At 43.8% G+C, this 434119-nt stretch overlaps 3 protein-coding genes across 8 annotated transcripts; 1 reads left to right on the top strand and 2 right to left on the bottom strand.

Annotated features, from left to right (window-relative positions):
• Positions 1–45850: 45850 nt before the first annotated feature.
• On the top strand, positions 45851–335883 carry LOC132827708 (ras-related protein Rab-37-like). Of its 5 annotated transcripts, XM_060844389.1 has the most exons (10): positions 45851–46222; positions 93496–93606; positions 240672–240782; positions 291169–291210; positions 294926–294992; positions 318133–318185; positions 327225–327290; positions 329571–329627; positions 330572–330648; positions 332471–335883. In XM_060844389.1, exons 1-10 carry the CDS (start codon positions 46067–46069, stop codon positions 332574–332576), a joined length of 846 nt encoding a protein of 281 aa, XP_060700372.1. In that variant the 5' UTR covers positions 45851–46066; the 3' UTR covers positions 332577–335883. The 5 variants fall into 5 exon arrangements, with proteins under 5 accessions (XP_060700372.1, XP_060700375.1, XP_060700373.1 ...); XM_060844392.1 differs by lacking the exon at positions 240672–240782; XM_060844390.1 differs by lacking the exon at positions 291169–291210.
• Positions 335884–341724: 5841 nt separating this feature from the next.
• Positions 341725–381362, bottom strand: mif4gdb (MIF4G domain containing b). 2 transcript variants are annotated; one of them, XM_060844388.1, is made up of 7 exons: positions 381182–381362; positions 358267–358362; positions 352163–352287; positions 351520–351629; positions 349003–349158; positions 345685–345777; positions 341725–342271 (listed from the first exon to the last, which is right to left on the bottom strand). In XM_060844388.1, exons 3-7 carry the CDS (start codon positions 352242–352244, stop codon positions 342044–342046), a joined length of 669 nt encoding a protein of 222 aa, XP_060700371.1. In that variant the 5' UTR covers positions 352245–352287; positions 358267–358362; positions 381182–381362; the 3' UTR covers positions 341725–342043. The 2 variants fall into 2 exon arrangements, with proteins under 2 accessions (XP_060700371.1, XP_060700370.1); XM_060844387.1 differs by lacking the exon at positions 358267–358362.
• A 22008-nt stretch (positions 381363–403370) lies between these two features.
• slc25a19 (solute carrier family 25 member 19) lies at positions 403371–432672 on the bottom strand. Its single transcript, XM_060844385.1, has 6 exons — positions 432468–432672; positions 424884–425039; positions 423563–423733; positions 419634–419817; positions 409123–409253; positions 403371–404720 (listed from the first exon to the last, which is right to left on the bottom strand). Exons 1-6 carry the CDS (start codon positions 432603–432605, stop codon positions 404502–404504), a joined length of 999 nt encoding a protein of 332 aa, XP_060700368.1. The 5' UTR covers positions 432606–432672; the 3' UTR covers positions 403371–404501.
• Between the last annotated feature and the right edge of the window lie 1447 nt (positions 432673–434119).

The raw sequence follows: 434119 nt of genomic DNA, 5'->3' as shown, positions 1-434119 counted from the left end.
AACCACAGCTCCCGCGCTCTACAGCTTCCTCCCTGCCTGACAGGTACATACTTATCTAGGACATACAGGAGCTTTTCCTTGAATAAGCTCCACGTTTCTAATGTGCCCATCCCCTGCAGTTTCCTTCCCCATCCCATGTTTCCTAAATTTTGCCTAATTGCATCATAATTGCCTTTCCCCCAGCTATAACTCTTGCCCAGTGGTATACACCTATCCCCTTCTATCAGTAAATTAAACATAACAGAATTGTGATCGCTATCACCAAAGTGCTCACCTATTTCCAAGTCTAACACCTGGCCAGGCTCATTACCCAATACTAAATCTAATGTGGCTTTGCCCCTTGTAGGCCTGTCTACATACTGTGTCAGGAAGCCCTCCTGCACACACTGGACAAAAACTGACCCATCTATAGGACTCGTACTGTAGTGTTCCCAGTCAATATTTGGAAAGTTGAAGTCCCCCATGACAACTAGTCTGTCTCTCTCACTCCTATCAAAAATCATCTTTGCTATCCTTTCCTCTACATCTCTGGAACTATTTGGAGGCCTATAGAAAACTCCCAACAGGGTGATCTCTCCTTTCCTGTTTCACTCTTGGGAAAGGAGGAAAGCTGTTTGGAAGAGATAGGCTTTGCCTGAGCAGAAATGGAACTGATCTCCTGGCTGAGAGAGTAAATAATGTAGTGGAGTTGATTTAGAAGTTTTAGAAGTACCAGCGATGAGAAAAGAAACAAAATATGAATGGGGAAGAGGAACTGAGGGAAGGCTTGAGTGTTGACAGTGATCAAAGAAGTGGTTGCCTCCCAATAAGCCAGAAAGAGATAAAGACATGGTTAAATTGTATGTTGGTAAATTCACAAAGTATAGTGAGCAGAAATTGGTCGAGGAGGGTACATCAGGGTAGCACTGATAGAAATGGGACCCAAGACGGATACGAAATATCCCAGGTTATAAGGCTTTTAGTAGAAACAGGAAGGGTGAAAAGGGAGGAGCTGTAGCTGACTTAGCCAGGGATAATATCACTATTCTTGAATGAGATGCAGTTCCTGAATTAGAATCTGTGTGGTCTGAGGTGATAAACAGGAAAGGAGCATTAACCTTGTTGGGTTTTTATTATAGACATCAAAATACTAGGGAGGATATAGAAGAGAGAATTTGTTGGCAAACTCTGGAATATGATGCATACTGGAATAATAACAGCAATAGAAATCACAAAGAGTATTTCAAATGCAGGAGAGAAATTAAGGCTAGAAAAAGGAAATCTAAGAGGAAGCAGGAAGAAAAGGTGACAAAACAAGTAGTAAAATGGGCTAACAGTAAAAGATTAATGAAGGAGTGTATACAGTTACTTTTCTTCAGCTTGGTCCCTATACTTGTCATTTTAATCACTCCCCTATGGTTCATAGTTAATACAGGGCAACTGCTGTATCTGCGGAATCATCTTCTGCAGTTTCAATTACTCATGGTTTGCCACGGCCCGAACATATTATAGGGAACCTTCCGGAACCAGGGACTAGAGGACTGCCAGGAAGGTAAATTTCCCTTTGAAATGAATGGGTTCACTCCGATCCGTGGTTTTGGGCTTCTGTAGTAAGTCTTGGAATGTACCCCGGTGGGTACGGGGATACTACTATATACTGCATACAACAGAACATAGAACATTACAGTGCAGTACAGGCCCTTTGACACTCAATGTTGCGCCAACCTGTGAAACAAATCTGAAGCCCATCTAACCTACACTATTCCATTATCATCCATATGTTTATCCAATGACCATTTAAATACCTTTAAGTTTGGTGAGTCTACTACTCATTCCAAGCCCCTACTACTCTCTGAGTAAAGAAACTACCTCAGACATCTGCCCTATGTCTATCACCCCTCAATTTAAAGCCCTGTCCCCTTGTGCTAGCCATCACCATCTGTGGAAAAAGATTCTCACTATCCACACTATCTAACCTTCTGATCATCTTATATGTCTCTGTTAAATCACCTCTTAACCTTCTTCTCTCTAATAAAAACAGCCTCAAGTCCCTCAGCCTTTTCTCATAAGACCTTCCCTTCATACCAGGCAACATCCTAATAAATCTCCTCTGAACCCTTTCCAAAGCTTCCACATCTTTCCTATAATGCGGTGATCAGAACTGTACACAAAACTCCAAGTGCGGCCACACCAGAGTTTTGTACAGCTGCAGCATGATCTCATGGTTCCGAAACTCAATCCCTCTACCAAAAAAAAGCTAACACATCCTCTGCCTTCTTACCAACCCGACCAACCTGGATGGCAACGTTCCGGGATTTATGTACATACTTATCAAGACAATGCAGTAGCGGCAGAGACAAACCACTATAAATGCCGGAGGAAACATCACAGAAGCTCCCAAGCACTGAGGATGACACCTAGACAGGGGATGAAACGTCTGCAACACAAATTCCCAGCTCAGCGAACAGAACCATAACAACGAGCACCCGAGCTACAAATCTTCTCACAAACTTTGAATTTCTATTGCACCCATCCTCTGCATTTTCTGTCCCAATCCTAAGCATCCTAAATCTTGCAAAATCGCATCGTAATTGCCTTTCCCACATCTATAACTTCTGCCCTGTGGTATAAACCTGTCCCTTTCCATCACTAAAGTAAACATAACTGAATTGTGGTAACTAGCACCAAAGTGCTCACCTACCTCCAAATCCAACACCTGGCCCAGTTCATTACCCAGTACCAAATCCAATGTGACCTCGCCTCTTGTTGGCCTGTCTACATACTGAGTCAGAATCCAACATGCACATGTTGGACAAAAACTGACCCATCTAAGGTACTTGAACTATAGTGTTTCCAGTCAATATTTGGAAAGTTAAAGTCCCCTATAACAACTACCCTGTTGCTTTCACTCCTCTCCACAATCATCTTCGCAATCCTTTTTTCTACATCTCTGGAACTTTTCCGAGGCCTATAGAAAACTCTCAACAGGTTGATCTCTCTTTTCCCATTTTTAACCTCAGCCCATACTACCTCAGTAGACAAGTCCTTATCAAGTATCCTTTCTGCCACCATAATACTGTCCTTAACTAACAATGCCACACCTCCCCTCTTTTACCACCTTCACTATTCTTACTGAAACATCTAAATCCCAGTACCTGCAATTCCTGTCCCTGTTCTATCCATATCTTCAAAAATGGCCACAACATCGAAGTCCCAGGTACTAATCCATGCCACAAGTTCACCCACCTTATTCCTGGCATTGAAGTAGACACACTTCAAACTACCTTCCTGCATGTCAGTACACTCATGCGACCTTGAAACCATATTTCTGACCTCACTACTCTCAACCTCCTGGACACTGGAACTACAATTCAGTTTCCCATCCCCCTGCTGAATTAGTTTATACCCTCCCAATGAGCTTAGCAACCTCCTCCCCTCCAGGATATTGCTTCCCCTCTGGTTCAGGTATAGACCATCCCATTTGGAGAGGTCCCGCCTACCCCAGAATGAGCCCCAAAATAGGAGAAAGTGAGGACTGCAGATGCTGGAGATCAGTACTGAAAATGTGTTGCTGGAAAAGCGCAGCAGGTCAGGCAGCATCCAAGGAGCAGGAGAGTCGATGTTTCGATTATGAGCCCTTCTTCAGGAATCAAGGCTCATGTCCGAAACGTCGACTCTCCTTCTCCTTGGATACTGCCTGACCTGCTGCGCTTTTCCAGCAACACATTTTCAGCTCTGAGCCCCAAAATATCCAGGTATCTGAATCCTTCCCACCTACACCATTCCTGTAGTCATATGTTCAACTGCTCTATCTCCCTATTCCTCACCTCACTAGCATGTGGCATGGGTAACAAACCAGAGATAACAATTCTGTTTGTTCTAGCTTGAAGCTTCCACCCTAGCTCCCTGAATTTCTGCCTTCCAACCCCACACCTTTTTCTTACCTATGTTGTTGATGCCTATGCGGACCATGACTTGAGGTTGCTCCCCCTCCACCTTAAGGATCCCGAAAACACGATCCGAGACAATATCACTAAGCTGAAGAGACTGAAAATTTATTTCAAGAACAACCTTCCCAACATGAAAGTACAAACTCAAAATCTACAATTGTTTCTAGAAAATATGATGCATTCTCCTAACTTGCAAACCACCTTGCGTCTGACTTTATGATCATTCAAGATTGTATGCTTCTCTGGTGGAGGCAAATGCTCATTCTAAGACCTGACAACAGTTCACACACACACTCAAAGGATGATTGATTTGGGATGCTCAACCTCCTCATTGCACATTGTTCAAATATGGTGAAAAAGATGCTGTAAGTATAGACTCACAGTATAAATGCTGCATTAAAGTATACTGAAGCATCAAATATTATGTTTCAGAGTATGTGAAACTGCAGATGCTGAAGACTGAATGATGATGGGAAGGTGAAAAGGACCTGCCCCTCAAACTGATACTAATCTGCCCCTCAGATGCAGACGCATGAAGCCTCAGAAGTTAATATTCCTTTGTACCATTTGAAGTCATGTTACTCATTCGATTACTTACAGTGTGGAAGCAGGTCCTTCAGCCCAACAAATCCACACCAACCCACCGAAGCACAACCCACCTAGACCCATTCCCCTCTTCACCTAACACTACGGGCAATTTAGCATGGCCAATTCACCTAACCTGCACATTTTTGGACTGTGGGAGGAAACCGGAACACCCGGAGGAAACCCACGCAAACACAGGGAGAATGTGTAAACTCCACACAGTCAGTTGCCTGAGTGGGAATTGAACCCAGGTCTCTGGCACTGTGAGGCAGCAGTGCTAACCACTTTGCCACCGTGCTGCCCATGACCCTGTCTGACTGCTCCACCTTCTCTAACAGTCATTAGATGATATAATGTCTTAAGAGTTGTAGAGTCATAGAGGTCTACAGCCCAGGAAAAGGTGCTTCAGAACATCAAAAACAAGTACCTACCTGTTCAAATAAATGGCCATAGCCTTCTATCCCTTGATATCACTCATGTACATCTAAATACTTCTTAATGTTAGAGGGATTTCGGCCTCCAGCACCTTACAGTTCCAGATCCCAACCACACTTGAGGTGAAAACAAATTCCTCATATCTCCTCTCAACCTCCTGTCCCTTTCCTTAAATCTGTGCCACTGGGCATTGATCCCTTCACCAAGATGGCAATGTCCTTCCTGTCTACCCCATCTGCATCTCTCACAGCTTTAGATAATATTCATTCTTGAATGTGGGAACAGATGACCGGAAGTATTAAAGCAGTTTGGAAAGAGAAAATTCTATTGCATAATAGGAAGGGTGTAGGAAGGCCAAATAAAAAAGCTATACTTGCTATTGGTTATCATAGTCATAGAGTTATTCAGCACAGAAACAGACCCTTTGGTCAAACTCATCCATGCCAACCAGATATCCTAAACTTATCTAGCCCCATTTGCCAGTATTCAGCCCCTATTCATGTATCCATCCAGATGCCTTTTAAATGTTGTAATTGTACCAGCCTCCTCCACTTCCTCTGGCAGCTCATTCATACAAACACTACCCTCTCTATGGGAAAGTTGTCGCTTATGGCTCGTTTACATCTCTGCCCTCTCACTGTAAACCTGTGCCCTCTAGTTTTGGACTCCCTGAACCTGGGGAAAGACCTTGGCCTCTCATGATTTTATAAATCTCTATAATTTCACCCCTCAGCCTCAGATGGTCCAGAGAAAATAGCCCCAGCTATTTAGCCTCTTCCCATAACTCAAACCTTCTAATCCCAGCAAAATCCCTGTGAATTCTTTCTGAACTCTATCAAGTTCTTTACTATAGCCAGAAGAGTTGAATACAATATCCTAAAAATGTCCTGTACAGCTGCAATATGATGTCCCAGGACTGGTGTACTAAGATATCCTCAGTCATCAGAAGGAAATGACAGCAAGGACTGTAGGTTCTGTCTCTCCTCCACATTCATTGGGGGTGGGGGGCAAGGTGTGGCTTTTAGCTTCTGCTGGTCGTCCCCCTGGACAACGTGTGGGAGCCATTAGAGGTCACTGTTCTTGCTGGACTTGCTGATATTGTCGTAGTTATTGTTTTCTGTTGCAGGGCTGCAACAGTGATGATAACATCTTTGATGGATCCATTTAGGATGAAAGTGCTGATAGTATATCAGAGACAGAACAGCTTCTCAATAATGTGGTCCCTGAGCAGTTACAACAAACAGAAACAAGTCTTCATTGTCTGGCTCACAGAAGGAGTGCAATGTATGAACAGAGATCATAAAGATCACATATTTTATTTCTTATATTTAGGAGTGTGAACTAAAATTCTGGCTTTAAAACCAAGGACACTGTACAAAGAGATGGCTCACGTTTGCTCGAACACACTATGAGTTGTATATAAGATTGCTTTCCCTTGGGACAGTGGGAGCAAAAGTAGAAACCATGGAGCTGATGTGTTTGATTTGATTTGATTTGATTTCGTATTGTCATATGAACCGAGGTACAATGAAAAGTATTGTTTTGTATGCTAACCAGGCAAATTATATTTGACATAAGTACATCAGGATGCAGAATATAGCATTACAACTACAGAGAAGATGAGAAAAGGATCAACTTTGAGAGGTTCAAAAGTCTGATAACAGCTGGGATGAAACTGTTCTTGAAATTGTTGGTGCTTGTTTTCAAACTTTTGTATCTTCTGCCCAATGGAAGAAGGTGGAAGAGAGTATCATCAGGGTGGGAGGGCTCTATGATTGTACTGGCTGCTTTCTCAAGGCAGTAAGAAGTATAGACAGAGTCAATGGATGGAAGGTTGGTTGGCGTGATGGACTGGGCTGTGTTCACAACTTTCTAATTTCTTGCGGTTTTGGACAGATCAGTTGCCATATCAAGCTGTGATCTATCCAGATTTACTGGTGCATCAGTAAAAATTATAAAGAGCCATTGTGGCCAGTACCATTGTCCCGAATTTCCTTAGCCTTTAGAGAAAGTAGAGGCATTGGTGCACTTTTTTGACTGTGGTTTCAATGTGGATGGAACAGGACAGGTTATTGGTGTGCCTGCTACTCAGTGTGTTTCAACACTTATATTGAGCAAAATAACTGTGAGTCAGTTGTTAATAATAGTAAAACAATATTTATTTATTTAACACAATTAATACTATCACCACAAAATACACTATAAACTAACGATTTACACTACAAGTCTTTCAATACTTTAACGTAACTCTGGATGATCATATACCATTATACCAGAGCTTGGCCTTGATCCATGTGGTGATGTCATCTAGTCTTCTTCTCCTGATGATCTCAGGGGTACCTTCTCTTCTCAGTTACAGCACTCGAGTTACTGCTCTGAGCATGGTGTTGCAGCAATTCTTACACTCCAATGTCTTCCTGCCTTTTTGGGAGGGTCGTCACTATTCACCAAAGGATAATCAGGCTTGATCACCTTGATCGTTTGGACCCAAACAGGCATTGGCATGTGATGGCAGGGCGATCCTTAGGCACCCATTCCTGGAGGTGTTGGCTGCATTACCCTCCTCCAAATAAGGTGGTGAGGTACCTTCATGTCTGGTATATACCTTGATGTTTCTAATCACCCTGAAGGTGACATTTCGTTGACTGCATTCAAACCCAAATTCAGGTGTGTCTTCTAAAGTCTGCAGCTGCCAGGTTTATTTGCAAACTCTCTGTGGGCAGCTGCAGCCTGTCTGGATTCAGTCGCATGTTGATTAGCACAATCACTTTGTTCAAAGCTGGGTACCATTTCCCAGCATGCTTTAATCATTGTCCATCTTTTGTGACTCCATGATAATTTCATCATTTTCCATCATACATTCATTATTCTGAGAGGCCCGTCAGGCTACAGTCCCACTTCTTGATCCTGAATGTGAAAAGTGACGGATCACATGATCAAGGACCAAGCTCGATGTGGTGACTACGCAACTATCCGGGGCAAGCAAAGCATAATATATACTTAAACAACCAAACTGTTACTGATGGCATAAGAGAAAATCGCAAACATGGCAAACTAAAATAAATAAGACATCGGCAAAATGGAGAAATACAAAAACAAATTCATAACAAAAAATAAAATGGAACATTTTATGCACAATAGCAACTAAGGTTCACTAGGCCTAATCAAATATTTGAAAGGTTTCAATAAGTTCTGGGAGACCGTAAGTTGGGTGAGGACTCCAGATCCAGTTTGTTTGACAGCTTGCTCTTCCACAGGGTAATTTGACAGTGAGGATTGTGGGGTACACTGGGATAATTTGACAGTGAGGATTGTGAGGTACACTGGGGTAATTTGACAGTGAGGATTGTGAGGTACACTGGGGTAATTTGACAGTGAGGATTGTGGGGTACACTGGGATAATTTGACAGTGAGGATTGTGAGGTACACTGGGGTAATTTGACAGTGAGGATTGTGAGGTACACTGGGGTAATTTGACAGTGAGGATTGTGAGGTACACTGGGGTAATTTGATAGTGAAGGTTGTGAGGTACACTAGGGTAACCGGAATCAGCAACCCACACAGATGTGACAAAGACAGACCTAAGAATGGTTTTGTCTGTTGGAGCCTCAGTCCCAGAAATCCTCCCACCATGTAGTTACTTTGATTGCCCTTATTCACTATTTAACATCGAGGGCCTGGCGTATTACTTTGATGAAGGGTCTATGGGCTGTGGCCAACTGGGTTCGAATTTGGTGTAACTGTGCCAGCAGGGGTTTGAGACCAGTGTCATACTTCTCCAGATATTCCCCCAGAGTTTGCCGGAGTTCCTCACTCGCGCTAAATTCCACCCTCTCCCTCTTGTGTATATTTAATGAACTAAGTTGGGTCTACCTGGCAGGCATGTGTGGCCTCATAGAGATTGTGGTGTTGGTGACATTACATTGAGCTCTCCCATACTGATAAGTGAGGTTGAGAGGCAATATTCCCCTTCTCTCCTGTAGGCTACCTGGGTTATATCAGTCAATGGATTGTGAGCCTCAATGGGGCAATTCAGGTTGGTGTTTGTCTTGAAGCTACCTCGTGCATATTCATTCAAATAAATTGGGTTCGGGCATGTATCAATGTATGAGTTTGTTGACATTCATCCAAAATAGTACCTATAAGCTTCCCTTCCTTCTCCACTGTGTATGGTAAGGTGCTGCCATATCCTATCCATAGACACTCCTGGATAGCACCTATGTTTTCTACTTTGAACACCCTTCATCCAATTCTGTCTTCCATGATTATTGGGAGTCCCTAATACCATCCCAAATGGCTTCCCAGAAATCCCTTCAGTTGTCATTGAACCCGACTTTGGTCAGTTGCGTCAGTTGGCAGTCTGATAATTTGGGGTGTTCCTTTCCCCTAAATAAATGCTCTATCTGTTCATTGCTGATCCAGGATGGAACTCTCTAACCTCACTGGAGATTTTCTACCAGCTGTTCTATCATCTACTGTCCATATATGCTGCACAGGGTCTGATTCCATTGTCTGTTGTCATCTTCTAATTTCCCTTTCATTATTGTTTTAGCGTGTCCTTCATCACTGAGTAGTGACTCATCACTGTGGCTCCTGCAGTATCTCACTAGACCTAGGAAAGATCAAAGGGCATTAACATCTTGAGGGAGTGGGAGTCATTCAATAGTCTCTGTTTGCTTTTGGTCTTATCTCCCTTTTCTCATGGGTGACTATCATTCCCAAGTACATAACTCTAGGCTGTAGAATTTGTGCTTTTTCAGATTTATTTTGCATCCTAACCTGTGTAACAAATAGAGTAATTCAGTTAGGAGCTGAACGTGCTCCTCCTTTGTTTGTGTCTGTAGAGGTAGGTCGTGTATATATTGTGTAAGGTAGACAGGCAGGAGGCTGGAAGACAGGCAGTATCAGGAAGTGGAGAAGCCAATGTTTTGGGTGTAACCATTCTTCAGGATAGGGGGGTGGGTGGGGGACGAGCTAGATAAAAAGGGGTTGGGGCAGGGTGGTGAGCTGAGGATAGGTGAACACAGGTAGACGGCACAAACTGGTTGGTTAATGGGAGAAATTAATCCGACTGGTGGCTGGAAGGAAGGGTCAATGAGAAGAATGGAAGGGAGGGGGGAGGGTCTGGGAAAGGAGTCAAAGGATGGGAAGGGAGGTTATTTGAAATTGGAGAACTTAATGTAGGCTGCCCAGGTGGAAGATGAGGTGTGGTTCCTCCAATTTGAGGTTTGATTTGTTATGACAATGGAGGAGGCCAAGGATGGTCATGTTGGAAAGAGAGTGGGAAGGGGAATTAAAATGGGCAGTGACTGAGAGGCTGGGTCCATGTGGGCCCAGCTGAGATGCTTGATGAAACATTCTCTTAGTTTTTCTAATTCGCTGAGCATCTCAGCCAGGCCCACAGGGGCCAACCAGAGGAAACAGGCCATCAGGCCAGGAGACTTGTCTGTCCTCAATCCTAATAGTTTGCTGAGTACCTTTTCCTTCTCAATGCTGATTGTTCTAATCAATGTAATTGATGAAGAGGGTACAAGCAAATCATTAAGGAAATGCGAGGTGAAAGAATACACAGCTGTTTTAGATTCCCTAAATGAAGAATACAATAGAAAGCTTGAAGATTTTGAGGAACACGATCTCACACTGAAATGAGCTTTTCAACCACACCTGGTTGATGCCTCCAAAGCACCTGATGACTTACAGATGGAATTGACTGAGTTCTCAGAAGATAATACTCTGAGGTCTCTGATGCTAAGAAGGATCCCATTGAAATATGGAAAAATGCCATTGAATTCCCACATTTACATCAACATGTCTTGTTTTGGCACAACTTATTATTGTGAATCAACATTTTCATATGTGACACAAATTAAAATGTGCTTGAGTTCTCAGATGATGGATATTCACCTGGAGGACCAATTAGAGCTAGGGTCAACGATGTTGGAACCAAACGTCCGATTCCTATCTCGCAAAAATGTTGTTAAATGGTTTGTTGTCTAAGTTTTTCACTTATTATTAGTTCTATTGTCAACTTTGCCAATCAAATGAATGTGTCTTTGCTGAATTTTCGTTTTGTTTAAAATCATCATATAAAAGCAGGCTTTCATTAAAATTAGTAAATACGTTGACAAAATTTTGACATTTTGTTGCATATGCTAATTCCTCAGCATATGGCCAATTAAGATCTTGGTTAAATAAAATGTGGCCTTTCAATGTAAAAAGATTCCCTCCCCGTGGTCTATACTGTAATTCATTTTGCTCTGTAACCCAAACCAGGTCTAATCTGTAACCGAAACCTAGTCTATTATGTCATCTCAACTTGGTCTACCCTGCAACTATTCTCCATTATTCTTGAAGATCAGGCTTGTGCTCTGTGCCATTTGCAAAGACTTGCTGACCTGCCTTTTCAGTGTGCTAGGCTGCATTGCTCCCTTTGTTCTATCACTGATTGAGCTCTCCAAATTGATATACAGATTCATCAGACTGACACATGTTGGATACATGAGAATGCTGAACCCACTAAAAAACTGTAACTGTGCCATAGCATTGATGTGAGTCTTTCATTACTTGGAAACATCCCAGTGTCCTTCCAGCTGGTTAAATGCATTGTTGGAGTGCATTTATTGTTATCAGAAAAGATGGCAGCAAAATTGGCATACCATTTGTGCCTCATAATTGCAGTGTCTACCAATTCAAACTATTGTGAATATTGGATAGATTAGCAGATGTTTAACAAGCAGCAAATGCTATTTGTTGACAGCCAATGCTGCCACAATCTGTTTTAATGATTGTCACCAGAAGAACTTGCCTGTATTTCTTTGAGGACTGTTGTGGGATTTTTAATACCCGCTTGACAGAGCAGATGGAAAATCAGTCCAACATTTTATTGGAAACGTGCACCTTCAACAGTGTCAGTCTCCCTCAATACTGCACTGAACGTTCAGCTGGATTATACAGTCTCTGCTGTGGGGCTCTCTGGTTCTGAATTTGAGAACTGAGCTTTGACTGATAACTATTGCTCTTGACAGGGCCAGATTTACGAGGTTATTTTGGATGCCCTGTATTTTGTGTATATTATCATTATGCATAATAGTGATCTATTAAACAAATGTTTTGTGAGGATGGATGATCAGATAATAGAATGGCCTGGAGTTGCCTTTTTTTTAAATCTGGAAGATTTATTCTGCCTTTCAGTCATGGTACTGTCGAAATTCTTGATTTTGCCTCTTGGAATCTTTAAGAGGAATGTGTCCCAATCTCTTCCACAGATCATCTTGCTTGGCCGAGGAGAACATGTACAGACAGTGAGTCAGAGTGTTCTTCTGTGCTCACCATCTGGAAAACTGACTGGGACAGGTTGCAGTGTGTCTTAGAGGCCTTTGGCCAACAGCCAGTATTACCCACACATGTTTCTCAATTCTACTCTTTATTACATCTTGTGGCTTGTCACTTTGGCTGGTCAGCAAACCTTTGCTGTTTCAATAGGAAAGAGAATAAATCAGAGTCAAAACGTGTGGTGCTGGAAAAGCGCAGCAGGTCTGGCAGTTTCCGAGGAGCAGGAGCGTCGATGTTTCAGGCATAAGCCCTTCCTCAGGAATGTGGGCGAGGTGGGGACCGAGAGATAAATAGGAGGGTGGGGGTGGGGATGTGGGGAAGATAGGGGTGGCTCAGTGGCTCAGTGGTTAGCACTGCTACCTCGCAGCACCAGGGGCCCGGGTTCAATTCCAGCCTCTGGTGACTGCATCCAGTTTGCACACTCTCTGTGTGTCTGCGTGGGTTTCCTCCCACAACCCAAAGATGTGCAGATTAGGTGAATTGGCCATGCTAAATTGCCCATAAATGATAGGTGTATTAGTCGGGAGTAAGAGAATGGGTCTGGGTGGGTTACTCTCGGAGAGTCAGTGTGGACTTGTTGGGCCAAAGGGCCTGTTTCCACATTGTAGGGGATCTGACCTAATCTAATGGCTGGGAAGGCGATAGGTAGATGCAGCCTGTCATTCTCTCTTTCCTCTCCTGTGGCCTCTACTTGGAGTCATCTGCAACTATCTGGATGAATTGGTCCATCAATTTGCCAGACCATCCTCCTTCTACAGCTCCTATGTACATATGAACAAACAGCAGGTGGAGGCCATTCAGCCCCATATCCTCCATTGTTCATCTTGGTGGGATAGTCTTGTCTATTTCCATTCCTTACATTTGGGCTGTGGCCAACGAATCTCTGGCCACACCTTTCCCCACCTTGGGTGGCTCGCAATATTCGGTCGTTTAATCTTCCTTTTTGTCTTTCATATGCTCGCCTTCTAAGACACCATGCCAAAAACGCAACATTAGGTTCCTGCTTACTGACAACATCCAGATTAGGCTCAACACATTCTCTCTCATTCTCTGATTTACCAGGAAGCTTCTCAAGTGCTGGATGAGCAGAAATTTCCTAAACTAGATACTGGGCAGGGTTCTGACATAAACATTGTTCCTTGTTGGTTGACTCTGTTCCTCTAGAAGAAAGTGAGGACTGCAGATGCTGGAGATCAGAGCTTAAAAACGTGTTGCTGGAAAAGCGCAGCAGGTCAGGCAGCATCAAAGCAACAGGAGAATCGACGTTTCGGGCAGGACAGCTGGGTTACTGTCAGGGGGAGGAAAGGGAACCGATGGTCAGAGCAGCGATCCCCTGTGGCCATTCCCCTCAGCAATAAGTATACCATTTTGGATACTACTGGTGAGGACAGCCTACCAGGGGAAAGCCATAGTTGTCAGGTCTCTGGCACTGAGCCTGGCACTGTGGCCCAGAAGGGAAGGGGGGAAAATAGAAAAGCGCTACTGGTAGAGGACTCAATAGTTAGACGGATTGACAGGAGATTTTGTGGTCAGGTATGGGACTCCCGGAAGGTACGTTGTCTCCCTGGTGCCAGGGTCCGGGATGTTCCTCTTTGGGTTTACAAGGTTCTGAAGCGGGAGGGTGAGCAGCCAGAAATCGTGGTACATATTAGCACCAATGATATAGCCAGGAAAGGGATTGAGGATCTGAAAAGTGATTGCAGAGAATTAGGTCGGAAGCTGAAGAGCAGACCAAGTAGAGTAGTGATCTCAGGTTTGCTACCGGTGCCATGAGATAGTAAAATGAAGAACAGTCAGCGAATGCAGCTTAACACGTGGCTGTGAGGCTGGTGCAGGAGGGAGGGCTTCAGATACCTAGACCATTGGGATACCTGCTGGTGAAGGTCGGACATGTACATGAAGGACAGATTGCACCTGAACTGGAGGGGCACAAATGTCCTGGGTGGGAGATTTGCTTGTGTGATTTGAAAGGGTTTAAACTATTTTGGCAGGAGGGGTGGGAATCAGAGCCACATGTCCAAGAGGGGGTCAGTTGCAGATGGAGCAGTGACAGGATGTATTGAATCTATCAGGAAGGTTTCTCATGCGATGAAACAAAGGGATCAGTTAAAGTGTGTCTGCTTTAATGCAAGAAATAAGAGTGACGAACTTAGAACATAGATCAGCACTCGGGGCTACGATGTTGTGGCCATAACGGAGATGTGGGTTTCACAGGGGCAGGAATGGTTGCTTGATGTTCCAGGGTTTAAAATGTTTAAAAAGAACAGGGAGGGTGGAACAAGAGGAGGGGGTGTAGCATTGCTAATCAGAGAGTGCATCACAGTTACAAAAACAAAGGTTGTTGAGGAAGGTTTGTCTACTGAGTCAGTATGGGTGGAAGTTAGGGACAGCAAGGGAACAGCCACCTCATTAGGGGTTTTCTACAGACCACCTAATAGCAGTGGAGTGATTGAAGAACTCATAGGCAGGCAGATTCTGGAAAAATGCAGATGTAGCAGGATTGTTGTTATGGGTGATTTCAACTTTCCCAATATCAACTGGAACCTCCTAAGTGCAGATAGTTTGGATGGAGCAGTATTTGTCAGGTGTTCAGGAGTGTGTTATTCAGTATGCAGACAGACCAACGAGGGGAGAGGCTATTTTGGATTTGGTGCTCAGCAATGAGCCAGGACATGTATCAGATCTCGCGGTGGGAGAACACTTTGGTGACAGTGATCACAACTGCCTCACATTTAACATAGCCTTGGAGAATGAAAGGAGCAGTTATCGAGGGAAGATATTTAATTAGGGTAAAGGAAATTATGATGCTATCAGACAGGAGGTGGGAAGTACAGACTGGGAGCAATTGTTCCACAGAAAGGGCACAGCAGACATGTGGAGACTATTTAAGAAACAGTTGTTGCGAGTGATGCACGAATTTGTTCCTCTGAGACAGGTAAGAAGAGGTAAGATTAAGGAACTTTGGATGACGAGAACAGAGGAACTTCTTGTCAAAAGAAAGAAGGCAGCTTACGTAAGGTGGAGGAAGCAAGGATCTAGCACAGTTTTAGTGGATTATAGGCTTGCTAGAAAGGCGCTCAGAAATGGACTGAAGAGAGCCAGGAGGGGGCTTGAAAAAGGCTTGGTAAGAAGGAATATGGAGCACTCAAAGTGTTTTACTCATACGTGAGGAATAAGGTAGAACAAGTCATGGGGACAGTGCTGAGCTGGAAGTTTGGAACTGGGTGAGGTGGGGGAAGGGGAAATGAGGAAGCTGGTGAAGTCCACATTGATGCCCTGGGGTTGAAGTGTTCTGAGGCGTTCTTCCTCCAGGCGTCGGGTGGTGAGGGAGCAGTGGTGAAGGAGGACCAGGACCTCCATGTCCTCGGCTGAGTGGGTGGGGGACTTGAAATGTTGGGCCACAGGGCGGTGTGGTTGATTGGTGCGGGTGTCCCAGAGATGTTTCTTAAAGCACTCTGTTAGGAGACGTCCAGTCTCCCCAATGTAGAGGAGACTGCATCAGGAGCAACGGATACAATTAATGATATTGGTGGAAGTGCAGGTAAAACTTTGATGGATGTGGAAGGCTCCTTTGGGGCCTTGGATGGAGGTGAGGGAGGAGGTGTGGGCGCAGGTTTTGCAATTCCTGCGATGGCAGGGGAAGATGCCAGGATGGGAGGGTGGATTATTGGAGGACGTGGACCTGACCAGGTAGTCACGGAGGGAACAGTCTTTGCAGAAGGCGGAAAGGGCTGTGGAGGGAAATATATCCCCGGTGGTGGGGTCCATTTGGAATCAAGAGAGAAGGTAGGGCCAATCAGGGATATCGGAGGGAACTTGTGCATGAAGTCTGAGCAGATAGGGGAAGCCCTAAATGAGTTTTTTGCTTCAGTTTTCACCAAGGAAAGGGAACTTGTAAATGAAAACTTTGAGGAGCTGGAAAACAGGCTTCAACAGATCAAGATTGGTGAAGTTGATGTGCTGGAAAGTTTGGAAAATATTAAGTTTGTTAAGTCCCCAGGGCCAGACCAGATTTATCCTAGTCTGCATCGGGAAGCGAGAAAGGAAATTGCTAAGCTGCTGGCGATGACATTTGCCTCCTCACTCTCCACGGGAGTCGTACCTGAGGAGTGGAAGGAGGCGAATGTTGTTCCTCTTTTCAAGAAGGGTAATAGGGAAATCCCTGGCAATTACAGACCCCGTCAGTCTTACATCTGTGGTCAGCAAAGTTTTGGAAAGAACTGTGAGAGATAGGATTTATAACTATTTGGCAAAGCATATTGTGATTAAAGGCAGTCAGCATGGCTTTGTGAGGGGCAGGTCATGCCTCACAAATCTTATTGAGTTCTTTGAGGAGGTGACAAGGCAGGTCGATGAAGGTCAAGCAGTGGATATGGTGTATATGGACTTCAGCAAGGCATTTGATAAGGTTCCCCATGGTAGGTTCATTGATAAAGTCAGGAGGTATGGGATACAGGGAGATTTGGCTATCTGGATTCAGAATTGGTTGGCTGACAGAAGGCAGAGAGTGGTTGCAGATGGAAAGTATTCCACCTGGAGGTCAGTGTTGAGTGGGGTCCCACAGGGGTCTGTACTTGGGCCTCTGCTCTTTGTAGTCTTTATAAATGACTTGGATGAGGAGGTTGAGGGGTGGGTTAGTAAATTTGCAGGTGACACAAAGATTGGAGGTGTCGTCGATAGTATACAGGGCTACTGTAGGCTGCAGCGTGACATAGACAGGATGCAGAGCTGGGCTGAGAAATGGCAGATGGAGTTCAACCTGGATAAACGCGGAGTGATGCATTTTGGAAAATCGAATATGAATGCTGAATATAGGATTAAAGACCAGATTCTTGGTAGTGTGGAGGAACAGAGGGAGCTGGGTGTACAAGTACATAGATCCCTCAAAGTTGCCACCCAAGTGGATAGGGTTGTTAAAAAAGCATATGGTGTTTTGCCTTTCATTAACAGGGGGATCGAGTTTAAGAGCTGCGAGGTTTTGTTACAGCTCTACAAGTCCCTGGTGAGACCACATTTGGAATATTGTGTCCAGTTCTGGTCGCCCTACTATAGGAAAGATACAGAAGCTTTGGAGAGGATGCAAAGAAGGTTTACCAGGATGCTGCCTGGCCTGGAGAGCTTGTCTTATGAAGAAAGGTTGAATAAGCTTGGACTTTTCTCTCTGGAGAGAAGGAGGAAGAGAGGAGACCTGATCGAGGTGTACAAAATAATGAGAGGAATAGACAGAGTCAATAGCCAGAGACTTTTCCTCAGGGCAGGATTGACTGGTACGAGGGGTCATAGTTTGAAGATATTATGAGGAAGGTATAAAGGTGATGTCAGAGGTGGGTTCTTTATGCAGAGAGTTGTGAATGCATGGAATACATTGCCAGCGGTAGTGGCGGAAGCAGAATCATTGGGGACATTTAAGTGACTGCTGGACATGCACATGGATAGCAGTGAGTTGAGGGGTGTGTACGTTAAGTTACTATATTTCACATTGGGATTAAACCTTGGCACAACATCATGAGCCAAAGGGCCTGTTCTGTGCTTTTTTTAAAAATTCTATGAAATAAAAGAATGACTAGAGTATAATTGGGGCCAATACTGACAAAAAACATTCATTTAGTGCTTCCCCTATCTCCCCTGATTCCATCCACAACTTCTCCCTTCCTTCACCATTCCATTCACCAGTCCCTCCAGATCCCAGCCCAAATCCTGCAGGGGGACCCCAGCTTGCCTTTCCTCAACACTATTTGACGAGTTGTGAAATGCAGTATGAGGACCAGTTCCTGACTTGTAGATTCATAAGGGTCATGCAGGTGGGTTTTAAATATGACACCAGAGGAATGGAAGTTGTATGTTACAAGCCGTGATGAGCACTTTCACTACATTACCTATTGATATCCTGAGAAATGAGGCAAAATTCCAGGTTACAGTGTCAGCTATAAGTGTCAGAAAATTCACTCTGGGTTTTGACCCACCCAATACATGAAACTCACTCAACTGCAGTCCTTTAGCTGCAAATGGGAAAACTCAGCCCATGGACTCTCTCTTGCTCCCTTTCTCTCACTTCGACACACTCTTCGAGCCTCTGGGCTAGGACACCTTGTACACTATCCAGTCTGCAGTGTTTTTGTGTCTGGTGCCTGGTCAGGACAGCAAAGACATTGTCTTCCTGCTTGTGGTGCCCCACAAGGCTGAGTACTCAGCTCCTTACAATACTCCCCACATACTCATGACTGTGTGGCTAAATTCTGCTGGAACTCCATTTGTTAATGACACCACCGTAGTGGGTGAGATGTTAAACAACGATGAAACAGAGTACAGAAAAGAGATATTGTCATGGAGTAAAGACAATAATCTCTCTGTCAATGTCTGCAAAACAAAGGAGCTGGACATCCACTTTGGAAAGTGGAATGGAGGACACACCCCTCCCTGTATCAGTGGTGCTGAGGTCACGATGGTCAAGAGCTTCAGATTTCTCGAACTAAATGTTACCAAAGTGGCAAACCCATGGAACCTAACATTCCTTTGCGATTTTGCCTAAGATGGTTGTTGAGAGGACAGTTGTCTTACACAAAAACCAGGAATTCAAGTAAATTGAAGGGAATAGGTCAATGCTGAACTTTCTTTAAAAGATAAAGCCAACAACTGTTCCAACAAACAGATGTTTCCTTTGTATGTGTGTGTGGGATAGATAGTATGAAACACCAAAAGTCGGGAGAGACCCGCTGGGATGAGGATCAGAACACACAGAAAGTTGTACCCTCACTGTGATCCACCCCATACTCCATGGTTTAACTGACAATGGCAGAGAAAGATGAGGGAGTAGAAAATTGTCCTGTATGGGGAAAAAAAACAGAGCAAGTATATCAGCAAGAAAAAAAGGCCCATATGGGCAGAATTTTGTTGCAATGATGAATTAAGACCAGGATCACTCAGACAGATGTATTGGGAGAACTTTAGAACTCAAGGGATGTGGACTTCCAGACTTGAGAATGACACAGTGATAATGTGATGTTTATTAGTGACAGAACAGGAATTAAAAACTGTCTGTAAGGAACTAGAGGATGTATAAAGGGAATTACAGAGTTGAAATTGAAAAATGCAGCCCAGGACCAGAAACATCAAGCAAACATATTGCACATGGGGCAACTCCAAACACAGTGTTGAAAGGGCATACCAAACACCAGTGTCAGAGAAAGGTCGGTGAGTGGGAGGTGAGCCATTTGAGAAGCAAATGTGCAGATCTGCAAGCAGCAGTCAACATACTTCATCTCCTGATGAAGGGCTTATGAACAAAACATCGACTCTCCTGCTCCACTGATGCTGCCTGGCCTGCTGTGCTTTTCCAGCACCACACTCTCGACTCTGATCTCCAATATCTGCAGTCCTCACTTTTTCCTAAAATACTGCACCAGGCAGACAGAGAAAAGAAACAGGTAACTGCAGACCAAACCAAGTGTCGGCAGGAGATGGGGAAATTAAGAGCGCAGCTCTCAATCTGCAATGGGATAATATGTGCATATGGAGAAGTTAGGAAGGAAGGAGAAGAACAGGGATAGACTGGGATGAACTCAGAGAAGACGCATAGCAAGACACCATTTGCACAGAGGGGATGGGGGGCAGGGTTAGGAGGTGGGGGACAGGGTTAGGGGCTGGGGGGACAGGGTGGTGAGGTGGGAATAGGTGAACACAGCTTGAGGGTATGAGCTGGTTGGTCGATAGGAGGAGTGAATCTGGTGAGTGGATGGAAGGAATGGTCGATGGGAGGAATGGAATGGAGGGGGAAGGGCTGGGAAGGGAGTTGGAGGATAGTAAGGGAATCGTGGGATGGGAAGAGATGCAAATTTGACTAATTTGCTAGACTTCTTTGAAGATGTGACAAGCAAAGTAGATAATGGGGTTTCTATAAATGTAATATATCAGGACTTGTGAAAGGTGTCTGATCAAGGGCAACACGAAAGGTTCATTCACAAGGTTAGACCATGTGGGTTTAGGGGTAATTTATTTGCTTGGATAGGTGACTGGCTGATGGACAAAAGACAGAGTTGAGATAAATGGTCTTTTTTTTTCTGAATGGCAAGAAGTAACAGGTAGGCTGCCACAGGGTGTGTCTTTGGACCACAGCTATTTACAATTTATATTAACGACTTGGATTCAGGGATAGAAAGCTCTATAGCCAAACTTGTGGATGACATAAAAATAGGTGGGGTGGTAAATTGTAATCATGAAATAAGAACCTTACAAATGGATATAGACAGGTTAGGAGAGTAGGTCAAAGTGTGGTAGTTGGACCTTTGCATGGATAAATGTGAGGTCATGTATTTTGGTTGGAAAAATGGGAAGGCGACCTATTATCTAAATGAGGAGAGACTTCAGGGTTCTACAGTACAAAGGGATCTGGGTGTCCTTGATCATGAGTCACAGAAAACTAGCATGCAGGTAGAGAGGATAATAAAGATGGGATGTTGGCTTTGATAGCTAAAGGAATAGAACATAAAAGTAAGGAAGCATCGTTGCAACTATACAAGGCACTGGTGTGACCACACATGGAATATTACGCACAGTTTTGACCCCCTTATTTGATTAAAGATGTAGTGGGATTGGAGGCAGTTCAGAGGTGGTTCACTAAATTGATCCCAGAGATGAGGGGTTTAAGTCTGAAGAGAGATTCAACAGTTTAGGCCTATACTCACTGAAATTTAGAAAAATGAGGGGAAATCAAATTGAGATATTCATCATGATAAATGGCATGGATAGAATAGACATGGAGCAGATGCTTCCTCTTGTGAGGCATTCTAGGATGATAGAATGACCATTCTATGGTCTTAGAATAAGGGGGAGCAAATTTAAAACAGAGTTAAGGAGAAACTTCTTCTCCCAAAGGGTTGTGAAACTGTGGAATTCGCTACCCCAAAGTACTGTGGATGCTGGGATAGTGAGTAAATTCAAGGAGGAGTTAGACAGATTTTTAATTGGTAATGGGTTGATGGATTATGGGGACAAGGCAGGAAAATGGGGATGAGGAGCATATCAGCCATGATCGAATGGCGGAGCAGACTCGACGGGCCAAATGATCTAATTCTGTTCCAAAATATTATGAACTTATGATCTACAGGATCCATATTATCCACTTTGCTTGTTATATCTTAAAGTTAGTCAAACATGATTTGACCTTTACAAAACCATGCTGACTCTGATGGGTAATGTTTTGACTTTCCAAATTTCTGATATTGCTTCCTTGAAAAATGATTCCATCACTTTCTCAACAACAGATGTTAAACTAACTGGTCTGTAATTTCCCACATATTGTCTCCCTTCCTTTTTGAATAAGGCATTACATTGCCATTTTCCAATCCACTGGAACATTTCTCGTGTCTAGAGAATTTTGGAATATTGTAACCAATGGATCTACTATCTCTGCCACCACTTCCTTTAATACACGCTGATGTAGGCCATCAGCCCGGGGTACCTGCCTGCCCTCAATCCTAATAGTTTGCTGAGTACCTTTTCTCTACCGATGTTGATTGTTCTACATTCTATCCTTTCCATTACCTCTGACTTGCCCATTATGATAGGAATGGTACAATTGTCCACTATTGTGAAAACTGAGGCATATATTGATTTAGCATCTCTGCCATTCCAGTGTTCTCCATTATTAACTCTCCAGTTTCATCTTCCAAGGGACCAACATTACCTTAATGTCTCTTTTCCTTTTTATATACCTGTGTAAGCTTTTGCTATCCTTTCTGATACTTTCTGCTAGTTTTCATTCATAATTTACCATTTATTATTAATTTTTTAATATCCCTTTGTTTATATTTGAAAGTTTCCCTATCTTCCAACCTGCCACTGGCCTTTGCAATATGATATACCTTAGTTTTTGACTTTATATTGTCCTTGGCTTCCTTATTTACCCGTGGATGTTTTTACCACCTCCCCCCCCACCCCACCACCCTTACCATCTTTCTTCCTCATTTTGGTTGTAAGGATATTGAATAGCTCCTTAAACAACAGCCACTGCTCATCCACTGAATTACCTTTCAGCGTTCCTGCCTAATCTACTCGAGCCAAATCTGCTCTCATGTAATTTCCTTTATTTAATTCCAGAGCACTCGTGTGGGACTTCACTTTCCCACCCCCAAACTGAATTTTGAATTCTATCATGCTATGGTCACTACTACCTATGGGATCCTTAACCAGGATGTCATCAATTAATCTCTCCTCATCACACAATATCAAATCCAGAGTAGCCTGCTCTTCTGGTTGGTTCCACAATATACTGCTCCAAAAAACAATCTCTAATACATTCAATGAACTCTGCCTCCAGACTACCGTTGCCAATCTGATTCTTCCAATCTATGTGCATGTTAAAATCACTGATCATTGCCATATCTTTCTTGCAAGCCTCTAGTATTTCCTGGTTTATACTATGCCCCACTGTGAAATTACTCTTTGGGGATCTATAGATTACTCCTACTAACTGCTTCTTCCCTTTGCTATTTCTTATTTCTACCCAGACTGCTTCCACATCTTGATCTCTCATGCTTGTGTTATTTCTCATTACAACACTGATCGCTTCCTTTACTAGCAAAGCTCCACCACCTCTTTTTTGTTTCAGTCTATCTTTCTGAAAGGCTGAGTACTCTTGGATATGCAAATCCCAGACCAGGTCTCCATGTAACCATGACTCAGTAATTGTTACAAAATTGTACCCTTTTATTTCTATTTGTGCTTTATAAAACCGTACTGACTCTGATGGGTAATGTTTTGACTTGCCAAATGTTCTGATAGTGCTTCCTTGAAAATTGATTCTAACACTTCCCCAACAACAGATGTTAAACTAACTGGTCTGTAATCTGCCACATATTGCCTCTCTCCCTTTTTGAACAAGGGTGTTACATTAACCATTTTCCAATCCACTGGGACTTGTCCCATGTCCAGAGAATCTTGGAATATTGTACCCAATGGATCCACTATCTCTGCCGCCACTTCCTTTGGGCGGCACGGTGGCACAGTGGTTAGCACTGCTGCCTCACAGCGCCTGTAGACCTGGGTTCAATTCCCGACTCAGGCGACTGACTGTGTGGAGTTTGCACGTTCTCCCCGTGTCTGCGTGGGTTTCCTCCGGGTGCTCCGGTTTCCTCCCACAGTCCAAAGACGTGCGGGTCAGGTGAATTGGCCAAGCTAAAAAAAAATTGCCCGTAGTGTTAGGTAAGGGGTAAATGTAGGGGTATGGGTGGGTTGCGCTTCGGCGGGTCGGTGTGGACTTGTTGGGCCGAAGGGCCTGTTTCCACACTGTAAGTCTAATCTAATACCCTAGGGTGTAGGGTTTCAGGCCCAGGGACTTGTCTGCTCTCAATCTTAATAGTTTGCTGAATATTTTTCCTTATCAATGTTGATAGGGAAATTAACTCATCAATTTTGTTTTGAACGCTTCTTGCATATAGATACAAAGCTTTTAAATTTGATCTAAATTTTGCTACTCTTTTATAATTCCTTGGTGCATAAAGACACTCACAGGTTCTGTCTCTGAGCTTCATTGTCTGGTAACCATCTGCTACATCGCTAACATGCACTCTTACCTCCTCCTTTCATTTGGGTATTCTCATTTCCCCTACAATTGAACACCCCCAACTCACCCACCAACCCTCCAGCCCCCACTATCGGCGAGTCCAATGTAGTTTAAAACCTGGTCTACTGCCATGGTTATGCAATTCGCTAGGACTCTAGACCCAGCATCATTCAGATGAAGATCATCCCATCAGAACATGTCCCTTTTTCCCCAGTGCTGGTGCCAATGCCCCATGAATTCAAACCGATTTCTTCCTGCACCAAACTTTCAGCCATGCATTTACCTGCTCAATCTTATTGACCCTGTACCAATTAGCTCATGGCTCAGGTAGTAATCCAGAAATTATTACCTTGTTGGTTCTACTTAATAATTTTGTTCCTCCCTTGTCCATACTCCCTTCTCAGAAGCTCTGCCCTAGTTTTATCGATGTTGTTAGTACCTGCGTGGACCATGACCACTGGATCTTTATCCTCCCACTCCAACTTCCTCTGCAGCCCAGATGTAATATCCCGAACCCAGCACCTGGCAGGCAACAGAGCCTTCGGGACTTTCAATCCTGGTCACAGAGAACAGTGTCTATACCTCTAGCTATGCTCTCCCCAATTACAACTACTTTTCCTTTCTCTCCCCCCACTTGAATGGCTCTCTGCACCACGGTGCTGCGGTCAGTCAGCTCATCCACCCTGCAGTCCCCATTTCTGAACACACAGGGAACAAGAATCTCGAACCTGTTGGACAAAGACAAGGGCTGAGGTTCCTCTAACTTCCACCTCCTGCCTCTCACACATCCACAGTCAAAAAGTGTGGCTCTAGAAAAGCGCAGCAGGTCAGTCAGCATCCACGGTGCAGGAGAGTCAACATTTCAGGTAGAAGGCCTTCATCAGGAGTGTGGGGAGAAAGGGGGCTGAGAAATAAATAGGAAGGTAGGGGTGGGGCTGGGGTAATGTAGCTGGGAAGGCGATAGATAAATGCAGGTGGGGATTTATTGTGATAGGTCAGTGGGGAGGGTGGAGCAGTTCGGAAGGAAGGTGGACACAGATAGGGCAATTCAGTGAGGCGGTGCCAAGTTAAAGGGTTGAATCTGGGATTAGGTAGGGGAGGGAAAATGTGGAAACAAGTGAAGTCAATGTTGATGCTGTGTGGTTGAAGGGTCCCAAGGTGGAAAATGAGGAGTTCATCTTCCAGTTTCCGGGTGGCTTGAATTTGGTGGCAGAGGAGGCCCAGGATTTGCATGTACTTGGAGGAGTGGGAGAGGTAGTTGAAGTGGTCGGCCACAGGGCAGTGGGGTTGTTTGGTGCATGTGTCCCAGAGATGCTCCCTGAAATGTTCCATGAGTTGGCATCGTATCTCCCCAATGTAGGAGACCACATTGAGAGCAAAGAACGCAGTAGGTGAGGTGGGTGAATGTGCAGGAAAATCTCTGCTGGATGTGAAAATCTCCTTTGTGGCCTTGGATGGAGGTGAGGGGGGAGGTGTAGATGCAGGTTTTACACCTCTTGTGGCAGCAAGGGAAAGTGCTGGGAGTGGAAGGTGTGTTGGTAGGGGCTGTGGACCTAACAAGGGAGTTATGGAGGGAATGGTCTCTGCAGGAATGGAGATAAGGGTGAGGAAGGAAATATATCTTGGGTGGTGGAGTCTGATTGTAGGTAGCGGAAATAGCGAAGGATAATGCGTTCTGTCCTGATGTTAGTGGGGTGGGGTGGGGTGGAGGGCCAAGGGGGTTCTATCCTTGTTGCAGTTGGAGGGGTGGAGTTGGACGGCGGAGGTGCGGGAAGTGGAGAGAATGTGCTGTTGGTCATGTGGGAGGGGTAATTGCGGTCCATGAAATAGGGGACCATCTGAGATGTCCTGGATGTACTGCTGAACATCAAAGGACAACTCTTGTTTTGGTGTCTCTGGCACTTGTATGGTGCATATGTTACTTGCCATGTGTCAGCTCAAGACAGGATATTGTCCCGATCTTGCTGGATTTGAATATGGATTGTTTCAGTACCTAAGGAGCCATGAATCATCCATGAACATCCCCACTTCCAACTTTATGATAGAAGGAAGGTCGATGATGAAGCAGCTGTGCGTGGTTGGGCCAATGACGGTAGAATCAGAGAATCACTACAGTACAGAAAGAGCCATTCAGCCCATTGAGTCTGCATTGAACCTCCAAAGAGCATCTCACTCAAAACAAATCCCTGCCCCACAATCCTCCCCATTTATTCTTACAGTAGTGGAACTACCCAGTTGGACATTATGGGGCATTTTAACAAAGCCAATTCAGCTAACCTGCACATGTTTGGACTGTGGGAGGGATACAAAAAGAATGTACAAACTCCACACAGAGAATCACCCGAGACTGGGATCAAAGCTGAATCCCTCGTGCTCTGAGGTAGCAGTGCTAACTACTGTGCCTCTGGGGATTCTTGCACCAACGTCCAGGAGCTGATAGACTAGCAATAACCACAATCATCTCCCTTTGTATTAAATGCAATCTGAAAATTGAGGAAACCATGCTTGCCTCATTCTGGAAACCTTTTGTCCATATTTGGAACAAGGCTATAATGAGGTCAGGAGCTGAGTCGCTCTGGAAATCCCAAACTGTGCGTCAGTGAGCAGGGTATTGCTGAGTAAATGCTGCTTGATCACAGTATTGATGACACTCTGTCGATATTGAAAATGTACTGATTAGACAGTAATTAAACAGATTGGATTCATCTATTTTTAGGACAGGATGAAATTTTCCACATTGTCAAGTAGATGCTAGTATTGTATCAGTATCAGAACAGGGAGTAAGTGAGGGCTGAAGATGCTGGAGATCAGAGTCGAGAGTGTGGTGCTGGAAAAGGACAGCAGATCAGGCAGCATCCAAGGAGCAGGAGAATCGATGTTTCGGGCAAAAGCCCTTCATCAGAACAGCTCAGCTGGGGGCGAGACAATTTCTGGAACACAGCTTATGAACAATACAACTGATGTTATCAGGGCCTTTGCAGCATTCAGTGTCTTCAGGTGCTTCTTGATGTTACATGGAATGAATCAAATTAGCTGGTGGCTGTAATGCTGGATTCCTCAGGAGGAGGAGGAGGAGGAGGAGAAGGTAGATCATTAATTCAGCACGACTGTCTGAAGGTGGTTGCAGTACCTCGACCAAATGAGGTAAATCTCCTCATTATCAACAGGAGATTCATCAAAAGGGACTTTGCCAAGGGGTTATTTGTCTTTTTGTCCAGTTGTTCGAGCAGAGATCTTCTATAATGATCCATTCAAGAGACATAATGAGAAAGAGGAATAACGCTTGCAAAAACAACCTATTCAGCAGGTGTAGAATCTCTGACATCGATGACATAGATGTTTTGCCTCAACTGCCCCATGTTTATTTTAGTCATTCATGAAATGTGGGAGTCATTTGCTGGGCCAGCATTTATTGCCATGCCTAATTGCCCTCAAGAAGGTGGTGATGAGTTGCCTCCATGAACCATTGCAGTCCACATGCTGTGGTTGCACCCAAAATGGTGGGAGGCCTTTGGCAGGGTTAAGATGGAGGAATGGCATCATATTTCCAAGTCAGGATGGTGAATGGTTTAGAGGGGAACTTCATGGTGGTGTTCCCATGTATCTGCTGCCCTTGACATCCAAGATGGAAGTGGTCATGGATTTGGCAGGTGTCGTCTAAGGATCTTTGGTGAATTTTTGTAGCGTGCCTTGTATGGTACACACTGCTACTGAATCAGTGGTAGCAGGATGCATGTTAATGGTACAATCAAATGAGTTACTTTGTCCTGGATGGTGTTGAGTTTTTCGAGTGTTGTTGGAGCTCCACTCATCCAGGCAAGGTGGGAGTATTCTATCACACACTTTGTCTGTGCCTTATAGGTGGTGGTCAGTCTTTTGGGAGACAAGAGGTGATTTCTTGCCACAGAAATTCCTAGCCTTTGACCTGCTCTTGTTGCCATTGTATTTATATAGCTGAATTAAAACTAAAGAACTGCAGATGCTGGAAAACTGAGACAAATTCAGAAATTGCTGGAGAAACTCAGCAGGCCGGGCAGCGTTTATAAGGAGAAACCAAGTAAACTTTTCAAATCTAGTAACCGTTCATCAGACTGGATCTAGATAATACAAGGATAAGTGTAGGGCCAAGTAGTATTGAGGAGGCAAGGAGGCTGCAGACAGATTTAGACAGCTTAGGAGAGTGGACAAAGGAGTGGCAGATGGAGTACAATGTGGGAATGTGTAAGGTTGGAAGAATAGAGGCACAGGATATTTCCTAATTAGGGAGAAAATTCAGAAATCTGACATGCAAAGGGACTGAGGAGTCCTCATCCAGGATGCTCTTAAGATTACGTTACAGGTTGTCAATAGTTAGGAAGGCAAATGTAATGATGGCATTTATTTTGAGGTGACTTGAATACAAAAGCAGGAATATACTTCTGGGGCTCCATAAAGGCTCTAGTCAGACATATTTGGAGGATTGTGCAAGGTTTTGGGCCCTAAATCTCAGGAATGATATACTGGCCCTGGAGTGTGTTCAGAGGAGGTTTATGAGAATGGTTCCAGGAATTAAAAGTTTAACATTTGACGAACCTTTAAGGCCTCCATGTTTATACTTGATAGAGTTTAGAAGGATGAGGAGAGATCTTATGAAACATACAGAATACTGAATGGTCTGGACAGAATAGATGTTGGGAAGATGTTTCCATTTGTAGAAGAGACTAGGACACGAGGGCATAGCCTTAGGGTAAGGGGAAGATCTTTTAAAACAGAGATAAGGAGAAACCTCTTCAGGCAGAGAGTGGGGAATCTATGGAATTCATTGCCACAGAAGGCTGTGGAGGCCAGGTCGTTGAGTATGTCTAAGACTGAGATAGATAGGTTTTAGAGTACCAAGAGGGTCAAGGGTTATGTGGAGAAAGAGGGAAAATGGACTTGAGGAACTTATCAGCCATGATTGAATGGCAAAGCAGACTTAATAGTCTGAATGGAGTAATTTCTGCTCCAATGGTCGTATTGGCTGAAAGGCCTGAATCAAAGGGTAGACTATTAATTCAAATGAGAGAATTTCCAAAATGTTTCCAAATTGTGTGCAGTTTTGGTCGCCATACTATAGGAAGGATGTGGAAGCTTTAGAACGAGTGCAGAGGAGGTTTACCAGGATGTTGCCTGGAATGGTAGGAAGATCGTATGAGGAAAGGCTGAGGCACTTGGGGCTGTTCTCATTGGAGAAGAGAAGGTTTAGGGGAGATCTGATAGAAGTGTATAAGATGATTAGGGGTTTAGATAGGGTAGATACTAAGAACCTTTTACCGCTAATGGAGTCAGGTGTTACTAGGGGACATAGCTTTAAATTAAGGGGTGGTAGGTATAGGACAGATGTTAGGGGTAGATTCTTCACACAGCGGGTTGTGAGTTCATGGAATGCCCTGCCCGTATCAGTGGTGAACTCTCCTTCTTTATGTTCATTTAAGCAGGCATTGGATAGGCATTTGGAAGTTATTGGGCTAGTATAGGTTAGGTAGGACTCGGTCGGCGCAACATCGAGGGCCGAAGGGCCTGTACTGCGCTGTATCCTTCTATGTTCTATGTTCTATGTTCTATGTTCAGCACAGTGAGATTTGGCTGTTCTTGTGCATGAAACTCAAGACGTTAGCATGCAGGTGCAGCAAGTAATTTTGAAGGCATACGGAATTTTAGCCTTTGTTGAAGGCAGGGAAGACCTGTTTCAACTGTGCAGGATGTTAGTCAGGCCAGACCTGGAGTACTGTGTACAGTTTGGTTGTCATAATTAGGAAAGGATACATTTATAAACTGTTCAAAAGAGATTCAATATACTGATTCCTAGGATGAAGAGTTTGAGTTATCAAAAATGGCTAAACAAGTTGGTCTTTATTCATTAGAGTTTAGAAGAATGAGAGTTATTGAAACTGATAGGATTCTGTGGGGATTTGACAGGTAGCTATTGCAAAGATGTGTTTCAGCATGGTGGGTCAGTGGTTAGCACTGCTGCCTCACAGCATCAGAGACTCAGGTTTGATCCCAGCCTTAGGAAACTGCCTGTGTGGAGTTTGCACATTCTCCCTGTGTCTGCGTGGGATTCCTCTGGGTGCTCTGGTATTCCCACAATTCAAAGATGTGCAGGTTAAATTGCCCATAGTGTTCAGGGATGTGTTAGTTAGGGGTAAATGTAGAGTAATAGGGTAGGGGGATTAGGTTTGGGTGGGATACTGTTCGGACGGTCAGTGTGGACTTGTTGGGCTGAAGGGCCTGTTTCTACACCGTAGGGATTCTATGATCATTAATGGGGAAATCTCAAACTAAGAGACATATTTACAGAATAAGGGGACACTCATTTAGTGATGAGATTAGAAGGAATCTATTTTGTCAGAAGGTAATGAATAGCTGGAATTCTCTACCTTAGATTGTTGTGGAAGCGAGATCATTGAAAGTATTTAAAGAGGATGTGAAGGGCTGAATGATTTTATTGTCACATATGTTTCGGTAAATGGAAAGTGTTTTATTGCCAAAATCCAGCATTATTTTGGATTACAAAATTAATAAAAAGCAATTGTTTAGATAGATTTTTGAAATATCAGGAAGTTAACGGCTATCTTGAACTAGCACAAGAGAGGAGTTGAGGCCTGGGGCAGGTCAGGGATGATATTGTTGAATGCCAGGGCAAGCCTGAGGGGCCGAATGGCCAGCTGTTGCTCCCATTTCTTAGGTTCTTATAATTGTGATTGCAGTAACCACAGTGGGATCTGTGTGATGCCTGTACCAGGGAAGATCATTGTGAGGATCCTCCTCTCAGTGACATTTTTCCAGAATTGCAGTGCACCTTTTGCCCATTGAGAGGCCCCACTAAGCAAGAAATTCAAGATATACATAATGAATACTATCAACCACATGGCTTTATTGACCTTACAAAAGCCTTTGACTGTCAACCATAGAAGTTTATTGGTAACCTTCTCAAATGTTGATGCCCTCACAAATATACCGCCATTTTCTGCCTAATCAATAATGTGGAAGTGCCGGTGTTGGACTAGGGTGGACAAAGTCAGAAATCACATGACACCAGGTTATAGTCCAGCAAGTTTATTTGAAATCACAAGCTTTTGGAGCACTGGTCTTTCATCAGGTGAAGTCTCAATAATGACATGCAAACTTTTCAATGGATCCAGCACAGACTCTCTCTCAGAGAAGACTGGGTTCAATCTTCTGAAAAAGTTCCATCAGTAGTGTCTTCCCAAGATCCTCCACATCCTCAGGAAGGCCAATGGTGTCATTTTGCACCAACTCTCTTTTTCCATGTCCCTTGCTGAAATGCTGCACCTCTGCTCCAACAAGGTACATCCAGACATGATGATAATCTACAGGATGAACAGGAAACAATTCTGTTTGTACCCCTTTCAACCCAAAATAAGAAGCCTTCCAATTAACTCACTGAGTTTCACTGTGTGGATGATCTTTGTGTGTGGGCATTCACTCAAAAACTGAATTCCAGCTCTGTCAATACCTTCAAAATGAATGAGAAAATGGGTTTTTCAGTGAACACCATGATAGCTAAAATCTTTTAATAATCAGCTGTCACAATGCCACACCTTTCCCTGTTGATTGAATTCTTATCTTGGAAGCCTCATCTCGATAAAGGCAGAAAAACACAACAAAATTCAACAGATCCCCTAGTGTGCCTGATTAGACTTTGGCTGAATGAGGAAAGGAGTACAGTATTTGAGGATGAGGATCTCAACCTCTGACTAAGGTTATGATTTCCTGGACAGCATAGTTCCCCACATTCTTATATGGCATTAGAGAACCCACTGGAAGTACCACAAAGCTCTGGAGAAGCTCCATCTGCAGTGCCTTCCCAAGATCCTCCACATCTTCAGGAAGGCCAGTGAAAACCTGCTGCACTGAGCAGGACATGTCATTTGGAAACAATTGTTCTGCTTAGAACACAGCCATGGCAAAAGACTCCCAGGACAGCGAAACCACTTTCAGAGCATTTTTGAAACCTTGCCAAAAAGACCAATTATATGGAGGGAGTCCCTGATCTGTGACCAAAGTGTGACCAACGTGCAGTGGAAGCAGTTCATCCTTAATCCTGAGGCACTGCCTGGAACGAGGTTCATATTTCCTTGTCTCCCAGGCCAAACTGATATATTACCTGGATCTCCCTATATTTGATCATAAAAATGTGCGAGTTTTCAAGCTGAGAACTCATGCTGCAAATGGTGTCAGTACCATCACTGTCTGAAAGGCCCCTCTTACTCAAACAATACAGTTACATGTCTTACTGTCAACAAAATTTTGTCAACAAAATTAAACACATGAAGAAGATATGGGGAAAGATCAAAATTCAGATTTATTTAATGCCTTTTAACCCAATTCTCTGGGAGTTACTTATAGGAAAGATTACAGATTTTTTAAAAATCTGGATCTGGTGTACCCAAACAAGGAGACTCAGGATGATCCAGCTACACTTGTAAACCCAGGAGTTAATTAGGGTTCTTCCAATCAGGATGCTTGTCTTTTGTAGAATTCATCGAAAAGTGTGGTGCTGGAAAAGCACAGTAGGTCAGGCAGCATCTACGGAGCAGGAGAGTCAATGTTTTGGGCATAAGCCCTTCATCAGGAAGCCCTTTGTTCTGCCTGACCTGCTGTGCTTTTCCAGCACCACACTTTTTTGACACTGACCCTCAAGCATCTGCAGTCCACACTTTCTCTCTTTTGTAGAATTCAGTTTTATAAATAATTCAACAGTAATTAGGTCCGACACTGGGTGAACTCTTAGCAGTTAATGTGAGATTGACATGTCAGGTTGAAGGATTAACTACTGAGAATTTGCAGGTCTCTTCAATGAGTGGGTTATTAAAGACACTGTAATTAAACGACACAGTTCCCAGCTCCTGCTCCCTGCTGACTGAGCTGTTGCTCTGGGCATCAAAATTGGGTTCAATCTGTTCTGATGAAGAGTCACTAGACACACAAAACGCTCACTCTGTTTTCTCCCCGGACCTGCTGAGTTTCTCCAGCAATTTCTAGCTTTTTGTTTCAATCTGATAGCTGTACAAGTGGAAATCGGCCAGGGTTTCTTGCCTCAATAACTCAGTGTCCAGGTGGGGAGTGATTCAGTCTCAGCTGCTCAGACACTAACAGTTGAACTTAGTTCCGTTCGCACCAACCAAAAGGGGCAGACCATAGCTGGTGGCACTCCAACAAACAGCAGATCACCGCAAGGCACTTTATTTGAACATCTTCTTGAAATCCAAGTATATGATATCTAGTAGCTCCTTATTATCAACCTTTCGAGTTACACTCTCAAAACATTCTAATAAAGGCATGGTGGCTCACAGCACCAGGGACCTGGGTTTGATTCCAGCATTGGGCAACTGTCTGTGTGGAGTTTGCACACTCTCCCCCGAATGTGCGTGGGTTTTCTCCGGGTGCTCCGGTTTCTTCCCATAATCCAAAGATGTGCAGGTCAGGTGAATTGGCCGTGCTGAATTCCCATAGTGTTAGCTGTATTAGTCAGGGGTAAATACAGAGTAGCGGAATGAGTTGCTCTTCAGAGGGTCAGTGTGGATTGGTTGAGCCGAAGAGCCTGTTTCCATGCTGCAGGGAATCAAATCTAAATTTGTCAAATGTGATTTCCCTTTCATAATGTCAAGTTGATTTTGTTTGATCATATTACATATTAGTGGGTGGCACGGTGGCACAGTGGTTAGCACTGCTGCCTCACAGCGCCTGAAGACCCGGGTTCAATTCCCGACTCAGGCGACTGACCGTGTGGAGTTTGCACGTTCTCCCCGTGTCAGCGTGGGTTTCCTCCGGGTGCTCCGGTTTCCTCCCACAGTCCAAAGATGTGCGGGTCAGGTGAATTGGCCATGCTAAATTGCCCGTAGTGTTAGGTAAGGGGTAAATGTTGGGGTATGGGTGGGTTTCGCTTCGGCGGGTCGGTGTGGACTTGTTGGGCCGAAGGGCCTGTTTCCACACTGTAAATCTAAATCTAATCTAATCTACAGTGTGAAAGCAGACCATTTGGCCTATCAAGTCCAAGACAACCCTCTGAAGAACATCCACACCACCCTACATTTCCCAAGACTAATCCTCTTAATTTACACATCCCTGAACACTATATGGTCAATTTAGCACAGTCAATCTACCTAAACTGCATGTCTTTGGACAGTGGAAGGAAACCAGGGCACTCAGAAGAAACCCACACAGACATGAGGAGAATGTGCAAACTCCACACAGACAATCGTCTGAGGGTAGAATTGAAAATGGGTCCCTGGTGCTGTGAGGCAGCAGCGCTAACCACTGAGCCACTGGGCCACCTTAGCCAGTTCTCCTCTTATGCAAATATAATTGTATCATGTAAGTTTAAGATTAATTAAGATTAAGTTTGTGATTGACTGTATTGCTTACAAAATTAAAATTGAATTAATTTATATTACAATCATTGCTTCTTTTATTACATATTACTAATTTACCCTGTGTGCATTATACAATATTAAATCTAAATACTGTTCCATAATGTACTAATCCAGGAATCTGTCACAAAATTCCAACAAGCTAACTTTCTAGACCTCCATCATCAATTTGATTGATCCAGAAGCCCCATAACTGTTACACTGCCTTTGTTACACTCTCTTATGCTGAATGCTCTGTCTATTTGGTGCAATTACTGCTCATGAACCTACAAAGTGGCAGTGGTGGTGGGAGGGGTGACAGCAGGGGCCTGCCGGGAGGGAAAGTTTGAAATTGTATAAACTTGCCTCGTGTGTTCAGCGGTCTCCACTTTTTGCCAGTAGCAGTAGCAGCAGTGGGAGAGTGACAGTGAGGACCTGCCGGGAAGGTAAATTTACAATTATATAAACTTACCTCATGAATAGGCGGAGCACACGCTGGGCAGGAGCAGACACAGGTCTGCTGAATAAGTGAAGTAATATATTTGCATTACTTAGATAGTGTCTCCCACCCATCCTTCTCCTCCAACCAAAAAACAATTTCAATGTGTTGGATTGGTAAGGTAACTTTATATTATACTTTGTTTTTCTACATTCTCTTTGGGAATTTAGAATAGTGGGAATGGAGGTTAAGGCGGTTGAATTTTCCTCTGCAGAATGTGGGAGGTAAGGCTCACCACTAGTGTCCCTGCTGACTGCATCTGCGGGAAGTGTACCCAATTCCAGCTCCTCGAATACCGCGTTAGGGAGCTGGAGCTGAATGAACTTCAGATTATTCGGGAAGTGGAGTTACAGGGAGGTAGTCACACCTCAGGTGCAAGAAAAAGGCAGATAATTTACTGTCAGAGAACCAGCAGGCAGTGGAAGGATCTCCTATGGCTGTTCCCCTCAATAACAAGTATAGCATTTTGGATACTGTTTGGGGGAGGAGAGATACTTACCAGGGGTAAGCCATGGGGTACACGTCTCTAGCGCAAAGTCTGTCCCTGTTGCTCGGAAGGGAAGGGGAGAGTTAGAGGGACAGACAGGAGGTTCTGTGGGAATGAGAGTGACTCACAGTTGGTGTGTTGCCTCCAGATGTCAGTGTTTGTGATGTCTTAGATCTTGCTTTCGGGATTCTTGTGAGGGAGGGAGAGTAGCCCCAACTCGTGATCCACATAGGCGGTAACGATATAGGTAGGAAAGGGTGAAGAACTCGAGGCTGTTTTTGTTAGAGAGAAGAAAGTTGAGAGGTGACTTAATTGAGACATATAAGATAATCAGAGGGTTAGATGCAGTCAACAGTGAGAGCCTTTTTCCTTGGATGGTAATGGCTAGCATGAAGGGACAGAGCTTTAAATTGAGGAGGTGATAGATATAGGACAGATGTCAGAGGTAGTTTCTTTACTCAGAGTGTAGCAGGGATGTGGAACGCATTGCCTGCAACAATTCTAAACTCATCAACTTTAAGGAAACGTAAATGGTCATTGGACAGGCATATGGACAAGAATAGAATAGAATAGTGTCAGTCAAATGGACTTCAGATTAGTTTCACAGGGTGACACTACTTTTGAGGGCAGATGTGCCTGTGCTGCGCTGCAATGTTCTAAGTTCTGTGGGAGCTTTCTCCTCCCCAGTGTCTTCATCCTTCTCCTTGGATGACTGCACTTGTTCTCCCAGTTCCTCAGCATCTATCACATTCCCTTGCTCCCTGCTCCAATTGTGTGGAGCACAACTTAGCTGAATGATGTGGCACATTCTGTCAAGACTATACAGCAGCACCTCAAACTTGTCCAACACTGGAAACCAGACCTTTAACATCTATACCACCTGTTCCACCACATCCCAGGTTGCAGCATGAGCAATAACTTTGTGAAGGTGCCATCCAGCTGAGCTTCCAACACATAACACCAAAAAGGGAGTGACTGCTCTCTCCAACACCCTTCCCACCTCAGACCTTCCTCAACCATTCCATCTTTCACTGCATTCATTAGACTCCATCGTCATCCTTACATGTCACATGATGCCTTAATGTTCCCCTTGCCCCACAGCTCCCTTGGATACTCCACAAGTGATGGGATGCTTTTGCCCTACATTCACCTCCCGTTGAGTCATTTCCACAAACTCTTGAATCCCTGAGATGACAATGTGGTTTTAGCCGGTGCAATATACCTTTTATCAGCACCTGACACATCAGCACATTTCACTCTATATTGTTATTGGGCAAAGGAGTGATTGTAAATGAAATCTGGCTGGGGTTTATTATTCTAACATCCAGCAAAGGTGGATCCCCTCTCAAAGTGACATTGATCCTGTCCATCTGGGCATAGTCCAGCCATTTTCTGGTCACGTTTTCCATCTAGAGAAAGGCAAGTGATGGCAGGGAACGCAGCTCACAAGGGCATTGCCAGCACTGGACCCTGCCTTGTCGCCAGTTACCCTCCCCCCACCAAAGCCCCAGTAAGGTTAGAGGATACATCTTCTAACCTGAGAGCTGACTGCCACCCATTGACCACCCCCCCCACCCCCACCCCACCCCATGTACAGATCAACTCTCACATTGAACTTTGCCTTCAACTGTCCTTTCTTTTGCCTGAGCCCTGACATGACACCTTAATGATGCCTACCCTGCTCCTCTCCACTCTCTATGTGCAGGCCACACTCATGGTCATTGCCAATAACCCCCTTGCTGCAGCCTCCCATGCTCTCTGGTGCCGCGTATCCTGCACTGTGTCCTTCCCACTTCCATGCACCTCGAGAATCCCACCGCCCCCCCCCCACACCCGCCAAAACTACCTGAGTTCCCAGCTCTATTAATGTCTCTGCTTCCCCATATCCTCCACCATTCTTTTAGCAATCTACACAAGCACCTTGCACCCTCCTACATGATCAACAGACAGACCCTTGGGGCTGTATTAGACTGATTGACTTCAATGAGCAGCCCCTGGACATGACTGACCACACACCTGAGAGCTATTTTTCAAGCTCCCCAACTGACAATACATGATGTCCATGTTGGTCGCACAAGACTGACCAGGTCCCTGATCAGGAGTGCCCCAAGCTGGTCACTGCCTGTGGACAACCCCTGTACTGTGAGCTGACTACGCTGTGACTGGTAGTACTGAGACCCATTCCCCCTACCCCCCAACCAACAGACCCATCATCCTCCATTGGCTGAACTCTATCCTCCATTCAGTTCCTGACAGGTCTATTTGGTTGAATGAATGTGCAGAGCGTTTGCCATAAAGGCAGTTGGCACTTGCTTTAGGCGTTAGACTGATGTCTCAGTGTGTGGCGTACAATAAGAAATTCCCCACTAAACTTCCATATCCTCCCACTCTCATCCCGACCCAACAGACAGATCTCTAATGACAAATGCCTGTGTGTCTGCACAAAAGGCACATCAGTATGGCTGTACTGATAGCCTTTGTCCCAGGCTGAAGTACTAATAGGAATAGCATGGCATAGCAAGGCATGGATGCTGAAAATATGAATGAGGCAGCACTGACAGAGCAGCGATCAGTATTGCGATGCAACTTGGTTCAATCCGTGAACTGGGTTCCTGTCCCTGCACATTGTAGCCCTGCTGCAGCCTTTCAATGTGAGTTGATAGTCAAACCCTGCAATGCAAGTTTGTGCTTCCTGAGTGTAATGACAGTGGATTGGAGAGGTGGCATGATGGCCCTGAGGGATTGGCGAATATTGAATGCCAATGGCCTTGGATGAGGAATATGTGTGGCTGGTGCCCATGGATCAGGACCTGAGATGCTGTTTGGTGCTGGGCAACATGGCGATTCCGGACAGCCAGTAATTTTCAACATCTAGCTTGTTTGGTGCATTTGATAAGGTAGGAAACTGAATATTGAAGAAGCACCTTTGCAACAATTTCTAAAAAAGGGTTAGGCGGTGCTGAGTCTGAGGGTTGGGACTGAGATAAGGTGGGGGGAGGGGAAATGAGGGAGCTGGAGAAATCTGCATTCATCCCTTGTGGTTGGAGGGTTCCTATGCAGAAGATGAGGTGCTCTTCCTCCAGACGTCGTGTTGCCATGGCACCCCCTCTCCGGACTATCTCCCTCACGTTAACCTCCTTCCACCTATCACATTTCCAACACCCCTCCCCAATTCCCTCCTTCCTACCTTTTATCTTAGCCTGCTTGGCACACCCTCCTCATTCCTGAAGAAGGACTTATGCCCGAAACATCAATTCTCCAGCTCCTTTGATGCTGCCTGACCTGCTGCGCTTTTCCAGCAACACATTTTCAGCTCTGATCTCCAGCATCTGCAGTCCTCACTTTCTCCTAAAAAAGGGTCAGCCTTGCAAATGGTTGCATAGACAAGCCCTAGCTTTCAATGAAATAAAGAAATAGCTCTAAGGTGTTGGCATACTATGACCCTGAGAAAGACCTGATATTAACATGCGATGCCTCCCCATACTGCATCAATGTTGTATTGACTCATAGGCAGCCCAACGGAGAGGAACACCTAATCGTTTAGTCATTCAGGATAGGGGCTAATGCAGTGTGTAACTACACCCAGGTAGAAAAAGAAGGATTGGCATCATATTTGGAGTCAGGAAGTTGCACCAGTACATTTATGGAGAAAAATTTGTGATAATCATGGACCACAAACCCCATTTGGTCAGCTTAAAGAGGTTAGGACAGTGCTGCCCATAGCTTCAGGTCACATTCAGCAGTGGACTCTCATATTAATTTATAATTATAAGTTAGAACACTGTCCATGAGGCTGAGACACGAATGCAGATGCATTGAACCGCCATCCAATAGCAGTGGTACACCCATTGGAAGATCTTATAATGATATTACACTTTCTGGACATGCTCCCAATCACTGCTAATAATATCAGACTTTGGACACAGAAAGGTCCAGTCCTTTCCAAACTGAAATGATTGGTTTTGATGGAGGAAGCCAAAGAGTCTTCACAACTCAAATTGAAACCTTTATGAAGCCAGAGACACCAGCTCATGGTCAAGGACGACTCATTGTCATGGGGAGCAAGAGTGATTGTCCCGAACAAAGGTTGGCAACAAATACTCACTGAACTCCACCAGAGGTCTCGAAAATGAAGATGTTGGTGAGATGTTGTATCTGGTTGCCAGGCTTGGATGCAAACAAAGCTGGGTTGGTGGGGCAATGTTGTGAATGTCAGCAAGGTCAAATATGACCACCTGCAACTCCCCACATCGCTGGGAATGGTTGGGTAAATTTTGGACTTGGTTTCACGCTGGTCCTTTCGTGGATTCAATGTTCTAAGTTATTGTAGACCTGCACTCAGAGTGGTTTGACTTGCATTTGTCAAACATTGGAGTGATGATAAAGAAATTGCACACACCTTTTGCAACACATGCAGTCCTCAAAGGTCACAGATAAAGGACCATCATTTACCAGCAGGAAATCTGGTTATTTCTTGAAGTCACATGAGATTTGACCATATTAGGTATCTTAATCCACATGGTTGTGTGGATTAATGTCACCAGGACAACAATCCAGAGGCTAGGCTAAAGTTCTGGAGAACATAGTAGTTGTAGACTTTGAATTCACTTCATAGATTCCATTCTGTTCTCTCAGTTTCTCTACCTCTGTCACATCTGTTTGGATAATGATGCTTCCACCAGGCTGCCTCTGAATGACCACTTTTTTCCTTAATCGATGGTTCCCAACCATTGTGGTTGACAGGACCTATCTTCCGCACTTCTGCCCTCACCCCTTCCCCCATTTCCCAGAACCACAATAGAGTTTCCCTTATCCTTACTTTCCATCTTTCTTGTCTCTGCATTCAAAGGATCATCCCTTAGCATTTCTGCCACCTCCAGCAATATACCACCACCAAACACATCTTCCCATTCCCACTACTGTCAATATTTCACATGGATCCAATCCTCCATCACTCCTAACAGATCCTCATTTTTCCTATCACACCTTCCCACACCATCGCAATAGGTGTAAAGCTTGCCTATTAAACTCCTCCCTCCTCATTTTCTAAGGTTCCAGACCCACCCTTCAGGTGATGCAGTGTTTTACTTATACTTCTTTAAATTTAGTCAACTATATTCACTGCTCACAATGAAGTCTCCTTTACACTGGAAAGATTAAGTGCTTCTCAGAACACCTCCAGTCCATCCAGAGGAACGATCCCTACCTCCCCATCACTTTCTATTTCTGTATTTCTGCCCTGAGCCCACTGCAATGTTTCAATGAAGCACAATGTAAACTCAAGGCAGACACCTCATTGCTTCTTCGGCACTTTACATCCTTAAGGTTTCAATATTGAATTTAAGTTCAGAAACTGGTTGCATTATATCTTCATCTTCTTATATTCCTTTTCCCCAACTTCCTCTGTTTCATTTGGATCTTATTTACTTCTCATTTAGTAGCAAGGATGAGGAAGTGCTGGTGTTTGACTGGGATGGACAAAGTTAATAATCACACAACACCAGATAATAATCCAACAGGTTTATGTGGAAGTACTAGCTTTCGGAGCGCTGCTCCTAGTTCATGCAACTGATTAGTCTAAAAGATGAAAGATGAAAGACTTAACAGCAATCTAGGTTTGTTCGATATGTTATTTCAGTTGCATGACACTATGATCTTGTGCTATTAATTCTGTATCTTATGATCCTGCCCCACTAGCTACACCTGATAAAGGAACAGTGTTCCAAAAGCTAATACTTTCAAATAAACCTGTTGGACTGTAACCTGGTGTTGCGTGATTGCTAACTTTAACAACAGGGACCAGTTATCTCCCTTTGTACTTAATTTCCACCTTTTTACATCTTGTTTTTCTTCCTTCACTATTAACAGCCGCTTGGTCTTTTGCATTGGGCCTCTATCACCAACTGCCCTCTCTCTCCTCCTCTGCCTCGGTCAGAAGTTTAAAAAAGAATCTATTCCCCAAAACCTTTCAGTTCTGAAAAAGAATCATGCCAGATTCAAAACATTAACTCATGATCAGGCAGCATCAATGGGGAGAGAAACAGAATCTCTCCAACGTTCTGTGTGTTGCTTCAGAATTCCTGCATCCACAGTACTTTATCTTTATTACAGTAGTCCAGACCGGTCTCACCAATGCTCTGTATAAATGGACCTTAACATCCTGACTCTTGCATTCAATTCCCCTTGCAATAAAACATAATATTCTATTAGGTTTCCTGCTTTCTTGCTGTACCTGAACACTAACCATCTGTGACTCGTGCATTAGGTCATCCAGATTTCACTGCATCTCAGAGCTCTGCGACCTCTCACCGTTTAGTTAATGTGTCTCTCTTTTCTTATCCTTCCTGCCTCAATGAAAAGTTTCACATTTTCCCATTTGTTAGATCTCTGTCTACTTATTTAACCTAACTATATATCTTTGCAAGCATCCTATTCACAATGCCCTTTCATACCTCCCTTTGTGTCGTCAGTAAATTTAGCTCCCATACCTTCGATCCCAGTATCAAAGTTATTTCTATGAACTGTAAACTGAGGTCCCAGCAGCAGCCTTTGGGACACATAAGCCATGGCATCCTGCCACCCTGAAAAAGGCCCATTCATTCCGACTTTCTGCTTCCTGTTAAATGGGATAGATTTCAAACACATCAGGAAACCCAACACAAGGCACCTATGAGATGGTATGGGCCATCAGCAGCATCAGAATTGTACAATCACAATCTGTAACCTCAGGGTTTGGGCCATTCCCCCACTCTAGCATTATCATCAAGCCAGGAAATCAATTGGGGTTCAATAGAGAGTGCATGAGGACATGCCAGGGGCATCACAGAGCATACTTAATAATGAGATATCAATGTACTGAAGCTACAATAACTGACATTAGAATGTTGAAAAGCAGAAACAGCAAGCAATAGGCTAAGCTAAGTGAATCCACAACCAACAGATCAGATTTGAGCTGTGCAACCCAGCCATAGTGAACCATTGTGAAGGTTGGACAATCAAGCAAGTGACTGAAGGTGAAGTTCCAAAAGTGTCCCCTATCCTTAATTATGGTGGAGCACAAACCATCAGCGTGAAAAAACAAGGGTGAAGCATTTGCAACCATCTTCAGCCAGAAGTGTCAAATAAATGATCCATCTCAGCCTCTTCCAGTATCCTCAGTATCACAGATGCCAGTCTTCAACCAAATTAATTCACTCCATGTGATATCAAGGCACAAGATACTGCAGAGGCTCTGAGCCTTGGCACCATTCTAACAACAGTACAAAGACGTGTGCTCCACCCCTAGAAATATAGTATAGTTCAAACAATGGTATATACACAGAAATATAGAACCTCACCCAGGTCCACAATTGGCCTCAAAATACAAGTAGTCCAATTCAGTAAATGACTGTCCTAAATGCTATTAAACACTTAATTCCACATTTTTAAAAAAGATTGAATTCAAATTCCATCATCTGCCATAATAATGCAAACCCAGGTCCCCTGATCAATACTGGCATCTGGATTGTTAGTGCAGTGATAATACCAACTGGCCATTGCCTTCCCACAATCATCGCAGCTCCAGGACATCACAGCTGGAGTTCCTCAGGCAGTGTCCTAGGCCCAACTATCTACAGCTGTTCCATTAATGACCATAAGGTCAGAAATGAGGGTGTTCACTGATGATTGTACAATGTTCAGCAGCAGCTGCTACTTCTCAGATACTGAAGTAATTTACACCCAGATGCAAGTGTGTGAAAGCATGTGAGCGTGTGTGAAATAAACCTTGTTTCTAGTTTAACTTTACCACGGTGCTGTGGTCCTTACAAACTCAGAGCTGACAAACAGATGGAGTGAGGAAATATGCCCCACTGTTTAAAAAGGGGAAAAATTAAACTGCAATCTGTCCATGGCAAGGTGGTGAGAATTGCTTTGTTTTAAAATTCACAGTCTGTCTATCATTGTTCCTTTACAGTTTCTGGTTCAGAATTCTGAGACTCTTTTCCTTAGCATTGTGGGTGTCCTCACACCACATGGACCAGAGTGGTTTAAGAAGGTAGCTCACCACCCCCACCTTCTCAAGGGCAATTAGGGTTAGGAAATAAATGCTGACCCAGCCAGCATTATTTTCACGTGCGAAAAACAAAAGAAAAAAAAATCCCACTATGCTGCAATCCAAGATACATGCACAACTGTGAAGATTTTAGACTTGGATTTGAACTCACTTTGAACCAATATCCAACTTGTCACAGCTCGCCAGCAGCTTGTTTCTAATTTGATCTCAAGCATTAATTGTATTCAGGATAAGTATTCAAGGGATGGCAGATTGTGGAAATGTGTTGTCAGCCAATGTCTGCAATGAAGGGACTGAGAAGCTCAGTAGATGGTACTAATCTATAGACTGTTACTTCCTAAAATTCATTATTCTAGTGTTGTACATCTCTTTAAATCTCATGTGAAACAAGAATTAGGTCTAGGACAGTTCTACAAGTTGTTCCTTTTACTCTCTGGGCCCAATTATTTGTTGTCCACTCACTTTATGCACTGATACCAGTGATCTAACTGACATAAGTTAACAGAATAAAGGTGACAGTTGTTTGTGAATGTGCATCAATCCATGTACTTGATCAAACCCCAGAACTGTGACCCCAAAACACCATTCCCTTTACATTTATGTTTATAAGTTTATGTGGAAATATTATCTCTCTGTCATCCAACCAAGTTTGTGCCAAATGTTCTGTTCATATTAAGTCAGCTAGGGGCTGAAACTAGATCTGGGATATTTCACCATCATGTCGAAAGCAGACAAAACAAATGACTCAAAAACAAAAAGTGTTGGAGAAATTTAGCAGCTCTGGCAACATCTGTGGAGAGAAAGCAGAGGTAACAGAGTTAACCTACATTCTGTCCCAAAAAATAATCCAGTGCTTCCAGTTGACTACTACTTCAATGCACCATCATCTTCCAAGGTCAGCATTTCCTTCTCAAGACTGCAACAGTTCTCCAGTGAGGCTTAATGCAAGCTGGCAGATTAGCACATCATCTTCAACTAGGGGGGACCTTACAGCCTTCACGGCTCAACAGTGAGTTTAACAATTTCAGAATGTGAATACCTTGTTCATTTCCTTTCCCCATGCACTTAGGTCCCAGTACATTTTTGACACTTCTGGTTATAACCTCACCTATCAATTGATTTCTCTCAGCTTATCATGAGCATTCACTGTTCGTCTATCCTTTCTCTCTCTCTCTGCACCATCTCCATTAACTCTAATATCTCCTCACACCCCCACCCTTGTAACCAACATAAATATCATGCTTTTCCAGCTATCTTCCGTTCTGATGAAGGGCCACTGGACTCGAAACATTAACTGTGCTTCAATGAAACAAAGAAACTTGAAGCTATGCCTAATTGATTGGTGGCACAGTGGCCAGCGACCCAGGTTCAATTCCAGCCTCAGGCGACTGACTATGTGGAGTTTGCATATTCTCCCCGTGTCTGGGTTTGCTCCGGTTTCCTCCCACAGTCCAAAAATGTGCAGGCTAGGTGGATTGGCCATGCTAGTCCACATTGTCAGTGTGGACTGGTTGGGCCAAAGGGCCTGTTTCCACACTGTTACTAGTCTAACTTTTTATCAGTTTTATCATCTCATCCAGTCATATTTATTTGCACATTGAGTTATCTCTTTTCCTGCATCATTTAGTGTATATTGTACCTCCACCAACTCACAACTTTTCAATCCTTTCTGAACATGGAAGGTTTATTGGGGGACTGGATGGTCACAAAGTTTACAAACTTTTCAAAAAGGGAGACAGGGATGACCCCAATAATTATAGGCCAGTAGTGAACATCATCAACAAGAGAAATATCAAAGAGCCAATCTGGAACATGAAGAACTGTAATAAGTAACAGTCAATGAATGGATTTGGGTAAATTATGTTTTCAAATCTTAGAATTATTTGATGACGTAGCCGACGCTGGAGATCTGAAACACAGAAAAACAGAAATTGTTGGAGAAACTCAACATCAGCATCTGTGGACGGAAAACAGGGTCAACGTTTCCAGTTTAGTTCTACTGAAGAACGGTTCTCTCTTCAGATGCCGCGAGAGTTGCTGAGTTTCTCCGGAACGTTTTATTTTAGATTTCCAGCACCAGCGGTTCTTTTGTTTTGTTTTTAATTTTAAAGCAAACGACTCATTCTGCAATGAAAATGTACTTGCATTCTCCGAAATCGAGACATCATGCAATGAATGAGATTGTATGTCTTTCTATTCTGTCTTGTTTCTTCGGGTCAATGCGCCTGGAACTCCATTCATAAAAACGGGAGAGCTCTCCCTAATCGCTCTGCACAGTGACACCCTTACTTTTAGGGAAATGAAAGTGCGTGTTCTAATATCCGCATTGCTACAGTCATGATCCGCATATCCAAACTTCAGGATTGGCTTTGCACTGAGGCTGGCTGGAACATGAAGCTCTTGAAGACTGTGGATGGTGTCAATGAGCATTGCGTTCCACGTCACTGCGTGCTGTTTCCGTGTGTTGCCTTTTGGGGAAGTTCGGAGGGAGGAGACAGCGGGGGCTGGAGCTGTGAACAAGCTGCTGAGAGATTCCCGTGGAGTGGAGTCTCAGCTGCCACTCCCTCCACTTTCCTCAGCGCAACAGAAAGCAGCAGCTGGGGGGAACTGGCCGTGGTGCTGAAGCGCTCCCCGCAGAGGCTGCCCATTGTGCTTGAACGACAGAGGGGCGGAACGCGGAGAGCGTTGGCACAGAGCTGTCCCTGAGCCTGAAGGTGTCTTGTCAACGGCAGCCGGGAGCTGTTTTCACTTCCTACTCCGTCAGCTCAGCTGCTTCGGAAGAAGAAGAGCCGATGGAACCTGGGTTCGATTTGCAGTCTGGCCGTGACGGAGAGCTCTATTGCCAAGATAGTGCTTATGGATCATCTGTTTTAGACACAGACACGGAAGAGGGTCACACGCCTTCCTCCAACAATATCATCTACTACAATGAAGAACTGCTGCATAAGGTGAGTGCCCTTCACATTAGTGGCAAGAGGAATAGTTTACATTAATATAGCGCCTTTAACAAAGTAAAACATGCTCCCACCATATTAGCAAGTTTTGTAGTTGTGGAATGGGCAAACGTGGAAAGGCAGAGATTGTATAGCATATCCTTTTGGGACACAGCACAATAACTTTCAAACACCAACTTTCACCGACTGATAGTTGATTTTAAAAAAGCGAATTTTAAACAGGAAAAAATTAGGAGAGGTAGGTTGAGAATGATTACTGACCAAGAATACATCAGAAGGGATGGCTGAGGTATTAAAAGAATATTTCATGTCAGTCTGAACTGAAGAAGGAAATTCTGCCATTACAGTAAAGATTGAGCTGGTAGAGAAATAGATAGGATACAAAATATATTGAGGTCTTAATTAAATTTAAAATGCCAGCTGGTCTAGAGCAGGATGTTTCTTTTTAGATTGTTCATGGTCAGTAGACAGAATTAACGAGGGGCTCAAGCCGCAATTTTCAATCCTTCCTGAACATGGGAGTTTTGTCAGAAGACTGGATGGTCACAAAGTTGACACCACTCTGCAAAAAAAAAGGGGGACAGGGATAAGCCCAACAACTAAAAGCCAGCTATGACCATCAATGGTAGGAGAAATATCAGAAAACAATCTGGTACCTAATGAAAAGCCACTTTTAAAAAAAACACTAATAAGTAACCACCTATGAATGAATTTGGAAAAATTAACTTTCACATCCTGGAATTATTTTATGAAGTAACTGAGAAGATTGATAAGGGTATGTTAGCTGATACTTTCAAACCATGTTTGATAAAGTGATACATAATTCACATGTTAGTAAAATTTAAACCCATCAGATTAAAATGGATGAAATTGATTAAGAAACAGGAAAACAAAAATTGTGATTAAAGGAACTGGAGCAAATAATACAAATAGCTTCCCCTAGGAGTTCATACGGAATCACAGTGCTTTTCGGTAAATATCAATAACATGGACCTGTATAAACAAATGACAAGAAATGCAAAAACTGAGAAATGTGACATTGCTCATTTGGAAGAAGAAATGTGGGGATACAATTCTGATTGGGATGCAAGAAAAGAAACAACTCCAAGTGTGTAAATAAATGTAACAGGACAAGGTGAAAAGACAGAAAAAATGTTAAACAATACTAACAGTAAAGGAGCTTCTAGGTGATAGCAATCATAACATAAAACTTTTGATAAGATACCACACTAAAAGTTACCACAGAAAATAAAAGTTCATGGTGTTGGGGTCACACATTAGCATGGATATAGGATTAGGTAGGAAGCAGAGTATGGTTAGATGGGTCTTTTTTATGAGTTGGCAAGCTGTAAGTAGTAGAGTGCCTCAGGGCTCAGCATCGGGCCTGAGCTGTTTCCAAGCTATGTCAATCACTTGGAGGAAGGGCAGTTAAATTTGACAGTGACAAGTTGTCCAGTGAAGATGGACCATAGGCAGGTTCAATGAATGAGCAAAAAAAAAGCTAATGGAGAATATTGTGGGAAATTGTGGACCTGTCTATTTTAACAGAAATAGAAAAGCAGTGTACAATTTAAATGGAGAGTGATTATAGAACTCAATGGTACAGTGTGATTTTGGTGTCCTGGTAAGTTAGGGATAAAGTTAGTAAGCAGGTGCAGCAAGCAATTAGAAAGGTAAATGATATGTTGGTGATTCTTCCAAAAAGAGTGGAGTATAAAAGTAGGCAGATTTTACTGCAGTTGAGTAGGGCCTTGGTTAGATCATAGCTCTTCAGGGAAGGTTTTCTCATTCATTCTTAATCTTATGACAAAAGGTTAGATCATTCATCTGGTACACATTGGAGTTAGATGAATGAGAAGTGATCTTATTGGGACATAAATGATGAGAGGGGATACATGGAGAATATTTCCCTTTGTGGCAAAATTAGAACTTGGGGTCACAGTTTAAAAACAATATGTTATTCTTTTAAGGCATTACTCTCTCTCTCTCTCTCTCTCTCTCTCTCTACCCCCTCCTCCTCTCTCTCGCTCTCTCTCTCTCTTTCTCTTTCTCCCTCGTGTGCTCTCTCTCTTGCTCTCTCTTTCTCTCTCTCCCTCTTTCTCGGTCTCTCTTTCTCTGTCTCTCTCTCTTTTGTTCTCTCTCAGAGTGCCTTAGGCATGACAGCAGACAGGAAAGTAGAGTTGAGACCATAATTAGTTAGGTCAAAATCTTATTGAATAGTATAGCAGATTTGAAGAGCTGAATGGCCTACACCTGACCCAAAATCCTGTGTTCCTCTGTTCCTTTTGTATACATACCACCACATAAATGCTATCATATACACATCATCATGTTACACCCTCACCCATATATTTCTCAGTACAACAATAATAGCAGTGGTGTGATAAATATTTTGTATACACTTAGTTTGTCATCATCATTGTTGAAACTGATAATATGCCAATGAGTGGAAGTGACTGTGTTTTTGAGAACTGGGGGAACATAGATAGGGTGAATAGTCAAGGTCTTTTTCTTATGCAGGGGGAGTCCAAAACCAGAGGGCATAGGTTTAAGGGGAAATTAAGGTCCCAATAAGATCACCTCTCATTCATCTAAACTCCAATGTGAATTGGGATGAATGATCTAACCTTTTGGCATAAGATAAACCCTTCTTAAGAATGAGAGGGACAAGATTTAAAAAGGATCTGAGGAGAACCTTTTCACTCAAAGGGTGGTAAATATAAGGAATTAGCTGCCAGAGGAAGTGATGAAGATGAGTACAATTACAACAATTAAAAGACATCTGTATAGGTATATGAATAAGAAATGTTTAGAGCGATGTCTGGTCAGCGCTGACAAGTTGGACTAATGAATCTGTTTTCATGCAGTATGACTCCATGATTCTACTTATATGAAACATTGATGAGATCACTGGACTAAAGGTTGAGGCTGAGAAGCTGAGAGCAGCACTGGGGTCAGATAGATAAAATGTAGTTGGTGCTGAAGGATCTGGGAGACACTGGGTCTACAATGAAATGGACAGTTGCAGCTTGGCAATGTGCCCAATTATCTTTAGAAATATATCAAAGGCCCTTTATTGTTGCATGGTAAACCTCCTGGAGCCCTTTTCCCAATAGCACTATGTGTGCATCCATGTCACATGACTACAGCAATTCAAAAAGACAGCACACCACCACCTTTCAAGGGCAATAGGAATGTGAAATAAATGCTGCTCCAGCTTGCAACACCCAACTCCCACAAATGAGTTTTCAAATGATGCATGAAAGGGCATAGCTCGCTCTCTCTCTGTCTCAAACTATTTGGCAGCATTCTGGGATTGTCAGCACTTAATAAATTATTTGCTGCTTTAGTATTAAAACTATTTGAGGTTATAGGCCTTCTGCTGCAAATGCTGGTAAATGGGACTAGATCAGGTTAGGAAACCTGGTTGGCCTGGAGGAGTTGGACTGAAGGGTTTGTTTCTGTCATGCAATAACTCTATATATACTCCAGGCAGAAAGTCTTGAAGCTACCAGTGATTAAGGAATTGGAAGAACACGAAGAATGAAAACGGTGAATTTGGCTGCATTGGAGCTTGAGATCAAGGAGTGTTGATATTACAGGATTTGAGAGCAAAGTGATGCAGACACAGATATAGATGTAGTGATTTATTAAATAATACTGCTGCTCTTGTAGTAGTACGTACAGAATGATATTTCTAGATTCATGGTCTGAATTTGTGGTACAGTTGTTCTCATCTATCCCACTCTTTATAATTTATATTCTGAAGCTCCTATCTCTTTCAATGCACAGCAAACAAGCTAAAAAATGTTTTACCAGTTCAGTCTATCAATTATGTTACAAATTAACAGTGCAGGATTACAAATACAATGGTTTGGAAAGAATGGTATGGATGTCGTGCTATGGAGAGAGTGATTTGACCCAGAAAAATGTTGTGCTGCAGAGAGAATGATGTATTCCCAGAGAAATGCATGTTGTGGAACAGTGTTATAGACCCAGATAAACGCAGTGCTGAGGAGAGAGTGATACAGACCCAAATAAATGCAGTGCTGAGGAGAGAATGATATAGACCCAGGTAAATGCAGTGCTGAGGAGAGAGTGAAATAAACTCAGGTATAGACAGGATAGTAAAAAATGAGGTCTGCAGATGCTAGAGATCAGAGCTGAAAATGTGTTGCTGGTTAAAGCACAGCAGGTCAGGCAGCATCAAAGGAACAGGAAATTCGACGTTTCGGGCCAGAGCACTTCATCAGGAATGAGGAGAGTGTGCCAGGCAGGCTAAGATAAATGGTAGGGAGGAGGGACTTGGGGGAGGGGCGATGGAGATGTGATAGGTGGAAGGAGGTCAAGGTGAGGGTGATAGGCCTGGAGCCCTCACCTTGACCTCCTTCCACCTATCACATCTCCATCGCCCCTCCCCCAAGTCCCTCCTCCCTACCTTTTATCTTAGCCTGCCTGGCACACTCTCCTCATTCCTGATGAAGGGCTCTGGCCCGAAACGTCGAATTTCCTGTTCCTTAGATGCTGCCTGACCTGCTGTGCTTTAACCAGCAACACATTTTCAGCTATAGACAGGATAGACCAAGTGAATCCTTAGAAGAGTATAAAGGAAGTGGGAATATACTTAAGAGGAAATCAGGAGGGCAAAAATGGGACATGAGATAACTTTGGCAAATAGAATTAAGGAGAATCCAAAGGGTTTTTACAAATATATTAAGGACAAGTGGGTAACTAGGAAGAGAATAGGGCCCCTCAAAGATCAGCAAGGCAGCCTTTGTGTGGAGCCACAGAAAATGGGAGAGATACAAAATGAATATTTTGCATCAGTATTTACTGTGGAAAAGGTTATGGAAGGTATAGACTGTAGGGAAATAGATGGTGACATCTTGCAAAATGTCCAGATTACAGAGGAGGAAGTGCTGGATGTCTTGAAACAGTTAAAAGTGGATAAATCCCCAGGACCTGGTCAGGTGTACCCGAGAACTCTGTGGGAAGCTAGAGAAGAGATTGCTGGGCCTCTTGCTGAGATATTTGTATCATCGATAGTCACAGGTGAGGTGCTGGAAGACTGGAGGTTGGCAAACGTGGTGTCACTGTTTAAGAAGGGTGGTAAAGACAAGCCAGGGAATTATAGACCGGTGAGCCTGACCTCAGTGGTGGGCAAGTTGTTGGAGGGAATCCTGAGGGACAGGATGTACATGTATTTGGAAAGGCAAGGACTGATTCGGGATGGTCAACATGGCTTTGTGCGTGGGAAATCATGTCTCACAAACTTGTTTGAGTTTTTTGAAGAAGTAACAAAGAAGATTGATGAGGGCAGAGCAGTAGATGTGAACTATGTGGACTGAAGTAAGGTGTACGACAAGGTTCCCCATGGGAGACTGATTAGCAAGGTTAGATCTCATGGAATACAGGGAGAACTAGCCATTTGGATACAGAACTGGCTCAAACATAGAAGACAAAGGGTGGTGGTGGAGGGTTGTTTTTCAGACTGGAGGCCTGTGACCAGTGGAGTGCCACAAGGATCGGTGCTGGGCCCTCTACTTTTTGTCATTTTCATAAATGATTTGGATGTGAGCGTAAGAGGTACAGTTAGTAAGTTTGCAGATGACTCCAAAATTAGAGGCATAGTAGACAGCGAAGAGGATTACCTCAGATTACAACAGGATCTTGACCAGAAGGGACAATGGACAATTCAGATAAATGCAAGATGCTGTATCTTGGAAAAGCAAATCTTAGCAGGACTTATACACTTAATGGTAACGTCTTACGGCGTGTTGCTGAACAAAGAGACCTTGGAGTGCAGATTCATAGCTCCTTGAAAGTGGAGTCGCAGGTAGATAGGATAGTGAAGAAGGCATTTGGTATGCTTTCCTTTATTGGTCGCAGTATTGAGTACAGCAATTGGGAGGTCATGTTGTGGCTGTGCAGGACCTTGGTGAGGCCACTGTTGGAATATTGCGTGCAATTCTGGTCTCCTTCCTATCGGAAAGACGTTGTGAAACTTGAAAGGGTTCAGAAAAGATTTACAAGGATGTTGCCAGGGTTGGAGGGTTTGAGAGGCTGAACAGGCTGGGGCTGTTTTCCCTGGAGCGTCAGAGGCTGAAGGGTGACCTTATAGAGATTTGCAAAATTATGAGGGGCATGGATAGGATAAGTAAACAAAGTCTTTTCCCTATGGTTGAGGAGTCCAGAACTAAAGGGCATAGGTTTAGGGTGAGAGGGGAAAGATATAAAAGAGACCTAAGGGGCACCTTTTCCATGCAGAGGTTGGTACGTGTATGGAATGAGCTGCCAGAGGAAGTGGTGGAGGCTGGTACAATTGCAACATTTAAAAGACATTTGGATGGGTATATGAATAGGAAGGGTTTGGAGGGATATGGGTTGGGTGCTGGCAGGTGGGACTAGATTGGATTGGGATATCTGGTCGGCATGGACTCTTGGACCAAAGGGTCTGTTTCCATGCTGTACACCTCTATGACTCTATAAATGCAGTGCTGAGGAGAGAGTGATATAGATCGAGGTAAATGCAGTGCTGAGGAGAGAGTGAAATAGACCCAGATAAATGCAGTGCTGAGGAGAGAGTGAAATAGATTCAGGTATAGATAGGATAGATCAAGTGAATCCTTAGAAGAGTATAAAGGAAGTAGGAATATACTTAAGAGGGAAGTCCGGAGGGCAAAAATGGGACATGAGATAACTTTGGCAAATAGAATTAAGGAGAATCCAAAGGGTTTTTACAAATATATTAAGGACAAATGGGTAACTAGGAGGAGAATAGGGCTCCTCAAAGGTCAGCAAGGCAGCCTTTGTGTGGAGCCACAGAAAATGGGGGAGGTACTAAATGAATATTTTGCATCAGTATTTACTGTGGAAAAGGTTATGGAAGGTATAGACTGTAGGGAAATAGATGGTGACATCTTGCAAAATGTCCAGATTACAGAGGAGGAAGTGCTGGATGTCTTGAAACAGCTAATGGTGGATAAATCCCCAGAACCTGATCAGGTGTACCCGAGAACTCTGTGGGAAGCTAGAGAAGAGATTGCTGGGCCTCTTGCTGAGATATTTGTATCATCGATAGTCACAGGTGAGGTGCTGGAAGACTGGAGGTTGGCAAACGTGGTGTCACTGTTTAAGAAGGGTGGTAAAGACAAGCCAGGGAATTATAGACCGGTGAGCCTGACCTCAGTGGTGGGCAAGTTGTTGGAGGGAATCCTGAGGGACAGGATGTACATGTATTTGGAAAGACAAGGACTGATTCGGGATGGTCAACATGGCTTTGTGCGTGGGAAATCATGTCTCACAAACTTGTTTGAGTTTTTTGAAGAAGTAACAAAGAAGATTGATGAGGGCAGAGCAGTAGATATGATCTATGTGGACTGAAGTAAGGTGTACGACAAGGTTCCCCATGGGAGACTGATTAGCAAGGTTAGATCTCATGGAATACAGGGAGAACTAGCCATTTGGATACAGAACTGGCTCAAACATAGAAGACAAAGGGTGGTGGTGGAGGGTTGTTTTTCAGACTGGAGGCCTGTGACCAGTGGAGTGCCACAAGGATCAGTACTGGGCCCTCTACTTTTTGTCGTTTACATAAATGATTTGGATGCGAGCATAAGAGGTACGGTTAGAAAGTTTGTAGATGACACCAAAATTGGAGGTATAGTAGACAGCGAAGAGGGTTACCTCAGATTGCAACAGGATCTTGACCAGAAGGGACAATGGACACTCAGATAAATGTGAGGTGCTGTATCTTGGAAAAGCAAAACTTAGCAGGACTTATACACTGAATAGTAACGTCTTAGGGCGTGTTGCTGAACAAAGAGACCTTGGAGTGCAGATTCATAGCTCCTTGAAAGTGGAGTCGCAGGTAGATAGGATAGTGAAGAAGGCATTTGGTATGCTTTCCTTTATTGGTCGCAGTATTGAGTACAGGAGTTGGGAGGTCATGTTGCGGCTGTACAGGACATTGGTTAGGCCACTGTTGGAATATTGTGTGCAATTCTGGTCTCCTTCTTATCGGAAAGATGTTGTGAAACTTGAAAGGGTTCAGAAAAGATTTACAAGGATGTTGCCAGGGTTGGAGGGTTTGAGTTATAGGGAGAGGCTGAACAGGCTGGGGCTGTTTTTCCTGGAGCGTCAGAGGCTGAAGGGTGACCTTATAGAGATTTACAAAATTATGAGGGGCATGGATAGGATAAATAGGCAAAGTCTTTTCCCTATGGTTGAGGAGTCCAAAACTAGAGGGCATAGGTTTAGGGTGAGAGGGGAAAGATATAAAAGAGACCTAAGAGGAACTTTTCACACAGAGGTTGGTACGTGTATGGAATGAGCTGCCAGAGGAAGTGGTGGAAGCTGGTACAATTGCAACATTTAAAAGACATTTGGATGGGTATATGAATAGCAAGGGTTTGGAGGGATATGGGTTGGGTGCTGGCAGGTGGGACTAGATTGGGTTGAGATATCTGGTCAGCATGGACTCTTGGACCGAAGGATCTGTTTCCATGCTGTACATCTCTATGACTCTATAAATGCAGTGCTGAGGAGAGAGTGATATAGACCCAGGTAAATGCAGTGAAATGAACATGATGATGACCCGGTGATTTGAGCAGAGTGATGTAGACACAGTTATAGATGTGGTGATTTGTTAAGTAATGCAGCTGCTCTTTGTAGTAGTATGAACAGAACGATATTTCTGGTTTCATGGTCTGAATTTTGTGGTACAGTTGTTCTCATCTATCCCACTCTTTATAATTTGGGTTGGAGGAAAATTCTATTTTCTGGGCTGTATTGCATAATTTTGGAAATCTAGAGTAACAGCTTGGTAGCATACAGGGACTGGTAAACTGGTTTCAGTGTAATTAATTCAAGAGGATTCACAGCAAAGCAAAACAAGATACCCAGTCACATTCTATTAGGAAGTGAATAGATCACACTGTGATTGACAATGCAACTTCTAAGTGTAAGCTGATGAAATGACCTCTCTGGGAACAGTTTTCTTCCCCTCAATCTGGAGTGGAAACTGAGAATCTGAGCAAATTCTTTGAAGAATATGGAAGCCTCTTTGTTCCAAACCTAAACAAGGCCTGTGTCTCATTGAAGTGAGCCTCATTTGCTGTTACTTTGCATTCTTGAGTTCATTTTCTGGTGGGTTGTGTTTTGAGAAAGAAACAGATTAATGTGATGCATACTAACAGGCAGCATCGTGGCTCAGTGGTTAGCATTGCTGCCTCACAGTGCCAGGGACCCACGTTCAAGAGCAACCCACCCAGACCCATTCCCCTATGTTTACCCCTACACCTAACACTAGGGGCAATTTAGCATGGCCAATTCATCTAACCTGCACATTTTTGGACTGTGGGAGGAAACCGGAGCACCCGGAGAAAACCCACGCAGACACGAGGAGAATGTGCATACTCCACACAGACAGTTGGATTGGCCATGCTAAATTGCCCTGTAGTGTCCAGGGATGTGCAGGCTATGTGGATTACAGAGATGAGCTAAGGTCTGGGTGGAATGCTGTTCAGATGTTGGTGCAGACTTGATGGACCAAATTGCCTCTTTCTGCACTGCAGTTATTCTCTGATTCTGTAAGCCGCACTGACTCCAGTTTAACTGATTGCATCATTGGGCAGACTGGGTGGTGTGCTTTGCTGTGTATGGTACTTAGTGATGAGATGCTGCATATATAAGTGTGGGGCACAAGGAAAGATGAGTAACTTTATTCTTCAGGAATTATTAATCAACTAAACATGTGACAGGTCCTGCTAGGCATGGTGATTGCAATGACTACCTCACCATAATAATGAAACAGTGTGTTTTATCTTTTAACATCCAAAACCCAAAGAAAATAAATCACATGAGAACTTGTGGGTGTTCAGCTGTTGGTTTTAAACTAGTGAAAAGCTTGTATGAACCCACGAATATTGGGAGCGATTCCTGTTGAAGTGAATGTGAAAGAAAATTGGTGGGGCATATAATGGATGATCACTCCTCTGCTGCACCATTGTGAAAGGTGAAAGTTCCTGCTATTCTGTACATGGCAGAAAATGTCAAGGCAAATGTGATATGGAGCTAAGGTAGATATCAGCTATGATCTAATTGACTGATAGAACAGGTTGGAATGGCTAAATGACCTCCTCCTGTCCCTGAAATAAGAAGCACTGAAACTTTTCACCGTGTGTGAATGGTGAAGCGAGTTAAATATATGCAACTAGGATGATGCCTAGCCTCAATATCCTTTCCTTTAGAACAGACTATTTCAACTTAGAAATTTTTAAGATAATGGAGAATCTGGACTCAACCTGGATATGTCATGTAAAGTGGACAGAGTTGGTGCTGCAAGCAGACAGGCTTGCAAAATACAAAGGCAAAGATCATAAATTAGATGCTAGAAATGTTATGTTCCACAGAGAATCGTTACTCTATGAATGTGTCATGATCACAGAAAGCTGAGCTTGGATTCCTGTATTCAAAGTGTGTTGCCAGTAAAAGAAAGACTCACATTGTACAGTGCTTTTTGTATATTTCAAAGTGCTTTTCAACCAATGAAATACTTTTTGAAGTGTCATTACTGTTGCAAATGTAGCTGCCTGTTTGTATGCAGCAATCTTCCACAAAAAGCAATTTGATCACTACCAAATAATCTGATTTATTTGTGTGATATTGATAAAGTGACACAGGGTTATCTTCACTGACCTTCTTCAGAATAGTACTGTAGGATTTTTTACATCCATCTGAATAGGCATGGTTTAACATCTCATCAAAGTGGTTGTTGTCAATGATGTTCAGAAAACAAAAATTAAAAGTTATTGCAGATCTTTGCATCATCCCTCAAGAGAATGAAAGGGATTTTTCCAGAACAGTCCTCAGACTGGCTTCTGTTTCATTTTCTCTCTGGCATTTTGTCTCTCCTCAGAGATGGTGCTTTTGGGTGTGGATCATCCCTGTGCCATGTCTGGGTGGTGCAGCTATATCAGACCAAAAGGTTCTCTCCTGTTTCTCAATTCATCTGCTTGCCTCTGTCAATATGAACATTTCTCTCTCTGAAGTAGTGAGTCATTGCGTACTGCTAAGACAGACTTGTTCTACATTTTTTCAGCTGAACAATTGTTATCATGTAAGTAACACCACAAGGTACTTTACAGGATGATCAAGTTTTGAGCAGGAGAGAGGAAGGAAAGAATTGATTAGATTAGATTCCTTACAGTGTGGAAACAGGCCCTTCGGCCCAACAAGTCCACACCGACCCTCCGAACAGCAACCCATCCAGACCCATTCCCCTACATTTACCCCTTCACCTAACACTCCAGGCAATTTAGCATGGCCAATTCACCTAACCTGCACTTCTTTGGACTGTGGGAGGAAACCGGAGTACCCAGAGGAAACCCACGCAGACATGGGGAGAATGTGCAAACTCCACACAGGCAGGAATTGAACCTGGGTCTCTGGTGCTGTGAGGCAGCAGTGCTAGCAACCGTGCTGCCCTCGATTGTAGCAGAAGAAACAGGCAAAGATAGGTAGTTTAATCCAGAATTTTTAATTCGATGATATTTTAGAATCGTGGAATCCCTACGGGGCAGAAAGTGGTCATTCAGCCATTGAGTCCACACAGGCCCTCTGTAGAGCATCTCATCCAAACCCTCACTTTATTCCTGTAACCCCACATTTACCATGGCTATCCCACCTTGCCTGCATATCCCTGGACACAATGGACAGTTTAGCATGGCCAATCGACCTAACCAGCCCATCTTTGGACAGTGGGAGGAAACCAGAGCACCTGAAGGAAATCCACTCAGAAATGGGAAGGACATACAAACTCCACACAGATAGTCAACCAAGACCTGAATCAAACCCAAGCCCCTGGCACTGGGAGTCAGCATTGCTAACCATTGAGCCCCATGCCACCTTTTCAGTAGAATCAATATAGAAAAGCTATGCTTTGGTTTGGATTTGAAATGAAAAATCATTGAGTTGAAGCAGCTGCTGAGAAAGTGAATAATTTCTTGACATGGCCAATTGTTGCACAGAGAATAGTTGAAGCTGAACCATTGCACTTTTACCCAAGGAGACACTGCATGGATATCTGAAAGAAAGGAAGTCCCAAATCACCAGGACAGTGGGGTCACAGAGTGAGAGTTTTATGTTGGTCTAGCAAAGAATTTCATTGACTCCTTGCTCAGCAGCTTAACCCTAACTCGGCACGGTGGCACAGTGGTTAGCACTGCTGCCTCACACTGCCAGAGACCTGGGTTCAAGACCCCCCTCAGGTAACTGTCTGCGTGGAGTTTGCACATTCTCCCCACGTTTCTTCATGGATTTCCTCTGGGTGGTCCAGTTTCCTCCCACAGTTCAAAGATGTGCAGGTCAGGTGAATTGGCCATGCTAAATTGCCCGTAGTGTTGGGTGCATTAGTCTGGGGGTGAATGTAGGGGAATGGGTCTGGGTGGGTTACTCTTCGGAGGGTCGGTGTGGACTTGTTGGGCCGAAGGGCCTGCTTCCACACTGTAGGGAATCTAATCCAAAGAAAGTCTTCCTAGGAATGTTACAATTCTATACAATGTAAAGAATTGTGAATTCTGTATAATGCCAGTAAAGAGAAAGGTCTTCAACCGGAATTCTGTCAGCTGATTGAGAAGAAGTTTGGCCTGATTGGAAGATGATGCAATTTTTACTTGCAATTTATGACAAGCTGGTTGATGTTTTGAAGTGATTGGATGGGGTTATTCCGTTGGAATTCTATGAGGATGGTTGAGGCTGATCCAAGACAACTCTGGGAAAGCAGGTTGATCTAATAAAATGAATGAGAAATCAGAGCAGAGCAATGCAAGATACCCAGTCATAGTTCCATTAGGAAGTGAGTGCATCACAGGGTGGCAGACAAGGCAGTTTTTGAGCATAAACTGATGGAAATAATTCCTCAGGGAACAATTTACCTTCATTCCCCTCAATATGGAGTGGTAACCGAGGCTCTGAGCAAACTCTTTGAAGGATAATTCTTTGTTCCAAAGCTAAGCAAGCATCTGATTAAATGAATAAAACAACTACTTGCAGTTACAGAAGATACTTAACATAGGAAAACATGCTTAGAGACTTATGGGTGTCACCAAGACATAAGTTAACATGGAGATGAAGGAATTATTATGGTACATGACTGTAAACTTGGCCAAAGATATTTTAGACACAGCCTTGAAGGGAGAGAAAGAGGCAGAGAAACAGACAGCTTTGAAGGGAATTCAGAACTGAAGGCAAAGTCTCAGTGGTACAATGAAGGGAATTGGAGGATATACAAGTTGGAAGGTTGTTAGACTGAAGAATATATATTAGTGAAGTAAAATTGCACAGACTTTCCAATGAGGAACACATGTTCCATGTTTCAACTAGTCTGTGCAAGTTTATGGTGGTCTTGATGATTGCGAGATTTGGAATTGAAGCTCAACTCACAGTAAAAAAGGATGTCAAAATTACCAATCTTCTGTTTCAACCTGTGATAATGCTGGGGAGGGAGAAATCATCAAGATGAATGAATTGTTGTCTAGATAAAAATATTGGTGATGAGGGCCAAAGACAACAGCATCACTCTTCCCAATTTATAACTGGAGAAAATTTGGAAACTGAGGAATGGATATCAGACAAGCAGTCCAAGTGTCAAGTGGGAATGATACTGATACAGAACCCAGGGTAGCATCTGAAAACATGTGGAATGTAACATTGAGCTTTCTGGATAATGCTATTGAAGTCAGCAGATAGATGAAAAATAGAAAGCCAAGGATAAATCCTCAAGGGACACCAAAAACGTAGCGTGGGAGATGGAAAAATATCTCAATTTAATTTACAGACAGAAAAATGCAAATGAAAGTACTTAAATTGTTATCCAGAAGCCCATTTTTACAAAATCAGCAACAAGTATTGACAGGGAATCGAAATGGATATACAAATATTATCATTTTAAAGTCTGGGTTTAAGACGGGAGGGATCTTCATTTAATTAAAGGAAGAAACTACCAGAATTTCCCAGTGTAGCCTGAAAATTGTTCCTAGCTATGAAGTTCTGACATTTAAGACCGGAATTCATGACATCCATGCCACTTTAAAAATATACTCTGTGTTGCTGTAAGAAGCACTTGCAATATTCAGTGTCAAAACATGAATTTCACCACAGCTGTGAGGTACAGGATGGGCATTGAGAACAGAAAGTGCTCACAGGAACAGTAAACATTTAATAAGTCAGCCAGGTCCCATCAAAAAAACTTCAGACAGCCAACACATCAAGTGATACATAAACCTTTCTTCTTAGAACTGAAGATAATACAAGGGAACTCCTTCAAAGTAGAAAGAACAAGGATGAATGGAGCATACAACTACAACCCTACATGTAGATAATGAGTGAACTACAGCGTGTTAAATCCTAAAGGACTGAGTTTACCTGTGCATAAGTCAATAGGAGATAAACTATAGACTTCTAGGGAAGCTCAAAATGTTAGAATTGTAGGGTGTGGCAGGGGTCAGGGGCTGCCAGGGGTCAGTAAGTTGCATTATAAACAATCATTGAGGGAAATAATTGGGCCCCTGAGGTCTCTGCTTGTGGGAAAGCCAACATGTGGGAGGGGCTGAGCGGGCACTTCCATTGTGAAAATAACCAATATTTAACACTCATTCCAACTTACTAAATGAAAAGCACTGATTTATTCATAAAATAATGAAGGGGCTAGTTTTCTCAGGATGGGCAGAGGTTATGTCTGCATAGGAAAGGAACATCAGAAATATTTCTATCCTCTGTTTTTAATGAACAGAAAGACAGAAGCAAATTGTGTACAAAATGTACTGTCATGAGCTACATAATCAATAAATGATTCCTTAGTGCCATCAATAACATACAAAAATCGTTACTGCTTTTTATTAATCTCACCTACTTCATTATGTCCACAAAGTAAATATTTAGACTGTAATTTCATTCTTACATGAAATTCCGACGCTATTTGGCAGGAATGACAATGTTTACATCCGCAGTTTCCATTGTATTAAACATACAAAGGAATTTACAATATGTCTTAAATTAAGAACATGTAGACTGAATTATGTCTATAAATTATCTCCAGCTGCTTGTAGGGGCCTTTCGTGGCACAGTGGTAATGTCCCAACTCCACTGACCAAGAAACGCAGGTTCAAGTCCCATTTGCTCTGGTGATATGTAATCATGTCTCTAAACAACTTGATTAGAAAAATAGGCTAGATAAAAACAATCTCCCTCTCTTTTAGTCATAATGCTCCATAATGCTATACATGTTCAGCTCAATACATCATAACTGATTAACATTTCATTAACCTCAATTCAATGGAGTTTCTTTTGCGTTTGGAGTAGTTTCTCGGATGCATTACCACAGCTCCCCAATTGTGGACATGAAATACTTGTTGCACTTCATCTACAGCTCAGCTGTGTGCAATATCATACACTTATTGACCCTTATGTCTGGCTGAAGCAGCCATCAATTGGTCCAGGCAGCATGCTGTTGGAGAGACTGTCATATTTCCTGACTGCCTACATTTGGGTGCATGCAGTGTTCACCAATACTCCCCTTGCCTTTAGAAGGAAAGGTGGTACTGCAGATGGTGGAAATACCTTATTTCCCAAGCCAACTTTGATTTAGTCCCTCAATCTGACCCACTACCTTGCCCTCACTTTTGGGGGATTTACACTTTCCCTGACGTGCTTATCTTGCAAATTGTAATTGATTCAGAAACATATGTGATTTAGTGATGGAGTATAAAGGAGAAAAGTAACACAAATAATTCGGTGGTGGGGGAAAAAAAATTTAATGGTGCATAAACTGGATGTAATTTTTAAAAACCTAATATTCCAGCGAAGGTATTAAGGAAACATTTGATTCTGACCTTGATGAAGTCCCCACTGACTGCCAAAAAAAACAAAAGGTGTGAACTTTTAGATTGGCTGCAGCTGCTATGTCTGAGGAGAACCATTAGGGATGGAGTGGGTAAAGTCAATGCAAATGGTGTCCCGCTGCCCATTGTGGCCTCAGAGTAACAAACACTGTCTTCTGCTGGAAAGACAAAAACAAAACTACATAGAGGTATCCTAAATCAAAACACTGGCACTTTCTGAATTCTGTCATTCTTCAAGTGAGAGATCCATTTGATGACGGTGTCACTCAATCCATGCAGGGCACAGCAATCTAATGGATAGATCACTGAGTTTTTCAATCAGTAACAATCATTTATTTCAGACTTTAAGACATCTTAAGAAACAAATGTCTCAAAGAAAGAAAATCAATTCCTCAACCCCAAATCAGCCTGATTTGTAATTTGTAAAGTTTACACATAACCTAACTCAATTCTAGAATAGTGACACCAAATAAAGGCAGCTACAGTAGACTCCTGTGTCAAAGCCATTGGGTTTTAGCTTTGTCATCACCCAGACCGGTTCAACTCCAACTTGCAACTTGCTTGAACAAACACAGCAGCACTCACTGTCAAAAGAACACTCAAGGTCACGGTCAAGAAGGCAGCATTCCAACAACTCAAGGCTGATCTTCAAAAACAAACCAGAAGATAAAGGACATGGGAGCAAAATAAATCCTGAGAGATCTAACGGTTTGCTGACATCCTGTTCCATGTGCCCAAAGATTTGTGGGTCAAGAATTAAACTGTTAATTCATATGAAAATCCAAAGCAGAAAATCAAACTAACAAGCAGTGGATGTAATATATCTGTATTTAGATTTTCAGAAGACATTTGAAAAGGTACCATGCATTTGTCTGCTATGTAAGATGAGACCCTATAATGTTGTGGTTAGTCTCTTGGCATGGATAGAGGATTAACTAACGATAGATGACAAGGAATTGGGATAATGGAGGCATTCTCAGGACGGCAACCTATAAATAGATGAAAATCACACAACACCAGGTTACATCCAACAGGTTTATTTGGAAGCACTAGCTTTCAGAGCGCTGCTCCTTCATCAGGTGGTTGTATCAGGTGGTCCAACAGGAGAAGGAGCAGTGTTCCAAAAGCTAGTGCTTCCAATTAAACCAGCTGGACTATAACCTGGTGTTGTGTGATTTTCAACTTTGTATACCCGAGTCCAACATTGGCACCTCCAAATCATAACTATAAATTGTTAAGTGCCACAGGGATCTGTGCTGAGACCACAATTATTTGCAATATATATTAATAACATGAATAAGAAAAGTGAATGTAAAATAGTCGAGTTGGTGGTTGCAACACAAAAATAGGTGAGAAAACGATTCATGAATATGACACAAAGAGTGTGTAGGGATATCTGGACAGGTTAAGCAAGTGTACACTAACTAGTAAGATGGAATATAATGTGGGGAAATATTAGCTTATGCACTTGGGGTGGCACAGTGGCATAGCAGTTAGCACTGCTACCTCACGGCACCAGAGACCTGGGTTCAATTCCTGCCTCAGGTGACTGTGTGGAGTTTGCACATTGTCTGCGTGGGCTTCCTCTGGGTGTTCCAGTTTCCTCCCACAGTCCAAAGATGTGCAGCTTAGGTGAATTGGCCATGTTAAATTGCTTGTAGTGTTGGTGTAGGGGAATGGGTCTGGTTGGGCTGAAGGGCCTGTTTCCACACTGTACATAATCTAAGCAAAATAGAGGAGCTGAATACAACTTAAATGCAGAAAGATTTTATTTATTCATTTGTGGGGCATGGGTGTCACTGGCTGGCCAGCATTTATTGCCTATCCCAAATTACCCTTGAGAAGGTGGTGGTGAGCTGCCTCTTGAATCACTGCTGTCTATGTGCTGTAGGTAGACCCACAATGCCATTAGGGAGGGAATTTCAAGATTTTACTCTAGCAATAATGATGGAACTGTAACATATTTCCAAGTCTGGATGGTGAGTTGCATTTGATGGTGTTCCCATGTATCTGCTCCCCCTGTCCTTCTAGATGGTAGCAGTAATGAGTTTGGAAGGTGCTGTCTGCGGAGCCTTGGTAAATTACTACAGTGCAACTTGTAGATGGTACACACTGCTGCTTCTGAGCAAATGTTTGTGAATGTGGTGCCAACCTAGTGGTTGCTTTAACCTGGTTGGTGTTGAGCTTCTTTAGTGTTGTTGGAATTCCATGCATCCAGACAAGTGGCAAATATTCCATCACACTCCTCACTTGTGCCTGGAAGAAGGTGGACAAGCTGTGGGGAGTCAGTAAGTGAATTATTTGCTGCAGTATTCCCACCCACTGAACTGCTATTGTCACTACTGTATTTACACAGCTAGTCCAGTTGGATTTTTTTGATCAATGGTAAACCCAAGGATGTTGATAATGGGGGAATTCAGTGATTATAATGCCATTGAATTTCCAAGGGATGAAAGATGGTCATTGCCTGGCATTTGTGCGGCATGAATGTTACTTGCCACTCAGCATTCCAAGTCTGGACGTTGTCTTGACCTTGCTGCTTTTGGACATGGACTGCTTCAGTATTTGAGGAGTTGAAAATGGTGCTGAACATTGTGCGATCATGGGCAAACATCCCCATTTCTGATCATTTGAAAGGGGGAAGATCATTGATGAAGCAGATGAAGATGATTGGGCCTTGGACACTACCCTGAGGAACTCCTGCAGAGATGTCATGGAGCTGAGATGACTGACCTCTAACAACCCATGATCATCTTCCTCTTTGCTATATGTAGCACCAATCAGCAGAGAACCTTTCTCTTGATTCCCACAAATTTCAGTTTTGCTCGGGCTCCGTGATGTCACATTTAGTCAAATGTCGCCTTGATGTCAAGGGCTGACACTCTCACATCACCTCTTGAATTTACTCTTTTTTTCGATGCTGAACTGAGACTGTATTGAGGTCAGGAGCTGAGTGACCCTGGCAGAAACCAAACTGAATGTTCTTGAGCAGGTTATTGCTGAGCAGGAATATGCTGATGTCACCTTCCATCAATTTACTGATGATTGAGAGTAGACTAATGGGATGGTAAATGGTCGAGTTAATTGTCCTGCTTTTTATGCAGACAACCTGGACAATTTTATGCTTTGTTGGATAGATGTCAGTGTTGTAGCTGTACTGGAAGTGGCTAGGGGAACAGCAAGTTCTGAAGTACAAGTCTTCAGTCCATAGCCTTTGCAGTGTCCAGTGCCTCCAACTGTCTCGATATCACATGGAGTGAATTGTATTGGCTGAAGATTGGCACCAGTGATGCTGGGGACCATTGCCATTTCTGGCTGTAGATTATTGCAAATGCTTCAGCCTTATCTTTTTGACTGATGTTTTGGACTCACAAGCATTGAAAATAGGAATATTTCTGCCTTCTCCTCCAGTGAATTCTTTAATTGTCTGACACCATTCACAACTGGATGTAACAGGATTGTTGAGCTTAGATCTGATCCACTGGTTGTAGGATCGCTTAGTTCTGTCTATCACTTGCTGCTTATGCTGTTTAACATGCAGGTAGTCCTGATTGGTAGCTTCACCAGGTTGAGACTTCACTTTTAGGTTATGCCTAGTGCTGCGCCTAGCATTCCATCCTGGACTTTCTGTTGAACCAGTCGATCCCTTAGCTTGATGGCCATTGTCATCATCGCAATCACTCGCTAATGAGTATGGTTTCCAGCTAAACTCAAGCACAGATCATTTACAGCTGGCAATCAGTAAGGATGAAATCAAGTATGTTTTTCTCTCCTATTGGTTCCCTCATAACCTGTTGCCGACTTAGGCACATAGCTATGTCCTTCAGGAGCCAATCAGCTCGATTAATAGAACTGCTGTCAAGCCACTCTGGGTAGTGGAGATTGAAATCCCCCACCCAGAGTACTTTTGTGCTCTTGCCTCCCTCAGTGCTACCTCCAAGTGTTCAAAATAGAGGAGTATTGATTTATCAGCAGAGGTAATCAGTACGAGATTTCCTTGCTCACGTTTAACCTGAAGCCATGCAACTTCATGGGTCTAGTGTCAATTTTGAAGACTCCCAGGGTAACTCCCTTCTGACTGTTTATTGCAACTATGCCACCACCTCCACTGGGTCGGTCCTGCTGGTGGGACAGGCCATAACCAACGATGGTAATTGGGTCCTAAAGGACATAGCTGCTAGACTTGGTCTGTGACTGGTGTCTGTTGGGTTTGATTCTATGAATGTGACTAGGTCCAGGCTGTTGCTTGACTAGTCTGTGAGACAGCTCTCAATTTTTGCGCTAGCCCCCAGAGGTAGACATTATTGGTTTGACTGGGCTTTTTTTGCCATTGTCACTTCTGATGCCTTAGTCAATGCCGGGTGATGTATCAATCCCTTTTTTTAGATTAGCTTCCCTACAGTGTAGAAACAGTCCCTTTGGCCCAACCAGTTCACACCGACTCTTCAAAGAGTAACCAACCAGACCCATTTTCCCTGTAATGCACCTAATACTGTGGGCAATTTAGCATGGCCAATTCACCTGACGTGCACATCTTTGGATTGTGGGAGGAAACCGGAGCACCCAGAGGAAACCCATGCAGACACCAGGAGAACGTGCAAACTCCACACAGCCCGAGGCTAGAATCAAACCTGGGACCCTGGTGCTGTGAGGCAGCAGTGCTAACCACTGAGCCACTGTGCTGGTTGTTAGAACTGAGTGGCTTGCTAGTCCATTTTAGGGAGAACTTAAGAGTCAACCATATTACTGACCTATACCATCACAAGTAGGTCAGATCAGAAAAGGATAGCAGATTTCCTTTTCTGAGGGACATTAGTGAACCAGATGGGTTTTTACAATATTGGTTGCATGGTCACCATTAAACTTCTAATTCCAGATTTTTATTGAATTCAATTCAAATACCACCACTTGCCATGACAGAATATCCATAGAACCTTACCTGAGTCTCCGGATTAACATTCTAACGATAATATCACTCAGCCAACACCTTCCCCCATTTGGGAGTCGTCAAAATGCTAGCATCCAATTTCAGCACATAATTGGGGCAAAAGTTGAACATTGGGCTTTATTTTAAAGGGAGTGAAATATAAAGGTAGATAAGTCTTGCTGAAACTGTATAAGGCTCTCCAACTGGAGGCAGGCCGAAGAATTTTCACTAGGCTGAGCCTGGCTATTGAGAGATGGTTTTATGAGGAAAGGTTGAGTAGGTTGGACATATGTTCATTGGAGTTCTGAAGAATGATAGGTGACCTTATCAAAATATACAAGAATCTTATGGAGTTGACCAGGTCGATGTGGAGAGCTTGTTTCTCTCTGGGAGAATCTCAGACCAGAGGGCATAATCTCATATCAAACTGTCACCCATTTACAACGGAGATGTGAGGAATTTCTACCCTTGGACGGTAGTGAATTTGCAGAAATCCTCACCACAGAGTGCTATCAAGGCTGGGTTATTAAGTATCTTCGAACTTGAGATAGATTTTCAATCAGTAAGGAAAACGAGCGATATGGTGACAAGGTAGGAAAGTAGAGTTGAAGATGGTCTTATTGAATTGCAGAGCAGAGTTGATGGGCTGAACACACTGCTTCTGCTGTTACATCTTACAGTCACCTTCACTGCGCAGGGATGTACAGGTTAGGTGGATCAGCCATACTAAATTGCCTATAGTGTCCAGGGATGTGTAGGTTAAGAGGACTAGCCAAGGAAAATGCAGGGTTACAGGGATAGGGGCTGGTCTGGGTGGGATGTTCTGCCTCCTCTCATTTATCTCTCCACCCTTCAGGCACTCTGCCTGTATTCCTGATGAAGGGCTTTTACCCGAAACGTCGGATTTTCCTGCTCCTCAGATGCCTGAACTGCTGTGCTTTTCCAGCACCACTCTACTCCAGAATCTGGTTTTCAGCATCTGCCGTCATTGTTTTTACCCTATGTTCTGCAGAGGGTTCATGCAGATTTGATGGGCCAAATGATCTGCTTCCACACTGATGTTAGTAGTAATTTTGTGCAACCATTACCCTGTTAGTGAATATCTTAGCTATTTATGCAAAATTAAATGTGGCAATGTGCTACAGAGAATCTTCAGAGAATTGAATCAGCAATGAATAGAACAAGCCTCAACAGAGTCCAATAAAGTGCACAGTTGTAACTCCCATGTGATTCTAACTGTCCAGAGCATACAGCATTTCATTTGGGCAAGTTATGAATTGTACCAACTAATAGCAAGCCAACGCAATAGAACATGCCTCATAAGACTCTTCTTTCATTGTGAGGGATTTTATCTGATTCTCCAGGAGCTGAGCTTCATAAGTGGCCAGTTTTAGACACAAGGGCCGCAGTGTACTTGTTACATGATGAGAATCTAGGAGGCATAGTTAGTGAATTTGCAGATGACGCCAAAATTGGTACAGTGGACAGTGAAGGTTACCTCAGAGAACAAGGGGATCTTGATCAGATGGTCATAAGTGGGCCAAGGAGTGGCAGAACAAGTTTAATCTAGATAAATGTGAGGCATTTTGGTAAGGCAAACCAAGGTAGGGCTTACACAGTTAATGGTAGGGTCCTGGGGAATGTTGCCAAACAGAGTGAGCTAGGGGTGCAGGTACGTAATTCCTTGAAAGTGGCATCACAGCTAGACAGGGTGGTGAAGAAGGTGTTGAGTGCATTTGCCTTCATTGGTCATAGCATTGGGTATAGGAGTTGGGACATCATATTATGGTTATACAAGACATTGGTGAGGCCACTTTTGCAGTATTGCATACAATGCTGGTCACTTTGCTATAGGAAGGATGTTATTAAACTGTAAAAGGGTGCAGAAAAGATTTACAAGCATGTTACCTAGACTGGAGGGTTTGAGTGATATGGAGATACTGGATAGGCTGGGGCGTTTTTTTCCCTGGAACATACGAGGCTGAGGGGTGACATAATAGAGGTTTATAATATTGTGAAAGGCATAGATAAGGTGAATAGCTAAAGTCTTTTCCCCAGGATAGAGGAGTCCAAAACCAGATTACATTTAAGGTGAAAGGGGAAAGATTTAAGAGGGAACTGCAGGGCAACTTTTTCATACAGAGGGTGGTGTGTATATGGAACGAACTGCCAGAGGAAGTGGTAGAAGCAAATACAATTACAACATTTAAAAAATATTTGAACAGGTACACGAAAAGGAAAGGTTTATATGGGCCAAATGCAGGCAAAAGGGATTAGTTCAGTTTAGGAACGTGGTCATCATGGTTGAGTTGGACTGAAGGGTTTGTTTCTGTACTGTATGATTCTATGTGTTAAACTGGGATGGAATCCTGAAGACCCCTCAATCTCGGCTTCATCCCAATACTGGAGGCAAGTTTCTGATCCCAGTCATGCCCTTTCTTTGCAGCTCCTTCTTCGTTATGAAATGTTTTTGGGTTGGGAAGGCTGGCTCAGTGTGAAGAGCCTGGTCAGATTGCTTGGATCAAACAGGGTGAAGGTCAGGCAGCAAGAGTTCCATGGAGCAAGAATACTATTTCCTCTCCTCTGTGATTCACGCAACGTTAAAAATACGTTTGATAAAGCTCACTATTTTGATCAGGATAATTCCTCAGTGAATACTCAATAACGCTGAGTAATGCAAACCCAGCCCCATTGTCAGAAAATCAAATTACTGAGGAGGTTCTCAAATTGTCCTAATTCACAGTTATTTTAAACAAATTGTTCAAACACAACATACACCTGGGACTTAAACACACCTTCTGGCTCACAGGGATAGAAACTAACACTGCAGCACAACAGCTGATTCCCTGTTTTACATTCTAACCTGTTTCAACCAAAATTATCAACTCAATTCCCTGTCTTCCATTCCTGAGGCCATAAAACAGTCGGCCCAAAATGTACAGCTGATTGCAATTTGAGAAAATTTTAACATTCTTGAATTCACTCAGGTCAATCACGAGCTCAAATCAGTTATAGACTCAACAAGGCCAGCGCTGCACTCAGACAAGCATTGAGTCACATGGACCCATAGCAGATTAAATCACATGAAATTACTTCAAGGAATCAGATATTAATCAGATCAATCATACATTTCAGAGTCAGTGTTTATTCAGCAGGGTAAGGGTCACTCACTGTGTAACTGTACAGAGTCAGGGTTTACTGAGCAGGGTAAGGGTCACACACTGTGTAACTGTACAGAGTCAGTGTTTATTCAGCAGGGTAAGGGTCACTCACTGTGTAACTGTACAGAGTCAGTGTTTACTGAGCAGGGTAAGGGTCACACACTGTGTAACTGTACAGAGTCAGGGTTTACTGAGCAGGGTAAGGGTCACCCATTGTGCAATTGTACAAAATTAATGTTCAGCAAGGTAACCATCCCTCTGTAAAGAGTTAGTGTTTATTCAATGGAGTACGGGTCATTCACTGAGTAACTGTAAAGAGTCAGTGTTTACTCAGCAGAATGAGGGTTATTCATTGAGTAACTGAACAGTGTCAGTGTTCATTCAGCATTGTAAGGATCAATCACTGTGTACCTGTAGAGAGTGTTTATTCAGTAGTATAAGGATCATTCACCTGTAACTCTGCAGAGACAGTGTTTATTCAGTCATGATTTGGAGATGCCGGTGTTGGACTGGGGTGTACAAAGTTAAAAATCACACAACATAACCTGGTGTTGTGTGACTTTTAACTTTAATCAGTTAAGAGGTCATTTAACATACAGAGTTGCTGTTTATTAAGCCAGCTGGTAAATACAGACAACATTATCAATACTGCTGACAAATGATGTGCTTTCTGCAGTTTGGGGTGACAGGTTGTCAATAAGGAATAGTTTGAAATTTTACTCAATGGGTAAATCACTATTATAGATTAGATTAGATTCCCTTCAGTGTGGAAGCAGGCCCTTCTACCCAACAAGTCCACACCGACCCTCCGAAGAGTAACCCACCCAGACCCATTTCCCTCTGACTGATGCACCTAACACTATGGGCAATTTAGCATGGTCAATTCACCTGACCTGCACATCTTTGGACTGTGGGAGGAAACAGGAGCACCTGGAGAAAACCCACGCAGACACGGGGAGAATGTGCAAACTCCACAGAGTCAGTCACCCGAGGCTAGAATCAAACTTGGGACCCTAGTGCTGTTAGGCAGCACTGCTAACCCCCGAGCCACCGTGCCAGCCCTAAGCAGCTCAGGCTCCTTTGAGCCGGAATTAAACTGGCGACCTAAGGATTCAGGGCATTTCCTTTTGTGGCCATGAATCTCTAAATGCATCTGGTACTGGCCACTGGGTCAAAACTCTGTGATATTTCTTCATGTGAATACTGGTGTGTATGGTGTGTTGGCTAAAGATGTATCTGCAGCCTCAATATATTTGTGATATGTTATTACCAGATTAATATATCTTGATTTGTTGCTGGAACAATATAGCCAAACTGGCACATGTCTGAGAAAGTATGATTTAAGACTATTTGTTACTCACAGCAATTTTTTAACCAACACCTGAATAATGGACAGGCACTGGTGAAGTGATAATGTTCTCCCCTCTAAAGCAATATTGTATACTTGGGGAATGCTATACTGTCAGAGATGTGGTTTTTAACTGAGATCCTATCTGTCCTCCCACGTGGATGAGACTATTTTGTCAGGGGGTTGGATAATATCTCTCTAGCATTGAAACCAATATTTATCCCTCAACCAACATCATGACAATAGATAATTTAGTGAATACAGCTTGCTGGGAGCTTGCTGTATTCAAATCGACTGTTGTGTTTTTCACTATAATAACAATTGCACTGCAAAATTGTTTCATTACCCGTTGAATACTTTGAGATATCCTAAAATCATGACAGATGTCATATAAATGCAGAACATTTCATTCAAAACTGAAAAAAAAGCATAATGACACGAAAGTATTGAAAAGTTCTAGAAACAGTTGAGTCACAAAAGATAAAGAGTCAATCTCTTCAATTCAAATGTGGCAATGGAGAAAATTCCTTCATTAATTCACAAGGATGTTGCCAGCATTGATGGGCTAGATTAGGGAGAGCGTTCTGAGGAATTAGGAGCCTCTTCTGAGGACCAAAAATGGTGTGACAACACAGGCAATGTGTAAATGAACCATTTCAGTCAGGAAGTGTTCACCAGTCATTGACACGATTTCAAGAAGACACCATTTTCAAATAATCTGATGAATTAAACAGGCAGTGACAGAGTGATGGTTGGAAATGCTTTCACAAACCATTGTTGAAACCTGGCCTGTCAATTCTTTCTAGCAGGAAAAGAGGGAGCATTCTGTCAGACCAATCTACTCTTCATTTGGGATATGACCTCCCTTGTGGCAGAACTTTGTAGCAAGGGTTCCAATCAGGATCATGGAGGTGATCCAGTTTCTTCCTACATTGCAGACACTTGTGATTACTGCAGTGTCTGGCGTGACATTGCAGAATATTCACACAAGCAAAGCTATGTGCAAACTTTGCTTGTGTCCACTGTTGTGGACACCCAGTCTCAATGTCAAGTACTCCTGAATCAGATACAGTAGACTACAATCCTTTATATTTCCCTCAAAATTACATTTCAATTCTATTGGAATAACAAATTATTCCCCTTTTTCCATCAATCTTCTTTCTCGTGAAACTACAAGCAGTTGTGCACCACAGCAAAACAAAGAGTGGTCAGGACAAAGAGAGGGGGCAGGGCTAAGAGAGGGTAGGCCAACGGGTGGGGTAACAGGATAGATAGGCAGCAGGGCTCAGAAGTGAGGCAAGGCAAAGAAGGGACAAGATAGAGAGGAAGGTTCAGGGCAGAGAGGATCAGAATAGACAGAGGAGACAAGGCAAAGATCGAACGCAATGCAGGAGGGGCAAGGCAAAGAAGGAGCAGAACAGTGAGGGGGCAGGCAAGAAACAGGGCAAAGAGGGGCTGAACTGACGGCCAGGCTGGTGTGCAACCAAAAAACACTAAACTTAAGCTAAGGAGAGAATGAACAAATGGGGCAGCATAGGTTGTTGTCCCAAGTGTTGAGGGAAGTTTCTCAAAATGTTCCAGAGGCCTGCCTCACCGAAGCTATAATTACAACTTTGTGTCTTGGTAGACTCAAACTGCTTGGAGAGAAGTCAGTACATGTTACCGTCCCCACACAAGTCCAGTACAAAGCAGGAGACAAACAGTCTCCATCCCAATCCAGCAATTCAGCAGCACCTGGCTGGGGCACTCTGACATTGCACAGATCATTTCATTCATTGAAACGGAATAATAAGGTGGCTGTATGCTTCTGTTTAAGTGGAAGATCTCGGGTGCTGTTGGTATGCATGTTCCGCAGGAGCTGTCTTTTATTAACACAGTGCTCAGATATCCTTCCTGTGGGAAGCCAGGTTATTGTCCTTATAATAAATGTTAATTACAATGCAACTATAAAATCCCTTTAAATTTACAAATGTGTATCTTCCTTGTTTCCTTAAATAGACAATAATGCAGAGACGGGCTAAGGAATCTCCAGGAGGGAGTGAATTATTCCTAGATGCTTGGTTTTCTTCTTATCTTTCTTGGCAATAGTTTTGCGTGATATTGCCTCTGCCCTACTAATAATATCAGAATGTAATAATTTCCAAGCTGCAGGATATGTTCAGTAGACTGCAATGCCTTAATGTCAATGGCAATGTATATTTATGATGAAATCTGCATTTGCCACTATTTCTGGCCCCTATTCATTGACCAACACAAACTCCTGGTCTTGTTGCTTTGTCAGAATCCTGGCACATTGATGCTGGGTGAAAGGACAATGATTTGGGATTTGAGGCCAGCTGACCAATCTGCTCACTTCTTTGAGGACATGAACCTCTCTTGTGGTAGTGTTTTGTAGCAAGACTTCCAATCAGGACCATGGATGTGATCCAGTATCTTCCTACATAGCAGACACTGGTTAACGCTGCAGTTTCTGCCATGACATTGCACATCAGAGCTGGCTGCTCACTGCAGTGGGAGGGGAGTCTATAATATGATTTTAACAGAAACGGTACAGGCAGTTTCCTGAATAGATGTTAAACTGGAATTTGGCAAAAGGGAAAGTTGGTAAATGGTGACTCCCTGCCATTTCAGTGCAAATCTCAGAGAAATGACAGAAAGTCTCAACTTTTTATTCTTTCAGGGGATATGGGTATTGATGGCCAGGTCAGCAGTTATTGTCCATCTTTAATTGCCATTGAACAGAGTGACTTGCTCAGCCATTTCAGAGGGCAGTTAAGCACCAACCATATTGCTAGATGGAGTCTGGAATCACATGTAGGTCAGGCTAGGTTAGCTTGATTCTTTCCCTGAAGAACTTTAGTGGCCCAGGTGGATTTTACATTAAACAGACAGTTGAGTTATAGGGAGAGGCTGAATAGACTGGGGCTATTTTCCCTGGAGGATCAGAAGCTGAGGTGTGACCTTATAAAGGTTTATAAAATCATTTAGGGCATGGATAGAGTAAATAGACAAGGACTTTTGCCTGGGGTGGGGGAGTCCAAAAACAAGGGACATAGGCTTAAGGTGAGAGGGAAAAGATGTAAAAGGGACCTAAGGAGCAATCTTTTCACGCAGAGGGTGGTGCATGTATGGAATGAGCTGCCAGAGAAAATGGTGGAGTCTGGTACAATTACAACATTTAAAAGGAATTGAATGGGTATATGAATAGGAAGGGTTTAGAGGAAAATGGGTCAAATGCTGGTAAATGGGACAAGATTTATTTAGGATATTTAGTTGTCATGGACGAGTTGGACTGAAGGGTTTATTTCCATGCTGTATATCTTTATGACCCTATGGTCACTATCACTTAGATTGGCTTCAATTCCATACTCATTCTTTGACGTTAAATTCTGTCAGTTGTGTGGTGAGATTTTACCCACCTCTGTCTCACACTCCCAGTCTTTCCCAACACCCTGTTCTCCTATCTATCCATTCCACTACAACCTCACCCATTGAACACTCTTATTAACTGAATGGTTTAAAATGTTGGAGAGAAGGCCCTTCTTTTTCACTTCTTTCAGCCGCTCTCCATTTCTGGGGACTATCCCTCCCTCACTCACTCTCTAACAGCATAATGAGCATGCTCTCTGACTACTAACTAACCAGTCTGGTTAGATCTGGAGCCAAACAGATTGGTCATCTCACCTGCCCCCTTCCTTCCCCATACTCCCACCCTCACTTCCCCAAGTTGTTTTCCCTCTACGTGAGGTCAGAGATTCCCTCTCAGCTTTGTGAATATTGTACTTTCTCAAGGAGGGTTTCTTCTTCCGCTGAGTGTTTTTAGTTTCTCCCCTGGGGGCGGGGATCACTTTGTTGAAGTTTGCTTGTTTTTGAAAGTCTGTGAATAGCCTATTCAGCGGAGGTGAGGTAATGCTCAATATTCAGATGGTTCAACCTTCACAGAAATCCTGTCTGATCCGGACATCGGTGGGTGCAGAGTTGGGACACTCACTGAACATTGTTCGAGGTAAGTATGTTCCCCATATCCTTGATTTCTGGAACACATTTGCAGGTTGGCCACTAACAACTGAAGATAGCAGTGAAGGAGAGAGCACTTTACTCCTCCCCAAGAACCAACACATTGTGGCATTCATTGAAAACATTCTGGTTTGAACTAAACTGCACAGTGGTGTGACTCTGTGATTAAACTAATCCTTAAATGAGTTAGTGCGACCATACAGAGGTGATTAATAGTCTTCAAAGGCCTTAATTTCTGTTACAGCCCTGTTGTCATAGCAACCTGGGAATGTAATTATGTCAAAAGCTCTAATTCCCAAATCAAGGAGGCAATCTTGTTATTTTCTTGTCTGGTAAATGGAAGAGTGGATATTAAATTAAATCACTCGAGTCAGAGACAGGAAATGATGAAGCCTGCGATCAAACAGTACTCCTGCCAGTATTTGGCAACACCACTGACAGCTCGAGGCAGACCAGGCAAAGATTCATTTTAAAATCCTTTCTATTAAGTAGGGAAGCTTAACATTGCTAACTTTTAAAAATAAAACAGAGTTGCTATGAATCAGCATAACCTTTCCGTTGCCTTCTGTCACTTTAAATCTCCTTTATTCTCTTAAAGGTAGTGACTTATGGCTGGTGCTATACATTTTTGTTAAGAACAAAATAAATCTTTCCCTCCAGTAACCAATACAACTTGCCACCATTTCAGTCAGAAGATTTTGCAAAAACCTATTGATCCCACAGTGAAATATTCCCACATCTACATCCATTCAGTCAGGACAGCCTGCTCACTTCTGTCCCACAATTCTTTTGGACCTTTCCTAGTAAAGAGGGCGGTGGGGGAGAGAAAAGAGGGAAATGAGGGGGAGAAAAGAAGATGGGGGAGAGAAGGAGAGGGACAGTGAGGGGAGAGGAAAGAGACAGAGGGTAAGTGAAGGAGAGAGAGAGAAGGAGAGAGAGACAGAGGGGAGGAGAGAGAGAGAGAGAGGATACTCCATTCAGAGCAATCAGATCAGGTCAGATGTTAAAGTACTTCACCCCACTGCTCAGATGGAGAGGAGGTAGCATAATGCTAATGTCACTTTTTGAAAGTCTGCTAATGCTAATACAGAACCACGGATTAACGTTCTCTGGGGCACAGCTTCAAATCCTACCACAACAAATGATGAAGTTTGCATTCAATGAAAATCTTGAATAAAAATGCTCGACTAATAGTGACCACTAAGAGAAAGTGAGGACTGCAGATACTGGAGATCAGAGCTGAAAATGTGTTGCTGGAAAAGTGCAGCATGTCAGGCAGCATCCAAGGAGCAGGAGAATCGATGTTTCGGGCATGAGCCCATTCCTGAAGAAGGGCTCATGCCCAAAATGTCGATTCTCCTGCTCCTTGGATGCTGCCTGACCTGCTGCGCTTTTCCAGCAACACATTTTCAGCTCTAATAGTGACCACTGTCAATTGTTGTAAAATTAAGTTCGCTCATGTCTTTACAGGAAGGAAGTCTGCTGTCCTTACATGGGTCTGGCCTACATGTGACTCCAAACCCACAACAATGTGGTTCACTCTTAACTGCCTTCTGGAATAGGCAGGAAATGCTGGTCTCTCCAGTGACGCCCACATGAATGATTAAAATCACAGGGTTAGCATAGTGACCAGTGAGAATTTTGACAGAAGGTCTTTGATGGACTCTCCCACTGATAAGAGACATAAAACTGGACTGCCGTACCTTCAGGAAGGAAGAGAGATCAGGACAGCAGAAACCTAAACATTTCTTCTGAGGCCTGTGGTTGCTCTTCCTGGATTAAACTTGGTACCATCATTTTGGCAGTAAGCTTCTGTAACCTTAATCAGGAACTGACACACACACAAAGACACACACACGCATGCAGACACACACACACGCAGACATACACACACACAAAGACACACACACGCATGCAAACACACATACACACAGACACATGCACACACAGACACACAGACACACACACAGAAACAGACACACACACGCACACGCAGACACACACGCAGACACGCACACAAACACACACATAGAACAGACACACAGACGCACACAAACACACACACATACAAACACACACACAGACACAGACACACAGATGCACACACACACACACACACACACACACACACACACAGACACACAGTGGGAATCTGGTACCTCTAAGGCAGCTAAAAGTCTCCTGGGGTCCACCCTCAATGAAATGACAGGAACCAAACCATCAACATCCCACCATGTTCTCACTGACTTATCTAACAGGGCAAATGGGCAATAGTGAAAGGTCAAACAGCCTCCTCTCACTCACATCTTAAGCAGTTGAGAATGTGGGATCCTCACCAGCTGCTCACGTGGAAGCTGGCAACACTGTTTCTTGTTCAGAGCTTCCCTCCGGCCCTCTCCTCTACTTTCTGCTCACCCTCCAGTTCTGTTCCTGCCCCTGAGTCACACTGCTCTCGTTCCGACAAGGCTGACAAACCATTGCCCACTAAGTATTTATGTTTCCTAACATAATCAATGTCCCCTACCAGATCCAACAAACTGGGATTAAACACTTCAACATGTATTGCTTCAATATCACAGCACCGCTATTCTTCCTGTCACTCTCTCTCCCTCTAGCTCTCTCCCTGTCTCTATGGCTCCTATTCTATTTCCCTTTTTCCCTCCCTCTGTCTGTCTATCACTCTGTCCAGTTTTCTCTCTGCCTGCCTTTCCTTTCTCCATTTCTCAAATGTCAGCTTCTACTTCTCGAGGGCTGTGTGTTTTGTTGTCAGATAAGCCTGTCCAGTCTCTTTTATCTGAACACTGTGAAAGTCCATTAGCAGGAGCGAGAGCTGAGTGCACTTTCAAAGGACAATAAGTGCTTGTCACTCTTTCTTTGGTTCTGTGTCTGTTATCAGACAGAACAGCAGTTGGCTCACAGTTGCCTGGCCTCTGCATAGCCTAATCTGTTAGAGAGCCTGTCAATGAGATGGCTGACCTCCCACAGGCAGGGGGACAGCTGCTTCTGTTGTTTTACAAAGCTTTTGCTGTTGGTATCATCTCTATCTGGCTACCTATTCAGTCAGCTTCAGCCCTCAGGTAATGAAGGTAGTAAATGAAGAGAATTTGTATCTCCAACATGATAGTATAAAAAAAGCAGAGAGCAGTTGTTTTTGAAGTTGATGGGATGCGTGGTTATTTTAATCATTTGAAACATGTTAGGACCCACCTCTGAACCAAGTAACACAGTCATAGCAACACTGGCACTGTTTCACAAGACTCTCATTTAATGGTATGTACAAACCATCATTCTGGGCTGAATTTCATAGGGAAGTGAACTGCTTGTCCCCTTCTCAAAACTAAAATGCTTTTCAGAAATTAACCACAGTGATATGTACAAGGGCTAGAAGAACTTCAGATACTCAATGGGGAGAATCCTCCAAGGTTTAATTTTGGAATTTGTTTGGCATGATTCCTGATCATCCTTTTTACTGTCCTTGCTCCGAACCTGGTGTCCAGCTCGGGAGAGACAAGAAGATTGGCCCTTCCAAGGTCACTCGCCCTCACTCTCTATCAGCCACACAGTTCTGTCCAAGGCACTGTTTGGAATGATTTACATTCTCTGAAAGAGCTCCTCTCCTCTCGTGCTAGTTTTATAACATCTGTACAGAGTTTAAGATACTCGATTCATTTGGAAAGGCCAATAACAAAAGTTGTGACTGCTTGTAGTCAGCTGCATTTGTAAATGTATGGTCTGTGAGCCACTTCCATTCCCCAGCTTGATGACAAGGTTTCCTGCTGGACATAGAGGCCTGCTGTCCAGATATCGGGCTTTGCCACCATTTTCTATGACACAAATCCAGGCCTGGGTCTGAATCATGTGATGCATTTGATCATTAGCAATTTTACAGCTCTCGGAATAACGGGGACAGCAACAACATGGATAAAATAATTTGCCGAGCAGTGGACCTTTTTTTGGGCTGGGATGAGGTTTGTTATGGAGTTCCCCAGAGGTTTGGTTTGGGACCCTTGCTTTTTGGATTAGCTTTAGCTTTATTGCCACATTTATTCAAATAAGCACAATGAATAGTTTACAAGTCACCACTTATGGCACCACCATAGGTATAAGGTACCTAGGAACAGATGCTTCAGTACAGGTTCTTCGGAAAAAAATTAGAAAAATAAAGAAATAATAAGTCTACCATTACAAATCATAGGAATAAATTAGAAAATAGGAAGATTAAAAAGCTCAAAACAATAGTCCTTCCAATCCCAGTCCACATTGGCACCAAGCCTCCATTCCACACCAGGCCTTAACTCCAAATCGCACCAGACTTCACCTTGAGACTGTCAAGGCTAGGAGACCACTCCAGAATTTTGAGGCCAGAAGTCCACACTGAGGCCACACCCGGCCAAAAGATGGCCAGAGGCCACCAAAAGGCCACCATGCCGAGCCAAGAGACTGCCACATGCCACCAAGAGACTGCCAATCCATGCCAGGCTGCAAGATAGCCAGGCTGAGCCAAACCTAGGGACCACTATGTGTCGCCAGGAGGTTGGCACCCTGGGCCAGGAGTCCGAGTCTATGCTGGGGTCAGACATTCAGGACATCACTGAGAAGAAAGAAGAAAACGAAAAATACGAGAAAAAGGAGGAAGTGGACGGGGTGAACGAACAGTGCCGAAGTGTCCTACTGTACTGCTGTCTATCTTGGGTTTCCTGACAGACGTAAATAACCTCAATCTCTTGGGGTATCAGGAACAATTTCAAAATTTGGACATGATGCAAAACTTGGAAGATCTGTAAACGATGGAAAAAAGCTTATATACAAGTTGATAGAGTGGATAGATTGGTGGCAGACAAAGTTTAATGTGGAGAAAGGACAAGTGATTCATTTTGATAGGAAGAACAGATAGAGACAATATAAAATAAAGAGCATAACTCTAAAGAGAGTGCAGGAGCATAGAGATGTGTGGTTTATAAAACATAGTGTTTCCTAAGCCTTAAAAATGAATAATAGAGTACAAGAACAGGGGTGCTATGCTCAACCTAAACAGGACACTGGTTAGACCTCAACTGGAGTATTGTGTACGCTTGGAGTATTTTACATCCATTCGGAAGGATACAAAGGCATTGGAGAGAGTGGAGAAGATGTTCATAAGAATGATGCCAGGCATGAGGAATTTCAGTTATGACAATAGATTGGATGAATTGGGAATGTTTCTTGGGAAAAGCTATGGCTGAGAGGAGACCAGAATGAAGTATTCAAGGTGGCTGGACAGAGTAAATGTCGAGAAACTGATTTCACTTATGAAAGGATCAGGAATGAGAGGGCAAAGATTTAAAATAATTAGTAAAAAAAGCAAACGTGATATGGAGAAAATCTTCATGCGGCGAGCAGTTATGGTCTGGAATGCAGTCTAAGAATGTAGCAGAGATAGATTCAATTCACACCTTGAAGAATGAATTAGGTTGTTATCTGAAAGGATTTGCAGGTTTACAGGGAGAAGGTGAGAGTTTAGACATAGTGAGCTGAATGGCTTCCTTCTGCTCTGTAATAATTCTGTGATTTCCCCTCCAGTATTGTTCACAGAAAACATAACCTTAATGGAATGTTATAACATCATCCTTTCTTTTCAAATCAATAACTCCCCCTCACCAACATCCTCAACTGCTCTCAATGCAGGGAAATATTTATTTATACATTACAGAGTTATGAGCTAGTGAACTTATAGGGTTGTGTCTCCCTGAAGGGTAGAGGTTGTCTGCTTGTACCATACAACAACTGTAATGTTAGTCTGAGGTTGTTGAGATTCCTCAGTCTGGGAATGTCACATTTGGATGTTGTTTGGAGTTTGCCTTAGCTCCTGCCCTGGATTCTCACACAATGGGTGAAAATGTGTTACTTCCCTGATTCACTCTCTGTTCATTCTCACAGTTGCACTACTAGCTGTGATAACCTTGTGTTTCCATAGCTCTGGACAGATCCTTCTCCCTTTGGCTGGTTATGACATACACTCCGTGGAATGTTAAGTTTGTCAACCTATCTTCAAACTTGGCAACTATTCCCAGTACTGTTGCACCTTTTATCCACTCTCCTCTCTTTCTATCTGGACTTTTCATCAGGGTGGATGCAATGATTTCATTAGAGATTTTACTGTAAGGATTCATGGGTCCAGATTTGTTTGATTTATCTGTATTTTGAAACTAAAGGTTTTACTGTATAAATCATTCTTTTAGTCTTGTCGTTAGATCTGGGTTTGTGGAGAAAAGGCATGACATGATTTATTCCCCATTCCTCAAACATCTCCCTGAATGACTTACCAGTAAATCAAGGACCATTATGTGAGATCATCTCTTTGTGTGCTCCATATAAACTACAAATAACGTTGAGAGTGTGTGTTTCATTTATGCATATGTATCCTGCAATTGATTCACAACAGGACAATGTCAAAGATAATCAGTGAGAATAAAGAAATTGTCCCCAGGGATGGAGACAAAATCAGAAACAATTTTGCCTCAAAGAGGAATAGAAACTTCATGTGGTGAAATTGATATACATAAATGATTTGGAGGAAGACGTAGGTTGCCTCATTAGCAAGCTTGCAGATGATACTAAGATTGGTGGAGTAGCAGATAGTGAAGGGGACTACCAGAGGATACAGCAGAATGTAGATAGATTGGAGAGTTGGCCAGAGAAATGGCAGATGGAGTTCAATCCAGACAAATGCAAGGTTACACATTTTTGAAGATGCAATTCAAAAGTGAACCATACAGTAAATGGAAAAGTCCTGAGAAAAATTGATGTACAGAGATATCCGGGTGTTCAGGTCTATTGTTCCCCAAAGGTGGCAATGCAGGTCTGCAGCAAGGTCAAGAAGGCATACGGCATGCTTTCCTTCATCAGATGGGGTATTGGGTACAAGAGTTGGCACATCATGTTACAGTTATATAAGCCTTTGTTGCGGCCACATTTGGAATACTGCGTACAGTTCTGTTCACCACATTAACAAGAGGGTGTGGATGCTATGGAGAGGGTGCAGAGGAGGTTGACCAGGATGTTGCCTGGTATGGAAGTTGTTAGCTATGAGGAGAGGTTGAGTGGATTAGGATTATTTTCATTGGAAAGAAGGCAGTTGAGGGTGAACCTGATTGAGGCCTATAAAATCGTGAGAGGTGTAGACAGGGTGGACAGCAAGAAACTTTTTCCCAGAGTAGAGAACTCAATTACTCGGGGTCACGAGTTCAAAGTAAGAGGGGAAAGGTTTAGGGGAGATATACAGGAACAGTTCTTCACGCAGATGGTGGTGGGTGCCTGCAATGCGTTGCCAGTGGAGATGGAAGGAGCAGGAACAATAGTGTTATTTAAGATGTACCTGGGCAGATACGTGAATGGGCAGGGAGCAGAGGGATACAGATCCTTAGAAAATAGGCGACAGGTTTAGATAGAGGACCTGGATCGGCTCAGGCTTGGAGGGCCGAAGGGCCTGTTCCTGTGCGGTAATGTTCTTTGCTCTTTTCTTTGTTTCCTTGCTCTGGTTTGGCATATTGTTCGAACATAATTCACGCTCTATAACCGTTACTGCAATTCTATAAAGTTTTAGAGCCTATAAGTGTGCCCATTATATTACTGAAGACTTAAGCTCCAGAGCTAGCCATGCCCCGAGTTAAGTTTTTCCAATACAACCACAAAACTAGCACCTACTCTGGAAATGTGGACAATTGTGACTCATGCCTTGCAGAAATTCTGTATTCATAGAAGTTTACACCTTCCACAGTTTTTTTTCAAGTTTGTCTGTTCCTGTTATTGATTCAATGGTTTGGTTTGCACAAAAGACCTGTAAGCATATTGGTCAATAATCAACTCATTCCTTTGTCCATCTTTGATTAACTCACCAGCTCTGAAGCATCTACGATGTCCAGCAGATGTTTTTGAAATGCATCACTGACAGGAAATTCAGTCAGTAATTTGGTGAATCCTTTGGACAGCTTTTCAGAAAATTGCAGTGTGCAGCTTCCTCTTTACATGCACTGGTAAAATGGCCAGCGGATCCCATTGGCTCTGAACGGTATGATATAGGCTCCAGACAAACACTGGTTCACAAAAGTGAATTGGATTATGAATTAGTCTCTCAAAGTCATCAAATATTTTTTGTTTTATTCCATGAGCTGAATGTGTTGAGCTGATATAATGCCTTTGTTTAAGTATAATTCCTTTGTTTTCCTTTGTTTAAGTATAATTCAGATATGAGTGTGTCACTGTCTGGGTTAATTGTAATGCCCATCTCTAGTTGTTGCTGAGGCGGTGGTGAACTCCCTTCTTGAACCACTGCTGTCCTATTGGTGCAGGTTGACACACAATGCTGCCTGGGAGTGAATTCCAAGATTTTGACCCAGCTGAAGAAACAGTGATGTGCTTTCAAGTCAGGATGGTGAATGGTTCAGAGGGGAATTTGCAGGTGGTGGTGTTCCCATCCATCTGATGCCCTTGTGACTTTGGAAGATGTTGTCTAAGGAGCCTTGATGAATTTCTTCAGTGCATCTTTAGATGGTAGACACTGGGGCTACTAAGTGTGGGAGAGTGAGAGTTTGGGGATGTGGTGCTAATCCAAATCAGTTGGTTTGCTCTGGATAGTGTCAAGCTTCTTGAGTATTGTTGGAATTCCATTGATCAGGGAGGTGAGGAGCATTCCATCACATTCCTGACTTGTGCCTTGTATATGAGGTTCTGAACAGTCTGGGAGCAAGTTACTTTTGCAGACATTGTATTTATATAGCAAGTCCACTCAGGTTTTTGTCAATGATAACCCTCAAGATATTGATAATGGGATTCAGTGATGGTTATGGCATTGATTGCAAAAGAGTAATGTTTGGATTCTCTTATTGGAGCTGTTCATTGCTTGGCATTTATATGGCAAAATTGTTAATTGCCACTTGTCAGCCCAAGCCTGGAAATTGTCCAAATATTTCAGTACTTGGATGTGGACTACTTTGGTATCTTGTGTTGTGCAAGCAGCAGTGATCATCCTCACTTTTAACCTTATGATAGAGGGAATGTTATTGTTGACCGGAATTGCTAGAGTTGGGCCGAGGACATAACTCTGGGGAACTTATGCAGAGATGTACTGGAGCTGAGCTCACTCTCTTCCGCCAATCATAAATCTTTCTATGTCTCCAATCAGTGGAGAATTTCCCCCCAATTCCCATTCACTAGTTTTAGTAAGGTGCCTTAATGGCTGGGTCAGATTTGTCCTTTTTTTGAGTGTACCTGAGTAATTTTCTACATTTTTGAGTTAATACCAGTGTCGTAACTGTACTGGAACAGTTTGGCTAGAGGTGCAGCATGTTCTGGAGTACAAATCTTCAGTCTTATTACTGGAATGTTGTCAGGACCCATAGCCTTTGCAATATCCAATGCCTCCTACTGTTTAATGTTAGCACAGGGACTGAATCAAAATTGACCATACAAATTTTTATGGCCTATTTGTTCCATTCAGATATGTCAGAGATGACAATACACAATTCTGTATTTTGTTTAAATATTGTTTCAATTTTAGTCACCTTAATATTTGGAGTTTTTACTCTTGAGTAGCTTCCATGATCAGTAGTAGAACCATATCGTATGCTGTATGCTTGAAAATCAAAATTTGGCATCATGTGTTTGTTTTCCTTCTCCTATTCTTACTTAGTAAATAAATCTCAAAGCCCCAACCACACACAAGGGATTAGTTTACACTTGCATAGATCTATTTGCTAAGAGTTTGAGAATTTGCTAGCATTATGACACAGAAATAAGAAAACTTGTACACTTAGAATTGTCAGCTTTCTCAGGACAAACTGAGAGTGAATATAGCTGAATCTCATGACACTTTGCATCATTTCTCCTCTGGTGATGCATACAGAAAACAGCACCTTCCCCAAGTCCCACCCTCACCCCCTATTTACCTCCCAGTCCCCTTCCCCCTCCACATTCCTGATGAAGGGCTTGTGCCCAAAACATTGATTCTCCTGCTCCTCAGATGCTGCCTGACCTGCTGTGCTTTTCCAGCACCATACCTTTTCACTTTGACTCTCTAGCATCTGCAATCCTCACTTTTTCCCATTTTTTTCACTGGTCATAATACATTCTAATTTTAAGGAAGTTAATGATATTGTCAACTAAATGGTTCACATTTCTGATGAAGGGCTCCTGCCTGAAACGTCAATTTTCCTGCTCCTCGGAAGCTGCCTGACCTGCTGTTCTTTTCCAACACCACTCTAATCTAGACTCTGACATCTGCAGTCCTCATTTTTGCCACAGACTGTATCGGGCCCAATGTTAAAACTAAGTCAAGCAAGGTTCTTTAGATAATAATGAATAACTGGTGTAGTACCAAACTGGCACAGCAAATATGCAAAGGTTGTTGAAAAACAGTTTAGATTATGCATATATATATATATATATTTATATATTGGTAACAGTTTTTAAAAACTAACCTACATGTATGCACCATACATTCAAATCTGAGGAGAAACAAAGGAAACTCTGTAAAGTGTTAACTTTGAAGTACTTTGGCCTAGTAATTGGCGGCACGGTGGTACAGTGGTTAGCACTGCTGCCTCATAGTGCCAGAGGCCCGGGTTCAATTCCCGCCTCAGGCAACTCTCTAGATTAGACTTAGACTTACAGTGTGGAAACAGGCCCTTCGGCCCAACAAGTCCACACCGACCCGCCGAAGCGAAACCCACCCATACCCCTACATTACCCCTTACCTAACACTACGGGCAATTTTAGCATGGCCAATTCACCTGACCCGCACATCTTTGGACTGTGGGAGGAAACCGGAGCACCCGGAGGAAACCCACGCAGACACGGGGAGAACGTGCAAACTCCACACAGTCAGTCGCCTGAGTCGGGAATTGAACCCGGGTCTTCAGGCGCTGTGAGGCAGCAGTGCTAACCACTGTACCCCTAACCTCTGTGTGGTGTTTGCACATTGTCTGCGTGGGTTTCCTCCCACAGTCCAAAGAAGTGCAGGTTAGGTGAATTGGCTATGCTAAATTGCCCTTAGTGTCAGGTGAAGGAGTAAATGTAGGGGAATGGGTCTGGGTGGGTTGCTCTTCAGAGGGTTGGTGTGGACTTGTTGGGCCGAACTCCTAAAATGCTTATATGGCTACAATGCGATTGTGATCGTGGAGGCATGGCTTCAAGGTTGGAAATTGAACATTAAAGATATTCAATCTTTAGGAAAGACCAGCAAAATGAAAGTGGAGATGGCATGATGTTCAAGGGTGAGAAACAATCTAATGCAGGAAATCTAGATGTAGAACCAGTCTGAGTGGAGCTAAGAGGTGACAAGGACCCAAACCATGAGTGAGAGCTCTCTATGAACCTCTAAACAGTTGTGTGAGGAAGGTAAGGTATTAAACAGGAAGTTAGAGGTGCATGCAACATGAGAGTTGTCATAATCGTGTGTGATTTTAATCTGCATATTGACTGAGCAAATCACACCAGTGATAATACCATAACAGATTAATTCCTGGACTGTGTACAAAATGTTTTCTTTAAATCAACATGTTGAGGAGCCAACCTGGAGACAGATTTTGGACAATGGGAAGAAATTAATTAATAATCTTGTTGTGAAAGAATCTTTAGGAAATGTGACCATAACATAATTGAATTCTTAACTAAAGAAAACAAAGAACTGTAGATGCCGGAAATCACAAACAGAAATTACTGGAAAAATTCATCAGGTCTGACAGCATCTGTGGTGAGAAAGCAAAGTCAATGTTTTGGGTCCAGCGATCCTTTCTCAGAACTGATTGTAGCTGGGGAAAGGTTGGTAGATATGGTATCAAAAGGTCAAGTTCAGAGTAATTCTGTGGGATCTCACTACAAAGAAGGAACAGGTCTCAGGTTAACATCTCAGCGAAAGATGCAGATTGGGTTGGAATTACATTTGCAACTTGATGTACAAATCCCCGATATTTAGCTCGACCACAGTCAATGGGATTTACTGTCATGAATGAGCCCTACTGCCTTTTGCTCTATTCCTCTGAGATATTGACAGTGCAATGCTGGGACTGATAACTGAGTGATAAACATAAATGCTAGAATGAGGTCTGCACCTTCTTTGGAGGCAGTATTGCTTTGTATTGAGTTAAATTATGAAGAGATTTCATATTTATATTAATTTTAAGATCCAAAATGTGAATGTTCACTCATACGTATGAGTGCTATTTTTTATTGCAATGTGTTATGTTCCACTGTGAGCACAAATTGGCTTATGAACTCAAAAATGAAACATGATGTAATCCGGGGACTGCCTGTAAAACTATTCCTGTCATTGAAAGAGTCTCAGAGCTGCTGTTCTCAGGGCAACATTCAATGTTTCCTCAATGAACAACAGGTGCAACAAAGAGGAACAGGAAAGCTAAACCTGGAGTTGTTGTGCACACTATTATAATAATAGATCAGCTTTCTACAGAGAGCCTCTAGTGACTAAATGTGAACGAGAACATAAATAGCCTCAAGGTTAAAGTTGTGACTCACTGGAGCTGGTGACAGCAAAGAACCTAACTCAACAGTCTGGGCTGATAGTCTCAGGGATCAGAATAAGTTGAAACTTTATTTTTTCAGAAAACAGTTTTATTTTAGGAGTGGCTTAATGCTATCCCAAAGCATATCTAGTCAGTGATACATTGTGAAGCAGTCCCTGATGTAGCAGCCTTACATATAGTAATGTAGTCAGCAGCTCACTGGGAATACAGTCAAGAGAGACAGTTGATGTCACCCACTCCTCCTCATGCTCAGGCAGTTGGGTTTGCTTTGTGTGTCTTCTTTCCCTTCCAAATCTCCCCCTCCCTGATTTGGTGACCACTCCCAGTAACTGAGAATCTCAACTCTTCTGTAGAATCCCTATAGTGTGGAAACAGGCCATTTGGCCCAACAAGTCCTCGCCAATTCTCCAAAGAGCATCCCACCCAACTCATCCCCCTACCCTATAACCCTGCATGGCTAATCCACCTAACCTAAAATCCCTGGACACTACGGGCAATTGAGCATGGCCAATCCACCTGACCTGCACATCTTTGGACTGTGGGAGGAAAGCAGAGCACCTGGAGGAACCCATACGAACACAAGGAGAATGTGTAAACTCTACACAGACTGTTAAGTGAGGCTGGAATTGAACCCGGATCCCTGGCACTGTGAGGCAGTAGTGTTAACCACTAAGCCACTGTGCACCCTTCAATCCAGGAGTGTAAGGCCTGCAACAGATTCTGGAATATAATCATGCTAACGTGGCTGGTGAAATGCTGAGTGAAGGTTGCCTTGTCAGAGGCACTGTCTTTCTGATGAGACTTCCAGCTAGGTCTGCTGTTCAGGTGGTCACACAAAGTCTATGACACCATTTGAGGGAAAGCAGGTGAACTTTTCACATTGAGCTGAGACATTTCAGTTGGTCAATAATCTCCCTGACCTTGTCTTTTCCTGAATTAAATTCATAGAATCCCGACAGGGCAGATAGAGATTATTCATCCCATTGCACTGAACCTCCAAAGAGCATTTCACCCAGACCCATCCTCCCACTCTATCCCCATAACCCCACATTTACCATCACTAATCCACCTAGCCTGCATACTCCTGGATACTATGGGAAATTTAGCATGGCTAATCCATCTAACCTAGACATCTTTGGACAGTGGGAGGAATTGGAGCAACTGGAGGAAACCCACACAGACACAGGGAGAAAGTGCAAATTCCACACGGACAATCACCTGGAGTCCTGTTTAACATTTGGAGAAGAGGATCATGCTTTTAAACACCTAAAATATTTCAAAAACATCCTGTAAAAAATTATGTCAAAATATTTGCACAGCATTAAGTACAAAGACAATTTTGACAGCAAACATCAACCACATTCCCGACTTCAATTCCCGACTCAGGTGACTGACTGTGTGGAGTTTGCACGTTCTCCCCGTGTCTGCGTGGGTTTCCTCTGGGTGCTCCGGTTTCCTCCCACAGTCCAAAGATGTGCGGGTCAGGTGAATTGGCCATGCTAAATTGCCCGTAGTGTTAGGTAGGGATAAATGTAGGGGTATGGGTGGGTTTCGCTTCGGCGGGTTGGTGTGGACTTGTTGGGCCGAAGGGCCTGTTTCCACACTGTAAGTCTAATCTAATAAACATCATAGGGCATCACTGACTGCACAACAGCTTTGATCTGGTTAGCTTGTAAAATGCGCTTCTTAATTGGGATTTTTCTGAAGCATTGTTAGAGTAAATATTATCCAGAAAAATGAAATTGCTGTAAATAGCAAATTACTTTTATTTTTCTTGTATTTAATGGAAGAATATTGATACTTGGACAAAAACATATTGGCACCCAGTTTTGCCATCAAGTATTCCTCGGGAGAACATGACAATGCTACCTGTTAATCTGTTGCAATAGTTTCCTTCAACATCAATAAGCACATTGCTATAACACTGACTCAATGCTCTTGCCCAGCAGCAAGAACTTTATGATGATTTAATGACAATCCTGCTTTAAGAACATAGAAACAAGAGTAGACCATTCAGCCCCTTAAACCCATTCTGCTATTCAATGGGATCATGGCTGATCAGTGGCCAAACTCCATCTAACTTCCCTTGGTCCATATCCCTTAATACCTTTACTTAACAAAATTGATTATCGTTCTCAGATTTAAAATTAACAATTGATCCAACATCCATAGCCATTTGTGGAAGAGAGCTCAAAGCATCTAGCAACCAAATTGTGTAGAAGGGTTTCCTAACGTCTCTCCGGAATACCTGGCCCTAATTCTCACACTATACTCAATTGTTCCAGAATCCTCAACAAGTGAAAATGGTTTATCTTTATCCACTCTGCCTTTTCCTGTTAAGATGAGGAGGTGCTGGTGTTGGACTGAGGTGGACAAAGTTGAAAATCACGCAACACCAGGTTGTAGTCCAACAGATTTATTTAGAAGTATTAACTTTCAGAGCGCTGCTCTTTCATCAGGTAACTAGTTATCATTCCTCTAACAATGTCCTCCTATTTACCCATACCATCCCTCTTCAGGATCCACAATACCCTCCCTCGTCAACTCCCTCACACTCTTCTCTCGACACCCTCCCCCAAATGCTCTCCCCCGACATACCCCAACACTACCCACCCCCATCATTACCAAAGCTGTCCCCCCTGACACCACAACACCATCCCCAGTCTCACTGTCCTTCACCAGCTCCCCAACACTTCCCTCACACACATCCACAGTATACTCCCCCAACACTTGCCCCACTTAAACCCCCAACATCCTCACCAATCACTCCCAAACAGCTGTCCCCCCTCACCTCCAAAACTATTCACCCCCACACCCTGAATGCCTTCCTCACTATACTTACCCACATCATTTCCCATACCCTCCAAACCAATGCCTTCCTTCCATCATCGTCTCTACCTTACACACCACACGCTCTCCCCCCATTCAAACCTAATACCCTGCCCCCTCACCATTGCAACACCCTACCTCCTCATTCTCCTCCATCATCCCCATAACATTTCCGTTACACAACTTCCCAATCATAACCCTCAAAATTTTCCCCCAAAACATTCTCTTACCGCCAATGCCCTCCCACCATGCTACCCACCCCAAACACCCTGCTCCTCAATGCCACCCCGACACATGCCCCACACTTTCCCCTTCAATTTCGTCTCAGTCCCCTACACATCCCCACATTCCACCCAAAACCCTCAACACCCTCCTCCAATCAGATGGAGAACGTGAGGACTGCAAATGCTGGAGGTCAGAGTCGAGAGCACAGCACTGAAAAAGCACAGCAGGTCAGGCAGCATCCAAGGAGCAGGAAAAATCGACATTTCGGGCATAAGCCCTGCATCAGAAATGGCACTCCTGATGAAGGACTTATGCCTGAAATGTAAGTTTTCCTGCTCCTCAGATGCGCCTGACCTGCTGTGCTTTTCCAGCATCACATGCTCGACCCTCCCACCCTCCTCTTATCACCCTACCAACACCCTCCCCTTTCACATCCTAAAATCTCCCCATCAAAACTCCAACTCCCTCTCCTGTCAGATTCTTCCATTATCACCCCCACACAGCCTTCCCCCGACAAAGTCCCACAATAACCTTCCCCCTCACAACTCCACGCACATAGCTTCACATTCTCCCCCATCACCTCCCTAACCTTCCTCATGCTCAACCTCTAACCTCCTCCTCACTCCCCCAATACCCTGACCACCCTCCACACCAATACCCCACAGCAAACTCCTCTCCCACATCCTCCACCCCAACATCTGCTCCTTCACTCCGAGCACACTACACTTCACACCTCCCCAATACCCTCATCCCTCACAGTCCAAAAACTCTCCCTCCTCACAACCCCAACCCGCTTCAGTCACAGTCACACCTCCCCCATCCTAACACTTTTCTCACACTCTCCCAAATCTTCTCTGTCCCACACCCCCAACATCCTCCCCAGCATATGCACCCCACACACTGACTCTCAACATTTCCCTCAAGATCTCACTCTCATCAACCCCCCATACTCCCACAACACCTTCCACACCAACACCCTCCACCTCAACACACCCCCACCATTCTCTCTTCCCACATCACCCGCTGTCCCCAACCAATCACCCATTCTCTCCTATCCCCATCACCCTTTCTCTCCCATCGCCCTCTTGCCCCACTCCATTACCTTATCTCCCCCAACCCTATCATCCTCTCTCCTCTACCCCATCACCCTCTCTCCCCCACCACATCATCCTCTCTCCCCTACCCCATCACCCTCTCTTCCCCCACCTCCATCACCGTCTTGCCCCACCCCATCACCCTCTCTTCCCCACCTCCATCACCCCCCATGTTACTCCCCATCACCCTCTTTCGCTCCAACTCCCATCATCCTCTCATTCACCATCACCCACTCCCCCCAACGTCCTATCCCCATCATCCTCTCTCCCCCCAGCACCCGCTCTCCCCCTCCATCATCCTCTCCCCATCACCCTCTCTACTCTTGATCACCCTCTTCCCCCCAATGCCCTCTTTCTCCCCAGCCCCCATAATCCTCTCTCCTCCATTCTTCTCTTCCCTCTCCATCACCCTCTCTCTCCCTATCGCCCTCTCACTGCCCATCAACCGCTCTCCCCTCCACATCACCCGCTCTCCCCTCCCCCAATCACCCTCACCCCACCCCGACCATCCTTTATCTCCCACCACAGAACAGCAGAAAATTCACTTCATGCAAAGGATTGAGTCTGTTAACACTTCCCGGAGAATGATGGATTGTAAGACAATTAGAGAATCACAAATTGTTACAATACTGTCGGAAGCGTTCAGCCCATCGTGCTTGTACCAATCTTCAAACAGGCATCATTACTTAGTGCCAACATGCTGTTTCTCTGCATACCTCTGCACACTAGATTTTTGGGCACTATGAGATCTAGACTGGGACTGGAAGGTAGTTTTGAATTTGAAGATTCAGCAGGACTATATAGAATGGTATTGCAGCTCAGTGAGCTGATGGCCATTCTTTCCTGTTTCTTACTGGCTGATGTTTTTCTGTATTACCATAAAACATGTACATACTTACTCTTGGATCGCACACCCTAATACTGATGGCAGGGTATACTATCATTGCCAGAACCAACAAAACATCCAACTGCATTCAGACCCAACACCTCCAAGCACCCAAACTCTAAGGGCTGTCTGCTCATATTGGTACATCCAGTTGATCATTGCTTCACTTTGCACCCCAACACCCCAATTTAACACCTCCCCAAACCAACCTTCTGTACCATCAAGCCACATAACCTCTGTCTTTTCCTGAGTCTGCTGTCTTTTGATGGATGACTAAGAGACTGCTGTGTTGGGTGCATCGTCCATTGCTAAATGAATACACTGATCGTGGCACTCACTGACAATGATCTTCTTCTCCCACAGACTATCCTGGTCGGTGACAGTGGAGTTGGAAAGACATCATTATTGGTACAGTTTGATCAAGGGAAGTTCATTCCAGGATCATTCTCTGCTACAGTGGGAATTGGATTCACAGTAAGTTTGATGCTCACTGCTCCTAACACAGGCTGCAGCTGCAGTTTCTTTGTGTCCAATAGCTCCAAGGACAAGGAACGGTATCAGTAAAACAGTTGGTAATCTGCAGACCCTGCTGTCCTCTGTTGTATGGCTGAAAGTCGATCGTTTGGTAATGTTGTTAACATGGCAGGACTTGGTTACCCTGTTACTGAATGCTGCAAAGATATTCATTATAGATTAGATTTCGTTGTTCAGATGAGCAGTGCAGTGAGGATTATTTCATCTTGATATAACTATACAGCAGGCTGAACATATTCAAAGTAGGCATTTAATACTCATTGCCAGCAGCTCTTTAGTCAATGGTGGAGGCAGGGGCTCTCTCCTTCAGCTTGCTGTAATTCATTGTTCCAGGATTATGATTCTGGGGCACTGAACCATAAGATGTCAGAGCAGAAGGAGGCCATTCAACCCACTGAGCCTGCTATGCTGTTCAGTGAGATCATGGCTGATCTGATAATCCTCAGCTCCATTTTCTTGGCTTTTCCCCATAGCTTTGATCCTCTTGATGATTATAACCCTGTCTATCCCAGCAGTGAGTATATACTTAAATGTCCCAGCTTCAACAGCTCTCTGCAGTAAAGAATTCCACAGATTCTCTCTCTCTGACGGAAGAAGTTCCTCCTCATCTCTGTCTTACACAATCACTGATATGTTTCTAATTCAGGAAGTTGTGTGCCTGGGAGAGACATTTGCCAGTGATGATGCACTTGCTGCCCTTGTCTGAGTGGTGAAGCTCCTGTGCTATCTTGTGACCAGAGGCCTGCCAGGAAGGTACATTTTAAAAGATATAAAAGCTTACCACAAAAGTTCAGCGTTCTTCATTTACTTAGTAGCGGTAGGTGTGGGAGGAGTGACAGCAAGGACCAGAGGCCCAACAAGAAGCTAAATTTTAAAAGATATAAAATCTTACCTTTTGTATAGGCGGAGCACATGCCTAGCAGCAGCGGACATGGGGCTGCTGGGTAAGTGAGGCTTTATATTTGGGTGATTGTTTTACCAAAACACTACTCGGGTCGTAACTCCTACCCGTCCTCCTCCTCTAACCAAAGAAAACGTTCTGTGCGCCAATTAGTAAGGTGACTGGTTTCTTTAGTTTTTTCAGTAGTATGGGAATTTAGAACAGTGGGAATGGTAAGATTCTTGATAATGTAGATGAGCAGAGAGATCTCGGTGTCCAGATACATAGATCCTTGAAAGTTGCCACCCAGATTGATAGGTTTGTTAAGAAGGCATATGGTGTGTTAGCCTTTATTGGTAGAGGGGTTGAGTTTCGGAACCATGAGATTATGCTGCAGCTGTACAAAACTCTGGTCCCCTCTACATCAGGGAGACAGGACGCTTTCTTGAAGATCAGTTCAGAGAACATCTTTGGGACACCCAAACCCACCAGTTCCACCGCCCCTGACTGAACACTTCAACTTCTTTTCCCACTCCATCAAGGATATGCAGGTCCTGGTCTCCTCCACCACCAAGCCAGTACCATCCGATGCCTGGAGGAAGAATGCCTCATATTCTGCCGTGGCACCCTGCAATCACTTGGGATAAGTGTGGATTTCAATACCTTCCTCATTTCCCCTCCCCCCACATTATCCCAATCCCAAGCATCCAACTCATCACTGCCCTCCGGATCTGTCCATCAGTCCCCCCTTGACCTATCACCTTCTCCCTCACTTTCATCCACCATCGCTTTCCCAGCTACCTTCCACCAAATCCACCCCCTCCCATTTATCTCTCAGCCCCCCGGCCCACAAGCCTCATTCCTGATGAAGGGCTTATGCCTAAAACATTGATTCTTCTACTCCTCAGTTGCTGCCTGACCTACTGTGTTTTCCCAGCAACACACACTCAATGTGGCCACATTTGAAGTATTGTGTACAGTTCTGGTCACTGCATTATAAGGAGGATGTGGAATCTTTGGAAAGCGTTCAGAGGAGATTTACTACGATGTTGCCTTATTGGCGGGAAGGTCTTACGAGGAAAGGCTGAGGGACTTGAAGCTGTTTTTTGTCAGAGAGTAGAAGGTTGAGAGGTGACTTAATTAAGGCATATTAGCTAATCAGAGAGTTAGATAGGGTGGACAGTGAGAGATTTTTTTTTCCTCAGATGGTGATGGCTAGCACATGGGGACATAGCTTTAAATTGAGGGGTGATAGATGTAGGACAGATGTTAGAGGTAGTTTCTTTACTCAGAGAGTAGTAGGGGGCATGGAATGGCCTGTCTGCAACAGTAGAAGACTCACCAACTTTAAGGGGATTTAAATAGTCATTGGATGAGAATGGAATAGAATAGGTTAGATGGGCTTCACATTGGCTCCACAGGTCAGTGCAACATCGAGGGCCAAAGGGCCTGTACTGCACTGTAATGTTCTATGATTGGGAAGGATGCTGGAGCATAGTGTACCTGGGCTCATGAGTCTTCAAAATGAGGGATTGAGAAAGACTTAGCGGTTACTGTTGCTAGGGGGCGGGGATGATGGATGAACAGGGACCAACGAACATTATTTGGAAGTGAGGAAATCAGTGATTGTGGGAGGGTGAGAAGGTGAATAGATTTCAGGGTGTTGATACTCCTAAAGTCACAATACTCTGAGGGATAAGTACCCCAGTGTGTCTTCGTACTCCATTAGGGTCTCCATATTCCTAGTAATTTCAACACAGCGAAGGATCTCAGCACACCAGGAAAGTCTTCCTTCTCCATTATCTTAATATTCCTGGTAATTTTAATATTACAAATGATTTCAGTATTTCAAGGGGTCTCAATTGTAACAGTGACTCAGTACGTATAAATTATCGCCCTCCTGGTGAATGAGAACAGATGATACCCAGAATATGGCTTCCCATAGAGCAGCTGTGCGTAGGTTTCCTCTGGGTGTTCCAATTTCCTCCCAAAGTCCAAAGATGCGCAAGCTTGGCCTGGGATAATGCAGGATTACAGGGTTAGGATAGGGTGGTGGGTCTGGGTGGGATGCTCTTCAGAAGGTTGGTGTGAACTCGATGGGGTGGATGACCTACTTCCACACTGTAGGGATTCTATTGTTCTATGAAGTCCTGATGAGGAGGAAGATTGCTAACTCTCCGGAATTTATCTGTTCCAGTGTCCCAGAAATAATTAATTAATCACCTGGACACTGCATGTGGAGCCCTGGAGAAATATCCTAGCATCAAAAACTCTTTAATTTAATTTTTTTCAAATGCTCTTTCCAGAAATATAGAAGCCAGACGAAAAGATATTTGACCAATAATGGCAAGTTTAATACGCATCCCTAGCTGCTACTTAGTAATTGGTGGGCAGGGAGAAATGGCAGATGGAGTTTAATCCAGTTAAGCGTGATGTGCTGCACTTTGGGAGATCAAATGTTAGGGAGGAGTATACAATTAATGGCAGGACTCTGAACAGCATTGATATACAGAGGGATCTTGGGGTTCAAGTCTATAGTTCCCTGAAAGTGGCCACATAAGTAGATAGGATGGTGAAGGAGGTCTGGGAATTGAGTACAAGAGTCAGTATGTCATATTGCAGCTTTATAAGACTTTGGTTAGGCCACACTTAAGAGTATTGCATTCAATTATGGTTCCCACATTACTGAAAGGATGTGGAGGCTTTGGAAAGGCTGCACAGGAGATTCACACGGATACTGCCTGGATTAGAGGGCAGTATACTCTATAAGTAGAGTCTGGAAAAACTCAGGCTGTTTTCTCTTGAGTGGTGAAGACAAAGGGGAGACTTGACAGAAATTTATAAAATTATGAGATGCATAGATAGGATTGACAGTCTAAAACCTTTTTCCCAGAGTTAAAATATCTAATTCTAAGAGACATTTAAGGTTAAGGGGGAAAGTTCAAAGGAGGGGTAGTTTTTTTTAACCATACAGTGGTAAGAGTCTGGAACACACTGCCAGAGGTGGTGGTGGAGCAGATACGATAGGGGAATTTGAGGAACTTTTAAATAAGTGCAGGAATATGTAAGAAATGAAGGAATATGGATCAATGGCAGGCAGAAGGGATTAGTTTCAGTGGTGTCATGTTTAGCACAATATTGTCTGCCAAAGGGCCTGTTCCTGTGCTGTAATGGTCTATGTTCAAACACCTCCACCAACACAAAAAAGAGAGTGATAGACAAAGTAAGAGAAATAGAGAAACAGCAGGCAAGTGAGGACAAAGGAGAGAAAATGCTAACAAGAGAAAGAGACAGGGAGAGATCTCGAGAAGATGTGGTGAGACAAAAGATGAGAGATAAAAGAGAAATAAAGTTCAAGGATAGCAAAAGGGAAAAAGACCCTGATGGGAATTGTGAACAGGCTGTCTAGCAGTTGTCAGGATATAGGGCAGAAAATAAATCAGGAGACAGAAAAGGCATGTAAGGAAGGCACTATTATAATAATCAGGGGGGACTTCAGTGCAGTTGAACAGGGAATATCAGGTTGGTTGCAGATCCCAAGAAAAGGAATTCGCAGAATATCTACAGGATGTTTTCTTGGAGCAGCTTGCGGTAGAGTCCACCAGGAAACAGGGAATTCTGGATATGGTGATTTGATTAAGGATCTTAAGGTGAAGGTCACCTCAGGGGCAGTGACCACATATCTACAGTTTGAATCAGATGTAACAGTATTATAATTGAGTTAAGGGAACTATAAAAACGTGAGAGAGGAGCTGGCCAGTGTTTATTGGAAGGGTTGCCTGTTAGGGAAAACAGTGAAGCAGCAGTGGCAGAAATTCATTCCAAGGAAGAAGAAGCATACTAAGGGGAAACTGAGGCAACCCTGGCTGACAAGGTAACTCAGGGACAGCACAAAAGCAAAAGAAAAAGCAGACAATGTGGTGAAGATTAGTTGGAAGCCAGAGGATTGGGAAGTCTTTAAAAATCAGCAGAGGACAACTAGAAAAACAATAAGGGTGAAGAAAATGAAAATGTGCGTAAATGTAGCTGGTAGTACAAAAGAACATTGCAAGAGATTTTTAGACAAGACTGGACAGTGGACCACTAGAAAATGAAGCTGGAGAAGTAGTAATGGAGAAAAAAGAAATAGTAAAAAATCTGAGGGCTTATGCTCGAAACGTCGAATTCTCTATTCCTGAGATGCTGCCTAACCTGCTGTGCTTTGACCAGCAACACATTTGCAACAAAGAAATAGTAGACAAGCTGAATAAGTACTTTGCCAGAGGAAGACATCAGCAGCATACCAAAACTTCAAGAATGTCAGGGGCAGAGGTGAGTGTATCACTAAGAAGAGGATTCTGGGAAGCTGAAAGGTCTGAAGATGGACAAATAATCTGGACCAGATGGACTACACCCAGAGCTCTGAAGGAGGGAGCTGAGAAGATTGCAGAGGTATTGGTGGTGATCTTTCAGGACTCTTTCAGGGAGGGTCCCAGAGGACTGAAAAATGGTTAATGTAACACTTCTGTTTCAGTAGGGAAGGATGCAGAAAATTGGAAATGATAGGCAGGTTAGCCTGACCTTAGTCATTGGTAAGATTTTCATGTCCATTATTAAGGGTGAGATTACCGAGGACTTGGAAATGCACGGTAAAATAGGGCTGACTCAGCATGGCATCATTGAGGGGAGGTCATACCTGGCAAATCTGTTAGAATTCTTTGAGGAGGTAACAAGCAAATTAGACAAAGGAGAGCCAGTGAACATGATCTGCTCAGATTTCCAGAAAGCCTTTTAACAAGGTGCTGTACAGGAAGCTGCTAAATAAGATGAGTCCATGGTGTTAGGGGCAAGATAAACAGAGCATTGGCTGATTGGCAGAAAGCAGAGTGGGGATAAAGGGGTCTTTTTCAGGATGGTAGCTGATCATTAATAGAGTTCCACAAGGGCCGGTGATAGGATCACAACTATTCACGTTATATATTAATGATTTGGCTGAAGGAACTGAAGGCATTGTTGCTAAGTTTGCAAATGGCATAAAAACAAGTGGAGGGACAGGTAGTGTTGAGAAAGCAGGAAGATGGCAGAAGGACGTGAACAGGCTGTGAGAGTGGGCAAAGAAGTGGCTGATAGAATACAATGTTGGAAAGTGTGAGGTTTTGGTAGGGAGACTTTGAAGGTTCAGTTGACAGACAGGAAGGTAAATGCAATGTTGGCATTCATTTCAAGAGGGTTAGAATACAAGAACAGAAATGTTCTGCTGAGGCTCTGATGTAAAGCTCTGATCAGATGGTATTTAGAATATTGTGAGAAGTTTTGCACCTTATATCTAAGGAAAGATGTGCTGGCCTTGGAGGGGGTCCGAACAAGATTCACAAGAATGATCCCAGAAATGAACGCTTTGTTATATTATGAGCAGTTTAAGACTCTGCATCTGTATTCAATAGTGTTTAGAAGGTTGGGGGGGGGGGGTGGTTTGGGGTGGGAGGAGTGGTTGGTGGAGGCAGGGAGGCAGTTGATCTAATTGAAACGTACAGAATACTGACAGGCCTGGATAGAATGGATATGGAAAATATGTTCCCATTAGTCGGAGAGAGGAGGACCCAAGGGCACAGACTTTGAGTGAAGGCTCAAGCCTTTAGAAAGGAAATGAGGATGAATTTTATCAGCCACAAGGGTGGTGAATCTGTGGAACTCATTGCTGCAGAAGGTTGTGGAGGCCAAATCATTAAGTGTCTTAAGGTTAGAGATAGATATATTCCTGATTAGTAAAGGGATCAAAGGTCATGGGCAGAAAGCAGGAGAATGGGGTTGAGAAAAATAACAGCCATGATTGGATGGCACAGCAGATCCAGAGAGCTGAAGGGTCTAATTCTGTTTCTGTATCTTATGATCTTATGTTTAATGACTATGAGAACATAAGCACTATGAACAGAATTAGACAATTCAGACCCTCAAGCCTGCTTCATCATTTAATATAATCATGGCTGACCTCATCTCAGCCTTGACTCCTATTTCTGTTCACTTGCCATAACCATTTAATCCATTATTACTTAAAAATCTATCTCCTCCTTTCAAGTGTTCTGTGTCCCACCACTGACCAAACTCTGAGGTAGCAAATTCCACTGATTCATGACTCTTTGACAGAAGTAATTACTCATCTTTGTTTAAATCTGCCACCCCTTATCCCAAAACGGTGAGCCCTTGTTCCAGATTGACCCATTGGGTGAAATATTCTTTCTATGTTGCTAGATTTCTTGGTTCCACTTTGGAACTATTCTATCATCTTCTGGGGACTTTGGCTTGTTCTTAGGTTGTAATGATACATAACATTCATACAGATCGTGTAAAGACTTAAAAGATTCTCCAGTTCCCCCTTTCACCTGTATTCATTGTGTGGATATTTCTTCATAAACACTTTTCCTGTCTTAGCCTTCATTTGTCCCAACTGAAAATTATTTTTATTTTAACGATTTCCAATCTTTCACCAATATCAGTTGGATTATTTTAAATTCAGTTTCCCTATAGATTATGTGTCAGGACCCTGATCATTTAAAATAAGTTTACTTGTTCTTTAGGCCGCAATAGCCATTTTGACAAGTGCATGTACATGCCTGACACCAGTTCTTCAGTGCATTTTCACCATGCTTTCTCTCATGGGAGTTAATTCAGATGTAACAAATACTTCAGCACAATTACATCAGTATCCAAGATCATGCCTCAATTTCTTGACTTTCAGGTGATCTTTTCAAGAAATGGAAACTGGTTGGATGGCATCATGTATATGTTCCTTGCTTGGTCCCAATGTTTCAAGTGTTGGTCAAATCATCCAGTTCAGATCATATCTAAAAACAGATCATGGTAACGACACACATATCTCCAAGGGAAAGAGAAATGTAAACAGTTTACAGAGAGTTTTTGTTATGTTAAGTAAATGGGCAAAAGTTTGCAAATGAATATAATCTGGAAGAATTGGAAGTTATTCATTTTGGAAGGAAATATAAAAGAACAGGGCGTAATTTAAATGGAGAGAAACCTCAGAAAAATGCAACACAAAGTGACTCACGGTACTTATCCATCAATCATAGAAAGCTAACACACAGATACTGCAGGCAATCAGGGAGGCTAATGAAATGTTGGCCCTTATTTCAAGGGGGTTGGAGTATAAACGTAGGGAAGTCTTAGTGCAACACTACAAAGTGCTGGTGTGACCATATCTGGGGTACTATGAGCAGTTTTGGTCCCCTGATTTAAGGAAAAATATCATTTCACTGGAGGCAGTTCAGAGAAAGTTCATTAGGATGATCCCTGGTATGAAGCAATTGTCTTCCAAGCAATGGCTAAACAGTTTGGGAGTCTACTCATTAGAAATTAGAAGAATGTGAGGTGATCTCATTGAAACATAAAGGATTCTTAAGGGACTTGTGAATAAGTGCTAAGAAGATGTTCCCCCACCACCAAGGGAGAGTCCAGAACCAGAGGGCATAGTTTCTGAATAAAGAGGAACCAATTTATGATTGAAATAAGGAGATATTTCTTCTATCAGAGGATTATAGTCTTTGGAATTCCTTTCCGCAGACAGCTGTAAGAACTGAGTCCTTCTGTGTACATAAAGGCTGAAATAGTTACATTCTTGATCAGTAGGGAGATCAAGATTTATGGGGAAAATGCAGCAAAGTGAATGTTGAATCAGTCATGATCTTATGGATTCGGCTCAAGGAATTGAATGGCCTGCTCTGTTCTATTTCTTATGGTCGAAAGCTATTAATAATTAATCTCACCTGAACTTTCTTTTCACTTGATATATTCCATTTAACTACACCTACGGGGTGAGTTATTCCCATTTAATGCTGTGTCATTTTCCAATCACTGTCTTTTATTCTAAGTAAGCCATCCAATAATAACCATTCTATTTGATTCAGCAATTCTGGAGGAACCTAACTGTCCAGTTTCTTTAAAAAAATGTTTTCATAATGTTTTAACGTAAAAATTAAACATTACAGCATAGTTCACAAGAATGATCCCAGAAATGAACGCTTTGTTATATTATGAGCAGTTTAAGACTCTGCATCTGTATTCAATAGTGTTTAGAAGGTTGGGGGGGGGGTGGTTTGGGGTGGGAGGAGTGGTTGGTGGAGGCAGGGAGGCAGTTGATCTAATTGAAACGTACAGAATACTGACAGGCCTGGATAGAATGGATATGGAAAATATGTTCCCATTAGTCGGAGAGAGGAGGACCCAAGGGCACAGACTTTGAGTGAAGGCTCAAGCCTTTAGAAAGGAAATGAGGATGAATTTTATCAGCCACAAGGGTGGTGAATCTGTGGAACTCATTGCTGCAGAAGGTTGTGGAGGCCAAATCATTAAGTGTCTTAAGGTTAGAGATAGATATATTCCTGATTAGTAAAGGGATCAAAGGTCATGGGCAGAAAGCAGGAGAATGGGGTTGAGAAAAATAACAGCCATGATTGGATGGCACAGCAGATCCAGAGAGCTGAAGGGTCTAATTCTGTTTCTGTATCTTATGATCTTATGTTTAATGACTATGAGAACATAAGCACTATGAACAGAATTAGACAATTCAGACCCTCAAGCCTGCTTCATCATTTAATATAATCATGGCTGACCTCATCTCAGCCTTGACTCCTATTTCTGTTCACTTGCCATAACCATTTAATCCATTATTACTTAAAAATCTATCTCCTCCTTTCAAGTGTTCTGTGTCCCACCACTGACCAAACTCTGAGGTAGCAAATTCCACTGATTCATGACTCTTTGACAGAAGTAATTACTCATCTTTGTTTAAATCTGCCACCCCTTATCCCAAAACGGTGAGCCCTTGTTCCAGATTGACCCATTGGGTGAAATATTCTTTCTATGTTGCTAGATTTCTTGGTTCCACTTTGGAACTATTCTATCATCTTCTGGGGACTTTGGCTTGTTCTTAGGTTGTAATGATACATAACATTCATACAGATCGTGTAAAGACTTAAAAGATTCTCCAGTTCCCCCTTTCACCTGTATTCATTGTGTGGATATTTCTTCATAAACACTTTTCCTGTCTTAGCCTTCATTTGTCCCAACTGAAAATTATTTTTATTTTAACGCTTTCCAATCTTTCACCAATATCAGTTGGACTATTTTAAATTCAGTTTCCCTATAGATTATGTGTCAGGACCCTGATCATTTAAAATAAGTTTACTTGTTCTTTAGGCCGCAATAGCCATTTTGACAAGTGCATGTACATGCCTGACACCAGTTCTTCAGTGCATTTTCACCATGTTTTCTCTCATGGAAGTTAATTCAGATGTAACAAATGCTTCAGCACAATTACATCAGTATCCAAGATCATGCCTCAATTTCTTGACTTTCAGGTGATTAGATTAGATTAGACTTACAGTGTGGAAACAGGCCCTTCGGCCCAACAAGTCCACACCGACCCGCCGAAGCGAAACCCACCCATACCCCTACATTTACCCCTTACCTAACACTACGGGCAATTTAGCATGGCCAATTCACCTGACCCGCACATCTTTGGACTGTGGGAGGAAACCGGAGCACCCGGAGGAAACCCACGCAGACACGGGGAGAACGTGCAAACTCCACACAGTCAGTCACCTGAGTCGGGAATTGAACCCGGGTCTCAGGTGCTGTGAGGCAGCAGTGCTAACCACTGTGCCACCGTGCCGCCCACCAAGATCTTTTCAAGAAATGGAAACTGGTTGGATGGCATCATGTATATGTTCCTTGCTTGGTCCCAATGTTTCAAGTGTTGGTCAAATCATCCAGTTCAGATCATATCTAAAAACAGATCATGGTAACGACACACATATCTCCAAGGGAAAGAGAAATGTAAACAGTTTACAGAGAGTTTTTGTTATGTTAAGTAAATGGGCAAAAGTTTGCAAATGAATATAATCTGGAAGAATTGGAAGTTATTCATTTTGGAAGGAAATATAAAAGAACAGGGCGTAATTTAAATAGAGAGAAACCTCAGAAAAATGCAACACAAAGTGACTCACGGTACTTATCCATCAATCATAGAAAGCTAACACACAGATACTGCAGGCAATCAGGGAGGCTAATGAAATGTTGGCCCTTATTTCAAGGGGGTTGGAGTATAAATGTAGGGAAGTCTTAGTGCAACACTACAAAGTGCTGGTGTGACCATATCTGGGGTACTATGAGCAGTTTTGGTCCCCTGATTTAAGGAAAAATATCATTTCACTGGAGGCAGTTCAGAGAAAGTTCATTAGGATGATCCCTGGTATGAAGCAATTGTCTTCCAAGCAATGGCTAAACAGTTTGGGAGTCTACTCATTAGAAATTAGAAGAATGTGAGGTGATCTCATTGAAACATAAAGGATTCTTAAGGGACTTGTGAATAAGTGCTAAGAAGATGTTCCCCCACCACCAAGGGAGAGTCCAGAACCAGAGGGCATAGTTTCCGAATAAAGAGGAACCAATTTATGATTGAAATAAGGAGATATTTCTTCTATCAGAGGATTATAGTCTTTGGAATTCCTTTCTGCAGACAGCTGTAAGAACTGAGTCCTTCTGTGTACATAAAGGCTGAAATAGTTACATTCTTGATCAGTAGGGAGATCAAGATTTATGGGGAAAATGCAGCAAAGTGAATGTTGAATCAGTCATGATCTTATGGATTAGGCTCAAGGAATTGAATGGCCTACTCTGTTCTATTTCTTATGGTCGAAAGCTATTAGTAATTAATCTCACCTGAACTTTCTTTTCACTTGATATATTCCATTTAACTACACCTACGGGGTGAGTTATTCCCATTTAATGCTGTGTCATTTTCCAATCACTGTCTTTTATTCTAAGTAAGCCATCCAATAATAACCATTCTATTTGATTCAGCAATTCTGGAGGAACCTAACTGTCCAGTTTCTTTAAAAAAATGTTTTCATAATGTTTTAACGTAAAAATTAAACATTACAGCATAGTTCCAATCATTACCAAATTCTGCTTGTTTGTTCCTTCTTCAAAAAAAATTCTCAAAAGAAACTTGTTGGATTATGCTCAACTTTTCCTTCTTTTAAAATTATCCCAAATTTAAACATGTGAACCATGCACCTGAGATTCTTTTTCATTTATAGCCTCAGCACTGTTGTTGGGCAGATAGAGTTTGTTAGTGCTCCGTTTCTTCCAAAAAAAATTTATCATTTTTTGAGACAGTTTAAAACCACTTCAGCTGTCTCCATTGGCACTTGTTTCAATTTTAAGTTTGTTTGTCTCCTTATTCATTCTATAAATTTCCCACTGATGTTGGAAATAGCTGCTTATTTTACGATATCTTATTAATTCTTCTTTCAAAACCAAGTATGTCCAGGCTTGTGGCTTTAAGTGGTGTTTATGTCAGAGATTGAAGTGATCCCCATAATCCAACATTTGTTTCAGAAGATAATAAATGGCCTAACTGGTTAAGATCAAGACTCTGAAAGGCAAATCTTTTTGTCCAAATTTGATGTCTGTAGGTATGCTCTTGAACCTACAAAACTTCAGGATTCTTGGTGGTGGTATCAATACTCAGGTGATTCTTGAAATCTGTTTAAAAACACAAAATCAATATTCACTGTACTCTGGTTAGGAGCCCAGTCATGGCTCAGTACAGCTGTAAATTTAGAAATGTAAAATTTAGTAATGTTCAAAATGACTCATTTAGCAATATATATGGAAGGAGCATGGTAAAATTTAAAAGCTGTCAGTGAAAGGAGTTAACTCTCTGGTGATGTGAGCAACATCATGGCATAATTCTGAGTACTTTGTTATAAGAAACAATGAACTTTCCTGATCATTTCAAACATTGTTTTTAAATTGTCTTTTCTTTGAGTTTGTCCAAACATTCCAATTGTCCTAAAATCTTTTAGTATTTTTTTGCAAGACCAACTTCAGACTGCAATGAGTCTCATTTTTATTTGTTTATTATTTTTCTCCTTAAAGCAATTTGCAAATTCTGAGTTCAGGTTGAAGATCTGCCAAACGTGAGGCTCACGTAGTTAGTGGTACATTTTTGGCAGTACAGACTTGATGGACCAAAAGGCCTTTCCTGCACTGAATTCCATGATTCTATGATTAGATATCATATTCTCATACCTAGAGGATGGGCAATGAGAGGACCTAAAATCTGAAGTTCCTTACAGAATTTAAGGACATCTGTAGAGATAACGTGGAGAGTATAACTTTAGCCAGACATGACGTAGATACAGGGAAATCTGCACAAACAAAATTAAATCCTTACTGTTTAAGTCCAGAGAAATAGGCTTAGGAGAAAGCAGAGGTTCATGCTATTTTCAAGAGTCACTAGAGGAAACCGAGCCAAAGCAGTTGGTGTTATCCAGTAATATTAGTTACTAAACATGATAAATCAACAAGATTTTGCATAGAAGAGCAAAAGGTACATGGAATGACAAAAATAAATTTATATCCAATTCCTCATTTCGAAGATTGTTTTCATGGTATTGGTAACGCCTCATTCTTTACTTAGATTGTTTTTTTAAAAGGATACTGGAAAGTACCATTACACTGAGAGCCGAGGAGGTATAGACTTTGCTCCACCAAGCAAATTATAACAATGTTGAATAATGCCAGTCAGGTTCAAAAATGCTCCAACTACTTTCCAACTATTTAGGAACCAAGTTGTTATTTGTCCTAAATATGTGGCTGATTTGGATGATGTGTTAATAGATAATAACTCCTGGGAAGAACATGTAAAACAGTTGGACAATTTATTCAAACAGTTAATTAACCTATTAAAGCTTGCCAAGAGAGAGTTCACAAAAACTTAAGGGGACACATTGTATGCTAATGACAAGTGTTGCCAAGGATGAAAGTGAAGGCTTTGATATAATTCCCAATTCTTAAAACTAAACAGAATTCATGAAGTTTTTGGGAATGTGCATTTCAATTTAAAGTCTGTTTCAAATTCCAGTACAACATTTGGGTCCTTAATAGACTTGTTGAGAAAGCAAGCAAAGATAAAATGATCAAAAGAGTGTCAGACAGCTTTTGAGAAACTAAAAGCTATCTTAATAACTCAATTGGTGTTGGCACCCTCTGACTTCATTAAACCCTTTAAAGTAGCAACCGTTATTGGTCACTTATGAATGGGAACATAGAGCCCAGGAGCAGGGAGATGATGTTGAACTTGTACAAGATACTCGTTAAACCTCAGCTGGAGTATTATGCATAACTGTAGATGCCACATTATAGGTAAGATGTAAATGCACAAGAGAGCGCAGAGTGATTTACAAGAATAGTTCCAGGGTGAGAACTGCCAGATTTGAGATTGAAGAAGTTAAGGACTGTCCTCCTTGGAGAGAGGAAGGATAAGAGGAGATTTGATAGAGGTTTTCAAATTCATCAGCAGGCTGGACAGAAGTTTTCACACAGTGAGTAGTTAGATTTTGGAAAACATTACCTGGAAATATGGTAGAAACAGTGAGATGCTAAAAGGGTCCTTCTCAGGATGGAAGCCAGTGTCTAATGGTGTTTCACATGGGCCAGTGTTGGGACCACAACTTTTCACTTTATATATTAATGATCTGGATGAAGGAACTGAGGGCATTCTGGCTAAGTTTGCAGAAGATACAAAGATAGGTGGAAGGGCAGGTAATACTGAGGAGGTGGGGAAGCTACAGAAAGATTCATACAGGTTAGAAGAGTGATGAAGGAATTTTCCTGCTCCTTGGATGCTGCCTGACCCGTTGTGCTTTTCCAGCACCACTAATCTCCAGCATCTGTAGGATTCACTTTCGCCTAGGTTAGAAGAGTGGGCAAAGGAGTGGCAGATGAAGCACAATGCGGGAAAGTGTGAGGTTATGCACTTCGGTAGGAAGAATAGAGGCATGGACTACTTTCTAAATGTGAAGAAAATTCAGAAATCTGAAGTGCAAAGGGACTTGGGAGTCCTAGTCCAAATCTTTCTTAAGGTAAACTTGCAGGTTAAGTCGGTGGTTAAGAAGACAAAATAATGTTGTCATTCATCTAGAAAGGACGAAAAGATGAAAGCAGGGATGTACTTCTGAGGCTTTATAAAGCTCTAGTCAGACTACATGGAAAGTATTGTGAGCAATTTTAGGGTCCATACCTCAGGACAGATGTATTGGCCCTGGAGCAGGTCCAGTGGAGGTTCATGAGAATGATCCCAGGCATGAAAGGCTAAACATATGAGGAACGATTGAGGACTCTGGGACTATACTTGATGGAGTTTAAAAGGATGGGGGGATCTGATTGAAATTTACAAAATACTTAATGGCTTAGGCAGAATGGACGTTGGGAAGATCTTTCCACTGGCAGCAGAGACGAGGACCCAAGGGCACAGCCTTAGATTAAAGGAAAGTCCCTTTAGAACAGGGGTAAGGAAAAGTCTCTTTAGCCATTGCCACAGAAGGCTGTAGAGGCCAACTTATTTGGACAGTGTGAGGTCATGCACTTTGGTAGAAAGCATAGAGATCAATAAGTTCTTGATTATCAAGGAGATCAAAGGTTACAGGAAGCAAGTGGGAAAATGGTGTTTGAAAAACCTATCAACATGACTGAATGGCAAAGCAGACTTGATGGGCCAAATGGCCTGACTTCTCCCCCTGTGTCCTATAGTCTTATGGTCTTAAGCAGGTTCAACTAAGGCATTCAATAGGACATTGGATGATTATTTGGATAAAATGGTGCGCAGAAATATTTGGAAAAGGCAGGAGATTGGTACGAGAGTGATACTGTTGAGGAGTGATGGGCTGAATGGTCTCCTTTAGGAGAAAGTGAGGACTGCAGATGCTGGAAATCAGAGCTGAAAAATGTGTTGTTGGAAAAGCACAGCAAGTCAGGCAGCATCCAAGGAGCAGGTGAATCGACATTTCGGGCATAAGCCCTTCTTCAGGAATGGTGTCCTTTTCCAACCATAAAAATTCTGTGACTTGGGGGTGAGTGTATCTCATTATAAGAAAATGAATTGAATATGGAGAAGCCAGTAGAATATTTTTCTAAGAATTTAAGTCAAAGTTCTATGATAAAGAAGGAAGCTCTGGGCAACTTGCTTTTAAACATTTCAAAGCTTATGTTCACAAGATTTGGAGGTGCCGGTGTTGGACTGGAGTGTACAATGTTAAAAATCACACAATGCCAGGTTATAGTCCAACAGATTTATTTGGAAGCATTAGCTTTCAAAGCACTGCTTCTTTGTCAAGTAATTGTGGAGTATAAGATCGTAAAACAGAATTTAGAGCAAAGGTTTACAGTGTGATGCAACTGAAATGCATATTGAAAAAGACTGGATTGCTTGTTAAGTCTCTCATCTTCTAGAATGACCATGTTGGTTTCAGTTCTTTCATATGTAAAAGCCAGAACTTTTTTTAAAGTTACATTCGCAAGTGAACTTTAACAATAGATGCCACGACGGCCCAGATAATGCATTGAAAGTGTGAGGTGCCCTGTGTGAGGCTGTCTGTGCCCCAACAGGCTGAATCTACTTCTAAAAGAGGGATTTACAGTATCTTTCATGGATTCATATAGTTTTTGAACTAAAAAAAATATAATTGTGTGTGTGTACATGTAGTGTAGCGGGGTCACCAGTTGAGCCATCCCCATGGATACCAAACTTGGCTATCAGCTTCTGCTCGGCCACTTTGCGTTGTTGCCTGTCCCGAAGTCCGCCCTGGTGGAAAGTCATCTGAAGGTCCAAGTTTGAATGTCTCGGACCATTGAAGTGTTCTCCAACTGGGCAGGAACTCTCCTGTCTGTTGATTGTTGTGTGGTGCCTATTCATCCATTGCCGTAGGCTCTGCTCAGCCTCGCCAATTTACCATGCCTCAGAGCGTCCTTGCCTGCAGTATATGAGATAGACAATGTTGGCCAAGTCACATGAGTACATGCTGCGTACATGGTGGGAGGTGTCCCTACATATAATGGAGGAAAGTTCACACCAACATGCACAAGTGCACATATAAGTTTGTGGGATGAAATACTTGCAGAATTACATTTTATTTTGCTCAAAAACTGCACGAATCCATGTAAGATCCTGTTAATCCTTTTTTTACATTAAATCAGTCTGAAAATTGGGGCACAGACAGCCTCACATAGAGCATCTTACACCTTCAATGCATTATCTGGGCGGACATGGCACCTATTATTCAAGGTCACTTAAGAATGGAACTTTAAAGAAAAATTCTGGGATTTATATATGGAAGAACTGAAACCAAGATGGTCATTCTAAAAGATAAGAGATTTAGCAAACAATCCAGATCTTGTTCAATATATTGTTTCAGCTGCATCACGCTGTAAACTTTTGCTCTAAGTTCTGTGCCTTATGATCTTATACTCCACAACCACCTGATGAAGGAGCGGCGCTCTGAAAGCCAGTGCTTCCAAATAAACCTGTTAGACTATAACCTGGTGTTGTGTGATTTTGAACTATGTTCACAAGTGGGACCACAAAGAAACATTGATGCAAACAGATTATAAATGCTTGACCTTTGTCGAAAAGTTTAAGAATCAAAATGCTCAGGTGTTTCAGTAGAGTTTGCTAATTCAACTAGATACCATAAAAATGATTCATTTTACTGCAAATGCAAAAACAGAGAGAATGCTGGAGAAACTCAGCAGCAGTGCCATAATTTGTAGAAACTTAAATAGAATTAAAGCTTTGGGTCTGATATAACTCTTCAAAATGCGAAAGTGCAGGTAAATTACTTAACATAGGACAAGGGCATGTTTACATAGGACAGCACAAGCCTCATTCTTAAAACTAAACAGTTCACAGATTCATACAGCACAGAAACAGGCTCTTCACTGACTACAACATCAAACTACCCTGTCTCCACTTACGTCTATTTGGTTCATAGCCTGCTATGCCATGCCATTTTATGTATTCATCAGATGCTTCTTTAACGTTGTGAGAATACCTGCCTACATTACCCTCTCAGGCAGTATATTCCATATTTCCACCACCCTCTGGGTAGTTGGGTGACAAAAAAAGCTTCCTCAGATTTCCTCTAAACCATTTATTCCCCACCTATGGATTGCATTCTTAGATTCTGTGACCTCTACAGTGGTTAGCACTGCTATCTCACAGCTTCAAGGACCTGGGTTTGATTCCAGCCTCAGGTGACTGTCTATGTAGATTTTGCATGTTCTCTCTGTGTCTGTGTAGGTTTCCTCTGGGTGGTCTGGTTTCCTTCCACAGTCCAAAGATATGCAGGCTAGGTGTAGTAGTCATGCTAACTCACCCCATAGTGTCCAGGGTGTACAGGTTAGGTCCTTTACACATGGTAAATGCAGGGTTATAGGGATGGAGTGGTGTGTTGGGTCTGGGTGGGATATTCTTTGAAAGATTGGTGCAGACCTGATGGGCTGAATAGCCTCTATCTGCACTATAGAGATTTTATGATTCTATTCAAAGGCCTAGAAAATCCAACAAGATTTCCATTTAACCATAATCTTGGCCTGGAAGATTTTCTATTGTCTACAGTTGTCAGAGATGCAGCTTGTTCTGCAAGAATCCCAGTTTCTGAGAGGATTCCATCAAACTTTATCCTTTGCTTCATAAACTATTGGGCAATATTGATGTTTTTCTTGTTTTGTTTATTTAAAATCCTGCCTCAGCAGAGTTTATTGTCCCTTTTTGTTTGTGTGAATGCCTAACAGGAGCTAAAGGGATATAGCTGATTCAAGCTCAGTGTTTAAGCAGCTTTGTCAATGGTTTCAGGCGATATTGTCCCTTTTTGATAATAAAATCATTATTTTTAAGTTCATTAAAGAAGGCTGCTGAAAATATCTTCTGCTCTAGTAGTAATACTCAGGGAATCAGTTAGCCATGTGGATGATTGCATTAACTGGTGGGGAAATGGGACTTGATTATCATTGTCCTTGTTCCATCATGGTGATAACAAGATCAATCTCCTGACTATGATGCAGTGATAACATTATCAATCTCTCGATTGTGATTATAGTGATAACAAGATCAATCTCTTGATTATGATGCAGTGATTACAAGATCAATCTCCTGACTGTGTTGCCTCCTCCAGTGAGGAGGAATGGGACACAAGACTCAAAAGCTATTGGCCATGAACAGATGTGTGGATGACAGTGACCATTGCTCTGTGTACAGAAAACCATGTGTCTTCCTTATTCTCACTGAATGCAGCTAAGGTTCCTCCTGCTGCCATTGCACCTGAGCTAGCCAACCAGCTTTATGTGTGTGCCCTGCTGATCCTATCAATGCTACTGGTCACCTGAGGGGCTTGTCTTGGGGCCTGACTCCATTGATGTGCATCCATTCCTCCCTTCAGTCGGCAGTCCCCCTTTCATGTGCTGCAGCTGCAGAACTCTTCTTCTGATTCTGGGGCTCTGTTGGTACACAAACACACTGAAGTAAGTCATCAAACTGATGTTGAGGTGAACAAACTAGGCACATAGTTACATTAAATAAAGTCGATGCATGAAACTCCTTACATTACATGATCTATTTATGTATTCAGTGCTGAGGGCTACCTTGTGCTTTTTAAAGAGCTGGAGTTCTGCAGAGGCAGGTTAGCCATTGAAGTGCATCCGGCCCTTTGCAGTTTGACGTCTAGATTGTACAGCCTGTATCACCAGGTCCTATGTTACCATGTAAGGGGCCTGCAAGACATTCTCACCTTCAAACATCTGTTCCTTAATCCTTCATGGCCACCCACATTTCCTGCAGGGATGAAACATCTGCTCTGGAATCCTGGTCCATCTTGCCTCGTGCACACTCGGCATTAGGGAGGTTGTTAACACACTGGAGGCTGGTGCTACATGTGGCTCCACCTCTGGGTCCCCAGTCTTTCAGTGCAAGAGGCAACAAACTATACACCATGGACCTGGAGTCACACAGGGAATGAGCAGACTGGCCCATTGTGCATGAAGGTGAGCAAACAGCTTCTGGGCTTTCTGACAGATTTTACAGAGCCTAGGCCTCACTCTCTCAGCGGAGCAGGTAAGGGCTGTTTGGCAGTGGCTGCTTGAAGGCTCGGTGACGTTTGTTTAACGGCTTAAATTTGAAAGTTTTTTTTTAAAAAAAGCATGGAACGGACCCGGAAGCTGGTGTAGCGCAAGCTTACCTGGGTAAGTTGTTTTTTCCTATAAAGCTGCGCAGGAGAGGAACCCGAGGCACTACAGGGGTAGTGTCTCCCACCCTCCCTCCTCCTCTAACCTAATAATAAGACCCGTTGTGATAAGCAGGTAAGTGCTGCATTTTGCTTGTTCTATTGTTTAGACCTAGTTTTTTTTTAAAGGTTACTTTTAGAGGGATGGCAGTGAAGGCAGTGCAATGTTCCTCTTGCAACATGTTTGTGGTGAGGGATGCCATGGTCGTCCCTGCTGATTACACTTGCAGGAAGTGCACCCATCTCCAGCTCCTCCAAGGCTGTGTTAGGGAACTGGAGCTGAAGTTGGATGAACTTAGGATCATTCGGGAGGCAGAGGGGGTCATAGATCGGAGCTTTAGGGAAGTAGTAACTCCAAAGATTGCCGACAGATGGATGACAGTGAGGGGGACTGGGAGGAAGCAGCCAGTGCAGGGACCCCCTGCGGCCGTTCCCTTCAAGAACAAGTATACCGTTTTGGATACTTGTTTTGGGGGGGGGGGGGACTTATCATGGGTAAGCAATGGGGTTCAGGCCTCTGGCACGGAGCCTATCCCCGTTGCTCAGAAGGGAAGGGTGGAGAAGAGCAGAGCAATAGTTATTGGGGACTCGATAGTTCAGGGCACAGATAGGCGGTTTTGTGGGGGCGAGAGAGACTCACGTTTGGTATGTTGCCTCTCAGGTGCAAGGGTACGTGACGTCTCTGATCGTGTTTTCCGGGTCCTTAAGGGGGAGGGGAAGCAGCCCGAAGTTGTGGTCCACATTGGCACCAACGACACAGGTAGGAAGAGGGATGAGGATGTTAGGCAGGCTTTCAGGGAGCTAGTTTGGAAGCTCAGAGTTAGAACAAACAGAGTTGTTGTCTCTGGTTTGTTACCTGTGCCACGTGATAGAGAGTCGAGGAATAGGAAGAGAGAGCAGTTAAATGCGTGGCTACAGGGATGGTGCAGGAGGGAGGGATTCCAGTTTCTGGATAACTGGGGTTCTTTCTGGGGAAGGTGGGACCTCTATAAACAGGATGGTCTACACCTGAGGGGCACCAGTGTCCTTGGGGGGAAGTTTGCTAGTGCTCTTTGGAGGGGTTTAAACTAACTCTGCAGGGGCATGGGAACCTAGACTGTAGCTTTAGGGTGCAGGACCTGGAGTGTAGGGAGGTTAGGAACATGGCATCAGTCTCGAAGGAGGATGCCTGTAAACAGGAAGGTGGCTTGAAGTGTGTATACTTCAATGCGAGAAGTATACGAAATAAGGTAGGGGAACTTGCAGCGTGGGTTGGTACCTGGGATTTCGATGTTATGGCTGTTACGGAGACATGGGTAGAACAGGGACAAGATTGACTGTTGCAGGTTCCAGGGTTTAAATGTTTTAGTGGGGTCAGAGGTGGGGGTAAAAGAGGGGGAGGTGTGGCATTGCTTGTCAAAGATAGTATTACAGCGGTGGAAAGGACGATGGATAAAGGCTCGCCATCTGAGGTAGTTTGGGCTGAGCTTAGAAATAGGAAAGGTGAGGTCACCCTGTTAGGAGTTTTCTACAGGCCTCCTAATAGTCCTAGAGACATAGAAGAAAGGATTGCGAGGATGATTCAGGAGAAGAGTGAAAGTAATAGGGTGGTTGTTATGGGGGCTTTAACTTTCCAGATATTGACTGGGAAAGCTATAGCTCGAGTACGTTAGATGGGTCGGTGTTTGTCCAATGTGTGCAGGAGGGTTTCCTGCACAATATGTAGACAGGCCAACAAGAGGTGAGGCTATACTGGATTTGGTTCTGGGGAATGAACCAGGCCAGGTGTTAGAATTGGAGGTAGGTGAGCACTTTGGGGACAGTGACCACAATTCGGTGACTTTTACTCTAGTGATGGAGAGGGATAAGTGTGCACTGCAGGGCAAGAGTTATAGCTGGGGACAGGGAAATTATGATGCGGTGAGGCATGACTTAGGATGCGTGGCTTGGAAAAGTAGGCTTCAAGGGAAAGGTGCAATCGATATGTGGAGCTTGTTCAAGTAGCAACTATTGAGTGTCCTTGATAAGTATGTACCTGTCAGGCAGGGAGGAAAGGGTCGTGTGAGGGAGCCGTGGTTTAATAGGAATTGGCATCCCTGTTAAAGGGAAGAGGGCGGCCTAAGTAAAGATGAGGCGTGAAGGTTCAATTGGGGTGATTGAGAGTTATAAGGTAGCCAGGAAGGATCTAAAGAGAGAGCTAAGAGCAGCAAGGAGGGGACATGAAAAGTCCTTGGTTGATAGGATTAGGGAAAACCCAAAGGCTTTCTATAGGTATGTCAGGAATAAAAGGATGACTAGGGTAGGAATAGGTCCCGTCAAGGATAGTAGTGGGAAGTTGCGTGTGGAGGCTGAAGAAATTGGGGAGACACTGAATGAATACTTTTCGTCAGTATTCACTCAGGAACAGGACATTGTTGCCGATGTGAATATTGAGTCACAATTAATTAGAATGGATGGCTTTGAGGTTTGCAGGGAAGAGGTGTTGGAAATTCTGGAAAGGGTGAAAATAGATAAGTCCCCTGGGCCTGATGGCATTTATCCTAGGATTCTCTGGGATGCAAGGGAGGAGATTGCAGAGCCATTGGCCTTGATTTTTATGTCCCCGTTGTCTACAGGAATAGTGCCAGAAGACTGGACAATAGCAAATGTGGTTCCCTTGTTCAAGAAGGGGAGTAGGGATAACCCTAGTAACTATAGGCCGGTGAGTCTCACTTCTGTTGTGGGCAAAGTCTTAGAGAGAATTGTAAGGGATAGGATTTATGAACATCTGGATAGGAATAACGTGATCAAGGATAGTCAGCGTGGTTTTGTTAAGATCAGGTCATGCCTCACAAACCTTATTGAATTCTTTGAGAAGGTGACTAAGGAGGTGGACGAGGGTAAAGCGGTAGATGTGGTGTATATGGATTTTAGTAAGGCGTTTGATAAGGTTCCTCATGGTAGGCTACTGCAAAAAATACGGAGGTATGGCATTGAGGGTGAGTTGGAGGTTTGGATTAGGAATTGGCTGGCTGGAAGAAGACAGAGGGTAGTAGTTGATGGTAAAGGTTCATCTTGGAGTTCAGTTACTAGCAGTGTTCTGCAAGGATCTGTTTTGGGACCTGGAGGAGGGGCTAGAAGGTTCAGTGAGCAAGTTTGCGGATGATACGAAAGTCGGTGGAGTTGTTGACAGTGAGGAAGGATGTGGTGGGTTACAGCGGGATATAGATAAGCTGCAGAGCTGGACAGAAAGGTGGCCAATGGAGTTCAATGTCGCTAAGTGTGAAGTGATTCACTTTGATCAGAGTAACAAGAAGATGGGGTACTGGGCTAATGGTTGGATACTTGGTAGTGTGGATGAGCAGAGGGATCTTGGTGTCCATGTACACAGATCTCTGAAAGTTGCCGCCCAGGTAAATAGTGCTGTGAAGAAGGCATATGGCGTACTGGCTTTTATTGGTAGGGGAACTGAGTTCCGGAGTCCTGAGGTCATGTTGCAGTTGTATAAGACTCTGGTGCGGCTGCATCTGGAGTATTGTGTGCAGTTTTGGTCACCATACTATAGGAAGGATGTGGAGGCACTGGAACGGGTGCAGAGGAGGTATATCAGGATGTTGCCTGGTATGGTAGGAAGATCGTATGAGGAAAGGCTGAGGCACTTAGGGCTGTTTTCATTGGAGAAAAGAAGGTTTAGGGGTGACTTGATAGAGGTGTACAAGATGATTAGGGGTTTAGATAGGGTTGACCATGACAACCTTTTTCCACATATGGAGTCAGCTATTGCGAGGGGGCATAGCTTTAAATTAAGGGGTGGTAAGTATAGGACAGATGTTAGGGGTAGATTCTTTATTCAGCGAGTCGTGAGTTCATGGAATGCCCTACCAGTAACAGTGGTGGACTCTCCCTCTTTATGGGTATTTAAACGGGCATTGGATGGACATATAGTAGATAGTGGGCTAGTGTAGGTTAGGTGTGCTTGGATCGGCGCAACATCGAGGGCTGAAGGGCCTGTACTGTGCTGTATTTTTCTATGTTCTATGTTCTATTTGCTTTTCTGATGAACCCCAATATTCAGCATCCACGTGAAATTGAGTTTTGCTGGGCCTGTGCTCATGCCTTTGAAGAAAAGATTGTCATCACTGTCTCCATTACCTGTTCCCACATGCATTTTTGCTGTGATCATCTGCTGCTGCCCGTGTTCTACCCGTGTTCATGCCCATCAGACATAACAGTATGTCCACTACTCGAAGAACAAAGAACATTACAGCACAGGAACAGGCCCTCTGGCTCTCCAAACCGGCACTGATCCAGATCCTCTATCTAAATCTGCTGGCTATTTTCTTAGGAAAATAGACATTGCTCCCTGCCCAGTCATGTGTCTGTCTAGATACATCTTAAATGAAGCTATCGTTCCTGTCCCTACCACCTCTGCTGGCAATGCATTCCAGGCACCCACCACCCTCAGCGTAACAAAGTTTCCATATATATCTCCTCTAAACTTTTGCCCTCTCATTTTGCACTCATAGCCTCTAGTAATTGAGTTCTCCACTCTGGGAAAAAGTTTCTTGCTATCTATCCTGACTACACTTCTCATAACTTTGTAAGCCTCAAATAGGACCCCCTCAACCACCTTCTTTCCAATGAAAATAATCCTAATCCACTCAATCTCTCTTCATAGCTAGCACCCTCCATACCAGCCAACAATCCTGGTGAACCTCCTCTGCAGCCTCTCCAAAGCATCCTCATCCTTTTGGTATTGTGACGATCAGAACTGTATGCAGTATTCCATATGGGGCCGAACCAAAGTCTTATACAATTGTAACATGACCTGCCAACTCCCGTACTCAGTACCCTGTCAGATGAAGGAAAGCATGTTGTGTGCCTTCTTGACCACTCCACTGACCTACATTGCCACCTTCAGGGAACAATGGACCTGAACATCCAGATCTCTTTGTCCATCAATTTTCCCCAGGACTTTTCCATTTACAGTATAGTTTGCTCTGGAATTGCATCTTCAAAAATGCATTACCTCGATTGAACTCCATCTGCCATTTCTCTGCCCAGCTCTCCAATCTATCTATACTTTGCTGTATTCTCTGACAATCCACTTCAGTATCTGCTGCTCCACCAATCTTAGTGTCATCTGCAAATTTGCTAATGAAACAACCTATTCCTTCCTCCAAATTATTTATATATATCACAAATAATAGTGGGCCCAGCAATGATCCCTGTGGGACATCACAGGTCACAGGTCCATTTTGAGAAGCTCCCTTCCACTACTACTCTCTGTCTCCTGTTGCCAAACCAATTTTCTATCCATCTCGCGAGATCACCCTAGACCCCATGCCACTTCACCTTGATCATCAGCCTACCTTGGGGAACTTTATCAAATGTCTTATCAAAGTCCATGTATATGACATGTACATCCCTTCCTTCATCAATCAACTTTGTCACCCCCTCAAAGAATTCTGTAAGGTTTGTAAGACATGACATTTCCAGCACAAAACCATGTTGCTGATCACTGACAAGCCCATTTCCTTCCAAATGGGTATATCTCCTATCCCTTAGTGTCTTCTCCAATAGCTTCCCTACCACTGACATCAGGTTCACAGTTCTGTAATTACCTGGATTATCCCTGCTACCCTTCTTAAACAAGGGGACAACATTAGCAATTCTCCAGTCCTCTGGGACCTCCCCTGTTTACAAGGATGCTGTAAAGATATCTGTTAAAGCCCCAGTTATTTCCTCTCTCACTTCCCTTAGTAACCTGTGATAGATCCCATCCAGTCCTGGGGACTTGTCCATCTTAATGCCTTTTAGAATACACAACACTTCCTCCCTCCTTATACCAACTTGACCGAGAGTAATCAAACATCTATCCCTAACCTCAAAATCTGCCATGCCCCTCTGCCAATCTATGCACGATTGAGTTACTGGACTCAGGTCAGTGGGGATGTTTTCTCAGGGTCACCTTTCTGCTCTCTCTCTTCTGAGTTCTCAGCTCCCACCCCCTAACCATCCCCTTCCATGACCCTAACCCCAGAATCAACCCCCAACTAACAGTGAAGTGCCTCGCTTCTGTTCCTTCAGTCTCGGAATCCGGGGTTAGAGTTCCAGCAGCAGCCCTCAGCACCAGGTGGAGGTAGTCATGTCATGGTAATGTCACTGCCCTTCTAACTCAGAACCCCTGGCTAATGTTCTCGGGATTTGAGATCAAATTCCACCAGGGCAGATGGTGAAATTTGAAAGCTATATAAAGCTAGCCTAGTGGCAACCAAATAAGCATTGTCAATTGTCTAGGGAAGGAAATCGGGTGTCTTTACCCTGTCTGACCTACATGTGACTGCATATCTACACCAATATGGTTCACTTTAAACTACTCTCTGGACAATCAGACATAGGGAATAAAATGCTGGCATAGCCAGCAATGCCCAGTATAGTGAATTAGTTTATAAAACTGTCAAACTTCAAAGCTACCGATCTTTGGTCCGTACCTGCAGGTGGGCAAAACCTCCTTGTCCAGGCTTGTAATTCGGATGGAAGCCCCGCCAGCTGCCTATTTGACAGCTGATCCAATGGGCGGCATGGTGGCACAGTGATTGGCACTGCTGTCTCACAGCGCCAGAGACCTGGGTTCAATTCCCAGATGTGCAACTGACTGTGTGGAGTTTGCACATCCTCCCCATGTCTGCGTGGGTTTCCTCCGGGTGCTCCGGTTTCCTCCCACAGTCCAAAATGTGCAGGTTAGGTGAATTGGCCATGCTAAATTGCCCATAGTGTTAGGTGAAGGGGTAAATGTAGGGGAATGGGTCTGGGTGGGTTGCTCTTCGGATGGTCCTTATGGACTTGTTGGGCCAAAGGGCCTGTTTCCACACTGTAAGTAATCTAATCTAATTAAAGTTAAAAATCACACAACACCAGGTTATAGTCCAACAGGTTTAATTGGAAGCACACTCGCTTTCAGAGCGACGCTCCTTCATCAGGTGATTGTGGAGGGCTCGATCGTAACACAGAATTTATAGCAAAGATTTGCAGTGTGGTGTAACTGAAATTATACATTGAAAAATTGATTGTCTGTTAAGCCTTTAATCTGTTAGAATACAGTGATAGTTTCACTTCTTTCATGTGTAAATCACAAAACCTTTTTTAAAAAGTTGCATTCTCGGGTTTTTAGGTTAGAATCAATCTAAACATCAGGTCATAGACAGAGAACACAGGGGGCTAACACCTTCAACATGTTGTCTAGCTATCACCATTGTTAACAACTAACCCGAGAATGCAACTTTTTTAAAAAAAGGTTTTGTGATTTACACATGAAAGAAGTGAAACTATCACTGTATTCTAACAGATGAAAGGCTTAACAGACAATCAATTTTTCAATGTATAATTTCAGTTACATCAAAAAACAGGACGATGCTGAAAGATACAAGGCGCAAAATGAAGAGCATGAGAGATGGAAAATTAGAGACAGTATTACACAAAGCACTACTAGCTTTCAGAGAAAGAATCAGAGGCAAGACAACAGAAACCAGGAGAGTGAACATGAAGACGCGTGTAGTGACCATATTCTGATGGACTCCAGTGCCACCATGTGGGAGTAAGCGAGAATACAGCCCTTGAGATCGATGCTCTAATAATTTTTCATTGTAACTGCAGGCAGTTCTGAACTAGAGGGAAGCAAGCTCACGCTAGCTCTCGCTGTCACTAGTTCGAGTCAAGTTATTGGACATGCTTGATTTACCACAGCTGGGTCTGCACTGTATATTTATTTATAAATGTACTCCACTACTATAACCCTCCATAATTAACCATAACAAGTATTTCATCTCACTTTATTTGACAGACGTACACCTTTCAATTCTCATTCAGACCCCTAATATATCATTCTGTCAGTCCCTCTATCTCAATCAAATTCAGAGCCTTCACTTCTCTGAATCTCACACCCTCACTGTTCGTTCCTCTCTTATTCTCAGACATTTTACTCATCAATCAGCCTTCAATTTCCTTTACTGAAACTCTGAAGATTAATTTCTCAGACTCACACTCTTTGTAATTCTCTCAGCCCTTACTCAGCCTCAAATCCTATTCTTCCAACACTGCACTCAGACCCTTGCTTCTCATTCAATCTTTGGTTCTCTCTCTTCACTCAGTTTCAGATTCTGATTTAGTTCAATATTTTAAGTTATAAGTTAGAAATTTTGAAAACAGTAGAAGAAACCAGAAACTCATTAATAAGTAGCAACAACTATTTGTCAGTTAAGAATTCACTAGCTGTGAGTGGTAGTCATTACCAGCTATTCAGAGAAGGAGCAAGTAGCTGAGCATCTTTAACTGAGGTGTGACTCAATAACACACATAAAAGTAAATGGTAAATAATCAGCATGTCAAGTGGTTTTATGATCCTAGCTGATGATACCACTGGAAGTGTCAGATTCCAGAATGAAATCCGGCTTGATAAATCATCTTTTAGATTTAATAAGGTGGTCTTTCACTGAAAGATAAGCATGCAATGCTGCAGATTTGGTGTTAACAGTAAAACAGAAGTTTATTTCACAGGAGGAAAGATGAAATTGAATAATCTAAACAGTTTACATGTAATATAATTTGAAAGACTTCATAACACAACGTAAAATTCAATCCTATCAATCCAACAGCACCACTTTACAGTACTAAAGCAATTCTCTCAGAAAGAATTCTCTCTTCTATCACTTAACTACTTCTTTTGATTCGCAGACTTATGAGTTTAACAGCCTGCTACTTGATTAGTCATTTAACTGAGCTTAGATTTCCTCAGTTTTAAATAATCCCATCAGAAATATAACCAAACACTTCTGATCTGGAATTTACAATCTAAAATCCAAACACCGAGGTAATCTATTTCTGAACAAATCTAAATTAGCTCCTTTCAAACATTTATATTCAGTCAGAACATCTGCAACTAAAAAAATGAAGACTTTCCAAGCTTTGGGTTTCTCCCTAAAGCAAAATAAACTCATTTGAACTGAAAGCAAGCTAACATTCCTCAATGATTACTCTGTCCACTTGTAAAACTCTCCTAATGCAAATAAATTCCAATATCACCCCATGAACACCATCTCTCATACCGATTTAGAAATAAATCATGGCTCGAGAAATACTGACATATTAATCATTAAACTCCCTCTTACACACAGACCAAAACCTACATACCACTGTCCAAAATCCAAACTCTAAAATAAATGATTAGATTACACATTTTATGTTGTAGTTTTGCACACAGAGAGATTTATAGTTGAGCACTTGGTGATTATGCAAATACAGTGCAGGGGACAGACAGTATGTTCTCCAGTACTTGTAGTCGTTCATGAAAGTTTGCTATAATCAAGTATTTAGTTTAGCTAAGCTATTGCTCTGTGCTTTAATTAATTTAATGGCAGGAGAATTATTTACAAAGAGAGCGAGATTCTTTTGCATGTGCAAAGAGAGAAAAATCCTCCATAAGCAGAATTAGGTCTTGTATGTGCATGTTTTATACAGACAGGAATGAAGATATGCAGGGGAGTCTTTAAATCACTCCACGCAGAAGGGAAAGGAAACTTTTAAAGGAAGGATCCCACTATCTACTCAACTTCCTGACTACCTCCATAACTTGCCCATTGGATTCGTTCAAAGTTAAAAATCACACAACATCACGTTATAGTCCAAAAGGTTTATTTGGAAGCACTAACTTTCAGAGTGCTGCTCCTTCATACAACCACCTGATAAAAGGGCAGCGCTTTATTTAGTGCTTCTAAATAAACATTCCCTATAATGTGGTGTTGTGTAATTTTTTAACTTTTTACACCCCAGTCCAACACTAGCACCTCCAAATCATTGGATTATTGGTTCCAATCTACCAAAATTGGTTAGATTCTGTAAAGGTTCAAGTAGATTGAAAAATGTGAAACAAAAAGGCCATTGCTTTTGCTCTACTATCTGAAATGGTTATGGCTGACCCTTTATCTCACTGCCATAGTTACATTCACTCCTCATATCTTTTGAAAACCTTTATTCCTCTGGAAACCTACCTATTTTTGTGTTAAATATATTCAGTGACTTGGCCTCCATAGAATTCTGTGGTAAAGAATTCCACAGATTCACTACCCTCTGAGTGAAGAAATATCTCCTTATCTTAGCCTGGAATGGCCTACTCTGTAACTTGCGCTGCTTCCTGCCCTCATCAAGAATTCAAAAAGTTAAATAATTTTTGTTTCCAATTTCCATCCTTCAGATCCATATTTAACTGTTCCTTTCCTTTCCTTGACTTCACTGTTTCTATCCCAGGGGATAGCACGTCCACCAATATCCATTACAAAGCTTCCCATTTCCACAGTTACCTCAAATACACATCCTCACAGCCTGCTTCCCAGAAGGACTCCATTTCATTTTCACAGTTTCTCTATTGCAAAGTTCTCTGTTCCAATGACCTTCCACCAGGCTGTTTCTGACAGGCCTTTGTTCCTCAACCAAAAAAACTCCCTCCACCATATCCACCCCCACCCCACCATGGCCCTGGACTATTTCTGATACATGCACTTCTGTCCTTCTTCCCCTGTTCCTCTCCTTCCCAGAATAACAAGAAGTTTCCACTTATCCTCACTTTCCATCTCATCATTCTACTCATTCAATGATCATCGTCTATCAATTCCACAGCCTCCAGCAGGTTAGTATAATCAAACACATTATAGGATTACATCATAGAGTTGTACAGCATAGGAACAGACCCTTCAGTCCATCCAGGTTTCAGTCCAACCAGTCCATGCCAAACATAATCCCAAACCAAACGAGTCCCACCTGCCTGCTCTTGGCCAATATCCCTTCAAAGCTTTCCTATTCATGGATCTATCCAAATGTTTTTTTTATTATTGGGCCCAGACTCTTTCCCCTGGAAGTTCGTTCCACATGTGAACCACCTTCTGTGTAAAAAAATTATGCCTTTTATGTCTTCTTTAAATCTCTCTCCTCTCACCTGAAAAATGTGCCCCCTCGTCTTGAAACCTTCCCCTTCCCTTTGCTGTAAGCTTTCTACACTGACTGGATCCTCAGTGATACCTTGGGCCACTCTTTAATCACTCATAACACATCCACACTCCTTCATGGCAACTGCTCATGCAATTGCTGTAGGAGCAACATTTGTCCATTCACCTCCTTCCCACTGTCCAAGGTCCCAAAATAGCCAACAGGCAAAACAACATTTAACTTGTACTTTTTTCTGTCTAGTCTACTCCATTGACAGTTTGCAGTATTACATTAGTGAGACAACACGGAGTTTGGGTGACTGCTTAGCGAAACACTTTCACTCTGTCTGTAGGAATGAGCCCAACCTTTTAGTTGCTTGTCATTTCAATTAATCATATTGCTCTTTTGCTCACAATTCCATCTGGGCCTGTTGCAGTGTTCCAATGCAGCTCAATGCAAGCTGAAGGAACGGTGCCTCATTTTTCACTTCAGCACTTTACAGCCTCTAGGACACAACATTCAATTCCACAACATAAGTATGGCCTCTGTCCTGTATGCCTCTCTCTCCCCTGCCCTGTCTTGTTTCTGACTTTTTGATTTTGTTCTCAGCAGAGCAGATCCACCTTCTCCTTTTCACAGCTAACATAGAGATCTATTCTCCATCGTTATCTCTTCTTTACCATTCTCTTTGTCTTTTGGTCTGGACAGACTCCTATCTACTCTACTTGCTTTTCCTTTCCCCCCTGAAAAATTAATTTTCCAGCTCCTTTCAGCTCTGAAAAAGTCATATTGGACTCAAAATGTTTTCTGTTTCTCTCTCCACACATTCTGCCAGATCTGCTGAGTTTGTCCAGCACAGTGTTTTATTTCAGTAGGAGTCGGAGCTTTAAACTGAAAGCAGCATCTTGATATAACTCTCTCCGTGAAATAGTTTGAAAAACACCATAACATTTCAAATATCAGTAGTCCTAACTGATTCCAACTGCATCTCAAATCTGGTCTGAGGTTTTCCCATCCTGCTGTGGCTACGAGCAATTGGGTCTCATTGACAGGAATCCATAGGAACTACGAGAATCCAACCCAATTTTGTCACATGAATTCACCCCGTGACTCATAGGGGCATTGCATTGTTTCCTCACTCTTAATAGCTGTCCTTGTCCTATCTGTGCATCAATATGTGTGTGTGCTGGGATTAAATAGACATAATTTACTTCTTTATAGTAAGTTACTGGATAACCAGCTTGCCATTAGCTTGAAAAATACATTTGCCTGCAATAAACATGTTGTTTTTAATTTTTTTTTAAAAGCCTGATGGAAGTCTCTTCTGTTTTAGTTAACAGTAATAAAGATAAATAAATTTACCATTGTTGGTGATTTAATAAGGTATTTACACTTTTGACATGACTCAGAGTAATGAGGCTTGATTCCTAGTGCACTTGCTCTGCCAGAGTCATAGAAATACCAATCCTCTTCAATTCATCTATCTCAATAGACTCTTATGAAGACCAAACTAAAGCAGTTGCTGAAATGCTCTGCTATTTTCATTTTCCATTATCAAATTTCCCAAGTCAGACATCAAAGGACCTATTTATTTTCACTAATCTTTTTCTTATTTTGTGCCTATAAAATCTTTTACAGTTGGATATTCTTTTAGTGCAAAATTACATTCATCCTCTATTTCATTTGAATCAATCTCTTGGTTCTCATTTTATGACATCTAAACTGCTCCCAATCCTTAAGATTGCTCCTTTTTTCCAGCAACTTTATAAGTTTCCTCTGTTGGGTCTAAATTTAACCTCAATTTCTCTTGTGAGCCATTTTCCCTGTTACAATTTTGCACCAAAAATTAGTATCTAACTGTCGTAATGCATGCATTGATTTCTTAAATATTAGCCATTGCCTATTCACTGTCATATATTTTAATGAAATTGCAGGCAACTCGCCCTCATATTTTCATACTTCCTTAGTATAGATTTAGAGCCTTAGCTTTAAACTGGACTACTGCACTTTCTACATAATGAAGAATACCATCATGTTATGATCACATTTTCCTCAAGTACCTCAGACAACAAGAGTATTAATTAACTTCTCATTGCACAATACTAAATGTAGGATAGCTGTTCTCTCGTTGAACAATGAAGAACAAAGAGCAATATAGCACAAGAACATGAGCTTGAGCCAACATATTTTGCCTTTCCGTATATTCCCTTCCTTTTCACGTATTCATCCAGGTGTTTCTTGAAGGCTGTTACTGTGCCTGCTTCCACCACCACCTCTGGTAGCATGTTCCAGGCACTTTATGTGAAAAACCTGCCTCGCACATCTGTTTTAAACTTCCCCACTCCCTGACCCTGCTCTGCATCTTGAATCTGTGTCCCCTAGTAACTGACCCTTCCACCCTGAGAAAAAAAACCTCATACTTTCCACTCTATCCATGCCATTCACAATCTTATAACCTTCTATCAGGTCACCCCTCAACCTCCAGCATTCCAGTGAAAACAAATCCAGTTTATCCAACCTCTTCGTTGCTAAAATCTCCCATACCAAGGAACATCCTGGGAAACCTTTCCTATACCCTCTCCAAAGCATCCACAGGTTTCTGGTAGTGTAGTGACCAGAACTGCATGCAATATTCCAAGTGTGGTCTCACTAAAGTTCTATAAAGCTGCAGCATAATATGTCTATCCTTATACTCAATGCCTTTTCCAATGAAGGCAGGCCAGCTTTTGCCCTTTTTTACTACCTTATCTACCTGCACTGCCATCTTGTGGACCTGCACACCAATACTCCTAAGATCCCCCTGCACATCAGTACTCCTAAGGGTTCTACCATACACTGTATAATTTCTACCTGGACTTGACCTTCCAAATGTATCACCTCACATTTGTCCGGATTACACTCCATCTGCCATTTTTTGATCATGACTCCAACTGATCTATATCCTGCTGACAATTGTCTTCATTAGCCACAACTCCATCAATATTTATGTCATCTGCAAACTTACTAATTAGACCAGCTACATTTTTCTCCAAATCATCCGAGGCATGGTGGCTCAGCGGTGAGCATTGCTGCCTCACAGCACCAGGGACCTGGGTTCAATCGCAGCCTCGGGCAACTGTCTGTGTGGACTTTGCACATTGTCTTTGTATCTGCATGGGTTTCCTCCGGGTGCTCCAGTTTCCTCCCACAGTCCAAAGATGTGCAGGTTAGGTGAATTGGCCATGCTAAATTGCCCGTAGTATTCAAGGATGCATAGCTTCAGTGCATTAGTTAGGAGTGAATGTAAAGTAATTGGGTAGGGGTATGAGTCTGGGTGAGTTACTCTTCATAGGGTCAATATGGACTTGTTGGGCTGACTGGCCTGTTTCCACACTGCAGGGATTCTATGATTTATATAGACCATGAACAGTAGAGATCCCAGCACATGTCCCTGTGAAACGCCACCAGTCACAACCCTCCATTCTGAAAAGCATCCTTCCAGTGCTATCCTCTGTTTTCTATGACTAAGCCAATCCTGTATCCATCTTGCCAGCTTAACCCCATTACATGTGACTTCACCTTTTGTACCAGTCTGCCATGAGCGACCTTGTCAAAGCTTTACTGAATTCTATGCAGACAACATCAACCGCTTTTCCCTCATCAATCATCTTCGTCACCTTCTCAAAAAACTCGATCAAGTTAGTGAGGTCCGACCTCCTGCACAGAAAACCATGCTGTCTATCACTAATAAGTCCATTTGCTTCTAAATGCGAATATATCTTGTTTCTGAGGATCTTTTCCAATAATTTCCCTGCCACTGACATGATGCTCACAGGCCTGTAATTTCCTAAATTATCCCTGCTATCCTTCTTAAGCAATGGGACAACATTGGCTATTCTCCAGTCCTCTGCAACCACACCTGGGGCCAAAGAGGATACAAAGATGTCTTTCAATGCTCCAGCAATTTGTTCTCTTGCCTCCCTCATTATTCTGGGATAGATCCCATCAGGATTCAGGGATTTATCTATTTTAATACATACTAAGAGACACAACACACACCTCTTCCATTTTAATAACAACTTGGCTTAGAAATTCGACATTCCAATCCTTAAGAGCATTCTCCATCAATTCCTCTTTAGTGAATACTGACACAAACTATTCCTTTAGGACCTCACCTACCTTTTCTGATTCCACATGTAGCTTCCCTCCTTTGTCCTGAGTGAGCCAACCTTTTCCCTGGTTACTTTCTTGCTTTTTATATATGCATAAAAAGCCTTGGGATTCTCCTTAATCCTGTTTGCTAATGCTTTTCATGATCCCTCTTAGCCCTTCTAATTCTTTGTTTAAGTTTTTTCTTACTTTCCTAATATACTTAAAGGGCTTTGTCAGTTCCCATCTTTCTAAACCTTAAGGATGTTTCTTTTGTCTTTTTGACTAAGACCATAAATTCCCTGGCCATCCAAGGTTCATATAACTTGCCATGCTTATCCTGCATTCCCCAAGGCATGAGCCACTCCAGAACTCTTACCAACTACTGTTTGAAAGACTCCGGCATGTTTAATATGGATTTATCCTCAAACAGTCAACTCCAATCAAAACTCTCCAGTTCCTGCCTAATATTATTGTAGTTCACCTTTCCCCAGTTTAACATCTTCACGCAAGGACTACTTTATTCCTATCCATGAGTATCTTAAAATTCACGGTATTATGGTCACTACTCCTGAAATGTTCCCCCACCAAAATTTCATTCACCTGGCCGGGCTCATTACCCAAAACCAGGTCCCTTCCCTAGTTGGACTGTTTACAGACTGTCACCATCTGCAGTCCTCACTTTCTCCTGTTGACATACTGTGTCAAGAAACCGTTCTGAATGGTCCTTACAAATTCTGCCCCATCCAAGCCTCTATCACAAAGTGAGTCCTAGTCAATAAAGGGGAAGTTAAAATCATCCACCACAACAACCCTGCTGTTTTTACACCTTTTCAAAATCTGTCAACATATTCTGTCCTCTCTCTCTCCTGCTGGCTGTTGGGAGACCTGTAGTTTACCCCTGCATTGTGATTCCACCTTTCCTATTCCTGAGTTCTACCCATATTGCTTTCTGCATGAATGTTTTAATGTATCCTCCCTCAGTACAGCTTTGAGATACACCTTTACCAGGATGCAACTCTCCCAGTCCTTTTATATGCCCTTCTATCAAACCTGAAACATTTAAATCCTGGGACATTCAGCTGTCAGTCCTTTCCCTCTTCTCCTCGCAATAATATCATATTTCCAAATATTAACCAAAGCTCTAAGTTCATCTATCTTGTCTACAATTCTTCTCACATTGAAACACATGCATTTCACACTATTTCCCCTGCCCTTTTCAGAAGCGTTTCCCTGCCTGCTTTTGTTCCTCAATGTACTAGTCTTAAAACTGATGAAGGGCTTATGCTCGAAACGTCGAATTCTCTATTCCTGAGATGCTGCCTGGCCTGCTGTGCTTTGACCAGCAACACATTTTCAGCTGTGATCTCCAGCATCTGCAGACCTCATTTTTTACTTAAAACAAACCATCTCATGCACACACCCCAGGAATTTATCCACGGCAGTATTATTGTCAATGTGGTTTGCCCTGTTTATATGAGAATCAAAGTCATCTGTGATTACAATTTATTTCTGAAAAAGACGTATATCAGACTTTCATCTTACTCTCATCAGTATATTTTTCAAGAATACAAATTCAAGGGGATGCCCAACATCTCTAATGAGTGAAAAGAGGGTGCTTGCTGGTTGACAAGTAGACTCTGATTGATCAAGGTTTCCCATTAATGCTGAATGACAGTGAACAACCAGACTTTGTTTTTATGATTCAGAGGTGCAGGTGTTGGACTGGGTTGGACAAAGTTAATATACCAGGTTATAGTCCAACAGGTTCATCAGGTGGTTGTGGAGCAGAAGCATAAGATACAGGATGTATAGCAACAAGATTGCAGTGTTGTGGAATGTCATATTCAACAAATTTAGATTTTAAAGAAGGCAAGTGCTTTACTCAGAGAGTGGTAAGGGTGTGGAATGCCCTATCTGCCAATGTATTTAACTCAGCCACATTAGGGAGATTTAAACAATCCCTAGATCAGCACATGGATGATGATGGGATGGTGTAGGGGAACGAACTGAGAATAGTTCACAGGTTGGCACAACATCAAGGGCCGAAGGGCCTGTTCTGCACTCTATTGTTCTATATTCTATTGTTCTTAGGCAGGTGAACTCTGAAGGACAGGGCCTTGCCCTGAGAAATGACAGTCGCCTATTTTGTTGAGTTGAAACAGGTGAAGCATGTACATAAAGTGAAACAAAGAACTGCAGAAAGCCAGCAATCTGAAACAAAAACAGAAGTTGCTGTAGACGTTCAGCAGGTTTGGAAAGAAAGCAGAGTTAACGTTTCAAGTCCAGTGAAACATTTTGTTGCTGTGTATACATGTTCTTTCTGCGTGTTAGTACATGTGGCCTCCAAATTACACAAGTACATTACACTGCATACCCGACTGACAATCCCAAATTGGATAGCAGCCTAATTCCTCGCACATTCAGGATTGTCCAACACATGTTGACCAACTGCAGAATCAAATCTAATGTTAGACACTGAGTTGGGAGTTTTCTAAGTGCAGTCTGTTTGGGTAGAGTCAGTCCCCTGCATGTCACAAATAGTATAAATCAAACACTATGTCCCTTCAGCTTTTGACATTAATTTCATCCTTTACTAACAACTACACTCCATCTCCTGTTCCTTTTTTGTTTGGCCTACCTAAATATTGAATCCCTTTGGATATTCCATCACCTGTTCAGAATGCAGCTGACTCTCCTTAATCGCAATCATATCATAACCATGTCCAACATTTTGTGCTGAAAAGTTGTCAATCGCATTCATGTACAGTACTTTCAGAATGATATTTTGACATTTATTCGTCTCATGGTCTCCAGCCTAATTGGTGTTTGGAAAAAGTGAGGACTGCAGATTTTGGAGATCAGAGTCGAAAGGTGTGGTGCTGGAAAAGTATAGCAGGTCAGGCAGCATCCAAAGAGCAGGAGAGTTGATGTATTGGGCATAAGCCCTTCATCAGGATTTCTGATGAAGGGCTTATGCCTGAAACTTTGATTCTTCTGCTCCTCGGATGTTAATTGTTGTTAAGCCCTAGTTTCCTCTGTCTTCCACTTTTCTCCTCTTCTAATTTTCATTTCCATCTTTAGTGATCTAGTATGAGTTGGTGTCACAAGCAATGACCAGCATGTTTAATACTAGCTCCTCTTCCAACTGAGAGTCTGAGTTTTGCTCATTCTCTTTTTGTGCTGTGTTCTCCGTACTGTTTAATTTCTGTACTTTTGCTTCATGCTGTTCAGGCTGCTTCCTCAAACACCCCTTCAATGTGTCTTTTTTATTCCCATGGTTTCTGTGTACAGCTTTTTTATATCATCAATTTGCTGCTGCATGACCTGTCTTTCTAAACTGAAGAACAGTGATGCTCCTCTCTCATCCGCCATTTTGTGAGCCGTCGTGCTCAACCTTAGCTGTTAGGCTTCCTTGGCTCCAAGTTCCATCACGACTGCTATTTCCCGTTCTGGCTTTAAGGGTCATTTCAGTTAGGAATCTCTATGGATTGCTTCATGTCTTAAACTACACAGCAGTCTGTCACTGACAGCCTTGTGTCTCCAAATTTGCAGACTTCGATGAACTATTTTAAAAATGCTATAAGCTGGCGGATAGCTTCACCATCATGTTGGTTATGTTTGTGAGTCCGGACCTTGCAGCAATTGCCAATGATTTTGGTGAAAACAGTTCCGGAGGATTCCTGCTTTTTATTGATAAACATTGGCTCAGGCTCCCTGGCTGTACCAGACTCCTCAAGGAGGCTGAAGGTTTCTTACCTTCATAATACTCAAAAATGCAGAACAACTATACCTACTTAATTTTGTTAGCATGAACAAAATAATCAGATATTTCTGTGTTGGAATTCCAGATCTCTGTATTTTCACACTATGGCCCTATAAACCAAACTTTAATACCTTTTTATAGGCTACAAAGCAAGATGTCCCACCTTAACACTTCCTTTCTTCATCCCATTTAAAACAAGGTATTCCTAAGGCTACCTGTCTCCTCTCCTCCAACCTCATCCCAGATCCAACCCTCCAACTCAGCATCTCCCTCTTGACCTGTTCTACTTGTCCATCTTCCTTTCCACCTATCCATTCCACCCTCTCCACTGACCTATCACTATCACCCCAAACCTGCATCTACCTATCGCCTTCCCAGCTACCTTCCCCTCAGTCCCACCCCCAGCCTCCTATTTATCTCTTATCCCCCTTCTCCCCCTTCCTGATGAAGGATTTATGCCTGAAACATTGATACACCTGCTCCTCAGATGCTGGCTGACCTGCCGTGCTTTTCCAGCGCCACACTTTTTGTCTCTGACTCTTCAGCATCTGCAGTCCGCACTTTCTCCGAGAATGAATGACAAGATCTGAACACACCTGGAATTGTAGAAAATAACAGAGGCTGCCCAGGAAACTTTTGATTTGAGATTTTCTCATTAGATCTGGGTTTCCCAGCCCTGAATATTCGACTGATGGATGATGAGACATATCTCACTTTATGCTTTCGGACTATTAGCAAGCACCTCAATGTGAACTCCTGTTGCTGCAGGTCTGTGTGAATACCAGCAGGGGCTGCTCATTCTCATGTTTCTTTAACTAGCAGATCTCTCAGGGTATAAATGTGCAAGTTACTGTGAGACACAAATGATTTTTCTTTCCAGGATCTGATGCACTATTGGTTAACTGTCTGTTCATTCCTCACATTTCCCTGCCTCACATTCCAGGGGGTTGAAATAATTCTCTCTAATATTTCTGAACAGTGCAGTACCGTATGCATGAATTCCTTCATGTAATCTGAACATCTTTAACAACAGCCTCCCCAAACCATCCCAAACTCCCACAAAACAAGGAACTTGTATTTACATAGTGCTTTTCATGACCTCATTGCAGCCAATGAAATGTTTTTGAAGTTTAAACACTGTTGTGATGTAAGATAATCTACACATTGCAAGATCCCACAAACAACAATGTGATGAATGATCAGTTAATCCAGTATTGATGAATGGATAAATGATGGCCAAGACCTGAGGGCAGCAGTGATGCCATAAGTAGTAGGTCAGCCAGACAGCATGAAGGCATCACAGAGGAAGCTCTGACCATATGAGAGAGAAAGGAATAGAGAAAACGCTGATAGATTTAGTGACATTGCCTCTTGCCGAGAGGCTGGTGTAGCATATGAGAACACATATAGTTTTGCTCTATGCTTTTGATCAAAATAGCAGCATTGATTCTGATATAGCTACCAGAAAGAGCAGACCAGGATAGCTAGGGTGGCATGGTGGCTCAGTGGTTAGCAATGCTCCTCGCAGCACTAGGGACTCAGGTTCAATTCCTGCCTCAAGTAACTGCCTGTGTGGGGTTTATATATTCTTCCTGAGTCTGCATGTGTTTTCTCCGGTTTCCTCCCACAATCCAACGATGTGCAGGTCAGGTCAATTGGCCATGCTAAATTACCCACAGTCTCAGTTGCATTAGTCAGGGGTAAATATAGGGGTCTGGGTGGTTTACTCTACAGAGGGTCGAGGGCTTATACCCGAAACGTCGAATCTCCTGTTCCTTGGATGCTGCCCGACCTGCTGCGCTTTTCCAGCAACACATTTTCAGCTCTGATCTCCAGCATCTGCAGTCCTCACTTTCTCCCCGAGCAGAGGGTGGATGTGGACTTGTTGGGCCAAAGGGCCTATTTCCACACTGTAGGGAATCTAATCTGAATAAAATGTCTGCATTACACAATTCTTCATTCATGGGATGTGGACATCACTGGCTGGACCAGCATTTATTGGAGAAGGTGATGGTGAACTGTCTTTATGATCTACTACAGTCTATGTGCTATAAGTAGATCCACAATGCCATTAAGGAGGGAATTTCAGGATTTTGACCCAATATTAGTGAAGGGACAATGATATTTTTCCAAGTCAGGGTGGTGAGTGGTTTGGAGGGGAAGTTGCATCTGGTGGTGTTCCCATGTAAAAGCTGTCCCTGTCCTTCTAGATGGAAATATTCGTACATTTAGAAGATGCAGTCAAAGGGGCCTTAATAAATTTCTACATGGAGTCTTGTAGATGATACACACTACTGGTACAGAGCCTCAGTAACCCACAAAGTGAATATTACAGAATTACAACCTTCTGGGATCAATATTGAGTTCAAAACCCTTAGATTGTGAAACCACTCCCATTCTTCCATTTCTTTGAGCTTTACTTACATTCTCTGTCACCATGTCCTTTCTCCCCTTCACTGGCACAAGTGGGATTGTCTGTTGTTCCCAGTCTGGCAGTTAGACACACCATTGTTCTGGCTGTCTCCCATTCCAGTCACTTATTCTGAACTATCAACATCCTTTCTCCCTCAGCACTCCACCCCTGCCCCATTTTTGCTTAAATGCACCCCTTCCACATTTCATGTTAGCTCTGAAGAGTCACCTAGACTCAAAACGTTAGCTTGCTCTCTCTCTCTCCATAGATGTTGCCTGTGATCTCCAGCCATTTTTGTTTTCATTACAGAATTGTTATGACACAGAAGGAAGCCATTTAGCCCATCATGCCTGCATCCGTTCTTGACATGAGCATCATTACCCAGTTCCAATCTCCTGTTTTTCCCCATATTCTTGCAATCTATTTCTCACCAAATTATCAACCAATACGGTTTTGAATGCCTCAACTGAACCTGCTCCTCTGCATTTCCAGGCAGTGAATTCTGTGTCCTAACACTGTGCTTTGTTTTCACATAACTTTAAATTTTTGTCCCTCTCATTCTTGTTCATTTTATGAACGGGAAGAGCTTCTCCCTATCTACTCTACCAGGCCTGCTGAGGGTTTTGAACACTCAATCTGATCTCCCCTCAGTCACTGTGTCACCAAGGAAAATTGGTTCAATTTTTTTCAACCTATCTCGTAACTGAAGTTTCTCATTCCTGGCAGTAGTTTAGTAAATCGCTTCTGCGTTCTCGTTAATGCACTCTTTTCTATAATATGGTGCCTCCAACCAATACTCCACCTGAGATCTACCAATCTCTGAGACAAATTCAACATTGAATGCCATGGATGGAGTGCCAATCATGCAAGCTGCTTTGTTCTAGATGATGTCAAAAGTAAGAGTCATTGGAGCTGCTCTCATCCAGATAAGTGGACATGACAATCCTGAATTGGGCCTTGTGGACGGTCACCAGTGAATAACTTATTGTTTCTCAAGTGCTGCTTGGTAGCACTGTCAATGGTCCCTCCCATCACTTTGCTTATGTTTGAGAGCAGATTGATGGGATGATAATTGGCCAGGTTGGATTTGTCCTGCTTTTTGTAGATAGGGCATATCTGAGCAATTTTCCATGCTGTTGGGTGGATGCCTGAGTTTTTACTCCCCTAGAACATTGTAACAATTTATCTCAAGGGCAAACCGTAAAAATGCTGCAACCTGAGTAATGCACTGGACAGCAAGCCTGGCTTATGTGTTCAGATCTATGATTAGGTTAGATTCCCTACAGTGTGGAAACAGACCCTTCGGCCAAACCAACACCCACCCAGACCCATTTCCCTCTGACTAATGCACCTAACATTTAGCATGGCCAATTCACCTAACCTGCACATCTTTGGACTGTGGGAGGAAACCGGAGCACCCGGAGCAAACCCACACAGACACGGGGAGAATGTGCAAACTCTACACAGAACACTGAACACTCTCTCGCAGATCCTATTGAGGTGTACTTCCCAGTCACGCATTGACACAAGGAGCCTAAGTGGGATGTCATTTGCCTGGCTTTCAGTGAGTTCCATGGAGACACTGGAAAAGTTATAGTGAACCTTTTGCAGGGGGAGTGACACCAAAATGGCCCATGGGGTGCAGCAGTGCATGTGTCAATGATGTCACCATATTCCATGTGCTGTGATGTCATCATTAGTGCATGTACTGCTGATGAGGGAGCCATGAAGGTGAGGAGGCAACAAGGCCTTGGAAGGAGGAGCCATGCACTTAGAGCAGGGATGAGGAGGGGAGGCCTGCATAGTGGGTGGATCTGATGAGGGGAGCTGTGTGAGGAGGGGAGGCCTATACAGGGAGTGAGTGAGGAGGGGGAGGTCCACACCATAATTGGGTGAGGAAGAGGTGGCCTGCATTGGGGGTCAGGGTGAGGAGGGTAAGGCGCGCACAGGGAATGGGACTGGGAGCAGACAGGAATCCTGGACCAGGAATGAATGAAGTGGCTGCTGAAGCCTCCTTTTGCCTCCGACTGATGCAAGGACTGGATGGAAAGGCCACAGAGGAAAGGCAACAAGAGACAGAGACAGAGAGGGTGTGTGACAGCAGGGATGGAGCACCGTTCTGCAAAGAGGAGAGATTACCTTCAAAATAATATTAACCTTTTTGATTTTGTCAAAGAGATTATTTTATTTTTACATCCTGCAGCACCATCTTCTGACAGGCAGCAGCTCCCATCATTTACTTTCTGCTGTTTGTCCCCCCTAGATGTGATGTCCATGGCAACTGGAGCAGAATCTTCCCAGCCCATGGGCCAAGGTGGGATTGTCAGGAGAATCAAATAAAACATGGAATGGCATCCTTCTTGACACCTCTGACAGTCCCACTTTGCAAACAGGTTTTGAGAGGAGATTCTCATTAATGGACAACGAGAGGACGATTTGCACTACTTATCGTTCAGTATTACTTAATCTCACCTCCATGAACTTGTGTCTTGCCAGATAGAAACTAGACAGCAGCAATTCCTGACATGAAGTCAGAGCCGTATACTTGGTGACTCCTGATGAAGGGCTCCAGCCCAAAATGTTGATTTTCCTGCTCCTTGGATGCTGCCTGACCTGCTATGCTTTTCCAGCACCACACTCTAACTCTAGCTCAATGCTTACTCTTCCAGACCTGTATTGTGGACACCCAGCCGCAATTCTCCAAGCATGCTGCATGGATAATGGCCATATATACCCCATGTCCAGCAGAAGTGGCATCCAACAGCCTGTTCACACCATCATGGCTTATCTCTAATCCTCTTACACTATGATTCTGGACGTTAATGCACCAGCACCTCTCATTGCAATGCTGTTGCCGGCACACTTTGTTCCAGGGACAGGCAATCAGCTCATGGATTCAACATCACAAGGTGCACCTGAGGGCTGCTCTCTCACTCTGTACACACTCATTCAATTTGAGGTACTTGGATGTTCACAGCATCTTTGCTTTTTGCCCTCAGCCAGAGCAAACAGGCTCACAGCTTGTTGTGGTTGGAAGCTATTATCTATCATGTTATTGTCTGGCACTGTGCTATGCCACAGCTGCAGTGTGTGGCAAATGTGTACGAAGCAAACAACAGCATCAGCCAAATGGCCATTTCTCAAAGTCTGTAAGGGATGTGTTCTCAGTCAGTTCCAGGGAGTCACCTTTCAGGCATGGGGTCCTGGCTCAGTAAATAAAGAAAAGCATCCAATAACAGTCTAAGGGGAATGAGCACGATTGGTTGGCTGCTCAGAGCAGTCCACTTGGCATGTTCTCCTCAAAGAGGGCAAAGAGCTGGATGTCCATTGCCCCATCACCTGCCTTCTCTCATTCTGCCCTATTTTCTCCGGGAATGAGACAAAGGGAGGGATTGATTGGGATGAAGGTGACTGGTTCAGCTGTTAGTGTTGGAGGGAAGATGCTGAGCTGTCCCAAATGAGCTGTTAGTTTGTAGGGGTTTGGATGACAGAGAGTGAGTAACAGAAGATGCTGAAGGCAACAGTGAGAATGGTACATCATCAGCCTTGGTGGGAGGTGAGTACAGTAGCAGAGTGCGGTAGCCGAGAGACAATGGTAGCATTTAGCCTGTACCAGAGTGAGAATGGAAATCACAGAGACACTCACCATAATCTGGCACATGCCCCTGTGCTCTGGGAAAATGCCAGAGGATTAGAGAATCACAAACTTTCCACCCTTGTTAAAAAAAGGTGTAATGATACAGGCCAGTAATCACAGACCAGTCAATTTACCTTCAGTGGTGGGTCTAAAAACACTTGTTCAGGGTAAAACATGGAAATGGGTGATTGATTAAGAAAAGCACAACATCTAACTTCAGACATGAATGTACCATATAGTGTACCAAACTGTATTGCATTCTGTGAGTAATGTCAGTTGCAGGTCCATTGGTTGCCTCAAATGGAGTGTGTATTTATAGGCAATCTCATTACTTCCCTTTCCTCACAATCTTGCTGTCTCCTACAGCCTATGCACTCCACAGTGTTGATAGCAATTGAAACAATTATGTCAATCCATTATAGTCACAGATTTCCATCTCAAAGACTGTTTCATACTGAGTTGTCAGATTGTCAACATAACTAAGATTCTGCTTTTTTGTTTAGGTTCAACCGTGAGTGTAGGGAGCTTAATAAAGTCATTCACCCTACTGTCTAACATGAAAATCATGAGATGACCATTTATATAAATATCTGCTTGTCAAAATATAAAGTTTGGAAAACCCATCTCCCTTAGGAACATGTTAAGTTTTTCTTCTGTTATAAACTACTTTAATCTCTCCTTGGGGAAATCTATTTGATTTCTTGTTTTTCTGAAACATTCTCAGCTCTGCACATTTTCTGAAGATGACCTATTGTGTAACAGATAAAGTATGAATGTTTATTATCTGGGCACTGTCTGTGTCTGAGAGGTTTCTTTGCTCCACAGCACTGAGAATGACTTTTAGGACCTCGTGTCTGATTTACTTTTGGTACTTGAGAATTGAATAGATTCTGCTGATGTCCTGTACAAGGTTCATCTTATCCTCTTAGACTTCTGTTTCACTCATCATCGAATGGCTTTCATTCAACTCCAAGATTTTGAGTCTCCTTGGACTGTAATAAAGCAACCGAAGAATCAATTTCATTTCTTATGAATTCAAATTTGAAATTACCATTATGACATTTCTAAACTAATATTGTAGTGTCATTAATGAAATCATCGCTGGATACTGAAGTTTTCAGTGAAATCTCGTTTTTTTAGACATGCGTAATTACTTAGGTGTAAGTAATTGTCAAATCTTTTATTACCTTTTCAAAAGTATCTGTTGCTTTTTTTAATCCATTGGCAAGCTGTAACATCATTAGCTATACTCCTAATTTTGTGCAGAAGTTAATTTCCTTGTTCAGTTTCTCATTTTGCATCAGACACTTTTATTTTCTATTAGATATCAATTCTTAGTTCGATTTGGCCACATTTGAAATTAATTCTTTATCCAAATATTATTTTGATGGCACAGCTTTCAGATGTGACAATATGTGCCAAAAAGATCTACTGTATTTTGCAGTAATAATAGTTCTGATGCAATTGTTGTACAGGAGGGTTATTCTTCATCTCATGACTAAAATAGAGGATTCTCACCCTCTTACAGTTAAAAAGGGGATTCTTGTCCTTTGCGGGCAAAACATATGAATCCTTTCTTTGTTGCAGCTTCACTGTATGAATCCTGGTGTTTATGACTTTAATAAATAATTCCTATTTTAATCACGGTTTTACAGAATGATTCCCACTCATTACAGTTTACATAAATGATTTATGCCTTTAGTACAGCTCTTACAAAGGATCTTCTGGCTTGTCAACAGTCTGAATAAAGTTTCCCAAATTTTTTTTGTTCTCGTTAGACAAACCTAATGTTATCGCTTTAGTTACCAGTTTTGCAATGTCCCCAGGTTTGTGACATTGGATTAAAATTCATGTTGTGGTCCTTTAATTTTGTTTCAGTAGCTGTGCCTCATGGTACACACTCAATATGGCAGTAATGCTCTATCTGAGTTGTAGATAGCCCAGGTGACAGGAGTTTTAAACTATCGCCTAGCACACCAGGGATTTTACACTTTACTCATAAACTCACCATTTTCTGTTACTCCCTGCTGACTCAGTACCAGTTGCACAGATGACCACCTCATGATGCAACTTGTTTCTGTTTTGGAGTTTCCTAATACACCGTTCCCAAGCAGTTGCTAACTCTCCTGTTGCAGTGTAGGTTTGAAGTGTTCTTCCTTGTTGAAGATTGCTACAGGGTTTCCTCTGTGGGTTCTGAAATCTTGAGTTTTTTTTCCTGGTTGCTGACTGTGCCATATGAACAGGTGACAGCTGAGTCTGAAGATTACACAACTCTGTTCACTGTGCGAGAGGTCAAATCAAATCTGGCCCCATTGCCCACTACAGGCCAACGCATTTTGTCATATAAGCTTTTGCTTCTGGTGAAGGTTGCTGCCACCATCCTCAGTAAATGTAGGAAACTATTAGCGTGGGAGAGGAAGGAGTCTTGTTGTAAACAAGATATCGTTTATTGCATATCCGTGACTAGTTAGAGATTACATTGTTATGGTGTCATAGAGGTTTATGGGACAAAAAAAGGCTCTTCAGCCCATCGAGTCTGCATTGGTGAAAAACAACTGCCTAATGATTCTAATCCCATTTTCCAGAACTTGGCCCCAAACCTTGAATACCTTGGCATCACAAGCGCACATCTGAAGACTACTTTTTTGAGAAGCCGATGAAACAGCAGAGTAGGTATCACCAGTTGAAAAACTGATCTGTATAAACACGATGGGACAAATGTGCACCTCTCTGTCTTGAACACCCTTACAGGCAGTGAGTTCCAGATTCCCACCACCCTCTCAGTGATGAAGTTTCTCTTCACATTTCCTTTAAATCTCTGTCCTTTACCTTAAATCCATGCCTCCTGGTTATTGATCTAATAGACGTTGTTACAGGGACTTTAAGGAGGACCATATATTCAGTCTCACTCCTTCAAGATGCTTACAAATCTATGTGCTGTCCTTGTTGTGGGTGGTGTTTCTGTTCAGTACTCCCATCCAGATCCATTGACAAAAGGATGCACTGCCAGAACAGATGATGAAAGAAGGCTCAATCATAACTTTCAAATTGAACAAATGCTTGAAAAGAGTTAAAAGTCCAATGCTACTGGGAGAGAATGGTTGACTGAGACAAATTGGAGAGTTCTTGCACAGGGCTAGCACAAGCACAATCAACTGAATGGGCTCCTGTGCTTTAACATACAAGGATTCTAAGGAGAATGAGTTTGTATAGGGAGCTCTCTGGATCTTTAAGAGAAGCAAGGTCAGCGTTTGTTCATGACATCTTTCTGGGGTCAGGGTTGCGAAGGGATTGTGAGAAAATTCCAGGCAGAAAAGTGTGCTTGTTAAAATTTATGTTAATTTAGAATTAACAGATAGAAGTGCATATTTGACCCATCGTGTCAATACAGATTGGCTTTTCAACTGGTGATACCTAGTCTGCTGTTTCATGGCTTCTCAAATAAGTTTCAATCGAGAATTTTCTTTCCAATGATCCTATAGAGAGAGAAATTGGAGTCTGCTAATTGAACAGAACAAGCAACAGCTAATCAGAAGCCTCTTTTATTCCTAACTTAATATTTTTGTTGGTCAGAGTGTGGGAACAATGACTCACCTCCCTTTCACCCAAACTGCACAATTCCTTACGATAAATTAGCCCTCTCCACCTACCTCACAGTCTGCTCTTCTTGGCTTATGGGAAAACATTCCACATTGAATTATTTCCACAACAGAATGGGGAAATTCAGCCCATCAGATCCATGCTGGCTCTTGGCAGAGCAATCCAGTCATGGCACTCATCCCGCAGAGTGACATATACAGCCTCAGGACATTCTTCAAAGCCAATTCGATACTATTGAACTGTTGTAAATGATGCAGCAACCAATTTGAGCACAGAAAGCACCCACAAACAGCAACATGATGACAACCAGAAAATGGAAGGTTTTCAGTTAATCTTTTTTCTAATAGCAACCAAAAGTAATTAAGTGGGCTTCGAGCCTGAATTCATGGATCCCCATTCTACCCTCTTACTTTCCAACTAAGGGTTTGACAAAGCTTCAAACTGAATTGTCACTCAGTTTGAAATAAGTTGGGTGAAGTACTGCTAACTGGAATGTCTTATAACCTTTTGTCACAGTCTCATGTAGTTCAAATGGGCACCCAGCACCATTAACGCCCACTTGCTACATCTCTGTCACTTAACATTCAATTAATTTGCACTAAGAGAAATTCTATTTCCGTTCTGCGCCCGCAGTCTGTGATGACCATTAAGGAATGCTTATTCTTTACATTAGTTCAATTAGACACTGGGAATTACTGACTCATTGCAGTTCACAATACATTTCTGTCACTTGATATCATAATAGCTCCAACATTTCTTCTTTCATATTAACCTGCAATAATCCTTGTGCAAACAAGGAAAGTTCCAGAAGAGAGAGGCAATGCATCCTCATCGCTCCCCTTTTTGCACCTTCACCCCTAGCTGGAATTTTGAATGACCGTTACCAAGGCTGGAGGAATAGAGAGAGCCTGTGTTTGACTAAGATCTGGGTGTTAGGTGTCAGCTATGATTCAGTGACCGTAAACTTTGAGTTGGAAGATTCTTTCAACTATGGCCCTGTCTGTTCTATCAGATAGTTCTTTTTCAAACAAGAGCAGAGGTGCTTGTTGGAATTGTTGAAAAATACAGAACCAATTGAAAAATAGGAGCAGCAATAGGCCATTCAGCCCTTTGAGCCTGCTCTGCCATTCTAGATCATGGCTAATCTTCTCCCTCAATGCCATATTCCTGCACTATTTCTATATCCCTTAATGCCTCTAGTAATGAGAAATCTATCAATCTCTATCTTGAATATAATAACTGAGCTTCTCCAACCTTCTGGGCAGAGAATCCCAAAAAGAATTCCTCCTCCTGTCAGTCCTAAATAGCTTGGCTCTTATTCTGAGACTGTCTCTTCTCATCTGAGATCACTAGCTTTCCATGAGATCACCCCTCATTCTTTGAAACTTCAGAGAATAGAGTCCTAGTCTCCTCAAAGTCTCCTCACAGCACAGTCCCACCATCCCAGAAATCAGTCTGCTGAATCTCCACTGCACTGCCTCCAATGCAACTAAGTCCTTTCAGAGTCCTGGAAAACAGAATGGCTGCACGCATTATTCTAGGTGTGCTCTTACCAAGGTTCCATGCAATATAAGCAAGACTTTGTCTTGTATTAAATGTATACTTTATTAAGACATTTTTTAAAATATACATTAGGAATAAAAATATACCGAATACATGATGTGCTAGCAAAGTGCATTTCAAGAATAATTGAGTACTTCAAGCAAATTAAATGTACAGCAACAACAATATTTAAATAGGTCCAATTTTAACTCTCTCAAAACCCATTCACTTAAACATTTAAAATGTTAATGGTGTCTAAGCTGTCAGGAATTACAGATATTTGATACCTTGCCTTACTTTGCTGTTTGTAGCCTTGTTTGTCTACCATGAGAGATTGATAGCAAGGAGCAAGGACTTCTCATCAGCTTGTTGTCACTGTTCAGACTCTCAGTTACAAAAGATTGATAACTGTTCTATCCTGGCTCACTGGAAAAGCATACTGGGATGTGCAGCCTTTCCCATGGTCAAATATCTAAATCATTAGGCAGAGGACCATTCAGCCCTCCAGGCCTGCTTGCCCACTGTCTTAGATCCTGGATGATCTGTTCCTCAACTCCATTTATTGATGTTGCTCCACATCCTTTGATACAATAAACATCTGCTAATCTCTGCCTTGAGAACACAAACTAACCCTCACCACAGCCTTTTGAGAGAATGACTTGAGGATTTCAACTTCCCTCTGTGCTGAAAATGACTTCATTTCTCAATGGCCTTGCACCAAAATAAATAGCATCTCTCTCTTTACCCTATCGACACATTTTAAACACCTCGATCAGCACAACCTTTTAAACTTAGGGTGATACAAATCAAGTCTATATAACCAAAAATAGAAATTGTTGGAGAATCTCAATAGATCTGGCAGCATCTGTGGATAGAAAACAGAGTCAACCCTTCTTCAGAACAAATTGTAGTTCGGAAAAGGTGGTCTGCATGCTGAAATCAGGGGCTGGGGAGTAAGTGAATGATGGGGGGAGCTGGAGCTCAGGGAAGGAAGAACAGCAGTTGGGGAGACAAAGGCATGGATCTTGGTTACCTAGGGAGAAAGGGAAGCTGCTCATGTGGCCCATTAGTGGCTGAAATGGATTGACTGTAGTGAAAGCAGCCCATGTGATAACAAGGGCTGGGGTGTAGAAGTGGGTAAAGGACATGGAAGAAGGTACTCAGGTCCTAAAATTATTGAATCCTAAAGGCTGCAGGAAAATCAAATGCAGTTCTTCAGCTTTCACTGAACCCTCTTGGAACATTCCAAGGCCAAGATATTGGCCAGCATAGACGATGTGTTGAAGTGGCAGCCAACCTGAAGTTCAAGGTCACTTTTGTAAATAGAATGTAAGTATTCTGCAAAGTGGTTGTCCAGTCTGCATTTCATCTCTCCAGTGTAGAGGAAACCACATTGTGAGCAGCAAATACAGATTGAGGGAAGCACACGTAATGCATTTGTATACCTTGCACAGTAAGGAAGGAGTAGGTAAATGGGCAGGTATTACATCTTCTGCAATTGCATGGGAAAGTGCTGTGAGGGTGTAGGGAGCTGCTGAAAATGGAGATGGAGTGGACCAGGGTGTCCCAGAAGGAAAGGTCCTGGTAGAAAGCTGACAAGGGAGGGGAGGAGAACACATATTTGGTGGCGATGCCCTGCTGAAGGTAATGAAAATGATTGCTTATGATCCTTTGGATGTGGATGCTGATGGGTGAAAGGTGAGGACCGGGGGACCCTATCAGTGTTGTGGGAGGGAAAGAAGGGACCAAGGCAGAAGTTCAGCAAGTTAATACGACCTCTGCTCTGACAACCTCCACCCACTGTGGGCACTTGTCTTTATTTGTTCATCAGGCCTGAGCCTAAACTAGAATGGTTACCTGCTGGGATGAATGCTTTTGCACTGGTGGATGGTACAGCTCAATGTTGGGATGGTATGTCCTCTGAAGGTTCTGATATATCATCCTCAAAGGAGCTGGAGATGGAGGAAGGCCGTTCCTCTTGTGTTTGCTTCCAGAACCTGCTGTGGAGAAACAAAAGGCTTCACCTATGGTTTTGCCCAATCCCTTTTCTCAGCAATATTTCAGAAGTTGGTCAACTGGAGGCCTTCTCCCTGAATTACTGAGAGAATCCAATTGCTGTGTCAGTGTAGGCTCTGTGTTTGCCTGGCACCCTTCTTAAGTGAGGGTAAAGTCTCTTATATTGAAAACATGTCACTCACCATGTTCCATACCTTCCTGTTGTGAGATTCCACATTTACAGACAAACGGATTGTTTTAACAGTCATCCCAAATGGTCACAACCATTTTAATGAGTGTGTTTATTTACAATATTTCAGAACTTGCTGTATTCTTAGCCAATTTCATTCAGTACAGTTACAACCCTGGCATCCAGTTGACAATGTAGAAAATTGCCAGGCATATCCTGTATGTAAAAAGGACAAATTCAACTGTACCAATCTGCCCCCATCAGTCTACTCCCCATCATCAGTGAAGTGACAGAAAGTGTATCAACAGTGTTATCAAACAGCACCTGCTCAGGAATAATCTGCTCAGTGATGCCAAGTTTGGGTTCTGCCAGGGCCTGACCTCATTACAGCTGAAAATGTGTTGCTGGAAAAGCGCAGCAGGTCAGGCAGCATCCAAGGAACAGGAAATTCGACGTTTCGGGCATAAGCCCTTCATCAGGAACCGAAACGTCAAATTTCCTGTTCCTTGGATGCTGCCTGACCTGCTGCGCTTTTCCAGCAACACATTTTCGGCTCTGATCTCCAGCATCTGCAGACCTCACTTTTTCCTCCTGACCTCATTACAGCCTTGGTTCTAACATGGAATGTTAAAAATGGAAAAAATAAGAGGAAGAGCGTAGTCCATTCAGTCCTTCAAGCTTGCTCTGTCATTCAATATCATTATGGCTGACCATCCAATTCAGTATCCTGTTCCTGCTTTCTCCCCATACCTATTGATCCCTTTATCCCTAAGAACAATATCTAAGTCCTTATTGAAAGCATGAAATGTTTTTGCCCTCAACTGCTTTCTGTGGCAGAGAATTCCCAAATTTAACACATGGGACCCTCAAAATAGGTTGATAACTTTAGGTTTTCTGTGCTATATCGAATATCTCGTAACATGGACTGAAATATGTAGACACAATAACCAGTTATCTTGATTATGAAAGTTCATTTTATTTGCTGTGATAAGCTTTTAAACTGTAGACTGAACGGACCTCTTAGTAACTTTGAGATCTTTGATCATTTTGTTATTGTGTGTGTAAGTCCATATCAGATAACAGTTGTGCTGTTTAATTCAGAGTAAAGTTTCAATTCCCTCTTTCAGTTTGGGAAGAGATGGAATTGATGGCTCTCTGGCAAATGTCATTGACACCAACACTAGAGAAAGGAGGTTACTGAAACCAAGTACAGAAAAATTAAATGAGAAAAAGTAGTCTTTAATATTTTTCTCTAAAAACAGGAGTTTTAAACTACAGTTTATCAGGAGCTGCTGAATTTTGAACTACTTCTCTGGAACATGTACTGGTTACAGTATCAGTGACCAACATGCAACAGAATGGAGAGATTTATTTTTTCCTGATGACGCAGAACACCACTGTCAAGTAATAATAGAATGGTGATCAATTAATTTTTGGATCAATCATGTGGATGTGGCTGAGATATGATCAATGGATTTCAGTGGGACTAGAAGCAGACTAAAGGAGGTATGACGACCTGAATGCTGAATCTTTAAATATTTTGAAGGCAGACGTAGACTCTTGATTACTAAAGGAATAAGAAATGATCAGAGATACTCAGGAATGTAGAGTTGAGGTTAAAATCAGTATCTTATGGAATGCCAGAGCAGGTTCAAAAGGCCAAGAGGCCTCCTCTTGTTCCTTGTTCATATCTTTGTAACCAAAGGTTCTTGTTCTGAAAGCTGGCAGTTGTTCTACTTTGGTGCTATGTCTGGTCCTGTGTTCAGTGCTGTGTTGGTCCAGTCACTGCAGGAAGTCCTTGGTTTTTTTTCCCAATAGTGCATTGTGTTCTTTGATATCTTTTGGGGAGATAGGGCCTTAGTTTAACATTAGTATGTAGAACATAGAACAGTACAGCACAGTACAGGCCCTTCGGCCATCAATGATGTGCCAACCTTCTATCCTACTCGAAGGTCAGATTAACCAACATACCCTTAACCAACTTCCAAGTACCTATTCAAGAGTCACTTAAATGTCCCTAATTGAGTTTGAGTATAGAGGAGGTTGAGAGTAGGAGGTCCAAAATAAAGTTTCAGGGTCTTAAGAGGGCACCAGCAAGCAAGAGGTTGGTTTGAAGTGTGTCTATTTCAATGCCAGGAAAATCCAGAATAAGGTGGGTGAACTTGCAACATGGGTCAATACCTGGGATTTTGACATTGTGGCCATTTCAGAGACATGGGTAAAGCAGGGACAGGAATGGTTGTTGCAGGTTCCAAGATTTAGATGTTTTAAAAACAGCGAAGGTGGTAAAAGAGCTGGGGTGTGGCATTGTTAGTCAAGGACAGTATTACAGCTGCAGCAAGGACGTTTGAAGACTCATCTACTGAGGTAGTATGGGCTGAGATTAGAAACAGGAAAGGGAGAGGTCACCCTGTTGGAAGTTTTCTATAGGTCTCCAAATAGTTCCAGAGATGTAGAGGAAAGATGATTCCCATTAGGAGCAAAAGGTACAGGGTAGTTGTTATGGGGGACTTCAACTTCCCAAATATTGACTAGGAATACTATAGTTCAAGTACTTTAGATGGATCAGTTTTTGTCCACTCTGTGCAGGAAGGTTTCCTGATACAATATGTAGACAGGCCAACAAGGGTGAGGCCCCATTGGATTTAATACTGGGTAATGAACCCAGCCAGTGTTAGATTAGATTAGATTACTTACAGTGTGGAAACAGGCCCTTCTGCCCAACAAGTCCACACCAACCCACCGAAGTGCAACCCACCCAGACCTATTCCCCTACATTTACCCCTGCCCCTAACACTATGGGCAATTTAACATGACCAATTCACCTAACCTGCACATCTTTTGGATTGTGGGAGGAAACCGGAGCACCCGGAGGAAACCCACGCAGATACAGGGAGAATGTGCAAACTCTTTGTGGGTGGCGCGGTGGCACAGTGGTTAGCACTGCTGCCTCACAGCGCCTGAGACCCGGGTTCATTTCCCGACTCAGGCGACTGACTGTGTGGAGTTTGCACATTCTCCCCGTGTCTGCGTGGGTTTCCTCCGGGTGCTCCGGTTTCCTCCCACAGTCCAAAGATGTGCGGGTCAGGTGAATTGGCCATGCTAAATTGCCCGTAGTGTTAGGTAGGGGTAAATGTGGGGTATGGGTGGGTTGCGCTTCGGCGGGTCGGTGTGGACTTGTTGGGCCGAAGGGCCTGTTTCCACACTGTAAGTCTAATCTAATCTAATCTAATCTCTACACAGTCAGTCGCCTGAGGCGGGAATTGAACCCAGGTCTCTGGCGCTGTAAGGCAGCATGGCTAACCACTGTGCCACCGTGCTGCCCACGAATGTTAGATTTGCTGATAGGTGAGCACTTTGGTGATGGTGACCACAATTCAGTTATGTTTATTTTAGTGATGGAAAGGGATAGGTATACATCAGAGGGGAAGAGCCACAAGTGGGGGAAAGGTAATTACGATGTGATTAGACAAGATTTAGGATGCATAGAATGGGGAAGGAAACTGCAGGGCATGGACACAATAGAAACGGGGCGTTTATTCAAGGAACAGTTACTGTGTCCTTGATAAGCATGTACCGTCCTACCAGGGAGGAAGTTGTCGAGCGCAGGAGCTGTGGTTTACTAAGGAAGTTGAAACTCTTGTCAAGAGGAAGAAGAAGGCTTATGATAGAAAGAGATGTGAAGGCTCAGTTAGGGCAATTGAGAGTTACAAGGTAGCCAGGAAAGACCTGAACAGAGAGCTAAGACGAGTAAGGAAGGGACATGAGAAGTTGTTGGCGAATAGCATCAGGGAAAGCCCTAAAGCTTTCTATCAGTATATAAGGGATAAAAGAATAACTAAAGTAAGGTTAGGTCCAATCAAGGACAGTAGTGGGAAGTTGTGCGGGGAGTCAGAGGAGATGGGGGAATGCTAAATGAATATTTTTCATCAGTATTCACATTGGAAAAAGGCAACGTTGTCAAGGAGTATACTGAGAAACAGGTTACTAGACAAGATGGGATTGATGTTCACCAGGAGGAGGTGTTAGCAATTCTGCAAAGTGTGAAAATGGATAAATGGCCTGGGCCAGATGGGATTTATCCTTCAATTTGCTGGGAAGCCAGGAAGGAGATTGCTTAGCGTTTGGTTTTAATTTTTATGTCATCATTGTCCACAGGAATTGTATCAGAAGACTGGAATATAGCAAATGTTGTCTCCTTGTTTGAGAACAGGAGTAGAAACAACCCTGGAAATTATACACCAGTGAGTCTTACTTTGGTTGTAAGAAAATTGTTGCAAAGAGTTATAAGAGATAGGATTTATAATCATCTCAATAGGAATAAGTTGATTAGGGATAGTCAACATAGTTTTGTGAAGGGTAGAACGTGCCTCACAAACTTTAATGAGTTCTTTGAGAAGGTGACCAAACAGGTGGATGAGAGTAAAGCAGTTGCTGTGGTGTATATGGATTTCAGTAAGGCGTTTGATAAGGTTCCCCATAGTAGGCTATTGGAGAAAATACAGAGGCATGGGATTGAGGGCGATTTAGCAGTGTGGATCAAAAATTGGCTAGCTGGAAGAAGACAGTGAGTAGTGGTTGATGGGAAATGTTCATCCTGGATTTCAGTTACTAGTGGTGTACCAAAAGGATCTGTTTTGGGACCACTGCTGTTTGTTATTTATATAAATGATCTGGATGAGGGTGTAGAAGGATGGGTTAGTTAAATTGTGAACGACACTAAGGATGGTACTGTTTGTGGATAGTGCCAAATGATGTTGTAGGTTGCAGAGGGACATAGGCAAGCTGCAGAACTGGGCTGAGAGGTGGAAAATGGATTTAATGCAGAAAAGTGCAAGGTGATTCACTTTGGAAGGAGTAACAGGAATGCAGGGCTAATGGTAAGATTTTTGGTAGTGTAGATGAGCAGACAGATCTCAGTGTACAGGTACATAGATCCCTCAAAGTTATCACCCAGGTTGATAGGACTGTTAAGAAGGCATACAATGTGTTAGCTTTTATTAGTAGAGGCATTGAGTTTCGGAATCATGAGGTCATGCTGCAGCTGTAGAAAACTCTTTAGTCAGAGAGTAGCAGCAGTGTGGAACGCACTGCCTGCAACAGTTGTAGACTCTCCAACTTTACAGGCAATTATATTGTCATTGGATAGGCAAATGGATGAGAATGGAATAGTGTAGGTTAGGTGGGCTTCAGATTAGTCTCATAGGTCGGCACAACATCATGGGCAGAAGGGCCTGTTCTGTGCTATAATGTTCTATAATCTATGTATCTGACTGGACTACCATTGCTGGCAGTGCATTCCACACACCCACCACTCTCTGAGTAAAGAACCTACATCTGACATCCCCCCTTCTCCAATTCCCTTAAAATTATGTCCCCTCATGATAGCCATTTCCGCCTTGGGAAAATGTCTCTAACTATCCACTCTATCTATGCCTCTCAACATCTTGTACATCTCTACCAAGTCACCTTTCATCCTTCTTCGCTCCAATGAGAAAAGCCTTAGCTCCCTCAACCTTCCTTCATAAGACATGTTCTCCAGTCCAGGCAGCATTGTGGTAAATTTTCTCTGCACCCTCTCTAAAGCTTCCACATGCTCCTATATTGAAGTGACCAGAGCTGAACACAATATTCCAGTCTGGTCTCTATAGAACTGCAGCATAACCTTGCAGCTCTTAAACTCAATCCCCCTGCTAATGAAAGCCAAAACATCACACGCCTCCTTAACAACACTATCATCCTGGGTGGCAGCTTTCAGGGATTTATGGACATGGACTCCAAGATCCCTCTGTTCCTCCATGCTGCCAAGAATCCTGCCTTTAACCCTGTATTCAGCATTCAAATTCAACTTTCCAAAGTGAATGACTTCATACTTTTCCAGGTTGAACTCCATCTGCCTCTTCGCACCCCAGTTCTGCATCGTGTCAATTGTCTTGCTGCAATCTACAACAGCCTACAACTATCCGTTGCTCCACCACCTTCGTGTCATTGACAAACTTACAAACTCACCCTTTCAATTCCTCATCCAAGTCATTAATAAAACTCACAAGGAGTAAAGGACTAGAACCAATCCCTGCGGTACTCCACTCGTCACCGAACTGCAGGCTGAATATTTTCCATCTAATACCACCCTCTATCTTCAATGGGCCAGCCAATTCTATATCCAGACAGCCAAATTTCCCTATATCCAATGCCTCCTTACTTTCTGAATGAGCCTATGATGGGTAACCTTATCAAACACTTAATCCATATACACCACAAATACAGCTCTACCTTCAACATAATGTTTTTTTCACATCCTCACAGAATTCAATGAGGTTTATGAGTCATAACCTGCCCCTCATAAAGCCATGCTGACTTTCTCTTGTCAAACTATAGTTTTCCAAGTAATCATAAATCCTGTCTTTCAGAATCCTCTCCAATACTTTGCACACCACAGACTTAAGAATGACTGGTCTGTAATTCCCAAGATTATCATTCACTTTCTTGATCAAGAGAATAACATTTGCCACACTGTAATCATTTGGCATTACTCCAGTGGACAGTGAGGACATAAAGAGTGTCACCAAAGGTGCAGCAATCTCTTCCCTCGCTTCCTCTATTTTTTTTTACTGTGGCTCAAAGGTATGGTGATCCTTTAGAAAAAAAACTGAAGGAAGAAGAACAATTAAAGAACAATAACAAGAAATCTAAATCATGAAACAGGCTGCAGTGAATAAGTTCATTTTTGTTGGAAAAACAAAGATAGCAAAATCACACCAACAGTAATGTGATCGTGACTAGAAGTCTTGTTTTAATATTGGCATGGATGAGATAATGCAGATGCTGGAATCTGTACTGAAAACAACCAAAGCTAGAAATCACAGCAGGTCAGGCAGCATCCAAAGAAAGAGAGCAAGCTAGCCTCTTGAGTCTTGATGAGTCAAAAGCACAGATCATGAGATACCTCTGCTTTTTGTTGAACTAATGCCCTGGGATCTTATTTGTTCACTTAATCTATTTTAATGTCTTATCTATAAGACAGCACCACTGACAGTGCAAACCTTCCTTAGCATTGCTTTGGCAATGACACCCTGCATTGTGTCCAAATTAAGATTGAAGGAAACACGCTAATTAAACAGCTTAATGATCACAAGATCAATGAACAGAGCTTCAAAATCCACAAAAGATTCAAATAAGTGGCATGAATATTCAGAAAGTAAAGATCCTATAGTTTTGTAGCACCTTTCATGACCTCAGGGTACCCAAAACTGCATCATGAGCATCAATAGCCCATGTGGCACTTCTGAAAGGTTTACAAAAATGTATTGTGGAGTCAGCTCACACCTATTAAAAATGAATTGAAGCAATTTCTGTCAAGAGGGAGGATGAAAGTGATTAATAACACTTCACCACAACTAACACCTCTTTCAACAAATTTAGCAGAGGAGAAAAACAATTTAGAATAATATTTTGAACAAGACAATCAAATAGCTGACAGAACTGTTTCCAAATATGTTTGATAAATGACATTGATTGACATTTAAGTGCTGAAGAGATTGTTATGTTCTGAGTCCTGCAGGGAAACACAGAGTAAAAGAACCAAATTTACTAAGTGACACCAAATGAAATAATCATCAATAAAACTTCACTTTCTGTAAGTTTTACTTTAGCACAAATCAGAATTAACATAAATTAACATAAATTACACATGAATTCACAGGAAATGATACTTCAAATAAGGAGAGAAATTTAAATAGTTGAGGATATATCTCGCACAACCTCAAGCGTCCACTTCACTCCCCTTGGGACGCAGCACTACCTACTGCTCCAAGGTTCTCCAACCCAGCCTCTGGTCCATGGATTTCCCATTTCTCACTTCCTGACATAATGTAGAGCCAGGATCCAAAGGCTTTGATGGCAAGCAACATTTCTGCCCAATGTGTAGCCTCACCCACAACCCCACTCGTCAATATTTCAATACATTTGTACTACAGTAAAATTATTTCATAAGCCTTAATCAGACCTCTGCAAGTTCATTGCCTCATCCCATCATATCTCCATCCCCTGAAATATTTCCTCCCCCTTTCTCTCTTCCACCAATGGTGTTCACTCCATTAGCTTCTACACCACTATCTTTTACCATTGTCCCCCTCAACACTACCATCCTGTTGCAACTCTCATTGTTCTCTGGAGACTCTTAAACACACCTGAGTTTCACCACCTTTATGCTTCAACTTTTCTTTCTGCCATTATTCTGTTCACCAAGGTGGATGTTTTCTCTCTGTACCTGTAGGAGACAGGAAGTGAAGAATTTGGAGAAGCCATGCCCTTATCATGTGCGTTATCAGAAGATGTGAAAATAGCACCATAAATGTGGTTTATGGGAGAGAATAACTCAGCTTGAATGGTGCCAGAGACTTCAAGATGATAAATGGCAGATAACATCAAGGAGTTTGTATTCTATGGGCTGAAGGGACAGCCAGAGTCCATTAAGATCATCATCAAAACAACAAAGGGAGGCTTTGGGTGAAGGTACTCTACAAGAAGGGTGTTAGGACATGGTGGGTAAGAGATTGTTCTTTGGCAGTGATGTGGGCAGCAGTTGTGAACTGTTAAGTGTGGTATATTTTACCAGTGATTTCAACAGGAACTGTGTCTCACTGTGATTGGCCCACCCAACCCAATTAAATTTCTGCCATAGTGATTGGAATATGCTGCTTCCCACCAATCTCTTCTGTTTTTCTCCATTTCTCCCATTTCCCATTTCACATTATTTTCCTCTTTCATGCTCATTCTCTCTTAACTCTCTTGTTTTCACTCATTCTCTCTCTTTCATGATCTTGTCCCTTTCATTCCTTCTCACTCTTTCTTCTCTCTGTCATTGTCTCTCACTTTTGTTCTCTTTTACTCATTTTTTCTCTTACTCTCTTGTCTCACGAACATTTGTTTCTCACTCTCTCATTTTCTCTCACTCTATCGTTTTCTCTCACTCTCTCATTCCCTCTCTCTTTCTATTGCATGCTGTTTCACTCTCACACTCGTTCTCTCTCGCTTTTCTCTCATTCTCGCTCTCTCTATCTCGCTGTGCGAGTTGCACCGTTTGCTCTTGCTATTTGCAGAGAGTGAGTAATAGGACTATCGGTTGCTATAGCAATGTGTCCATGCTGATATTAATGGTGATGGCACTAAGCCAACTTTAGCTGCATCCAGCTCTATGCAGGCCATTTTTAAAGAGCCTGTGTACATAGATGGGAAATATCTTCATCACTCCTGTTTCCGGAGATGAGATCTTTGGCCATATGCTGTGCTCAGTAGGTGTCAGGCACAGCTCTGTCAGCTGTTTGTAGTCTTAGGTCCTATTTCAGACCTTGATTGAACACCATTCAGGCTGACAGACAAGCTTGTGCCATACTCTCATTAGGCTGAGACATTAAACTAAAAGCCTTATTCACCTTCTTAATGGATTTTAAAATTTTTAATGAAGGATAGGGACGTTCTCCCCAGTGTCCAAGTCAATATTTATCTGACAGTTAGCACTACAGAAGCAGATTATACTGTCATTATCACATTGCATTTTCTGTGGGAGCTTGCTATGCCAAATTGGTTCCTTAATTTCCCACATTACAACCAGTAGTGCGTTTCATAATGCATTTAATTGGCTGCAAAGCACTTGGAATGTCCTCACGTTATGAAAGGTGCTAAAGAAATGCAAGTTATTATTTTTAAGCCATGAACGCAGTCTTCTTCTCCATGCTGAAGAAAGGAATTTATCACGTTACCATTTCCAGACAAGGCTGAAGCTGTAGAGTGTGCATCAGAGGTTAGAGTAGATTACTTACAGTGTGGAAACAGGCCCTTCGGTCCAACAAGTCCACACCGATGTGCAACCCACCCCTACATTTACCCCTTCACCTAACACTACGGGCAATTTACCATGGCCAATTCACCTAACCTGCACATCTTTGTGACTGTGGGAGGAAACCGGAGCACCCGGAGGAAACCCACGCAGACATGGGGAGAATGTGCAAACTCCATACGGTCAGTCACCTGAGGTGGGAATTGAACCCAGGTCTCTGGCACTGTGAGGCAGCAGTGCTAACCACTGTGCAACCGTGCGGTTAATGGTGCAATATTGGAAATGTTCCTTATGGAAGTTAGGGGTTTTGATGGAAAGCTTCCACCATCAGGATTCATTTGGGATGGTCTGTCACCATTGCAGTTCACAGTGAGAGGAATGTTAGGAATGAATAGCACAGTCCAGAAACACAGTGTAACAAGACACTGGGCTGAATTTTACTCCCTGTGCCCTTTAGGACCCTAATAATGAGGCAAAAGTAGATCTTGAGCCCATACTTGCCACCAGTAAGACAGACCCCAGTGATTTCCAAGCAGCATCCTCCTAACAACATAGAAAATAGAACATAGAAATAACAGCGCAGTATAGACCCTTTGGCCCTCGATGTTGCGCCAACCTATGGAACCAATCTGAAGCCCATCTAATCTACAATATTCCATTTTCATCCATATGTCTATCCAATGACCATTTAAATGCCCTTACCGTTGGCGAGTTGCAGGCCATGCATTCCATGTCCCTACTAGTCTCTGAGTAAAGAAACTACCTCTGACATCTGTGCTATATCTATTACTCCTCAGTTTAAAGCTATGTCCCCTCATGCTAGCCATCACCATCCTAGGAAAAAGGCTCTCACTGTCCAACCCATCTAACCTTCTGATTATCTAATATGTCTCAATTAAGTCACCTCTCAAACTCTTCGTGCTAATGAAAACAGCCTCAAGTCCCTCAGCCTTTCCTTGTAAGACCTTTCCTCCATACCAGGCAACATCCCAGTAAATCTCCTCTGCACCCTTTCCAAAGCTTTCTCAACCTTCCAGAACTGTACACAAGTGTGGCCACACCAGAGTTTTGTACAGCTGCAGCATGATCTCATGGTTCTGAAACTCAATCTCTCTGCCAATAATATGCCTTCTTAACAACCCTATCAAGGATCTATACTGACACTGAGATGTCTCTGCTCATCTCCACTACCAAGAATATTACCATTTGCCTATATAATCTACATTCCTGTTACTCCTTCCAAAGTGAATCACCTCACACTTTTCCGCATTAAACTCCATTTACCACTTCTCAGCCCAGCTCTGCAGCTTATCTATGTCCCTCTGTAACCTGCAACATCCTTCAGCACTATCCACAACTTTGCCGACCTTAGTGTCATCTGCAAATTACTAACCAATCCTTCTTTGCCCTCATCCAGGTCATTTATATAAATGACAAACAACAGTGGACCCAAAACAGTACCCCACTAGTAACTGAACTCCAGGATGAATATTTCCCATCAACTACCATCCTCTGTCTTCTTCCATAGCCAATTTCTGATTCACACCATCAAAACATCCTCAATCTCATGCCTTCTTGTTTTGTGCAATAGTCGACCGTCGGGAATCTTAGCAAACACTTTACTGAAATCCATATACTGGATCAGTGGTGCTGGAAACCAGATTCTGGATCAGTGGTGCTGGAAGAGCACAGCAGTTCAGGCAGCATCCAACAAGCAGCGAAATCAACGTTTCAGGCAAAAGCCCTTCGCCAGGAATAAAGGCAGTGAGCCTGAAGCGTGGAGAGATAAGCTAGAGGGAGGTGGGGGTGGGGAGAGAGTAGCATAGAGTACAATGGGTGAGTGGGGGAGGAGATGAAAATGATAGGTCAGGGATGAGAGGGTGGAAAAGGAGATAGGCAGGTCGGACAAGTCCGGACAACTCATGGGGACAGTGCTGAGCTGGAAGTTTGAAACTAGGATGAGGTGGGGGAAGGGGAAATGAGGAAGCTGTTGAAGTCCACATTGATGCCCTGAGGCGTTCTTCCTCCAGGCGTCTGGTGGTGAGGGAGCGACGGTGAAGGAGGCCCAGGACCTCCATGTCCTCGGCAGAGTGGGAAGGGGAGTTGAAATTTTGGGCCATGGGCGATGTGGTTGATTGGTGCAGGTGTCTCAGAGATGTTCCCTAAAGTGCTCTGTTAGGAGGCGCCCTGTCTCCCCAATGTAGAGGAGACCGCATCGGGAGCAACGGATACAATAAATGATATTAGTGGATGTGCAGATAAAACTTTGATGGATGTGGAAGGCTCCTTTGGGGCCTTGGATAGAGGTGAGGGAGGAGGTGTGGACACAGGTTTTACAGTTCCTGCGGCACGGGGGAAGGTGCCAGGATGGGAGGGTGGGTTGTAGGGGGGCGTGGACCTGACCAGGTAGTCACGGAGGGAACGGTCTTTGCGGAAGGCGGGAAAGGGTGAGGAGGGAAATATATCCCCGGTGGTGGGGTCTTTTTGGAGGTGGCAGAAATGTCGGTGGTAGATTTGGTTTATGTGAAGGTTTGTAGGGTGGAAGGTGAGCACCAGGGACGTTCCGTCCTTGTTACGGTTGGAGGGGTGGGGTCTGAGGGCGGAGGTGCAGGATGTGGACAAGATGCTTTGGAAGGCACTTTTAACCACGTGGGAAGGGAAATTGCGATCTCTAAAGAAGGTGGCCATCTGGTATGTTCTATGGTGGAACTGGTCCTCCTGGGAGCAGATACGGTGGAGGTGGAGGAATTGGGAATATGGGATGGCATTTTTGCAAGAAATAGGATGGGAAAAGGTGTAATCCAGGTAGCTGTGGGAGTTGGTGGGTTTGGAGATGGAGAGGTCCAGGAAGGGGAGGGAGGTGTCAGAGATGGTCCAGGTAAATTTAAGGTCAGGGTGGAATGTGTTGGTGAAGTTGATGAATTGCTCAACCTCCTTGCGGGAGCACGAGGTGGCGCCAATGCAGTCATCAATGTAGCGGAGGAAGAGGTGGGGAGTGGTGCAGGTGTAATTACGGAAGATCGACTGTTCTACATAGCCACCAAAGAGACAGGCATAGCTGGGGCCCATACGGGTGCCCATGGCTACCCCTTTGGTCCAGAGGAAGTGGGAGGATTCAAAGGAGAAATTGTTAAGGGTGAGGACCAGTTCGGCCAAACGAATGAGAGTGTCGGTGAAAGGGTACTGCTGGGGACGTCTGGAGAGGAAAAAACAGAGGGCTTAGAGGCCCTGGTCATGGCGGATGGAGGTGTAGAGGGATTGGATATTTATGGTGAAGATGAGGCGTTGGGAGCCGGGAAAACGGAAGTCTTGGAGGAGGTGGAGGGCGTGGGTGGTGTCTCGAACGCTGTGGGGAGTTCCTGGACTAAGGGGGATAGGACAGTGTCGAGGTAGGTAGAGATGAGTTCAGTGGGGCAGGAGCATGCTGAGACAATGGGTCGGCCAGGGTGGTCAGGCTTGTGGATCTTGGGAAGGAGGTAGAACCGGGCAGTGCGGGGTTCCCGGACTATGAGGTTGGAAGCTGTGGGTGAGAGATTTCCTGAGGTGATGAGGTTCTGTATGGTCTGGGAGATGATGGTTTGGTGATGGGGGGGTCATGGTAAAGGGGGCAGTAGGAAGAGGTGTCCTCAAGTTGGCGTTTGGCTTCAGCGGTGTAGAGGTCAGTGCGCCAGACTACCACTGTGCCCCCTTTATCCGGTGAGGTTGGGATTGGAGCAGACAGATTGGAGGGCTGCGCGTTGTGAGGGTGAGAGGTTGGAGTGGGGGAGGGAGGTAGACAGGTTGAGGCAGTTAATGTGCCGGCGGCAATTGGAAATGAAGAGGTCGAGGGCAGGTAATAGGTCAGCGCGGGGTGTCCAGGTGGATGCAGTGTGTTGGAGGTGGGTGAAGGGGTCCTCGGAAGATGGGCAGGAGTCCTGCTTGTGAAAGTAAGCTCGGAGGCGGAGGCGGCGGAAGAAGTGTTACTGCATCCACCTGTTTGGTCATCTTCTCAAAGAACTCAAAGGTTTGTGAGGCACAGTCTACCCTTCACAAAAGCACGTTGGCTATCCCTAATCAACATATTCTTTACTCGATGATTTTAAATCCTATCTGTTATAATCCTTCCCAACACTTTACCCACAACCGAAGTCAGGCTCACAGGGCTATAATTTCCAGGGTTGTCTCTCCTCTCCTTCTTGAACAAGGGAACAATATTTGCTATCCTCCAGTCTTCTGACACTATTCCTGTAGACAATGATGACATAAAGATCACAGCTAAAGCTTTGGCAATCTCCTTCCTGGCTTCCCAGACAGACAATGAATAAATCCCATCCAGCCCAGGGGACTTTTCTAAATTTTACCCTTTCCAGAATTGCTAACACCTCCTCATTATGCATCTCAATTCCATCTAGTCTAGTAACCTGTATCTCAGTATTCTCTTCAACCACATTGTCTTTCTCTCGTGTAAATACTGACAAAAAGTATTCATTTAGCACTTCCCTATCTCGTCAGACTCCATGCACAACTTCCCACTACTGTGCCTGATGGCCCCTAATCTTACTGCAGTCATTCTTTTATTCCTGATATACCTCTAGAAAACTCTAGGATTTTCCTTGATCTTCTATGCCAATGATTTCTCATGTCCTCTCCTGGCTCTTCTTAGCTCTCTCTTTAGGTTTTTACTGGCTAACTTGTAACCCTCAAGCACGCTAACTGAGTCATCACATCTCATCCTAACATAAGCCTGCTTCTTCCTCTTGAAGAGAAGGAGCTGAGGACTGGTAGGTGGGTTCCTGATTAGATTAGATTACTTACAGTGTGGAAACAGGCCTTTCGGCCCAACAAGTCCACACCGACCCGCCGAAGCGCAACCCACTCATACCCCTACATTAACCCCTTACCTAACACTACGGGCAATTTAGCATGGCCAATTCACCTGACCCGCACATCTTTGGACTGTGGGAGGAAACCGGAGCACCAGGAGGAAACCCACGCAGACACGGGGAGAACGTGCAAACTCCACACAGTCAGTCGCCTGAGTCGGGAATTGAACTCGGGTCTCAGGCGCTGTGAGGCAGCAGTGCTAACCACTGTGCCACCGTGCCACCCACAATCAGATTTTGGAGGCTGGACAGGCTTCTGGAGGGAGGAAGAGGCAGAGACCTCTCACCACCTCCAAATGAAGGCACCCAAGGAAGTACAAAGGTACATATTCTGGATGGCTGAGGGAGGCAGGCTCCAGCAATCAGAATGGAACACTGTCTCCCGAGGAACATTAGGAGTACATGGATTGCTCATGCTAGTCCACCCCCACTTTATAGCAGAGACTCTAAAGCTGCAGCCTCCTCATGAAGGGTATGGGGATACCAGCAAGGTTCCCCCTTAATGGTTATTAACTGTGGCCTTTAATAAGTAAACTGACTGTCCACCATATGGAGAAATCTCTGATCTAGATTGAATATCAGTGGGAAACTTAGCCAAAGGAAGTTGACTTGATCTGTGTGTCCCAAGCTAGATATCAATATTCTTTATGTTCTCGTAAACATTCATTTTCAGGATGTGAATGTCTCTTGCCTGGGCCAATATTTCTTGCCCATCCCTAATTGCCCTTGAGAAGGTTGGGGTGAGCTGCCTTCTTGAGCCACCATAGCTCATGGGAAATAAGAAATACCATTCGAGAGGGAGTTCCAAGATTTTGACCCAGTGACTCTGATTATAGTGATTGTTTTTCCATGTCAGGATGGGGAGTAGTTGAAGGAGATTGTACTTGAAATAATGAGTAAACATGATGACCTGGTGAGTCAAAGTCTCAAAGGGTTTCGTCTACTTGTTCCTCTGTGAAGTTGGGTGGCTGGGAGCAGTGGGGAACGAGCAGGAATCCCCACACATGAGACAGTTAAAGAAAACTTACGTTTATGTCTGAATGACAGGATGTATTCTTTTGCAAATTAAACATCTCAAATCGCAACCGAAGCTGCTGCTTCTGGGTTTAATTGATGGTGGGACCTTTGACAGGAAACCAAATGTCTCCCAGGATGCCAGCTGGACAATCAGGGAAAATGTATGTGCCGTGCTGCCTGCTTTTTTAACAGCCTCAGTTATCAATTTCACTCTGACTTTGCAACATCCCCAGACCTGTCACTTCTGTTAAATTGCTTTTACATGCAATTTAATTTCCTTCTCAGTAGCTACGCCTGATGGTAAATATGTATGTTTGGGGGGTTAGTTTCAAGCTGAGCAGTAAATACTTTACTTCTCACATTCCAAGCCTATCATCTTGCTCCACTTATTATTACTATTTTCCTGCCCCAGCAGTGATTTGAACTTTTCTCATACAGCCTCAGTTCGCTTTCCAGCTGCGCTCAGCTCAGGACTATTCCTACGGACTATTCAATTTGCAACTGCCTTCAAGTGAATGATACTCTGATTCCCAGGCGGTCGAACCTCTCACCTGTTGCCACACATCTCTTATCAGGATGACATGCTTTTTCCATTGAAGTCAATTTTGTTCCCTTAAATGGAGTCATGAATGTTCAGGCCCACCCGATGCTGTCAGCATGGGCAGCAAATAAAAAGCTGGGCGTAAAAAAATGTCTCATACCTTCACCACTGCCAGCTATAGGCAGCTGATTGAAATTTTCAAACCTGAAGGACATTTTGTATGAGCAATCCCCACCACTCCTCAATTTACTGTACAAAAAATCTGCATCATATGCTCACCATAATGTATAAATAATCGTCATCACCATGCTGATTAAGCAATCCTCACCACTGCTCACCATGTTGTATAAACAATCCTCACCACTGCATACCATGCTGGAAAAACAATCCTCACAAATGCTCACCAAGCGCTATAAACAATCCTCACAACTGCTCAACTTGCTGTATAAACAAACCTCACCACTGCTCAGCATTCTGTATAAACGATCCTCACTACTGCGCACCATGCTGTATAAACAATCCTCACAACTGCTCACCATGCTGTATAAACAATCCACACCACTGCTCACCATGCTGTATAAACAACCCCCACCACAGGTCAGCATTCTGTATAAACGATCTTCACTACTGCTCACCATGCCGTATAAACAATCCTCACCATTGCTCACCATGCTGTATAAACAATCCTCACCACTGCTCACCATGCTGTATAAACAATCCTCACCACAGCTCACTATGCTGTATAAACAATCCTCACCATTGCTCACGTTGCTGTATAAACAATCCTCACCATTGCTCACCATTCTGTATAAATGATCCTCACCACTGCTCACCATGTTGTATAAACAATCCTCACCACTGCATACCATGCTGGAAAAACAATCCTCACAAATGCTCACCATGCGCTATAAACAATCCTCACAACTGCTCACCTTGCTGTATAAACAAACCTCACCACTGCTCACCATGCTGTATAAACAATCCTCACAACTGCTCACCATGCTGTATAAATAATCCTCACCACTCCTCACTGTGCTGTATAAACAATCCTCACCACTGCTCACCATGCAGTATAAACAATCCACACCACTGCTCACCATGCATTATAAACAATCCTCACCACTGCTCACTATGCTGTATAAACAACCCTCACCACTGCTCACCATTCTGTATAAACGATCCTCACTACTGCTCACCATGCTGTATAAACAATCCTCACCACTGCTCACCATGCTGTATAAACAATCCTCACCACTGATCACTGTGCTGTATAAACAATCCTCACCACTGCTCACCTTGCTGTATAAACAATCCTCACCACAGCTCTCCATGCTGTATAAGCGATCCTCACCACTGCTCACCATGCAGTATAAACAATCCTCACCACTGCTCACTATGCTGTATAAACAATCCTCACCGCAGCTCACCATGCTGTATAAACAATCCTCACCAATACTCACCATGCACTATAAACAATCCTCACCACTGCTCACCGTGCTGTATAAACAATCTTCACCACTGCTCACCAAGCTGTAGAAACAGCCCTCACCACTGCTCACCATGCTGTATAAACAACCCTCACCACAGCTCTCCATGCTGTATAAACAGTTCTCACTGCTGCTCACAATGCTGCAAAACAGTTCTCACCACTGCTCACCATGCTGTATAAAATATCCTCACCATTGCTCACCGTGCTGTACAAATAATCCTCTCCACTGCTCACCATGCTGGATAAACAATCCTCGCCACTGCTCACTATGCTGTCTAAACAATCCTCACCACTGCTCACCTTACTGTATAAACAATCCTCACCACTGCTCACCATGCTGCATAAACAATCCTCACCACTGCTGACTATGCTGTATGAACAATCCTCGCCATTGTTCACCATGCTGTATAAACAATCCTCACCACTGCTCACCTTGCTGTATAAACAATCCTCACCACTGCTCACCTTGCTGTATAAACAATCCTCACCACTGCTCACCATGCTGCATAAACAATCCTCACCACTGCTGACTATGCTGTATGAACAATCCTCGCCATTGTTCACCATGCTGTATAAACAATCCTCACCACTGCTCACCATGCTGTATAAACAATCCTCACCACTGCTCACCTTACTGTATAAACAATCCTCACCACTGCTCACCATGCTGCATAAACAATCCTCACCACTGCTCACTAAGCTGTGTAATCAACCCTCACCACTGCTCACCGTGCTGTATAAACAATCCACACCACTGTTCACCATGCTATCTAAACAATCCTCACCACTGATCACTGTGCTGTATAAACAATCCTCACCATGCTGTATAAACACTGCTCACCACTGATCACCGTGCTACATAAACAATCCTCACCACTGCTCACCATGCTGCATAAACAATCCTCACCACTGATCACCATTCTGTATAAACAATCCTGACCATTGCTCACCATGCTGTATCAACAATCCTCACCATTGCTCACCATGCTGTTTAAACAAACCTCACCACTGCTCATCATGCTGCATAAACAAATCACACCATTGCTAGCCGTGCTGTATACACAATCCTCACCACTGCTCACCATGCTGTGTAAACAATCAACTCCACTGCTCACCATGCTCAGTAAACAATCTTCACCAGTGCTCACTATTCTGAGGAAACAATCCTCACCACTGCTCACTGTGCGCTATAAACAATCTTCACCACTGCTCACCATGCTGTATAAACAATCCTCACCATTGCTTGCCGTGCTGTATAAACAATCCTCACCAGTGCTCACCATGCTGTATGAACAATCCTCGCCATTGTTCACCATGCTGTATAAACAATCCTCACCACTGCCCACCATGCGGTATAAACAATCCTCACCACTGCTCACCATACTGTATAAACAATCCTCACCACTTCTCACCATGCTGCATCAACAATCCTCACCACTGCTCACCAGGCTGTATAAACAATTCCCACCCATGCTCACAATGCTGTATAAACAATTCTCACTGCTGCTCACCATGCTGTATAAACAATCCTCACCCCTGCTCACCATGCTGCAGAAATAATTCTCACCACTGCTCACCATGTTGTATAAAATATCCTCACCATTGCTCACCGTGCTGTACAAATAATCCTCTCCACTGCTCACCATGCTGGATAAACAATCCTCACCACTGCTCACCGTGCTGTATAAACAATCCTCACCATTGCTCACCATTCTGTATGAACAATCCTCACCACTGCTCACCGTGCTGTATAAACAATCCTCACCACTGCTCACCAAGATGTATAAACAATCCTCACCACTGCTCACCAAGATGTATAAACAATCCTCACCACTGCTCACCATGCAGTATAAACAACCCTCACCACAGCTCTCCATGCTGTATAAACAATCCACACCACTGCTCACCATGCTGTACAAGAAATCCTCACCACTGCTCACCATGCTGTATAAACAATCTTCACCACTGCTCACCATGCTGTATAAACAATCCTCACCACTGCTCACCGTGTTGTATAAACAATCCTCATCATTGCTCACCATGCTGCATAAACAATTCTCACCACTGCTCACCATGCTGTATAAGAAATCCTCACCCATGCAAACCGTGCTGTATAAACAATCCTCACCACTGCTCAACATGCTGTACAAACTACCCTCACCATTGCTTACCATCCCGCATAAACAATCCTCACCACTGCTCACCATGCTGTATGAACAGTCCTGACCAGTGCTCACCATGCACCATGCACTATAAACAATCCTCACCACTGCTCACCATACTGCATAAACAAATCTCACCATTGCTCACCGTGCTGTATAAACAATCCTCCACACTGCTCAACATGCTGTATAAACAATCCTCACCACTACTCACCATGCTGTATAAACAATCCTCACCACTGCTCACCATGCTGTATAAACAGACCTCACCACTGCTCACCATGCTGTATAAACAGCGCTCACCACTGCTCACCTTGCTGTATAAACAACCCTCACCACAGCTCTCCATGCTGTACAAACAGTTCTCACTGCTGCTCACCATGCTGCATAAACAATCCTCACCACTGCTGACTATGCTATATGAACAATCCTCGCCATTGTTCACCATGCTGTATAAACAATCCTCACCACTGCTCACCTTGCTGTATAAACAATCCTCACCACAGCTCTCCATGCTGTATAAACAGTTCTCACTGCTGCTCACCATGCTGCAGAAACAGTTCTCACCACTGCTCACTATGCTGTCTAAACAATCCTCACCACTGCTCACCTTACTGTATAAACAATCCTCACCACTGCTCACCATGCTGCATAAACAATCCTCACCACTGCTGACTATGCTGTATGAACAATCCTCGCCATTGTTCACCATGCTGTATAAACAATCCTCACCACTGCTCACCTTGCTGTATAAACAATCCTCACCACTGCTCACCTTGCTGTATAAACAATCCTCACCACTGCTCACCATGCTGCATAAACAATCCTCACCACTGCTGACTATGCTGTATGAACAATCCTCGCCATTGTTCACCATGCTGTATAAACAATCCTCACCACTGCTCACCATGCTGTATAAACAATCCTCACCACTGCTCACCTTACTGTATAAACAATCCTCACCACTGCTCACCATGCTGCATAAACAATCCTCACCACTGCTCACTAAGCTGTGTAATCAACCCTCACCACTGCTCACCGTGCTGTATAAACAATCCACACCACTGTTCACCATGCTATCTAAACAATCCTCACCACTGATCACTGTGCTGTATAAACAATCCTCACCATGCTGTATAAACACTGCTCACCACTGATCACCGTGCTACATAAACAATCCTCACCACTGCTCACCATGCTGCATAAACAATCCTCACCACTGATCACCATTCTGTATAAACAATCCTGACCATTGCTCACCATGCTGTATCAACAATCCTCACCATTGCTCACCATGCTGTTTAAACAAACCTCACCACTGCTCATCATGCTGCATAAACAAATCACACCATTGCTAGCCGTGCTGTATACACAATCCTCACCACTGCTCACCATGCTGTGTAAACAATCAACTCCACTGCTCACCATGCTCAGTAAACAATCTTCACCAGTGCTCACTATTCTGAGGAAACAATCCTCACCACTGCTCACTGTGCGCTATAAACAATCCTCACCACTGCTCACCATGCTGTATAAACAATCCTCACCATTGCTTGCCGTGCTGTATAAACAATCCTCACCAGTGCTCACCATGCTGTATGAACAATCCTCGCCATTGTTCACCATGCTGTATAAACAATCCTCACCACTGCCCACCATGCGGTATAAACAATCCTCACCACTGCTCACCATACTGTATAAACAATCCTCACCACTTCTCACCATGCTGCATCAACAATCCTCACCACTGCTCACCAGGCTGTATAAACAATTCCCACCCATGCTCACAATGCTGTATAAACAATTCTCACTGCTGCTCACCATGCTGTATAAACAATCCTCACCCCTGCTCACCATGCTGCAGAAATAATTCTCACCACTGCTCACCATGTTGTATAAAATATCCTCACCATTGCTCACCGTGCTGTACAAATAATCCTCTCCACTGCTCACCATGCTGGATAAACAATCCTCACCACTGCTCACCGTGCTGTATAAACAATCCTCACCATTGCTCACCATTCTGTATGAACAATCCTCACCACTGCTCACCGTGCTGTATAAACAATCCTCACCACTGCTCACCAAGATGTATAAACAATCCTCACCACTGCTCACCAAGATGTATAAACAATCCTCACCACTGCTCACCATGCAGTATAAACAACCCTCACCACAGCTCTCCATGCTGTATAAACAATCCACACCACTGCTCACCATGCTGTACAAGAAATCCTCACCACTGCTCACCATGCTGTATAAACAATCTTCACCACTGCTCACCATGCTGTATAAACAATCCTCACCACTGCTCACCGTGTTGTATAAACAATCCTCATCATTGCTCACCATGCTGCATAAACAATTCTCACCACTGCTCACCATGCTGTATAAGAAATCCTCACCCATGCAAACCGTGCTGTATAAACAATCCTCACCACTGCTCAACATGCTGTACAAACTACCCTCACCATTGCTTACCATCCCGCATAAACAATCCTCACCACTGCTCACCATGCTGTATGAACAGTCCTGACCAGTGCTCACCATGCACCATGCACTATAAACAATCCTCACCACTGCTCACCATACTGCATAAACAAATCTCACCATTGCTCACCGTGCTGTATAAACAATCCTCCACACTGCTCAACATGCTGTATAAACAATCCTCACCACTACTCACCATGCTGTATAAACAATCCTCACCACTGCTCACCATGCTGTATAAACAGACCTCACCACTGCTCACCATGCTGTATAAACAGCGCTCACCACTGCTCACCTTGCTGTATAAACAACCCTCACCACAGCTCTCCATGCTGTACAAACAGTTCTCACTGCTGCTCACCATGCTGCATAAACAATCCTCACCACTGCTGACTATGCTATATGAACAATCCTCGCCATTGTTCACCATGCTGTATAAACAATCCTCACCACTGCTCACCTTGCTGTATAAACAATCCTCACCACAGCTCTCCATGCTGTATAAACAGTTCTCACTGCTGCTCACCATGCTGCAGAAACAGTTCTCACCACTGCTCACTATGCTGTCTAAACAATCCTCACCACTGCTCACCTTACTGTATAAACAATCCTCACCACTGCTCACCTTTCTGTATAAACAATCCTCACCACTGCTGACTATGCTGTATGAACAGTTCTCACCACTGCTCACCATGCTGTATAAAATATCCTCTCCATTGCTCACCGTGCTGTACAAATAATCCTCTCCACTGCTCACCATGCTGGATAAACAATCCTCGCCACTGCTCAGCGTGCTGTCTAAACAATCCTCACCACTGCTCACCTTACTGTATAAACAATCCTCACCACTGCTCACCATGCTGCATAAACAATCCTCACCACTGCTCACTAAGCTGTGTAAACAATCCTCACCATTGCTCACCATGCTGTATAAACAATCCTCACCACTGCTCACCATGTTGTATAAACAATCCTCACAACTGCTCACCATGCGCTATAACCAATCCTCACCACTGCTCACCATGCTGTGTAATCAACCCTCACCACTGCTCACCGTGCTGTATAAACAATCCACACCACTGTTCACCATGCTATCTAAACAATCCTCACCACTGCTCACCGTGCTGTATGAACAGTCCTCATCACTGATCACCTTGCTGTATAAAAAATCCTCACCACTCCTCACCATGCTGTATAAACAATCATCACCACTGCTCCCCGTGCTGTATAAACAATCCTCACCACTGCTCACCATGCTGTATGAACAATCCTGACCATTGCTCACCATGCTGTATGAACAATCCTCGCCATTGTTCACCATGCTGTATAAAATATCCTCACCATTGCTCACCGTGCTGTACAAATAATCCTCTCCACTGCTCACCATGCTGGATAAACAATCCTTGCCACTGCTCACTATGCTGTCTAAACAATCCTCACCACTGCTCACCTTACTGTATAAACAATCCTCACCACTGCTCACCATGCTGCATAAACAATCCTCACCACTGCTCACTAAGCTGCGTAAACCAATCCTCACCATTGCTCACCATGCTGTATAAACAATCCTCACCACTGCTCACCATGTTGTATAAACAATCCTCACAACTGGTCACCATGCGCTATAAACAATCCTCACCACTGTTCACCATGCTGTGTAATCAACCCTCACCACTGCTCACCGTGCTGTATAAACAATCCACACCACTGTTCACCATGCTATCTAAACAATCCTCACCACTGCTCACCGTGCTGTATGAACAGTCCTCATCACTGATCACCGTGCTGTATAAACAATCCTCACCACTCCTCACCATGCTGTATAAACAATCATCACCACTGCTCCCCGTGCTGTATAAACAATCCTGACCATTGCTCACCATGCTGTATCAACAATCCTCACCATTGCTCACCATGCTGTTTAAACAAACCTCACCACTGCTCATCATGCTGCAGAAACAAATCACACCATTGCTCGCCGTGCTGTATACACAATCCTCACCACTGCTCACCATGCTGTGTAAACAATCAACTCCACTGCTCACCATGCTCAGTAAACAATCTTCACCAGTGCTCACTATTCTGTGGAAACAATCCTCACCACTGCTCACTGTGCGCTATAAACAATCTTCACCACTGCTCACCATGCTGTATAAACAATCCTCACCACTGCTTGCCGTGCTGTATAAACAATCCTCACCAGTGCTCACCATGCTGTATGAACAATCCTCGCCATTGTTCACCATGCTGTATAAACAATCCTCACCACTGCCCACCATGCGGTATAAACAATCCTCACCACTGCTCACCATACTGTATAAACAATCCTCACCACTTCTCACCATGCTGCACCAACAATCCTCACCACTGCTCACCAGGCTGTGTAAACAATCCCCACCCATGCTCACAATGCTGTATAAACAATTCTCACTGCTGCTCACCATGCTGTATAAACAATCCTCACCCCTGCTCACCATGCTGCAGAAATAATTCTCACCACTGCTCACCATGCTGTATAAAATATCCTCACCATTGCTCACCGTGCTGTACAAATAATCCTCTCCACTGCTCGCCATGCTGGATAAACAATCCTCACCACTGCTCACCGTGCTGTATAAACAATCCTCACCATTGCTCACCATTCTGTATGAACAATCCTCACCAATGCTCACCGTGCTGTATAAACAATCCTCACCACTGCTCACCAAGATGTATAAACAATCCTCACCACTGCTCGCCATGCAGTATAAACAACCCTCACCATAGCTCTCCATGCTGTATAAACAATCCACACCACTGCTGACCATGCTGTATAAGAAATCCTCACCACTGCTCACCATGCTGTATAAACCATCTTCACCACTGCTCACCATGCTGTATAAACAATCCTCACCACTGCTCACCGTGTTGTATAAACAATCCTCATCATTGCTCACCATGCTGCATAAACAATCCTCACCATTGTTCACCTTGCTGTATAAAGAGTCCTCACCCCTGCTCACCATGCTGCATAAACAATTCTCACCACTGCTCACCATGCTGTATAAGAAATCCTCACCCATGCAAACCGTGCTGTATAAACAATCCTCACCACTGCTCAACATGCTGTACAAACTACCCTCACCATTGCTTACCATCCCGCATAAACAATCCTCACCACTGCTCACCATGCTGTATGAACAGTCCTGACCAGTGCTCACCATGCACCATGCACTATAAACAATCCTCACCACTGCTCACCATACTGCATAAACAAATCTCACCATTGCTCACCGTGCTGTATAAACAATCCTCCACACTGCTCAACATACTGTATAAACAATCCTCACAACTGCTCATCATGCGCTGTGAACAATCCTCACCACTGCACACCATGCTGGATAAACAATTCTCACCACTGCACACCATGCTGAATAAACAATCCTCACCACTGCACACCATGCTGTATAAACAATCCTCACCATTGCTCACCATGCTGTATAAACAATCCTCACCTCTGCTCACTATGCTGGATAAACATTCCTCACCACTGCTCACCAAGCACTATAAACAATCCTCACCATTGCTCAACATGCTGTATAAACAATCCTCACCACTGCTCACCATGCACGATAAACAATCCTCACCATTGCTCAACATGCTGTATAAACAATCCTCACCTCTGCTCACTATGCTGTATATACAATCCTCACCGCTGCTCACCATGCTGTACAAACAATCCTCAAAACTGCTCACCATGCTGTATAAACAATCCTCACCCCGCTCACTATGCTGTATAAACAATCCACACCACTGCTCACCAAGCACTATAAACAATCCTCACCTCTGCTCACCATGCTGTATAAACAATCCTCACCACTGCTCACCATGCACAATAAACAATCCTCTCAATTGCTCACCATGATGTATAAACAATCCTCACCATTGCTCACCATGCTGTATACACAATCCTCACCACTGCTCACCATGCTGTACAAACAATCCTCACCACTGCTCACCATGCTGTAAAAACAATCCTCACCATTGCTCACCATTCTGAAGAAACAATCCTCACCACGACTCACCATGCACTATAAACAATCCTCACCATTGCTCACCATGCTGTATAAACAATCCTCACCACTGCTCACCTTACTGTATATACATTCCTCACGACTGCTCACCATGCTGTACAAACAATCCTCACCACTGCTCACCATGCTGAATAAACAATCCTCACCACTGCTCAGCATGCACTATAAACAACCCTCACCACTGCTCACCATGCTGTATAAACAAACCTCACCATTGCTCACCATGCTGTATAAACAATCCTCACCACTGCTCACCATGCTGTAAAAACAATTCTCACCACTGCTCACCATGCTGTATATATAATCCTCTCCACTGCTCACTATGCTGTCTAAACAATCCTCGCCACTGCTCACCTTACTGTATAAACAATCCTCACCACTGCTCACCATACTGCATAAACAATCCTCCCCACTGCTCACTATGCTGTAAGCAATCCTCACCACTGCTCACCATTCTGTATGAACAATCCTCACCACTGCTCACCATGCTGTATAAACAATCCTCAACACTGCTCACCAAGCTGTATAAACAATCCTCACCACTGCTCACCGTGCTGCATAAACAATCCTCACCACTGCTCACCATGCAGTGCAAACAATCCTCACCACTGCTCGCCATGCAGTATAAACAATCCTCACCACTGCTCACCATACTGTATAAACAATCTTCACCATTGCTCACCAAGCTGTATAAACAATCCTCACCACTGCTCACCTTGCTCTATAAACAATTCTCACCACTGCTCACCGTGCTGTATAAACAATCCTCACCACTGCTCACCGTGCAGTATAAACAATCCTCACCACAGCTCACCATGCTGTATAAACAATCCTCACCACTGCTCACCATGCAGTATACACAATCCGCACCATTGCTCACTATGCTGTATAAACAACCCTCACAATTGCTCACCTTGCTGTATAAACAATCCTCACCATTGCTCACCATGCTGTATAAACAATCCTCACCACTGCTCACCGTGCAGTATAAACAATCCTCACCACAGCTCACCATGCTGTATAAACAATCCTCACCACTGCTCACCATGCAGTATAAACAATCCTCAGCATTGCTCACTATGCTGTATAAACAACCCTCACCACAGCTCTCCATGCTGTATAAGCGATCCTCACCACTGCTCACTGTGCTGTATAAACAATCCTCACCACTGCTCACCATGCACAATAAACAATCCTCACCATTGCTCACCATGCTGTATAAACAATCCTCACCATTGTTCCCCGTGTTGTATAAACAATCCACACCACAGCTCTCCATGCTGTACAAACTACCCTCACCATTGCTTACCATCCTGCATAAACAATCCTCACCACTGCTCACCATGCTGCATAAACAAATCTCACCATTGCTCACCATGCTGTATTAACTATCCTCGCCACTGATCACCGTGCTGTGTAATCAATCAACACCACTCCTCACCATGCTGTATAAACAATCCTCACAACTGCTCATCATGCGCTATAAACAATCCTCATCACTGCACACCATGCTGGATAAACAATCCTCACCACTGCACACCGTGCTGAATAAACAATCCTCACTACTGCTCACCATGCTGTATACACAATCCGCACCACTGCTCACTGTGCTATATAAATAGTCCTCACCACTGATCACTATGCTGTATATACAATCGTCACCACTGCTCACCATGCAGTACAAACAATCCTCACCACAGCTCACCATGCTGTAAAAACAATCCTCACCATTGCTCACCATGCTGCATAAACAATCCTCACCTCTGCTCACTATGCTGTATAAACATTCATCACCACTGCTCACCATGCACTATAAACAATCCTCACCACTGCTCACCATGCTGTATAAACAATCCTCACCACTGCTCACCATGTTCTATAAACAATCCTCACCATTGCTCACCATGCTGTATAAACAGTCCTCACCATTGCTCACCATGCTGTATAAACAATCCTCACCACTGCTCACTATGCTGTATATATAATCCTCACCACTGCTCACCATACTGTTCAAACAATCCTCACCACTGCTCACCATGCTGTAAAAACAATCCTCACCATTGCTCACCATTCTGAATAAACAATCCTCACCACTGCTCACCATGCACTAGAAACAATCCTCACCATTGCTCACCATGCTGTATAAACAATCCTCACCACTGCTCACCATGCTGTATAAACAATCCTCACCACTGCTCACCATGCAGTATAAACAATCCTCACCATTGCTCACTATGCTGTATAAACAACCCTCACCACAGCTCTCCATGCTGTACAAGCGATCCTCACCACTGCTCACCGTGCTGTATAAACAATCCTCACCACTGCTCACAATGCTGTATATACAATCCTCAACACTGCTCACCATGCTGTACAATCCTCACCACTGCTCACCATGCTGAATAAACAATCCTCACCACTGCTCACCATGCACTATAAACAACCCTCACCATTGCTCACCATGCTGTATAAACAAACCTCAACATTGCTCACCATGCTGTATAAACAATCCTCACCACTGCTCACCATGCTGTAAAAACAATCCTCACGATTGCTCACCATGCTGTATAAACAAACCTCACCTCTGCTCACTATGTCTGTACAAACATTCCTCACCAATGCTCACCATGCTGTATAAACAATCCGCACAACTGCTCACCATGTTGTGTAAACAATCCTCACCACTGCTCACCATGCACTATAAACAAACCTCACAAATACTCACCATGCTGTATAAACAATCCTCACCACAGCTCACCAAGCTGTATAAACAATCCTCACCACTCCTCACCATGCTGTATAAACAATCCTCACAAATACTCACCATGCTGTATAAACAATCCTCACCACAGCTCTCCATGCTGTATAAGCGATCCTCACCACTGCTCACCATGCAGTATAAACAATCCTCACCACTGCTCACCATGCTGTATAAACAATCCTCACCACTGCTCACTATGCTGTATAAACAATCCCCACCCATGCTCACCATGCTGCATAAACAATCCTCACCACTGCTCACCTTGCTGTATAAACAATCCCCACCACTGCTCACCATGCTGTATAAACAATCCTCACCCCTGCTCACCATGCTGCATAAACAATCCGCACCACTGCTTACCATGCTGTATACAAAATCCTCACCACTGCTCACCGTGCTGTATAAAAAATCCTCACCCATGCTCACCATGCTGTATAAACAAGCTGCACCACTGCTCACCATACTGCATAAACAAATCTCACCATTGCTCACCGTGCTGTATTAACTATCCTCGCCACTGATCACTGTGCTGTATAAACAATCCTCACAACTGCTCATCATGTGCTATAAACAATCCGCATCACTGCACACCATGCTGAATAAACAATCCTCACTACTGCTCACCATGCTGTATAAACAATCCGCACCACTGCTCACTGTGCTATATAAATAGTCCTCACCACTGATCACTATGCTGTACAAACAATCCTCACCATTGCTCACCATGCTGTATAAACAATCCTCACCACAGCTCTCCATACTGTATAAGCGATCCTCACCACTGCTCACCATGCAGTATAAACAATCCTCACCACTGCTCACCTTACTGTATAAACAATCCTCACCATTGCTCACCATGCTGTATAAATAATCCTCACCACTGCTCACCATGCTGAATAAACAATCCTCACCACTGCTCACCATGCACTATAAACAACCCTCACCATTGCTCACCATGCTGTATAAACAAACCTCACCATTGCTCACCATGCTGTATAAACAATCCTCACCTCTGCTCACTATGTCTGTACAAACATTCATTACCACTGCTCACCATGCACTATAAACAATCCTCACCATTGCTCACCATGCTGTATGAACAATCCTCTCAACTGCTCACCATGCTGTATAAACAATCCTTACCACTGCTCACCATACACTAAAAACAATCCTCACAAATACTCACCATGCTGTATAAACAATCCTCACCACTGCTCACCATGCTGTATAAACAATCCTCACCACAGCTCTCCATACTGTATAAGCGATCCTCACCACTGCTCACCATGCAGTATAAACAATCCTCACCACTGCTCACCTTACTGTATAAACAATCCTCACCATTGCTCACCATGCTGTATAAATAATCCTCACCACTGCTCACCATGCTGAATAAACAATCCTCACCACTGCTCACCATGCACTATAAACAACCCTCACCATTGCTCACCATGCTGTATAAACAAACCTCACCATTGCTCACCATGCTGTATAAACAATCCTCACCTCTGCTCACTATGTCTGTACAAACATTCATTACCACTGCTCACCATGCACTATAAACAATCCTCACCATTGCTCACCATGCTGTATGAACAATCCTCTCAACTGCTCACCATGCTGTATAAACAATCCTTACCACTGCTCACCATGCACTAAAAACAATCCTCACAAATACTCACCATGCTGTATAAACAATCCTCACCACTGCTCACCAAGCTGTATAAACAATCCTCACCACTGCTCACCATGCTGTATAAACGATCCTCACAAATACTCACCATGCTGTATAAACAATCCTCACCACAGCTCTCCATACTGTATAAGCGATCCTCACCACTGCTCACCATGCAGTATAAACAATCCTCACCACTGCTCACCTTACTGTATAAACAATCCTCACCACTGCTCACCATGCTGTATAAACAATCCTCACCACTGCTCACTATGCTGTATAAACAATCCCCACCCATGCTCCACCATGCTGCATAAACAATCCTCACCGCTGCTCACCATGCTGTATACACAATCCCCACCCATGCTCACCATGCTGTAGAAACAATCCTCACACCTGCTCCCCATGCTGCATAAACAATTCTCACCACTGCTTACCATGCTGTATACAAAATCCTCACCATTGCTCACCGTGCTGTATAAACAATCCTCACCACTGCTCACTGTGCTGTATAAACAATCCTCACCACTGTTCACCATGCTGTGTAAAAATCCCCACTACTGCTCCCCATGCTGTGTAAACAATCCCCACCACTGTTCACCGTGCTGTATAAACAATCCTCACCCATGCTCACCATGCTGTATAAACAATCCGCACCACTGCTCACCATGCTGTATAAACAATCCCCACCACTGCTCACCATGCTGTATAAACAATCCTCACCCATGCTCACCATGCTGCATAAACAATCCTCACTACTGCTCACGATGCTGTATAAAAAATCCTCACCATTGCTGACCGTGCTGTATAAACAATCCTCACCACTGCTCACTGTGCTGTATAAACAATCCTCACCACTGTTCACCATGCTGTATAAAAATCCCCACCACTGCTCCCCATGCTGTGTAAACAATCCCCACCACTGTTCACCGTGCTGTATAAACAATCCTCACCCATGCTCACCATGCTGTATAAACAATCCGCACCACTGCTCACCATGCTGTATAAACAATCCCCACCACTGCTCACCATGCTGTATAAACAATCCTCACCCATGCTCACCATGCTGCATAAACAATCCTCACTACTGCTCACGATGCTGTATAAAAAATCCTCACCATTGCTGACCGTGCTGTATAAACAATTCTCACCACTATTCACCTTGCTGTATAAACAATTCTCACCACTGCTCACCATGCTGTATAAACATTCCGCACCAGTGCTCACCATGCTGTACAAACATTCCTCACTATTGCTCACCATGCTGTATAAACAATCCTCACCACTGCTCACTATGCTGTATGAACAGTCCTGACCAGTACTCACCATGCACTATAATCAATCCACACCATTTCGCACCATGCACTATATACAATCATCACCACTGCTCACCATGCTGCATAAACAAATCTCACCATTGCTCGCCGTGCTGTATAAACAATCCTCGCCACTGCTCACCATGTTGTGCAAACAATCATCACCAGTGCTCACTATTCTGTGGAAACAATCCTCACCTCTGCTCACTATGCTGTCTAACCAATCCTCGCCACTGCTCACCATACTGCATAAACTATCCTCCCCGCTGCTCACTATGCTGTAAGCAAGCCTCACCACTGCTCACCATGCTGTATAAACAATCCTCACCACTGCTCACCATGCTGTATAAACAATCCTCACCACTGCTCACCATGCTGTATAAGCAATCCCCACCCATGCTCACCATGCTGTATAAACAATCCTCACCACTGCTCACCATGCTGTATAAGCAATCCCCACCCATGCTCACCATGCTGTATAAACAATCCTCACCACTGCTCACCATGCTGTATAAACAATCCCCATCCATGCTCACCATGTTGCATAAACAATCCTCACCACTGCTCACCATGCTGTATAAACAATCCCCACCCATGCTCACCATGCTGTATAAACAATCCTCACCACTGCTCACCATGCTGTATAAGCAATCCCCACCCATGGTCACTATGCTGTATAAACAATCCCCACCCATGCTCACCATGCTGTATAAACAATCCTCACCACTGCTCACCATGCTGTATAAACAATCCTCACCCATGCTCACCATGCTGCATAAACAATTCTCACCACTGCTTACCAAGCTGTATACAAAATCCTCACCATTGCTCACCGTGCTGTATAAACAATCCTCACCACTGTTCACCATGCTGTATAAAAATCCCCACCACTGCTCCCCATGCTGTATAAACAATCCCCACCACTGTTCACCGTGCTGTATAAACAATCCTCACCCATGCTCACCGTGCTGTATAAACAATCCGCACCACTGCTCACCATACTGCATAAAGAAATCTCACCATTGCTCACCGTGCGGTATTAACTATCCTCGCCACTGATCACTGTGCTGTATAAACAAGCAACACCACTGCTCACCATGCTGTATAAACAATCCTCACAACTGCTCATCATGCACTATAAACAATCCTCACCATTGCTCACCATGCTGTATAAACAGTCCTCACCATTGCTCACCATGCTGTATAAACAATCCTCACCACTGCTCACTATGCTGTATATACAATCCGCACCACTGCTCACCATGCTGTATAAACAATCCTCACCACAGCTCACCATGCTGTGTAAACAATCATCACCAGTGTTCACTATTCTGTGGAAACAATCCTCACCTCCGCTCACTATGCTGTCTAAACAATCCTCGCCACTGCTCACCATACTGCATAAACAATCCTCCCCACTGCTCACTATGCTGTAAGCAATCCTCACCACTGCTCACCATGCTGTATAAACAATCCTCACCACTGCTCACCATGCTGTATAAACAATCCCCATCCATGCTCACCATGCTGCATAAACAATCCTCACCACTGCTCACCATGCTGTATAAACAATCCCCACCCATGCTCACCATGCTGTATAAACAATCCTCACCACTGCTCACCATGCTGTGTAAACAATCAACACCACTGCTCACCATGCTGTGTAAACAATCATCACCAGTGCTCACTAGTCTGTGGAAACAATCCTCACCTCCGCTCACTATGCTGTCTAAACAATCCTCGCCACTGCTCACCATACTGCATAAACAATCCTCCCCACTGCTCACTATGCTGTAAGCAATCCTCACCACTGCTCACCATGCTGTATAAACAATCCTCACCACTGCTCACCATGCTGTATAAACAATCCCCATCCATGCTCACCATGCTGCATAAACAATCCTCACCACTGCTCACCATGCTGTATAAACAATCCCCACCCATGCTCACCATGCTGTATAAACAATCCTCACCACTGCTCACCATGCTGTATAAGCAATCCCCACCCATGCTCACCATGCTGTATAAACAATCCCCACCCATGCTCACCATGCTGCATAAACAATCCTCACCACTGCTCACCATGCTGTATAAACAATCCTCACCCATGCTCACCATGCTGCATAAACAATTCTCACCACTGCTTACCATGCTGTATACACAATCCTCACCATTGCTCACCGTGCTGTATAAACAATCCTCACCACTGTTCACCATGCTGTATAAAAATCCCCACCACTGCTCCCCATGCTGTATAAACAATCCACACCACTGTTCACCGTGCTGTATAAACAATCCTCACCCATGCTCACCATGCTGTATAAACAATCTGCACCACTGCTCACCATACTGCATAAACAAATCTCACCATTGCTCACTGTGCGGTATTAACTATCCTCGACACTGATCACTGTGCAGCATAAACAAGCAACACCACTGCTCACCATGCTGTATAAACAATCCTCACAACTGCTAATCATGCGCTATAAACAATCCTCATCACTGCACACCATGCTGGATAACCAATCCTCACCACTGCACACCGTGCTGACTAAACAATCCTCACTACTGCTCACCACGTTGTATAAATAATCCGCACCACTGCTCACTGTGCTATATAAATAGTCCTCACCACTGATCACTATGCTGTATATACCATCCTCACCACTGCTCACCATGCTGTAAAAACAATCCTCACCATTGCTCACCATGCTGCATAAACAATCCTCACCACTGCTCATTATGCTGTATAAACATTCCTCACCACTACTCACCATGCACGATAAACAATCCTCACCACTGCTCACCATGCTGTATAAACAATCCTCACCACTGCTCACCATGCTGTATAAACAATCCTCACCATTGCTCACCATGCTGGATAAACAATCCTCACCACTGCTCACTATGCTGTATATACAATCCGCACCACTGCTCACCATGCTGTATAAACAATCCTCACCACTGCTCACCATGCTGTATAAACAATCCTCGCCATTGCTCACCATGCTGTATAAATAATCCTCACCACTGCTCACCATGCTGAATAAACAATCCTCACCACTGCTCACCATGCACTATAAACAACCCTCACCATTGCTCACCATGCTGTATAAACAAACCTCACCATTGCTCACCATGCTGTATAAACAATCCTCACCTCTGCTCACTATGTCTGTACAAACATTCATCACCACTGCTCACCATGCACTATAAACAATCCTCACCATTGCTCACCATGCTGTATGAACAATCCTCTCAACTGCTCACCATGCTGTATAAACAATCCTCACCACTGCTCACCATGCACTATAAACAATCCTCACAAATACTCACCATGCTGTATAAACAATCCTCACCACTGCTCACCAAGCTGTATAAACAATCCTCACCACTGCTCACCATGCTGTATAAACAATCCTCACAAATACTCACCATGCTGTATAAACAATCCTCACCACAGCTCTCCATACTGTATAAGCGATCCTCACCATTGCTCACCATGCAGTATAAACAATCCTCACCACTGCTCACCTTACTGTATAAAGAATCCTCACCACTGCTCACCATGCTGTATAAACAATCCTCACCACTGCTCACTATGCTGTATAAACAATCCCCATCCATGCTCACCATGCTGCATAAACAATCCTCACCACTGCTCACCATGCTGTATAAACAATCCTCACCCATGCTCACCATGCTGTAGAAACAATCCTCACACCTGCTCCCCATGCTGCATAAACAATTCTCACCACTGCTTACCATGCTGTATACAAAATCCTCACCATTGCTCACCATGCTGTATAAACAATCCTCACCACTGCTCACCGTGCTGTATAAACAATCCTCACCACTGTTCTCCATGCCGTATAAAAATCCCCACCACTGATCACCGTGCTGTATAAACAATCCTCACCCATGCTCACCATGCTGTATAAACAATCCGCACCACTGCTCACCATGCTGTATAAACAATCCTCACCCATGCTCACCATGCTGCATAAACAATCCTTACTACTGCTCACCATGCTGTATAAAAAATCCTCACCATTGCTGACTGTGCTCTATAAAAAATTCTCACCACTATTCACCTTGCTGTATAAACAATTCTCACCACTGCTCACCATGCTGTATAAACATTCCGCACCAGTGCTCACCATGCTGTACAAACATTCCTCACTATTGCTCACCATGCTGTATAAAAAATCCTCACCACTGCTCACTATGCTGTATGAACAGTCCTGACCAGTACTCACCATGCACTATAATCAATCCACACCATTTCGCACCATGCACTATATACAATCATCACCACTGCTCACCATGCTGCATAAACAAATCTCACCATTGCTCGCCGTGCTGTATAAACAATCCTCGCCACTGCTCACCATGCTGTGTAAACAATCAACACCACTGCTCACCATGCTGTGTAAACAATCATCACCAGTGCTCACTATTCTGTGGAAACAATCCTCACCTCTGCTCACCGTGCAGTATAAACAATCCACACCACTGCTCACTATGCTGTCTAAACAATCCTCGCCACTGCTCACCATACTGCATAAACAATCCTCCCCACTGCTCACTATGCTGTAAGCAATCCTCACCACTGCTCACCATTCTGCATGAACAATCCTCACCACTGCTCACCATGCTGTATAAACAATCCTCACCACTGCTCACCAAGCTGTATAAACAATCCTCACCACTGCCTACCTTGCTGTATAAACAATCCTCACCACTGCTCAACGTGCTGTATAAACAATCCTCACCACTGCTCACCATGCAGTATAAACAATCCTCACCACTGCTCACTGTGCTGTATAAACAATCCTCACCACTGCTCACCAAGCTGTATAAACAATCCTCACCACTGCTCGCCATGCAGTATAAACAATCCTCACCACTGCTCACCATGCTGTATAAACAATCCTCACCACTGCTCACCAAGCTGTATAAACAATCCACACCACTGCTCACCTTGCTGTATAAACAATCCTCACCACTGCTCACCGTGCTGTATAAACAATCCTCACCACTGCTCACCGTGCAGCATAAACAATCCTCACCACAGCTCACCATGCTGTATAAACAATCCTCACCACTGCTCACCATGCAGTATAAACAACCCTCACCACAGCACTCCATGCTGTACAAGCGATCCTCACCACTGCTCATCGTGCTGTATAAACAATCCTCACCACTGCTCACCATACTGCATAAACAATCCTCCCCACTGCACACTATGCTGTAAGTAATCCTCACCACTGCTCACCATTCTGCATGAACAATCCTCACCACTGCTCACCGTGCTGTATAAACAATCCTCACCACTGCTCACCAAGCTGTATAAACAATCCTCACCACTGCCTACCTTGCTGTATAAACAATCCTCACCACTGCTCAACGTGCTGTATAAACAATCCTCACCACTGCTCACCATGCAGTATAAACAATCCTCACCACTGCTCACCGTGCTGTATAAACAATCCTCACCACTGCTCACCATGCTGTATAAATAATCCTCACCACTGCTCACCATGCAGTATAAACAATCCTCGCCACTGCTCACCGTGCTGTATAAACAATCCTCACCACTACTCACCATGCAGTATAAACAATCCTCACCCCTGCTCACCATGCTGCATAAACAATTCTCACCACTGCTTACCATGCTGTATACAAAATCCTCACCATTGCTCACCGTGCTGTATAAACAATCCTCACCACTGCTCACCGTGCTGTATAAACAATCCTCACCACTGTTCACCATGCTGTATAAAAATCCCCACCACTGCTCCCCATGCTGTATAAACAATCCCCACCACTGTTCACTGTGCTGTATAAACAATCCTCACCCATGCTCACCATGCTGTATAAACAATCCGCACCACTGCTCACCATGCTGTATAAACAATCCGCACCACTGCTCGCCATGCTGTATAAACAATCCCCACCACTGCTCACCGTGCTGTATAAACAATCCTCACCACTGCTCCCCATGCTGTATAAACAATCCTCACTACTGCTCACCATGCTGTATAAAAAATCCTCACCATTGCAGACTGTGCTGTATAAACAATCCCCACCACTGCTCACCATGCTGTATAAACAATCCTCACCCATGCTCACCATGCTGCATAAACAATCCTCACTACTGCTCACGATGCTGTATAAAAAATCCTCACCATTGCTGACCGTGCTGTATAAACAATTCTCACCACTATTCACCTTGCTGTATAAACAATTCTCACCACTGCTCACCACGCTGTATAAACATTCCGCACCAGTGCTCACCATGCTGTACAAACATTCCTCACTATTGCTCACCATGCTGTATAAACAATCCTCACCACTGCTCACTATGCTGTATGAACAGTCCTGACCAGTACTCACCATGCACTATAATCAATCCACACCATTTCGCACCATGCACTATATACAATCATCACCACTGCTCACCATGCTGCATAAACAAATCTCACCATTGCTCGCCGTGCTGTACAAACAATCCTCGCCACTGCTCATCATGCTGTGTAAACAATCAACACCACTGCTCACCATGCTGTGTAAACAATCATCACCAGTGCTCACTATTCTGTGGAAACAATCCTCACCACTGCTCACCATGCTGGAGAAACAATACTCACCACTCCTCACTATGCTGTATAAACAATCCTCACCTCCGCTCACCGTGCAGTATAAACAATCCTCACCACTGCTCACTATGCTGTCTAAACAATCCTCGCCACTGCTCACCTTACTGTATAAACAATCCTCACCACTGCTCACCATACTGCATAAACAATCCTCCCCACTGCTCACTATGCTGTAAGCAATCCTCACCACTGCTCACCATTCTGCATGAACAATACTCACCACTGCTCACCGTGCTGTATAAACAATCCTCACCACTGCTCACCAAGCTGTATAAACAATCCTCACCACTGCTCACCTTGCTGTATAAACAATCCTCACCACTGCTCACCATGCAGTATAAACAATCCTCACCACTGCTCACCATGCTGCATAAACAATCCTCACCACTGCTCACCAAGCTGTATAAACAATCCTCACCACTGCTCACCATGCAGTATAAACAATCCTCACCACTGCTCACCGTGCTGTATAAACAATCCTCACCCCTGCTCACCGTGCTGTATAAACAATCCTCACCCCTGCTCACTGTGCTGTATAAACAATCCTCACCACTGCTCACCTTGCTGTATAAACAATCCTCACCACTGCTCACCATGCTGTATAAACAATCCTCAACACTGCTCACCAAGATGTATAAACAATCCTCACCCCTGCTCACCTTGCTGCATAAACAATCCTCACCACTGCTCACCGTGCTGTATAAACAAACCTCACCACTGCTCACCATGCTGTTTAAATAAACCTCACCACTGCTCACCATGCTGTATAAACAATCCCCACCACTGCTCACTGTGCTGTATAAACAATCCTCACCACTGCTCCCCATGCTGTATAAACAATCCTCACCCATGCTCACCATGCTGCATAAACAAACCTCACTACTGCTCACCATGCTGTATAAAAAATCCTCACCATTGCAGACTGTGCTGTATAAACAATCCCCACCACTGCTCACCATGCTGTATAAACAATCCTCACCCATGCTCACCATGCTGCATAAACAATCCTCACTGCTGCTCACCATGCTGTATAAAAAATCCTCACCATTGCTGACTGTGCTGTATAAACAATTCTCACCACTGCTCACCGTGCTGTATAAACAATCCTCACCCCTGCTCACCGTGCTGTATAAACAATCCTCACCACTGCTCACTGTGCTGTATAAACAATCCTCACCACTGCTCACCATGCTGTATAAACAATCCTCAACACTGCTCACCAAGATGTATAAACAATCCTCACCCCTGCTCACCTTGCTGCATAAACAATCCTCACCACTGCTCACCGTGCTGTATAAACAAACCTCACCACTGCTCACCATGCTGTTTAAATAAACCTCACCACTGCTCACCATTCTGTATAAGCAATCCTCACCACTGCTCAACCTGCTGTACAAATAATCCTCTCCACTGCTCACCATGCTGGATAAACAATCCTCACCACTGCTCACTATGCTGAATAAACAATCCTCGCCACTGCTCACCATACTGCATAAACAATCCTCATCACTGCTCACTGTGCTGTAAACAATCCTCACCACTGCTCACCATTCTGTATAAACAATCCTCACCACTGCTCACCGTGCTGTATAAGCAATCCTCACCACTGCTCACCATTCTGTATAAACAATCCTCACCACTGCTCACCATGCTGTATAAACAATCCTCACCACTGTTCACCATGCTGTATAAACAATCCTCACCACTGCTCACCATGCTGCATAAACAATCCTCACCACTGTTCACCATGCTGCATAAACAATCCTCACCACTGCTCACCTTGCTGTATAAAGAGTCCTCACCCCTGCTCACCATGCTGCATAAACAATTGTCACCACTGTTCACCATGCTGTATAAACAATCCTCACCACAGCTCATCATGCGCTATAAGCAATCCTCACCACTGCTCACCATGCTGCATAAACAAATCTCACCATTGCTCACCTTGCTATATTAACTATCCTCGCCACTGACCACCGTGCTGTATAAACAATCAACACCACTGCTCACCATGCTGTATAAACAATCCTCACCCCTGCTCGCCATCCTGTATAAACAATCCTCACCACTGCTCGCCATGCTGTACAAACAATCCTCACCACTGCTCACCATGCTGTAAAAACAATCCTCACCATGCTGTATAAACAATCCTCACCACTGCTCACCATTCTGTATAAACAATCCTCACCACTGCTCACCGTGCTGTATAAACAATCAACACCACTGCTCACCATGCTGTATAAACACTCCTCACCATTGCTCACCATGCCGTATAATCAATCCTCACCACTGCTCACCATGCTGTACAAACAATCCTCACCACTGCTCACCATGCTGTAAAAACAATCCTCACCATGCTGTATAAACAATCCTCACCACTGCTCACCATTCTGTATAAACAATCCTCACCACTGCTCACTGTGCTGTATAAACAATCCTCACCACTGCTCACCAAGCTGTATAAACAATCCTCACCACTGCTCACCATGCAGTATAACCAATCCTCACCCTGCTCACCATACTGTATAAACAATCCTCACCACTGCTCACCATGCTGTCTAAACAATCCTCACCACTGCTCACGATGCAGTATAAACAGTCCTCACCCCTGCTCACCATGCTGTATAAACAATCCGCACCACTGCTCACCATGCTGTATAAACACTCCTCACCACTGCTGACCATGCCGTATAAACAACCCTCACCACTGCTCACAATGCTGTATAAACAATCCTCACCATTGCTCACCGTGCTGTATAAACAATCCTCACCATTGCTCACCATGCACTATAAACAATAATGAAGTAATGAAGAGGATTGATGAGGGCAGAGCGGTGGATTGATCTATGTGGACTTCAGTAAGGTGTTCAAAAAGGTCTCTCATGGTAGTCTGACATGGAATAAAGGGAGAACCCACCATTTGGATGCAGAACTGGCTTGAAGATAGGAGACAGAGAGTGGTGGTGGAGGGTTGCTTTTCAGACTGGAGGCCTGTGACCAGTGGAGTGCCACAAGGATCGGTGCGAGCTCCACTGCTTTTCATCAATCATTTAAATTATTTGAATGTGAACATAGGAAGAATAGAACATAGAACATAGAAAAATACAGCGCAGTACAGGCCCTTCGGCCCTCGATGTTGCGCCGATCCAAGCCCACCTAACCTACACTGGCCCACTATCCTCCATATGCCTAATCAATGCCCATTTAAATGCCCATAAAGAGGGAGAGTCCGCCACTGCTACTGGCAGGGCATTCCATGAACTCACGACTCGCTGAGTAAAAAATCTACCCCTAACATCTGTCCTATACCTATCACCCCTTAATTTAAAGCTATGCCCCCTCATAATATCTGACTCCATACGTGGAAAAAGGTTCTCATGGTCAACCCTATCTAAACCCCTAATCATCTTGTACACCTTTATCAAGTCACCCCTAAACCTTCATTTCTCCAATGAAAACAGCCCCAAGTGCCTCAGCCTTTCCTCATACGATCTTCCTACCATACCAGGCAACATCCTGGTAAACCTCCTTTGCACCCGTTCCAGTGCCTCCACATCCTTCCTATCATATGGCGACCAAAACTGCACACAATACTCCAGATGCGGCCGCATCAGACTCTTATAAAACTGCAACATGACCTCAGGACTCCGGAACTCAATTCCTCTGCCAATAAAAGCCAGTACGCCATTTGCCTTCTTCACAGCACTATTTACCTGGGTGGCAACTTTCAGAGATCTGTGTACATGGGCACCAAGATCCCTCTGCTCATCCATGCTACCAAGTATCCGACCATTAGCCCAGTACCCCATCTTCCATGGTTAATAGGTTTACAGTTGACACCAAAATTAGGGGTATAGTGACCAGTGAAGAAGGTTACCTCAGAGTACAAGAGGGCCTTGATCAGATGGGCCAGTGGACCTTGAGTGGCAGATGGAGTTCAATTTAGGTAAATGTGAGTGCTGCATTTTGGAAAGGCAAATCAGGGCAGGACTTGTACACTTAATGATATGGTCCTGGGAGTGTTGCTGAACAAAGAGATCTTGGGGTGCAGGTTCGTAGTTGCTTGAAAGTGGAGTTCCAGATAGATTAGATTAGATTACTTACAGTGTGGAAACTGGCCCTTCGGCCCAACAAGTCCATACTGACCCGCCGAAGCACAACCCACCCATACCCCTACATTTTTCCCTTACCTAACACTACGGGCAATTTAGCATGGCCAATTCACCTGACCTGCACATCTTTGGACTGTGGGAGGAAATCGGAGCACCCGGAGGAAACCCACGCAGACACGGGGAGAAGGTGCAAACTCCACACACTCAGTCGCCTGAGTCGGGAATTGAACCTGGGTCTCAGGTGCTGTGAGGCAGCAGTGCTAACCACTGTGCCACCGTGCCACCCAGATAGACAGGATAGTGAAAGAGATGTTTGGTATACTTGCTTTTATTGGTCAGTGCATTGAGTGGAGGAGTTGGGAGGTCATGTTGCAGTTATACAGGACATTGGTTAGGCCATGTTTGGAATATTGCATGCAATTCTGGTCTCCCTGTTATAGGAAGGATGTTGTGAATCTTGAAACAGTTCAGAAAAGATTTACAAGGGTGTTGGCAGGGTTGAAGTGTTCGCTATACAGGGAGACTTTATAGAGGTTTATAAAATCATGAGGGACATGGATAGAATGAATGACCAAGGTATTTTCACCAGGATGGCGAACTCCAAATCTAGAGGGTTCTGCTTCATTGAAAACAAAAAATTTGGACATCACAAGGGGTCAGATGGCATCCTTGGGTAGAAAGCAAGCTAATGTTTCAAGTCTAGATGAATCTTCATCAGATCTGAAGTGAAGTGTGGAAGATGTAATATTTACGCAATAGTGGTGAGAGGATGGGGTTGGAGTGCTGGGGGCGAAAAGAGATTGATAGTTCAGATTAAGTGATTGGAATATGAGAATGGCAGAACAATGATGTGTCTAACTGCCAGACTGGAAAAAACAGACAGTCCCACTGGGGTGGGGGGAACGGGAGAGTGGGTGTCAGACAACGTAACAAGCAAAGCTAAAAGAAAGGCAAGGCATGGGTTCACAATTCGAAAGTGTTGAACTCAATATTGAGCCCCGAAGGTTGTAAACTGCCTAGTTTGAAGATGACATGTTGCTCCTCTAATTTGTGCTGTGATTCATTGGAGCATACCGAGGGCAGACAAGTGGGCATGTGAGAATGATGCTGTGTTAAAATGCCTAGCTACAGCAAGGTTGGGGTCATGCTCGTCCACAGACAAAAGGTGTTCTGTAAAAGGAGCACCCAGCCTGCATTTGGTTTCTCCAATGTTGGTTTCCCATGTTGACTGCAGCGAATACAATACCCAAGATTGGAGGAGGTACAGGTGAAATGCTGCTTCACCTGGAAAGCCTGTTTTGGCCCTTGGATCATGAACAGGGAGGAGGTGAACGGGGAGATGTTGCACCTTGTGAGGTTACATGTTGTCTTTTTGTCTGAAGCAAGAGTTATTAGACTTGAAATATTAATTTGGTTTCTTTCTCCACAGATATTGCCGGACCTTATAAAACCTTGTATTATCTTCATTTCTTTGCACGATAAACTTCTGTTTTGTTTTTAAAGCTGAATGTGCAGCATTGCATGATTATGTTTCAGTGAGAGACCACCCCGATAAAATCAAAAACATCAGCTGGGATCTTGACAAATATGGACCTTAATTATACTAATTAATTCTCAGGCTAGTGAAGGAACTGAGGTGATGAAGAATTGAAAAAAAGGCTTTCAGTAATTCCATTGCCTTTTCTTGTTTAATTTTGAAGACAGTGTTGGTTGTATGATTTAGATTGGTTGTATTCACATTCTGATACAGTTTTCATTGGAAGCTTTATGCAATGTCATGCATTTTTGCCCCATTGTGTTTGGTTTGTTGCATCTGTCACGGTAATATATGGATTTCATTTATTATTGTCACATGTACCTAATGAAAAATATTGTTTTGTATGCAGTACAGGCAGATCTTAACACACAACGATCTTAATGTGATTGAACAGAGCGAGGAATACAAAGTTATGGCTGCAGAGAAGGTACACAGAAAGCATGATTTGAAATTTAGATTTGAAATTTGAGAGGTCCATTCAGAAATCTAATAACAGCAGGGAAGAAGCTGTTCTTGAACCGGTTAATGTATGTTTAAGCTCTTGTACCTTCTGCCTGATAGAATAGGTTGGCAGAGATTATAACCAGGTGGGAGGGGTCTTTGATGACGTTGGCTGCCTTTTCCGCAGCATTGGGAAGTGTAGATGGAAGGCTGGTAGTGTGACAGACCGGACTATGTTCACAACTCTTTGTAGTTTCTTACGGTCCTGGACAGAGCAGCTATCAATCCAAGCTGTGATATATGCAGATAGAAAGCTTTCTGTAGTGTATCAGTAAAAGTTGGTGACAGTCCTTTTGTGTATGTCAAATTTCCTTAGCCTCCTGAGGAAGAACAACCATTACTGTGCCTTCTTGACTATCGCATCAATGTGGGTGGTCTAGGACAGATTGTTGGTGATTGTCATTCCTAGGAACTTGACGCTCTCAACCATCTCCACCTCAGCTCCATTGGTGGAGAGAGGGGTGTGCCCTCATCCTTGCTTTCTGAAGTCAATGATCAGCTCTTTCGTTTTGCTGACATTGAAGGAGAGATTGTTATAATTACACCACACCATCAAACACTTTATCTCCTTTCTGTATTCTGTCTCATCATTGTTTGATTTCTTACAACAGTCGTGTCATTTGTGAATTAGTAGTTGGAGTTCAGCATCAGCAAACTTGTAGATGGATACAAACTTGTATGTACAAGGTCAAAGATATAGCTAAACTCACTACAAATAAAATTGACATTAAAACTGTGATGGATATAATATTGGTTAGGTTTTGATCTGTCAAGAGGCAGCCTGCGCTCAACAGCTACTGATCAATAGCCCCAAACTGGTACTTGTCAATACCTTCATTGTGGAGAAGCTTGAAACTTTGGAGTCTTCAGTAAAGTCCATGCCCATGTATGTAAGACTGCTACATGAATTGATTGTGAACAGACTGAACTTAGCAGGGTGTACTCAGTATGCCTCAGTTGGAAAATGTTCAATTCTCCAACATTAACATCCCTCGCCTTAATAAACACACAGCTCAATTACTAAAAAAAAATATCAAAAATTCAGGACACTCCGATACAACAGTGGTTCATTTTTCAGATATTTTGTTGTTCTGGTGATGTTGAGCCTCACTCCCACAGAGCACACTGGGAGCAGTTTATTCACTGGAAGTGTTCCAAGTAAACTGGATTCTGCAACAATGTGCCACATAAAGAGCTGGACACCACTCCCTCATCTTTTTTTTATTCCTAAATTGTCCATAAGTGCCAACAGTGATACATTCACATCCATATATGTGGAATTTGCAACATGAGGGGCAGATAGGAGTGAGTGACACTGCAGAGGATGAACCATCTTCAGAGAGATGTATAAAGCACAGAGGAGGCTAGTCAACCTATCACCACTGCAACAAATATCTGACGGCACCCACCCCATTTTCAACCTTTTGGCTCATAGCCCTGACAATGTAAGTAAATATCTAAGCGCTACTTAAATGTTACAAGAGTTTCTGAGTCAATCACCCTTTCAGGCTGCGTTCCAGACCCCTCACCACCCTCTGAGAGAAAATGTTTCTCCTCAACTCTCACCTTCGCCTTCTACCTCTTATCTTAAATTGATGTCCCCTGGTTATTGACCCGTTTACTATAGATCCATTTGATCTATAACTCTTCTATCTGGTTTCCTATCCACTTTTGCTGTTCCCAAGAAAACAACTCAAAGTCAACCAACCTTTCTATAAGACGATAAAAAATGGGGACAGGATTAGGCCATTCAGCCCCTCTAGCCTGCTCCTCCATTCTATGGCTGATCCAACATTTTTGCATTTTCTCCATAACCCTCAATTCCACCACTGATCAAGAATCTATCTATCTCAGCTTTAAATGTTCACAAGGAGTCTCCATCCAGCAGATCTCTGTGGCAAGGAGTTCCAAAGATTCACAACCCTCTTGTAGAAGAAATGCTTCATCATCTCAGTCATTATGGGCGGCACGGTGGCACAGTGGTTAGCACTTCTGCCTCACAGCGCCTGAGACCCGGGTTCAATTCCCGACTCAGGCGACTGACTGTGTGGAGTTTGCACGTTTTCCCCGTGTCTGCGTGGGTTTCCTCCGGGTGCTCCGGTTTCCTCCCACAGTCCAAAGATGTGCAGGTCAGGTGAATTGGCCATGCTAAATTGCCCGTAGTGTTAGGTAATGGGTAAATGTAGGGGTATGGGTGAGTTGTGCTTCGGCGGGTCGGTGTGGACTTGTTGGGCCGAAGGGCCAGTTTCCACACTGTAAGTAATCTAATCTAATCAGTCTTAAATTGGTGCCCCTTCATTCTGAGACTATGCCCTCTGGTCCTGGACTCTTCCATGAGGGGAAACATCCTCTCAGCTTTAACCCTAAGAATTCCGTATGTTTCAATGAGAGCGCCTCGCATCCTTTAAATCTCCAGAAAGTATTGTCCCAACCTGTTTAATCTTCGCTCATAAGACAATCCCTCCATCCCTTGAATCATCTAAAGCATCTTCTCTTAACAGCCTCCAGTGAAATTATACCTTTCCTTAAATAAGCAGATGAAAACTGCTCGCAGTACTGCAGATGTGGTCTCACCAGCACCTTGTATGGTTGCAGTAAGACTCCCTACTTTTATTCTCCAACACCTTGAAATAGGGGCCAACATTCCAATAGCATTTCTGACTACCTACTGTCCCTGTTTGCTAGCTTTCTGTGTTTCATGCACAGATACCCCCAAGTTTGTTTTGCAGGTTTCTGCAGTTTTCCTCTAGTTAGATCATCCTCTGTTCTTTAGTTATTCCTTCCTCATAGCTCAGATCCTCCAGCCTAGGCATCTTGGTAAATATCCTCTCCACCCTCGCTAATGCTACCACAGTTTCGTATAATGTGGTGACTAGATGACATGCAGGACTCCAAGTGTGGACTAAGAGTGTTTTCTGTAGTTCCAGCAAAACCTACCTGCTCTTTTACTCTATGCTGCAGCTAATAAACGAAAATAATCCATATGCCTTCTTAATGACCTTATCTATTTACCCTGCTACCTTCGTGGTCCTGTGGACATACACACCAAGTTCCCTCTGATCATCAGTTCTTTCCAGGGCCCTACCATATATAGTGTAATCCCTTCCTCTGTTTACCTCACCAGCTGCTTTACTTCACAGATTTCCAGGTTGACCTCTAATTGCCAGTGCTGTTCCCCACCTCATCGGTCTATTGCTATCCTTCTGCCGTTTTCTGCAATGCCAGACTACTCAGACCCCTTGGCATCATGGTAGCCCACAAACCCATCAACACACTAAAACAGCAGCTAATGAACTTGAAAGACCCTATACAGACAATGAGCAAAACTAACACCATTTACAAAATACCATGCAAGAACTGTAACAAACACTACATTGGACAAACAAGCTAAAAACTAGCCACCAGGATACATGAGCACCAACTAGCCACAAAAAGACATGAACCTCTCTCACTAGTATCCTCACATACAGAGAAGAAAGGACAACACTTTGACTGGGACAACACATCATCCTCGGACAAGCCACACAAAGACACTCATGAGAATTCCTAGAAGCATGGCGTTCCAACCGAAACTCTATCAACAAACACATCGAGTTAGACCCCCTGAGAAAAGGAACAGGAAATGACTTCACCACAGGAAATAACATCACCACAGGAAATGGCATCACCAACCCAAAGAAACTCAAACATATAAATAGAAAGCAGGAATTTCCAGCATCGTTTTGCATGAGGTGCACTGAAGATGTTACCTAGTAAGGTAACAAACATCTGAAAATGAACCTTCCAGCTCAGCGAGCAAACCTATATCCAGAACCTCAACCTGAGCTACAAATCTTCTCAAAACTCGCTAAGGTTTTCTGCAATCATCCTCACTATACCAATTTTTGTACCATTTGCAAGCGTTTTGATTATACCTCCTTCATTTAAGTTCAAATATTAATGTATACCACAGAGAGCTAGGGTCTCAGCACTGAGCCTCGCAGAACCCCACTGGAAACAAATCTCCAGTCATAGAATCATTGTACTATCATCAACCTCTGCTTCCTGCTTCTCTGCCAATTTTGGATCCAATATTCTGCTTTGCCTTGGATCCAATGGTCCTTACCTTCTTGATCAATCAACCAATCCAATCAAAAGCCTTGCTGGACCACAGCAATTGCATTGCCATCATTACCTCCTCAAAACATTTAATAAAATTTATCGAACACAACCTTTCATTAACAAATCCACGTGGACTCTCGAATTGCAGTTATAATCTGTCCCTCAGAATTCTTTCTAATAACTTCCTCACACATTTGGCTAACCTGACTAGCCTGTAGTTCCCTTCTCCATGTTTTAATCATGGAACAACAGTAGGAATCTTCCAGGTCCTTCAGTAGGTCAGACCTGTGGTCAGACAAAATTACTACCAAGACCCTTGCATCCCTCAACATCTTGGGACACATCTCATCTGCACTACAAATTCATCCACTTTTCAGGCTGCTAACCCTGCTAGTACCTCTTTTCTCTCAATGTTAATTTTTCTAATATTTCAGAGTACTCCCCCCTAATGTTAATATATATTTGCATAATTCTTTTGGGGTTTCATTTATTCTACCCACCAGTGCTTCCTCATTCATTCTGTTTGTTTTCCCAATTTCCTTTCAGGTTTTGGTCTCATATATTTGGATAACATATATGCCCTGTGCTCACATTAGCTCCTTAAATGTCTTCTACCATTCTAACAGTCTTATCTGCAAGTAACTGCTACCAGTCCACGTGGGTCAAATCCTAAACAAAATGAGCCTGTCCCGTGTTTAGAACTTTGACTCCTGGCCCAATATTAGCATTCTCCATGACTATCTTAAATCTAACTGAGTTATGATCATTACTTCCAAAATATTCCCTCACACTTTCCACCTGCCCGGGGTCATTTCCAAATATTCTATCCTCTTCCCTTGTTGGGCTTTCAACCTAGTGGCTAAAACCTTCTCCTGGGTGCAAATAAAGAATTTTTTCCATCCCTATCTTGTACCATAAACCTATCCCTATTAATATTTGGATATTTAAAATCCAAGACAGGGCTATCTTATTATTCTTATAATTTTCTGATATTTGATTATGCATTTTATTTTCTATCCCTGCTTGTACGTGTCGGTGCCTATAGTAAATATCCAACAGCATTTTGCCCCATTTATGTTTTTCACTTCTCCCCATATGGGCCTCATTTGGTGATCCTTCCAAGATACCATCCTGCCTCACTGATATAATTGATGCCTTGATCAGTGTTCCAACTCCCCTTCTACCCTCCTCTCTATCTCATCTGAATGTGCTATAAGCAGGAAGCTGCTAATCTTGCCGACATTTGAGCCTAGGTCTTGGTCGTAGCCATGATATCAAACTCCCACATCCCTATCTATGCCTTCAGACCCTTTTGATTTGATTTGATTTGATTTATTATTGTCAAATGTACTGAGATTCAGTGAAAAAATGTTTGTGTGCTATCCAGGCAAATCATATATTGCATAAGCACTTCAGAATAACAGGATATAATGCAGAATATAGTCTTATAGCTACAGAAAAAGATCACCCTAATATATGAGAGGTCTATTCATTAGTCTGATAACAGTGGGGAGGAAGTTGTTCTTAAATCTGTTGGTATGTGTTTACAAACTTTTGTATCTTCTGTCAGATGAAAGAGGGTGGAAGAGATTACAACTGGGATGGGAGGGGTCCTTAATAATATCGGCCACTTTCCCAAAGCAGCAGGAAGTATAGATGGAGTCAATGGTGGAAGGTTCATTTGCGTGATGGACTGGGCTACGATCACAACTCATTGTAATTTCTTGAGGTCTTAGCCAGAGCAGTTGCCATACCAAACTGTGATGCATCGGATAGGATGCTTTCTCAGATATTCCACTTTGCCTTGCTAAATTTACTCCTTTTTTTATCTCACCTATACTTCCTCTACTTTCCAGACTCAGTCATTTGTATTTTAACTTTTAATTCCATCCCAGCTTCTCCCCCTTCTGAACTTCTTGTCAGGATTCCATCCTTATTCATAGACTAGTCAATTCTGCCAATCTACTCTAAATCTTCCCTGCCAGCATTAGAAAACCACCCCACAAGGATGTTAGTCATGTTCCTGTTCAGAAGTAACCTGCTCAACTCATACAAGTCCCACCCCTTCCATAAATGCCTCAGGAATCTAAATCCCTTTCGGCCAAGCCTCTCCAGCATGAGTGCATCTGCTCTAATCTTCAATTCCAGTACACTTTACTGCATAACGCTACAGGTAATCCAGAGGTAAATACCTTTAAAGACTTGCTTTTCAATTTTCTACCTAACTCCCTAAAGTCTGTGTACAGAACCTGTTTACTTTCTCCAATGTCATTGGTCCCAACATGACCGTGCACTCTGGCTGTTGATCCTGCCCCTTCAGAATGTCCTGCAGTCATTCTGTGACATCATTCACCACAGGAGACAGCATACCATCCTGGAATCATGTCTATGGCCACAAAAGCATCTGTCTACTCTCTCATTAATAAATCTCCTACTGTTATCATCTAATCTGCTCTAAAGGAATGCTTGAGACCTAATGGAGTGAGGGAACATATGATGGATATATTAATGAAGAGTTAATTGGGCTTGAATTGTTTGTATAAATATAAGCTGTGGAGGTGAACTTTATGGAGTGTGACTCATAATGTATAATGTTGGCAACAGAGGCTGCTTAAGACAAAATATGAAGTTTCAAGAGATGATTACCCATAGCGGTTTGCTGAAAATGAAATGAACCTGTGGAAGAATGGAGTTACAATGTGGACCTGGGTTACTTCTTTACCAAATAGGAAGGAAGGTATGGCCTTGACACATCTGTTACCGTGCAGGACTACCATAAGAATTGAAGTTTTTCTCAGAATTGGAGCCTGAAGTTTTGAACACAGGTGATAGTTTGCACGGATTGTTAACTTTTACGCTTAAAATTTATCAAAAATATCATCTTGTGACTGTTTATGAGATGGTCAGATTTTGACAAATTTAGAAAGACAAAGAACAGTGCTATGGAAACATATATAATGAATTCAGTAGACTATAACAACACAGCCATTTCATTTAGAAATTCCCCAGTCTCTGCCAGTATTTAATTTATTGAGTTGTGACAAAATGTAGTACAGACAGACATCTAATTTTGATGAGAATATGATAGGATATGGTCTGGCAGTGTAGGATGTTCTAGCGTACTGTATTGTAACGTAGTGTCAACTAGTTACCACCTTGTGTCAACTAGTTACCACCTCACTGGTCTCCAAATTCAGAAATCAGGAGTTAAAATACTACCATAGAAAAATCTAGAAATGTGTATGTTGTATCAGTGAAGATGACCATGAAGCAGTTGGGTTAATGTGGAAGTCCATTTGGTTGATGAAACTACATTTTTGAAGCAAATCTGAGGCCGCTACCCAGTCTGGCTAATGAACAACTTCTGTCCCACACAAATGATCATTATAATATCTTCTGGAGTGACGTAGCTGCTGTCCTATTGTATCAGATTAGATTAGATTAGATTAGACTTACAGTGTGGAAACAGGCCCTTCGGCCCAACAAGTCCACACCGACCCGCCGAAGCGCAACCCACCCATACCCCTACATTTACCCCTTACCTAACACTACGGGCAATTTAGCTTGGCCAATTCACCTGACCCGCACATCTTTGGACTGTGGGAGGAAACCGGAGCACCCGGAGGAAACCCACGCAGACACGGGGAGAACGTGCAAACTCCACACAGTCAGTCGCCTGAGTCGGGAATTGAACCCGGGTCTACAGGCGCTGTGAGGCAGCAGTGCTAACCACTGTGCCACCGTGCCGCCCATTAGGGCAAATAAGAATGGCCAATAAATGCCTGATTCCTCAGCAATACCCATATTCCTATAGAAACGAATATTGAAGAACCTTGGGAGCCTCCTTTCAGTAGAGGGGGATGTAGCAATGAAATTAAGTATGGCCTCCAGTGGCCAGCACAGCATTTGTGGCATCTGAGCAACAGACGTGCTTAACGACAAAGACCAGGCAGCTATGTATCAGGCCCCACTGTATGTGTCAGAGACATGGGTAACATATAGTAGACACCTCAAATTCCGAGAAAACTATCCCAATCATCCACCAATATAGGGAATGCCACAGGGCCAAGTCAGAAGATTGTGGACTTTGTATGATCAGATCCTAAGCAAGATTCCTCAATTCCTTGTGGTTCCAGATGGGGTATCCCAAATGGTTAAGTTCCTGGTTAAGGAGGGTTGAACTGTCTCCTCTTTATTCACCTGCCTCCTCAAGTGGTTACAACAAAATTGATTTGGAAAAGATCTCTTCCCTCTGGTACTTGTCTCCCAGACCCAAATTAATTTACATTTTAAAAGGTGCTAATTCATCCATGATTTGGAGATTCTGGTATTGGACTAAGGTGTACAAAGTTAAAAATCAGAGTGGTGCTGGAAAAGCACAGCAGGTCAGACAGCATCTGAGGAGCAGGAAAGTCAATGCTTCAGGTAAAAGCTCTTCATCAGGAATGCTGAAAAAGGGCTTTTGTCCAAAATGTCAATTTTCTTGTTCCTTGGATCTTGCCTGACCTGTTGTGTTTTTCCAGCACCACTTTGATCTTCACTCTGATCTCCACCAAGTGCAGTACCCACTTCCATCAAAGTTAAAAATCACACAACACCAGGTTATAGTCCAACATGTTTATTTGGAAGCATTAGATTTCAGAGTGCTGCTCCTTCATCAGGTGGTTGTCATACTTATATGTTAAGCCCAGGAGAGTGGCCCTCCAGTGGGGCCCAAGTTGACTCCTTCTTTTGTCGCTCCTCTACAGATCCCTTCAGATTCGTCGGCTCACTTCTGGCATCTTGAAAGAATTCCCAGAGTCTCATTTGTCATTCGTCAACAACCTGATGAAGGAGTAGCACTCCGAAAGCTAGTGCTTCCAAATAAACTGTTGGACTATAACCTGGTGTTGCGTGATTTTTAACCTAATTTATCCAGGCTTTCTTCAGTTAACAAAAAGTGAGTTTATCAATTACTAGATGCAAAAATAATTGTAATGTAACACACAGTCCCACAGATTAGAAATGGAAAATAAGTCCTCAAAGATACAACTTTAAAAAATACATATACTGATCAGTCTCTGAATTGTTCTGAGTTGAATGTTGTGGCAGTTGCAATGCTAAAAATGTGTTGCTGGAAAAGCGCAGGAGGTCAGGCAGCATCCAAGGAGCAGGAGAATCGATGTTTCGGGCATGAGCCCTTCTTCAGGCTTATGCCTGAAACGTCGATTCTCCTGTTCCTTAGATACTGCCTGACCTGCTGCACTTTTCCAGCAACACATTTTCAGCTCTGATCTCCAGCATCTGCAGTCCTCACTTTCTCCTAGCAGTTGCAATGCTGTTTACCGGTACCATCACCATTGGTACTTGAATAGTTACTTTAATTTGCAAGTTGGTAGAGTTCTGATTCTTTTTGACCTTGTTTCCTTTTTAAGTAGCTATTAGCTGACTGGTTACTAGCACTTAAAACAGGGAAGTCTTTATGTGCAACCCAGGCATTGAATAAGGCATACTTCCATTACTCTGACCATCACAGCACACAAACAACTCCAATCCAGACTGACTAGTACATACAAGAATGTTTAGTCTCACTAGCACACTCCAGTGAAGTTGAAACTGGCTGCTTAGAACATAGAACAGTACAGCACAGGACAGGCCCTTCAGCCCACAATGTTGTGCCGACCACTGATCCTCATGTATGCACCCTCAAATTTCTGTGACCATATGCATGTCCAGTAGTCTCTTAAATGTCCCCAATGACCTTGCTCCACAACTGCTGCTGGCAACGCATTCCATGCTCTCATAACTCTCTGTGTAAAGAACCCACCTCTGACATCCCCTCTATACTTTCCTCCAACCAGCTTAAAACTATGACCCCCTCCTGTAAGTCATTTCTGCCCTGGGAAATAGTCTCTGGTTATCAACTCTATCTATGCCTCTCATTATCTTGTATACCTCAATTAGGTCCCCTCTCCCCCTCCTTTTCTCCAATGAAAAAAGTCCGAGGGAAACCTCCTCTGAACCCTCTCCAAAGCATCCACATCTTTCCTACAATAGGGCGACCAGGACTGGACACAGTATTCCAAGTGCGGTCTAATCAAAGTTTTATAGAGCTGTAACAAGATCTCACGACTCTTAGACTCAATCCCCCTATTAATGAAAGCCAAAACACCACATGCTTTCTTAACAACCCTGTCCACTTGGGTGGCCATTTTAAGGGATCTATGTACTTGCACACTAAGATCCCTCTGTTCCTCCACACTGCCAAGAATCCTATCCTTAATCCTGTACTCAGCTTTCAAATTTGACCTTCCAAAATGCATCACCTCGCATTTATCCAGGTTGAACTCCATCTGCCACCTCTCAGCCCATCTCTGCATCCTGTCAACTACCCCTGTACTTTATATTCTTCAAGGGAAAACCGCAAAATGTGCCTGCCAGTTTGGACATAATCTGTAGGTGGGTGGATTGCTATTGAGCAGGCATTCATTAGCCCCTTGTTATCGTTGTAGTCACAAGAGATCAAAATCCAATCTATTTGACTTGTCTGTTTTGAAGGGTTGCTATTTGATGTTCCCTTCACATCCACACATGTGACAACTGATGGGTCCATCTTTCTCGAGACAACTACTTAATTTATGTCCACAGCCATTTTTGGCTATATAAGCTGTCTTTCTTTCTTTCTAAAAAAAACACTTTATCTGTGCTATGACTATATCATTGTAGAGCTGGATGCACACACTTCCCCAGTATAGATCACTGACCAGAAACGTAAAGGCCCACATTAGCCTCTCTCCAGGCCAGGATCACTGAAGGCAGCTGAAGTAGGGGGTCATCAGGCAATTCAGGTTATGCCAGAAATTAAAGACAAGCCCCCTGGGAGTGGATACTTCAAAGCACCCTGAAACAGCATGATGCACTGTGCAGTGTTATAGATTCAAACCCTCTCTCATGTTTCTCTCAATTTACCAGAGAATGCTGTCAGATTTGTTTTAATTAGTTGTTTTAATTTTAATTTCTAAATTAGTTTTTAAACACAACATTTTCTCCTCTTTCCCTCCCACAGGCACAAATATTAAATAATCTCTCACTTGTCAGCAGGTTATAAATATCATTTCCATTTTAACTTGTAAAATCTGAATGAGAGTCCTGGAAGTTGCCAAGCAACAGACTGTCTCAAATGCTAAGACTGGACAGGTCCTGTTTAGACCACGACATGAGTTTCAATTTTGGGTTTTCAGATATTTCTGTTTTTGGTTGGCAGTGATCTGACCTGCTCCAATTCTCTGATTTATTATCGAACCTTAAATTGAGATTGTCCTTTCATTTGATTCCACCCTCCCTGTCTGCTGTCAGCCCTCTCCTGAAGGCTGTGATGGCTTACAATTCCACAGGATGATGATTCTTTTCTCTTCTTCCTCAACCACCACCTCAGTCCTATTCCCAGATGAGCAGTCCTCTGATGTGAGACCATTACAGACCAGGAAGCAGAGATCAAATCCAGAACTGATTTGTCCATACAGTGATACATTTCCAACAGGGTTTACTAGATCATGGTTAAAAATAGGAACCCAAAATAAACACCATAAGGTATTGGAGCAGAATTAGGTTATGTGGTCCATCAATTCTACTCCATCATTCAATCATGACTGATATGTTTCTTAACCCCATTCTCCTGCTTCCTCCCTGTAACCCTTGATTCCCTTACCAAACAAGGAATATCTATCTCTGTCTTAAATACACTCAATGACTAGGCCTCCACAGCCCTCTGCAGCAATGAGTTCCACAGAGTCACCACCTTCTGACTGAAGAAATTCTTCTGCATCTCAGTTCAAAACAATTGTCCCTTCATGTTGAGGTTGTGGCCTCGGGTCCTAGTCTCTCCTACCAGTGGAAATATCTTTTCCACATCCACTCTATACACACCTCTTGGTATTCTGGAATTTTCTATCAGATCCCCCCTCATCTTTTTAACCATAGATTACAGATCCAGAGTCCTCCACCTGATCCTCATGTGACAAGCCCTTCAACCCTGGGACCATTCAGGTAAACCCCCATTGGACCCCTTCAAAACGGGCATATCCTTCTTTATTTACATAGGCCCAAAACTGCTCACAATATTCCAAATGTGGTCTGATCAGAGCCTTAGACAACATCAACAGTACATCCTTATTCTTGTATTCTAACCCTTTTGAAAGGAATGCCAACAGTGCATTTGCCTTCCTAACTGGCAACTGAATGTGTATGTTAACCTGAAGAGAATCCTGAACTAGGACTCCCAAGTCCCTTTGTGCCTCAGATTTCCAAAGCCTTTCCCCATTAAGAAAATAGTGAAGGACTCTATTCTTTCCACCAAAGTACATAATCACATACTTTGCCACATTATATTCCATTGGCCACTTCCTTGCCCACTCTCCTAGCCAGTCCAAGTCTTTTCTGTAGCCTCCCTGCCTCCTCAACACCACCTGTCCTTTTACCTGTCCTTTATGTCATCTGCAAACTTAGCCTTTGTTCCTTCTACTTCTTTATTTATGCCGGGACCTTGCCCTGAACACTATGGGCTATTATTTTATTTAGCAGCCTCTTCTGTGATGCCTGGTCAAAGACTTCTGGAAATTCAAATAGATTACATACACTCATTCTGCTTTGTCTGACTTGCTCGATGCCTCCTCAAAAAATTCTAACAGATTTGTCAGGCATGACCTCCCCTTAACAGACATCCAAATGGTCTGCAATCTCATCATTAATAATGGACTCTGAAATCTTACCAGCGACTAGAGGTCAGGCCAACTGACATATAGTTTTCCTTCTTCTGCCTCCCTCCCTTCTTAAACAGAGATGTTACATTAGTCATTTTCCAGTCCTCTGGACCCTCCCTGGCTTCAGTGATTACTCTACCAATGCTTCCACAATCTCCTCTGCTATCTCCTTCAGAACTCTGGGGTATTGTTCATCTGGTTTAGATAAGTTATCCACCTTCAGACCCTTCAGCTTCCCCAGCACCTTCTGCTTAGTGAAGGCTTCTATGCCCCGACTGTCTTGAAGCTCCGCCATGCTGCTGATGTCATCCAACAAGATGGTGCAAACTATCTCTTCATTTCCTCTACCATTTCTTTATTCACCATTACAGCTTCTCCAGACTCATTCTCCAGTGCTCCAATGTCGAATCATATAGCTAAACAAACTCTTGCAATTTTCTTTTATATTACCAGCTAGCTTAATGTTATATTTCATTTTTTTACTTAGTCACTTAAATAAACTTCAAGTATGATACAGATAGAGGGTAGGAATGGAATTGACTAGATTGTTCTATAGGGACCTGGAATAAACTCAGTGAGCTATGAAGAGTCTGCAGCACTAAGAACAAGGGAAGTATTTGGTCCCGCTGTCTATCTTCAGAATCCATAGCCTGGTCACTTTATCTCTCCAAGTTACCTGGGTTAGAAATTGGCCTCAGGAAGCAGACACCCCAATTTCACTCTCAATCCAGAAACATTTCATTGACACAAAATCTAGAGCATTTGACAAATGCAAAACTGGCTTGTTCACAGGCAATTCAAGGAGAAAAGTTCAGAAGGATGAATGCTGCATTTAGATACTAGGTCAAACACATGGATAGGAGAGGGTTTAGAAGAATATGGGCCAAGTGCAGGGAAATGGGGTTAGTGGGGATGACGTTTTGGTCAGTGTGGACCAGTTTGGGTTGAAGGGCCTGTCTCCATGCTGTAGGGCTCTATGATTGCACCTTCTCAATATAATCCAAAATATTTCAAATATAAGCAGAGGCAGCAAAACAAGACTGACAAAAGAGACGAAATCAATGACTAAGTCATCTATTTATAGCTCTGTTAGGCTGAAGGGGTAACCTCCCTATTCTCAAACAGAGACCACACCCAATCCAAATAGGAAAACAAAACATAAAAGTAGCCCTTTCTCTGCACCACACTGTCAAGCTAAATTAGCAACTCAAAATTTTGGATTGGGACTTGAACCCAAAATGCACTTCGTGGACAGACCTGCTAACGGTGAGGGGGAAAGGGGGGTGATTGAAGCTAGGAACAATGAAGCAGGTTGACAGCAGGACAAAGATCACCCACTTCCTCTATATCTCTCCAACCCCCACCCCATTCTCGCTTGCAATTGAAATAACGTACCCCCCACCCACCAAGGTGCATTGGGTTAAATGTTAACCATTGCAAGTTATGTAGGGTTACAGGGGAGGAAGCAGAGGAACCAGCAAGGAGAAACTAAGAGGGAATGAAGGGGAAATAGGAGGGAGGAGGGAAAGAAGGAGATAAGGTAGAGGGGAGGGGCTGCGAAGAGGAAGGCGATAGGTATGGGGAGAAAGAGAGTGGGGAGGAGCCAGGAAAGGAGACAGTTCCAGTGAAAGTGGGCGGGGAGGCTGTCAGATTGAGAGCGAGGACAGCAACTTGCAGAGTTGGTTCGTGCTGTGTTTTGGAGCTCCCTGTCCCTGAGAGAGTTAAACTGAAAGTGAATCTATGCTTGTCTGCTGCTGACAGCCTCCTGGTCCCTCCCTCTCGGTGATCACCTGTAGCTGAGAGCGAGAGAGAGGGGGGCTCAGGCACTGAAGGTGCAGCCTGTCTATACTGGCCTCTGGGCAGTGGACAATGGCACTGCCTCTGGCCGGAGCCCACTGTCCCAGCTCCCACTGAGCTGCTCACTGCCCGGGAGCTCTCCCCCCTTCCGCCGCTCCGACACAGTTTTTGCCTCCAGTGTTACTCATTCTTCCCTCTCTCTGTCTCTGGACCTGCCATGCCTCGCAAAAAGAGTTCGCATGTGAGACAGGCGAGCAGCGAGCTGCCCAACGGAGCCCCGAAATCCCCCCTTCGCCGATCCAGATCCTACAGTGATGTCCACGACCTGACCTACAAGGTTGGTAGCTCTTTATTCACTGCTAGAACTCACTTAGAGATAGAAATATAGAACAGCAAAAGATCCAGCAAACTGGGTGCCTAGGAGCTGCAAATGTTCAGCAAACAATGATTCAGCTCTTCAGTCTGTGACAGGGAAGGAATCGCCGGGGAGAAGGGGGGCTGGGAGCTTGGCGATGAGTATTTACCTCCTTCTGCTGAGCGAGCAGCCAGGTGTCTGCACATCTGTTGTCTTGGGATCTTTTAATCCAACAGGGAGTTGCAAAAAAGATAATTTCTGGAACAGTTTTTTTTCATTCCTGCTAAGTTTTCTTTTCAAACTTGTAACCTTACAAGCTGGCAGGAGGCCACTCAGCCCGTCTTTTGGTTCTGCCTCCTTGAAAAATATAACTAATCCAATTAGTCCTACTGCTGTCTTTACTGGTCGCTCAGTAACTTTGGCTTGTGTTTGTGAGATGTCTTTGATAGGGATTGGCTTTCATTTATATACAAATGCTTGATCAGTTCTTCCATTCTGACTGTAACTCGGTTTTGATTCCTAATCATTATTGAGTTGAGCACTGTCAACTGGCCTCAGGGTGAGAGAGGGAGCAGGGTGGGTGAAATGTGCTTTGTTGGTTAGGGAGAAGATATCGGTGAAACCAGGATGTTTTTATTTCAAAAATGTACTTTATTCACAAAAAATTCATATGTAGTCACTAAAGTAGTTCGGTTTTGTACATGGAGGACAAACAGACATTGGAGTTTGACTTTCCCAACTGTTCCAACAAACCCAAAGGAATTTCTTACTTCTGCAAGTTGGGAAGTGGTAGTCCCCTGTTTGAATGAGATGAGATCTGGCTACTTCAGGGGAAATGGCACTGACACAGCCATACCACAGTTAGGCCTAGCTCCTTCAGCAGAGGAATCCTAAAATCATAAAATTCTTATGGACTTCAGTAAAACATTCAACAAGATTCCCCATGGGAGACTGGTTAGCAAGGTTAGATCTCAGGGAATACAGGGAGAACTAGCCATTTGGATACAGAACTGGCTCAAAGGTAGAAGACAGAAGATGGTGGTGGAGGGTTGTTTTTCAGACTGGAGGCTTGTGATCAGTGGAGTGCCACAAAGATCGGTGCTGGATCCTCTACTTTTTTCCATTTACATAAATGATTTGGATGTGAGCATAAGAGATACAGTTAGTAAGTTTGCAGATGACACCAAAATTGGAGGTGTAGTGGACAACGAAGAAAGTTACCTCCAATTACAACAGGATCTTGATCAGATGGGCCAATGGGCTGAGAAGTGGCAAGTGGAGTTTAATTCATATGAAAGCAAGGTGCTGCATTTTGGGAAAACAAATCTTAATGGTAATGCTGAGCAAAGAGACCTTGGAGTGCAGGTTCATAGCTCCTTGAAAGTGGAGTCTCAGGTGGATAGGAAAGTGAAGAAGATGTTTGGTATGCTTTCTTTTATTGGTCAGAGTATTGAGTATAGGAGTTGGGAGGTCATGTTGCGGCTGTACAGGACATTGTTTAGGCCACTGTTGGAATATTGCATGCAATTCTGGTCTCCTTCCTATCGGAAAGATGTTGTGAAACTTGAAAGGGTTCAGAAAAGACTTACAAGGACGTTGCCAGGGTTGGAGGATTTGAGCTATAGGGAGAGGCTGAACAGGCTGGGGCTGTTTTCCCTGGAATGTCGGAGATTGAGGGGTGACCTTATAGAGGTTTACAAAATCATGAGGGGCATGGATAGGATAAATAGACAAAGTCTTTACCCTGAGGTCAGGGAGTCCAGAACTAGAGGGCATAAGTTTAGTGTGAGAGGGGAAAGATATAAAAGAGACCTAAGGGACAACTTTTTCACACAGTGGGTGGTACGTGTATGGAATGAGCTGCCAGAGGAAGTGGTGGAGACTAGTGCAAATGCAACATTTAAGAGGCATTTGGATGGGTATATGAATAGGAAGGGTTTGGAGGGATATGGGCTGGGTGCTGGCAGGTGGGACTAGATTATAGAACATAGAAGGATACAGCGCAGTACAGGCCCTTCGGCCCTCGATGTTGCGCCGACCGAATCCTACCTAACCTATACTAGATTGTGTTGGAATATCTGGTCGGCATGGACGGGTTGGACTGAAAGGTCTGTTTCCATATTGTACATCTCCATGACTCTATGACTCATCCCATCATGCCTGAGTTAACTCTTTGAAAGCACCATCTAATTAATCCAAATTACCTTTCACCATCTATTTCAATTTCTTTTCCAAATCCCATTTTAAAATCCCGATATGAACTTGCTGTTTCCATCTTTTCAAACAGTGTGCCCCAGATCACAACAACTCACTGAACAAACCTATTCCCATCTCACCCTTATAGAACATAGAACATAGAAGGATACAGCGCAGTACAGGCCCTTCGGCCCTCGATGTTGCGCCGACCGAATCCTACCTAACCTATACTAGCCCAATAACTTCCAAATGCCTATCCAATGCCCGCTTAAATGACCATAAAGAAGGAGAGTTCACCACTGATACGGGCAGGGCATTCCATGAACTCACAACCCGCTGTGTGAAGAATCTACCCCTAACATCTGTCCTATACCTACCACCCCTTAATTTAAAGCTATGTCCCCTAGTAACACCTGACTCCATTAGCGGTAAAAGGTTCTTAGCATCTACCCTATCTAAACCCCTAATCATCTTATACACTTCTATCAGATCTCCCCTAAACCTTCTCTTCTCCAATGAGAACAGCCCCAAGTGCCTCAGCCTTTCCTCATAAGATTTTCCTACCATTCCAGGCAACATCCTGGTAAACCTCCTCTGCACTCGTTCTAAAGCTTCCACATCCTTCCTATAGTATGGCGACCAAAACTGCACACAATACTCCAGATGAGGCCTCACCAGAGTCTTATACAACTGCAACATGACCTCAGGACTCCGGAACTCAATTCCTCTGCCAATAAAGCCCAGTACACCATATGCCTTCCTCACAGCACTATTTACCTGGGTGGCAACTTTCAGAGATCTGTGTACATAGACACCAAGATCCCTCTGCTCATCCACACTACCAAGTAGCCTACCATTAGCCCAGTAATCCATCATCTTGTTATTCCTACCAAAGTGAACGACTTCGCACTTAGCTACATTGAATTCCATTTGCCACATTTCCGCCCATTTCCTTTTCTTTGCCAAATATCTTACTTTGGTATTCTCCAGTTGCATCCACTCTGAGGGTCGACAAAGCTATCAGGGCAACATAAAAGATATCAGACAAACAGTTGGTTACTGTTGTGTTGTTTCTGAGCGAGGGAATTGTCTCCTCTTTGATTGTATTTATTATGGTGAAGAATGTGTGGTTTCATATGCTGTCGGTTTGAAAAGAATCAATGGCACAGGTTAGATACTGTGTAAAGCTCCCCCTACTCTTTTTTTAAAACCAAAATTAAAGCTCTCTCTACACCGACCCCATCAAACACTTCTAATTAAAAATCACACAACACCAGGTTATAGTCCAACAGGTTTAATTGGAAGCACTAGCTTTCAGAGCGCCGCTCCTTCATCAGATGGTTGTCACCTGATGAACCACTTGATACAACCACCTGTGAAGGAGCATCACTCCGAAAGCTAGTGCTTCCAATGAAACTTGTTGGACTATAACCTGGTGTTGTGTGATTTTTAACTTGTACACCCTAGTCCAACACCAGCATCTCCAAATCTAAACACTTCCAGGACAGGGAAAGCGCAGGGTTCGATAAAGAGTAAAGATCTCTCTACACTGTTCTATTAAACTAGATCTCAGCCATTCAGGAAGCAAAATGGGAAACCCTCCAAACAAATAATCATGGGAATCTCACACCCCATTGCCTGTAGTTGCTGAAGGGTCAATTGAAAGTATCAAGACAGAGATGGATTTACTGGGTTCAGGTACAGCTTGGACATGATCTGATGGTATGATAGAATGGGATTGTTCATCTGACTAACCTCAACCTGTGTATTGCCACAGCTGGATAAAATCCAAGTGTTTGATATTATGGTATTGGAATGGGAATGTGCCAGCCCAAAGTCAGAGCTCGATACTTTGCAGCATGGGTACCAGAGAAACCAGAGAGCTAACCTGGGGTCTAAAGATGGTGGCTGGAGCTAGACAAGAGGCTAACCAGTCAGGAGTACCCATGGTTGGCAATGAGGAGTAGTGGGGCTGCTCCAGGGAATGGAGTCAAATAGTTATTGAAAAATGAAGAATGTGTGTCAAGGACTTTGGATACACCCATTGGTATCACTTATTCATGGAGGCCCTATTCTTCATTAGATCTAGAACAAACAACTCTGGATGAACCAAAGCATCTTGCCTGATGTTGGGAGGCATGTTGGCTCAGTGGCTAGCACTGTTGCCTCACATTACCAGGGACTCTGGTTTGATTCCATCCTTGGGCTACTGTCTGTGTGGAGTTTTCTCCCTGCGTCTGTGTGAGTTTTCACCAAATGCTTTGGTTTCCTCCCACGGTCCAAAGATGTGCAGGTTAGGCAGATTGGCCATGCCAAATCCCCCATAGAGTTCAGGGATGTGCAGGTTAGATGGGTTAGCCATGGGAAATGTAGGGGTATGGGGCACAGGTCTAGGTGGGATGCTGTTGGGTGTGGACCTGTTGGGCCAAATAGCCTGTTTCCACACTGTTGGGATTCCAAGATCCTAAAACCTGATATTCATGAGGCACTCTGAGGCCACTCTAACATTGTCATTAGCCCAGTCGTTCCTGAAAGTGAGGTGTCCACCTGGTGAAGCTACAAAGCAGAACAACAGAAGCACCATGCTCTAGACCAAACTAAATGATTGCACAATCAACAGGTTAGATCTAAGCTCTGCAGCCTTGCCACATCCAGCCATGAATTGTGATATGCCAAGTAAAAAACTAACAAGATGAGGAGGCTCCACAAATATCCTTATTTTCAATGATGGGGGCGCCCAGCCAGCCAGTGCAACAGATAAAGCTGAAGCATTTGCACTCATCTTCGACCAGAATTACCTCATGGATTAGTCATTTCTGCCTTTCCCTATGAACCTCAACATCACAGGTGCCAGTCTGCAGCCAGTCCAAGGCATTGGGCACTGCAAAGGCTATGAGCCCTTACAGCATTCTGGCAATAGGACTGAAGACTTGTGTTCCAGAACTAGATACCTCTGTAGCCAAACTGTTCCAATATAATTACAACTGGTATCCATCCAACACTGTGGAAGGTTCCTGGAGCTTGTCTTGTATGATATTAGATTAGATTCTCTACAGTGTGGAAACAGGCCCTTCGGCCCAACCAGTCCACACCGACCCTCCGAACAGCAATCCACCCAAACCCATTTCCCTCTGATTAATGCACCTAACACTACGGGCAATTTTAGCATGGCCAATTCACCTAACCTGCACATCTTTGGATTGTGGGAGGAAACCGGAGCACCCGAAGAAAACCCACGCAGACACGGGGAGAATGTGCAAACTTCGAAGTCTACAAAGAAACGGAAGATAAAGATTCTGCCATCAAACAATGGGACAAATCCAATCTTATCATTACCACCCTATCACTCTAAACGTAACCCAGTAAATTGTTGTCAGCAATGCTAGAAAGCAGCACTTACTCAGCAATAACCAGTTCACAGATTATAGGTGCTCAGTTTGGGCTTCACTATTCTAACTAATTCCAGATTATTATAACCTTGGTCTGAACGTGAGCAAAAGAACTGAACTCTAGAGGTGAGATGAGAGTGACTGCCAAGAACAACAAGGCCACATTTGATCAATCATCTCAGCTCCAGGACATCAGTGCAGGAGCTCCTCAGAGGAGTAGCCTAGACCCAACCATCTTCAGCTGCTTCATCAATAACCTTCCCTCCATAAAATGGTCAGAAATGAGGATGTTCATCTATGATTGCACAATGTTTAGCTCCATTCCATTCTTGATTACTCAGATACTGAAATAGTCTATCTCCAAATGCAGCAATATTCAGGTTTGGACTGACAATTGGCAAGTAATATCTACTCCATGCAAGTGCAATGTCCATTTTCAACAAGGGCGAATTTAACCATCACTCTTTGATATTCAATGGCATACAATTTCTCAATACCCCATGATCAACATCCTGGGATGTTTCTAGATCATTGCCAAGAAACTGAACTTGGCCAGCCATATAAATACTTTGGTGACAAGAGCAGTTCAGAGTTTGGGAATCCTGTAGTGAGTAATTCACTTCCTGACCAACTCAAGCCTGTCCACATCTATGGGGTAGTACTCAGGGGTTGATGGAAAACTCCTCATTGGTTTGAATGAGTGCAGCTCCAACGGCACCAAGAAAGACGGCACCATCTAAACAATCAGCCCATTTGATTAGCACCTTGTTAACCACCTTCGCTATCAGTGGGAACAGTGAGTACGTTCTACGAGATGCACTGCAATAACTCACCAGATGGACAGCACTTTCCAAATCCTTCCACTTCCATCTTGAAGGACAAGGGCAAGGGTTACATGGGAACACCATCAGCTGCAAGCTCTCCTCCAAGCCACTTAACATCCTAACTTCAAAATATATCACCATTTCTTGTTTTCCTCCCGAACAATGGTCTGGTTCTGTCCACGTTACCCAGTCCACAATGGCTGAAGAAATAGACCAATCAGAAAGGAGGAGGAGGCATTGCTGAGTGATGTGGTGGAACATGTACCTGTCAGAGATCACTTGGGTAAAAGAGATCATCCCATCACAACGAACAGGTTAGTAATGGAAAAGAACAAGGAACAATTTAAATTGAAAGAGGGCTCATTTCAGTGGTATGAGAATGGATCAAGCCAGTGTAAGACGGATTGATGGGGAAAAACTGAATGGAACAGTAAGTGATCCAGGTTTAGACTAGTTACATTCTAACAAGTGGAAAAGGCAAGGCAACTCAAGCTAAGCCTTCTGGATGACAAGGAAGATAAAGAATGAATGAAAGCAGACTAGAGAGAGTATGATGTACATCAGATGAATTATTCAAATATGAATGAGACCAAATACAATAAGTTGAAGGAGAATTGAAGAGAACAACAAAGATTGGCAAAGCAACAGCATAAGAATAGAATGACAGTCAATAGAGAGTGACCCTAAAAACCTTCTGGCTTATTAAATATTTTAATTTGGTCCTGCACCTCTGAGCACTTTCTGTGTCTCTTTAGCTTCATGCCAGCTCTTACTTTCTTATTTCCTGCTTACTATTTACAAGTGTTTTGTGTCAATATTTCCTAAGGGAGTGGATGCTGTTAATCAAAAATAGAAATTTCTGGAGAAACAGCACATCTAGCAGCATCTGTGGGAGAAAACGGAATTAACATTCCAAATCCAGCTTCCATTTCCATACAACCCTGTCATAGCGGACACTGCAAGACATGTCAGAGTGTCGACACGAGTACCACCATTACACAAGGGGACAGCACCCACCATGTACGTGGCAGGTACTCATGTGACTCGACCAACGTTGTCTATCTGATACACTGCAGGCAAAGATGTCCTGAGACATGGTACATTGACGAGACCAAGCAGAGGCTATGGCAACAGATGAATGGGCACTGCACAACAATCAACAGATAGAAGTGTTCCCTCCCAGTCGGAGAACACTTCAGTGGTCTGGGACCTTTGACCTCGGACCTTCAGGTGACCTTCCTCCAAGACGGACTTCGGGACAGGCAACAATGTAAAGTGGCCGAGCAGAGGTTGATAGCCAAGTCTGGTATCTATGGGGATGGTCTCAACCGGGATCTTGGGTTCATCTCACACTATAGGTGACCCCACTGTACTACACACACACACACTCTCTCTCTTTCTCTTTCTCTCTCTCTCTCTTTCTCTCTCTCTCTGACACGCACACACACACCCCTACAGACCCATACACTCACGCAGACCCTCTCTCATACACTCACTCATACTCACCCTCCCACAGACTTATACCCCTTTACACTCACACACATACACACACTCTCTCACAGACACTCATACGACCCCCTACACACACACACACACACACACACACGTTTGTGGGGTGAATCTGTTCTTGCAGAATTATATTTTACTTTGCTCAAAAACTGCATGAATCCATGTAAGATTCTGTCAATCCCTTTTTTAGATTAGAATCAGTCCAAACATTGGGACACAGCCTCACACAGGGCACCTCACACCTTCAATGCTGATATAGAACCTATTAGAATCATAGCATCATAGAGATGTACAGCACGGAAACAGACCTTTCAGTCCAATTGTCCATGTTGACCAGATAACCCAAAATACTCTAGTCCCACCTGCCAGCACCTGGACCATATCCCTCCAAACCCTTCCTATTCATATACCCATCCAGATACCTTTTAAATGTTGCAATTGTACCAACCTCCACCACTTCCTCTGGCAGCTCATTTCATATACCTACCACCCTCTGCGTGAAAATGTTGCCCCTTAGGTCTCTTTTATATCTTTCCCCTCTCACGCTAAGCCTATGCCCTCTTGTTCTGGATTCCCCCACCTCAGGGAAAAGACTTTGTCTATTTATCCTATCCATGCTCCTCATAGAACATAGAACAGTATAGCACAGAACAGACCCTTCAGCCCACGATGTTGTGCTGACCATTGATCCTCATGTAAGGTAAACCTAATGTACGAACTCTCAAATTTCTGTGACCATATGCATGTCCAACAGTGTCTTAAATATCCCCAATGGCCTCGCTTCCACAACTGCTGCTGGCAACGCATTCCATGCTCTCACAACTCTCTGCGTAAAGAACCCGCTCTGACATCCCCTCTATACTTTCCGCCAAACAGCTTGACCCCTCGTGTTAGTCTTTTCTGCCCTGGGACAAAGTCTCTAGCTATCAACTCTAACTATGTCTCTCATTATCTTGTACATCTCAATTAGGTCCCCTCTCTTCCTTCTTTTTTCCAATGAAAAAAGTCCGAGCTCAGTCAACCTCTCTTCATAAGATAAGCCCTCCATTCCAGGCAGCATCCTGGTAAACCTCCTCTGAAACCTCTCCAATGCATCCACATTTTTCCTATAATAGGGCAACCAGAACTGGATGCAGTATTCCAAGTGCGGTCTAACCAAAGTTTTATAGAGCTGTAACAAGATCTCACGGCTCTTAAACTCAATTCCCCTGTTAATGAAAGCCAAAACACCATATACTTTCTTAACAACCCTGTCCACTTGGGTGGCAATTTTAAGGGATCTATGTACCTGCACACCAAGATCCCTCTGATCCTCCACACTGCCAAGAATCCTGTCTTTAATCCTGCATTCAACTTTCAAGTTCGACCTTCCAAAATGCATCCCTTCATATTTATCCAGGTTGAACTCCATCTGCCACCTCTCAGCCCATCTCTGCATCCTGTCAAAGTCACGCTGCAGCCTACAACAGTCCTCTATAATGTCAATGACACCTCCAACCTTTGTGTCATCTGCAAATTTGCTGACCCATCCTTCAATCTCCTCATCCAAGTCACTAATAAAAATTACAAAGAGTAGAGGCCCAAGAACACGGTGGCACGGTGGTTAGCACTGCTGCCTCATAGCGCCTGAAGACCCGGGTTCAATTCCCGACTCAGGCGACTGACTGTGTGGAGTTTGCACGTTCTCCCCGTGTCTGCGTGGGTTTCCTCCGGGTGCTCCGGTTTCCTCCCACAGTCACAAAGATGTGCGGGTCAGGTGAATTGGCCATGCTAAATTGCCCGTAGTGTTAGGTAAGGGGTAATGTAGGGGTATGGGTGGGTTTCGCTTCGGCGGGTCGGTGTGGACTTGTTGGGCCGAAGGGCCTGTTTCCACACTGTAAGTCTAATCTAATCAAAAAAAAAACAGAGCCCAGTGGAACACCACTCACCACTGACTTCCAGGCAGCATGCTTTCCTTCCACTAACACTCACTGTCTTCTGTCGACCAGCCAATTCTGTATCCAGACAGCTAAATTACCCTGTATCCCATTCCTTCTGACCATCTGAACAAGCCTACCATAGGGAACCTTATCAAATGCCACCTCATGATTTTATACACCTCTATAAAGTCACCCCTCAGCCTCCGATGTTCCAGGAGACCCTAGCCTATTCAACCTTTCCCTATAGCTAAAATCCTCCAACCTTGGCAACAGCCTTGTAAATCTTTTCTGAACCCTTTCAAGTTTCACAACACCTTTCCCATAGAAAGGAAACCAGATTTGCACATGATATTCCAAAAGTGGCCTAACCAATGTCCTGTACAACTGCAACATGACCTCCCAACTCCTGTACTCAATACTCTGACCAATAAAGGAAAGCATACCAAACGCCGCCTTCACGATTCTATCCAACTGCGACTCCACTTTCTAGGAGCTATGAACCTGCACTCCAAGGTCTCTTTGTTCAGCAACACTCCCTAGGACCTTAGCATTAAGTGTATAAGTCCTGCTAAGATTTGATTTCCCAAGATGCATAACCTTTCATTTATTGAAATTAAACTTCATCTGCCACTTCTCAGCCCATTGGCCCATCTGATCAAAATCCCATTGTGATCTGAGGTAACCTTCTTCACTGTCCACTACACCTCCAATTTTTGTGTCATCTGCAAACTTACTAACTGTACCTCTTATGATCTCATCCAAATCATTTATATAAGTGATGAAAAATAGTGGACCCAGCACCAATCCTTGTCACACTCCACTAGTCACAGGCCTCCAGTCTGAAAAACAACCCTCCACCACCACCCTCTGTCTTCTACTTTTCAGCCAGTTCTGTATCCAAATGGCTAGTTCTCCCTGTATTGCATGAGATCTATCCTTGCTCATCAGTCTCCTCTGGGGAACCTTGTCGTATGCCTTATTAACGTCCATATAGATGATATCCACTGCTCTGCCCTCATCAATCCTCTTTGTTACTTCTTCAAAAAACTCAAATCAAGTTTGTGTGATATGATTTCCCACGCACAAAGCCATGTTGACTATCCCTAATTGCTGATGAAATGCTCCTGCTGAAAATGTTGATTTTCTTGCTCCTCGGATGCTGCCTGACCAGCTGTGCATTTCCAACACCACTTTAATCTTGAATCTATCCCTAATAAATCCTTGTCTTTCCAAATACAAGTACATCCTGTCCCTTACGATTCCCTCCAACAACTTGCCCACCATCGATGTCAGGCTCACTGGTCTATAGTTCCCTGGCTTGTCCTCACCACCCTTCTTAAACAGTGGCACCATGTTAGCTAACCTCCTGTCTTCCGGTACCTCACCTCTGACTATTGATGATGCAACCTATTGTTACAGTTCACTTGAGAATGTAACTTTAAAAAAACGTTCTGGGATTTACATAGGAAAGAACTGAAATCATAATGGTCATTCTCAAAGATGAGTGACTTAACAAACAATCCAGGTCTTTTTCAATCTATCATTTCAGTAACATCACACTGTAAACTTTTGCAATAAATTTTGTGTCTTACAATCTTATTCTACACTACTACCTAATGAAGGAACAGTGCTCCAAAAGCTAGTGCTTCCAAATAAACCTGTTGGACTATAACCTGGTGTTGTGTGAATTTTAACTTTGTCCACCAAAACCGGCACCTCCAAATCATGACCCATTTCCAGAGCACCTTTTTTCCAGCTTCTACAGTTGTTTTATTTGCTGACAAAATACTCATCAAAGTAGATTTGGTGGATGTAATCAACAGGGTGAGAATTGATTGGCAGAATGTACTGGAAAGGCTGCCCATGCTTATTGAGATGTATTTCCTGGTTTCAGTGGCTTGTGTTGTAGTTTGGTGAGGGAGTTGAGGATGATGATAGTTGAAGGGCTTGCCATAATCTTCACGCAGTGCAAGGACATTCCTGGCAACTATTAACCAGACAGAAAATTAACAAACACTTCGAGAAATTTGAGCTAATTAAGGAGAAGCAGCACTGAGTTGTAAAAGGCAGATTGTGCTTGAATCTAATTGAAGTTACAGAGAAGGCTGGAGAAGGGAGAGCAGTGGATATACCATACGGATTAAGAATGTGAAGTGATAAAATACCATGCAGTCTGAGAAAATCAGGCAGCTAACGCGGGGTGCCCTGTATCGATCATGCTTGCCTATTGGTATTCCATTTTGCAAATAACTTACGTTCCTCTGGATCCTTAATACCAGACATCTCAGCTGCATAGGTGTGGGGAGAAAGAAGAGTGGAAGGGCAGTAGTAATAATGATTCCATAATCAGGAGATCAAACAGGCTTTTTTACGTAATGGGACATGTCTCCAAGATGGTGTGTTGCCTCCCTGGTGCCAGTGTCACAGAAAGTGGCTGCAGGATAACCTTCTAGCAGAGGGGAATTGAATGACTGAGAACCTAACTAGAGGACAGGATATTTTGGATTTGTTATTATGGAATGAAAAGGGTTTAATTCATAATCTAGCTGTAAAAGAACTGTTCAGGATGATTGACCACAATATGATAGAGTTTTACATTGTGCTTGAAAGTGAGGCAGTTCAACCTGAAGCAAGGGTGTTAAATTTGCATAAGGGAAATTATGAAAACACATATTGGCTGATCTGATTTGGCAAAATGCATCAAAAGGTATGACTCTACGATAGGCTATGAACAGTCATTAAAGAACTATTGCATGGCTTTCAGCAACTATATATTCCTTCAAGATGCAAAAACTCGAAAGAAAGCATGAGTCAACCATGGCTAACAAGGAGATTAAGGGTTGTATATGATTAAATGAAAAGGTTTATAAACTGGGAAGAAATTGTAATAAATCTGAGGATTTGGAAGTTAGTTCAGAAAAAAACAAAGGAAGAACATGAAACCGAACAAGAAACCAAGGAAAGGGGGAATAGAATACAAATACAATCTAGGAAAAACATTTAAAAATGACTAAAAGCTTCCAGAAAATATTTGTCTAATACAAATGTGGGTCCACGAAAAACTGAGTTCGCAGAATTTAAAATAGGTAATTGAGAAATGGCAGGAAAACTAATAATTACTTTATGTCTGTTATCACTGATGAGAAATAAGATACAAGATATCTCCCAGAACTCGAGATTCAAGGGAGAATGAGATTTAAAGGAAGTTAGTAAGAAGATTGTAGTGGAGAAATTAATGGGACTGAAGGTTGATCAGTTCCTGGGACCTGATGGTCTATATCTCAGAGTGTCGAAGGAGGTGGGAGTAGGGAAAGTCGGTGCACTGAGAATCATCTGACAAAATTCAGAGATTTTTGAATAATTCCTGCAGATTGGAAGGTAGGAAATGTCACCCCAATATTTAAGAAAGAAGTGAGAAAGCAAACAGGGAGCTGCAGACCTGTCAGTCTGGGCAAAAATGCTTAAATACTATTATAAAAGTCATGATAAATGGACGTGAATAAAAATTATCAATTGGGTATGACCAGCATGGATTTTTGAATATAAAATCATGTTTTACAATCTTGTCGATGTTTTATTGAAGCTGTTACTATTAAAATTGATTAAGGGAGTCAATGGACATGGTGTATTTGGATTTTCAGAAGGCTTTTGATCAGTTTCATATAGGAGGTTGGTTAGCAAAATTAAAGGAGATAATGTACTGGCATGTATTAAAGTAAAGTAGCTGTTGTCCTACCAGACCACAAAGCAGCTCTCTCATTAGAGAGGGAGAGACAAATAGTGATTTAATCGGAGGGTCACCATGCCTCAGGAAAGGGAGAGATTGAGAAGGAGTGTCCTTAGACAGTGTGGGAATTGAACCCAAATTGTACACATTACTCTACATTAAGCCAACTGAGCTAACCAACCATTGTGGCATAGATTAAGGATCAACTAACACTCAGGAAACAGGGTTTGGCAGGCTGTGACTGCTGAAGTACCTCAGGGATTGGGATGTGAGGCCCCAGGTGTTCACAATATCTATCAATGATTTGGAGGAGAGTCAAAATATTGTATTTACAGATGATCAAAAGCTCAGTGAGAATGTATATTTCAGGGAAGATGTAAAACATTTTAGAAGGATTTGGGCAGGCTTAGTGATTGAGAAAGAATATGGCAGATGGTATACAAGTGGAAAAATGAGAAGTTAAATGTTTTGATAGGAAGAACAGATGTGCACAATATGTCTTAAATAGTAAGAGATTGGAAAGCGTAGATGTTCTTACTGATAAGTCACTGAAAGCACATGCAGGTGCAGCAAGCTATTAGGATGACTAATGGAATGCTGGTCTTTGTTGCACGAGGATTTGAGTACAGGAATAGTGAAGCCTTGTAGCAGTTTAGGAGCTTGTTAGACCATCCTGCTGGTTGGGAAGTCTAGATCATGAGGCACAATTTAAAAATAATGGGGATACAATTCAAATTGTAATTTGAAATCAGGATGAGCAGAAATGATTTCACTCAAAGTGTGGTGAATTCTCTACCCCAGAGGGCAAAGGAAGCTCAGTCTTCTTCTGTGTTTAGGGACAGATACATTTTTGATTACCAGCAGACTTTTTCCAGATTAGAGTTGGTTGACAGGGTCTGTTTGCTTGGACTCAGGGCTGGAACCGCGGCTTGGACATTGGAAATCAGAGCAAAATGTTAATATTTGCCATTGATTCAGAATTTGGAGGTTAGCAACTAATGTGATGATACAAGTGAACTGCAACAACAATGGGCAAGTGACAGATGGAATTTAATATAGAAAAACACAAGGTGATGTATTTTGACAGAAGGTATAGAGGAGTAACATGCACAGTTTGTAAAAGTTTGCAAAAACAGAGGGACTGGAGGATCTTGGACTTCTTAATTAGAGGCATTGACTGTAAGAATAGAGAAGATATTCCAGGGCTAGTGTGGTGCAGAATTAGTCTCTGTCTTCAAGTTTCATCAGCACAAGAGGTATGCAGTAACATCACCTGGATATGTCGATTAGGAAAAAATATGTGAGCTGGTAAATGTCTCATCAGGAAAAAAGGCCAGTTTGCAAGAATGTGGAAAGTTATTCTGAACCTTGAGAAAGCTGTGGTTAGGACACAACTAGAAGATGAGATTTAATTCTGGCCACCACATTTTAGGAAAGATCTGAAGCTTAAAGAACAAAGAGAAGTACAGCACAGGAACAGGCCCTTTGGCCCTCCAAGCCTGTGCTGAACATCATGCCTTAACTGGGTGGCACGGTGGCTCAGTGGTTAGCACTATTGCCTCACAGCACCAGGGTCCCAGGTTCGACTCTGTGTAGAGTTTGCACATTCTCCCCGTGTTTGCGTGGGTTTCCTCCGGGTGTTTTGGTTTCCTCCCACAGTCCAAGGATGTGCAGATCAGGTGAATTGGCCATGCTAAATTGCCCATAGTGATAGGTGCATTAGACAGAGGTAAAAATATGTTGCTGGAAAAGCGCAGCAGGTCAGGCAGCATCCAAGGAGCAGGAGAGTCACCGTTTCGGGCATGAGCCCTTCTTCAGGAATGAGGAAAGTGAGGAAAGCACTTTCCTCATTCCTGAAGAAGGGCTTATGCCCGGAAAGGCGACTCTCCTGCTCCTTGGATGCTGCCTGACCTGCTGCACTTTTCCAACAACATATTTTCAGCTCTGATCTCCAGCATCTGCAGTCCTCACTTTCTCCCGCATTAGACCGAGGGAAATGGATCTGGGTGGGTTACACTTCGGAGGATCGGTGTGGACTGGTTGGGCAAAGGGCCTGTTTCCCCACAGTAGGGAATCTAATCTCAACTAAAAAACAAATCTTCTGCCCTTATTCGGTCCGTATCCCTTTATTCCCTCCCTATTCATGTAACCATCCAGGTGCCTCTTAAATGTCACCAATGTGCCTGCTTCCACCAACTCTTCTAGTAGTGCATTTCAGCCTACTACCACTCTCTGCATAAAAAAATCTCTCTGAATCCTTCCCACTCTCATCCTGAACCTGTGCCTCCTTGGAATTGAAAAAGCCTTTGACTATCCATCCTACCAATGCCTCTCAAAATTTTGTAGACCTCTATCCAGTCTCCTCTCAGCCGCTGTCTTTCCAGTAGAAAAAGCAGTAATCTTTTTCACCTTTCCTCACAACCAATGCCCTCGAGACCAGCAACATCCTGGTGAACCTTCTCTGCACTCTCTCCAAAACTTCCATATCCTTCTGGTCATGTGGTGACCAAAACTGCACACAAAACTCCAAGTGGAAGGGCTTTTGTCCAAAACATCGATTTTTCTGCTCCTCAGAAGCTGCCTGACCTGCTGTGCTTTTCCAGCACCACACTCTTCACTCTAATCTCCAGCATCTGCAGTTCTCACTTTCACTGAAGGGTTTTATGTAGCTTTAACATGATTTGCCAACTCTTGTACTCTATGTCCTAGCCGATGCAAGCAAGTATTCTATTTACCGCCTTAATCTCCTCAGCCACCTGTGTTTTGTCACTTTTAGGGAACTGTGAACCTGCACGCCCAGATCCGTCTGTATAGAACATAGAACATAGAACAGTACAGCACAGAACAGGCCCTTCAGCCTACGATGTTGTGCCGACCATTGATCCTCATGTATGCACCCTCAAATTTATGTGGACTTCAGTAAGGCATTCGACAAGGTTCCCCATGGGAGACTGATTAGCAAGGTTAGATCTCATGGAATACAGGGAGAACTAGTCATTTGGATACAGGACTGGCTCAAAGGTGGTGGTGGAGGGTTGTTTTTCAGACTGGAGGCCTGTGACCAGTGGAGTGCCACAAGGATCGGTGCTGTGTCCTCTACTTTTTGTCATTTACATAAATGATTTGGATGTGAGCATAAGAGGTACAGTTAGTAAGTTTGCAGATGACACCAAAATTGGAGGTGTAGTGGATAGTGAAGAGGGTTATCTCAGATTACAATAGGATCTGGACCAGATGGGCCAATGGGCTGAGAAATGGCAGGTGGAGTTTAATTCAGATAAATGCGAAGTGCTGCATTTTGGGAAAGCAAATCTTAGCAGGATTTATACACTTTAAGGTCCTAGGGAGCGTTGCTGAACAAAGAGACCTTGGAGTGCAGGTTCATAGCTCCTTGAAAGTGGAGTCGCAGGTAGATAGGATAGTGAAGAAGGTGTGTGGTATGCTTTCCTTTATTGGTCAGGGTATTGAGTACAGGAGTTGGCAGGTCATGTTGCGGCTGTTGGTTAGGCCACTGCTGGAATATTGCGTGCAATTCTGGTCTCCTTCTTATCGGAAAGATGTTGTGAAACTTGAAAGGGTTCAGAAAAGATTTACAAGGATGTTGAAAGGGTTGGAGGATCTGCGCTACTGGGAGAGGCTGAACAGGCTGTTTTCCCTGGAGCGTCTGAGGCTGAGGGGTGACCTTATAGAGGTTTACAAAATTATGAGGGGCATGGATAGGATAAATAGACAAAGTCTTTTCCCTGGGGTCGGGGAGCCCAGAACTAGAGGGCGTAGGTTTAGGGTGAGAGGGGAAAGATATAAAAGACACCTAAGGGGCAACTTTTTCACGCAGAGGGTGGTACATGTATGGAATGAGCTGCCAGAGGATGTGGTGGAGGCTGGTACAATTGCAACATTTAAGAGGCATTTGGATGGGTATATGAATAGAAAGGGATAGAGACAGGGTGCTGGCAGGTGGGATTAGATGGGGTTGGGATATCTAGTCGACATGGACGGGTTGGACCGGAGGGTCTGTTTCCATGCTGTACACCTCTATGACTCTAAGTGACAGGTGGAGGTCAATCTGGAAAAGTGTGAAGTCATTCACTTTGGAAGGTCGAATTTGAGTGCAGAATACAGGGTTAAAGGCAGGATTCTTGGCAGTGTGGAGGAACAGAGGGATCTTGGGGTCCATGTCCACGGATCCCTCAAAATTGCCACCCATGTGGATAGGGTTATTAAGAAAGCATATAGTGTGTTGGCTTTCATTAACAGGGCAATTGAGTTTAAGAGCTGTGAGGTTATGTTGCAACTCTATAGAGCTCTGGTTAGACCACACTTGGAATATTGTGTTCAGTTCTGGTCGCCTCATTATAAGAAAGATGTGGAAGCTTTAGAGAGAGTGAAGAAGAGATTTACCAGGATGCTGCCTGGACTGGAGGGCATGTCTTATGAAGAAAGGTTGAGGGAGCTAGGGCTTTTCTCATTGGAGTAAAGAGGGATGAGAGGTGACTTGTTAGAGGTGAATAAGATGTTGAGAGGCAAAGGTAGGGTTGATTTGTCAAAGACCTTTTCCCATGGCAGAAATGTCTATCACGAGGGGGCATAATTTTAAGGTAATTGGAGTAAAGTTTAGGGGAGGTGTCAGAGTCGGTATTTTAAACAGAGTGGTGAGTGCATGGACTGAACTACGGGTAGTCATAGTACAGTCAGAGACATTAGGGACAATTAAGCGACTCTTGGATAGGCACATGGAAGTTAGTAAAATGAAGGGTATGTAGGTTAGTTTGATCAGAGTAGGATAAAAGGCTGGCAATGAAGGAATATGTTTTGGTGTTATGACTTTGACCTCATGATGTAAATCACTGCCAATTTCTCAATTTCAGTTTGAGCAGGACGTTCTTCCTGAATGAAGACTGTGAAAATGGACAGTGTAGAGTTTGATGAATACTGCTTACTGCTGTCACATTTTGAGGAGTCAGCCTTTTCAGAAAGCAAACGCCTTGGCTTGCCCATTTGGCCAAACTGGGGCAGAACTAACTTCAGCTTTCTGGTTTGTGGCAAGGACATGCCCCTGACCCTAGTGTGGCACAATGGCTCAGTGGTTAGTGCTGCTGCTTCACAGCACTAGGGATCTGGGTTCGATTCCAGCCTCGGGCAACAGTCTGTGTGGAGTTTGCACATTCTACCCATGTCTGTGTGGGCTTTGTCCCACAGTCCAAACATATTCAGATTAGGTGGATTAGTCATGGGAAATGCAGGGTTATGAGAATAGGCTGGGTGTGAGGGTTGCACAATCGCTTAGTAGTTAGCTCTGCTGCCTCACTGCGCCAGGGAGCCAGGTTCAATTCTACCCTCACGCAACCATCTATGTGGAGTTTCCACATTCTCCCTGTGTCTGCGTGGGTTTCCTCCAGGTGTTTTGGTTTTCTCCCACAGTACAAAGATGTGCATGTGCTAAATTGCCCATGGTGTACAGGGATGTGCAGGTTAGTTGGATTAGCCATGGGAAATCAGGTTAACAGAGATAGGCTGGGGTCTGGGTGAGATGCTCTGCTGGGGATCGGTGTGGAGTGAATGGCCTGCTTCTGTGCTGTAGGGATTCTATGATTCTGGTCTCCAATGTACCACCTGATCCGTTAATAGCCATACTTTCACCAGCTACAGCCTTGGAGTCAAAGTTTTGTCCTGTTGTGAACTACCTCATTTCCTTATTTCATTGCCCACCCTTTCTAAGTTGGCACCCCAAAAACTCTACCATGATATGCACCATCTCAAACACCATCTTTCATTCCCACTTTACAGCTCCCATTTCCCATCCTCAGACTTATTCCCTGTCTCAGAGTGTACCTGTACGACCATCAGATGTAGGAGTAGAAGTACGCCATTCGGCCCATCAACTTTGCTCTGTCATTCAATGAGATCATGGTTGATCTGATCATCTTTGACTCTACTTTCCTACCTTTAACTGGGAACCCTTTATTCCCTTTAGTGTTTAAATATCTGTCTGTCTCAGCCTTGAATGTACTTAATGAGCCAGCCTCAACAGTAATAACGTATTACACAGATTCATTACATTCTGAGAGAAATGATTCCTCCTCATCTCTGTCTTGAATATGTAACCCCTTATCTTGATATGATACCCTCTGATCCTAGAATCTCACAAGGGAAAACAACCTCTACATATCTAGCCTGCCAGGTCCCCTGAGAATCCTGTATGTTTCAATGAGGTCCCCTCTCATCTATATTCCAATGAGTGCAGACCCAACCTATTCAACCACCCGTATCAGTGGTGAACTCTCCTTCTTTATGGTCATTTAAGCGGGCACTGGATAGGCATTTGGAAGTTATTGGGCTAGTATAGGTTAGGTAGGATTCGGTCGGCGCAACATCGAGGGCCGAAGGGCCTGTACTGCGCTGTATCCTTCTATGTTCTATGTTCTATAAAAGAGAGGCCGTCCATACCTGGTATCAACTCGGGAACCTTCTCTGGAAGCCTCTGATGCCCATATGTCTGCCTTTAGATAAGGGGCCCAAAAATGTTCACTAGATATGGTGTATCGTTTTAGCGAAACTGCCGTACTTCTATATTCTGTTCTGTTTGAATTGGAGACCAACATTCTATTTGCCTTCTCTATTACCCACTGAACTTGGATGCTGGCATTTTGTAATTTATGCAGGGGGACTCCCAAACATCTCTCTGCTCCAGCTTTCAGCAAGCTTTCTACATTAAAATAATATTCATCTTCTTTATTTTTCTTGGCAAAGTGCTTCCCCTCAGGTTTTCCCATATTGTATGCCATCTGCCAACTTTTTCCCTTCACCTGTCCACATCCCTCTGTAAACTTCGAGTCATCATCAGCACTTGCCTTTGCATCAATTTTTGTGTCATCTGCAAACCTGGCGATAGCACATATCAAACAATTCCTGAAAATCCAAATACATGACACCCACTACTTCCCCTTTAGCTATCCTGCTTGTTACCTCTTAAAAGAACTCAGGCTGTACCCAGTGCCCAGTCATGACACTGCCATGGTTACTCCCAAATATGAATATGATACATGCAGTTGGCTCACTCTCCTCTTTCTTGTATCGTTTTCAGCACCACATCTGTGACATGTTTGCTTCAATTAACTGTGAGTAACTTTGCTCATTACTGACCTTTGCATCTATTTTAATTATTTTGCTTTGATTAATTTTTCCAGCAAAGTTTTAAATTAAATATGAAATATATCAACAATCACCATGTGCTGGTGAAAGCTAATTATTCAAGAAGATTTCCACGCTACACATTACAGACTTCCCAAAGTGAAGCCGGTAATGAACGGGATGCAGAATAAACCTGCTGTTTTCACAAATGATTGTATGCCACAGTAAGCGGGTCAAACTCAAATGTCCAGCTGGACATAAAACGTCAGCTGACTGCTGTATTCGGCTCATGTGGTGTGGCAATAGATATTTGGGGTGGTGCAGAATAGGGTCAGGATGGTGCAGAGTGGGATGGGGTGTCATGGATGGGGTGACAAAGGTAGTTCAGAATGGGGTCGATGCGTTTGGGATGGTGCAGAGTGGGATGGGGTTTCTGAGGTGGTTCTGGATGGAGTCAGGGTGTTTGGGATGGTGCAGAGTGGGATGGGGTGTCTGAGGTGGTTCAGGATGGGGTCGGGGTGTTTGGGCTGGTGCAGAGTGGGATGGGGTGTCTGAGGTGGTTCAGGATGGGGTCGGGGTGTTTGGGGTGGTGCAGAGTGGGATGGGGTGTCTGAGGTGGTTCTGGATGGAGTCAGGGTGTTTGGGGTGGTGCAGAGTGGGATGGGGTTTCTGAGGTGGTTCAGGATGGGGTCGGGGTGTTTGGGGTGGTGCAGAGTGGGATGGGGTGTCTGAGGTGGTTCAGGATGAGGTCAGGGTGTTTGGGGTGATGCAGAGTGGGATAGGGTGTCTGAGGTGGTTCAGGATGGGGTCGGGGTGTTTGTGGTAGTGCACAGTGGGATGGGGTGTCTGAGGTGGTTCAGGATGGGGTTGGGGTGTTTGGGGTGGTGCAGAGTGGGATGGGGTGTCTGAGGTGGTTTAGGATGGGGTTGGGGTGTTTGGGGTGGTGCAGAGTGGGATGGGGTGTCTGAGGTGGTTTAGGATGGGGTTGGGGTGTTTGGGGTGGTGCAGAGTGGAGTATCGGCTGTGATAGTTTTTGGAGCCTGCTTCATCACCTTGTCCCACACTTGCAGTGTCTCTAGCTATCTATGCAACTGATCTCTGTGTCCCTGTATTTCTCTCTTTTTCTCTCTTTTTAAATTTGGTCAAAATAAAATTTCTAATTGAGGTGCTGTGGTTTGTGAAGAGGTATACATTTGTCAGAGCTCATCCAAGTTGCCCGTGAGAAGGTGATCATGAGCCACCTTCTTGAACCGCTGCAGTCCATCTGCTTTACGTAGACCCTCAATGCCCTTACGGAGGGAATTCTGGGATTTTGACCCAGCGACACTGAAGCAACAGCGATATATTTCCAAGTCAGGATAAAAGGGAAACTGTAGGTGGTGGTGGTGTTCCCAATTACCCAGGATAAAGCAGCCTATTGACTGGCTCCCTTCCTCATTCACTCTCTTCCTCACTGACTCATAGTGGCAGCAGTGCATATCATCCACACCACCTTCTCAAGGGGCAATCCGGGATAGATAATAAATGCACAGCAAGCACCCTCGTCCATGAATAAATAAATTTAAACAGTAGACTTGCAGGTCCTTTCTGTATCTTGGTCGACCACCCCATCTCTCCTCTCATGCCTGCACCCACACTTCCTCACCTGACAGACCGTCCGTAGGATCTGCCTTGCCCCAAGGAAAAGCCTTCCTCTGCAGCTCCCAGACACAGTCACCTTTTTAAATTTCTTCTTTCTCCTCCAATCACAAGTGGCTCCTCTGCTGTATGACTGCTCATTGTGAACCTGTCAGCAGTTGGCATGGGAAAGAACCAGCCCCTGATTGAACAAGCTGTTCCTCCAAGATTCAAACAACAGTTCTCCCATTGATGAGTCCCATGTTTGAATTTCCCTGGAGCTTGTTCACCCACAGGTCCATGAATGGTCAGTCCCAGTGCACCCAGCAATGTGTGCTACTATCTGTTAGTGATTTTTTTTATTTCAAACATATACCTTATTCATAAAAAAATCTTTAAGTACACACATAGTCACAAATGCAATTGGGTTCTGTACAGTAGCATATCAAGGAAACAAACTTTGAAGTTTGACTCTAACCAAACAAACCCAAGACATCTTTTATGCATACAAAACTATATTTATGTGTATTTGAGGCATGAGGTGATTCTGATAACTGAACAGACTCCATATCTGTCAGTGGTGTTGGGAATGAATGTTGAAGCTGTCATATTGGCCTTGGATGATGTCAAGCTTTTTGAAGATGCACATTTCCAGGTGGACATGCTTCAGTGTATGAGAGACGGTTATTTGGTGGGGTGCAGTAATTGATTGTTGCATTATCAAGTGTTATTACAAGGGCACGCCTTCTGATTTCTCAAAAGGGAACACAATTGAGAGTAGTGAACCCACAACTGTATCCCATTCTCCTGGTGGGCAGGACTGGTTCCCTGCTGCACCAAATATAAGGCCAGGTCCTGCAGTGTTGTTAGGAACTGTCAGTTGTTGCGACTGACAGACTCTTTCTGTTCAGAGGAGATTAATTCCCTTTTCCTCTCTTGTTCCCGTGGCTTCGGACTAGCTGATTGCACATTCAGCCCAAATCCACGGTAGAATTAAAAGGTCAGATAATATTCAGCTCAGATCTGAACAGGACATCTCGAAAATTTTAATTTGATTAGGGTTTTGCACAAATCTGGAAACATAAGGCTGTTATCAGTAACAGATGACAATTGGATTGCACCAAAAATCCGGCTAGTTCACCGGAGTTCTTTAAAGAAGGAGACCTGACATTATGGAGGAGAAAGTGAGGACTGCAGATGCTGGAGATCAGAGCTGAAAATGTGTTGCTGGAAAAGGGCAGCAGGTCAGGCAGCATCCAAGGAGCAGGAGAATCGACGTTTCGGGCATGAGCCTTTCTTCAGGAATCTGAAGAAGGGCTCATGCTCGAAACATCGATTCTCCTGCTCCTTGGATACTGCCTGACCTGCTGCGCTTTTCCAGCAACATATTTTCAGACTTGTCATTATGCCCTGGTCTGGCCTATGTGAGTCCTATCCCAGTGCTGACACTTTACTGACCCGGAAATATAGAATTTAAAATAATTCCTCAACTCCCTGTTAAATATGACTGACTTGTCCTGGTAGGACAAACAGGTTTTACTGGATCTGTAGCCTTACAGGGAAAAGGCCTAATCAAAGTTTGGGAGAAGATTTGTAGCTCGGGTGCTCGTTGTTGTGGTTCTGTTTGCTGAGCTGGGAATTTGTGTTGCAAACGTTTCGTCCCCTGTCTGGGTGACATCCTCAGTGCTGGGGAGCCTCCTGTGAAGCGCTTCTGTGATGTTTCCTCCGGCATTTATAGTGGTTTGTCTCTGCGGCTTCCAGTTGTCAGTTGCTGTCCGCTGCAGTGGCCGGTATATTGGGTCCAGGTCGATGTGTTTGTTGATTGAATCTGTGGATGAGTGCCATGCCCCTAGGAATTCCCTGGCTGTTCTCTGTTTGGCTTGTCCTATAATAGTAGTGTTGTCCCAGTCGAATTCATGTTGCTTGTCATCTGCATGTGTTGCTACTAAGGGTACTTAGTCGTGTCGTTTCGTGGCTACGAACACTAACTAGCCACGAAACGACACGACCAGTTATCCTTAGTAGCCACCCACGCAGGAGACAAGCAACATGAATGCGACTTGGACAACACTACTATTATAGGGCAAGCCAAACAGAGAACAGCCAGGGAATTCCTAGAAGCATGGCACTCATCCACAGATTCTATCAACAAACACATCGACCTGGACCCAATATATCAGCCACTGCAGCGGACAGCAACTGACAACCGGAAGTGGCAGAGACAAGCCACTACAAATGCCGGAGGAAAGATCACAGAAGCGCTTCACAGGAGGCTCCCAACTACTGAGGATGTCACCTAGACAGGGGACGAAATGTTTGCAACACAAGCTCCCAGCTCAGCAAACAGAACCACAACAAAAGGCCTAATGTCAGGAATCCAGGCACACTAGTAGTCTCATTGTTAAAACAGCGCATCTGCTTGTGAGACTCTAGCAGGATGGGAGCATTAAGAGGGGTGAAAGTTCTAAACAAGTCAAATATCTGTTTGTCAGACAACAACCAGAATTTGCATTCATATAGCACCTGGAATGTAATAAATTGTCCAAAGACATTCTCAGAAGTATTATTAAACAAAATTTGAGAACTGAACTACACAAGAACATCAAACTGAAAGCTAGGTCAAAGTTTGTTTTAAACCTCATCTCAAAAAATAAGAGGATTGGAAAGAGAGAGAGAGGTTTCATAAGGGAAATTCAGAGTTTCACAACAGCAACAATGGTGTTGCAGCAATCCTAGATAAGGCCTTAAACTGATACTGTATTTCTTCCTTGGATAAATATTTAAAAATTGATTTGGTTTATTATTGTCGCATGTACCAAGATACAGTGAGAAGTATTTTTTCTCATGCTAACCAAATCATAACTTAGATGAGTACATTAGGGTATTAGAACAGAATTCAGAATATAGTGTTGCAGCTACAGAGAAGGAGCAGAGAAAGATCAATTCTATGAGGGGTCCATTCGTAAGTCTGATAACACTTGGAAAGAAGCTGCTCTTAAATCCGTGAGATGTGTTTTCAAACCTTTGTATATTCTGCCCGTGGGGAAAGGATGGAAGAGAGTATAACTGGGGTGGGAGGGTCATTGATTATGTTGGCTGCTTTCCCAAGGCACCAGGAAATGTAGATGGAGTCAATGGAAGGACAGCTGGTTTCATGATGTGTCCCTGAGGTTTTGTCTCAATATTTATCCCTTAACATCACAAAACTAATTATCTGATCATTATCACACTGATAGCTGTGGGAGATTACTATGCACAAGATGGCTGTCCAATTTCCCACATTACAACAGTGAGTACAACTCAAAGTCATGGAGACAGGCCCTTTGGCCCAAACTGGTCCATGCTGACCAAAATGTCTATCCCCATTTCCCTGCACTTGGTCCATATCCTTCTAAATCTTTCCTATTCATATATTTGTCAAAATGCATTTTAAATGTTACTAATGTACCCATCTCAATCACTGCCGCTGGCAGCTCATTCCATATGCATGCCACCCTCTTTATAAAAAGGTTGCCCCTCAGGTTCCCTTTTATTCTTTTCCCTCTAACTGTAAACTGATGCCCTCTAGTCCTTGATTCCCCAATCCTGGATAAAAGACAGTGTGTATTCACCCTATACATGCCTCACATGATCTTATACACTTCTATGAGACCCCCCTCAGTTCCTACACTCTAAAGAAAACAGTCCTAGCTTGTCCAACCTCTCCCTATAATTCAGGCCATTAACAGATTAGATTAGACTTACAGTGTGGAAACAGGCCCTTCGGCCCAACAAGTCCACACCGACCCGCCGAAGCGCAACCCACCCATACCCCTACATTTACCCCTTACCTAACACTATGGGCAATTTAGCATGGCCAATTCACCTGACCCGCACATCTTTGTGACTGTGGGAGGAAACCGGAGCACCCGGAGAAAACCCACGCAGACACGGGGAGAACGTGCAAACTCCACACAGTCAGTCGCCTGAGTCGGGAATTGAACCCGGGTCTACAGGCGCTGTGAGGCAGCAGTGCTAACCACTGTGCCACCGTGCCGCCCACAAAAACACTATGGGCAATTTAGCATGGCCAATTCACCTGACCCGCACATCTTTGGACTGTGGGAAGAAACCAGAGCACCCGGAGGAAACCCACGCAGACACGGGGAGAACGTGCAAACTCCACACAGTCAGTCGCCTGAGGCGGGAATTGAACCCAGGTCTCTGGCGCTGTGAGGCAGCAGTGCTAACCACTGTGCCACCGTGCCACCCATTAAGTCCTGGCAACATACTTAAAAATTTCTTTGTAGTCTTTCTAGTCTAATAACACCTTTTCTATAGCAAGGTGACCAAATCTGAACACAATACTCCAAGTGCAGCCTCTTCAACATCCTGTATAGCTGCAGCATAACTTCCCAGCTTCTATACTCAGTGCCCTGATTGATGAAGGCCAGTGTGCCAAAAGCCGCCTTCACTGCCCTGTCTACCTGGGACTCCACTTTCAGAAAAGTGTACATCTGAACTCCAAGGTCCCTCTGTTCTGCACACTCCTTAAGGTCCTACCATTCACCAAGAAACTCCTACCTTGATTTGACTTTCCAAAAAATCTCCACTTATCATTTCTTGGTCCACTTCCCTCACTGATCAAGATCCTGCTGAAAGTTTTGATAACCTTCCTCACATGATACCACCTATTTTAGTGTCATCTGTAGACTTACTAATCATGCCTTGTACATTCTCATTGATATAGATAGCAAACAGCAATGGGCCCAGTACTGACACCTAAGGTACTCCACTAGTCACAGGCCTCCAGTCCGACAAGCATCCTTCCACTATTACCCTCTGCTTCCAACTTCAAGCCAATTGTGTATCCAGTTTGCCAGCTCTCCTGGTTTCTATGCAATCTACTCTTTCAGGGCAGCTTACCATGTAGAACCTTATCAAAGGCCTTACTGAAATCCATATAGACTAAGTCCGTTGCCTTGCCTTTGTCAACCTTCCTGGTCACTTCATCAAAGAGCCTGTAACAAATTTGTGAGGCATGTTCCTCCAAACACAAAGCATGCTGACTATTGCTAATCAAACCCTGTCTTTACAAATGCATGTATATCTTATCTCTCAGAATTTTCTCAAGTAACTTACCCAGCACGGATGTTAGGCTGACTGGTCTATAATTCCCAGGTTTGTCTTTGCAGCCCTTCTTGAAAAAGAGCACAGCATTCGCTACTATCCAGTCTTCTGGGACCTCTTTCATGGCTAGTGGTTATGCAAAAATGTCAGCCAGGGCCACTGAAAATTCTTCTCTAGTCCCTTGCACTGTTCTTGGATATATCTGGTCAGGACCAGAAGACTTATCTACCTTTATACATTCTAATACGTCCAACACCTCCTCTGTTGTGATATGAGCTTTTCCCAAGATGTGACCACTAACTTTCCCAAATTCCCAAGTCTTCAAGTCTTTCTCCACGGTAAGCACAGAAGAGAAATATTCACTGAGGATGGTGCCCATCTCCTGTGGTTCTACATATACAATTTGGTGTAAGGTGCTGTGAGATGTGTGATGGTGATGAAAGGTGCTGTAATAGTGCAAATCCTTTCTTTTTTATAATATGTTCCAGTGGGGGATGAGCTCAAATACATTCCTTGCAGAGAAAATTCAAGTTTCAGATTGTCACCCCATCCCACCATAACCACATGATCAAACTGACAGAGTGGTCAGTACCTACAGCTCCCTTTATGGTCAGCCCATATCCCAGATTAATAGAACATAGAACATAGAACAATACAGCACAGAACAGGCCCTTCAGCCCACGATTATGTGCTGAGCATTTGTTCTAGCTTAAACACCTATCCATGTACCTATCCAATTGCCACTTAAAGGTCACCAATGATTTTGCCTTGCCACTCCCACAGGCAGCGCATTCCATACCCCCACCACTCTCTGGGTAAAGAATCTACCCCTGACATCCTCCCTATACCTTTCAACCTTCACCTTAAATTTATGTCCCCTTGTAACCCTCTGTTGTACCTGGGGAAAAAGTCTCTGACTGTCTACTCTATCTATTCCCCTGATCATCTTATAAACCTCGATCAAGTCACCCCTCATCCTTTGCCATTCCAATGAGAAAAGGCCTAGCACTCTCAACCTATCCTTGTACAACCTATTCTCCATTCCAGGCAACAGCCTGGTAAATCTCCTCTGCACCCTCTCCAAAGCTTCCACATCTTTCCTAAAGTGAGGCGACCAGAACTGCACACAATACTCCAAATGTGGCCTTACCAAGGTCCTGTACAGCTGCAACATCACCTCACGACTCTTGAATTCAGTCCCTCTGCTAATGAACGCTAATACACCATAGGCCTTCTTCCAAGCTCTATCCACCTGAGTGGCAACTTTCAAAGAGCTATGAACATAGACCCCAAGATCCCACTGCTCCTCCACCTTACTAAGAACCCTACCGTTAACTCTGTATTCCACATTCTTATTTGTCCTTCCAAAATGGACAACCTCACACTTGACAGGGTTAAATTCCATCTGCCACTCCTCAGCCCAGCTCTGCATCATATCTAAGTCCCTTTGCAGCTGACAACAGCCCTCCTCACTATCCACAACTCCACCTATCTTCGTATCGTCTGCAAATTTACTGACCCACCCTTCGACTCCCTCTTCCAAGACATTAATAAAAATTACAAACAGCAGAGGACCCAGAACTGATCCCTGCGGAACTCAACTTGTAACTGGTCTCCAGGCAGAATATTTACCATCTAAAATTCTTAATCTGACTTCTGGAGTTGCATTCCTGGCTCATGCCAAGTGCTCTCAGTGTCCTGGCCAATATTTACCCCTTGGCCATCATCCAGAAACAGGTAATTCCAGTATTGTCACATTGCTATTGATTGGACCTCAACGTGTACAAAATGTTGTAATATGAAAAATGCAGGAACCAGTGACTATATGTCTGAAATATATACTTAGTTGTAAAGTGCTTTGGGATATCCTGAGGCTATAGAAATGCAATGCTATTCTTTTCCTTTCCTTTCTTGTATCCTTTATTTCAAGGTGTTCATTTATTTTTGCTGTTTTTTCCATATTTTCTTGGGTTAACCTTAATGGACAAGATAGCAATTGTAATGTAATAAGCACTCCTCCCCTTCTTAAAGGAGCTGTACTAAATAACTTTGACAAAAAGACTCTGGATTAGTGGTGCTGGTTCAGGCAGCATCCAAGGAGCAGCGAAATCGACGTTTCGGGCAAAAGCCCTTCATCAGGAATCAGGAATATTGTCTTTTTGTGACAAAAAGACCTCAGGGTTAAATCTTAAAGGGAACGGGATCAAAATGAAGCTCGGTTCTGGTTGTTAAAGGGCTGCAGTGCCTCATCATCCCCATGGAGGTGGGGCGTCTCGAGTGTAACAGTGAACAGTATGCTCCATCCCCAGGCAGTCCCATGCACGGACATAACGAAGAGAGGGAGCGAGATCGGCAAAAGCCCCTGCTGACCACTTGCTGCCTGGACCTGGTAAAATCCATCCTGTCTAGGCCCAGAGCTGTCATACCCACAGAGCCTGCCTGTTCTCTTTCCCACTGGGTGGGAATGTCAGCTGAGTAGGACTGAAGTGAAGCCAAGGATCCCCTCCAAGTGAAAGAGAGGCCAATACCTCCCACACTGCTGGTGGTCTTGAAACACCAACCTGCCCATTCCCTGAATATGGGTCACTAACCTTACTGGGTTCCCTTCACACAGAGAATTCCTGCTTTTCAGCTAATACCTGGTATGCACTAAATGTCGTAAATCAACAGCAACAAGTTGGGAATTTGCTTTAAAAATGCCAAATATGTCGGTTTACCTTTGTGTCAGCGAGTGGCCATGGGTATTGTGGCCTACCAGTCATTCCTTGATGACTGGAATGGATTGATTCCGGATGGGATTGATAATGAAGGTGTAAGAGTGAAGTGGTTTCTGATGGTTCTGTTCTGTTCCAGCACTGAGTCAGGTAGAATTTTCAATGTGATAGTGAGCTTGTTTCACTGTCCAGTCACTCACCTTAAGACGCAGTCATTCATTAAAGGTCTAGCGACATCTATTTTTAACAGATTCATTTCCATTCTCTATTCTCCTGTTTTACTGGGTTAGCCATTTCTATGCAACAGGAATCCCCATGGAAACAGTTCAGATGATGTGTACTGTCAATCAGGGACCCAGTTTCCAATGTTCGTGTCATCTGCAAACTTGCTGATCATATCAACAGTGCCCTCTTCCAGATCATTTATGTATATCGCAAACAACAGTGGCCCCAACACTGACCCCTGTGGAACACCACTAATCACCTTTCTCCATTTCGAGAAACTCCCTTCAAATACTACTCTCTGTCTCCTGTTGCTCAACCAGTTCTTTATCCACCGAGCTAGAACACCCTGCACACCATGTGACTTCAATTTCTCCATTAGTTTACCCGTGGGGACCCTTATCAAACTTACTAACGTCCATGTATATAGCATCAACAGCCTTTCCTTCATCTATCAACTAGATCACTTCCTCAAAGAGCTCTATTAAGTTGGTAAGGCACAATCTCCCCCATACAAAACAATGTTGCCTATAAGCCCATTCTTTTACAAATATCAGTAGATTTTATCTCTCAGAACTTTCTCCAGTAACTTTCCCACCACTGACATCAGACTCACTGGTCTGTAGTTAACTGAAATATCCCTACTACTTTTCATGTACAGGGGGACAACATTAGTAACCCTCCAGTCCTTCACCTGTGTTTAAGGATGCCACAAAGATATCTGTCAGGGCCCAGCTATTTCCTCTCTTGCCTCCCTCAGCAATTTGGGATAGATCCCATCCGGTCCTGAGGATTTGTCCACCTTAATATCCTTTAGCCTACCCAACACATTTTCCCTCCTTATGTCAATGTGATCCAGAGTAAACAAACTTCTATCTCTCCTCTCAACATTCATTACCTCCCATTTCTCAGTGAACACTGATGCAAAGTAATCATTGAGAATCTCACCCATTTTCTCAGGTTCAACACACAACCTTCCTTACTTATCCTTTAGTGGACCGACCCTTTCTCTAGTTACCCTTTTGCTTCTTATATATGAATAAAAGGTCTTGAGATTTTCCTTAATTCTGCTCGCTAAAGTTATTTCATGACCCCTTTTAGCCTGTTTGATTCCTCGTTTAAGATTGGTCCTACTCTCCCGATATTCCTCCAGGGCCCCGTTCTGTCCTTAGTTGCTTGTCCAGCCACGAGTCTGGAGAAATTCTTACAGCTGTTCCTTTGTTCTTTCATCTGGCTGTGGCTAGTTGACATGTTTTGTGTCAGTTCCTTCCCTAATCCTTGTTGTGTCTCAGTGCTGGCAGCTTCCAGATGTACTTCTGTATATCTCCCCAGGACCAACCCCACAAGGACCATTCACCAGCTACCTCCAGCTGGCAAGAAGCCTGCCGTATGGGAAGTGCCTGTCAAATACTCAGGACTCCCAGGCAGAATGAGATGCAGTCTCCCAAGCAGCTGGAGGAGGTCAGGAAATTATTCCCTTTTAGGATTAGTTTTGCAAATGAGGGTGAGCTGGCAGTTCAACTGTGTGAGTCCTCATTACTGAGCACAATCCTATTGCAACCTCCCCTCTTCAACTTGCTTGAGACAGTTGGAGAAAAGAGATTGAGCTGGTGTTTATGCAGGCAATTAGGACAACAGAGGGGCTCTTTTGTTTCTTGTGTGATAGTGGAAGAAGGCCCCAGTCTGGTGTTACAAGATTCTTAAACAAGACTGTCTCATTCAGTCCCACCTCCTGGTTTACTCCTCGTTGTTCATTGTTATAGCATCTGTAGGTTGTGCTCAATCCTCATTGAGGCTGTGGGGAGCTATCCCTACAACCAGGTCATTTGTTCACTTCCTGTACTCAGTTAACCATGTGGTGTGCAGTTGGAGCCCCAGGTCAGGTTGGGGTATACCCACCCCTGAAAGTTATTAGTCCATCGATCAGGTTTTTGCAACAAACCAACAGATTTATGGTCACTTTAGTGGTCCCCAAATACTATGATTTATTCAGTTTGGGCACCAGGACATGTAGCAGGAACACAGAAAATGAACAGGAAAAGTTCACCAACAAGGGGCCAAAGAAAAGCTTGAAAAATAAATAAACTTTTCCATTGCAACTTAAAAGATTGAGAGAGAAAGGAAGGACTACAGGAGGTTACAGAAAAGGTGGAGATAAAATCTGAGACATGTGGTGCACAGAAAAAGACCCTTCAGCCCATCAAGTCTGCGCCAGTCAAAAACAAGCACTTAACATGGCCCAAAGCATGGTATGCCTTAGCATCGCTAATGTACATCTAAATGCTTCTTAAATGTTTATGAGGGCTTTTGCCTGTATCACCCTTACAGGCAATGACTTCCAGATTCCCAGCACCATCTGAGTGAAACAATTTCTCCTCCCATCTCCTCAAAACCTCCTGCACCTTCCTTAGTCATAATCCCTCACCAAGGGGAAAAGTCACTTCCTGTCTATGGTCCTCATAATTGGAGACATCTCAATCATTTACCCCTCAATCTCCTCTGCCTGATGGAAAACAACCCAAGTCTGTCCAATTTCTTTTCATGACCAAAACTGCCCACCTAGGCAACATCCTGTCAAATCTCCTCTGCACCCTCTCCAGTGCTATCACATCTTTCCTATAACCTTCATAACCTCACTCTGACCTTAACCCAGATTCCAGAACTCTATCTGTGGCCTAACCAATGCTTTATACAATTCCAGGAGGAAGTGAGGAGGACTGCAGATGCTGGAGATCAGAGTCGAGAGTGTGGTGCTAGAAAAGTACAGGAGGTCAGGCAGCATCAGAGGAGCAGGAGAATCGATGTTTTGGGCATAAGCCCATCATCAGAATTCCTTATACCCAAAACATCGATTCTCCTGCTCCTCAGATGCTGCCTGACCTGCTGTACTTTTCCAGTACCATGCTCTTGACTTTATACAATGTCAACATGGCCTCATTGTTCTTAAACTCTATGCATCGGCTAATAAAAGCAAGTATACCATATGTCTTCTTTACCACATTATTCGCTTGCCCTAATACCTTCAACAACTGATGTATGTGCAGGGTCCTACCATTCATCAAATATTTCCTTGCTGTATTTGTCCTGCCCAAGTGTATTATCTCATATTTATCCAGACTGAATTCCATTTGCCAATGATCAGCTTATCAAAGATGAGATATAGGGAGGGGCATAGGGACTGGTGAAGGTTACCCAAATAGAAGGTTTGTCAAGGTTGAAGGAGATTACAGAGGTAGGGGCAGCTGGGGGAGGTTATAGAGATAGGGAGGGGTGTATGGGATGGCAGAGGTGACAGAGATAGGGAGGAGTGCAAGGGCTTGAGGAAGTTACCGAGATAGGGAGGGGTATAGGGTACTGGAGGAGGTTACAGAGATTGGGTGAGGTATAAGGTCTGGCAGAGATTACAGAAATTGGGAGGGGTTAAGGGGGGTAGAGGAGATGACAGAGATAGAGAAGTGTGTAAGGGCTGGAGGAGGTTAAGAGATATAGAGGGGGGTGTAGCTTGGAGTTTTCTGTCACTCAGTTAGTTTTGAAAGTTATGTAGAGATACCTCTCTCTAGAGTGTTGTTGGCTGGTTGAAGCTGACCTATAGGTCATCAAACAATATATTGAAATGTGAATGTCGTTCACCTCAGTCCTGGGTGTATATGTTTCTTCTTTTTCTGTATAGTGCAAGCTTGCATTTATTAAGCATTTTTCACACCCCAGAACACAAAACATTTTACAGTGAACAAAATGTCAGTGAGCTGCAGTCTGTGTTGTGATGCTGCAACCCATTTATGCACAAGTTCCCATAAACATGTGGGAGAATGAACAAAGTCATCTGTTTCAACAAATGTTGTTTCATTTGGCAGGAGTGAAGGATAACTGCACTGTTTTTCCTCCAATCATACTGTGGGCTATTTAAACCTCAACGTAGCATATAATTGAGAAGACAACCCTTTGAATACTCCAATACTCCCTCAATACCAAGTACAAGAGCCAGCCTGGTTCATTTGCTCCAATCTCTGGTGTTGGCCTTCAATGTGCTACATTTCTGCCATGGTGCTGCAAGGTGGGGTATTGCCCCAAAACCAAAATGACAGTGGAGAAAGCCAAGGAAGTAAGGCAAGGAACTTATTTCAAGCTGTTCCCTTAACTTAGTCGCAGTGAGAAAGCTTTACTCTCAGCTCTAAGGCAATTCACAATACTTCCCCTTTGTGTTTGATTATACAATATAAAGCAATGCCGCAGCGGGATCTCCTTGAATACAGCCAGTCTTACTGGAAGTTGTAATGGAATGTTTAGGCCAAAGGGTCAGCTCCCAAACTTTGCTGGATCTCTTGTGTTAAAATGGCCTGATGATTAACCATTTCATGTTCTACTGCCAACCTCTTTTTTTTAAGGAAAATTCTAATTAGACTTTACACACACACTGTAGGTCATGTTAATTGGAGACTCTGGCGTGGGCAAGACTTGCTTCCTGGTCCAGTTCAAAGATCATGCTTTTTTAGCGGGAAACTTCATCGCCACAGTTGGAATAGACTTCAGGGTGAGATTCTGTTTATTTGATTCTCTGATTTACACATTTCCACAAGGGAATTTTCAGATACCTCCTGAACTACTGAGAGGATGCTGGATTACAGTAGGTTTGGTATCTTGATGGATTGGGAGAGAGGCCTTGGGTGAAAGTAAGTTCAGTGGAGACCAATTAAAATTTCCCTGAAAAAGCAGGACTGTCTTGCCAGTAAGAGGGCTCTGAATGGTGAATGCTCATATTCAAAATGAGCTCTTTCTACCCAAAATGTGGACACACTGGCTGTAATATATGAAAGAGACCTAAAGAGGAACCCACAGTGTTGAAGGGTTCTGCAGTCTGGATCACATTAATCTCTAGAGATTTTCGGTCCAATACAGTTGGTTATCATGGGATTTTACTTGAGATTTGTTTTTAATGAGATATACTCTGCTGAGTACAAGTGCCATTCCAGTCCAATAAAGCCTGGGAACATGCATTACTGTAGCTTACCCCAGTTATCTCAGTTATACACTTTTGCGCTTTCTTCCTTTATTTGCACCAATCAGCCTGAATCTGCACCAACAAAGCTTCATAAAATCTGCCACAAAAATAAAACCTGAGCCACAAATATTATTGAGCCCCTGCAAATGGAAAGTCTGAGATGTCAAACAGTTGCTAAGACTCCCATGATCAGGAATCCCATCTGTACTGCACTACCAAGCTAGGTATGTTATGATCATTTACAAGCTCCTCATTGCTGTACCTCAGTCTTACTGGGAGAAAGGTGCCGTTGTCACACAGCCAGTTTGGTAATAGTATAGGATCACTGAGAGTAGCCTATTAGTGGGAGTATCAAGGAGGGACTTGAAATTCCCTCAAAACCTATCATTTACCCTGTTATATTTAGCTTTATCCCATGGGGTATGAACAGTGGTCGTATCACTCCTAAACCACTAGTCTTCCCAAACTCTGTAAATTTTCTCCAATAATGAACTCCCGCTTCATTTCCATAAGATATAGATGCAGAATTAGGTCTTTCAGCCCCGCTGAATCTCCTCCACCATTCAATCATGGCTGTTATATTTCTCAACTCCATTCTCCTGTCTTCTCCCCAGAGCCCTTGATCCCCTTACTAATCAAGAATCTATCTATCTCTGTCTTAAGTACACTCAATGACTCGGCATCATCAACCCTCTGTGGCAATGAGTTCCGCAGTGTCACCACCCTCTGGCTGAAGAAACCCCTCCAGGTCTCTGTTCTAAATGGTCGTGCCTTTACTCTGAGGCTGTGCCCTTGAATCTGAGTGTCTCCTACTAATGGAAGCAACTTCTCCATTCCCACTCTCTAGACCTCTCAATATTCTGTAAGTTTCAATGAGATCCTCCCTCAATCTTCTAAAGTTCACCAAATACAGACCTAGGCTCCTCAACTACTCCTCATTGGACAAGCCCGTCTTTCTTGAGATCATTCTTGTAAATCTCCCCTGCAGCCCCTCCAAGGCCAGCACAACCTTCATTAAATACAGGCCCAAAGCTGCTCACAGTATCCCAAATGCGTCTGTCAAGCGCCTCATACAGCTTCAGTAGTACATCCCTGCTCATGTTTTCAAGTCCTTTAGAAATGAATGCTCACATTGCATTTACCAGCCTAACTGCCAACTGAAACTGCATGTTAGCTCAATCAGAATCCTGAACTAGGACTCCTAAGTCCCTATGTACTTCAGATTTCCAAAGCCTTTCCCCATTTAGTCTGCTTTTCTTTTCTTCCTACCAAAATGCGTAGTCTCACACCTGTATTCCACTACTTTGCCCACTCTCTTCGCCTGTTCAAGTCCTTCTGCAGCCTTCCCACTTCCTCAAGACTACCCATATCTCTGTGATGAATCCACCCCCTTGTCACTGAACCACTTGCTGCTGTATCCTCAACTTGCTTTGGAGTTCCCTCCCAAAATCCTTCTGCATATTTCTGATGCACTCTCCCCTTCTCATAAAACTATCCCTTTTGATTATTCCCTCCAAATCTACCATCTCTAGGCTCAATGCTGGTTTTGTTGAGGTGGAACTCACTTTGATGTGGTGCAAGCAGAAAGCCTCATAACAAGAATTATTTCAATCTGCACTTGTGATGCCAAGGCACACAAAGCTACAGGCTAAGTGCTGGAAAATGGGATTTTTTGACTGGTGTGTCAAAGGGTCTTTTTCTGTGTTGTATGGCTGAAAGGCCCCTTGGACATTTGAACCAGGGATTATTGTTGAGACAGTGGGTGCCACTAGCATTGAATCTTGTAGTTTTGCCATTCTTGAGAGAGCTGGAATTCTAGTTTTAGAAGTCTGAATTTCTCAGTATCTGGGCTGCAACAGAAGGAGAGAGACCTCTCCAGCAACGCCCTGCATCTCCTCTCCTAACCCCTGATGGGTAAAGTGACAGGAAACCACAAAGGAACTAAGATATCATCAGTTTGAAACTGTTGAATCATGCAATGCAGAGGCCACAGCCTGCTGTTCACAGGGCTTCCACACTAACGCAGGAAGAACAAAACTCAAACTGTATGTGGTAATTCACCCAGCAAAACAGATAGTGTCCATCAAAAGCTGCCCACAGTGCTGTCAGCCAGTGTATTAGCAATGGTACAGGTGGGAGTGAATTGGAAATTGACTGTGATGTGTCCTTTAAGGCTGCCACATCAACACCAATTCACAATTAAGTAACAGCTTCAATATGGAATAAAACGTCCCAAAGTATTTGATTAATAAATACTGATAAGAATACTCACCAGGCAAAGAAGAAGCTATTGTGAGAGATGGTCGCAGGCTTAGTCAGAGGTAAGTTTGAAGGAGCAGCTTAAAAAAGGTGGAATTATTTTGAGAAATAAATAATTCAGGGCCTGGACCAACATAGTGCCTGTATTGCAGTAAAATGATCCATGTCACTTCACAGGAACTTTATTGATCAATTACTGAGACCAAGCCACTTCAGGATTGGTGGATGAGGTAGCTGTGAGGAATGTCTTGAAGGAAGAGAGAGGTGGAAAAGTGTAAGCAGGAAGCTCCAGATTTTAATGTCTTGGCAACTGCAGGGATGGTGACCTGTGATATGGTAAATAAAGACAGGGATTTGACTGAATGGATCTTATTTCCATGCTTCATGTGTGAGGTAGCATCTCATTGACCACAAATTCTGATAGGAAATACTGAGTGGCTTTAAAATGCTGGCTTTAATCCCAGAATAATTTGCAAGATAGTAACCCAAGGAATGTTGCTATATATACAAGAAACGTTAATGCTTGACAGTGTATTGTTTAATCACTCTCACTTTGAATTTAAAAGGAGAACGAAGGGAATGGAAGTAATGGAAAGGCAGAGTGGGAGAAAAACGCTGCCAAGCTGTGAGCGTTGTACTGGTGATCTCCGAATTTCTGCATTTCCCAAATTGAAACTGATACCATTGCTCATGAAGATGATTAACTTTGCGCCTGACATTGTATAAACAGGGAGATAATGCGCCAGATACAACTGAACCAGCTCTATGAACAGAAGTGGCAATTTCTCTTTCTGTGATGTGAGCCTTTTACTCCAGAAGTACCCAGCTACACAGCATCATCAATGCATCCAGTTGTCAGTGAACTAACTCACTCAGTTTGCTGCTTGTCTCAGCTTTAACAAGATGTTTATCAGCTTGAGGTTTATGTACAAGATGTAAGATGTCATTGGCTGCACAGCCACCACATCCTCTCCTCTTTGCTGCATATGTGTATTTCTACTGAGAACACTTGGTCGGGGGTAACATTTAATGGGGGTGAGTGTCCATTCAACCTGCCTTTCCATTGAGACCCACATCCACTTTACAGGTTTGTACAGCCTCATGAATACTTTATCCCCTTTCTCTATCTGGAACTCATCCCTAACCTGTCTGCAGGATCCTGAATTAGTCACCTCTCCCTATACCTCCTTGTACTCTCTCTACATCATCCTTTGTTTTCTTATCTGTTCTTTTTTCACTGCATACAAAAAGATGACAGGTTAAAAGAACAGTGAGGAAGAGAGCAAAATAAACTGGCAAAACCTTCGAGTAATATCCTGCCAAATACTTAAGCACTTTCACAGTGCTAGAGCTCGATCTGGTCTGATCTGGTCTGGGGCAATAATACTTTCCCATCATCAACCCTGAACTTTCCATTCCCAACATTCTGCTAATGTACGTCGAACCTGCAAGACTATTGCACTAGATGTCGGGGTGGCACTGTGGCTCAGTGGTTAGCACTGTTGCCTCACACCACCAGAGACCCAGGTTCAATTCTATTCTTGGGTGTAGAGTTTGCATTTTCGCCCTGTGTCTGTGTGGGTTTCCTCCCACAATCCAAAGATGTGCAAGTTAGGTGAATTGGCCATGCTAAATTGCTCATAGTGTTCAGGGATGTGTAAGTTAGATGCATTAGTCAATGGTAAATATAGGGTAGGGGACTGGGTTACTCTTCGGAGGGTTAGTGCAGACTCAATGGGCTGAAAGGCCTGCTTCCACACTGTGGGGATTCTATAATTCCTGGTTTTCTCCACAACTCCCAGACCTTCATTTTTTTCTTCGACTCAAGTTGCAATTATGTCCAAAGATGTGCAGGTCAGGTGAATTGGCCATGCTAAATTGCCCATAATGTTAGGTGAAGGAGTAAATGCAGAGGAATGGGTCCAGATGGGTTGCTCTTCGGAGAGTCGGTGTGGACTTGTTGGGCTGAAGGGCCTGTTTCCACACTGTAAGTAATCTAATCTAAAAAAAAACCTTTAAAAGGCATAGCCCTTAAAGGGCCATACCTTTCTCTATTCGTAAGATTCAATTTTGTGATATAAGCGTTGCTGATTGAGCCAGAATATATTGCCAATCCATAGATGCCCTTGAGAAGGTGGTAGTGAGCTGTCCTCTTGAGCGGCTGTGTTCCACGTGCTGTTGGTTGACCGACAATGCCATCAGGGAGGGAATTCCAGGATTTTCTCCCAGTGACAGTGAAGAAACAGTGATACATGTTCCAAATCAAGATGGTGAGTGGCTTAGAGAGGAACGTACACGAGGTTGTGCTCCATTGTGTCTGTAGCCCTTGTCCTTCCAGGTGGTAAAGGTGGTAGATTTGGAATGTGCTGATGTAAAAATCATGGCTTCCCACAAGATGAAGTTTCTGAAAGAGTCATTTTCTTACTTGAGCATAAGGAGTACTCAAAGTGTTGTTGGCAACAGCAGGCAGTTACCACCTTGGTATTCATTTGACCCAACAGCGTGACATCTCTGGCCCCAGTGTCCTAATGCAGCAAGAAGAGGACATCAGTATTCCAGAAACCAATCCCATCACTAGTGCTTCCCCTCTCCCTTCACAAAACAATCAGGAAAGAGTGACAAAAAATCCAATCAGTAATAGCCATTAATCTCTCATCCAGTTTAAAGGCACATGATTGATGGTTTGAGAGGATACGCTCCCAAATCTTCCTCTAAAATTACTGGTTTTTGGTCAAAATCTTTGACAATGAGGAAAATTACTTGAAAAATTTCTGCAAGTTAATATAAAGATGCATTGGGAAATACAGGGTTTTATTTGGAATAGTCAGCATGGCTTTAAGCGTGGGAGATCATGCCTCACAAATTTGTTAGAGTTCTTTAATGAGGATGAGGATTCTGGGTAATCCAAGATGGAGGACGGGAAAAATTTCTGGCTCGAACAGCTCCTCCTTTTTTAAGGTATTTTAAGTGTTAGAGGTGATTTCCTCAAATTCCAGGAGCAGCAATTACTTTTTTATATGTTGCATTGTTTTGGAACTTTGGAGAAAAAAAAAATCAAAACTACAGCACTTTTAAAAGAGAGTGGAACATGCAAAGGAAGCCCATGGTGAGGTCAGGGCAGGAGAGAGAAAGAAACCCACACTGCTAACTGACACAGCAGTGAACCTGCACAGTTACTGCTTTTGCTGCTTGAATTCATGTATCGCTGGACATCGGATTGCATCTGGGGAAATTGTCAAGCAATGAAATTCACAACTGATCTTGGGGGAACCTGATTGGGAGAGGTCACAGCACAGAAACAGATCAGTGAATAAGTGAATGTTTTAAGCGTAGTCTTCCAGTAAGTCTGCAGTAGTGAGTAGAGTGGTTTCTTTCTTGATTATATGTTTTATTGAGATATGTCACTTGATTAAACTTAAAATATAAGTCATAAGTATTAATTTAACCTGAAGCAGTGTTTTGTAGAGGAATAAGACTGTGCTATTTTCAGGGTCTGTAGATTGAAGAGAGCAAAAATAGCCTTGAGTAGAGTGATATGCTCTTTTTGTCAGATGTGGGAGTTGAAGAAGAGTTTATGGATTACTGAGGATAGCACAAACAGTCAAGTTTCTGGTATTGAGACTGGCTCTAATGCAATGAGGGGTGCATTGGGTTCCAAGAGATCAATTGTGTTCGGAGACTCTCTAGTCTGAGGTACAGACAGACGTTTCTGTGGCCAGCAGCAAAAAATCAAATGTTCTTTCTGCCACTGTAATAATGTCCTTGACCAACAATGACACATTCCACACCCCCCCCACTCCTTTTACCATCTTTTCTGTTCTTACTGAAACTTCTATATCCCAGAACCTGTCTCTGCTCTATCCATGTCTCTGAAATGTCCACAGCATTGAAATTCCAGGGACCAATGTATGCTGCAAGTTCACCCACCTTATTCTAGATGCTACTGATGTTGAAGTAGACATACTTCAAAACACCTTCCTGCTTGCCGGTGAACTCTTGCGACCTTGAAACCTCATTTCTGACCTCACCTTCTGGACACTGGAACTACAATTTTGATTCCCATCATCCTGCTGAATTAGTTTAAACCCTCCCGAATAGCATTAGCAAATTTCCTCCCAAGAATATTGGTACCCCTCTAGGTCAGTAGTAGACCATCCTACTTGTAGAGGGCCCACGTACCCTAGAATGAGTCCCAATTATCCAGGTATCCGAAAACCCCCCTCCTGCACCATCCCTGAAGCCACGTGTTCAAATCCTCTCTCTTCCTATTCCTCACCTCGCTAGCACGTGGCATGGCCAACAAACCAGAGACAACAACTCAGTTTGTCCTAGCTCTCAGCTTCCACCCTAGCCCCTGAATATGTGCCTAAAATCTCCATCCCTTTTCTTACCTATGTCATTAGTGTGTATGTGAACCACAACCTGAGGCTGCTTCCCCTCCCCCTCAAGGACCCCGAAAACATGATCAAAGACATTACGAACCCTGGCACCTGGGAGGCAACACACCAACCATGAGTCTTTTTCGTTCCCACAGGACCTCCTATCTGTCCCCCTAACTATGATGTCCCCAATGATTAATGCTCTGCTCCTCTCCCTCCTTCCCTTCTGAGCAACAGGGACAGACTCTGTGCCAGAGACCTGTACCCCATGGCTTACCCCTGGTAATTCATCCCTCCCAACAATATCCAAAACGGAACACTTGTTATTGAGAGAAACGGCCACAGAGTTAATTTTTCATATCCGATGATCCTTCCTCAGATCCAGACCTGAAACATTAACTCTGATTTCTCTTCCTAGATGCTACCAGACTTGCTGAGCTTTTCCAGCAATTTCTGTATTTGTTTCTGATTTACAACATTTGCAGTTCTTTTGGTTTTTATACACCCTACCTGGTTTGGTGACAGGTTTAATAGAAGGGATAATTCCAGAAGAATTTGTCAGTGACCTGGAAATGCTAATTTCCTCTTTAATTGCCTAACAGGGTTTGATTTTTCCCAGGGTCCATTTCTTTTCTGAAGCTTCACCACCTCTTATGCTGCAATCTGCTCGAGGCATTTGGTTTCTGACAATCCAGCGAGCCCCTTCTTTGGGCTTGCCATGAATCCTTCAACTGTTTTCACACAGCCTCTACTTGACATCAATGTGAGCCCCAGTCTCTACCACAGATGACAATGTTCTCAAATATGTTATGATATATGTTGTAGACTCTTCCCCAGGGGATGATTGGATCTATCCAAGAATGCTGAGGGAGGCGAAGAAGGAAATTAATGGGACCTCATACAATTTCTTTGTATCCTGTTTAGTCACGGGAGAGGTCCCAGAGCACTGAAGAATAGCCAGCATTGTTCCTTTGTTGAAGAAGGGGGAACAGGGATAATCTGGGAAATTACAGGATGGTAAATTTAAAATCAGTGGTAGGGAAATTATTGGATAAGGTTCTTAAGTATAGGAGTTACTCTCTTTTGGGAAAATACAGACTTATTGACGATAGGAGCATGGCTTTGTTGAGGGATACAAAGTTAAAAATCACACAACACCAGGTTATAGTCCAACAGGTTTTATTGGAAGCACGCTAGCTTTCGGAGCGACGCTCCTTCATCAGGTGATTGTGGAGGGCTCGATCATAACACAGAATTTATAGCAAACATTTGCAGTGTGATGTAACTGAAATTATACATTGAAAAATTGATTGTCTGTTAAGCCTTTCAGCTGTTAGAGTACAGCGATAGTTTCACTTCTTTCATGTGTAAATCACAAAACCATTTTTTTTAAAGTTGCATTCTCGGGTTAGCTGTTAACAATGGTGATAGCTAGACAATATGTTGAAGGCGTTGGCCCCCTGTGTTCTCTGTCTATGACCTGATGTTTAGATTGATTCTAATCTAAAAAGTGAGACAACAGAGTTTTACGTAAATTCATGCAGTTTTTGAGCTCAGAGTTCTACATGAATGGGTGCAGTTTTTGAGCAAAGTGCAATGTAACTCTGCACTCTCTAATTCACCACACAAAATATATGTGTGCATGTGGGTCTTTGTCTGTGTGTGTGTGTCTATCTGTCTGGGGTGGGGGTTGTGAGTGTGTGTGTGTGTATGTTGTGAGTGCAGAGTGTCTTAGGTCTGTGAGGGGGTGCATGTGTGAGTGTGTGTGTAGGAGTATCTGTGTGTGGGTGTGAGTGTATAGTGCAATGGTGGTCACCTGTAATGTGACATGAACCCCAGGTCCCATTTGAGGCCCTCCCTATGGGTACCGAACTTAGCTATCAGCCTCTGCTCGGCCACTTTCCTCTGCTGCCTGTCCCAAAGTCCACCTTGGAGGATGGTCACCCGAAGGTCCAAGGCTGGATGTCCTGGACCACTAAAGTGTTCCCCAACTGGGAGGGAACCTCCTGTCTGTTGATTGTTGTGCGGTGCCCATTCATCCGTTGTCGTAGCCTTTGCTGGTTTCCCCAGTGTACCATGCCTCCGGGCCTCCTTGCCTGCAAAGTATAAGATAGACAACGTTGGCTGAGTCACATGAGTACCTGCCATGTACAAGGTGGGAGATGTTCCCACGCAAATAGTGGTATCTATGTCCACAATCTGACAGGGTTGTATGGAGTTGTCCTGAGAACCGGGCAGTTTGCTACGAACAATGATCTGTTTGAGGTTTGGTGGTTGTTTAAAGGCAAGTAGTGGAGGTGTGGGGAAGGTCTTGGTGAGGTGCTCATCCTCACTGATAATGTGTTGCAGGTCACGAAGAACATGGCGTAATTTTTCAGCCCCTGGGAAGTACTGAACAACGAAGGGTACCCTGTCAGTTGCAGCACGTGTCTGTCTCCTGAGGAGGTCATTACGGTTCCTTGCTGTGGCAGGTCGGAACTGGCGGCCGATGAGTTGAGCATCGTACCCCGTTCTTGTGAGGGCATTCTTGAGTACTTCCAGGTGTCCATCACGTTTCTCCTCATTTGAGCAGATCCGGTGTATGCGTAGGGCTTGTCCATAGGGAATGGCTGTTTTAATATGTTTTGGGTGGAAGCTGGAGAAGTGTAGCATTGTGAGGTTGTCTGTGGTTTTGCGGTAGAGTGTGGTGCTGAGGTGTCCGTCCTGGATGGAGACGCACGTGTCCAAGAATGAGACAGACAATCGAGAGTAGTCCATGGTGAGGTTGACGGTGGGATGAAACTTGTTGATGTCACTGTGTAGTTTTATCAGTGACTCCTCTCCATGGGTCTAGTGGAAGAAAATGTCATCAAAGTACCTGGTGTACAATGTTGGTTGGAGCTCCTGCATAGAGAAGAAATCTTGTTCGAACCTGTGAATAAAAATGTTGGCATATTGGGGTGCAAATTTGGTCCCCATGGCTGTTCCGTGTGTCTGGATGAGGAATTGGTTGTCAAAGGTAAAGATGTTATGATCGAGGATAAAAGCAGATGAGTTGTAGGATGGTGTTTGGAGACTGGCAGTTGTTGGTGTTGAGTACTGAGGCTTTTGCCATGATGCCATCCTTGTGGGGGATGCTGGTGTAGGGTGCCGAAACATCCATTGTGACGGGGAATGTTCCCGATTCGACTGGTCCGTGGGTGTTGAGTTTCTGTAAGAAATCCATAGTGTCGCAACAGAAGCTGGAGATCCTCTGTACAATAGGTTTCAAGATGCCTTCCACATAGCCGGAGAGATTCTCACATAGGGTCCCATTGTCTGACACGATGGGACGTCCCAGTGTATTGGCTTTGTGTACCTTTGGAAGGCAGTAGAAGTCGCCTACATGAGAAGTACGTGGGATGAGGGCACGTAGGGAACTCTGAAGGACTGGATCCAAAGTTCTGATCTGGGTGTTTAATTTTTGGGTGCGTTCTTTGGTCGGATCAGCGGGTAGTTGCCTGTAGTGTTCCTGGTAGTTCAGTTGTTGGTACACTTCCTTGCAGTAATCTGTTCTATTCTGAATGACAATGGCTCCTCCTTTATCTGCTGGTTTGAGAGCCTGGATGGCATTGCGTTGGGAATGGGTGATGATTTTGCTCTACCTTGTGGGTACAGCTGATGAATCTGACATTTATATATTTCCTGACGGTTTGAGCATACATGTCAAGCCCAGGGCAGCGGCTCTCCGGTGGGGTCCATGTTGACATCTTCTTTGGTCACTCCTCTACAGATCCCTGTGATGACTGTTCTAGTTCAGCAGTGGGCTCAGTGGGTTCACTGCTGGCACCTTGAAAGCATTCCCGGAGTCTCATTCATCTGATGAACTCCTCTGTGTCTGCTGCCAGAACCAATGGGTCCATTTTGGTGGTGGGGCAGAAGTTGAGACCCCTACTCAGGACTTCAACATTTGTTGGGGGAGGTTGTGTCTCATAAACTTGATCTCTTTGAGGGAGTGACAAAGATTATTGATGAGGGGAGGGTTGTGGTTGTTGCCTGTAGTTTGTAATACATATGTATAGATGATTTAGAGAAGAGTATAGGTGGTCTGATTAGTAAATTTATGGACAGCTCATAGACTTAGTGAGGAGAATTGCCAGAGAATAGAGAATGTGTCTTCAGTTGTCTGGTTCCCAAGCTCTGGAATCCCTTCCTCCAGTATCCTTCTGCCTAATCCACAACCTCATCCAACTATCCCCTTTCCCCTACACAGATTTCAGATTTTATTCATTGATTGTAAATTCCACTTTCGGACCCAGAGCATTAGTCTGGGCTTCTAGCTTGATGGACCAGTACATGACTTCCACACCATTGTCTCTTTGGGACATTTCATGACCTGAAAGGCACCATATAAGCAGGAGTGGTGCTGTTGCCTGTGGCCTCATACTCTAACTGGGTGATGGTGGACTGGGAGAGAGCTCACAAGCCATAAAGATTGCTTGCCCTTTCACAGACACTGTTTAGGAGATCTGTCAGCATTATTTTGTCAGATTGAGGATGGTGAAATAACTGGCTTTTCTCAGGCTTTCATTCTATTCTTGTTAGGCTTCTGGATCTCATTACAGACTGCCATTTCTTGTCAAACCCAACATAATTGGGCAACTTCATGGACTGTGACTCTTTAATTGCGATATACATACTGCCATAAACAAAGGTTGAGGAAGCTCTAGATGTGCTGTACCCCATCACTAACACCCTGGAGACGGAACACCCCAAGGCCCTGTTTATTGTAACTGGTGACTTCAATCAAGCCAATCTAAGGAAGATGTTGCCCAAGTACCTCCAGAACATTAACTGTCCCACCAGGGGCCCGAACATTTTAGACCACTCTACATCACTGTGAAGGATGCCTACTGCTCCATCCCCCGCCCTCATTTCAGGAACTCTGGCCACAATGACGTACTTCTTCTACAGCCAAAAGCTCAAGCAGGAGACCCCCCCTCCTCACGGATACAGGTCCAGTGCTGGTCAGAGGAGGCAGAGGATCAACTCCAGTGCTGTCTGGAATCGGCTGATTGGGTCATGTTCAAACAGGCCGCAGGTACCTTGGACGAATACGCCAACGCTGCCACAGACATTCTCAGCAACTGTGTGGAGGACGGCATACCGAGGAAGTCAATCCGGGTGTTCCCCAACAGGAAACCCTGGATGAATCAGGACATACAGAACCTGTTAAAAACCAGGTGTGAGGCCTTCAGATTGGGAGACCCACTCAAATATAAAGAATCCAATATGACCTTCGCAGAGACATTAAGGCAGCCAAGGACCAATACCGATCCAAACTACAGACCCAGACAGACACCCGGCGACTGTGGCAAGGACTGAATGATATCACAGGTTCCAAAAAGAGACAGTGCAAGAAAACAGACGATGACATATCCCTCCCAGATCGTCTCTACGCCTTCTACGCTCGCTTTGAGTACTATTTCGGTGGAGAGGTAGCACCTATTCTGACAAGTCCTGATCAAGCCTGCCCCAACAGTCACTGCATCAGAGGTCAGATCAGTTTTTCTTTGTGTGAATCTAAGGAAAGTGATGGGACCAGACGGAGTACCAGGCCGTGCACTCAGAGCATGCGCAGATCAACTGGCAGAGGTCTTCTCAGACATCTTCAACCTCTCCCTGCAGCAGGCCCTGCCCCTGCCTGTTTCAAGAGGGCTAACATTATCCCTGTGCCTAAGGCAGCTCATGCAGCATGTCTCAATGACTACCGCCCAGTGGCCCTAACTTCGGTGGGCATGAAGTTTGAAAGGCTGAGCGTGGCATTAATCAACTCCAGCTTCCCCACTACTCTTGACCCACTCCAATTTGCCTGTCAGACCAACAGATCCATGTCAGATGTCATATCACTTGCCCTTCACTCCTCCCTAGAACATCTTGACACCCAAGAACATAAGAATCCTACTCATTAACTACAGTTCGGCCTTCAACACTACTATCTTCTTGAGACTGATTACTAAACTTAGTGATCTCAGACTATGTCCCACTCTCTGCAACTGGATCCTCAGTTTCCTGACCCACAGGCCACAATCAGTGAAGATTGGGGGCAATATTTCATCCTCACTAACACTCAACACTGGAGCCCCCTAGGGGTGCGTATTTAGCCCCCTACTGTACTCACTGTATACCCATGACTGTGTCGCCAAATACCAGACTAATGCCATTTACAAGTTCGCTGATGACGCCACCATAGTCGGTCGAATCTCAGATGGCGACGAAACAGACGGGAGGTGGTAGACCTAGAAAAATGGTGCACCGGGAACAACCCAGCAAACCAAGGAACTCATTATTGACTTTCAGCGGGATGTTACTCATGCCCCCCACACACATTTAACAGCACAGAGATGGAGCGAGTGGAGAGTGTCAAGCTCCTGGGAGTGGTCATCCAACATGAGCATTAGGCCCAACAATGTCTCTTCTTCCTCAGGCAGCTGAGGAAATTGGGCATGACGGTGAATACCCTTGCCAATTTTTATAGATGCGCCATCGAGAGCATTCTGTCTGGATGTATCAAGACCAGGTATGGCAACTGTACCATTCAAGATCGGAGACGGTTACAGAAAGTGGTGAACTCGGCCTGGACAATCACAAAGGCCAACCTCCCATCTATAGAATCCATCTACCAGGCTTGCTGTCAAGAAAAGGCCATCAGCATTCTCAAAGATCCATCCCACCCTGGCAATGTTTTTCTACCATTGGGGAGAAGGTACAGAAGCCTGAACACATGCACCAGCTGGTTTTGTAACAGTTTCTACCTGACTGTTGTTAGAATACTGAAGGGACTCACAAACTCTTAACATTCGCCTGGACCTGTGTTTTTGTTTTTGCGGCTGTTTACCTTTTAGTTACCATCTATGCAACTTAACTCTGAGATCTGCTTGTATTGCTCACATGACAAAGTGCCTCGGTACACGTAACAATAAATTCAATTCAATTCGATTCCATCTCACACAGTTTCAAAAGTCTCTTCACGTCCTGACTAATCTCCCTTCATTTAGCTTCTGTGATTCAGTAAAGTTTTGCCTTTATTGTCAACCTGTTGTACAAAATAACAGTTCTGAAAGAGTTAATGCTGAAGAGTTCTTTCAGTTCCACCCAGTCTGATAATGTCATAAAGACCTGCATGGACAATGGCAGATCATCTGTGAATCTCAAAGGCGACAGACCTGTCTCTCTCGTGCTCCCAACAGTTTTACTAGCAATGATTATTTTACTAACTTGTAGCTTATACCAGATTGCTAATATGCAATAAACCACATCATTAAGGGAACAGATTCTTCTTAGCAGGATATCGAATTGTTTTGCTTGACCACTTTAGACCAAGTCAAACCTGTAGACCCAGTCAGAGAACAATACAGCGCAGAACGGGTTCTTTGGCCCTCAATGTTGCGACAACCTGTGAGCTATTCTCAGGTCATTCCCCAAACTATCGCATCATCATCTAAAGAAGAATGACAGCAGCTAACCAAATGCATGTCATCAGTGGTTGATACCAACCCTTTCTTTGTGCCCTCAGCGGGGTACCCCAGGAAACTTGATTGGAGAATTATTTTAAGGAAGAAAATCACACTGTGAGACAGAGACACTAGTGAGGATATTTCAGAGAGTAGGGTCCACGCAGCTGAATGCAAGGTGAGTGGCAGTTACACAAGAGGTTGGAGTCAGAGGAACAGAAATCTTTTGGAGCTGTTTGTATCCTGGAGATGGTTACAGAGTCAGGATGAGTTAAAGCCTTAGAGGGACTTGACCATATGTTTGGCTATGTTTATTTGAAACATTGAGCGACTAGGAGTCATATCAGAAATGGCTGATGAGCAAATGAGAGACGATACAAACAGTGTTGGGGCAGACTAAGTTATGCTGAACTGGATTTGATAAGTACCAAGTTGAATTAAGGTTTCAGTGGCAGATGGGCTGAGCTAAGGTTAAACGCAGATGCAATGCTGAATCTGCCAGAATATTATGTTTATTTGTAAATTTGTAACATTCACTTTGCTGTTCCTTTTCTCCCCCCAGTTCATCTATTTATTGGGAAGTGTGAAAGTCTTTAAAATGAACTGTCAGTTTTATATCGAAAAACAAATCATGCTGTCACAAATATACTGCCAAAATTAAACCTTCAATAGTTGTGCTTCACCTTGAGATTCCTGAGTATATCGGACAAGTTAGGGTATTCCAACACGCGTTTGAGAATCTGAGGGATAATTATAGGATAAATTGTAAAGTCTGTTAAACTTGTTTTCAACTATATAATCAATCAAAGAGTTGGCAATTTTCCAGGACTTCATTAGATTTTTCTGAAGCTATACTTTCTTTTGCAAAGAACTACATCCAATGGGGAAACATATTCCATGGAGCCCACTTCTTGTTGTCCATTTTCAAGAATAGTTTCCCATAAGTATTGACATTTTTATAAACTGTCTATTTGGCTGTCTCAACATTTGACCCTGGCAAATAGCCCATACCCCCACTCATGGGCAGCAAGTGTCAAAAAACTATTCATGCAAGGTGGTCCCAATCTGCCTAACCGCCAATAAACCGCAAATGGTTTGTAAGATGAGTTGTGTTACCTCAGCCTTGCATGGCTCAGAATTCTTGTTGTCAAGTTCAAGCTCTGCCAGAGACTTGAGTCTGGCGCCAAGGCTGAGTGAGTGCTATCATTGTGGATGGGCATTAAAATGACATTCAGTCTGCATCCTCCCATGAGCCTGAAAGATCCCATGATACCATTTGACTAGGAGCAGGGAATTTCTGCCTGAACTAAACATCTCTTACAAGTAACAGTTTTAACTGGTCACCTCATCACAATTTGGATAGTTTAATATGACACATAACTTTCTGAGAGCTCCATTCCAACAGTGAGTAAAGTTTTTCTGAAATGTAGTCTACAGATGCTTAGTGTTTAAAGTAATCCTACTTAAAGGTGAAAGCATTATTTATCTCAATGCAGGCACCATGTTGCTGACTGGACAATGCTCCTATGATATTGAACTTACATTGCACTTCAAGTTTGTGCACTGCAATTGGAAATACTCTTCATCTCAGTCGTCAAAGGACCAAAAGAAGCAGGACAGAAATAGGCTATTCAGCCCATCAAATTTGCCTGGGTAAAAACAAGGACTGCAGATGCTGGAAACCAGATTCTAGATTAGAGTGGTGCTGGAAAAGCACAGCAGTTCAGGCAGCATCCGAGGAGCAGGAAAATCGACGTTTCGGGCAAAAGCCCTTCATCAGGAATATGGGCCTGGTGCATCAGGCATCAGGCCTCTATTCCTGATGAAGGGCTTTTGCCCGAAACATCAATTTTCCTGCTCCTCGGATGCTGCCTGACCTGCTGTGCTTTTCCAGCACTATTCTAATCATCAAATTTGCCTGCCATTCAGTGAGATCACGGCTGATCTAATAATCCTCAATTCTATTTTCCTGAATTTTCTCCAAAACCTTCAATACTCTAACTGATTAAAAATCTGTTTATCTCAGTCTTGAATATACATAATGGCACAGCCCTGTGCAGTTAAAGATCTACAGATTCCCAACCCTCTGAGAAAAGAATTTCCGCTTCATCTATGTTTTAAATGGATGACCCCCGCAGTATGAGATTATGCTGTCTGATCCTACATTCTCCCACAAGGACAATGATCTCTCTGCATCGACCACATAAAGCCCATTAAGAATGTTGTAATTTTCAATAAAGTCGCCTCTAATTCTTCTAAAGTTCAACAGATACAAAGCCAACCTATTCAACCTCTCCTCATAAAGCAGTTCCTCCTTACCTGGGATCAGCCTAGTGAACCTTCTGAGAACTGCCACCAAAGCTATGGTATTTTTCCTTTGATGATGGGCCCAAAATTGTTCACGGTATTCTAGCTCTGTTCTGACTAGTGTTTATACATTTAACAAAATCTCTCCATTTTTAGACTCTGTTCCCATTGAAATAAAGTGTAGTGATTGCAATGAGGTCAGCCAGGTGGACCTCGCAGAATATGAGTTCCTTGATTGGGGCTGTTAATCTGGTCCAATCGGGGAGCCCTGGCTGACAGATAAGAACAGGAGTGTCAGACATCCTGTTCAGTCTGAGAGTTAACTCTGAGGAAGCTGGATAAGTGTCATGGACTCTCCATGTATAAATAAAAGGTGACATGGTGATTGGATACTGACCTCGGAGCAGTTATTTCATAAAAGGTAACATGCCGTTTGCCTTCCCTATTTCCAGCTCAAATTGGACACCATCTTTTTATTATTTGTGGACAGGGACTCCCAAATCTGATTGGCCTTCAGTTTTCTATAGTCTTGCTCCATTTAAATAATATTCAGCTCCTCTATTCTTCATGCCAAAGTGCATAAGCTCACATTTTCCCAAATTATATTCCAAGTTTTTGCCACTCACTTAACTTGTCTATATTCCTCTACAGCCTCTAAGTAATCCTTATTACTCCTCTCCTATATTTGTGTTATCTGTAAACTTTGTGACAGTACATTCATTTTCCACATCCAAGTCATTTGTATATGTTTTAAGTAATTGTAACCTCAGCACTGATCCCTGTGGCACTCCATTAGTTACAAGTTGCTACACTGAAAATGCCCCCTTATCCCAACTCTCTGTTGACAATTATTTTATCAATTCTCTAACCAGCCTATTGGACTACCTCAAACACATGGACTCTTAGCTTATCAAATAGCCTAATGCGTGGTACCTTATCAAAGTCCTTCTGAAAAATAAATGGATCCACTGCTATCTCTTTATCGATCCTATTTGTTAACCCGTCCAACAATTCTAGCAAATTTGTCAGGCATGATTTCCTTTCTATAAGACTCTGGTGCGGCCGCATCTGGAATATTGTGTGCAGTTTTGGTCGCCATATGATAGGAAGGATGTGGAGGCACTGGAACGGGTGCAGAGGAGGTTTACCAGGATGTTGCCTGGTATGGTAGGAAGATCATATGAGGAAAGGCTGAGGCACTTGGGGCTGTTTTCATTGGAGAAAAGAAGGTTTAGGGGTGACTTGATAAAGGTGTACAAGATGATTAGGGGTTTAGATAGGGTTGACCATGAGAACCTTTTTCCACATATGGAGTCAGCTATTACAAGGGGGCATAGCTTTAAATTAAGGGGTGGTAGGTATAGGACAGATGTTAGGGGTAGATTCTTTACTCAGCGAGTCGTGAGTTCATGGAATGCCCTACCAGTAACAGTGGTGGACTCTCCCTCTTTATGGGCATTTAAACGGGCATTGGATAGGCATATGGAGGATAGTGGGCTAGGGTAGGTTAGGTGGGCTTGGATCGGCGCAACATCGAGGGCCGAAGGACCTGTACTGCGCTGTATGTCTCTATGTTCTATGTTCATGAAGCCACACTGGCTCTGACCAATCATATTACATGTTTCTAAATGCTCTGCTATTCCATTCTTTAAAATAGACTCTAACAGTTTCTGAATAACAGGCATCAAATTAACTGGTCTACAGCTACCTTATTTTTGTTTCCTTCCCTTTTTAAATAAAGGTGTAATATAGGCAGCTTTCCAATCCTCTCAGACTGTTCCAGAATCTAAGGATTCCTGGATGATTACTACCAGAACTCTTTAGCTACTTCTTTTACTACCCTATGATTCAATTCGTAAGGTTCAGGGACATATCAGCCTCCAGCCCCATTTGTTTCCCCAGTCCCATTTGCTGTCAGCTTTAATATTTTCAAACCTGGAACAGCAATGGCAGCCTTTCCATAGAGAACATAACTGGGGAAATAATAATGGGGAAGCAGGAATTGAGCAACTGTTGAGTGTCCTTGATAAGTATGAACCTGTCAGGCAGGGAGGAAGGGGTCGTGTGAGGGAGCCGTGGTTTAATAAGGAATTGGAATCCCTTGCTAAAGGGAAGAGGGCTGCCTATGTTTCTCTTGCAACATGTTTGAGGTGAGGGATGCTATGGTCGTCCCTGCTGATTACACTTGCAGGAAGTGCACCCATCTCCAGCTCCTCCAAGACCGTGTTAGGGAACTGGAGCTGGAGTTGGATGAACTTAGGATCATTCGGGAGGCAGAGGGGGTCATAGATCGGAGCTTTAGGGAAGTAGTAACTCCAAAGATTGCCGACAGATGGGTGACAGTGAGGGGGACTGGGAGGAAGTAGCCAGTGCAGGGACCCCCTGCGGCCGTTCCCCTCAAGAACAAGTGTACCATTTTGGATACTTGTGGGAGGGGGACTTACCAGGGGTAAGCAATGGGGTTCAGGCCTCTGGCACAGAGGCTGTCCCCGTTGCTCAGAAGGGAAGGGTGGAGAAGAGCAGAGCAATAGTTATTGGGGACTCGATAGTTCGGGGCACAGATAGGCGGTTTTGTGGGGGCGAGAGAGACTTATGTTTGGTATGTTGCCTCCCAGGTGCAAGGATACGTGATGTCTCTGATCGTGTTTTCCGGGTCCTTAAGGGGGAGGGGAGCAGCCCCAGATCGTGGTCCACATTGGCACCAACGACGTAGGTAGGAAGAGGGATGATGATGTTAGGCAGGCTTTCAGGGAGCTAGGTTGGAAGCTCAGAGTTAGAACAAACAGAGTTGTTGTCTCTGGTTTGTTACCCGTGCCACGTAATAGAGAGTCGAGGAATAGGGAGAGAGAGCAGTTAAATGCGTGGCTACAGGGATGGTGCAGGAGGGAGGGATTCCAGTTTCTGGATAACTGGGGTTCTTTCTGGGGAAGATGGGACCTCTATAGACAGGATGGTCTACACCTGAACCTGAGGGGCACCAGTATCCTTGGGGGGAGGTTTGCTAGTGCTCTTTGGGAGGGTTTAAACTAACTCTGCAGGGGCATGGGAACCTAGACTGTAGCTTTAGGGTGCAGGACCTGGAGTGTAGGGAGTTAGGAACATGGCATCAATCTCGAAGGAGGGTGCCTGTAAACAGGAAGGTGACTTGAAGTGTGTATACTTCAATGCGAGAAGTATACAAAATAAGGTAGATGAACATGCAGCGTGGGTTGGTACCTGGGATTTCGATGTTGTGACTATTATGGAGACATGGGTAGAACAGGGACAGGATTGGCTGTTGCAGGTTCCAGGGTTTAAATGTTTTAGTAGGGTCAGAGGTGGGGGTAAAAGAGGGGGAGGTGTGGCATTGCTTGTCAAAGATAGTATTACAGTGGTGGAAAGGACGATGGATGAAGACTGAGGTAGTTTGGGCTGAGCTTAGAAAAAGGAAAGGTGAGGTCACCCTGTTAGGAGTTTTCTACAGGCCTCCTAATAGTCCTAGAGATGTAGAAGAAAGGATTGTGAGGATGATTCAGGAGAAGGGTGAAAGTAATAGGGTGGTTGTTATGGGGGCTTTAACTTTCCAGATATTGACTGGGAAAGCTATAACTTGAGTACGTTAGATGGGTCGGTGTTTGTCCAGTGTGTGCAGGAGGATGTCCTGACACAATATGTAGACAGGCCAACAAGAGGTGAGGCCATACTGGATTTGGTTCTGGGTAACGAACCAGGCCAGGTGTTAGAATTGGAGGTAAGTGAGCACTTTGGAGACAGTGACCACAATTCGGTGACTTTTAATCTAGTGATGGAGAGGGATAAGTGTGCACTGCAGGGCAAGAGTTATAGCTGGGGGTAGGGAAATTACGATGCGATGAGGCATGACTTAGGATGTGTGGCTTGGAAAAGTAGGCTTCAAGGGAAGGGTGCAATCGATATGTGGAGCTTGTTCAAGGAGCAACTATTGAGTGTCCTTGATAAGTATGTACCTGTCAGGCAGGGAGGAAAGGGTCGTGGGAGGGAGCCGTGGTTTAATAAGGAATTGGAATCCCTTGTTAAAGGGAAGAGGGTGGCCTATGTAAAGCTGAGGTGTGAAGATTCAATTGGTGCGATTGAGAGTTATAAGGTAGCCAGGAAGGATCTAAAGAGAGAGCTAAGAGCAGCAAGGAGGGGACATGTAAAGTCCTTGGTTGGTAGGATTAGGGAAAACCCAAAGGCTTTCTATAGGTATGTCAGGAATAAAAGAATGACTAGGGTAGGAATAGGTCCAGTCAAGGATAGTAGTGGGAAGTTGCGTGTGGAGGCTGAAGAGATTGGGGAGACACTGAATGAACACTTTTCGTCAGTATTCACTCAGGAACAGGACATTGTTACCGATGTGAATATTGAGTCACAATTAGAATGGACGGTTTTGAAGTATGTAGGGAAGAGGTGTTGGAAATTGTGGAAAGGGTGAAAATAGATAAGTCCCCTGGACCTGATGGCATTTATCCTAGGATTCTCTGGGAAGGAAGGGAGGAGATTGCAGAGTCATTGGCCATGATTTTTATGTTGTCGTTGTCTACAGGAATAGTGCCAGAAGACTGGAGGATAGCAAATGTGGTTCCCTTGTTCAAGAAGGGGAGTATGGATAACCCTAGTAACTATAGGCCGGTGAGTCTCACTTCTGTTGTGGGCAAAGTCTTGGAGAGAATTGTAAGGGATAGGATTTATGAACATCTGAATAGGAATAATGTGATCAAGGATAGTCAGCATGGTTTTGTGAAGGGCAGGTCGTGCCTCACAAACCTTATTGAATTCTTTGAGAAGGTGACTAAGGAGGTGGACGAGGGTAAAGCGGTAGATGTGGTGTATATGGATTTTAGTCAGGCGTTTGATAAGGTTCCCCATGGTAGGCTACTGCAAAAAATACGGAGGTATGGCATTGAGGGTGAGTTGGAGGTTTGGATTAGGAATTGGCTGGCTGGAAGGAGACCGGTAGTAGTTGATGGTGAAGGTTCATCCTGGAGTGCAGTTACGAGCGGTGTTCCGCAAGGATCTGTTTTGGGACCACTGCTGTTTGTCATTTTTATAAATGACCTGGAGGAGGGGCTTAAAGGTTGGGTGAGCAATTTTGCGGATGATACGAAAGTTGGTGGAGTTGTTGACAGTGAGGAAGGATGTGGCAGGTTACAGTGGGATATAGATAAGCTGCAGAGCTCTTGGTGTCCATGTACACATATCTCTGAAAGTTGCCACCCAGGTAAATAGTGCTGTGAAGAAGGCATATGGCGTACTGGCCTTTATTGGTAGAGGAATTGAGTTCCGGAGTCCTGAGGTCATGTTGCAGTTGTAGAAGACTCTGGTGCGGCCGCATCTGGAGTATTGTGTGCAGTTTTGGTTGCCATACTATAGGAAGGATGTGGAGGTACTGGAACTGGTGCAGAGGAGGTTTACCAGGATGTTGCCTGGCATGGTAGGAAGATCGTATGAGGAAAGGCTGAGGCACTTGGGGCTGTTTTCATTGGAGAAAAGAAGGTTTGGGGTGACTTGATAAAGGTGTACAAGATGATTGGGGTTTAGATAGGGTTGACCATGAGAACCTTTTTCCACGTATGGAGTCAGCTATTACGAGGAGGCATAGCTTTAAATTAAGGGGTGGTAGGTACAGGACAGGTGTTAGGGGTAGATTCTTTTCTCAGCGAGTCGTGAATTCATGGAATGCCCTGCCAGTAGCAGTGGTGGACTCTCCCTCTTTATGGGCATTTAAACGGGCATTGGATAGGCATATGGAGGATAGTGGGCTAGTGTAGGTTAGGTGGGCTTGGATCGGCGCTGTACTGAGCTGTATTTTTCTATGTTCTATGTTCTATGAATTGATAAGAGGAATTTCACAGTAGAAGACAATGATTAAATATTCAAAGGGTAAAAGGAGGAGAGGAAGCAAATATGATAACTAACAAGAGAGGAAATGTGTTAGTTAGGCTAATAAATAAATGAACCCCATAGCATATAAATGTGAGGTGCAGCATTTTGGGAAGGCAAATCTTAGCAGGACTTATATGCTTAATGGTAAGGTCCTAGTATTGCTGAACAAAGAGACCTTGGAGTGCAGGTTCATAACTCCTTGAAAGTAGAATCGCACGTAGATAGGATAGTGAAGAAAGCGTTTTATGCTTTCCTTTATTGGTCAGAGCATTGAGTACAGGAGTTAGGAGGTCATGTTGTGGCTGTACAGGACGTTGGTCAGGTCACTTTTGGAATATTGTGTAAATTCTGGTCTCCTTCAGATTGGAAGGATGTTGTGAAACTTGAAAGGGTTCAGGAAAGATTTACAAGGATGTTGCCAGTGTTGGAGGATTTGAGCTATAGGGAGAGGCTGAATGGGCAGGGGTTGTTTTCCCTGGAGCATCGCAGGCTGAAAGGTGACCAAATAAAGGTTTATAAAATCATGAGGGGCATGGATATGGTAAATAGGCAAGGTTTTTTCCCTGGGGTGCGGAAGTCCAGATCTAGAGGGCATAGGTTTAGGGTGAGAGGGGAAAGATATAAAAGAGCAACATTTTTACGCAGAGGGTGGTGCATGTATGGAATGAGCTACCAGGAGAAGTGGTGGAGGTTGGTACAATTGCATTACTTAAAAGGCATCTGGAAGGGTATATAGGAAGGATTTAGAGGGACATGGGCCAAGTGCTGGCAGGTGGGATTAGATTAGGCTGGGACAACTGGTCGGCATGGATGAGTTGGACCGACGGGTTTGTTTCCATGCCGTACATCTCTATGACTCTGTGACTCTAAATACTTATCAATAATTCTCATTCTTGGTTATCTCATATCTGTTAATCTCATGAAGCTTCTTTACTTAAACAACGGTAGTGCCCCTACCTCTGGATCAGAAGACCTAGGTTCAGTCACACCTGCTCCAGAACTGTGTAATAACACAGCTGAATAGTTTGATTAAACAAAATCTAAATATATTACATTAAATCTATTTGCCTCCATTGAAACGCAATTGTCACTCTACTAGGAGAGGGTCAGTTCAACAGGGATGAAGTTAGATGAGTACATTCCTCCTTGACCCTTTTTCATTGTTTATTGAGTGAGATGAGATACCAAGGGTGGCTATCAATGTAATAATTGAGCAGTTGGTCCATGAAATTGACCAGTCCAGCAAGTGATTTAACAAAGACCCACATGGAAGCATTTTAGAGAATCTTTGGTCTATTTTAAAAGATATTAAGGCTTTACATTGGATTAACTGGAATGGTATCAGGGATAAGTTGGTCTTCAGTTACACGGAGAAAGGGAGAAGTTTGGATCTTTCACCTGAGAGCAGAGATGGTGAAGCAGAGGTTTAATGGTGTATTTCAAAATTATGAATGGTTTCAGATCAAAAAAGGATAAACTGTTTTCAGTGTCAGTCCGGTCAGTGATCGGAGGTTCTAGATTTAAAGTAATTTGCAAAATAACCAGAGGCAACAGTAAGGTAACACATTTTGCACAGTTCTTGTGATCTGGATTGTGCTACATGAAAGGTGATGGAACCTGATTCAATAATCTTCAAACAATAGAATTGGATCAATACGTAAAGGAATAAAGTTTGGGAGAAGATTTGTAGCTCGGGTGCTCGTTGTTGTGGTTCTGTTCGCCGAGCTGGGAATTTGTGTTGCAAACATTTCGTCCCCTGTCTAGGTGACATCCTCAGTGCTGGGGAGCCTCCTGTGAAGCGCTTCTGTGATGTTTCCTCCGGCATTTATAGTGGTTTGTCTCTGCCAGTTGTCAGTTCCAGCTGTCCGCTGCAGTGGTCGGTATATTGGGTCCAGGTCGATGTGTTTATTGATAGAATCTGTAGATGAGTGCCATGCCTCTAGGAATTTCCTGACTGTTCTCTGTTTGGCTTGTCCTATAATAGTAATAGTGTTGTCCCAGTCAAATTCATGTTGCTTGTCATCTGCATGTGTGGCTACTAAGGATAGCTGGTCATGTCGTTTCGTGGCTAGTTGGTGTTCATGAATGCGGATCGTTAGCTGTCTTCCTGTTAGTCCTATTTGGTGTTTTGTGCAGTCCTTGCATGGGATTTTGTGCACTACATTGGTTTTGCTCATGCTGGGTATCGAGTCCTTCGTTCTGGTGAGTTGTCGTCTGAGAGTGGCCACAGTACTCTGGCTGTCAGTTCGGATGTATGGGAGTGTGGCTAGTCCTTTGGGTTGCGGCATGTCATCGTTACGTTGTATTTTTCTTAGGCATTTGTTGATTAAATTGCGCGGGTATCCGTTTTTGGCGACTACATTGTATAGGTGTTCTTCCTCTTTTTGCAGTTCTGGTGTGCTGCAGTGTGTTGTGGCCCTTTTGAATAGTGTCTTGATGCAACTTCTTTTGTGTGTGTTGGGGTGGTTGCTTTCGTAGTTCAGGACTTGGTCTGTGTGTGTGGCTTTCCTGTATACCTTTGTGCTGAATTCTCCGTTCGGTGTTCTCTGTACCATCACGTCTAGGAATGGGAGTTGGTTGTCCTTTTCTTCCTCTCTCGTGAATCGGATTCCTGTGAGTGTGGCGTTGATGATCCGGTGTGTGTTCTCTATTTCTGTGTTTTTAATGATTACAAAGGTGTCGTCCACATATCTGACCCAGAGTTGGGGTTGAATTTACGGTAAGACTGTTTGTTCTAACCTTTGCATTACCACTTCTGCTATGAGTCCAGAGATGGGTAAGCCCATGGGTGTTCCGTTGATTTGTTCGTATATCTGGTTGTTCATATACAGACAGGAAATTGCGTGCCAAAAATCGTTAATTTCAAAAACCACCAATCAGGAATGGACCTGGGCCATAAAACAGGCCATCACCATTGGACAGAACAGGACCACACACCACAAAAAAAACAGCACTAAAAGAAAAAATGGCCAAACTAACACACAACGAAGAGGACACCACAACACACACCTGGGTTAAAAACCTCTCCCACAGACAGCTCACGGACACGGAAAGAACAATACTGGCCAAGGGACTCAACTACAACCACAGGGACGCCAAGAAAGCAGACTTCCTAGCAGCACTAGAATGCACACTCAGGAACAATGGACTGACAGAAGAGACACAACAAACAGTGAGACAAAGTATTGTACCTTTGATAACAAGGAAAAGACAAACACATAACCTCAACACCAAGGAGAGGGAAGCACTAAAATCACTAAGAAACGATAAGGACATAATCATACTACCAGCAGACAAAGGGAGAATGACGGTCATCCTGGACAAAGCAGAGTACATCCAAAAAGCACAACAACTACTTGCAGATACCAACACCTATCAAAAGAGGGAGTTTGACCCCACCCCACAGTTCACCCATATGATTAACAACACACTGAAGAATCTACAAAAAAAACGGACAGATAACCAGGTCTGACCTACAAAGAATGAAACCTGAAAGCAACAACACCCCCAGATTCTATGGACTACCTAAAGTGCACAAACCAGACATCCCACTCAGACCCATAGTATCACTACCAGGGACACCATCACACAAACTGGCTAAAGAACTACAGCAGAAACTGAAACACCTGATCAGCGGATCCAGACACTCTATACAATCAACGCAGGAATCCTTGGACATCATCAGAAATATACACATAGACAAGGAAGAAACCATGGTCTTATTCGATGTAATGGCACTGTTCACCTCTATCGACAAAACCCTAGCCAGAGAAACAATAGCCAACCTGCTGGACATACAGAACAGACAACAGGACATTGAACCTATTAACAAAGACGGCATACTTAAACTACTGGACCTGTGCCTCACAACACACTTCACATTCAACAACCAGATATACGAACAAATCAACGGAACACCCATGGGCTCACCGATCTCCGGACTCATAGCAGAAGCAGTAATGTATAGGTTGGAAAAAACAGTTTTAACGCAATTACAACCCAAACTGTGGGTCAGATACGTGGACGACACCTTTGTAATCATTAAAAACACAGAAATAGAGAACACACACTGGATCATCAACGCCACACTCACAGGAATCCGATTCACGAGAGAGGAAGAAAAGGACAACCAACTCCCATTCCTGAACGTGATGGTACAGAGAACACTGAACGGAGAATTCAGCACAAAGGTATACAGGAAAGCCACACACACAGACCAAGTCCTGAACTATGAAAGCAACCACCCCAACACACACAAAAGAAGTTGCATCAAGACCCTATTCAAAAGGGCCACAATACACTGCAGTGCACCAGAACTGCAAAAAGAGGAAGAAAAACCCCTATACAATGTATTCGCCAAAAACGGATACCCGCGCAATTTCATCAACAGATGCCTAAGGGAAAGACAACAGAAGGAGGACATGTTGCAACCCAAAGGACTAGCCACACTACCACACATCAGGAGCATTTCCGAACTGACAGCCAGACTACTGCGCCCACTAGGACTGATAACAGCACACAAACCAACAGCCACTCTCAGACAACAACTCACCAGGACAAAGGACCCGATACCCAGCATGAGCAAAACCAACGTAGTGTACAAAATCCCATGCAAGGACTGCACAAAACACTACATAGGACAAACAGGAAGACAGCTAACGATCCGCACCCATGAACACCAACTAGCCACGAAACGACACAACCAGCTATCCTTAGCAGCCACACATGCAGATGACAAGCAACATGAATTTGACTGGGACAACACTACTATTATAAGACAAGCCAAACAGAGAACAGCCAGGGAATTCCTAGAGGCATGGCACTCATCCACAGATTCTATCAACAAACACATCGACCTCGACCCAATATACCGGCCACTGCAGCGGACAGCTGGAACCAATATCTGGAAGCAGCAGAGACAAACCACTACAAATGCCGGAGGAAACATCACAGAAGTGCTTCACAGGAGGCTCCCAAGCACTGAGGATGTCACCTAGACAGGGGACGAAGCAACACAAATTCCCAGCTCGGCGAACAGAACCACAACAATGTAAAGGAATAAATTTCTGAGGAAGGGTCACCTGACCCAAAATGTTAACACTGATTTCTCTTCACAGATGCTGCTAGACCTGCTGAGCTTGTCCAGCAATGTCTGCTTTTGTTCCTAAAGGAATTAAATATGTATGATCTTGGGGAATGAGCAGTGAGTCTACCAAAGTGCAAGACACCATGAGCCCAGTGGCCTCCTTTTATGATTAAAAATAGGACAACAACTTGGAGGAAGATTTTGCCTTAACTGTTCAAACAAAGCCTCTCCATGTTTAGGATAAGCGACCATTTTACTCTGAGGACTTAAGTAGCTCCAAGATTGTAATTGGGAAGACACATTTTGCAGATCAAGTAGTGTCATACAGGGGGCAATATACTATCAATGAGAATGAAGAACAGTTTAAATAATTAACCTCTGGGGCTCTAGCACTTGAAGAGCAGGAAGACCTGGAGAAATGTCAGTATTGGTAATGTGTAATTTGGTAAAGTGAGTGTAAGTTGAATCTGGAAGGTGTCATTCTGGGGTGAGGATGTCTTTTGAGGTACAGTAACAGAGGAAGGTTGTGTGTAGCCCCAGTACAGGCTAGGAGTGAAAGCTCTCCAGCATGACTGGCTTCATTGTGGAACACTCTGGTTCAATGTATAGCACTGGCAGAGTGTCAACTGTCCCTTGATTCGAGGATGGTGTCTACTTAGGGTTGTGAGTTTTCTCATGGGTCTCAAGTGGTGTTCTCAACCCCTAGATGTTTGGACACATGGGGCAGGTCATCTCGAAAGGCAATGGATCAAAGTTCAGATGGTTGACTTAAAGTGGAAGGCAACTTAATGGGCAAGTTCTTGCCATTTTGAATGATGGGTAGCAAATTCTCCACCATCATTTAATTCAATTTTTCGGTACTTCAAGTGGAGTTTCAGAGTGTCTTTGTAGGATTTCTTTGTCCATTATTCTTTGTTCATTGCTGGCCATTTGAGAGTTGAGAAAACAAGACCTGGTGACGAACACAGTTTTCAGCCATCTGGTCTCAGCATCCAGTCTATCTCGGTTAGTCTTGAGGGAGTTTTGCCTATTCGCATACAGAGCTGGCTTCAAGAAGGATACTAACATTTGTTCAACAGTTTTCCCATTGAATCCAGAGGATGCGGTTAGGTGTTAGTGGAATTTGCATAGTTTCTTACATTTCACTGACACAGGGTACAGGACTCAGTGTAGTAAAGATCGCAATGATAACACCTGCTCGGTACACTGCTGTAATTTGTAGGAGGCTGAGCCGGAGCAGCTGATCTGCTGTCAGATACCTTTTGTTGATCATAGTCTTTTGGGAGAGGAGGCCGACAAGGTTTGTGAACGTTCCAGAGTCTATCCTTCAACTTATATTAGAGGTGGTGTGTTTGACTGACCAGGTCTTTACTTTGACAAGATTCAAGGAGTGGCTGAGTCTCTGTTTATGCAAATATCAAGAATGACTTGTAAATGTGGTGTGAAGATACTATTGTCAGTGAATCTTTTTGTCAGGTCCCTAAAAATTATGTGATTGGTCTTTTGCATTTGTTAACAAATAATATATACAATACTGAGTCATATCACCATGTGCTGCCAGAGTTAGTTGTCCTTTGAGAAGAGTATTCTAGCACATTAGACAAGCCAGCCTTCTTTTATACCCAGCTCAAACTGCTTCCTGCCAACTGATTGAGATCTTAAGCATCAATTAGAATCTGCTTCACACTGACATTCCCCACAGAGGCTTCTTCTGTTTTTTTCTCATTTCATCATTCCTAATATTTCTTCTACTTCTAACCTATGCTCTTTCAGATTGATACTCACTCTCATATGCAACCACTTACTTTACATCCTGCCCTGAACGTGACCTGCGGTTAGACTTTATACATGGCTCATTAGTCGAGCTCCCTGGATAGCAGGAACTAGCTGAACAAGGAAACTCAGTGCGAAATGGGAGACACAAAATGACTACACTGGAATTGATGTGAAATCTCAGCCTTGAATTATTACTAGTGTCACTTTCAAAGCATGCTGCACACAGCTGGAAATAAATGACCAACAAATGACATTCAGCTTTGAACTGCCATGGTAATCTATACATTATATACAATATATATAGTATATGCCAGTGGGTTGGTTATCTCAATTGGTTGAGCATTGGTTCAATTCCTGCACCAGCTGAGGTTACCATGAAGATACTCCCCTTCTCAATCTCTCCTCTTGCCTGAAGCATGGTGACCCTCCAATTAAACTAGTAAAAAATGAGGTCTGCAGATGCTGGAGATCACAGCTGCAAATGTGTTGCTGGTCAAAGCACAGCAGGTTAGGCAGCATCTCAGGAATAGAGAATTAGACGTTTCGAGCATAAGCCCTTCATCAGGAAGGGCTTATGCTCGAAACGTCGAATTCTCTATTCCTGAGATGCTGCCTAACCTGCTGTGCTTTGACCAGCAACACATTTGCAGCTCCAATTAAACTAGTCATCTCTATCTAATGGTCCCTATGGTCTGCTAGGTCTATGGTGACTTTATGTTTTTTATATATACCAGTGTTTGTATCAATGATTAGTTTCTCCTAATGGGTAAAGGTTGTTAGTGTACCCCTTAAATTCCACAGATCAGACAGCCCATGATTTGGCCAGTATTTCTTAACCAAGATCCCTGCTCCTGATCACTGTTGGCTATATTGATATCGGTGCTGGATCATGACTGCATGGGTTTGATAATGATCTTTCCAACTTCCCTGAGGCAGTACATTCTTTATTCACCAGTGAACGGTGTTAAAAATCACACAACACCAGGTTATGGTCCAACAGATTTATTCGGAAACACTAGCTTTCAGAGCGCTGCTCCTTCATCAGGTGATTGTCAGTGAATGGTTGCCACTTACAGGAATGGTGTTAATGTCGAGCTCCTCACTACATCAGACAGAATAGTTTCAGCACAAAACTGTCCTAATCTATTAACACACACTCATCATAAACCAACCAAACTATAACATGTGAGCAATGTAGGGACTGGCAAATTGTTGATCTTCAGGCTCAGCAGAACGAGTCCAAATGCGGGGGAGGTCTCACCACCACCACCACCCCCACCACACAATTCAAGTTAACACTCTGACAACAATTCCACCTGTCTGAATGACATGGTATTTCAATAATATACGGGAAAAACCTGTCCTTTTCCTAAAATAAACAGCTATAATACATGGAAAATGTGTTTATATGTTCCCTAGGCAACGGCAGCTTCATCAAACATTTAACTTGATATACGTTATTAACATAAGGTTTAACCTGTCACTGAACAAGTTGAGCAACTCTAAAGTGCAATTAAATTTGGAAACCAGCCTGACATGTAGTGTGTTTTTGAGATCATTTTCTTTATAGAACCAAAACCTGGCAATGGAGGAATGACTATTTTACAATGTTGACAAATTATATTGTACAAATGTACAGACTAACTATAATGTATGATTAATAATATGTTGTAACCAATCAGGATCCTATACTGTTTTCATCGTCTCTCAACTCAGTTATATGGTGATTTTCTGCCGACGCTCATCCTTATGTCTGGGGTTCATTGGGCTGGCTACTCTCCCTGTACATTGGATTGAGTTGTTTTATTCATTCACAAGCTGTAAGAATCACTAGTCTGGCCAGCATGTATTCCCTATCCTTAACTGCACTGGAGAAGTTATTGGTGAGCTGCCTTCTTAATTCCTGCATTCCTCTGGGTGCAGGGGCATCCAGAGTGCTGTTAGGGAGGGAGTTCCAGGATTTTGAGGATGTTCACTGATGACTGCACACATTCAGCACCATTCATAACTCTTCAGATGGTGTAGCTATCTGTGACCAAATGCCACAGATATCAACCATACCCAGACTATAACCATAACCATACTTGCAAGCAGCAAGTAACAAACACCCATAAACAGTCCCATATCCAGAAAGAGAGAAGCTAACCATACCATTTGATATTTAGTGGTATTAGCATAAGAGTAGGAAGAGGAAGAGGCCATTTGGTCCCTCAAGCCAGCTCTGCCTTTCAATAGGATTGTGACTGATCAACATTCCACATGTCCACTTTCCTGTGTTTTCCCATGTTCCTTGATTCCCCAACTGTTCAAAAATCTATCAATCTCAGCCTTAAATACACAAAAAGACTCTGTCCCCACAGCTTTCTGTAGCAAGGAATGCCAAAGATTCACAATCTTCTGAGAGAAGAAATTCCTCCTCATCTCAGTCTTAAACTGGCATCCCTCTACTCTGAGGCCATGCCCTCTGATCCTGGACTTTCTAATGAGTGGTAACAATCTCTTAGCATTTACCCTACCAGGCCTTTTAAGAATGCTATATGCGTTAATGAACAATTGCCATTATTGAATCTCCCACTTTCAATATCCTGAGGTTAGTATTGACTAGAAACTAAACTGGACTTTCCTGTAGATATTCTGGCTCCAAGAACAACCAAGAGGCTGGGATTTCTGCAGTAATTCACCTTGTAACTAATCAAAGCCTGTCCACCATCTACAAGGTACAATTAAACATTTGCCTGAATGCGTGCAGCTTCAACAACACTCAAGAAATTTGACACCATCCATTTGACACCACATCCACCATCTTCAACACCACACCCTCCATCACCAATGCTCAGTCGAAGCAGTCTGTACAATCTACAAGATGCACTGCAAAAAGTACACAAAACGTCTTCTAACAGCACGCCCCAAACTTGTGACCTTACCATCTAAAAGGAGAAAGGCAGCAGATACACCACAACCTGCAGGTCCCCTTCCAAATCACTCGCAATCCTGACTTGGAAATATGTCACCATTCCTTCACTGTCACAGAGTCAAAATCCTAGAACTCCGTTTCTAATGGCATCATGGGTGCACCCACAGCACATGAACTACAGCGGTTTAAGAAGACACCTCGCCACAACCTTCCCCAGGGTAACTGGGAATGGGCAATAAAGGCTGGCCTAGACAACAACACCGACATCCCATGAACAAATTGAAAAATCCAATCTCTGTGATAGCGAGTTCAACTTTCTCATTATTCTTGAGATAAAGATGTTTACTCTGAATTCCCTTTTTTAATTGCTTAGTGATGATTGATGAACTTGCTTCATTCCTAATGAAGGGCTTTTGCCCGAAAGGTCGATTTCACTGCACTTTGGATGCTGCCTGAACTGCTGTGCTCTTCCAGCACCACTGATCCAGACCTTGTAATGAGTCCACTGTGACCCTTGCCTGAGGCTTAGAATGGTTAGCTCTTGCTCTATTCCTGCATTGTGGTGTTGGACCTTCCTTCACCTCATGCTGTCTTGGGTGACCTATTGTTATGATGAGGTCTTGGAGTGTGACCTCTCCACCTGCTTCTTGTCTCTTGCCTTCCAGGGGAATTAGCTCACTCCCCTCCCTTTCATCTGGTGACCGTTCTACTGACATCTTTCTCATAGCCTCATCGCTCTCACCTTCTCTCTCGTCTATTGCCTGTTGTCACAGACCAAATGGAGCATGCTTTGGTTCATTGATCACATTCCAGGATTTTGTTGGAACATGTAGTTTACCTGCTTCTCTCCTGGTGATGTACTCATGCATAGAACCATGTTTCTTCATGCCATTGCCTGTGTGTTTCTCACTAATTGTTTTCAGTGACTCCTGCTTTTCATGTATTTCTGCTTCATTTTTTTGTCTTTTGTTCTGCTGTACTTGGCAAATGGCAGCCTTCCTGCTGACACTTCATGTTCTGCACAATTGTTTGGAACAATGTCTTTTGTGTGCCATCTGATTTTGCCTGTTTGCATTGTCTGTAAATCCAATAATCATTTCCTGTCTTAGTCTTCTTCCACATTCCTTTGGTGCCAGTCATAGCTCATTGAGGGGACACTCTTGCCTCACAGTCCAAAGGTCATATCCCATCCTGTGACCATGAGCCCAGAGTCCAGTCTGTGCAGTGCTGCAATGTCAGCAATTGTGGCGTTATAGACAAGATCAAATTAAAGACATGCCCTGCCTTCTTAAGTGGCTGTGAAACATCCAATTAAATTGAAATCAACTGGAGAGTTCTCCTTGTCCTGGTAAGGATTTATCCTTTAACCATCAGCACTTAAAAATATTATCCAGGCATGAATAATTCTTGCAACATTTAAGAAACATCAGAGCAAGTCTTCATCAGGAATTCCTGAACAAGGACTTATACCCGAAACGTCGACTCTCGTGCTGCCTGAGCTTCTCTGCTTTTCCAGTGCCACACTTTTCGACACAGTAGACTATGGACCAAGTGCAGGTAAATGGGATTAGTGTAGTTTAGAATTTGTTGGTCAGCATAGACATGGTGGGCTGAAGGACCTGTTACTGTGACTGGATGTAGTTGGTTGGTCTGGCAGCATCATAGAGAGAGAAAACCAGGGTTAATGTTTTGAGTCTGGTATGACACATCTTCAGGACTGAAGAATTTTCAGTTTGAAGAAGTGTATACAGCGCCAGGGACCTGGGTTCACTTCCCACCTCAGGCGACTGACTGTGTGGAGTTTGCACGTTCTCCCCGTGTCTGCGTGGGTTTCCTCCGGGTGCTCCGGTTTCCTCCCACAGTCCAAAGATGTGCGGGTCAGGTGAATTGGCTATGCTAAATTGCCCGTAGTGTTAGGTAAGGGGTATATGTAGGGGTATGGGTGGGTTACGCTTCGGCGGGTCGGTGTGGACTTGTTGGGCTGAAGGGCCTGTTTCCACACTGTAAGTAATCTAATCTAATCCACATATGCTGCTCAACCTGCTGAGTTTCTCTGGCATTCCCTGTTTTTTTTCAAACCACAAGCATCTGCAGTATTTTGCTGTTTGTTTGATCTCATTCTTTTTAAATTGGCTGTGCGTTTCCTACAACATTGAAAAAATTTCAATTAGCTTAAAAATACTTTGGGTCATCCTAGGGTTTTGAAAGGTGCTATGTAAATGTAAGTTTTTCTCTTTCATGTTCTCCTCAGAAAATAACCTATTTCTCTGTACATTTACCCTCCACCATGTCACATCCTGCAGCATTTCAATGATGAAGCAGTGCAGCTGGGAGCAAGCAGTTGAATAGTGAGTTTGATAATCTGAGTGTACAAGACTGTTGAAGCAGTGTATATAAGCGTGGTGGCACCCATTCAGGAACTGAGAAAGACACATTATTGTGTTTACTAAATAGTGACTAGCTTGGAGATAGGTACATGAATCACTCCAATCAAAAAGAGGTGAATGGAGTGTTTGCCTTTTCCCTGAACAGGAACTGGAACTCAAAATGAAGAAAGTTCTGTTCCAGCAGATGCAGCCCCTTGTGGAAAGTCCTCAACATTCAAGGAAGTACTGTTTGTCGTGGCTATGGGTGCAGCAGAATGAATCAGGAGCTGAAGGGTTAAATTATTCGCTGGCCCAGACCAAGCATTTACAGTACCAACTTAAGAGGTGATCTCACTGAGTGAAAGGTCTGAGCAGGTGGAGAGAGAGAGAGAGAAACTATTCTTTTAGGTGGGAGTTCAAAGTTAAAAATCACACAACACCAGGTTATAGCCCAACAGGTTTATTTGGAAGCACTAGCTTTCGGAGCGCCGCTCTTTCATCAGGTGGTTGTGGAGAATAAGATTGTTAGACACAGAATTTATAGCAAAAGTTTCCAGTGTGATGTAACTGAAATTATATATTGAAAAAGACCCAATTGTTTGTTAAGTCTTTCATCTTTAAGAATGACCATGTTAAATCAGTTCTTTCATATGTAAACCGCAAACCTTTTTTAAAAAAGCTATATTCTCAAGTGCACTTTAACAATTGGTGTCATGTCGGCCCAGATAAGGTATTGAAGGTGTTAGCTCCCTGTGAGGCTGTCTGTGCCTCAATGGTCAGTATGATTCTAATCTAAAAAACAGATTTTCAGAATCTTACATGGACTCAGGCCATTTTTGAGCAAAGTAAAATGTAATTCTGCAAGTACAAATTCACACCACCATGGTTCATGGTCCTGTGCAGAAAAGAAATCTTGTTCGAACCTGTGCATGAAGATATTGACATATTGGGGTGCCATTTTGGTCCCCATGGCTGTTCCATGTGTCTGGATGAAGAACTGGTTGTCAAAGGTGTATATGTGCATGTGGGTATGTGCGTGCGGGGTAGGGGGGGAGGTGTGGGGGGGGGGGGTTATAAGTGTCTGTGAGAGGGTCTGTGTATGTGTGTGACTGTAAAGGGGTGTAAGAGTGTGAGAGTGTGTGTGTGGGTGTGTATGTGTGAGTGTATGAGGGAGGGTTTGAGGGTGTGTGTGTGTGAGTGACAGTGTGTCTGTCTGTCCGTGTGTGTACAGTGCAATAGGGTCACCTGTAGTGTAACATGAACCCAAGGTCCCAGTTGAGGCCATCCCCATGGGTACTGAATTTGGCCGTCCCGAAGTCTGCCTTGGAGGATGGTCACCCGAAGGTCCGAGGTCGAATGTCCCGGACTACTGAAGTGTTCCCCAACTAGGAAGGAACACTTCTGTCTATCGATTGTTCTGCAGTTCATCCGTTTCCATAGCTTCTGCTTGGAGTTGCCAATGTACTATGCCTCAGGGCATTCTTGCCTGCCGTGTATGAGACAGGCAACGTTGGCTGAGTCACATGAGTACCTGCTGCGTACATGGTGGGAGGTGTCCCTATGGTGGTATCCATATCGACACTCTGACACGTCTTGCAGCATCCGCCATGATAGTGTTGTATGGTGTTGTCCAGAATGCCGGGCAGTTTGCTGAGAACAATGATCTGTTTGAGATTTGCTGGCTGTTTAAAGGCGAGCAGTGGAGGTATGGGGAAGGTGGTGAGGTGCTTATCCTCATAGATAATGTGTTGCAGGCTGCAAAGAACATGGCGTGGCTTTTCGGCTCTAGGGAAGTGCTGGACAATGAAGGGTACCCTGTTAGTTGCAGCTCATGTCTGTCTCCAGAGGATGTTATTACGGTTTCTCGCTACGGCACGTCGGAACTAGCGCATCATACCCTGCTCTTATGAGAGCATCCTTGAGTACTTCCAAGTGCCCGTCATGTTCCTCCTCATCTGAGCAGATCCTGTGTATGCGTAAAGTTTGTCCATTAGGGATGGCTGTTTTAATATGTTTTGGGTGGAAGCTGGAGAAGTGTAGCATTGTGAGGTTGTCTATGATTTTGCGGTAGAGTGTGGTGCTGAGGTGTCCATCCTTGATGGAGACGCATGTGTCTAAGAATGAGACAGATAGTCGAGAGTAGTCCATGGTGAGTTTGATGCTGGGATGAAATTTGTTGATATCACTGTGTAGTTTTTTCATTGACTCCTCTCCATGGGTCCAGTGGAAGAAAATGTCATCAATGTACCTGGTGTATAGTTTTGGTTTATGGTCCTGTGCAGAGAAGAAATCTTATTCGAACCTGTGCATGAAGATATTGACATATTGGGGTGCCAGTTTGGTCCCCATGGCTGTTCCATGTGTCTGGATGAAGAACTGGTTGTCAAAAGTGAAGATGTGATCAAGGATAAAGCAGACGAGCTGTAGGATGGTGCTCAGAGATTGGCAGCTATTGGTGTTAAGTACTGAGGCTGTTGCCGCGATGCTGTCATTGTGGGGGATGCTGGTGTAGAGTGCGGAAACGTCCATTGTGACGAGGAATGTTCCCGGTTTGATTGGTCCGTGGGTGCTGAGTTTCTGTAAGAAATAGAACAAACAAAGAACAAAGAGAATTTGCAGCCCAGGAACAGGCTCTTCGGCCCTCCAAGCCTGAGCCGAACCAAATGTGTTGTCTAAACCTGTCGGTCAATTCCTAAGCATCTGTATCCCTCTGCTCCCCACCTACTCATGCATTTATCCAGATGCATCTTAAATGATTCTACCGTGCCTGCCTCTACCACCTCTGCTGGCAACGCATTCCAAATGCCCACCACCTTCTGTGTGAAGAACTTGCCGCGTATATCCCCCTTAAACTTTCCACCTTTCACCTTGGAAGCATGACCTTTTCTTATTGAATTCTTCACCCTGGGAAAAAGCTTGTCTCTATCCACACTGTCTATACCCTTCATGATTTTATGAATCTCAATCAGGTCCCCCGTTAATCTCCTTTTTTCTAATGAAAATAAACCTAATCTATCCAACCTTTCTTCATATCTAGCACCTTCCACACCAGGCAACATCCTTGTAAACCTTCTCTGCACCCTCTCCAAAGCGTCCACATCCTTTGTGAATGTGACAACCAGAACTGTGCACAGCATTCTAAATGCGGCCGAACCAATGTCTTGTACAATTTTAACATGACTTGCCAGCTCTGATACTCAATACCCCATCCAATGTAGGTAAGCATACCATATGCCTTCTTGATCACTCTATCCACCTTCAGGGTACAATGGACTTGCACTCCCAATTCTCTCTGCCCATTAACTTTTCCCAAGGTTCTTCCGTTCATTGTATAATTCGCTCTAGAATTAGACTTGCCTAAATGCATCACCTCACATTTGCCTGGATTGAACTCCATCTGCCACTTCTCCACCCAACTCCCCAGTCTATCTATCTCCTCCTGTATTTTCTGACAGTCCCTTATGCTTTCTGCTACTCCACCAATCTTCGTGTCATCTGCAAACTTGCTGATCATACCAACAGTGCCCTCTTCTAGATCATTTATGTATATTACAAGCAACAGTGGCCCCAGCACTGACCCCTGTGGAACACCACCTTTCTCCATTTTGAGAAGCTCCCTTCAACTACTACTCTCTGTCTCCTGTTGCTCAACCAGATCTTTATCCACCGAGCTAGAAATTCCTGCACACCATGTGACTTCACTTTCTCCATTAGTCTACCATGGGGAACCTTGTCAAACGCCTTACTAAAGTCCACGTATATGACATCAACAGCCCTTTCTTCATCTAACAACTTGGTCACTTCCTCGAAGAACTCTATTAACTTGGAAAGGCACGATCTCCCCTGCACAAAACCATGTTGACTATCACTGATAAGCCCATTCTTTTCTAAATATAAATAGATCGTATCCCTCAGTACCTTCTCCAGCAACTTTTCCACCACCGACGCCAGGCTCACTGGTCTGTAGTTACCCAGAATATCCCTACTACCCCTTCTTAGACAGGGGGACAACTTGAGCAACCTTCCAGTCCTCCGGTACCTCACCTGTATTTAAGGATGCCACAAAGATATTTGTCAGGGCCCCAGCTATTTCCTCTCTTGCCTCCCTCAGCAACCTGGGATAGACAAAGAGGCATGCATAGCTGGGGCCCATCCGGGTACAATTTGGATAAAATGGGAGGAGTTAATGGAAAAGTTGTTGAGGTTGAGGATTTGTACGATGAGGTGGAGGAGGGTATTGGTGGAGGGGGACTGGGTGGGTCTATTGGAGACAAAGAAGCGGAGGGCCTGGAGGCCAACCTTGTGGGGTATGGACGTAAATAAAGACTGCATGTCCATAGTGAACAGGGCCTGGGAACTGGAAGTTGTTGAAGATATGGAGCCGTGGTTAGTGTCGCGGATGTAGGTTGGAAATGCCCGAACTAAGGGAAAGAGGATGGAGTCAAGGTAGGACAAAGTAAGTTCAGTGGTGCAGGAGAATGCCAGGATGATGGGTCCTTGAAAAACGTGTTAATTTTGCCTCCAATTTCCACCCCTCTATAACTTTCACATTGTCCATTTTCAACACTTTCCTTCCTTTTCTCGACCTCTCTTTCTCCATTTTGGGAATAACATGTCCACTACCTTCCATTACAAAGCCACAGACTCCCATAACTACCTTCACTACAGTTCGTCACACCCCACATCCTGTGAGGACTCTCCCATTCTCCCAGTTCTTTTGCCTACGTTGCATTTGTTCGGATGATGCCACATTCCAAAACAGCGCTGCTGCATGGCTTGTTTCTCCCATGACCGTGGTTTCCCACCTACCGTGGTTGACAGGGCCCTCAACTGCATCCAGCCTATCACCCATGATTCCATCCTTGCTCCTTGCACAACAGCACGATTGAGTTCCCCACATCTTCCCCTCACTCCCACTGTCTGCATTTTGCTGGGATTGTTCCCTCTGGAACACCCTAGTTCATTGTATAACCACCAACACCAGACCCTTCCACACAGCATCTTCCCATGTAACCGCAGAAGGTGCAACAGCTGACCCTTCACCTCCTCCCTGCTAATGATCCAAGGGCCTAAACAGCCTTTCAAAGTGAAGCAGTATTTCACCTGTACCTCCTCCAATCTTGTGGACTGTATTCACTACATTCAATGTAGCCTACTCTACATTGGAGACACCAAACACAGACAGGGTAACTGCTTTGCAGAACACCTCCAGCCTGTGCGCAAGTATAACCCTGACCTTCCTGTAGCTGGTCATTTTAATATAGCGTCCTGCTGACATGCCCATGTGTCTGTCCTCAGCATGCTGCAGTGTTCCAGTAAAACACAGCTTAAACTGGAGGAACATCTCATCTTCAGGCTAGGCTTTTTGCAGCCTTCTGTAAACTCCCATGTGTTCTCTATCTTTTAGCTTGTTACATTCTGTCATTATGTCCTCTCCCCCCATCCCATTGGAACTGTCTGTCCTTTAAAATCTAAGAAGAGGCACAACATTGTTCTGCCGTTCACACATTTCTGATCACTTCATCTGAACTATCAACATCTCCTCTCCACCAGTTCCCCATACCACTTCCACACCCTCTAAACTACAGCATAAATGCTGCCTCCTTCACACTTCCCTTCAGCTCTGATGGAGAGACATCGAGACTCGAAATGTTAGCATGCTCTCTCATCGTGGATGCTGCCTGACCTGCTGGGATCTCCAACATTTGTTGTTTCCAGTTCGGATTCTAACATCTGCAGTATTTTGTTCCTACTGTTCTAAATACCTGCGTAAACATTTAAGATCAGGACATTGGAAGTACAGTAATAGTAAATTGGAATGGAGATAAACTGTAATATGTGATAGCATATAGATAACAAAGGGCATTATGGCCAAATAAAACAAAGATGCTGGATATCTCAAACAAAAACAGAAATAGCTGCAGAAGCTCAGTAGGCCGGCCATCACCTATGCACAGAAAGCAGAGTTAATGCTTTGGGATCAGTGGCCCTTCTTCTAATGCCCTCAGCATTATGGTCATGTACCTTCATCAGTGATTTGAATGATCATGTACAGTTCTGGTCACCACATTACCCGAAGGATGTGGATGCTTTGGAGAGAGTACAGATGTGGCCTGTTACAGGAGATGTTAGCCATGAAGAAAGGTTGGGTTTGTTTTCACTGAAATGCAGAAGGCAGAGGGGTCAGCTATGAGGGAACGCAAGTTCAGGGTTTTGGTGGGGGAGAGGTTTAAAAGAGATGTGCGAGGCAGGCTTTCCCCACAAAGGATGGTGAGTGCCCGGAACATGCTGACAGAGGAGGTGGTGGAAGCAGATACAATAGCAGCATTCAAGAAACACCTGGATAAATACATGAATGGGAAGGGAATAGAGGGATACAGATTCTATAAGTAATTGTGAATTCAGATCCCAAATCAAACTCCCTCTTTCCCCCAAACAATAAGACTCAGATTCATGGGCAGATAGAGGTACAGTTCAAACCTCTCTTGATCGTTTCACTGGTGTTCTAGCACAGCAGCGAAAATAAGGAAGGCTTCCTACTCACAGGCACTCCCTGGTGCCAGTTGCTTGTAAGTGCAATTGTGACAGATGGTAGGTGTATTATGCAAATAACATATGCATGCAAGCATGTATGTACACACGCAGTCACTCACTAATATACAAAATGAGTTACTGGGTGATTAGTTTAGAATTAAATTTGTGTGTGCTGAGAGAGGTCGTGACCAGAGTTAACAACCCACCCTCTGTCACGAAAGGGTCAGTTAAAAGCCATTCACTGATTTGGGTGGTATTTCAAACTTCAAAACTGGTCCACATCCCAAGACCTTCAGAAGACAGTGGATTGTTGGGAGTGTTGGGGTGGATAATACCACTTGAGGGGATTAAGCTAACGGTACTTAAATCATGGGAAAGACAATATTGAGGAGTTTTTCACCAGACCACCATGACAACAGAGGGTCAGGCCTCGGCAGCAATTTACACTTTTTCACAGAACATCCCTTTGTCATCGAATGTTGTCAATCATGTGGCAGTGTAAGGTTAAAAGACGAGACCCAACATCAATGAAGAATGTGTTTGCTCTGATCTGAAGCCAATCCCAGTGAGGATTTTCATATTTCTTACATAAGAGTCCCAGGCCACCAATGATCACAGCTTAACTGAGGTAGAAACACCAAACAAATAAAGAAAGAGTCATTTAGGAGGACAGAGCCTGATTATTACTGAAACAGAAACATTTTGCCAAAGGTTTTTCATGTTGCATTCATCAGGACAATTGACAAGAATTTTACAGTAAATCTAAAATAGCTGAAAGTCAGTATATTTCCAGAATGGCATTCAATGATTCTGTTGTGGGTACCACTCTTTACTTCTCAGTTACTATTTCGAGTCATAGAGATGTACAGCACAGAAACATTGGTCCAACAAGTCTATACCAGCCCTCTGAAGAGTAGCCCACCCAGACCCATTCCACTACCTTCTATTTACCCCAGACTAATGCATCTAACTTACACATGCCTGAACACTCTGGGCAATTTAGCACAGCCAGAAACCAGAGTACTTGGAAGAAACCCATGCAGACACAGGGAGAATGTGCAACCTCAACGCAGACAGTCACCTTAGCTGGATTTGAACCTGGGTCCCTAGTGCTGTGAGGCAGCAGTGCTAACCACTGACCACCATGCCAGGTATCCTAACCTAATCTAGTCCCATTTGCCAGCACCTGGCCCATATCCCTCTAAACCCTTCTTGCTCATATACTCATCCAGATGCTTTTTAAATGCTGAAATTATACTAGCTTCCATGGTGCCTCCACCACAGGGAAAAGACTTATAAACCATGATTTTATAAACCTCTAAAAGGTCATCCCTTAGCCTGCAATGCTCCAGGGAAAATAGTCCCAGCTTATTCAGCCTCTCCCTTTCGCTCAAACCCTCTACCCTGGCAACACTTGAAAATCTTTTCTTGGTTCAACTCCCAATAAAGTGACTTGAAAACAAAACTAAGTCTGACACTCCAGTGCAGTACTGAGGGAATGCTATACTGCAGAATCAGACACTTGAATTTAGCATGGCCAATTCACCTGGCCCACACATCTTTGGACTGTGGGAGGAAACCGGAGCACCCAGAGGAAACCCACACAGACATGGGGAGAACATGCAAACTCCACACAGACAGTCACCCGAGGCTGGAATTGAACTTGGGACATTGGTGCTGTGAGGCAGCAGTGCTAACCACTGAGCCACTGTGCCACCAATGATGTTATAGAAATTTATAAAATCATGAGAGGCATGCATAGGATAAATAGTCAAGGCCTTTTCCCCATGAGGGGTAGTCCAAAACTAGAGGGCATAGGTTTAGGGTGAGAGGGGAAAGACTTAAAAGGAACCTAAGGGGAAACTTTTTCACACAAAAGGTGCTGCTTGTATAGAATGAACTGCAAGCTGAAGGGGTGGAGGCTGGTACAATAACAACATTTAAAAGTCAACTGGGTGGGTACATGAATAGGAAGGATTTAGAGGAATATGGGCCAAATACTGGCAAATTTATTTTGGCTATCTGGTCAGTATGGACAAGTTGGACTGAAGGGTCTGTTTCTGTTCTTTACATCTCTATGACTCTATTTCGTATGTGTAGACGTGTGGAGTTTGAAATCTAAACAAAGCCAGAAGTTGAATGGTCAGTCCTCAGTGATTGCTGCATTCTCTGTGACAATGCCTCTAGCAATCAGTGTCCACATGTCAACCAATCAGCACTATCCTCTCGTGCACTATAAATGTTGGCTTCCACCCCACCCCCTATTGGTACTCTGGCACTTAATAGTGAGTCAGAGAGTCTTAGAGGTTTACAGTATGGAAATGGCCCTTTGGCCCAACTTTTCCATGCCATCCAGTTTTCACAATTAATCTAGTCGTATTTGTCTGCATTGGGTTCCTATATCTCCATACCTATCCCATACCTGTCCAAATGTTTCTTAAATAAAAAATTATATTCACCACCTCCATTACCTCTGGCAGCCCATTTATCACCCTCTGTGTGAAAGAATTTCCCCTTTGGACCCTTTGTATCTGTCCCCTCTCACCTTAAACTATGGCCTTTAGTCTAAGACTCCCCTACCTTGGGGTAAAGCTGTGGCTATCTCCCTTATTTAGGTTCCTCATGGTTTTACAGACGTCTATAAGGACGCCCTCAGTCTTCGATGCTCCAGAGAAAAAGTCCCAGCCTACTCAGCCTCTCCATATTTCTCAAACCTTTCAGTTCAGGTAGTATCCCCACAAATCTTTCCTACACTCGTTCTAATGGAATAATACCTTTTCTATAGTAGTGTGACTAGAACCGCATGCAGTACTCCAAATGTGGCCTTAACAACATCTGGTATAGAGTCATGGAGTCATAGAGATATACAGCATGGAAACAGACCCTTCAGTCCAACCCATCCATCTCAACCCTATCTAGTCCCACCTGCCAGCACCCTGCCCATATCCCTCCAAACCCTTCCTATTCATGTACCCATCCAAATGCCTTTTAAATGTTTCAATTGTACCAGCCTCCACCACTTCTTCTGGCAGCTCATTCCATACCCGTACCATCCTGTGTGTGAAAAAGTTGCTCTGTAGGGCTCTTTTATATCTTTCCTCTCTCACCCTAAACCCATGCCCTCTAGTTATGGACTCCCCAACCCCAGGGAAAAGACTTTGTCCATTTACCTTATTCATGCCCCTCATAATTTTGTAAACCTCTATAAGGATAGTGGCAATGTGATGTCCCAACTCCTATACTGAATGCTCTGACCAATGAAAGCAAGCATGCCGAAAGCCTTCTTTACCACCCTGTCTATCTGTGACTCTACTGTCAAGGAGCTATGAACCTAGATCTGTTTGTTCTATAACATTCCCCAGGAGCGCACCATTGACAGTTTAAATCCTGCCCTGGTTTGACCGACTAAATTGCAACTCCTTGCATTTATCTGAATTAAACTCCACTGCCATTCCTCAGCCTATTGGCCCAAATGATCAAGAGCTCACTGAATTCCTAGCTAAGCTTCTTCACTGTCCACTGTGCCACCAATGTCATCTGCAAACTTACTAACCATATCTCCTAAATTCTCATCCAAATCATTTATTTAAATGACAAATAACAGTGGACCCAACACTGATCCATCACTGTGGCACACCACTGGTACAGGCCTCCAGTTTGAAAACAACTCTTTACCACACCACTGTTTTCTACCTTCAACCTAATTTTGTACCCAATTGGCTAGTTCTCCCTGGATTCTGTGATAACCTTACTCAAAAAACTACCATATGATGCCTTGTCAAAGGCCTTGCTAAAGTCCATGTAGACAATGTCTACTGTACTGCCCTCATCTATTTTCTTAGTCACCCCTTCAAAAACTCAATGAAATTTGTGAGACACGATTTCCCATCCACAAAGACATGCTGACTATCCTAATGAGTCCTTGCCTCTGCAGATCCTGCTCCTCAGAATCTCTTTGAATAACTTACCCACCAGAGGCTCACAGGTCTATAGTTACCAGGCATTTCCCTGCAGCTTTTCTTAAATAATGGTACACCATTAGCCATCCTCCAATCTTCAAGGCTATTCATCCATGGCTAATACAGATACCTCCACTAGTCTGCCACAAAGTCCTGGGATAAACTTCATCAGATCCTGAGGATTCATTTACCTTCATCCATTTTAAGATTCCTAAGACCTTTAAGTTGTCCTGATGAGTGCAAAATAAAAAGCTTCAGCAAATTGTGTCTTTTTCTTAACAGCATTCAAGTTCTGTACCACAAAATGACTCTTTCGCTCAATGTTCTGATCTTTTATCTAGCAAACTCACTGGAGAGAAATTCACATCTTTTCCTCACATCAAGCTCTGAACTGACCCCTTATCCTACATGAAAAATCTGAAGTTACTTCATGCTCAAAAATAAAACTCTCACAATCTTATGTCAATCAATTAACAGCCACTAAAAAGACTTTAGAATTAGAATTCCTACACCCTTCGGCCCAACATATCCACACCAACCCTCCGAAGAGTAAACCACCCAGACCCATTCCCCTATCTTATATTTACCGCTGGCTAATAACCTACACTATGGACAATTTAGCATGGCCAATTCACCTGATCTGCATGTTTTTGGATCGTGGGAGGAAACCCGTGCAGACATGGGGTGAATGTGCAAACTCCACTTAGATAGTTGCCCGAGGCTGGAATCAAACCTGGACTTAACGGCCTGAGTTATAGGAAGAGATTGGACAAGCTTGGACTTTTTTCTTTAGAGCATAGGGACTATGGGGGGATCTTATAGAAGTGTATAAGATCATGAAAGGCATGGATAAGGTGAATGCACTCGGTCTTTTTCTCAGGATTGGAGAATCAAGGACTAGAGAACATCAGGTTAAGGTTAGAGGGGTAAGAATAAAAGAGAACCTGAGGGGTAACCTTTTTACACAGAGGGTGGTATGCATTTGGAATGAGCTGCCAGTGAAAGTGGTTGAGGCGGGTACATTAACAACATTTAAAAATAATTGGACAAATACAAGGATAGAAAAGGTTTAGAAGGATACGGACCAAATGTGCACAAATAGCAGTAGCAGTGCAGTAGCAGTGGTGAACTCTCCCTCTTTATGGTCATTTAAGCAGGCATTGGATAGGCATATGGAAGTTATTGCGCTAGCGTAGGTTAGGTAGGATTTGGTCGGTGCAACATTGAGGGCCGAAGGGCCTGTACTGCGCTGTATTTTTCTATGTTCTATGTTCTAAATGGGGCTCGCGTATTTGGACATTTTGGCCAAAAAGGACCAGTTTAAGTCAAAGGGCTAGAGGACTCCATGACTCTAAGAGAGATTGGACAGATGAGAGGAGACTGCTAGAGCAGAGGAGACTGAGAGGGGATATTTTGAGATATGTAAAATTATGAGGGTCATAGATCAGTGGAGAGGAAGGAACTCTTCTCTTTGATGGAGGGATCAGTGACTCGGGAGCATAGATTTAAGGTAAGGGGCAGAAGGTTTAGAGGAGATGTGAAGATAAAATCTTCCAGCCAGAGGTGGTGGCAATCTGGAACTCTCCACCTGTAAGGGTGGTAGAGAAAGAAAGCCACAACACTGAAGAAGTATTTAGATGTGTGGCCACAATGCCAAGGCTATGGGCCAAGTACTGGAAAATGGGATTACAATGGTTAGGTGATTGTGTCTGACCAGCACAGACTTGATTTGCCAATTGGCCTTTTCTGCACTGATCTCTGTGCTGGATTGAACATACTGCCAGGAAATGAGGTTGAGGTAGGTTGAATGGAGGCATTCAAGTGGGCATTGGAGGTTATTTCGATAGAAATTGTGTGCATGGATATAGGAGAGAGGCAGGAATTTGACACTTGATGATAAATACAGTGCAGACATAATGGACACCTTCTGCATCATAACAATTCTGTACTTCTGTGAACTGACCATGTTTCTCCTGGCCATCGTAACTTTTGAGTAATTTTCTCAAACAAGACAAAAATGCATTTCAACTCCTTTATCTATGAATTTCGACACCAGGTGAATATTCCTTGCTGAACCAAAGCCATGAATTAAACCTGCCCCATTATCAACCTCCTCCCCACACCATACATACATGTCAGTGAAGCTTCTCCATCTCCAGCTTACACTTCCTAAAATGTCTTTCTAATTGAAATTCAGATTCAAGCCATCACATTTTGCTCTTTTTTCCTCTCTCCTCTTCTTGAGTTAATTTTTTTTCATTTCTTGCCTTTTGCGTTCCAAGTTACTGGAGTTTCATTTTTCTTCCTCCAATATCTCAATGCTCTGTGATAGCTTAGCATCCAGTTTTAAATCTATTTCTAACTTTTCTACCAATACTTTTAAATTCATTTTTAGCAGACCTGCAGGGAGAATTCCTCTCAGTTGAGGAAAGCTTCAGCAATATGCATCTCTTTTAGCCTTTCATTGTTTAAAGTAAAGGTCACTGTCAAATTGGATTTGTTTAAAGCCTGTGTACTTATCTGAGGCTGTTGGTTTGAAATCATGCAAGAGCCTTCAATTTATTATGACCCCTTTCATAAACCAATGACATTTCTTAAAACTGTTCAAACTCCCCAGCTAATAGCAGAAGGGAGAACATGACGAGATATCACATTTTTTTAAGACTAGTACTGTAACACCAGACTAAAAGCACTTTGAACTAAATGTTATATTTAAGGCAGCCTATACTTTAAGCCACATAATATTATAGTCTACCCCTTTTATTTTAGCATAACTGAAAAAATACACTTTGCACATATGTATTACAACCTCCTTTACGTAGATATATGTATTAGGGCGGCACGTTGGCTCAGTGGTTAACACTGCTGCCTCGCAGTGCTGGGGACCTGGGTTCAATTCCCACATGGGGCAACTGTCTGTGTGGAGTTTGCACATTCTCCCCATGTCTGTGTGGGTTTCCTCTGGGTACTCCGGTTTCCTTCTACAGTCCTAAAGATGTGCAGGTCAGGTGAATTGGCCATGTTAAATTGCCCTTAGTGTTAGGTGTATTAGTCAGGGGTAAAAGTAGGGGAATGGATTTGTTGGGCCAAAGGGTTTTCCACACTGTAGGGAATCTAATCATACAGTTTTCCTGAGGTCAGTCCGAGGTGATACTTAGTCCCGAAGAGATTGTTTCTAATCTTCCCCTTTCTCAGCCTGAAAACATCAGGTTTTTCACAGTGGTGTATTACTGGAAGCTTGTCTATTGAACTAAAAGCTGAGCAAATTTTAAAGCCTCATTTTAACTCCCCTCAAGTTTGTGTCCATCAGCATTTCTGCAAAAGGCAACACAAAGACTTTCAGTTTCTAGCTGCTCTGTCCCTCTCCTTCATCCTGGTAGACTAACTGTTCGCAAGTTTTCAAGACTATCTTAGAAATCCTTTCCCTCTTGAACTCCATGTTCATGGCAATATATTCAGAAATGGTAATTAGAACTAAATGAACAGTTTAAAGCACAGACATTTAATACCCAAGATCCTTAACACTTTTTTGGGAATTTGAAATTCAAAGTCCATCAAAGTCCAACATGAAAAGCTTGCACATATTCCCAAGAAAACCTTTCAAGTCAGTCTTTGTCAATCAAACAGGTTTTTGTTGTTGGGCAGACTTCAAAAGAAATCACTTGAATCCATTTTACCTCAAATTAAAAACCCAGTCCCAAAGCATATCTGTCTTATAAACCACAAAATTGTTTATCCAGTTCATTTCTGAGAGAGGCTAATTTACCCTGTCATGTAACAAAATCTATTGATAACAAGGTGGCTAATGAATGTATACAATTCACCACGACCTTGATTCAACAAAAAGCTAGTTTAATTTGAAGACCAGTTTTAACATGGTGAATATAAGGTCTGGGCAGCAGTATGTGCAGCTTCACCTAGATGTTCTCTTCAACATGCCATGATCCAACTTCTTTCTTAGGAGCAGGAAGACATCATGTTGCCCTTTGAGTCTTTCCCACCATGCAATGACGTTATAGCTGATCTAAAACCACACTCCCTATACTTGCCTCTGTGCATATTCCTTTGTATCATTCAATAAAAAGATCCAGTTTCAAACTGGATTTGCCAATTGCCATTCGTAGAGGAGAGTTCCAAATTTCCTTAGTGTTTAGAAGTGGTTCTTGATTTTGCTAACTTCTAAGAGAGTGACAGCACTGAAGTTGCAGGTTGGTGCAAGAACTTCCTGTTAACTGCTGGATCCATGGGGTTAAAACAAAACAAAAGAAATAAGACCAAGTATCTTCCATTTAAAAGCGTGAGATGACAGAATTATTTAGATGGTGATGGGGTGCTATTTTGAAGTGGCTGCGTAAGTCATACACTCCAGGTTGCCACTTGGTGAAGAATAGCACTGAAGCTAATCCTCACATGCTTTCATAAGCAGTTATTTAACACAATATAAGCACATACCACCTAACTTAAAATACAGTCTGTATCTATTACAAGGGATGCAAGATTCATTTAAAATTAATATATAATTGTCGGTTGGTGGGATCTTTGGGGACAGAGGAGCCTAGCTCCACTTGAGACAAGCAATACAGGTGAAATTTTCCAGTGGTGAAGGTGTAATGGCACTTTTTAATAACCAATTACAGAAAGCAACTGCTCAACAATTGATTGATCTCATGTTGTGACATTGGAAACATTTATGTAACTGTCAATAATTCATAACATGTCATTATATGGAATTTATCAATCATTGATAACATACCAGTTATTTTGAATGCTGGATGGTTCAGGGTGACTAATGGTTCTTGCAGGATGGAAGCTCAGCATGCATTGTGGTTGAGAGATAGATCAATATTTCTCGAAATGTTTTCAGATCGAAATTTGAATGACACTAGTCAATGGTAGTGTGTTGACAGGGACCTGTTCAATATATCCACTATTCTTGCTGCTAGCGTTTCCTACTGCTAACCAGTTTCCCCTTTTGCTTTTCAGAATAAGGTGGTGGTTGTGGATGGGGTCAAAGTCAAGCTACAGGTCAGTGCTTTGTGACAACAACTGGAATGAAACCAATGTCAATCACAGGGCACACTTTCCACTAAAAAGCACCACACATTCCCATCAAATCAAGGAACCGTTCTGTCCAGCTAATCTTTGTAAGATACTACTTGGAGAAATTATAAATCAACTTTGTTAAACCACCCTCTCTGCCTCAGGAAAACTCCACAGCTAATGTAACATTACCAGTATCTCCCACAAATACCACATTCCCCTCAGGGAAATGCTGACATACTCTCCACTGGGGACCCCTGATAAATACTTCACACATCCCTCCAGGACCTCCTGTTCCCCAGGACAGCACACATAAATACCGACACACTCCCAAGGGACACCCTGGAAATACTGACACTCTCCCTGGGTACAACATGTAAATACTGACACACACCCCCAGGGGATCCCCTATAAATACTGACATACTCCCAGAGACTCTGTATTGCTCGGACTGTTAATCCAGAGACCCACATAATGTTCTGGGGACCTGGGATCAAATCCTGCAACAGCAGGTACTGGTAATTGAATTCAATTAAATTTTTTAAAATCTGGAATTAGGAGTCTAATGATGACCACAAATCCATTGTTGATTGTCAGAAAAACCCATCTGGTTCACTAATGGCCTTTAGGGAAGGAAACTGCCATCCTTACCTGGTCTGGCCTGCATGTGACCCCAGACCCACAGCAATGTGGTTGACTCTTAACTGCCCTCTGGGCAATTAGGGATGGGCAATAAATGCTGCCTAGCCAGTGATGCCCTCACCCCATGAATGAATAAAGAAAATACTGACACACGGTTGTCATCAGAACACAATAAATGGTGAAAACACAGTAATGTCTATAGTGATTATAATGAGGTCAGCCAGCTTGACCTCATAGAATATGAGTTCAGATTGAGGCTGTCAAATGCCTTTATCAGTCCGATAGACAAAAAGGCTCCATGTCAGAGATACTGATATTGTAGTACTTGACTCTGAATGAGGCAGTACTAAAGTCAAGGGTTGTCATACTGTGTGCAGTTCTGGTCTCCTTCCTATTGGAAGGACGTTGTGAAACTTAATAGCTTTGGCAAATAGGGTAAAGGAGAATCCAAAGGGATTGGACTCATACATTAAGGACAAAAGAGTACTAGGGAGAGAAGAGGATCTCTTAAAGATCGGCAAGGCTGCCTATGTGTGGAACTGCAAGAGATGGGGCAGATCCTAAATGAGTATTTACATCAGTGTTTACTGTGGAGAAGGATATGGAAGATAGAGAATGTGGGGAAATAAATAGCAATATCTCGAAAAATGTCCATAATACAGGGGATGTGGTACTGGACGTGTTAAAACACATAAAGGTGAATAAATCCCCAAGACCTGTGAAGTGTTACCCTGGAACTTTGTGGATGCTAAGGAAGTGATTGCTGGATCCCTTGCTGAGATATTTGTATCAATGAAGTGAAGTGATTGTATCAATCAGGTGAAGTGCTAGAAGACTGGCTAATATGGTGCCACTATTTAAGAAAGGTGTAAGGTAAAGCCAGAGTACTATAGACCGGTGAGCCTGATATCTGTGGTGGGCACACTGTTGGAGGGAATCCTGAGGGACAGGATTTACATGCACTTGGAAAGACAAGGACTAATTAGGGATAGTCAACATGGCTTTGTGCTTAGGAAATCATGTCTTACAAACTTGATTGAGGTTTTTGAAGAAGTAACAAAGAGGTTTGCTGAAGGCAGATCTCTATGGACTTCAATAAGGTGTTCAACAAGGTTCCTCATGGTAGTCTGGTTAGTAAGGCTAGATCACATGGAATACAGGGAGAACTAGCCATTTGGGCACAAAGGTAGAAGACAGAGGTTGGTGGTGGAGGGTTGCCTTTCAGACTACAGGCCTGTGACCAGTACTTATCTAAATGATTTGGATGTGAACATAGGAGGAACGCTAAGTAAATTTGCAGATGACACCAAAATTGCAGTTGTGGTGGACAGCGAAGAAGGTTACCTCAGAATACAAAGAGATCTTGATCAGGTGGGCTATTGGGCCAAGGAGTGGCAGATTGTGTTTAATTTAGATAAATGTGAGGTGCTATATTTTGGAAAAGTAAATCTGGAGCAGAACTTATACACTTAACAGTAAGGTTCTGCTGAAAAGAAAGAGTCCTTGGAGTGCAGGTTCATAATTCTTTGAAAATGGAATTGCAGGTAATCAGGATAGTGAAGAAGGCATTTAGTATGCTTGTCTTTATTGGTCAGTGCAGTGAGTAGAGGAGTTGAGAGGTAATGTTGTGGCTGTGCAGGACATTGGTAAGACCACTTTTGGAATACTGCATGCAATTCTGGTCTCCCTGCTATAGGAAGGATGTTGTGAAAGTTGAAAGGGTTCAGAAAAGATTTACAAGAATGTTGCCAGGGTTGGAGGGTTTATGGAGGAGGAGAAAGTGAGGACTGCAGATGCTGGAGATCAGAGTCAACAGCAGGTCAGGCAGTATCCGAGGAGCAAGAGAATCGATGTTTCATGGCCGAAATGTCGATTCTCCTGCTCCTCAGCTACTACCTGGCCTGCTGTGCTTTTCCAGCAACATACTCTAGACTTGGAAGGTTTATGTTATTGGGAAAGGCTGCCATTGGTGAATGGAAGGAAATCAGGGTGGAGGTGTACAATAGGCCAGAATTGCAGGAATACAGAAATCTCAGACTAATCATAGAGATAGAAAGGAGGGATTTGAAAATAGCATTTCGTATATAAACCACTCAACCACCTATGGAATTCATTACCACAGGAAGTAGCTGATGCCAAAACATTGAATGTACTAAATGAGACGACTAGGTATAGCACTTGGGGTGAATGGGGTCAGAGGTTTACGGGGAGAAAGCAGGATTAGGCTGTTGAGTTGGATATGGGCCAAGTGCTGGCAGGTGAGACTAGTTTGGATTGGGATATCTGGTCGGCATGGATGAGTTGGACCGAAGGGTCTGTTTCTGTGCTGTACATCTCGATCACTCTATAATCAGCCATGATCGTGATGCATTAATGAGCAGGCTCAAAGGCCTTCCTGCTCCTGTCTTCTATTTTTCTATGTTTCTAAACTGCTTGATTTGGTTTTTTATCTGCTTACCAGATATCTGCTTCTCTATTTACAAAACATCCAAATCCTTGAATTAGATTTCAACATGGAACTGATTCCTGTTTATCTGTTGTCTTGATATATGATCCACAAAAGAAAACTTCAATTAGATTTCAGACCAGCTGGTTCACTCATGCCTTTCAGGAAGGGGCCTGTCAGCCTTTGTCAGTCTGGCTTTGTGTGGTTGACTCAATGTCCTCAGGGCAATAAAAAATGGCAGCAAAGACTGTCCAGATTCTGAAGATAAATTCATAAAATACATAATTAGACTCCAATTCCATTCACATGTGAGTATATTTTACACACACATGGTAAAAGGATCCATTTAGATTTAGATGCTGCCAGACCTGCAGCTTGTTTGCAGCACTTTCTGTTTTTATTTTAGATCTCCAACATTCACAGTGCATTGCTTTTATTTGAGGATATAAATATCACTGTTCAAGTGAGTGGAAGAGGTCATGGAACGCACACTTCCATTACACTGATTCATAACTCTCTGCCTCAGTACATCTTGAAAGTATTTTCACCAGGTTCTGTGTTAAACGAGAGTGTCGACTAATTGAAATAATGAGGGTCTGTATCTATTTCCAGATCTGGGACACAGCTGGGCAAGAGAGGTTTCGCAGTGTCACTCATGCTTACTACAGAGACGCTCAAGGTAGGACTGCGTTGTGGTGAATTATCAGCTTGCTGAGATCACATCTCCTACGTTGCTGGCATTGAACCAGGCCCTAGTGTTGCTGTTAAGTTCACATGGTAAACCATTAAGAAGCTGGAAGTGTGAACTGAGGAGAGGGAGAAAGCAGTCATTCAATATAGTAACAAATGATGGTGCAGTCAGTCCATTAACACGAGACCCTGTAATGTTTTCTTGCATTAATCTGGAAGCAGAAAGTATATCCTCTGGATCCTCTTAGGGGAATGCAAAAATGTTGAGTTGAGGCCACATTCAGATCAGATTCTTAGAAGGCACATGGCTTAAACTAATTGCTTGAACTTATTTACTGGAAATCTCATGTCTAGTTTTCTGGTTGTCAGGAGTTTTGGATATGGAGCCAGTTGAGATAACAACCTTCTGCAAGGGAGAATCTCCCAAACCCAACCTCTGTCTTTCTCAAATAATTGTTTTGAGGATCTAGTTTGATACTGAAACACTAACCCTACTATTCACCTGTAAAACCTCTACAAAGGTTTCTTCTCAATGATTCTGGAGTGAACTTGATCTGCAAAGATCACAGTGAGAAAAGCCTGTATTCACTGACACCTGTCATCTGGACCAGAAGCATTTGGAATATTCCGTATCGAATGCGATTCCTTTTAGAAATAGATCAGTTTTCATTTTCGAAATTAATCTCCGCAGAGAAAATTCTAGTTTCTCTTTAATTGGTTTGCGTGCGTGGTAGTATTGAGCAAGATAGATACTTGCACTTCCATATTTCAAACTTTGTTAGTTATCCTTCCATCTTTGTCAAATAAATCTTATAATAAATGAATAATATTGTTCCTTATTGAAGAAATCTGGCAGATGGATCTTTTTAATTCTAAACCTAACATGGATACGTATATGATTGCTCATATTGGGAACTGCATAAAACAATCAAGAAATAGGACATATAGTTAGTAAGTTTGCAGATGACACCAACATTGGAGGTGCAGTGGACAGTGAAGAAGATTACCTCAGAGTACAATGGGACCTTGATCAGATGGGCCAATGGGCCGAGGAGTGGCAGATGGAATTTAATTTAGATAAATGTGAAGTGCTGTATACTTATATACTTAATGGTAAGGTCCTGGGCAGTGTTGTTGAACTAAGAAACCTTGTGTTGCAGGTTCATAGTTCCTTGAAAGTGGCGTCTCAGGTAGGTAGGTAGGATAGTGAAGGAGGCATTTGGTATGTTTGCATTTATTGGTCAGTGAATTACGTATAGGAGTTGGAAGGTCATGTTGCAGCTGTACAGTACATTGGTTAGGCCACTTTTAGAATATTGCATGCTATACTTCCTATGATAGGAAGGGTGTTGTGAAACTTGAAAGGGTTCAGAAAAGATTTACAAAGATGTAGCCAAGCTTGGAGGACTTGTGTTATTGGGAAAGACTGAATAATCTGGGCTATTTTCCCTGGCGCATCCGAGGGGGGTAGTGAAGGTAGCGGGAATCAGGGGTCCAGGGTGCTAGTAACATTTCTGTATTCTGCATTTTTTCTGTCAGACTGGAAGGTAAACAATATGGCTTTAATCTAGAGTCTGCACTTTGCTCGAGCATGTTGGAGAGAGTGTGAATTCCCAAAATGCAGGCAGATTCGGGATCTGTTTGCTACTGAGATCTGACTCATGATTACTAAGATTTTAGATTAGAGTGGTGCTGGAAAAGCACAGCAGTTCAGGCAGCAACCGAGGATCGACCGAGGAGCAGAACCTCCTGCTCCTCAGATGCTGCCTGAACTGCTGTGCTTTTCCAGCACCACTCTAATCGAGAATCTGGTTTCCAACATCTGCAGTAATTGTTTTTACCTCACGTCTCACTGAGACCTGAGTGGGAGTGGGTCGTGCCGTGTGTGACACTGGTTCATGGCATTGTTAGTGTGAGAAAGGAATGTGATCTTGTTTCTTTTTCCTTTATTCACTCATGGGATGGAGCATTGATGACTAGCCCAGCATTTATTGCCCATTGCTCCTAATTGCCCAGAGGGCAGTTAAGAGTCAACCACATTGCTGTGGGTCTGTAGTCACAAGAAGATCAGACCAGGTAAGGATGGCTGATAGTAGTGGCTAAAGGATAGTAGTGAACCAGATGGGTTTTGCTGACAATTTGATTATGATTATTAGATTCTTAATTACAGATTTTTTTACTTAATTTAAATTCCACCATTAGCTGTGGCAGACTTCAAACCCAGATCCCCAGAACATTATCTGGGTCCCTGGGTTAACATTCCAGTGATAATACACAAGGCCATTCCCTTCCCGATGGTATATAGCAGGGAAGCAATGGCCTAGTGATTTTACATGCATTACTAAATCATTACTTTAGAAACCCAGGTTAGGTTCTGAGGTCCCAAAGGTTACCATCCCACAGAGACAGATGATGGAATTTGAATCCAATCAAACAGTCAGGTATCAAAAGACCAATGAGGACCATGGGACAATTGTCAATTGTTGGAAGAACCCATCATGTTCACAAATGTCACTTAGGGAAGGCAACTGCTGCCTGGTCTGGCCTATTTATGACTCTATAGATTGACAGTGATGTGATTGACTCTGAACTGCCCCTGTGGGAAATTAGCAATGAGCAGTAAATGCTGGAGGCCCAGACACCATGAATGAGTATCCTTCCCAGTGGTAGCAGCAGGAGGATAGATGATGGGAAGGAATGGTTTAAAATGGTTAAATTAAGCTGAGTTATTGACAACAGGGATCAGACAGGGAGATCCGGACATGTGCTAAGACCATAGGAAGTGGCCTTTGTGCAGAGAGGACCACAGGATAACAGTAAACATCCAAAGGCTGAAGTCAAGATAAAGGACAATGTACAGCTGACAGCTTGCAAAGCGAGGTAACTGCCTTGTGCTCAACTAGAGATGGAATTTTGGAGTTGGCTAGATTAAATCAAAGCTACTCTAATATTGATTTCTCCCCAATATCAAGCATACTCTGATAACAGATATTGCCCTGGATCAAACAGACTCCAATATCAACTAGGCGAAAGTGAGGACTGCAGATGCTGGAGATTAGACTCAAGACTGTGGTGCTGAAAAAGCTCAACAGGTCAGGCAGTATCCGAGGAATAGGAAAATCAACATTTCAGGCAATAGCCCTTCATCAGGAATGTGGCTGGGAGCCTCGAGTAGACAGATAAATGGGAAGGGGTGGGGCTGGGGAGAAAATAGCTGAGAGTGCAATTGGTGGCTGGAGGTGGGGGTAAAGTGTGGACGCAGGTTCTGGGCCTCCTCCATCGCCACTCCCTAATCACCTGACGCCTGGAGGAAGAACGCCTCATCTTCCACCTCAGGACCCTCCTGCTCCTTGGATGCTGCCTGACCTGCTGTGCTTTTCCAGCACCACACTCTAGACTCTGACGTATCACCCAATAACACACCCACTCATTTCGAATATAGTCTGGTATCAAACACACTCTGATGTCAGATATCGCCTGGTATCAAAAACATGCTCTGATATTGGATATTGCCCAATATCTCACATACTCTGATATCGGATATCACCCAGTATCGCACACACTTTGATATGGGATATCACCCACTATCAAGCACATTCTGACATCAGATATTGCCTGGTATCAAACACACTGATATCGGATACTGCCTAATATCTCACAAACTCTGATATCAGAACATATGTGATACTGAGCAATATCTCAAATCAACCAGTCTCTCTCACACTCTGATATCGGATATCAACCAGTATCTCACACACTCTGATATTGGATTTTGCCCAGTCTCAAATACACTCTGATATCAAATATCACCCAGTCTCGAATGCACTCTGATCTTGCTTATCATCCAGTAACACACTCTGACATTGGATATCTCCCAGTATCTCACACACTCTGATATCAGATATTGCCTAGTGTCACACATACTCTGATAACAGCATATCGCCAGGCATCAAACATGCTCTGATATTAGATATCACCCGGTAACACACACACATTCTGGTATTCAATATTGCCAAAAATCACAGACACTCTGATATTAGATATTGCCCAGTAACACATGGACTCTAATATCAGATACTGCCCGGTGTCACACACTCTTACATTGGATATCGCCTCGGTAACAAACACATGCTGATGTCGGATATCGCCCCATAGCAAACACATACTGATAACAGATTTCACCCATTATCAAACGCACTATGATATCAGATCTCGGCGGATATGAAACACACTCAATATCAAACAGACTCTGATATCAGGAATCGCCCGATATTACATACATTTTGAATTTGGATATAGCCCAATATCTCAGACACTGTGATATCAGCTATCTCCCGGTATCAGACACACTCTGATATCAAATATCACATAATATCAAACTCACCCTGATGTCTGATATCAGTAGATGTCACTAACACCCTGGTAACAAATACACTAATATTGGATATTGCCCATTACCAAATATACTCTGAAATCGGGTATAGCCCAGTATCTCACACACAATGATATCAGATACCTCCCGGTATCAGACACACGCTGATATCGGATATCGCACAGTATCAAATGCTCTCTGATGTTGGATATTGCCAGTAGTTACAAATACTCTGAAATCGGATATCATTTGGTATCGAACACGTTCTAATATTAGACGTATCCCAGTGTCACGCATATTTTGATGTGGGATATCACCCAGCATCACTCACATTCTGATATCAGATATTGCCTGGTATCTCACACACTGATATTGGATATCAACCAGTAACTCGTACACTGTGATATCTGATATTGCCTGATACACTGATATCAGATGTCGCTCAATATTAAACATTGGATATCCTCAGTAACCCACACATTTTCATATCGTATATTGCCCAGTGTCACACACATTCTGACATGGGATAATGCGGTAAGAAATACACTCTGATATCAGATATTGCCCCGGTAGCAAAGACACTGATATTGTATATCACCCGGTATCCAAACACACTCTGTTTTCGGATATTGCCCAGTATCGAACACACTCTGGTAAGGCGCACACACTAATATCGGATATTGCTTAGTACCAATCACACTCTGATATCTGATATCACCTAGTATGAAACATACGCTGATGTCAGATATACTTAGAAATGCACAAACTGATTTTGCATTTTGATGGTATCCCATCTACTCTGATAGAGACATAGAGTCGTGGAGATGTACAGCATGGAAATAGACCCTTCAGTCCAACCCGTCCATGCCAACCAGATATCCCAACCCAATCTAGACCCACCTGCCAGCACCTGGCCCATATCCCTCCAAACCCTTCCTATTCATATACCATCCAAATGCCTCTTAAATGTTGCAATTGTACCAGCCTCCGCCACTTCCTCTGGCAGCTCATTCCATACACATACCACCCTCTGCGTGAAAATGTTGCCCCCCTACCCCCAGGAAAAAGACTTTGTCTATTTATCCTCTCCATTTTCCTCATAATTTTGTAAACCTCTCTAAGGTCATTCCTCAGCCTCCAACACTCCAGGGAAAACAGCCCCAGCCTGTTCAGTCTCTCCCTATGGCTCAAACCCTCCAACCATGGCAACATCCTTGTAAATCTTTTCTGAACCCTTTCAAGTTTCACAACATCTTTGCGATAGGAAGGAGACCAGAACTGCACACAATATTCCAACAGTGGCCTAACCAATGTCCTGTACAGCTGCAACATGACCTCCCAACTCATGTACTCAATACTCTGACCAATAAAGGAAAGCATACCAAACGCCTTCTTCACTATCCTATCTACCTGTGACTCCACTTTCAAGGAGCTGTGAACCTGCACTCCAAGGTCTCTTTGTTCGACAACACTGTCTAGGACCTTATCATTAAGTATATAAGTCCTGCTAAGATTTGCTTTCCCAAAATGCAGCACCTCACATTTATCTGAATTAAACTCCATCTGCCAATTCTCTGCCCATTGGCCCATCTGATCAAAATCCTGTTGTAATCTGAGGTGACCTTCTTCGCTGTCCACTACACCTCCAATTTTGGTGTCTTCTGCAAACGTGCTAACTATACCTCTTATGCTTGCATCCAAATCATTTATATAAATGCAAGGTTTGTGAAGGTTTGTATAAATGACAAAAAGTAAAGGACCCAGCACCGATCCTTGTGGCACTCCACTCGTCACAGGCCTCCATTCTGAAAAACAACCCTCCACCACCACCACCTTTCTTCTACCTTTGAGCCAGTCCTGTATCCAAATGGCTAGTTCTTCCTGTATTCCATGAGATCTAACCTTGCTAACCAGCCTCCCATGGAGAACCTTGTCGAACGCCTTACTGAAGTCCATATAGATTACATCTACTGCTCTGCCCTCATCAATCCTCTTTATTACTTCTTCAAAAAACTCCATCAAGTTTGTGAGACATGATTTCCCACGCACAAAGCCATGTTGACTATCCCTAATCAATCATTGCCTTTCCAAATACATGTACATCCTTTCCCTCAGGTTTCCCTCCAACAACTTGCCTACCAGCAAGGTCAGGCTCACCAGTCTATAGTTCCCTGATTTGTCCTTACCACCCTTCTTAAACAGTAGCACCACATTAGCCAACCTCCAGTCTTCCGGCACCTCACCTGTGACTATTGATGATACAAATATCTCAGCAAGAGACCCATCAATCAATTCCGAGCTTCCCACAGAGTTCTCGGATACACCTGATCAGGTCCTGGGGATTTATCCACCTTTAGCTGTTTCAAGACATCAACATTTCCTCCTCTGTAACATGGACATTTTTCAACATGTCACCGTCTATTTCCCTACATTCTATATCTTCCATGTCCTTTTCCACAGTAAAGACTGATGCAAAATATTCATTTAATATCTCCCCCATTTTCTGCGGCTCCACACAAGGGCCGTCTTGCTGATCTTTGAGGAGCCTGTTCTACACTCCCACTACGCTCTCGGATTAACAAGTTCAACACGCGGCGAGACATCGAACAATTCTTCCGCTGCCTTTGCCTCCACGCCTACTTCTTCAACCAGGATTCCCGCCCACCCTCTGACAACCCCTTCTCCCGCCTTCAACACACCCCATCCACCTAGACAACCCATGCTGGCCTCTTACCCGCCCTCGATCTCTTCATAGCCAACTGCCGCCGCGACATTAACCGCCTCAACCTCTCCACCCCTCTCACCCACTCCAACCTCTCACCCTCAGAACGCGCAGCCCTCCACTCCCTCCGCTCCAACTCCAACTCACTATCAAACCGGCAGACAAGGGAGGTGCGGTAGTAGTTTGACGTACCGACCTTTACACCGCTGAGGCTAAACGCCAGTTCATGGACACCTTCTCCTACTGCCCCCTTGACCATGACCCTACCTCCCACCACCAAACCATCATCTCCCAGACCATCCATAACCTCATCACCTCAGAGGATCTCCCATCCACCGCCTCCAACCTCATAGTCCCACTACCCCGCACCGCCCGTTTCTACCTCCTGCCCAAAATCCACAAACCTGACTGCCCCGGCCGACCCATTATCTCAGCCTGCTCCTGCCCCACCGAACTCATCTCTGCATACCTCGACACGGTCCTGTCCCCCTTAGTCCAAGAACTCCCCACCTACGTTCGAGACACCACCCACACCCTCCACCTCCTCCATGATTTTCGCTTCCCTGGTCCCCAACGCCTCATCTTCACCATGGACATCCAGTCCCTGTACACCTCCATCCCTCATCACGAAGGACTTAAAGCCCTCCGCTTCTTCCTTTCCCGCCGTACCAACCAGTACCCTTCCACTGACACCCTCCTTCGACTGACTGAACTAGTCCTCACCCTGAACAATTCTCTTTCCAATTCTCCCACTTCATCCAAACCAAAGGAGTTGCCATGGGCACCTGCATGGGCCCCAGCTATGCCTGCCTCTTCGTAGGATATGTGGAACAGTCCATCTTCCGCAGCTACGCTGGCACCACCCCCCAGCTTTTCCTCCGCTACATCGATGACTGTATCGGCGCTGCCTCGTGCTCACATGAGGAGGTTGAACAGTTCATCCACTTTACCAACACCTTTCACCTTGACCTCAAATTTACCTGGACCATCTTAGACTCCTCCCTCCCCTTCCTAGACCTTTCCATTTCTATCTTGGGCGACTGAATCAACACGGACATTTACTACAAACCGACCGACTCTCACAGCTACCTAGACTACATCTCCTCCCACCCTGCCCCCTGTAAAAACGCCATCCCATACTCTCAATTCCTTCGTCTCCGCTGCATCCGCTCCCAGGAGGACCAGTTCCAATACCATACAACCCAGATGGCCTCCTTCTTCAAAGACCGTAATTTCCCCCCAGATGTGATCGACGATGCCCTCCACCGCATCTCCTCCACTTCCCGCTCCTCTGCCCTTGAGCCCTGCCCCTCCAGTCGCCACCAGGACAGGACCCCACTGGTCCTCACCTACCACCCCACCAACCTCCATATACATCGTATCATCCTTCATCATTTCCTCCACCTCCAAACAGACCCCACAACCAGTGATATATTTCCCTCCCCTCCCCTATTAGCGTTCCGAAAAGACCACTCCCTCCGTGACTCCCATGTCAGGTCCACACCCCCCACCAACCCAACCTCCACTCCCGGCACCTTCCCCTGCAACCGCAAGAAATGCAAAACTTGCGCCCACACCTCCCCCCTTACTTCCCTCCAAGGCCCCAAGGGATCCTTCCATATCCGCCACAAATTCACCTGCACCTCCACACACATCATTTACTGCATCCGCTGCACCCGAAGTGGCCTCCTCTATATTGGGGAGGCAGGCCGCCTACTTGCGGAACTTTTCAGAGAACACCTCTGGGACACCCGCACCAACCAACCCAACCACCCCGTGGTCAACACTTCAACTCCCCCTCCCACTCCACCAAGGGCATGCAGGTCCTTGGACTCCTCCATCGCCAGACCATAGCAACACGACAGCTGGAGGAAGAGCGCCTCATCTTCTGCCTAGGAACCCTCCAACCACAAGGGATGAAGTCAGATTTCTCCAGTTTCCTCATTTCCCCTCCCCCCACCTTGTCTCAGTCAAATCCCTCGAACTCAGCACAACCTTCCTAACCTGCAATCTTCTTCCTGACATCTCCGCCCCCATCCCCACTCCGGCCTATCACCCTCAACTTATCACCCTCACCTTAACCTCCTTCTACCTATTGCATTTCCAACGCTCCTCCCCCAAGTCCCTCCTCCCTGCTGGACACACTTTCCTCATTCCTAAAGAAGGGCTCATGCCCGAAACGTCAATTCTCCTGCTCCTTGGATGCTGCCTGACCTGCTGCGCTTTTCCAGCAACACATTTCCAGCCCGGGGCCTGTTCTCTCCCTAGTTACCCTTTTGTCCTTAATGTATTTGTAAAAACCCTTTGGATTCTCCTTAATTCTATTTGCCAAAGCCATCTCATGTCCCCATTTTGCCCTCCTGATGTCCCTCTTAAGTATACTCCTACTTCCTTTATACTCTTCTAAGGATTCACGCGATCTATCCTGTCTATATCTGACATATACTTCCTTCTTTTTCGTAAGCAAACCCTCAATTTCTTTAGTCATCCAGCATTCCCTATACCTACCAGCCTTCCGTTTCACCCTGACAGGAATATACTTTCTCTGGATTCTTGCTATCTCATTTCTGAAGCTTCCCAACTTCCAGCCGTCCCTTTACCTGCGAACATCTGACCCCAATCAGCTTTTGAAAGGTCTTGCCTAATACTATCAAAATTGGCCTTTCTCCAATTTAGAACTTCAACTTTTAGATTTGTTCTATCCTTTTCCATCACTATTTTAAAACTAATTGAATTATGGTCGCTGGCTCCAAAGTGCTCCCCCACTGACACCTCAGTCACCTGCCTTGCCTTATTTCCCAAGAGTAGGTCAAGTTTTGCACCTTCTCTAGATCTCCTTACAAGTTTGTTTCTTAATTTCCCTCTGACAATTTGAGGAGTCTATAATACAATCCCAATAAGGTGATCATCCCTTTCTTATTTCTCAGTTCCACCCAAATAACTTCCCTGGATATTTTTCCGGGAATATCCTCCCTCAGTACAGCTGTAATGCTATCCCTTATCAAAAACAGCACTCCCCCTCCTCTCTCTTGCCTGTATCATTCCCGTATCATTTGTATCCTGGAACATTAAGCTGCCAGTCCTGCCCATCCCTGAGCCATGTTTCTGTAATGGCTATGATATCCCAGTCCCATGTTCCTAACCATGCTCTGAGATCATCTGCCTTCCCTGTTAGGCCACTTGCATTGAAATAAATGCAGTTTAATTTATCAGTCCTACCTTGTCCCTGCCTGCCCTGACTGTTTGACTTGCTTCTGTTCTCAACTGTACCAGTCTCAGATTGATCTCTTTCCTCACTATCTCCCTGGGTCCCAACCCCCCCCACCTTACTAGTTTAAATCCTCCCAAGCAACTCTAGCAAATCCCTGCCAGTATATTAGTCCCCTTCCAATTTAGGTGCAATCCATCCTTCTACCCCAAAAGAGATTCCAATGACCAAAAATGTGAATCCTTCTCCCATACACCAGCTCCTCAGCCATGCATTTATCTGCTCTATTCCTGCCCTCACTAGCTCATACCACTGGGAGTAATCCAGATATTACTACTCTCAAGGACGTCCTTTTTAAATTCCTGCCGAACTCGCTGTAATCTTCCTTCAGAATCTCAACCTTTTCCCTTCCTATGTCTTTGATTCCAATAGGGACAATGACCTCTTGCTGGCCCCTCTCCCCCTTGAGAACATTCTACACCCTTTCTGAGACATCCTTGATCCTCGCACCTGGGAAGCAACACACCATTCTGATTTTTTGCTGCTGGCCACAGAAACATCTGTCTGTACCTCGGACTAGAGAATCCCCGAACACAATTGATCGATTAGAACCCAACGTACCCCTCGTTGCATTACAGCCAGTCTCAATACCAGAAACTTGGTTGTTCATGTTTCATTCCCCTGAGAGTCCATCACCCCCTACATTTTCCAAATCAGCATACTTGTTTGAAATGGGGATAGCCACAGAAGACTCCTGCACTACCTGCCTACCTCTCTTACCTTTTCTGGAGTTAATCCATCTGCGTGACTGTATCTGAGACTTGCCCCCCTTCCTCTAACTGCCATCCATCACATACCATTGCTGTTGCAAATTCCTCATTGCCTCTAACTGTCTCTCTAACCAATGCATTCGATCTAATAGGATTCGCAACCAACAGCATTTATTGCAGATATAATCCGCAGTAACCCATAAACTCTCCTTAAACTCCCACATCTGACAAGAAGCCAATATCACTCTACTAAAGGCCATTTTTGCTCCTTCACAATCTACAGACCTAGAAAATAACACCGTCTTATTCCTCTACTGCCCCAGGATAAATTAATAGTTATGGCTTATATTTTAAGTTTAATCAAGAGACATATATCAAAAAACATATAATCAAGAAAGAACCCACTCTACTCACTACTGCAGGCTTTCTCTAGGCCACACTTAAAACAATTCACTTGTTGTTTCTGTGTTTTGAGTTCGCCAAAACAGTTCCTCCAAGATCAGTCATGAATTTCACTGTTTGTTAATTTTCCCAGATGCACTCTAATGTCGATTCATGAATTCAAACAGCAAAGGCAGTAACTGTACAGATTCACTGTGGTGTCAGTTTCTTTCTCTCTCTCTGTCCTGCAATGTCCTCACCATGTGCTTCCTTTGTCTGCTCTTCTTCCTTTTAAAACTGCTGTTGTTTTGACTTTTTTTTCCAAAGTTCCAAAACAATGTAACAGCATGGGTAGCACGGTGGCACAGTGGTTAGCACTGCTGCCTCACAGTGCCAGAGACCTGGGTTCAATTCCCGCCTCAGGGAATGTGGAGTTTGCACATTCTCCCCGTGTCTGCGTGGGTTTCCTCCGGCGCTCCGGTTTCCTCCCACAATCCAAAGATGTGCAGGCCAGGTGAATTGGCCATGATAAATTGCCCGTAGTGTTAGGTGAAGGGGTAAATGTAGGGGAATGGATCTGGGTGGATTGTGCTTCGGCAGGTCGGTGTCTCTTGTTGGGCCGAAGGGCCTGTTTCCACACTGTAAGTAATCAAAACAGTAATTGCTGTTCCTGGAATTCGAGGAAATCACCTAAAATACCTCAAAAGCGGAGCAGGTGTTTCAGCCAGAAATCTTTCCCATCCTCCATCTTGGATTACCCAGAATCCTTTGTATCGGATATCACCCAGTATCTCACACCCACTCTGATATCAGATTTTGCCCAGTATCAACACACTCTGTTATCAGATATTGCCAGTTAACAAACACTCTGATATTAGTATTGACTGGTATCACACATACTCTGTTATAGGATTTGTCCAGTATTTCACACACTCTGATATCACAAACATTTTGATTGCGGATATCGCCAAGTGACAAACAACCTCTGATATCGGATCTCACATGGTATTGCACATACTCTGATATCAGATATCACCCAGTATCAAACACAGTCTGATATTGGATATTGCCCAGTAACAAAAACGGCCTGACATCAGATATCAATCGGTATCTCACACACTCTGATACATAGAACAAAGAACATAGAACAGTACAGCACCAGTACAGGCCCTTCGGCCCTTGACGTTGTACCAACATTTTATTCTACTCTAAGATCAAACTTACCTGCATACCCTTCATTTTACTATCATCCGTATGCCAATCCAAGAGTCGCTTAAATGTCCCTAATGTATCTGACTCCAGTACCACTGGTTGCAGTGCATTTCACACACCCACCACTCTCTGTATAAAAGAACCTACTTCTGACATCTCCCCTAAATCTTCCTCCAATCACCTTAAGATTATGTCCCATCATGATAGCCATTTCCATCTTGGGAAAAAGTCTCTAGCTATCCACTGTATCTATATTTCTCACCATCTTGTACACCTCTATCAAGTCACATCTCATCCCTCTTCTCTCCAGTGAGAAAAGCTGTAGCTCCCTCAACCTCTCTTCATAAGACCTGCCCTTCAGTCCAGGCAGCATCCTGATAAGTCTCCTCTGCACTGTCTCTAAAGCTTACACATCCTTCCTATAACGAGGTGACCAGAACTGAACACAATATTCCAACTGTGGTCTAACCAAGGCTGTATAGAGCTATAGCTTAACCTTGCAGATCTTCAACTCAATCCTCCTGCTAATGAATGCCAGCACATCATATGCCTTCTTAACAAGCAGGCCTTCTTAAAATGGGTAGCACGGTGGCTCAATGGTTAGCACTGCTGCCTCACAGCGCCAGGGACCTGAGTTTGATTCCAACCCTGGGCAACTGTCTGTGGAGTTTGCACATTCTCCCTGTGTGAACATGGGTTTCCTTCCGGTGCTCTGGTTTCCTCCCACTGTCCAAAAATGTTCAGGTTAGGTGAATTGGCCATGCTAAATTGCCCATAGTGTTAGGTGAAGCGGTAAATGTAGGGGAATGGGTCTAAGTGGGTTGCTGTTTGGAGGGTCGGTGTGGACTTGTTGGGCTGAATGGCCTGTTTCCACACTGTAGGTAATCTAATCTAATCACATGCACTCTAATATCAGACATTGCTTGGTAACAAATACTCTGATATCAGATATTGGCCAGTGGCAAACGCAATCTGATATTGCACACGTTGATATCAGGTATTGCCTGGTAACAAACACACTTTTATAATGGATATCACCCAGTATCACACACATGCTGATATTGGATACTGACAGGTATCTCACACACAGTGACATCGGATATTGCCTGGTATCTCACACACACACTTTGATATCAGATATCACCTGATGTCTCTCTCACACTCTGATACCGGACATCGCCCGATATTTCACATACTCTAATATCACAGATCACGCAGTAGCAAACACTCTGATATTGGATATCAGCTGATAACAAATGCACTCTGGTATTGGGTTTCCCCAGTATCTCACAAACTCTGATATCAGCTCCCAACAGATATCTCACATACTGATATCGGACGTTGCCCAGAACCTCACACACTTTTGTATTGGATATTCCCCAGTGTCAGGCACACTCTGACATTGGATATCACCCCGGTAACAAATACACACTGATATCGGATATCACCCAGTTATAAACACACTCTGATAGTAGATATCGCCCAGTATCAAAATGCACTCTGATGTCAGATATCACCAGGTATCAAAAACAGTCTGAGATTCGATATCGTCCAGTAACACACACACTCTGATATTGGATATCACCCGGTATCAAGCACACTCTGATATCGGATATTGTTGGGTATCGCACATGCTCTGATATCAATGGGTATCAAACAGAGTCTGATATCAGATATCATTCACTAATGAACACACTTTGATAGGGGATATCACCTGGTATCACACACACTGTGATATCAAATTTCAACAGGTATCTCACACACACTGATATTGGATGTCACCCAGTATCACACACACTCTGATATCAGATATTGCCCAGTAACAAGCACATTTTGATAGTGGATATCGCCCGGTATCTCTCACACTCTGATATCAGACACAAACAATTATCTCACCCACTCTGTTATTGGACATTGCCCGGTGTCAGGATCACTCTGACATTCGATATTGCCCTGGTAACAAACACACTCTTATATTGGATATCACCCAGTTACAAACACGGTCTGATAACGGATATCACCCAGTATCGAAACACACTCCAAAATCTAATATCACCCAGTTTCAAACACACTTTGAGATCAGGTATTGTCTGTTAACACACGCAATCTGATATTGGATATCACCCAGTATCAGAGTTGAGAGTGTGGTGCTGGAAAAGCGCAGCAGGTCAGGCAGCATCCAAGGAGCAGGAGAATCAATGTTTCAGGCATAAGCCTTTCATCAGGAAGGACATTCCTGATGAAGGGCTTATGTCCAAAATATCATTCTCCTGCTCCTTGGATGCTGCCTGACTTGCTGTGCTTTGCCAGAACCACACTCTCAACTCTGATCTCCAGGATCTGCTGTCTGAACTTTCTCCTATCACCCAGTATCACACATACTCTGGTATCAGGTGTCACCTGATAATATACACTCTGGTATCAGGTATCACTCGGTGTCAAACACTCTCTGATATTGGATATCTCCCAGTATCAAACACACTCTGATACTGTCTGGTAACAAACACACTGTGATATCAGATATCGCCAGGTATCAAACATACTGTGAAATTGGATATCACCACATATCTCACACACTCTAATAGCGGATGTCTTCGCTATCAAATGCACTCTGAAAGCAGATATAGCTCACTTTCACACACTCTGATATCAGACATAGCCCGATATCACACACACTGTGATATCAGATAGTGCCCAATATCAACATACTCTGATAGCGGATATCCCCCAGTAACAAATACTTTGATATTGAATTGTCTGGTATCACACACACTTTGATATCGAATGTTACTGAGCTACAAACACAATCTGATATCTGATATCACTTTGTATCGCGTACACTCTAACACTGGATATCACCAGGTAACAAACACTCTGATATCAGATGTCGACCAGTATCACACACTCTGATATCAGATTTCACCCAGTATCAAACACACTCTGATATCGGATATTGCCTGGTATCAAATACACTCTGATATCAGATATTATCCGGTGACATGCACACACTCTGATATCAGATATAGCTGGTATCAAACACATTCTAGTATCAGATATTGCTCTGGTAACAAACACACTCTGATATTGGATATTGCCCCACTACAAACACACTCTGATAACGATCTTGCCCAGTATCAAAACACACTGTGATATTAGATAGCATCCAGGTAATAAATGCATTCTGATATCAGATATCGCCCAGTTACAAACACACTTTGATAATGAATATCACCCGGTATTGAAATCAGACATCATCTGGCATTGCACTTACTCTGAGGTTGGATATTGTCCAGTAACACATACACTCTGATATTGGATATCACTCAGTATCACAAATACTCTGATATCAGATATCACCTGATACACTATGATATCAGATATCAGCCAGTACCAAACGTACACTAATATCGGATATCATTGGGTATCTCACACATTGAGTATCAAACATACTCTGATATCAGATATCGCCCAGTATCAATCACACTCTGATATCAGATATTGTCTGGTATCAAACACAGTCTGATATTGGATATCACCCAGTGACACACACTGATATTAGATAGAGCCCACTATCACACACAGTCTGATATCAGATATCTTCCAATAGCAAACATACTCTGATTTTGGATATCTCACACTCTCTGATATTGGATACTGACTGGTATGACACACACTTTGAAATCGGATATCTCCTGGTATCAAATGCACTGTGATATCGGATATCGCTCAGGGACACACACACTCTGATATCGGATATCGCTCAGGGACACACACACTCTGATATCGGATATCGCTCAGGGACACACACACTCTGATATCGGATATCGCTCAGGGACACACACATTCTGATATCGGATATCGCCCAGTATCAAACACACACTAATATCGGATGTCGGCCATTTTCAAACGCGCTCTAACGTTGGATATCACCCAGTATTTCTCACAATCTGATATCGGGTATCGCCCGGTATCACATAGACTATTGATGAATAACCTCATGGTGAATTTCTTTTTAAACCAGAGCAAGGTTTAGTTTTAGTAAGGCTGACATGAATAGCAGAGTAAACAGAAAGACTAAATGAAGCTATGTCATGATATAGGAGGTATGAAACTCAGAGAGTTCAATGTTGTTCAGAAGATTATGATGAATATTCCTCAAAGCCATCAGCAGAAACATGTAGTGAGATGAAGTTAATTCATGTCATAGAGTCATAGAGATGTACAGCATGGAAACAGACCCTTTGGTCCAACCTGTCCATGCTGACCAGATAGCCCAACCCAATCTAGTCCCACCTGCCAGCACCCGGCCCATATCCCTCCAAACCCTTCCTATTCATATACCCATCCAAAATCCTCTAGAATGTTGGAATTGTACTGACCTCCACCACATCCTCTGGCAGCTCATTCCATACACGTACCACCCTCTGCATGAAAAAGTTGCCTCTTAGGTCTCTTTTATATCTTTCCTCTCTTACCCTAAACCTATGCCCTCTAGTTCTGGACTCCCCGACTCCAGGGAAAAGACTTTGCCTATTTACCCGATCCATGCCCCTCATAATTTTGTAAACCTCTATAAGGTCACCCCTCAGCCTCCGACGCCCCAGGGAAAACAGCCCCAGCCTGTTCAGCCTCTCCCTATAGTTCAAATCCTCCAACCCTGGCAACATCCTTGTAAATCTTTTCTGAACCCTTTCAAGTTTCACAACATCTTTCCAATAGGAAGGAGACCAAAATTGCATGCAATATTCCATCAGTGGCCTAACCAATGTCCTGTACAGCCGCAACATGACCTCCCAACTCCTACACTCAATACTCTGACCAATAAAGGACAGCATACCACATGCCTTCTTCACAGTCATATCAGCCTGCGACTCTACTTTCAAGGAGCTATGAACCTGCGCTCCAAGGTCTCTTTGTTCAGCAACACTGTCTAGGACCTTATCATTAAGTATATAAGTCCTGCTAAGATTTCCTTTCCCAAAATGCAGCACCTCGCATTTATCTGAATTAAACCCATCTGCCACTTCTCAGCCCATTGGCCAATCTGGTCAAGATCCTGTTGTAATCTGAAGTAACCCTCTTCGCTGTCCACTACACCTCCAATTTTGGTGTCATCTGCAAACTTACTAACTGTACCTCTTATGCTTGCATCCAAATCATTTATGTAAATGACAAAAAGTAGAGGGCCCAGCACTGATCCTTGTGGTACTCCACTGGTCACAGGCCTCCAGTCTGAAAAACAACCCTCCACCACCACACTTTGTCTTCTATGATTGAGCCAGTTCTGTATCCAAATGGTTAGTTCTCCTTGTATTCCATGAGATCTAACGTTGCTAATCAGTATCCCATGGGAACCTTGTTGAATGCCTTACTGAAGAACATATAGATCACATCTACTGTTCTTCCCTCATCAATCCTCTTTGTTACTTCTTCAAAAAACTCAATCAAGTTTGTGAGACATGATTTCCCACGCACAAAACCATGTTGACCATCCCGAATCAGTCCTTGCCTTTCCAAATACATGTACATCCTGTCCCTCAGGATTCTCTCCAACAAGTTCCCATCACCGAGGTCAGGCTCAACGGTCTATAGTTCCCTGGCTTGTCCTTACCACCCTTCTTAAACAGTGACACCACGTTAGCCAACCTCCAGTCTTCCGGCACCTCACCTGTGACTATCAATGATACAAATATCTCAGCAAGAGGCCCAGCAATCGCTTCTCGAGCTTCCCACAGAGTTCTCGGGTACACCTGATCAGGTTCGGGGATTTATCCAACTTTAACCGTTTCAAGACATCCAGCACTTCCTCCTCTGTAATCTGGAGATTTTGCAAGATGTCACCATCTATTGCCCTACACTCTATATCTTCCATAACCTTTCTCCACAGTAAATATTGATGCAAAATATTCATTTAGTATCTCCCCCATTTTCTGTGGCTCCACACAAAGGCCACCTTGCTGATCTTTGAGGGGCCCTATTCTCTCCCTAGTTACCCTTTTGTCCTTAATATATTTGTAAAAAACCTTTGGATTCTCCTTAATTCTATTTGCCAAAGCTATCTCATGTACCCGTTTTGCCCTCCTGATTTCCCTCTTAAGTATACTCCTACTTCCTTTATACTCTTCTAAGGATTCACTCGATCTATCCTGTCTATACCTGACATGTACTTCCTTCTTTTTCTTAACCAAACCCTCAATTTCTTTAGTCATCCAGCATTCCCTATACCTACCAGCCTTCCCTTTCACCTTGACAGGTATATACTTTCTCTGGATTCTTGTTATCTCATTTCTGAAGCTTTCCAATTTCCAGTTGTCCCTTTACCTGCAAACATCTGCCTCCAATCAGCTTTTGAAAGTTCTTGCCTAATACCATCAAAATTGGCCTTTCTCCAATTTAGAACTTCAACTTTTAGATCTGTTCTATCCTTTGCCATCACTATTTTAAAACTAATTGAATTATGGTCGCTGGCTCCAAAGTGCTCCCCCACTGACACCTCAGTCACCTGCCCTGCCTTATTTCCCAAGAGTAGGTCAGGTTTTGCACCTTCTCTAGTAGGTACATCCACATACTGAATCAGAAAATTGTCTTGTACACACTTAACAGATTCCTCTCCATCTAAACCATTAACACTATGGCAGTCCCAGTCTGTGTTTGGAAAATTAAAATCCCCTATTATAACCACCCTATTATTCTTACAGATAGCTGAGATCTCCTTACAAGTTTGTTTCTCAATTTCCCTCTGACTATTTGAGGAGTCTATAATACAATCCCAATCAGGTGTTCATCCCTTTCTTATTTCTCAGTTCCACCCAAATAACTTCCCTGGATGTATTTCTGGGAATATTCTCCCTCAGCACAGCTGTAATGCTATCCCTTATCAAAAACAGCACTCCCCCTCCTCTCTTGCCTCCCTTTCTATCCTTCCTGTAGCATTTGTATCCTGGAACATTAAGCTGCCAGTCCTGCCCATCCCTGAGCCATGTTTCCGTAATTGCTATGATATCCCAGTCCCATGTTCCTAACCATGCCCTGAGTTCATCTGCCTTCCCTGTTAGGCCCCTTGCATTGAAATAAATGCAGTTTAATTTATTAGTTCTACCTTGTCCCTGCCTGCCCTGACTGTTTGACTCACTTCTGTTCTCAACTGTACAGTCTCAGATTGATTTCATTCCTCACTATCTCTCTGGGTCCCACATCCCCACCTTACTAGTTTAAATCCTCCCGAGCAGCTCTAGCAAATCTCCCTGCCAGTATATTCGTCCCCTTCCAATTTAGGTGCAATCCATCCTTCTTGTACAGGTCACTTCTACCCCAAAAGAGATTTCAATGATCCAAAAATGTGAATTCCTCTCCCACACACCAGCTCCTCAGCCATGTATCTTTTGAAAATTGAAGAAAACCTCCATCATTGTCCAGAAGATAGCTTGCTAGAGGAAATCTGACAATGGAGGAACATGAGAAATTTCCTTGAACCAAATTCCACCTCCTGTCCCAAGTGAAAGTCAAAAAGAAAGTGAATGTTTTCTCGTATCACGCAATCTCCAGTAGAGCAAAGTGAGTCAGAGTTTTGATTTTGACAAATCAGTCAGTTTCCGATTACATGATGTTGCTTGGCAGCTTCAATATTCAGTGTTGACTCAGCCTGAGATGTTGTGAGAGCAGAGTAAAATGATTGAAAATGGAAGCAGACAGCCAGATAGCAAATGGGAGAAGACCAATAGATCACTGGAAAGAATGTGGGAAGGAAAAGTAAATCGTTTGTTCTTTTCCTTATTTCTTGTCAAATTAGGATATTTTTGTTGAGCACCAATGAAGAGTTCTGAAAAAAAATTTCCTTTTACATAAAAATGACTGAAAATATTACTCATTTTGTTTTAGTTACAATTCCTATTGTAATATTGCACAGATCTCAGATATCGCATGAAGCACTGAAGTATAAAAGGTGTCTATCATACTCTCTGTACATTATGTCAGTCAGTCAACCTCTCATTCTGTCAGCCTGTGAGTTAGATAATCTCTCATTCTGTCAGCCTGCAAGTCAGTCACCTCTTATTTTGTCAGTCCACCAGTCAGCCAGTCAACACTGTATATATTATAATAACGGTAAGTAGATAACCTAGACTATACATAAGTTTGAGATGTCGTGTACATAGTTAGTTGTTAATACACATCCAAACATCTGTCTCAATAAGAACCCAAATTTTTGTAGTTTGTGTGACTTGGTCTAAAATATAGAAAACCACATTACAGTCACACATCACAGTTAGAACAACTTTGCAGTCCACCCTGTTAAATTTTAAACTATTATTTATGTTGGGTTAGTCATCTGGTACTCCAGAAAATTATGTACATGTACAATTTCAAATTTAATATATAAATGAGCTATGAGTGTAGTACTGTGTATACTGAACAATTTCTCAAAATGCTCTCTCCGCTGTCTTCTCAGTTGAAGCAATATAAATAAGGTCTGTTCAAGAATAACTGCCAACAGTTGAACAGATATTAGTCTTGCCCAGTACAATACACAACACCTTAGCAACCATTCCCCATTTTAAACACTGTTCCATAGTTACCAATTCAAACTTCCACGTTGACGTTTGCTCTGGAATGTCTTCGCCAGCCTCCACATAAATCTTGAATGACAACTTTAGTCCATCCATTAACCTAGAATTAATCTCTCCATTGTCTGCTACAGACTCTGAGAACAACTTCAGCCAACAACTAGGCACCAGGACACCTTCAGGCTTCCCACAAGGCTGTTCAGTCACCCCTGACAAACAACTCTACATTTTGTCCACACACACAAGAGAAGTTTTGAATATTGAATGCAGACCTGGAGCAGAATTGCCAACTAACTCAATTTACTTTATGACAATTGATTCAAGTGGCTTTTCTCTTTGTTTCACCATTTCTGTCCCTTCCCCTTCTCAGGTATCGATTGGTTGCACACTAGGTTTCATGGGCACTGCTAACCAACTGGTACCTCCACTTTGCACCCATTTTTTGTGCTTGATCAAAGACAGTTCCTCTAATTATTCATTCGACATCAGAGGCATCACCTATTGATGGCTCTTCACCTAACCTGTATTTTCTAGGTGGAGGTTACTGGCAGAGTGTCAGTGGTTGGAACTCTTGCAGGTTGTTTCAAACTCCACTTTGTGCACTGAACCTGTTAATAATTAGAATCCCTACCGTGTGGAAACAGGCCCTACAGCCCAACAAGTCCACATTGACCCTCAGAAGGTTTTCCTACAAGGACCCATGACCCTACCCTATTACTCTACATTTCCCCTGTCTAATGCAACTAACCTACACATCCCTGAATATTATGGGTGATTTAGCTTGGTCAATTCACCTAACCTGCACATCTTTCGACTGTGGGAGGAAACCAGAGCACACCCACACAGACACAGGGAGAATGTGCAAACTCCACACAGGCAGTCACCCGAGGCTGGAATCGAACCTGGGTCCCTGACACTGTGAGGCAGCAGTGAGCCACTGTGCTGCCCTAATGGTGACCTTGCTGTTGAAATAGCTTGGCTTGATTGTTGGGGGTCCATTATCTCAGTTGATTGGATGGCTGGTCTGTGCTGCAGAGAGATGCCGATAGTGTGAGATCAATTCCTGTACCAGCTAAGGTCATTATGAGAGCCCTGCTTTCTCAAACTTGTCCCTTGCCTGAGGCATGGTGGCCGTCAGGTTATACACATCACCAGAAGCCTCTCTTTAATTAGAGAGAGCAGCCTATGGTCACCCAGGACTACTCAACTTCACTTCACTTATAGCTTGGTCTCACCAGCTCCTTACCAAGCTCCTTGACTTGATTCTAGCCGAGACACTACAACAACAGCCTGCATCTCCATAGTGCTTTGAACCAATGTCAAGTGGTCCACTTGGCACTGCACAAACAGAATCTGGCACCAGGCCACATTAGGAGATATAAGGACAGGTGGCCAAAGGCTTGAACTTTAAGATCTGGGTTCATGTTGAAAAGACAGCTTCAGAGGTGTGAGAAGGAGATTCCAGAACCTAGATACAGTGACAGAGAGCTGTGAGATTTAGGAAAGTGCAGCAAGTCAGAATCAAAAGACCACAGTAATCTCTGAATGTTGGAGGTTTGGAGCAACTGTAGAGATAAGGAGGCTGAGGCCATGGAGGGATTTGAAAACAAGGATAGGAGTTTTAAATCTGGGATGTTGCTGAAGCCAGTGCAGGTTGATTTCAACTCCAACTGATCTGGTGTGTGTGTGAGTGTGAGTGTGAGTGCGTGTGAGTGCATGTGTGTGCGTGTGTGTGTGTGTGTGAGAGTGAGAGTGTGTGTGTATGAGTGTGTGTGTGTGAGAGTGTGAGTGAGAGAGAGAGAGAGAGAGAGAGAGAGATGGTGGTGAGAGAGTGTTTGACTGCTGCACGCTGTAAGAGTTGGTGATGACTGACTGAAACTAAACTCTCCCTCTCTCCCCACAGCACTGCTGCTGCTGTATGATATCACGAGCAAGTCATCGTTTGACAACATCAGGGTAAGATGCTTCAAATTTCCTGACTCCCAGGCAAATAAATTTGGGGAATTCAGATGGTGGAATGATCCTGCAAAAGGAGAGTCCATTTTCATACAATCTGGAAGCAGGCTATTCAGCCCACACTAATTCCCAAACAGCAACCCATCCAGACTAACAGCCCTACCTTATTTCTGTAACCCTGCATTTCCCCTGGCTAATCCACGTAGCCTACACATCTTTGGACTGTGGAAGGAAATCCATAAAGAATATGCAAACTCCATACAGACAGTTGCCCAACGTGGGATCGAACCTGGGACCCTGCCGCTGTGAGGCAGCAGTGCTAACCACTGAGCCAACCTTTTTACTCTCCTTGTTTCAATGCCCACTGTTTTCACCATGATCAAGTTAGACAGTGGGACTAACGTAGATAGGTTGATGCAGATGGATAAAATGCTCCTTCTGTTATGTATGACTCAATGACTCTAAGCTTCATCATTCAGTCACCTTCGCAAACTGAATGTCAACTCAGAGCAACAAGCTCATCTCTGAACCTGGAGGTCATGGGGTCACTGATCCACTCTACAAACACCAGCAAGTAATCCCGGCTGCTGACACAGTACAGCACCAAGAGAGTACTGCGTTGTTGGAATCACCATCTTTCAGATATGCTGCAGTGTCAAGCATGTAACCCTAGAGTTGTACTTTGATGCAGTATAGACGGAGAAAGCATTAAACCAAGCCCCATTTGCATCTCAAGCTGACAGCAAAACTCACAGAATCTCAGAATTGTTACTGCATGGAAGGAGGCCATTCAGCCCATTGGGCCTGCAGTGGCTGAATGATTTAGTCCAATTCTATTACCTAGCGTCAATCTCCTGCCTTTTCTAATGTCTAAAAATGCTCCCACCTTCAGTTGAAATGCAACCAGGGAGGACAGTGCCCTTTGTTAGAAAGGAAGATCACATTTCTATAGCACTTTTCTTGGCCATAAGACATCCCAAAACACTTTGCAGTCAACTATGTACTTTTTAGTGTAAATTGACATGGTAAGGAGGTACAACAGCCAATTCATGCATAGCAAGCTCTCACAAACGGCAAAGTAAAACTTGCCAAATAATCTGTTGTTTTACGATGTTGATTGAAGGATAAATATTCACCAGAATACTAAGGATAACTGCCATGCTTTTCAGTTAAATAGTGCAGTTGAATAATTAATGTCTAACTGAAAAGGAAAGTCAGGTCTCAGAGTAATATCACATCCAAAATGCGGCAGTACAGCACCCCCTCAGCTAGCCTTGATCTTCCATGCACAAGTCATAAAGTGGGTCTTGAGCCCAGAGCCTTTGAGTCAGCATGTGAGAATATCACCCACTGAGCTCCAGCTGCCAATATGCACTGTTCTCTCTCAACCAGAAAGTGATCAGGAGGTTTTCCTACCCTCAGTCTAATTCTAACCTTAACCCTAATAAGTCCAGGAAGAGCCATGTTCTCAGTTAAAACATGCCAAGGATGAGATATAAGCTGCCTTTTCTCTTTCAGATAAAGTGCACCTTCAATTTTTATCTCTAATTAACTAGTCATTGCTGAGAATGTCACAATGCGTGGAACTAGCAGTTGAACTATCAATGTCAGCCTTGAGGGGCAGAAACAGTCTTGGGGAAGTGTTAAGAAGCTTAATTGGTATTCAGCTGTTGACACTTTACTCACACCATCCAACACCTTCGTCATCTGCAGAGACTCGACATTTCACTCACACCATTTGTATGATCTTTTGATCTTTCTGCCCTTGATCTCTCTGGCCGTACATTCTGTGCTCTGTGTTCCTCCTTCTCACTTTATCTGGTGAAGGGGCTGTTGCTCTGAAAGCTGGTGATTTCTAATAAACCTGCTGGACTACAACCAGGTGAAATTTGATTCCCGAATACACAGAAAGATGAGCAGAAATGCCAGGCACAAGATCCTGGCCACTCTGCTCTATTATGTTCTGGAGTGAGTCTCTTCAGTGAACCCGTGATCTAGTATGCTATTAGAAAGGTTTTGGAGCTTATGAAAACTGAGTCCATTGGTCTCACTGGGGGCTCGATGGTCCTGAGTGCCCAGGTATCAAGTAAAGCTCCTGTCCTGATCGCCATCCAGTGGCTGCTGCTATCACATGCAAAAATATAAGGCAGAGGGGAATGATATCAAGTTTAACTCTGCAGACTCGTGTGGTTAAATAGACTATCAAATTTGGGCTAGATAAAGTTGTCAAATCCAATGACTTGGAGAAGGGAATAACAGCTATGGAAAGTAAATTTAGAAGCCTACTTCTGAACCAAGGATTCAAATCCATGAAAAATGTTTGACAATTGGAATAAAAGTGTAAAGAATCTCAGATAAACAGTCTTCAAAGGAATCTAACGAATTGCTTAGACATGATTTCCCTTTCAAAAAACTATACTGACTATTCCTGAATACCTCGAACTTTTCCAATTGTCTCATTATAACTTCCTAACCCTAATCCAAACACTAATCCTAACCCTAACCCTATCCTAATCTGAACCTTACTCTTAACCCTAATCCTAAATTTAATCCTGACTGTAATCCTAATCCTAACCATAATCCTACCCTAACCCTAATTCTAATCCTAATCCTAACTTTAACCATAATCCTAACCCTAACCCTAAACCTAACCCTAACCCTAAACCCAACCCTAAACCTATTCCTAACCCTAATCCTAAACCTTACCCTCATTCTAACCCTAATATTAACCCTAACCCTAACTGTAATCCTAACCTAACCCTAATCCTAACCCTAGCCCTAATCTGAACTCTAATTCTAACCATAATCCTAAAACTAATCCTAATCTTAACCCCAATTCTAACCCAAACCCTAATCTAAACCGTAACCCTAATCCTAACCCTAATTCTAATCCTAAACCTCACCCTAATCTAAACCCTAACCCTAATCCTAACCCTAACCTGAACCCTAACCCTAACACTAACGCTAACCCTCACCCATGACAGACATGAAACTGACTGGCCTAGGATTTTCTGTTTTCTGCCTTCTTCCCTTCTTCAAAAGAAGAGTTGTATTTGTCATTTTCTAGTCTGATGGGACCTGACTAGGGTCTATTTTTAAATTTGGAAAGTTTAATGCCAATGCATCTTCTTCCTCATTGGCCACCTTTAAAGTCCTTTATACCCAAGGATTGGTGAACTTGCAGCTCCATCAGTTTGCTCAGCACCTTCCCTGGTGATTATAATTTTACCAGGCACCTCTATTCCTTCAATCATTAATCTACTGGGATTTGTTTTATCTTTGTATTTATTCTTTAGATCACCATTTCCTTATTATCTACTATTAGCACCCTGTTTCCACCCTTGAGAGGACCAACATTCCTTTTAACCTACTCTTTTCCTTTACAGATATCCTGGAAACTATCTGTTGGTACACTAGCTTTCACTCATACTCTAATTTATTAGACCTGATTACCTATTTGTCAATCTCTGCAATTCACTCGATTCTGACCAGTCATTTGACCCACCACCCATTTTTGCATAAGTATATGCCTTTTACTTTAGATTGATGTTTACCCAAACTTCTTTAGTTAACCATAGATAGTGGGTTCTCCTGTTGGAATTTTTCTTTGTATTAGGAATGCACTTGCTCAGAGTATTGTGAAATTTCTTTTCATATGGCCTGTGATCAGCGGTGCGCTGTAAGGATCATTGCTGGGTACACTACTTTTTGTCATTTTGATTTGGATGTGAATATAGGATATATGGATAATAAGTGGAGAAACTCAGGAAGACTTGGGGACTTGAGGAAGTTAATGGTGATATTTTGGGGACAGTCCATATCGCAATAGAGGAGCTGTTGGACATGTTAGAACATGTTGGACGTGTATGAAGGTGGATAAGTCTGATTGTCCTGATCAGATATATCCAAGAACAGTGTAAGAGGCAGGAGAAGAAATTGTAGGGGGCCCTGGTTAATATTCTTGCATTATCAGTAGCCATGGGTGAGGTGCCAGCAGACTAGAGGATAGCAAATTTTATGCCTTTATTCAAGAAGGGCTGGAAAGAAAAACCTGGGAACTATAGACCAGTAAGCCCTTGGTGTTACCATTGGTGTTAGGCAAGTTTCTTGAGAAGATTCTGAGATAAGATGGAAAGGCAGGGTTTATTTAGGAGTAGTCAGCATGGCTTTGTGCATGGGAGATAATGCCAATTTGTTGGCGTTCTTTGGTAAAGTGACCAGGAAGGTTGATGAGGGCAGGGCAGTGGACGTAGTCTATATGGATTTCAGTAAGGCCTTTGAAAAGTTTTCACATGATTGGCTGCATTGGAAGGTTAGAACGCATGGAATGCAGGGGAGCTGGCAAATTGGATACATTATTGGGTTGATGGTAGGAAGCAGTGGGTAATAGTGGAAGGATGCTTGTCGGACTGGAGGCCTGTGACTAGTGGAGTGCCTCAGGGGTTGGTGCTGGGCCCATTGCTGTTTGTTATCTGTATCAATGATTTGGATGAGAATGTGCAAGGCATGATTAGTAAATTTGCAGATGACACTAAAATATGCGGTATCATGGACAATGAGGAAGGTTATCAGAAATTGCAGCAGGACCTTGATCAGCTGGGGAAATGGGCCAAGAAATGGTAAATGGAGTTTAATATAGATAAGTGTGAAGTCTTGCATTTTGGAAAGTCAAATCAAGGCAAGGGTTTCATGAATGAGTGCAGTGGAACAGAGGGACCTTGGAGTTCAGGTGCACGGATCTGAAAGTGGAGTCACAGGTAGAGAGGGCAGTGACGGTGGTTTTTGGCACACAGGCCTTCATCAATCAGAGCATTGAGTATTGTCGGAGAATTTAGCCCAATTAATCAGAGATCACAAACACGCAAATCAGATTGAGAACTGACAAGGATTTATTTAACAAAGAGCGACATTGCGAAAGAGACATGACTCTGTTGAAACAGTTACTGACAGGCTGTTCAGAAGGAACCATAGCTTCTTCCCTGAATAGATAATACAGTGGAGTTTTATACCCTTACAACAATGAAGTGTGCGTTATGTGAATGGTGGGAGTTGTACAACAAAGAGAAATAAAGTTCATTCATTGAAGAGATTTAAGTGTCTGTTGTCTGACAATGAGTTTCTTAATTGACTCAGGAGATTCCAATCCTTGGCTGGAGTAGGTATTAGTGCGTTTCATCCAGGTATCAATGTGTTTGTATTGTTGAGGGGGAACAAAGTACCTTTGGTTCCTCCTTTTCTAGGTGCCCTTTGTGAAGGCTTGACTCCTAGTGAGAGCAACTGTGCCCTAAGGGCTTCGGAGGTGCTGGGCTATTGTAGAGTGGGAGGCTCATCTGAAGAATGGTCTGGGGCTGGATGAGTCATGTCCTGAGGTATGTGTGATGTCTGGGATGGATGATTTGGCCAGTTTGAGGCATTGGGGGTAGGTTTAGTGGCTAAATGCAGACATTTTATCTTGTGTGTTCTGTGACCCTGTTAAGGGGAGGCCGGGACCCATATTTTCTCCCACAGAGTATAGAGTTAGGAAGGTATGTCGCAGTTATACACGATGTTGGTGAGCCCTCACTTGGAGTATTGTGTTCAGTTTTGGTCACTTTGCTACAGAGTGCAGAAGACATTTATAAGGATGCTGCCAGGACTCAAGGGTCTGAGTTATAGGGAGAGCTTAGACAAGCTAGGACCTTTTTCTTTAGAGTGTAGGAGCTTGAAGGGAGTCTTATAGAAATGTATAAGATTATGAAAGCATGGATATGGTGAATGAATTCAGTCCTTTTCCCAGGGTCGGAACAAGAGGGCATCAGTTTAAGGTTAGGGGGGAAGAAATAAATGGGAACCTGAGGTGCAACATTTTTAGGTAGAGGTGGTAGCGAAAGTGGTTGAGGCAAGTATGTTAACAATATTTAAAAGATTTAGAAGGATATGGACCAAGTGCAGGGAAATGGGGTTAGCATGGATGGACATTTTGGTCGGCATGGAGTGGTTTCGGCTGAATGGCCTGTCTCCATGCTGTAGGACTGTATGAGGAGAGCCAGATGGAGTTTAATCTAGATAAATGTGAGGTGCTTCCTCCAAGTGTTGTTCAACTTGGAGGAGTAATGATTCATCAGCGAGAGAGGATAGTACATGGTAATCAGCAGGAGGTTTCCTTGTCTATGTTTAACCAGAAGCCATGAGGCTTCATGGAGTCTGGCCTCAATATTGAGGATTTGTAGGGCAACTCCATCCTAACTGTATACCATTGTACCACCTCCTAGGTCTTTCCTGGGATAGGACATATCCAGGGATGAGTTTGGGACATTACCTATAATGGATGATTCCATGAGTATGAGTACATCAGTCTGTTGTTGGACTAGTCTGTGAGACAGCTCTCCCAATTCGGGCACAAGCCCTAGATGAGCATCCAAGATGGCGGCAGAGTGGGGCTCCACAGCTGGGGCTCATCCACTCCATCTGCATTTCTTTTTTTCATTTTTTTTCTTCGTTTTACTTAGCTCTGTGAAGAGCTAGGTCATGATGATAGCAGCAGCATTGATGGTGGCAAGGTAAGCCCAATGTTGGTTCATGGTGAATTTGAATTCCCAGCAGTTTCTACATCAACGAGGTGGGCTCAGCGCTGACTCATGCAGCTAGAGTAGAGATGAATTTGGGTTCCCCCGGCATCTGCGTCCAGCACAGTCTCATGAAGGCAGGGCCTGGTGGCATTGGCAGTGGCTCCGTCGGCAAGGTAGTACGGGAGCGGACTGGATGTAAAAACAAGGACTGCAAATGCTGGAAACCAGATTCTAGATTAGAGTAGTGCTGGAAAAGCACAGCAGTTCAGGCAGCATCCGAGGAGCAGGAAAATCGACGCTTTGGGCAAAGGCCTTTCAAGGACTCTAGGCAGATGAGCCAATTTTGGGTCAGCAACATCAGTGGCAGCTGTATTGGCGAGGCCCAGCGAGGACCCATGATGGTGGTAGCGGAGGCAAGGTAACACCGGAGAGTGGCAATTCTTGTTTCAGCGACATGGTGAGAGGAACAAGGAGAACTGTAAAGTTGAACTTTATTTATTTTGCTTTTATATGTTTTTGTTTATTTTTCTGTATTTTAAAATGGCGCTGAAAAGTGGCTAAAGTATAACCGCACGAATTGTAGTGATTGTAATGAAGTAGACTTCACAGATTATGAGTTCCTTAATTGGGGCTGTTAATCTGGTTCAATCAGGGAGCCTTGACTGACAAATAAAAACAGGAGTGTCAGGGCAGTGGTGGTGGAGTGGCAGTAATGATACTGAATGAAAATCCCAGGCTAAAGTTCTTCAGGTCATGAGTTCAAATTCCTCTCAAAATGATAGTGAAATTTGAGTTCAATATAAAAGAAAGAAGTGTCAGAGGTTCTGTTCACTCTGAGAGCTGTCTCTGAGGGAGTTGGATCAGTGTCAAGGACTCTCCACGTGTAAGTAAAGGGTGAGATGGTGACAGGATACCAGCCTCTGTGGAGTTAGTTTACTTTTCACTCCACTGAAAAGGATTATTTGTTTATGACAGGAAGTAGGGCTGTGAATGCTGTTAGCACCTATTTATTGTGTAAGCATAGCCTGGTGAAGCTGATAGTGGAAATGTCAAGGCTCATTTGGAGTGCTTTATTCCAGAGGATGACGCTTGTTGACAAAGATGTGACGTGAAACAGATAGACTGAATGGAGGTGGAGTGCAGGAAATCAATTGAGTTGCAGCAGCAGGTCGAGGTTAGAGAGCTGCAAATTTCCCAATGCTCTCCTCCCAGCTCATTACTTAATGAGCTGTAATAATGCTTGAAGCAGTGAACTCTCAAAATATCATATTAGGTTCTCTTTATCTGTTTTAAACCAATAGTGCTGGTGAGTCAGACTGCTTCAAAGCCATGCTAAATTTAACCAATGTTTCTGCTGTACCTGACACGCTATGATCGACAGCAACTTCCACATTTTCATTCTCCTTATTCTCTCTGAAAATCTAGGCTCCCTTCAGAACAAGATGTGGCCTTTCAGTCCTTCAATCTTGTTTTGTTTGTAATTAGATACTTACAGATATGTATTTAATCTATTTAGACACTTTGGTATCACAATCCATGAGACCATTGCCCAACAAGGATCAATCACTCTCAGTTTTGAAAGGTCCCATTGACTTTCAGCCTCCAGAATGTTTTGTAGGAGAGAGGTTCAGGTTTCCAAAACCTCTTGATGTGAAGTAAACTTACCCAACACCACCCCAAATGGATCTCATGTTACAATTAGGGCCAGAAAAACTTGACCCTATCAACCATATTGAGACCTTTAATCATCTCAAACATTTCAACTAGATCACCCAGAAGTGGCTTTTACTCAAAAAACACAAGTTGGTTTCTGCAACCGGTCCTCCAAATTTAAACTTTATGGCCTTGGATGAATTCCAGTCAATCCACATGACACGTTCTCCAAAACCAATGGCAGACAGAGCCCAGAAGACAAACTCGAAACACATACTTTCATATGACTGTGCTCGGGGCACTCGATTGGCACAGTGTAGAGGCAAATTTACGTTGTACCTAACCCCATGCTGTCTCTGTTCTGGGAATGTTTGATGTAATAGTGTAGAGAGAGATTTACTCTGTATTCAACTACATGTATCTCTATCCTGGGAATGTTTGATGGGAACAACGTAGAGGGAGATTTACCCTGCATCCAATTTTAAGCTATCCCTGTCCTTGGAGTGTTTGATGGGGACATTGTAAAGAGAGCTTTATTTTCAATTTAAAAGAGTAGAGGGGAGATTTAATTTCAGTTTAAAAGAATAGAAGGAACTTCACTCAGTAACCCCTTCCCTGCCCCACTACTTCCCTCCCTGTTGTTGCTGACTATACACTGATGTAGCTTTGCAAATTTCACTGTCACTGCTGGTAGGTGGAGCTGTCACTTGACTCTTGTGTATGAGCCTCAGGGGTGACCTTGCACTGCCACTTTGCCACTTCTGTTTCCTAAAGGTGGTGAGCTTTTATTTAATTTTAAAAATCTGATGAGTATTTTTTCTGCTGCATTTTCTCTCAGGCCTGGTTAACCGAGGTACACGAATATGCACAACAGGATGTGGTCATCATGTTGCTAGGTAACAAGGTGGGTACTAATTTGAATGTCATTTATTATTACCTCATAGAATCATAGAATCCTTACAGTGTGGAAACATGACAGTTTTAGCAAAGTGTTGCGTAACTGAAACACTGAGTTGCTTTCGTCATTTCCAGTTTTGCAAAGGTTTAGTTCTGTAGAAAGGTGTCATGATTGGGCCGTGAGAAGCAGTGACGAACATGGGTGCTGCGATTCACTTCAGTGCCATTTGGCTGAAGAGGAGGACATCAGTGAGATTTGCTTTGAGATTTGAGATTTAGACTGGAAGTAGATGAGATGCTTGGAATGGGCTGTCCATCTTGGGTAAACAGTCTATGACACTTTCATAGAGAGTTAAGTTGAATAAGGAACTGTCAGCATCCAGGGAATGGCACTGCATCATCTTCAGCTAGCAAGGGTGGAAGAAGACCAGCCTGGATTAATATACATTAGAAATAACTGGGTGACAGGAGAATGAAGAGAAACCCTTAGACAATATCATTACAGTGGAAGAGGAGAATGGCCCAAGTGGCTAGTGGTGTAATAAATCAAGACAGAGTATGGTCTGGGCTTTGGCAACCCCCACCCCCGCCCCCTAGAGCTGAGTGGATAAAGGGTGGAACTAGAAAAAGCATTGCAGGTCAGCAGCATCAGAGGAGGAGGGGAGTCGACGTTTCAGCTCAGAACCTTTCAACAGAATGATCAGTCATTGAATGCTACATTCAATGTAGCTAAGTGCGAAGTCGTTCACTTTGGTAGGAATAACAAGATGATGGATTACTGGGCTAATGGTAGGCTACTTGGTAGTGTGGATGAGCAGAGGGATCTTGGTGTCTATGTACACAGATCTCTGAAAGTTGCCACCCAGGTAAATAGTGCTGTGAGGAAGGCATATGGTGTACTGGGCTTTATTGGCAGAGGAATTGAGTTCCGGAGTCCTGAGGTCATGTTGCAGTTGTATAAGACTCTGGTGAGGCCTCATCTGGAGTATTGTGTGCAGTTTTGGTCGCCATACTATAGGAAGGATGTGGAAGCTTTAGAACGAGTGCAGAGGAGGTTTACCAGGATGTTGCCTGGAATGGTAGGAAGATCGTATGAGGAAAGGCTGAGGCACTTGGGGCTGTTCTCATTGGAGAAGAGAAGGTTTAGGGGAGATCTGATAGAAGTGTATAAGATGATTAGGGGTTTAGATAGGGTAGATACTAAGAACCTTTTACCGCTAATGGAGTCAGGTGTTACTAGGGGACATAGCTTTAAATTAAGGGGTGGTAGGTATAGGACAGATGTTAGGGGTAGATTCTTCACACAGCGGGTTGTGAGTTCATGGAATGCCCTGCCAGTATCAGTGGTGAACTCTCCTTCTTTATGTTCATTTAAGCGGGCATTGGATAGGCATTTGGAAGTTATTGGGCTAGTATAGGTTAGGTAGGACTCGGTCGGCGCAACATCGAGGGCCGAAGGGCCTGTACTGCGCTGTATCCTTCTATGTTCTATGTTCTATGTTCTATGTCCTGATCTGACCTGAAACATCAGCTCCCCTCCTCCTCTGGTGCTGTATGACCTGCTGAGGTTTTTTCCAGCTCCACCCTTTATCCATTCTGATCTCCAGCATCTGCAGTTCTCGTGATCTCCACCCCCCCAAATTTGAGGCTTATTCTCTAAAGTCTTCACCACCTTGTTATTGTATTCTAACAATTCTTTTAGATGTTAAGGTGTACTTCAAAGAATCTTACACAACATCCAATCCTTCCATCCGTTTGCATTCTGTCTGTTATATTATTATGCCCACAATCTCTCGTTCATAATATCTGTTCCTCATCTCCACTCATCCAAGACACAGTGTGTATTATTAAATAATTTGACACATTCCCAGTGACTGGGAATAATGTGATTCATAATGGAGATGCAATGGGAGGATTTACATTATCTATTTAGAATAAATATAATGCACATAAACTGCTTTTTTCCCACATGTATGCTCCTTTATCTCCATCCAGAAAGTATTTTTTGACCCTCGGTCCTCTTCCCTGTCCTTATATTTGCTCTGATATGGCATAGCCTGTCACTCATACTTGACCATGGCCATCCCTTGACCAATAGCTAGTTCTTGACCGTCACATCTTTTGACCACCCTCTATTGACCATCACTGTGTCTTGACCATCGCTATTCCTTGACCATCATCATACAGCTCCTTGAGCTTCCCCAGTTGAATAGTCAATTGTGTCACATATACATATCCACTTGAAACACACTACATTCATCCAGATTGCTCTGTTTTCTCATTGCAGGCTGACATAACCAGTGAGAGAGCTATCAAGAGAGAAGAAGGCGAGAAATTGGCCAGGGTAAGCTGAACACATTCGTATCAGTGAAATGCAGTTCAGACATACACAGCAGCCACTCTGCACAATGTGAAATCGACAAGTTTTAGGTGTCTCAAAGAGTAGCAGCTCCTACATCTGAGTCAGGAGGTTGGGGGTTCAATTCCTACTCCAGAACCTGGTCACCTAACTCACTACAGTGCAGGATGGGAAAGTGCACAGTCGATTGCATTGTAGCCTGGTCTGTGCTCTTCAAGGTGTGAAGATCCCTTGGTGTTATGTGAGGAAGAGTAGGGGAGTTTTCTTCAGTGTCCTTTCAAGCATCTAAGCCTTAAGTATCACCATTAATAAGATATTAATACATTGGTGTTTATGGTGCCTTGCTACATCGAGTTTAGCTACCATATATTTTGCATCACAATAGTGACTACACTTGCACAGATTTTTATTGGCTTTAAGGAGATTTGGGATGTCTGAGGAAGTGAAGAATGCTTAGTAGTACTTTAGTTGTCTCCTCAAAACCCAATGCGTTCACCTCTCGAACCCACACATGTACCTTGCCATGTGTGCCATGATGGGTAAGGTTGGCGGCTGCTATTGTAAAATCAGCTCCTGGACCTAAGCTCATCTTTCATTAGCAGAGAGTGTGGTGCTGGAAAAGCGCAGCTGGTCAGGCAGCTTCCGAGGAGCAGGAGAATCGATGTTTCAAGCAAAAGCTCTTCATCAGGAACATGCTCAAAACATTGACTCTGCTGCTCCTCGGATGCTGCCTGACCAGCTGTGCTTTTCCAGCACCACACTCTTTGCCTCTGATCTCCAGTATCTGCAGTCCTCACGTTCTCCCTCACAGTACATTATTGGCACCTCTGTGTGACACACTGTAACAGTCCGTGTAGGATGTGTAAGATGTGCATAACATATCCAAGCTCCTATCCTATACTAATAATATGCCTGTTTCTTATCCACAGGAATATGGAGTTCCTTTCATAGAGACCAGTGCCAAAACTGGTATCAATGTTGAGCTGGCATTTCTGGCTGTGGCTAAGTAAGTTTGGATTTGATGTTGGAATATGGGCTATCAGAACTGTTCAGAGCAAGTCAATAAGGGACAGTAAAGACCAACTAGTTGACAGCCAGATAATCCAATAGTTTTTGTGTTCATTGAGCATTGCGGAACAAGGCTACAACAGGAAGCAAGGGAACAGGTTACTACTGTGCCTTTGACAATGATCTTTGCGTCCTCACTATCCACTGGAGTGGTGCCAGATGATTGGAGGGTGACAGTTGTTATTCCCTTGTTCAAGAAAGGGAATAGGAATAATCCTGGGATCTGTCTTACGTCTGTGGTGGGCAACTTATTAGAGAGGAGTCCGAGAGACAGGATTTATGATTACTTGGAAAACCATAGTTTAATTAGAAATAGTCAGCATGACTTAATGAGGGGGCAGGTCATGCCTCACAAGCCTTATTGAATTCTTTGAAGATGTGACAAAACATGTTGGTAGAGCAGTAGGTGTGGTGTACATGGATTTTAGCAAGGCATTTGATAAGGTGCCCCACAGTAGAGTCATTCAGAAAGTAAGAAGGCATTGGATACAGGGAAATCTGGCTGTCTGGATACAGAATTGGCTAGCCTGTAGAAGACAGAGGATGATGGTAGATGGGAAGTATTCAGCCTGGAGCTCGGTGACCAGTGGTGTTCCACAGGGATTGGTTCTGGGACCTCTGCTTGTTGTGATTTTTATAAATGACTTGGATGAGGAAGTGGAAGGGTGAGTTAGTAAGTTTTCCAATCACACAAAGGTTGGTGGAGTGGTATCTAGTGTGAAGGGCTGGTGTAGGTTGCAACAGGACATTGACAGGATGCAGAACTGGGCTAAGAAGTGGCAGATGGAGTTCAACCTGGAAAAGTGTGAAGTGATTCATTTTGGAAGGTTGAATTTAATGCAGAATACAGGGTTAAAGGCAGGATTCTCAGCAGTGTGGAGGAACAGAGGGGTCTTGGAGTCCATGTCCAGAGATCCCTCAAAGTTGCCACCCAAGTTGATTGAGTTTTCAAGAGGGCATATGGGCTTTCACTAGGAGGGGTATTGAAGTTTAAGAGCTGCAAGATTATGCTTCAGCTCTTTAGAGCCCTGAATAGACCACACTTGGAATATTGTGTTCAGTTCTGGTTGCTTCATTATAGGAAAGATGTGGAAACTTTAAAGAGGGTGTAGAGAAGATTCACCAGGATGCTGCCTGGACTGGAGGGCATGTCCTATGAAGAAAGGGAGTTAGGTTTTTCTCATGAGAGTGAAGAAAGATGAGAGGTGACTTGATAGAGGTGTAACAAGATGATGAGAGGTGTAGATAGAGTGGATAGCCAGAGACTTTTTCCCGAGGCGGAAATGGCTATCCCTAAGAGGTATAATTTTAAGGTGATTCAAGGAAGGTTTAGGGGAGATATCAGAGGTCAGTTCTTTACACAGAGAGTGGTGGGTGTGTGGAATGCACTGCCAGCGGTGTTAGTAGAGTCAGATACATCAAGCAAGATAGTACAATAAAGGGTATGTAGGTTAGTTTGACCTTGGAGTGGGTCAAAGGTTTGACACAACTTTGAGGCCCAAAGGGCCTGTACTGTGCTGTAGTGTTCTATATTCTTAAGGTGGACAGGATATGGCACCATTCCAATGCCTGGTTCTGTCAAGCTCTTTTCCATGGTCTGGATTCTCCGTGGGTTAATGGGCTGGGAAAGGATGGATTTGAAGAGGGTATGGGACATATACAGGCCGGTCAGATTCCCACAGCTGGATGGGATGTAGGGTTGGGGAGGGGTGTCAATAAACAGACTGCAGTAATAATGCATGTTCTCTCTCTCATTCCAGGGAGCTGAAACACAGATCTGTCAATCAACCCAACGAACCCAAATTCCGAATCGATGAGTACATCGAATCTCAGCGGGAAAAATCCAGCTGTTGTGGCTTTGAATAAGGAGCTGTTCTGATTGGAGGACTCAGGGCTCAGAGTAGCAATCGGCTTAATTGATTGGCTCTGAAAGATTAGTGAAACATGCACTATTTGTATATTGGAAATCATGCTCAGCAGTGTATTCATCCTGTAGCCATCCTGTGCAAACCCCGTATCCATCTTATACCTGTACCCATCCTTTCCCAGCTTGTACCTGTTGGTAGTACTTAGTACCCTTCTGTAACCATCGTATACCCATCTTTACCTGTCATGTAACCATCCTATACCCATCCTTTACCTGTCCTGTAATCATCCGATACCCGTCCTTTACCTGTCCTGTAACCATCATATACCCATCTTTACCTGTCCGGTAACCATCCTATACCCATCCTTTACCTGTCCTGTAACCATCCTATACCCATCCTCTACCCGTCCTTTACCTGTCCTGTAACCATCCTATACCTGTCCTGTAACCATTCTATACCCATCCTATACCTGACCTGTAATCATCCTATCCCCATCCTTTACCTGTCCTGTAACCATCCTATACCTGTCCTGTAACCATCCTATACTCATCCTGTGCAAACCCATATCCATCTTATATCCACCCTGTACCCATCCTTTCCCAGCCTGTACCTGTCAGTAGTGCATAGTACCTTCTGTAACCATCTTGTACCTGACTCATATCTATCCCTCCAACCTGCATTTGTGCCCCATCCTGCATCTATCCATGCCTACTTCATATTGGTCCTGTTTTACAAGTCTAAATTATCTGTACCCATCCTATACCAGTCCCACCCTGTGCCCATACCTATCCAATACTCTTTTCCATCCTGTAGACATCACACTCTTTGATGACCATTCCTGCCCCATAATTATATCTATACCATTCCTCTACGACATTCCATACCCAAATCCTATATTTATCCCTGGTTGATATGCTTTCTGTGCCTGTCCATTCTGTACCTGTACCATGTGATGTGACATCCACAACACAAAACAGTTTCTCTGTTAGTGGGACATCTGCAACTCCCCTGGGATTCTAAGAGACTCTGAATCCAGCAAACTCTCTAGCATGCTGATTGGACAGCTTGCTGGAGATAAGCAGGATCCACAGGTTGTCCTGCAATGGAAATTGTTATGACAGACTTCTCTTGAATGGTTCTTGGTATTTTATCCCCTTCTGATATCACCTCAATTCAGGTAAGCAGTTGGATGCAGCTCATACCTCTTGTCTGCACAGTTACCAGCTCTGTTATAGGCAAAATACTGACCATGATGTCTCAAAACCAGGCCCTATTACTCTACCAGCTCCCTTAACCTACCACCTCCTAGCCTCACCACTTCCACATTAACCCACCTACTGTGCTCCCAAGGAGCCCACTACATGGAGCCTAAGGGCACTTGGAACAGACCAGCAGGTACTTCCATGGGTATCAGGTGCCCTGTCACTGACCCTGCAGGTCTGAGGGGGAGGTTGCTGTCAGCTCAAAGTCCTATCCAGTCCCTGGCTTTACTCAGCTCTCTCTCCAAACCCTCGCCTGACTGCTCCTCTGACCCATTACCTTCCTCTAGAGTTGTTTATAACTGAAGCCTTGGAGTTTCACCAAATTATTGGGGGAAGGACCCTTACCGCATGAACTGGATGGTCCAGCTGGAGAGATCCAAGGATGATAGTTTGCACTCCATACTTGACAATGCCCCTCACGATGGATCTCCAGTCTCGAGAGGAAAGCAGTGTGGATTGATTGGCATCAAGGGATAGAAAATATTAGTATTTGGGGAGATGATAAGCCATAATCTAATTAAAAGGTACAGCAAGCTGGAAGGACTGAACGGCCTACGCCTGATCCTTCCTGTGTTCATGTTCATCTGAATGATACTGGGTCTCAAATAGTTACATTATGTCTGCTTTGGACTAGCCATATAATCCCCTGAATGCGGCAGACAGAATTATCAGTGACCTTATCAAGATGTTTAAAAAATTAAAACAATAAATGGAGAGAAAGTGTTTCTTCTTTCTTGGGGTGATTCCAGAACAAGGGAGGACAATCTTCAGATTTGAGTCAGCTTGGTCAGGGATGATGGCAGGAAGCATTCCTTCACACAGAGGGGAGGTGGAAATTTGAAACCCACTCTCCCAAAACGCTGTGGAGGCTGGAGACAGGGGCAGGGCTCAACCGAAAACTTCAAACTGGGAATGATTTTTGTGAGGCAAGGTCAAAGTGGCATTAAGCTTTAGATCAGCCATCACAGACTTGAGGGGCTGAATGGATTCCTTCTGTTCCACACAGCCTGAAAGTCCAGTCTTCACTTGCTGCCCACTTCTCCTTCCTCACAGACACATACAGACAGCACTGGCCACTGGGTACCAAACTGTGTGAATGTGGAGCAGCTTAATTCAGAGACTTTCCCCTCTGCCCCTGTTTGTGTGGAATGTAGACTGATGTGCACTGACCACAGTACAATGTAACCCTTCCCATCTCCAACTCTCTTCCCAACTACCATTCCATCCCCATGTTCAGTGTTAATGAAAGCTGTGCAGAGACCATGATGTACTGTGCAAACCATGGCCAGCAGACAGTCCAGATGCCATCTTTCTGTGCCCTCCTGTTATGCCATGTTATTTTTTTTAAGCATGATTTTAAATACAGTCACATTTGTTTCCTTCTGGATGGCGGGGGGAGGTACAGGTCAGCTGATAGACATTTTATACATATCTCCAATTGCAGCTTTTTAATCTTGAGATGAAATTGTACATAAAAAACATGTTTGCTTTGTACTGGGTAATGAGATTACTGTTCTGATGTGTTATTTGTTTTAGTGGAAGTTTTCTCAGTTGTGTAGCTTTTGGAAAACTTAATTGTGCCTATGACAGAAATTGATGTATTAAGAGTTTCCAGGCAAGTGTCCTTTGACTTATTTATGCCAAAAATGGAGGTGTCCCTCATATGAGCAATGTTAGCCCATCCTTGGCATCTCCCCAGTGTCACAGAAGAGTCCGACTCTATGACGTGGTTTATCAGCCTCACTTTACCCTTCCCCCATCAATCATTCTTCTGCTATTTGAGCCTTCAATCGTGCCAAACTCACACCTAACTCCTGATGTCAGGGGTCCGCTAAAGGAGCTTCATGTCATTCTGTCACTCCTGTCCTGGTCCACAGCTAAGTTTAAGTTTTGACAGTTCATCCATGAAGAAAACTACTTCAAGTGATCGAGGTCTGGAAACCAGAGAACACAGATTCAAGGTATTGACAAAAGACTAAAGAGACAAGAATTTCTCTTTCATGCAGTGACTCACAATGATCTGGAATAAACTGTGTAAAAGGATTGTGAAAGCAGATTCAGAAATTGCATTGAAAAATGGATGAGTACTTGATGGGGAAATGTGTGCTTGGTTTATGGGAAATAACAAAAGAGGAGACTAACAAAATCATTCTTTCAGAGAGCAGGATGGGCACAATGATCCGAATATCCTCCTGTGCTTTTTGACTCAAAAGACCTAAACTGGGGAGCAGTAGTTAGCCAGCACTCAGCTTGTGGTGTAGCAGTGACAGTACATTTGTCAGGAAACACTGGCTGAGAGAAAATAGCCACAGTGTGAGATTCTGAGAAAGACAGAGTTAAGGGAGTACTCAGGGGGGTGACACTCTGTCCCTACCTTGGTCTGCTTCTAAATCCTCTCAGTTTTGGGCGGCACGGTGGCACAGTGGTTAGCACTGCTGCCTCACAGCGCCTGTAGACCCGGGTTCAATTCCCGACTCAGGCGACTGACTGTGTGGAGTTTGCACGTTCTCCCCGTGTCTGCGTGGGTTTCCTCCGGGTGCTCCGGTTTCCTCCCACAGTCACAAAGATGTGCGGGTCAGGTGAATTGGCCAAGCTAAATTGCCCGTAGTGTTAGGTAAGGGGTAAATGTAGGGGTATGGGTGGGTTGTGCTTCGGCGGGTCGGTGTGGACTTGTTGGGCCGAAGGGCCTGTTTCCACACTGTAAGTCTAATCTAATCTAAATAATTTCCCACCTCCAGATTGGACCATTCCAAAGATTCACAATCCTGTCTTCAATCTTGTTTCCTGTTTGACAAATTTATTCAAGATTTTTGAGGATGTAACTCATAAAGGTGAGCCAGTAGGTGAGCTTGGATATCCAAACATCACTCAAAGAACAAAGAAAGCCCAGGAACAGGCCCTTCGACCCTCCAAGCCTGAGCCGATCCAAATGTACTGTCTAAACCTGTCGGTCAATTCCTAAGCATCTGTATCCCTCTGCTCCCCACCTACACATGCATCTGTCCAGGCGTATCTTGACTGAATCTACCGTGCCTGCCTCTACCACCTCTGCTGGTTCCAAGCATAAGTTTAATACAGATCAGGACAAATGGAGTTGGAGTAAGATATTCGCATTGATAGGGGATAGATTAATATTCAGGAAGCAGAGCATAAGCATAAATGAAGCATTTTCAAATTGCTGCACAAAGATCTACGTTCAGGTACCCAGCTATTTATAATCCAGGTTAAAGCTCAGTCAGACAGTAATGTTTATGGATGATACCAATCAAGGAGGAGATGTAAGTTGTGAGGAGATCACAAAAAGAGATACAGGCAACAAGATGGGAGAGAGGATGAAGTGAGGAAGTATGAAGTTTTGTTTAATTCATAAAACTGATTAATGTGAAAATCAGAGAGATTTGTATGTGCTCCTGCAAGAAATGTAATAGGTTAGCTGACATATTCTGCTTTTCTGATCTGATGACCACAGTCAAGGATTTCACACTTGCTCACTTCATCCTATCTCTGTCATCTTGTTGTCTATTCATTTAACCTGTTTGTATCTCTTTGCATGCTCAGCCCAGCTCTGCATCCTGTCAATGTATTGTTGTAGCCCTCAACACTATCTATAACACCCCTGACCTTTGTGTCATCGGCAAACTTACTAACCCACCCTTCCACTTCTTCATCCAAGTCATTTATAAAAACTACGAAGAGCAGAGGCCCAAGAACAGATCCCTGCGGCACGGTGGCACAGTGGTTAGCACTACTGCCTCACAGCGCCAGGGACCTGGGTTCAATTCCCGCCTCAGGCAACTGACTGTGTGGAGTTTGCACGTTCTCCCCGTGTCTGCATGGGTTTCCTCCGGGTGCTCCGGTTTCCTCCCACAGTCCAAAGATGTGCGGGTCAGGTGAATTGGCCATGCTAAATTGCCCATAGTGTTAGGTAAGTGGTATATGCAGGGGTATGGGTGGGTTGCACTTCGGCGGGTCGGTGTGGACTTGTTGGGCCGAAGGGCCTGTTTCCACACTGTAAGGAATCTAATCTATAATCTAAAAAAACCACTGGTCACTGACCTCCAGGTGGAATACTTTCCATCCACTGCCTTCTTTCCGCCAGCTAATCCCATATCCAGACAGCCACATTTCCCTGTATCCCACACCTCCTAACTTCCTGAATAAGCCGGCCACGGAGAACTTTATCAAATGCCTTGCTGAAATCCATATACACCACACCCACTTCTTAGATTAGATTAGATTACTTAGTGTGGAAACAGGCCCTTCGGCCCAACAAGTCCACACCGACCCGCCGAAGCGCAACCCACCCATACCCCTACATTTACCCCTTACCCGCACATCTTTGGACTGTGCGAGGAAACCGGAGCACCCGGAGAAAACCCACGCAGACACGGGGAGGACGTGCAAATTCCACACAGTCTGTCGCCTGAGTCGGGAATTGAACCCGGGTCTCAGGCGCTGTGAGGCAGCAGTGCTAACCACTGTGCTACCGTGCTGCCTACTTCTTACCCCAACATTTTACCCCCAACTCCATGAGCCCTAACGTGTATTAACCTTTTGTATGGCAGCTTATTCAATGACATTTGAATGTCCAAATACAGCACACTGTATCGCCCGGCTCTCCTTTATCTACCTTCATTGTAGAGACATTAGATGATTTGAGAATAAAGGACACTTGTTAGAAAGTGGATTTAAAGCCCAAGGTCAGCATTGATTAGATCAAATAGTGGAGCAGGATCAATTAGCTCCTTATGTTCATCCTTTGCCATCCTGAAATCAGCCAAAAGCCTGCTGCCCATATTACTATTTGTATCAAGTTGTGTTCCACCACTATACTCACTGACCACGAGGAAACTGCCTCAATTTTAATATTCTCAATCCTTCTCTTATCTCTTTCAGCTCTGCAAGCTTCCAAGATCTCTGTGCTCATCCAATTCTAGGCTTCAAACTGCACCCAGTGACCATTCCTTCAGCAGCCTGGGCCCCAGGCTCGACTTTCCTCCCAAAACCCCTCTGGCTGTTTATTCCTGTCAGCCGCTCCTTATAACTTAACTCTCAGGCCAACCCTTTGATCATTTCTCTTAATGCCTCTTTAGGACCAATGATGTCAAATTTTATCCGATGATGCTCTGTAAAACACTATGTTACAATGTTAAAGATGATATTCCAACTCAAGAATTCTCAGAGCGAAGGGAGGAGAGACTGAGTAGGGGATGGTCTGTGTAATATCAGGAATGGTCAGAGAATCACTAAGTGAAGGGTTCAATACACAAAAGGTCATGTCAAAGTGACTAATCGAGGGAAGCGATGAAATGAATGATCCAGTCAGAAAAATCTAAGACATTCAATAAGGAAGCAGAAGAAACTTGAGACAGGAAAGCTAGATGTTTAATAAATTATTGTGAATAAGAATGGTGACTAAATTAAACTGAATTACTATGCCTGTGTTTATACAACAATATAGAGGAAAAGTCACTCCATATCTAACTTGGTGCAGTATCTGTTCTGGGAGAATTTGACAGGTTCAATGTCAAGCTTTACTTTTGGTTTAAAACAGTACAGAAAGCTTTATTTTCATTTTAAAAGAGTAGAGGTTGCTTTACACTGTATCAAACCCATGCTGTCCTTGTCTTGGGAGTGTTTCATGATGACAGTGTACAGGTAACTTTACTGTGTACCTGTCTGGTGATTGTTTGATGGAGACAGAGGATCAGTGCTGAAGGGAGCACTCCAAGATCCCATCGCACTGCATTGAACAAGAGGCCAGGAATTGTCTCTCGTGTTAGCTCCAATATTTATCCTCAGTGACATCACTAAAACAGATTAACTGCTAAACTGGAGTTTGTGGGATCTTGCTGTTTCCACTAATTAACTGAATTTCGACAGGAATGACGTGCTTTCTATAGAAAAAGCTGCAACTTTGAGAAATAGCTGATTGGTACAGAATCATCTGGAAAGTTCTTCAAGGTGGGATCAGCTATGAGCCTTGAACTGTGGGCTCTCGTTTGAGCAGATTAACCAATGTTTACTTTAACATAAACCTGCTCAGAACCACCTGCTTGATCCTTGGCATGCTCGTCTAAGTGATACAGGAATGTGCTTTACAGAGTTCGCACAACATGGGCTTTGAGAGAATTGGATTACCCAAATAGAGAGTTGAGCACTGTATTGTGTTAGGGATGTCTGCGAGATGCTTCCAAGCAAAGCTGAGGCTTCCCTTCCAGCTTCCTCCCCCACATGAGAAGGGGCTGTGCAACCACATAAGGCACACCAGCCTAACCGTTAACCATGTGTGGATGGCACAGTGCAAAGCTGCCCAGGTGCTAGCAATGTCAGAGCCAGCACAGCATCCCCCAGCCCAGAGCTGACTGCCATTGCCCATTCCTTACAGAAGCTTGTTTGCATTTCTATTCCAGCACTTCCTCTCTCCTATAACTGTCTCTCGCTGCTCTTTACTGTTTGTGATTTTGCTGTCTCTATCCTGTTTGACAGCAGCAAAGCTGAGCAAGGAACAGACAGACAGTCAGACAGAACAACTGTCAGACAGTCCTGAACAGTCCAGCCTCAATTCTCATAGCCAATCTCAAACTGGGCACTTCACGACGATGAGGGTGTGGTTGGTTTGGAGATTAAACCAAGATGCCAAACCCTCTCTGACTGGGATTGTATGAGTTCTCACAGGATAAGTGCAGGTATGCAATGCCCACATTTGTGAGAGTCTTGTCGTAGGTCACCCTCAGTGTCCAGGTGAGTGAAGTACCAGAGACAGGGGACTGACTATGGACCAGAAACCAGAGTCACTGGAAGGCCAGGGAGTAGATTATCAACAACTTCATGAGAGAGATGCACAGGGGACTACAGAGGGAGAGGAGACAGACAGACAGAGATGGGGTGGAGAGATAAGTGGACAGAGAGATGGATAGGGTAGAGAGATAAAAAGAAATGGGATGCACATGTAAGAGCTGCTGCTCAGCGAGCTGAATTCTAGAAGTAATGAGAAAGGCAGGCAGAACATCACACACTATCAACCACTCACCATCCAGCCTATGAGTTGAGGAAATGCATTGTGAATGGGGAGAATTAGCGCCACCTCTGGTCAGCAGCTGTGTGAACACAGCGAGGCTCAGAACTGATTGAGTTGAGGTGTTTATAAGAATTCAACAGGATCGAGAGAGAGGAGCCATTCCCTCTGATGGGGAGGGCAGGACCAGAACAGGGGGCAGAATTCTTCTAACTGGAGCCAGGCTCTTCAGGGTTGACGTCAGGACAAAACTCCTCAAAACCAATCAACAGTGAGTGACAAAGCAGCTTCATATCAGCAGCCAAGTTGGAAGTCACCTCACTCTGGGGAGCAGGCAGCCAATCACTACCCTCTGTCTACACTGCGCCAGTCAATGCTACTCACATGCCAAGCCTGGCCAGAAACCCAGCAACTGGAGTGAGGGCACAATGGGGAGGTGGAGGTGAGCTGGAGAAAGATTTTCAAAGTCAGTGGGAGGGCGAAACTGTAGAACTTTCAATACATTGCCCCAGCATCTCATTATTATAAACATAAGCAATGTGTGATTGCCCCCACTCACCACCAACCTCTGCCACCACTAACCCCCTGCCCTCATCAACCCTCTCAGGAGTTGCGAGTGTAGAAATGGGGTTAACGTGGATGGAAATTTTTGTTTGCTTGACCAGTTTGGCCTAAAGGGCCTGTCTCCGTGCTGTAGGACTCAATGGCTCTAACTGGGATCTCTCATTCAGTATCATGATCTCACAGGTTCACCAGTTGCTACACCTCACAGTGTAAAGGAAGCAGTACAGCAGCCACTAATGTTGGCACTGCACCACCACAGAAGCCCACAGTCACTGCCAAAGTAGGGAGACATGAGTCACATCTGCTTTCAAGAGATTGCTGTATTAAAATTTATAAAAAATTATCTTTGGGCATCAGCATAGATGGGGCAGACTAGCATCAACCACCTACTCCAAGTCCTGCCCAATGAGTGGCTCCCATTTTCTCAGAAGTCTCTGCTATCAAGAAGAGTTTGTGACTAAGCGATTAGGAACCTGAACCATCTGGGCCCACAGCTGATCAATCTCACACACATCAGTCACCTTTAAAAAAATCACCGCCAGATTTCAATTAGCACAAAAAGCTCAGCTCCATCTTAGACCCCGTTCTCCCCAATCTATAGCCTTTCTCTGTCTCGTGCTGTCAGTCTGCCACCTCGCTGTAGTAATATTTATGAGCATTCTCGGACATCCTCCAGCCACCAGCACGGAACTCGATAATCTCCAGCAGCAGCAGTCGGGACAGTGAGGAGGTCTGGTGCTGCAGCAGGAAACCATCTCGCAGCTGGCAGAAGAGATCGTCCATCCGCTGGGTGTTCATCCTCTGGAGCTGTTCCCCAATTCGATGGAGCTGCAGCACAAGGCAGTCCACCTAGAGAGAGGGAGAGCCAGGGACCGTGATTATCATACCACCCACGTAGAGAGAAAGCAGGCTCAAAGCTTCACTATAGCAAATACTTCTAAAAGAAAAAAAGGAAACAAGGTGCCATGTACTTTAGGCTTGACAGGGAAACAAAATCTAAAAGATGTAAATTAAGAACAAGAGAAAGAAATAAAGTTGTTATTAAAAAAATTAGAGCAGGACAGGTTAAATGTTGTGGTATGATTAAATGTTCCTTACATAAAGCACCAACTTTACCATTGAATTTAAAATCATAACACTGAATGTTTACAGGAGTTAAATATCGTTCTTAGAGCTAAAGGGATCAGAGGGAATGGGGAGGAAGGCACCGAGTTGGATGATCAGCCACGATCAGGTTAAATGGTGGACCAGGCTCAAAGGACCTCCTCCCAATCCTATTTTCTATGTTTCCTTGTGTAAGAAACAAAATGAATGAATTGTGGCCATAAATTACAGAATATCATAGGGGTTGGACTTAAGATGAAATAATTTCAATGACTTTATAAAGTGTATGTAATAACACAGTAGCAGGCAGTGAGACATTTTTGGATGGAATTAGCAATCAGAATAGTATTTAAAGTTGTACTGGGAACTATGTTTGGACACTTTGTGTATCAACTGTGAAGTGATAGATTGTATAAATACTAAGGTTAAACAAGTACCTAGAAGAGGCAGAGTGGATGGTTTTAACTTTAAACTAGATTGGGACAAAGAGGTTAGTACATTTTAGAAAGATAATGAACAGTAATATGCACTAGAACCAACGAGGTGACATTTCCACATTAGCCCAATGTTGCAGGAATATTTATCTGATCGGTGATCATTCGAGCTCACCAATGTATCTGAGAGCAAGAAATGCAAAACAGTCACTAGGATTTCCAATAAGGCAAGGATGTGATGAGACAGATGATTGCTGGCAGTGGGTTGCGGTACTCAAGAAGAATCTGATGTGATATGGACAACAGTTTATGCTCTTAAGGGGCAAGAGTTCTACTTGCCAAAACAAAAAAAAAAATCAGCCAAGGATGTTGTGGTTCTGTTCGCCAAGCTGGGAATTTGTGTTGCAGACGTTTCGTCCCCTGTCTAGGTGACATCCTCAGTGCTTGGGAGCCTCCTGTGAAGCACTTCTGTGATGTTTCCTCCGGCATTTGTAGTGGTTTGTCTCTGCCACTTCTGGTTGTCAGTTCCAGCTGTCTACTGCAGTGGCCGGTATATTGGGTCCAGGTTGATGTGCTTATTGATTGAATAAGTGGATGAGTGAACAGCCAGGGAATTCCTAGAGACATGGCACTCATCCACAGATTCAATCAATAAGCACATCGACCTGGACCCAATATACCGACCACTGCAGCGGACAGCTGGAACTGACAACCAGAAGTGGCAGAGACAAACCACTACAAATGCCGGAGGAAACATCACAGAAGCGCTTCACAGGAGGCTCCCAAGCACCGAGGATGTCACCTAGACAGGGGACGAAACGTCTGCAACACAAATTCCCAGCTCGGCGAACAGAACCACAACAACGAGCACCCGAGCTACAAATCTTCTCACAAACTTTGATCAGCCAAGGATTCTTAGAGATAAGAGACAACATAAACCAAACATAAATTCAAACCATAACAAATCCTGGAGCATGGGAAAGATGCAATCAACAGCAAAGTGTGACAAAGGAGAGTTACAGCCACAAAGAAGAAATTTAAAGGGACATCAAAATCGATGGAAGCAATTGATTCAGAATAAGAGCCTGACCAGGATTAGATTAGATTACTTCCAGTGTGGAAACAGGCCCTTCAGCCCAACAAGCCCACAGTGACCCTCCGAAGAGCAACCCACCCAGACCCATTCCTCTACATTTACCCCTTCACCTAACAATAACAGCATGGGCAATTCACCTAAACTGCACATATTTGGACTGTGGGAGGAAACCAGAGCACCTGGAGGAAACCCACGCAGACACAGGGAGAATGTGCAAACTCCACACAGACAGTTGCCTGAGGCGGGAATTGACCCTGGGTCTCTGGCGCTGTGAGGCAGCAGTGCTAACCACTGTGCCACCGTGCCACCCATACATCCCATTGAAACCTGACTGACAGGTTTTCCATATGGAAAACAGGGAATTGATGAAGATGCCAAATGATTACAGTAAGGGAAGAGGTCAGGTATTAAAAATCCCAGCAAATCTAGTGCTGAATCCAGGGGAGGGGCTCATTAGAGAAATAGCAATGAAGAATAAGAAATTTAGTCAAACAGTGACAAATGCTCGGAAGCTTGCAATCTTCCCAAATTCTCCCAAGTCAGGATGGTTCTTTTCGATTGGAAAATTGTGCATGCCAGCCACCTATGGTTTAACAAAAGAGAGAGGGGGAAACAGAAAATCATGAATAGCTTACTTTTCATCTACAGTCAGGAAATTACTAGAGACTTTAATAAGAGGATGACTGAAAGTTAACAGACAATTTGACCCAAGTTTTCAAAGTATTAATCAGAACAATTAAAGGCAAATAGAAATAAATTCTTCTTTCTGGTTGGGGGAGGTCTATGGCTAGGGACAGAGTCTAAAAATTAGAGGTAAAACTTTCATAAGTGAAATATGGAAACTCTTCCATAAAGGCGAGAAGATCAGAACTGAGATGTTCGAATGAGAAAAGCATGTCGTGTGAAACATGGTCAACTGCAAAGGTCTCGACGGGGCGAGTGCTGGAAGTAGTCACAGGGAAGTTTCATTCAAGGGCAGGTGACATCACCCCTTGGTTTGGGAAACGCTAAAGCCATGATATTGACCTAATCATCCACCATAATTCCGTGGATGGCGACAGCCTCGTTCACAAGCACACAGACTTTCCAGATGGTTAGACAGGGGGAAGAGTGCAAAACAGTAAGCTTACGGAGGGAGCGGGGAGTTTGCCAGGAGGACAAGATCAGCACAGAACTGGAACAGTGAGCAGTGAGGGAGACTATAGTGGGATAAGAAACTGAGAGCACTGCCCAAGAGGAGGCAGCGCAGAGTGCTTCAGTGGCCGCTGGACGAATAACACAAGAATAGCAGAAAGGAGCTGGGGCCATATCCAACATTGGAGTCAAGATCTGGGATGACACCAATAAAGCAGGAAGGCCCAGCAATGCACAAGGACCAAAAGAGGGATTTGAGGTGGCACAAATTGAAGAAGCAAAAAAACGACAGAATGCATGACGACAGGAGAGAGGGATCTCGGAGAGAGGGTGAGAGAGAGAGAGTGAAAGAGAGAGTAAATTTACAAAAATCTGGAAATAGGAAAATGAATTCTGATCATCAGACTGTGCAGAGGCAGAGACAGAGATAGGGATCGTGGAGGCAGAGAGGGGTTCCCAAGTAATTTCACCATGGTCCTGCTTCCCCTCCTCACCTCGTCTTCATTCTGCAGTGAGTCAGACTGGGCGAGACGCATCAGACAATCATACACAGGGTTAACCAGGGCCATCATGGGCATGTTATTCACCTGAAACATAAAACAGGAGTGAGAACCCAGGTGCACAGGATATCCACAATCCACTCTGCATTTATACAGCATCACTCGTCATAGTGCTTCGCAGAAGAACAACATTCAAAATAAGAGACCAGCAAACACCAGGACAATGGTCAGACAATGAATTCAGGCTGACGATCCAAGCTGTGCCCTCACCTCTACTTCAGACTCTGAATTCCCAACATTCCTGTACTGTCAGAGCCCAGCACCCAGGGGCCTGACCAGGTTATGTCAAAAGGAAAACTTAGTTATGGGAGCTTCACTGGATTTCAAAAGCTGGTCAATACGATCAAGTCCAGCTCACCTTCAGTCTGAGAAACACATTAAAATTCATCCAGCAACGTGTCAGCTCAGTCAATAACAGCAGCAGCCTGACATTAAGCAGGAACATTTATTCTGAGGGTGGGGAGTGACAGAGCTTACCCTGGGGTGGGGGGTCAGAGGGTGACAGAGATTACCTGGAGACTGGGGAGATGACTTTAACTTTCCCAATATTGATTGGAATGTCCTTCGAGCAGATGATTTGGAAGGAGCTGTTTTTGTAAGGTGTGTTCAGGAGGGTTTCCTAACTCAGTACGGTGAAAGGCCAATGGGGGGAGAGGCCATTCTAGACTTGGTGCTTGCAGTGGGAGAGCATTTTGGTGATAGTGACCACGACTGCCTCACATTCTATATAGCTATGGAGAAGGAGAGAATGGGAGGATATTTAATTGGGGAAAAGGAAACTATGATGCTATCAGAATGTGAGTTGGGAAGCATGGACTGGGAGCAATTGTTCCATGGAAAAGGCACTATAGACATGTGGAGACTGTTTAAGGAACAGTTGTTGCGAGTGATGCACAAATGTGTTCCTCTGAGACAGGTAAGAAGGGGTAAGATAAAGGAACCTTGGATGACGAGAGCGGTGGAGCTTCTCGTCAAAAGAATGAAGGCAGCTTACGTGAGGTGGAGGAAGCAAGGGTCTTGCTCAGCTCTAGAGGATTACAGGCAGGTGAGGAAGGAGCTCAAAAATGGTCTGAGGAGAGCCAGGAGGGGGCACAAAAAAAGCTTGGCAGGAAGGATTACGGAGAATCCAAAGGCATTTTACACGTATGTGAGGAATAAGAGAATGATCAAAGAAAGAGTAGGGCCGATCAGGGATAGCATAGGGAACTTGTGTATAGAGTCTGAGGAGGTAGGGGAAGCCCTAAATGATCTTTTTCCTTCTGTCTTTACTAAAGAAAAGGACCTTGTAGTGAATGAAACCATTGAGGAGCAGGTCAGCATGCTAGAACAGATAGAGATTGAGGAAGCTGATGTGCTGAAAGTTTTGACAAACATTAAGATTGACAAGTCGCCAGGGCCAGAACAGATTTCTCCTCAGCTGCTTTGGGAAGTGAGAAATGTGATTGCTTCGCCGCTTGTGAAGATCTTTGCATCCTCGCTCCCCACCGGAGTCGTACCTGAGGATTGGAGGGAGGCAAATGTAATTCCTCTCTTCAAGAAAGGAAATAGGGAAATCCCCGGCAATTACAGACCAATCAGTCTCATGTCTGTCGTCTGCAAGGTGTTAGAAAGGATTCTGAGGGATAGGATTTATGACCATCTGTAAGAGCATGGCTTGATTAAATGCAGTCAGCACGGCTTTGTGAGGGGCAGATCATGCCTCACAAACCTTATCGAGTTCTTTGAGGATGTTACTAGACAAGTTGATGAGGGTCAAGCAGTGGATGTGGTGTATATGGACTTCAGCAAGGCATTTGATAAGGTTCCCCATGGTAGGCTCGTTCAGAAGGTCAGGAGGAATGGGATACAGGGTAATTTAGCTGTCTGGATACAGAATTGGCTGCTCGACAGAAGACAGCGAGTGGTAGTGGAAGGAAAGTATTCTGCCTGGAAGTCAGTGGTGAGTGGTGTTCCACAGGGCTCTGTTCTTGGGCCACTACTCTTTGTAATTTTTATTAATGACTTGGATGAGGGGATCAGCAAGTTTGCAGACGACACAAAGGTTGGAGGTGTCGTTGACAGTATAGAGGGCTGTTGTAGGCTGCAGCGGGACATTGACAGGATGCAGAGATGGGCTGAGAGGTGTCAGATGGAGTTCAACCTGGATAAATGCAAAGTGATGCATTTTGGAAGGTCGAATTTGAAAGTTGAGTACAGGATTAAGGATAGGATTCTTGGCAGTGTGGAGGAACATCAGGATCTTGGTGTGCAGGTACATAGTTCCCTTAAAATGACCACCCAAGTGGATAGGGTTGTTATGAAAGCATTTGGTGTTTTTGCTTTCATTAACAGGAGGATGGAGTTTAAGAGCCATGTGATCTTGTTGCAACTCTATAAAACTTTGGTTAGACTGCACTTGGAATACTGTGTCCAGTTCTGGTCACCCTATTATAGGAAAGATGTGGATGCTTTGGAGAGGGTTCAGAGGAGGTTTACCAGGATGCTGCCTGGACTGGAGGGCTTATCCTACAAAGAGAGGTTGACTGAGCTCAGACATTTTTCATTGGAAAAAAGAAGGAAGAGAGGTGTACAAGATAATGAGAGACATAGATAGAGTTGATAGTCAATGACTTTTTCCCAGGGCAGAAATTGTTAACATGAGGGGTCATAGTTTTAAGCTGTTTGGAGGAAAGTATAGAGGGGATGTCAGAGGCGGGTTCTTTACACAGAGAGTTGTGAAAGCATGGAATGCGTTGCCAGCAGCAGTTGTGGAAGCAAGGTCATTGGGGACATTTAAGAGACTGCTAGACATGCATATGGTCACAGAAATTTGAGGGTTCGTACATTAGGTTTGCTTACATGAGGATTAATGGTCGGCGCAACATCGTGGGCTGAAGGGCCTGTTCTGTGCTGTATTGTTCTATGTTCTATGATAGGGATTACTCTGAGGGTCAGGGTGTGAAAGAGGTTATCCTAAGGGTGGGGGAATAAGGTTATCCTGAGAGTGGGGCAGAATGACAGAGATTACTCTAGGACTGGGGGTTGGGAGCACTGACAGGGATTAACCGGAGGGTGAGGGAGTGGGGGGGATTGACAGAGATTATCCTGAGCGGGTGGTTAGTGGCAGTGATTATCCTGAGGTCAGGGAATGTGGTGACAGACACACTATGTTATTGAGAGCTTGATTCTGGAGCTGCAGTTTTGCAGAGAGTGTCTCCATCGCCTGCTCGGAAGTTCCCTAGTCCCAGCCCAACTGCCCAGTGAGCTACTCACCTTCAGATAGTCAAAAATGTTGCAGATGAAGGTAACCAGGCAGACCCAGTCATTCACTGAACGCTCCCGGAGTTGTTCCTTTACCAGGAATTCCTGCTGCAGTCGGATTAAGACGTAGCGTCGGAAGTTGCTGTTCCCACTCTGCTTGTTCTCAGCCTAGAAACAAGAAAGACCATTCAGAACCAGGGACCAGGCCTGGGCTCCAGGTTGGATCATGGAGCTTCGCTCTGGCCCTGGCCTCTCCTAGTGTCTGACTGGAGGTGTGCGTGTGCGCGTGTGCGCGTGTGTGCGTGTGCGCGTGTGTGAACATCAGTGTTTGCATGTGTCTGTGTGATTGCATATGTGCATGCAAGTATCTGTGAATGTCTGCCTGTCTCCCTGAGTGTCTGTCTGTATGTGCGTGTGTCTCTGTCTCGATGACTGTATGTTTACCTCCCCTGAGTGTGTCTGTGAGTGTGTCTTTGTCTCACTGAGTGTACGTCTGTATCTGCCTCCATGTGATTGTGTGTCTGTGTGCGTGTGCAAGAATGGGTGAATTGGGGAGGGGGGTGGCACAATATCACAGGAAACATTGCCCAGACACTGCACATTTCACTTCTATTCACCTTCAGCTGGCATCACATCAAGCTCCAGGAACTGGACAAAAATAAAATTCAAAATTCCTGGTGGCCGAGCCAAGGGTTGATGAGACCACGTGGCCAATTCTCCATCTCTGACCCACACCAGATACAACAGGAGGGCAGCTGAGGGGCACTACAGATACTTTCTGAACCAAATTCAACTCCCAGATCTCCTCTACCTATTGTCAGAACCTTAAAACCAGCAGATAACGTGGATAGATAAAGAAATGAGCAAACCGCAATAGGATTTAGAAAAGGCCGAGGAAGCATGTGGAAGGAAAGCTGAAAGAATTAAATCACAACTGATCGTAGTGTCACTGAGTGAGATCTGATACTAAAATAGAGCAACGCAAAATACAAGATGATATGGTGGAAATATTTGATATTCTGAAAGGATAGGAGGGTGGATAGAAGAAATGAAGTTTCTGGAACAAGGGACCAGAGAACAGCAGTAATACCCTCACAGAGAGAAGGGCAGAGAGAGAGAGAGACAGACTACAAGCGTGTGACAGATATTTGTGTATTCACTTGTGGAATGTGGGCGTTCCTGGCTGCGCCAATATTTATTACTTGTCCTTAGTTGCCCTTGAGAAGGTGGTGGTGAGCTTTCTTCTTGAACCACTGCAGTCCATGTGCTGGAGGTAAACCCACAATGTCGTTAAGGAGGGAATTCCAGGATTTGACCGACAGACAGCAAAGGGACAGTGATATATTTCTACATCAGGACGGTGAATGGCTTGTGGGGGAGATCTTGCTGGTGGTGATCATGGGTTTGGAAGGTGTTGTCTAGCAGTTTTGGTGAATTTCTGCAGTGCATCTTTTAGATGGTACACACTGCTGCTACTGAGTGTCAGTGGTGGAGGAGGTGAATGCTTGTGCATGTGGTGGTCTTAGGTGTTGTTTCAGCTGCACTCATCCAGCGAGAGAGTGGGTGACGGTTGAACTGACACTGAGTGTTAATAATTATGGTGTAAACTACACGAGGTGGATGAAGAGAATGACTGAGAGATGGAACTCAGTGCTTCAGGACTTTAGGAATATTTTACAACCATTGAAGTGTGGAATTGTCATAACGTAGGGAACAAAGCAGGCAATGTTTTCACAGCAGGAACAGCTGAGGGGTCACCTTATAGACATTTATAAAATCATGAGGGCCATGGATAAGGTGAATAGCCACGGGTGGGGTGTCCAAAACTAAGGTGAGAAGGGAAAGATTTAAATAGAGACCTAAGGGACAACTTTTTCACTTAGAGGGTGCTACGTGTGTGCAATGAGATGCCCGAGGAAGTGGTGGAGGCTGGTACAATTACAACATTTAAAAGGCATCTGGATGGGTAGATGAATAGGAAGGGTTTAGAGGGATATACCAAATGCTGGTAAATGGAACCAGATCAGTTTAGGATATCTAGTCAGTGCTGGACTGAAGGGTCTGATAAAGGGTTCTTGCCCAATACATCAATTCTCCTCGGATGCTGCCTGACCTGCTGTGCTTCTCCAGCACTCGCAACTCTGATCTCCAGCATCTGCAGTCCTCAGTTTCTCCTGAAGGGTCTATTTCCATGCTGTATGACTTGTAACTCTATAACTTGTCTTAGAGATGGTTAACTAAGGGATAAAATATTGGCATGATACCCGTTCAAAGAAAAAGAGGCCATGGAACTTTTGAATTCAATTGTGAGGCAGAGAATGATGAATGGATGTGGGAATGGGCTAGGTAGAGATGATTTGAGCTAATGGTATGCTGGTCAAAAGTCAACATGGGATAGATGTGCCGAATGACCCACTTTGGGACATTTCTTCCAGTGTGTCCTGAGTCAATTTGGGGTTAGGGTCTTTGGAAGTACCTTGCAGTAGGTGTGGGGTGAGGAAAGTCTCTCCCCACAGCTCTCGACCATACCTGCACTATGGTGTAGCAGATCCTGCCAGCCTCTTTACTGAACACCAGATCCTTCATAGACTGTTCAACTATCACTGAGGCCACTTTCTCCAGGTCAACCAAGGCAGGCTCTGTTAAACAACAATAGCAGAAACTTTTAGTCCTCTTTCTGCATCTCCTCCACCCACATCCTCCTACAAAAACACTCTTCATTCAGACACTTGGAGACACACAAGGACAGCAAAGTCTGTTCACCCTGAACTGGGCTCATCCCAGTGAGAAACCTCTGGTGCAGCTCAGCTAATTCTTCTTTACTTCAGTTTCAATGTAATCTAGGACAGAACCAAGACACTATGCCATTCTCCCCCATTCTCTCATTGGCAGCACTCTTCCCCATTTAGAGGCTGGGAGTAAGGGAGCTTTGATGAGTTGGCAATGGAAATAAAGTGTGCTCACACTGAGGTGTGAGTTACTGGGAAACGCTGGTGCCTTCTTCCTTGGCCACAGGCCCTTCACAATTCTGGATCCTATGTACTGACTGGCCAAGTGTCTGAGGTTACTGGAAGACAGCAAACAGCCTGGCAACCTGCCCACACCAGCTTCTGGGAGGGACATGAGGGTAACTACAGGATTCACAAGCATCTCTCTCATCTCACACACGTACCCTTCAGCGCAGTTTTCAGCAGCTGCTGTGTATCCGCATCAAATGACTGGATCTTGTAATCATCTTTTGCTACACTCTCCATGGTTGTTCCCTCAGGTCATGTGAGCAGACACTTGAGAGACAGACTGGACAGAGAGACAAGAGGCTGGTCAGTGACAAACAAACAGTAACAGTCTCACAGGACGTCAGAAGACACTGAAACAAACACTCACACCCACTACTCCGATTGCCTGAGCTCGACATCATGATGGTCATTAACATTGGGAATAGCACACAATCCAAAATCATTGTTCCCATGAAACATTTTCGGGACAGGGCAGCATGGGGTTAGATACAGCGTAAAGTTCCTTCTACACTGTACAAAAAAAACCAAAAGAACTATGGATGTGGGAAATCTGAAACAAAAACAGAAATTGCTGGTAAATCTCAGCACGTCTGGCAGCATCTATGGAGAGAAATCAAAGTTAATGTTTCGAACCTAGTGACCCTTTCTCAGCACAAATGGCAGCCTCAGAAAAGGATGGTTTTTATACAGAAGATAGGGTGGGGCAAGGGAGCGGTGGGGGGGGGGGGGTGCGGAGTAAACAAAAGGGGAGATACAGCCCAAAAATCAGTTGGACAGAGGAGTGGATAAAGACCAGCCTAGGAGAATAAATAGCTGATAATAGGGACTATTAGTAGCTGACAATGTGCAGTGTATGGTAGCAGCCTGTGTAATGACAAGGCTTGGCGTGTAGGGGCGGCTGAAAGCATGGGACAGGTATTCAACCCTGAAAATCATTGAATTCGATATTAAATCCAGGAGGCAGCAGGGTCCCTAAGTGGAAAATGAGATGCTGTTCTTCCAGTTCACTGGAGCACTGCAACAAACCCTGAGATAGAGACATTGGCCAGGGAACAGGGTGGGCTGTTGAAGTGGCAAGCAAGGGTCTTTCTCTTCATAGATGCTGACAGATCTGTTGAGATTTTCTAGCAATTTCCGGTTTTGTCCCTGTTCACTGTTCCTATCAAATAATCCCAGGAAAGGAACAGTATGGGGTTAAATACAAAGTAAAACTCCATCTACTCTTTTTAAAACAGAAAATAAAGCTCCCTCAACCCTGTCCTCATCAAACACTCCCAGGACAGGGTCAGCATGGGGTTAGATATAGAGTAAAGTTCTCTTTGTGCTGTGCTACTTTAGAAAAAAAAGCTTTCAGTATAACACACCTCTTCCGGGCCATGTCTGATGAGTGAGTGGATGCAGTAGACTGAGCAGCGCCGTTCTGGTGACCTGTGCCCTTGAAAGCTGGCTCTGTAGCTGAGTGTTGCACCATCTCTTGGTCGAATCAGAGTGGGCACAGGTCCCAAATGAAGGCCCATAGCCAACCACTGAAGGCACTCTTGGAGGACTACTCTTGTCAATTACATCTTCCATTGACACCAGAAACCTTCCAACAGCTCAGTGAAACTACCACTCTTCCCAGATTAACTCATAGGGAACACACTGCTGAACCACTGGTAAGAAGCTTTACAAAGTCTGATCCTGGTCTGATAATAAAGCAACACAAGGGGGAGCAGCAGGACAGGGAGTAGGTGGTCTCCAGCTGGAGCAGATAACAATCCCCAGAGAGAATGCAGTACACAAAAGGAGGCATGAAAACCACAGCCCGAAGAGACAGCCTGGGGATGAAAAGTTAAACCAGTCTGTGTTCTCTCAGAAGCTGAAGTGTCTGCTGGATATTTAGGATACGAAACTTGTCTTTATCTGAATATTTTCTCAATTAGTTTAAGCAACGGGGGTCTCTCAGGCCTGGCCGGGATTTCTCACCCACTGCTGAGCTCTCCTGGGGAGGAGCTGATCGTGCATCTTGGTCTGAGGCTGCAGGCATGTCTGCACTTAAGTCCATGAAGATGATACATTTCCTTCTTTAAAGGCATTAACAGATCAATTTAGCAGGTTCACTGACACACTGACCAACCTTTCCACATCACAGCCCTCTGCCTCAGTACTGTCCCTCTGATAGGAGGGGAGGCAATGGCCCAGTGTGTTATTGTTAGACTATTACATCCAGAGACTCAGGGAATGTCCTGGGGACATGGTTCAAATCCACCATGGCAGGTGGTGGAATTTAAATTCAATAAAAATCTGGAATGAAGAGTCTAATGATCATGAAACCACTGTTGACTGTTTGAAAAATCCACCCAATTCACTAATGTCCTTTAGGGAAGGAAACTGCCACCCCTCCATGGTCTGGCCGACATGTATCTCCAGACACACAACAGCAAAAAGGGATCAGCAATGCCCACATCCCAGAAATGAATATTAAAAAAGAACTTCCCTCAGTACTGACCCTCCAACAATGCAGCACTGTCTCAATATTGATGATGCAGCGCCACCTCAAAACTGACCTTCCGACAGTGCGTCACTCCCTCAGTACTGACCCTCCAACAATGCAGCACTCCCTCAGTACTGACCCTCCAACAGTGCAGCGCTCCCTCAGAACTGACCTTCCGCCAGTATAGGACTCTCTCAATACTGAGCCTCCGATAGTGCGGCATTCCCTCAGTACTGACCCTCTGACAGTGCAGCACTCAGTACTGACCCTCTGACGGTACAGCACACTCTCAATACTGACCCACTGACAGTGCAGCACTCCCTCAGCACTGACCCACTGACAGTGCAGCACTCCCTCAGCACTGACCCTCTGACAATGCGGCACTCCCTCAGTACTGATGCTCTGGCACTGCAGAACTCCCTCAGTATTGACCCTCCAACAGTGGAGCACTCCCTCAGTACTGACCTTCTGACAGAATAGAACTCTCTCAATACTGAGCCTCCGTTGGTGCAGCACTCCCTCAGTACTGACCCTCTGATAGTGCGGCGCTCCTTCAATTCTGACCCTGTGATAGTGCAATAATCCTTTTAGAGTGATCTTATCCAACTCCCTGTCGCTCCTATCCCCAATGTTACCCAATCCAGCTTGTGTGTAGCGATCCCGTGAATGTGCCCACTTTGTGATGGCCCGTCCCCTTAGTATTCCATTGAACTATGGGACATTCTGTGACAGGACTCAGTTTGAAATCACAGCCACATCCCACAGCATGACTCTGTAATGTGCCAGCTCAGCACTGGGCTGCCCAGTGAACTGATACCAGGAGGATCAAAAAGCTAGACATTCTTTGTCAACTGTGGTCTGATGGTTTAATCCTTCTGTTCCCATTCAATGGAGCTGGACAAAGAGTAAACATAGGCAATGTGTCACTCAGATTAACAAGCACAAATGGAATCACAAAGTGCCATGATCATCATTAGACTCTTATTTCCAGATGTTTGCTGCTGGCTGCTCCTGGGATGTGGCCTCCTCAGATTCTGGCATCCTTCCCATTACTTTGACCAATCCAAGATCTAAACCAGCTAGACCCTCTGCTCAGTGCAGCCAAGACAATTACAGCAAATCAAGTTGGATCCCACAGCCACCAAGATTCACCTGCAGCTCAGCAGCATTTACTCCCAATTCCCAGTCACAAGGTGCTGGGTTCAAGACCTTCTCTGGAGACTTGAGCAGAGGATCTGACTGAGTGAAGTCATCCTGGAGTGCTGCACTGTAAGAGATCAGTGCTGAGGGAGTGCCACACTGTTAGAGAATCAGTGCTGAGGGAGTGCCGCACTGTCAGTGGGTCAGTGCTGAGGGAGTGCCACACTGTCGGAGGGTCAGTGCTGAGGGAGTGCCACACAGTTAGAGAATCAGTGCTGAGGGAGTGCTGCACTGTCGGAAGGTCAGTGCTGAGGGAGTGCCACACTGTCGGAGGGTCAGTGCTGAGGGAGTACCGCATTGTCAGAGGGTCAATGCTGAGTAGTGCCACACTGTCAGAGGGTCAGTGCTGAGGGAGTGCTGCACTGTCGGAGGGTCAGTGCTGAGGGAGTGCCGCTCTGTCGGAGGGTCAGTGTTGAGGGAGTGTCGCATTGTCGGAGGGTCAGTGTTGAGGGAGTGTCGCATTGTCGGAGGGTCAGTGTTGAGGGAGTGCCACATTGTCGGAGGGTCAGTGCTGAGGGAGTGGGCACTGTTGGAGGGTCAGTGCTGAGGGAGTGCTGCACTGTCTGAGGGTCAGTGCTGAGGGAGTGGGCACTGTCAGACAGTCAGTACCAAGGGAGTGCTGCATTGTCAGAGGGTCAGGACTGAGGAGGTTCTACACAGTGCAACATTATATTTTCAAACTAATAGGTGTGTGGATTGGGAATAGTGATGCTCCTCCAGTTGAATGGGTGGGATGCTCTTCACATGGGCAAGTGTGGAATCGATCAGCAGAATGGCCTGCTTCCACAGTGTAGGGCTACTATGATTCTTAAATATACAGTACTTTCAGAAAAGGTGGGAGGAAGTGAGGTCTGCAGATGCTGGAGATCAGAATCGAGAGTGTGGTGCTGGAAAAGCACAGCAAGTCAGACAGCATCCGAGGAGCAGGAGAGTCAATGTTTCAGACATAATCCGTTCATCTGGAAGGGCTTATGCCCGAAACGTCGATTCTCCTGCTCCTCGGATGTTGCCTGACCTGCTGTGCTTTTCCAGTGCTACATTTTCAGAAAAGGTGGTTCTATGGAAAATAAAGAACACGAAAGCATGGGATGGGTTAAAGCATGAAGACTACTGGCAATCTGTGGTCTCTGAAAGGCAGGATGGGATAAGAATAGTGAAATGCTCTTACACTAATTAACAGAGTAAGGTTAAGGCTGAAAGGTCACTATGGTGAGATGACATAACACAAGTAATAAAACAAGTTTCTCTGTTAAATGTTATTATGACAGGATTGGGACAATAAATATTTGGGACATGATATTAAAATACCTAATTAATACAGTCGGCTTGAGACAGAAAACTATTGTAATAGATGGAATAGCTAAATATCTATCATGACAGGTTAGTCTAGAATGGAAGATTACTGTAGCAGAGTTAGCAATAAATATCTAACCATGATATTAGAGTAACTAACTAGAATGTACAACTAAAGAGATAAGGGGAACTAACATCACTGGTTTATTGTGTAGCTAGAGTGAGGTACATTGATTAATACAGTTGGACAAGCTGATAAGCCAACAGAAACATGATAAAAAAAGGTATAAAAATCCACGGACCCTGAGGTTTGTGGGCATTTGAGATTCTGCTTTCTATTTTTGTTTGTAAATAAAAGACCCACTTCTTGAATAACTGTCTGCGTCTCCTGGCGATTCTCTATATTTTTTCCACAACAGTTCATACACCAATACGGCCCTCACTAGTGTCCCCCAATATTTGAGAATCTGGACCCCACCCTTGAAGTGAGAAAGTGAGTTTAGGTGTGTTTGTGTGTGAATAAGAGAGTGAGTGAGATTACATGAGAATGTAAACTGCCTGCGAGGGATAAAGTGTTGTGAGAATTTGTCCTAGAATGTGCGAGAACCCGAGTGTTATTCTGCAGGAATCAGTATGTGATACGTGAGAGTTAAACATAAACATAGCACATTTAGTGCATAGCAGACTGTCATTTGGCCCGTTCTGTCTGTACTGGTCAACATAATCCAGTCTAATTACACTTGCCAGTTTTTGGTCTACAGTCCTGTATATTACAAATTGTGTTTGAAGTGAGAGAAACAGTGAGTGTTTGTAGTAGGCTGATAGCGAGTGAGGTGCTTGAGGTAAATAAGGAAAGTGATTTTGTAGCAAGTCCATTAATAATGTGTTTATAGTGAGTGTATTTGGAGAGAGTCTGCTTGGAGTGTGAGGAGGAGGAAGGTGTTTGAAGTGAATATGAGGAAGAGTGTGTGACTGAGTATGTTTGGGTTCAGTCTGAGGGGTGTTTTTGGGGTGTGTGTTTGGACAGTGTGTGTGTGTTTTAAATGAGTGTGGGGGGAGTTTGTATGGAGAGCGCGTGAGGAGGAATATGTTTGGAATGTATGAATGAATCATAGAATCCCCACAGTGTGGGGACAGGCCCTTCAGCCCAACAAGTCCACACTGACCCTCCAAAGAGTAACCCACCCAGAATCCTTCCTCTACCCTATTATCCTATGTTTACCCCTGACAAATGTCCCTAACCTACCCATCCCTGAACATTATGGGCAATTTAGCATGGTCAATTCAACTAACCTGCATAACTTTGGATTGTGGGAGGAAACCAAAGCACCCGGAGGAAACCCACACAGACACAGGGAGAATGTGCGAACTTCATACATACATCCGAGGCTGGAATTAAAGAAGAAAAGTGTTCGGAGTGAATATGAGGACAAGTGTAAGGGTGCATGTGTTTGGGTCCAGTGTGAGGAGGAGCGTAGTTGGAGTGAGAGTAGTGTGTTTTAAATGAGTGTGAGGGACAATGTGCATGGAGTTAGTGTGTGTGGCGTGAGTGAGAAAGAATGTGTTTCAAGTATGTTTGAGTTCAGTGTGAGGAGTAGTGTGTTGGGGGTGAGTGTGAGGAGTAGTGTGTTGGGGGTGAGTGTGAGGCGAAATGTGTATGGTGTGAGACTAAGGAGCAGTGAGAGGATGAGTGTGATTGGAGTGAGGGTGAATATGAGTGTGATTGGGGAAAGTGAGTGTTATGAGAGCAAGGGTAAGTGTGATTGGGGAGGGCGAGTGTGATAAGAGTGAGGGTGATTGGAGTGAGGGTGAATGTTAATGAAGTGAGTGTGATTGGAGTGAGGGTGAGTGTGAATGGAGTGAGTGTGATTGGAGCGAGGGTGAGTGTGAATGGAGTGAGTGTGATTGGAGCGAGGGTGAGTGTAACTGGAGTGAGGGTGAGCATGATTGGAGTGAGGGTGAGTGTGATTGCAGTTAATGGAGTGAGGGTGAGTGTGACTGGAGTGAGGGCGATTGGAGTGAGGGTGAGTGTTAATGGAGTGAGGGGTAGTGTTAATGGAGTGAGGGTGATTGGAGTGAGGGGAGTGTTAATGGAGTGAGGGTGATTGGAGTGAGGGTGATGGAAGTGAGGGGGGTGTTAATGGAGTGAGGGGGGTGTTAATGGACTGAGTGTGATTAGAGAGAGAATGAGTTTTAATGGAGTGAGGGTGATTGGAGTGAGGGGTAGCGTTAATGGAGTGAGGGTGAGTGTTAATGGAGTGAGGGTGAGTGTTAATGGAGTGAGGGTGAGTGTTAATGGAGTGAGGGAGTGTGTTAATGGAGTGAGGATGACTATTAATGGAGTGAGGGAGTGTGTTAATGGAGTGAGGATGAGTGTTAATGGAGTGAGGGTGAGTGTTAATGGAGTGAGGGTGAGTGTTAATGGAGTGAGGGTGAGTGTTAATGGAGTGAGGGAGTGTGTTAATGGAGTGAGGATGAGTGTTAATGGAGTGAGGGTGAGTGTTAATGGAGTGAGGGAGTGTGTTAATGGAGTGAGGGAGTGTGTTAATGGAGTGAGTGTTAATGGAGTGAGTGTGAGTGTTAATGGAGTGAGGATGAGTGTTAATGGAGTGAGGGTGAGTGTTAATGGAGTGAGGGTGAGTGTTAATGGAGTGAGGGAGTGTGTTAATGGAGTGAGTGTTAATGGAGTGAGTGTGAGTGTTAATGGAGTGAGGATGAGTGTTAATGGAGTGAGGGTGAGTGTTAATGGAGTGAGGGTGAGCGTTAATGGAGTGAGGGTGATGAGAGTGAGGGTGATGGGAGACAGGGAGTGTGTTAATGGAGTGCGGGGGAATGTATATGGAGTGAGAGAGTGTGCTAATGGAGTGAGAGTTAATGGAGTGAGAGTTAATGGAGTGAGTGTTAATGGAGTGAGAGTGATGGGAGTGAGGGGGAGTATTAATGGAGTCAGGGAGTGTGTTAATGGAGTGAGTGAGTGTGTTAATGGAGTGAGGGGAGTGTTAATGGAGTGAGGATGACGGGAGTGAGGATGATGGGAGTGAGGGTGAGTGTTAATGGAGTGAGGGAGTGTGTTAATGGAGTGAGGGAGTGTGTTAATGGAGTGAGTGTTAATGGAGTGAGTGTGAGTGTTAATGGAGTGAGGGTGTGTGTTAATGGAGTGAGGGTGTTAATAGAGTGAGGGTGATGGGAGTGAGGGTGATGGGAGTGAGGGTGATGGGAGTGAGGGTGATGGGAGTGAGGGGAAATGTTAATGGAGTGAGGGAGTGTGTTAATGGAGTGAGGGTGAGTGTTAATGGAGTGAGGGAGTGTGTTAATGGAGTGAGGGTGATGGGAGTGAAGGTGATGGGAGTGAGGGGAAGTGTTAATGGAGTGAGTGAGGGTGATGGGAGTGAGGGTGATGAGAGTGAGGGGGAGTGTTAATGGAGTGAGGGAGTGTGTTAATGAAGTGAGGGTGAGTGTTAATGGAGTGAGGGAGTGTGTTAATGGAGTGAGGGTGATGGGAGTGAAGGTGATGGGAGTGAGGGGAAGTGTTAATGGAGTGAGTGAGGGTGATGGGAGTGAGGGTGATGGGAGTGAGGGTGAGTGTTAATGGAGTGAGGGTGAGTGTTAATGGAGTGAGGGTGAGTGTTAATGGAGTGAGGGTGAGTGTTAATGGAGTGAGAGTAATTGGAGTGAGTGTTTTTGGAGTGAGTGAGAGTATGAATGGAGTGAGGGTGATTGGAGTGAGGGGAGTGTTAATGGAGTGAGGATGACGGGAGTGAGGATGATGGGAGTGAGGGTGAGTGTTAATGGAGTGAGGGAGTGTGTTACTGGAATGAGGGACTATGTTAATGGAGTGTGTTAATGGAGTGAGGATGACGGGAGTGAGGATGATGGGAGTGAGTGTGAGTGTTAATGGAGTGAGGGTGTGTGTTACTGGAATGAGGGTGAGTATTAATGGAGTGAGGGTGATGGGAGTGAAGGTGATGCGAGTGAAGGTGATGGGAGTGAGGGGAAGTGTTAATGGAGTGAGTGAGGGTGATGGGAGTGAGGGTGATGAGAGTGAGGGGGAGTGTTATTGGAGTGAGGGGGAGTGTTAATGGAGTGATGATGACTGTTAATGGAGTGAGTGTGGGTGATGGAAGTGAGGGGGAGTGCTAATGGAGTAAGGGTGAATGTTAATAGAGTGAGGGTGAATGTTAATAGAGTGAGGGAGTGTGTTAATGGAGTGAGGGTGATGGGAGTGAGGGTGATGGGAGTGAGGGTGAGTGTTAATGGTGTGAGCGAGTGTGTTAATGGAGTGAGGGTGTGTTAATGGAGTGAGGGAGTGTGTTAATGGAGTGAGGGTGATGGGAGTGAAGGTGATGGGAGTGAGGGGGAGTGTTAATGGAGTGAGTGAGGGTGATGGGAGTGAGGGTGATGAGAGTGAGGGGGAGTGTTAATGGAGTGAGTGAGTGTGTTAATGGAGTGAGGGGGAGTGTTAATGGAGTGAGGGTGAGTGTTAATGGAGTGAGGGGGACAGTTAATGGAGTGAGGGAGTGTATTAATGGAGTGAGGGTGAGTGTTAATGGAGTGAGGGTGATGGGAGTGAGGGTGAGTGTTAATGGAGTGAGGGGGACAGTTAATGAAGTGAGGGTGATGGGAGTGAGGGTGAGTGTTAATGGAGTGAGGGAGTGTGTTACTGGAGTGAGGGACTATGTTAATGGAGTGAGTCTTAATGGAGTGAGTGTGAGTGTTAATGGAGTGAGGGTGTGTGTTACTGGAATGAGGGTGAGTGTTAATGGAGTGAGGGAGTGTATTAATGGAGTGAGGGTGTTAATAGAGTGAAGGTGATGGGAGTGAGGGTGATGGGAGTGAGGGTGATGGGAGTGAGGGTGATGAGAGTGAGGGTGATGAGAGTGAGGGGGAGTGTTATTGGAGTGAGGGGGAGTGTTAATGGAGTGAGGATGAGTGTTAATGGAGTGAGTGTGGGTGATGGAAGTGAGGGGGAGTGCTAATGGAGTAAGGGTGAGTGTTAATGGAGTGAGGGTGAGTGTTAATGGAGTGAGGAAGTGTGTTTATGGAGTGAGGGAGTGTGTTAATGGAGTGAGGGACTATGTTAATGGAGTGAGTGTGAGTGTTAATGGAGTGAGGGAGTGTATTAATGGAGTGAGGGTGTTAATAGAGTGAAGGTGATGGGAGTGAGGGTGATGGGAGTGAGGGTGATGGGAGTGAGGGTGATGGGAGTGAGGGTGATGGGAGTGAGGGTGATGGGAGTGAGGGGAAATGTTAATGGAGTGAGGGAGTGTGTTAATGGAGTGAGCGAGTGTGTTAATGGAGTGAGTGTGAGTGTTAATGGAGTGAGGGAGTGTATTAATGGAGTGAGGGTGTTAATAGAGTGAGGGTGATGCGAGTGAGGGTGATGCGAGTGAGGGTGATGCGAGTGAGGGTGATGCGAGTGAGGGTGATGCGAGTGAGGGTGATGCGAGTGAAGGTGATGGGAGTGAAGGTGATGGGAGTGAAGGTGATGGGAGTGAAGGTGATGGGAGTGAGGGGAAGTGTTAATGGAGTGAGTGAGTGTGTTAATGGAGTGAGGGGGAGTGTTAATGGAGTGAGGGGGAGTGTTAATGGAGTGAGTGTGGGTGATGGAAGTGAGGGTGATGAGAGTGAGGGGGAGTGTTAATGGAGTGAGTGAGTGTGTTAATGGAGTGAGGGGGAGTGTTAATGGAGTGAGGGGGAGTGTTAATGGAGTGAGGGGGAGTGTTAATGGAGTGAGGGTGAATGTTAATGGAGTGAGGGAGTGTGTTAATGGAGTGAGGGTGAGTGTTAATGGAGTGAGGGTGAGTGTTAATGGAGTGAGGGTGATGGGAGTGAGGGTGAGTGTTAATGGTGTGAGCGAGTGTGTTAATGGAGTGAGGGGAGTGTTAATGGAGTGAGGATGACGGGAGTGAGGATGATGGGAGTGAGGGTGAGTGTTAATGGAGTGAGGGAGTGTGTTACTGGAGTGAGGGACAATGTTAATGGAGTGAGTGTTAATGGAGTGAGTGTGAGTGTTAATGGAGTGAGGGAGTGTATTAATGGAGTGAGGGTGTTAATAGAGTGAAGGTGATGGGAGTGAGGGTGATGGGAGTGAGGGTGATGGGAGTGAGGGTGATGGGAGTGAGGGTGATGGGAGTGAGGGGAAATGTTAATGGAGTGAGGGAGTGTGTTAATGGAGTGAGCGAGTGTGTTAATGGAGTGAGGGTGAGTGTTAATGGAGTGAGAATGATGGGTGTGAGGATGTGTTAATGGAGTGAGTGTGTGTGTTAATGGAGTGAGGGTGTTAATAGAGTGAAGGTGATGGGAGTGAGGGTGATGGGAGTGAGGGTGATGGGAGTGAGGGTGATGGGAGTGAGGGTGATGAGAGTGAGGGGGAGTGTTAATGGAGTGAGGGAGTGTGTTAATGGAGTGAGGGGGAGTGTTAATGGAGTGAGGGGGAGTGTTAATGGAGTGAGGGGGAGTGTTAATGGAGTGAGAGTAATTGAAGTGAGTGTTTTTGGAGTGAGTGAGAGTATGAATGGAGTGAGGGGAGTGTTAATGGAGTGAGGATGACGGGAGTGAGGATGACGGGAGTGAGGGTGAGTGTTAATGGAGTGAGGGTGAGTGTTAATGGAGTGAGGGTGATGGGAGTGAGGGGGAGAATTAATGGAGTCAGGGAGTGTGTTAATGGAGTGAGGGGGAATGTTAATGGAGTGAGGGAGTGTGTTAATGGAGTGAGGGTGAGTGTTAATGGAGTGAGGGTGAGTGTTAATGGAGTGAGGGTGAGTGTTAATGGAGTGAGGGTGAGTGTTAATGGAGTGAGGGTGATGGGAGTGAGGGGGAGAATTAATGGAGTCAGGGAGTGTGTTAATGGAGTGAGGGGGAATGTTAATGGAGTGAGGGAGTGTGTTAATGGAGTGAGGGAGTGTGTTAATGGAGTGAGGGGGAGTGTTAATGGAGTGAGGGTGAGTGTTAATGGAGTGAGGGTGAGTGTTAATGGAGTGAGGGTGATGGGAGTGAGGGTGAGTGTTAATGGAGTGAGGGAGTGTGTTAATGGAGTGAGGGAGTGTGTTAATGGAGTGAGTGAGTGTTAATGGAGTGAGGGTGAGTGTTAATGGAGTGAGAGTAATTGAAGTGAGTGTTTTTGGAGTGAGTGAGAGTATGAATGGAGTGAGGGTGATTGGAGTGAGGGGAGTGTTAATGGAGTGAGGATGACGGGAGTGAGGATGACGGGAGTGAGGGTGAGTGTTAATGGAGTGAGGGTGTGTGTTACTGGAATGAGGGTGAGTATTAATGGAGTGAGGGAGTGTATTAATGGAGTGAGGGTGTTAATAGAGTGAAGGTGATGGGAGTGAAGGTGATGGGAGTGAGGGGAAGTGTTAATGGAGTGAGTGAGGGTGATGAGAGTGAGGGGGAGTGTTAATGGAGTGATGATGACTGTTAATGGAGTGAGTGTGGGTGATGGAAGTGAGGGTGAGTGTTAATGGAGTGAGGGGGAGTGTTAATGGAGTGAGGGGGAGTGTTAATGGAGTGAGGGTGAATGTTAATGGAGTGAGGGAGTGTGTTAATGGAGTGAGGGTGAGTGTTAATGGAGTGAGGGTGAATGTTAATAGAGTGAGGGTGAATGTTAATGAAGTGAGGGAGTGTGTTAATGAAGTGAGGGAGTGTGTTAATGGAGTGAGGGTGATGGGAGTGAGGGTGATGGGAGTGAGGGGGAGTATTAATGGAGTCAGGGAGTGTGTTAATGGAGTGAGTGAGTGTGTTAATGGAGTGAGGGTGAGTGTTAATGGAGTGAGGGTGAGTGTTAATGGAGTGAGGGAGTGTGTTAATGGAGTGAGGGTGAGTGTTAATGGAGTGAGCGAGTGTGTTAATGGAGTGAGGGTGAGTATTAATGGAGTGAGGGTGAGTATTAATGGAGTGAGGGTGAGTGTTAATGGAGTGAGAGTGATGGGAGTGAGGGGGAGTATTAATGGAGTCAGGGAGTGTGTTAATGGAGTGAGTGAGTGTGTTAATGGAGTGAGGGTGAGTGTTAATGGAGTGAGGGGGAGTGTTAATGGAGTGAGTGTGGGTGATGGAAGTGAGGGGGAGTGCTAATGGAGTGAGGGTGAGTGTTAATGGAGTGAGGGTGAATGTTAATGGAGTGAGGGGGAGTGTTAATGGAGTGAGGGGGAGTGTTAATGGAGTGAGGGGGAGTGTTAATGGAGTAAGGGTGATGGGAGTGAGGGTGAGTGTTAATGGAGTGAGGGAGTGTGTTAATGGAGTGAGGGTGAGTGTTAATGGAGTGAGGGTGAGTGTTAATGGAGTGAGGGTGATGGGAGTGAGGGTGAGTGTTAATGGAGTCAGGGAGTGTGTTAATGGAGTGAGGGTGAGTGTTAATGGAGTGAGGGAGTGTGTTAATGGAGTGAGGGTGAGTGTTAATGGAGTGAGGGTGAGTGTTAATGGAGTGAGGGTGATGGGAGTGAGGGTGAGTGTTAATGGAGTGAGGGAGTGTGTTAATGGAGTGAGGGTGAGTGTTAATGGAGTGAGGGGGAGTGTTAATGGAGTGAGTGTGGGTGATGGAAGTGAGGGGGAGTGCTAATGGAGTGAGGGTGAGTGTTAATGGAGTGAGGGTGAATGTTAATGGAGTGAGGGGGAGTGTTAATGGAGTGAGGGGGAGTGTTAATGGAGTGAGGGGGAGTGTTAATGGAGTAAGGGTGATGGGAGTGAGGGTGAGTGTTAATGGAGTGAGGGAGTGTGTTAATGGAGTGAGGGTGAGTGTTAATGGAGTGAGGGTGAGTGTTAATGGAGTGAGGGTGAGTGTTAATGGAGTGAGGGTGATGGGAGTGAGGGGGAGAATTAATGGAGTCAGGGAGTGTGTTAATGGAGTGAGGGTGAGTGTTAATGGAGTGAGGGTGAGTGTTAATGGAGTGAGGGTGATGGGAGTGAGGGTGAGTGTTAATGGAGTGAGGGAGTGTGTTAATGGAGTGAGGGTGAGTGTTAATGGAGTGAGGGAGTGTGTTAATGGAGTGAGGGTGATGGGAGTGAGGGTGAGTGTTAATGGAGTGAGGGAGTGTGTTAATGGAGTGAGGGTGAGTGTTAATGGAGTGAGGGTGAGTGTTAATGGAGTGAGGGTGATGGGAGTGAGGGTGAGTGTTAATGGAGTGAGGGAGTGTGTTAATGGAGTGAGGGTGAGTGTTAATGGAGTGAGGGTGATGGGAGTGAGGGGGAGAATTAATGGAGTCAGGGAGTGTGTTAATGGAGTGAGGGTGAGTGTTAATGGAGTGAGGGTGAGTGTTAATGGAGTGAGGGTGATGGGAGTGAGGGTGAGTGTTAATGGAGTGAGGGAGTGTGTTAATGGAGTGAGGGTGAGTGTTAATGGAGTGAGGGAGTGTGTTAATGGAGTGAGGGTGAGTGTTAATGGAGTGAGGGAGTGTTAATGGAGTGAGGGTGAGTGTTAATGGAGTGAGGGTGAGTGTTAATGGAGTGAGGGTAATTGGAGTGAGTGTTTTTGGAGTGAGTGAGAGTATGAATGGAGTGAGGGTGATTGGAGTGAGGGGAGTGTTAATGGAGTGAGGATGACGGGAGTGAGGGTGAGTGTTAATGGAGTGAGGGAGTGTATTAATGGAGTGAGGGTGTTAATAGAGTGAAGGTGATGGGAGTGAGGGTGATGGGAGTGAGGGTGATGGGAGTGAAGGTGATGGGAGTGAAGGTGATGGGAGTGAGGGGAAGTGTTAATGGAGTGAGTGAGGGTGATGAGAGTGAGGGAGTGTGTTAATGGAGTGAGGGAGTGTGTTAATGGAGTGAGGGGGAGTGTTAATGGAGTGAGGGTGATGGGAGTGAAGGTGATGGGAGTGAAGGTGATGGGAGTGAGGGGAAGTGTTAATGGAGTGAGTGAGGGTGATGAGAGTGAGGGAGTGTGTTAATGGAGTGAGGGAGTGTGTTAATGGAGTGAGCGAGTGTGTTAATGGAGTGAGCGAGTGTGTTAATGGAGTGAGGGTGAGTATTAATGGAGTGAGGGTGAGTATTAATGGAGTGAGGGTGAGTGTTAATGGAGTGAGGGTGAGTGTTAATGGAGTGAGAGTGATGGGAGTGAGGGGGAGTATTAATGGAGTCAGGGAGTGTGTTAATGGAGTGAGGGAGTGTGTTAATGGAGTGAGTGAGTGTGTTAATGGAGTGAGGGTGAGTGTTAATGGAGTGAGGGGGAGTGTTAATGGAGTGAGGGGGAGTGTTAATGGAGTGAGGGTGAGTATTAATGGAGTGAGGGTGAGTGTTAATGGAGTGAGAGTGATGGGAGTGAGGGGGAGTATTAATGGAGTCAGGGAGTGTGTTAATGGAGTGAGTGAGTGTGTTAATGGAGTGAGTGAGTGTGTTAATGGAGTGAGGGTGAGTGTTAATGGAGTGAGGGGGAGTGTTAATGGAGTGAGTGTGGGTGATGGAAGTGAGGGGGAGTGCTAATGGAGTGAGGGTGAATGTTAATGGAGTGAGGGAGTGTGTTAATGGAGTAAGGGTGAATGTTAATAGAGTGAGGGAGTGTGTTAATGAAGTGAGGGAGTGTGTTAATGGAGTGAGGGTGATGGGAGTGAGGGTGAGTGTTAATGGAGTGAGGGAGTGTGTTAATGGAGTGAGGGTGAGTATTAATGGAGTGAGGGTGAGTGTTAATGGAGTGATGATGATGGGAGTGAGTGTGTGTTAATGGAGTGAGGGTGAGTGTTAATGGAGTGAGCGAGTGTGTTAATGGAGTGAGGGTGAGTATTAATGGAGTGAGGGTGAGTGTTAATGGAGTGAGAGTGATGGGAGTGAGGGGGAGTATTAATGGAGTGAGTGAGTGTGTTAATGGAGTGAGGGTGAGTGTTAATGGAGTGAGGGTGAGTGTTAATGGAGTGAGGGAGTGTTAATGGAGTGAGGGTGAGTGTTAATGGAGTGAGGGTGAGTGTTAATGGAGTGAGGGTAATTGGAGTGAGTGTTTTTGGAGTGAGTGAGAGTATGAATGGAGTGAGGGTGATTGGAGTGAGGGGAGTGTTAATGGAGTGAGGATGACGGGAGTGAGGGTGAGTGTTAATGGAGTGAGGGAGTGTATTAATGGAGTGAGGGTGTTAATAGAGTGAAGGTGATGGGAGTGAGGGTGATGGGAGTGAGGGTGATGGGAGTGAAGGTGATGGGAGTGAAGGTGATGGGAGTGAGGGGAAGTGTTAATGGAGTGAGTGAGGGTGATGAGAGTGAGGGAGTGTGTTAATGGAGTGAGGGAGTGTGTTAATGGAGTGAGGGGGAGTGTTAATGGAGTGAGGGTGATGGGAGTGAGGGTGAGTGTTAATGGTGTGAGCGAGTGTGTTAATGGAGTGAGGGTGAGTGTTAATGGAGTGAGGGTGTGTTAATGGAGTGAGGGTGAGTGTTAATGGAGTGATGATGATGGGAGTGAGTGTGTGTTAATGGAGTGAGGGAGTGTGTTAATGGAGTGAGCGAGTGTGTTAATGGAGTGAGCGAGTGTGTTAATGGAGTGAGGGTGAGTATTAATGGAGTGAGGGTGAGTATTAATGGAGTGAGGGTGAGTGTTAATGGAGTGAGAGTGATGGGAGTGAGGGGGAGTATTAATGGAGTCAGGGAGTGTGTTAATGGAGTGAGGGAGTGTGTTAATGGAGTGAGTGAGTGTGTTAATGGAGTGAGGGTGAGTGTTAATGGAGTGAGGGGGAGTGTTAATGGAGTGAGGGAGTGTGTTAATGGAGTGAGGGAGTGTGTTAATGGAGTGAGGGTGAGTATTAATGGAGTGAGGGTGAGTGTTAATGGAGTGAGAGTGATGGGAGTGAGGGGGAGTATTAATGGAGTCAGGGAGTGTGTTAATGGAGTGAGTGAGTGTGTTAATGGAGTGAGGGTGAGTGTTAATGGAGTGAGCGAGTGTGTTAATGGAGTGAGGGTGAGTATTAATGGAGTGAGGGTGAGTGTTAATGGAGTGAGAGTGATGGGAGTGAGGGGGAGTATTAATGGAGTCAGGGAGTGTGTTAATGGAGTGAGTGAGTGTGTTAATGGAGTGAGTGAGTGTGTTAATGGAGTGAGGGTGAGTGTTAATGGAGTGAGGGGGAGTGTTAATGGAGTGAGTGTGGGTGATGGAAGTGAGGGGGAGTGCTAATGGAGTGAGGGTGAATGTTAATGGAGTGAGGGAGTGTGTTAATGGAGTAAGGGTGAATGTTAATAGAGTGAGGGAGTGTGTTAATGAAGTGAGGGAGTGTGTTAATGGAGTGAGGGTGATGGGAGTGAGGGTGAGTGTTAATGGAGTGAGGGAGTGTGTTAATGGAGTGAGGGTGAGTATTAATGGAGTGAGGGTGAGTGTTAATGGAGTGATGATGATGGGAGTGAGTGTGTGTTAATGGAGTGAGGGTGAGTGTTAATGGAGTGAGCGAGTGTGTTAATGGAGTGAGGGTGAGTATTAATGGAGTGAGGGTGAGTGTTAATGGAGTGAGAGTGATGGGAGTGAGGGGGAGTATTAATGGAGTGAGTGAGTGTGTTAATGGAGTGAGGGTGAGTGTTAATGGAGTGAGGGTGAGTGTTAATGGAGTGAGGGAGTGTTAATGGAGTGAGGGTGAGTGTTAATGGAGTGAGGGTGAGTGTTAATGGAGTGAGGGTAATTGGAGTGAGTGTTTTTGGAGTGAGTGAGAGTATGAATGGAGTGAGGGTGATTGGAGTGAGGGGAGTGTTAATGGAGTGAGGATGACGGGAGTGAGGGTGAGTGTTAATGGAGTGAGGGAGTGTATTAATGGAGTGAGGGTGTTAATAGAGTGAAGGTGATGGGAGTGAGGGTGATGGGAGTGAGGGTGATGGGAGTGAGGGAGTGTGTTAATGGAGTGAGGGAGTGTGTTAATGGAGTGAGGGGGAGTGTTAATGGAGTGAGGGGGAGTGTTAATGGAGTGAGGGTGATGGGAGTGAGGGTGAGTGTTAATGGTGTGAGCGAGTGTGTTAATGGAGTGAGGGTGAGTGTTAATGGAGTGAGGGTGTGTTAATGGAGTGAGGGTGAGTGTTAATGGAGTGATGATGATGGGAGTGAGTGTGTGTTAATGGAGTGAGGGAGTGTGTTAATGGAGTGAGCGAGTGTGTTAATGGAGTGAGCGAGTGTGTTAATGGAGTGAGGGTGAGTATTAATGGAGTGAGGGTGAGTATTAATGGAGTGAGGGTGAGTGTTAATGGAGTGAGAGTGATGGGAGTGAGGGGGAGTATTAATGGAGTCAGGGAGTGTGTTAATGGAGTGAGGGAGTGTGTTAATGGAGTGAGTGAGTGTGTTAATGGAGTGAGGGTGAGTGTTAATGGAGTGAGGGGGAGTGTTAATGGAGTGAGGGAGTGTGTTAATGGAGTGAGGGTGAGTATTAATGGAGTGAGGGTGAGTGTTAATGGAGTGAGAGTGATGGGAGTGAGGGGGAGTATTAATGGAGTCAGGGAGTGTGTTAATGGAGTGAGTGAGTGTGTTAATGGAGTGAGGGTGAGTGTTAATGGAGTGAGAGTAATTGGAGTGAGTGTTTTTGGAGTGAGTGTGAGTATGAATGGAGTGAGGGTGATTGGAGTGAGGGGAGTGTTAATGGAGTGAGGATGACAGGAGTGAGGATGATGGGAGTGAGGGTGAGTGTTAATGGAGTGAGGGAGTGTGTTACTGGAGTGAGGGACTATGTTAATGGAGTGAGTGTTAATGGAGTGAGTGTGAGTGTTAATGGAGTGAGGGTGTGTGTTACTGGAATGAGGGTGAGTATTAATGGAGTGAGGGAGTGTATTAATGGAGTGAGGGTGTTAATAGAGTGAAGGTGATGGGAGTGAGGGTGATGGGAGTGAGGGTGATGGGAGTGAGGGGGAGTGTTAATGGAGTGAGTGAGGGTGATGGGAGTGAGGGTGATGAGAGTGAGGGTGAGTGTTAATGGAAGTGAGGGGGAGTGCTAATGGAGTGAGGGTGAGTGTTAATGGAGTGAGGGTGAGTGTTAATAGAGTGAGGGTGAATGTTTATGGAGTGAGGGAGTGGGTTAATGGAGTGAGGGGGACAGTTAATGGAGTGAGGGTGATGGGAGTGAGGGTGAGTGTTAATGGAGTGAGGGAGTGTGTTACTGGAGTGAGGGACTATGTTAATGGAGTGAGTCTTAATGGAGTGAGTGTGAGTGTTAATGGAGTGAGGGTGTGTGTTACTGGAATGAGGGTGAGTATTAATGGAGTGAGGGAGTGTATTAATGGAGTGAGGGTGTTAATAGAGTGAAGGTGATGGGAGTGAGGGTGATGGGAGTGAGGGTGATGGGAGTGAGGGTGATGGGAGTGAGGGGAAGTGTTAATGGAGTGAGTGAGGGTGATGGGAGTGAGGGTGATGAGAGTGAGGGGGAGTGTTATTGGAGTGAGGGGGAGTGTTAATGGAGTGAGGATGAGTGTTAATGGAGTGAGTGTGGGTGATGGAAGTGAGGGGGAGTGTTAATGGAGTAAGGGTGAGTGTTAATGGAGTGAGGGAGTGTGTTAATGGAGTGAGGGACTATGTTAATGGAGTGAGTGTTAATGGAGTGAGTGTGAGTGTTAATGGAGTGAGGGAGTGTATTAATGGAGTGAGGGTGTTAATAGAGTGAGGGTGATGCGAGTGAGGGTGATGCGAGTGAGGGTGATGCGAGTGAGGGTGATGCGAGTGAGGGTGATGCGAGTGAAGGTGATGCGAGTGAAGGTGATGCGAGTGAAGGTGATGCGAGTGAAGGTGATGCGAGTGAAGGTGATGCGAGTGAAGGTGATGGGAGTGAGGGGGAGTGTTAATGGAGTGAGTGAGGGTGATGGGAGTGAGGGTGATGAGAGTGAGGGGGAGTGTTAATGGAGTGAGTGAGTGTGTTAATGGAGTGAGGGGGAGTGTTAATGGAGTGAGGGAGTGTGTTAATGGAGTGAGGGTGAATGTTAATAGAGTGAGGGTGAGTGTTAATGGAGTGAGGGTGATGGGAGTGAGGGTGAGTGTTAATGGTGTGAGCGAGTGTGTTAATGGAGTGAGGGGAGTGTTAATGGAGTGAGGGAGTGTATTAATGGAGTGAGGGTGTTAATAGAGTGAGGGTGATGGGAGTGAGGGTGATGGGAGTGAGGGTGATGGGAGTGAGGGTGATGGGAGTGAGGGGAAATGTTAATGGAGTGAGGGAGTGTGTTAATGGAGTGAGGGTGAGTGTTAATGGAGTGAGGGTGAGTGTTAATGGAGTGAGGGTGAATGTTAATAGAGTGAGGGTGAGTGTTAATGGAGTGAGTGAGTGTGTTAATGGAGTGAGGGTGAGTGTTAATGGAGTGAGGGTGAGTGTTAATAGAGTGAGTGTGAGTGTTAATAGAGTGAGTGTGAGTGTTAATAGAGTGAGGGAGTGTGTTAATGGAGTGAATGAGTGTGTTAATGGAGTGAGGGTGAGTGTTAATGGAGTGAGTGAGTGTGTTAATGGAGTGAGGGTGAGTGTTAATGGAGTGAGGGAGTGTGTTAATGAAGTGAGGGTGATGGGAGTGAGTGAGTGTGTTAATGGAGTGAGTGAGTGTGTTAATAGAGTGAGTGTGAGTGTTAATAGAGTGAGGGTGAGTGTTAATGGTGTGAGCGAGTGTGTTAATGGAGTGAGGGTGAGTGTTAATGGAGTGAGGGGGAGTGTTAATGGAGTGAGGGAGTGGGTTAATGGAGTGAGGGGGACAGTTAATGGAGTGAGGGTGATGGGAGTGAGGGTGAGTGTTAATGGAGTGAGAATGATGGGTGTGAGGATGTGTTAATGGAGTGACGGTGAGTGTATTAATGGAGTGAGGGGGACAGTTAATGGAGTGAGGGTGATGGGAGTGAGGGTGAGTGTTAATGGAGTGAGGGAGTGTGTTAATGAAGTGAGGGAGTGGGTTAATGGAGTGAGGGGGACAGTTAATGGAGTGAGGGTGATGGGAGTGAGGGTGAGTGTTAATGGAGTGAGGGAGTGTGTTAATGGAGTGAGGGAGTGGGTTAATGGAGTGAGGGGGACAGTTAATGGAGTGAGGGTGATGGGAGTGAGGGTGAGTGTTAATGGAGTGAGGGAGTGTGTTACTGGAGTGAGGGACTATGTTAATGGAGTGAGTCTTAATGGAGTGAGTGTGAGTGTTAATGGAGTGAGGGTGTGTGTTACTGGAATGAGGGTGAGTATTAATGGAGTGAGGGAGTGTATTAATGGAGTGAGGGTGTTAATAGAGTGAAGGTGATGGGAGTGAGGGTGATGGGAGTGAGGGTGATGGGAGTGAGGGTGATGGGAGTGAGGGGAAGTGTTAATGGAGTGAGTGAGGGTGATGGGAGTGAGGGTGATGAGAGTGAGGGGGAGTGTTATTGGAGTGAGGGGGAGTGTTAATGGAGTGAGGATGAGTGTTAATGGAGTGAGTGTGGGTGATGTAAGTGAGGGGGAGTGCTAATGGAGTAAGGGTGAGTGTTAATGGAGTGAGGGTGAGTGTTAATGGAGTGAGGGAGTGTGTTACTGGAGTGAGGGACTATGTTAATGGAGTGAGTGTTAATGGAGTGAGTGTAAGTGTTAATGGAGTGAGGGAGTGTATTAATGGAGTGAGGGTGTTAATAGAGTGAGGGTGATGCGAGTGAGGGTGATGCGAGTGAGGGTGATGCGAGTGAGGGTGATGCGAGTGAGGGTGATGCGAGTGAGGGTGATGCGAGTGAGGGGGAGTGTTAATGGAGTGAGTGAGGGTGATGGGAGTGAGGGTGATGAGAGTGAGGGGGAGTGTTAATGGAGTGAGTGAGTGTGTTAATGGAGTGAGGGGGAGTGTTAATGGAGTGAGGATGAGTGTTAATGGAGTGAGTGTGGGTGATGGAAGTGAGGGGGAGTGCTAATGGAGTAAGGGTGAGTGTTAATGGAGTGAGGGTGAGTGTTAATGGAGTAAGGGTGAGTGTTAATGGAGTGAGGGTGAATGTTAATGAAGTGAGGGAGTGTGTTAATGGAGTGAGGGAGTGTGTTAATGGAGTGAGGGTGAGTGTTAATGGAGTGAGGGTGATGGGAGTGAGGGTGAGTGTTAATGGTGTGAGGGTGATGGGAGTGAGGGTGAGTGTTAATGGTGTGAGCGAGTGTGTTAATGGAGTGAGGGTGAGTATTAATGGAGTGAGGGTGAGTGTTAATGGAGTGAGGGTGAGTGTTAATGGAGTGAGAGTGATGGGAGTGAGGGGGAGTATTAATGGAGTCAGGGAGTGTGTTAATGGAGTGAGGGAGTGTGTTAATGGAGTGAGTGAGTGTGTTAATGGAGTGAGGGTGAGTGTTAATGGAGTGAGGGGGAGTGTTAATGGAGTGAGGGGGAGTGTTAATGGAGTGAGGGTGAGTATTAATGGAGTGAGGGTGAGTGTTAATGGAGTGAGAGTGATGGGAGTGAGGGGGAGTATTAATGGAGTCAGGGAGTGTGTTAATGGAGTGAGTGAGTGTGTTAATGGAGTGAGTGAGTGTGTTAATGGAGTGAGGGTGAGTGTTAATGGAGTGAGGGGGAGTGTTAATGGAGTGAGTGTGGGTGATGGAAGTGAGGGGGAGTGCTAATGGAGTGAGGGTGAATGTTAATGGAGTGAGGGAGTGTGTTAATGGAGTAAGGGTGAATGTTAATAGAGTGAGGGAGTGTGTTAATGAAGTGAGGGAGTGTGTTAATGGAGTGAGGGTGATGGGAGTGAGGGTGAGTGTTAATGGAGTGAGGGAGTGTGTTAATGGAGTGAGGGTGAGTATTAATGGAGTGAGGGTGAGTGTTAATGGAGTGATGATGATGGGAGTGAGTGTGTGTTAATGGAGTGAGGGTGAGTGTTAATGGAGTGAGCGAGTGTGTTAATGGAGTGAGGGTGAGTATTAATGGAGTGAGGGTGAGTGTTAATGGAGTGAGAGTGATGGGAGTGAGGGGGAGTATTAATGGAGTGAGTGAGTGTGTTAATGGAGTGAGGGTGAGTGTTAATGGAGTGAGGGTGAGTGTTAATGGAGTGAGGGAGTGTTAATGGAGTGAGGGTGAGTGTTAATGGAGTGAGGGTGAGTGTTAATGGAGTGAGGGTAATTGGAGTGAGTGTTTTTGGAGTGAGTGAGAGTATGAATGGAGTGAGGGTGATTGGAGTGAGGGGAGTGTTAATGGAGTGAGGATGACGGGAGTGAGGGTGAGTGTTAATGGAGTGAGGGAGTGTATTAATGGAGTGAGGGTGTTAATAGAGTGAAGGTGATGGGAGTGAGGGTGATGGGAGTGAGGGTGATGGGAGTGAAGGTGATGGGAGTGAAGGTGATGGGAGTGAAGGTGATGGGAGTGAGGGGAAGTGTTAATGGAGTGAGTGAGGGTGATGAGAGTGAGGGAGTGTGTTAATGGAGTGAGGGAGTGTGTTAATGGAGTGAGGGGGAGTGTTAATGGAGTGAGGGTGATGGGAGTGAGGGTGAGTGTTAATGGTGTGAGCGAGTGTGTTAATGGAGTGAGGGTGAGTGTTAATGGAGTGAGGGTGTGTTAATGGAGTGAGGGTGAGTGTTAATGGAGTGATGATGATGGGAGTGAGTGTGTGTTAATGGAGTGAGGGAGTGTGTTAATGGAGTGAGCGAGTGTGTTAATGGAGTGAGCGAGTGTGTTAATGGAGTGAGGGTGAGTATTAATGGAGTGAGGGTGAGTATTAATGGAGTGAGGGTGAGTGTTAATGGAGTGAGAGTGATGGGAGTGAGGGGGAGTATTAATGGAGTCAGGGAGTGTGTTAATGGAGTGAGGGAGTGTGTTAATGGAGTGAGTGAGTGTGTTAATGGAGTGAGGGTGAGTGTTAATGGAGTGAGGGTGAGTGTTAATGGAGTGAGGGAGTGTGTTAATGGAGTGAGGGTGAGTATTAATGGAGTGAGGGTGAGTGTTAATGGAGTGAGAGTGATGGGAGTGAGGGGGAGTATTAATGGAGTCAGGGAGTGTGTTAATGGAGTGAGTGAGTGTGTTAATGGAGTGAGGGTGAGTGTTAATGGAGTGAGCGAGTGTGTTAATGGAGTGAGGGTGAGTATTAATGGAGTGAGGGTGAGTGTTAATGGAGTGAGAGTGATGGGAGTGAGGGGGAGTATTAATGGAGTCAGGGAGTGTGTTAATGGAGTGAGTGAGTGTGTTAATGGAGTGAGTGAGTGTGTTAATGGAGTGAGGGTGAGTGTTAATGGAGTGAGGGGGAGTGTTAATGGAGTGAGTGTGGGTGATGGAAGTGAGGGGGAGTGCTAATGGAGTGAGGGTGAATGTTAATGGAGTGAGGGAGTGTGTTAATGGAGTAAGGGTGAATGTTAATAGAGTGAGGGAGTGTGTTAATGAAGTGAGGGAGTGTGTTAATGGAGTGAGGGTGATGGGAGTGAGGGTGAGTGTTAATGGAGTGAGGGAGTGTGTTAATGGAGTGAGGGTGAGTATTAATGGAGTGAGGGTGAGTGTTAATGGAGTGATGATGATGGGAGTGAGTGTGTGTTAATGGAGTGAGGGTGAGTGTTAATGGAGTGAGCGAGTGTGTTAATGGAGTGAGGGTGAGTATTAATGGAGTGAGGGTGAGTGTTAATGGAGTGAGAGTGATGGGAGTGAGGGGGAGTATTAATGGAGTGAGTGAGTGTGTTAATGGAGTGAGGGTGAGTGTTAATGGAGTGAGGGTGAGTGTTAATGGAGTGAGGGAGTGTTAATGGAGTGAGGGTGAGTGTTAATGGAGTGAGGGTGAGTGTTAATGGAGTGAGTGTTTTTGGAGTGAGTGTTTTTGGAGTGAGTGAGAGTATGAATGGAGTGAGGGTGATTGGAGTGAGGGGAGTGTTAATGGAGTGAGGATGACGGGAGTGAGGGTGAGTGTTAATGGAGTGAGGGAGTGTATTAATGGAGTGAGGGTGTTAATAGAGTGAAGGTGATGGGAGTGAGGGTGATGGGAGTGAGGGTGATGGGAGTGAGGGAGTGTGTTAATGGAGTGAGGGAGTGTGTTAATGGAGTGAGGGGGAGTGTTAATGGAGTGAGGGGGAGTGTTAATGGAGTGAGGGTGATGGGAGTGAGGGTGAGTGTTAATGGTGTGAGCGAGTGTGTTAATGGAGTGAGGGTGAGTGTTAATGGAGTGAGGGTGTGTTAATGGAGTGAGGGTGAGTGTTAATGGAGTGATGATGATGGGAGTGAGTGTGTGTTAATGGAGTGAGGGAGTGTGTTAATGGAGTGAGCGAGTGTGTTAATGGAGTGAGGGTGAGTATTAATGGAGTGAGGGTGAGTATTAATGGAGTGAGGGTGAGTGTTAATGGAGTGAGAGTGATGGGAGTGAGGGGGAGTATTAATGGAGTCAGGGAGTGTGTTAATGGAGTGAGGGAGTGTGTTAATGGAGTGAGTGAGTGTGTTAATGGAGTGAGGGTGAGTGTTAATGGAGTGAGGGGGAGTGTTAATGGAGTGAGGGAGTGTGTTAATGGAGTGAGGGTGAGTATTAATGGAGTGAGGGTGAGTGTTAATGGAGTGAGAGTGATGGGAGTGAGGGGGAGTATTAATGGAGTCAGGGAGTGTGTTAATGGAGTGAGTGAGTGTGTTAATGGAGTGAGGGTGAGTGTTAATGGAGTGAGAGTAATTGGAGTGAGTGTTTTTGGAGTGAGTGTGAGTATGAATGGAGTGAGGGTGATTGGAGTGAGGGGAGTGTTAATGGAGTGAGGATGACAGGAGTGAAGGTGATGGGAGTGAGGGTGATGGGAGTGAGGGTGATGGGAGTGAGGGGGAGTGTTAATGGAGTGAGTGAGGGTGATGGGAGTGAGGGTGATGAGAGTGAGGGTGAGTGTTAATGGAAGTGAGGGGGAGTGCTAATGGAGTGAGGGTGAGTGTTAATGGAGTGAGGGTGAGTGTTAATAGAGTGAGGGTGAATGTTTATGGAGTGAGGGAGTGGGTTAATGGAGTGAGGGGGACAGTTAATGGAGTGAGGGTGATGGGAGTGAGGGTGAGTGTTAATGGAGTGAGGGAGTGTGTTACTGGAGTGAGGGACTATGTTAATGGAGTGAGTCTTAATGGAGTGAGTGTGAGTGTTAATGGAGTGAGGGTGTGTGTTACTGGAATGAGGGTGAGTATTAATGGAGTGAGGGAGTGTATTAATGGAGTGAGGGTGTTAATAGAGTGAAGGTGATGGGAGTGAGGGTGATGGGAGTGAGGGTGATGGGAGTGAGGGTGATGGGAGTGAGGGGAAGTGTTAATGGAGTGAGTGAGGGTGATGGGAGTGAGGGTGATGAGAGTGAGGGGGAGTGTTATTGGAGTGAGGGGGAGTGTTAATGGAGTGAGGATGAGTGTTAATGGAGTGAGTGTGGGTGATGGAAGTGAGGGGGAGTGTTAATGGAGTAAGGGTGAGTGTTAATGGAGTGAGGGAGTGTGTTAATGGAGTGAGGGACTATGTTAATGGAGTGAGTGTTAATGGAGTGAGTGTGAGTGTTAATGGAGTGAGGGAGTGTATTAATGGAGTGAGGGTGTTAATAGAGTGAGGGTGATGCGAGTGAGGGTGATGCGAGTGAGGGTGATGCGAGTGAGGGTGATGCGAGTGAAGGTGATGCGAGTGAAGGTGATGCGAGTGAAGGTGATGCGAGTGAAGGTGATGGGAGTGAGGGGGAGTGTTAATGGAGTGAGTGAGGGTGATGGGAGTGAGGGTGATGAGAGTGAGGGGGAGTGTTAATGGAGTGAGTGAGTGTGTTAATGGAGTGAGGGGGAGTGTTAATGGAGTGAGGGAGTGTGTTAATGGAGTGAGGGTGAATGTTAATAGAGTGAGGGTGAGTGTTAATGGAGTGAGGGTGATGGGAGTGAGGGTGAGTGTTAATGGTGTGAGCGAGTGTGTTAATGGAGTGAGGGGAGTGTTAATGGAGTGAGGGAGTGTATTAATGGAGTGAGGGTGTTAATAGAGTGAGGGTGATGGGAGTGAGGGTGATGGGAGTGAGGGTGATGGGAGTGAGGGGAAATGTTAATGGAGTGAGGGAGTGTGTTAATGGAGTGAGGGTGAGTGTTAATGGAGTGAGGGTGAGTGTTAATGGAGTGAGGGTGAATGTTAATAGAGTGAGGGTGAGTGTTAATGGAGTGAGTGAGTGTGTTAATGGAGTGAGGGTGAGTGTTAATGGAGTGAGGGTGAGTGTTAATAGAGTGAGTGTGAGTGTTAATAGAGTGAGGGAGTGTGTTAATGGAGTGAATGAGTGTGTTAATGGAGTGAGGGTGAGTGTTAATGGAGTGAGTGAGTGTGTTAATGGAGTGAGGGTGAGTGTTAATGGAGTGAGGGAGTGTGTTAATGAAGTGAGGGTGATGGGAGTGAGTGAGTGTGTTAATGGAGTGAGTGAGTGTGTTAATAGAGTGAGTGTGAGTGTTAATAGAGTGAGGGTGAGTGTTAATGGTGTGAGCGAGTGTGTTAATGGAGTGAGGGTGAGTGTTAATGGAGTGAGGGGGAGTGTTAATGGAGTGAGGGAGTGGGTTAATGGAGTGAGGGGGACAGTTAATGGAGTGAGGGTGATGGGAGTGAGGGTGAGTGTTAATGGAGTGAGAATGATGGGTGTGAGGATGTGTTAATGGAGTGACGGTGAGTGTATTAATGGAGTGAGGGGGACAGTTAATGGAGTGAGGGTGATGGGAGTGAGGGTGAGTGTTAATGGAGTGAGGGAGTGTGTTAATGAAGTGAGGGAGTGGGTTAATGGAGTGAGGGGGACAGTTAATGGAGTGAGGGTGATGGGAGTGAGGGTGAGTGTTAATGGAGTGAGGGAGTGTGTTAATGAAGTGAGGGAGTGGGTTAATGGAGTGAGGGGGACAGTTAATGGAGTGAGGGTGATGGGAGTGAGGGTGAGTGTTAATGGAGTGAGGGAGTGTGTTACTGGAGTGAGGGACTATGTTAATGGAGTGAGTCTTAATGGAGTGAGTGTGAGTGTTAATGGAGTGAGGGTGTGTGTTACTGGAATGAGGGTGAGTATTAATGGAGTGAGGGAGTGTATTAATGGAGTGAGGGTGTTAATAGAGTGAAGGTGATGGGAGTGAGGGTGATGGGAGTGAGGGTGATGGGAGTGAGGGTGATGGGAGTGAGGGGAAGTGTTAATGGAGTGAGTGAGGGTGATGGGAGTGAGGGTGATGAGAGTGAGGGGGAGTGTTATTGGAGTGAGGGGGAGTGTTAATGGAGTGAGGATGAGTGTTAATGGAGTGAGTGTGGGTGATGTAAGTGAGGGGGAGTGCTAATGGAGTAAGGGTGAGTGTTAATGGAGTGAGGGTGAGTGTTAATGGAGTGAGGGAGTGTGTTACTGGAGTGAGGGACTATGTTAATGGAGTGAGTGTTAATGGAGTGAGTGTGAGTGTTAATGGAGTGAGGGAGTGTATTAATGGAGTGAGGGTGTTAATAGAGTGAGGGTGATGCGAGTGAGGGTGATGCGAGTGAGGGTGATGCGAGTGAGGGTGATGCGAGTGAGGGTGATGCGAGTGAGGGTGATGCGAGTGAGGGGGAGTGTTAATGGAGTGAGTGAGGGTGATGGGAGTGAGGGTGATGAGAGTGAGGGTGAGTGTTAATGGAGTGAGTGAGTGTGTTAATGGAGTGAGGGGGAGTGTTAATGGAGTGAGGATGAGTGTTAATGGAGTGAGTGTGGGTGATGGAAGTGAGGGGGAGTGCTAATGGAGTAAGGGTGAGTGTTAATGGAGTGAGGGTGAGTGTTAATGGAGTAAGGGTGAGTGTTAATGGAGTGAGGGTGAATGTTAATGAAGTGAGGGAGTGTGTTAATGGAGTGAGGGAGTGTGTTAATGGAGTGAGGGTGAGTGTTAATGGAGTGAGGGTGATGGGAGTGAGGGTGAGTGTTAATGGTGTGAGGGTGATGGGAGTGAGGGTGAGTGTTAATGGTGTGAGCGAGTGTGTTAATGGAGTGAGGGAGTGTTAATGGAGTGAGGATGACGGGAGTGAGGATGATGGGAGTGAGGGTGAGTGTTAATGGAGTGAGGGAGTGTATTAATGGAGTGAGGGTGTTAATAGAGTGAGGGTGATGGGAGTGAGGGTGATGGGAGTGAGGGTGATGGGAGTGAGGGGAAATGTTAATGGAGTGAGGGTGAGTGTTAATGGAGTGAGGGTGAGTGTTAATGGAGTGAGGGTGAGTGTTAATGGAGTGAGGGTGAGTGCTAATGGAGTGGGGGTCATGGGAGTGAGGGAGTGTATTAATAGATTGAGTGAGTGTGTTAATGGAGTGAGTGAATGAGGAACTTGCCGCAGACAGGATCGGGATGTGATGTGATGCCTTCCCTGCCCGAATTGCCTGTGGCTGCTGGCCCGGTCCCGGTAGCGGGGATGGGGGATGGGGATGGGGAGTGGGGGATGGGGGATGGGGGTGGGCCGGGTGAGTACTGCACTGACCTGCGGGCTCTCAGGCTCCCGGTGACACTGTGACCAGCTCCTCTGCAGGAAGCGCCGAAGGGCCGGGAGCATGGCCAGGACCCGTCCCGCAGCACGATCGGGGCACAGCGCAGCGCGGTGCCCTCCCGTCCCGGAGTCAGAGCCAGAGCCAGCGCTGAGCTCCTCCTGGGGCCAGCCTCCAGTTGCTTCCTACTCGTCATTTCCTCACATTCCCCAGACTCCCTTTCTCTCTCTCTCTCTCTCTCTTTGATTCTCTGTTTGTCTGTCTCTCTTCCTCCTGGGCTCTCCCCGCCGCCCCCAAGCTGTCTCTGTGTCTGTCTCTGTTTTTCTCTGTCTTACTCAAACTGCGCCCAAAGCCTTCAATAACCTTGTCTCTGCACGTTTGCTGGTGACCCCCCAGTCCAGGGGCAGGGGTGTGAACTTAACAATTTCATAGATTCCTCCACTAAAACAGAAAACTAATGCAGACCTGAGTGAAGTCTTTAACAAGCATAAAGTGGTTTAACACAGGGAAAACAATTCCACTTATAGGGAGTTCATAACCGTTTGGGTGAGTTTACTAACCGGCTTGTTTGAGGAGAAATGGAATAGAAAGACTGATTTAACCGAAATGAAAATGGGTGGGTAGAAGCTGGGATTCAGCAAAAATATCAGCACAGAAGGGCCGAAGGGGCTGTTTCTGATCTACAGCTTCTGGTGTAATCACGCTGCCTGAAAGGGTGGATTCAACAGGAACTTTCAAAATAACTGAAACAGAAACATCTGCTGAACTGTGGGGAAACAGCAGGAGTATGTGACTAATTCAGACCAGTCGCTAATTGTGACTTTCAAAGAGCCATCACAGGTAGAACAGACTGAATGACCTTCCTCTGCGCTGAGGGATGTTTTCTGGGAGTGTGGGGAGCACTTTGCTGACTACATTTCATGTTTTCTGAAGTATTTTATTTAATCAAACAGTGTTAATATTTCCAGTTCAGCCAAGGGTAGTCCTGAACTTTCCAGAAATGAAACTGGATGAACTTCAGATAGAGTCATAGAGATGTACAGCATGGAAACAGATCTTTCGGTCCAACCTGTCCATACTGACCAGATATCCCAACCCAATCTAGTCCCACCTGCCAGTACCCGGCCCATATCTCTCCAAACCCTTCCTATTCATATACCCATCCAAATGCCTCTTAAATGTTGCAATTGTACTGGCCTCCACCACTTCCTCTGGCAGCTCATTCCATACACGTACCACTCTCTGTGTGAAAATGTTGTCCCTTAGGTCTCTTTTATATCTTTCCCCTCTCACCCTAAACCTATGCCCTCTAGTTCTGGACTCCCTGACCCCGGGGAAAAGACTTTGTCTATTTATCCTATCCATGCCCCTCATAATTTTGTAAACCTCTATAAGGTCATCCCTCAGCCTCTGACGCTCCAGGGAAAACAGCCCCAGCCTGTTCAGCCTCTCCCTATAGCTCAAATCCTCCAACCCTGGCAACATCCTTGTAAATCTTTTCTGAACACTTTCAAGTTTCACAACATCTTTCTGACAGGAAGGAGACCAGAACTACATGCAATACTCCAACAGTGGCCTAACCAATGTCCTGTACAGCCGCAACATGATCTCCCAACTCCTGTATTCAATACTCTGACCAATAAAGGAAAGCATACCAAACGCCTTCTTCACTATCCTATCCACCTGAGACTCCACTTTCAAGGAGCTATGAACCTGCACTCCAAAGTCTCTTTGTTCAGCAACACTGTCTAGGACCTTACCATTAAGTGTATAAGTCCTGCTAAGATTTGCTTTCCAAAATGCAGCACCTCTCATTGATCTGAATTAAACTCCACCTGCCACTTCTCAGCCCATTGGCCAATCTGGTCAAGATCCTGTTGTAATATGAGGTATCCCTCTTCACTGTCCACTACACCTCCAATTTTGGTGTCATCTGTAAACTTACTAACTGTACCTCTTATGCTTGCATCCAAATCATTTATGTAAATGACAAAAAGTAGAGGACCCAGCACTAATCCTTGTGGCACTCCACTGGTCACAGGCCTCCAGTCTGAAAAACAACCCTCCACCACCACCCTCTGTCTTCTACCTTTGAGCCAGTTCTGTATCCAAATGGCTAGTTCTCCCTGTATTCTAACCTTGCTAACCAGTCTCCCATGGGGAACCTTGTCGAAAGCCTTACTGAAGTCCATATAGATCACATCTTCCGCTCTGCCCTCATCATTCCTCTTTGTTACTTCTTCAAAAAACTCAATCAAGTCTGTGAGACATGATTTCCCACGCACAAAGCCATGTTGACTATCCCTAATCAGTCCTTGCTTTTCCAAATACATGTATGTCCTGTCCCTCAGGATTCCCTCCAACAACTTGCCCACCACCGAGGTCAGGCTCACCGGTCTATAGTTCCCTGGCTTGTCCTTACCACCCTTCTTAAACAGTTTAGATTAGATTACTTTAGATTAGATTACTTACAGTGTGGAAACAGGCCCTTCGGCCCAACAAGTCCACACCGACCCGCCGAAGCGCAACCTACCCATACCCCTACATTTACCCCTTACCTAACACTATGGGCAATTTAGCATGGCCAATTCACCTGACCCACACATCTTTGGACTGTGGGAGGAAACCGGAGCACCCGGAGGAAACCCACGCAGACACGGGGAGAACGTGCAAACTCCACACAGTCAGTCGCCTGAGGCGGGAAATGAACCCGGGTCTCTGGCGCTGTGAGGCAGCAGTGCTAACCACTGTGCCACCGTGCCGCCCACATGTTGCACCATGTTAGCCATCTCCAGTCTTCCGGCACCTCACCTGTGACAGTCGATGATACAGATATCTCAGCAAGGGGCCCAGCAATCACTTCCCTAGCTTCCCACAGAGTTCGAGGGTACACCTGATCAGGTCCTGGGGATTTATCCACCTTTACGCTTTTCAAGACATCCAGCACTTCCTCCTCTGTAATCATTCAGGAGGCAGAGGGGGTGATAGAGAGGAGTTACAGGGACACAGTCACACCTAAGTTACAGGACAAAGGTAGCTGGGTACCGTCAGGAGAGGGAAAGGGAATAGGCAGACGGTGCAGAGATCACCTGTGGCCATTCTCCTCAATAATAAATGTACCCCTTTGAATATTGTTGGGGGTTACCTACCAGGGAAAGTCACAGCAGCCAGGTCTCTTCTACTGAGCCTGGTTCTGTGGCTCGAAGGGAAGGGGGAGAATAGGAGATTCAATGGTTAGTGGAACAGACTTCTGTAGTCTGTAGTCACAATCAAAACTCCCGGATATATGGTGCCAGGGTCGGGGATGTTTTGGATTGAGTCTACAGGATTCTTAAGGGGAAGTTGTGGTACACATTGGTACCAATGACATAGCTAGGAAAAGGGATGAGGACGTGAAAAGTGAGTATAGGGAGTTAGGTTGGAAGCTTAAAGGCAGGATAAGCAAAGTACTAATTTCAGGATTGCTACCTGTACAAAGGGTTAGTGAGGCTAGGAACAGAGAGCGCGTGTAGCTGAACATGTGACTGCAGAGCAGGTGTAAGAGGGAGGGTTTCAGATATGTGGATCACTGGGATACCGTCTGGAGAACATGGGACTTGTACAAGGAGGATGTGTTGCATCTGAACTGGAGGGTCACCAATGATCCTGGCCAGGAGGTTTCCTTGAGCTCTTCAGGAGAGTTTAAACTAACTTGGCAGGGGGATGGATACCGGATCTACAGATCGGAGGATGAGGTAGCTGGTGACCAGGCAGATACAGCATGCAGAGAGCCTGTTAGGAAGGATAGGCAGCTGATTGGGCAAAATTGCAGTCAGTGTAATGGGTTGAAGTGTGTCTATTTTAACGCAATAAGTATCAGGAGTAAGGGTGATGAATTTAAAGCATGGATCAGTTCGTGGAGCTACGATCTCAAGGCCATTACGGAGATTCGGATATCACAGGGACAGGAATGATTGTTGCATATTCCAGGGTTTCGATGTTTCAAAAGTAACAGGGAGGGAGGTAAAAGAGGTGGGGGAGTGACATTGCTCATCAGGGATAGTCACAGCTGGAGAAAGGGAGGTCATCGAGGAGGGTTTGTCTACCAAGGCAGTTTGGGTGGCAGTCGGAAACAGGAAAGGAGCTGTCATTTTATTGGGAGTTTCCTATAGATCCCACCCCCACCCCACCCCCAATAGCACAGAGACATGGAGGAGCAGATTGGGAGGCAGATTTTGGAAAGGTGCAGAAGTAACAGGGCTGTTGTCATGGCTGACTTCAACTTCCCTAATATTGATTGGAATCTCCTCAGTGTAAATAGAAGCAGATTTTGTCAGGTGTGTCCAGGAAGGATTCCTGACTCAGTATGTAGATAGGTCAATGAGGGGGGAGGCCATGTTGGATTTGGTGCTTGGCAACGAACCCGATAAGGTGTCAGATCTCTCAGTGGGAGAGCATTTATGCCTTCGTGATCACAGCTCCCTGATCTTTCTGTCGTCATGAAGAGGGATAGGTGCAGCCGGTATGGGAAAATATTTAATTGGGAAAAAGGGAATTACAATGCTGTTAGGCAGGGTCTGTGGAGCATAAATTGGAACAGATATTCTCAGGGAAATGCACAACAGAAATGTGGAGGTTGTTCTGGGAGCACTTGCTGTGAGTGCTGGTTAGGTTTCTCCCACTGAGGCAAGGAAGGGATTGTAGGGTGAAGGTACCTTGGATGAAAAGAGATGTGGAACATCTAGTCAAGAGGAAGAAGAAAGTTTACTTAAGGTTGAGGAAGCAAGGATCAGACAGGGCTCTAGAGGGTTACAAGGTAGCCAGGAAGGAATCGAAGAATGGAGTTAGGAGAGATAGAAGGGACCGTGAAAAAGCCTTGGCTGGTAGGATTAAGGAAAACCCTAAAGCATTCTACACTTATGTGAGGAACAAGAGGATGACCAGAGTAAAGATAGGGCCGATCAGGGATAGTGGAGACAACTTGTACCTGGAGTTGGAGGAGGTGAGGGAGGTTCTTAATGAAAACTTTACTTCAATATTCATTAGTGAAAGGGACCTTGACATTTGTGAGGACAGCGTGAAACAGACTGATACGCTCGAACAGGATGATGTTGAGAAGGAAGGTGTGCTGGAAAGTTTGAAAACATAAGGACAGAGAAGTCCCCTGGACCAGATGGGATATACCCAAGGTTACTATGAGAAGCGAGGGAAGAGATTGTTGCACCTTTGGCAATGATCTTTGAGCCCTCCAGATAATTGGAGGGTGGCAGATGTTATTCCCTTGTTCAAGAATGTGAAAAGGGATAATCCTGGGAATTACAGACCAGTCAGTATTGGGTCAGTGGTGGGCAAATTATTGGAGAGGATTCCGAGAGACAGGATTTATGATTACTTGGAAAACCATAGTTCGATTAGAGATAGTCAGCATGGCTTTATGACAGGCAGGTCAGACCTCACAAGCCTATTGAATTCTTTGAGGATATGACAAAACACATTGATGAAGATACGGCAGTGAATGTGTTATATATAGAATTTAGCAAGGTGTTTGATAAGGTTTCCCATGGTCAGGTCATTCAGAAAGTAAGGAGGCATGGGATTCTGAGAAATCTGGCTGTCTGGATACAGAATTGGCTAGCCCATAGAAGACAGGGTGGTGGTAGATGGAAAGTATTCAGCCTAAGCTCAGTGACCAATGGTGTTCCACAGTGATCTGTTCTGGGACCTGTGTTCTTTGTGATGTTTATAAATGACTTGGATGCTGAAGTGGAAGGGTGAGTTAGTAAGTTTGCCGATGACACGAAGGCTAGTGGAGTTGTGTCTAGTGTAAACGGATGTTGTTGGTTGCAACAGGATATAGACAAGATGCAGACCTGGGCTGAGAAATGGCAGATGGAGTTCAACCTGGAAAAGTGTGAAGTGATTCATTTTGGAAGGTCTCATTTGAATGCAGCATTCAGTGTTAAAAACAGGAAGCTTGGCAGTGTGGCGGAACAGAGGGATCTTGGGGTCAATGTCCATAGATCTCTCAAAGTTGCCAATTTGTTAAGGCATATGGCGTGTTGGCTTTGATTAGCAGAGTTTAAGAGCCATAAAGTTATGGTGCAGCTCTGTAGAGCCCTGGTTAGACCACACTTGGAATATTGTGTTTAATTCTGGTCACCTCATTATAGAAAAGATGTGGAAGCTTTAGAGAGGATGCAGAGGAGATTTACCAGGATGCTGTCTGGGCTAGAGGGCATGTCTCATGAAGGTTGAGGGAACTAGGGCTTTTTTCATTGGAGTGAAGAAGGATGAGAGGTGACTTGTAAGAGGTGTACAAGATGATGAAAGGCATAGATAGAGTGGCTAGCCAGAGACTTTTTCCCTGGGTGGAAATGGCTTTCACGAGGGGGCATAATTTTAAAGTGATTGGAGGAAGGTTTAGGGAGATGTCAGAGGTAGGTTCTTTTATACAGAGAGTGGTGGGTGTGTGGAATGCACTGCCAGCAATGGTAGTAGGGACATTTGGGACATTTAAGTGACTTTTGGGTTGGCACATGGATGATAGTAAAATGAAGGGTATGTGGGTTAGTTTAATCTTAGAGTAGAATAAAAGTTTGGCACAGCATCGAGGGTTGAAGGGCCTGTACTGTGCTGGACTGTTCTGTGTTCTATGAAACGTTACAGGAATATAGGAACAGGAGTGAGCCATTCAGCCTCTCGAGCCCACTCCATCATTCTAGATCACAGCTGATCATCTGCTTCAAGGCCATATTCTCATTATTCCCACACTTTTAATTTTACTTTATTGATATCTGTCTTGAATATATCCTCAAATAATGCTGATCTTGCTAATGTTGAGCTTGCCTATCACACACCATGGGATGTAACCTATACTCCTCTATCTTGTGTTTTTCACCCTATGTTCTGTATGTTCTTGCTTATAATGATCGGCCTGTACTGCTCATAAACAAAGCTTTTCACTGTAACCTGTGATAATAAATCAATCAAATCAAATCAAATATGACTGAACTTCCACAGACTCCTGGGGGAGAGAATTCCAAAGATTCCCCACACTCTGAGTGAAGAAATTCTAATTTATCCCGGTCCCAAATGGTCTGCGCCTTTCATTTTGAGACAGTGCCCTGTGTGTCTAGATTCCTGGATCCTGGGAAACATCCTTCCTGTATTTACCCTGAGATGTAAGAATTTTGTAAGTTTCAACACTGTCCCCATTAAGCATCAAGTATGAGCATAGTTAGAGAGAAAATAGGAACCTATGAACCAGTCATCTAATGTAATATGATTCTTCCCTGTTACTGAAGAGAGATAGAGTCATATTCAGTTTGGAACATTAGCTCTGGTTCTCTCACTCCACAGATGCTGCCATACCTGCTAAATTTTTTTCAGCATTTTTATTTTTATTTCAGATCTCCATCTTCTGCAGTACTTTCCTTTTATGAGATTGAAGTTGTTTTTTGACAAATCTGTTATGGTTTTAAGGACATAACTGAAAGAATAGATAAGGGAGACCTAGGTTGATCTGGTCTATTTGAATTTTCAGAAGACATTCAAAGCGCCACATCAGTGATTGTTGCACAAATGTACATCTCATTGGGAGTACTTTACTAAAATTGATTACTTATCAGTGATTGGAAAACAAAATTATGACTGGAACATATTTTGCTTTTCAGGCTGCAACAAGTGATATACAACAGCATTCCTTGTCAGCATTCGGCACCTTCCTATGCAACCGCAGAAGGTATAACACCTACCTGCTTGCCTCCTCCATCCTCACTGTCCGATGCCCCAGACATACCTTCCAAAAGCAGTGATTGGTCTGCTGTATTCACTGCTCACAATGTAGTCTCCTCAAAGACTGGGCAGATGAAACATGGACAGGGCGACCACTTTGCAGAATACCTATGTTCCATTCACAAAAAAAGATCCTGCACATTCAGTTGTTTGCCATTTCAACACATCACTGTGTTCCCTGGCCACATCGCTGTCTCAGGCTTGCTGCAGTGCTCCAGCGAGGCTCAGCATCTCACCTTCTGCCTTGATTCCTAGACAGCCTTCAGTACTCAACGTTGTTTAATAATTTCAGAATGTGAACATCCTCCTCCAAACCTGAATCTAGAACCTTCAAAATCAGAGACATAACTGCTCCAAGTTTACAGGTTATGACCCCAGTTGGTAGGAGTACTGGATAAGTCAGCTCCCAGGCTGAGGCCTGGCTTGATAGGTAATAAGTTTTATTGGTGTTTAAGGTAATAGTCAATAACTGAATATATTTACAAGAGGCTGCCAGTGTACTTTAAACAAATGAATATAATAATTACTAAAAAAAAACTAACAATATTGCATTAATCAAGAACTTTTGAAACAACCTCATTACAAACATAAGAAAGAAAGGTTCATTATTTTTATCCCAGCAATACCCTTACAGATACTGCTGCCTCACAGTACAAAGGATAGAGTTCGATTCCAGTCTTGGGCAATTGACTGTGCAGAGTTTATACATTCCCCGTGTGTCTGCATGGATTTCCTCTGGGTGCTCCAGTTTCCTCCCACAGTCTAAAGATGTGCAGGTTAGAGTGGATTGGCCATACTAAATTGTCCATAATGTCCAGGGATTGAGGCTAGGTGGATAAGCCATGGGAAATGCAACTTACAGGGATAGGTCTAGGACAGGGTGGGTCTGGGTGGGATGCTCTTCAGAGGGTCAATGTGGATTTGATGGGCCAAATAGCCTGTTTCCACATTGTAGAGATTCTATGATTCTGTGACACTCAGTGAAGAGTCACCCTTACCTCCACTCGAAAGCTTCAGGCTCAGTTTGTATGGCTCAACTCAGTTTACTTTCAGCAAATTGCAGCACCTTCGCTAGATGCTAGTTTTTTTCAGGTTATATCTCTCCCCAGAATTCTGAAAACATTCTGCTAACTGAGCTCACTTGGGTTCCCTCAACTCATGTATTCAATTGCCTTGTCAGATATTCACTTCTACTCTGACACCCCCACAGCCGTCTGCCTCTGGAGATGTCTTTTCTCTGTTTTCTCCCAGGCCCGACTGCAACTTCTTAACAACATCTCTGCAATCATTGGCCTCTTCTCCCAATGAACGTACTGTCTGGACATTCTCTCTCTCTCACTGCTGGTTATGAAACCCAAGTTAAGAAATAACTTCATAATTATTGCCTGAGGTGGATTGTTGGTCATTAAGTTAAAGACACATAATTAGAATCATAAAATCCCTGCATTGTGGAAGCAGGCCATTCAATCCATTGAGTGCATAACAAACCTCCCAAGAGCATCCCCCACCCCACCCCACCCCCATACTCTATCCCTGTAACCCTGTATTTCTCATGGCCAATCCACCTAGCCTGCACATCCCTGGATGCTATGGACAACTTAGCACTGCACCTAACCTGCACATCTTTCATTAGTGAGAGCTGTTTAAAATTAATGTTCAAAATGACTTTATGACCTTAAAGAAGGGTCATATTTTCACAGAATTAATAAAAATCCACTTTTCCTCCCACTTCAGAAACCAAGTTCTCAAAAAATATGTTTTTTTTCTTCTTTATTCATTCATGGGATATTGCCTGTCCCTAGTTGCCTCTTGAGAAAGTGGTAGTGAGCTGCCTTCTTGAACTGCTACAGTCCATGTGCTATCGGTAGACCCACAATGCTCTTAGGGAGAGATTTTTGGCACAGCGACAGTGAATGAATGGCAATATTTTTCCAAATCAAGATGGTGAGTGGTTTGGAGGGGAATCTGCAGGTTGTGATGTTCTCATGTACCTACTGTCTTTGTCCTTCAACTTGGTCATGGATTTGGAAGGTACTGTCTAAAGAGCATTGTTGAACTTCTGCAGTGCATCTTGTAGATGATATACACTGCTGCTACTGAATGTCAGTGGTGGAGAGAATGGACGTTTGGAGATGTGGTGCCTATCAGGCAGGCTGCTTTATCCTAGATGTTGTCAAGTTTCTTGAGTGTTATTGGAGTTGCACCATCCGGGAAAATGAGGAGTATTCCATCACAATAAAATCATGTTACAATTCCCCCACTGGAGTGCATTTTGGGACTTCACCACCCTTGATGCTTCCTCCAAGTGTTCTTCAAAATGCAAAATACATGGTGCTGAGTGTGAGGATTCTTTGCTCATATTTAACCTGAAGCCATTAAATTTCTTGAAGTCCAGAGTTAATGTTGAGGTCTCCCAGGGCAATCCCTCCCAACCGTATTCCATTGTTCCACCACTTCTGCTGGGTCTGTCCTGCTGGTGGGACGGGACATATGCAGGGTTGATGATGATGCTGTCTTGGATGTTGTCTGTCAAATGTGATTCTGCGAGTGTGACTATATCAGGCTTGTATTCCCAATTATGGTACTATCCCTCCAGATGTTAGTAAGGAGGACTTTGTAGGGTTGACAGGACTGTTTTTGCCTTTGTTGTTCCCAGTGCCTAGATCAATGCCAGGCAGTTGTTCAGTTTCATGCTCTTTTTTAAATTTTCAGGTTGTTTGATGCAACGGAGTGTCTTTCCAATTCAGAGGGAAGTTAAGAGCCAACCACATTGCTGTGGGTCTGGAGTCACATGTAGCCTAGACCAGGTGAGGATGGCAGATTTCCATCCCTTAAGCACAATAGTGAACCAGATGAGTTTAAAGCAATTGCCAATGGTTTCATCATCTTCATCAGATATTTAATTCCAGATTTACTTCAAAATTCAAATTCCACAATCTGCTGTGCTAGGATTTGAACTCAGTTACCAAGAGCATTCTTTGAGTTTCTGGATTGCTAGACCAGTGGCAAAATGACAAAATCATCACCTCCCATAATATGTTAACAACTTTTGGAAAAGGTAATATTTCAACACACACCCTGTCAAACCCTGTTGTGTTTGATGTGTTTCAGTGAGATCATCTCTAATTCTACAGACTCCAGAGAATAGAGCCCCAATCTACTCAACCCCTCCTCGGAGGACAGGTATGTCATCCAGGAATCAATCTCATCAACATTCATTGCAATATTCCCTTGAATAAGGAACTCAAAACTGTGCATATCTTCCCATTAAACTCCTAGCTAGTTGTAAATTGTAGCAACACTTCCCTACATTCCAATCCTCAAGAGAAATAGAAGGAGATTTGATTTATTCAGCGCTAAAAGCTTCATTATAAAAATGTCTTCAGAACAATAACAACCAATTTGATCCTGTGGTCTATGACAATCCACAATATATATTTAGTATATAAAGCAAATCTATACACAATCATTCCTCATCCCAGATGAGGAAACAAATAATTCGGGAAATGGATGTAATGGTCATTCTGAACTTCCTTTTTGAGGTTTACAATATGGGGTGACCAATATATACCATGTGCTTGGTTTAATGGTTTTTCCATTTGGAAATCCTGCTTCCTCTCAGGTGTAATAAGAATCTCTAAACAGCTAAAGGCATGTTCCTATAGTGGGAACCTGACTCATTCAACTGGCCATAAACCAGTAATTTTGGCATGTGGTGAAATGCATACATAATATATTGACCTTTCATAAGACACACAATACTTGGATCGCAGCTATTTTCAATCAGTGAGATGACTGAGTGTAACTTGCTGATGATACAAGGTATGAATGTAACCTCAAAAATGTGTAAAAAGATTGCAAATGGATAATAAGGTGTTGGATGAAATATAATGTTATGAAAGATGAAAGGATGTACTTTGTTTGGAGAAATACAAAGGCAATTATATTGCAGTGAGGTACCCAAGGTAGATCCGCTGCTATTGCCTCTACACCTCACAGTCTCAGGTTTCCTCTTCAGCTTTTAAGAAATTGGAAATCAATTGAGTCTTGTTGAAGAAACACTATTATTTTGACTATTGCTGATTCAAAGACACTGTCTGTGATCCTGCTGGGAGCTGCTCTGTGATCTTGGCATTGTTTCAACTGTTTGCTGTTGATAGTTGTGTTTTTTCATTGCCTGTTTTCTATAAACTTGTTAATTAAAATATATTGGATAAGTACTAGGGGAGCGCCTGCAGAAATTAATGGTCTTAATTAATGTGCCAGAATGTTCACTGTTATCTTTAAGTATTCCAATCAATACTCAGTTGCCAAGGGCCAAATTGTGGATGTCCCAACATCCCACACACTGCAGCAGTTCAAGAAGTCAGCTCTTCACCACCTTTGCAGGGCAATTATGAATGGGCAATAAATGCTGGCCCAGCCAGCAGTGCTCATATCTGAAGACCCAATGTTAACAGGTTCAGGAATCAGGTCAGAGCAGCAGGAGTGTATTGGCACCATTCGCTATACCAAACAGAGCAGCCAAAGACCCTTTGAAACCCTAGTCAAAAAAGGTTGTGATATCAGAAATGTATTGCAAGCTCTCACAAATGATAGTGATACCAACTAGATAATCTGTTGTTAAATGTTGTTGACCGAGTGATAATGTTTGGGACAACTTGTTTAATTTTCTAAAGACTGCCACGGGATCTTTTACAAAAGGTCTCAGAAAGCAAGTGAGGCCTTGGACAGTGCAATATTCCATGAGTGCTAAGAGCGCTTCCGTTGGACCATGGCCAATAGCATTTCCAGCTATTCAGTTCATGCTCCTTGTCACTCCTCTTACATATTCATGGGCCTATCCTCCACAACTTACTTCCCATCTCTCTTGCCTGTTGCGTTCTTTTCCCCGGTTTTCTAACTTTTCCAGGAAAGTGGTGGAATAGGTAAATGTCTCTGGCCCAACAATCCAGAGCACTGGGTTCATGCTCTGAGGACATGGCTTTGGATCCTACCAGGGCAGATGGTGAAATTTGAACCCAACAAAAGTCTGAATTTAAAAAAAACTAGTCTAATGGTGACCATGAAACTACTGTCAATTGTTGTAAATATCCAGTTGATTCACTCGTCCTTTCGGGAAGGAAAACGGTCATCCTTCCCTTATCTGGCTGCCATGTGATTCTAGACCCTCAGCAGTGTGGTTGACTCTTAACTGTGTTCTGATATAGAGCCATACGATACAGAATCAAGCCTTTCAGTCCACCATGTCTATGCCAACCAACAAACACCAAACTACATCGATCCCATTTATCTCTACTTGGACCATAAGCATTGGTCCTGGCATTTTAAGTATTCATCCAGATGCTTGTGAAAGTACCTGCCTCCATCACCCTCTCAGACAGCACGTTCCATATTTCTACCATCCCTGTGTACAGAAAAATCCTCTTCACATCTTCTCTGTACTACTTGTTTCTCACCTTAAACTTATGCCCTCTGGATTTAGACGCGTCTGCCAGGGAGAAGTGATTCTCACATTCTATCTGTCTAAACCTCCCATAATTTAGTATTCCTCAATCAGATAGCCCCTCAGCCTCCTCTGTTCCAAGGAAAACAAACCCAGCATATCCATCTCTCCCCGTAAGTGGGACTTCTCATCCCAGACAATATCCTGGTGACTCTCCTCTGCAGCCTCTCCCCTGTAATCACATCACTTCAATAGTATATTGACCAGAACAGCGCACACTATTCCAACTGTGGCCTATCAAATGTTTTAAAAAGTTGTAACAAGAATTCCTCGCCCCTAATTTCTACGCCCTGACTAATGAAGGCAAGCGTATGGCTCCAAAAACCACTCAGTTCAAGGACAATGATGCACATTAATTAAAAAAAAACTCTGCCAGAACTAACCAGTTCTGACACTTGGTACCACAAAGGTCAGAGCCTCCAATAGTTTACCTCATTGGCCTTGGCTGTGCCTATCACAAAGTTATTCAACTGTGGAAGGAATCACTGCTACTCCTAAATCTACATGACAGCCACCCACATGGAGAGAATACATAGAGTATATTCAGATCAACTTCTATGAGTAGTTCATTATAAGGTCTACAAGTAGCAGTCATCTTAAATCAATGGAGTGCGATTAAATATAAATGAGCCTCCAGGTGACAGTGATCTCAGCATGATATAATTTCATGTTCAATTTGACGAGGAGAAATGTGGATCCATCACTAATGTCTTAAACCTAAATAAAGGTAATTGCAGCTGTGAAGGCAGAGCAGGCTAAGGTGAAGTGGGAAACTGGAAAATAGGACTGTAGGGGTGAAGTGAGAGACTTTTTTAGATATATTTGATAATTTTTAACAAGGATTTATTGCAGTGAGCAAAAAGTGCTGTTTGAGAATGAAGCATCGTTTTGACGGTGTCTTTCTATTTTCTGTATTTTTAACTGTGGACTAAAATGGGAAAATTATTGTTTTAAACCAAAGATTGCTGAAGGACTGTTGCATGTTTCAAAAGCAAGTAACTGAACACTCATTGTCAGTGTTGTTTACATAGCAATAGTAGAAGAAGGTGCAGACAAGCTGGAGCTAAGGGTGTGTGCAAAGAGAGATTCAGCCAGAATGAAGCAGCTCATTGGTCTATGTACGAGTGACCAGTTATCAATGACAAAGGCCTTCTGCATGTCAATAATTATGTGATTGGTTCTCAGTTTGCTGAACAGCTTAGGGCTATGAACATGATTGAGAGAAGCCTTCAGACCACCACCAGCTCAGAAACCCACTCTGTACTCTGCAGTAAAAGCCCTGTCAGCCTGAAGAAAACCATTCCTTCAGCATTTATTGTAAGTTGTGACTTAATTAAGAACTCAAAAAACTTTTATAAGTCTGAATCAGTCACTCTGCGCTTCCTGTAAACCAGTGAATAACTCTAAAGAAGGAAGATTGAGGAGCATTGTTCTGATCTGCACAAGGACAATCTCAGCTGATCCTGTGAACAAGCACCAGCAAACTGCTTTCCCAGTTTTCCCCCTCCACCCATATGGTTTTTCCTGAATGAATGTGTTTAAGGGGAGTTTTTGAGGAATTAGAATTTTAATTAGCAAAGATATGCTGATTGGTTCATTATTGTTTCCATGTAGCTCGATTAGTTTATGTCAGGGGCTCAGATAAGACATTCCATGGCAGTGAGTATAAATTTAAGATGGTTTGTTGCTTTCTTGGTTCTAGCATTAAGGATGTCTCTAAACGCTTCATGCATATTGTTAAAGGTGGGTTTGAGAAGCCAGCAATTATTGTACACATTGGTATGAGTGACATATTCAGGGAAAAGAGTAAAGCAGTACAGAATGAATTTAAGAGGTTGAGTAGAAGATTAAAAAATAAAACTTTAAAAGAAGTAATTTCTGGTTTAGTCCCAATGCCAAACTCAAACAAGGGAAGGATCAAAAAATTAAAGGAGATAAATCAAAGGCTGAAGAGCCGGTGTATTGTTTTGGGATTCAGGTTTTTGGACAATTGGAATGTCTTTTGGGATAGAAAAGATCTGTTCAAAAAGATGGGTCTAACCTAAACTGAAAAGGGACCAATATCTTGGCAGGGAGATGTGCTCACTCTATTAAATGAGACTTTTACACTGATAGAGAAGGCAAGTGCAGGAATTCTAAGTAGCAGTGTAAATGGAAAGATTGATGGGGAAGGTTCTGAACATGAGGACAGTACATCAATTAGAAAAGAAAGACAAGAGAGAGTCAGAGTATGTAGTAACTCTGAGGTGGATAATAAAGATGGATAAATCTCCAGAATCTGATCTAATGTATCCCAGAAAGTTGTGGAAAGTAAAAGGGATTTACAAGACCCTTTTCATAAATATTTATATCATTTATAACTACAGGTGGGATGCCCGTTGACTGGAGGATAGCTAAATGTTATACATTTGTTTAAGAAGCGTTGTAAGTATGTAGTAACTCTGAACAACTAAGTTGCATTTATTTCAATGCAATGGGTCTTACAGGTAAGGCTGATGAACTCAGGGCATGTTTAAGAACATTGGATTGGGACATCATAACTATTACAGAAATTTGGCTGAGAGATATACAAGACTGGCAGTTCAATGTTTCAGGATTTAAATGCTATAGAAAAGATAGAGAAGGAGGCAAGGAAAGGTTGGCATTTTTGATTAAGGAATACGTTACTGCTGTAACTAGGGAAGATATTTCTGAAAAATCGTCCAGTGAAAATTTGAGTAGAACTTACAAATTAGAAAGGAAAGATCACTTTGGGATTGTACTGTAGGGTGCCCAATAGTAAAAGAGACGTTGAGAAACAAATACAGAACATTGAACATTTTAGCACAGTACAGGCCCTTCTTCCCTCGATGTTGTGCTAACCTTTTATCTGACTCTAAGATCAAACTAACCTACATATCCCTCATTTTACTCTTATCCATGTGCCTATCCAAGAGTCGCTTAAATGTCCCTAATATACCTGACTATACTTCATGCACCCATCACTCTTTGTGTAAAGAACCTATCTCTGACACCTTCCTCCCATCATCTTAAAATTATGACCCCTTGTGATACCCATTTCTGTCCTGTGGAAAATGTCTCTGACTATTCACTCTACTTATGCCTTTCATCAGCTTGTAACACCTCTATCAAGTTACCGCTCAACCTTCTTTGTAAAAAGCCTTAGCTCCCTCAACCCTTTTTTTATAAGACATGCCCTCCAGTCCAGGCAGCATTCTGGTAAATCTCCTCTGCACCCTCTATAAAGGTTCTACATTAAATATGTGGGGAGACTTCAGAAATATGTCAGCAAACTAAGCCTGTAATAATGGGGAATTTTAATTTTCCAAATGTTGACTGGGCTTACCATCAGGTTAACAGTTTGGATGGTGAAGAGTTTGTCAAATGTGTTCAAGAAAAGTTTCTTTATCAATATGTGGATGCTCCTACTAAAGAAGGAGTAAAATAAACTTTGTTTGGGCAATAAGACTAAAATAAAAATGGGGGTCTCATGGTCATAATTCTATTAGTTTAAAAATGGTTACAGAAAAGGATAATCCTTCCATAAAAGTTAAAGATTTTAATTGGAGTAAGACAAATTTTAATGGTATGAGACAAGATCTTTCAAAAGCTGATTGGAATAGACAGTTCACAGGTAAAAAGACATCTGAGAAGTGGGAGGCGTTCAGGAGTGTGATGATGAGAGTTCAGAGGCATTTTGTTCCTGTTAGAGTAAAGGGTAAGGCCGGTAAAAGTCGGGAACAATGGATGAATAAAGACATTGAGATTCTCATCAAGAATAAAATAGAGTCTTATTTTAGATAGACAACTTGGCTCAATTGAATCTCTTCAATATAAACAGTTCACTGTACAGAAGAGGAAGTTTGGGAAATCTTAGAGAATATAAAGGTGGATAAATCTCCAGAACCTGATATAATCTATCCCAGAACATTGTGGAAAGTAAGGGAGGAAATTACAAGACCCCTTGCAGAAATATTTGCATCATCTATAGCTACGGGTGAAGAGCCTGATGCTTAAAGGATAGCTAATTTCATACCTTTGTTTAAGAACGGTTGTAAGGAGAAACCAGGGAACTAAAAACCTGTGAGTCTGACTTTGGTTGTGGTAAATTGTCGGGGGCAGGGTGATTATAAAAGATAGGATTTATGGACATTTCGAGAGGCAAAAATTGATTAGGGTTAGTTAGCATGGTTTTGTATGAGGAAAATCATGTCTCACCAATTTGATTTGAGTTTTTTGAGTAGGTTACCAAAATGGTTGATGATGGCAGAGCAGTACACGTTGTTTATTTGGAGTTTAGTGAAACCATTGACAAGGTTCTGCATGGTAAACTAATTAGTGAAGTTAAGTCACATGGGATTCAGGGTGGGCTTGCCAATTGGATACATAATAGGCTTAATGGCAGGAGCCAGAAAGTAATGGTGGAGAGTTGCTTTTCGGAGTGGAGGCCTGTGACCAGCGGTGTTCCACAGGGATCGGTTCTGTGTCATCTTTTGTTTGTTTGTTTATATAAACAAATGATTTGGATGAGAATATAGAAGGTTTTGCATTTTAGTACAACAAACAAGGGTAAGCCTTATACAATTAATGGCAGGGCCTTGAATAGCGTTTTAGAAGAGAGCTTCCTAGGGACGCAGGTACGTAATTCAGGCCTTCCTGATGAAGGGTTTATGCTCACAACGTCAGTTTTCCTGCTCTTTGGATGCTTCCTGACCGGCTGTGCTTTTCCAGCACCACACTCTTTGACTCTGATCTCCAGCATCTGAGTCCTCACTTTCTCCCAGTTACATATAGATAGGATGGTTAAAAAGGCGTTTGGCCGCTTGCCTTCATTGTTCAGTCCTTTGAGTCTAGGAGTTGAGACATTATGTTGAGGCTGTACAGGAATTGGTGAGGCCTCTTCTGGAACTGTGTCCAGTTCTGCTTGCCCATTATAGAAAGGATATTATCAAGCTGGAGAGAATTCAAAAGAGATTTACCAAGATGTTGCCCAATATGGAAGGTTTGAATTATAGAGAAAGGCTGAATAGGGACTTTTTTCGCTGGAGCGTAGGAGGTTGAGAAGTGACCAGATAGAAGTTTATAAAATAATGAGAGGTATAGATAGAGTTTGTGGTTCTTGTCTTTTCCCTAAAATGGAGAATTTCAAGACTAAGGGGCACTTTTTTCAGGTGAGAAGAGAGAGATTTGGAAATGAGAGGCAAACATTTTACACGCATAGAATCAACTTCCTGAGAAAGTGGTGGATGCAGGTACAATGACATTTGAAAAACATTTGGATTTATACAGGTTTAAAGGGATACAGGCCAGGAACATGCAGGTGGGAGTAGTTTAGTTTGGGATTCTGTTCGGCATGAACTGATTGGACCAAAGGGTCTGTTTCCAAGCTGTATGATTCTATAACTACTTCACTTGTAATAAATAGTAATTTTCATGACACACAAACCTAATGTGTAATTTCTGTCAACCGGAGACCAGTTAAATTGGGGAATTGGGCATACTTCTCTCATGACAATTCTGGAAACACAGATCTCAGTGTGGTACTGCAGTGAATCATGACAAAAGATAGCATGAAATTCAAAGAACCACAGTCTAAATCAGCAAAACTTAGTGGAATGTCAAAAGATTGGTCAGAGTTTAAGAAACAGCGAAGAAGAACTAAAAAGATAATAGAGACAAAAAAAAAGAATAGGAGAGAAAGCTAGCTACTTACGTGAAAACAGCCAGTAAGAATTTTTCCAAGCATTTGAAATAGAAAGCTAGTATTGATTCTCTAGATTCTGAATCTGGGGAACTGATAATGAAAAACAAATCAGCTTTGAACACCTATCCTGCCTTCATGGTAAAAGAATAGAAAAATTCCCAAAGGTAATTGAAAATCAAGAGGTAAACAGGAGGGAGGCACTTAAAACCATCACCATCAGCAGGAAAAAGGTGCTGGGAAAATACTGAACCTTGAAGGGTAAGGTTGGTAATATAGAGAGAAATGGATAATTAAAGATATTGAGGCTCTGGTCAAGAATAAGATGGAGGCATAGGTTAGGATAGGCAACTTGGATCAAGTGAATCTCTTGAGCTGTTTTATGGGTGTAAGAACATTCTTAAGAGGGAAATCAGGAGGGTAAAAAGGGGATATGAGATAGCCTTGGCAGATAAGATTAAGGATAATTCAAAGAGATTCTACAAGCACAGTAGGAACAAAAGAGCAACAAGGGAAAGAAGAGGGCCACTTAAAGACCACAATGTGGAACCAGAGGAGATGGGAGGGATACTAAACAAATATTCCACATCAGTTTTCACTGTGGAGAATCACAGAATCCCCGCAGCATGGAAGCAGACTATTTGGCCCAAGACTCGCCGAAGATCATCCCAATCAGACCCACCCCCCTAGCCTATTCCTGTAACCCTGTATTTTCCATGGCTAATTCATCTAGCCTGCATATTCCTGGAAATTATGGCCAATCCACCTAATTTGCACATCTTTGGGATGGAGGAGAAAACAAGACTATCCAGAGGAAATGCTACACAGACACAGGGAGAATGTGGGGGGGAAACTCCACACAGACAGTGTCTGGGGGGAGTGGAATAAAATCCAGGTCCGTGGTGCTGTGAGGTAGTAGTGCTAACCACTGAGCTACCATACTGAAGAAATGGAGGCTAGGAAACACAGGGAAATAAACATGGATATCTGAAAACAGTTCACATTACAGAAGAGATGGTGAAGGTCTTAAAAAAAAACATAGTGGATACATCTCCTGGACCAAATCAAGTGTATCCCAGAACATTGTGGAGCACCTAGCAGAGATGTATGTATCCTCTACAGCCATGGGTAAGGTGCCAGAGGACTAGCAAGGTGACTAATGTTGTGTTTTTAAGAAAGGTTGTAAGGAGAAGTCAGGGAACTATGGACCCACCGGTGAGACTGACATCAGTGGTGGGTAAGTTGTTGGAGGGGATTCTGAAAGATAGAATTTACAGGCATTTGGAGAGACAAGGACTGGCTAAGGAGAGTCACCATGGACTTGTGCAGAGGAAATTGTGTCTGACACACTGGGTTTTTTTTGAGGATGCATTCAAAAAGATCAACAAGAGCAGAGTGGTGGACGTTGTTAACATGCATTTTAGTAAAGCCTTTGACAAGGTTCCACATGATAGACTGGCTAATAAAGTTAGGTCATATGGGATTCAGGAAGAGCTTGCCAATTGGATACAAATTTAGCTTGATGATAGGAAAGAGTGTGGTGGTGAAGGATTGTTTATTTTTGGACTGGAGGCCTATGACCAGCGGTGCTCTACAGGGGTCAGTGTTGGGTCCACCATTATTTGTCACTTATATAAACAATTTGGATGAGAATTTATGAACCATGGTTGGTAGATTTGTGGATGACACCAAGACTGGTGGTATAGTCAATAGTGAAGAAGGTTATCTAAGGTTACAAAAGGATCCTGATGAAAGATTTAAGAGGGACTCAAGGGGCAAACTCTTCACACAGAGTTGTTTGTTTTTGTGGAATGAACTGCCAGAGGAAATGGTAGATGCAGATATGGTTACAACATTTAAAAAGGCGTTTGGTAAATCACATGAATTAGGAAATGTTTAGAGGGTTATGGACCAAATGCAGGTAAGTGAGAAACTTGGTTGGTATGGACAAGTTGGACTGAAGGATCTATTTCCATGCTGTATGATTAAGTTCCCAACACTGATAGCCCCAAGCCTGAGAGTTTGACAAGAAGTGGCATCATCTTCCAAAATTCCTTAGGTTTTAAAAGAGCCTCAGCAGATTGTTAAGTAGCAAATACAACTCCTTTATTCAAGAAAGGAGTGAAGCAGAAAGTTGTTGGCCACCTAGCCTAACATTTGTTATTGGGTAGGTGCTAGAATGCAGGAGGAAGGTTATAGCAGAATTTCCCAACGTCTTTGTGAAGGCGAAATCATGTTCAACTAATCAGACGGATGTTCATGTCAGGGCAAACAAAGCAAGGAAAACATGTTGAATGGTCAGACCATGGAAAGTGCTATGGATCAAACAGACCTTGGTATACAAATACATCAGTCCCTTAACAGGTGGATGAAGTGGTTGGGAAAGCCTATGGTATTCTTTACCTTTACTAGCTGAATATTCAAAAGCAAGGAAGTTATGCTATACAAAGTATTGGTTCAGCCACAGGGAGAGTATCATGTGCAGTTCTGGAATGCACATTATAGATGAGGTGTGATAGCACTAGAAAGGATGCAGAGGACATTTAACAGGATGTTGCCAAAGCTCGAGCAAGACTGGGGTTGTTTTTCCCCAGAGCAAAGGAGACTTGAATGGGAGATGATTGAGAGGTAAAAAATTATGACGGGCGTAGACAGGAAGGGATGGATGACCAGGGGCACAGATTCAAAGGTAGGTTTAGAGGAGATGTGAGGGAAAAGCATTTTCACTCAGAGGGTGTTGGGAATCTGGAACTCTCTGCCAATAAAGCTGGTAGAGGCAAAAACCCTCATTAAATTTAAAGTATTTAGATGTGCACTTGCAATGCCAAGTCATACAAAGATATAATCCAAGGGCTCAGAAGTAGGATTAGTTGGTTGGTTGGGTGGTGCAGATGTAATAGGGTAAAGAGGCCTTTCTGTGATGTTGATCTGATTATTACAAATTTTGGAGCAAATTTGAAGGCTTACTCAAGTATAACAGATGAGGTCTTTAAGCTCATAGGTTCACACTATCCTGGTCAACATTTATCCCTCAATCAGAGGAACTCTTCAGTCATCTTGTATTGGAATCACTTCTATACACAAAGTGGTCATGTAAATAAGACATAGCTATGAGAATTGCTGTAAGAATTCCACTTGATTATATTCAGAGAATATGGACAGTCAATTTCAAGAAACAAACATGGACAACTTGAATGGTCAGAAATATTTATTGCAAAATGGATAAACCAGAGAAGAGGTAACTCCTTAAATGCATTACAGTTTTAGAATGATTCAAAGTTTAAATGCTTTAACATTTAACTCAATCCTCTTTCCTTTTCACTTTGCTCCTATCAAGTGACTTACTTTGTTTTTTTTATATAAAGCCAACCTGTTCAGACAGGTTATAACATGCATTCAGACTAGGTAGGACTCCTGGCCCAGAGGTAGAGACACTAACATTGGGCTTTTCTGGCACATTCTTGAGAATTACTGACAACCTCTTGTGTGTTATATGCATTACCAGTTACATTCATACCCAGGTAGGAGGCATTATATGGCTATTTGACCACAGAGAGCATCACGACTGTATTTGATCCCATTCATGGCTATCATTCACTTCTGGAGCAAGAAGTGGTCAGGAGTGACCAAATTCCCCATCCCCACTGCTGAGAAAGGGGCGAAGCCTCTATTACCTGCTCTGCTGACTCCATATCAACTAAGAATCAGAACTAGCACCCGGGGCATGTGATCCAAGGGAGTGATTTGGACATCCTTCCCATGCATTGAATGTGGAAACTCCACAGCTTTGTAAAACTGACCAAGAAAATAAATAGTTGACAGGAATTGGCAATTTGAACATCATCAGTGCAAAATTCTCAAACTCCACATATTTATGTCCATATACATTTATACTTTAGCATTTTTACATAAAAATGAAGCCAAATGGATACATAGGTTACCAAATACATGCATTGCTTTAGAAAAATAAATATTAAATTAGTTTTTAAATAGGGCTGTAATTGCAACCGAGTTCCCATTCCATTGCTGGCTGTGTTCAGGAGTTAAACGAGAACAGTAGCAACTTTATTCTCTCCATTTAAAGTAACAGATAAATGCTGTTGAATTCTCCTGGTGTTTTATACTTCATAAACAGCTATCAACAGGTTGTTCAGTCAGCTGCACTCATACCTCCGTGACACAGATCCAATAAGTCCAATGATTCTCTGTGCAACTGGATGGAGTGGAAGGAATTCTAAAGGAACATCATCGTTCCCAATGAATTGCAAGAACCCACAATAAAAATATAAACCATTGCTAAGCTGGGGCAGTCAGACAAAAGCAGGTCAGTTGGTTCTCATTGTGAGGGAGTTGTGTGTCTGAAGTGTCGCTGATATTCCAAATGCTCTTTATGGTTTCTAAAGGTATTGCAGAAGAGTTCGTACCAGAAGAAAGTGAATCCAGTGGAGACAGCTGCTTTCAGCATACTAGGGGACAGGCCTTTGAACAATCCTCTCAGGCCCTCAGTTTGAGCCACTTGATAGGCACAGTCCAGGAATCCATTGTAGGTCCGTACCTGGAACACAGAAACCACAAAGAGATTAATGTCTGCACCTTCATCCTCACCCTCAAATCACCAAACTAGCCATCCATCCTGGCACTGCCCTCTGCCCTATTCCCCAGCTGACTAATTACAAGCTTTTTACCAGTTGTGTCTCACTGTCTGAAAAGTTTAATTTTCAGCCCTCCAGATGCTGTTTATTAGTTAGACCAATCTCCATACATGCATTTAGACAGCAAATTGCTGCAGGCAGTAGGATTGAGGGAAACTCCACAACTGATCTTGCTTTCATTTGTTACCCACACAGCTCCACTTTCCAGCAAATGGCATCACACAGCAAGATTTCTGCTCTCTCTTTTTAATCACCCAAAATGCCCAGGTCCGGGGTGGGGGGGGGGGGGGGGGGGTTTGATGTATGGCATAAGCAGCATTAGCGATATTGATACAGGTAAATTTATACCTGGCCTCCTGCTCTGTGTGTCATGGAGCATGTTTCCATCTGATCATTTATTGATGTGCCCCCAATAATATTGATGGAGTGGATTTTTGCCACTATGAACACCAGCCACATTGGCCGCCCGATTATCATTCCCTATTTTCAGACATGTGTAACTCAATTACGATTACGTCTTCCAAAGCTTTCCGGAGGCAAGACTCCCTGACAATCAGAAGTCATGACAGCAGGTTATATGTCCAACGGGTTTATTTATAATCACAAGCTTTCAGAGTGTTGTCCCTTCGTCAGGTGAAGTGAAGGGGCAGCGCTTTGAAAGCTTGAGATTTCAAATAAACCCACTGGACTATAAGGGGTCTGTTTCTGTGCTGTACATTTGTATAACTCTACACTATTGAGGTCTTTGACCCCTTCTTCTATCCCCAAGCCACTTCACGCTGGCTACTGTCTGATACTGTTTACAGCCTTATGTCCAATCTAATTAAGAAAAGCTTTCCAATGGACAAAGGAGTGGCAGATGGAGTTTAATTTAGATAAATTCAAAGTGTTGTGTTTTGGAAGAGCAAATCAGGGCAGGACTTATAGATTTAATGTTAAGATCATGAGGAGTGTTGCTAAACAAAGAGACCTCAGAGTACAAGTTCATAGTTCCTTGAAAGTGGAATCACAGGTAGACAGGACAGCAAAGGTGGCATTTGGTACGCTTGCCTTTATTGGTCAGTGCATGGAATATAGGAGTTAGGAGGTCGTGTTGCAGCTGTACAGGACATTGGTTAGGTCACTTTTTGGAATACTGCATGCAATTCCGGCCTCCCTGCCTACAGATAGGATGTTGTGAAGGCCTCATTTCTGATGAAAAACTTATGTCCAAAACATCAATTCTCCAGCTCCTCAGATGCTGCCTGACCTGCTGTGCTTTCCCAGCACCACACTCTCAACTCGGATCTCCAGCACCTGCAATCCTCACTTTTTCCTAGTTGAATAACCAAGGTCTTTTCCCTGGGGCGGGAGAGTCCAAAAATAGAGGGCATTCGTTTAAGGTGACAGGAGTAAGATTTAAAAGGAATCTAAGGGGTAACTTTTTCCACGCATGTATGGAATGAGCTGCTGGAAGTGGAAGCTGGTACAATTACAATATTTAAAAAACAAACACATCGAAAGGGTGTAAGAATAGGAAGGGTTTAAAAGGGAAATGGATCTAGATTTATTGAGGCTATGTGGTCTGCATGGACAAGTTGGACCAAAGAGTCTGTTTCTGTGCTATACATCTCTCTATGACTCTACATCCCTAAACCTCCCCACAATACCCACGTCCTGGTTTAACTACTTTTGAGATCTTACCTATGGTTTTATTACAAGAATTCACTGTACTCATAACTGACCTCCCATTTTCCACTCCGAAAACTTTATCTCATTCAAAACTCTCATAAGGAAAGGGTTAAGAGACTGGCTTACAGCTGTGCTCATTCTGCGAAAATGGGCTGGTGGTGATCGGAGCTGAACGGATGAGAACCATTTGAATTGAAAGAGAGGTTAATCACAGCAAACTGATTAAAAGCTAATCATGCTATCACAGCAAGTCTAGGAAAAGGTCTCATTCTTCAGCCAGTGCAAGTCAAGTTGGCAATTTGCTGACTAACCACCAATCATACATCTAACTAACCAATCAGTATCCAAAACAGCATTGTGTAAATTGTATCCTGTATTTAAACTAGTGGAAACGGTGCACTCAGGACCAAGATACACATCAATGGGAAGAGTCCTGTTGAAACATGCAGGATCTCAATTAAAGTTTGAACTTAAAATGACAGTCATCTCAGATTGATCACCTGAGCGAAAACTGTATGATTTAATTAAAACTATTTTGTTTAGAATACTCAATCTTTGAGAGATTGCATAAATTGTAATTTTTGGTCTCGAAATTTAACAAAAATGCTGCACATTTCCTAATTCTTAAAGTTCTAGTCACACATCTCACCAGTGCTCTCTAAAATGCACTGGTTCCCTGTCATGCATTTCCTCAATTTTAAAATACTCCCTTGTCTTGAAATCCCTCCACAACCTTCAGCTTTCAACTTTCCTCCAAATGGCTTGTTGTGTAAACCTCACTCTCTGCGGTCCATCATTAGCAGCTCTGCATTAAACTGCAAAATTCTCTCCCCACGCCTTGCCATTTCTTTCTATTCAACTCTCCTTTAAAACTGCTTCTGACTAGTACCTGGGCATCTATTCTAGTGCATTGGGTGCCCTTGTATTAAACCTTGTTCAATGACTTTCCAACAAGTTTTAATGCACTATATAAATATAAAATTGTTATTTGAGCCAGCAACAAAATTATGAAGTGGGAAGAGACAGAGGAATGAGAGCTTTCAGGCAGATCTATTCAGGTTGACTAGGTTGGGGCTATTTTCCCTGCAGTTTTGAAGGCTGTGGGCGAGCAGTTTATAAAATCATGAGAGGCATGGATAGGGTAAATAGAAGGTCTTTTGACCGGGGGTAGGGGGAGGGGAAGAGAGTCTAAACCTAGAGGGTATAGGTTTAAAGGTGAGAGTGCAAAGATTTAAAAAGGTACCTAAGGGAGAGCTTTTTCACAGAGGATAGTACGTGTGCGGAATGAACTGCAGAGGAAATTGTGGAGGCTGGTACAATTATACCATTTAAAAGACATTTGGATGGATGTATAAATAGATTTAGATTAGATTAGATTAGATTAGATTACTTAAATAGGGACAGGTTTAGAGGGATATGGGCCAAATGCTGGCAAATGGGACTAGATTATTTTAAGTTAAAAATCACAAAATTCCAGGTTAGAGTCCAACAGGTTTATTTGGAAACACTAGACTCCTTTGGCTATAAATTCTGAGAGTATGATCTTAACCTCCACAACTACCTGATGAAGGAGCTGCACTCTGAAAGCCAGTGCTTTCAAATAAACCTATTGGACTATAACCTGGTGTTGTGTGATTTTTAACTTTGTCCACACCAATCCAACACCAGCACCTGCAAGTCAAAATTATTTAAGGATATCAGCTTGGACAAGTTGGACTGAAGGGTCTGTTTCCATTCTGTATAACTATGACCTCAGATGATAGGGAACAGGGATATTTGAACAGGGATCCCACATTACAAGACTAAGCTGTCTTTTGCTGCTGTATTCTGATTTCTTTAGGACACATTTTTATGGTTTTCAGCCATTATTCAATCAATCATTTAGGTGAAGCGGGCAAAAGCCAACCCTTCTGTTGACCTTCAGTTTGAACTTGAAACAACTGAATTGTTTGTTTGACCACTTCAGAGACAGAGACAAGTGAGATTGGCAGAAAGATTGGAGTCAAACAGTTCAGGTTGGAGAAGGATAACTGATTTCCTTCCCTAAAGGGGACCCCTAAATCCTTACAGTTTTTGAATTGACCTGATAGCTTCGTGGACACTTTTACCAAAATAAAATCAGATTTTTTTTCCCCGTTAAAACCAAAATTAAAATCTCAATCTGCCATGGCACAATTTGAATATTGTTATTATCACTGCAGTAACAGAAACACTGCAATTGACAAACTATTGAGTGATCAATAGAATTGAAGCAATAACAATTTCACAGATAGTGTTTGTCATATGCTCAATGGCAACAATGTGTATATAACAATTACACACTACAGTTAGTTACAAGGATACCCTCTAACTACTTTGGACACAAGTAGATATACAACATCATGGCAAATCATGGAGATAGGGCCAATGTGACAGTGCCTGCCCTGTGTTATGGTGGCTACTGATTCATAAACAACTCCTGTGTACAAAAACCCACAAGACCAGGGACAGACTCTTCCACAATTAAAATGGAAAGAACTGGTGTTTAACTATTTAGCTCATTAGATCCAGGAACCTCTAATCAAAAAAGATTTTCACACAGCACATAATACAGCCAAAGCAGCAAGGGAGCGCACATGTGTGCAAAGTCCTCACCTGTCCAAAGGCCATGCGTGCCTGCTCAAATCCTTCCACCTGCAGTCTCTTCTTGAGAAGGTCAAAGGGGTATGTGAGCGTCTTACTAATGACCCCTGCACAGCCGCCACACATTAGATTCTCTATATTAACTGGCAAAAAAAGAGAGAGACGGGTTAAGAACATATGGTTCAATGAAGCACTCTCCTTCAGTCTGAAAGCTTAGCATAAAATCCAGGCTGACATTCTCACTGCAGTACGAGCACTATGTCTGAGACCTGGCGGTAGTGAGTGATGGTAACTGCTATTGCATTTGGATGCAAAGTGTTGAGCTCCTTGGGTTCTTGGAAATTTGCATTTCTTAACCAGCATAGATAATCATGGTAGGCAGTGAAATTTGAATTCAATAAAAATCTGACCTTAAAAAACTAATGATGAGAGATTTAGATTTTAAGAATCTCTACAGTGTGGAAACAGGCTCTTCGCCCCAACAAGTCCACTCCGACCCTCCGAAGAGTAACCCACCCAGACCCACGGCTCCTACCCTATGTTTACCCATAACTAATGCACCTAACCTACACATCCCTGAACATTACAGGCAAATGACCTTAACCTGCACATCTTTGAATTGTGGGAGGAAACCGGAGCCTCCAGAGGAAACCTACACAGGGAGTGTGCAAACTCCACACAGACAGTTGCCCAAGGCTGGAATCGAACTCAGGTCCCTGGCGCTGTGAGGCAGCAATGCTAACCACTTAGGATTGTTTCCACTCAGGTGAATGAAGGGAGAGGATATCATAGAGATATAAACTTCTAACAGGACTAGACAGGGTAGATGAAAAAGCACAGCAAGTCCTGACATTGTCCTAGCAAGTCCTAGCATTGAGCGTTTGAGCATAGGCTCTACAGCAGGATTCGGGATAGACCATTGAGGATGGAGATGAGGAGACATTTCTTCACCTGTGGAATTCATTACCATACAAAGAAGTTGATGCCAAAATGCTGAAGGTATTCAAGAGACAGCTAGATATAACACTTGGACCACATCTCTTATAATCTTTTCCAACACTTTACCCACAACTGAAGTAAGGCTCACTGGTCTATAGTTACCAGGGTTGTCTCTATTCCCCTTTTTGAGCAAGGGGGCAACATTTGCTATCCTTCAATGTTCTGGCACTATTCCTGTAGACAGTGTTAACATAAGGCCAAGAACTCTGCACTCTCTTCTCTGGCTTCCCAGAGAATCCTGGGATAAATCCCATCTGGCCAAGGAGACTTAGCTATTTTCACACTTTCCAGAATTGCTAATACCACCTTCTCATGAACCTCAATCCCGTCTGGTGTAGTCACCTGTATCTCAGTATTCTCCTTGACAACATTGTCAGTATTCAGGCTAGTAGAAGACAAAAAAAATTCATTTAGCGCTTGCCCCATCTCCTTGGACTCCCCTCACAACCTCCCAGTACTATCCTTGATTGGCCCCAAACTTTCTCCAGTCATTCTTTTCTTCCTGATATACCTATAGAAAGCTTTAGGGTTTTCCTCGATTCCTTCCACAGCCTCTCATGTCCCCTCCTGCCTCTTCTTAGCTCTCTCTATAGTTCTTTCCTGGCTAATTGGTAACTCTCAAATGGCTTAATGGAGCCTTCACATCTCATCCTAACATTAACATTCTTCTTCCACTTGACAAAAGATTCAACTTCTTAAGTAAACCACAACTCCCTCAATTGACTACTTCCTCCCTGCTTGACAGGTACATACTTAGCAAGGACATACAGTTGCTGTTCCTTGAATAAGCTCCACATTTCAATTGTGCCCATCCCCTGCAGTTTCCTTCCCCATCCTATGCATCCTTAATCACGTCATAGTTGCCCTTCCCTCAGCAAAGACTCTTGCCCTACCTTGTATACTTTTCTCTTTCTATTGCAAAAGTAAACATAACCGAATTGTGGTCATTATCACCAGTGCTCACCTACCTCCAAATCTAAAACCCGGCCAGGTTCATCATCCAGTACCAAATCCAATGTGGCCTCACCCCTTGTTTACTTGCCTACATACTGTGTCAGGAAACCACTTATCTAAAGTACTCAAACTATAGTATTTCCAGTCAATATTTGGAAAGTTAAAGGCTTCATAACCTGTTACTCTTGCTCCTATCCAGAATACATGTGATCTGTATGGACTTCAGTAAGACATTGGACAAGGTTTCTCACGGGAAACTGGCTAGCAAGGTTAGATCTCACTGAATGCAGGGAGAACTAGCAATTTGGATACAGAATTGGCTCGAAGGTAGAAGACAGAGGTTTGTGATGGAGGGCTGCTTTTCAGACTGGAGGCCTGTGACCAGTGACGTGGCACAAGGATTGCCGCTGGGTCAAATACTTTTTGTCATTTGTATAAATGATTTGGATCTGAACATAGGAGATATAGTTAGTAAGCTTGCAATGACACCAAAATTGGAGGTGTCGTGGACAGCGAAGAAGATTTCCTCTGAATACAATGGGATCTTGATCAGATGGGCAAATGGGCTGAGGCGTGGCAGATGGAGTTTAATTTAGATAAATGCAAGGTGCTGCATTTGGAAAACGAAATCAGAGCAGGACTTAATGGTATGGTCGTGGGGAGTGTTGCTGAACAAAGAAACCTTGGAATGCAGGTTCAGAGTTCCTTGAAAGTATAGTTCTAGGTAGGTAGGGTCATGAAGAAGGCGTTTGGTATGCTTTCTTCTATTGGTCAGAGTACTGAGTATAGGAGTTGGGAGGTCATGTTGCGGCTGTACAGGAGATTGGTTAGGCCACTGTTGGAATATCGCGTGCAATTCTGGTTTCCTTCCTATCAGAAGGATGTTGTGAAACTTGAATGGGTTCAGAAAATATTTGCAAGCATGTTGCCAGGGTTGGAGGATTTGAGCGATAGGGAGAGGTTGAATACGCTGGGGCTGTTTTCTCTGGAGTGTCAGAGGCTGAGGGGTGATTTCATAGGGGTTTATGAAATCATGAAGGGTATGAATAGGATAAATAGACAAATTCTTTTCCCTGGGGTGGGGTGTGTCCAGAACTAAAGGGCATAGGTTTAGAGTGGGGGGATTTAAAAGGGAACTAAGGGGCACCTTGTTCATGCAGAGAGTGGTGCATGTGTGGAATGAGCTGGCAGAGGAAATGGAGGAGGCTGATCCAGATGCCTTTTGAATGCTGTATGGGTATATGAATAGGAACAGGTCCACATTGGCACCAACGACATAGGTAGGAAGAGGGATGAGGATGTTAGGCAGGCTTTCAGGGAGCTAGGTTGGAAGCTCAGAGTTAGAACAAACAGAGTTGTTGTCTCTGGTTTGTTACCCGTGCCACATGATAGAGAGTCGAGGAATAGGAAGAGAGAGCAGTTAAATGCGTGGCTATAAGGATGGTGTAGGAGGGAGGGATTCCGGTTTCTGGATAACTGGGGTTCTTTCTGGGGAAGGTGGGACCTCTATAAACATGATGGTCTATACCTGAACCTGAGGGGCACCAGTATCCTTGGGGGGAGGTTTGCTAGTGCTCTTTCGGGGGGTTTAAACTAACTCTGCAGGGGCATGGGAACCTAGACTGCAGTTTTAGGGTGCAGGACCTGGAGTGTAGAGAGGTTACGAACCAGGCATCAATCTCGAAGGAGGGTGCCTGTAAACAGGAAGGTGGCTTGAAGTGTGTATACTTCAATGCGAGAAGTATACAAAATAAGATAGGTGAACTTGCAGCGTCGGTTGGTACTTGGGAGTTCGATGTTGTGGCTATTACGGAGACATGGGTAGAACAGGGACAAGATTGGTTGTTGCAGGTTCTAGGGTTTAAATGTTTTAGTAGGGTCAGAGATGGGGGTAAAAGAGGGGGAGGTGTGGCATTGCTTATCAAAGATAGTATTACAGCAGTGGAAAGGATGATGGATGAAGACTCGCCATCTGAGGTAGTTTGGGCTGAGCTTAGAAATAGGAAAGGTGAGGTCACCCTGTTAGGAGTTTTCTACAGGCCTCCTAATAGTCCTAGAGACATAGAAGAAAGGATTGCAAGGATGATTCAGGAGAAGAGTGAAAGTAATAGGGTGGTTGTTATGGGGGACTTTAACTTTCCAGATATTGACTGGGAAAGCTATAGCTCGAGTACGTTAGATGGGTCGGTGTTTGTCCAGTGTGTGCAGGAGGGTTTCCTGACACAATATGTAGACAGGCCAACAAGAGGTGAGGCTATACTGGATTTGGTTCTGGGTAACGAATCAGGCCAGGTGTTAGAATTGGAGGTAGGTGAGCACTTTGGGGACAGTGACCACAATTCGGTGACTTTTACTTTAGTGATGGAGAGGGATAAGTGTGCACTGCAGGGCAGGAGTTATAGCTGGGGGCAGGGAAATTATGATGTGGTGAGGCATGACTTAGGATGCGAGGCTTGGAAAAGTAGGCTTCAAGGGAAGGGTGCAATCGATATGTGGAACTTGTTCAAGGAACTACGGAGTATCCTTGATAAGTATGTACCTGTCAGGCAGGGTGGAAAGAGTTGTGTGAGGGAGCCGTGGTTTAATAAGGAATTGGAATCCCTTGTTAAAGGGAAGAGGGCGGCCTATGTAAAGATGAGGCGTGAACGTTCAATTGGGGCAATTGAGAGTTATTAGGTAGCCAGGAAGGATCTAAAGAGAGTGCTAAGAGCAGCAAGGAGGGGACACGAAAAGTCCTTGGTTGATAGGATTAGGGAAAACCTAAAGGCTTTCTATAGGTATGTCAGGAATAAAAGGATGACTAGGGTAGGAATAGGTCCAGTCAAGGATAGTAGTGGGAAGTTGCGTGTGGAGGCTGAAGAAATTGGGGAGACACTGAATGAATACTTTTCGTCAGTATTCACTCAGGAACAGGACATTGTTGCTGATGTGAATATTGAGTCACAACTAATTAGAATGGATGGCTTTGAGATATGTAGGGAAGAGTTGTTGGAAATTCTGGAAAGGGTGAAAATAGATAATTCCCCTGGGCCTGATGGCATTTATCCTAGGATTCTCTGGGAAGCAAGGGAGGAGATTGCAGAGCCATTGGCCTTGATTTTTATGTCCTCGTTGTCTACAGGAATAGTGCCAGAAGACTGGAGGATAGCAAATGTGGTTCCCTTGTTCAAGAAGGGGAGTAGGGATAACCCTAGTAACTATAGGCCGGTGAGTCTCACTTCTGTTGTGGGCAAAGTCTTAGAGAGAATTGTAAGGGATAAGATTTATGAACATCTGGATAGGAATAATGTGATCAAGGATAGTCAGCATGGTTTTGTGAAGGGCCGGTCATGCCTCACAAACCTTATTGAATTCTTTGAGAAGGTGACTAAGGAGGTGGATGAGGGTAAAGCGGTTGATGTGGTGTATATGGATTTTAGTAAGGCGTTTGATAAGGTTCCCCATGGTAGGCTACTACAAAAAATACGGAGGTATGGCATTGAGGGAGCATTAGAGGTTTGGATTAGGAATTGGCTGGCTGGAGGAAGACAGAGGGTAGTAGTTGATGGTAAAGGTTCATCTTGGAGTGCAGTTACCAGCGGTGTTCCGCAAGGATCTATTTTGGGACCATTGCTGTTTGTAATTTTTATAAATGACCTGGAGGAGGGGCTAGAAGGTTGGGTGAGCAAGTTTGCAGATGGTACGAAAGTCGGTGGAGTTATTGACAGTGAGGAAGGATGTGGCAGCTTACAGCGGGATATAGATAAGCTGCAGACCTGGGCAGATAGGTGGCAAATGGAGTTCAATGTCGCTAAGTGTGAAGTGATTCACTTTGGTAAGAGTAATAAGAAGATGGAGTACTGGGCTAATGGTCAGATACTTGGTAGTGTGGATGAGCAGATGGATCTTGGTGTCCATGTACACAGATCTCTGAAAGTTGCCACCCAGGTGAATAGTGCTGTGAAGGCAGCCTATGATGTACTGGCTTTTATTGGTAGAGGAATTGAGTTCCGGAGTCCTGAGGTCATGTCGCAGTTGTATAAGACTCTGGTGCTGCCGCATCTGGAGTATTGTGTGCAGTTTTGGTCGCCATACTATAGGAAGGATGTGGAGGCACTGGAACGGGTGCAGAGGAGGTTTACCAGGATGTTGCCTGGTATGGTCGGAAGATCGTATGAGGAAAGGCTGAGGCACTTGGGGCTGTTTTCATTGGAGAAAAGAAGGTTTAGGGGTGACTTGATAGAGGTGTACAAGATGATTAGGGGTTTAGATAGGGTTGACCATGACAACCTTTTTCCACGTATAGAGTCAGATATTACGAGGGGGCATAGCTTTAAATTAAGGGGTGGTAAGTATAGGACAGATGTTAGGGCTAGATTCTTTATTCAGCGAGTCGTGAGTTCATGGAATGCCCTGCCAGTAACAGTGGTGGACTCTCCCTCTTTATGGGCATTTAAACGGGCATTGGATAGGTATATGGAGGAAAGTGGGCTAGTGTAGGTTAGGTGGGCTTGGATCGGCGCAACATCAAGGGCTGAAGGGCCTGTACTGCGCTGTATCTTTCTATGTTCTATGAAAGGTTTTGAGGGTTATGGGCCAAGTACTGGCAAATAGGATTAGATTATGTCTGATCTGCATGGATGAGTTGGACTGAAGGGTCTGTTTCTGTGCTGTACATCTCTGATTCTGACTCTATGACCATGAAACCATTGTTGATTGTTAGCAAAAACCCATCTGGCTGTAAGTTCATAAGAAAACTGGTACAGGAGGTGGCCATTTGGCTCCTCAATCCTGCTCTGCCATTCAGTAGAATGAGGGCTCACAGGACATGCCATGTCCACTTTCCTGACCTTTCCTCTTAGCCCTTGGTTTCCCAGCTGATCAAGAATCTCAGCCTTCAATCTACACAAAGACTTCACCTCCACAGGTCTGAGAAGAAATTCCTCCCTTATCTCAATTCTAAATTGGCACCACCTTTTTTCTGAGACCATGCCCTCTGGATCCTAGACAACATCCATTCAACATTAACACAATCAAGTTCCTTAAAAGAACCTTATGTTTCAAGACATTACCTGTCTTTCTTCTAAACTCCAATGAGGAGAGTCTCGAGCATCTTGGCTTTTGCTCTTAAGGCAATACCCCTATACCAGGGATCATTCTTCTCTGAACACAATGTCCTTAAGGGAAAGATATCTGCCATCCTTGCTTTATCAGGCCTACATTGATTCCAGAGCCACAACAATCATATGTTAGAACATAGAACACAGAAAACATAGAAAAATACAGCGCAGTACAGGCCCTTTGGCCCTCGATATGTGTTGACTCTTAACTACCTTCTGGACAATTAAGGATGGGGAATAAATGCTGGCCTGGTCAATGATGCGCACATCCTGTTAATGAATAAAATAAAATCTGGTCATTTATCTGATTACCATTTGGGAGTGGTTACTGTCTGCAAATTGACTGTCATGTACAACAACACAACCAGAACAAAAATGACATTCATAAATTACAAAGCAAAGACTGTGAAAAGGTACATAGTAATGCTTTGCTGCCATTTTTCAAAACTGAAAAAACACACCAACCAATACACCATAAACATTAATATGGCAATCTGGGCAAAGCTGCTGGGACAGGCTTCCCTGCAATTTCTCAGATTTAGGAGTTCTGACATAGTCTACTCATTCTCAAGTGGAGCTTTATTTTGAACAGGAGCAATGTGCCCTCCTGTCAGTATATATGATGCTATTACCTTTAAAAGAGGCAAGTGCCAGGCACTAGTTTCAGCACAAACAACCACAATGAGAGAGTGACCGCTACACACTGCAATTGCTGTGTCAGCAACTGAGAAACTAGCATGCTTTTTACACAAATCTCGGTTTTGATTGACTGTTAAATATCTTGAGCCTCGAGTGCTCTCAGAGTGTCCAGGCCACCAAAATTTCAAAAAAACAGGGAGTTGGCAATATATGTATCTCATTATGCATGTACATTTCAATTGAGGTTACCCAAATTAGTCCTATTCTCCTGCCCTTTCACCAAGTCCTTTTAAAAGAATATTCTAGTCTCTGCCTCAAATCATCCCTTAGAGTAAAGTTTTTCCATGTAATAAAATCTTGTATCTTAACAATATTTGTATTAAATCATTCATGGGATGTGGCTATTTTACCCATCTCCAATTATCTCTCAGACTGTAATGAGCCACCATCATGATTCCATTGTAGTCTGTGGTTTATTATGCCCTAGTGCTGTTAGTTTTTAAGTGTTTAATTACCCACTTGTTCTTCTAATGGTGATTCTCAATCTGTATCTTTTTGTTAAGGAACCTTCAACTAGTGGAAACAAGCTTACATTGTTCACCAGTTTGTCTTACCAGTGAAGCTCACATCCCAAAAACATTAACAAAAATAAAATATGGTCAGGTGTGGGCAGGCAGTTGTAGAGATGGACCAAAGCAATCTTGCTGGATGGTAGACAGGTGTTCTGAATTTATACCAAGATCACACAGGACATTTAGTCTAACAAAGCAAGATGAAATAGGCAGCAGGAACATCAAATAGAAAAAAAAAAGCAGGAGCCGAACTCAACAATGTCACATTGTAGAAACCTTGCATGCAATTGCCACAGGATATCAGACAAGTAGTCAGTGTCAGTAGATTTAATGTTCCAAATAGTAGTACATAGGCAAGAAGAGGAGGGTAGACAGACAATAGGATCATAGCGCATTCTAAAGGTAATGCAAACTGGCTAAGGAGAAGCTATTGCATGAAAAAAGTGTTGGGCTGCATTAGAAACCAGGGCAAAACTCCTAGGAGTATGCAAGAGATCGTAAAAGACAAATGGTCGACCAGATGAACAGAGCAGAGATGGACAGCATGATATCGAAGCAGTAAACTGCCTTGAATAATCTGCATGCTGTAAGTGAGGAAGAAAGAACGTGAACAAGAAAAGCATAGGGGAGATGAGCTCAATGGTGCTCAAGAACAATGTGGTCAACTGCATCAAGGAGGAATTGGGCAGTGTGGACGGAGGTACTGCATGCTGATGACAGGCAGCAGCTCGATCAAACACAAAGCAGAATGCTGCTTCCAGTTTCATCCGTGACACGAGGCCAGCCGAGAGGGAAGGAAGTGTGGCTTTGTCCATAATAAAAGCAAAATACTGCAGATGCTGGCGATCTGAAATGAAAACAGAATTTGGTGGAGAAACTCAGCAGATCTGGCAGCATCTGTGGAGACAGAAACAGAATTAATGTTGAGTTCAACATGACTTCTTCAGAACTGAGTGTCCATGGTAGCTCTGCAAAGTATCCATAAGACATAGGAGGGGAAGTAAGGCCATTCGGCCCATCGTGTCCACTCCGCCATTCACTCACGGCTGCTGGGCATTTCAACTCCACTTACCCGCATTCTCCCCGTAGCCCTTAATTCCTTGTGACGTCAAGAATTTATCAATCTCTGCCTTGAAGACATTTAGCGTCCCGGCCTCCACTGCACTCTGCGGCAATGAATTCCACATGTCCACCACTCTCTGGCTGAAGAAATGTCTCCGCATTTCTGTTCTGAATTGGGTCCTAGTCTCCTCGCCTAACGGAAACAATTTCCTAGCGTCCACCCTTTCCAAGCCATGTATTATCTTGTACGTTTCTATTAAATCTCCCCTTAATCTTCTAAACTCCGATGAATACAATCCTAGGATCCTCAGCCGTTCCTTGTATGTAAGACCTACCATTCCAGGGATCATCCGTGTGAATCTCCGCTGGACACGTTCCAGTGCCAGTATGTCCTTCCTGAGGTGTGGGGACCAAAACTGGACACAGTGCTCCAAATGGGGCCTAACCAGAGCTTTATAAAGTCTCAGTAGCACAACCGTGCTTTTATATTCCAACCTTCTTGAGATAAATGACAACATAGCATTCGCTTTCTTAATCACGGACTCAACCTGCATGTTTACCTTTAGAGAATCCTCAACTAGCACTCCCAGATCCCTTTGTACTTTGGCTTTACGAATTTTCTCACCGTTTAGAAAGTAGTCTACGCTTTTATTCTTTTTTCCAAAGTGCAAGATCTCGCATTTGCTCACATTGAATTGCATCAGCCATTTCCTGGACCACTCTCCCAAACTGTCTAGATCCTTCTGTAGCCTCCCCACTTCCTCAGTACTACCTGCCTGTCCACCTAACTTTGTATCATCAGCAAACTTCGCTAGAATGTCCCTTCATCCAGATCATTAATATATAATGTGAACAGCTGCGACCCCAACACTGAACCCTGCGAGACACCGCTGCCATTCCGAAAAAGAACCTTTAATCCCAACTCTGCCTTCTGTCAGACTGCCAATCCTCAATCCATACCAGTAGCTCACCTCGAACACAATGGGTCCTCACCTTGCTCAGCAGCCTCCCGTGTGGCACCCTATCAAAGTGTCAGCCTGTCAGAAACTAAGTTTCTTCTTTGCTTACTCCTCCTCTCAACAAATGAAGGCTAATGCCTCACTACCAAATCACATTTCTACCTCCACAGAAATACTGTTCTCCTGTTTGGTTAGTGCAATAGCCAATATCTTCACACTTCCTGCCACTGGTCACTCACCCATCCAGGCTTCACGCGATGGCACAGCCCACTCAGAGATATGCTGAAAAATGTTGTAAAAGGCAAACTGGAACCCAGCATAGGGGAAGACAGCTACAAGAGTGGGCGTGAGTCCTCGATAGAATGACAGGGGTCCTTCCTTTCTGTACATGGTGACTATTGCATGCCACAGACTTCTATAAATCTGCAAAATAGATATTAATCACACCATAGTCAAGAGTCAAATCAGCATTCTAAAAGCAGCATACATGTCATTTTAAATGTAAGAGAAAGGTTCAATCCATCACATCAATCCCTCATGCCCAAACCTAGCTATCATTGAGCTGCTTCACAACCTAGGCAGAAGTGAAACAATTCTGTTCACTCATGTACCTTATTTTCCCCCCCCCATACATGTACCATATTACAGAGGAAAACAAGACTACAAACAGAATAGAAAACATAAATCTAGATAATTACTTCAAATAACTAACTCAAACGTTTGTCCCCGATGTGTGCTAGAAATCAAACTTTTCTATTCTATGGGCCATTTCAAATGTATAAATAACCAAATGACTATGAGCATTATTTAGGTCAAAATACTTCAATCACATACCAATAAATTCTTTTAAAAAATAAAAACTTGTCCTTTAACAAGTGGTAACACTATCATCTTTTGACCCAAACACATTTGTTCACTCAAATAAGACAGTGCTGCAGAAATGACATGGGTGGAAAACATGGGCAAAACAAATTCAGTTGATCCCCCAAAGGGGGAACAAGGTGACTTTCTCAGTGCTTTTGAGTTGTGGTGATGGTAACAAGTTGTTGAAAGAACATTCCCAATTCAGTCATTTGTCAATTGGAGCTTAGCCTTTGTTCAAGTTAGATTCTCTTTTCCTATGAGGAGAGTGAGAAACAGAAACATTTGGAGGTGTGTATTCAATAGTCTTTTCTCAGGTCTGTGATAAACTGCAACTCGAACAATCCAAAGGCTGCTGCTCAGCAGCTTTCAACCCACAGGCAGCTGGTGCAAGCTCATCCCACCAAAGTGTCAAATCCAGCTGTTCCATAAGCCCTTGGATCTTGCGAAACCAATATATGAACAATACATTCTAACTTTGTGAATTGAAGAACAACAACCCTTTTCAACACAGCAGCGCCCAAACCTTCAATATTTTCTGGTTATATTCCAAAAAAAAAGTATTTAGAAAAGTAAACTACAAGCATTAGACAAGGCAACGAGTGAGAGTGGATATCAGGACTGGAGGGTGATCAGAGTATTAGATAATTCTCTCAACAACCTCATATCATCAGGACTCAATCTCTGTGTACAAGGACCACCATCTCCTACATCAACATCGAATCAGAGTTTCAGGTGACAAAGAATCCAAATAAATTCTTATTATACAAGGATACCTTCAAAATTAGTGGGGTATAAATATTTAAATCACCCCAACCTCCTCTTTCTAACACTCAGTTGCTCAAATTTTAGAGTCACTTTATTACCTCATCTAAATAAGACAACAATGTAGTAGGGCTTTCAAATATGACACACTCTGGATCCAGATCTCATTAATGTCCCCACTCAAAATGTTCAGTTGTCTCAGTTGAGAGTGACTAGAAACAGACACAGGCTTTTTTGCTTAAAGTGGAGAAAATCTATGTAATCTAATAACTCGAGCCCCCATGCCTGAGACAATAGGGCAAATAATGACGCTTTTTAAAAAAAAAAGAGGGTGGCACAGAGCTCAGTGGTTAGCATTGCTGCCTCAGAGCGCCAGGGACCTGGGTTTGATTCCTGCCTTGGGCAACTGTCTGTGTGGAGGTTGCACTTTCTCCATGTCTGCGTGGATTTCCTCCGGCTGCTCCGGTTTCAACTCAGTCCAAAGATGTGCAGGTCAGGTGAACTGGCCATGCTCTATTGCCCGTAGTGTTAGATGCATTAGTCAGAGATAAATACAGGGTTGGGGAATGGGTCTGGGTGGGTTACTGTTCAGAGGGCCCATACTGTAGGGAATCTAATCTATAAGGCAGTCTGTAACACCCTGGCCCTGACATTACAAATTCTAGTCAGCCTGATAACCAGCTGTCTTGAGTTTCCTGTCTATCCTGAAAAAAAGTGTTAATATGATAAAAATTGAGAACAAGGAAGGAACAACTGAAAGACAGAAAAAAAAAATAGGGATTGGGACTGATGGATAGCATTACAGTAAGAAATAGTAAGACATTATCTGTAGTTAGAGTAATAGGGAAAGCAATAAAGGTCTAAATTGTTTAATGTGCACTGTATGTGAATGTCTCATATTTGTTAAAGCTGGTTGGTGAGTTGCAGTTGGAAATTACCAGGTAGAACCACAATGCTGAGGTGATAAAGGAGACCTGGCTCCAAGTGCAGGATGGGGTATTAAATATTTCAGGGGTTTTAAAAAAGCAGTGGCAAGTAGGGCTGGCAGCATTGCTTAAGGAAAGTAATACAACGAAAAGACAGTTTCTCTAGAGGGGTCAAGGGCACACTATTTGTTTGGGACACAGACACCATAGTGGTACAACTATGCAAAATTAGAGAATGTTACGGAACCTTTATAACGGGTGGTGGGATTAATTATCCTAAAGACTAGATTAGTAATTGTTGATAGGGAAGATTCTCTGAAATTTGATGAGGTGCTCAGGATGTTTGAAGAGTCACTGTAGAATCTGAATCTGTTGAACAAGATGGACCAAGTGGATAAAAATCAGTCAGGGAACAGTGATCATAGCATCAAAAATTTTGGTTGGCTATGGAAAAAGACAGAGTAATCCAGAGTAAAATGAACTAATTCAGCAAGTGTGCCCTTGACCCCTCTAGAGAAACTGTCTTTTCGTTGTATTACTTTCATTTTTCTGTGGATTGAGACCAAATCTGGCCCTGGTAAAGAGATATCTAAGTGGCCAATGAAACTAGATCATAATAACAGGCAATCTTTAAATGAGGAGACAGCTGAGATACAAAGTAAATGGCTAAAAGAGGGAACCCAAGCCCCCTAGCTGATGAAAGAGAGATAAACAAATGAGAAGACACGGTGCATGTGACAGAATGAGAAACAATACAGTGGATGCTGGAAATTCAAAGTAAAAACAGAAAATACTAGAAATACTTGGCAACTTTGGCAGCACCTATGGAAAGAGTTAACAATCAGATCAATGAATGTTTATCAGGGTACTGAGAAAACTTAAAAGGTGTAATAGGTTTTGAACAAAGAGAGTGGAGGGCCACATACAAAGGAAGGTCTGAGATACAGTAGAAGACAGAATGAACATCTGAAGAGATAGTATTCCCTTTAGTCCTGAAGGACTAACAGGAGAAGAAAAGGAGCAAAGAGTCAAAAGGTATTCCTGGAACAAATGCACTGGTATCTGGAAACAAAACTGAAAAGACAAAATATGGAGTCGTCTGCCTTCAACCTATTCTAGTAAGGTTCAATACAAGCTTGAGGAGCAGCAGCTCATCTTTCAGTGAGACACTTTACAGCTGTCAAGACTTCTAGAATTCAACAATTCCAGATTGTAAACTCTGATGTTTTCTTTTGCAGTTTCAGGTTGTTTTGGCTCTTTATCTGTTTATATTCATAGACAGCCTTTGATTCTTAATTAGAATCTGGAATGGTGCCACCTAACTATGTTGTGGAAGTAGATTCAACCATAACTTTCAAAATGGAATTGGATAATTTTTGAAGAGTAAAAAAAATGGCAGAGGCATGAGCAAAACATGGGGAAGTGGGACTAAATGAATTGGTCACAGACAGCTTGGTCACAAAGTTGTCATTCCATGATCTAACCATTCTACGATTCAAGATGATAGACACCACTGTTCCATCACTATACCTTTTACCTGCATCATTCTCTACCATTCTAATACCCTCACATTGCCATTACCACTCACCTGTCCCCTTAAATGCCTAGTTTCTCACCTTTGGTTCTCCCTGTGCCACAAATCTGGTGCGGAGAGTGTCAAGTGGCTGCACAGTGACCGTGGCCGAACACGCTGCCAAGCCCCCACATACAAAGTGTATGATGGGAATCCTCGAGTCATAAAGCATGGCATTGTGAACCAACTTGGTTAGAGATTCGAAACTCACAAACTGCAAGATGAAGGAAAAAAAAATGCTGGAGTAAATCTAGCAACAAGAAGATAATCAAAATGGAAATAACTTGCAATTAAATCAAATGTCTTACAACCAATTTCATATTTTTGAACTAAATGTTTGACTGGAAATGCGGGGAAGAAGAGTTAATTTGCACACAGCCATTCCTAACAAAAACAGCCATATAAATCATAACCAGGTAAACTGTAACAGTGGATTGAAGAAAAGATATTGGCTAGGACATGAGAGAGACCAATTCATCTTCAAATTGTGCTGTAGGTCTTTCAAGTGCACCAGATTAACATTACTTCTAAAAAGCATTGCCATGTCTCAGTGTTGAAAACACTGACCATCGCCAGACCATAGCAACACGGCGGCTGGAAGAAGAGCGCCTCATCTTCCGCCTAGGAACCCTCCAACCACAAGGGATGAACCTAAATTTCTCCAGTTTCCTCATTTCCCCTCCCCCCACCTTGTCTCAGTCAGTCAAATCCCTCAAACTCAGCATCGCCTTCCTAACCTGCAAACTTTTTCCTGACCTCTCCGCCCCCACCCCCACTCTGGCCTATCACCCTCACCTTGACCTCCTTCCACCTATTGCATTTCCAACACCCTTCCCCCAAGTCCCTCCTCCCTACCTTTTATCTTAGTCTGCTGGACACACTTTCCTCATTCCTGAAGAAGGGCTCATGCCTAAAACGTTGATTCTCCTGCTCTTTGGATGCTGCCTGGCCTGCTGCGCTTTTCCAGCAACACATTTTCAGCATGTCTCAGTGTTGCACTGTTTGGAGAATAGCATCAGAATCTCAAGTGAGGTTGATCCTGTCATCTGCTAACTCAAAGATGAGAGTCATACCACCGAACCACTGGATTTAAAATAAATCCTAGAAGCATTCCTTTTAAGGATCTAATGCTCTAAAGCTACCTTGGTGGAAAGTGCATTCCCAGCCACTGCAGGACTAATCCACAAACACATTCACTTCACTTCCACAGCCCCACTCTGTTCTCCTGTATTCTACCATCATCTTTCAGCTCAGAAAGCAGAAGCATTCACAGACAAAAGTTTGAAAGTAATACTAGGTAAGAAAAGTAATACATTAAACGGTGCTCAGAGAACAATTGAGAGAGACAGAATCTTGCATCACACCTGGACGGCTCCATAGGAGATAGAGAGAAGCTGGGCTGGGATGTGACCTTTCCAGAATGCCTGAAGACCCTCCTCTCTGAATATTGTGTTAGTTGCCTGGAGAATGCCATGATATTTGGCTCCTGGCTCAAACAGCGACAACTTCTCGATCTGAAGCTGAGGAAACAAAAATCAGAGGAGTAGGCATGAGCACAGCTCTGAAATTAAGATGCTCGGTTATGTAGATTTGGATGATACATGCATTTCATAGCACAATACATCTTTCAATTCTAAATTCCTAATTCCCCGACACAAAAGGTGCAGAGCTGAAAATGTGTTGCTGGAAGAGTGCAGCAGGTCAGGCAGCATCCAAGGAGCAGGAGAATCAACGTTTCGGGCATGAGCCCTTCTTCAGGAATGCCCTTCAGTCGACTCTCCTGCTCCTTTGATGCTGCCTGACCTGCTGCGCTTTTCCAGCAACACATTTTCAGCTCTGATCTCCAGCATCTGCTGTCCTCACTTTCTCACAAAAGGTGCAGAGGCAGGGGAGTGGCGTAGATCACTTGAGCCCAATTTCCAAAACTCCAAACATGAGCACTATCATTGCAATCCATGTTGAATTTAGCATCTGTCCAAGAATGGTAGACTCAGTGGGTAAATGCCAACTAGACCAATTATAATATACTGCAGAGATCACACCATAAAGCCTCAATCACACATGTATTCTACTACTCATCTCTAACAGAGGTCAGACATACACCCATGGTACTACTATATGACACAGGATGAACAAGTAGTATTGGTGCCTATATATGGACTACAGGTAGTTCTCCTATAACGCCGTAGTCGAATTCCATTAACTTCACTTACCAATGAAGAAGGTAAATTTAGCACAGTACATTTTTAAAAAATTGTTAATGCAGGAACAGAGGATCATCATGATGTATAGGTAGACTGTATAAGGAGACACATTCTCTCCTTATGCTCAAAACACTATAATATCGAACTTCTCTTCCAGTGTTATAGCCTTTCTTTTGCATTCACCACCTGCAATTTTATCACCTGGACACTTTGTGCTAACATTCTTGTCACTATGCCCCTGTATTTTCTCCAAGAAGAGGGTAATGTGGAAGTCGTGTATACTTCACAGGAAACTGATCAATGTATCTCTCTCTGAAAGCTGCTCTCTATACAGTACCCGTCAGAAAGCTGATCTGGTAGCAGCTGATTCGGCTCATGCACAGAGCAACGCGGAGAGTTTGGCAAAAGCGCAGAACAAAACAATCACCACTGGAATTCCCCTATTGCCAAGAGAGTCAAGCGTTTTTGAAACTCCAGGTCGTGAATTCCTCAGCGACGGTATGAACAAATTGCGCTGCCAAAACACTTGTTATTCAAGAACTATTTGTACATACATCAAATCCCATGCTGAACCAGTGTTGTACGATGAAAGTCAAATTACCGATAATCAGTATACATGCACATATCTCATACCTAAAGTAGTTCTGCACTTCTGAATTTTCTCCTGTCAGGTTCTGTGAATATATTTGCCCAATGTAAAGATCCAGTACATATTTTAAAAAATACATTAGATACTTATCCACTTACTCACACACACACACACACACACACACACACACACACACAGGCTATAGTCGCAACTAAACATTAACCAAACACTAACCAAACTTAGTTACTCAGTATAAGTTAAACGTGGAATACCTATTCATTTTCTACACATGTTCAGTTAACAACGTACTCCTGTCATAGCAAAATGCAGTCAATTCTACATTGATATTTCCACTACATCTCTAACTGGGACCAACTACATTTACCCATCATACCAGATATTCATCCATTTCCCCTGTATATTTAAACAGCACTGAGTATATGCACCCAGCTCACTGTACAGTTAACCACTATTACTGAATATTTCCCTTTGATCACTATTCACTGCTCAGCATTGAAGTGACTCTGTATTCAGGCGTGATGGTTGAATCTTTATGTTCCGCAGATGTCTACCCCTCACTCCTCTATAATCACTCAATCAGCATGTCTTTCAAATCCATTTCTCCTTTGTGCTCATCTAATCTCCCCTTAAATGCGTTTCTGCTTTTCAGCACACTCCCTTCCTTCCTAAGGTAATTCTAACAGTGACAGGCCTAATGGGAACATAGCAAATTGGAGTGGGGTAGGCTATTTAGCCCATCCAGTTTTCTGTGCAATTCAATGAGATCATGACCAGTCTCAATCTTCAATTTCACTTTCCTGCCTTTTCCAATAATCCTTGATTCCCATACTGGTTAAAAACCTGTCAATCTTAGCCTTTATAAACAACCCAGTCTCTACTGCTGTGGCATAGCATTCCACAGATTCACCATTCAAAAGACATTTCTCCTCATTTCTGCTTTAACAGATGGTCCCTTATTTAAGATGATACCCTACAAGGGCAAACAACTTCTCTACATCTACCCTGTCAATCCCCCTAAGAATTTTGTATTTTTTTTAGCTTTTTGAAAAGAAATTGGATTGCCTCTCATCCTTCTACATTCCAATGAATCCAAGCCTAATCTACTCAACATCTCTTCATTAGACAGTTCCTCCTTATCCAGAATCAACCTTGTAAACTTTCTCTGGACTGCCTCCAATGTCATTAGGTCTTTCCTAAAATAAGGGAGCCAAGGCTGTTTACAGTATTCCAGATGTGGTCTAATAAGTGCGTGAAAGTTTTAGCAAAAACCACCTTATTTTTATACTGTTTTCTTTGAAAGGAGGACAAACAGTTCATTTGTCTTTTATTCCTTTAAAGAGGAAGCAGTAGATTCCTCTTTACGAACTCTGATCGTAGATTTTAGTGATTCATACACAAGACTCCTAAATCCCTATGCTCTCTGTAGTCTTCCTACATTTGAATAATATCCAGTTCCTCTATTCTGCCAGGTGAAATGCATAACCTTACATTTTTCCCCACATTACACTCCATTTGCCAAGTTTTTGCACACTCTCAAACTATCTTTCTGTATTCATTGTACCATCCTCATTACTTGCCTTCCCACTTTTTTTTCCCCAGGTGATTCTTAAACTTGGCTACAGTACATTCACCTTCCCAACACTGAATACACATTGCCATCCTGAAAATGCCTCCTTATCCTGACTCTTTGTCCTCTATTACAGTCAGATCTGCTATAATGCAGAAGTTCCGTTCTCATGTCATCCCGTGTTATAAGAAAATCACATAATAGCGGTGCCCCATTTAAACTAATGGGACTAGAATCACATGATAATCAATACACACTTTAAAAGCTTGCACTTTAGGAGTGTCCCCAATTCATCATTATAACAGAGTGACCTGTAGCTAGAAAATCTCATGCTGATATACTACTCCTGACACCAGGGACTGTTATCTCATTAAGTAGCTCAAGGTGTGATATCTTATCAAATACCTTTGGATTTCCAAAAGATATTACATCTACTGCTTCCTCTTTAAAGGAATAAACACATGGTAGATAAAGAATTCTAATAAAATTGTCTCCTTCATTAAGCCATGCTGCCTCTGCTTGCTTATCTCACATATTTTAAATGCTCTGAGCAAACATTTTCCCAATGACATGTTAAAATAACTGGCCTATTGTTACCAATTTTAATCCCTTTCCATTTCTGAATGAGGGAGTAATATTCAGCCTTCACCCCTCTTCTTTCTCAATAGAGGAAAATTTTTCCAACCTAGTCAGCCTTCTTTCTGATCACATTCTTGTGAATTTTTTTTTTGCATCCTCTCCTTATGATGATGTACTGTGAACATTTCTGCTTATAGACCAAGTCTGGTCTAATCAAGGTAGTTTACAACTCTATGCTTCCTAGTTCCCCCTTTCTGAAAACGAACCTAAGTGCTTTGCCTGCTTTTCTTTTAGAAACTGGCCTCAAGAGCGTGTCTCACTTGTTTTAATACTTTAGTGACTTGCAAATGATTAAGCACCAGATCTTTTGCTCCTCAACCCTATTTGAATATTCTTATTATTGATGTTGCCTTATTCTTATCAAATGTATCATTTAACACTTACCAACAATGAATTTCAACATTTCAAAACATTCAAAAGGACCTTACAGAAACATTGCAAAACCAAGCGTGCCATTGAGCCACAAAGAAATATTAACTTGTATGGGCAAAAGATTGATAGAACACAGAACAGTACAGCACAAACAGATCCTTTAGCTCTCAATGTTGGGCCAACCTTTTATCCTACTCTAAAATCAAACTATCCTATATAACCTTTATTTTACTACCTTCCATGTGCCTATCCAAGGGTCACTTAAATATCCCTAGTATATCTGACTCTACTACTACCGCTGACATTGCATTCCAAGCACCCACCACTCTCTGTGTAAAGAGCCTACCTTTAAAGTCTCCCCTAAATCTTCCTCCAATCACCTTAAAAATTATCCCCTTCATGATAGCCATTTCTGCCCTGGGGGTAAAAAGAAAATCTCTGGCTATCCGCTTTATCTATGCCTCTCACCATCTTGCACACCTCTAACAAGTCACCTCTCCTCCTTCTTCGCTCCAATGAGAAAAGCCCTAGCTCCCACAACCTTTTTTCATTAGATATGTCCTCCAGACAAGGCAGCATCCTAGTAAATCTCCTCTGCACCCTCTCTAAAGCTTCCACATCCTTCCTATAATGAGGCGACCAGAACTAGACAATATTCCAAATGAGGTCTAACCAAGACTTTACAGAACTGCAGCATAACCTCACAGCTCTTAAACTCAATCCTTCTGCTAACGAAAGCCAATACACCATATGCCTTAACAACCCTATCAACTTGGGTGGCAACTTTGAGGGATCTAAGGACAAGAATTGATCATTAAGAAGTGTCTTAGAAAGGAGGGTTGGAGTGTGGCCAAACAGGCCGCTCAAAATGATAAATTTATAATGAAGTTGATAAAGTGGTCAGGGACTAAAGCATGCTGGGAAATGAACCAGCCTTAACTAAAGTGATTGCATCAAACAACATGCTGCAGAATCCAGACAGGCTGCAGCTGCCCACAGACTGTTTGCAAAAAAACAGGTAGCTGCAGCCCCTACAATACACACCTGAATTTGGGTTTCAATGGGACAATGAACGTCGTCCTCAGGACAATCGGAAACATCAAGGTGCGTACCAGGAATGGAGGCACCTCACACCCACATGTGCAACCAGCACCTCCAGTAATGAACACTTAAGGACCATCCTGCCATCAGCATACTTGGTTGGGTCCAATTGATCAGGGTGATTGACTATCTTCCAATGGATTGATCAGGTTCAAGACCCTCCCAAAAGGATGCAAAGACTTTGGAGTATAAGAACTGTGGCAACAGCTCAGGAGTAGTAACTCAAACAGTAACTGGAGAACAATAACTTGAGAATAACCACCAAAAGAGAAGGCTCCTCTGAAACCACTTCACCACTTAGAACCTGGCTAAGTTCTAGCATAGCGGCACATGATTAAAGTCAAGTTAAAACATTTTTGTGTTTATCATTATTCTAATATTAATTGTGTCAAATAAATGAATATTATTGTTTTACTATTAGTAAGAATCGACCCACAATACTTTGGGTACTTAGGATGCTTGAATGCATTGCCACCAATGGTGCAGTGATTAAAATCAGAGATACTCAACACACCACAATTCGAGGAGCACAGAAGGTTTGGGAGCTTGAGAAGTTTATAGAGACAGGGAGATGCACAGTCACAATAGGATTTGAGGACAAGGACAAGAATTTTAACAACAAGACTTCACTGGATTGGGAGATCAATAAACAGAGGTGATAAGTGAATGGGACTTACTGGGGAGTTAGGAAGAAGTATAGTTTGGATGACATCAAGATTGTGGAAGGGAGAATCTGAGAGCAACCAGGAATGTGTTGGAACTGTGGAGTCTCAGCATATCCAAGAAGAACAGCAGAGTTGGCGGCTGATGAACTGAAATGGGGGCAAAGTCATAATGTGCTAATAAGCATAGCTTAATGAGGTTGAAGACATACAAGAGAATCTAACTTGACACCAAGACTGCAAAAGAACTGGCTTATTCTTCGGGTATTGCCAGGGAGAGGACAGATTAGCAGCTAGACAACAAGAATATGGAGCGAAGACTGCATTTTCCAATATTTAAGAGGGAGAAAATTTCAGTTTACAGGCAAACTCAGGTTCTGGAGAAGGGTCATCCGATTCTCTCCACAGACACTGCCAGACCCACTGAGCTTTTACAGCAGTTTCTACTTTTGTCAAATCTCACTCAGTTGCACAGCAGGGAAATAGTGTGATAGTGTGGGTTAAGTCTATAAAAGGCTGTACAGAGGTTGAAAATCTGAGCAAGGAACAAGAGTAAGCCACTCAGGCCTTTGATCCTGTTACACTGTTCAATATAATCATGGCTGACCTGGTTTTAACCTCAAATCCCCTTAATAAACAAGAATCTAACTGTCTTAAAATTACTTAAATATTATGTAAACAGCCTTTGGAATTCAAAAGATATTTCCTCATCTTTGTCTTTAATGGGCAACCTTTTAATCTATGACACCTGGATATTGATTCTCCCATAACTTGAAACATCTTTTTACTATCTATCTGGCCAAGTGTGTGCAGAATCTTCTACGTTTCAATTAAGTCACCTCTATCTCTTCTAAACTCCAGACCATACAAGTCTAGTCTGTCTAACTTTTTCTCTAAAGCAATCCACTCATTTCAGGTGTTAGTCTAGTAACTTTTCTGAATACTTCCAACCCATTGATATTCTGAGAAGAACGAGGATAATTGTTTCTGAAGGGTCTTGAAATATTAACTCTGTTTCTTTCTCCATGGGTGCTGCCAGATCTGAATTCCAACAGCAATTTCTATTTTTGTTAGAGTCACATTAGATATCATATTACTTTTTAAATGTATGGCAATGGCAGAAATTTGACTGGAGAGATTTAAACAGAGAGTTCTGGGAGACTTGGGAGGTGACAGTATGTTCAAAGAGTTGAGACAGGAAAGGCAGTTTGCAAGGACAGCTGAGTCACAAGCTATGTTTTTCATAAAACAAAATGGTATGCTGAAAATAAAAATATATTGCACTCACTAACTATACAACCATTCAGTTTTTTCAATGTCTTCTTGATGCTTGCTGTCATCTTTCTTTCCTCTTAATTAAACTTTCCAATTGGGAATCACTCACAAAGTTTGAAACTGGAATTCAAATGCCAAAGGTAAATTGTGAACCATGGTGCCCAGCACTTGTCCATGTATATTTTAGCAGCAATTATCTTGCATTCAGCCACCCACCTTACACACTTAACTAGTATTTGCTGACTCCCTCATGTATATTTACCCAGTATATATCTTTATTGAGGATATAAAACAGCCTCCACCCTCCCATTTGTACATCTGCTGCATCTGACCCTATATTTAGACACTATTTGCCCAGTACCCCTGCTACCTATCTGGAATTTTCCCACCCTGTGGATTTCTCCTCCACATGTTTATGTTTTAACCCCATATGTACCTCAACCCCCCCCACCCCCCACACACACACACACTGAGCCAGTGCTGACCCCCGTTTACATATTCCCTAACTCCTCCTTTACCTGGAACCGGATTTTGATGACATCCAGCGGGTTGATGAGTACACGGGTCAGCAATCCGGACAAGGAGCCTGCCACTGCCACCTCCGCAGGAGACGGACTGCCTTCCCCGCGCTGAGCGAGGGGGTTATACCCGACCATGCCCGGCTTCAGCCCGCTCCCCGGCCTCAGGGAAGGGGCTGACGGTGACACAAGGACACGGGCCGGACTCACCCGGAAATGATGCAATTTGACTGACGGCTGCATCCACCAATGGGTGAGTCGACTATGTTGATTGACATCGCAGCCCACCAGTGGGAGCCCAGCTCACTGACGGACGGACAGTTAGTCTACCAGGCAATCCCTGATCATTCGAGTGCAATCCATTGAATAAAATTAAAACTACGAACATCAATTACATTGTGAAGTATTACTACTGTTTCTTATCGTTTTCAAGTTCCAGTCGTTTTCCCTCAGATGTCGCCAACACAATTTGTGGTATTCGCGCACCAGCCTGTTGCAGTCTGATTTTTTTTATTTCAAAAATATACTTTATTCGTAAATATTCATAAAATAATTTGATACACTGTACATTGGGTAATGCCATACATATGTTCACATTAACATACACAGTTTAGAATTTTCCTTTTTACATACAGGTCTGTGCATTTCTCGCTCCTATGCCCATATATTGAGCTGAGGCGTCAGCAGAGCCCAAATGACTGTGTGGGCCCCCTGATCTTCTTTAGACAGGCAGATGATACACGGTGGTCTTTCCCCACCGCGCCTTGGCGGCAACTGCCCCAAGCTTCAACACGTCCCTCAACACGTAGTCCTGGACCTTGGAATGTGCCAGTCTGCAACACCAGCGTGTTACAGTCTGATCCCGCCAGTGCTGACTGTTTAATTTAGTTAAAAATCACACAACACCAGGTTATAGTCCAACTGCTTTAACTGCGCTCCTTCATCAGGTGATAGTGACTATCAGTCGCTCCGAAAGCTAGTACCTCCAATTAAAGCTGTTGGACTATAACCTGGTGTTGTGTGATTTTTAACTTTGTACACCCCAGTCCAACACCGGCAGCTCCAAATCATGTTTAATTTAAACTATTTGAAGCTGTTTCTCACACATACACGTACTCATTCCTTCTCCCTGCCTCGGTGTGTACTGCCTTACTCCTCCCAGCCTCAGAGGGCGCTCCTGCACGACTCTTCTCGGTTTCTGAGGGCAATGTTGTACTGACACCTCCCTGCCTCAGAAGGGCGCTGCTGTCCTGACTTCCTCCCGGCTGCCGCAGGCGTTCCTGCGCTGACTCTTCCGGACCACAGAGGGCGCTGGCGGAATGACTCCTCCAGGCTGCAGGGGGCGCTGGCGGAGTGACTCCTCCAGGCTGCAGGGGGCGCTGGCGGAGTGACTCCTCCAGGCTGCAGGGGGCGCTGGCGGAGTGACTCCTCCAGGCTGCAGAGGGCGCTGGCGCAGTGACTCCTCCAGGCTGCAGAGGGTGCTGTCAGAGTGACTCCTCCAGGCTGCAGAGGGCGCTGGCGGAGTGACTCCTCCAGGCTGCAGAGGGTGCTGTCAGAGTGACTCCTCCAGGCTGCAGAGGGTGCTGTCAGAGTGACTCCTCCAGGCTGCAGGGGGCGCTGGCAGAAAGCCCCGCGGTGGGTTTGGGAGAGGA

The sequence above is a fragment of the Hemiscyllium ocellatum genome, chromosome 25 (genome assembly GCF_020745735.1).
Source record: "Hemiscyllium ocellatum isolate sHemOce1 chromosome 25, sHemOce1.pat.X.cur, whole genome shotgun sequence".
Lineage (NCBI taxonomy): Eukaryota > Metazoa > Chordata > Chondrichthyes > Orectolobiformes > Hemiscylliidae > Hemiscyllium > Hemiscyllium ocellatum.
Note: the sequence above shows the minus strand (reverse complement) of the source record. Positions and strands in the feature narration are given on the sequence as shown.

What these genes read in the sequence shown, in the direction of transcription:
- slc25a19 (XM_060844385.1), bottom strand. Translation starts at nt 432,605, where the DNA reads ATGGTCGGGTATAACCCCCTCGCTCAGCGCGGGGAAGGCAGTCCGTCT. An exon ending in TCATCAAAATCCGGTTCCAG is followed by an intron (nt 425,040 to 432,467) that starts GTAAAGGAGGAG and finishes TTGTTTCCTCAG; the next exon opens with CTTCAGATCGAGAAGTTGTC. An exon ending in TCTCCTATGGAGCCGTCCAG is followed by an intron (nt 423,734 to 424,883) that starts GTGTGATGCAAG and finishes TTCATCTTGCAG; the next exon opens with TTTGTGAGTTTCGAATCTCT.
- mif4gdb (XM_060844388.1), bottom strand. Translation starts at nt 352,244, where the DNA reads ATGGAGAGTGTAGCAAAAGATGATTACAAGATCCAGTCATTTGATGCG. An exon ending in GCTGAAAACTGCGCTGAAGG is followed by an intron (nt 351,630 to 352,162) that starts GTACGTGTGTGA and finishes GTTGTTTAACAG; the next exon opens with AGCCTGCCTTGGTTGACCTG. An exon ending in CACTGCAGAATGAAGACGAG is followed by an intron (nt 342,272 to 345,684) that starts GTGAGGAGGGGA and finishes CCCTCTCTCTAG; the next exon opens with GTGGACTGCCTTGTGCTGCA.
- LOC132827708 (XM_060844389.1), top strand. Translation starts at nt 46,067, where the DNA reads ATGGAACCTGGGTTCGATTTGCAGTCTGGCCGTGACGGAGAGCTCTAT. An exon ending in CAGTGGGAATTGGATTCACA is followed by an intron (nt 93,607 to 240,671) that starts GTAAGTTTGATG and finishes CACACACTGTAG; the next exon opens with GTCATGTTAATTGGAGACTC. An exon ending in GCATTTCTGGCTGTGGCTAA is followed by an intron (nt 330,649 to 332,470) that starts GTAAGTTTGGAT and finishes CTCTCATTCCAG; the next exon opens with GGAGCTGAAACACAGATCTG.